Genomic DNA, 465,609 nt, shown 5'->3' with positions numbered 1-465,609 from the left:
AAACACTGCCCTGCTGCGCAACAGCGTTCTCGTTACTTGACTCTGTAATTGTTATTCTAAGATAAATGGAAAACGGATTTCATTACTGGTGAAAAATTTGATACATGTATAAGCTTTCTGCTAACTGTCAGTATATAAATGATTTTGTCAAACGCAATGTCGATTCTTAGCGTCAAATTGGGCTGAATCCAAGTCGGTTTTACATGAACGGGGGCGTATATACTACAACCCTTTAAGATATAACCATTCATCATAATAATAACAAGGAGAACATTAAATGATGAATTAGTTTTAACATTAAGTAGTTGGTTTTGACGGTCCCGGTTTGTAAGTCTTTTAAGGAAATTACATTAACTCTTTATTCGAGTGTATTTGTTGTAGTAGATTATCTACAAAAATTTAATACAATTTTTTTTTAATTCCGTTTGAAAGTGATATTTAAAATGTTTTAAAATATATATCTTTTATTGTCATTACATAATTTAAACTATTATATTTTTATTTTCAATACCTATACTTTGTTTGTGTATATTTTATTCACAGAAAAACTAACGTTATTTGTCATTAAAATATAAAATTTAAGTACGTATCTATTAATCTATGTTGTTCACGTATTCACCGCATTGATCACACACACCTTCCGCCCACCATAACAGGTACGCTTTGGAAAATGGGACGCAGTGCTGTATTTTTCCAGGCAGATGATATTATCTAAAGGAAGGTAATGGCACATCTTATTATTTCCTGGCTCTGGTAAAGTCAAACGCAGCGTTGAGTTCCGCCACACACAATATGACTCCAGAATTCAGGGGAAATTTGGGAACGCATGTGTCTCAAAACTAGGCTCCCAGGTTGTCTCTTCCTACCTTTCCTATACAATCATTCTACATAAATGTACATATTGTAAATAACCGAGTGATTAGTCACTCAAAAAGATAGACTCAGTGCAATTCGCATTATGCTTTCCGCAATTTCATACATCGTTTAGTAGAGTTATGTTGCATTCACGAAGCTTTATGGCGTCGTTCGTACTGAGGGTACATTTTACAGTGACAACTTGGCAACTGTAAACAACATTTTATTTTCTAAATTAGTCCTACAGCCTTCGAGCTGAGAATAATATTCCAAAAAAATATTTAAGTATATATGAATTTGTCTCCCCATCCTAATATTTTTTATCTGTACAATACTGTATGTTTATTTAAATAAAAATGGGCTGTGCATTTCTACGTTATTTTGTAGTAAAAGAGGCACCTCGAGAGGGGTACCTCGACTGACCTTCCAAAACAGTATCGTCGTGTAACATATAAGAGGTTGCTGACAGTGGACAAGGAAAGTAATATGCAAGGACCGTAGCGTTACCTGAGGCTACCTGAGGCTTGTAAAAAATATAGATGTAGGGACATATAGTGTAGTCGCGTGTAGACCGTCGCGGCGCAGGGGCACAAGAAAGAGATTGTAAACACGGCGATTGTGGGTTCACTTCACTTCACTGGGAGACCGAAATATTAAATACTTTAATTGCGCAAAGTGGGAAACAGAAGTGTCTTAATGGGTATGGACTGTCTTAACACGAGGTTCCCAAGTTCCCTCTGTCTGCCCTGATGCCTATGTACAGGAAACAGCTACAAAAAAAATGTATAGTATATAATAGTAATGTGTACCTATATGTTCGAATACAAAAATTTAAAATCAGATAACTCCGGAAATAGTTCGAATATTTCGTAGAATGTGCTACGAAAATAGTGTTTTGTCTGTTTTTAAGTAGACGCTTACATTCCTACAGACATATTCAACTTTACAGTTCCACTACACATTGAGTTGCTTTTTATTTTGGAAATGAGCAAAAAAATTACAAGCCACGTAAGAATAGCTTAAAATGGAAGCCACGCTTTATCGTCTTACCAGAGAACTACGATAGCCTTACATATAATAAAATTCTAAAGATCTATTTAAAAATCAAGTATAAAATTTACTAAAATAAAAAGATTTTGGAATTTCTCAGGTGTAGTACTTCTGAGAAAACCACCAAAATAAACGTATAATTTTATTTTCTTATTTCAGGTTACATATTTCTTGTACGACAGGAGTAAATAATGTGACATATAAAAATCTTACGGTCGCGTTTGTCTTAATTTGCTTATGGATTTATAGCGTGAGCTAAATATTCATAAAGTATTCTTAGGATGCTGTGAATGCAAAAGGATGTGGGTTCGATTTTCTCTCAGGAGAAAAGTTCCGCCACTAAGCATACAATGTCTCATGGATTCGGCAGAAAGTTGGGAACGGAGTGACAGCCCTAGGTTCTCAGGTTCTCTGTGCCTACCCTACTATGTAACTTCTATAAAAAAGATATTCAAAATATATTTAAACTCATTCATTATCAGTTTACTGAAGTCATAATACGGTTTTAGATACCAGGTACATAAGGCGAATCTCAACTTTACATACATTTTTTACACACACACACACACACAAGTTGAATCGTTATCGTAGCGCAGTTTACCGAAAATCAGAGCATGCACGCTGGATAATATTCGTATTCGGTCTCGATAGCAACGAATTGGGTTTCTTAATGTCTTAAATAGACGGAGTGATATAGAAGTCTGTTTCTTCTGTTCACCTTATGTTATTCAGATACAAAAGCTACGTAAATTCTTAATATTTTTAAGAATTTACGCTTTTAACACCAATTGTAATCTCCAGTATTAACTTCCAGACAAAACATAAAACAACGTTATACAAAAAGGTCAATAAGTTACAAAATAGCAGTATTTTGAGCAGATTTATTATTAGTTAACTAGTTCAGGAACGGCACTCAGTTCAAATAATACGCGATTCTGTGAAACATGTATGTAACCGATGTTATATATCGATAACTGTAACTAATTTATTTCTTTGATTCTAAATTTAGTTCCGACAAAAATACATTTTCATTTTTTTGTTTTTAATTAGTGTTTAAAAGTAGAGTAGAAGATGAAGAGTACTGTTTTGCCCCTTCTTCCCGTCGCGTTTACAATCACGGCCTTTTGCCTCCAAATCATGGCGGACTCCAAGCTTAAATTTATGCAATAACATAACAAGATTCTCATAAAATATATATAATTGTAATTTAAGATTGAAAAAAAAAATAGTGGATTCTATTGAGGGGAAACTGTAAGCTTAGAGCTTTTAAAAAAAAATAAGCACTTAGTTGTTTCTGCTTTGTTCGCCAGCTAAGACTACAAAAAACGATTTGTTAACTTCAAAAACGATTTTTATATGACCTTTATCAAAGGGTCGACGAATATCGATCCGTCTGTATGTTACAATCTATGAATTTCAATAATCCGGAGAGCGCCGGCGCTTTAAACTTTTTAATGAGCGACCACAGTATGACTGATCGTTGCCAATAATATATTGGAAAATTTTACATTTATTATTTCTTGGCAACAAGATTGGCAGGAGGCACTTCTTATTCTTAAAAATGTAAACGAGTGTTCATCCGCAGTACAGGCGAAAATCTATGTTACTTCGTCCATTGATTGATGGTTGATTGATGTTAATTTTATTTTTATCTCTCCGTTTTACGACTTAGGGCGTAGGGTTCTGCCCTTTGCGTAGCAATGTCTTAAATCTGGGAGAAAATAAGAGAAAGATAGAATCACGATAACACGTTTTCTCTACCTACCAATCTATGCAAGACAGATCGTGAAGTATCGTGGGTTACAACGTGGGCAGGTATTTCTAATATTAGCAGGTACTATTTATAGAAACCCCGCATTCCTTCATGTTAAATGATCAGTAAACATTTATCGTTTTCAATATTATTTCGTCTGACGCGAAACTTTACTTTCAATTTTAATTTCTTTAGCATGTGGATAGCGAGTTAACTCGTAGTTTGTGGGTAGCCTAGCATAGCGTGTAACATACGTCCTTACGTAGATGTTAAAATATATACCTTTCTTCAAGTGAAATCAACCCCACTTTTTAAAAGCTTTTATTTAACTTGCAATGTATGTATGTGGGTTCGGGTGAAATCTTAGAGCTCAATTTTGAAGTAGATATCGTCAACCGATTGAGCTGAAATTTTGTATACACGTTTACTTTGGATGACAATGCACGATAAAATATGTGACCTCACTCTAAATGTAATATGGCGGACCATGCAAGATGGCGGAATTGTTATTTTTAATGTACTTCTACAATATGGGTATCAAATGAAAGGACTCGTTGAGAGCAACTCGAAAAATAATGTGATGTCACTCTAAATCCCATAAGGAGGATATTGAAGATAGCCGAGTATCTATTTGGTCTACTTCTACAATATACATATTAAATGAAATGGGTCGTTGACCGTAACTCTAAAAATAATGTGACGTTATACTAAATCCAATATGGCGGAACATCTAAGATGGTGGAATAGTTATTATTTATGCACATCTGCAATATGGGTATCAAATAAAAGATCTTGCCGAGAACTATTAGAAAAATAATGTGACATCACTTGAAATCCAATAGAATCGTGCCGATTCAAGTTTTTTGTGCTTTCATATAATGAAAGGTATGTTCGTACGATTGAGCTGAAATTTTGTATACACGATTGGTTTGGATGACAATGCACGATAAGGTTTGTGACTTCATTCTAAATACAATATGGCGGACCATTCAGGATGGCGGAATAGTTATATTTCATGAACTTCTATAATATGGGTATCAAATGAAAGGGCTTGTTGAGAGTAACTGGAAAAATAGTGTAACGTCATTCTGAATCCAATATGGCGAACCATCCAAAGTAACAGAATAGTTTTTTTTTATGCACTTGTACATTACGGGTATCAAATGAAAGGGCTTCTTAAGAGCAATTTGGGAAACAATGTGACGTCATTCTAAATCCAATATGGGGGACCATCCAAGATGAACGAATAGTTATTATTTTTGCAATTCTGCAATATGGATATCAAATAAAAGGGCTCATTGAGAGCAACTCGAAAAATAATCTAACGTCATTCTAAATCCAATATGGCGGACCATCCAAGATAGCCGAATAGTTAATTTTAGTCTACTTCTACAATATGGATATCTATTGAAAGAGCTCGTTGAGAGTAACTCGAAAAATGTGACGTTTTCTAAATCCAATATGGCGGAACATGTAAGATGGCGGAATAGTTATTATTTATGCACATCTGCAATACGGGTATCAAATGAAAGGGCTTGCCGAGAATAATTAGAAAAATAATATGACATCTAGTGTGAGAAACTTTCTTCCGCCTGGCATTAATCCCGGCTACTGCCAGGGTCTGCCTTCCTACTCAACCTACTCCACTTTGCGCGATCTTTTGCGTCCTCAGTGGTTAGACCATTGGCTCTCATATCCGGCATCACAACATCCAACCAGCGCTTCCTTGGGCGTCCAGGAGGTCTCACTCCAGGAACTGATATAGCAAGGCACTTGCATCCGACATAGTTCTTAGACCGGCGCGTAACGTGGCCAAACCATCTCAGGCGGCGCTCTTGGAGCTTATCCGCTACGTCACGGACCCCAAGACTACTTCGAACGAATGTGTTGCGTATGCGGTCAGACCGCGTTATGCCTAACATCCACCTCAGCATCTTCATTTCCGTGACGTGAAGCTCCTGAGTGTGCCGAGATAGTGCTGGCCAACATTCGCTGCCGTATAAAAGAACCGGTCGTATGTTGCTCTTGCATATCAGTCCCTTGAGCTTGGCGGTTTTCTTCGGTCACAGACCACACCAGTGACCTCCCGCCATTTGGTTCAGGCAGCACTTATCCGGCCATTGACATCGTGATCGATGCCTCCAGACTCGTGCATAACGGATCCAAGGTACCTGAAATTTTGTGACTTAACGGCTGGCTCAGGACCTATAAGGATCGTGCTCGAATCCGGGCTCCCGCAGGCCATGTACTCGGTCTTCGACACATTTAGTTTAAGACCGCCGTTCTCAAGCGTACCCTTCCAGAGGTTCACTTTACGCTCCAACGTAAGTCGGTTCTCGTCAATGAGTGCTATGTCGTCGGCATACATCATCAGCCATGGAGGCTGCACTACATTGAATAAGAACGGACTAAGAGTCGAGCCCTGGTGAACCCCCAATATAATCGGGAAGGGTCTAGTGTCGCCAACAGCATTCCTAACCATAGAAGCGGAATCGTGGTACATGTCTTTAGTGTGAGAAACCTAGCCAGTGGTAACTAAAAAGTAAAAAATAAATTATGAGCAAAAAATCATTATTAGAAAAAGCTTTTATTTAAACGCTTTAAAAAGGAGAAAATAAAATTTGTCTTTTAAATTTTAACTATCAACTCATAACCTCATTGTACACAATTTATATGATCATAAAAGCTTGTCGCGTTAATCAATATTTAATTAAATTGAAACTTTAAAAATTTAAATTTAGCAGATTTTACATAATTAATTAGCACTAGTTTAGTTACACAAGTAAATCGCGCGACAAGCTTTTATGATCATATAAATTGTGTACAATGAGGTTATGAGTTGATAGTTAAAATTTAAAAGACAAATTTTATTTTCTCCTTTTTAAAGCGTTTAAATAAAAGCTTTTTCTAATAATGATTTTTTGCTCATAATTTATTACCATCTTATATGAGCGTACCTAACTTAGCTTCACGCTTTATCCCTAGTGGGGGGTAGTCAGAGCGAAAGAACGCCAAACGCTACGGTCTCTACATATCTCTTTCACCTCATCCACTGTCATCAACCACTTCATACATGCCCTCCGGGAGTCCTCATGCTTCTTATGCGACCTTCCTCCAGGATCTTTGATACTAGGTTTTCGATGGTCTCCCCCCACCTCTCTTACCGCTCCTTTTCTATCATAAATCTTTTAAATTTATGACGGAAAATTTTTCTATTTATATGAGCCTACCTACAGATATAAAAAGTATTTTTTAAAAGTCAATGAACGACACTAAATTTTAAAACGAAATGTTATAACATCAAAATATCAAAAAAAGCATATGTAAATTAAAAAATTAACGATCGATCCTCACTAGAGAGAAAGGCTTTCAACCTCAACGGAATACAAGCACTCAAATTTACGAACACGCTGCAATAATAAAATTCGTTTTATAATTTATAGCATCTTTGTACTGAATGTTTTTATTGCCATGTTTCAGCGCCATCCTAATCAAAAACATATTATGTTTTATTTCACAGTACGTAGAAAAAAATCCAGCTAAAATAATATATACTTAATTTAAAAAGACACTAAAAGAAGCCAGTCATGGCGTAGGGGATTGTGAGATAGAGCCTCACTTGAGGAATTGAAATGTTTAATATTTTCAGTTCCTGGCTTTTAGTGACGAAGCAGAGCACGGTGTTGAGTTCCGCCACTCAATACTCAATACCCAGAGTAACCAGCTGAAAGTCGACAACGGAAGTGCCTTAATTGAAGCAATGTCTGGAAGCTTAATGGAAGCAGTGTCTTAACACTAGGTTTCCTCTGCCTACCCTACTATATGCAGTGCACAATATAAATCTAAATAAAATATTTTTATAAATACGTTCAGACTACCTACGAAATCAGTCAAACCCGACAACTGTCAAAGCCACCTGCTACCGGATGTGGGCAACATAATTATAAGATCTAAACACATTGTTATAAGATTGTAATTAGTCAATACTTAGAGCGCCTCAGAATAGTACAATGGAAATAGAATAATGTAGGTGTATTTGAGATGCACGTCTAACGTGTGTCTAAATATTTAAAAATAAAGTTTGAGTTTCTTGTCTAGATGTTGGTAAAGGAATGATAAATGTTTAAACACTTCGACAAGAACTTTCTTTGCTCAGTGGCAGAACTCCACGCCGCGCTGTTTCTTATTACCAGAGCGAATTTTCGTCGTCGTCGTCATCGTACATTTAAAAGTGACGATGCGATGACAAATTTATTAAGAAAGATTGCTCTTTAAGAATAAAACAATATTCATTTGTAATAAAGATTATAAATACAATAACAATATTACAGCATCTTAGTTTAATTCAAGTGTGAAATGTTAAAAATAAGTATAATTGAAATGTATTCATAAATCAAAAGCTTTCTCTTCTAAAATGACAAAGCATGAATGAAATTACAACTAAAAGGAATTAAAATCTAATATAATAAAATAATCTTTCAAAAATATAATTGTATTTTAAAAAATCTATACATAAAATATTCTTATATAGTTTAACGTAGCGCCATCTCTGAACACTGAAAGAAACTGTGAAGTTCCGTCGTGCGTCGAAACCTTTAGTGCCGGCAAGTTTCAGCTTTTCAGACTTCCGTTCGCACTTTAGCCGATAGTTGGCTTTATAAGAAAATATACTGCTAATAATAGATAAACGTTAATACACGCACAAAATTAGATGGAAAATGGGGAACTGAGTGTTTAGGATAGAGCAATATTTAAACAAACAAAAGTACCGTATTTATGCTCAAAGCTCTAAAGAAGCTTCCCAATTAGTTAACAGCACGAAAATTGTTCTACCTTAGAGAAGGTTTAGTGGGGTGTTAATTATAATGGAGTGATTGAGTCATATTTTAGTGAATTAAGATAGCATTCTTGATTCAATAACCAAGAATTGCCCTTTCAGAAAGACTCGGCGCCAAGTCATAAAGCTCCCTATCTTGTAACCAACATTCCGAACCAACTGAACATCAGAGCTGAAGACTAACCATTATCAAGCCAGTTGCCAACAAGCAGCCAGCCAATATTTAAAGGACTAGTACAGCCAAGAGACCACTTCGAATACACTTTATATATTTTTAATGGTTTTATTATATGTATAATAATACTAACAGACTGTAATAGTAATATATATTACGTACAATAAAAATCATTGTTTTTCTTTGTAGCAATATCGTGGCAAGACTATGTATATACAAATTATGGTCATAATATAGACGAAATCTAATCTAATATGAAATTAAGAGAAAAATAAATATGTACTAAAACTGATTAAGTATTAAACAATTTTATCTGAAAAACCAATTATTTATATTCTATTAAAAGTTGTTTAAGCCATACGACGCACAAACTGTATAAGTCTTAGTGTAGCGCCATCTCTGAACATTGAGAAATACTACAAAGTTCCTGCAAGTATTAAACTAGGCCTGCGTGGGAGGAGGTAGCTGCATGAGTAATAACATTTCAACGGTTCAGATTTAAGTTCGCATTTTAGTTAATAGATGGCAGTTTAATATAAAAAATATAATACCGAGAATAAATATCTCAAGCCTCAGGCCTGTCCGCCAGCCAGTAAGCACAGGGACGCAAAGCGTGTGACTGTAAACGCGACCAGGTTGTGGGTTCAACTCGCCATTAAGAAAATGAAATATTTAATATTTTTATTTGTATAAGGTACAGCGCTACATTGAGTTACGCCACTTAACTCGCAAGGCCTCCAGAATTCGGCGGAAAGTGGAGAACGGAAGTGTAGGGAACGAAGTGTCTTAGCATAACGGTTCCAGGTTCCTTCTGCTTACCCCGCTATGTGCAGGATACAGCGTGAGGCTATTATAATAATTATAATAGGAAGTCGATTAAAAACATGATGAACGTAGTGTTGTATCTGTAAAAGTATATCTCTAAGCAACGCCGCAAGTGATAGATTTGTTTTCTAATTTCTATTTTTTACTTGTTTCTTGTTACCATTTTTTTTTAATTTTGTTTCATCACTTTCCCAGTGTCACTATACCGATATTAATATTATAAAGCTAAAGAGTTAGTTTTATTGAACTCCACAATCTCACTTTCTATTATTTAAAATTTAAATATTCCTTTGTTTAGGAACTGTCCTAAACAAAGGAATATTTAAATTTTAAATAATCCACTTGTCGAGGAAATCTATAGACTACATTATATCACTATACCTGTGCTCACAATTATTTCTATTTGGGCAAAACTGTATCTAAAAGCTAACGTCACTAATGTATGTATACAAAAAAGTAGTAAAATCCCTCTAAATTCACTCCACAAAATGTGTAAAAATACACGAAAATTGCAACTATTTACGCATTCGGTAAACCAAAAATAGTCCCAGCTGTAGATAATGATTTGGCAATCAACTCGCATTGGAGACATTTGAGGATTATAAATGGAATTATATGAGTAACGAAATATTTCAGCGGCTGCCGATATACAAATAACACGACAAGAATATTTTTGAAGGAAATCTATAATTATAGAGCGTACCTACGTAAAAACATCTTAGTCAGCTGTTTACGTATTTTACCTAGCTTTTAATAATCTTAATAGTTTAAAAGAGAAGGACCTAGATTCAATTTCTGAGTTGGGCTAAACTGTTTTAGTTTTTCTTTACAGTGTTTAGTACGGTAGCACGGTATAAATATATTAGAATGCCCGTATGTTAGTCAACTCCTTCATAATGTACATTAAGGGCCTGGTAAAAAGAAATATATTTTGTTAATATTAACGATGTACAATAGTTTTGTAAAAATTGTATTTAATTCGATCTCCCATTCGGTCGAATGCGGGATGTCGCATTTGGTTTTTACTGAAGAATAAAATAATAGACATACTTTCGACTAGACTAAGTAAACACCAACAATTTTCTCCAGTCAAATTTGGAAAAAGAAACGATTTCTTATCTTTTATTTCATTTCCCATGCACTATTTATTCACTTGAGGAAAATTGAGGGAGTGAACTGGACCTCGCGTTTTGTCTTGTTACCAGAAAGTGAAAATAATTCATTCCTACGAGTGGTAATAACATCCACAATAGTCGCGTTTACACTCAGACGAAACGAATAATTCAGTTCATAAAACTTCATATACATCATGTATAATAAATATAAAAAAAACGGTAATTCAGGCCGGAAAGTAAAATTTACGGAACAGATAACATATTTAAGAGGCAATTACCACATGAAAGACAAACGCAATAAAAGCAAAGTTACAACACACATTAACTATAAAAAAATGTATAAAGCGAGTATATTCTAAGAGTTTGTGAGTTTTTTCGTGGCTTTCCTTTTCTAGGCCAATGCCCTCTGATTTTTTCTATCATGTATATACATAATTTACTCGTATTTCAATGAGATAGGATATTTATAGGTGATCGCACCCTTGGGCGACCGGGAGGTCTAACTCCAGGGACAGACATTAGAAATAATTCAGACATAGTTCCTAGGTCATTTCCACGCATAGCAAGCTGAGTAGGCAAAGGAAAGTTGGGAACCTAGTGTTACGACACTACGTACACTTTCTACCGAATTCTGGAGGCATTTCGTGTTAGTATTTTATTTTATTCCCCAGATTTTCTTTTGATCTAGTCTAGATAACGATAGATATATCTGCGTTGTTTTCGCACGTGTTTTGCGTCATCATATGATTTACGCGTCTGACTCCTAACACCGTACTGGACGTACGTATACACGTAACTTTCAGTACAAGTTTGTTGTATGAATCATAATATTAAGACCAATCGTCTTACAATTGTGTAATGTTATATTTAGAGCTTTTAAATTATTATCAATGTTAATGAAACATTTATGTTTCAATATTTCATGTTGTTCATATTATTATTTTAGGTATTATAATTAGTAATATTATATGTAAATTATGACTTTTACTAGAGGCCAGTGGTGGCGCTGGGGCAAAAGCAATGCTGGGGTGTGTAGGCAATCAATGCCTGCAGAATTCTGAGGAGAGATTCGAACGGAGTGCCTTAACATTAGGCCTTAAATATAGCCTTCCTCGATTAATATAACACTCAACACAAAAATATTTTTTAATTCAAACCAGTAGTTCTTGAAATTAACCCTTAACCTTTTCAAGCCAGTAGTCCTTTTAATCTTTAAGTACAAAATAACTAACTAGTACGATAGACGAGTCGTAGATGCTGAAGTTAGTTGTAGATTTGATTTTAAAAAAAATTCTTACTTTTTATTTACACATTTCCTCCTGAGCATACATGCGGTATGTCCCTACTGTACATATAGAAAAATAGTCAATACTCACTTCCATAATATCCCGTAAAGTAACCGCTCTGGCCAGCCGCTCGCTGTCGCGGCGCGTGCGCAGCGCCGGCACCGCTACCCTGCTCACCCACTCGCCGAACTCTGTGTAACACCGCACTTGTCACTACACTTGATGTGTATCACTGTTAGTGATAGTGATATAATGATGAGTGATAAAATTATGGAACGATTACGTTAAGCATATGGTGACAATGTGCTTGAGATATAGAATTATTGTGTTAAAAATAATTTTCTACAATGTGAAAGCATTTTTATTAGTTAGTTGCTATTGAGTTAATATTTGTAAAACTAATACTGAACATTGTTATTCATATTTAATTTATAAAACGTAGATATTGTAAGAAAACTTTTGTATTAATTCAATTTAGACCAAACAAAATATCTAGGTAATTTTGATTGATATAATTATACAAATATAAAAACACAAGTAGTCTTTTTTTAATATATATTCATACATTTTATATGGAGATTCTAAAGCATGTTAAATGTTAATGATTTATGCCTTTTGGTTATATATACAAATTATATGCTAAAAAGGAAGGTTTTTTTGGATTGATATCATATTAGTATTATTACAAAAATATATACATACAAGTACCTATAGGAAAGGATATTATGGAGAGGACGTGTATTTTGTGTACATATTAAGCTTTCGTTTAATCTAATCTACTAAAGCAATATATTTACTACATAGATTAAATAAATAATATATAAATATATATTTATATTTATTATTTACTAATAAACTACTCGTTCACTTCTGTCGTCGGTTGAAGTAAATGTTTAAAATGTTTAGTGTTGTGTATAGGGTGTAGTGTTGTTAAAATATCTTCTATATAAGCTATAGCTATAAGAAAATTAAATATGTGCATTTAAATACGCATATAAATTTTGATAATTATAGGGTCTATAATATCATAATGTGACTTGTGATGTTACTAAGTGATGAAGTAATGAAGTCAAATATGACTTAGTAAAATTTTATAATTCACTCATTTCGACTTTATATCAGAATATTCAAATGAATATGTCTTGGCACTAGGCTCTCTACCCTACGTTTTGCGGGGTGCGCGTTATTCACGCGTATAGAATTCATTAAAATAATATCTAATTAAATAATATTTACATATGTGCGTACATAAATAAAGCAACTAATAAATGTAGATTACATAAAGTGAACCAAAAAAAAAATTATCCAGTTAGAATAATTCACAAATAAAAAGCATTTTTTTTAACAAAGTTAGTGTTTTTATTTGACCTAACTACAAATGTATGCCACTTTACACTAACCTATCGCCTCTTTACTCATGATCTCGTGTGGTGTGTGTTGTGTGTCCATTGTTTTTGTGTCTCGTGTATATTTAATATAAACACTTTATAATTTAACGCCACTTAAGCTATCATTTCACTTAATATACTACGCAAAATATTAAAACTTTTCGTTATGAATTATCTGAATTATATGATTTTTTCCAATTAAACTTTTGTTTCGAATTCGCTCGCTCGTAAGTTTCTACGTAAGAAGTTAGGAAAGATATTTTATTTTTGGTATTTAAGCATTAATCTTAAGTAAATATAAAATATAAGGTTTTTTTGTCCGAACATGAGGTTAAGGCTATTAGCCCTATTGACTTTTACAGCGACACCAGAGAGGGAGGGAAGAGGGTACAATCTATTTAAGAGGATACTATTTATCTATTTAAATATAGATTAGGTATTGTATAAAGTTGAGTGTACATTTGCTGATTTAATTATTTTAAATACACAATAAGACCATACAATTTAGTAAAACAAAATGTCTAAGTTTTTGTTCTTAGCTACTCTAGAGCGGTCGCGGATAACAAAACCTATATCCATAAAAAAAATAATCCAAATTTTCTCTTTTGAATCATCAAGTCAAGTTACATAAAAATGTCAGTAGTGTCAGTCCTACAGGAAGCTATCACCAGCTCGAAAGGCAGGTCTGCTCATGTTTACAAGTAAAAGCTCTATGTTTATATTGTAGAAAATATAGCATATATGTAAACAGATATATATAGTTGCAAAAGGAATGCTAACTCAATTGCCAACAACATCATGCCAAATATATCGCAGTTACAATCAATATTGAACAATCGAAGATACATTTATCATTACGTCAATTTATGAAAAGAAAGTCTTAATTATATTGGTGCCACTGGCGCATTGGCGAAGTACCCATAATGGGTGTGGGTTTGCCACCCGTTTGAGGGAAAAGTATTTGTTGGCCCGGTCTGGATAGACAAAACGAGATATTAGATTTCGCTGTACTATTGTACCTCTATTGACCTATTGGTCTTTCTAAAATTCGGAAAATGGACGAACTTAATAATAGATACTCTTTGCATACACTAAAAAAATATTCCTATTGTAGTAGAGGTGAATATTTAACAAAAAAAAATAGTAATACTCTAGTTCAATGCCACAACAAGTTTAAATGAAAGAATCTGTCAACAAAACTGAGGACATCCGAAATTCTTTCAAAGGTATTCCGTCCAATGACACCTCGTACACGCGTGTATTGAAATAGGCATTTTACGATACGCCTGTGACATCTTGAAGACTACACATTTATTATACGTTTAAAGATGCTCGTAAAAATGTATGTCGTTTTTTGTTTCTTTTAGCTTCAAGTTGTCTCCTGCATCATCCTCCTAGCAAGGCAGACAGAGGGAGACGGAATTTAGTGTTACACTTCATTTCCCGCCTTCCACCCAATTAAGAGAATTAAAAGAGAGGGAAACCTAAGATATAAGAGACAAACAGACGCTGTGCCACTACAGCACGATGTCCTCGTATAGTTTTTAGATTTATTATCGAAACGGATTGTGAAGACATAATTTTCTGTTAACGAATTCAACTTTATTGGAATTCTTTTAAAATAACAGCTGATCGTAATAAATAAAGTTATATCAAGGTTCTTATATAGAACAGGATGAATGAAAATAAGATGTTTTATATGACGGTACGTCCTGTGCATTTAATAGAACCAGTGAATTATATCAGGCCGATGTGGAGTAGTATCTGACTGTAAACGTAACGTTTGTAAATTCGATTCCCACGTGAGGCAATTTAAATTATTTTCATCTCCCTGCTAGAAATTTTGAGAAAGTGGAATGAAATGTCTTTGCTCTAGATTCCTTCTGCCTACCCTGCTATACGAGAAAAATTCGCGATGCCGCGCGTTTTTATATGATCTCAATGTATCGAGTATTTGGAGACTCAGGATATATGATAGTACTTTCTATTTTGTGAGCTTAAGCCGTTTTCGACGTATTTCGTTTGATTATAGTACTTTTTGATACACTAGGTCTAATCAGATTGGAAAACGAAAATTTCCTTCGATAAGAAAGGCACTCACGTCCCGCAGTATAGGTACTAATATAAATCTTACAATAATATATATAGAAGAAAAACAATACATTGTAGTTAAAAGCCAAAATAATCTATCACTCAGCACGAGAGCATCAACGGAAATGTCGCTAACGTAGCTGAGATAAATTAGTCGCCTGATTCACTTGACATAAAGTCATAGACGTTGAAAACCAAAGTGGTGAAAAATGTAAAAAAACTCCTTTCATGGGTTTTCCCGCATAATCAGGTAGCCAGTTAAGATACTTCGTTTCCTACTTTTCGCTTAATTTTCGAGCTTATCTTAATTATAATATCTTATAGTAAGTTAAAAATTTGTATTCTTTGTACCTATCGCAATACACGTAAAAACATGAAACTGCTATTGATTGTTATACAAATCTCACTACTTACAAGAGAAGCTCCGCAACTCTACATTATATAAATTAAACAAAATATCATTTTAATAACCAATTCATCCAAAGACATTCCAATCTCAAGAGATTGAATGGAACATAAAAATAGATGTGTTGGGCAATATCCGGCAGAAGCGGCAAACAACGTTAAGAAAAAAGGAATTTACAGCTAAAAATTTAAGAAACGAAAGTAGTATAGGAACGCACTCACATAACTTAATTCAAAGCAAAATATGTCAATATTATACATTTTAAGACTACTGCTGACATAAGAATAACATCAGAAATATTTTTTCCGTATCAAAATGTCAGTGGGCGAGGCCGAATAGTCCACTATTCGAAACCAATGATTGCTTATAGCTTTACTATCCTTTAATCCGGTAGTAATAAAGTCCAAACTGCTTTTGCCATCCAACTAGAGTTCAGAAGACATGACAAGATGGACTTCTGATACGATCGCCCTTTGTCGCCAGGAAATTAGGTCGTAAATAGACTAGGACCGGGGTAAAGAAAGTTTGTTCTGGTAGCTAAAAGCGTCCGCGTCTTTGGCACGTCAGTGGGGCAAGGACGCGTGCGCATGCAGATTGATTGACCGATTAATCTTAGCTAAACCCGGCGCACATTATCTGTCATTTAAAGATTTACCTACGGCATGGTTAGTGAAAAGTAACAATTGAATTGGCGGTTGCGAGTTCAATATTTTTATTTCTTTCTTAGCTTCACGCGTTTTTTCGAGCGGAGTAGCCAGAGAAGACGGTGCAACTAACACTACGTCCACTGGTATCCAATTTATTTAAATATTTATCTCCAATCTGGCTAAACAAAGTATGATATTTGTGGCATAATGTTCCTAAAACCGACAAAAAGGTATCAGGCCGATATATTGACTGGGTTCGTGAATGTAAGAAAATGATTAATTATTTGGAAATTACAAGGTCAGACTATGAGAACACAGGACCACAGATGCTATAAAAATGTGCTTAGACTTCTCTAATTAGTAATTATCTATACAACTTAAATATCACTTGAACCCCTTACAATAATGACAACAAAAATCTGGTTATTTACTAAAAATGTGCGTTTCTGTTGTACAGACAATGTTTTCAAGCGAAACTTCTATACTATTAAGATAAAAAAGTTGTGGTAACTGCCTAAAGCTAGTACTATAAAGAGGACATTTCTGGGGCCGCGAATAGGATCAAAGGTTTGGTGTCCAATCTGAGATTAAAATACCCTAAGTACGGTTTTTTGTATACCTAGTCTTTAAGCTTAAATAACAAATTGTGATTGAATAAAAGTAGTTTTTATGTATTGCTGGACACCAGACGACATGCTAACTTCCGGGACAGCAATGGACTCTTAGCCACTTTTCATTATTTAGTTATATTAAATGATAACCACTTTCCTCTTTTTCTTCTATATTATTATGTTTAAACACTTATATAAAGCGGACTTGCGAAGTTTATACGAAAAATTATTGAAAAATTTCAAAATTACTCTATATACGATTTACAAAGCTTAAATTGTGATTAAAACAGGACAATGTTTCAATTTTCTTGTATATTTTGGGAATTTGTATCACTCGCGATGTATAATTATGTTATGTGGCAAAGTCTTAAAGGGTTGTGACGTGACGAAGGGAATTTGGATCACAAGGTTTGGGGTTACATGGGGGTTTTGGGGGTTAACTAAACGTGTATTACAGTAATCCGACAATCGCGGAGTCAGTGAAGAGCGAGCGCGTCCGCCGCACGCCGTCACACCACTATGACTGAATTGTATTTTGATCGTTAGACAGATGTATGAAATAGTAAATGTGTATAGATTTTAAATGTGTGTACATTTTGAGTAGTTTCTTTGATGTTGTTAAAAATTATTTTTTAAGTGCAACATTTAAACTTTTCCGAAGTTGGTATATTTGTTATATTTTTTATGGTATATTTTTATGTCTATTTGTTTGTTTCTTTATTCATATATTCGGGACTACTGGACAAAATTGAATGAAATTTTTTGTTGTATTAAACTTGGGAAGGATATAACATAACATTGGTTATGAAAAGTCAAACATCCTATTAAGAATTATAATAGTCTAACTAAAAGTGTAAGAAATAAGGAAACGCGGCCTTAACAAAAGCGGTTCACCGTAGATTATGATTGAATGATTATAGATATTGTTTTTTTAGCTTCACACTGCATCTCGCCATGGATGTAAAAAATCATATAGGTATATGTAATATTACACATATATGAAGGAAATGTCTGAAGCCCATAAAACTATGAGCATTCGTAATAAGCGGAAATGCGCTCAAAATATACTGTAGTTAACCTTCGCAATTATCATTACTTGGCAGAGTAAACTAGTGATTACATAAAATAATAATATCCATATGTTTTCTCACTGTCTACCCTACCGTATCCGTAGTTAATAAAAAGTTAAAAATATAAAAAAATAACCTATAAACTATCGTTTTTAAAGAATTGGTAAAAAATATTTATAAATTACTTTTCATAAAAAAAAAATATTTTAAGAGTCATAGTGGAGCAGTGAAACGTATAATATTGTAAACGCAATTATTGTGATATTTAGTCATATAGGTTTTGTTTTTTTTTAGAAGATAAAAGTGCTTCTGCGCGTCATGTGTGAAAAAATGCACAACTCTCTCATTTCACTTCTATAATAAAATATATTATTTAAAAGAACTAAAATATAACATGAGCCTTCACTGGCAACCCCAAAAAATATAACTAAAGCGAAACAATACTTATAATTATAATACACAGATATTATTTATGATTGTTATTAATACTAAATACTTGTAAAAGGAAGTTCTACAGAGCTTATCAAACTTACTTCTTTTCAGCTTCACGCTGTGATACACGATATGTGTGGTATACCACACATATCATGGAAGGTAGAGGGAACCTCGGAACCTAGTGTATTGTAACTTACTTTTTTGTGCAGTAGTACAGTGTGTGACTGTAAACTACTTACTAAAAAATCTCACTTAATGTAAAATAGGGTTCTAATTAAATATATATTGCTATCTATACATACTACTTAAAAGAGATTCACAATACCTTATTCTAATTTAATATACCTACTACATTCTATATTACTTATTGTATAGAACGGCCGACGAGTCGTGGCCATCCTGGAATTACATTTTTTGAACATTCGTGTTCCAGTGAACTACACTGGGGGAAAAAAAATAAAAAAAGAAATCTGTGCAGCCATTTACAGCCAACTTCAGAGCGCCCACGACTAGTCAATCACATTATACTACATTGATTATTATCTAAAATTATTAATATATAGCTGGAAGAATCATATATAAACTACTGTAAAGGTAATGTAAAATTATATGGATAAGAGAATTTATGTAATTTCTCAATATTAGTTACTAGTGACCCATTCCTCCCCATGTACAGTAGCTCTCTGCATTTTGTTAGTTCTGTACTGACGGCGCTGAGAGCTTCCTCCATTTTGATTTTTGATGTTTTACTGAAATATCATTATTACATTATTTTCTTAAATATAACTTTAATTTTCTCAATAAATATTGAAAAAAGAATTGATTTTCAATTGATAGGATATAGTCAGATTGTGTTGGACATTTTAGTACTTAGTATTAATTATTGGATCAAATAAGGCGTACAAAACCAAATAATATAAAATAATAATTATAAATAAATATTATACTAACTAATTAAAGACATAAAAGTGCTGGTAAATTTACTTACCTACCGGCACCCACTTCAGCAATAGTCATTTTTTTGACTGCAAAAAAAATATAATTATTTACATTGAAAGAAGCATTATATCCAAGCAGCTGTATTTTCAAATACTTTTATATGTTTTTATAGTCTACGTTTTAAAATAGACAAAGTATATTTACCATTTATAACATTTTTAAAGTGTTCTTGCTAAATGATAATTCTAAGCAATTTCCATTGTGTAGTTTATAATGAAAAAGTGTGTAAGTTTATAAAAATCTCCCTACAGAGATTTTAGCTTACATAAATAGTAAGCGCACGTACAAGAATTTCAACATAGCACGATGAGAACGTATGGTGTAGTGATCAGAGCGATTGAATTTCCAATAGACGCGGATTTAAATTCTGCTATGATAAAAAATTTATACGATTTCCCAAAAAAAAAATATGATTATTAGCTAAAGAATCGTCATTGTCGAATCATTGAATTATATTTATTGTCCTATTATCATTCTAACTACTTATATTATATTTCCTAAAACTACTAAATGAATACTTATAATACTTATATAGGAGTTTCATCATTTGGATCCAGAGGATGTCCTGACTGGATCCAGAGGATGTCCTGACTAATATCTGTCCGATATTTGTTTGTGGGCATACGGGTACGCGACCCCGGATCCTCGAGCCGCCACTCTTACATCCTCATCCAGTCCGTAAGAATGGTGTCCTAACTCCCCCCCTCCTTCCCTTAGCTCCCTCCTTCTACCTATCCTACCCCTTCTATTTTCCTCTCCCTTCCTCGGTTTTTCCCCACAAAGGGGTTTTGGAGGTCAGACGGCAGTCGCTCCATTTAAAAACCGCCAACCGCCACTTATATGGACCGACAAAACAACAGACTGGGTACGGCTAGGGCGTCGCCGCAAAACGACGCGCAGGCACATCGCCCTACACCTGCGACAAGTGGGCAAGGGCTACCGTGTCATGTACGGGCACGGCTAAAGACGCTAGTACCCAGAAGGAAACTCCGCTTTGCAACGTGGAATATTGGTTCTCTGACCGGACGATGCAGGGATCTCGCAGATGTACTCATGAGACGTCGGGTCCAGTGTGCCTTCCTCCAGGAAACACGCTGGAAGGGCAATAAGTCCCGTAACATCGGACAGGGTTACCGGCTTATATACACTGGGTCACCTTCGGGTAGAAACGGTGTAGCGGTAGTGCTATCTGAAGAGCTTCAGAATGGGCTCCTTGAAGTTGACCGTCGCTCCGACCGCTTGATGCGAGTGAGGGTACTGATTGAGGGCGTCATCACAAACTTAATCAGTGCCTATGCTCCCCAGGCGGGATGTAGCGCGGCCGAAAAGGAGACATTCTGGGAGCAGTATGAAGGGGTGCTACTTGCTGTGCCGTGTACCGAAGTGGTCTTAGTTGGGGGGGATTTGAACGGGCACGTCGGTAAGGCTGCTGAGCCGTATGAACGTGTTCACGGGGGTTATGGGCACGGTCTTCGCAATGCAGAGGGAGAAAACATTCTGAGAACCTGTATTGCGTCTGATCTGGCCGTCGTGAATACGTTCTTCCAAAAGAATTCTCAGCACCTTATCACGTATAAGAGCGGGTCCCACTCAACTCAAATAGACTACCTATTGACCAGACGGTGTCATATGGGCAGGGTAACTAACTGTAAGGTCATTCCAGGCGAAAGCCTAACGGCCCAACATCGTCTTCTTGTCATGGACTTTAACGTCACTCCGAAGAAGAAAGTAGCCGAGAAACGTAGGCCTCGGATCAAGTGGTGGTTGCTGAATGGACCGATGCAGACCGACTTCCTGGCAGAGGTGAAAAGTCACGATATTTCGACTAACACCGAGACTGCTCAGGATGCTTGGGATCGGGCTCAGTCGGCAATCATTGCGGCGGGCAGGCGAGTTCTTGGCCTTTCTAGGGGAGGACGTGTCATCGACAGGGAGACATGGTGGTGGAATGACGAGGTGCAGGAGGTTACTCGTGAAAAGAAGGCTGCCTTTAAGAAGTGGCAGGAATCCAACTCTCCTGAAGACAGACTGGAGTACACAGTAGCTAAACGTGCCAGTAAAAGAGCTGTAGCCAGAGCCCGCAGTGAGAGTTTGTCACCATTGTATGATAAACTTGAAACTGTGGAGGGGCAGAAGCTCATTTACAAACTGGCACGTTCCCGGGATAAAGTGACGCAAGATATCGCAAAATGTCTTTGCGTCAAAGATTCCCAGGGCACGCTGCTCTGTAATCATGACTCTGTGAAGGAGAGGTGGAGAAGCTACTTCCAGGAGTTGCTGAATACTCAGCACCCATACAGTCTTCATCACGACCCACCGCCTAACCTCGGGCTTATTGCCCCAATAACCCTTGACGAAACACGTAATTGCCTTCGACGCATGAAGAACGGAAAAGCGGTGGGACCTGACGACATCCCGATCGAAGCGTGGAAATCGTTGGGCTCTCTTGGTGTGCTCATGCTTACTGACCTTTTTAACCATATCTTGAACACTGGTAAGATGCCGCATCAGTGGCGGCTTAGCATTATTACCCCTATTTACAAGGGAAAGGGCAGTGTTCAAGATTGTGGTAGTTATAGGGGCATTAAGCTTATGAGTCATACCATGAAGCTCTTCGAGCGCATGATCGACCTCAGGCTCCGCCGAGAGTGTACTGTCTCTGAGTCTCAATATGGATTTCAGCCAGGATCGGGCACCATGGACGCCATTTTCGCCCTCAGAACTTTGATGGAGGCATACAGGGAAAAAAGGAGAGCTCTGCACGTGGCCTTTTTAGATCTGCAGAAGGCCTTTGACTGTGTGCCTCGTCAGTGTATCTGGTGGGCATTGCGATCCAAAGGGATCCCTGAGGCCTATATTGAGATTATCAGAGGCATGTACCACGATTCCGCTTCTATGGTTAGGACTGCTGTTGGCGACACTAGACCCTTCCCGATTACAGTGGGGGTTCACCAGGGCTCGGCTCTTAGTCCGTTCTTGTTCAATGTAGTGCTTGATACTGTCTCGGCTCACATCCAGGACCAGCCTCCATGGCTGATGATGTATGCCGACGACATAGCACTCATTGCCGAGAACCGACTGACGCTGGAGCGTAAAGTGAACCTCTGGAAGGGTACGCTTGAGAACGGCGGTCTTAAACTAAATGTGTCGAAGACAGAGTACATGGCCTGCGGGAGCCGGGACTCGAGCACCATCCTTATAGGTCCTGAGCCAGCCGTTAAGTCGGAGAAGTTCAGGTACCTTGGATCCGTTATGCACGAGTCTGGAGGCATCGACCACGATGTCCATGGCCGGATAAGCGCTGCCTGGGCCAAATGGCGGGAGGTCACTGGTGTGGTCTGCGACCGCAGAATACCGCCCAAGCTCAAGGGGCTGATATACAAGAGCATCGTCCGACCGGTTCTTTTATACGGCAGCGAATGTTGGCCAGCACTATCTCGGCACACTCTGGAGCTTCACGTCACGGAAATGAAGATGCTGAGGTGGATGTGCGGCGTAACGCGGTCTGACCGCATACGCAACACATTCATTCGAGGTAGTCTTGGGGTCCGTGACGTAGCGGATAAGCTCCAAGAGCGTCGCTTGAGATGGTTTGGCCACGTTACGCGCCGGCCTAAGAACTATGTCGGACGCAAGTGCCTTGCTATACTAGTTCCTGGGGCGCGACCTCCCGGACGCCCAAGGAAGCGCTGGTTGGATGTCGTGATGCAGGACATGAGAGCCAATGGTCTAACCACCGAGGACGCAAAAGATCGTGCAAAGTGGAGTAGGGTAAGTAGGAAGGCAGACCCTGGTAATAGCCGGGATTAATGCCAGGAAGAAGAAGAAGAAGAAGATTGACAATATCATACTAGTATTTTTATATGATTTTACCAAAAGCAGTGCTTTGTTCCGAACAAAACAAAATAATTCAAATTCTATCTATATACTTGGATGATTTTATTAACTATCAACATTGTATAACGTATGGTTAAAAAAAATCCAAAAAAAGTATTTCAAATATTTTCTTTAAAGTCTAAAAAAAATATATATTTTCTCACCAATACCTTCATAAACAGGTAATTCCCCCTCACTCAGCGAGCCATAGTCAGTCGTAGTTATGGTAGAGTTACTGAACGCCAATCTTTCTTCACCCGGCGATATATAATCTATGGGACTTTTATCTGAAAATGGTTTAAGAATTAAATTAATAATTACTATTACATATATGTTTAGAGTTATTGATGCCAGTCGTGTTGCAGAGGCACAAGTGAATCGCGACAGGTTGTGGGTTCAATTCCCACTCGAGGTAATGAAATATTTCATATTTTCCTTGACGACCGCCACTTAACACGCAATGCAATGGAAAGTGTGGAACAGAAGTGTCTTAATGAGAAACAGTGTGTCTTAACACTAGGTTCCCAGGTGCTCTCTGCCTACCTTTCTATATACAGGATATAATGTGAAGCTAAAAACAATATTTTTACTTGTTATTTTTTTGAAAAAAAAATTAAACGTAAAAAAATAAAACTTTAAAAATGTTAAAAACATAAAAAAAAACATACATAAAATTCAATATATACATTATTACCATTAGTGATGTCAGTCAAAGATGATATTTCGCAGTCAGTATTGTCAGATATATCAGTAAATATGGAATTGCGTAAACGAGTGGGAGATGATGTAGCTAGTGGCTTCTGTTTGGATTTAGTATCTGAAAAATATGATTATTATATTTAGCTTCACGTTGTATCCCACACATGTATAGCGAGGTAGGCAGAGAGAACCTAGTGTTATGACCCTCCGTTTCGCGAAACTTAACAACAATACCATAAAAACACAGCCATAACTTAACAACAAAGCCATAACTAACAAAGCCACACCATTGTGCCACCAGCCCGCTACGGTTATTATTATTTAAGAGCAGGAGACAGATTTCATTAACACTAGGTTCAAACTGCCTACATTGCTATATGAGGGATAACATTGTGAACCAAAATAAAAAGTAAAAACTGGGAAAGTTTGTCGATAGGTACTTTTTTGTTTCACATATAAATGTTGACAACTTTTAAATATTTTATATTTTATGACTTATTTCTAAATTCACTGTTAATTGTATAAAATAATTATATTTAAAGTACTTACCAATATCAACAGCTTTTATATTAACATCAACACTTTTAACCCTACTTTTCCTTGATTTCTTTTTTTCTATAACAAAAGTATTATGTCCTGAACTATTATCCATATATTCATTTGTATCTTTTATTTTATCATTTGTTTCATCTGCAATTGTGTCTTTAGTTTCATGATGATTTTTTTTTGAATCTATAGCATCTTTGCTATTATTGTCTTTATTTATATTATGTGATTCATTTTTACTAAAATTAGGTTTTAGTTTATTACTTTCAACTTCACTTTTGGTTATTTCTGGTATTTCCTTATATTTAAGAAAGTTTATTTCAGCATTTTCAATAATAATGACACTTTCATCAGTATTTTCTATAATATCATTTTTATCTGTTGCATTTAATTTTGCTTTTTGGACCTTAACATTATTAATATTTTCACTCAAATTAGTGATATGCGCCGGTTTAATAGGTAAAGGTATTTTTGATACATTTTTAGATAAATCTTGTTCATTTAAATTGTTTCTGGGTATCATTAGTTCTTCTGTTGAAACGTATGAAGAAGAAGAAATCCTTAAAAATAACAAAAAATATTTATATACTACATATTTGAAATATAAATGCTAACTGTGGATTTAAATTTTACACATAAGTAACGATAAAACTTATAGCTAACACAAATAAATCTTTGTAATCAAAAATCTACATATTCCTCTTTAAGAAATATTACGTAACAACCATCAAAGAAAATCATTATTAATAAAAAAAATAATTAAAAAACACTTACATATTTGATTTATTTAAAAATTTCAAACCAGTATTTAAATCACTACTGTATTTACTCTCTTGTAGTGTTTGCTCAAATATTTTTTCATGGTCGTCTGTACTTTGTTTTTGTGCTTCCTAAGACAAAACAATATATTTATTAAATTATAATAAAATTAATTTAATAAATTATGTGTACGATTATATCGTGTATTTATTTAAATTGTTAAAATAAATAAAAATTTTGCCCCCTTATTTATAGTTACGAGTTTGATTTATTTACGTTTATATTTTCATTTCTTCGCTCTGGGGTCGAGGCAAAACGCGGCGTGGAGTTCTGCCACTCAATAAGCAATACCTTCAGAATTCGGCAGAAAGTGGGGAACGGAGTGTCTTAACACTAAGTTCCTTCTGCCTACCCTGCTGTGTGCTGGATACAGCATGAAGACGATTTTTGATTATTTTTTTAAAGAGTTTGCTTGGTTGAACACGCAAATCTCAGGACCTACTTTTCATACCTGCGATCACTTAACATGTGTTTGTCTAAAACATAGCTTTGAATTGTGTAATTTCCATATGACCACGCGGGCGAATATTAAAACGAGTTCTTAATAGAACTAAAAAAGAGTGAAATCTATCTATAGTTTAGTTAGGTTTAGACCAGAGTAAAAATAGCTATTGTTATAAAAACACAATTTTAAAAATACATTTCTTTAATAACGAAATAGCTGTAAATACGTACTAAAGAACGCTTTATGTTGTCTAATTGAGCTTGAAGACTTGCAATGTGTTGTGTGACATCTTCCGCTTCTTCTTCTTGTTCACTATTTCTAGACGACTCCTGGGGAAAATATACTAATAATCTTATCTGCGTTAGGTTCTGCCATACAAAATATAACATGTCTTAAACCCATCGTTTTCTCATGTATGTATTATGTTATAATACTTTTTTTACCTTTTTATTACTTTCTCGACTCTTATTAGTATCAGTGTACCCAGAATCTTCTGAAGCTATATTCGATATCGTTTTATCTTCCACGCTTGTTATATTGTTAGGAAGTAATAACTGAAATGTTATATTCAGTGTTATATTCATGGTTGTTGGTAAACGGGATGTAGACAAAGTTGTTATAAAATTTAAAATAAATTTCATTTTTAACACTGTTTTTTTAGATAAAATCTCATGCATAATTTTGACATTAAATTAGGATATTTGTATTATATATTTTTTAAAACAAAAAAGTAAAAAAAAATTTTTTTACACTTACAACACTTTTCTTCATATGAACTTCTAAAGCCCTGGTTATTTGCTCTGAAATATCGCTTGCCTTTATTTGTGTTTCTAATTCTGATACTTTAGATTTTTCTATTAATAAATCAGCATTGAGATTATCTGTGGTACAAAAATATTTTATTAGACTGAATAAACTTGTATCTTGATCAAGAAATGTACATTAATTTTAATTATGTATATTTTTTATTTTATTTATATAAATAGTTCAGTTATTAGTTTTTCCGATAGTTTGAGGACCCTGGATCTCGAACATATTTAGTGATAGTTGTTGGTTCAAAACTAAGGCCCATATTTATAAATCACTCTCAATCTGAGATTGATTTTGTCTGGGATGGAACATTTGTTTTCATTCATAGATATAATTTATTGTAAATTTAATTGTACAGTAGATGGTCTAGAACAGTATATTAGATTATTTGAAAGAACAACTTTTGATTAAGCATAAGGTAGGTAGAGGGTACCCAAGAATATGGAAATATTTGTTTTTATTAACTCACCACATCGAGATTCACTATTCCTTAATTCTTGCAATAGTTCAATACACCCTTTCTCCTTCTCTTTTAATTTTTCCAAAATGCTAATACATTCTGCACGAAGACGAATATTTTCTTTATGTACAATGTTTACTTGAGTTTCCATTTCTTTTACTTTTTCCATATTCTCGACTTGTGATTTAGCCAATATCTAGAAAAAAGACTCTTTTTTATATTTCACACAATATATCAATTAATTATTATTTAATTACATGTAGGTTTTTTATTTGTTATGCACTACCTCTAATTTAAAAATCTTCTGTTTCAATTCATCTATTGTATTACGACATTTATTCTCCTCACAAATATCTTGGATACAAGACCTTTAATAAAAGAAATTTTTAAATGTTAACCAGAAATATATTAAATAATTTGTCTCAAATTTTGTAACTAATAATTCTCTAATCACTATATTATATCAAAACTTCAATTCATGTTAAAAGTGTAAAAATAACATTGCCAAAATATTCTAATATTAGGCCAAGCAGCTCAAGATTTTTGCTGCATATCAGAAAACAATTTTTTTCTACCTTACTTCTCCAAAACCTATTATATACATAGGGTAATTACTATTAACACACAACTTACATATCAACCTGTGTTGAAATAGTATGCATTATTTTAATAGTCTGCACTTTCTCTCTGTAAAAGAAGCATTTTTTCTGTATATTTTTATGTAAATGATATAAAAAAAATTAAGCAACTCAGAAAAAAATTTTTTTATCTCTCTTCAGTTGAATTAAAAACTATGTGGAACTATTTTCTTTAATAAATTTAGGCATAGAAGAAAGCTAACAAGTATACTTATATATTTTTTTAAGTATAGCAGAGTGGACAGAGAGCACTTAGTGTCTATACAGCGCAGTGGCAGAACTCAATACCACCAACAAAAATCTTCCCCCAAGTAGCATACAAACTCACTGTGTTATAAAAAGTACAATGACAAAATATGTTAATTAAAAAAATAAGCGACAATTGAATTTACAACCATTACAATACATACCTATTAAAATTTTGGAAAGATTTTTGTGTCACATAAAGATTGCTTTCACTTCTTTTAGTACTTAGTGCACTTGTTGATATATTTCTGTAAATAATAAATTAGGAAATAATTGAAAAGGGAATATAATTTAAAAAAATGATTTTCCAAATCTACATGCATCTATTAATTTAAAATTATACCACAAATATCATTTGTTTATAAATTTTTTTAATAATAAATGTTAACTTTATTACATTTTTTATTTTCAGTATTGTAAATGGAGAACTTGGTAAAGCTTCATTTAATATTTAACTGAATGAACTGAACTTTAAGTTGAAACTGCTGAAATTATTACAAAAAATATAAAAAACATGACTTACTCATCTATCAATCATAAATAAAAAAATATTAACAAATTGTAATGCATACTTGAGGAATGAAGTGGAAGAAAAACATTTTGAGCAGTATGAAGCAGATTGTGAGCCGCGTCTCAAGAACTGTTTAGCTGAACAAAGTCTCATATTTAAAATTTTAATTCTATCAGTGAGTCTCTCATTAGCTCTTTGTATATCGGCCAATCTAGAAACATGGAAATTTTATATAAAAATAGTTTCTACCTAAGCTGCACCACATAACAAAATGAAAATAACTAAGAGTTATTTATGACACATGACCAGATTGGGCATCAAACTCACAGCCAACAGTTAGACACTGTTTCACTATATCATGAGAGCCTCTACAGGCAAATAAAAAAATCATCAAACATTCAAAAATAGTGTATATTTATTTAATAATTTTGTATTATTTACACAATTCCTATAAATTATTATTTATTTGTAATAAAATATTTATGATGGCAATTGTTATAGGCCTTAATGAAATAGAAATGTATGCCTATAAAATTATTGGTGTATTTTTCAAATTAATATTTATGAACTTACGATTCCTTTTGATCATTTATTATAACCCTGCTGCCATTACAGCAGTCTTTGTTACCTAAAACAATTTTTTGACCAGCTTTTCGTTGAAGTTTAGTATTTAGAACTTTAATTTCATCTAATTGTTTATTTATAGTTTTCTTCTGTTGATTATTACTATCTAATAGTACAAAGTAAAGATTTTCCAACTCTTCCTTACTGAGCTTTGATGGACATAGTCTATATAAATCTAAAAAAAAGATATTATTAAAGATATTATTAGCGAAAAAACTTAATAAGCAAAGTTTCAGCTGTATATTAAAATGACTTACCCTTTTCAGATTTGATTTTGTGGCTTTTACAAACATTATACGGGACTTTGTCATTATTATCATTCATGATAAAACTGCTTATGTAAAATAAGTATCCTAAATGCAGATTTTCTTTTCCAACGAAATAAAAACATTCGGTCAACATCCAATTCACATATCTATTTGGTTTATTATTTTTAACGAGTAACTATATCACTTTAACCAATAACATAAAAAGGCAGTTAAATACACTTATAACTTTAAACACATCTATATAATAATTCCGTAAACATTGAATTGAATAGACCGCCATGGCAACGTTTAATTTTTATCAACTAGGGATGTAACCACAGAACACATTTACCCAAAGGGATGTGATGTAACGAATTACCAATGTTAAATATCATTATACCCAACTAAAACTAAAAAACTAGAACTCTGTGGTCTATATTGAATAATGATTAATTTTATTTCAATGACATTGTTTTTTTTAAAAAATGATTTAAATAATTTAACGTGATTACGTTATATATATTTACCGTTATATTAATAATCAATTGACAAGTATATAATATTTTAAGAATTATTATTGACTAAATTCATAACATTATTGTGCTTTGTAGGTATATAATGTAGTAGTTTGAATAGGTGGCACAATCAATGTTGGTTCAATTAAATATGTAGTCGAAATAGTATTTAAAATTAATAGTAGGTATTCACGATCTTTGAAAGTATTTTATTTTATTATTCGTTTTTGATGCAAGTAATGGATAGATAGGTAGATGTAAAAAAAAAGTAACACTAATTACACATCAACAAATTTTATTTAACACTTTAATCCAGGTCTTATATAATACTTCTAATAATAATATTACTAATTTATTATTTTTATTATAAGTTGCGGCTTATTATACTAAAAAAACATAACTGTAGCAAACATTTTGTTTTCACAGCATTATTTTTATTGTTATGTACTATCTTAAACCGCTATAAAAATATTCCTACGTTATATTCATTATCATATATTGATTAAACACATTATTTAAGCTAAACACCACTCAAGTACATTAGAAATGTAACAATTCAATCTTTATTGTCAATCCAATTCTATAGTCAATATAATAAAATAAAAATAATTATTATTATTTATTTTATTGTTTCAAGATATTTTATTATTAGCAAACAACGTATGATGACATTTCTCTTACTTAAAAGATGAGATAAATATATAATTATTATATCAAATTACACATAAAATAAATCAAGTATTTCTGGCCAATATTTATTATCTCTTTTATTTATAGCCCTGTAACCGTTTAGACGGTTAAAAAATCAATGGGAATAAAATAAACTAATAATAATTCAAGAAACTCTTTGCTGTATCTCGTTTAAATGTAAATAATTTTAATTATGGTCAGAAGTTGTGAAGGACCATTATATAATTGTAGGTCAGTTGTAATGGTACATAAAAATAATATTCTTCAGCCATTTTTTTTTACTCTCTCTGTATTTTAAATTTTTATATTTTATCACCCAAATAATACATATGTAAATAAATAGCACATATATAGTTGATATAATGATAAACAATTTGCTCTGTTTTTCACACACACACACACTTATATCTAAAAGTATAAATCGTTGTAATATAAATTAATTTATTAGCAACATCATCCTTAAAAGTATAATAATACTGGGTCGCTAAAACTTACAGACAGAAATTATTTTTAGTTACATAAAATAAAATCACAAGCCTTTTTTAAATAACTGAATACATGAAGAAGCATAGGAACTATCATATATGTGTAATATTAATATGTGCATTTGCAATTTAAAAGAATCACATTTTATTACTTGTCAACAATATATATTTTTATTTCGTTGTACTGATCAAGAAGAAAGCCTAAAGACACGTGAGTTTTAGATACAAAAAATAGAATATAACACTTGATATTGATACAATAAGTTGCCATTTAACAATTATTGAGCAAAATAAATATAGCGGTGCCTAAAAACGTAAAATCATCTAAATCAATTATGTTTTGTATTATTGTACAATATTTAAGTATAAGTAAAAAGTAAGAAAAATGACAACTACTTACGTATACGTACTACGTACTTACTCATGAAAATCTAATTTAAATTAACAAAGTATATTGATTATTATTTTTGTATAATACAACACCGACGTCACATGTTTATGTTGTTGCAAGTCAATCAGCCCCTTTACTTAAATAATTTTATATCATTTTCTAATATAATTTAAATAGAATTTATTAAGTGAACCAAAAATAGCTTAGACTCAACTTTATAATAATTATTTATAATTTTAATTCTATAACTAAAACAAAAGTCACGTATATTCAATTTTAAAGAAATTTCGCTTTTGTAATCTACCACATATAATTTAAAGATAACATTCTTGTACATAACTTGGCACTTCCATAATTAATATATCATTTACAAGGAAAAATTAAAAAACGTATATTTTATGCAGGTATTACATACCTATAAATATAGCATTTAGCAGAAGCAACGATACAAGTCTTTATAATAATAGCTTTGAAAATATTGTAAAAAACGTGGAGTTTTTAAAATGATACATTATGTAGGTATATGACTTGGTTAGAATTTAGAATAAAGATTTATCTTTATATCCGCCAATGTCATCATATTATGTGTTTATAAAAACGTTTGAAATATGAATTTGAAAATTTTTCTAAAATGTATTAAATATGTATTATAGTTTAAAGGATTTAATTTTTTCATCTCAATTTCTACTGTAAAACTATGCTATCACAAATATTATTGTAACTTCTAAAGGCTACCTTGGTACATACTTATATGATAAAATATCGATTCGTATTTTCGTCACTTGATTATTGTCACGTTTTCATATTTTATAACATTTAAGTTATTAAAATCTACCCATTTATCTAGAATTGTTAGTAAAATTTCTACAAAAACTCTTAAATTGTATATTTTGCGTATCTCAAATGGTTATTTATTTTTTGTTTTTTATTAACAGACTACAATTTAAAGCTTTATAAGCTTTAAAGCGATTTCAAGCGAAGTCTAATTTTAATTTATATGCCATTAAACAATTAATAAAATGGTTAAAAAACTTATTGTAATAATTCTTAAGGTAAATGCAATATATTAAAATCCAATAGAATTGAAGAAATATATTTCTTATCATCCACATAATATTATGTAGGTCGTTCAAGTTAATATTTTTTTTATAGAAATAACATTTCTGTTATTTTTAATTTGTTAGTCCGAGTATTAATTCTGGAATGATCTATAGTATCGCAATGCTAAAATTCTAGAAATATAAAACATATAAGTGTTGCCAAGGAAAAAAGTCAAAAAGCAAAACCATGCATACGTCTAGCAACTTTATATTACGTTCTTTTTATTATTATTTTCATCTTTTCAAAAAATGTAATTATGTTTATTATTAAGGTGAGATTCATATTTTATTATGACATTTTCCTTGGCATACAAAGTAAAGTTAAACTAAAAATAAATCTTAGGCCTTATTCTGTGCAGCCTGTCGCCTTAAATCGGAGCGGATGCAGGCAGTGACCACAGTACCGAGTGCTAAGAGAGCACACATGGCCAAATCTGCCCAACGATCTCCCACAGTGCTTAGCATCCATTCGAATAATAGAGTTAGAACGATGCCGAATACCTAGAAAGTAAAAGGTTTTTGTAATTAATCAAGTATGTTTTATCATTACAGATATAATAAATAATAAACATTTGTTATGTTAAGTACTTTCAATATAAAACCAAAACTCATTAAGAAATTGTTACACATTCAGCTAATGTTCCATTGCTATTCGAGGTAATGTCAAAGATGACATTAAAACTTTTACTAACTTTTTTATGTAACTAGATATTCAAAAGTATTTGTAATGCTTTAATTAAATAAATAATATTTAGATTTGACTTATATATCATTTGTATTACCTGCACACAAGCGTTCAGTATTCCAGAGGTAGTACCCTCGGGTTCCGGATAAGTGACTTCAGAAGCAAATTCGAAACCAACGGGCAAGTAACCGGCCATAAAGAAACTGCAAATGCAAAAAATAAACATTTCTTACAACATCATAAAACTCGTTTTAAACTTATTCCATATGCAAAAAGACACTTTACTTAAACATTCAAGGTCTAAGAGAAATATTTAAGCATTTTCCTGTTGTACAAACATAATTGTTTTATTCGTTAAATGATAGGAAAACCCAGATTAATAGTTTTCCATATTTAATTTTTATAGTTTTACTATACATATTGAGAATAGAATCATCATTAGAAATCAATCATTAACAGAAATCGATTTCTTAATTAAGACGATTGCCTTTCTCTGGCATGTCAGGTAAAGAAAGCCTAGTGTTATGACAATGCCTCCCTTAATTTAAGTGGTAGGTACATGGTGAACGAAGTATCTTAACCAACCACGGGTATCTAGAGACATTGTTCAGGGGGCACTGATTTTAGTTTTGAACTGATCTTTATATGTAGACATGTACCGGGAATCAAACCCGCTACCATCGCTTTTCAATCAAACGCTCTCACTACGTCACGAAAACTAGGCTCAATTTAGGTGATTAAATATTGTACCACGTTTGATGCTTTACTATGCAATGAATTCAATGAAATATTAATAATTATAAGTATTTGTCATTCAACTCACCCAAGAATAATGCTACTGAAGTAGACAACACCTATATATCCACAATCGAGAGTAAATGTGAATATAATCATGCCCACTACAGTAGCGGCGTACACAGCCAGTGTGGTTTCTTTAAAACGATGGGTTTTGTCCAGGATGAGGCCACATACTACCGACCCAACCATACCGGCCACTACTATGACTAGGCCTATACGTCCTGCATCTTCGTTTGCTCCCTGAAATAATCATTTAATTATAAATCTACTTTAAATATCTGTCATTCACTTACCATCACGTGGGTTAATAAATTTGAAATATATAAAATTTAATTTAATATACAGCATTAAGTGTAAATCAAACGGGATAGTCTCGAGGGTACTCTCAGGGAACGTTCCGAAGGATTAGTGAATAAATAGAGAATAAATATATATAGGAATATTTACGCAATTTAGTACGAAATGAAATAAAAACTTTTTATGAAGAAACAATAAAACCATACGTATCTTTAAAATTTCTGCTAAAAATAGCTAAATCAGTTCTTCCATCTATTTTTTAGAGTGACGGACAAGAAAAAGTGAAAAATACAAAAAAAATCTAATTCAGAACACTACTTTAAACTTTCTTATTAATATGGAATATACCTGAATCTATAAATAGACTGTAAGTGGATATCGTCCACTGGTTATGAAGTGCATTTGGAGAACTTTACAAATTTCACCTCAAGTCTGTATATTTGCCATGTTTTAATTATTCGGATAGGTAAAAATTTATTCACTTATCTTGAAATACAAAATAATTTTGAGTAGGGGTGCGCCTTATTAATTTAATTTAGAAGCTTGTATTTGGTCATAGATTTTTATATTTGACATGGGCACACAAGTGGGCAAAAGTTATAAATAGAGCTACACGCCTTATCTCAATTAGCAGGGTAGGCAGAGGTAACATAGTGATAAGACACTCAGTTTCGCGCACCGCCCAATTTTGCCCAAGACATTGCGTGTTGAGTGGTGGAACTTTAATTACAGTTTTATTAGAATCTCATGGAGATTCTTACAGGGCAAATACAAAAAAATTAAAAACAAGAAGCCCAGGTTTATGTCCTGCTGCGTTAAATTTTTTTACACATTTTCTAAAAATCGTATTAATAATATACTTTTATTAAATCTTACCGGATAATAAGTGAGCACTAATTCATTGAGGAGTGTCGATATAGCATAAAACACTCCGACGTTGAGGCCATAAGAAATGAGAAGCAGGATGTAATTTCTATTAGTTAGTAACTTCTTGATTGACTGGAAGAAGTTAGAGTCCAAACTAGAGCCGAAGTCTGCTGCTGCTGATGGTGGAGTCGCTGGTGCCGCCTTGAAGACTGTACACAAAAAAAGAGATTTTCCACTTATTTCGCAAATAGGAAAGAAAAAGGAGAGACACACTACTAAGATATTCTCTACTTTATATATTAACTGTGCTTTGTCTTGTTACCAGAATGAAGAAATGCAAATATTTAATTCCCCCAGGTGCGAATCGAATCTACAACAGTCATTTATTGTCAGACACTGTGTCTACTACTCCATTCTCTGTTTTGATGATTTATTAGAGCACATATGTATAGTTGTAGTGACTTAACTTTTGCAGTTCAATAGGTACCTACATAATGCAAATTTCCGGCAGGTAGGTAAAGATGATTAATAAAGATCAATACTAAATACAAATGTTATGTATCATTTATAAAGTAATTTTCCTAGTAGGTACACGTCTTACAACGATTTATCGTATCTTTAGGTATCTTTGTATATCATTCTAAGCTATAGAGGTAAATATAAAAGAATATTTTTATTGTTATCAAAGACGCCGTTGTAATTTTTTCATTAAAAAAACCATCACGCTTTATCCCTATCGCGGTAGCTAGAGCCTCTTTCGCCTCGTCCTCGGTGGGGCCTCAAGGTTTTAACGTCAGCTTCCTCCGTTGTATATGAAAAATATATAATTTTACTTACATAAAAGTATGAACACAAACAGCACGCTCGTAATGCCAGCAACGAGATAGAACATGAACTGTAGATCAGCTCCAATTTCTTCTACGGTACCCTGAGAACGTACTATCATAGGTGGCAGGAGGAACCCGAGGGCTACTCCTAGCTGAAAAGAAAATAATGTAATTATTACTAACTTACTAATATTAGAAATTTGAAAGTTTAAAGGATGGATGGATCTTTTTTCATTTTCATGCAAAAACTGCTGAATGGATTTTGATTAAACTTCACTGTTACATAGTTTATACATACCTAAGGCTTCATACAATATATGTAAAAATTTTGTATAATTTGGCTATAATATAAGAATATGTTTAAGCGGACAAAGCCGCAGATGGGCTGCTAGTAACTTATATACATACGTACTCGTAAGATATATAATTATAATTCTGGTAGTATTTGAACCAGTGTTCTTGGACATTACTTCTCATTCTGCAAGAATCCAGGCCATTACGAAATGTTGTCGGTAGATTGATATAATAATTATGTTAATTGACAGACGGATGCCACCTCGGTCTACCAAAAATGGATCCTGGTGTCCAAAAATGTATTATACTAAATAAACGTGATTAATTAATTAAAGAGTTTCATTTAAAATTCTTATTTATTGAACATTGTTTATATATGAGTAACGAGTTCAAATCCCACGTCATACATTGACTTCTAACACAACGAGAGTATCTCTGGGAATTAGAAAACAACATATAACGTTATCATAATATAGCAAGAAATAAATATTTATATAGCTTTAGAAACGAACAGTCAGCCAAGTGATAAAATACTTTGTTTGTATCGTATTATTGTTATCTTCAATACAAAGTTAATATGCATTTATGTGATGACATATACTTAATCACGATATTAGAAAATGACACATTCCAGTTGCTCATATATTAGGACTGTCTTATTAATTTTAAAATAAACCTGCGCCACGACGACCTCCTAACCAGGAGGTCGTCGTGGCGCAGGCGCTACGGTTCCCATTTAAAAAAATAAGATATCTTCAAAAGTGGCGCTGTACCATTTTAATATACTGAGTGAATCTATAAAATAAAACACCTAGGAAATACATGCATGCATTGCAATCGTAACCCTTCCTAGCGAAATTAAAGTTATTAGGACAGATGAATAAAATCACACCAGACCCACTCCCCCCCATGCTCAATTGGATAAGCGTTTCCGAATGTATTCGGCGTAATGGGATAATACTATGATTTGTCATTGCAACTACTAATGTAGTGTAGCGTCGCAAATGTTTTATTATACAAATGTACCAATACCATTGCATATATAGAGGGAACCTGGGAACCGAGTGTTAAGACACTCTGTTACCATTAAAATACTGCCGTTCCTCGCTTTTCGCCGAATTCTGGTATGGCGTGTTGGAACTCCATGCTTCGATACCATCAAAATCATATAATATCATATATTTCTCCGAAAAATCGTAATATTATTGTAACGGTGAGAAAAACATTTTTTTTCCATAACTATGTACTCTCAAACAAACCCCTTCTTCGCTGTACATTACGCGAGGACCGCGTCCCTTCGTTTCTTATCGCGTTTCCCCAGGCCCTTGTGGTAGAATTGGAAAAATAATTTCATCAACATATTATTATTTCACATTGTCCCCCCGAAAAATTACCATATGTTTATTGTTCGGTTGTCCTCGTGAAAATGAATGAAAAAACATTACATTTGAATAATTACATAGATACATACATTAAAATTGAAAATATACGTTATATACTTTTTTATCTTTTGCTAAAATAGTACATTTACGCTTATTTAGCATAGCTAGGCATAGTGTAGACAGAGTGAACCAACGCTGAGACATTCTGTTCTCCACTTTCTTTATAGTTGTATATAAAGATATCGAACAAACAAAACAATTTAAATATAATCATCCCTAATGGAAATCAAACCTACGACCATATATAACGGCACTGAAATAAGGTTAACGAAAAGAATAATATTCGCAATGTCTGTAAATCAGAGGGCCAAGTGATGAAACATAAACTTTCTTTGCGTTTAAAGGATAATGTAGTATTTTATATACATTATCCTATTACTTTATTAACATTTTATTTCTAAGACGGATCGCTATAATTTTTCTTCTATAATTAAAAGATAAGGGAAAATCCTTAAATGGCATTAAGAAAGATGACTGACGCTGACGCTACCTACCGTTGATGATTTATATTGCCATTTTTCCTTTACTTAACAAAATAAATGAATAATACAAATTATAGATATTAATAACAGGTGAGGTGTATTTCATATCTAGATATTATATATTTTTATTCGTCAGTAAAACGTACAGTTCATAAAAGTACCTGGAGTTCATAGAAGAACCTTTTTTAGTGGGTTTTAAATGGGGTTTACATCTTCTGCTAAATCTAAATCTTCTACTAAATTAAAGTAAAAGTACCTAATAGAAATCTTCTATTTTTACTTAAATTAATGTCATAATAGTTTTATTATATTTATTGTTTGTCCTTATATGTATCACTAGCGGCCCGCTCGCGGTTTCACCCGCGTGAACTAAGTTATTATTCATTTCTGTCTCCATGGCTACGTCCTAGTGACGTCTATGCAAAATTTGAGACTCCTAGCATTTGTAGTAACGAAGTTTCATACAAACTTTCAACCCCAAAAAACAACCCCTTAGGAGACGAATATTGCAAATTCCCGTCTTAGCGAGCACCTACGTCCTATAAGTAACTCCTATGCAAAATTTGAGATTTCTAGCAGTTGTAGTTTCTGAGATTTCGTGATGAGTGAGTGACCTTTCGATTTTATATATATAGATTATCATGGTCGATTTGTTTTTCCAACAATATTTTAATTTTACTAACAAAATCGTTTTTATTGCCAAGAAAAAGGAAGCGTACGTTATTTCTTACCTGGTTCCCAAATACACCGATACTACAAGCAGATGACACTTGATCAGCTCCAAACCAGACGGCGGCCAAGCGTGGGGGTACATTCAAAATGAAGACCTGTGATACAGCCACTACAGTCTGTCCAGTGAAGCCGAGCCAGAACATGTCTTGGGGCACGGAGAACACCTTGAGCCATGCGCCTGCGCATGTCCCAAATGATCCAATTATAGTTGTTATCCGAAGACCCTGGGAATAGAAAAAGAAAATTGTTAAGTCAGTAAAAAGCTTAAAAAAAATTATCAGCTTCACGTTGTATACAAAGGTAAGCAGAGGGAACCTAGTGTTAAGACCTTCCGTTACCTACTTTCCGCTGAATTCTGGAGGCATCGCATGCTGAGTGATGGAACTCAACGCCGAGCTTTGCGCCGACACCAGAGCGAACAAATCAAAATGTGAAATTGAATAAATATTCCATTTCCTCGAGGAAGAAATGAAAGTATACACGTACAGGGTACGAAGGTACAAAAGCACGTACACGTTAAAACCCACTACACCTGTGGTCAAAGTCGCATTGAACATTTTGAATGTGTTATACAAAACTCTTAATATTTTCCATTTCACCTCACATAAATGTTATTTGTTCAAATACTAAATTGATAGCTAAAGTAAACTTTTCGTTTCCATTGACTGATCCTCTCGCTACTGAGATCAAAAGGTCAACCATTAATTTCATGACTGAAAACCCAGTCCTTTCTTAACGTTAAGTGGATCGTTTCTCATTTCAGTATCAATTCCATCTTAGATTCTCATATTTTATTGTAGATTTGCTATCGAGCAGGCAATTTGTTACATTATTAGATGAATTAGATATAGAGTGGATGAAGTGGAATGGATGGGAATCAAACCGCGCTTCTAGTCAGATGCTGTGCCGCTGCGACACGGCTGATTAATTTACTTTGAAATTGTTCAATTATTAGTTAGTAGATATTATTGTTTTAATAAAATATACACATATCAGCTTCCCTATAGGAAATCATATTAAAAATATATATTTAAAAATAGAAACAGGTAATTTATTTCAAAAATTATATACGAGTATAGACAAAGCGCGGTGAGTTGTGTTCGGCGTCGAGTACTTTACCCAACATGGGAGGCGTCTTAACACTAGGTACCCGTTGCCTATACTGAATATTACGGGATACGGCGTGAAGTTATAAAAAACGTTGTATATAGCTTTTTTTAGCTTGAGGCTGAATATAACGGAGTAGACGGAGGAAACCTGGGAACCTAGTGTTAAGGCACTCCGTTTTCGTTAAGGCACTTCCGTTCTCCATTTTCCGCCGATTTCTGTAGGCATTACGTATTGAGCAGTGGCGATCAACGCCGCGCTTTGCTCTGGTAACGAATACTAGTGGCACCGGGCCAAGACGTCCTCAAAACAAACTCTTGAACTTTATTGTATCAGTATAGAAGTATGAATATACAATAGATAGATAATATGTATTAATATTATCGTATTACGTTAACAATTAACGGAGTTAAGTGATACTTCAATTTTCAATAACGCTCCTTGAAAGTTCAAATAAGAAAGTGATACAGAATTGACATGGAATTCTCGTTTCTCCATTTTTATCGTGGAAATTCCCAACCTTTTGAATATTTAAAATTCCTGATTAGGTCTTAGCAATCTTATAAAAAGACGGAGAGATCGTCGTGACGTGTCGGCTTGGCGACGGTTGTGGGTTCGATACTCACTTGGGGGAATATATTGTTTTCAAGTAGAGTAGTAGAGTTGAGTTCCGCCATTCAACATGCAATGTCTCCAAAATTGAAGTGAAAGTAAGGAATGTGTCTTAAATATGAAAATGTTTACTTATCTTTAAACAGGGAAGTTGAATTTCAGTAAAACAATAATGCTGTTTAAAATACATTTCAACAAAGTCACGACACCAATTACGAGTAATTTGACAATTATACTAAATTACCAAACATAATTTTGTAAGATATTTTAACTAACACTTCCACAGCGAAGATTAAAGTACTAATTACGTTTCCAATTTTCAGAAGATCCTGAGTTTGACGTGCTATTAACATTTTAATGTGTTTTTCCGCGTCTCTTGATAGATGCTTGTAGTCGGTCGAATAAAAATATTTAGATGGGCGGAATTATATTATTGTTTACTTATAAAAATAAATAATATTTAAGTAGGTATATGTTAGTATAATTTTGCAAATCTGTATGTATTTACGCCAAAAACAATGATGAAATGAAAGAGCTTATAATTAAGGCATAGTGGCATAGTGGTACAGCTTCTGACTGCAAATGACGACAATAGTTTATTCGATTTCCGCTTGATGAAATGAAAGAACGAGATAAAATGTAAGGCTAATGTATTTAATACTTTTATAAAATATAAAACAGTATACTGTATTTGTTTTTAGCATCTGCACCAATTTTTAAGGAAAACTAGTGTAGACCTTCTCTTGACCTGTATTCTTAAGTATGACATTGTAAATGCTCTTTGGCTTGAGAAAACATCTTAGCGCCCCTTTCGCTAGATGCAAACGTCATGTAGCTTGAAAAAAAATTCTAAAGAAATTAGATGTTTTTAATATGTTTGATGCATGTGTACGATGGTGATAAGTTCTATTCCCGCTTAGGGGGAAGCTCACATTTAACAATATTGTTGAATATTGTTTACCTGATGAAAAGTAATAGCATAAGAGGGAAGCATATAGGTTAGATAGGATAGGTCTAGTCTACCAACCAGAAGTGTCTTTCCGTATCTGTTTTTCACTTGTGGCGGAATTATAAGTTGTATTTAAAACATTTTTTTTATTCTATTCGCTACTGAAATATCTTTAATAGTATTTTCTATTAGAGAGTAAAATGTTCTTGTGCTGAAAATTTGTAGACTATTGTTAACTTTTACGCTTTAACAGAAAGCGAAGTGATTTCAAAGCGTCCAACTTTAATGGTGGAGATAGTTTGAGAGTCTCATTTAACGACACTTCGGAAATCTAAGAAATCCGGTCGTCTATGTATTGCTTTTATTGAAGTTTTAAGGGTTGAAATCCATTGTCAAGTGAACATATATTCGTATTACATAGACATATATATACATTGTACGGCTGCAGGTCTGGTGGATGGCAGAACTCAACGCAGCGCTTTACTTACTACTAGAGCGGAGACATAAAAAGAATTAAATAACGATAAAAGAGTATATCTCCACATATTTTACAATGTCTAGCAAACAAATTTAAACGTGTTACACAATGCAATTTGCTAAACGAAGAGACAATTTGCTTAAAACCGTAAAGAACCATTGAGTCAGTGAGTGAGTTACTAGCTGACGTACCGGAGTTACGCCTTACTAGGTACCTGACTGATGGAACACGTGTTGTGTTTGTCTTTTTCTACAATGTACATACAGTTTAATGAGACCGTCGTCGTGGCGCTCCTGCACAGAGTGTGATTGAAAATGTGACGGTCGTGGGTTCGAATCCTACTCGGAGGAATGCATTTTTATCATATGAAAGAGTAAAAGACCGCCCAAGTGAGAATTACACTCGTGCACGAAGAGTCTAGCTCCATATACAATCATATTTCACATACAATCTAATCGAATAGCATCTTCTATACATTTTAGTTATTTAAAATCATAATGTACAGTGATGCCAGCATTGTTTATACCGGTAAATATTACGAGTTACCAATATATTCTTAGATCCACAATAAAGTTGTGATCATCACAAACAAATATCATTCATTTCTAACAATGTCACATAGCTAAACGACAAACTCACAGTCTCCTTTCTTAAAGTCAGTAAATAAATTATTGGGACACAACACACATAATGTTAACATGCAAAAACCAACATATAAATACATACATTTATATCAAAAACTTGTATTTTTAAATAAAAAGAGGTAAATGTGAACGCACAGTTGTAAATTTAAAACGTGTTCGTGCGTAAACCGCTCCGGTAATTACTTACAATACGAGAACCCGTTCACTTGGGAGTTGGGGCAAGGAGCGTATAAACATTACTTGCAAAATGTTCGAGAAAGTTATTTATAATATATCATGTAATATGTATGTTTGTATATCTATATATATAAAATCGAAAGGTCACTCACTCATCACGAAATCTCAGAAACTACCAGAGCTAAAAATCTCAAATTTTGCATAGGAGTTATTTATAGGACGTAGGTGCTCGCTAAGACGGGAATTTGCAATATTCGACTTCTAAGGGGTTGTTTTTGGGTTTGAAAGTTTGTATTAAACTTCGTTACTACAAATGCTAGGAGTGTCAAATTTTGCATAGACGTCACTAGTACGTAGCCATGGAGACAGAAATTAATAATAACATAGTTCACGCGGGTGAAACCGCGAGCGGGCCGCTAGTATGTATATAAATAAAAGTAAGGATATTACATTTTCATTTGCGCGTGTGTGTATTTGTGTGTGTGTTTGTGTGTGTGTGTGTGTGTTTACGTGTGTGCTCGTGCGTGTGTGTGTATATATAGGTAAAATAAAAAAAAACATCAAACCAGAAACAATAAACAATATAAATATATGGTATTAACTTGCAGCTACTGCTGCATGTTTTTCTACTTCACTGAACACTGCATGAGGGTTCGTATTTCTGTCGGAGGTATAAGTATTTCTATTTATAAAATTTGTTTTCCCTAGTTAGACATATACTTGCCAATTATCGAAGGTTTTTTTATAAATACCAATGATATGAGATGCTAAAATACAATTTTACATTTATTTTGTTACAGTTTTATATTTATTTGCGTCCACAGGAGCGGCTGGTCTCAATATAATATGATTTAATAAGTCGCCAAAATAAACATAGATTTTCTTAATAATTATTATATTCAAATAGCCAATGTCAATTTAAATTAATCTACAAAGGCATTTTTTTTTTCATTAGCCAAATAAAAAACGTCCCTCGTAACGTGTCGCTGTGACGACGCTGGTGTAAACTTTTAAACTGAAACGAACAATTGCTGAAAGTCTGTTAGTTGTGTTATTTGTTCTCTTTGCATCGTCGTCGTCCAATACGAAGAGAAGTTTTTGAAAGAGTAGAGCTAAATTGCTGTGTAAAATTCCTAAATTCAAACACTCGTTTTTATCGAAGGAGGATATGTAGAAACATGTAAGGTTTAAAATAAAAAGTGTTTTATTTGTATTATATATTGTTTTATAGCACGTTTTTATTAGGTCGAGCCGTAACTAAGTAAATATGTAATAAAATCTAAGAATCTGAATTACACGCACTCTTGTGCGTGTAATTACTTATAGATACAACAATTAGGAAATTGTTGTATCACCATGATTCTTGAATATATATAGATTAAACTAAAATTAAAATAAATCAGCATCACGCTGTATCACGCACATAGCAGTGTAAGCAGAGTTAAGTAGTTGAAAAAAGTGGTTAAGTATCATATACGCTATTTTATACATTTTTTTAACTGTGGAAATAAAATAATGGAATAAATAAAATTGTACAGAGTAGGTTCATTCTTCATATCAAATATTTAAAAATATAACTATGGCGCTAATACCGAAATGTCCAAAATGTGTTATGTCGGAAAGTCTATAAGATTATGAAAGTTAAAAAACCTATATTTCAAAAGCACATCGTTATATTTCCTAAAGAAACTTCCAATGTTAAAGCTAAGGCTTCAAAGTAATAATATTACATATAAAAGTTCAAAATATTATAACACCGTTAAATGTTCAAAACAATTTCAATTTGCAAAATATTAAGAAACATTAGACATATCATTTCAAGAGGGATTCGTAAAATATTGGGCACCCGGAAATAAATTGTGCAACCCCAACTCGGACCCTTTCAAATGAGATGTTCAGGGAAATTTATCTTATGAGGACCGTTGTCTCATAATAGAATGAGTACAAGAAACATTTACATAACTTTAATTATATGAAATGTTGAAACAAATCCTTTTTTCTTGACTGTGATGAGGCAATAAGAAAAGTTACTTCCACCACTGTATTCCGTGGTCGGATGCAGGGGAGTCCTAGTTTTACATTCTGTCCCCCACTTTTACGCAGAATTTTTTTATATTGCTTGTTGAATGGCGGAACTCAATACCGCACCAAAGCGTACGTTAGAGAGCGTAGCGTAGCTTTAGAGAGTTGGTGACATAATCTTTTAATTATAAATAATGATAATAATAATTGTAATTGTGTTATATACTATAACGTATTTTTTAAATTTAAATTCTTTAAGTAACAGACATTTGAATAAACACAACACAACATAAATATAAGTAGCTACGTGCTCGACCTTCTCAGAACACGCTTTGGACGAAGTTGTTTTATACATAGTCTCTTACTTGTTAGCAATTTTGTTGTTATAGAAAAAAAAACAATCTGTATTGTGTTACGTTTCATAAAAAAATAATAAGCGAATATTACATTTTTTGTCACATATAATATGTTTGGGAGAAGAATGTGATGATTTTAATTTGATATTTAGGACACTGTGTCATTGTAGAGGCCGCCGCGGCGAGGGGGCACAAGGGTGTCAGTGAAACGCGGTGGTTGTGGGTTCGTTCCCACAGGGAGGGAATGAAATATTTAATATTGTAATTCTTCGCTCTGGTAACAAAGTAAAGCGCAGCATTAAATTCCGCCACTCGACATGCAATGCCTCAAAAATCAGTGATATATTTTTCACGGAAACGGAAGTTTTTTTTTAGATTCACGCTTAATGAAGCAGTGTTAAGACACTCTGCAGTTGTCCCACCACATTTAAGTTTATATTTGTTACATAAATAATGACTATTTTTTTATTTTCAATTCTCCTAAAACTTTGCACTCTTAAAAAATGTTAAAGTGACTAACTAAATCATTCTTTTCTTTACGACCGACGATTTTCACAATCACTAATGACTTTGATGAACTTTCAGTTTCAAATTTCGCTTCGCTTTAAGCAAACTGCAATATAGTTCCATTCTTTTTTGTGGGAAAAGAAAAAAAGGTATTTGATAAATCGAATTTTACCAGAAGTACTCAAATGGCGAAGCGACTAAACGAGAGTTCGCAAAACTTGTACCGGGACCGTTCGCTGAAGCTGCCGTCATTTTTAGTCGAAGCATTTTGGTAATTTTGAATGCAATATAAAACTTTTAAATTGTATTTTTTGTCGCGTTCAATTAATTAAACTTATAATGGACAGTGGTTGTGGTGGCACTTATAATTATATATTTATTTTTACTAAACAATGTTTCCCAGGTAAAATTAAAAAATATTTTAAACTAGCAACCCGCTCGCGGCTTCGCCAGCTAGAACTACACAATTATGTATTAAGTAATCTGTATTACCTTCGTGTGTAACTTACAGACAACGCTCAACCGAATTTACTGGATATAGAAAGTAATTACTGGAAAGAATTTACTGGATATTTGGCAAAGTTTCTTGGGAATGCTATGGTACTACTAAGAAAGCATATCTCAAAATTCCTACAGGAAAACACGGACCACATGTATTACACAAAGTTTAGTTAAAATAATAATAAAAATTAAAATCTTAAAGTTTTAGAATCCTCGCAAACGAAATATAATATAAATTACTTGCAAAAACATTTAATATAAAGTAAAAACCTAATCTAAAGAAAGACAAATAAAAGTCAAATAGCATTCATTCCGCGATAAATTACTTATTTAGATACATAATTATTATAGTCGGATATTATAAGGAAATGAAAAATGAAGTCAAGGCAAGCGTGAATATAATTGAGATATACCTACATTATAATCATTTTCCTTGCTCTGGTCCCAAAACAAAATAGAGAACGGAGTGTCTTATTCTTAACACTAGGTTTCCTCTGCCTTCCCTGCTATATTTAGAATACCTAAACTTTAGAGGCAAAAGATAGCTACTCTTTCTTTAGATTTTTAAAACATTGAATATTTGAAATTCGGTTTAAAAAAAATAGTTTTGCTTTCTAGGATACTTTTTAATTACTGTTGACGTTGTCATGAAAGTATCCCCGGAAGAAGTTTCTGAAATTATTTCTACAATCTACCTTTTTTTAAATGTTATATGTTTAAACAAAAAACTACTTCCAAATGATACTAATTCGGTCTAAGGCAGACCTTGGATACCAAAAATAGAAGTCATGGAAATAATCGATTCCCCCGAGAGGGAACCTGTAACCGTCGCGTTTACAGTCAAGCACTATGCCGATACGCCATGTGGCCTTAAAACAGTTATACAATAGCCATATACAGATTTATTCGCATTAAATACACCACCAATTAAGAATTCTCTCAGTTCTCGTATAATTTACATGCCAATAAAAGGCAACTATAAAAATATTCAGATATTAAAAGATTAGACGGTTAATTATCTCAATGAAAAGATTATGAATATATAAGTCCAAGGTAAAAACATGAACATTATCAACGTAATATTTTTTTTATAGTTAACTTTTGGCTCAACCCAGGCATCGAATGCGGGATCATCTCTAGGTCTTTTACGACTGCCCTGTATATATTATAAAACTATTTCAAGTGTTTATATGTTATATATAAAATTCTTCCGTTCATTTATTTACATTCATTGCCTCAATACCCAGATGAAACTTCTGGACTTGCAAGGTAGATTAGAGAGTGTAGAGAAGCACTAAGAGAGGATTTCTCGAAATTGGTACGAAAGCGGGAATCAACTTTTTTTAAATTTTACGTATTAAAGTCCACGTAAAGTCAGGGCAACTGCTAGTCTAATATAAATAACAAGGAAGCAATAAAGTTATTACACATTAGGTATAACGAGATGATTATGATTACCAAAATGGTTCTTCATGTTAATATGTAATTTGTCGGTAATTTTCTATGATTAGATAGTTAGATGTGAGTAACGTTACACGACATGTATGTTTAACCAATTTTATGAAAAAATATATTGAAAATAAAAAATATCGTTGAAATTGTCGTCGTTTCATGGAGGATGAAGGATATTCGGGCACAAGAATTACAGCGCAATAAAAATAAGGCATGGATAAACACGTACATAAATATAGTACGTAAGATTCAGGGCAGCGTCTGATTATAAACGCGACGATTGTCAGTTCGATTCCCAATCAGGGGAGTAAAATATTTTTATTTCCTCGCTCTGATAACTAGGCAAAGCGCAGCCTTCAGGTTAACCAACATTCAATGCCTCGAAAATTCGACGGTGCATGAGGAACGGAGTGTCTTAACATTAAGTTCCCTCTGCCTACAAAACATAATACGCAATACTACGAGATTTTTCATAGTTCAAAAATATTTCATTATAAATTCTATTGAATCTGTTTCATAATGTTCAATCTATATCATATTTATTTTAACATTTAGTCTGACAACGTAAACGATAACATTTTCAAACAAATATATTTTTATATAAATAAAGCAGGTGCATTTGTGAATACAAATCATTTTGATGACAGCCAGTGTGATCAATGCTGACCTAATTTGGAAAGTAGGTACAGAGGGTGGGAACGAGAGTGGGAGATATTACTGTACAGTACCTTTGACCTTTTTTTTATTTTACTAATCTGGAAAATTTAGAGAAAATGGGTGATATGATTCCATATTTTATATTCTTGTTAATCTATAAAATGTTTAGAAAAGTATATTTTACCATAGTGGGACTTGGCAAGGTGGCGATGGGGAAAAAGCGTGAAGCTGCAAAAAATCTTATCTAGTGACTATCGATTCAAATTCAGATAAAACTAGTTTTGCATATATTTAGTATTCCGATCGACGTTGTAGGGTCAAGTGCAAGTCCTCTGATCTGAAAGGCAGATAACGGTGAGATGGGATAGGAACCTGACATTAGATATTACTTACTATTGAAACTAGTAGTTACCACGTGGATGTCATTTTATATATGGGACACCTTGATTGTGAAGGTCCTAGGTTCAATTTTTGGTAGGAGTAATATTTAAATCAATAAGTCACCTACTTCAGGTTTTACTATTATAAGATTGGCGTAATTGGGTATTTGGTAGGGTTAGGTATTTGGCTCATTTTAGCAACAAATCGCAGGAAATGACACAAGACAACGTACAACCGACGTTATTGGATGTAGAAAACCGAAGTTTACCATGTACATTGAGAAATGTTTAAAAAGGAAATTAGGAAATACCTAAAAGAAAGGAAAAATGTAGGGATTTTTTATAGTCCACGTAAGCAAAGTTGCGAGAAAACTCATAAGATATTTTTTTCAAATATCTATAACTAGTTATCTAAGAAACGTCTATGTTATGTATATGTAAGTATTTAATAGTACAAGTGTACTTGAGCTTAGTTAATGCGTAACATAAAGGCTTGGTTTAATCAACTGGGTCTTAAACTGGAAGTTGAATATGCCTAGAAAGGGATTTTGTAAATTTAAATCCATCTCAAGGATTTAAATCCGGCTCCTCTAGTGATGAAACGAGTTATTCTGTGATATCCTATAATTATGTAAATGTATTTTGGAAAAGTTATCTTTCCAAGCCACCGAGTTTCTATTGACGAATCTATCAATGGCCACAATAGTGTGATGACATCATTGCCCAGCCCAATACTACTAATACCTAAGTAATAATATATTTTTTGTATGTTTGCTTTATTCTGTATATCAGCATAGGCAAAAAGAACTTAGTGAAGACACTCTATCTATAATTATTAAAAAGGAATATATTCATTGTTGATAAGATTATTCATAAAGCTTCGCAAAGAAAATAACATTTATTGATATATCGCTTATAAAATCTTAATATTAATTACAAAATGACCACCTTTACTGTTTTCAGAACGTTTATACATAATTAAAAGTATTGTTTATAGCATATATACTATTGTTTATATTGTTATTCTGTCACGCTAAGATGGATTGATTGTTTTTGTTGTCGTATAAATTCTACAGGTTACTGATTTTATTTTGTTTCTTTCAACTTCTGCTCCATGCATAACGAATTAGGTACAGAGAACCTAATGTAAAAACACTCTGTTCTCCATTTTTTGCTCGATTGGCTCATATACATATATAGCAGGGTAGGCAGAGGGATTCGAGTGTTAGTACAATCCATTCCCTAAACACCGCCTTATTTTCAAGAAATATCGTGTTGAGTAGCAGAACTCAACCCTACACTTTGTCTAATTACTAGAACAATAATTATTCCTCAGTATTTTATATAACATTCTAAAACTAGATGAAAATATTTTAAGAGGCGCGAGTTCTAAGACTTAGCTAGAATATTTTTAGAAACGTTAGAAATATTGTGTTAATTAAAATTTTCACGTAACAATTGTTCTCTGGTGACCTGTTTTAAAAACTACTTTTAATTTAACATTTACAGCACCAGCCTTATATTGTGCATTATATTGTAGTTAAGTCATAGTAGTTGCAAGCGCGTCAGTTGTAGGTTCAATTCTCAAACGTAAAACACGTAAAATAGAAGCCTGAAAAGCATACGGAACCTTCGATATCCAAGTCCAACTCGAACTTGACCGCTTTTCCGTTTATTTTCACCATTTTCATTCTCAATATGATCAATAATGATACGAAAATTAGGTATACGTCAAAACCAGATCTTTATAATTCTTAATTTTACTATAATTCAATTTCAATCAAAGTTCAAAGGTCAGGGCAGGTTCGACTCCAGTTGTGGTCAATTTTTTTTAGATCGCAGCCTCAGTGGGCGAATAAAGGCTATTTTATTCGTGACCGTAACTAATTTACGCTGCTTTATAACATTAAATAATTTATTCGTTTTAATGTTGCTTGCGATCTTAAATGATTATTATAGGGATTCCCCATTTACCACTTCTTTTTTTATTAACATTTAATTTTTATATTCTTTGAATACATTATTAAATATGTAGAGGAGCTCCGGAAACACATCATCTAGGGACCGGTTGTATATGAAATATACCTATCGTTTCTGAATGAATCACAGAAAATGCAGAAATTTGGGACTTCCTTTCTTAAACAGCAAGAAGAAGTGTTAAGTTTCGCCACGCCACCCAACACGTCACGTGTTAAACTAAAGACAAATAATAATTTAATTAAACGTCATATTGAGCTTTGGGAGTTAACGTCCAAGCTCCGTCAATATTAATCTTCAGTGAGGTCTTAGAAAGTTACTCAATTTGCAACTTAGAGATACCGTCCTGGATATAGTATTAATAATTTTGTTGATAGAATGGCTTTAGATAAATAAGGATGCTTATATATTTTATACTATATATTTCTACAATATGTTCTAGACCACCAATATTGCCTGATATTGCCTATAGACCTATAATTAATTTATAGAGTTTGTAATAAGCATTTTAAAAGTTCCTAATAATGTTTACTAATTAACAGAAATTTGCAGTATAAATAAAATTATTAGAGTTTATTTTCTTCTTTAAGCTTCACTCTGCCTATAAATCTAACCCGCACAATGACTCTGCCTATCCCGCTAAATGCGGGGTACAGCGTGAATATATAATCAAAGAAATTAACTTGCATACAGTGACTTGTAGGCAGTCACAAGGACGCTTAAGATATGTAAATAAGATTTTTCATCTCCAGCTTATTAGATCTATTCTTGTCTCTCGGGATTAAGCTCGTTATCGAACAATTTATGTCCACTATGGCGCTATGGGATACAATTTTCTTAAAAGGCAATTTTCCTTATAAATGATCGAATGTTGTATTATAATTTAGATATGTTTGACTAAATGGAATGGTTATTTACATTTTTTAATAGAAAATATAGCTTTACGCTATATCCCACACAGGCAGGCATAGGTAGGCAAAGGGAATCTAATGTTAAGACACTCCGATTATATGTTGAGTTGCGGAACTGAACGCTACGCTTCGCCTCAAAATCAGATAGGAGAAATAAAAGATTACATATTTCATTCTCCTGAGTGGAAATCGATCCTACAACTGTCGCGTTTACATTTATTTATGCTCCCACGTCACGACTGTCGCTTTCCTTTTTTGATTAAAATTGTTTATGAAAAATATAGCACAAATAAATACACGTTATAAAATAAAAATAATGATTAAATTTAAAGTAAGAAGCATACGTTTTCATAGAAATTATTTATTTACAGACATTTTTAATAAAATTGAACAGAATAAGTGTTGAACGGAGTGTCTTAACACTATACCAATTTATGATGCTGAATTGTTTAGTTGGAAGCGCTAATCTCATGAACTATTCATTCGAATTAAAAGTTATTTTTATTTAGCACAGTCGGTTTGTCGAGGAAGTCTGTATGTAATATCATCACGGTCACAGTTACTTTTCGCTGTGTGTCATACATAACGAGAAGTTCCATTTCCATTTGACGACGGTGGCAAAGCGGCTTCATAGTTAGATATAAATAAACTTAAAAAATAAATAAACATAGTTCAAAGAATAATAAAGCTAAATTAAATAAAGTGTCCCAACACGTTATATAAAAAATATAGAAAGTTATTATAACAGAGTAATGTATAACTTAATTCTCTCTGCCTACTCTACAAAATGTAATAGTTACTTGAATATGAGATGGATCGTTGAAAATGTCAAGTGTCCATCTAGAATTCTAAGTATAAAACTATTTAAAATTCATTCTAAGCTAAAAAGCTATTTAAAGAATATCGCAATTAAGAAGTGCAGAATTCAAATCTGATAATCAAATGCAAGGGGTTGTGGCTTCAAATCGCTAAACGGCTTAGAACAGTTTAAAACCGTCGTGGCAAAATGGTACAGATTCTGACTGTATACGTCACGGTTATGGGTTCAATTCCGCAAAGGGTCCAGTTCCACTAATACACTCTTTTCTTGCTTTAATTTTCTTTTCACGCTATGAAAATTAAACCGAACTAAACTTATAAAATGAAATTCCTTAGTAATACTGAACAACAGCCAATGTCATCCTTTGAACGAATTTCTTACGCTCTATCAATTTTGTTTACATAAATATTATTTATAAAAAAACACTTTATTCTTTTCGAACTGAATAAACAAATGATAAATAAACTTCGATAAAAAAATCGTTGTTTTTTTTATAAAAAAACATAGTTAAATGAAATAAATGACATTCATTGCAAACAATTATAACTTTAAATTTTACCGATCGCATAAGATTGTGATGATGTGTGTGTTAGTTAAGTCTCACGTTTTATCCCGCATAAGCACGCAGGGACGACAAACATAAGACCTTGAGCCTAAGAACCTTGGACTAATTTCTCCATGATTTCAAGACACTGAATGGTGGAACTCAACGCTGCACATAGCTTACCACCACATTATTCCTCCGAGTGGGGATAGAACCAACACCCATTACGCTTATAATACGACGCAGTTCCACCGCCCCACAATGGCCTCGAAGTAATAAAATAACAAAAAAACAGTGTATTTAAAAAGTAACTGCTACATTATATACGTTAGTTAGTATGTAGAATATGGAAATAATGACAAACATAAAAAGTTACTATTTATATACTATTTTATCTTGAAGTATTTAAAATTAAGACGCTGTCATTTGAAAGACATCAACATGATTATTTCGTTAGACGTCCATTTAGGAAAATGTTCAAGTGATTATATCTTCAAATCGGTCTGTAAGTAACAACCGTCGATGCGCATACAGCGCACAGCCTGACCGTAAGCGCGATGGTCGTGGGTTCGATTCCTACCTGCTCTGGTAACAAGAGGGCGCCTCTCAACACACAATGCCTTGAAAATTTTGCGGTACGTAAGGATAGCAATGTCTTCACATTTGTTTCACTCCGCCTCTCTATTATTCACGGTATTCAACGTTATGCAAACTAAATAGCTAACTAATGAAAGTTTATTTTCTTTCTATACTCTGCGAAACACTGGAGATTGATAAAAAAAAGAATCGCAAATAATAATTGGTGTTGTAGGTACTTACATACATAAAAAACATATTATATTATACACTGACCAAATTGAGAACCTCATCTGTTTTAACTCTGTAAATAGCGACTAAAACCTGTAATAAGCATATAATTAGTTAAGGTACTTACAGTTTTATCCAGCAGATAACTTCCCGGGAAGATAAGTGGTATGTAAGTTATCATGTAAACCATCGAGGTCCAGTACACGGTGATGCTGTTAACCCCATAGTACTTTACCACCGCGTCTTGTATTATACTGTACTGCAACCATTGCATCGCATTCGTGGCTGAATACAGAACGAATATGAACAGAACCAGCCATCTGATCGGATAAGCCTTATATTCAACGGGAGATTTCTTCGGGGAATCCCCTAAGCCTCCCTTCTCAGCCACACCGTCCATCACGCTGCCGCTGACTTCTAAATTCTTTAAATCCGTCATTCTTCTTTGTATTTAATTTAAATATGGCACATTAATAATTTTATAAATATATATTTTAGGCTGTATATATTATTGTCTTAGGTTATAAGTATTATTGTCAAATTTCCCGCGTATTTTTGCTGTAACGACGAACGAGGTGTGCGAGACGCGCGGCCGCCCGCACTCGACTGTTTTCAATTTTCCTCAATCACGCCTAACGCTTCCTTTGCACCCTAGTGCTCTGATAACCGAGAGAAACATACCATATACACATATACATATATTAAAAACATATATAAATAATCGTGAATCGCCAGTTATATTATAATACTTAACTAAATCCACGGATTAAACATTAAGTAGATTATATAAATTAACACCTAACCTTTAATCGATTAAGCTAATATAAAATCAAGTAAAAATATGTGTTCGTGAGTATACTACTTATGTTATGTAATAGGTACACATCGAAAATATAAGCAAACTTTAAGTTTGCAATAAAGTTGCGATCGATAGGCACTTTGGAAATTTTATTTGTAAAGGTGTATAGAAGATTTATATCGAAATTCAGCTCTGTGCGAAAAAATATATCAACATTTATATCATAAGACAGGTTCTTTTTCAATTAGGCGACTTTAAAATATATTTTCATAAAAAGTTTTAGTTCCACTCTGTATCCCACAGGGTCCGGGTAGGCTGAGGGAACACACCGTTCCTTACTTACCGCACATATTTAAGAAGTTTTCTGTTGAGTAGCGGGGCTTAACGGGGCACTAATATCCCAACTCAGGAGTTCAGTTCTTATTCGATAAAGACAAAGTCTTTAAATTTAAAGTCATTATCAACATCATTACTTTAATGATAAAGAAATGGGAGCTTTTAGTAAAATAGTCAGGCAATTATGTATTTTTATACTTAACTTTATTTGATAACTTAAATTACTTATAATTAAGTCAATGATTAACCCAATGAGTATATTGTATGTAATAAGTTCAAATGCACTGAAGAAAGTTAGTTTTAATAATACATTTTTCAAAAAAATTAATATTATGTTTCTAATATGTAGCGGAAGAAGAGAAAGGAAACATATACAGATTCTTTCCTCTTATAAAATCGCTGATTAAATATTCAATATTATTTTCAGTTTGATACCACCTTCCAACCTTGAGTGATCTTACCAGACAGACGATTAGAAGTCTAACAAAGTGATCTTATAGGTGGTCCGGTTTATACTTTTAAATTAAGAAACTCTAAAAAGAACCGGTATCAAATCTATTCTCTAATTCTCTAATAAAATTTTACTCAGAATGTTTATAATATTTAGTTAAAATTTTCAAAAAAATAAGTGTAACTTTATATACGCGTAAGCTAAAGTGGCCGGCATGGCAGGTGAATGTGAAGCGCTCATTTCCCAACTCGCCGATATGGAACACTTCCAAAACAATGTCATACCGGCAAAATGTACATAGAATGTACATGTTTTAGTTTGTTTATACGTTGTTTAAATTCTATAGTAGGTAGGTACTATTTAAGTGTTGTTTTAGGTGGAATTTCCTGTGGCTTTATGTTTAGTTCTTTTTTTTAGTTCCACGCTGGACCCCCAACTTCTGAACTCCCAAACGACGTGAAATTGTATCCCACATACAGCAAGGTAGGAAGCAAAGATTCAAGATACTCCGTTCCTATCGGATCGGACATTCCGTTTACTTGCCGCCCAATTTTCAAGACATTGTGTATCAAGTGACGAAACTGAACGCCACGCTTTGCTTTCCTCCCAAAATGAGAATTATTTATTACCCCGAGTGGGACTCGAACCCACATTCATCGCGTTTACAAGCAATTTCAAATTTATTAATTTATTTAAAACAAGGTTGCCCAATCGTTAATGGAACTGGGCACAAATTTTGCATCAAAAACTGTCTGCGGGCCGCATATCAGTAGGTATTTTTATTGTCGTAGATCTAGAAATTTCAAAATAAGATTTTGAATTTCCAGGATTTATAGCTGGATTGTGCAACTGGTCAGTGTTCCTTGAGTAGTCTCTTAATTGGCAAGTGACTGGAGATGGCAGTCAATCGTACGATTGACGATTACAAGTGGGTAGCTATTCTTCGCGGGCAAAAAATGTCCTGGCTTTGGGGTTGGGGTTGAACAGCCCTGATTTAAAAAAAATACTATAAATAAACGAAGGTGTTATGTTTTTTATTGAAAATGTAGGTACTAATCTCTAAAATGTCTCTAAAAATGTCTTAGGGTGGGATTTAGTATATAGGATAATTTTATTGCAATTCAATAATATTTTAAGCAAAACTTCTTATATATACTAAAGGGAGAAAAGGCTCAGTACTTTGTTTTATATAGGCATACAAGCTGTCACTATACCGACAAATCAGCATTTTATACAAAAACTAGTCGTCGCCCGCAACTTTGTTTTGTTGGCTTTAATACTCGTACGTAAGTACGTGAATCCTATATACTATAAAAATATTATTAAAATACAAAATTTATCACTATAGACATGGTAGTAGAAATATTTCTGGTCTTTGCTAGTTTGTGCCCACCCCACAAATCTAGTATTCTGTCAGAAGTTTTACTAATAAAAAAACCGGTTAAGCGTGAGTCGGACTTGCGACTGAGGCTTTCGTAACAATTTCAGCGTCGATGGTATGTACACTGTAGAACTCATAAAAGTTGACAAACTTAAGCTAGCGGGCATATGCATTATGCACTCATTTTGTTTGAAATGAACTACAAATGTAAGTTTGTAATAATTTTTTTCAATGAAATATTAATAAATTATTCAAAACCTGGCCTCTATTACGTCGAGACATTCATTACATGTAGCAAAGTTCAAAATTGCGCTGTATCTTATAACCAGAGCAAAGATATTAAAATATTTTTTTCCCTGAGTGGTAATTAAAACCCATAATCGTCGCGTAGTTAGACGCCGTGCTGCTACGCTGCTATGACCTAGTGTTTATTTTTTTACTTTTATTAATGTAAAAGTTTTTAATAAGCCTTTATATTAAAAGGCGACCGACCTGACAGGCATCTTTTCTTACTTATAAAACAACTTAGGCAATGTAACTCAAAAAGTATGAATTCATCACTTTTGTGCTTCGGCGTCTGTAACAAAATTTTCGTCTTCGAAGTTTACCAAATTTTAGGGTTAGCGCAGACAAAAGGATTAAAATACAAGAACATTAAAAATATATTTAAAAAAAAAAAATCTTACTTTCTTGTTGTTAAGATATGATGAACACAAGCTTTAACAGATTCCAATATTGAATTTATACAATTCAGGTTAATTATTGTTTGAATGTGAAAAGACCAAAAAGTACCTACTGTCTTGGCATACCACTTTCGCGTCGTATGTACATTGTCATCAACCTCTTCATACATGAGATCTCTACTATCTATATATATGTACATAGATGTATGGAGAGCAGAGGAAGGCTATTATCTCATACTTTCTAAATGACTTCCTTGCCTTCTTCTAAATCATCGATACGGTGTCCTCGAAAGTCAATCAAGGTCGCACACTGTCTCTCTTATCTACTCACTCTCATCCCTCCCATCTCTCTTCTTTAAGAAGGATTGTATGATTTTGCTATTGCTATAAAAAAACTGTTTTAGTAAAATAATTGTTAAATTCCCGTATATAATTTAACTTTGTACATATTCACGCAAACTAAGTCGCGGACGAACACTAGCACAAAATACTTTGTCTCAAGTTCCTGTCATTCCTAAGATATATAATTAAACTGTATGGAAAGTGGAAAAGCGTCTTCAGCAAATTGCAGAGGTCGTTAGTCGAGCAGCTGTCTCGAAATTGCTCCATAATTAGACGTAATATATAAGATAGAGTGAGAAGCGTTTAACTATAAATGAAATAAAATTTGTCCCTGAGGCCGTAGTGGTGCAGTGGCGCGAGCGTATGACTGTAAACGCAATGGTAGTGGGTTAGACCCGGAATATTTTTATTTTCACGATCTGGTTTCAAAGGCAGTTGGATGGAGTGTCTTAAACTTAACACTAGGTTCAAAAGTTCCCGGAATACAGCCATCTCGGCCAAAATTAAAAAAAAATACATTTTTCAAAGTTCTTTTTTACTATATTCCTATTACAAACCATTATCTTCCCATTTCATACATATGATTAATGTCAAGTCCACTATGGGTTGACTGGTGCAAGTATTAAAATGAACCGCTGCCCTCCTCCGAGACTAATCTAAAGTTAAAATGTTTGTCCAAGCTTAAATAAACTTCACATTATATAGGAGGACTGTCATTTTGAAGTAAATATAAGTTTAAAAATATATATATTTCCTAATTTTAGATGGTGGGTTGGATTCCTACTCGGAGAAAAAAAATATTTAGTTTGAGTTCAGAGTCAATAGAGTCAGAGTTTGAGAGTCAATGGGATGAAGTGTCTTAGAACTAGGTTCCCAGATTCGTACGGGATACAGAGTAAAGCTAAAAAAAGATGTGATTAAAGCAGCAAAGCGTGACTTTCAGCTCCACTACTTAACTCGCAATACCCCAAAAACTGGCCGGAAAGTAGACTGTTTGAATACTAGGTCTCCTCTCAGGGATACAGTGATGTATCACTGTATCCCTGCAGGGCAGAAAAAATCCAGACAGATCTGTAGATCTGTCTGGATTTTTTCTACATTAAATCAAAATAAAAAAACTAAAAAATCAGCGCCTGTGAATTTCTAATAGCAATTACTCAAGAACTGACTAAAATCATCACAAACGCCTGCCCGTTTCCTATTAGCTATATATCTCGTTTGTGCTAGCGTCACATCTGTCAAGCTGTAGTACATCTATACTAATATAATAAAGCGGAAGAGTTTGTTTGTTTGTTTGTTTGTTTGTTTGTTTGTTTGTTTGAACGCTAAGATCTCTGGATCTACTGGTCCGATTTTCATTGTTTTTGTTTTGTATAAAAGCTGCATTCTTCCGAAGTGCTATAGGCTATATAACATTACATTACACATATAAACTAATATATTTTAAAATACTTTCTAATTTGACATGCAATTTATTCTGCCATGTTAATAACAACCGTCGCGTCGCTATGCAACCGTTACCGCGACATTTTGATATTCATCCTTAGGAAAATAAATATAATAGTCACTTTTAGCATTTTATCTAGATTGAAATTATAGTTTACTGTATAACATTCTAATAAATAATTAAGGAGATGTCACTGATTCGGAATGACCTAGCCTACGGGCGGCATAGTAGGCGAGTATGACCGACGCGAACGGGCAGATGACGTTGACGGTTTTATAAATTTTCATACATTTTCGAACTACGTGACATTGGCGAAATGAATTGTGCTCAACTGGCACGCTCGAAACGCCATATTTCGAGAAATCAATCAATCATTTTCGAACTATTGTAAATGTTTATGTAATTATTTGCTGTTTATAATTAATTTAAATTACACTTTGGTTCTCTTCTTATTTTATTTGATATTGCTCGCTAAAATTATCCTACTTAATAGAGAGAAATGTTTAGATATTTCGTAGAGTCGATATCTATGTACGCACGCACGGAAAACTTTAGGTACTTTTTCTAATATTGAGAATACCTATCCTTTAGTTACTTTTAATCCTATTGTTGGTTAATTTCAATAACTCAGATATTTTTTTCTAATAATGTGTATCTACTTATTATTCTTTTGATTATTTAAGCTTATATTTTCTTACTAATTCTATTGAAAATTGAAAATAATTTCATGAATATATTTAATAAATATTCTTATAGTTGAAGCAGGCGTAGCCGCGTCCGGGTCCACTAGTTGGGTAATAAATTGTAAGTTTCACCGTTAGTTGACAACCTGCTAGTCAAAACGCGATTACAAGACATATGGCATGGAGGCTTATCTGTGAATAATGGTGCTGTAGGAATTATGAACTACTGTAGTAGATCTAGAACAATGTCTTTGAAATGAACGAAAGTGGTGGGCGGAGTATCTTAATACTAGATTATCATATTATAAGACAAGATTTAAAATTCTCGCATGTTAATTGCCTTATAAAAACAATATATAAGTATATAAGATAGGGAAGCTGCTGCAGCTTTATTATTTTCAGTTACTGACTCTGGTAAGAAGGCAAGGGTGATGTAGAGTTCTTCAGTTCTACCACTTCCCGAATGCCTTTAAAATTAGGTGAAAAATGGGGAAGAAAGCAGATTTTATATTAGAGAAAAGCGGGATTTTTATCTGTGGAATTGTTAGTAACTTATTAAAAAAAAATTAAAAAAGAATTCTCAAAGTGCGTGGAATAACTCTCGAAAAGCGGGACAATGTCTGTCCAGCTCGCGACATTAAAATTTGGGGCTAAAATTCAGGACGTCCCGAAAAAATCGATACTTCTTGTAACTCTGGAACAGAGTGTCTCAACACTAAATTCTCCACTATTTAGAAAAAGCGCAGAGCTACTCATACAAGTTAAACATTTTCATTTAATCTGTCAACAACATAACTCAACCTAACTTATAAACCTAATTATTAATAACAATACAAGATGAAAACACGCCTAAAAATGAAATTCACACGTACTAAGCCATTCAAGCTCCAGGCTTGGCACTTTTGCCGCCATATATCATCCTGCTAACCATTGTGAACGTGGTTGTTAGGTTGATAGATAATGGATTCTTTCAAACACACATTGTGTTTTAAATTGTGTCGGGATATTAAAATATTTTCACATAAATTTGTTTTTGTAGCGCCGGTGAAAAGGTTTTGGTATATGATAGTTGCGGGTTCCCATTAGTTTATATTGAAAATAGAATTTTTTAATATTTTTTTCCTATTTGGTAGAAAAGGGGAAAAGAAATATTCTCCTTAAATATATCCCTCAATGGGAATCAAACCCACAAGCTTCTGACGTCGTTGGAGAACTACCCTCAAGCGCGAAAGGACTTAATTAAAATTTTAGTAACGCTTTAAATTGAACCGCACGACACTTCACCCGCAATATATCATTCGCAACAGCGCGGGGACTACATCCGTTACACATCCACATTTCTCATTACCCTCCTGCCACAGATAATCTATCTTCTTCTATGCTATACTACATGTTTTTTAAGCAACACTACACTAGTAGTAGCTTAAAGTCTTATAATAAAACTAGGCTCGCTCGCGGCTTTGCCCGCTAGAACTACACAACTATTTATTTATCAATCTGAATTACTTTCGTGAACAGCTGTAGCAGTTGTAATATGCAAATCCAAACTTTATATTGATATAACTTTTTGAGATTGACGTGCACAGACAAACAGACAAACTGCTATAAATGTTAAAAATCATTGTTTTAGATTCTCTTACATTGACAAATGTGGTCAATAATAGATTTTCTCATACAATTTTGTACAGACAGCGATCGGTCAGAATTTTATTGTAAGTATAGATTATGATTATGTAATGTAATGTAATAGATCATGAATATGTTGCAAGTTCTGGAGTATCTGGTATGTAAATCTACTTAAAGTTACTCCCGAAGCGATATCATGCAACAGGAAATGGAGTTAACCAAGTGAAGTGCGTTTAATTGCAGTTCCTTTAAGTTTGCATACAAATGTTTAAAACTAGATATTTGTTAAAGTTTTAAGTGCTATGTTTTTTTTATTTATTGCAATACAAACTCTTTATATAGTTTCACATTACATCCTCCATATAACGGGGTAGACAGAGGGAACCTCGTTTTAAGACGCACCGACCAAATTTCCAGTCTTAGGAGAACCTCTAGGACCTTTAGTCACCAGAGCGAGAAATGGTAATTCATTAATCCGGGTGGAAATCAAATTCAAAATGTCGCATTTATAATAATTGGGCCTATGTTACTTTAATTGTACCTATTGCAGCACTGTTATAGGAAATGTACGTAACATTCTCATTAATAATTATTAGCATCTAAAGTGAGGTTATACTATATTATTGTAGCTCCAGTCCTGTGCTCTTGGAAGTGTCAATTGAGCAATCAATTCGCCAATGTCACATTGAATGATATTAAACATGAAGAAATATTCAAAGAAAAATACACGGTCTTAAGATTTTTTTTGAGGTTCACGCTTTGTCGCCGCATCTAGCATAGTAGGCAGAGGCACTTAGTGTTAAGACACTCCGCCGCTCACACACCGCTTAATTCTCCGTGCATTGCGTGTAAAATGAGAGAAACGAACGCCGGCGTTTGTTTTGATACCAGACCAAGTAAATAAAATCCATTCCTGCGAATGGAAATCGAAACCACAACCTTCGAACGTACAGTCAGCTATGGTGCCGCTTCACCAGTAGGGCCTTAAAATCCATGTACCTATGCTATAATATATTCAAAATTCATCTCAACATCTACCTAACGTAGCATAAACCTGAAAGCGTGCCAGTGCATGAACTTTGTGTCAAAGGATGTTCCCGGAAATTATCGTTACAATACAATTTGCGCCGAAACATATTTTAGATCCTGTACATAGCAGAAAGTTAAGACAACGTGTTCCCATTAAGACACTTCCGTTCCCCACTTTCCGCCGAAATCTGGATTCGACATATAGTGGCATAGCGTGTCGAGTGACTGACTCGCCCGCACCGCCGCGCTTTTACCTCATTACCAGAGAGAGGAAAGGAAATTTTAAATACTTCATTTTCTCCAGTGGGAATCGAACCCATAAAATCGGTCGATTTTACAGTCACAGATTTGTGCCCCTGCGCCACGACTGGCCTCATTTACCATAAAAAATTATGAATTCATTATTTTTTTATGGTAATTACTTTTGAATGAAATTGGCACAAACAGTCATTATCAAAAGTCATAAATTATCTAACACCTGAACATAAAGAACGGATATTCTTTTATGTGAAAAAGCTTAATTAAAAGCCAAATCCTATGTAATTATCGTAAAAATATAGTGTTTACAAAAGCAATTAGTTTTATATTGGACAAAGCTAATAAATAAAATGGCGTGGCGATTGTAAAACTCTTATACTTTATAGTTAAGTAATATAGGATTATACGAAGATAACTATAATCCTTACAGTCGTTCAAACGACAATATCTTATATCTATATATATAAAAGGACTTGTCCTCACTGACTGAGGTAAGACGCACGCACAGCCGTAACCGCTTTGCGTAGAAACGTGAAATTTAGACAAAAGTTTACTTTCGTGATCTGGACATCCACTAAGAAGGGATTTTGATAATTTTTAACCCTAAAGGGGTGAAATAGGGGTTCAAAGTTTGTATGGAAAAAAAATTAAATCGGCACCGATTTTTATAAAATTTGAAATTTAGATTTTTAAAAGTATTTATTTGAATACGTGTTTCATCGTTTTCTAGAATTCTCTCCCTAAGGGTGCAAATAAAGGGTTGAAAGGTTGTATGGAAAAATCTTTATTTCGGCACCGATTGTTTTTAAATCGTCACCAATTTTTATAAAATTTGAAATTCAGACTCTTAAACGTATATAATTAAACAAATGTTTCATGGTTTTCTAGAATTCACTCCTTAAGGGTGCAAATAAGGGGTTGAAAGTTTGTATGGGAAAATTCTTAAATCGCCACCGATTTTTATAAAATTTGATATTTAGACTCTTAAAGATATTTAATTGAACAGATGTTTCATGGTTTTCTAGAATCCACCCCCTAAGGGTGCAAATAAGGGGTTGAAAGTTTGTATGGAAAAATCTTTATTTCGGCACCGATTTTTATAAAATTTGAAATTTAGACTCTTAAAAATATTTCATTGAACACATGTTTCATGGGTTATTAGAATTCACCCTTAAATACGCAAGCGAGGCTGCGCGCGTCCGCTAGTCATTCTATGAAACAGTGAACAGCTGACCTGATAACACTGTAGATATCATGTGTAATTTCACATAAATTGAAATACTTGAACTGATAATAAGACTTAAAGTACGAAATTTTATATGAACGGAAAATTAGAGAGAACCTTATTCCGAATATTGCGGAAAAATAACTATTTGTAACGTTTATTAACTAATATTTTAGAATCCTGTGTCAACAAGCAACCGGTGTCGCTGTAAAAGCCAATAGGGCTAACAGCATTAACTTCAAAACTAAAAATAAAAAGTCGCTGCGCCACGGCGTCCTTTTTTTTAAATCTCTTCTTGTTTTATTTATTGTAAATCCTATTATGAAATGATTGCAAAGTAAGTCATTGTAATTAGTAAATTAAATTTAATTGATATTTTAATATATCATATCATGTAATGAGGTCGGGGAAGAAAACGTCTTAATGGGGACAAAATGTCTTAATACAAGGTTCTTAGGTTTCCTCTGCTGAAGTTCACCCTGCTATATGCGGGAAACACCGTGAAGCTAAAAAAAATAACTGTTAGTCTTCTTCCAAGTTCCTGTTGTGTATCCCAATAAATATATTTAAAAAAAATATAATAAATAAAACTCACCGTTTTATCCAGCAGCCAGCTACCAGGAAATATTAAAGGCACATACGTGATCATATACACCATAGACGTCCAAGACACCACATTGCTTCTCACACCATAATACTTCACTATAATGTCTGAAATTATCGTATACTGGGTCCACTGAAGGGAGTTTGACGCGGAATACAATACAAAAAACACTAGCATCAACCATCTAGATTTATATACTTTATAACCTTCGGAGTTCTCCATCATGAGACCGTCCATAACACTGCCAGCTACATCACTTTTAGGTTCTTCCTCTGAGAGAAATAGTTTTGTATTGATAGCCGAAGATTTTCGTATCCCATTTTGTGTGTTATCACTATTTGTCATTTGTGAAATTTAAGCCGACAATGTTATCGGCAAAGATAGGGATCGGTGAGGTTGATCTTTAATCTGTATCTATCTTTATTGGACCCGAATTGACTAATCTAAGGATTACTCTATCAGTCTTGTAGTTTAGAAATAAGTAAGGTGATAAAATTTATACGATTCGCACTGTTGTAAGTTCACGGCCGTTTATTATTTCAGAAGTACGATTATAATTTTGACGAAGTGTCCAGGGAGTGATGCCATCTCTTTCCTTTTAACAATAATAGTATAGGTTAGAATGAAACGCGTATATTTTAATTGTTGCCTTATGACACGTGTTACTGGTAGGTTATATGAATACGTGGAAAATTACGTGGATAATTAGAGCGATCACCGCAACTGCCTTTTAACTAGGTCGGGTTACATCATTAATAAATGCGATAAGACAAATAATATTTATGTTTATAGTTATATTGTATAGATTTTCTATTATTATTATACCAATAATGGCACAGGGGCACATTATCTCATAACGTGGCAAAGCGCGGCGTTAAGTTACGTCGCTCAACGCGCAATGCCTCCAGAATTTTGCAGGAAGTGGAGGACGGAAGTATCTTAAAAGGAATGGAGTGTTAAGACTATTTGTTTCCCAGAGTCGGATACAGCGTGAAGCTCAAAAATAACAAATAAAAAGAAATAAATTTTCTAACACTTTTTTGGTAATAAAATATCTTTTAGACTCTCCCTCTTTTTTTCTGTTCTCTTTTCATCCAGAATACAGAAGAATTTTGAAGTGTATGTGTATCCTATAGACATTATAGGGGAATTGTGCTTAAGATGACATACTTTTTGTTTGAAGACAAATATTTCAAATAAATAAAGTCATCTAAGAACAGCATATTGCGTATACTATTGTATATTTCATAATCAACGAAATTATTTTAGTTTCAGAACAATCATCTTTCAAACATCATAAAAACAAACAAAAATCGCACTTAGGGCGACCAGTGTAAGACGACATATCTACAGGGTAAAATGACATACTTAGTATGTGGCATAAAAATATCATCATTATTTGTCGAGCATAGTTCACAAATAAATTATTTCTTCTTTGCTGGGGGGCTTTTAAACAGTATCAAGGTCAGATTCATACATGTTGCAAATTTTATGAGGTTGAATTCCGTTATCAGTCACATCCTTTTCTAAAAGGGAAATAAGCTTCGTCACTTGCGGCTATTGAATGCCCTTGCTCTAGCAGCCTTATCCATGTCTTCTTGTGACCAATATATATTCGTTTGTAATTACCAGGCATTTTGTAGGTAAAGCAAAAAAAATACATCGATTCTATTTATAAGGGTAAGATAGTATGTCATCTTATACTCACGTTTTGTATGTCATCTTACCCAATAGATATATGAATTTAATTTTAACCGTTGTGACAAAAGTTTATAGGTTAAGATGCGCTTTTAGCGTTAGTTGTGTCATATAATAATCGTATTATACATTTATAATTAGTTCAAATAGAAAATCTTTATCTTACATGTCTTTTCACCACCGAGCAAAAGCGAAAGAAAAAATTGTTGCAATTGAAAATAACGAAAACATGAATTACTTGCCCATCTGCATTTACTTTCAGCCATACTGAATTTAAGCACTAGCTGCATCTACAGACACTCCCTAAAACGTCACAAGATCGCACTTAGCGCTAATAGTTTCATCAATATTGGTAGTGTGTCATCTTATCATAGTATGCCATCTTGAGCACAATTCCCCTAATCATTTAAATTTTGAATAAGTGTTAATATATAAAGGTATCTGAAAAACTATAACAAACAAAAAAGTACGAAGACGATGGACTAGTTTAAGTAACCATCATTTATCCGGAATTGAATTGATAATCACCATTTTATTTTTCTTAATTACCATCAATATTTAATTATTTTTATAATAAAAGGTTAGAAGCAATATTATTTGTTAAATAACTTTTTTTTTATAATTATTTTATATTATATTTCTTGCCTCTGAGCACTGATAACAATAGTTTTATAAACATCGACTTTAAACTCATAAAATTTATTTTTTTGTAAAATGGGGCTGTGTTGAAGTGTCAAAAGGACCTTCAAAGTTACCGCGATTACTCTATTAAGTAAGAATGATCGAGTTTAAACGCAGTCACTGAAGTGAAATTTAATGTAGGATCAGCTGAAAATTTCAGCAATTTTATATTTGATCAAAACAAAGACTTTCTAAATACAATTTTTACTGTTTTGGTAAAGATACCGACCGTTCTTATTTTTGATTTATTTCATTTATATTAATGGCGGAAACCAACGCCGCAATCTATTCTCTTAGTAATTAGTTAAATACTAACGAATACCCAGCAGAGCGTGTGCTTGTTTTTTTGTTTCTTAAAAATTCTTTCTCACGTTGTGATTAAAAATGAGACCATCGTTTTGCAAATTTATGCAAATAATTATCAAGTATGTGGCAGTTCTTAGGAATTATAAACATAGATGAAAAAGTCAGTCATTAATTTAACTATCTACAAAGGTACTATAAATATACGTCACGCTGTCATACAACCAAATCGAATCTAAATCCACATCACTGCGATGACGTCATAATAAATTTCACGATAATATTTTTATGCAAACCGTAGTGATGTGAACAGAACTTCCAAGTTCATAAAATGAAATGGCTCGATGCTAAGCGACTAATCTTTCCACTCTATTTCAGATTGATATTAAAACTAATGTTAAGAAAGTAAGGTGTGCTTTAAAGGTCCTAGGTTTTAAGAGAGCTTTCTCATATTTTTTATTAAGGTTTTTATTTTGTAGATTAAGAAAATAGGTTTTTAGTATCACAGAGTAATGGAAAATAATTTATGTTGTTAATTCTAACGATACAATATGTATAATGAAAATTCATACATAAAAGACACGCGAAACGCGACGGTTATGGTTTCCATTTCCATTCGGGGGAATGAAATATTTAATATTTTCGTTTCCTCTCTCTGGTAACAAGGCAAATCGCGGCATTAAGATTTGTCATTCAATTCGACATGCAATGCCCCTAGAATTCAGTGGTTCTCCTATGTAAGATTCAATCTTAATTAGGTATTATTTTTGTGCAAACTATTATAACATTTTGGCACATTGACAAGAACATACACAAAAAATATTTGGGCGAATTGTGAACCTCTCCTTTTTTTGAAGTCGGTTGAAAATGAGAACATCCTTTTTTTGAAGTTGGTTGAAAAGAAATGCAACGATGAGGAATCTTACTTCTAAGACCAATTTTAGTTTTTTACGCTTTATAAACCACGCAAGCGAAATTACTTGCTATAGGTAACTCGTCAAAATACAGTGTAGACATTCATAACTAAAAATAACTCATGAGTTAAATCTTACGAGAAATAATTCTATTGAGAAAAACAACGAGTTACATTCTTCCCGTCGACTTTGACATGACTTTAATTTGTAAGTAATAAAAAGATACGCGAAAGATATTCTTTTTCAATTATTTTCTTTACCAATATAAATTATCTTTTATTTTTTGATGATGTTTAATAATTTATTATTATATATATACATAATATTTTTATGCACGTATAATAAATAAATGATTGAATTGATCAGGTTGAGGGTTTTTATCAATGCTTTTTAAATTGATTCGAATGAATAAAAATATATTTTAGTATTGTACAGTCTATTTGCCGAAGTCTGTAGACGTCATTACACCACCTTACTTAATTATTTCCATTCGATCACGCGGACGGAACCGCTGGTACGAGCTAGTTTTAATATATGCGACCTATAGACAGATATGAATGAGCAAGATTTTGAACGTCTTGTGTGCCTGATGTACTCGTACGAACATCAAAAGGGAATATTAACAAAGAGCTCCCATTATAAGATTGGCCAAGTAAAACAGGATTTGCTTTATTAGGAGGGTCCTTGGACAAAATAATTGGGGTTGAAACGGAATGTGTTTCGCTTAGGAAGTTTAAAATTGTAAGTATATTTTTTTCTTAATTTATGTATAATGATAATATTGATATGTGACCTAAGTATATAATCGTATGGTTATTACATTTGTTTTAGCGTCATACTCAATCTCGGATATATATTCCTTTCCTAATTTTTCATCCAATTTTTGAGACGATGCGTGCTGAGTGTAGGAACTCAATCTCGTGTCTTGTGTTCTATCAAGAGCTAGAAAATGAAAATAATTAATTCCTCATTATATTTAAAAGACAGCATGAAATATACGTAGATGTATGTTATTTTAATAAACATGGTTAGGACTGTCACTTATTACTATACTTTTTCTTATGCTCCTTTCTATGAAGTATCTATAAATATTATTTCTTCGGATTTTTTCTTTATTTATTTTGTGTATTTATACACAGTACTTGCCAGGTTTCATAACTGTAGGTTCACGTGAAGCACCTTTAGGTTTCAACGTATCTTTTGATTGCGTTGATTTGGAAGCTTAATTTTTGTGAATGTTCCAAGGATTCGTAGATATTTTGAGATTCAAAATAATTTCGGCTTAATACCTCCACACGAAATTTATATAAATGACGTCTTGACAGACGTAAAGATAAAGTGCAAGACAACAAAGTGATCATATAACAGTTAGATTATTTCTTTTGAGTTACGGAACCCTAGAAAGTAACATCAAGACCTGGAAACCTAGAAAAGGCCGCCGTGGTGCAGTGCATACCCTAACTGTGCGGGATACAGCGAGAAATTAAAAAAAAGAATATGTAGAACAGTGTGACATTTCTCTCTTCACTTTCTTTTACGCTTAAAGTTAAAGTGATTGTTAGAGTAACTCAAAAATATGACTATTCAGTATTTAACATGGATTGTTTAAAAATTTAATTAAATATTTTTTAAATAATATTTAATACAAGATAATCGATAAAAACAAAGCTAATTAATATATAATTTATGTATATAAATATTTTTTTAATTGTCTCAAATTGGAGGTTATATAGAATTTGTATATTAGGAAAATAAATAAAACTGTATTAAAAATAACTTAGTCTTTTTACCCAAGTCTTAATAATTTAGGTTTGTAAAAATACAAAAAAAATAAATTTAAAAAAAGAGATGGCATATCCTCTCCTAACCTGTAACAGCTGTTTTCTAACAACAAATAACCAAACAAAAAATCACTATTTACCTTAAAAATTCTAAATGTTATTTCACAAATATACGAAAAATTGTTCAAAAAAGTATAAAAGTACTAGAATATTATTAAAAAAACACACGTTATACACTCACTACACATTTAATACGACTATGACGAAATGCCGTCTACCAAAGGCACTTATTGATGTATGAAAGGCAAGAAATTGATTATCTGAAGTAGTTTCAATTTAAATATATGCTTCGACATTGGTTATTGGTTAATAAAACCACGTGAACGTATTTGTTTGTATTTTTAGGTTATGTATTGAATACAGTCTATACTCTACACCACAGTGTACAATCGGTGGCAGAGACGCGTCTAGGGGACGAGCGCGCTTGCGCGATTCTTGCTTTTGACGTGTTTTTTGCGTGTTTCCCGTTAAAGTCAGTTATAGTGACTTAGTAGAAATAGTATGTGACTACACGACGGCCATAGGTTTGATTTTTATTTGCGGAACGATTCTATTTATGATAAATTTTCATTTGTGAGGTTTGGTTATGTAAAGTTGGTAATAATTATTGTTTTTCTTATAAAAATATTTACCTACATACTATTATTTCTCACATTTTTTATCTGTCTACATACAGATGCAGAACCAAATTGGAAAAATGTTGTTTTATTTACATTTTTTTAGCTTCACGCTATATCACGCATATTGCATGGTATGCAGAGCGTCGTAGTGTTAAAACATTCTGGTACCAGGGCACCGCCCAATTAGTAAGTTTATTATATTTTCAATTAGCAAATATTACTTGTATTATCAATATTTATTCAAAACGATTATCGGCTTATATAAACAAAGATATTTTAATTATATCAATGTTACATCTCTATTATATCGTAAGAATGAAATCACGCCATATGACGTGGACAGCGTTTATTAATTGAAATGTTCCCATCCTACGTTAGTCCGCTTCCTAGTGTAATAACATTGTATAAAAAATAACTACAGTTTTTTTCCACGCAGCAGGCACTCCGTTCCCCACTTCTAGTCCAATTTTCCAGACATTGCTTGTTACCAACGCCAGACCGAGGAAATTAAAATACTTCTCCCCAGTTGAAATCGAATCTAAAAATAAAATGTAACATATATCTTTTAAAAAAATACATCTATGTCCAAAGCAAAATTTAAGTCCATAATCCTTGCGTTAAAATTTACGAAGTGAACTATATTCCATTCGGTCGATTTTTATAAAGAGGTTTGATAAGGGTTAACGATCAATCGAATACATTAATATTTAATTGTCATTTGGCCGAATACCTAAGCATTAGGGGAAAACCCTTAAAAATTAATGGCGGTAACATCTGACGATAATATCTTTTATGAATCATGTAGCTCTAGCCTATTGAAAAGGTCCTCGTGGCGTAGCGGCACAGCATCTGACGGTTGTGGGTTCGATTCCCACTCGAGGTAATAAATTATTTTCATTTTCTCGCTCTAGTGATAAGACAATGCGCAGCGTTGAGTTCCGCCACACACCATTGCCACAATATTGGGCGGAAAGTGGAGAACGGAGTGTCTTTACACAAGGTTCTCTCTATGTATCCTGCTATGTTCGTACATTTAATGACAATAAAAACAATAAAAAAGTAAAGTCATAAAAAGCAAAATAGCAGGAGCACTTTATAAAATTTATTAACATTCAGATCTGGTCGTGTCCATACCTTTCAATTTCATACGGATTTATTAGATACGTCCAGCGAATGAAAGCAAAAAATATTCGATACGTTAACGTAAAAACCGATAAAAAAAATACAAGAATTTGCTCCTATGCAGTACAATGCAGGACAAAAAAAGCAACACGCTGTAATTCATTTACTATAAACGTATACCAGGTCCATTAAATTAGATGAACAGAACGGAAATGTGAAAAAGATGCTTGTTTTAATTTACAATTGGGGGAATATTTCTGTTTTAGGCACTCTGGTTTTCAAACTCGAAGCAGATACAGTGGTGTTAAGTTCCGCCATCTAATGAGCACTCTCTGATCATCTGAGCTTTATTCCGGTGAAAGTAGGTACTAGCCAGAGAGAACCTAGTGTAAAGGCACTTTAATTAGTTAAAAAATGAGAATTAAGGACAATTTTACCCAAATGTTAGAAAATTAGCGCCTGTGTGAATATAATGGCAAATAGTTCTCAAAGATATTTTAAGGAACTTTTAATTTATAATATAAATACGTTTTTATGTGCAAATATCTAATTAACTTTTATATTTTATTAAAATTCCAAAAAATATGGTATCAAAATTGTTGTCCACGCTTTTTAGTACTTAAAATGCTTTGGAACACAATTTTACAAATTAATTATACTCAGAAAGGGCTATGAACGTTTAACGGTCATAAGATAATATCGATTAATTGTCAGCTAAAGGATAATCGACTTATTAATATTTTTAATAATAATCTCGTATCACGGACTCTTAGAAATTGATATAATCTATATATATTACAGGAGATGTTCCCACTGACTGAGGTAAGACGCACGCACCGTAACGTAATCGCTGATGGTAGAAACGTGAAATTTAGGCCCGTCAAAAGGCAATGTCTTGAAAAAAATTACAGAAAGTAAAAAAAATGGAGTGTATTAACACTAATTAGTTTCTCCATTATCTTCCCTACTATAGTTGTAATAGCCTACTAAATGCACAGGTAATTTGAAACGTTTGATTTAATCTGTCAAAGTAGATGTAGGTCAGTGTGGACAGTGTGGTGGATGTCGGAAGTTGGCGCATCCGCTATTTGATAGGATAGTTTTCGAGGCTATCGCCTTAGTTTCACAGTGCTTGCGTCTTATGTACCACATGTACTTTACCTGCAGCTTTACCTATGCTCAAATATAAGTTACTGTGAGTTATGTAACGTACACTTAAAATATATCAGGTGTCATGAGATTATGACACATGACACACTCTAAGTGTATGAGGCAACTAAACAACAAAAAAATTAAGTCATAAATCAGTCGTCTAATTGTAATATTTTGTTTGCTTCTAGCGAAAAGTCATGTATAATTTAAATCTTTTTCAAAACGAATAAAATTACTAGTAATTTAAATGTAGGTTTGAATGCCAAGTATTGATAAACTGTTTGATACAAGTATGTCATCTACCGATAAAATCATTGTGAAATTATTTCAGTAAATCTTATAGTCTTACCATTATTCACACATGGTAAATTTTACAAATTTTACATAAAACTGGTGTTTTAATTTGTCCCAAAATAGAAATAATAATATGCGAAATACGCCGCGATGGAGTTAATGAGCGTGGCGCTATTTTTTACCTATTATTATTATTAAAGTTTACCTATTATTTAAAGAAATACCTGTACTTTAAAATTACTTATCGCAAAATAATATAATTAACTCGAGTAAGAATCGAACCCACAATTATCGCGTTTACAATAAGATGTTGTTACTCAACATCACGGTAGGCTCAGCCTACATAGGTACTGTAGTACTGTACATTGAAACAAATGAAAAGTCCAATTCAATCTGTCTGAGCCCATGTCCTCGTAATCCTGACCCAAATGGTAAGCTGCCGGATTTACTTAAATCAATATGTGCGCGGTAATTGATGTATGCGGAGTGGGGAGCTTTCACAGAGGGTGGTGAATGGAATTAAATATGCTTAATTTCAATATTTAAACTGAATTAATGAAACAGATTCTTCTCTTTTTCAGAGGAAGATGAAAACAATTGGATGGTGGTGGTCCGCCACTCAACACTCAATGCCTCCAGAATTGGGCGGAAAATGGGGAACAGAGTGTCTTAACACTAGTTTGCCTCTGCCTATCCAGCTGTGTGCTGGATACAGCGTGAAGCTAATTTATTTATTTTTTACTACCTTTTACTTTTGCCCTGCAATGTTAGAATTGCACTGAATTGTGAATTTATTAAATTTTTTATTCTTTTATTACAGTCGCCATTGTTCACTGAGTTCCTGAAATATAGCCTGTGATTTAATTTGCGAAGTCATCAAAGTGAATTTAAAAAGTTAAAAGTGACATTACAGGAAATTTGGAAACCTTCAGTGTGGTTTTTTCTTTGAAACTAATGGTCATGCCTAAATTTTCTTTAGATTTGTGAGATGTGAGCTTTTTATTTGTTAAGTGTGACTTGGACTAGTCTATAAAGGGTTCCGTATCAATTTCTCGATTGTAGTAGTTAGACCTCTAACAAATTATTGTGGGACTGATCACAGAGCACAACGTCATACATTATATGAATTTAAGAATCTTAGCTAATCTTTGGCATATTAGTCTGCGTGTTAAATAGCGGAATTTAACACTGTCTTTTGGCTAACCAGTCCAGTGTAAGCTAAGACAGGCAATTAAAGAAGAGCCTTTTCATCATACACTTGTGTCATATGAATAGACACTGCTTCACATTCCTCTTTCTGCATCGCGATATGCACCTCCGCGGTGATTAAATGGAACGCTAAGAAATGTTATTATAAAATAAGCTTTTCGTTTTTTTCTCTACCAGAGCGAAGAGTCGAATTTAAATTTAATATAATCATTCCACCTGGTGGAGTCGAACCCACACCCATCGTCAAATTCAGATACGAATGATACAGTCGAACTGTATCACGATTTATTGTTCAGAAATAAAATAATGATGGCAATCTATATGCTACTTAGAAATAAAATAAAGAAAATAATTCTACTCAAATAAGCAAACACTCGTGTCGTATTCATTAAAATGGTAATTAGTGTTGGTCTTTAACAAAATGTAACGGCAATAATCTACGCAAATGTACCATAATATAGAGTTGTCACGAAAGACTTCAGTGTTTGAGCACTAATTATACATACATATATAACAGAATATAGTTCTATTAATAAGTGAGAAATAATGGCGTCGTAGCGCAGTGGGAAAACTTAAAACTGTAAGAGTGACAGTATTCCATTCCTAGTCGTGTTCTTGAGATAAGAAGACAAAGAGTGGCGTTGAGGTTTAAAAAATTGGGCAATGCGTCGCGAAGGGAGTGTAAAAGTAATAATTTTTAATATATAAATAAATACACGATATAGGGTTGTAATGGTAGTCTAAATAATGTAAGTATAACATTTTAATGATATTTAACAAAGTATTCAAAAAATAATTTCAGCAACAAAACAATTACGAAACAACGCACACATAACCTTTTCATTAAATATATTTATATTTTTCATATAAAAAAAGACAAAATTTTGATGTTTTTAAAACGTAATTATAACAAATGTAAAGATGTCGTTATCTGTGCATCGCGGCGGCTGCGGAGCGCTCGTGAGGCTTTCATTCACTTTACATGTTGTACGACAACCATATTTTATTGGTACTGTAAGAATATTGAATTTTTTTTATTATTATATATTTTATAAAAAAGATATAAAGATATTTTAATGATATATACATCGTTTTCTTTTCATTTCGAGTGAGCAAAGAGAATTTAAAAATACGTCGCTCTATTTTCCACTTTTGACTCAGTTTAAGAACAGATGTATACTGGTATATCTGATCAAATGATAGAGTGAATGAAATGAGACGTGGTGTTCAACTGAGAATGAAAAACAGAAGAAAACTAATTAAACTAGACATTCAAAATATGTCAGATACTTTTAAACTGCATCCCTAAGGCCTCTCCTTCTGTTTTTATATGTAAATACCACATCATACGTGTATTACATGAAAATGAACTAAATATAATACAAAAAAAAACTATGTTAACAAATATTTTAATTGAAAATATATAAAAAAATATTCGTTGTTGTGAATCACCACTAATTATAGAATATGTCGCCTAAAAAAACTATTTGACCATTATTTCCCATCAATTATTATGGTCACCTTATTCCCACTTGATGCTCGTGATAACAGTTCCACCGTCATCTGCGCTCGCGCAGTGTATCGAGCGCCCGCGTTCACCTTTTGCCGACTGAAAATTGAATCTTGGACTTTACGTAATACGAAACAGTGATTATATTTGATTGAAGTGAATTATTTGTTTGGTGCGTGTGATTTAATATCGTTTCAAAGGTTACATTTGTAGGTATTTTTCAATATTTTGTTTGATTGTGGTTGGAATGTGATCATTTGTAGATAAAGGTAGATTAGAATATACATAAAAATCTTGAGGAAATGCAATTTCTTACTATGGTAGTTGAATATTATCCTTAAAAATTACGTTTTCTTTTCTTTTTTGCTTTGAAGGAGAAGTGATTTATCATTCAAAATAAATAAAAAACTAGAAACACAGAAATTAGTGAGATATTGTATCACTCTCAAAAAATGAGTTAGTAGGTATACCTACACTCAATTCTTTATAATAATATTATTATTTTAAAACTTAATAATTTTTATTTTTAAATACACAACGTATAAATTTTATATACATCTATATAAATATACGATTATGTGGGTGACTCTATCAAAGGATATTTTCAGCTTAAACTAAGCCTCTTATTTTAATTAAAAAGTTAAAATGTCATATAAAATTCTCTAAAACATAAAAGACCGAAGAATTTCAACGTAGCGGGTACACAAAAACTACTGATAATTTTATTATCAAAGAAGGCTTTAAATATTTCAGCTGAAACAACAACGTTATATAAGTTTCCCTATCGCATACAGTTCTATATAATAATTTCTAGAACCTAATGTGTCATTTTAACTACATACAATGACTTTGTTGTCTTAATTATTCATTCTTAAATGATAATAACATGTGAATGTTTTTACGTTTCAAGATCAAAGTAAATTTAAATTAAGTTCTTACATTTATTTTTATTTACTTTTTTCCTTAAACTTAATAGCTCGCGAATGACATTGGAATAGGTGCTTGAATAAATGTTGTTTAAGAAATTAATCCTTTTAATATGGTGAACGATATTATAATATACTTTTATAATGTGATAAAAATAGTTCTTTGAAGAGTATGGCATATTTTGTATTGAATTAACATTTGCAACACGGCTGTATAAAAAATACACAAAACTTTTCAGGAAGATATATTTAAATGTTTTTCCAAGATACCAACTTTTCAGATATTCAATTATTGAAATCAGATTGTGCATAATTTAACATTCAATTATACAATACCACGTGAAATGATTTGAATATTTTAATTATAATATTGTAAAGAATGTAATTATTACTTTATTGTGAGGTTTATTATAGAATATATTTAATCTTTTTGAAGCACAAGGTCTGACTGTAAACGCGACGGTTCTGGGTTTGATTCCCACTCAGAAGTATGAATTATTTTCATTTCCTCGCTATAGTAACGAGAAAAAGCGCAGGGTTGACTTCATCCATTTAATATGCAACGTCGTCGGACTTAATGATCGAAGTGCCTAAACTCTATGTTCTCTATCTACCCTGCTACATGCGGGATATAGCGTGATGCTGTTTTTTAACAATTCTAAAGATACCTATAGGTATAGGTATCTTTAGAAACAGAATTAACCGCGTCGCTGCTCACGTACTAATTGTTAGGTAATTGTTTGGTAAATTTAAGAAAGTATTAGAATAAATACATATCTACATGAAATATACGTTATTTCAGTTTTCACATCGTATTCTTTGTGCGAGAGACCAATTTTTATTGTTATATACAACGATTTTTTTGTATAATCTGAGTAACCTACAATGAACATTTTTACTCTTCAGGTTCCCTCTGCATACCTTTCATAATGCGGTATAGAGTGTGAAGTTACAAAAAACTACTTTCTCATACTTAAAATATACTGAAAATTGAATTATACAAACTAGATTCTGTTGTTCTAGACAAGTCAGGAGTGAAAAGTGAAGACTCATTATGATAGAAAGTCATTCTAAATTATAACGAGGTGTCTCAATGCCGAATGCTTACATTTATAAGTAGCGTATAAAAAAGTTTTTTAAACTATAATTACCTACACATATTATATTGAAAAAAATGTATTAAATATTAGCGACCCGCTCGCGGCTTTGCCTGTCTGAACTACATATTCATTAATTTACTAAGGTGAGTTACTTTCGTTTTATAATAATACATTTTTAAAAATAATATCTATACCTTTATTGAAAGCCTATATATTATAAAAATATTAAATTGTTGTTGTTTTGCATTGCAAGAACTAGTTATTTATTTTTTTCAGTAAAATTGATGTAATTTGAAACCTAATCAAATTCTCTGAGTAAACTATTAAATTAAATTCGCCGTCGTCCGTAATTTGGTTTGAGGGAACTTTAAGATGTGAAAGGCGAAATCCCGTTTTTGCCCGTTGTTATAGGAATTTGGAGAAATCCTCTCTAAGGGCTTTCCTACACTTCCAGACCTAGAAATCTAATCCAGTAGTTTCGTCTGTGCGTTATCTGTCAGTCATTTAACAACCAAAGAGTTTTAGATATAAATAATTGCTTGATATTAATCTCCTAGTTCACTTGTGTGACGTGAAGTCCTAATAAATGACCAACTATTTGTTAGAAAAATACAAAGCTGATGACTGATAGTCAAAATAATTGATACTTTATTACCGCATTTTCATCTCTAATATATATATTATATAGTGTATGTATATTGTATATATATATATTGTATATATATATATATATATATATATATATATATTTTATATCTATGCAAGTATGTGTGTATATGTATGTATTTATTATATATGTATATATATATTTTAGCTGTATTTTGTTACTAGTATAAAATTATTAATTTCTTAAATTGTACGTTGTGGTGCTCGCTACTCACTCATCCACTTCCACTGGTTGACTGGAAGAGATCTCTTATAGAGATAAGTCCACCTTTGTACACGAAATGTCTTTATATATTGTTTATGTAATTTTTTTTAGTGCAATAAAGAATATATATATATGTGTGCTCAATTTACAGTAACTGAAAATGTTGAAATATTTTTTTATTATTTTTTATTAATTTCCTCTATCGAATCTAGATACAAGTGTATACAAAAATAAAGAGAGATTTTAATTTTGCTGGCACTTTTACAATATATTGTTGTCGATTCGGAAACTCTAATGCACCATCGTTTTTAAGAAGGCATCCATCCATATACGGCTATAATCGCGTTTAGATATTTACTGGTAAGAGTAAACAAAGAGAATCTAGTGTTAAAATACTCCGTCCTCAATTTTTCAACCGAATTCGGGATATTGCACATTAGGAGGCAGTGCTCCCTCTGCTCGAGGGTAGTGAGATAAAAATAAAGTCCTCCCCACAAGAGACATTGAACCCATAATAACTGCACCAAGTTTTTCACGAGATTATGAAATTTCCAAGCAAAATTGATTTGATAATGTTATCGAATATAATTGTTTTATTTCCAATCGTTATATAAACAAACGAAAGTTAAAACAAGTTTTTAAGCGAACATTCTCTTAAAAAACTCTATTGCAAGTATTTATAATTATTCTTGATGGTCGTTTGGTTTATTGCGGAGGTCATTCGTTCAATTCTTGCCTAAAGTGTCTAGTATTATTTTTTAAAAATTTAAAGTGATATTCTACACACAGGAAAGGTTTTTTCATTTTTTTACGGAAACATGAAATTTAGAAACGTAGCGGTATTTGAACCCGCGCCTCTTGGAAGCCATCTGTATTCTTTATCAAGCTATGTTGAAAATTACGAAAATCCTTTCATAGAGCTTCCTCACACTCCCTAGCCTACCCACATGCCATTTTCAATTTTCAAAGTCCAATAGTCCTGTCTGTGAGTTGTTCGTCGGTCACTTAGTATATGATGGAATTTAGATTACTAAAAAACCTTCATATGCCAGGGAAATACAAGCCCGCACTTTTACATAAGGCTCTAACCGCAACGCGTCATACGTCTCACAAGAGATATAATGGCTCGAGCACGACTCTCTTATTATCAAGTGAAGTGACAACGTAATGTTTAGAGATAGTATTATTTGCAAGGATTTTTTTATAATATAGATAGGTATTTAATAGATAGGTAAATTTTTTATAACTAGATAGGTTGTTTAATTAATTTTTGATTATAGATTTTTACGATTCACGTTTTATCCCAGAGAACTTACTGCTAAGATAATCCATGTTGAGTGGCGGAACTTAACGCCCATAATAATTGTATAGATAATTTACCGTATGGAGATTGGATTGGAGAAATGGCACTAATTTCTCAATATATTGTGCAAAATCTGCAATTGTATAATTATTATAGAATTCTCTATATATCATTTAATTTAACATATTGTTTATCAGGTTCATTCTGCGTCTATCTATTCTATACCAAATTCGCGCGTTGTGGGTCTTTTCTTTTCTCTTATAAGCAACAAAATCTTGGCAGGGTTACACGTTACACCGACGGCTTTCCATTGACGATAGATGTAAAATTATCAAATATATGTATTATTAATACCAAAAATATATATAAATGTACATATAGTATATGGAAACTACATAGGTATAGAGAATAAAAAACCATTTTTAATTAAGGATTTCCTTAAATTTGTCGTATTCCTTTGAAAATTTTAACGTAATCCAGTTTTCCTGTCTTATTAAAGTTTTTGTTGTATATTCTAAATTTAAATTATTGAGTTCCTCCACTCAACACGCCATGCCTCCAGATTTCGACGGAAAATGGTGTTGACGGAAATTGCTGTGTTCGAGCGTGACAGTGTGACAGCGTGAAGCTGATTTTTTAAAATTTAAATGACACAATACAATGCACATTTCAATTTTTTCAAAAATAATTTTATGTTACAATGTACTAAATCACCTATTATGTAGATCAAACAATATATTCATAAATAACAATTTGAAAGATATGTGTTATTGTTCTAAAGAAGTGTACTTCAAATTGATTAAGTTTAAGTATTTTTTAGTATTACTTTTAGATTTTCACCTCCTATCCTCCTAGCCAGGTAGTAAAGAAAACCCAATTTCAAAACATATTCGAGACACTGAGTATTGAACTCTACGCCTTTGTCTTAAGGATAGCGCCACTACGACCATTTATATGAATACAGCTATTTTTACTTCTATAAATAAAGAAATAACTCATTTTTTTTAAATATGTCTTACTACAGATACCCAGAAATAAAAATTACATATTTATTGACATACAAATATTATTTTACAAAAGTGGCGGTATTGATATTAGGCAGAGTCCTGATGCCATTTTCCGATACAATTTTCACTTTAAAATTGGGCAGATTCATAAATAGTCGATGTTGTATCTCGTATACGCAGAGCTTGATGACGTCATACGCTTGTTGTACCGACAGAGCTTGATTCATGAAAAATGGAAATACATATTATAAACTTTTGGCTGATATTGATTTGGAAAGTAAGATTTAAAAGGAAACTTACAAGAACCATAATATGTAAATATACACGTCCTTGAGATCCATTTGTATTGATTAGGCTAGAGTCACAGAGTTGTGGGATCGATTCCCACTGGAGGTAATTAATTATTTTCATTTTCTCGCTCTGATAACCAATGATAACTGGGCAGAAAATGGAGAACCGACCTTATACTATTTGCGGCATATAAGATGAAGCTACAGAACAAAATAAACTTTATTTTCTAGAGAAGAATTGGATCTACTGCCATTGCCATTGGGCAGACTTATCTCTGACTAAAATACTTAAGTTATTTTACACGCAACTCTTCAATCTACCCTGCTGTGTGCGGGATATAGGTGAAGCTGGTTATCATATACATCATAGTAAGCCAAATATGATTCTTACTCGATCTGTGATACTTGTCCAGTATACTCATACCCAGAATACCTCCAATGCCGTGCGCCGCGTAGGGCACAGCCAGACAGGCCGCCAGAAAGTCCATCGTATAGAGTCGACATCCCATTTGTTTATCATAAGTTGCAAATAACATGTTCAACATTGGAGCACTCTAGAAAATTTGGTTTTATTATTAAAATTTTTAAAGACACCGAGATTACCTCCACATATATAATATAGGCAGAGGGAACCTAATATAAATACACTTTGTTCCCGGCTTTCCGCATTTTGAGTTACCAAGGCAAAGAAATAAATATATCTCTTCCGCGAGTAGGAATCGAAGGCACAATCGCGTTTACAATCATACGCTGTGGCACTGTACCACGGGGGAAAACATATATTTTTTTATTTATTCTTTTATTACTTACCCCACTCCTTAAAGCATCGGTTAAATTCGTTCTTGAGAAGTGCACCACAGCTGCCGGATCCAGATCATATTCATTCTTCATCTTATACAATTGTAGATTTTGTGCAATATATTGAGTGTATTGCGCCACTTCCCCAGGATCACCGTTCACGGCCAGCAATACTCTATCTGACAGCTCAAAGATCTTGTCTACATCTGATAAAAAATATATGAAAATTGGAGACAATGATAGAAGCAGCCGGGACGCAGCGGCACGGCAGAGTGGTTGTAGGTTTGATTCCTTCACGGAGGATTGAATTATTGTATTTTTCGACTCTGTCACAAGACAAAATGCGGTGTTGAGTTAATATAAACATCACGGTATATATTTTAAAAAAAAGGTGATGCGTGAGAAAACGGAGTATCTTATCATATTTAAGAAATATCTTCTACATACACAATGCAAGAAGTGCATGAAAACAAACACAGACAATAAGAACCGTTAAACAGTCATACAATTTAATGCAAGAAAGTCTTTCACTTATCGTTACGTCAAATAAATGCTTTCTAGATGTCGCATAATAACTCCTGAGATAGGGCCTCGTACGTCAATAAACGGTTACATTATATTGTGAAAATTAGTCTAATTAGAATTGTATAACAAAACAATGGATGTGAACCCAATTTTTATCTCATTTTGGTCCATCTTTAATGACTTTTATTAAGATGAAGTCAAAGATTTTATCTTTGCAAACGTTTTACAGCGTTCTCTAGGCAGAGATAAGTTTAGTTTTATTATATAAATTATTAAATAATTAACATGTTTGTTATAGGGATGTAGTGTGTTGTGTAACTGTCGCCAGTGTCTATGCGTCTTAGTTGTATTGCGTTAGCTTTTCTGTAAAAAAGAGCCAACATTAGAAAAGCTATCTATTGTTCGTCTATATGTAGAAAGAATTTGGTAATAAGTTTCAATTTGTAATTAGCTACTTCATTCTCCAATCTCCACTTTTCGTCCCATTAGATTCTCTTCCTTTAGATGAAACCAAACATGTAAACACTGTTTTAAATATTTTCCTTAAAAGATCATTCGTCCCTTTTAGTCAATCATGAATACTTTTTGCTAGAGACTTGACACTTTAAGCTAGAGCTCTCTCTCTAATTAATGGGAAAATCTTAGGAAAATTTGTATATTTTAGGAAAATTGGGTACCATTAAGCGATTGATCGATTACTCTTAGTTTCCAGTTCCCCTGATTTTTTTCTTACCGTAACACTATATCAAATGAGAGCTACTGAAAAAATCTATTTGTTAATTAAAAATTGAAATAAAATTATAACAAAAAAAGTAAAACCGACTGCTTTAAAATATAATTTATATAATAAGTGTAATACAAAGTTGTTTTAATATTTTTAAATCATTATTACACACTTAGGAAATGAATATTTTTGTAGAAAAGATATTAAAACGATTTAAGTGGGATTTTAACCCGTACCTTTTGAAAGCCAACGTCCAAAAAAGTAAAAGAAAGTAATATAGATTAACATAATTGTAAATGATTCCACGGCGTAGCTTTGTGTATTTCGCGGTAACCAATAACAATAATTGGCAAACACTGCAATGAGGACGAGGTGGTGGACAAGGCCGGTCTGACGGTATCTGACATTGATTTTATCACTAATTACAATACCGTCACCTAGAGCCTTATCACTGCGTGTAAATAGAGTACTTCTATAAATAGATGATTATTTTTTATAAGCCTCTCGGTCTAAGTGAATGTTGAAGGAAAATTAAATTATTTAGTAATTTTAATTATTTTCTATGATTTTATCGTCGTACATGTACATGTACATGTACATGTACATATATTTACTTTTTTTATAACTTCATGACTTTTTAGCATAGCAGTGTAGGCAGGTGAAACTAAATAAATATATTTTAATTTATTTTCATTTTCCTCTTGTGGAAGACGAAGCGCGACCTTAATATCTGCCACTCAACACATAATTGTCTTGAAAATTTAGAAGAAAGTGGGGAACAGAAGTGTCTTGATGGGAAAGGAATATCCTAACACTAACTTACCAGGTAGTAACAGCGTGAAGCTGTGAGAAAAGTTAATCTTATATAGTTATCTTACCATCTCTTAAAATAACGACGCTCTGTGTTGTTAATTGGTCTGCAGCGATTATAGTAAAGTCCTGACATTGCATTCCCAAAAGGCATTGAAGTAATAAGTTGTTGTTTGCCATTAAAATTCAAAAATATAAATATATATTAAAAATATAAATTATACAAGTTAACTGTTAAATGTCAAATATAAAACAGATTATAAATCAACATTATCGTATTTTTTTAAATTTATATTATATAATTAAATATTATATTTTGATACAATAAATATAAAATTAGGCTAATTCTTATTTTTATATATATGGTATGAAAATTGCCTTTTAACCTAATTGCCGCCGAAAACTTCCTTAGCGTAAACTACTAAACTTAATATCCCGTCGACACATTTAAATTTCATTTTTCCGTCTTACTTTGTTTTCATTTGTGTGCTATTTCCACTCTGTGGTATTTGTCAGTCTTAGTAACAGAATAATTTTGTAAATAAAACAATATATCATTATTTTATATTTACTTTACAATGTGTAAATTATTATACGTCACCGTGACGCAGTAGAAACGTCTCTGGTAACACGATGACTGTTGCTTACATTCTGAATTCATGAGGTTTCTTCTTGGTTGGCGATACAGCATTATATTTATTTGTTTTTTTTTTACCTACCAATATCTTTCATATTATATTTTAGATATAACGATGATACAAATAATAATAATAATAACGCCGTGGCGCACCCGCACGTCCAGTTTCACGCTATATCACGTATTTAGCAGGGTGAGCAGAAGGAACGTAGTTCAAAGACACTCCACTCGGGGTTCCCCATTTTCCGCTAAAGCGCGCGAGCCAGAGCTTTACCAGAGCGAGGAAATGAAAGTATAAATATAATTAATTCCCACGAGTGGGAACCTAACCCACTACCGTCGCATTTAGAGGCCGACTTTACACCACGACGGTCCCTGATATGATATATTATACATATCCTTCATAGTCCTAAGCCTAATTAAAAGATACCATTTTATAGAGAAAATCCCTTTAGCCCGTACCACGTCTTGTTATGAAACCCACTATCTTTACTATGCAGTGTTTACAGTCAACATTACTTGTTATCATCTCAAACATAACGTAATACATTTCTGTAAGCTTAGTTAAAAAGAGAGGCTTAGTTAAGACAATTAGAATATAATATTTTGTTATATTTCATTGTAATGGAAAAATGTGAAAAAATAATATAATAAAAAACCATGTATTAAAAGTGAGTAATACTTATTTCATATTCCAAATTCATGTAAATTAAGATTTTTTATATGGAATAATTTATATATTTTCGATTTTTTTTATTATTAAAATAATAATAACACCAATCCATCCAATCTTCTTAAATAAATTAATTAAAAGTTCATTAATTCTAATAAGAAGAATATTATAAAATTACTAGCGACAAGGTTTATGTTAATGTAATTACTATTTCAAGAAAACAAATTAAGCAAAATCTTCTTTGTGAATCACTTATTGTTTTTTTTATTTATATTCTTTAATTACCTAGTGTCATCTTATTATGGTTGAGAAGGCACGAGTCTAGGAGTGACAGGCGACCGGTAAAAAAGTGACTAAATTCAACGTCAAATAAATTCAATACTGGCTGTATTTAATTATATGACGTCCTCTATCGTCCTCTAGCTAAAAATATCTACATTAGATATATATCACTAGTTTTCTTAATTCTTTAATATTTAATTTTAATTTCAAGTAAAGAGAACAGCAAAACACGACTCTGCATGAAATCATTTTTAAATTTGAAGCAATAGTTCCTCATAACGATTTCTTCAGCTTTATAATATTAGTATGGAAATTGTTTTGGGTAACAAATAAGTAATATTAGATATTTCTAATAAAATAAGATACTTTTGTCCTAAATGTTAGACTCGCGTGTAATATGTATAATAATTCAATTTTATAATTTTAAAGTTTGTGTGTTTATTCATTATTTGTACATATATATGTAAATTTGCGGGCGTTGCAATGTATGGAAGTGGCACAAAAACTTTGCTTTACTTACTTTTTATCAGAATATAATATTGTACACATATTCTGGTATAGAATATAATTTTTAATTAACATTTTTCTATGTATAAATTAACTAAAAACACAGTAAATTATTACATATCTTCTATTATATTATTTACTTTCAATAATCCAGTCTATCCAGAGGACAGAGTACGGTCAAAGCGATGGTAGTGTGTTCGAAATTACTGAATCTAGTTTTTTTCTGAGACAGTTTTAATTATTACTGCATTGATTATAGGTTCGACTCTTTCTTGGGGCAATAAATCTCTGTGTTATGTTTCGCTCCTAAAACGGAGCTGAACTCCAATATCTCGTGCATTAGCAAAGAATATTGGGTTTAGGAAAACGATGCAACTGTGTCAATATTCTCTAACCTTATTCAAATTGATATTTTCGTTACATTTTACATAATTATACTAAAATTTATTATATAATAAAAATGAATGTTGAATATTTTTAATAAATTACACGAAAAAAATGTATGTATTACGTTCAATTACGTATATTTAATTGCATAAAAACAGGTATTATGAAAATAGTTGCCGGCCTTTGATTAGCTGTCAACAACAGTAATAAATAATCGGGTAACTGACTTTGATGATGAAAGGGAAAAAACTATTGTAGACTTATTAGACACCATCAACAGTTATTTGGAAATAGAGATACGTACAAACTTGCCTTTCTTGAAAGAAGCAAGGATTTTTAGTTATAGTGTTTAAGTATGCAACACGGAAAATATGGTCGGATGAAGGGAGAGTTCATGAAGCACGGAAACCAACACTTGCAACTAATTTTTCATATATTTTTAGCATCACGCATGACGCAGTGTCCCGCGCATTGTAGAGTAGGCAGAGTCAAGTGTTAAGACAATCCGTTCTCCATTAAGACACTTCCGTTCCCCACTTCCTGTCGAATTCTTGAGGCATTGCATGATGAGTGTCGGAACTAAACGCCGCGTTTTACCTCGTTACCGGAGAGATGAAAGGAAAACATTAAATATTTCATTATTACGTGGCCGCGACGACCTTAAAGCCTATTATTGAAATGCTTATTTAAAATACCTTTCACAAACTAGTTCAATAGCTGTCTGTGAGTTCTGTGATTGCTGTTCGTATTAGATAATATATACATACATATATATGTAAATATGTACTATGTACATATGAGTATACTTACTATACGGGCCCTTCCACTTTCACTTGTTAGTTCCTGAAGATTCCAGTTTGTATAACTCGCTTATGTCGTTGTAATGACCTTTTTTATTGTAAAGTTACTATGACCGCGCCATTTCCCGCCAGTGTTTTTTAAATAAAACTGTCATAGTAATTCTCATGACACCGTCAAGACATGGCGGCACTATGTCTGGTTGTGGGTTTGATTCCAACTCGGGGAAATTAATAATTTTCGTTGCGTCTCTGTGATGAGCAGATAAAGCGCGATGCTCAACAAGCATTGTCTTTTAAATTCAGCGAAAATAAGGAACTTTATACACATACACTAGGTTCCCTCAGCTTACCCTGCTTTATGCGGGATGCAGCGTGAAAATAAATAAATAAATAGTAACACTGTCTAAACACAAGATGTAGAGACACCTGTCTACCCTGCTAGCCCGCATAGCAGAGGAAATAGGATAGACACAGGCAATAAAATGTCAGGAAACATAATAATTCTTCTATTTAAAAGAAGAAGATCCACAAACTTTGCTTCGTTTACCTCTATTGAGCTTTTTAACTATAAAGAATGATTATTTTTTATATAGGTATATTTCGAAACCTAGAATATAAAAATAACCTTAAATAAATAAAAGAAGATATATCTTTTCATATAGATATAAAGCAAGTTTACCTAACAAACAGTTTTTCTTTAGTACTTAACCGCAAAGGAAACTTATGATATTGTAATTACGTCATTACGTTGTTGAATGAGAGACACAATGCTAAGACTGACCTTACGTTATCGTTATTTAATGTTAGTACATCTAAATAAATCTGTTTTGCATTCAGTAAATTTACTTGAAAGATTTATATGCATCTTGGATAATATGAAGAAAACGAGGAAAATTTTGATATTCATTCTCGGTAGCTTCACCGCTTTTAAATCATAGTAGAATAGGCAGAGAATCGCGTGCTTAGACACTCCGTTCCCCATTGTCCGCTTAATTTTTGAGATATTGCGAATTGAGTGGCGGATTTCAACGCAGTGCCAGCTACTAAGCCGAACTCAACGCCGCGATTTGTCTCGTTACCAGAGCGAGGAAAATATGAAATATTTCCTTAATTTTGAAATATTTCCATCTAGTAGCCTAACTATTCGCACGGTATTATCTTCATATAGAACAAATGTACTAAACGCAAGTTCCATATGTATAATTAAGTACAAAGCGTACATTAGGAGGCTGTCGGTGTTCCAGTGCAGGGTGGGAACCTCCCATGACCGTTGGCCCGTCATTGCGACGAAGCTTATCTCGTCCATTGTGAACAGAAGTGAGCTTTTTACAATGGGCTATGTGGTAACCTAATCTGATCTACGAATTAGACCAATGAATTAGTGGCGATGTTTGGAAATGGTATGGTTTCCTATGGCAGTTCTGTTTTAAATATTTGTACAAGTAGTCGTGGCTCCCAATTTCATTTCCATGGACTCCTAACAAACCTGCATTTTAAATATTACTTTTCCTAGCCTAATAGTTTCGTCTGTACATTTTCTGTCAGTCACTCAGTAAAGGAAAAGATTTTTATTTTAAAAAGTCGTATGGAGTGAAACACTAAAAAAGGATTTTTCAAAATTCCTACAAGAACAAAAAAGAGAGTTTATACGGAATACACATAGTATTATTGCTATAATAAGTATCCTATCGTATCGTATATCCACTTAACACATTTCGATTCTTGGAGTGCCTTGTTTGTCTAATGACAGGTGAATTTGACTGATACACTATAGAAAGTGCGTTGTTTTACACTCACGACGGGTTTTCATTCATTTCGTTTATCATTTCTATGACTGGACGTAATGTAAATTTTAATGTAATGCTGACTATTAAGCATATATATAATTCCTAACCGAATTATTTGAAGAAGCTCTATGAAGCTGTATGTAAGTTGCTCCCCACGCAATCGCCCGTCGAGTAGCAAACGACCCGCTTTATACTTTTAACAGTGAGGAAATGTATATAATTCATACCCCCAAATGGGAACCGAATCCACAACTCTTGAGTTTACAGTCAGAAGTTGTGCAACGTCCGCCACAAAAAACAGTCTTTTCTTATCCATACCTATATTATAAATTCGAAAGTAACTCTGTCTGTCTGTCTGTCTGTCCTTTACGCAATCAGGGCCAAACCGCTAATTTAATTGTAATAAAATACTCATATAGAGATACTTGAGGGTCTCGGGATGAACATAGGATACTTTTTTTTCTTATATTTGTAATATTGTCGATATATACTAATATATTAAAATACATTTTAATTTGACATGCAATTTATTCCGCCATGTTAATAACAATCGTCGCTACGCGTTGCTAAGCAACGGCTTGCAAAGTTTGTTGTTTTAAGACAACGTCACCCAAAGTGAGTTTGCTTAATGCATACATGGCGCGCGCCGATATAGATTTGTATATATTAACAAAAAATAGATGATTTCTATAATTTGATATTCATCCTTATGAAAATAAATATAATAGTCACTTTTAGCATATTATCTAGATTGAAATTATAGTTTACTGTATAACATTCTAATAAATAAGGAGATGTCACTGATTCGAAATGTATAGTATGACCGACGCGAACGGGCAGATGACTTTGATGGTTTTGTAAATTTTTATATATTTTCGAATTACTATTATTTTTATGTAATTATTTGCTGCTTATAATTAATTTATTTCATTTCGGTTATCTATACCGTTGTTATACACTTAAAATATCGTAATTTTAATCATTTCGGATTTTATTTAATATTGTTCGCAAAAAATAATAATTAATTAATATAGAAAAATGTTTAGTGCGCGCGCACGGCAAACTTTAGGTACTTTTTCTAATATTAAAATTTTCCTTTAGTTACTTTTACTTCTTTTGTTTGTTCATTTCGGTTACTCAGATAATTTTTCTAACAATAAATCTCCACTTATTATTATTTTTTAACTTATTTTAATTATTTAGGCTTATACTTTCGCGGGCGTAGCCGCGTCCGGGCCCACTAGTCTTTTATAATTCTTTTATAAAATACCGTCGATCACATTCCAATTTTATAGAACAAGAATTTATAAAAAAGTGTTATAGACAGAGCTACTTCAAGATTTTTTAATGAAAACATGTTATAATGTATTACATACGTAGATGTTATGCTTAATGTTTTAGTCATTTGCGTATAGCAATTCACGCGGAAAGGAACTATTTGAATAATATATCTGAGCGTTTTAAGTGACAAAATAGTATATTCTTAATTGCGCTTATTACCTACACAAGACAAAATATAATTAAAAACTTCTCTTTTTACAGCAGGAGAGGCAAAACGATGGAATGAAAAAAAGAGAAAATTAAAAAACTAAAAATTAAAATAATAACATTAATAAAAATCTACTATCTATCTACTATCTATCTAATCTATTATTAATAAAATTTAAAAAAAAAAAATTAAATACAAAATAATGAAACAAATATAGTGACAGTGTAGTGTTTTAGTGATAAAATGCCTGACACACTGTCTTTATCGGCCGGTGTGAGCCTGGGACTGATTGCTGGAATAGTCTCTGGTGTTTGCTACCTCTTCGCCAATGGAATACCGAGGCCAAGGTAATATTTTTTTATTTATTATTAAATAAATGTTATTTAGTTAATACTTTATTATAGATTGTTTGATGACATGAGAGCAGCACGTTCAAGATAAAGACAATTTTGGTTAAATGTACCCACTAAATGCTCCTAATATTTATACCTGTAAAGTGGCCACCCACCATAAAATGTAAAATTCGTCATTCATTCGTTTGGGAGTGTATCTCTAGATTATCTTTCATTCCCTATTTCCAAATCAGAGACTTAGATCACTCTGTTTTTCAATTCACACTGTTGTATTTATAATTATTCCCTCGACTGTAAATATGAAGCGCAACGGCGACCGGCGCGGCGTACAATTTAAATCGTACTTATAATTCAAATGAGTTCATGTTTCTGTATATCGTATAGTAACTTTCGCGCAGGTGCAATTTGACACGCTGTTCTCAGTGTCTATGTACATAAATATGAATGTAAGATTTGTTAATGCATGACTAAGATTTGCTACTGGTTTCACTTAGAAAAGTTAGTGTTAGTTGATGACCTAACAGTATTGAAAAATCTATAGAAGTATAGATGAAAATGTTTTAATCTTTCAATTTATAGACTATACTATATTTATAGGTTTGCTGTCTGACGGAACTCAACGCCGTGCTCTCTCTAAATAGATAATAGGAAAGACTCTATCTTTTAACTTATCCCTGTATCCCACCACTTTGCTACAACTATTAAAAGATAAAACTTAGTTGTACGAACATTATAAATGATAAAATCTGTTAAACTATCTGCAACCAGTCAACTTATGCTAAGTGTGTCATGGATCAAAATATTATATACACATTAAACATAGCTCGTTATATATAATGGGAACCTTAGGTCCACGTCCGGTGATTGTGAAGGTAGTGGGTTCACTTACTTTAGACTTAAATTTACTATATATATTCACATATTTTAGTTAATGGTGCGTTAATAACACGAGCTTTCAAACAAGTAAACAATATAAATATCCGTAAATAATATATATAAAAAAAAATTAACATTCCATAGTATTTAACATTTACATAATATCAGCCGTTAAAAATCTTTATTTTTTTTAAAAGCCTTTCTTCTTTCAACTTATAAAACTATTTGTTTCACGATTAATTCATTATTGTTATTATCAGAATAGGATTCTCGTAATTTCCCTTTAATAGTCAGGCGCTATCTTCAAGGGTGTATCTAGAAATTTGTTCATGTAAAGGTGTTATTTCAGGGGTAATTTTTGGTAAGTAAAATTTCTGGGATGGGCACAAGCCTATTCCTAGGGACAGATAGATTACAATCAACGTGAATCTATGATACAAAACAATAACATACGTTAATGTGCATCGTGTTAGTTTAATGCTAACCAAAGATTAAAGTTTAGTCTGCCCTCTATTGATAAAAGGCGCATTCAATAGGTTCATCTATTTTCTTATAGATGGCGTTACAGAACACTAGTTTTGTTAATGTAAATGAAATATCTAATAGTGTAGGTACTTCGTTTTTTTAACTTCACGCTGTATCCCGCACATAGCAGGTTAGGCAGATAAAACTTGGGAATCTAGTGTTAAGACACTCCGTTTTCATTAAGACCCTTCCGTTACCCACTTTTCGACGAATTTTTGAGGCATTGCTTGTTGAGTGGCGGAACTCAACGCCGAGCTGTGCCTTTTCATCAGAGCGAAGAAATTAAAATATTAAATACTTTATATAAAAATATTACATATTTTATGAAAATATTTCGTCCTAGTGAGAATCGAACCTACAAACGTGTTTACAGCTGCACCCTACAATTCCTGCACCACTACGAAGTGAGAGACCTACACCTATAAAGTATCTTAGCATGAGCTTCCATAAATCCCTCCGCTTACTTTACTGTTCCGAAAAAAGCTATTCCTAGGTAATACATTTTCTTGTGCAATGTTTTTATATCATACTTATTCATTTTTACATTTCACGTTATTACCGTTACATAATAAAGTTGATCGATGGACCGAAAAGCTTCTACAATTGAATTTTGCTTTTCAGAAGTTAAGTCTAAAAATATTTTAGTAAGTAAACATTAAGTATATGGGTACTCCTTTTTTGCCTCGAGTGGGAATCGAACCAAAGCTCTTTCAAACTTTCATCTATAGCCTCTACTTTTAGTATTGATAATGAATATATTCGGGAGCTAACTGAACAGTATAAGAGTATAGTAATGCCTATAGGCATTGTATATATTATGAAATGATAAGCTTCAATAATGAAATTTGTAAGTGCTATCTTTTTAATGAAACTTATTCATTCATTTGATAGTGAGCTACAACAGACTTAGGTTATTATTCTAGAGTTTAATAGCATAGTCAAAAACAATAGTTAGACACCGTCGTGACACAATGAGAGTGTGGAGTTCGACCATACACGCGATGGTTGTGGATTCGTTGTCGCTCTGGGAACAACGACAAGCTAAAAAAAATAAAATTACTTTATTTCTCGTTTAAATGTTTTTCATTTTTTAACCATGTTGTGGGTAACCATCTTATTCGCGTTTAAGGAAACGAAATATTTTCATTTCTTCAAAAGAAAAAAGAAAAAATGTTTCGAAAATTAAACAGAAAGTCAGGAACGGAAAGTTCAGGTTACCTTTGTCTACACTGCTGAGAGAAAGAAGCTAAAAAAATTAAAAAACATTCGTTACTGCTCCACATGAGTGCCGTTACTAGCGTACTTTATGAAAACGTATTGACCATTCGTTTTACGGTGCACTGCGTTTAGTATACCAATTTATGGGAAATTATTCGATATGCTTTTAGGTTCCGCATTATGTTATTTTGTTATTTTTTTGGCTTTTTTATATGGATTGAATAATAAAGATCTGTATTGTAATATGGATCTTAAGATTTCCCCGTTCCAGTGGAAATTTCGAGAAATTCTCTTTCAGAGTGCTCTCTTGATGCTAAAATTCAAATCTGGAAATTTTGTCTATGGGTGGAATGTAACTCACAAAGTATCATTTTCCTAATTTTAATTATATTTTTTCATAAATATTTTGCAGTGTAACTCTATCTTATTACTCCCTATGCGTAATTTTTTTGCACTAAAAGATAATTATAAAAAATCTCAGCTTAATGTCAAATTATTAATTAAATAAGTAAAACCATATATAATGATAGATTTTAATTAATTCTACCCGATGACAATCATGGGACCCCGATAAGGGGACATTTCGTTTGGAACGCACGAGCCATATCGCCGGCTGTTCGTGTCAGTTAGTTCGCGCCAATACCCAACGGTGGGCAGTTTGACGTGTTCGATTTTAGAAATTTATTAGTGTTATTTTTTTATTAATTTTAGTCTGTGGTTAGTGTGTGTTGGATTTTTTATTTTGAAGACGGATTTGGCTGTATGGCGGTATGTCTTCTTTGTATTTTTTTTTTAATAGTTAATAATAAAATAAAGAAAATAATGTATTATTATGTGATTTACCGATTTATGATTATTTTAATTTGCTTATTAGGAAAACAGTTTTTATATAATGAATAATAAATCTGTTTAATACTTGTTTCTAGGGCAATTTATTGCAAGTAAGATACAAATTATGAAACAGAAGAAATCTGGATGTAAATAATTTGTACATAATCTAAAAAACTACAAGGTTCTACCAACAATAGATTTGATCCACCAATCCACAGACCTCACAAAAACATACGAATTAAACTTATGTACATATATTTTCCTATAATAGGATGTTGCTGTATAGTTATCATCATCAGCCTAAATAATTTTTATACAATTACATGACCATGAATGAATATATTTCACTTTAAAAATTGTATTAATCCTTTCTAAATAATAATTAAACAAGAAACAATAATGTGTTATTCTTTTGTAACGCCTAAAATTAAAGTGTAGTATGAAGTTTTCCTTTTAAAAATGAGAAGAAAGAAGATGACTCGTACTTAAATAAAAACATAAACAAATTAAAAACATTAGGTGTATGCAGGACAATGTACAACCACAGGCCACTTTCATCAAATCATAGTATGTTAGACGATTGGAAATGGGATGAGTACTAAAAGTTTTAATTACAACATACGTTCTCTTTCTAACTCAACGCACAATATCTCGGTTCGGTTCGGTTCTTTAATATCACAATATCTCAAAAATTCAGAAAGAGGGGAACGGAAGTGTCTTAATGTCAAACAAAGTGTCAAAAAAAGTGTCTTAGAGGCAACGTGTCATAGCACTAGATTTTCAGGTTCCCTCTGCCTACCCTATTATGTACGGGATATAGCGTGAAGCTAAAATAAATATATTTGACATATATAAGATAGTATCCTTAAGAAGACAGCGGGAACCCGCTGGATTCAAAGGGCGCAGGACCGGACGGAGTGGCGAGCATTGGGGGAGGCCTATGTCCAGCAGTGGACCTTAAAAGGCTGATGGACGGATCTCGTTACACGTATTAAGTCACCCCGTTGTGTACTTTCCATCAATTTTCTCATAAGCACTATACAACTTATGGCATGTATAGTCACAACTAAATCCAATTATGAAACAAATATATTTGAAAAATAAAATTATATTATTAAATTAAACTAAAAATGGTAAATGGTATAATTTTTTGTAACCTAAATTACGTATAACTGTAAAGGATAAAAAACGCTGTAAGCCTAAAATCATATGATCGGAAGATGGAAAGCACTAATAAAAATTAAATTATGTAAAAATATACATTTATAAAATTAAATGTTTACTTAAAATTGTATTTATATATTGATTGCTATTATTTATAATTTCTATACTGTGTTCCAAAAGCCGATGCTAGAATTTCGGCGACTCGTCACGCTCCGCCGGCCCGCGCCGCCCACACTCGCGGTGCTCTCTTTGCCGGTTATAACTAAACAATGTGCTCTACTGTCATTTTGTACATTACACGTAAAATGTTATACTAATACAGCATTATAGAGGCCGTCGTGGCGCAGTGGGACAGGTGGTGGGCCTTTGATTGTGAACGCGAGGGCTGTGGGTTCGGTTCTCATTCGGGATAATGAATTATTTATTATTGTTATTTTCATAAATAAAATGTATTATTGTAAAACAATTTTGAAAAATATAACATTTGTTTTTATAAATCAAGTTTCTTCTAGGTATTAAAAAATAGAAAATAGGATGGAAACCGTAAAAGAGAGTATCTAAATACCAGTTTCTCTCTGCTTACCCTATATACGAGGACGAGTAGCTAAATATAAGTAAATACCGTGGCGTCAGGTTCCGCTAGAAGCAATGTTATAAATGAGAGAAAAGTGGACACAATAGAGTCTTTATGTAGAGTATTTCATTATCCTGTAAAATTTATAACAAGCGAAAGAACACGGCCAAGTTTAGAACACTACTAGCAATAAGATAGGCAGCGAATTACTAAGTATTTTAAAATTTGTACAGTGATCATAAATCACAGCAAGTACCTACATATAATTATGTATTTATAACTCAATGAATGTATTCGAACCTAGGACATTGTATACAGGTAACGCAACACTGTGCAGGTGGCAATTAGTTTTATCGGTCGATGCCATCGTGCAACCGCGTACCGTACACAATTGCAACGGGATTGGGTAATGATGGAAAAACGAAAAAAAAGTATCATTTTTGTAAGCACCTAGATCTTGCGACGGAACTAAACGGCAGACTTTTACTTTAGGTTCGAGTAATGTACAATCTGAGTACAATGTAATCGGAAATGTTACATCACTAGTGGGGAAATAATCTCTTATATATTTTAGGGTAAAGAGTAGGTACATCACTATTATAATTATATTCTTGACTTTCCGGTAATAAGCAGAGGTCTCATGATGAATTAAGTAAAACAGTAAATGAATTAAGTAACGCAATTAAGCTAAAATGTTTATCAACTTATTGAATTAAAATTAAAGTATCATATTTATAGTATTAGTATAGATATACAGCAAGTACGTATGTAAATGTTTTTGTCTAAAATTATTAAATGAAAACTAAATCTATTTTTATTTAACATTATCATCTTTTCTCTGCACAACTTTCGAGACATCGCGTATTGACTGGGTACACGAGCGGATAATACTATTTTCTTCAATATATATAAAAGTTTACATAGATTTAGAACTAAGTATAATTGCACAGTGTTTCCGGACACGTGCGCGACGTCCTGTGGGTAGTGGCTGTGGGCTGTGAGTCAGATCCGTGCTCCGCGCGGGTATGCCGCTCACGTCGCCGTCACTGAGTCTTTACTTAGACAGTGCATGTGCCTTAATATATAGATAGTTTCCTAGCATTTTACTTACTTATAAAAATAAGAAATTTATATTTGTACATTTTATAAAGCTATTTTTTTTAGTTTCGACAGACTTTTAGAAATCACGGCGTTTAGTTCCGCCACTTAACAACACGTGATGTCTTGAAAATTATACAGGAAATGGGGAACGGAGTGTCTTAATGCTAAATTCCTTCGGCTACGGCAGCGTGCGGGACACAGTGCAACACTAAAAAAATAAAAAAAGAAAAGATCTTTATCAAAACTCAAAAAAGTACAGCTTATGAAACCTAAAGACATTTTTAAATATAATAGTCAATAAATTTAAAGCTATATTGTTTATGTACACATTTGCTCCTGTTTTTATATCAGGCGCTAGTTATATATTTTCTATATTTTGTCTTTAAAACTAAGAATCATATTAATATAATAACCAATAATAGCTTAGTATAAATAAATATAAATATTGTGACCCTCGTGATGATGTGGCACAAGGGTGTGACTGTAAATGCATCGGTTGTAGTTCAATTCCCACTCGGAGGAATGAAATATTTAATATTTTCTTTCCCTCATTCGTAAATTCGGCGGAAAGTGGAGAATCTCTTTTTTTAGCCTCTCTTTCCTTCAACTTCCGTTCGAATTCAAGAAATTGACATTGTTAAGCGACGTTGGTGAGTGGCGGAGCTTCACGCCCGCTAGACTTTATCACAGCACTCACCCAAACTATTGCTTATAGTCAAACCCTATTGTGCCACAATGGCCTCATAATTAAATTTGATTTTTTGAAGAGTGATAGCATCGAAATATTCTCGTAGTTCGTTTTTAAATAATATAAGCAGAACATGTAAATATACAAATAAAATATTAAATATCAGCATTTATTGAAAAAAACATTCGTAATATAATCATAAAAACAAAAGAAATCCCAGTACAATACAATTATTATACAAACATACATTTGAGTCTTTTTTCCCTTTATTTCTTTTTGGTACCCACCTTAGTTCTGGACACCGAAGCAGAAGTTTTGACAAGCGGTGAGGCAGTACTGACAGACGAGACTGTTATTGGACTGACCTCGCCCGTAGTGATGAACCTCTTTACTTTATTCTTCAAGTCTAAATATATTTCATTCTGGTGGTTGAGTTGGGGCAAAACGGAAATGCGTTTATCGGTTTCCTGAAACAAAAACATCATTTTTTAATATTATTATTTTAATAATTAAAATTATACACTACTAATAATTATTATAGCAAAAAATAAATTAGAAGTCATCCTGGCGCAGCGGTACAGCGCCTGACTGTAAATGTTTCGTTACTTGTGGGTTCAATTCCCTTTCGAAAAATTAATTATTTTCATTCCGCCACTTAACACGCAATATCTCAAAAGTTTAGTGGTGCCTGAGGAATCTAGTTCTGTGATATTAGGTTCCATCTACCTGCGCAACTGTTATGTGCGATTCCTATAGCACAAGTCTTACCAGACTCAAAACAACAACAAGTATTTTTTTTTCCTAACTGTGGAACAACACTTTAAAATTGTTAAAAATATTTAATAAATAACATTATGATAATTCCTAGTAATTATCTTTGGGTAACGGAAATTTGTAAAAATCTCCCTTCAGAGATGCTAAGAACATAAATAAGTTGTATATAATAAGAGTATGAGACTTTTGACGTAGCTTGATGAATGGCTTAGCGGTCAGACCGTTTGGAAGGTTTCCAGAGGCGCGGGTTCCAATCCCGCGACATTCACATACTTATTTATATGTTTTCTAAGAAGTATCAAAACAACAAGTTATTTTGAAATATATGTAATCAAACTCTCACAATGAACCCGCTACTATCACGATACAGAAGATGGACAGACATCTATAAATAAACATATATTTACTTGTACTTCTTATATTAGTTTTGATTATACAACAACAGTTGTAATATTTTTTTACAAATAAACAAGTTCCCGGATTGCATTCATCTATAACGGAGCACGCCATGTTTAATAGTTACGCGTATTAGGCACAGTGTTTACGATTATATTAGCATTACACAATTAATTTATGTTCGTAAAACTATTGTACAAAGCACTAATTCAACGGCCTTATTTAGTTTTTAATATTTACATTTTTAAATGCTCTCTATTCGCGGTAAGAGAGTGAATGATAAGAGAAATGTATTTTTTGTACAATAGAGTTAAATTTGACAACATCAAGGGTGATTGATGTTAAGCGTTGCTTGGTGCGGTGTACGCTTGCCACGAAGATGTCATTTCCTGTTCAAATATAAAAATAATTGTTTGATGGCGGAATAGAACGCCGCACTAAATTACAATGGTATTTGTTTTAAGTTTTCGCTTCGTCTATCATAGCGAAGTCCAGATTCCAGGCTTTATTAGTGTGCGGAATAATGAAAATAATTTTGTGCCTGAAGCGGGAATCCAACTCGTAATCATTGTTTCTTGTTATACGCTGTCCCACCGCGCCATCATGGTCTCATAGATAAATGTGCTAATAGTACAAATATTGGTTAAGCTAAAAATATACGACCGGGTGCCGAACAAACACTATTAACGTTTTTCTTCACAGACACGTCAATTAAATATCATTGTCATGTCACAGTCAATCAATCAAATAAATACTACTTTACATATTTTCTTAACATAATAGAAATATGTAAAGTATTTTTAAACACTATTTTTCTTACATAACCTAAATTATACATTTACAACATAAAATATATGTTTAGGATATGGGAAGGCAGGAAAGAGCTCGAGCGGTGAGTGCAAGCATTAATAATAATAAGCATTTTGGAAGTCCACATGTAGAGGCCATCAAGTAACAGCGGTACGAGGCTTACAATTGGACGCAACGATTGTGGGTTTGATTCCCACTCGGGAGGATGAAACATGTTCATTTCCTAGGTCTAGTAACAAAAAGAAGAGCTAGGTTAAGTCCTCAGGAGAAAGGTAATAAATACATTTACAGCATAAATGCCGACATTTTACAAAAGATGTGTAAACGTCATTACCTGTCTAATAACAATCACGTAATAAATTCTCTTGTGTTCGAACTTGTCTGTCGCGTACACGTACGTGGGCATGCTGAAGAGATCCTTCAACACACCATTCTCATCGCACAAATCAAATTGCGTGTAGACACCTGTACGAAAACAAATGTTTATTGCTTAATTTCCAAGGAATTAAGGTTTAAAATTATTACATTAAAGGAAAACGTCTTGAAAAAACAGCATAAAATTTGACATACTCTTATGTATAATTTAGAAGAAATAATTATTATATTCAAATTACATATAATCATTTCCTCGATCTAGTGACGAAGCAAAGCACGGCGTTGAGTTCCGCCACTCCACACATTCGGAGACGGAAGTGAAGAAGTCTTAATGGTAACGGAGTGTCCACTGACTGCGCACAACGGAGGGAACACGGGGTTCCATGCCATGTGCGGGATCCATTTTGAAGCTAAAAAAATGCGTTGCTTACCCAATTGGCATTTCTTTCGTATATATTCCAACATGATGCGCACTGGACACTTGGGGTTTACCACTAACGTCTTCTCCACTGAAGGGTCCGTATCAGAGGACCGGCGTCGCAGGGTAGATAGCTCGGGTGCATCTTTGTACGCTACTACTATATACATTTAGTATTAAGAAGTAAGAAAATTTATTTATAGTTTATTATAATTATGTTTTTATTAAACAAGGCGGAAAGATATATGGATTATATTTATTTATTCTATATTTTATACAATGATAGGTATGTGTCATATTTGACATAATGGGATTATTTTTTAATTTTTTTCGCTAGCATTATTAACTTAGGAGGCAAAAACCTTAACACGTATTTTTGATACGTCGAAGGCCAATATTTATTTAAAGCCTATTTTTATATATAAAATGTTTTACAATTCATGTGATGCTGTTTCAAACACAATTTTAAATTAAAAGATTGAACAAGAAAAAAACTACAGAAAACAATTTAAAAATAAACAACAAAGGGAACTCACTATTATTATATGAAAAGGAATCCGACATTTTGATTATCTGTATCATTTATCTACGTTCATTATAAAAATCATAAAATGCTCTCTTTAACAGCTTCCTATAGTAAAATTAAGAAACAATGTATGTATGTATGTACATAATTTCCTTATTGTACTTTATGCTGTTTGTTTTCAAGAGATTACGTCTACGTGAAGAAAAAATGTACCCTGCTATAGAGAGAGCGTGTTGTTAAGATAACATTATAATATTTTTATATGTTCCTAAAAAAATGTTTTCTTTCCTACGTGTGGAATACAACGAAAAACATTAAAAATATTTATACATTATATTTCGAAGTAAACTAACACTAATCATACCAATACTCATGTATTCCTATTTCTACCGACGCGGGTCAAATGACCCGTTTTTAAAAAAATGCATAAATTATTATGACGAGTGAAAAATACATAATTTAGGCCAATTGTATACATAAATAAAATATTTATTTTTTAAATAATGATGAATAAGTTCAATTAATTAATTTATTACAGAAAAAAACTTAAAAAAAAAATAAAACAAAAAAAGATTGTTTAGAGATTTTTTCGCCGGTGGTTACTTTATATAAAACCCTTTGTGTTGATTCCAGCCAGATAAAAAATATTGAAGATCTGTGCAGAATTCAATTCTCGAAAGGTTTTTTCTGTGCATTTTGTGCATATGCACCATTACCTGATTATCAATAATCAAAGAAAATGCCCCTAGAATAATAATAAATAATATCTTGTCTTTCATAATATATCGTTTAGTATATGCTACCAGGCCTACAACCTCCCTAAAACATCATAAATTTGAGTTCATTCAGGTGGTGAGCCTTCTATCAATTTTATCTGCAATTTCTGTATATCATGCTACCGCGTCATTTTTAACTTTCTGAACTCGACCTTTTCTGATTTACATTAAAATTATTGTCGCCTATGTTTTACTTACCTGAGAACTCACATTCGTCCGTAGTGTCAAATAAATATTTTTCTATGTTATCCACTTCACTTTTTTATAGTTTTTATTCAAATTTCGAACTACCTTCTAAATTCCGAACTCTTCATCTATGTTACTTATAATTTCTAATGATTTCAAATATCTTGAATGTTTCGATATTTTGGGAATAAGAATTATCAGTAAAATTATGAAATAAGAATTCTTGATTCGCAAAACAACACTATAACTTGAAATTTTTATTGTAATACTTACGCTTACGCTACATACACATACGCTGGGAGTAGAACGAGATTGGCTATGTATCCGCCAGCCAATAACTAAAATTTCATAATGCATATGCACAATATATGATGCTATAACAAAAATAACCATTACAATGATTTGTATCACAATACATACAAATCGAGATACAGAATCTTTGAGCGGGTCAAATGACCCGCTGCGGTAGTTAAGGCACATTACATATATTTCTCGGTAAAAAAAAATTATAAGAGAATAGTAAATCTTAAAAAACACATTCTCTGTATTGTCTAATAAAAGTCGTAAAAGTAAATGGCGATTTTTTATTTCAATTTTCAAGAAATTAACACTCAAAGTTTAAAATGGGTCATTTGACCCGCCATGGTACGATTAGTGCTAATAATATTGTCAGTATATATGTATATGTAATATTTATTGATAACCTAAAACGTAATGCGAATGTTATCCGTGTTAATAATTAAGTTTATCGGACAATTTGATAGTACCTATTCATTTCTTGGCGCTTAACATTCAAAAATATTTTTATGAAATGCTAACAGTTCTTGGGCATGAGTCAATGTTTAATATCCTATAAATCCCATTTGGGTGTATTTTTATTAATGTATTTTTAGCTTCACATTATATTCCGACTTTTCCGATAAGTAGAGGGAATATAGTTTCCGTTTTCCCTAACATTAGTGATTATTATTTGATATTTTACTTAAATGGAAGAGTTGTCATTTTCACAGAAAGAATAGGACTACATAATAAAATCTATCTTTTAACAGAAACTGTCCATTTGTTCTAACATATCTAACTTTTTTATCTTCAAGCTATATCGCCCATTTAGCAGAACAGAGAGAGGGACACTAGTGTTAAGAAACTCATACCTCATACCTCTTGTGTAAAAAGGATTCAACGTCGGCTACCCCGCTAGGGATACAGCGTGAAGGTAATTTAACTAAAGTACGATATTACTGTTTCAATCATTCCATCGTCTTATTTCTTATACGGTCATTACTCTACACGGACTGCAACAAGTAGCCTTCGGAAGGTCGCACGAACCCTGCATATAAATACCCCGCTTATAGTATTCATGTCCTAGTTTCATCGGTCTTTGAAGAACTATTGGATAACCTCAGGATTTCGTTAGCTTGATGAGTCACATGATAATGTTAAAAATATTTAGTAAATAGCAATGGAAGCATTGCGTGTTGAGTGGCAGAACTCAACGCCGCGCTTTACCTCGACACCAGAGCGAAGAAATAGTAATATTAACGCAAATAAATATTTCACTATGTAAATAATTTTTCATTTTCTTGCTCTGGTTAGTTAGTTACTGTAAGTTCTTTCTGCCCACCCAATTATAAGCGGGATTCAGCGTACACCTATATAAGTAAATTTTATAGTAATAACTTATAAAATGTTCAATTTCAATTTTACCCCTAGAAGAAGAGTAACTAAGAGTTTATAAATATTTTTCTTAGTGAGTAATTAATTAATACTTAATAAAATCTTCCTTTTCACAAGAAAAGGAAGATTTTATTAAGTATTACACAAGTAAATATTACAATATTTTAGTGAAGGACAATATATAAGTAATAATAGAAAGTTAGCACGCACGCGATTTGCTATATTCAACACTTTACATCTCAATTCTCAAGGTGACTGACGATAGCAATATGTTGCAGTAATATCTAGATAAATAATAGATTACAAACTTACGCATGTAAAGAGATAACTTTTGTTTTAATTGTAAAATATTTTTAACTATTCTGTGTATTGTATTAAGCTATGGTTTCTTATTTTCCTTATAGATATACTCTTCTCGTGAGGCTCTCATGCCGCAGTGGCACAGCCTCTGACTGTTATCACGAAAGATGTGGGTTCGATTCCTTCTTAGGAGAAGCGTGACGGCTCAACGCCGCTACTCCCACAGGGTAGGCAGAGGGAATCTAGGAACCTAGTGTTAAGATATTCCGTCCCCATTGAAATCGAATTCTTTCGGCATAGCGTTTAGAGTGGCACACTTGTACCCCTGCGACTGGCCTATATATTTTGTATTCATCTTTAGGCACTCCGCAAAAAACAGGAAATGCGTGAAAATAAATAGTATAAAAGAAAACCAATTTAAGTTTAACTAAATAATAGAATGTTCAATGCGTATCAAATGCTCTCAAATGTCACAAACACTTAAAGAACTTAGCAAAAAAATATCTAAGAGATTTGTTTATTGTTAACTTTTTCTTAAGGAAATAATCACTATGTTAGTCGGTAGTAGTTGGTAGGCGACGCGGTTTTGAGAATCTACTGATAATAAGGATCAGTTTTTACTTACGTCAAACATAAAAAATGATCAAATTAAGTAAATTGTTTTAGTTACTAAATTTACTTATAGCAGATTATAAAAATTAGTTACCTACTAATTTTATATTTTTAATATAAGGTTTTTGTATTAGTAAATTTGAAATAAATAAAGTAAACATTATATTTATATGGGTATTAAAAAACCGAAGACTTCACAATGTTCTTGATAATAAACACTACAATGTATACCTAATAATACTGGACTAGTATATAGTATATACTACAACAAACTACAAATATTGATATCTGTATTATTATTATTTTAATAAAGATTAAATACTAGCAATTCGCTCGCGGCTTCGCCCGCACGTACTATACAATTATTTATTTTCTCATCTGAATTACATGATAATTTTAAAGACATAATCTTGTATAACAATAATAAATACCCCCAATAATAATAAATATTCTCAAATATCTTTCATGTACAGACAGCGATGAGTTAGTTTTATTATATGTTTTTTTTTCCAATTATATAAATTCGCACTAAATCACTAGCACTAAAATTCATTTAATCTTAATAAAAATACACCGACTTTAATATGTCTTTACCTCCATATAAAAAACTTGCATAAAATTAGCATTAGTTCCTTTATATGAATAGAAATATAAATATGTAAAAAATATATAAATTTTGATTTTAATATATCCTTCAATAGCAATGAATTGTTTTCATTGTTCTCATTCTGGTAACAAGACAAAGCGCGACGTTGAGTTCCGCGTCTCAACATACAATGTCTCGAAAATAGAACGGAAAGTGGTTGAAAAAAATATATTTTATAGCGCCGAAGCCTTCATATTGTTTAGTATAATTTTTTTTTTTTTTGTTATTAATTTAATTTTTCTATTTTCAAATTGAATTTTATAAAATTATCAAATTTTACATATATCTTTATTTTTCCTCAAAAAATAAAACAAAAACAAATGAAACAAAACCATAGCAAAGGTCATCGTCCACTCACGCGCAGCCTTGACCGGGAAACGGTTGCATTCACCCGCATTTCATTTCTCAACGGTGGACGGTGGATCTAACTAGCGATTCATATTTCATAAGAGGTTACAACAGTGCAGGGCGCCTCCACCGACCGCCATTGCGCTTACGACGCCCAGATACTCCACACGCGCTTAAACAAAAAAATATAATATAATCGAACGATAAACGATAGTTAACTTGCAGATAAGTTAGAAGTAACTTAACTAATAGTTGACCGAGTGACAAACATGGTGCCAAACAGATGACTGGAGATTCAGTGATAATTAGATTAAATTATCATATTTTTTGGATAATGTGGATAAAATATTAGAAAATGGTATCAGCGATAGCCAATTTGGTCACGTTTAGTGTGGCAGCATGGCCGCCAGCTGCTCCCAGCTCCTTCCAGTCTCCCTTCCAGTTCCATCATCAAGGATCTAATTTCGCCATATTCGTGATTTTCTTTGCTCTATGTATGATGGAAGTTGTGGTTTTGAAGATAATAACCGAGGAGAGCCGGGAACAGTCGACTAGTGTTACCTCTATGTGGTTCGATATGGACGATGACTGAAGTGTTGTGATATGTTTTTTAATATAACGGGTAAAATAAATTTTAAACTTAAGGTATAAAATAATATTTCTTTTTTTATAAATCATATTCCATAATCCTATATATTTTACATGCACGTTACAGACATTGTGCGTGTCATTAAAGTTTTAAAATGACTCACAGAACTCAAACAAAGTATATTCTAATCTCAATACAATGTTGACATTCCACTATAGACATTAGACAGCATGTCTAATAACTGATAATAATTTTGAACTGACTGTTCACAAATTAAAATTTATTTTAAAAAAGTATTTTTGTAGAAAGAAAAATACTAAACTAAACGTAGCCGGATTTGAACTGAAAACTTGGAAACTGTCCAAATACACTGACCACTAAGCAATTCGCAGTTTTCTATAAGGGCAATTTAAGAAAAGTTTTAACAAAGGATTTGAACTTGCAATCTACAAGATATCATAATAACAAAGAAATCACTTTACAATATATACCTACATATGAATATATAAGAAAAAAATAGCTAAAACAACTAAAATATTTCATTGTGTTAACGTTTTATTAATTATTCTCTAATTTGCATTAAAACAATTATGAGAAACTACGAACTAGTTTAAGCAGTAAGTACTTTATTTAGTTAGTTTTTCCTCGAGAAAAAAAGTACATCGAGAAGATATGCATTTGGATTAGCAAACTTCAAAATCATTATCAATAGATTTTTATTCCTTGACTTAATGAATACTTCCTTATTATTTTTAAACGGGCAGCGTTAAGTTCCGCCATTAAACACCTATACCTATACATACAAATACATAGGTATAATTAAAAATTATATAAACAGCTTCAAGCAAGATTAACAAGCATCTCATGATAACTTGTAATTATTAGTTTCCTGTATAAACTTTGAACTGCATATCTGTTTTAGAACTACAGATTATTAAACTGTGTCAATATTTGCATATCCTACATTATTCTACACATATGTACCTTACATATCAATAAATAAATAAAATTAAATTAAAATGTCGGACGACGATTTCAAAATAACATTGTTTTTCCAAGTGAATACAGTTCATTAAATACCAAAACACAATAGAAAATTCTTAAGTATGGAAATTACGAAATTTTAAGCGCACAACAGTAAAGATATCCATATTAAAATAATTAATATTAATCAATAAATATAAACAATTTTAACTAAATAAAAATAATTATAATTCCAGCGGACGAAGACGCGCGGGGGGCGCTTGTATTATATTTATATATTATGTATCACCTATACCACTTATTTTCAGCGTCAATGTAGACAATGAGAAGCTGAAGTGTCAAGAGTTCAAGATACTCCGTTCTCTTCTTTCCGCCCGAATTGAGCGGCTTAACTCTACGCCGCACTGTTACTAGACTGTTTTTGTTTACTAAAGCGGAACAAAATTCTTCCTCGTGTATACTCTTTGGACCAAAAGATGAACTTCATTGCGATTTCTGGGGCTGTGGCATTAACTATTATAGATTTATTTGACATTCAAATAACGAAACATGTAATTTCTTATTTTGCATAAAATTATCTAACTTTCACTTTTATTATGGATTTGATCTGACTACCGTCGTATTGTATCATTGTGATTGACAGGCCATGTTACATCTATAAGAACAATCAGAAACAACTTTGCCAAAATGGTGTTAGTTTTTTTTCATATTACAATCTTCTTCTCTTCTTTTTACATATAAAATGTATAAGTAAGTCTTTTAATTATAATTTACATTTAAGTTTTTGTTACATTAATTATTAATTACCATTTATTTAATTACGAATCGTACAAAGATAAGAACATACCTATATAAATATAAACAACCAGTCAGTTCATCTTATACTTTTAGTATAGGAATTTTAAATACAATTCGTATATTATATTCAAATTACACTCGATTCAGAGTTCGAATAAAACAATTGGAGACAAGGAGTTCCGCCACTCAACACACTATGTCCCTTAACAATATGAAGTTCTGAGTGTCTTATCACTTAGGTTATATTGTTCAGATTAGGCTGTATACATTAATAAAATTATTATCTAATAATTTTATATATTTACTGTACGAGATACAGCGTGAAGCTGATTTAATTTTAAATGAAATTAAATTAAATTAGTTTTACGCTTTATCCCGTACGTTAGGTGTTGAGTGGCGGAACTCAAGGCCGCGCTTTTCCTTGACACCAGCGTAACCAGCTGAAACAATGTAACCAGATGAAAATATATATTTCAATATTTTTTTCCTATTCTCGAGTGGAGATCGACGTTTAACCAGTCGATTATGCACACTTTGTGCCCCTGCGCCATGTCTAGCCTCTTATAGTATTAATTAATACTTATCATTGAAAAGTTTGAAGTGATAAAAATGTATTGAACGACCAACATTTCAATGAAAGACTACCGTTTATTTATTTATCTATATACATAAAATCGAAAGGTCACTCACTCATCACCAAATCGCAGAAACTACATTTGCTAGGAATTTTAGTTATTTATAGGACGTAGGTACTCGCTGAGACGGGAATTTGCAATATTCGACTCCTAAGGGGTTGTAAGTTCTATCTAGAAACTTCGTTACTACTATTAGTCTCAAATTTTGCATGGACGTCACTTATAGGACGTAGGTACTCATGGAGACAGAAATTAATAATAACGTAGTTCACGCGGGCGAAGCCACGGGCGGGCCGCTAGTTTATATATAAAAACGAAAAAGGGAACTCAACACGGAAAATAAAAATAAATCAATTATTTCTAACAGAATTGTCAATACGCTAATTAGAACTTCCTGATTACCTTAGCTTTTTACTAACCGGAAGATAGTTTGACCTTTATAAAGTTGCAACTTGAACAATTTCTTAGGTTTAACTTTAATACATAGAAATAAAATTTCAATGTCTTTGAATATTTTAAGATTTCTTCTAAAATCAGGTTTTTTTTTAAGTTACATTTTAGGCTGATAGTGCCAGGATCTGAATCGTGGAGCTCTTCAAAGGTTACAAGTCATATAATTTATAACTATGAGCATATTATTTTTGTTTATTTTTAAATATATTTTCACATATTATTATAACTTAAATACCACACTTTATTTAGGTGATATTTTATTTAAATTATAAAAATATTATTATTTTTAATTATTATAATTATTAAAACCTACAAAACTACTTGCGTGTGCAATCATATTTAAGGTTAACATTGTAAGAAAAAAATTTATCTTATTAACTTAATTAGGTCGAGCTGTAGCTAAGTAACTATATCATAAAATCTAAGAATTTGAATTACACGCACTTTAAATTGTTTTATCATCATGAAACTTGCAATTATATTTAGACTAGCGGCCCGCTCGCGGTTTCACCCGCGTAAACTATGTTATTATTAATTTCAGTCTCCATGACGTCTATGCAAAATTTGAGACTCCTAGCATTTGTAGTAACGAAGTTTCATACAAACTTTCGACCCCAAAAACAACCCCTTAGAAATCGAATATTGCAAATTCCCGTCTTAGCGAGCACCTACGTCCTATAAGTAACTTCTATGCAAAATTTGAGATTCCTAGCACTTGTAGTTTCTGAGATTTCGTGATGAGTGAGTGACCTTTCGATTTTATATATATAGATTAGATGACAATACAATTTTATAGTATCATAGAGCTGGTCTGATGATGGAAATGGAAGATGGCTGATGGAACCTTGGACTATTCACTAGTACTCTTCTCTCTTCTTATGCACTCACGGTATATAAATACGTATCACTACTTCCGCAAACATTACAACTATATAAATATAGTAATATGAAAAATGTATAAAAAAAAAAAGATCTATTTCGTATTAATTATAAGTTATCGACACTTGTATCTATATTAAATTTTTGCTTATTATTTTTTTGCTTATATTTATGTTGCATTCGTGAGGTTTTATTTAAACAATGGCCATTTAAATAGCAGCGACTATATATTTACCAATAGCTTCTCTAAAAAAGATTTTTTTTACAGAACAAAATATTTCATTTCGCCAAGTGAGAATGTGAAGTGGTAATCGAACCGACAGCCATTACACACACACCACACGGCGGTTACAGTCATAACCTGTCCACTGCGCCATCCTTATGGTATAGGTAATTCCTTATTTATATAGCGAACTCAACTCCAGCTGATTCATAATACTCTTCAGTATTCTCTTCATGGTGCGTGTCAAAAAATGCATGAGGCTTTTTAAGTGACCGTCCTACATTAACAGAACACTGACTTCTGAAATGTCAACCGACGTCATCCCTTCGCACTATATTTTTTTTATTATTAAACTTTGCTTCTTAATATAAAATATAATATTATGTATTATTTTACATACAAAATTGTGATCAGTCCACATAGGTTATCAATTTCCTCAATTCCTTATTGGTTGGGTTAATAGAAACACTTTCACTTAGTTCCTTTAGGAGTAATTAATATAAGCGGACGAAGAACTTGATTTAGAAAAAAACTAAAGGTATATATACATATTTCTAAATCTAGAAAGTAAACTTATAGGCTTTTCAGGCGAGTCATAGGAGAACAGCTTCTGATTATTATTATCTAATGGTAGTGCGCTCGATTTTTTCGAGGAGGATATGTGAATGAAAAAAAAAAAAGATTTTATTTTAGATCGCCCTAAAATTGAGTGGATTTATAATTTTGGCACATTGGGTTGTTTGTTAGGAAGTCTGTGAAGTGTCATTGATATTTTAATTTAATTATAAACCGAAATAAAAACTGCATACGTTATTGAAATCAATTAATTTATGATAATATATCATAACTATAGATGATGTTCTTATTAAGAAAATAAAAAAAATCCAAAACACTGACCCGGACCGAGGATTTACTACTATATATCATGTTGGTACCACATAAGCGAGTAGGTAGTAAAAGAGAACCGAAGTTGAGATGATGGGTTATGAGTGGCGAAAGTCAGCCCTGCACTGTATCTTATCACAGCCAGGAAATGAAAATATTAAATTTTTATTCGACGGAGTAGGAATCGAACCCACAACACCCTTGCTGACTTCCCCTGCGCTCTGCGCCACGAAGGCCCCGAATTATATTATTATCATAAGTATTTTAGTATATGAAAAGTTCTGGTCGGCCTTGTATCGAAGCTACTGTCCCAACTCAACCGCACCGATGTTGGGCAAGTAGTTGAGCAAGCGATACCTAACCTACTAGCAGGTAGTTAGCACATACAGAGCAAAAAGGAAATACGACAATTTTATATTAAACGTAAATAGTACAGCCATTGAGTATCTCATCGATTTTATTACAACATTTGTAAAATGGAGGATATTTTATTCCAGATTTTCACTTTTTTTTATTGAGGACTTAGTATTAACACAGTACATTATCTTCCCTTTCTTCCCGAATTCAATACGGTTTGCGTGTTGAGTGATAGAGTTCAACGCCGCACTTATTGCGGATGAAGTAAAGTGAACATCCAATCCACAACCGTCGTGTTTAATGTCGACAACCTCGACTTCACTTTAGTGGATTCCATTCGTATTTGAGGGAGGTTTATTTTTAAAACATTATAATTCTGAATTGCTCTTGAATTCAACACCTAATATTTTTTATATGATAGAATGGTAGTTAAAGGTAACGTAGGAACCTAGTATTAAGAAACTCCGTTCCCATTAACACAATATCGTACCCCACTCTCCGCCAAATTCTCCAGGCATTGCCTGTTGAGGGGCGGAACTCAAGGATTGAATGACGATGCGAATTGACGTAAATTGTTTATTTCTTTGGCGGCCTCGATCGAGATATTTCTAATCTCTGAAATCGAAGGCAATAAGGAAAGAGAAAAAGGTTTCCAGCCCCTTGCTAAAGGTGAGAGATGCGTCACCGAAGAGTAGGAACTTTTCCCCATTTTCGCTCAACTTTTGAGATATTGTATGATGAGTCTTGAAACCTAATACGTAACATTTTGCCTTCCAAAGTAGACAAATAAAAATAATTAATTACTCTAAATGGGAATCAAACCCACAACAGATAAGAATATCACACGCAGTCACACTAGACCACGGTGACAATATATTTTATGGTAACTATTATTATTTACATTAAATATTTTATATATTCTTAAAATGTCTATTTAAAACATAATGGTTTTAGCAATAACTTAGCTAATTTTAGTGAATATATTATTTGAGCGAGCCGAATATGAATTATGTAAGCCAATGTCAAGGCTGCGCTTGCGCAAGAAGCTTGAATCGTTATTTTTTTTTGCCATACAAACGTATAATTTTTGTAGCAGGGTGGTGGAGCTGTGACGTTTCAAGTGTATAAGTAACGGTCACGGCTTCCAATTCCACTTCGGGCAACGAAATTAGTTCAATATATTTTTTTCTTATTAATTTGCTCGGGCAAGAGCTAGAACACTAATCTGTCTTTAAAAGAGGGATCAATAGAATTCAATTTATCACTTTGCCCATTATGCAAAAAAGTACAGAAAAAATTACCATTTTTATATCACAAGGCTGTTATATATAAAAATTCGGCGTTAAGGTGTGGTAAATCTGCAATTTTATACAAAATATTTCTAATTAGATAAAAAGTAAATTCAGAATGATTCAACAATATAAATTCAGAAATTACGTAAGAAGAACATTTATAAAATGATTCATTTACATTTTATGGGGCTGTTTATTTTATCACCGTTAATAGTATTATTAAAAACACTAAGCTAATTTGTTATTCTTCTATATTCGATCTATTCTAGAGGTATCATTCAACGTTAGGTTTACTTTTTAAATTCTATAAAAAAAATGCATCGTTCGTATCGTATGAAAAAAAATCTTGAACTAATTAACTTGACCTTTGCTAACATTTCCTATAAATATAAAAATATAATTCATATAATAAATTGCTAAATTAAAATATAACTCATATAATCAATTGCTAAATTAAATTAGTAGTTGCAGTGTCCTTGGTAGCGATTAAATATATTTTTTTAAAGAAGTGAAGTTTTTAATTTCATTTAGTCGTTTTTAATACTTTTTTTCTATCAATGTCAATAGTTATTATATGATAATGAAAAATTAAAATAATATTTTTAAATATTCTGTATTCAAGTAGATGTAAGATATTATTTATTCTAAATATTCTTTATTCAATCGAGAACAGTCGGCAAGAAACGGTTCGGAATCATACTCTTCATTTACTGAATGACTGATAGAAAACTCCACCCCTCTTTGAGATCTCGGTTACCTTCAAGAACAGCCAGCTTTCTGAGAAAGAGTGAAAGTTAAAGACAGTTTTTCCTCCAAGGCATCAAACCCACCACTATAGAACCAAAACTATACTTGTACGGTCAGACACTGGTCTACTACGCAGCAACCTTAGTGACAAAAGGATATTTTGAGATCGCTTTTAATTAACATGCTCATGCAAATTGCTTCACACAGGATTCAGACATGAGTTACTTATTTGTAATTTTATTTCTTTATTTATGTTGACATGTTGTATAAAATAATAAAACTAATAATCCATAGTCATACAAAGTAACTTATGGTTAAGGTTAAACGTATCTACACGACATACACCATAAGTATGTTCTATATTTTTCATCTAATTCTAGAGACACTAATGTTTTATATATTGCGCCGTTACAGGTGTAAAAATTCTACTAAAATATTATAAATATGATAAGAAATTATGTTAAATAATAGTTAAAGACTTGAATCAAAAAAAGATTGATTTCGAACTGGCTATTTAAAAGTAACTAGTGTCGACTATACAATAGTGATCTAGAATTTTAAATCTGAGCAGGTCTCTTCGTCCTCATTTCCATTTCTTTTTAAGGCAAGTTTTAATGTCCCACACGTACGTTGTTTTAAAGGGCAAGGTCCTAAATATCTATGTCATTGTCATATTAAATTATAAAACATCTTCATGTTTTTTCCTGCAAAGTAGGATAGACAGGGGTGTGTTGTGTATTTGGGGTGTATTTGCTATTGTTGTTATGATCGTGTGTGATAGCTGTGGTTTCAAATCCAATTTGGAGAAAGTCATCTCTCAATTACAGCTTACCTATACAAAAACAAAAATATAGATAAATATTTACGAAAGGAATAATTATAATAAACTTCCACGCGGCATATAGGAGAAGGTAGATGGAAGGTATAAAGAAACTTCTTTCCCCGCGCGTGGCGATCTGCAATTTTTGTCATTAGCAAGAAGAAATAAAAAAATCCTGCAAGTGGGAATTGAACTAACAACCGTAGCGTTTACCTCTAAATTAATATTCTTTTAAATTATAAATCTGCATCCATTTTATATACGATTCAGTTCTTTTGTAAATTAGATCTTAATGCTCAAGTTGTGCAACAACAGCTCATGTACCAACTGCAAAAGCCTTTCCCAACGCGACGAGGCGACGCAAGAGACCTACATTAACAGATACACCAGCCAGGGTGATGACGTATCACCTGCATAGGGGCAATAACGTATATGACGTGGCCGTTTATTACGTCCTCTGTGATAGACTGATTGATTGATGTTTTTAGGCAAGCTTGAAAAAACATAAAACTACGTTTTCTTGTATAAGGTTCTTTATTTCCTCATGTAATTTAGATAAAAAGAAGTAGTACAGTAAAAATTCACTACATTTCCCGTTTACTTTTATTATATTTTTAAATATAAACATGGGGAGATTAGTCATGGCGCAGAGGTATATGCGTATGACTGTAAACGCAACAGTTTGTCGGTGCGATTCTCGAGGAAATGAAATATTTAATACCATTATTTCCCTCACTCTAGTAACGAGGAAACGCGCGGCGCTGAGACCCGCCAATCAACATGCAATATCTCCAGAAAGTAAGAAAAAGTAGATGAAAAATCATTTTTTCAAAGGGAAATGCAACCCACAATCATCGTAGAAAACAGATACATGCCCATTCTAAGTTATAACGGTGCTAAATCTCATAATAACTTACATTTAACTAACACTCATGGACATAAGAAGGGGTAGGCAAGGCATACCGGCCATACCCACCCCAAAACTTTTAGTAACATAGCTTTAAGCCCGAAATATATTTTTATAATAATATATATATTTTTTCCTTTCCAGTGACGAGCGAAAAAAGCCAGAACGGTTGTGTATCACTTCTAAAGAAGAATATAACAACATATGTCTTAGATGTGGCGGAGACCAGCTCGGGGGCGCGGTGCCGTGCATATGCGAGCATTACCAGTGAGTATTAGTTAATAAAATACATATAATAACATTGTAACCGATCGCAATCTGTCATGGAAAATATATGAAGAAAAGCTATTATTGGGGAAATTTATTAAAGTAATAGGACCCAAAATTGTTTATTTTTTTTAACTAAAGCAAGTTTGCTATTATATTATGTAAGGCGTGTTTTGGTTAACCGACAAACCTATTAGACAATTTAATTATTCTAATAATTATAACGGGTACTAGGTTCGATTTCAAAATTGAACAGATATTTATAATTAGATTCAGTATCTTTTCTATGTTTAAATTTATGTATTTGTATAATTTACACAATATCTCGTATAAGGGATGTCCTACTACTTATACGGCTAAGGTAAGGTAAAGGTGTCTCGAGAATTCGGCAGATGGTAACGAACAGAATTATCTTAAGGGAACAGAGTGTCTTAATACTAGAATCTCATACATTTACGTATCTCTAGAATACATCTTTGATGAAAAATAGAGGGGAAAGCACAACAGTGTAGAGAAAATTAATAATAACAACCATTAAATAGTCATGGAATAAAAATATTCATATTAATATATTACACATAATTATAATGTTTTTGTATTCTTTTTCCAGTCCTATCAAATTTGAATCAGGCGCGTGGTTTTTGAGACAAGTGCAACGTGCTCTCAGCCTTATGCCGTGGTCATTCAGCACAGACAAGCTAGAGCAAATTGGTAAGATATAGAAACATATAATTATCAATAATTATTAATAATTCACTTGTTACTAAATGCGTCTCAATAGCATCTTTCACGCTAAAATTAAGAACATTTTGCATCTTTTGTATTTTTCAATTAAATCAAGAAAAAATATTAAATCTGCTAATAAATACGCAAATTTAGATAAATTTTAAATTTGCAAACCATTGAAAAATACTTTTCACTAGATACCCTTGCGCTCTAGCAAAGTAACGTAACTGTTTTTTTTTCCTTCTCGAGTGGGAATCGAACTCATGACCGTTTCTTCTACGGTTCGTTCTACGGTCTGTCGCATTTACATTATCTATATATATAAAAGGGCTTGTCCTCACTGACTGAGGTAAGACGCACGCACAGCTGTAACCGCTGTGCGTAGAAACGTGGAATTTGGACAGATGTTTACTTTCGTAATCTGGACATCCACTAAGAAGGGATTTTGCAAAATTTTAACCCTAAAGGGGTGAAATAGGGGTTGAAAGGTTGTATGGAAAAAAATTTAAATCGGCATCGATTTTCATAAAATTTAAAATTAAAATTTTTAAAAGTATTTAATTGAACACGTGTTTCATCGTTTTCTAGAATTCTCCCCCTAAGGGTGCATATAAGGGGTTGAAAGTTTGTATAGATTTATTTTTAAATTGGCACCAATTTTTATAAAATTTGAAATTCAGACTCTTATAAGTATTTAATTGAACATATGTCTCATAGTTTTCTAGAATTCACCCCCTAAGTGTGCAAATAAGGGGTTGAAAGTTTGTATGGAAAAATCATTAAATCGCCACCGATTTCTATAAAATTAGACATTTAGACTCTTAAAAACATTTCATTGAACACATGTTTTATGGTTTATTAGAATCCCAAAATACGCAAGCGAAGCTGCACGCGTCCGCTAGTATTAAAATATATACTAAAATATTTAATACTACTAATACTAATATTAAAATATCTATTTATATTTCAGAAGAAGAAGACTGTGATGGACCCAGCTCCAGCGAAGGTCGTACTGACCTGCACAATGTTAGAGAGTTCCTGGAAGCCATCTCCGCACGCCTCACCGGGGGACCTCTTGAGGGTACGCGAGTGGCGCCACTGTATGACCATCCCGCTTGTAAGTTATAGTTATATAAATATTTTAATAAACTAAATTACTTAAAACATATGTTACTTAAAATTACGGTACTGTAGACGAGTCGTAGCCGGCCTGATGTTAGGTGTAGTTGGCTGCGCAGATTTGATTTTAGTGTTTTTCTTACTTTTGTTTATTTTCTTGCCGAGCGTACAATGCCCAAAATTTCCGAAAACTCAACTTCAAGGTGGCCACGAGTCATCGAGCGTACTGTAAACTTTAGTAATTACTTAGTTGTTAATCCGTATGCTGTGACAAAGGACATTTTAAATTTTTTTTGTTAAAATTTATAGTCTTAAATATCATTATTATAAGTATTTTTTTATGCGTGATGATAACTTATTAATTAATTCTAAAAAAATAATATAAAATCCTTAAAAAGCAAACTAATTAAAGACTATCATCTTCAAAATTAGTTTATAATGTCTGTGTAAATATTGTAATTTGAAGTAAAAATACCGTTTTTCAATACATTAAAACTAAAAAAGCAATTATAAATATATAGATATAAGCATGTTCGAGCGTCACCACGCGATGCTACGCGATACACTCGCCGCGCTATCCACCGCGCTTCGGGACGCGCTCAGACGTAAGATAGCAAACACTGTTGCACCGGCTTTATATGCACTTCACTTATGCAGTAGTATATATGCAGAAATTCAAAGTCTTTTTATATTTGTATGGTTGTAAGCATGCATATGCGTATAACTTTTTGCTTATTGTATGAAAGCATGTTCGCACTGGTATATACTTAGTTATACACCTGGCAGTTGGTCTTGGTGTATTTAAGGTGTTTTTGCTATTATTAATATTAAGTTTTTCTGTCAATTTATTTTTATGTACAGTACAGTAGTATTATATTTATCGATTATAGTTTTTCCTTTGTATTTAATAAGCACATACTTAGGATATAGCAGGGAAAACCGAGCCTTTCCCCTTGCATCCATTTTGAGGACTGCGTGAGTGGCGGAATGTACATCGAGTTTTGTTTTCTTACCAGAGTGAAAACATAGCATACAACCATAATCGTTACAGTCAGAGACTCAGTAAAATGACAGACGAAAAAAATTGTGATGAATAACTCAACATTTTAATTTTCGTGCATTTTAAAGATACTTAATATATTTAGCAAATCAAAGAAAAACTTTACTTATCACGAAAGTAGTTATATGTATAAATAATATGAACCTTCACCCTAGTGAGATTTGAACCGATAACTATTGAGTCCTGTCAGATATAATTTAACAAGTACAAAAAGCGTCAATATTATCGCTCAATTTTAAGATTAATTTCTGAATAGCAATATTACTTATTGAAAATATTGCTTTATTATTTTCACAGGAGACTCTTAAAATATTTGGGACAAATATTTTATTTCTAATATTCCAAAGACTCAGTTTTAAATCTAGCTCTAGATCAAAGACAAATACTTATAATTTTGAGCTCAGAACACCTTGAGCACCTGGCGGTTGCGGCCCAACTGTAGACTCCAGGGGACTCTTTACATTCCATTAAAATTCTTCATCACTGTTCGTTGTGGCGGGGTCGCTAGCGACAGGGGAATCCCCTGTGGGACTCATAGCATCCTAGGTTTGTGCCCATCAAACGGCCAAAACTATGTTTCTTTTTATTTTAAAAGAAATCATTTAACACCTAACGTTTGGGCATCTAATGCTTTTCAAATGCTACACAATGATGTCAATTAGCGTTTTGATGGCATTCTAAAAGGTCATAAACCTTTTAATATAATAATAGTTTAAAAATAACGTCGTGGGATCGTTGTTATGCCTTTTATGTATGAGTAAACTCGAAATGTTAAATTATTAGGTATATTTACTTATATAAATTACTAAGATTTACCTGTGACTTAGGCCCAATTGATCATTTGAAATAACCCAGACCTTTGTACTCTGACCTGAGTACTCTGGTACTCTGAAACGATTAACGTGATGTAATATAGCCTATAGTCTTCTTCGATAAATGGACTATCCAATACAATATGTTTTCTTAACTCCAAACAGCAGTTCACACATTTACGTGTTCAACCACTCGTTCTTTATAATATTAGTATGGATAGGGTTTTTACCGGTATTATTTAATAAAGCTTGCAAAATGCTGTAAATGCATAATAATTAAAAAAACTACAAATTAAGACACTTCGCTTCCCGCGCTTCGCCACTCGAGACATTGCGTGGTAAGTGGTGGAAAAGTAAATAATTAATCAGCGGTAGGACACTGAGATCGAACCCACTACCGCCAAATTTATAATCACGGTGCGCCTCGAGTCATGAAAGCCTCGATCTAAGATTAAAAATTTTCACATGATTTTTTTTTTCCCCGAAAAAAATGTTATAACAAAACGATTGCCACTTGCAAATTACATTACTGTATAGAGTTCGTACACCTTGGTGACCTTCATTGTATTATGATATTACCATGGCGTGGCGGTCGTGGCTTCTATAAAAACGTGTTTGCTATTACGTCAGTGCACTTACAACTAATTTCTGCGATTATCTGTTAATGTAAAAGATGTTTTCGGGTTCCGTACCTCAAAAGAAAAAAATAACGATCGATCTCTTTGTCCCTCTGTCAGTTATTATAGATCTCCTAGGTAGAAAGAAATTAGGCGTCTAAGTAAGCAGAATAAAAAATAGGAGACTTATGGTACAAATGAAAGAAAAAATCCTAAATTTTAAAATTATTATATATTAATTTAGAAACATAAGATTAGACTTTCTTTTTAGCATCATGCTTTTTACTGTATGGCAGGGTAGGCAGAGGGCACTCCGTTTCCCACGTCCTCCATTCCCCCCCCAATTTTCGAGACATTGCCTGCTGAATGATGGAACTCAACGTTGCGCTGTCTAATTTATTTCCCTGAGTGGGAATCGAACTCTCAAACGTCACGCTTACAGTCAGGCGTGTTGCTTTGCGCCATAACGGCAGCCGGTTTTTGTTTTTCACTGGATATAACAACCGCTTCTGCTTTACTACATACGTATATTGTTTTTGTTGAAATATTTTGTAACATTTATTTGGAGGCCATCGTGGCCCAGAGGCACAAGGGTGTCACTGTAAACGCGACGGTTATGAGTTCAATTTCTACTAATCCCGCCGTTAAGTTCCATCACTCAACACACAATGTACTATTCAGTACTAATACTAATAACAGTATTCGATACCAAACTCGACTCCTCATCTGTAAAATATGTTCAAGTGCGAAACCCTGGCTTTATTATTCTATGCCTAATTAAAAATATTTAATTGTATAAAATAATATGTAATATATTTATACATTTAAATATTTAACTACAATTAGTATTTTTATAGCTTTTTTTTCACGGTGCCAATGAACGAAGCTCGTGGACTTTTAATTCTTCTTGCTCGTTTTGCGAAAATTTTAATGATACCTACCCATATGTTTTTGATATATTTAACAATATTATGTATTTTCGTATTATTTTAATATTAGTAGTATTTTAATATTATATATTGTAATATTTGGTATTTTCAATAAATGATCAGTTGCATAGCAGAACTACAAATTATAGAAAAATATTTATGTTTCTTTTTCTTTCTACCTTAACTTAATGCATAGAGAAGGTTAGACCGAGGGAACCTAGTGTCAAAACACTCTGTTCCACTCGATTTTCAGAGTAGACTGGCAGAACTCAACGCTGCTTTTTTGTCTTATTACCAAAACGAGGAAATAAAATAATCCCGCTGCCAACCACGACTGCCTTAAGCACCTTGAGGAATATTGTATAATTAAATAAATAACAACGAATAGAAAACCAAGGTCAATTAAAATTATTAATATTAAGTGAAATCGATATAATGTACGTATATCCGACCTGCATTATCCAAATGCTATTACACCAGTTTCGTAACTATTGTGTTTAAAAGAATAAAAAAACAAGAAACTATTGTGGTTTTGAAATATATGATTTCTAATAATAAATCAGCTTCACGCTGTATCCCGCATCCCGCACACAGCAGGGTAGACAGAGGGAACCTGGTGTTAAGACACTTTGTTCCCTATACATATATGATTTCTAAAGAACATTTATTTCTTTTCCTGTTATTATTGAGTAATTTTTGAAGTTGATTACAGAGTACCTTAACACTAGGTTCTCTCTGTCTACCCTTTTATATGCGGGGTACTGCGGAAAACAAAAAAAAATACTTGGTTAAGACGTTTACTTCCGACGCAATATTTTGCTATCATCATATGTATTTATAGTACATAATTAAATTTATAATGTGCATTAAATTACAACATTATGTCAAAGATCATTGTTAACTACAATATTATACTATTCACGAATATTAAAGATATCTTTATTTACTAATTTTTATCGAACATAATTTCTAGAAATTTATATAATACTAGCGGCCCGCTCGCGGTTACACCCGCGTGAACTATGTTATTGTTAATTTCTGTCTCCATGACTACGTCCTAGTGACGTCTATGCAAAATTTGAGACTCCTAGCATTTGTAGTAACGGAGTTTCATACAAACTTTCGACCCCAAAAACAACCCCTTAGAAGTTGAATATTGCAAATTCCCGTCTTAGCGAGCACCTACGTCCTATAAGTAACTCCTATGCAAAAATTGAGATTCCTAGCACTTGTAGTTTCTGAGATTTCGTGATGAGTGAGTGACCTTTTGATTTTATATATATAGATTAATTATCTATTCGTATATAAAAGGAGATGTTCCCAAAGACAGAATATATGTCGTTACAAAGACTTAAACGAACTTATTCTATGTAATAATTTTCCTAGCTTATTTTTCTAAGCTTATTCTTAATAAAAACCCAAATAGTTTTTATAAAGCTTCACGGGCATTGAGCTTTCAGCCGCTAGAGCGTGTCTTATCGATCTGCAAACTGTTGCTATAAAACACCGATACTGAAATGCAATATAGTTTTGATTGAATATGATTGCAAGTAGACCTATTGCTTAGGTAGTTGTGGGAACAAAATCTTTACATAAAAAGTGTGACTGTAAAATCGACTGGTTTTGGGTTGACCCTGGTTGATCCCCACTCGAGGAAATTAAATATTTATTTACATGTATATTTTCATTTCTTTACTCTGGTGTCAAGGCAAAGCGCTGCGTTGTGTTCCGCCACTCAACACGCAATACCTACAAAACTCAGCGGGAAGTGGGGAACGGAGTGTCTTAACACTAGGTTCCCTCTGCCTGCTGTTTGCGGGACACAGTGTAAAAAAAAACCTATTAGGTTCTTTATGAATTAGATCGCAGGCCGTTAAATATACCTACGTACATCCACAATATTACCGCTATAATTACTTAGGCAACGTCGCAGTCCATTACACGCGGTAACTTCGCACTTCTTATTATAATTTAAGATTAATATTTATAAAGCGAAATCATAATTCTACTTTTTTTTTTTTTGCATTTACTTAATTTCATAAAAATATGATATTTAAACGTAATTTAAGATTTAGCGCATTGGTTTTGGATTCGATTTAAAAAGCAACTAGTTGAGTTTCGCCACTCACCACGCGATGTTTCATAAATTGAGAGGTGCCTGGGGAACGCTGTGCCTTAGCACTGTTTCCCCCGGGTAACCCTGGTTACCCCGGTAACCCCAGTTTTCAGTATAGTATTGAGTTCAATCGTGGAGCAGTGTCAACCGTGTATAAACGCAACAGAGTGTAGGTTCGATTTCCACTCGAGGACATGAAATATTTAATGTTTTCATTACTCTCGTAACGACGCAGAGCGGAAGTGTCTTAATTGAAACGGAGCCCAGGTCTCCTACGCCTTCCCTGCTATGTGCGGAACCATGAAGTTATAAAGAATCATTATAACTTTTCGTGTACTTAAAAGGAAAATAAAAAGAAGATATCTAGCTACGGGTATTATGCAAATTTCACAACACTAAGGTATCAATTATAATTCCTTTACCTTTTACTAGTCCAACGCTCTCGTAATAAGCCTCTCCTACTCATAATATTATATATTTTCTTATTGTTTCTTTCTTGCAACAATATGCGGTCAGTCCTGTTACTTCTATTTCTTATTTCTCTTTTATTCCGCGGTCCCACGGTCTGGTGGTGGCAATAAAAGAACCTCACGTATCCCTTTATTGCTAGCTAGCGGCTAGTGTAGATCTTTTAAGAGGTCTAAGATTTTGCAGTTTAGTTAAATCGAGTAGGTAAATTTCTTTCGTAAAATACCCACGGGAATAGGTACAAATGGGATCTTATGTTTTTAGGTGAAACAAGGGGTCGTACCTAAAGTTTATATTAATGTAATTACGGGCGACAACGCCTTAGTAATATTATAAACAAATACTTAGATTTTCGATCTCGAATTTCGGCTTAAGTAAATCCAGTGTCCTCCTAAATTTTGATTAAACTTTTTACTCAATTTCAAGTTTTATTTTAATTTTATTATTTATTTTCTTGGTTAATTATGATGCATATAATCACATTTCTGATAAACTTACATTAAAATATCTTTATATGTTTAAATATTTTTACAAGAATTCGCAATTATCTGGTAAATTGAAAATAAAAGATATCGTCGTTTCTTATACTCATCGTTCGTTATATACTTTTTTGCTTTATAGACCGTCGCGTCACAGTGGGTGAGTATCTACCCTAAACGCAATGGTCTTTGGTTCTCGATCGATCGTTCGTTTCGATTTGCTCGCTCATGTAAGCTGTAAGACGAGGTACGGCGTCTAGTTCCCGCTACCCAACTCGCAGTCGCTAATTTTAGTATAAAGCGGAGACATTTATTCTCTCTCCTAACCCTACTATATATGGTATATAGCGTGAAGATGTAAACACACTAAAAAGATACTTTAAAAAGTGATGTCTATAGTTCATACATTTCTTGCTAAGTAAGATGAGAAAATGTATAATTCTGGTCCTCTTTTTCTTGTCCAAATAATTACTTAGTGTTTAAAATGGCGGCACCCAATAAAATTGAGGAAAACCTACGTTTGAAATATAATTTTATTGATACCAATAATAATTTAGGCTCATTTTTTTGTATATTTAACTCGTAACTCGTAAATAATTGAATTGACAAATACCTACTATAAAACACCAAAATAAACTATTTCAACATAAAGCCCAACGGGCAAGTTCTAGTTTATAAAACTACTTTTTATCAACATACGAGTACATAGCTTACTTTGGGAAACGAAACGCGTATCTTGTTTATATAACAACACTTGCAAAATTAACCTTTCCATTATTGAAGGTCTTAAATGAAAGGACTTAACATGAAATGTCTCGAAAATTGGACGGTGTGTGGGAACGGAGTGTTTTATCACTAGGCTCCCTCTGTTTACCTTGCTAAATGCGAGATACAACTTGAAACTAACAAAAATAAAATTCATAATTAATAACATGAGCTATATCTCTATTACCTATACAAATCAATTAGTCTGATTTGCTTTACGTTGTACGAGATGAATTAAAATTGTTTTCTTGTGCGATATCATCATTATAAGTTTGAGAAAGTTTCATATATTAATAATGTAATCTATAATGACAAGGAATTATTAGTTATTAATATATCATTACATATTTAATTAACGTAATATATCTACATTTTTTGACAGCTTTACGCTTTTCTCCGTCAACAGTAGGGTAAGCAGAAGGAATATATAATTTTGGGACAGTACGTACCGCATTTACCTCCCAAATTTATGACATTGCGTTTTAGATAATGGCAGTTCCAAAAATTTACCAAGGGAATGATTATATACAAAATAATTCTCCGCTGTGCGAGAAAAGTGCGACGTTGGGTTCCGCCACTTACCACGCATTTCTCCGCTTTGCGAGAAAAATGCGACGATTTGATTGAGTTCCGCCAATACACGGCATATCTTGAAAATCGAGCGGGCAGTGGGGAATGGTATGTCTTAACACTAAATTCTCTCTCTCTACTCTGCTATGCGGGATAGAGCGTGAGAAGTTTTTTTTATTTCAATACAAACTTGCCGTTTCTTATACAACCGTCATTATACTTCTAGTATCTGTAGACTACCATCTCATTAGTATGAGAAATGATAGACAGTGTTGTAACTACGTGCAATCTCATTGCACAAATCAAAACAATCATAAAGATTAATCCCTTTTACTTTTGTTTATTTTTTAATTTACTGGTTACACAAGGAAAGAAAAATATTTACTTTTTTTAAATACGTTAAAAAGCTTAAGTTAAATTTTAGATTTAAAGAAAAAAGTTTAATTTAGATTCCGTAGTAGCGCAGTGGGGCAATGCGTGATGTGGGGTATAGAGTTCGATTTCCTTTCGCAGATTGATAATTTTTTTCCACTCAACACACAAAATGTCGAAAATTGGGCAGTGTGTTGGAGCAAAGTGCCTTAACACTAGGTTTCCTCCTTCGTGTGCTTTCCATACAACGTGACATTGGCGAAATGAATTGTGCTCAACTGGCACGCTCGAAACGCCATATATCAAGAATTACTACTCTGTTATGTGGGATACAGTGTGACTCTATTTTTTTTTTTCATTTATTTTATTTTCGCTTCACGCTGTATAAGCACATAGCAAGGTAGGCAGAGGGAGCCTAGTGTTAAGACCCGTGTTCCCGTTAAGACACTTCCGTTTCTCACTTTCTGCCGGGTTCTGAATGTGAGAAATTAAATAATTTATTTCCTCGAGTGGGAATCGACTCTACAACTAGCCTTAAAAAAACTTATTATTTATCAACACCAACAACATTGCATGTAACTGCATTGTGATATAACAGTTATAGCATTCATTTGTTAATTAATCACGAATATGTATACAGTGTGAATGTTTATACATATGTTTATATTATTGTGTAATAATGAACTATAGATGATTTTAATCAATCAAGACCTTATTTGGCAATATAATTTATGATTAACGTAATTATCTGTAAAAATAATAAATATGAAGATTTTTTTTTATTTTAGGTATTTATTGCATATTGTAGGGTAGCCAGGAATTAACTAATTTTTATTTAAGTTTTTAACTAGAAGGATAGAAACTTGAAAAAACAACCTCGTTTAGTAAATAGCTTTTTTCAAGCAAAATAATCATTCTTAGTAGGTAAAAAGTATATGAATAGTTATAACAATCGTATAAGAATTTCGATGTGGCTTGATGAAAACGTATGGCTTACAGATCGCTTGGACGGTAATAAAAAGACGCGGCCTTAAGTTGTGTTCCATGTTCAAATTTATGTAATAACCTATTGATATTTTTTTTTATATTTTTTAAAGTGTTATTTACAAACTAAAGAAGTAAAAATTTCCTTAATGCTGTATCCCGCATATAGTAGACAGAAGTTACCCATTTTTTGCTTTGCTTATATTTTGTTATCAGAGCGAGGGAATAAAATAAAATAATAGAATATTAGATTCGATTTTTTTTAAAAGACAACAAATCTTTTGATGTTAATATTTGTTAACATTACACTACAAGATTACGTAAGCGGGATGTGAACGTACTTACTTATAGCTTTATTTGTTAGAGCAATTCTGTTTATTATCCGAGAGGACGCAATTTCATATTCCGCTTCAGTTTTTTGTATAAAATTTCATTATTTTTATATTCTTTAGCGTGTAAATTGTATTTGTACAGTATATTTTATTAAATGTCTATACCGTGCTATTTGATTATAATATGAAGATGTCCACGGAACTGCACGCACCGCTTGTTACCAGAACGAGAAAATGAATATTTTTAATTAATTAATTCACCCGTGTGGGAATTGAACCCACGACCGTGGCCCTTCTAGTTACACGGTTGTGCCCTTACGCCTCGACAGTCTAAATACGTTTTCTAAAAAAGAAATATTATTCTCCCTTTAGTGTGGAACCATGCTTTAAAAATGATAAAAATATTTAATATCACAGTGATTCACATACTAGTACACAATTTTTAACTTTATGCGTCTCAATGGGGACACTGAAACCAAAAAACTTATAAAGTTTAAGTTACATAACAGTTACACAATATAGATTCTATTTCAACATAGTATTGATTTTTTTATGTTTATTAAAAAATCCTTACAGAAATGGTAACTAACCTAATTTTTTTACATTTTAAAAGTGTTATTGTACACCTAGGACCGTTTATGCGCGGGTTCAAATCCCGCTACGTTCAAGTTTTCATACATTTTCTAAATAAGTATTTAACGTAGATTTACTACATTTTTGTATTCACATATATGTTTCACTTCATATAGTCATCATCATCATCATCATCAGCCTGTCCTCGTCCACTGCTGGACATAGGCCTCTCCAATGGCACGCCACTGAGCTCGATTTTCAGCTCTTCGCATCCAGTCGCTGCCCGCTACTTTGCGAATATAGTACCTAAATTATATTTATTTTGCGGGGTAGGCAGTTTGCTTTAGAGATACAGCAATTACACTATGACGTACACCAATATAAATATTAAATTAACAAGTATAATATGTAGTAGTAGGCCAAGTAATTTAAGAACTTTTAAGGTTATGCTTCAGGCGATGTCATTGCATAATGTTAAAAGCTAGAGTAAAGTAACTTATGGTAATCGCGCTCGAAATATTTTTATTTGACAATTTTTTTCCGCGGCTTCGCCCGCTTGTTCAACTAAAAACAACGAAATATATATAGGCCTTTCAATTTTCAAATGGACTATCCAACACAAAAAAAAAGAATTGAAATCAATAGTTCCTAACATTAGTGCGTTTCAAAAAATAGTTCGTCTTTATAATATTTTATTACATCAATTAATTTAATATAGGTACAAGTTTTTTTTTGGTCGTTAATTGAAAAAGTCGGGCAAGGGCGGTCACATAAATAATGGCTATTTGTTAGATCATTCGATATAAAATCGATGTAATTTCCATATTCCGCGTTTTATACGTAACTGTGAAAGTAAAACGGAAAAATGCATTTTTTATTATTAAAAACATCGATTTAGTTTTGTTTTACATAATTTTAATAGATAATAAAAGTTATGTAAACCTTTTTAATATTCTATGTTAAGAAGAGACGGGATGTCTGATCGTATTCATTTAAAATTATATTATATCTACATAATTTACATCAAAAATATAAGCAGCAATCTTATAATCGTAGTCATATAAAAAATAAAAAATATTTCGATATAATATTTCCTCAGTAGCTATACCTAATTAGACATAGTACGCTGTTGTATTCCGCCAATAATATCAATCCGCGTAATGAAGAAGCTGCTCTTGCTGATTTTCTCCCCGAAGATAGAAAGATTTAGTGTTAGAACCATTTCTGCATAAATTTATACTTATATTTTAGTTTTATACTGTATCTCACATATAGCAGGGCGAGCAGAGTGCTAAGAGAGTTCGTTCCCCACGCACCCAAGAAAGTTAAGTAGTGGAACTCAACGCCGCGCTTTGTCTTGTTACCAGAGCGAAGGAAGGAACATATTTTTTTATTTAATTTCCCCGAATCAAACCTACAATCGTAGCGTTTACAGTTAAGCTCTTTGGCTGTTCACGACAGCCTCTTCATGAATTTTAATATATCAAAATGATCATATCGAAATTTTATTAGTTATAGGTATAACGTTGCAAAAAATTACAAAAAAAAAATATATATTTAAAGACCTGTCTTATATACGAGTATAGTGGCAAGCCATAAACATCATGGTATATACTCTATTTAACAAAATAAAATAAAAAAAAACAATAAAATCTCACTGTTCGCTGTTGCGGTTAGCGGTTTAAAACCGCGGGATAACTAAAAAACAATGTATCACCGGTTGGTTTTATTCGTTCATTTTTACTCATCTCACGCACTGTGGTATAGATGAAGGCACTCGTAACCTAGTGAAAGACGATTCCTTTCATTTTTCTATTAAGCAAAAAAGTAGTACAAACATCGGAACTTAACGCCGTCGTTTGTTTATTCTAGATTAATGCATACAAACTGCAATTGCATTTCCCTTTGGTATTTGAATCCTGAATCATCGTGCTGATCATGATACCACAGCATCTCTATGACAACTGGGCTTTGATATATTACAATCAATTATTGTACTAATAAGACAGTATCTACTATCTAATACTAGAAAGTGTAATCATTTTTTATAGTTCAATATAAAAAAAAACAAAAGTGAGTGTTCTAATGACCTTCACAATTTTTCCTATATTTTTACGAGATTCCACTACCGTTACTGATTCGTGCATTAGAGTATACGAAATCAATTAGTCAGGCGGCAGGCGCGTGGCAAATAAACAATACTTTCTAACAAATGGAAGACTTTGATAAGAAACTATTTAAATATTATATTATATGATCATATTTAATATCATATCATATTTTTGTGCACTATGGTGCACGTTATAACGTTATTCTCCTTCTCTCATCTTCTCTCTCTTCAGTCTTTTTTGCCATGTTATTTATATTTTGTCTGTCTGCAAAAATGTAAGGTCGTGGGTCTAAATTCTTTACTTCAGTCATTAGAAAAGTTCTTGCGGTGCGATGTTAAGTTCCACTGCTCAATATCCCGCATTCGGGCGACCACTGGCCGTATGCGAACGGAGTATCTTCACATTAAGTTAATATCTGGCCATCCCAGTTTATGCGGGATACTGCGTGAAGCTCTTAAGACTTATATTTCTTGATGAACTCAACAGCTTTGTGTAAAAGACGATGGCTATTCATTTTCTCTGAAAAGTGAAACTCGAAGTAATTTTCATATACTCAAGCAATTTTATAATATGTAGAGACTGTTAATAGAAAGGTTTCTACATAAATACTTGTCTTATCGTAAATTATATGTTATGGTTATATATTTAAAATCGTAATACTACACTCGTATGTGTAACTTTCATGTCGAAAACCTCGGCAAGTGATGTCAGTTACGTCAGTTATATATGTAGGATACGTCAATATTGTCAGTCGTACTATTTTATCAGCTTTTACGTACATATTATATCTTACACAACCAGAATATAAAGATATACCGGATTCAAGCGTTCGAAGAACAGAGGGTTTTGACACTAAGTTCTACCGGTCTCAACTGATTGAGGTGAAACTCAAAATAAATGCAGGTTAAACAGGGAACTTATAATATATCTATACTAGAACTCTATTTTTCCGAATTTTAAGGGAAGCTTATGTATGTTGATAGCTGTAATTGTTATCATAATTTTCAATGCATTAGTAATTTATTATTATTTTTAAAAATTAGAGCAAAATTTAACTATTTACCTAGCGGTTAAACGTAATGCACGAATAGAGTGGTAATAGATACCGTTTTATTACAAATATCCCGCTATATACCTACTGTTATCTTTTATAACATTACACTGCTACTTATTTAATAAATATTTATATATTGTTTAACAGTATTACAGTCATTTGTCATCTTATCCCGCCTACAGCAGGGTAGATCGAGGGAACCTAGAGTTAAGACACTATTTTCTCAAATTTGATAATACCATCTTTGTTTTGCCACCTACTCTGCCTATTCTGTCTTCTGTCAAGTTTTAAGATGATTTAATTATTACAAGTGGGTCCAATTCAGTTTCTTATATTTTGTTAATTTACAATGACGACTTTTAAGTCAGCTTAGAGAACAGAGTGACTTATCCCTAGGTCCTAGGAGTGGCAACAAAGCGGATGATAAAAAGAAAGTAAACAAAGGAAAAACACGCAACAAAAACGTCGCATAGTTACATTAGTGAGTATAAAGTATTTTTTTTAATCGGACGTCAAAATATGTGCGATTTCGTCCAATTAAGAGTATTCTTATATCTCAGTTTAATGATAAATGCACGCGAAAACTCTGAGGAATCAACGGACCGGTGGCACTGTCATTGTTTACATACTTATTATTTTTATTTTAACGTAATAATGATAATTACATTACAAAACTGGTCAAGTGCGAGTCGGACTCACCCCTTGATAGATTCAAACCAATTTCAGAATGGTAGACTAACGAGAAGTATATTAATATAATTCATTTTGCATAACATTGTCAAAGAACTTAAGCAAATTGCGTCAAATTAACAGCTTGTTAATGATTTGGACATCTTAAAGGCGTTGCTTAAGGGCAATACACGAACAATCTTTGACTGATCCATTTTAATGATATTTGCCAATATATTACACAAGGTACTTTATGATTTCTATTTGTCTTATACTCACACCGTTAGGACTTTGTTTTAATAAAGATTTAAACTCTGTTATATTTATATAATAAATAACATTTTAATTTAATAACTTTTAATACTAGAATAAACAATATTTTGAATTATTATTCATATATGTATAGAGAATTATTTATAGTTATTAGATATTTAGAGTTTCCTTGGTATAATTATACAGCTTTAAATTTGTCTGTCTTTACATAAGTTGTGAATTTAATAGACAAAATAAACTTATAACTGTGAACACTTTAAGAAAATATATATTTAAAGTCTAACGTATCTATATAGAATAAAGTAGATTTCCAATGTATTAAGCTGGTAATTAGATATGTTTACAGAATAAATTTATTGTTAAAATCTTGACTTAAAACATTTACGTAATGCATAAATTTTATTCATAAATTTAATATACACATATATTTACACTAACTTTCTTATTAACAAATATCTAAAGTTAAACATAAACTAATAATTAATATTAACTTAAGATCAAGTTGATCTTCGGTAACGCGGTACAGTGGTGCCGTAGTCCATCACCGTCTTAGAGCTGACGTCGCCGCCATCTAAAGCGCACGCGTCGCGCGTGACATAGCGCGCTCCAAACTAAATACGTAAAAATAAATAAAAAACGCGAAAAATAATACAAAACATCAATAAAATATTTTAAAAATAATCCAATTATTTTTTTTAAAGTGAGTGATGTGATTTTTTTTAAGTGTAGATGGTCAATTCCAGTGGCAAATTTGTTTGAGCAAGTGTACGATAAGGCTTTATCAAGGTTAAAATGACTTTTGGTATCACTGCTATTATTTTAATTTAATAAACAATAATTTGTTATTTAAAATATCGATTTAAAATTAAACTTTCAATCGATTTGACGATATCGGCATTAAAATATTATAATAACTCGATTACAATAGCATTTATATTATAGTAATATAATAATCATAGTGGTTTTGAATATATTAAAAGTTTATTTAAAGTATCTTTTGTTATCCCGGTTATCATTACGTATTATTGATTTAATAGACAATAATTTATAACTTAAATATCGATTGTAAATTAAACTTCCAATCGATTATATGATATCGATGTTAAAATATTATAAAAATTCGAATGAAATGGAATTTATGCATAATGTAGAGTATAATTTGCACATATAAAACATAATCGCATTTAAATTATACATTTGTATAATGAAAATGAAAGCTTAAATTAATTAATAATTAGTTGTTAAAGCTTTCGATTTCGTAATATTTATAATATAAATATATAATATACATGATTAATAATTAAAAGTAGAGTTTACATATGATATCAATATGCATGTATTTTTTACATCATCGTTTCCTGATGATGGTAAGGAAACGATTATTCAAAAAAATCTTAATACCACTTCAAAATATATGCATACATAGGTGCCTTATTACCTCTATTTACAGCGGATTTCTATGAAATTAAGTATTTAACTGACTGGAGAAAAGTGTAGTACTTATATTTTATTTACAGATTACGATGTCAGATACCGCAAAATATGAGAAATTTTCAAAATATTTTCCTTAACAAGAATCGAACTCGCTACATCGCGTCCAATATAACATAATAAAATAAGTGATAAATTCGCATAATTATGTTAAATTACAATACATGTTAACATAACATATCACTTCTGAGATATGAATAGACAATTATCTTAGCACGTGAAGAGTAAACAAACGATAGCCCACGCCAAAACATATATAACATAAACGCCTAAACATATATAACATATAATATATGCATGTATATTACTTAGAATAGGATGCTATGATGCTAGAGACCGTCGTGGTGCAGTGGTAAAGCATGTGGCTGTAAACACGATGCTTGTGGGCTCAAATACCACTCGAGGAAATTAAACATTTATTGAATACGGCGAAGCGTCTAAGCGTTCCCTATATTGTCTTAACGCTAGGTACCCTCTGCCCTCTGCTATGTGCGGGATACAGCGAGAGGCCAAAAAAACATACTTCCGAGTTGAATTTGAACATGTAACTATCGCATATAACATCAAAACTATAGTTTATAGCGTCAAATAAAGACTGGCTGTATATTTAGTTGCGGTCGTAAATAGAACTTAAATAGGGTTAAAGATCCATAGGTTGCATTGGTCGTCTGTCGTCTCGCGTGTATATTGTTTTATATTAGTTTATATTATATTATGTATTTGTCTTTGTTCAGACATTACTTTATTTATTAGACCAGCTTTTGCGGCTTCTTTTCGTGATCATCGGACATAGCTAAGAGTTGTTTCCATTTGATTAACTCATGATGTTATATTACAGCCTATAGCATTCCTCTGTAAGTCGACAATCTAGCACTAAAATAATTTTTCAATTCGAACCAGGAGTTCCTGCGATAGGGCGTTCAACCAAACAAACTCTAGCGTTTTAAGTAGGTATAGAAAAGATGTATAGGAGTTCTAATAATGTGGAGTATATCAAAGTACAATTTACAATTAGAGCTAATGTCGAAGCACTTTTTTCTACCCTACACCTGAATTACAGACGCCGCCTTCTGAAAAACGGAAGTCAACGCCGTGTTTCTCCTTACTAAAGCGAAGTACTGAAAAATATTAATTTCCCAGAGTAAAATCAAACCCGCAAGCCTCACGCGATCTTGTACTATATCAATAATAAAAATACTCTAATCGGAAATTGAATCCATAACTACCGTTGTAGGAAGGCTACATAAAACAGATATTATCATCTACAGGATGTGCGAGTACGGAACAAATGTTAAAAATAAGCACTCAATTATAAAGCAATTCGGTTCGGTTCTTCTTTAATGGAATTACGCTAATAAAATCACCGATTTGTGAATTTTAAGCTGTAAATGTTGTTATTGCGTCATATGGAACAGATGTAAGGCATTTCATTAACCGACTTCCGCGGAAAAAGTGCGATGATTATGTATTTAAAGCTTATATGAATGCTTATTGATTTTTTATATACAAATATTATATACAGATACAACAAAAAGTTTGTGTAAAATAAAAAAAATAGTAAAATGCAATTACTTTTTTAAAAATCATAACTATGTGAATGTGCAATAAATTTGGTAGTTTTATAAAAAAAAATTAGGCAGACATAAAACATTTAACAGGAACGACGCAGGTGGGGCCGGGGGCAGAAGTTATTAATTATATAAATAAATGTCCGTTCAACACTAAACGACACAGCGGGCGAAGTATGGGTCAATGCGCCCTCATCGCCGCGTAATTAGCGCACTGTTAGTGTCTCAAAGGAAACCTGTCAAAGCCTTGTTTTTGGTATATTTATGTCTTATAACATACGAGACGAAATCGTCGAGTAGTAAGGCGTCTTGTATTCGGATTCGATTCTTGCTGTGGGTAATATTGAGTAGGACCAAAATATAATCCTATAGTCATGTCAAAACAATCAGTCGAGTCAGTCAAAATAACTATTTAGATGTGATTTAGGTCTATCTACCTATACCTATATTATTTATTTTATATTATGCAATACACTCTATAATAGAGCTGGAGAGTATGTTTGGTTGAACGTATAACTCGAGAAAAAAAGTTAGAATTTTTTTTCTCATTTTTCAAGAAGTATGGTCAATGTATTTATTAAGGGTATACGCTATTAATAATTATAATTTATTAATTGTTCAAAGTTGGTCTCACTATACCAACGTGTCAATATTTCTTCCATTCTATACTTTACAGTATAACATTATATTTACGCATATAAAAGGCTTCCCTCGCGCTCCATACAATTTACATGTTTAATAAAAAAAGCAGGTGTCGCCTGACGTCATGTCACAACGGTCTCAAGTTTGTAAGTACTCTATAAACAAATACAAGGATTAATATTCTCAAACATATGGATATTTATATTTTGTCTAACGCCGTAGTCCGCATATAGCAGGGTAAGCTAAAATAACTTAGTTAAAATTGTCTCTACGTTCTGCTACAAAACTGTTGATATTACTAGGGTCAATTGTTTATTTTGTAGTACTTGAGGAAAATATATAAAAAAATATTTTAAAAATCAGGTTAAAACCTTCACGACATATGATTACTAAACTATATTAAATATTATCAGTAGCGCCTTGCTCTTATCAGTCCACACTATTTGCTAATAAGCCTAGTGATTTCGAACGACCTTAGACAAGACTTTTTGTTTTATCAGCGTTACGCGTTTGCCGCATTTTGTGGGGCAATAGGACGAACTCCAGGCACTTCTAGTATCTTTCCCGCATAACAATCTGTTATGCGGACAGAAGAAACTTAGTGTTAAGACACTCCGTACTCCACTCACCGCCCTATTTTCGGGAAAGGCAGCTCTGCACTTTGTTTACCAGAGCTGGGAAATGATAATGATTAAAATAAGAACATTATTGCGAGTGGGAATCGAATCCACAACCGTCGCGTTTACAGTTGGGCGCTGCCCCACTGCACCACGACAGCCCTAGTATAATAATATATGTATACATACAGTAATAAAGAATGCAAAATAATCAACAATGTTTTATAAGAATAATATAATTGAACAATATGCACAGTCCGGCGTCATGCGTTGAAATAAAATAACATACAATCTATATGAATATATAAAATGTTGCCAATTACTTCGTTTAACCTTTGTACCCTCTTAAATATTAATGTTTTATTAGTATCGTTACGTCATGTCTCTTGGAAGGTCATTGGGTCTTCGACACTTTATAAATATATGGAAATATACAGCTCTACCAGTTACGGAGAAAAATCGCTTTTTTTTTGTGCACAAGCGTTGGCGGTTTTTTTTAAGTTCGATATGTTTATACATTATAAATATTTGACATGAACGTCGCGACGTAGATCATTTTTAAGTATCCCCCACACAGCAGGGTAGGCAGAGGGAACCTAGTGTTAAGAAACTTTATTTCCTACTTTCCGCCGAATTCTGGAGGCATTGCGTGTTGATCGGCGCTCTTTGCCTCGTTACCAGAGCGAGGTAATGAAAATATTAAATTTAATTGGGAATCGAGACTACAGCCTGTCGTGTTTACAATCAAACGCTAGTGCCCCTGCGCCACAACTGGCGTTATAAAAATATATATTTAAAAAATGTAAATTGAGTTATTAAGCTAAGAACAAGCAAAAAAAACGAATACATACACTTTACTAAGACTGAGCAAAAATGTATATTCAAGTAAAATTACCCATAATTATAAGCAAAAGCATTCCATTTAGATTCATCTTAGTACGTATACGTAATATGAAAAAATGGGAAACAATCTCAAGAGCGCAATTATTTAAGCACGGCAGTTACGCTTACGTCACCAAACGATGTAGGATACTTCCATATTACGTATGGCGCATTTACTTTTCCTTGTGGATAAAATAAAATATGGAAATTGAAAAAAGCTATGAAATATCTTAAAAGAGTTGAGACTACCGTGACTCCGAGCCATCCATGGGCGTAGGAATATCATTATTTTTTACTAACAAATGGAAAAACTTAAAGAAAACCTTTACACAAATATATCACTTAAATACCCAAAGTCTAGACTAAGAGTCGACTTTAGTACAGATTAATAGAAGAGTGTTGACATTGGACTATATATAGAATATACAGAAATCAGAATATTAGTTTAGTTTATTTATAAGTAAAGTACATTTATGTATTTATATATATAAGTATACACAAGATTTCAATCAAATGATAATGTATTTAAAATTCGTACAATTATAAAATAGGTTAAACAAAAAGGAAAAATCATTAAATTATTGTAATTTACTGTTACTTCGATGTTGATTTTGCATTTAATATTAATTGGAAAATATTTTATTTTTTATTTGTCGAGGACAATAAAATAACGATTAGAATTTAATTTTTAATCATAATTAGAATTAATTTTAAATTAATTAACGATATCTTTTGTAATGTATTCACTAATTAACACTTTCCTAAATACCTAGCTTTTAAAAAAGGGCTGTCACACACAGATAGACAGACATAAGAAAACTTTAGGAGTTCCATTTTTTCCATGCGGCTATTTAAAGTTGTATGGAAAAAAAAATAAACAAGAAACAATATTAATATAAAAAAAACCCACATGAACGAGATTTGAATTCACATCACTCATTCGTCCATAACTACTGGACTGTATAGTCATATATAACAGACTATAGAGTATATTAAAATACCTATATAAAGTATAAACGAGTACATACTCGTACACGCGAATCGATTATATAAAATGAATCGAGTTTTGTAGGAAAAAAATATAAGTTTACCTTGGACTGTGCTCTCTTAACTCATTTTATCCTTATTTTGTTTCGCTGAAATAAATCATAGCGCAATTATAATTAAACGTCACTTTTAAGAAAATTAAATGTATGTTTTTTGTTCGTATTCTTATATAGGTAGGATATATATATATTTTACTTAATTACCAAGATTTTTTGCGTTTTAATCATATATCTATATGATGTAAGTATTCATTATTATAAATATAATGCTTGAAACTTCCATCTTAAACTATTATTGTTAATGTAATATTAATTTTTAAACATATTTGTATAATATAAAGCCAAAAACTTCTACCTAGGGTCTAGGCATCAGTTTCCTACCCACTCCGTTCCCGCCGGTACACACCGCCCGAGTGCGGAACTTAATACCGCGCTTTGTCTTGAAATGAAACTAATTCACAACCGCTGTGTTTACATTCGACATTACGATGTGCCGATTTGATTATTTTTTGTCTATCAGCAAAAACAGTCATTAAAAAGGAAAAAACAACCTTATTACGTTTTATAATTGGCGGAATGTTTATATTTTAAATATACTCGTAGGTAGGTAATTTAATTCTTAACTTATTTGTATACAAAAATATTATAAATAATCGCTGCGATCGCTGAAATGATAAAAAATGAATAGAATTTTTAAAGAATCCTGAATTTATTTTTTATAGCCCTTATACATAGTAAAGGATTTTCTAATAGAGAGCTATAGACATACTGTTTCCCGCGCTTAGCAAGGAGGGCAGAGGGGACCCGGGAACCTAGTGTTAAGACACTCAGTTGCCCATTAAGACACTTCCGTTCCCCACTTTTCGCCGAAGTTGAGTGTTGAGTAGTGGAATTCTACGGCAGGCTTTGATAAAGGCTATTATATAATATCACGTTAATGTGAACCACTTTAGGATGTCCCATACACAAATCTTAACTATTTTCTTTCGACCATGCGGACGCCAAGCCACAGGTAAAGTCTTGTCTATAGTAGACGAAAGCTTTCATTAGTGATTGTCAGTTAAGTATTTAGTTTCACGACAGTCAAAACTCGCGCTAGTTTCATATATTCGTACCGAGACTTACGTATTGTCACTCTCACATTTCATGATTCTTGTATAATGTCGGGAAAGGTACCATTGTTCGTGAACTCACACTTTTATGTATGTACTTGTTGAGATTTAATTTTTCTTATTTATGTAATAATTATATTGATTACACCGTCGTCGCGCAGTGGGACTGTCTGTATGTGAACGCAATTGTAGTGGGTTTGATTCTCACTTGAATGAATTATATTATGTGGAGGATTGGGAGAGGTTTAATTGAGATATCTATTTAAAACAACTGACCGTTTAATACTAAATAAATCATCCAGTGAATAAATGAAATATTTATATTATTTGTATGTATGCTATAACCTTCAATCACACCATAGTGTGCTATTCAATACTTGGAGAACGGAGGGTCCTAACACTAGATTATGAGAATTCTCTGCTTATATTTTTTGATATCTAATTTTTTTAAAAACCTTCAAGATTTAATTATTAATTTTATTAAAGATTTTTTTAAAAGATTTATTAATTTTAGATTCCATATAGTTAGTCTAGATTACTTTTGACACTAATTATATTAAATTTTCACTTTTAATTTTTTTTAATTTCTAATATATACGTGAAAGAATCACTATATCTATATTTGTGTCTGTATATATATATATCCATAATCGAGATAGAAATAGTGTAGATTTATAAATTCGATTTTAGTAATCACATTTATACCCATACTTTGCTAACATCTATTAAATAAATATAAAGAATTCGCGCCTTTTCTCTCACAGCAGAGTAAGTAGCAGAATTTAGTATTAAGATACTTCCTTTCCCACTTGACGAGGCACTACATAAGTGTTGAGTTGAGTGACATCGTGTATAATTGATCGAAGAACTCAGATCACAAAATCTAGTAAATAAACATTTTAATCACATTTTAAAAGTATACGCTTGCTTAAGAAAGCAACCAGACACCTACAATTTTGGGCTTCCAAAGGTTACAACATGTAAATATTTATAATTAATTAATGTAATAATTTTAAAGTGTTGCAAATAATATATGACAATGACAATTTTCGCCGACATTCTTGAAGACCTTGTTCATTCCCAGAAAGGTCATACAAGAAGAAACTTATTATGCAAAATTAATACCAAATAATACGTACCTCCTAAATTACTGTCCCTCATTGCGCAACGCCACAGCCTCTTACTGTAACGAGTAACGAGTACGGTTGTGGATTCGATAGCGGAGTGTCTCAACACTAGGTTCGCTCTGGCTACCATGCTGTATACATAATTCAATCTAAGACGAACAAAAGGTAAAAATCCTGATTAATAATTGTGGCCTTGTTAGAATATTACATATAAAATATTTCTCATTTTTTCTCCAGTACCGAATCACTACTTACCACAGAATTTTCGAGACATGCGGATTGATAACTTAACGCCGTACATTGTCTTACTTGTATTTTAGTCATAGAAAAACAAAAAAATGATCTTTTTCACTAGGTACGGCATATTATAAAATTCTCTTTACAAAAGCGAAAGCACAAAAAAAAATGAATATTTATATTAAAATTGAAATAGAATCTTTTCAAGCAAACATTAATTTCCAGCTATTAGGCCAAAGACTTCCACAGGTATTGGAGCATGGAGTGCGGGTCAGTCGGGTGTTTGAGAATTTCTAATGTAATTAATATTCATTATTTTTATCATTCGAGAAGATTGACTTATGTCGAAACTGTATATCTATATAATTATATCTAACTTCACGGTGTATCTTACGTACAGCAGGATAGGCAGGTAACCTAGTGTTATGACACTCCTTTTCCATTACAACACTTCCGTGACCTTCTTTCCCCCAATTTCTCGAGGCATTATGTGTTGAGTGGCGGAATTCAACACCGCACTTTGCCTCCTTACCATCGATGGAATGAAAATATTCAATAATTCATTTTCTCGAGTGGTAATCGAACCCACAATAGTCACATGCTTGTGCATCTGCGCCGCGACTGCTCTATCATGAATATCATCTCAAAAATATCGTCGTCATTTTTGCGTTTTAATATTCACATTTTACTATATCATCATTGATATGTAATGTATCCTTCTACAAAAACCTTTGCTTGCTAATTTTAATGAACAAAAAACTAATATTTCAGTATTTTAGTTGTTGTGTTCATTTGTAATACGTAAAATATTAGCTGATGTAATTTTCGATTTCGCAGTATCATCTTTAATAATAGATTCATTTAAATCTCAGGTTCCCAGAGCAATAAGGTAATGAAATGAAACAAGTTTTTGTTCATAAAACAACTACACTTGAATCGAATAGGAAAAAAATATATGACGGCAATTCAGTTGACGTGGCTCTGACTGAACGCAATGGTCGTGAGTTCGATTCCAGATTAGAGGAAAATTGACACTTTAAATATCGTCGATTTGGTGATAACAGTCAGAATAAACACCTGCATAATTATGTAAGGTACGAAACTAAATTAGGCTGAACGCGTTAATGACAAGAAACTGTTCAGAATTGGAGTTCTTTCAGTTTTGGTTAGTCCTTTTATCGGGGCGATTTGACAACGCGATTGAAGGCGGTGGCGAGCAATGGGCGGGAATGTGTCATAGATCCACATATTATTTCAAAGGTTAGAAAGTTGTTTAGATTCTTTCTGTATTCCTCATGATGCTGAATGATGAAGATATTTTATGTCTGAGATCACCCACCCACTAAGTGTATTTATATACGTTATTCTACAATTACCTACATACCTTTTTACCTTAGAAGGCTTGAATATATTATGAATCATGTCGCTATTTTTTTTTATAGATAAATACTTTTTTAATTAAAGATAACTGGGATAACGGAACTTCTATATTAGGTAATTGAAAATTATTTAATAAAATTATCTTTTTAAATAATAATAACTGTTGATTTCCGCCCGAATAGCTTGTAGTTGGGTTAACGGGATCCAATGCCGCAATTTATCAATATTTATTCATTTATTTTCTTTCGTTCGTTCTTTGACTTTATAATTCAGTCATAGAGGATAGAAAATAAAGAAATGTTGTCTCTATGTATGACACTGTACGGCTGAAGAGATTAAAAAGAGGTTTATAGTTAAATTTATTAATAACTTCATTGGAAGCTAAATAGGCTATTATGTTCAAAATAAAGGATAAAAATAAAGTAAAACCATAAAACGAGGTAACCGGTCAATCATACGAGACTAGGTCTCGAGCCACTGTGCGCCGTTTTATTAAAAGAAAGTAAAGCAATTTGAACATCTCTTATTAAATTTTTAAAAATGTTATACCGCTGCGGCTCAGTCGAAGAGCGGCTGCTGTAAGCGTGATAATTGTGGGTTCGATTCCAAATCGGTGGTATAAAGTATTTTCATTGGCTAGCTTTAGTAACAAAACAAAACATAGCGTTGAGTTTCGCCTCTCAATACCCAGTATCAAAAATGATTCCGTCTGCTTACAATCCCAGCCTCTATATTATATTTTCAAAAATTTAATAAAATACTATTTTTGTCCTCATAATATATTTAGCTATTTTATTCACTTTCATATCGATATTTAAAGAAATAAAATCAGTCATTCAAGTATGGTCGTGTAATGTGTAAACATTGCATTATGCTTGTTACTTAATGTTTGTAAAACATTATACCTACACGAGTACGCACATACTGGACTCGCAGTCACACCTTTTGACATACTTCGCTACTTACGCCTATATTTGTCTACTAATTATACAATTGCAACTCGTTATTGCGCAGTGGAGTTTTTTAAATATCGTGTGTGGTTGGGGGTTCGAATCTTGAACCATTTTTGTTTCAATATGTACATATATTTGCCAGTTCTCTAAAAGTAATATGATATATTCATTATTTATGGTATATTCCCTCGGACATGAGAAAAACTTTTTATTACAATTTCGGATGCAGCTTAGGAAGTGTTTATAAATTTATGGAGAAAGTTATCCTTATTTTCTAACTACATATATAGTTTAATTTTTTTTACCCTATGTTTTTCATACCATAAGAGCTACCGACTTTGAGTGTAAACATATAGTCATATATGTCTAAAAGAACCACATACAGACATCAAAGATCATTATAGGGAAGCCCATGTAAGACTTGTATATCCGTATGTTTACAGACTGCGAGCGAAAGTGAGTCCGCCACGGTACCATACATAGCAAATCTTGATCAAAGGAAATGCCTTTTAATTTATACGAAGAAAAATGTCGTCGGTTCCAACTTGCTATAAATATATGTAGATTTGAAAAAAAATGGGAGTAGGTGCAATTTGATGCAGTTTGACTGCCAAGACGATGGTTCTGGGTTTGATTCGTACACAGGTTATTTTTAATTGGCAAGAACTATTACTACACTGTGTTCAAGATCTACTACTACTAGATAATAATGTGTTTCGTTACATTTTTATCAAATTCTAGTTAATAAATTATAAAATTATCATTATTATTAATAGTAACACATTTCTAGAATTTTACGTAAAGCTATCTAATAATAACAACCTGAATCAGTTTATTTACGAAAACAATCATCCATAAGTACTTATAAATGCTTATGAATGTACCTAAACTAATATATACGCAATAGCTTGGCCTAAAATAGTGTAATATTTATACCTTACAAGTTTTTATAGGTAAAAAGGATGAATTTCACTCGGGGAAATCAAAAAAAATAATTTTTGTTCCTCTGGTCTAACAAGACCTGACTAAGATAAGACTACTCTGATAAAACGCGACGTCAACACGCAGTGTCTCAGAAATAGGCTCGACACGTGGAAAACGGAGGGTTTTAATTCTAAGTTCCTTCTGCATAACCTGCTATATGCTGGATACAGGGTGAAGCTAAAATATCTAATAATTTTATGGCTAGTCATAGAGCTAGAATATGTTATAAAATTAACTTTTTCATCTAGAAATGGCAACATTAAATGAAAGTGGTTGGCAACAGGAAACGCAATTCACGGGAAAGTACGTAGTTACGGTATGGCACAAACACTTGCTGTTTGTTTGTTATAAAATATATTATTGCGTCTTCTATCTAATAAAAATTTTTGCAATTTTTTTATGAAAGCTAGTAGCTCTAAATAATTGAAAAAAGCTTCAAAAACAAATATTTTAAAAAGGACCGTGAAAGCCTCATCATAATTATTTCAATCATCAGCAGATTGTGATATATTAGGAAAACCAGAATTAACAAAAAAATATTAAAAGCCTGAGATATATAGCAGTTTCTTTCCATAGTTAGCAGGTCGGCATGGGAAACCTAGAGTTACGACAACGCGAACGGAGTTAACGGAGTGCCGTTCACTACTCTCCGTCAAATTCTCGAGACATTCCATGTTGAGTGATTCAATAACCAAATACCAGAAGGAGTAAATGAAAAACAACTCATTCCCCCGAGTGGGGACCCTACCATCGCCACCACCACCCCTACCACCATCCCTATTCGCGCTTACAGTCAGACGCCATCGCACTGAGCCACAATGTTCTTAAGCATAATATTTCCATTTTCTTGTACTATAATTTCACTTAAATGAATACATTCTAATTTACGTGACAAATGCGAAAATTTTCAAATGCATTTCGCTGTGACTCTACTTTTATTTTCACATATAAACATGTAATAAATGCTGGCTATAAAAACATTCTATTGAATCATAAAATTTAAAGTATGTATTATTATTAGTAGCAAGGTACTAGCTGTTGCCTGCGACTTCGTCCGCATTGTGGAATAGAAATAACTATGAATTATCTTTTCTAAGTGCCCAAAGTAGCTTGTGATGTCAATTGTAAAATAGTCTGTATCTTTTTTTTTTTATTTCGACCGAGTAGTTTCAGAGATTAGCCATTACATCCAACCAAACAAACTCTTCAGCTTTATATTATTAGTAATAGAAATTGTTCCTTAATTTCTTGTTTAAAGATTGTAACTAGTTCTATTTTCTTACGAAACATCTTATACAGATATAATTTCTACTTCAGTGAGTAAATATAGTGGAAGTAGGTCCTAATAACGGTGGGATATTCATAATACGCTTTAGCCTTATGCAACTGCCATTTTATAAGGATTTTACTGATAAAATATGCCGTACTACTAATCTTTTGTTTATCTAATTTGTTTGACCATATTGATATGGTCAAAATAGAATTAAAATCTGCCTCTATTAAATACCTACATAATATGTCTTTATAAATTATCTAAATTTACCTATAACGTGGCCTTACTACCAGAGAAAATCCAAAAATTATTTTTACCCACGAATGAGAATTGAACCCACGACCGTTGCGCTTACAGTTAGATGCTATACCGATGAGCTACGACGGCTTCACGTATTTTCCTATTGATCATGTAAAAGGGAAATCCCAGTTAACCTTACGGTAAATCACTGTCGTTCTAACATTTAAAAAGAACAAAATAGCTAAAGACAAAAATTTAAACTAAAATTGGTGTAATTTGTATGCATTCAGCTTATCGAATTTACATAAGAACGGTCGATGGCCAATATTAAATATTTATATATATGTCAAACCAAAAAAAAAGGCCAGTCGTGGTGCAAGTGCACAAGCGTGAGACTGTAAACGAGACAGGTTGTCGGTTCGATTCCCATTCGAGAACATTAAATATTTTTATATTTTCTTTTTCTCGACGAGGCAAAGCGCGGCGTTGATTTCCGCCACTCAATACACAATATCTCCAGAATTCAGCGGAAAGTGGAGAACGATAATGTTTTATTGCGAACGGAGTGTTCTTACTTTCAATCTATACTAGTCTATACTAATATAATAAAGCGGAAGAGTTTGTTTGTTTGTTTGTTTGTTTGTTTGAACGCTAAGATCTCTGGATCTACTGGTCCGATTAACTATGTTTTTGTTTCGTATGAAAGCTGCATTCTTCAGAAGTACTATAGGCTATATAATATTACATTACACATATATACTAATAAATTAAAATACTTTCTAATTTGACATGCAATTTATTCTGCCATGTTAATAACAACCGTCGTTGCTAAGCACCGGTTTGCAAAGTTTCTTTGTTGTTTTAAGAAAACGTCACCCAAAATGAACTTATATTTTGATATGCATCCTTATAAAAATAAATATATTATATAATATTTAATAAATATTCCTATAGTTCAAGCAATCGTAGCCGCGTCCGGGTCCACTAGTTAAATTCTATACATCACTTAGGATGTGTCATGGGTTAGTTTTGTTTAGTTTTGTTTGTCAAATAACCTTACCTACTCACAGATGGTGCAAATACTTTTTTCATTCATTTTACCTGTACAAATAGCCTGAGAAAATGTAATAATTAATTTTTACGTTGTGGTTGTCGTTACGTAGGAGCATAACGCGACGATTGTGGGTTCGATGTACACTCCGTGCTATTAATTTTTTTCATTTCCTGGCTCTAGAAACAGCAGCAAGACAAACAAGACAACGCGGCATCAGTTGTATATTTCTATATTGAAGTAATGATTCGTCACTACATCTCGAATTCGCGAGAAAAAAAAGAGGATTTTAATATATTTATAAAAATTCGAAGCAAATTAGTTCCCGCAAATTAGTAAAATGATCTATTTGTGTTCTAGTTTTAATTTGTAAAAGTCTCACAACACGGATCACGAATGAATTTTCGGCGAATTTTCATCAAGTTTTGGTACGTTAAAATTTTTCTTAATATAGGGTAAAGGCTTAGAAATTTTAAAAACGAGGATTACTGTATACATGAAATAGCCGTTATCGAAATCCTTAGGTATGATGTAGTTTTCCAAGAACTGATGGTAACTAGGACACGAATACTATAAACGTAGTATTTGTATGCAGGCTCGGTGCGACCTTCCAAAGGCTGCTTGCGGGTCGTTTAGTTTAATGACCGTATAAGAAATAAACCAATATGGTACATATTGAGTTATTTTTTAAATTTAAATATTAATTTTTATTTCTTTTTTCTGACGATAAACGTAGCAAGTTCGATTCTCACTGAGGGGTATTAATTAATTTACTTTCCTCACTTTGCTAAGAAGAAAAATGGATGGAGCTTTAAGTTAAATAAGTTTTTCTTGTAATATTACCAGTAATGTGTTTTAATTTTTTTTTTAGTTTCTCTATATTCTAAAATATCTATAAATTACTGGCATTATATATACTCGTATATTGGGTGACCGGAGTGAGAAAATAAAAAAATCCTCCCGAGAGAACCGAGCCCACAAGCTGTCGCTTCTACGCTTTATTTACTAGTACATATAAAGTTACAAATAACCTTTAGTTAAATTAATATTTACTTCCTGCATTCATACAACTATCCAGTTCTCGTATATTGAGATAAATCGAAGCGACTGACATTACTTTTAAACGCAATTACGAAAATATGCAATCTCGTAGCCTTGTCTTTTGGAAAATATTTTTATATATTTTTAGATCGGTTGACGTCGAGTTATAACTACCAATATGTATAAAAGTATGAGTGGGTTTGGTGTTTGGTACGGTTTCATATACAGGAGAAAAAAATATAATTATTCTAATTTAAGACTTGGATTTCATCCGTAAAAAAACGCAACTAAGTCAATTATTAGTCACATAGTAAATGAACTACTATTTTAAATTAGTCCTCTTGCAGTTAAAATACAAAATAAAAAAACTTATTGAAAATTAATTGCTCAAACTACTAAAAAAAGCACAAAATTATCAATCAAAAATATACTTATAAACAAGATGGCGCGTGCACATAAGTGACAAACGGACAAATAGTGTTAATAACCATGTGGGAGTACCTGGCTGTGCTATTGCTTGGATTTTGGCTTGGCGTCGCCATTTTCCTTTATGTATCGTGCTACTGGCTGGAAGAGATACTTGGTAAGTCCTTCAGTAGTAATTCTATTAATAATATTTAATTTTTTTGATCTTATTGTTAGAAAATGTTCTTTACATTTACAAGGTATCATTGCTTCGTTATTGTACATTTAGAGAACAATTTCTATCCAATATTACATGAGTGTCAGTGCTAAACGCAGCACTTTTTCTAGTAAGGAACGTGCGGCGTTTAGTTCTGTCGCTCAACATTCAATGTCTCAAATTTTTTGAGCCAAAAGCGGAAATCCCTATGTATCTTAGATAAGCTTGTAGCTATGTGTCCACTGAGCCACTGCGACATCTACGAGTACATAATTTTAAATAATAAAGCGTGCTATTTCATCTAACTGTACTATGCTAATGTCACGTATATAACTAAGTCAACTCTTCTTCATCCTGGCATTAATCCCGGCTATTGCCAGGGTCTGCCTTCCTACACAACCTACTCCACTTTGCACGATCTTTTGCATCCTCGGTGGTTAGACCATTGGCTCTCATGTCCTGCATCACGACATCCAACCAGCGCTTCCTTGGGCGTCCGGGAGGTCGCACCCCAGGGACTGGTATAGCAAGGCACTTGCGTCCGACATAGTTCTTAGGCCGGCGCGTAACGTGGCCAAACCATCTCAAGCGACTCTCTTGGAGCTTATCCGCTACGTCACGGACCCCAAGACTACCTCGAATGAATGTGTTGCGTATGCGGTCAGACCGCGTTACGCCGCACATCCACCTCAGCATCTTCATTTCCGTGACGTGAAGCTCCTGAGTGTGCCGAGATAGTGCTGGCCAACATTCGCTGCCGTATAAAAGAACCGGTCAGACGATGCTCTTGTATATCAGCCCCTTGAGCTTGGGCGGTATTCTGCGGTCGCAGACCACACCAGTGACCTCCCGCCATTTGGCCCAGGCAGCGCTTATCCGGCCATGGACATCGTGATCGATGCCTCCAGACTCGTGCATAACGGATCCAAGGTACCTGAACTTCTCCGACTTAACGGCTGGCTCAGGACCTATAAGGATGGTGCTCGAGTCCCGGCTCCCGCAGGCCATGTACTCTGTCTTCGACACATTTAGTTTAAGACCGCCGTTCTCAAGCGTACCCTTCCAGAGGTTCACTTTACGCTCCAGCGTCAGTCGGTTCTCGGCAATGAGTGCTATGTCGTCGGCATACATCATCAGCCATGGAGGCTGGTCCTGGATGTGAGCCGAGACAGTATCGAGCACTACATTGAATAAGAACGGACTAAGAGCCGAGCCCTGGTGAACCCCCACCGTAATCGGGAAGGGTCTAGTGTCGCCAACAGCAGTCCTAACCATAGAAGCGGAATCGTGGTACATGTCTCTGATAATCTCAATATAGGCCTCAGGGATCCCTTTGGATCGCAATGCCCACCAGATACACTGACGAGGCACACAGTCAAAGGCCTTCTGCAGATCTAAAAAGGCCACATGCAGAGCTCTCCTTTTTTCCCTGTATGCCTCCATCAAAGTTCTGAGGGCGAAAATGGCGTCCATGGTGCCCGATCCTGGCTGAAATCCATATTGAGACTCAGAGACAGTACACTCTCGGCGGAGCCTGAGGTCGATCATGCGCTCGAAGAGCTTCATGGTATGACTCATAAGCTTAATGCCCCTATAACTACCACAATCTTGAACACTGCCCCTTCCTTTGTAAATAGGGGTAATGAAGCTAAGCCGCCACTGATGCGGCATCTTACCAGTGTTCAAGATATGGTTAAAAAGGTCAGTAAGCATGAGCACACCAAGAGAGCCCAACGATTTCCACGCTTCGATCGGAATGTCGTCAGGTCCCACCGCTTTTCCGTTCTTCATGCGTCGAAGGCAATTACATGTTTCGTCAAGGGTTATTGGGGCAATAAGTCCGAGGTTAGGCGGTGGGTCGTGATGAAGACTGCATGGGTGCTGAGTATTCAGCAACTCCTCGAAGTAGCTTCTCCACCTCTCCTTCACAGAGGCATGACTACAGAGCAGCGTGCCCTGGGAATCTTTGACGCAAAGACATTTTGCGATATCTTGCGTCACTTTATCCCGGGAACGTGCCAGTTTGTAAATGAGCTTCTGCCCCTCCACAGTTTCAAGTTTATCATACAATGGTGACAAACTTTCACTGCGGGCTCTGGCTACAGCTCTTTTACAGGCACGTTTAGCTACTGTGTACTCCAGTCTGTCTTCAGGAGAGTTGGATTCCTGCCACTTCTTAAAGGCAGCCTTCTTTTCACGAGTCACCTCCTGCACCTCGTCATTCCACCACCATGTCTCCCTGTCGATGACACGTCCTCCCCTAGAAAGGCCAAGAACTCGCCTGCCCGCCGCAATGATTGCCGACTGCGCCCGATCCCAAGCATCCTGAGCAGTCTCGGTGTTCGTCGAAATATCGTGACTTTTCACCTCTGCCAGGAAGTCGGTCTGCATCGGTCCATTCAGCAACCACCACTTGATCCGAGGCCTACGTTTCTCGGCTACTTTCTTCTTCGGAGTGACGTTAAAGTCCATGACAAGAAGACGATGTTGGGCCGTTAGGCTTTCGCCTGGAATGACCTTACAGTTAGTTACCCTGCCCATATGACACCGTCTGGTCAATAAGTAGTCTATTTGAGTTGAGTGGGACCCGCTCTTATACGTGATAAGGTGCTGAGAATTCTTTTGGAAGAACGTATTCACGACGGCCAGATCAGACGCAATACAGGTTCTCAGAATGTTTTCTCCCTCTGCATTGCGAAGACCGTGCCCAAAACCCCCGTGAACACGTTCATACGGCTCAGCAGCCTTACCGACGTGCCCGTTCAAGTCCCCCCCAACTAAGACCACTTCGGTAGACGGCACAGCAAGTAGCACCCCTTCATACTGCTTCCAGAATGTCTCCTTTTCGGCCGCGCTGCATCCCGCCTGGGGAGCATAGGCACTGATTAAGTTTGTGATAACGCCCTCAATCAGTACCCTCACTCGCATCAAGCGGTCGGAGCGACGGTCAACTTCAAGGAGCCCATTCTGAAGCTCTTCAGAAAGCACTACCGCTACACCGTTTCTACCCGAAGGTGACCCAGTGTATATAAGCCGGTAACCCTGTCCGATGTTACGGGACTTATTGCCCTTCCAGCGAGTTTCCTGGAGGAAAGCACACTGGACCCGACGTCTCATGAGTACATCTGCGAGTTCCCTGCATCGTCCGGTTAGAGAGCCAATATTCCACGTTGCAAAGCGGAGTTTCCTTCTGGGTACTTGCGTCTTTAACCGTGCCCGTACTTGACACGGTAGCCCTTGCCCACTTGTCGCAGGTGTAGGGCGACTAACTATATAACTAAGTCAACTATCAAGGGCATTGCCACCTTATATGACATCGGTCGATACGTTATGTAAGTTTCATAAAAATGCTTTTAAGAGTTCATAAATGTTAGACAAAAACAATTTTCCAGAGGCCATCGTCGTGTAGGAGCAGCATATTTTTTAATATATTTGGTAGGCTAGGCAGAGGGAACCCAGTGTTAAGACATCCGTTTCCCACTCTTCATTCAATTGGGAAAAGTGGGAATTGAACCCACAATTTGTGGCGTTTATGGTCACATGCTCGGCGTCTGTGCTATGGTCGCTCTGGCGTCTGACACTGTACGAACCATGATTCGTACATAATGTATATAATATAATTATTTTGTTTAATTTGTTATATACCTACTTACTATAAATTAATATACCTATAATAAATAATTATACAGACTATATACGATTTACGATTTACATAAATAGTGTCTTAATTACAAATCTCATAGATCAACACTCATTAAGTAGAGAATATCTCGAGATCATGAAAATGAAGCAAAAAAATTAGCAGCAATTAAATTATACGCAATTAATAAACATGAGCGCACATTTTTTTTGCGTTTTTCAATTATTATAGGCGATCTTCCAAGTTGAGACGGTCTTAAATAAAATATATGTATAATATGTTTAATTAGTTTATTTGCTTCTCATGTATAAGTATAAGCACACACACTCTCAGGTATTTATTTTCATATCCACGTCATGATCAAATGGTGGAGTTCCACTGCTACACACGCGTTGATATTAAGAGAAATGTGACACTAATATCTCTTTGTAAACCCATCTATTTTACTAAAACTTAAAATAAAATTATATAACATAACCATCGAAGGCTTGCCAACTGTTGTTTGATGGCGTCAAATAAGTCAATGTCAATTATATATTTAATTGGTGCTAAGCAAGTATGACACTAAAACTAATTATCACATTCAAAAATAATGTTTTAATTATTTAAAGCAACTTAATATATTACTTTTCATTTATGAAAGATGTTCTCATAATGTTGTTTTTAACAAAGTCTGAGACGTTAAAATCACTCTTGACTTGAAATTGGTTTATTTCAGTTATTATAATTTATAAAGTAGCTTCAAGACAGCTGTTTTTTTAGTTTTATGATGTATTCCACATATAGCACATATCTTTTTCATTATTATAAATTCAAATCAAGAATACTCGCACCGCTAGTGTGGTACTGTTGTGGAATGTTATTGTCACCTATGTTTACTTAACAACAGTCGTGTCAATATTTAGAAACTATATTAATCATTCAATATAAATTACACGACATAACATAACAATTTATTAAATAGAAATCAGGCATTCATTCATGTACGACAAAAAATATGAAGCGCATTATTTTATATCTTAAATATCATCAATATCCTTACAGATCTACCTCAACAGCGGTCCACACACCACGTGGGCGCTAGCGGTGCGCACGCGCAGCTAAAACGTTTAGTTGCCAGAGTTGTAGAGGAGGCCGCCGCCCTGCCAGCGCTCGCGAGATACGCGGCAGAACCACATACACCGAGCGATACTTCCACTTATGAAGATCTTTTGGCTAACGCTATTCTAAATAAGGTGAGAAATTAATTTAGGTACATTAATTTTCATTTTCCACCAACGCCGCCGTGGGACAGGAAAACAAGGGTGTCTCACACACAATGCCTCAAAAAATTTGGCAGAAAATGGGGATCGGAGTGTCTTAACTCTACGTTCCCTGTGCCTACGTAGCTCGTACTTCCTGCCATTTTTTCTCGTTATCTTATGAACTTCTGGATACCGTCTCTTATTGATCCCCAAGGAACCTAACTCTTACTTCCGGCTGCGCGCTATATATATGTACATAGATAATACTATATGTTCGTATACGAGTATTTTATTAAAATGACCCATACCTACAACCTTCTAGAAAATTCTAAGTACACTATTGTATGAGGCAATGTTCCTAATGTCGAATTGATTTGCCGCATGCAACATAATTTTGCAACCGTGTAGTTACTTCTTGAATTATTTATTACTTTATTCGGTAATCATATAATATAATTATATATAGATATAAATACTTAAAATATTTGTTTTACTATTTTGTTTACTACTTTACGAACATTTGAAGGTTTAAAAGTTTAAAATTAGAGCAAGTGAGGCTTATGTTTAAGCCTAATCGAAAATTAATTAAATTAATATAATGTGATAATTACAAATAAAACAAGTAAAAATATTTGAAATAAAAAAATCAAAAAAGAAAATTACCAGGCTGACAGACAAGCTGAGTACAGCCAGGATACGTAGGTCAAAGTAATACTGAACAAATATATTTATCATTTTAATAGTTTTGTATTAGATCGTAATCCCGAGGTCCAAGGTCCGAGAATATAATATTTTTATTTCCTCGCTCATAACGAGGTAAGCGTGGCGTTTAGTTCCGCCCCTAAACGTGCAATGCATCCAGAATTCGGCGGAAAGTGGGGAACGGATATGTTTTAATGAAAACAGAGTGTCGTACCACTAATTTTCTAGGTTCCGGAAAACTTATAGAATTTTTATGATGGAAATTTTATGATGTAATAAAATGTATGTATTTTTTTATTTGTTTTAAATGTAAATGCAGTTAGACATGCAACCGTAGAAAGCAATTGTTATACATTTATTTATATACAAATCCTCATTGGTCGATTACGCTTGTTGAACAACGATCCTAACACAACCTTAGCCGAGGAATCCTTACCAATTCTGCAATTATACAAACTACGCGCCACACCTAATTTAGGGTTGTCAGAATTTTTTTATTTAAGTTTACTTTTTTTATTACTATTTGACGAATTCTGTTGCAACGCGATAGACAACTATTTTCGAATTTCTCGTGACAAAGTGTGTAACATATAGGAATATTTTCAATTTTTCTGTAGATCTTTACCAAGAAGTGACGCGTTTAGAACCGCCGTCTCCCTGTCTCTAATAAAGTAAAACAGAGAGAGTTCTATAATAATTGGCTCCGTTTCCTAAATTCTTCTTTAAAATTCTTCTATAAAATTAAATTATTAATTTTTACTTAGCGAAAGTGTTATCACTTCGGCGCTAAGCAAAAAATATAGATGCTATATATGTACATACATATGTTATCTGTAATCTTTATTAGTATTATCCGTTATGAATAATGTAGTAGTGAATATCGTAAAATAAATATTTATATCAGTTTTTTTTATTTATTTGTTTTTTTATTTTATCATTTATACATAGATGAGAGACATGACTTTTATAATAACCTAGAATTAAAAGTTAGTTTAAACATCGTTTTTTTTTATATTATTTAAATCCAAATCTGTATAAAAAATTAATCTAACTTAAAAATATATAATCCAATACAATATACATAGATTTGACGATAAACTATCTTGGAGATAGGCGTTATCACGATAACGGGATCGAGTCGAGCGACAGATAGACGGGTGTTCACTATAAAGAAATGGTAAATATTAATTGCTCCTCATAATTAGCGTGTAAGTGATGTAGATCTTGTATTTTTCTTTCCTCCATAGATCTCTCTTTTTTTTCTCTTCCGGTAACAAATGTTAGCATGTTGTCATCATTGTATATGACGTTTGTGGTGTTTATGTTGTATGTTGTTAGCTGGGTAAGTGACTTTTTAGTTTTTTTGGTGATTTTTCGCAAATTAATCCAATTTTAGTGCTTTTTGTTGTGCATTTATTGGTACTTACATAATATTGTTGATGTGATCAAAGTGCAAATGATATAAATGTGGAAATATATAGATAATAAATATGGATTTTTTACAATGATTCATTATTTAATAATAAGTAATATATGATTTGGTCTGTTGGCATAGTGATAAGTGTATATTGACTGGACAATTGACCAAAGGTAAATTTATGTATATTTGTGTGAAGAGTACCCCTTCTACGATTGTTTTAACTTATTGAATTTTATAGTTTGTAAGTGAATTAAGATTTATGTACCTAAATATTATATGTAATAAAACCCCATAAAACATACTTTTAATTTAAAATATTGGAAATATATTTTTTTTAACCCTACTCATTTAAATAAAATTAAAGAAAAGTACATAATTGACTTAATCCAATTAATATATTCTTGTAAGTCACACAGACAACCCTACCCAGTACAGTGTTCCGTCACATTTGCACCGTAGCGGAGCTGTGCCCGATCTCTCCCGTGAGAGCCTTTGTTTTTCACAATAATTTATAATTATAAAGTATCTCACCTAATAATCAACGTAATATCATTGTACTGTGCCTTTTTGCCGACATGTTCTATGATCTGATCGTAGCCTACTTTCCCGATGGAAACGAGGTATTGTTATTGAATTTTCTTTTAGACTTATATAGTTGCTTTATTACCAATTTATATAATAAAATAAAAATGTATAAATACGCGGCGTTAAGTGCAACTGCAACTACTCGATAAGCAATGTCTCAAAACACAACGGAACGCGGAATGTTTTGACACTAGTTTCTCTCTACTTACCCTTCTATACGGGAAAGAAGAGTTCAGTGTCTTTCATCAGCGTTTCATCAGTTTTTTATCAGCGTGGGTCTGAAAATTGTAGAAAATTATTAGATAGGTCCTAATTAATTTTCATTTTAATTGTTTTATAATGATAAAGATTAAAAGATTATTAAATTAGCCGTTACGCTTGAAGTACGTAATTTTGAGATATACAACATGATATAATGCATATTTTTTGCGAATAAATATTTTTTTGAATGTATTGAATATTTAAATCTAATTTATGATAGCATGTTTAAAAAAAACATGTTAACATTATGGTGTCTTTTCTGGCGAAAATTATTGAGGGATTTCGTTTATTACCTATTTGAAGATGTAACCTAAGACTAAGCTACCAAGTATTTTGGGATTATACAGTATTTTTCCCACAAATCGCAACTTTCATGAGTTAAGTCGCTTTTATTCTTAGAGTGATGTGGGTATAGAAATTATTATACCTTTCTATTTATATTAGTACGTTAGTAAACAAAACATTATAAATATACAGATAACAATCGATATTATCTTATGTGGAAGTAAGTAGCATTTTCATACACCTTCACAGTTTAGACAATATAAATTAATTGGTTCAACGACATTTTTGACGATTTTTTCAAAAAAAACATTTGAAAAATTATTTAATCTTTAAAAAATCTTTAACCCACCTTAAAAGTTTATAGTTCTTGAGAGCTTTATAATATTGGTATAGATGTAAAAAATATGAACTTAATTTGCTCTACACTGTACTGTAAATTATCTGAAATAGTTATTTTTTAATACCATTATTGGCGTCATATTTAGAAAATATTGTATAATTTATATGCCGTTAAAGATAATACTTATCAAAAATCAAAAGACAATCGTTGGGGAGCTCGAGCTAATTAACTAATTATTTGATAAGATACTTAAAAACATTGTGAAATTCCTACGGAGACCGGAATAGGAGATTTTCGATTTTATGTCTTTTAAGCAGAGATTTTTCTTTTTAAGTCTATATGTATATAATAAAGAAAATTTTATCATTTTCAGGTCATCGAACGATATCAAACAGAAAGCGGATCGGGTGGTCGCAGCAGTGGCATACACTCAGCAAGTGCCAGTCCTTCACCCTCAGATAGATCTTCTCCAAGATCTATTAACTCTCGGAACACTAGAGATATCACTCCTCCAGTAAGTTGAAAATATATGTATTGTAGTTGGATTTTTAAAATTTTTGAAACATCTTCCGCAACAAGCGACTGAGACTACCAAAATTTTGCTTTTAGACAAATTTTGAGTTTCGTTATAAATAACATAAACTAAACAGGATAAATTAATGAGTACTAATATTCAAAAGTGTATAATTGATTACTTACAAATTTAACACTTTATAATGATTTTTCCGATAAAGCCCAATTTTATGATAAGCTATTTTTAATTGCATACCATTTTTAGCTCCGTGCAGATGATGATGCGTCTGACTGGGAAGAAGGCGAGGCAACAGATGAGGCAGTCGAGGTGCCCCGACGCGTCCCCTTTCCGGAGTATGGAGGTGACATAGTGCATGCTTCAGGTAATTTAAAATACAAGGAGGTAAAAATATATTTTACTGTTTACTCAATAATGATGAAAGCTCTAATTACTTACATTTTTTTTAAATTTCCATATTATAAAAATATCAATAATTTATATATAGGCACTTCTTATACAGAAATTTCTTATATTCACATAATTGAAGACTTGTGTTTTTTCTTTGACTACTTCAGTTGTACAACTTTCATCAAATTAAAGACATTATAGAAGTTACGAGTCAGCTTTATCTAAATTTAAATCAATTTACATATTTATATCCACGTTTCAGACAATGAATACCGAGACTTTGATGAAGTTTCGGGCAGCGACATACAAGCAGTTGACGGCACTTGGGAGGAAAACTGGCTTTTCCAAAAGAAAAAGATAAAGAACATTCAATCAGCACCTGTACCTATGCTCGTTCCAAACTCAAACACTCAATACAGAGCACTTATTGGCGATAGAGATGCTGACGATACCACAGACCTTTCCGACAATGCTAGTGATAACGAAGAACCAGACGTTGAATATAAAAGTGATATTAAGAAAGTTCTCGATTCAAAACACGTGATTGGAGGCAAACCCAAAATAGATGAAACATTAGATTTTGAACCAGATAGTCTAATGATGATTGAAGATGAAGATGTTACACAAGCTAAAAATGAGCTTACAGAATCTGAAGATACAGTAGATTCTGGGTTAATTCAAAAAAATATAAGCAATGGTAATATTATATATAACGACAAACATGAAAGCCATAATTCAATATTAGTACTTGGAGTGAATAGTGGACCATTGCCTAAAACGGAGTTTAATCTCAAAGAAGAGATACACAGAACAGTGCTAAATGGACACGTTGAGAATGGTGTGAATGAAGAAATGGGAGAAGATAGCATCGAGGCTAGTTTTTCTCTCAATAAAGGTAAAACAAAATTGAATTGAATTGACAGGAAACATAATGTACTTAATTATTTTATATAACAAAAAAATTTCAGAAGCCACCAACACTCTTCGCTCGGAACGTGAAAAATCTTATGAAGAAACAGAAGCAGTCCCAGTGCAAAGGTATGCAGACAGCTTACGAAGAAAACACTTTGATGAACCTCAACAGTGAGTTTTTAAAATTGATTTCTTTTATTTTTCTAGTTTTTCTATAAATAGAAAATAAATTCCCGTTTTAATATTAAATATATATTTCATATTTTTTTTACGTTTTAGGGTTCAAAACGAGCAGGACGATTTGATACCAGGTAATTTCGCATTTTTATTCAATTTATTTAATCAAACTAGAAAATTAAATGTATATTAAAAGAGTTTTCTTTTATTTTTAGGTTCTATAGCAGACAGAGAACGCAAAAAGTGGCTTAATTACGTTGATATGCCAAATAACCCATATTCTCCAGAAGCAATAAAGAAGAGACTCTCAACTAAAAGCACATCTTCACTTTTCGATTCTATAACGTCCAAAAAAGAAATAGATGACAAAAATATATCAAATAATAATAATAATAACAATGACAAAAGCCTTAAAAAGCAAAATTCTTTAAATGAATCTAAGTTATATTCTAGTGTCAACACTGAAAATATAAAAGTAAATGACAGAAGATCAATGAGTCCATCACATAGAATTTTAAAAGATGTGGTCTCTGAGGAAATTCCGCAGTACAAACGGTAGGAAAAAATCATTTATCTCATTACATTGATGAAAAGTTTCCTTGTAATTTTCTTGAAAACTTTTTTGTTATGGTTTCGTAAATTGCAAATTGGTGGTTTGTAAATTTCTTCGTCTTTGAATAAAATTATTATTTAAAAAAAATATATTGTTGTAGATATGATCGAGATTACTATATCAAGGAAGCGAGATCATCTTCTGGAGAGCGAAAGAAAAACAGCTTCAGCGGCGCGAGTTCTCTCTCAAGTTCCATTAACAAATCCACCAGCTTAGAAAATTTCGATAGGGAGTTCGCACCTGTAAGTGCCAGCAGCTCCTTGAGTGACCTCGAAGGCATCGCTCTTCATACGAGCATAAATCGCAACGTCTTCAGCCCCAGACATGCGAGTCCCAATTTCGCTATCAATCCCATTTTTGAAAACCCCGATAGATATGACGGTAGTGACGAGTTCAGTACTCCTCATTTTAGACATACCCACAATAAGTTCTCACGTAACAATACTGAAAATTTTGAAGGATGCAGAAACGATTATCTTAACGACACCTTTAACCATCACGTCTGTAGCAAGTCCCAAAGTCAAGATATGTTTAAAATCAGTAATAACCCAATCGACGCAGATGAAATAAACGATGTAGTTAGACTTAAAATACCAAATAAACCAGAAATTACTGACCATCTTTTCGAAAACTACGCTGACCTTAGAAGTAACACAATGAGAAGCGAGTACGTTCGTAAGCGACGACCAGGCATCAATATAGCTTTCGGTGGGAGCGTCAGGTTAAAAGGTTTTCATGGAGAACTTTGGTGACTACTACCCTTTAGTTCCAATTAGTACACCTAACTCTAGTTGTCTGACAATGTAGATATCCCAACCGACAGGACGAATCTCCATTTACTATGTTTATTACCAACATAGCGTTTATTTATAAATTAATATATTATATTCATGCGAGGAGATGGTGAAAGGATATTATTATATCATATTAATTTAAAATTATCTTCGTTTATACTAAATCATCTGTGTGAAAGTTTTAGCATGATTTTAAATATTTCGACTGACTAACAGCACTATGCACTAGTATATCGACTAGAACAGCACTCATAGACTTGTGCCCTTTAAAGTTTTCAGTATAACAACAGTAGTCATCCAAGAAGTTAGTGGTGAGTGTTGTAAGTTTTTGGCGAAAAAAATATTTTCGACTAACAAAGCTTCTCATGTGACTAACAACTCTAAATTTTCCTACCACCGCCATCTTTAACGATATCAGCACCGACGCTTTAACCAATAATAATATTACATACCACCATTTAGTTACTTAAATACTGCACGAACTAATATAGAAATTCTATTTAAAACGTTATGTAACTTAACCTTCTTTTCTAAACATGGGGCTTACACTTGTACTATTAAATATATTAATAATTATTATTGTATGATTCTAGACAAGATTTCAGCAACGTAGTTGACATATCTTGCGTAGTTGATGTTAACAAAAAAGTTTATTTTTGTACTGCTTGAAACAAATGAACGAATTTTGACTGCGACACTGAATTCTTATCTCGTTATCATTAAATCAAGGTTTTATAATATTTAGTCAAAAGATAACTTCTATCATTAAGTATGACATAGCAATTAAACTTTCAGGGACTATTGATACAACAGTTCAATACGATCGCTACTAATCAACAGTACACAATATTCAGTGGTAAAGATAAAGAAAACATATCAATTACAACGATGCCTTCCGAATATAAAAATGAAATTATAATAGAATACGAAGACGCCAACGAGAATACATTATTTCCAAATAAATCTGTATATGTAGATGAAGAAACAGATAAGAAATTCGAAGAAATATTACAGTCTGCCTACAATTCCGACAAAAGTATATCCGCGATAGATAACAGTGAACGTGAAAAATCGCCTATAAGCATCGAGAACTCAATAACATCAAGTATGGAAGATTCAATTAAAATTTATAATGTACAAACTGGTGAGATTGTGAAATGTAAACCAGAAGATAAGGTATCAACGAGATACGAAACTGACAGAAATGACAACATCGACATGGTAGATAAGAATGCGGGAGAAACCGAAAAACTCAGTGAAAGGAGTGATGTTTCAGATGACGCAGTGATAATTGATAGTTTAAAAGCTGATGAGCAAGAAGAGAATAGTGAAATAGATGAACTAGCACATTTACCAAGCGTGAAAGAGCTGGCAAAGAAGTTTGTGAGCATGGAGAGCCTCAGTGAACCGGTCAAGGTCAGTCCTTATGTGGATAATTACTTGACATTGATGCATCATATGAGATGCACAGAAACAAAATTATAACGGTTTTTTTAACAACATTTTTTCGACTAATTAATACTTTTCTAATTTAAATTCCATTTAGTTGAAAATATATTATTTTGCATACTTACATACCTATAGAAATCAGAAATCAGTAAATATTACTTGGGTTCGGTTATTTATCTAAGAACATCTGGTTTCATGTTAATTGATTGAGTGTTTCCCAAAATTATCCAAAGCTACAAAATGAATACTTTTATCGTAAATATTAAGACTTAAGTACTTGCAAATTTTCGGTCATTTAGTTAACATTGACGAGTTTTATTGTGATGACGATATTAAATTATTTAGGCATGTATGAGTCATGCATTCATAAGTGTTATGTATCTGATAAAATAACTTTACTTATACGTAAAGTATATATAAGTAAAGTTATTTTAATTTACCTATACAAACTGTAGGTATAAAATTATACTTGTTTTGGAAACAATCAAATCAATCCAAGTTCGACCAAGTTTTATAATATTATATTTTCTCACAAAGTATGACTAAATTTTATAATTATAGTATCAATTTTATCAATTACAGCAAACGCAACCAGTTTTAAAGAGGCACAGAAGCAAAGAAAACATACTAAGTCCCGATATTAAAGAAAAGTCCAGCAGCAAGCTGTCATACATGCACAGTCTCACCGCTAGGAGTATTTCAAAAGAATTTCGTGAAGAATTGAAATTATCCATGGCTACTCCACTTACTGTTCCTGGAGGTGCCAAAGAGTTACCTGAAGGTGAAGAAATCATGAGGGAGTCCAGTAGACCAGGCAGTCCTGTACCCGAGCCAGGAACAATAAAATCCAAATTAGCTTTCTTCGAAAGTCTTAAAAATAAGTTCACAAAGTAATAATTGAATCTTCTTTAGAGCAAGTCTCGACAATGCTTATTTATTTAATATTTATAATAATAAAATGAAATATTTTCTTATAACACACGATCACTAGTAATTCCACTAACTGGTAACTACAGCTTCTTTACTATTTTGTAAAAGAGTTTTGTAGTTGATTGAACAAATAAATCCGAAATGTTACGAAATTTAAATATTGGGTATACAAATTATGCTCGATTTAAATTATATTGTAATTATAAAAATAAATGATAATATATTTTAAATGATTGCAGTCAGTGCCATTTTGCACTTAAATATTAAAAGTAAGTTTTAAAAAAATGTATTTTATCTTTCGTAAAGAAATTAAAAACTGAAATTAGAGGTAGTAGTATAAGCATCGGAATTTTTTGAAAAATCTTTTAACGACGGTAAAATGGACAGATAATATAATAATATGGTGTGGTTGGAACTAGGATGTAAATTAAATATTATTTATAATTTATAACGTTTACTTTTTGTCACAATTACTTTTATTTTATAATATTAAATATTAAAAATATTCATTAATTAGGCTACAGTGTAAATACTAAGTGCCATTTACAGCTATCGCACATTACAGTTTAGACAAAAAAATTATATACGACTTAGAAGTTTCGAAAATTAAATTAAAAATGTTAAAATTTATTAGGAGATATTTTAAAACAAAATAAAAAAAATGAAACCTGAAATGTTCGATAGCTCAAAATCATCCTACATATAATATAGCTAAAGCCAAAGTTGTAAATATACATTCCTTATAGCGAATAGGTATCTCGAGGTTGTGTGCTAACCGTTACTTTAATTTGGAGTTTAGTTACGCATAAGATGTGCAATAAATACTTCTTTATTTACAAGTGATATTTAATCTGGAGCTATTGTACTTAGATAATAATAAAATAAATGAATAGATCCGAAAAATATTGTATATTGGATAAGGTTCTTGTGATGAGTTATGTCAATTACTATGGAATTATAAAAATATAAACTGTATTGTTTTATTTTTTTTTATTGGTAGGTCTTTAAAATGATAATGTCATTAGAACACGAAAATATTTCAGATTAGTTAACAAAAAATAATTGTGTAGTTCTAGCGCGCGCGGGCCGCGAAAGGATTCCTAGTAAGATAAAGATCATATGTTAGAATAGAATATGTTAAATTAGAATATATGTTACATCCACAAAAGTAAAATCAAAACAAAAATTTAATAACAACCAAATATATTTTATAATTTTCAAAAAAAATCTTAATAAAATATGCCCAAAGTTTTGTGATATGGTATTTTCTCCATTTGTTTAGCATGTTTCCGTCTGTAACACCATAAATAATAATCGATAAGGCCAGAGTTTGGCACTTCTACGTCCATTCCAGAAGATTTTATTTTTTCTTGTAGCAGCTGTTTTAGGACCTCCACTGCATGAATTGAACAGCCTCTTATTTCTATTTCTTCTTCCGAACAACTAGGTAATAGAATGTCTGAAATAAAAATAACACAAATCATACATCATCAATCATTTTTTCTTTAATTTATAAATAAATGCACCACTCTGGTATTACTCAATGAAATTTTTAAAAATTATTACCCTCTCATCCCCATCCCTTCAACTTGCAAGTGATTAATCCTCATCACAATTATATTAGTACCTAATGTCATTTTTATTTTGTTTTAAAAAAACCCCCCACCCCTGTATATTGTATGGTCTACCTCTCCCTACAAATTGTGACAATACTTGAATGAATCCCTTAGTAATAATTTATTATTAACAAACCTTTCTGTAATTTCTCCATCAATTCATCACTATAACTCATAACACAAAAATAAACTAGCACTTGAGGCACTCTGTAGTCTGCAAACATTGTCATTTTATCAATATCATAAAATTCACCAGCCCCGGCACCATCAAAGAAATTCCACAAATCAGCTACTAATATCTGAGCTCTTTTATAAAAAGATAACATCATCCCTTTATATAAACCTTCATCTTGAAAACATGGAAAATTATTAACAACAATCTCTAACAATTTAATGGCAGATTTGTTTGCATTTTTAACACAAGTTTCAAAAGTTCTATCAAATTTTACTATTAATATGTTCCCAATTTCGTGTAACACAGACATTCTTTGTTTTAATAAAGGTATTTCTGCTTTTGTGTCACCTCTGAATATGTGTTTTAAGTTTGTTTCTGTTATTTTTGAGTAATAGTCAGGATTTGTAATGTCATATCCTTCCTGTATGAAAAAAATGTTTATTATTACAAATGTTGTAAGACATTTTTTTATCAAAAAAATTGCAATGCCCTGAATATTTGATTATACTTATTAACTATAAATAAAAATTTAAGCATCTGAGTGTGACCAGAATGGTTGTGGGTTCAATATACCATTCCACCAGTGGAACAAAATCTTTTCATTTTTCTTCTCTGACACTTCATTCTCTCTGCCTCCTATTGTAGAATAAAGGATGTTGCTGATAAAACAATAAATAAATCCCAAGAGAAATATATGATTTCCATACATTTATAGCTCTGTGTAATGCTGCTTCTAAAGCATAATATCCAGTATAACCATTTACGGTCCATTGAGTATCCTTATTCATTGACCAAAAACAAAAATTCAGTGCATCAGTTACGAAAACCCAGTCAACCGCTTTTTCATGGTTTTTATCAGGATGTATAGAATTGGCTCCAGTTTCAGGTATTTGAAGTTTATTGTCTTTCAAAGAAAGGAACATCTGAAAAATTAAAAAAAATGATAGATACTAATTTTTATCTAAAAATATTTTTTTAATATGAGCCAGTAGTTCCTGAGAATAGCGTGTTTAACCAAACTCTTCAGCTTTATAAAACTAGTATAGATGATTTCAAAGTCATAAATTATATCAATTAGATATTGATATTTACCTCGTCACAAAGTTTATTAATTCCATCATTGTGAATTTTAACATGTTCAGCTCTTTCACTGATATATGCTCCAGACGCAGCTGGTGGTAATACACCTTCACGGACCATTGTTATTTATAAAGAAAAGTAGAAAACACTGATGTTAGTATCTCTTAATCTTATATTTATTTTTATCTTCGGTTCGGTTCTTTATTTATGGCGCTTTATTTTTATCTTATCAATATTAAGTTTTAAAAGTTTACTTTTGGTGAGTGTTGCTAGCCTTTGTTGTGATTTGTGACTTATAAATAAATTACAAAATACAATTCACAATACCACCTTAAGTGGTAATAAATCTATAAAACAATTATACTAAAATAATTTATTTTTTTCTTTATTAATTAGTAATTACCGTATTAGGGTACTTATATACGATATGGTAGGTACAATTATAATAAAATTAAAATGTGCGATATGATGTTTTACTTGTCAATCTGAATCAATTGTCAAATATATCAACAATCAACAACTGTCGCAGTTGTCACACAGAATTTTGAAAAGAATATTGTAACCTAAAAATATCTTGTAAAAACGGAGAAGTGATTGTATTCAGCACTTTACTTACTTAATTTATAAAGACAATGCCTTTAGACGTGCAAGGCACTTTTGTATCCCAGAAAATAAATAAAATTAGATGGATCCCAGAAGATTATGCGGAAACAAAACACTTTTTTACCGGGAGTTGGGACGACGATGAGAATTCTATAAAAGTTTGGAGTTTCGAAACAATAAATGAAGATGAAGATGTTGAATATCCACGACAATTATCAGAATATAAAATAGATGGTGATGTCACTGAAATAAGATTTGTAAATAAAAATATTATTTCTGTGTCCATTTCGAATGGTGATGTTAAAATGCTCGAAGTTAGCGCTTATGATCGACAGTCTCCGCTAAAAGAAATATATTCGTGGAATAAATTACACAATTTTGGGTAAATAATTTTAATTTCTTTGCCTTTATGCTTAGTATATAAATTAAATTAAAATATTTTTACATATGAAATGAAACACTAGCTTTTTAACATAAACTACTGCAAATATGTTATATTTCTAACTGCTAAATTTCATTGCCTATTTCTGGTAAGTCAAAGTGCATCATTGAGTTCCACCACTCAACACACAATATTTCATGGTTTTGGTTTTGGGCAGAATATGATACAGAATGAATCGAAAAGAATATCTATATAATATAAATAAAATTTGTAAGAAGTTTATATTGTTTTGTCAGTATATAAATTGAAATCTTAAAATATATAATTGACTATTCTTGTTTTATTTTCAGAGCAGAAAAAAGTTCATGCACTTCCCTTGACACATTAGAGGGAGATATAGCCAGTATAGGAGAAGATGGCAACATCTATATATTGAATGGTAGGAGAGGAGATATATCACACTCTATCAAAGGAGCGGACAGCTGCTCTTTACATTCAATTTGTTTTATTAAATTGAATGAGGTAACTTTCAAATAATTTTAGCTTTTGTTTATAATTTTATAAAAAATATATATTTTTATATGGCCTATTCAATAAACCAATTGATTAAATCTATAAACAGATAAAGAAGATACACAATGGTTCTGTTAACAGTAAATATCCACTGATAGTTACTGTTAACGGAACCATTGTATAGCTTTTCTTTTTCTTTTCGTGTAGCATTAAAATATAATATATTTTAGATACATAAGTCGAAAATTCATCAATCTGAGTTACGATCAAACTCACAACTATTACAGTTATGGTCAGACACTGCCCACTGTCTTTGTAATTAATGAAGAAATAATTGTTACAATAAGCTTATCAATATTATTGTTATACAGGTAATAACAGGTAACATAAGAGGTCATATGAAAATATGGGATATAAGATCTACCAATAACAAGCCAGCTGCAGCCTTCTTGCTAGCAGGAGATGAATTAGCCGCAACTTGTATTGAAAAACACCCAACACAACCTCATATAATACTTGCTGGCAGCGAATCAGGCGCTTTAGCAGTATGGGACTTAAGAATGAACCAGTTTCCTACTTCTTTACTGAATGCTCATGCTGCAGGTGTCACAGAAATGCAATTTCATCCAGAAAATCCTAATAAATTACTTACTAGTTCTGTTTCCGGGGAAGTATGGGATTGGAATATGGAGACTTTGACTAAGAAGGGTCCAGAAGATTTTGTTCCTTTAGAAGATAAAACTGCTATGAATGTAAATGCACTTATGCCAACTTTGCATAAAGCGATTAATACCTTACACTGTGATAAGGGTAGAGTGCTCTGTGGGGCGGACAATGAAGCTATATATTTGATTAAAAATTTTAAATATTAGTGCTTTTTTCTTATTGTTGTATGTTCCTTGTATGTTAAATTGTTTTGTATGAAATGAAGTCTGCTACTGAATAAATGCAAGATTTGCTTGTGTATTTAACTTTTATCAATAAAGTAATGTTGAGCACTTAATTTTTTTTTAATAATTGTATTTACTTACTAAAATCTGGAGTAATTTTAATTACTAAAATCTTGTTCTAGTTGATATATGACATGAGGCAAGACTTTATTTTTGGAAACTTATACAGTTTTTAATGATTTCTTTTAACAAACTGTAAAAGTTCCGCTGTATTTTTTGTAACAAACTTTAAAAATTCCATGTTCAGCAGAGAGTTCCACCACTCTCAACACGCAATGCGTCGTGAATGCGGCGGAAAGTGAAGAATTGTAGGGTCCTAATGACAATGAAGTGTATTGAGTGGGAGGCAGTCTGAAGCTTTAATAAATATGGACTATTAACAATTGTAGTTTCATAAATATTTTTTCGAAAAGAAAGTGTTAGTGGCCTTTTTAAATATGCCTATATCATGTCAACCCATGACCATCTTATTTTAACAGACGCATCTAAACTATGTTGACTACTATATTTATACCCAAAAATTAGGTATATTACTTATAAGAAAATTAATTAAAAAACCAAATAGAATAACATATTTTATTTGTGAAGTAATACACTTAAATTTAAAACATACATAGATAATACAAGTCAGTCTTTGCTTGCCTAGTCGATTGGTAATTACAATTTTTATTTACATTTTTTATATTAAAATTAATTAAATAAAGAATAATATGAGCAAGAGCATCGCCGAAGAAGAATGTAATCTCTAGAAAATTCTAAAAACAATTATATTTTTAGGTAAACCATAAGTACCTTAAATAGTAAAAATAGGGGTATTTTCAACAGAGGTTGAACATTTGGTGGCACAGAGGTGTTCATCTTTTTTGATTACAAGAAATTATTATCATAAACCAACCTTCTACAAAAAAGATTAACTAGTTAAAAGTGAACTGCAAACAATATTTGAGAGCCACTGCCTTAATTTTTTTTAAATAGTAATCACAATTTATACATTATTCATTTTTGCTTTTTGGGCGATACTCTTGAAATTGAGTACTTAAGAAAATATCAAACAACGGCACCATTTACAACCGTTTGCCAAAAGGTAACTCATCCAAGCCAATGATACCTCATACCAAGTTCAAATAATATTTGTGAATTGGTTAACTATATTTTTCATTATAAAGAGGTGAATAATTGTGAAACCTCATATTTATATTTTTTAAAATATATTTTGTTAATTTTTTTATTAATTTTAATAGATTTTGATCATAAAATTTCTTAAAAGCCACATAGTTAACCAAACCACAAAAAAATCTATTAAAATACAGCCTCATAACATGAAAGGTCATAAATTGGAATACTATTGCATATAATTAATTAAAATAATACATAAAGATTTACATATATACATACATATATTTGGCATCTTATTCACATATCCATACTAAATGTGTTAAACTTAATTAACACACAGTACTAATATTAATAATATATAACAATATGTATATAGTATCACTCGACATTGTTCATTAACACAGCATTATTTGACTCGACCTTAAAATAAAGCACCGTAGAACTGCTATTAAGAAAGAAAAAACTTCACTGGCTTTTAGAATATTCATTATTATTATATTAGACCTTATAAGCTATTGCCCCAATCGGGATTTGAATTCGCTACAACTGCACTTATAACCAAAGTCTATAATAACATACAGTACCAGCTGTTAATGAAAATTTCTAACACTGGATTTATCTAAACCACATTATACATAAAAAATATAGAATTTTGATTTATTTGTCTGTCAATACTCTACTGACTACTGAGTGCAGAGCTCAGGCATTATATTTCGGTTAGTATCATTAATCGACCCATTCTTAGTAAAATTTTGTTCAAATATGTTGGATTTACACAAAACATATGTTTAACAAAATGGATATTGATGTTAAAAATCAACAGAAATTTGATAATATAGTGTCTCAACCCTCTTTCTCTCCTCTATCTATTCCGCTAGTTCCTCTCTTGGAGGAAAGCAGAAAGTGGATATTACAGCCACTATACTTCAGGTAATCTCATTAATTCCCAATGCATTATACACAATTTACTCAGGTATGTTGAACTCTCCGATATCTTGGGTGTTGACTCCCCAAAACATAATACCAAGAGTGTGGCATTGTGTATAATGAGTTGCACCATCGCATTAGAGCTTATAATATTTATTATACACAATTTACTCAAGTATGTTGAACCCTAAGTCAAGTATGATGAACCCTCCGGTGCGGCGGTGGTTTTCTCTGCGAGGCGGAATACAGAGAGTGTGGCACTGTGTACAGTTGGTCGCACCATCGCATTAGAGCTTCAGTCACGTGGCAACTGTTGGCAGCTGTTGCGAGTTGAGTTTCTAGACTGTCTGATTGCTTTAGGAGAAGGCTGGGAATAGAGAAATACTTATTATAATTTTTAGCTACTACTCAATTCAATTTAAAGCTACGTTTACATTAGGCTATATCTGGTGCTTCAAGTGTATGTATGTGTAGTTTATATGGGAATTTAGGACCGTAACTTAAACTGTGTAAACCGGAACAGGTATGCAGTAAGCTATTATTTAATGTTACTAATAGTATTATAAATGTGAAAGATTTCGAAGTTAGATATTTGTTCCTCTTTCACGTAAAAAATACTGAGATATACATATATCTGTTACTGTAATATATATCAGAATAACTCAACGGCCACAATTTATGTAAAGATTTTGTATAATTTGACTATAATATAACAATTAATTAAACAGCGCGAGTCGCTAGTATAAAGAATATATAATTACCTTGGCGGAAACAACGTAGGAGCTATTATCATAGCCACGTTGTGTTCACTCATTTTGTTAGTGTCACTCATAGACACTATCTCCCTCACTAGCTGTAGCAGCTCGCGCAGTGTCGCTCTCTGTTCCGGCGGTAAGAGAAGAACTAGGAGATTTAGCGCTCGGCCTTGTGTTGTGCCGGTTAATGCTGGAATAGAAGAGAAAAATGTTTAAAATAAGTACAGTACGGTCAACGAGTCGTGGCCGCACTGAAGTTAGCCAAAGTAGATTGTTGCTGCAGATTTAATTGTAGGCATTTTTCCTAGTTTTGAATATTTTCCTCCCGAGTGTACAACGCGCAAAAGTTTAGAAAGCCTAACTTCAAGGCGGCCACGACACATCGGCCGTACTGTATTATATTATTATCTTATTATTTAGAACAGATAGTGCCTAGTTTAAATGTATTATTATACACTCTAGTCATTATTGAAATATATTTCACTTAAGTATTTTACTTTTGCTGTGGGTTCGATTCCACTCGGGAAGATAATTATTTTTAAATCCTAGCTTTGTCCTACTACTGAACCTAATGTCTCGAAAATTTGTTAGTCCGTAGGGAACGTAATGTCTTAAGACTAAGTGCCTATCTTGCTATATACGGGATACAGCTTGAAGCACGTGACAAAAAATCACATAGTAACTTACCATAAGTATGATAAAACAATCTCATAAGCTCCTGTGTGAGAGGAGGTTGCGGTAATGCACGAAGTAATCGTTTGAACACCGCAGCCAGGTCGTGTCCGGTCGCGCGGTTTAACGCCGCCTCTACTGTGTTACGGTCCTCGTACCATTGACGTTCTATTAGTTGGCAGAGGGCTTCGATCTGTGAGGAAATTTCAAAATAATCGAATAAAACTTTCTGAAAGAAATTATCAGTTGAAACATTAAGAAGGGACTTGATAAATTTATTTATTGCGTTTCACAAGTTATTAATGGTTTTATATATAGCATAGGCCATACATATAGCTGAATGTTAAATAGAAAAAAAGACATAAGAAACGAAAAGATTAGATATATAGGAACTTGGATAAGAGAAGAAAATGTATTTTTAAAAGGAGGCCTTTTAAAAATAGATAGAAAATAGTGGGTATAAATCTTATCACAAAAAAAGTAAATTTCTTCTTTAACTGTGGAATAACACTTTTAAAATATCGCTTTTTTATCGAGGTTGTGGCCGTCCTGTACGTAGTTGTAGAAAGCGGCGCAGATTTAATTATACGATTTTCCTTACTTTTGATTATGTTATTCCCGAGTGCATAATGAGCAAACATGCGCGACTCGGTGACCATATAGTAAAAAAAAAATGGTAATGAGGTACCCACAACAAATAAATTATTTTACCTTATGTTTATTCCCAGGTACACGTAAGAGTCCTTCATCTTTAGTTCTGGAGCGTAAAGCTGATGATAAAGATCTAAGGATCGACGGAACTGAACTCCACGTTTCCTCCCATAGTATCATGTCCTTACGAAGCAACGTTTCTAATGCAACACCGAATACTGCGCCTTCTGGGAATTAAATAATTACTACACTTAATATACAATACAATTAAAAATTAATTACAACTTAAAATACAATTAAAATTAAATTAAGTACTATTCTTTAATATTAAGATAATTTAAGTAATTTTACATATAGCAACACCACATTTTAAAGAACTTTCGAGTAATTGCGTGTTCTGGCGGAACTCAACACCGCGCTTTGCCGTGTTAGTTGTTACCGAAGCGATGAAATGTAAATGATGTTGTAATCGAACCCACCACCACCGCGTTGGAAGCCACTCATTTGTGCTACTGCACCATGACGGCCTCAGAAAAAATATAATTATAACAATTTACATTATTATAACAAAAAGTATTATAACAATTTACCTTCTTTCCGCTTCTTCTTAGGAGTTTTCCTTTTGTGGAAAGGCAAAGAGTATCTATCGAAGAGCGTAGTCAGTTCCAACCAGAGTAAAGGCTGTAATTTCTTTAACTGAGGTTCTCCCACACTTTCGATATCTACAACACTGTCTTGTTCTGGCCAATCCTTTAGAAAGTAAATTTGTGGTTTTAATAATATGATTATAATTCAATATAAATAAAAAATATATATATTATGGACTACACCATGCACCATATTCGGCACATTGTGTGCCGAAAAACGCATCCTCTGATTGTAAAAGCCATATTTGTGGGATCGATTTACAATTTAAGGAGTGTATTATTTTCATTTCCTCCCTCTGATCGGTAGTCAATACAAATTCCATTCCATTATTCGAATATTTTTACTAATGTTTAGAAAGTTGGACGGCACGTGGGGCACGGAGTATCTTAACACTAGGTTCTTACTATATGCGGGATACAGCGTGAAGCTTATTTTTAAAAATGTAACATGTTACTATATATTACTTAAAGACGTAAAGAAAGAAAACATATGACATTTTAATAATAGGAAAATAACGCATATAATAAAAACTAAGTGTAGATCTGATTAAGTGCAAGCAATTGTATGCAGAATCAGGTGATTGCGTCATCTCACCGCAATTCACTCAGAGCGTTACGTTACATATGGAACGGAAGCTCAACATTTTGCAAGTAAATCCATTTTAAGCCGCAACTCTTAGTAAGTCGAGATGAAATTATGTTCCCAAGGTAGAGTTATAATAAAATATATAAATGAACCGTGTCTATATTACTAAATTTACTAACGTAATCTTCATATGTGTATAGGAAATAGATTTTTTTAGTTTCAAGCTCAATTTCGAATATGGTCAAGTCAATCTCAAGTATTGAAAAGGTCAAATAAACCATAATGTTAGACACTGCGTTCTGGACATCAACGTCTCTCTTTGTTTCATCCAGTGAGGAGATTTTTACTTAAATATAGGCCTTTAGTTCTTTCCATTTGAGATTGCAGAGGAAATTGGAGGTAGGTGTAAGTAAACAATACATATACAAATATTAAGAAAATTACCTCTTCATGATGCATCATCTGTCTGTCCAAGTTAAACTTGTGTTCGAAGCTGAGCGGCTGTTGCGCTGACGCCGCGCTTTTTGTTCGAGATACAGGCGCATGATTCCTATAATAAACCAAATTTTGATTAAGTATACACCAAAATAAATATATACGTCATTTTACAACAAAATATATTATGTAAAATTACACACGCTGTGTACAATTTCGTACACAGACTAAAAATAGGCAAAGGTAATTATTAAAAATCTTTTCTGTTTCCGGACTGGTTGCCTGTATTACGATATTCGTCCTTCGAAATAATTAAATAAATAGCATTATAAAAATTTAAAACTTAATTCGTTTGGTTATTTCGAAATAAGTATTAATGTATTATTAAATATGTTCAATATATACAAGGGAAAGTGACTAAAATATCTACCCACGCTACGTACAAGCAACATCCGTTTAATGAAGTTTTCTAAAAACACCTAAATGGATATAAATTTTATATGGCGCATAATGAGCTAGCAACATATAATTTTATAATATAGATAAATTATCTTTTGTCAAAACTTACATAAAAGGGTCGTTGTTTTTCAATATGGATCCATTGATACGTTCCTTGCCTATTCGTGGTCCTTGAACTGTGCCGTACCTTTGGTAGCCTAGCAGCTCGATACCTTCTGCAAAGAATGCATTTTTATATTAGGATAAAATATATAGTAACATTATTAAGCTTAAGGATTTGTTTGAAGGACTATATAGACTATATACTCAGTATGGACATTACATCTCATTGTTATAAGACGGTATCAATTTGGACTAACTGTATCTTATAAATTACTGTTTAAAAATCTATATAAAAATAGATCATTAGTATAATCCATATGTAAAAAACACCATACCAGTATTAGAAGCAATATCCGCCCAATGCAAGTCGTTGGGTTTGAACAGCTCCTGCACGCGCGGCGGCGAGTGGGCGGGCGGGGAGAGGCGCACGCGCCGCGCCGGTGCGGACGGCGTGCGCGCTATTGGCGCATGCGTGTGTGGCGGGTACGTGTCGCTGGAGAATAGAGGATGTTGTTTAGGTTAACGCACCCTGTATATAGCAGGGTAGGCAGAGGGAACCTAGTGTTAAGACACTCCGTTCCCCACTTTCCGGTGAATTTTCGTGGCATTGTGTGTTAACTCTCGGAACTTTATATCGCGGTTTGTTTTATTGCCAGAGCGAAGAAATGATAACTTTGGATGACTAATTTCCCTGAATGGCATAGAACCCACAAACGTTCGCGATCGATCGATCGATTTATAAGTTTTTCTAAAAAAGCATTAAGACTTACACAAAGTCTGGTGGCGTAGCGCTGTCTGCCCACTCAGTGGGGGGGCTGCCGGAGCCGCCGCTCGGCAACGAGTCCAATGAATCAGGAGTCGCACTGCGCGACCGAGGCTCGCTGCCGCTCGAATTCTAGAAGAAAGATTGGTTTTTTAAGTAAGGCATTTAATATTGGTGATATTTACTTTTTAGAAATTATTTAATTTGATGTTTTTTTAAGATAACTAAATTCAATTTAATTTCGATAGTATACAATTTGTCTTATCATCGTTTTTAATTAAGTCATACAAACCAAAAAAAAATATCTCCAATTGTTCCGCAACACACAAGTCACAAGTAAAACAACTTAATTTTTCAACATTTTGACTGTTAGGGCACTCACATGACACAATACAAAACTAAAATGTATCTTTGAACAACTTTTACTTTAAATACATCTCTGAACTTCACATTTGACCACTTATTACCATTACTCACGTTACAAAACAATTTCTACAAAACAAAAAAAGAACAAATAGAACCAGAATTGTCTAAAGCACTTAAAACGTCACCGTAGCACAGAAACAAGTTAATTGTTGCTAACGACTCGTTTTTGTTAATAGAAAGCGTCGTGAGAAGAGAAGACTGGTGCTTTAATATGTACCTATGTCGTAATATATTGATGGGACGCGCCGTAGAATGTGAGGAAAGTGATATGAATGAAGTTTAATATTATCGACAGATACTTTAGGTATTACGGTCGATGAGTTGTGGCCGCTCTGAAGTTAGGATTTCTGAAATATTGAGCACTTTTCAGTCCTAAAAATTCTCTAATCAAATCGGCGCTGTGATCTTACAGTGCCATGCCATATATATGTAAGAACTCATAACAGGCTAGGCAGAAGAAACCTTATGTTTTGCCTCGCTACCGACCGAAGAATTGAACATATGAAATATGTATGTCATTTCCTCTACTGGCTTCATTCAAATAATTGGATCGACTAAGTTAGGATCGAATCCACAAACGCTGCTCTTCCGAAAGTCGGGCGATGTTCCATCCAGTGCTCTACAGGTATTTACCGATATTATTTTGTTTTCTAATTTTAAGTTTTAAAACGGTAAAGCCATTTTTTATCTGTGACTATTAATGACAAATATTTAACAAATTAAAGACAACCTCTAGATACTAATGAGAAGGGAATTCTGAGTATTACGTTTATCATTGCCGTATACAATTACGTAAGAAATGAAAGTCAAGTTAATACATCTTTAACTGAGATAACTTTGTTTAGTTACTACTTACTACGCATTCACTTATCTAACCTTTCCGTTATTGCAATGGCTTTTGTTGATATTTTCAGGCTTCTTAAGTATTAGTTGTATTTTTAAAATTTTTAGTAAATAATGTATATTTTTCTGGCTGTATCCCGCTTAGGCAAAGGGAACCTAGAAACCTAGTGTTAAGACATTCCGTTCCCATTGGGACACTTCCATTCCCCGCTTTCCGCCAAATTCTAGAGGCATTGAGTATTGAGTGGCGTTACCAGAGTACCTCAAGTGGAATTGACTCACTATGGTGTTTTCAGCCGCACACTTGTGCCCCTGCCCCACGACTGGCCTTAAAAATAATGTAATCAATTTTTTAAAGTCATCAAAATCTACCTTTGCCGGTTCAGCGTAGTGTCTCTTGACACTAAAGGCTTTTTTAAATAATAAATCAATGATATCGCCTTCGCGCAGAGGCACAGCATCTGATTGTAAGGCCGTTGGTTCGATTCCTACTAGAGGGAATGAATTAATTATTAATATTTTAATGTCCTCTACTAACAGAAACCGCGGCGTTGAGCTCTACCACTCAACCCACAATATCTCGAAAATTGTACACAGCGTAAAACTAAGATAAATAAATAATTCAATAATAACATATATAAATAGTAAAACAACAATTTAATAATAAGCCCACGAACAAAGTCACTATGCATTCCTTCCTTGCCTCTTCCCAGTACACACATGGTTTGATTTAAGCATCAACAACACACACAACATAAACACATACACAAACTTCTCGGAAGCGTGTCGTTCACCGCCAGAGCATTTTAATATCCATGGTTGTGGAATGAAGTTCCTACTCCAGAGCCTAGTGCCTACAAGGTATGTCGTAATACATTTTTTTTGTTCTTTTTTTACACAATTTACAGTTTTGTCATGTTGGTAGCTATTTCTTAGTATGTTATTTTGCATGTTATTGAATAATTATTGAATTAAAGCTTAATAAAAACCTTAGTTATTAGAAGTCAAAAGTCCTAATTAATGAACATATAATTTTATTAATAACGACTGTAAATGGACATGAAAATGATTGAAAAACTGTGTGCAAGTGTGCATATTATAAAATTTACACAAAAAAATAATCGAATAAATAGATACAAAAAATAAAAATATCTATACATAAAAATAATCGATTACTGTCTCGAATTCGAGCAGCAGAGAACAGTTTCTTGACAGTAGCTTTAAGCTTCTCTCTTCCTATCCTGCTATATGCGGGATAAGGCAATGATATTAAGCATATAGATACACATACTAATAGAATGTATAGTACTTCATAATCTACAAATAGCTGCACAAAAGCGATGATGGCATCATCATTAATGTCTTAACCAGATATGGGCAGATTTATGCTTGACAAGTAACTAGCAAGTAATAAGTGCGTTAAGTTAAGATTTACAATGATAAAGTAAGCTTAAACAAAGAGCGGCAAAGCTTGTAGTAGAACATCATAAGTGGGGAGTGGGGAACGGAAATGTATTAATGGGAACGGAGGTTCCCAGGTTCTTTCAGCCTACCAAGCTATGTGTGGGATACGTACGGAGATAAGAGCATTTAACCAAACAAATTGTTCAGCTTTATAATATTAGTTTAGAAGTTTAAATGTCATATGCTACCATAACATTAGTATTACAATTGGTAAAAGGAAGTCGTCTATTAAACGGAATATCGAGGTCGGTTCATCAACATGCGTCCCTCGACTGGAGAGCGTCACATGTGTTAACTGCTAAGTTTAAAAATAAATACAGATATCAAAATAATATTGTTCTTATTATTTTTTGGTGAATATTTATGAAACATTTAATATACCAATACATATATTAAATGACAGTATTAAACAATAATTTTTAAAAAGAAAAGTGCTTTCGTAACTGATAATGACTGTGCCCTTATCGGTTATCTTGATGATTGATAACTTATCACCGCGTGACGTATTTCTTATTTGCGGTTAATTTACATGAAGCGAGTTTAGATATAAACTTATAAGATTAATCATTTTCATATTATGTTTAAACAAAATTTTCCGCATAGCAGGGATGCGGGAAAAGCGTGACGAAATTTATCATATTAAATTAGAACAATGCTGTCTTAGTAGCCAGAGAGCGTGGCCATACCAGAGCAAGGAAATAAACATTATTTAAATATGTTCATCCAGGATCGAAACTGCTACCTTTACGTTCACATTCACACGTTGACAGTGTTGTGTTTAAGGTTAGTATTCATTTTGGCGTTGAATTCCTTCACTCAATACGGAATTATATAAAATCAATAATATCTAATGTGAATAACATTAGATATGTCAATAACATTAGATATTATTATTATTTTAGTAAAATTGAGTTACAATTAATTGCATACAAGTCGGCCTTTTTCATTTATCTTTAAATTGATTCAAGAGCGTAATAATTAGTTCAAACTTATTAATATTATTAACAACATAATAGCTATGTATGTGCAGCAGGCCTTATATCCTTGACGTTATATGATTTCTATACTATTAATATATAATACACATACAAGCAGATTTACGTGACTTTGCCGCAGTCGTGCCGGAGTAGATTTCTAAATTTGATAATATAATAATGTTTTTTTTATTAGTAAACATTGTCTACATCTTATAATACCGACACCACATAATATATACTATAAGAGTCCAGGAGCTATATATGATAGACCCAGAAGGAAGGAAATCATATTAGTTATAGTAAAATATTAAAATTTTAGAGTCATCTTCATGCAGAATTTATTGCTTCTGCCGAGGACATGGGTTCGACACCCAATTAGTACATAGATTCACATATTAAAGAATGTAGAAATAGATTATTATAATAAATAATAATATATATAACATACGTATGTTAATCACAATAAAAAAAAACAAAGTCAAATACCAATATATCGAGATAAGACCGCATCAACGCCAGCCCTTTGCAATTCACCATCTTCTCGCACACTTTATGCCTCATTGTTTCGCACAGCATTTTAGAAAATCACATCAAAATAAGTTCAGCAAATGAAAATACAACAGCAGTAAACACACCGATCGCACCCAACCACCCAACACTGTGTAAGCCAATTTTGAAATTCGCCGGACGCACCGCAATTTGCGTTAGCGTATCCGTTTATGTTACTTTAATCCATTATTGCACGTTTTCATGATTACAAACGTATGTAAGGAATAAATTACTAAATATTTTATATAATATTACTATTATAAATAACTAAATATTAACTAAATTTATCTCGCGTAAAGCGGTTGTTCCCTATCGAAGTCATTTTCAAACTAAATATTGGGTCTGTGCGTAATGAACGTCACTAATGACAGGTTTATCGTGTCCCTTAATGTTAGTGCCAGTCTACTTTAAAAGAATCTTAATTATCGCATTAGATATTGTTAAATGTGTAAAATTTCAAATATTTTTCTTGGAATTTTAATTAATAGCTTTTGCTTAAATCGAGAGGAAAACATAAATAAATAACGATTGTTCTGTTATATAATTATTAATTTTTGATGTTTTATTTTACTTTCATACAGTTTGTACACACAGATTAAATTGTTAGAAGGTTAAGGGTCATTTCTATATAGCTTATTTGCTCTAAATTTAAGAAGCGGATACTTAGTGTAAAGACACTCTGTTCCCAGCTTTCCACCCGCATTTGTGAAAATACATATTAATTGGCAAAAGTGAAGGGCATAATAAAAATATTAGTTCTCCTGAGTGAGGACTGATCCATGTGGTTTTACCTACTGCCAGATATACAGTACTTATAGTATTAATGTGATGGTAGTAGTGATTAGTAAGAGTATGTTCAACGTTATGTTCCTTCATCGCCTGTTTTACTCTATGGTGTTATAATAAAAAAAATATAAATAACTATAAAATAATAAAGTTTTTATGGTGCTAGATGACGGCTGATAGAATTAAAATTTTAAGTGCCTATCAATTGATAGAATCAAGTAATAGCTATAACGGTAAAATATGATTTAAAATAAAAAATCTTCAATCATTGTTCTTTATTGCCGATAAAAAGACTCATAACTGTGTTAAAATTAAATATTTTTTTAGTAGAGTGATTAATTGCATTGTATATTGAACGAAAACTAACTGGCTCTCTGTTAATTTACTGACAGTCCTGTCTATTGCAATAATTTTAAAAATAAACTTCATAGAGTATTATTTTTTAAGATACCTAGTGTTAAGACACTAAGTTCCCATTAAGACGCTTTCTTTACGCACTTTCCGCCAAATCCTGGACCGATAGGCAATAAAAATGTTAAACATTTCATTTCCTCGAGTGGGTATCTGTGGGTGGTAGGTATTTGACTAGCCTCAATTTCATTGTATTCTTAATGTTCCCATTATGTTCATAATATTTTTACAAAGTTATTATAACTACAGTTAAGTGCTAGATAACTATCAAGATCAACTCCATATTGGTTTACATATAATAAGTGCATATTAGAATGGCGAGTCATCGTCCATTACTCGCTCTGCTTTGAGGTCCATTAACCTACTACGCTGGTATTGTCTCAATATATCATTAAAGTATATCGAACAATTATAATGGGAGTTACTTATAAATTGTAACTAAAATTGCTTAGTTGCGGAAGAACAAAAATATATTTATCCATACTAATATTGTAAAGATGGAGACTTTGGTGTTTGGAACTGGCCTGCAGTCATAGTAACTTCTCGCACTTAGAATGTGCCAATTTTTATATAGTTACTAGCGACTCGATCGCGGCTTCGCCCACTAGAACTACACTATTATTTATTTATTAATCCAAATTACTTTCGTATTTTCATAACTTTAAAGACAATATATGTACATTGAAAACTACAGTTTCAGCCAATTTAATAAAAAAATTGTTGCAATCTTGTCGAAATTTAAATGTTTTTTAGTCCTACACGATGATATCATTCCAAAGGTATTTGCAAATAAGCTCGTTCGAATAAAATTGAATAAAAAGTCAAAAGTACAGTTTTTTTAGCATTTAAGACAAAATTATACATACATTTCATATCTTTCGATTTATTTTCTAGATGTAACCGCACATAGAGTTTGTAATTATCATAAAAATTTAGTGTAGGTACCTACCTACTCCATTAAAACTTCCTGCCACTACCAAACATCAAATATTCAAATTTTTACGAACCTACGACCTGTCGCGTTTACTTACAGACGCACACTTGTGGTACTGCACCACTAGCCTCTATGTTTTATTCATTTAATAACGATGTTATTAAATGTTAAAGAAATTAAGCTTAGATCTGAAACTCAAGGTCTCGCAAATCATGGCAAGCTTTCGACTAGTTTAATCAATTTTGGTGTATTACGCCGTACGCGGCACGCCGTATTAAATACGACCGCAGCATTGAATTCGACACGACATTGGTATAGCTTAATGGAACTAAGCAGCTTAGTCATTCAAATACTATTTATGAAATTGTATCTACACCCGAGACCGTGGTGGCGCAGCGGAACAGCGTCTAAATTGTTATGGGTTCAATTGCCCCATGGTGGAAATTATTAATTATTTATACTTCATCCATCTGCTAGAGAGAGCGCAGAGCTAAATTTCGCCACTCAACACGCAATATCTCGAAAAGTGAAGAATAGAGTATCTTAATACTAGGTTCCCCCTGTTCACCATTTGATATACCTACGGAGAATATCGTAAAGCTATATAAAAAAAACAATATATAACCTTATTTAAATATACAATTACCACGTTATTAACAACAAATCTATTAAGTGTTAAAAGTGCAAATTAAGTGTTAATAATTAGAAACACACTTTAATTACAAGGCAACTAATACCCTGAGATCCGGCCGTTGAATCCTGCATAAACGAGTTTTCTTAATTAAACCTATATTAATGAATAATACATGATTAGTAGAACAGATTACACCTGGGTTGCCTGGAAGAATCCTGCCGCAATCACCTTTAATTACATTTTTTCGTAACTCGTTTTTGGAGAAAATTGCACCCATACGTTTTTTATATGAATCGCACATCATTTGAAAGATAATCGCATAAGGAATTGGAAAATTAAGGGTTGCCAGCTCTCAGTCTGCCGCAAGTCTAGGGTTGCCTGGTTTAAAGTTGTCACTAAATGTTAATAATTTGCACTCATGTGTTTTTTTAATGAATTATATATCAAATTAAAGCTTATTTTTTTCTGAACACTATAAAACAGGGTTGCCTGGAAAGTTCCTGCCGCAAACAGGGGTTGCCAGCGTTTGAAATATTTTATTCCGGTTCCGTTTGACTATGAGAATAGACGATGAAATGCGCGGTCTGCCTTATGTTTTAAAGTAAACTATTATATAATAGAAGATCAATCTTAAAATCAATGTTTATTCTAATTGTTCAGCTGTTAAATGATGATTTTAATCATATTAAGTACACGCAGAAAACTATTTAAAGATCATAGGGCAGAAGAAATCATACTTATTTTTCAAGTAAAATAATGAATCTATAATATTGAGTCTTTGCAAAATCTATTTTCTAAATACTAATATTTATTTATTAATTTAAATAACCCTTTTAAAACAACTAAATTATCTAATTAAGTAAATGTTTACAAATATCGATCTACTATAAGGTATTAATTACAACATGTTTCCTTAATATAATGAGAGGTGACAATTATTGCGGATATTTTTTTTATTAATTAAGAAAATATGGAAAATTACATTTCAATAAACAATCTCTCTCTCTCTTCGCCCTCTGCTTGTTTGATTTGACAACGCCGTCCGTATCCGTAGAAAGAACTATGGCGCCCATCTTTTTGGTACGAATATTTACGTTTTTGCAAAGTAAATGAAAACTATTCAACTAATAAAAACTATTAAAAAATATAGATAAAAAAATGTCGCTAGCAAGAACTTGTCCGTCTATGCTGATAGTTTTTAAGGCATTTAGGTCTGAAAGAATTGTCCTTATAATTATAATAAAGCGTAATCACTCACTCACGTCCCTAACTTAGTGTAATCAAAACTGAGGCAATTCCCACGGCCACAATTGTCACATTTTATTAAACTATATAATATTAAACATTAAAGTATACTTACGTTTTGCATTAGAAAATAATTAAAAAATACTTCTTTATATTTTTGTTTTTAAACAATGAACTTTTTGTAACACTGTAAATGATAACCGTGCATTGTGTCACTATTTAAAAAAATGTCACTGTATTTAAAATTCATATTTTGGCGAAACAATAAGATAATTTTGCACTTTTGGAAAGATTCCTTATTAAATTCTATCACATTTTCACATCTTCATTTTTGTCAAGTAAAAACGTCTTTACTCCAAAACTAAAGGTAAGTAACTAAGTAATATGCTCAAAAACAACTCATTTGGCCATCTGCACTTTTATTGCATTTAGAAACAATACATCTTCGAAAATAATTTTATTGCATTTGGTTTGCTTTGTATGGCGCCGCAAAATGTTTATCTATAGTAGAAAATAGCCAACTAATTGATATTTGCCGACTCTTGGTCATAAACCGTAAATAGCGTTTATTAGTCGGCATTACTGTCGGATTTTCTTCGAATTTATTTTGCTAACTTAGTTTTGTTTATTACAATTCTATTATATATATTTCTTTCCTATGCAAATTATTAAAAATTGCGTGAGAAAAAAAAATTGCGGCAAGCGTTGTCAAATCAAACAAGTAGAGGACGAAGAGAGAGAGAGAGAGAGAGAGAGAGTTCATTGAAATGTATTTTTCAATATAATTAATAAAAAAAATATCCGCAATAATGGTCACCCTTCATTATATTAAGGGAACATGATGTATATGTATGTATATTAATACCTTATAGTCGATCGATATTTGTAAACATTTATTTAATTAGATAATTTAATTGTTTCAAAATGGTAATTTAAATTAATAAATAAATATTAGTATTTAGAAAATAGATTTTGCAAAGACTCAATATTATAGATTCATTATTTTACTTGAAAAATAAGGATGATTTCTTCTGCCCTATGATCTTTAAATAGTTTTCTGCGTGTACTTAATATGATTAAAATCATCATTTAACAGCTGAACAATTAGAATAAACATTGATTTTAAGATTGATCTTCTATTATATAATAGTTTACTTTAAAACATAAGGCAGACCGCGCATTTCATCGTCTATTCTCATAGTCAAACGGAACCGGAATAAAATATTTCAAACGCTGGCAACCCCTGTTTGCGGCAGGAACTTTCCAGGCAACCCTGTTTTATAGTGTTCAGAAAAAAATAAGCTTTAATTTGATATATAATTCATTAAAAAAACACATGAGTGCAAATTATTAACATTTAGTGACAACTTTAAACCAGGCAACCCTAGACTTGCGGCAGACTGAGAGCTGGCAACCCTTAATTTTCCAATTCCTTATGCGATTATCTTTCAAATGATGTGCGATTCATATAAAAAACGTATGGGTGCAATTTTCTCCAAAAACGAGTTACGAAAAAATGTAATTAAAGGTGATTGCGGCAGGATTCTTCCAGGCAACCCAGGTGTAATCTGTTCTACTAATCATGTATTATTCATTAATATAGGTTTAATTAAGAAAACTCGTTTATGCAGGATTCAACGGTCGGATCCCAGTCTATAACAAATGTGTATATCAGTAATCAGTTACGTGGCGAAGTTTGGACGCGCCTGACTGCACGCGATCATTGTGGATGCTTATCTTACTTGAGGGAAGTTCATATTTATATTGAAAGGAAATTATAAATACCTGAAACTGCCAAGACAGAAAAATGCAGTATTCATTTTGCCTCCATGTCATGAAAGTTGATGATTAGATAATACAAAATCAGTAAGAGTTCTAGCTAAGAACCATAAATTCGAAAAAAACTATTTCCTGAAGTGTTTTTTGGATGCGTAGAAAACGGAGAGTCTCAGCACTGTTAACTATTCTGTTAAATATATCCGGATATGCATAAAGATAAAAAAATAATGAATTTTATAGGCTACGTGTATTGGTTGCGTGATTCAAACTAATATAACATTTAAATCAACGCTAAGAAATTGTAAACAGGCCTAGTAATTAATACGAGTAGATAAAAAAGGAAATCGAGTGCAAGAACGAATAATATTAGTACATAAAATATGTTTATCTGCTTTATTAATATTGTTTTATTAAAATACTGTATGTATTTACATATATTATTGAACAAATGTTGCGTACAAATATCTATATATTTTTTTAATGAATTCAAACTGTTATTCCACACTTAGGAAAGAAAAATACTTATTTATAAAACGTATAAAAAATTTTAAACGTAGCGGGATGCTAACTACATAAATAAGTTGTGATAATCGTATAAGTATTTCGACATAGCTTGATGAGAACGTATGGCTTAGTGGTCAGAGTGCTTGGGCGGTTTCCAAGGGCGGGTTCAAATCCCGCTACGTTCAGAAATTTTATAATTTTTATATATAATTGTCTAATAATTGTCTATGTATAGGTACATACCTAATATATTAAAAAAATAAAACTCGAATCCACATACAACGAAAAGGAAAATTCGAAGGCAACTTAGCAACCATGTTATTCAACAGTAGTCATAGATATGGTTATTAATTAGCTTCACGCTGTGTCCCGCATAAACGTAGCATAGCATAACCAGGCAAGCAAAGGTGAAGACACTCAGTTTCCACTTTCTGCTCAATTTTTCAATTGGAAATCGAACTCACAATCTTTACATCTGCAGTCAGAGGCTGTGCCGCTGCGCAACGACGGCCTCTACATATAAACTATAAAATAAAATTATGACATATTTACAGCCAAACCAGTTCTACAGTTGAGACTTAACGGTACCAAAACTAGTAAAATGTTTTTTTTACGTTGAGAAATAAAATTTATCTAAATTAATATTACGAGATTATTTTGCTATTGTTCTATCAAAAACTTTACACGTAAAAATGCAGCTGCAGCTTCAATTTTTGGTAGACATTTAACGTACCTACAGATAATATAAATAATTTATTTTAACCAATTTTCAATAATTATTAAATATTTTGTTATTTTTAAGCGATTACTTATAAAAAGTTAACTATATATTTTTTATGTTTGTCGGTCGATTAATTGGGGTTTTAACGATTCAAATTTCTTACCTTTGCTTGGTAATATTTTAAATCGATTTCATAAAACTGATAGGAAACTATTAAAATTGTTTGCGAAATATGAATAGAAAAAATAACAAAAAAAAACTATATTTAATGGCTTCCAAAATTACCATACAAATTTAACCTGCTCGTTAACGATGATGCACGGTGGCAATCATAGACTACCGTATATGAAATATCAAGGTAAATAATATTTTATCTGTATATTTTTTAGATTCACGCTGTAAGCACATAGCAGATTAAGCAGTGTTTTTTGGGTTGCAGTTAATCTGCAACCCAACGCCGCGCTCTTTGCCCTGGTACCACAGCAAAGAGACAAACATATTGATAAACAATAAAATATTGTCCCGAGTGAAAATCGAATCCACAACGTCGCGTTACAATCACACGTTCGTGCCCCTGCCGCTCGTGCGCCACGAGGGCCTCAATGGTATTTTTATTCATTCATTTATTGACAACGGCTATAAAGCTATATAACATTACATAAATCTTAATTACTCCTTTTTAACCACGGAGGCGAAGCCGAAGGTAAAAGTTAGTGAGACATGTAAAAAATAAGCAGAAAAGATTCCCATGACTTTAGAATTCTAATTAGCGACTTTAAATTAAGCAATGTTATTTATAACATTACTTAATTCTTTTTCTTGAAACCGTTAGTATTTTTTTTTTTAAATAAACAGTTTCAACATTAAATTCTAGTTCAAATTTTTTTTTACTAAAATGGACTTTTGCAAGCACTTTTAATTTATCGAATGTTAAAGCTACCGCCAGCTCGGATTTCAGTTCTACCGAGAACAGGCGACACAACACTCAACAGTTGCTCTTTTCAATACAAAGGTTACAGTTTACTTTTTAGTACAATTTACGCAAATTTTTGTCTTTTATATATCCTTGTAATTTACTTTATTTGCTTGTCTTACTTAGATTGAATTTTAGTTTATATGGCACATCACTCCACTCTCTACCGTTTAACTTTAAACATATTTTTTATTTAAACCTTCCTTTTAACATATTTTTCAATAAAAACTGACAACTGTCATATTAAAAAGAAAAAATAATCTACACAATTTCTCTTATAATCATCTCCGTTATTAACTTTACCTAACTCTTCAAAAGTATTATGAAGCCATTAAATGGCATTACAGACCGGTTACCAATACAAGGGGCAATTTGAAATATCTTATAGATTTATATCATCCAACGATGAATGGTGAGAATAATATTTTGTAATACTTACCTAGCGTGTAAGTGCCTCCATTTCTTATATAATTCGTTAACCTGATTACCTTGTATTTTAAAGCTTATTAAAAGTAAAGGCTTAGAGAAACTTTATTGCCTAATTAAACCGAACCTAAGCATTATACACAATTTGTCAAGTTTCACGAAATAAATTATGTAAGACGTTTTCTCGATGTGTTGCCACATTATGTTAGACTCGTTTCTTTTTTTGCGTAAAAGATAAAAAGAAATCTGTCATTTTGGTTATTTTCTACGAAGTTGAACTATAGTTCACACATGGTGTTGTAAAGACGTTAGTCTATAATAGAATGTTTTCGACTGTATGATATTTGTACCTATATGTAGTGAAAGCCTAACCGAAGATTCAAAAGGTTTTGAACCTGTGACCTAATGCGTCTTGCGAGGGACAACAGGGAGGACTGTTTGATGAATCGATAACGAAAATACTTGAATTTCTTAATATGAACATATTTTCCACTATCACTAGGGGAATCAATTATTTAATTTCCATTTCTTCACTCTGGTAAGAAACAAAACTAGGCGATAAGTTTCGCCCCTCAACACACATGGTCATAAAAAATCGACGAAAAGTAGGGAGCGGAGTGTCTTACCATTATGTTATCTCTGCCTAATCTATATATATAAAAGGACTTGTCCTCACTGACTGAGGTAAGACGCACGCACAGCCGTAACCGCTGTGCGTAGAAACGTGGAATTTGGACAGATGTTTACTTTCGTAATCTGGACATCCACTAAGAAGGGATTTTGAAAAATTTTAATTCTAAAGGGGTGAAATAGGGGTTGAAAGTTTGTATGAAAAAAAAATTAAATCTGCACCGATTTTTATAAAATTTGAAATTCAGACTCTTAAAAGTATTTAATTGAACACGTGTTTCATGGTTTTCTAGAATTCTTCCCCTAAGGGTGCAAATAAGGGGTTGAATGTTTGTATAGATTTTTTTTAAAATCAGCACCAATTTTTATAAAATTTGAAATTCAGACTTTTAAAAGTATTTAATTGAACACATGTTTCATGGTTTTCTAGAATTCTCTCCCTAAGGGTGCAAATAAGGGGTTAAAGTTTGTATGGAAAAATCTTTAAATCGCCACCGATTTTCATAAAATTTTAAATTTAGACTCGTAAAAGTTCATTGAACATGTGTTTCATGGTTTATTACAATTTACCCCTAAATAAGCAAGCGAAGCTGCGCGCGTCCGCTAGTCTGCTATATGCAGAATACTAACAGCGTCAAAATAAAAAAAAACGAAAAGCAATAAAAAATACACTCACTTCTAGATCCCTGAAGACGTCCCTTATATCTGGTTTCTTAGCACGCGACGCGGCCCGTTTCCTCCTAACAGTTCTGTTAAGTCGTCTAACCCTGCGTCTCACTGCAGCCGCCTGCTCTCTGGGGAGAGGTCGCACAGCCTCTCCTAGCTGGGCCTCGGTCACTTCCAGCCCGGCTTGAAAAGGTGCGGCTAAGGAACCCAGCCCAGCTGCCTGTAGCCATTCCGCTTCTAATTCGCCTTCTGTAAATAGAAATGTAAAATTGTATAATCGCATTTAAATGTGAGGAAAAAGAATTTTCTATAATAAATAAATTGATATAATTATGTAGATAAATAAACTGTTTTAAGATAAATATATAAACAAACAAACAAACTACTAAGCTGCTACTAAGTGTTTTGTAACACTAATAAAGGATTTCTTTAAATTCTTACGGGAACGAAAAAGAAAAACAGATTTTTCAATGTTGTCTTAAAGTCCACGTAAATAAAGTTGCAGGCGACTAGTTTTTTATAATATGAAAGAAAATATTTCAAATTCATAATTATATTATTAGACTTACAACTAAATTTTATTTATTTTGTATAATATATTTCAAAAAATTTATCATCTATATTAGAAAGATGAGATATTCATTACTAGACGAAAATAACTTCAAAAATCACAGTAAAGACAGATCGTAATAAAATTTGTAATTAAAATCGACGTCCCAAAGCTTCTCACGTTTCAATATGCAAAGTTACACGATAATATTTTATAGAAAAAAAAAACCATCGATATCATAAGAAAAAACAACTTGCAGATTCATTATGATAACAAAAAACACTATATTTTTTTTTCGGACATGTCCATTACGTACGCCTTCGTTTTATCTTCCGCGCTTCTTTTTTTCTCAGCAAGTACAAGTCGTGTATCGTCGGAACTTTGTTCGCGATAATAAGTTTTTTGCCCTCGCAATTTAAAATAGATAGGTGATCTTCTAATCAAGATCTCTATATCTTTATTCTCACATAGCAGGGTAGGTACAGGCACAGGGTACCTGGGGGCCTAGAGCCGAATTCTGAAGGCATGACGTGTTAAATGGCAGAAGACAATGCCACGCTTTGTCTCGTTTGGACGAGGAGATGAATATATTAAATATTTAATTTACTCGATCGATGCCCACAAATTAAACCCATAACCTAGTCGCGCCCCTAGTGGGCCACTTAACATGCAATGTCTCAAGTTAAGGACACATCGTGAAGCTAAGCATAAAGCATAAATAAGAAGAAGAAGAAAAGAGAAATAAGAAGTTTCTCTAATTCTACGGTATCTAAAAAAAGATTCATAATGGTACTCTATCTCTCCTTACTCACTCATGCCATGTAAGTAATAAACGCATGAAATTGAATTACAAATCAATACAAAACTTGCCGTGCTATAAAAAGTGACGGCCAATTTATTATAACTCAGTACCGAAGCAGAAACACTCCGACCTAAGGTTAAGGAACTTTGGATATCGTTCGGGCATTGTTTGGTTTCTTGAAAGCTTTGGTTTGCAAATTCCGAAACAAAAAAATATAATCAGCAAATTGCGAAGTATGTATATTGTATGTATGTATGTATGGATGTATTTACTCATCAACCTGTCCATTACGCAGTTTAAGTAGCGTAAATTGGTATGCGTCTTTAATAAATTTTACTTGCTGTCACAAAGACCACTAAAAGTGCCTCTTTCATTTTTTTAGCCTCACGCTGTATCCCGTATGCAAAGTGGAAACTAATGTAAAGACACTCACGACCCCCACCCACCCTCTAATTGTAGAGACATAACGACGAAATGAAAATAAATAATTTCACAATCATCGCGTTTACAATCGGAAGCTGTACTGCTGCGAAACGACGACCTCAAAAGCTGTCCCAAAATTAACAAAAATATATAGTAGTTACCTATATGATAATTAGAAAGAAGAATGAATGAACGAAATATAGTATATACGTTAGAAAAATCTTGTCACATATTCAAAAGCTATTACTGTTTCGTCCCACTTGTAATTTCTACAAAAAAAAATAAAAGATTACAATACACAAAAGCCTAAAAAGGTTTATTGAGGAGCAATGAATTAGAAAGGAAAAACACTTTCATTATTATTCCACTTACCTATAATTGCAGGAATAACGGAACTCAAAGTAAATATCTCAAATAAAATCTAACATCGCAACTAACGGACTTGAACTAAGTGGGGTCCTCCTTTTATGACCAGATTGTTGGTACACCTACACTCGATTAATTGTCGCTTGGCTAACAACAATTCATATCTATATGTATAAAAAAAGTAACTGATCGCTGTCTGTACTAAACATGGAAGATATATGAGAAAAAAATAATATTGGAGACATATATCTACGGAATAGAAAACAAAACAATGATTAAACAAAAATGTTATGGTGTAGCTAGTTTCAATTTCGTTTACTTTAAACATAAAATATAATTAATCAAAAATGATAGTGGCGTTTTTTAATATTCATTAAATATGTATATTAAAATAAAAAAGCTATTAGTTAGCAACGGAGTATCTTAGCACTAGGTACCCTCCGTCTAATATGTAGGAAAAACTTGAAGTATTTTTAAGAATATTTACTATACTTAAAAATCCTCAAAACAAGTATCAAATGTTATATCTCATTTTAACTAACAACACTAACTAACAGTAATAAGCAGGACATACTCGTATACCGAAATAGCGCTTGAGTCAGTGTGACTGACTGCGCTCGCAGGCCGCAGCCATCCTTTTTGGTTTTGTATGCACGCGCCGCCAAATAGAATAGAATACAGGGCATGTTGAGCTGTTTTAAAATTAAAATAAAACTAACTACTTTCAATATAATACTGTAAGGTGATTAAAAAGTAAAGCAGTTTATATGTAAATTTATTACATTTTCTTTAAGGTTTAAAAAAGTGTAAAAAGCAAAAGATTTTTTTTGAAGCTATACTTCACGCTGTTATGCTGTTTGAACGCACTAATCCCAAGAACTACTATTTTAAATTGAAATAAAAAAACTCGTATTTGTGTTGGATATTCCATATACCAGGAAGGCTTTTAGCCAAATTACATAACGCTATGACCAATAACAATGGAATTACAAAATTTTCTGTTAAGTACTAAATTAATTATTTCCTCAAATGAGAACCGAACTCAGAACTATCAGAGCTGCCACTAAGCCACTACGCCCTCAAATATTTCGAAAACAACATTTAACTGGTTAAGTTAACGATCAGAAGCGACCGCTCATAAAAATAACCTCTGAGTCAACGTAACTTTTTCTCTTTGTGCGCCTCAAGCTGTAATTTTCCTTCAAAGGAGCTGTCTTGGAGACGAATGGTCTTATTTACTTGGAACGTGTGATTTGTTGAGGGTGTGTGGTTTTAATTAACATTAAATTTATAAGGTAGGAGCTGTTTAAAAAAAATATTTATAAAAAGTATTTACTATATAATTACATGGTATGTAATGGAATTTTATTTTTTATTATTTATTTTTCTGATATTAAGAGGTGATAAACAAAGTCGGAGATGAATGGTTAAGTAACTTTCCCCATTTTCCGTCGAATTCTGGAGGCATTGCGTGTTGAGTGGCGGAACTCAACGCCGCGGTTTGCCTCAACACCAGAGCGAAGAAATGGCAATATAAACTTAAATAAATATTTAATTTCTAAAGATTAAGGATATATAAGTTAATATAATCAATTTTCTACACAGTCTGAACGTTTATTAATGTGAGAATCTATAAATAGACGGGTTTTAGGCAAACAAATAACATCCTGGCCGACTAAAATAAACCACTCCCACTTCCACATCGCCCTTATGCCACTACTCAGATATTAAGGCGTGTGAACTCGAGACATAGATAACACATGGAAAGTTGCATTGTCTTGTCACAAAGTTTCATATTTAGTGATCATTCTCTCCTTGCTTTATATTCAGTCTTTTTTAAGCTTACGAGTAGACCGACTGAAGAATTTTTGACTTTAATTTAAATAAAGTTTTTTTTAGATATCTAAATAATTATAATTAATTTTATTTACCATACTTTACGTAAAATAACTAAATGAGATTATTTTAAAAATATTATTTTGTTTGTTTCAATAGATACTTTAATAAAAAACTTGAACCAGGTAAATTGTTGACTTTCTTCCTCCTTTTTTAATATCATATCACACCTCAATAGAGGAACATAATTTTGTATTTGTAGTACCAAAATTAATAACGAATTACATTAAGACACTCTGTTCTCATTAAGACACTTCCGATCCCCAATTTCCGCAAAGTTCTGTAGGCATTGTGTATTGAGCGAACCTTAACCCCGGGCTTTGCTAAAATAGAACCCCCATTGCGGAATAAAACCCCCAACCTGTCGCATTTACAATCGCACGCTTGTACTCCTGCGCCACGACCGGGTCAAGACAAGACATGCGTGAAAATAAAAGCTATTAGTGCCTCATATATTACAGTTTATGATAAAAGCAAATGTAATTTTTATATCCACATCTCAAAAAGTCGGTAAAAATGTCAATTTACGCTGGCATTGACACACATACTCACATCTCCGCATTCAGTAATATCTGAAGTTTATATGAATTTTATAACAGGGCTTTAATTAAATAAAGTGTAAAACAAGAACAATTAAATTTAACTGTTTTGTAATTATAATTATAAAGAGGTTGTTTATTTTATGGCAACATATGGGGTAGGTTTATAAGAGACAGTCTCAAAGCCTGAGGTAACTCTGATCACCAATAATTTCAAAAAGTATCATTAGTTTCTAAGATTAGAGCGTTAAGCCAAACATATTTTTCAGTTTCATCACAAGTATGTGCAAACTTAACCAATACTCATTTTTATATACTCTCAACAACTACATACTTTCAATGAATGGAGCAGTTGGTGCATTCGTTGAGTTTGTTTATAGTGCGAAGCGTGTAAGTTAGACAAAGAATATCAACACAGAATTTATAAATTGTTTACTGTAGAATCCAACGCTGCATTCATTTCAATCAAGCTATAACGTGGATATGTTAAATATAAACATTCCCCCACTCATTTTCTCTAATCGATCTAAATCTCAATACACAATTCAATGAATTTCACCAACAATAGCCTATTATACTATACAGAGAAATCAATAAAATAAATAAAAGCAGAACAATATACCTACTAAAAATACACCACAATATAAAAATAATATTTCACCATTATTATAAAAAAATAAAAATAAACAGAATCTAAAAATATCAGTTAAAACATTTAATGTGTCACCTACCTACCTACCTACATTTGCTATAATCTTTACTATTAATTTCTCAAACTACCCACATGCATCACAAAATATTCATACTTGTTTGCTTTGTAGTGACATTATTAGGTTATTGTAAATTTCTCCTTATTATTGTGTTCGATATATATTTTTTGTAATTAATGTTTTATAATTTTCTCTATAAGTAATTTATAAGTAAAACTATTGAGGAAATAAATGTCTCTAACCGTATTATATTTTTAAAATAAAAAAACAACCACATCAATAGAACAATACAAAAACAACGCTAGCCACTCACCGATAACGTATTTGGCGTGAAATCGACATAGTGCTCCCATAACACACATTGACACTCACATTCGTTTAATTCCGGTCATTTGCGATCTCCAACCCCGACTGTCTGTTAACTAATGAACTGAAATGCGCCAAAACTCTTTAAGCCTACTATAGACAACTAAATACTGAATCACGTATGAATAATGATTATTATTTTTGTGCCAAGCAAACATCATTTTCTACGCAAGTCTTTCATCGTTTACACAATAAGTGACAAATCGATACAATCGAAAAAAACATAATATTTACTGTAAAAAATCGATTTTCTTCGAGTATACGGCGACGAGGCGCGCGTGAGACTGCTCGGACGGAGTTCTCGTTGGTTATTATGGCCTTATATTTATAGATACGGTCAAAATTTAGTCTTGTATCGATATGGAGCACTTTTCGATGCTCATTCATAAAACTTATATTTAGACTTTGTAATAACCCATCTACACGTGACTAAAAGTATTTCCGCTGGCAGATTTATCTACGAGTATATGGGTAACAACTACATACTGTTTAGATTTTGATTTATTTATTTTTTGTTAGTAAAACATTTTATTTCTCGAAAAAGCTTGAGATAGAATAAGCTGCTGTCATAATATGGCGACAACTATTTCGATTTCCGCTTGAATTAACCACCTTATTTTATTTTCAGCATCATGCTTTATCCCGCATATAGCAGGGTAGGCAAAGGGAAACTAGTGTTAAAACACTCCGTCCTACACGCGCCGCTCAATTTTCGAGATATTGCGTGTTGAGTGTCGGAACGGATGTTTACAGAGCGAGGAAATAAAAATATTACATAATGCGCTTCCTCGACTAGGAATCGAATTCACAACCTGTCGCGTTGTCAGACGTATGCTAGTGCCGCCACTGGAGTCTATAATATTATTAATATTTTATACGATAATAAAGTAAACATTAAATTTAGATATAATATACAAACACACGGCTTAATTAATAATACATAGAATAAAAAGACAAAGCCAGGAGAAACTTCTAGTATTTAAATACAAAGATGCATTAGTAATTATGTCAATGGACAAACATCGTCTAGACGGGATAATTTTATTTCGTACAGCTCATTAAACGGCGGTACGTAGGTACGTATGTATCCACTCGTAGCGGGACGTCACCGCTTACGCAAAACCACGTGTTATTTTTGTATTATACAAAACCGGATGTTATTTTAGGAAAACACACTCATATTTATGTGTTAGATACAAAGTATCGATAGATTTAATTCTAAATCTATACTAATATTAGAAAGCAAAGTACGTTTGGTTGAACGCGCTATCTCAGGAACTACTGGTGTGAATTAAAAATAGTTTTTTTTTTATTAGATCTCGTTTTTATTAGATGCATCTCGTTAATAGTTTACACTACGGTACAACTACGGTATACGACCCATCACATGAATCACAACGACGAGCCAATATAACTTACCATAAACTGTATATAGTTCAGACGTCCTGTATTTTAATATAAACACCATTTTTAAACACTATTTTAAAAAATATTTATAAAGTAACGTAAAAACTAAAAATCCTTCTTAACACATTGACAGCTCAAATTGAAATGATCTACATTTTTAAGAACGTTCAACCAAAATATCTTAATTACATATAAGCTAAAGGCAATTAGATAATACATTATTGTAAGCAAACAGAAATTGGAAGATAATAATTCTAAGAACATAATTACCTAATAAAATTATTTGTTAAAATGTGGCAGTCAAAAGAACGTAGCCATTGAATGTATTGGTTAATTAACTAAAGAGCTACTGTACTTCATGGTAAGTAAGTTGTAAGAACCCAGGGCAGCACACGACCGAAAATTGGCGGTAGTTTGATATAATAACTAGCGGACGCGCGCAGCTTCGCATGCTTATTTGCACCCTTAGGGGTGAATTCTAATAAACCATGAAACACGTGTTCAATGAAATATTTTTAAGAGTCCCAATTTCAAATCTTATAAAAATCAGTGGCGATTTAAAGATTTTTTCATACAAACTTTCAACCCCTTATTTACACCCCTAGGAGATGAATTAAAATAAACCACGAAACATGTATTCAATTATATATTTTTATGAGTCTAAGTTTCAAATTTTATAAAAATCAGTGGCGATTTAAAGATTTTTTCATACAAACTTTCAACCCCTTATTTACACCCCTAGGAGATGAATTAAAATAAACCACGAAACATGTATTCAATGATATATTTTTATGAGTCTAAGTTTCAAATTTTATAAAAATCGGTGGCGATTTAAAGATTTTTCCATACGAACTTTCAACCCCTTATTTGCACCACTAGGGGGTAAATTCTAAAACGTGCGTCTTACCTCAGTCAGTGAGGACAAGTCCTTTTATATATATAGATTATGTCAACTGACAGACGGATCCTACCTAAGTCTACCACCACTTGTGACCACGGACACTGTAGAGCATCCGAAACGTTAACGGTAAAGTTTCTAAAAATGTATAATACTAAATATGCGCGATACCTCTTATATAATATACACCTCAGGTTTTTTTTTTGATCCTATGGTATCAATTCAAAAGTATATTCCAATCTTCTATATCTGCATTGCAATCTTGTCTCCATCTCACAACAACACGTCTGATTGATTGTTCTATCCACTACACGACGAGTACATGTGATGTGAGACTATTATTGGAACAAAGTCATAGATTTCTTTGTCTAAATTTAGAAAGTCATCTATTTAAAATATATTAGCTGTTCTGCGTAGGTTTTAAGATGTCATCAAATCTATACTGCTATACCTACTATTATAAAGCTTAAGAGTTTATTGTCGTTGTAAGTGTTGCTGCGAATTAAAAATTCTTTCTATATTACATATTACATTTCAAGAGGAAGTCCATAGAATTTTATCACACACCTTGGGTCCTATGAGTGTGTCAAATGTCAGTCACAACTCTCAGTTACTTCAATTTGACGACAAGGATGAAGCCGGAAATAAAAGCTAGTATCATATTAAACGTAATGCTATTAAACTACTTTGTAAAGTAACGTTTTACGTGCAAATTGACGTATTCGCAGTACATTGTGTGTGTACAGTGACGTGCATCCGTGTTTACGAGTTCGAAGACCACTCAAGGAATGTTTATGTTTGACATACCTGCAGGCGTTTCATCTATTTCGGTAGACAAATTTAGCTACGCAATACAGGTTTTTTAATGAAAATTGAAAAAAAAAGAATATAAGTATTCCTAAGTATAGCAACAAACCTAAGCCACAGATCATATTTACAGGCAAAAAGTTAATAAATTAATAATATTTCACAAGGTCCAAAAAGAAATTAATATAATAAATCCATCCCACTGCAACAAACACACGAATTATAATAGATTAGTAGTAATAAATCAAATGAGTTGAACAATAGATAGATATATCTCTAATATGAAAGGACGAACTAACGCGGTCAGTCGAAAGGAGGGCAGTGGGTTGCGCCTGAGGGGAATCGAAAAGCAAAACACATGGTGATGTATGGATTTGGGAGGTGAAACAGATTTACTTGGCTAAGTAAAAGCTAATTCAATTTAGTTTACCGAAAGTATTCGACGAGGATGAAGTAAGAATTCTTTTAATAATACCGAAATATCAGTATTTCAATATTGTCCATTGAAGTCCAGTTCCAGTCTTAAGCAAAAATATATATCTATATATAATTAGAATATTTTCATACGAATATTCATTAGTTTGAAATTTCAACAGAAAAAGCTATGTGTAAACATAGCCCCGACATCACTGTTTCGATTACGATTTCTCAGTATACAAAATCGAAAGATTTAACTATTGATTATCTGTATTGTTTTAAAAAAAGTGTGTACTATAGATTAAAAATACTAATATAAATATTATTATCTACCTGTATATAATATATAAATTATTCTTAGGAATATTATTAATTATAAGCATTCTTATCACGTAGTACGTTCCCGCTGGCTCATTGTTATAGAAACCTAATGCTCCTCACATATTGTGATATCGCATACCTCGTCTGCTGTCGTTAGGCGAACAAATATCATATTTATTAAATATTTTTAAAGTATAGTTCCACACTAGGTAAGAAAATATTTGAAAGATTTTATTTGAAAAAAAAAAAACTAATACAACTATTTGGATTTTTGCTCCATTTCAAACTTGAAAATTTAATATTCACAAGAATTCGCTTATGTTAATTGTATTTCTACACAATATACAAAACTCTTCCGTTACTGATAGAGAATGCACAGTCAATATTATTATTTTTTTCTTTTTTTGAAATTTCTTGTGTAGATCTGATGCTATCCAACTTACTGTAAGGCAGAACTGAGAGAATAGGGTACCTACAAGAAATTTCTACAGAAAATGTAAAAACAGAATCATTTTGCTATGAAAAATATAACATATCTAGGACATATCCACTATATAATTTAACAAAGTGTTTCCAAACAACAACATATATCATAGTAAAAGTAAGATTAATGTTGTAACTGGATTACGTTATAACAAAGCTTTTACGCGCACATTAGATAACACGGACAGTATAGATAGTATGTTAATTTGTGATAGCACTATCACCTTATCAACTAATGAACCTACCGGCGACTGAGTGACAGCGTCGAAATATTTATATTACTTTATCATTACATGCCAAATTTAACATTAAGTTATACATAAATTGATGACTGGCATGTTTTTTTGTCTGATCAGATTAAAACGTAAAGAATCTTCATCACTCACTTTGCCGTATAGCAGGATAATGAGACATACAGTTAAGACACTATTCTCTGCTTTCTGCTCGACTATTACTAATATGAAAATAATATAAGTATGTAAGTTTTTTCCGTTAAGTAGTTTCATATATTGATAGAGTACAAATGGCTATGTTAAAGTCCACTCGAGGGAATATTTGTATATATTATATCGAGACCATAGTAGCGTAGTTATGGAACAGTGTTTGACTAACTAAAGTAGGTAAAACGATATATCGTAGATTCGATTCTCACTTGTGTTGTGGGAGTGATTATATTTCAACACGCAATGTCCATAAAATCAACATAGGTTCGCTACAAAAAGTCCTACAGTCTATAAATTTATCCCACGTGTTCATATAAATAGTGTATTGAAATAACAATTAAATACGTTATCTATATAAAATATGTTGATAACTCGAAAACACATGGGAAAGACGGTGATCACGCCCGTATCGAGTAATGACCTGAGTTATCCTATCCAATGCGTTTCCTTGTCCATGGGATTCACATACTCGTATAGAAACGAATGGTTTATTTTGTAAATACTATTACATATTATCATTTCTAAAATGTGATTGTACAATTAGGAAAGAAAATTACTATATATTTCTAATATTTTTTTAGATAACGCATAAAATTTGAACGTAGCGTGATTTACGTTAATTACATTTAAAAGAAAATTATGAATGCAATGTTTACATTAAGTTTTTTTTTATTTTTAGAAGCGTCCCTAAATTCTTTAGTGTTCAAAAGGGATACATTCCAAATTTATATATACAGATATTGTATTTTGGGTGCCGGAAGTGGTGGAACTCAGCGATTTCGTAATCCTAACTTAAGAACTGTGATTTAAAAAAAGAACAAAAAAATCTCGACACTAAAATAGAAAAGACTCAAATATTTATAAGAGTTAACAGTTAGTACCTATTCTACAACTAATTTAATCTACACAAAAAATAAAAAAAAATTCAATGAGTTCCGACTGTTAATAATAAATACATTACATTGCATGTAGTAGTGTAGTATCTTTTCGTGCTTTTTACATATGAATACAAAATCGTATATAAATAAAAAGTACGCAAATAGATCATAACAATCTTGCGCCGGAAAACTAAACTGGAGCAAAGTATATTTAGAATGTTATCTTCAGTTTTGATACACTCAACCTGAAACCGTTTTGATATCTATTAATATCAAATAATTCAAGGCCTGATAACAATATAGGTAACAATAATATATAAATAGGTATAGAATTATAGATCATTTATCTACATTTAATATCTTTGTTTTCAAAATCATTTCATATCACTGTAAATACAATAGATTTCTTACAAATAAAATAATAATATTCTTCATTGTACATCTAAAATAGCGACCTCTTACAGGCATTCTTAAGGCATAGAAAAAAAGGTTGGGGTTGTACTTCATGACCAATAAAATAAATACTAAATAATGTGGCAAGTCTATAAAAACTTAAAAAGTTAAATAAAAACACTTAAGAATAGGAAAAATACACTGGGTTTTTACTCATTCTCAAGTGTGACTTAGCAGAAAACAGCGTGAGACAATATAAGATTTAAATATAAAATTGCAAACATTTTAAAGTTTTTCCTTATTCCGAATAATCAATCTCAATTTGATCTGTCACTCAAAAGTCAAGTCTAAGGCAATTATATCATGACTATGCTGCATGGTGGTTATTTTGAAGTTTCTAGAATAATATATCATAATTTTAAAAAAATATTTATCGTAATTAACAGACCAAAAAAGAATAATTATAACTTGTTACTCTTCATGTATTTTGTAACATATAAACATAATGAATCTAGCGATTTATTATTAAGCTTTATCACTTTTTTAGCTTCACGCTGTTTCCCGTTTATACTAGCTAGATAGAGAGTAAGATTAAGTTAGTATCGCTGCTCAACACGCCAATGTCTCAATATCGGGTGCAAATGAGAGAACGGAGTGTCTTGACATAAGTTCCTTAGGTTCTTTCTGCTTACATACTTATATGCAGGAAAAAGAGGCAAAAACTATATAAATTTAGAAATGAGGAAAATTCCTAATGTGTTGTATACTTAACCAATCAATCTCACGAGCAACCACAAACCCCAGCTAATCTTATTATAATTACTTAACAAGTATTCTAATAAGCCGACGCTGACGTAACGATAATAGAATCTAATCTGATTTCATTTTATCGGCATTTATCAACGTCATATCTATTACTTCTAATTGAATTACGTTATAATAGTTAATAGTGTTTTTATATTATTGATTATTGTATTATCAAAAGGAGGAACATCGCCTTTCCAATATAGTGCTACGATAGTCTTTATTAGCTAATACATATTGTACTCAAAATCAAAAATTGGGCGGTGCGTGGGGTAAGCAGTGTCTCAACACTATATCCTATATCATAAAAATAATGAACTAAAAACAGCCACGTAAGCAATCAATATATTTTATTACAAGTATTTATAACAAGCAAGATAATTGCTCATATAATAACCACCATCATTTTCAAGGCGCTATCTAGGTATATTCATAGAGATGCTTTTGCTGTGACCGTTTCGATTGTATTTGTTCCATTGTCGCACAGTGCAGGCTCCCACGTGAAAGTTGTATTATAGTGTATTCCTAAGAACCGTGGGACCGGCTACTGTTTACTAAATATTGTTCTTCACATTTTCTAATTAATATCCAATTTCAAGAATCACAAGCTGTAACTGATATGATTTGGCCAATATTTTTTACATGTTGTTTTTTATCAGAATATAAACAAATAACTTTAATGTCTTTTTTCTAAGTTACAGCGATCAAAGCTAACCTCTCAATACAGAAAAAAAACAAAAAAACAGAGAGCTTAATCACTTCCTCTATCATTAATATGGCCATATACTTAAAAACACCAAATATAAGTAAATACAAAAAAAAGTACAAACATAAACGTTCAGATCCTGTCAGTCTTCCTTCCTCAATTAGATTTAACATGTCAATGGCGTGCACCAAGGTCTCGCGCCATGAGTACGTAGAGTACCACCATGAACTTGAAAGCAATTTAAATATTACCTACATTGCGTTTTTTTTTTAATTTGACGCATTTGTTATAAAGAATATTTAGTCTTAGTAAAAGTTACGTTTATAATTTAATAGTTCTTGAATTACAAACAGCGTGAAGTTTAATTTAATTTTAACTTATTGTTATCCTCTACTTTACTTAGAAGTGAAAGTTTTAGAATTATGCAAAATAATTCATATTAATCAAAATTCTTCTACGTCATTAAATAAGAAATATGATAAATCCAAGTTTTCATAAATAGTAGGACTGTTTCCAAAAAGGGTTTGAACCGCGCGGGTTTCTATACATTTTCTAACAATGTATTTTTCTTCGCTAAATGTGAAATAATAATTTAAAAATAAAAATACAGGTGTCATTTTACGTTTCGTGTTTACAAAATATCATGACGACCTTGGACGTGTAAAGAATAGACAAAATAACAATAATAACAACAGACAGACATAACGAGGCATTATGTGCGAACAATCGACTCTCACCGTCAGTCGTGACTGCGAACGTTTTACAACGCGATAACAAATCAATACGTATGGGTTACATTTGAAATAATATCTTAATTATGTTCAACAACAATCAATGTCAAGTTTTTTAATATTACTTATAAACATGTGTAAATAAATAAGGATTTTTTCGCAACTTCAAGGTTCATATATAACTCTCTGTTTTCTCCACTTGGAAATATATACTGAGAGGGTTTATCGATCCATAACCTTCAAGTCTACAGTCAAATTATGTTTCGCCACACAAGTGAAAAGTAGAGTGAGTCAATACAACATTTTATATTTATATTACATACGAAAAGATAAAAAAGCCAAGGAAAGACCGATTTTTATTCTATATCTAAACAAAGACTAGCTCTATTTTTAACTACTTTCAATACAACCTTGACAAAAGTGAAGCTAAAATCAAACAAAACGTGATGTAACAGCGACACAGTAGTAAAAAGTATAACATAAATTACCTTCCATTCAGTCGTAACAAAGAAAATGTAATACAAGTAATAAATAAACACTTTACTAAAAATGTCAAAGCCTTGAACGCGACAAGTGTATGACAAAAACTATAAAACTGTACCGTGACTCAATAACTGAAATTGAGCTAATTAGTATCAACAAGGTCTTAATAACAAGTGTCGCTGGATGACTGGTGTATGGGAGTTTGGACTCTATGGCCTTATTAGGCTGTGCTACCTTATTATTATGATAAATGCGTTGGAGCTAGAAGCGCTGTCAGTGTATGGATCTATTCACATTTGAGTGCTATATTTTAGAATAAAAGGTTAATTGACATACCGCAAGATATAGAACAATTTATAAATTGTTGTTATTAATATTTAAAATTGCATTTTCTTTTGTTTACCATCATTAGTGTAGGGTGCTGAGTGAAAGTTAAAATACAATATTCCCTCGGGTGGGAAGCAAATCCACAACCGTCTGCAGTCAGAATTACTCTTACCAAAAGTTAAAACTTAAAAAAATTAAGTCAATTTTAAATTACCTTAACTAACAGTTTGGAATTTTTTTAATGCATTTGTATGTGATCATCAAATAGACCATTGAGTTGCAGTTTCATAACATAAACCAAAATATACATAAAATAATAATGGAAATTAATAAATATAATTTATTGAAATTTCTTTATAAATTAAATTAATTTTAACCAGTAAAATTTCTGTTTATTAAGAACAACATAATATTTATAGGTACACGTTATCTATTCCTATGGAGTGCCTATTATTTTTTATAGGTGTAGATAACTATAGATATCATAATTGGGTAGCGTTTAAAAATAAAGCTAAGAGGAAAAAATAGCTAACTGTATCATAAATACCGCCTTGCTCTACAATTATAATGTAAAAGTAGGCCGGCTCCCAGGACGTGAGCCGTGGCCCGCAAGGTATCAACAATCAAGAGCAATGACATCAGAGGACCCAATTACCAACTATGTACGAATGTAATGTGTTGACAAATGAAAAATAACTGGTCAAGCGCGAGTCGTACACGTAGTCGTACCGAGGGTTCAGTACTAATTTCATAAGTTGATTATAAATTCCTAATGTTAAGATTTATTTGTACTGTAAGTTCTTCCTCCTTACTAAATTTATTAATGTTTAATTCAACGGGAAGTACCATATAGGATTTAATTACGCGGCGCAATTTCATATGCGGCAAAAACAAAGCCTTAACGCTCTTTTATTTGTGTTAACTAAGAAAATTATTTTACTTGTTTTTCAAGGCACTGTAGATATGAATTTCAGCTTGATACCCGTACGTGGTCGAAAGAAAAATAAAGACATCTTATAAGGCTTCTGTTTATTTTGAGGCACGGAACCCTAAAAAATGCCATAAACAAAGCTAAAAATGGTTTGTAAAAAAAATAATGATGCTCGTTAACTTTTTAATACAAAAATGGATTTCATGGTCTATCAGTGCTACGTATATGGGCATAGCAACTGCCACCATACAATGTTCTTTAAGACCTATATAAATTTTAATAATCTTGTAACTAGTGATTTTATAAAGAATTCAAGAAAAAGTAGTAGAAAAGCAATATTGAAAAGGTCAAATTGTAAACTACTTTTGAAACTCGTTGGTAAGTTTTTTAATTTTATTTATTTTTTTCTGTTTTTCCTCATATCTTCAATATCTTAATATTGATAAAATAAATAATATTTCGACTGGCTTACAGATGCTACTTGTTAAATCTCTTCATTAATATGAATATAATCTATGGTTATAAAAATTTACTTTATCTTTGGATAAAATATCGATAATTCTTAAGACGACCTTGTATTTTTTTTCAGTATGGCTTCGTTACCTCTAATGCGTAAGTTCAACAACATCTTATCTTACTCGTAACTCCGAAAAGGTTTTAAAATAACTTGTAAAGTTCATTGAACTTTCTTTCCGTTCCTTTAGTTAGTAATATAAATGTATAAAGAAATGCATATAACCAATATCAAATGTGTGTTGTATCCTGTTTCATGTATTCACTAATACTTTATATTGACTTAGCCCGAAATTACGCAGTATCCCGCATATTGCAGGTTAGGCAAGGGGAACCTGGGAACCTAGTGTTAAGACATTTCCCTTCCTAGCTTTCTGCCGAATTATTGAGTGACGGAACTCAAAGCCACGCTTTGCCTCTCTACCAGTTCGAGGAAAGGTAAATATTACATACTCCATACCCCCAAGTGAGAATCGCACCCACAACCGTCGCGTTTACTGGATGACGCCCCTGCGCAGCAGCAAGGTAATAAAAATGCTAGATAAAAAGCCAATATTTTGTATATTTACCCTGAAACTAAAGCTGAAGCTGTAAAACCTATACTATAATATATAGATATGCCAAACAAAGTTCGCCAGTCAAGTGGGTATTCGTATAATGATCACTCGTCCACGCTACGGTTATCTGCGCTGCGCTGGTTTAGTTTAATGGCCGCTTTGATAACATGCTTTTAAGCTCATCGTGTCATTAAATGTCGATGACTTGATAACTCTTGTGACGTCGGTGCCTGTCCAAATAGTTTATAAATTGTATCTAAAAATAATATAAACAGTATTGTATAGTTGTTAGATTATAAAACAGTTATCGCTAATATTTTTTTTATCCTTTATATTTCTATTAAGAACGGTAGTATGTTCTCAACACACAACTTAATTTTCGAGACATTGGGGATCGAACTCGCAACCTTCATATTTATTCTCAGACATTGTGCCGCTGTGCCATAATAGAGTCCTCATATTAATCTGAAATCAGCATATCACTTATTTGACAAAGATAATTTCTCAAATATATTTTATAATAATAAACACACTTAAAGTGTGTTTTCTAAATAACGCTGCGCTATGTTTTACCCAAATGACGAAAGGAAAATAAATTAAACATTAACATATAATCGAATCCACGATAGCCGAGCTTACAGCCAAATACTTGTATAAATAAATAACCCAACCTTACACCCAAATGTAGATATTAAATGTGGTCAACATGAAGGTCGCGAGTAGAGGAAGGGCTCTGGTCCACAAAATGAGGCCCCGTTACATTCCACCTCGCAAAAACTGTCTAACCAGCCAGGTACGAATCCCGTTGTGGCCAAGATATGGATGTATTAAAGTATTTAGATTTATAGTTTGTTTTTAATATAGCAATATTTTCGGTTATTGTACTTAATATATTATGTAGATATTTTTTTTAACTTAACAAAATCTACTATCGATCGATTTTGATTCGGGGAAATAATTATAGTTTAATGATTTTCCCTTTCCCTGCTTAGGTAGACAAAGTGCGATATTCAATAAAAAAAATATTACAATTGTAATTGAGGAACGGAGTGTCTTAGGACTATAACCCTGCTGTGTGCGGGATAGAGCGTGAAACAGAAAACTGAAACATATATTTTTCTTGTACAAAGATTATTATAAAAACGTCTTCTAAATTATCGCAACTATTTATGTTATTAAATTCAAAGTAAATTATATTCAATGTACCAACTACATCAATTAAAATTCCTAATTTCAGCCGACATTTTTCGTTAGTCGAACGATGTCAAAATGCACATAAAACGGTTACACATATATTTACTTCACTGTTTAAACATATTTAAATATTTCCAACATCGCATTGCTAGCTTACTCCCATTCCTCGTCGTGTGAAATCGCTGTACAATTAAAAGCTTAGGTGGTTACTTCATTAAAAATATAATAATTCTTCCTATTAATTACTTTCAAGACAAATCGCGGCGTTCAGTTACGCTAATCAACGTTCAATTTCTCTAATTTGGGTGGAAAGGACGGAGTGTCTTGACACTAGGACTAGGTCCTAGGACCTAGTCCTAGTGTCAAGACACTCCTTAAAAATGCACTGAATAGATATCGACCAAAAGGTTTTAGTTAACTTTTCCGTCTAATCTAAGCTGTTAAACATATTATTTTAATAATATAACGTATATTGCAGTAATTCGTTACGACTGTTAGATGCAAGAACAAATATACAATTTCTCTTTCACTCGTCAAAGCAATTTTAGTATTTTTATTGGACTTTCTATTTAATACTCTGCGTAGCTTATTACGTATATCCATTGCAATAACAATTGAATAAATATGATAGAGTTTTCAATACTAATAATTAGTTATCTTAACTTAAAAACATTAAAATAGTAGACGGTAATCTAAATGTAAATATGTTTAAAATATACATCGGTCCATAGTATAACACATAAAGAATTATTAAATCTTTAGTTATTAATAATTGAATAAATTCTAAATAAAAACTATTATTAATATAAAAAAACAATCAGTTTCTATGAAGTATCACACGCAATTGGCCGAGTGCTGACCGTCAAACGTATTGCTTCACACGTTGCGTAAGACCGGCCGTTATTGATGAATAGATACTAAGCATTGCGAGCTCGACGCTTAGTTTGTACTTTAATAATTATCAGTTACTTTTTGAGGTCGTCGTGGCGCAGAGGGAGTCTCTGGCTGTAAGGGCGATGGTCGTAAGTTCGATAAGTGCTCGGCGAAATTATAAATTTAAAATATTTTTATTTGCCCGCTGTACACTGCAACTGCAATGTCATGACAAAATTGTGGAAAGTGTTGGATATTGTCTCCATAATAGGCATCCTATGCAAAATGTATATACTTTTTGTTATTCACCTAAAAATTAATACCTAAAGGGAATACAATATACCTATATCTAAAGTTTCTAAGTGGTGAAAGAAATAGTCACAATGAATTATTAATAAATCTTTAAATTAAAATAATAAACATTAAAATATAATAGGTACAAGAAAAAGCAACGAGTCCTCTAGCACGTATAAATATGAGTTATGAGATATAATATAATAATTTTATATACTTTCACTATATCCTTTTGTACATGACTATGTGAACTTACTATATAAATATTAATTATCACTATTAGATACCCATATAAAAAGGGGAAAGTTTATTAAAGTTTCATTCAATATCCGGCAGTATTGCATATATTTATAGGTTTATAAAATAAACATCATATACATTTTATAGCATTAATAAGAACCTAGCGCCCACTCATGGCGCAGAGGCACAAGGCACAACAGTTGTGGATTTGATTCCCACTCGAGGAAAAGAAATATTGAATATTTTTATTTCCTCGCTTCTAGTATTCGTTTTTCTACTTTACTCTTAACACTAGGTACCCTCTGTGTACCATGTTTTATGCGGGATATAGCGTGAAGCTATAAAAAAATAATATAAAGATAATATTTCCAGCAAATGACTCATTCAAAACTAAAACAAATTCACTCAAGCGCAAGCAATATCAATCGAGTATAATTATAATTACCTTGCAACCGCCTCTTAATGTATATATGCAAATTTAATAGTCTGCAAAAAAGAGTAGGTCGTAATTATATGGAATGTCTGTGTGCATGCTAAATTATGTAGTGCATAGCAGTGCTTAGTTCAATATTGTAATTGCTGATTGCGAATTAGAACCTGGACTTACCTATCTAACTGTACAAGGCTTACTTACTATACTATGTTACACAAAATCGTACTAGAATATGGACTCGTGCTATTTTGTTAGCTTCAGAAGTACGGTAAATTAACGTTACAGTGTTTTTAATTTTATTGGGACATTTAAAAAAAAACATTTATTAAGACTTGCTCAAAACATTATAAATAATAGCAAATAATTATAAAAATAATTCAAAGTAGAAAATATTTAAATAAAGAAATAAATAACATTGAAAATATATTGACGAAAGCAAGTCGGTAAAATGAAATTTTGTACAAAAAAACGTATATTTAAAATTGAAAGGTGTAATTCTTTTACGATGAGACGGAAACCGGTTCCTCGGTCCTTGACGAGCGCCGATAAAGAAGGAAAGTTAAAACAACCGACTGAAGTCAAATGATACGTTTATAACAAGTCATCATCAGTTCATCTTGGCATTTTATTGTTGCACCGCTCGCAGCCTCGCTCGATTGGGCTGCGCTATTATGTGTCTTAAATCGCTCTGTCTATTCTATGAAAACCGCATCAAAATCGGTTGTATAATTTGAAGGGTCTTCACGAACACTGTTAAAAGGCGATCTTATATTAAACTAAATGCTATCTTCTGATGTATAATACCTATTCCCAATTTCCGCGAATAATTCGCCTGAAAGAACGAAGTGAGACACTTCGTTCTCCACATTATGTTCCCGCTGGCTACCCTGCTGTGTGCGGGATACAGTGATGATTTCCGATCTGATTTAATTTACATAGCAAAAAAAATGTGACCTAAATTTAGTAAAAATTGCAACTTGTTTTTACATTGCAAATATATGAATGGTAGAGTTTACCTAGTAAAAAGTATGCTACTTCTGTAAAACCACAGTATACATACGTTCACATTCCGTATCAGAATATTTGAATTTTCGCCGGATTTGACCTTAAAACTGCCAATATCGAGTTACTACAATTTAATCGAAAAATAAGTGGTTGATTTTAAAACGTTTCAAGATTCGTATCGTTTTATTTTATGTTCTTGTATTTTTTGTGTAATCAGCTTTCAGTCTTGGGTGGTGACTGACTGACTGTTACCTAAGCTAGTATATTGCCTGTAACTATATCAGTAGACAATTTATTGTAATTATAGGGTCAGATCAAGGTAATTGTATCAGAGTAGTCAAATACTCTGATGAGATGAGAAAAACTTAACTAGAAGAAGCTTTATAAAAACCATAAAAAGCTTATTCAACTAATCTTTTAAGTAACACTTGGTTCAATCATCTCATATGTCATTAAAACTATTTTTAAAAAGTAATGTATTTTTAAAATGCTATCATAAATACAAATAATAAAAATCCACTACAGTGAAAGTAAGTTTCGTACAGCACATGCCAAGAAAAATATTCCAAGCATTCAGATGTAGCTTGAAAAGTCTACTAAAGTTTTATATTTTTATGAAGATTTTTAATAATATAATTTTTTTTATTAATGTTGTTCTTATATTCATATATTTTTGATATGAAATAAGTTATTTTAACCTACGCCACGATAACATCTGAAATAAGGGGATGGCACTTAACCTTAAAACCAACAAGGTCAACAAAATTAAATACATATTTACAAATATAAAAACACAGTTATTTATTCACTGCCATATTTAACTATCTTGGGCTCTAAGCTAGTAATTCACTATTTAATTGAGTTTGCAATGTTCGATACCAAATCCTACATTCATAATAAAATTACAGGAAATACATAGTTTAAGTAATAGTATCTAATGATATTTTATACGACAAAAACAAACAGTTGTCCCGTTACGATACCATTCCGACATTTATATTCAATCAGCAGGAAGCGAACGCGCACTCGTATAACATTAGCTGATGCCCACGCGCCTTTTTGTTTTTATGGGCATCAAAAGTTAATGACAAAATATATCTAAAAGTAGTAATGGAATTAGAACTTACTACGACTATCCCGAAACCAAGCAGTTATATTACAATTAATTACAAGTTTCCATAGTCACGTATTAATTACTAAACATTTTTGATTATACGTAACAACTATTATCCGTATATAATAGTAATTGAACGACTTTATATAGAAGTACGCCATAAAATCATGAAAGTAATTGTGGGCAAAAATCGGACTAAACTAACTATCGGGTCGTTTTGGGTTTGACTGGGGAATTAATTAGATCTATTTCAATATTAAAACGACTATCAACAGATTCTCTATATATACTCAACGCATAGGAGGACGAACACTCCTCCTCTTCTTGTTAATCAATTTTTGAGACATTTCGTGCTAACTGACAGACACTACGACGCGCGTTATGTAATTCCCAGAGTGCCGAAACGGAAATAAGATTAATTCCCTTAAATGAAAATCGAACCCACAACTGTCACGTACAGTCAGGCACCGTACCGCTACGCCACCACGGCCTCTGCAATAACGTATGAAGTTAATAAAAAAACACATCTTACAGCAATGTAACATTCCGTTGCCAGTCAGTTAATAGGTTAGTATTATTTTATCGTCAAAACTAGGCACAAAAACACATTTATAAGCTCGAATCAAGATGAGCTTACATATATCGGCGACAGCGGTCCCGTTACCATCTCGATATAACGGAACGGCAAGTGGACGTGCGGCGGTGCGACGCTTGAGTAAACGATGCACTATGATATACATACAGACTTTTTTGTATATATAAAATATATATATGAGAATGATTGAATTGGATATAAATTATATATACAAGCACCAGCGTTGTCAGACGACCCGATGTTGGCGGGGCCGTACATCCCGATTTTTAGCCCAAAATTCAAATCTCGTTCCGGGACAATCCCAATTTTTACGGATTATTACACGTACTGTAAGAAATCTTTTTTTATTTCCATTTTTAGTTACGCACTGACAATTTCATACAAATACAAAATAAGTATAATAGTAAGTTATGTATACACCTACCCTACATGGTACACCAAAACAAGTAACAAAAGCAGTTTTTCAATGAAGAAACCATTTCATATTGACATAATCAACAACAAGACCTATTTAAAACAATAGCTATATCTATATTACAATATACAAAGCTATCACTTCCTTGCAATTCAACCTACTGACATTTGTACAGCGAGTACAAATGGGCGGGCTATCAAAGGAAATGCTACGTGACGTTGAGAAACGGTCGGTTTTCTCAATAAACCTGTTATGCCCAGGGCTACCCGCGAGTGACCACACGCAGCTCTTCTATATTATAACAATTTACCTTAAATAAGTTAAGAGATTGTTTTTTAAATAGTTACTTTTGTTGTGAATACTTTTAATAAGTTATTATGTAGATTAAATCTAAATATCTTCGGCATGGAGACTTTCGCGTTAAAACTCTCTGTGATTCATTCCTGTATATTTTAGTTACGTAGTGATTCTTATTTTAATATTAGAAATATATTTATCAGGATAATGTTAAGTCTATTAAAGTAATAAAAAAATGATCATATGTAGGTTTATAATAGGATATATGAAACGTGTATTTTACTCCACTGTCGATATTACCCCAAGGTAAAATTCAAAAAAGCAAGGTTGTCAGTTAAAATATCATAAATATATTTGTTTATATTCACCAAAAACAACAGAATATGCATATTATATGATAATTGGGTTGCTATTATTTTGCTTATAAGTGTGTTTTATTTATAATTCGCATTCGTTAAATTTAAATCATTATAAAGTATTCCCGCAGCACAAATATACTATAGAGAAACTAGTGTTAAGACACTACGTATCCCACGCGTTAAGTGAGATTACGTGTTCAGTGGCGGAAATTAATGCCGCCCTTTGGCGTCTTACCTGCCCTCTTCTTATTCATGCTCCCGAGTGGGAGTCAAACTCACAACCGTCGCGGTTTTAGACATTGCCGCTGCTCCATGACGGCCTCTAATAAATATTATTAATATTAATTATAAAATATAAAATATGGCCCAACCCTGTAACCATGCGAAATACCTGTACCAAGGTTGTCACAGAAAGTGCGATCGGATCAACAATTGATTAATAGAAAATATTTTGCTTTTCGATATTGATTTATGCGTTTCTATCTTACACGTTTAATGGCGATAACAGATAATTTATTATAAGGAATTAAGACGTTTCAAATGAATGTAGTTATTTTATTTATTTATCTATACTGTGAGGGGTAAATCTAAACATTAAGAAGTCCAGTTCTTCTCAGAATTATTAGTATAGCCATATCAGAAATACATATAAAAAATGAAAAGTAACTAAATTCAAACTCACATGTATGTACTTGTTGTTTTACGGAATTACAACTATTTTATAAACAACATGTTATTAAATCATGAATACAACAAACAACAGAAAACTAGGCTTGCCCTAATAAGAAAACGTCGGGACGCATAAAAATCTTGTCAATTGTAAACATAAACATACAGAAATGCTCAATTGTCATTGTTGCTATAAAGTATAAACTAGCTGATTCGGAATTCGTAGAACGTAAACGATTCTAAGGCTTCGCGTTTCCTGTATGACGACATTTTTATACGATTATAAGTAGAAACTTACGGATTAAATCATGTCATATAAAAATATATATTTATTTACACAATTAACCTAGGTAGGTGCTAACCTTTATTATAATCTTTAAAAAATAATATAATAAAAAAAATTAAAAACACGCTTTTAACATACATTAAAAAGTACAAAAAAAAATATTAAATAGAGTGGTTTAATTATATTAGTAACATTTGAAGAGGTGCACTATTAAGATCCTGGTAAAAAGATGAATTATTATTATTTTTCTTTGTAATATTACAAGGAAAATTAATATTTATTTAAATACAAAAAAAAAACATTAACAAAACCTCTCGATATAATTAGACAAACCAACCTAAAGCCGATACGTTACATTACATACATATGTAAGTGTACATGAAAGCGACATTTTAATATATTGACTTTAGAGGTACAGTACCGAGTTCGGTCTTAGAATGCGGCGTGTAGTGCAAGTGTGACGAAATGCATCCACAACTGACGCGCGACGTCCTCGTGACGAAATAAGACGTGATAACCAAAGGAATTGTGGTTAAGGAAAATAAACCTCGTTTAGGATATCTATCATTGATTTACTGTGAAATTATTTTAGAGAAGGTAAATATTTTTTTCTTTTCTATTTTTTTGTAACTTCTTGCTTTATAGTAGGAATGCCAGAGGGAACCTGGAAATCTAATGTTAAAACATTTCGCCGCGTTTTGCCTCGCCAGTCGCGTTTACCATCACAAGCTTGTGCCCCTGCGCCAATATTAGCCTCTTTTCTATTATAAAGCAATTACAATAGAAATATTAAAAAATATATATTAACTTAACAACATTTTATAATTATAAGCTTGTAATTTTTTTATATTACTGAAGTATATATTATTGGGTTTTTGAGTAAAATATATGACCGAAAATCGAAAATTTCATGCAAACACGACACAATTGCTCCACCGATTACGATAAACCTTTGTTACGATAACTTTGTGCGTTTTATACGTTTTAGAATGATAACACAATCAGTATATATATGCATATCGAAATCAAACAAGTGTATCGATAGCCTCATTTAAACAGACAAGTGCTTACAATTAGACGTAATCAAAAACTGGGGAAATATATAGAAAATATTAATTTACCTAATTCTACTTGTATTGTATAAATTATTTATATTACAGTTTACAATAATATAACTTATACATTATAATTACACATAGGCTTAAATTTATATTTATATATCTGTAATTTGGATATAATATTACAATTAAATAGAATTGTCAAAATCTCCCAACAGAGATGCTAACAACATAAATAAGTTATAATAAGCCTTTAAGAATTTCGATGTAGCTTGATAATAACGTTTGGCTAGGCGGTCAGAATGCTTGGACGGCTTCCAAGAGGCACTGGTTCAAATCCCGCGACGTTTAAATTTTTATACGTTTTCTAAAAGGTAGTTTCCTAAGTATGATAAAATACTTTTCTTTAATATTAAGTTTTGTTCTACATACTTAGTATTATCGTGACCTAGAACTTTACAAAGTAATTAGGCTGTTCTTCATTTTCACGCAAATAGTGAGAAGATAAGATCTATTCTCAGCTCATTAGGCGACGGAATCCGGCGCCACAATTTAACTACTAAGACATTCACCCAAATCAGATTTGAATCCACAAAGCCTGTGCTCCCGCTTTTCCAATTTGAAACGCCTCAATCTTTTTTTTTCACTTTCAAGTAATTAAATATTACCTTCATAATGATTATCTTCATCGTCATTATTGTGTGCAGTGCTGATCTGGCGGCATAAGTCTTCATATTCGGCCCAATAAGCAGCCAGGGCTGCAGGATCTGGCGCCCGAGGCAGAGACATGTGGACTTCTGGTGATTCCTAGAAAGAAAAAATAAAACATTAGTAAAATGAATATATTAAAGAAAGCAGAGCTGTATTTCGTATATACCAGAGTGGAGAGAGAGAGAGATAGATTCTAGAGAACGCTGAGATACTCAATTTTTGAGACGTTACTTGTTGGGTGCGAGAAAATAAAAGTTATTCACTCCGCGAGAGAAAATAGAATCAATACCCGTCGCATTTACAGTCACTTGTCCGACTGCGCTACGACTACTTCTTATTACTTAAACGATATATTAATTAACTAAAATCAAGGCAATACTTATTGTATGTTGCAATTTACAAAAACATAAGTCCATATCACAATTTCTAAGAAACGAATTAGGTACTTTCAAACAGAATGACCTTAATAAAAATATTAAAATTAAATATTAAAAAAACGCAAATTAATAAAGATTTGAAATCAGTAACGATAATATATAAAATGAAATATAAAGCAAGTTTTATGATTGCTATCAATGTACAGTATTAAGGGTACGTGCACAATTACATATATTAGAATACAATATACTTATATTAGTGTATATATTATATTAAAATATATTTATCAAAGATAATAAATTATATTATAATTTATTATGAATTCAATTTGGTTTCTGATGGGTTTAAAAAATCATTGAGTTATGTCATACCAAGGTTTGAACTTACCTTGGTATGATGTATTCAATGGGTGTGTTAGATTTTGTACAACAATGTTGATCTTTTGTCACCTTTTGAAGAGATGACCCAATGATTACAATTTTTTTGAAATTTCTCAAATAGTATATGAAATAATGATTAAACCGACTTTAAAGAATAAGAGGTTGTCAGTTTGCCGTGTATGTTTGTGATGTTTTTGATATTGAATAGTATTTGAGTATGACGATTTATTTATCAGCTTCTTAAATATTTCTTCCTAGTTTAAGTGCGCGTTGAAAATCTCATCTGTGTGTACGGTTAGTCCACAAATTTCTCGGAAACTAAAAGTCATATCGAGATTATTCTTTCCTGTTTAAACGTGGTAAATCTGTAGGTGTATCGACATGGGGAACAGAACAAATTTTATCAAAATTGGTCTACTAGTCTTTGATGAAAGTGTATTTGAATTTAGTCTAATCTTTTTAACAAAAAATATTTTATAATATTAATTATCAACACTCAAACATTATTATTACTTCATCTATATATATAAAATCGAAAGGTCACTCACTCATCACGAAATCTCAGAAACTACATGTGCTAGGAATCTGAAATTTTGCATAGGAGTTATTTATAGGACGTAGGTGCTCGCTAAGACGGGAATTTGCAATATTCGACTTCTAAGGGGTTGTTTTTGGGGTCAAAAGTTTGTATGAAACTTCGTTACTACAAATGCTACGAGTCTCAAATTTTGCATAGACGTCACTAGGACGTAGTCATGGAGAAATTAATAATAACATAGTACACGCGGGTGTAACCGCGAGCGGGCCGCTAGTATAACATAAAGCAATATCACTTGTCAATCGAGGTCGCACCGCGCAGCCTCTCGATGTGCACCGGCCCTAATAGATAAACACACAATGAGGAGACCAAAACGCGATTGTGAAACATTACACTCCCAACTAAGAGACAATGCCATCTGATGAAATACAGTTCGTTTAATATAATTATATTATAGTTATATTCAGTGATTATGTAGTTGCATATGACTGGGAGTTTTATTTATATTTTTCTTGATTTACGCTGTATCCCGCATATATAGCAAGGAGACAGAGGGCTAGTGTCAAGACACTCCACGACATCCCATGCACTACCATTTTCTTGCAAAATTGCGTGCTGGTAGCGGAACTCGACGTTGTGCTTTGTTTTCTTATAAAATCGAAGAAATGAATATATCTATTTCCCCCCAGTGAGAACTGAACAGTTCACAATCAGACGCTCTACTGCTCTTCCTATATGGGTACCTATATCACCTCCTAAAATAGAATGTCAGAGTATATTACAAAATAAGCTAAGCGATTGGAAATTAGATTTCAATATATAAAAAAAAAATTCCCACATTGCCTCACATCCTTTTGACAGGCAACAACATCATTACCGTCTTAAATGATTAAATATATAACCTTAGGCCAACACTGATTTCCCAATAATACCTGTACTATCCAAAGACCTTCAAAATCAACATGAAATGCGGCTCGAGAAGAGATAATCAAGTCGGACACACCTCTGTGTGCTAAGTACGAGCACAGAGCTATCAGCATATAATATCGTCGTACAAATAACGTTCACAAGGCCAGTGATTAAAGCCGACTGTCTACTTAATGTGTTAATTATGTATGAAAATGACAACAGCATATTCGTATTAATGCTTGTAGGTGATGTGATAAGGATTTTTGTAAATTGTAGAAATATAGCAGAGTAGTCAGAGGAAACCTAGTGTTAAAACATTCCGTTGCCATTAAGACACTTTCCGCCAAATTCTGAAAGCATCGCGTGTTAAGTGGTTTAACTTAACGCCACGCTGTGCCTCGATACCAGAGCGAGGACTTGATGATATGAAATATTTCTTTTCCTCGAGTGTTTTTGTGCCCTGCGCCACAACCTGTTACATATAAAGACTAAATAAAAAAATAATGTTAATATTAATTTTTCGTTAAAATCAATAACATTTTCCTATTACTCAATCATAACGTCTTATTTAAGTGTTTTCGAGTGGACTCTCAACCTTATATTAAAATCAGTATAATTTCAATGTTAATTTGGTAATTTAACAACGCAACGAATTCTTGCACTCAAAGGAGTGGTTCAATTTATAATTCGACGTTGTAAACGACATTGAAATGTTTAAATAACCTATAAATTACGTTTTATGTTTGAAAATTCTATTGCCTGACAAATGCGCTCTATAAAAAAAAACATTATTTAAATATTTCGGGGCCACGCATGGCTGAGGTGTAAAATAACGTTACCTTAGAATCTACACTAATCTATACTTAATATTATAAAGCTGCGAGTTTGTTTGATTGAATGCGCTAAACTCGGGAACTTCTGGTTCAAATAAAAAATGTTTGTTATGTCATATAGTCCATTTATCGAGGAAGGCTATACATAACATAGCGTTAATAGTTTCGATATAACCCACTGCACCTGCACTGCACTATGGTTAGAGTTACGACACTCGAGTTGACGAACTTAGAATGAGTCTTGTGTCAGACATAACTTTTAGTTACTTCCCTCTGACCACTCAGGCGTAACCACAGGAAAAGTTAGGAATACATACATAAGTACGTAAAACTTACTATATTATTGTAGTTACTAAGTTTATAATATTAAGATTAACATTATTATAAACATTTTGATATAACTATATTTTTTTGATGTTTTTACCATACAAAATCATACTCTGATAAGATACATATATGTCTATATATTCTTATCTTTATTTAGAAATATATCAATTCCCCGCTGTAGTAAACAAAGCACGACGTTGAGCTCTATCACTCAACACCTCATGTTTTGAAAAATTGGGTTAATGTCTACATACATGTATTTAGAATGTAAATACACATTCATATGAATGAATGAACAACAAAGAAAAAACAATATTAGCTTACAGTTCCATTAAAATGTACTATAATATCTTTTATATCAATATACATAAGTATAAATTTGTAATGCATTTTTATTTTCGTGAATCAACCATTGACGCATTTATATAACAGTTGTTTGACAAGTTTAATTAATAAAATATTTATCCATACCTATATTATAAATTCGAAAGTAACTCTGTCTGTCTGTCTGTCTGTCTGTCTGTCTGTCTGTCTGTCTTTTCCGCAATCAGGGCCAAACCGCTAATTTAATTGTGATAAAATACTCATATAGAGATACTTGAGGGTCCCGGGATGAACATAGGATACTTTTTTTTTCTCAAGTTTGTAATATTTTCGATATATACCAATATATTAAAATAATTAATTTGACAAGGAATTTATTCCGCCATGTTAATAACAATCGTCGCTACGCGTTGCTAAGCAACGGCTTGCAAAGTTTGCTGTTTTAAGAAAACGTCACCCACAGTGAGTTTGCTTAATGCATACATGGTGCGCGCCGATATAGATTTATACAAATCATTAACAAAAATTAGATGATTTCTATAATTTGATATTCATCCTTATGAAAATAAATATAATAGTCACTTTTAGCATTTCATCTAGATGGAAATTATAATTTACTGTATAACATTCTAATAAATAATTAAGATGTGACTGATTCCAAATGACCTAGCCTTCGGGCGGCATAATATGAGTATGACCGACGCGAACGGGCAGATGACTTTGATGATTTTGTAAATTTTTATAGATTTTCGAATTACTATTATTTTTTATGTAATTATTTGCTGCTTATAATTAATTTATCTCAGTTCGGTTATCTATACCGATGTTATACACTTAAAATATCGTAATTTTAATCATTTGAGATTTTATTTAATATTGTTCGCAAAAATTAATAATTATTTAATATAGAAAAATGTTTAGTACGCGCGCACAGCAAACTTTAGGTTTTTTTTTCTAATATTAAGAATTTCCTTTAGTTACTTTTACTTCTTTGGTTTGTTCATTTCGGTTACTCAGATATTTTTTTATTATTTTTATTTTTCAACTTATTTTAATGATTTAGGCTTATATTTTCGCGGGCGTAGCCGCGTCCGGGCCCACTAGTTAATTATATATTGTATCTGTAATCTCTTACCTGTTACAATAACGATGAATTGGACCATGTTTTCAATAGAAATAATTTAATAAAACAGGAACCTGGCACCTACTAGAGAGAATTAATAAAACTGGAAAAATTGCTTAACTAGGTGATGTACCAATGCTAGAGAGATGTGCACCTATAAAATAAAATGAGTTGACATATCTAAGTAGTAAAGTATTTTGTAATTTAAATACGTTGCTCTTACAATTGTCGAAAGGAAATGCATTATACGATGTGCATCTATTTAAGTTCATTGTTTTAAAACATAGGAACACGACATCCCCATCCTGTGTCATTTCCGTACAAAACGATATTTACTTCATCAGTCTACAGAACAGTCCATTAAAATGCAACTGAAATGAATTAATGAGTATGAAGAATAGAAGATCATATAGTAGAATACTAGACCTATTGTAGTAGGTTTCTGGAATTGATTGATAGAATAACGATTCCTGCTTGAAACTATTATTATTATTTGATTCCTAAATGCCTCATTTCTCCAATTGAGCATTGAACCCACTACAATCACGTCCAAAATTTATATTAGTTAGTTATATTACAACGGACTCATGAATCTTTTTTGATTATATAGACATTATTTAGAGTATAAATCGAACCCAAAACTATCCAGTGTAGATACAGTCAGAAATGATCGAATTCAACCACGATCGCGTCGAAGTTATTTTATCGTTGATTTAACAATGTGCGATTTCCAAACGATTTGAATATAAAACGTTCCACTGAAGGTGAATGTCACAGTTTCCAAGAAGGTTCCGGGTCACTATTGAAATTTATCTGTCTATAACTAGGCCCAAATATCCGCTTTAGTTTTCACTTGTATAAGCATCTTTATATGGTCTTTAAAGTAGTGTTATGTTAAAACTTTCAATATTTATCTTAACTATCTATAGGTTACATTATATTAAAGCATTATAAGGTCTTTTTATGTCAATTCATATTATTGGTAGGGTTCGAATTCTCTGTTTGGAGCCTGTACAAGCAACAGTCAAATAAAATTATAACTTCTGTTTAAATTAAACAAGATTAATTAGAAAATCACGTCTTAGTTTTTAAAATTGCAGATCTTTGAATACTTAAATGAATAATGTTAGATCACGAGTGAGTCCATCGGTGTGGATATTTGACTGGCATTACGGAATGCGATGAGTTGAACCGCTGGAACTCAACGCACTCTTACGGCACTGCGTTATACTCTTTTCAATTGCATTCTATACAATGTATATTTAGTGGCGTAACTCAACACTGCACTATGTCTTACTTAAATTAAGATTTATTCTATTTTTGAAACAATTTGAACCGGATGTGTATCTCGAAATTTTTATCTTAGGTGTATGCGTGATGTCACCCGGCGCCTGATTCACTATCAAGAATACAGGAGATTAAGTTCACTTCAAATTGGAATGTATCCTGTAAGTAGGTACTGAATCATCTTAAAAGACAATAAATATGCAATATAACCTTTCGAGGCCGCTTTACGCTTTATATGTGAATATTTTAGTTAAAGTAAATGGTTTATATTAGTTTTATTAAATCATATTTTTATTCTGTGAATAATAACATCATTATATCTAATGATATTCTGTCAGTCTCTCTTATGCATTATTCTGGCTGTCGCTTTCATATACCTACATTGTTATCTCGAGTCAATATAATTTTTAATAAATTGTTACTGTTTTCACTTTACACATCAGGCTGGAAGAAATAATTTCATTGTTTTTCTGTCTTTCTGTTTTAATTTTTTATTATATGCTATTTATCCCGAGTCTCGAGTCGAAATCGCAGCCACGATTGTTACGTTTACAGCCGCCCTTGTCCTTTTATAATATTTAAAGTATTTAATAAAAAAAATATTTATCTATATATTGAGCATTTATTTTGACACAGGTTAAATATAATTAAAATATTAAGGAGTAAATAATTATACTAAATATATAATTTTAGACATGAGCAAAATTTAGAAAAACACACAAGAGCTACCTGTTTATTTGATCAGTCAAAACATTTAAATGACATCATCTGTTCATAACCAATTTTGACACGCAGTTGATCGATTGTATCGATATTACGCAGGCGCTTATCATATTGGATGTCTCAGCATATGCCAAATGTGAAAATCTTAATTACATAACCATTTGTATTGAGACAAATGATTGATAATGTCGTTGAGGTTGACATTATATTTATACTAATATTACAAACTTTTATTTGATAACAAGCATTAACCTCTGGCCTCGTTCGAATCGAAAACATATTTTTGTGATGTTTTTTGTGTTCATTTTTCGAGGAAGTTTTTTGGCTATAGAACTACGTTATTCACATCTATAACGAATTCGAAACTGTATTCTGTACTATACGAGTATGAAATAAAATTTTGAATTTTTATTACACTTTCCAATGGTATAAAAATTTACAAGTACCTACATAACGACTAAAACGGGTTTAGCAGGATTATACTATAAGCCGACGATATGATAAGAATGTGAACCAATGTTAACTATCTACTTGTCTTCTAAGTTTTACAACAATCGGGGAAGTGACATAATGCTCATATTTTGCAATACCTACTATCCAAAAACGAGCGCAATTATATCTAATTACATACATATCTTATTTAAGTGGGTGTTTTAATTAAAAAAAAAACCGCCTTTCACAGGAAGATAATTAAAATTGTTTTGAAATTGAAAGTGATTTACAGTTTAGGCTGACTTGAAATGTAGCATCTTCTCGTTATTTGTTTAAAAGAGTCATACTTCTATCAATTATACAATTAATCGAATATAATTGATCGAAGGAGTCAAATGTCCAAATTCCTCCATTTTATAACAGCGATTAGCGAGTTCATCCAATCATCCATATATTACTTTAGATGGCATTGAAAACATTTTTTTTTCAACTAGAATCACCCTTGCTACTAAAATTTAAAATATTTTTTTACTTCTTTATCGATTAATCGATACTGTTAATAAAACTATTATATTTTTAACATTTTTAAGTAGATTCCACACTTAGGAAAGGAAAACACTTTTACATAACGTATAAAAATTTTATTACCATTTTCTAAAAAAAGTATTTCCCTACAATAACTCCCACACATTGTTTCAACTTCCTAAGTTCTGTGGAAGCGTAATTAATAAAGATTGCAGGAAATAAGAGGCTCAATAAGAACGCCGTTACACAGTTTACGCAATGGACAAATTATGATTAGAATACATATGTATGAGTTATGTAACGCTAGAGAAGTGTACTTTCATTTTAAAATAAATATTTGTTATTTTCTGTTGTAATTTAAATTGAGCTACATTCTATTTATAGGCTAAGACAGAGAAAAATTAGTGATGTGTTATTACTTTTTAGGGCTCCGCACCAAATGGGTAAGATAGCCTATTACTAAGACTTTGCTGTCTGTCGGTCCGTCAGTCACTAGCCGTGAACTACTTCATGAACCGCGATAGTTTTCACAGATGATGTACTGTTTCCGCTATTAAAAAAATACTAAAAAACAGAATAAAATGAATACTTAAGAGCCACTCGCCGCCATTTTAATAATGACATGTCAGGTAGCGGAACCTTACAATATTGTATAATGCTTGTTATCTGCTGCATGAGTTATTAAATTACAAATGCTATCGTAGTACGAGCGTCTACATCTAGTCTTTTACTCGTATTACAAGATAATGCATATACATAATGAGATTTCCTTTACATTTACATCACTTGTTATTATATATTATACCAGTCGTCGCTTATTATTTTGTTTGCGTGGACTTTAGAATGTACCTGTAATTTTAGAACCTAAGTACATGCTAAATTAAAACTTTTTACAATTAGTTACTTGTGCCTTGTCTGACAGTAACGGAACAGTTTTATATATGCATATAAAAATATATCCTTTTAAACTTAAAACTAGCATCTATAAGAATGTGTTTCCGAATAATTAAAAAAAATATATATATAAATAAATGACAATATAAATGAATGATTTTCATATCTCTTCGATATCGTAAAATAATCAATGTTAAGTATTACAATGAAGTACCTTAATTTAGATTTTGTAATAGCAGCATAATCTCTATGGAACTGTTAAATCACCAAAATAACACCTTTTAAACAAAGTGAAGCGTAAAATAAGGCGGTCGTTGCAAAAGTCATTCGAAGCCTACTAAACTATTATTATCTAAGGAATTGTAAAAAAATGACTTACAATGGTTGTGCAGTGTCGTGGATTCAAATCCAGGCAGAAATTGTTTTATTAAGAATATCACAATAGAATATGAAAATTGAAATAACTTTTTGGGAAGAATCAAGTCTAGAAAATAAGATATCGATCTTAATCTAGATTTGCTTATGTAACAGTGAAAGTTGTATATAATAAAATATATCATAATGACGACGCCTTTTACTTTTAATATAATACTGAATGTAAATGAATTTGACATATGCATATCCAATTTATTTACAGTTTAAATGTAAAAAAAAAAAAACTATAAGAAACAACAACAACAACAACTTAAAATGGATTTTTTATGTATATTTTTTATAAAATAGACAATGTGTTTACAATTTATCTATTAAATAGGTTCTGGCTCTGTACCTCCATTATCTGTTTCTTCCAAAATTAAATATCGTAATATTCTTGTTAATAAAATCAGTCAATTACATATGAGATAATTAATAGAAGTAAAATATATATATTAGGTAAGGTAAGATTTTTTGTTTAAACTTTTGCGAAATATACTTAATTAAAAAAAATGTTCAGTTGATAAATAAATTTTAATTAAATATTTTTTTTCATTAAAGTTATACAAAATGATTTATTTTTCTTAAAATTATATAAAACGTTCTACATGGGCCGCATTTTGAACTACACAAGATGAAAAGAAAAGACCGAATAATCAGAATAGCTGATCAAAAAAAAAAGATATCATTCAAAATTAAAATAAAGATTTTTTTTTTCTTATTATCATATCCTCCAAATTAGGATACAAATTTATAAAAAAATATTTGAAGTGTTAATTAACGTTAATATTATTTTTTAATTAGCACTTGAATCACGGTAAGTTTTGCTACTCAACACGCTGTCTCGAAAATTCGGCGGAAAGTCTGGAAAGAATTATCTTAGCACTGGTTTCCCTTTGCCTACTTTGTTAAGGGAAGAAGCCTGAAGCTGGTAAAATCAAATATATTGAGAATCAAATTTATACCAACAGGGTCCCATTTCCTTCTAAATTAATTAAAGTACTTTTAGGTGCAATAAGTTAAGACAATAAAAAAGACGACCAAATATTAATATACCGCGCCACTGACCATTGTTTACTGTTACAATACTCGTATAGTGGGCAGTGGGCGATATCATCTTGTGAGATAACACATTGCGACCGTGATTGATCAAACTTCCGTACTGACGAGTATTTATAGCTTATCGTGCATTGACAATGCTGTTTTCAATTTGTTTTTGTGGAAGTCACGAATGTTATAGCACTAGCAGTCATATAAATGTACCTACATGAAATACATTAACCGTATAGATATACAGTTTACACATAGGTAAATATTTGTTTTTTAGCTTCACTTCGAATACCGTATATAGCATGGTGAACAGAGGGAACTTAGTGTTAGCACACTCTGTTCCCCACTTTCCGCCTTATTTTCGAAATATTATTTGTTGAAGAGAGGCGCTACGCTTTATGAAATCAAAAGAATCATCCCACTGTGACGGTTGTGGGTTCGATTCCCCGAATGGCAATTGAACCCAGAACCGTCACGTTTATTGTCAGACGTTATACAGTTGTCTTGACTGTAAATTGCGGAGTAGGCCGAGAGAACCTTGTGTTAAGGCACTCTGTCCTCCACTTTTAGACAATTTTTCTGCACTTTTCCTTATAAAACTGGCAAAAACATATATTTATATATTTTTGATAAAATTAAGACCCTGTGCAAGATTTACAATAAGACGAGTCACAACAATGCGCCTATTGCATATAGATACCATTTATAGTGGCGGTGAAAGTATATGACTTAAATATTACAAGCTGAAAATTAATTTATATTATAATTTTTTTTACATTTAGAAATTTGTATTAATAAAATAAAAGTTAATAGAATGTACAAATGAAGCATAAAATTGGAATTAAAACACTTTACATAGAGACATTCAATTTATCAATTTTTAACTAGTAAAAAAGGTATAAAAATAGGAAAATAAACCTTACTTTCATACAATTAAAAGCAAAAATTCTTTAATTCTAGAAAACAATATCGCGGAGTATAAGACGTGAGCAAAAAGTCATAAACCAATATATTACAACTGCGTATAATTTTTAAGTTACATAATTTTCAATCTTAACATAAGGGAGCAAAGTATAATTTCATGTAACATTCTTTTATAATTTGTATTTATCCTGATAAAAAAGGGTAATTCGTTATGTACAAGTACTAAGTTCAAGGTAGCTTAGGAATAATGAGTATGAATATAATAATATCCACCGCCATGTATACAGTTTAAGAAAAAAAGGTCTTTGTACGTATGTTCGTAGGTATAATAAGTCGTTAAGAATATATAAGTGTTTATTATTATTCATTTACTTATTCATATTTGTAATTCAGCTAGATGTAGGCTCAGGTTAGACATAGACAACCTGGGAACCTAGTGTTAAGACACGCTGTTACCATTAAGAAACTTCTGTTCCCCACTTTGTCTTCTTTTCACTTTCTTTATTACTGCCAAATTTTGGAGGCATTGCGTGTTTAACTGCGGAACTCAACGTCGCGCCGTGCCTCGTTAAAAGAGGAAAAAATTAAAATATTCAATATTTCATTCCCTCGAGTAGGAGTCGAAACCACTTCCTGTCGCGTTTGCAGGCTTAGCTGAAACTACGCGGCATAAAACGTTAAAATTAGACATAAAGGGTCCTTGAGGAGGGTGGGGGACCGCTAAGAGGATTTGAAAAGGAAATGCAGAGAAAGATTTCTAGAATAATTTTTACTTTTGCCTAATATTAAACATCCAAATATAATAAATTGCTTTTCAATATTTCCTTATAAGCATTTAAAGACTTTAAAACTAGAATTAACGACAACTAATTGTCCGTTTAAAATGTTTAGAAAATCAATCAAATCACTTCTCTCAATTAAAAATAATTAGTTAATTTTCGTATATGTTCGCTTCTAAAGTGTTACACGTTATTGATCTATTGTTATTTGAAAAGAAAATAAAAAAATATATGTAATTCTGTTTATATATAATTACACTGCCGTACAAGAGGAAACGTTTTTATCTTGTTTGGGAGAGTGCTGTTTTTTTAATATTATTGGTAATTTATTTTTAATAATATTGCATAGTCGCACTTGTTTTTACTTAGAATTTAATAAAATAAATAAATTATAACCTACACACGAAAAACTAAAGTTCAAATTGTTCAATGAAGAAACAAAATTATAAAAGTTCATATATGTATATTAGAGGTTGTGGGTTCGATTCTTACTCCAGGGGGAATTAATTATTCGCTATCAGTATTTTTATTTCTTCGCTCTGGTACCGAGGCAAAAAGCGCAGCATTAAGTTCTGCCACTTAACATACATTGCCTCGAAAATACGGCGGAAAGTGGGATAAGGAGTGATTTAAAACTAGGTTCCCTATGTTTGACTTCCCCTGATATAAGCGGGATACAGCATGAAGCTGTAAAAAAAAAACGTATATATTATGAACTACACTCTGTATACATCTAAAGAAAGATTACTGAAAATATTCAAGTAATTTTAGTAACTAAATTTTGATAACCACCAGGCAAGACTGCTCACAAGCGGAATGATTAATGTAGCGTTATACAGAGGCAGGAGACACGCGTAACATATGGGTAAGTAGACCATTCGGAACAAAAGAAAGCTAATTTTGTGATTTTGCACCAACTTTCCGCTCTCATACCTTATTATTTGTACTCTTACATGTTTTACTAGTAAGATATTTTTCTAAAAATCTCATAAAATATATAGATTTCATAGAATTTTGTGATTACTTTTATATTTTATGAAAAAAAATCCATTTGATATCGATAAAATTTACGTTATGGAAAGTAAATTGAATCTAACTAGAATTTGATGTCAATATTAATTATTGTTTTTTCCTTCTAGGTACTAAACTTAAGTCAATTTTACGAAGATTATTAAAAAAATGAGACAAGTAATTATAAAGCGATCATCTTGTATGACAGAACAAGAAACCCAAAACCATAATGACACGGTCATTACCTCAACTGTTGAGCTTACCTGACGAATAAACAAAAGAAAAACAATTGTTGACGAATAAACAAAAGAGTTTTCGTTTGTACGTTAATTATTTAAAATCTCGTTCCTTTATTTTTTCATTCAATTAGTGTTAAGGGTTAAATGTAAGCTATATAGAGGGATATGTAATTATAAAACCTTCAAGTGGGTTTATTTATTCATACATAAATGTTTATTTTACTTTTAATTTATAGAAAATATTGCAAATATTTTGTTTCGTTAACAGCAACTAAGTATAATTTATAGGCTGTGTAGAATTGAGTCTTAGAACAGATTACGGCGCCATACCATTAAAAATGAAATCGTTTAGTTTAGAACAAAAGGAATTTTAGCAATAAAAACCGAGCAAGATCCGATGATGCATGCCAAATTGCTTAACGCAACATGAGAAAAATTCACTCACTTTCATCTTGATTATTTTTTTTGCTTTTCTAATCATTTTGTTACTTAAAATTTATAAATAAAACTCGTCAAAATAAGTAACTAGAATGGTTAATAATGAAAAAAATGTAATCGATGTAAGTATAGGATTAAATACAGAATGAGACAATTGATATTTTTCATTTTTCAACAAGAGTGAAAAATACATCAAAGTAAGTCAATATTTAATATTTATGCAAATTTAATATGAAATCTCATTTGAATTACGACGAATATGAGTGAAGATTCCTCTTTAGTCTTGGAGAAAGGCTTTCACGTGTCCATCACATTAAGTATTGTTTTGAATTTCGTGATTTGATTTCTATACGGATGTTACACAACATTAGTCGTTAGAATTATATTCAAAATACATGAAGTGAAGTATGTAAATAATATTTTAAAATATTAAAAAAATCAGTAATTAAAGTTAGCAGTCGATAAACATTACTTAACCTTAGTTAAACATCCTTCTGAGTCAGACGTGACATCACTGCATATTGTACTAAGATTTTTTATATCTTCACGCTGTATCCCGCTCATAGCAGAGTAGGCAGAGGGAACCTCGGAACCTAGTATTAAAACACTTCCGTTTACAACTTTCCGCTGAAATTTGGAGGTATTGCGTGTAGAGTGGCATGACTCAATGCCGCGTTACCAGAAAAAAAATATTTTTTTCAATTCCTCGTTCCTAATGTGTGAATCCAATCCTGTCGCGTTTGCAGTTGCAAGCTTGTACCTATGCGCCACGAATGGCCTCAGATATGTACCAAAGAGGTTCAAAGTAAAGCTTACTTTAAAGTTAAACATAGGTACCAAGTGATTAGCGTGTCTTCTACGGACGATGTGAAGTAAAAAAAGAGTTTACAATAAAGAAAATACTGATCTTTTAAGGATTCTTGTTTACATTTGACTTTAATATTCTAATTTGCACAATCTTATCGTGTCTCGATAACTTAATGTTAAACCAAACCAAGACAAGCAACGTTAACACGATCAAAACTAAAAACAACAATTGGAATACTAACCAGCTTAATCATTCCAGTGTCCAAAGCGAACGCTCAATCAAGTTCGAATTGCGTTCACAACACTCACTTAACTAAAGCAAACAAAATAAACCCAAAGTATTTGAAAACACGATTTAGTATTTAATATTTAATTTATATCACACACACGACTATCGCCATTGAGGGTCGGCGCGGCACTGACGTTGACGTTTCAAGTTTCGACTTTCGTTCATATTCGTCGTCTACACTCTACAGTGCGGTCGACAAGTCGTGGCCAAGGTGAAGTTAGCTGTAGATGGCTGCAGAAATTTGATTTAAAGAGTTCTCTACTTTTTAATAATTTCTCTCCGAGAGAACGAGGCGAAAAAATTAGAAAACCTAATTTCTACACGGCCACGGCTCGTCGACCGTACTGTTATAGTCTATGGGATGAATGAAATAGGCTCGAGCCTATCACGTTAGACAGAGAAGCACGATATCGATATATTGCCTCTCTCCCTCTCTCTTTTTGCCGGAGGCGCTCGGTGACGTCACTTTGACAACCTGTTGTTTTTTTTAAAGCCAACCACAGGTGTTCGATCTATCGGCTTGCGTCCTAACTGTCGAGATTTAATTGAAATTGAATATGTTATGTCTTATTGATGTAATATTATGCTAAATATCTTTCTGGTTATATATTTGGAATTATCTTGTGTAGCTTGCTCTCTATGTATGTTATTAAAGATATACTTATAGATGTACTATTAATTCTGTTTATACTTATAATATTATTTTTAAAATAACAGTTACTATTACGTAAAATAAGAACTAAAAAGTTGTAAACTAAAATATTTTTCATATGTAATGCAAAATCTATTTATAATATACACGTTAAACACATTTTTGTAGATATTGTATACCTACCGACATATAAGTCATATATGTAGTTTAATTTCTTAGTAGGTATTTATTATATTTGATGTTTTTGAAACCAACAGTAGATGACATTCAGATAGCAATAACAATGGATAGGTGCACTATTTAAAAAACAAAAGCCATTTCAAAATGGCTCTGATGAAACCAGCAGATGATTACAGAAAAACTAAAGCGACAAGTGGTGCGGCACTTGTATAAATATAAATGAGTCAGTTGTAACGAAAAAAAATTAAATTTATAATTTTCATAATAATAGGTCCTTTTAAACATTATTATTATTGAATCTAAGTATATTATTATTGATATCGAGTTTAGTATCTTTTTTTTTCTTAATTTTCCGATGAATATAAGAAAGCATCTTGCAGATTTAGTGATATTTTATTATGCCTTAAATTTATAAACACTTTTTTTGTCTTTATACTCGTAGATATACATATATACAATAGGACTAACCCACAATATAATAAGATCGATGATACTTTTTAGAAATACATAAAATCTCTTGGAAATAGTCAAATTCTGCTACGTTAAAATTTTTAATTTTTTTCTGAAAAGTATTTTTTCTTTTCTAAGTATAGAATCACACTTTCAAAATGTAAAAAAGATCTTAAAGCTTAATGTTTCAAAAAAAGTTACATTTAAAATTAAACCGCATGTCAATCGAACTTAGAAAGCCTAACCCATTAGTTGTTTACAGATTTATACGATACGTTAAATAGCAATCTCCCATGTCATTGAGTACAGGAAAAACTGACATAAGAGAATTTCTATAAAGAAAATTGCAATCTGAAAATAAGATTCTGATAGGTACTTCGATCTCGTTTTTCCTTTTCCATAATCATAGAAAGTCAGACGTGAAGCATCCGGTAGTCCGGTTTGGAAAACCGCATACTATAAAAACCTATTAGGAATATAGGTCGGTACTGTTGTGACTCATGCTTTCTTTTTCCAGATCGAGTCATTATTTTTTAAATAATTTTAAAGCTTGAAAATTTACAAAATAGTTTTGTTGGTAAACATTTTTTTTTAATTAATTGTTGAAATTTTCAGTTCAGTTCAAATATTGAGCCAAATTTTCTTACTTTTAAACTTTTTTATTCCACTATGAAATATAAGTTACGCACAAGATAGATTTATGTCGAAGATCTTATATTATTTAATAAAATAGGTACCTACTGTTTTATAATTAATTCATATTAACATACACATTACCTACTATATAATTGTAATACATTTTAAAAATGAAAACAAGTGAAAATGGAATAAAACATAAGTCATAATAGACAGAGAAAAAAGAGAACACCTAGTGTTAATATAGTTCGTTCCGCATTTTCCGAATTCTGGAGGCATCGCATGTTGAGTGACGTAACTCAGCGCCGCGCCTTATGCAACGTGACAAACACATTCAAATATATTTAATATAGCTACTATAAAAATAAAAACAAGTGAAAACGGAATATGACCTGAGTCATAATATTTTCTTCGATTGTCAAGTCTCAAGATAAATCTGACAGATCGTACGTGAGTATTACGGGATTTCACAGAGATACTAAATTTCCATTACGAATTGCAAATAATTTTGACATGTTAAGATCTATTTTTGTGATAATATTGATAAAAAATATATAAATGTTGTAGTTTATTTAAATTTACTTTAAACCTAATATATTAGGATATACGAGTATGATAAAAAATAAAATTGTTATGTTTACTATCGCCGTTTTGAATAATGTTTTCGAGATAGGTAGGTAGATACAGTAAAAAAACACTTGAACTTTCTTCTCTCGATTGCGTTCTGCGAGCCACTTGGCTACTAAGTTCTAAAAATAATATAAATCCGTGTTTCGATATAAACTGATAATATGCGTTGTTAGGCGACATCATTTCATTTTACTGCATAAAGTATTTGGTACCTACCTAATACCTATACAATATAGATATAGAATATGAATATATTATTATTCTTAACTTACTTATAGGTGTAAACGTAAACCAAAACAGAAAATCGTCTAGACTTAGATGACAGGTCGTCAGCTTCGCAACTGCAGTAGCAGATTCAAAAAATTATCCTTTATTCTTGAAAGCCAATTCTTCATGTACAATGATGATGTACCTATGACCTAATGACTTAAACGAATTGAATTGTAGGTACTCAATCGGCAGCTTTTATTCCAAGATTATCGAAAATATCATATTATTTATTTTATCTTAGATTCTTTAATTTACTATTACATACGTGTGAATATAATTAAAATTGAAACAGCAAGCTACAAAAAAGTAATTACATTTTAAAAAGTGCCGAAATTAGGTTTTTGTTCTGGAGTCATTAAACTTTGGTGGAAGCGAATAATTGATTCTGAGAACACGTTCAAACATTGACATCGTGAAAAATGCATTACGGAGAAAGGAAAAAAGGGATTGCGACGTAAAGCTTTGTGCACAAAATTATATTTTAAAATCAAAACACTACCCATTTTTATAAGATGTTAAAAAAAAATGAAAAATTAAAAGTAAAAAAAAAGTTTAGTCAAGGCTATAAAAAAAATTCTGAGTAATTCTATAGAGATAGTATAATTAAATTTGTTCTTCGTATGCCTGATGCATTTAGTCAGAGACCAACTCTATGTCTTCATGGTTTTCCCCGATCTACTTATATCAAATTTATAAGAAGGTAGATATGTCTTGAATGATTCATACCACATTGTATATTGTATATATGAATAAGAAATCTTTCATCAAATGGAGCACTAAAGGAAAATTTCTCGAAATTCTTACGAGAACGCGCAAAAACGGGAGCGGCCACTAGTATATATTTTGAAACAATAAATTTTATAGAAACAGTTTTTCTCCAATATGTATTTGAATAACTAAATTACCATTTATAAAAAAACGACATCCATTGTTTGAATTGTCTATTTTTTCCACCCACTGCACCCTACTTAACAACAATACAGGCGAAGAGTGTCAAAACATTGACCTGTTGACAAAAACCCTGAAAACGTACACTCGAACTCATTTCTGTAAATAAGGCGAGTCGAAAGCAAAAAGTAGTCGCGCGTCACATCCGCTCATTGAAATCCATGTTTGGACAAGAAACGGAAGACGTGTAGGCTAAGAGCTAATTTGTCTTTATCTTTATATGCAGTTACCGCGTTTTTGTTTGCTTGTACAATCATTGCACGTATTTTTTAATAATCATAAATTATTAATAATAATAAACTATTAATTATAATAATAAAATTACAACAGATACTTATTTCAAGAAGATATTTCATAAAGAACTTGTATAAATATGAAATGAATAGAGTAAATTAAGAAACTAAGTACTCTGATCGTATTTTTTCAATGCAAACCCCCAAAATTATTATTTTTGTCGTATAGATATGCACATAGCACGTTTGAAGGCCATTATTTCAGCAAAATACTAAGTATATCGCAATAATATATTAGTAACAAAAGAAATCGACATTTCCTTGTTGGAATTAATGAATTATCGAAAATACGGAGTGTAATATTAAGATCGACCTTTGCTCTTTGGTTCCAAAGTTTTAGATTTTTGTAATATCTAAATCAATTCTTGTATAAAATGAGATCTATTCAAATAAAAAGCAAGTGTATGTGAAACTTTTGTAGTATCAAGAGCAAGGGCAGTTTCGTAAAGGCTGTTGTAATGTTACGAGTATCAAAAATGTGCACCGTAACGAGATTTTCCATCCCGTTACGTAAAATTTTTATCCATTGTCAGAAATTGTAAATTTCCAACTATTACTACAATATCACAGGTCCTTAGTCTATAATTCTAAAAACGTGCAAAAGACAAAGTAACTTAAACACTATTGTATCAAGAATTCAATAACGCCGAACAATGCCCATAGTTAGCTATTTGACGTAGAATATGTAAATTATGTTAACTATGTTAACCATATAATCTATTTTATTTATAATCTATTCTAAGCAAATTCATAAACTAATTAATAAACCTGCTATATGCAGGATATAGCCTGAAAGGTTAAGGCACTCCGTGATCCACTGCCCAATTTTCGAGATGTGCGTGTTGGGTGACGGAACTCAACGCCGTACTTTATCTTGCAACCATAGTAAGAAAATTAAAATAATTCATTCCCCCAAATAGAATTGGAATTCACAACCACACGTTTAGAACCAATCGCTGTGCCGCTGCGCCACGACGACCTCAGAGATAGTTAATTATGTAAATATAGACTAATTTTACCTAAATTTTGAGACATTAAGCAACTGGCGAAGTGATTTTGTGCTCAACTGGCACGCTCAGAACGCCATAATAGAAAGAACAGAACAGAACAGACATTAAACAGCTTATCGATGTGGAAACAGTAGGCTTTGTAAATGGTATATAGTGTTATATTGCATTTCTTACGGGCCGCTATTACAGTTATCTTCATGCATATTTCCTGCTTTTCTTATCACCTGATTAAGCTAAATAATGACGCCACCACGGTAACTTTTTTTACTATCTATTTATGTAACTTTAGCTGTATTCCCATGGCAGGCATAGCAGGGCTGGCAGAGAGACTCTGTTTTTTACAAGTTGAAAATATTTAATTTGGCGACTGAATCTTTGCTTTGAATAAAGTGCGAAGCTAAAAAAAGGAAATAGGCCGAACAAAAATAACCAATTATATAAGTTTCCATTCACATTTTCTAGTAACAGCAGTTCATTAAAATTTTTGGCTTTCTGATATTAAATTAGGTCTTGCGTTGCGCAAACATTTATAATTAAAATTACTTTCTTTAAATTCAGACTTGTTTTCAGCGGTTTTTATTTTAAATTCACAAAAAAAATATTTTAACTTTTTTTACATTCAAGAATTTCATAAGTCTCAAGATAAGAAACGATGCGTGATATTATTAATTATTTTTTTCTACAAAATGTTAATAAAATTGTCTAATTTATATGATTTATTAAATAAAAACGATTTAAATTTAAAGAACTCGCCGACTTAAATAGCCTCATTAGTTATAACAAAACAATACATAATGTAATAAAAACGTAACTGACCGCTGCGCTGGTCTGTACATGGCAGATATATGGGAAAATTTATAATTGGGCGCTTTCAACACTGTTAAAAACCCAAAAGAAAGATTTTAATTGTTTTGTCTGTTTGTCTGTGTCACTCTATTCTCAAAAACGGTTTAACTAGAAAGATACTCCATTCGCAACTATTTTCCCAATTCGGGCAGACATTTCGGACAAGACGTCGTGTGCTGCGGGAAACTATTATTTCTCTACCAGAGCAGAAATTAATTTAAATAAAATCATTCCCTCGAATGGAGATTGAACCCACAACCATCGCGATTACAGATATTCTTGCATCTGAATATCTTTTTCATTCGCTTCACGTATCTTCCGCATTTTACGGGGTATGCAAAGTGAACCCAGTGATAAGTCATTCCATTCTTATCTGTACTTACAATCCTGCCAGATACGTCGCGTGTGGAATTTTAATTTAAAATGTATTCAACTCGATCGTAGGAAAAAATGTTCAAGCTACATTATTCCTCTTCAGCCGTAGTAGTACTCTGTCATTATTTCTTCTAAGCTACATATAACATGAAATTGGATCGACTAATGAAATAATAAATAATATTTCGTCCCGGCTATTAAATTGTCACAGATATAATAAAAAATAAATAAATGAATAGCCGACATGAGGCCGTCCATCAGTACGACTACACACATTTCAACTTTCCATCAGAAAGTGGACACATCAATTAGTCTAATTGCGCCGCGGACAGTCGACACTCGAGAGCTATCTCTTATCAATTTATATCCTACAATTATGTGATGTATGATCTAATGATACAAGCTTATTATAACGATATTACGTATTTTTAAGTATTTCCTGTTTTTTTTATTGATTGAGTTTTTTAAATTATGACCTGACCTGACGTTACACATTTCATAAGCAGTACAGTGCATGACATGTGCTTTGTTTAAAAAAAAACAGTAATTCAATCTGTAAAAATGGTCAACTCAAGTGTCAATAGACCGTACCGTACCGTTTATATATTTGAATCTTCACAGTAATTATGAACAGTGATATTTTTGTTATTGTAAAGATATTTATAAAATATAAACATTGATTAATTATAGAATCAAATGAATTCTCTTATTGTGTAGACCTTATCAAAGAGTTTTATTCAGTGTAAAATAGAAGAATAATATGTTCCTACCCCCAAAGTTAACTTTCTATTATATTAATAACAAATATATATTTTAATTAATATGTACATACTTGTGACACTTCCATTTTATTTCTATATAGATAAGGATTAAAAAATTCAGCTAGACTAAATTCTTTGAACGGTAAAAAATGCAACGCTTTCTGAATATCCCGCCCGCCATTGCGAATTATGTGTTTTATCTCGTAATTCAGTTATTATTTAGTCTCATTTATTTTATTTGTATTAATTAGAGCTACTTTCAGTTTCAATAGTAACCAATTAAATGAAGACGAAAGTAAAAGTTATTTTCAGCTTTGACTATTATAAATACCCTATATTTTCTAGTGTAGTGGTGCACTTGCAGTGCCTTGCTGTCCACGCAATGGTTGGGTTCGACCTAATTGTTTTCAAATTATTTTAATTGAACTTTATTATTGTTGCCACGTTATAATCATTTATGAAATTCAATTGTTCCCAAATCAAGACACGACATTTGCAGTAAGTTTAATTTTAAACAAGTATTTAAAATTTATAAGTCTAATAATAGATACTTATAAATAAAAAAAAAAACATTACAAAATCGTATAACGTTTTACAATTGGCATCACTATTTCGCTCCAAGACATTTGATGAAATAGCTTTAAAGTTCAATATAAAACGCAACAGTCGCAATATTGGTAATACATCGCTTTTTACCTTTTGTTTTATTACTGTTAAAACATTTTGCTTGTCGACCTAAGGGCTTAGTTCAAACGAACCACGTCCCCGTTTTTGTAAGAAATATTAATTAATATAAAGTCAGCCAGTCGTGGCGCAGGGGAACAAAGTGTGACTATAAACGCGACCCTTTCGCGTTTCAGGGTACGATTCAAACTCGAAGAAATGAAATATTTAAGATTTTCATTTCTTCTTCCCTCGTGTCGAGGTAAAGTGCGTTGAAAAACGGTGCGTCTTAACACTACCTTCTTCTTCTTCTTCTACCTGCTGTGTGCGGGATATAGCGTCATAATATCAGCATAAGCGTTTACAATCATAAACTTGTGGCACCTACCAAGAATCCTATTCATATAGGAATATAATAAAAATACCGCAAAACCCGACTGTAGGATGCTTTATGCGACTGCTGTGTCCAATTGAGATCGTTTGCAAGTTTGAACTTTGCGCAAGAAGTCAAGGCAAGAACAACCGCAATGATACTCGTATAAATGACCAGTACCGCTTACGTGAATTGCCAATATGTAAAGCCTTTAGCGGTGAATGAATTTAGTAGTGGTTAAAAATGTAGTGACTTGTTACTAACTACTTTCTGTCTATTCTGATTCATATGGGAGTTATATAATAGATATTGCAACAAGCAAAATAATCTGAAAAATATAAAATTATATATATCTAATGTGTATACTATGTGCAAATTTTATAAACAAAACGAAGCAATATATACCCTAATATATATAGATTAGCTTCACGCTTTATCTACATATAGCAGAGTAGGCAGAGGGAACCTATTGTTAGAACACTCCGTTTCCCATTGTCACCCAATTTTCGGTGCGCTTTATATTGTTATAACAGCGAGGAATTGAAAATAATCCATTCCTCCGAGTGGGAATCCAACTCACAACTATTTCGTTTCAATCGGACGATGTACCACTGCGCCACGACGGTCTCTTACATTGATTGATGGATTAATACTCATAAATAAAAATTACTAATTACAAATATAATTATGAAATATTTTACTTAATTATTTAAATATTGTGCTGTAAATGTTCGAGCCAAAAAAATATACCTACAACACATTGGTTGCTAGAGCATACTCACAAAGTCCGTCTTCAAATTCCTCCACGACGTGAGGCTGTCACTTCGACGGAGACTCGCGTTCACTTGTCTCGACGACATACTATATTTACCCTGGAACAAATGAAAATGAAGATAAATAATTTTGTACGCATTGGTCTAATCATTATACAAAAGATTTAAATAATGATATCTCGCGGCGCTACTATGTCAATTGGTGGAATTGACATTTTTTTAGTAGTCGATTTAATGAGGTAGCTTTTAGGCTGTATATATATTTATTAAAAATCAACGATTTGAAGATTTAAACATTAATAATAACAATAAATAGATATGTTTGGGCTTAAGAATCATACTCGTAATTATAAAGACACATTATAAAAGCACGTGATTCTTGGGTATTTCACATTATATTAATTTCATAATCCTTGTTTACTTTATTATTATAATATACACAGGAGATTACATGAGCATATCATAAGCCTTACAATTTTTTCAACTTATCTCTGTCCACTGCCGAACATGGGCCTCGCTCATTAACCCTACTTAAATATAGGTATATATTTTTTCATTTACATATATATACATATTTTTTAGCTTCACGCACATAGCAAGGTAGGCAAAGAGAGCCTGGAAAACTAGTGTTAAGATACTCCGTCCCCCATTAAGACACACTAAGGCTTTGCGTGTTGAGTGGCGGAACTTTAGCGCCGCGCGAAATTGAAATATTACATATTTCATTCCCTGGACTGGGATAAGACAACCGTCCTAGCCTCAATCTAAAATGTTTTAGGCTTCAAATTGTTAAGCCGTAATAAATGTTATGCATGTTGAATAAGATTTAAAAGGCAAATCTTTTGTAACTATAAACAAGATTAATAAGAGACAATAATAACTCTAATCTATTACAATAAACTTATTTTATAACAATAAAAATAATCCTTTATAATATGTGAAGATAAGTCATACAAATGTTGTAAACAATGTCGTAGTTACTTACTCTACATTTTATTATATTAATATGTAGATTATATTCCTTATTCCTATTAGAAGAAAGGCAGGAGGAAGTCCTGAGTACGAATCCTACCCCGGATAATTTTTTAGATATATCATTGCCGCATAATAATGGCTTAGGTAGACTAGTATTCGATTATTTATTACGGTGATATTTATAAATAACGGTATATTATCATTGTAATAGATAAAGGTCTGTATGAATGAAATTTTATTCCCCCGATTGGGACTAGTACCTGCAACCGCTACAAACGCGGGTACGATAAACAAAAATATTATTTAAAATAGTAATTTAAAAAATCTTTCCTAGTTCTACAACCTTCGGTCATAGGTGCCAATATAATTGGCATGTCGCGCACACGGTACCTCCGAACACTAAACTCTAGAAAGCGTTGTGAAAGCGCGCACTGAGCGCTTCGGGCGATAGATAATTGCTATACGGCCGGGGACAGACTCAATGAAAATTTATACTATTTATAGATAATGTATATCTTTTTTTAATTTCAAACTTATTTAGTGACGTAGACAAAAAATGTAAAAGTAGGTCTGTCCCGTCTCTTGGGTCCTGTCTTCATATTTTTTTTTATATGGCACTAATTTCTTTTTAACTAACATGTATATTTTGCTTTAATTTAGTGTTGCTATTTTTAATTCGTTTTATTTGTTCAATGCGATATAGCTATAAGGAAATATAATATGATAATTGTCATAATTAAAAACAAAAATTTTTCAACAATCACTTGCTAAATAATTCAGATCGTAAATTGTCACAAAATGACCTTCTCTAATAACTAATAATAGAACTAATAATATAACTAATAATAATATAACTCCTTAAGTAGATTGCATAACGTATTTTGACGTATTTAACGTAATAATAAATACGTTCAAAATTATATAAAATTTAACAAAGAAATAAGACGGTGTTGATTTTCTTAATCTGTTTTGTTCAGGATATTAAGGATATAGCTTGATTCCAAAAAAATATTATGATTGATTTGTCAATAGAGGAAAGAGAGAAGAATATTTTTTTAATTACATACAAAATGGCACATCGGTATAAAAGGAAAAGAGTGCCTTAACACCAGATTCTCTTTAGTAATTCTTATATATATATTTTTCCCAGTCAGTAAGTTCTGGGCCTAATAATATTTCTCATTACGCGATTTCAACGCGTTCGACAATTTGAACTACATAATTTATTTTTATAGTTGTGCGTGTTGATTATCTGTTTTAATCCTATTAATATTATAAATTTATATCTTTATATGGAAGATTGTACGTTACAAACGTTAGCTTAAATGTTTTTACCAAGTCTTGTGTAGACTGCTCTATGAAATTCGTATACATAGATTTTTTTTACAATAAAATTTTCGTTTTGAATTATTTTGTTCGAAATTCCGTTTTGTACTTTAATAGTTATCAACTTACCAATATTTATACTATTTAACCCTTAATCAAATATTGGGAAATTATTTCCCACATGCCACTACTGTAATTTTTTTGTTTTATTTCGTTTTTGGCAACTCTAATCAGTACCAACCTTAGGGAAAAATAATCGTACAGAATTTTTTAATTTTATTAATTTGCAACATTTTGTCTTAAGGCGCGAACTGTCATTGTATGTCAATGTCAAAAACACAGTTTGAAATATTTTGTGAAAAAACCGGTTCAAACGGAAGATTTAAAAGTTTTTGAAGAAAAAAAATCTGGTAAGTGCATAAACACAATAATATTGTAAACTAGATTTGTTTTCTGAATGTTTCTTACGGTTTTTGGGCTCGCAGCATTGATATTTGTTGTATTTTCTTAGGTTTAATTATGTGGGAAATTATTTCCCATTGTTTGTTCCTGCATTTGAAAAATACCAATTTCTATATATACAATAAATAATTTGTCTGTTGCACTATATAAGTACCTAAACAGGTATAGTTACTTATAATTTTATCTAACTTACACAACATTGTCAGCGAGTAACTCATATATGGAGCTTTCTCGAGAGTTATGACTGCGATTGAGTGATTTCTCACTTGATTTTTATAACTATTATATTTTAGAACTATTTGTACTGCTCAGACTACCAAGTTAGTTTAGACTTCCTTTTATTTGTTTTAGATATTTAAATATGGACGCTAAAAAGTTACAAAAAGTTCTAACAAAGAAAAAATTGGAAGAGGTGGTGCAAAATTTAGACAACTTGTCTGATTTATCAGCCTCAGATTCTGAAGATGACTCATGCTATGTCAATAGCATTCATTCTCCATCCGATACTTACCTCAATCAGCTTGACGATAACCTAATTGAACAACGTCTTGAATATATCTTCGGCTTCGAATCGAATGAAGATAAACAAGAAACGCCTACTATACAAGCCCAACAGATTTCAACGGATGCCTTACTGACAGCCTTAGGAGAAACATCTCATATCACAAACTCACCAACAACAGACAGTCCTTTGCTAACTTACTTAGATACAGAAAATGACGAATGTAATATACAACTTCAAGACATTCACGCATTTGAAGTTCAGCAAGACTTAATAAATGTCATTGACGTTCCCATGGAAGAGTTTTTGGCAGATGATGAACAGACTGAAACTAACAACGAAATACGCAGAGATCGTTCTAAGCCAAGAGTATGGGAGACAAAATCCGAAACCCATGATATTCCCGTTTTTGAAAAACGTTTTAAACCCAAGGCGAATGACACGCACAAAACTTCACCACTAAGTATTTTTGAACGGCTTTTTCCTGATGAACTGATTGTTATAATTGTGGAACAAACAAATAGATACGCATATCAGAAAAATAGCAACAATTGGCAACCAGTAACTCAACAAGATATTAAGGCGTATCTAGGAGTTTTAATCCTCATGGGCTTAAATCCTCTGCCGGACATGGAACTGTACTGGTCTTCAGATCCTTTTTATTACAACAAGGAAATTGCCCAGGTTTTCCCAATCACAAGATTTAAAAAAATTACGGAAAATCTCCACTTAAATGATAATGAAATGGAACCACCAAGAGGCTCTTCTGAATACGACAAATTATATAAACTGAGACCCCTCCTCACAGAACTGAACAAGGTTTATCAGAGAGAAGCATTTAATTCTGAAGTACAATCAATTGATGAATGTATGGTGAAGTTTAAAGGTCGAAGTTCGTTAAAGCAATATATGCCGAAAAAGCCCATCAAGAGAGGATTTAAAGTCTGGGCAAGGTGCGATGCAAAAACCGGGTACTTCTACCAATTTGAAGTTTATACTGGAAAAGGCGACAGCACGGAAAATGAAGGATTAGGATACAATGTTGTCATGAAACTCTGCAGTAGTGTACCAAAAAATACTTTAGTCGCATTTGATAACTTTTTTACAAGTTGTAATCTTATGGAAGATCTTTATGATAAAAAGATTTATGCAGTAGGGACAGTCAGATGCAATAGAAAAGATCTACCTGATATAATAAAGAAAAAGCAACCAAAACCATTGCGATTGGAAAAACATCAGTTTGCAGCTGTTACTGCAGAGCCAATCACAGCCATTAAATGGCTTGATACGAAAGAAGTCGCTATACTTACGACAGCCCATCAGCCACTAGATACAATGCTTGTAAAGAGGACCCAAAAGGATGGTTCTAGAGCAGACATTCTTTGCCCGAAAGCAATTGCTTCGTATACACTTAGCATGGGTGGAGTTGATCTATTCGATCATTTTAGATCATCGTATCCAATAAGCCGTAAATCACGAAAATACTGGATGAGACTTTTCTTTTTTTTGTTCGATGCATCCATAATAAATGCATATATTACCTACAACTATACACATGTTGCGACCCTTCACGGACACCGAGAATTTAGGTTACGCTTAGCACGTGCCCTAATAGATAATCACACAACACGGAAAGGTAAAGCACAAACAGGTGTACTTTTTAAAAAAGATAAGAAAGGGGGTAGGTTTGGCGTGCCAGACGAAATTCGTTTATTGAATGTGGGCATACACTTGCCAGAAGAGACTAATACTTACAAAAGGTGTCGCTTTTGCAGTACCAAACAGAAAGAACAGAGAACAAAAATACAATGTTCCGCCTGTGGAGTAGCTTTGTGTGCTAAAAATTGCTTCAAAACCTTTCACACTGTTCCACCTCAATAATATTATTTTTCTTAGTAATTAAGTTTCAGTTTATATTAAAACTATATATCATTCCTAACGTTGTTGTTTCATTTTATAACTTTATTCACTCATATTACAGTATTTTTTTCAATTTTATTATATAAGACAAAAAAGAAACAAGTAAAGTAGGAGCAACTTACATGTATAGAACTTGTAGTAAAAATATATCAAAAGTTGAGAGCTATTCCGGATAATGGGAAATAATTTCCCACTTAATTATATTTTGCTTTGAAATACCGGATACTGGGAAATAATTTCCCACTGCAAAACCCCCATTTCCCCCCTTTTTATAAAAAAAAGGAGTTGTTTTTCGAAATCTACGGCACCCACTTACCTAAAAGCCGTGACCAGATTTCAAATTACTCGAAAAATAAAGTTTGTTTGATTAAGGGTTAAAGAATAAGATTTATAAAACAAATAAAGTAAATAATAAACACTAAATATATCTATATATAATAAATAGTTTATATTAATGATTATTAATCATGTATAGCAAAATCTATAACGATTTCTATAAGTTTTCAGTACCATTATTTACATTATGGTAAGATTTTCTATTATCAGTAGCGTGGTCCGGAACGCACAACAGAGGATTCAATCGCCGCACATAATGGACAGTTAGTTCCGCAAATTTGTTATTGAAATTGCCGTGCTCCATTCGAAGGCTACCGATAAAGAGCTCGAAAAGAATTGTAATAAAGAACAATAGATGAATATGTCAACAATAGACGTAGATTATTCTCATTTTTAAAGATTATCCGCTATATTAGTGCTAGTATCATAATACAAGTATATGGTTTATGGGCAGTGAACCTTGCCACGTTTGTATTAGTACCATTACTATAACCAAGCCGTCAAGATTAATGTTTAGATTAAATTGAAATTAATAATTAATTGCTTCACGTATCAGGGTAACCAGAGGGAACTTAGTGTTAAAACAATCCGTTTTACAGTTAGCGCCGCCGCGGTTTGCCTCGACACCAGAACGAAGAAATGAAAATATAAATTTAAATAAATATTTCATTTCCTCGAGTGGGACTTGAACCCACAACCGGTCACGTCTACATTCACACATTTTTGCTTTTGCCACGACACTCGTCTGTGTCAAATTTGTTACTTTTGTGGAAATTATTGTCTCGAAGATGCATTTAACTTTTAATATAAAAATATAAACTTACATGGTACACTTAAATGGTGCACTTAAATGGTTACAGTTCTTAGTCAAGGGTAAATTTTAACACTAGGTTCCCTCTGCCTGCCGTGCTGTGTGCGGGATACAGCATGAAGCTGATTTTATTGACGCAGACAAAGCCGCGAGCAAAAGCTAGACCTCTCTTTATAAGTAACAACCATAATTACATCACAGACTGTGGTCTTCATAGAATATTTTAAATGCACCGGTCGCACTCACTCAGGTTTTCAAATGTCATACCGTTACCAAACTGACTGTCGAAATTCTTGGCGCGTATTAGGAAGTTTCGTAAGGAAGCGCACTTCGCTACTGCTAATATTACTTCGTACAATGAAACTATTTTTTTGACTACAATATTATATTAAATAATTTTAGTGTTTTCTTGTGTAGGAATACAACTTATAATTGCTTCAATAGTAATGTCATTTGAAAGAAATCTCTAATTTGAATCTTGAGCTTAACAGCAGAAGCTTTGGATAGGTACTATAGTTTTTTATAAGTATCGACCCAATAATTATTTGGTTGGTGTTTCCAGGCACACTGTTTTTTATTTTTGTTTGCTTGATCCGTAACTGGCTATTTAACTTAAAACTTCTTATAAAAATTATTTGTCGCTATTACCCCATATCTTCTTATATATTTACTAGAAGTCCCGTTTTTTCCCCTCCCCGAAGATATTTTGGGAATTTCTCTCTTAGTTTTCCTCTACAATCACCAAGACCGACCTACATGACAAATTTCAGGGGTCTACGCCGCGTATTTGCGGCTATGTGTTGTCTGTTACAAACTGACGGAAGAGTATATATTGTATATATTATACATATGTACCTATAGATATTTTCGATATATTTGTATATATAATTGTATATACTTATTTTATAATTATCCAAAGTCCATCGTAGCTCTAAACGTACACTTTACCGTAGAATTGTGTGTGAGAAATATGCTAAAACAGCTTTCGATATATAATTGGCCGAACTTAAACAAACATAAAGACAAAAAATCAATAGATATATTGTATAACTTTTATGTATATAACTATATGAAAATTACTAACGTCTCAGAACAATGCTATATTTGCATTGAAAGTCGCCTACGCGTGGTGAGACATCAATATTAAGTACTATGTTTATTTTAATACACTGATGTCTGATAAACAATAAATATATATGCGACAACGTATAAGTAGTATATGGCATGTATTGTATTACGTCGATATGTAAGAAATATTTACTCAGATATAGGAATTTCATTTTCATTTGTTTTAGTTTTATACCTATCTCGACGATGCAGTAAAGCAGTAATTTCCCCATCCTATTTTCGAAACATTGTATGATGAGTGGCGAAACTCAAGCCTGATTCAATTTCCACTGGGATAATAAATTATTTTTATTTCCTTGCTCTGGTAACAAAGCGAGGAGTTGAATTTCGCCATACAATGTCTCGAAATTTGAGAGAGAGAGAGAGAGAGTCTCGTAGAGAACGGGTTCTGTCTGCCTACCCTGTTACACCGTAAAGCTTAAATGGTAATTGTACACATACACCATAAAATATATAATTTAAATCTAAAATACATTGTTGCGATTTATTGTTACATAAAAAAATCGTGCATAACATTAAAATCGTGAATTTCAATTTTTCATACTTTACGTCATATTTTTTTTAGATAAAACAACAGACTGACAATGACCGGCGCTATTTAATTCGACCTTCTTGATTCCGCCCGACCCTACTGTACTACAGTATTTCGGATATCCGCACAATGTCAAATTATAAGACATTTATCGGGGAATTGCGGTCAATGGCGTGAACACGTCGTGGCTCGTAACTTCATGTGAGCACGATTTTCTACTGCGATTCTAATTAGCGTTTAGGTTGGTAGCTTAGCGTGAGATTGTAAGCTTCTTATATTATTTATGTTATAGCCCAACCGTTTATTACAGTAAATATTATTCAAACACGCTCAAAACTCTTAAGCTTTATTATACTACTATCAATTTTAACGTTCATATCATAATATCAACTGAATTATTGTAATAAAGATGTGAAGTGAGGCGTAACTAGCTAGGCCAGGAAGCTTTGGTATGCGACATCGCTGATAATCTACCTGACGCAGGTGGGTAGGCTGCAATGGTTACGTGGAGGCCACCTGATTTCATTAAAATTTAGCGCTACAGCTACTTCCGATCGAGGACCAGGAGGCATATCCAAGACAAGATATATAGTGCTGACTGCTGAGCTATAAAGAAACGTGCAAGCGCCTGATGTCAACTAAATTTCTTTTATATTATTTTATTAATATAATAAGTTTATAACATTGTAATAAATCAACAAAGTATTCTGTTATTATTTGTATGACGTTATAAGTAAATGAATATGGATAAGAACTAAAAAGGTGATTAAGACGAATCTCATTATGATCATAATCGCCTACATGACACGCCTGTGCGAGTGCTGTGGGTACGGCATTCCTGTGCCTGGCAATGTAGGTATGCCATACATACATAGAATGCGAAAACATTTGTCACGTGTAAATTATATGTAATCTTTTATTCAATAGATTCATATACATATAATAAATAGAGTAAATAAACAGTAATTAAATTATAATTCATAAGTTAATAAATAATAAATTAAAAAAACGTATTCGATACAATGATAATTTATAATTTAACACGTGTAAATTATAGATTCTAGTCCATTGAGACTTGCCTACAAGGACTTTCTTATATATTTTTCTGAAGGCATGATTATGATGTTTGTAACAACTCTATATGATTATTTTAAAAAGAAGAGGCTTACTATTCTTGCCTATAATATTTTTATTAGTCTACTTTCTTCAACTTCACTGCGTCACAACGGCCAAGACTAATATAATAATAATCATATAGACTAATATAAAAATAGGCATAATCTGTAGCGAAGTAATAATATAAAGTAAGTTTGGTTAATTAAACCTATACGAGTCTGGTCTTAGGTTTGGGTTGTGTAAACATCTTGCGGAAAACAAATTGAGAACCTAGTGATATATCACTCAGTTCTCCACAATAACATTATCTCAAGTAAAGATTTTCCCAACGTTTACAACATATTCTAATATCTAGAACAAAAGGTTTCCAAGCACGATTTCCGTACGATTTGCAATACATCTTTATTCAGGAGCCGGCCTCACGACGTATGCACGATATTTGCATGATAACACACGTCCACTTAGACGTTTTGTTTACAATAAATTGTATTTAAGTGAGATTGTTTCGACGCCTTTTCGAGATGTTTCTGAATAAGGCTCCTTTCATACGTGCTGGGAATTACGAGTGAAGTGGGTCTAAGTATGGGCCCGCTTGCTAAATGCTACCTCAGCCTCAGGTATTGATGATGTGACACTTTAGACATTAATATTTTTCATAAGGAACGTATGTGACTATCATAAATGCAGGATTAAACTTCCATTTGAAACTTATTTAAAATTTTAAAGTAGCTTCACGCTGTATCCCGCACATTGCAGGGTAGGTAGAGGGAACCTGGTAGCCCAGTGTAGAGACACTCCGTTCCCATTAAGATACTTCCGTTAACCACTTTCCACCGAATATTCTAAATCCATAGAAATAGTTGTGGAATATTTTTTTATTACAAAATATATATTTTTTTATTTTTATATTATACGCATGTAGTTAAATTATTTTTTGCATTATTGTTATTGTTAGTTAAATCGTTAGAACAAACAATGTCTATTCGGACACCTTACAATATGCTCTACCTAATGTCACGACTACACTTATTTTGCAAAAAAATACGCGATTTATCCATTAAAAGTATTTAAACATCTATTCTTCACAGAGTAGTGTCATTAAAACCGGAATTATTATCGAAATCGTAAAACAATACGTGACTGTAGTACAATATTTTGTCTACGCAGTTACTCTATCGTAGACGGTTGTATACTGTACAGTCGACGAGTTGTGGACCCTGCAGTTAGATCTTCTAAAATTTTACGCTTTGTTCAATCGGGAAACAAATAATCAATATTAAGAAAATAATAAGAAAAATCCTAACATCAAATTTGCGCATCCATCTACAGCTAACGTTACGGCGGCCACGACTCATCGCCTATACTGTACCTCCATGTCGTAGGTATGTAGGTATACCTCAAGTTTATGTAAATCATTAGACGACATTGAGTGCGTATTAAATTGACCTTGCAAGTGTTTGCTTAGATCATAGTATACCCATATACACAGAATCATTGTTATCTCTATAGTTATCTAGGTATTATCTATATATATACGTATAGAAATACTAATTTTTATTTTCTTGTAGTTGAATTATATACGATTTAAAACTTATGGAGTTTTTGGCGTAGTGTAACATATGTACCTGGCTGATGACAAAGTTTGACATACGTATTACTTAACAAAATGTGCGGACATGTCTCTAGTGTAAGGAATAATAAATATGGAAAAAAAAATAAGATAACATAATATTACATGTTTCAACGATCTGGATTCCCTATATATTAGATTGTGTGGCGATAATGGAAAACAGAATCATGTATGCAGTAGCATTCTGTAGGTACTTGTGAAACAAGTAAGTGATAAAATCCGTCGTTTTGAGCTATTTGTTCTATAACTTAAAGAAGGTATGAGATGACTCCTTTAAGTATGTTCATTCAAGCTACTTACAGATTTAGCCTATCTACAGGGCAAAGATCCTGGACATTTTCATTTTTATTTTAAAATACCATCTTATCGGACGAAGTATAATACAGAATTGGAAAATAACTATTGGTTTGCAAATATTTGTCGACCACTTAACTCACCTCTTAATTAAAATGTATGCGATTTATGTAATGTCAACACTTTACTAGACCTACTTAAATAGTACTATAGTTCAAGAAGTATTTTAAGTACCTTTGTAGGTACTATGAAATTAAAAATATCTTATGAATTTCTTTTCCGAAAACAAATTTCGTAGTGACATTGAAACTTATTAAATATAGCCAACAAAATCGAAGATATGAAGATTTATTTCCGAAAACAAAAACACAATTTATCATATATATATAGAGTCTGTCATTTTTTATCATCAAAAGTAATAGCTTCAAAAATATAAAGTGCCTGAAAAATATAAACTTCAAAAATATAAACGCTACCTGATTTTAAGAATATCAATAATGGCACCGTTAATTCCTTTTAATATATTAATAATTTATTTTAATGCCTTTAATTTAGTTGTGTGTAATACTTGAATAATTATATATATATTTACTTCGCTAATGTCATCATTTATAAAGAGTAGCGGATAAAGCGTAAATAATATTTCCAAGTTACTTAAGGTTTTAAAAAAGTTGTCAAGTCAAACAATCACCTTCGTGTAGAGGAAACTTGTAAAAATCTCCCTACAAATATGCTAATGGGAATTGTATATTAGTAAGCGCACTTCTAAGAATTTCGACGTAACTAGATAGGAACGTAGGGCTTAGTGGTCAGAGTGCAGGTTCAAATGATGCTATACCTATTCAAATTTATATACGTTTTCTGAAAAAGTATTCTTTTCTAAATGTTGCATAACACTTTAGAAATGTTATAAATTCTAATATTAGGGATTTAAATTTTTACCATAGACAAATAGATAAGATAATAGAGTTGTATATATATTCAATTAGGGGAGCGGAGTGTCTTACTCTTAACTCTAGGTTCCCTCTCCCTACCCTGCTAATTGCGAGATACAGAAAGAAATATATACACAAAAAGATATATATATATATATATATATATATATATATATATATATCTATATTCAAATATAATAAAAGGCTTACCCTCATAGATTGCACGTCACACTGCAGCATCATTACTTAGTTAAACAAATACTGATCGACATTAAGAAGTGGCCCGACACGTGATACCTACTGATAAAAGATAGCACTATCTCGTATAGACTGAGACAACGCTCTTGCGCATATTTTTACGCCAATAAGATAAAATATCTTCTATTTGTGTACGGATACGGATATTGTACATGAAATATATGCAAATATTGCTCAATTTGTACTTGTTTTTATTAGTTGTGTTATCGCATCACACAAATGAAGCAATGTATGTAATATTGTAATTTTATCGTTTCAAACATCGTTCTTGTCATGGGCCTACCTCAGTTTTTATTGTCAATAAATTAAGTCTAAAAATTTATAAAATAAATCTTAACACAAAAACATTATAAACATATAACTGTATATAATATATACATAAAATATAAGTAAAATTTCGTACTACACTCTCTTTAAACCATACCTACCCACCAAACCCTTGGAAGTCAACCCCACTCTGGAAATTATATTGCTCTAGACCCATGTTTAAAAAACCAAAAAAAATAGGATTATCTTGTTCTATAGTTCTTTGTATAAGACTTCATTAGACTATCACAAAAAGAAAAAAAAATCATTAAAAAAATTATGAATATCGGAGTTCCGGGACTCTAGGTTCAGTCCAGTCCTCTTCAAAGAACCTACTTGTTAAATTCACGCCCTAATTTCAGCTGTGCTTTGTCTGTCAGTCACTTAGGAAATAATGGTGAGACAATTTTACCTATATAAGATACTAAGTAGGAAAAGTTCAGGTACCTTGAATCCGTCATGCACGAGTCTGGAGGCATCGATCACGATCTCTATAAGACGGATAAGAGTTTGGACGGTATCCTGCGATCACAGACCACACCAGTGACCTCCCGCCCCTTAGCCCAGGCAACGCTTATCCGAGGGGCTGGCCCAGGACTTATAAGGACAGTGCTCGAGTCCGGGGTCTCGCAGGCCATATACTCGGTCTTTGACACATTGCCAATATGCATTTCATTCATGGAGAATGGTTATGTAACGCAAATGCTGCAGCTAGAATGTATCGGAAAAGATACCAAAAAGCTGAACATCATCCCGATTATCGTGTATTTCGATTTTTCTCTCTTCAACAAAGAAGTAGTCCAGCAAGTGTCGTACCATTTCGGAATCCAGATTAAATGCGCCAACTTTTAAAGTTACTTGCAAAAACAGTGTAGTACATTTTTTTTATAGTACAGTCGGTTAAAGTTGGGTGTAGTAAATATTTTGAATTTAATGTTTGGCAAAAACACCACATTTTATTTAAAACTGATGCAGGTATGTTTAAATCTTAAACTGTAATTCACAGAAGGGTTATCCATGATTACATTACAGAAAAAAAATTGAAGAAAGAGTAATATTTGTAGTCCTGGGACTTGAAAAACCGTCATAGAGTGTCGGTTTTTCCGATATTTTTTAAAATCAATATAATATGAAAAATACATGACAAAGATTTTTTTTTTATATTTTTCTCATAACTGTCACGACTTGGTCTATCACCTGGTTTCGTTTTATCGTTGACTCCTGGGACACCCTGTATATATAAAATCGAAAGGTCACTCACTCATCACGAAATCTCAGAAACTACATGTGCTAGGAATCCCAAATTTTGCATAGAAGTTACTTATAGGACGTAGGTGCTCGCTAAGACGGGACTTTGCAATATTCGACTTCTAAGGGGTTGTTTTTGGGGTCGAAAGTTTGTATGAAACTTCGTTACTACAAATGCTACGAGTCTCAAATTTTGCATAGACGTCACTAGGACGTAGCCATGGAGACAGAAATTAATAATAACATAGTTCACGCGGGTGAAACCGCGATCGGGCCGCTAGTATCTTATATAGGTAAAATTCTTTATCTGCATGGACTCTAAGACATAATATTTCGTTCTATTCCTTCCGTTACGTAGGAAATTCAAGAAATTCTACACTCCTTATCCTACCTACATGCTGAATTTCAACTTTCTAACTCCAGTAGTTTGGTTTGTGCGTTGTCTGTCAATCAGTCAGTAACGGAAGAGTTTTATATACGCGTAAGTATATTATAGTAAAGATCTTATCAATGCTAGACAAGCTCCGGAGTGAAAACGCTTCCTGCCATTAAACCATCTGTGTCGACGCACGCGCACGCGCTCCCGCACGTCTCGCGTCAATTTAATGATACTTATATATTAATGATAAAACAATACAAATTTAGAATTCAGATTTCTTTTTATTTGGTAGAGAACAATAGTAATCTCGAAAAACAATACTGATTATTTTGATTTTTTTGTAATATTTTCAGTCATAATGTGTAGCGTGCGTGGCAATGTTTTTGTGGAGAACGAAGTATCTTAACGCCTAGCCTAGGAGAGAGTGAATTACCTAAGATAGATACAGAATTTTCTAAATATGACGTGTTGAAGGAGAAAATGAAAGTATTTTCTCCTAAGTGGAAATTTAGCCCACAACCAATGTTTTAACAATCAGATGCTGTTCTACGAGTACTTCACGACGACGGCCCCGTTCCTATCTTAGATTAAATATGGAAAATACATAAAAAACAAGAAAAGCCTTAGATAAGATTATTGACGCAAAGCCTGTATTTAAAACATGAAATTCATACACTAAGTCAAGGGTACACCAACAATTACAACCAGCCGAACCTGTTCCTCGGCAATTACGTGATCTGGCCCACTGCTGACTGCGTGCCAGCTGCCCGGCCTGTCGGGATATGTAAATGCGCTTCAACCTGTAACGGCCCGCTCTGGTTCTAGCCAAGTCCAAGTGCAGCTAACTACGGTACGAACATTATTCGATACAGTTATCGATTAACTTATTAAACTGGTACATGGTTTATTAGGTTATGTTATTTTTACATGAGGTCGTCGTGGCGCAGTGGCAGTCTCTTACTCGACGGTTGTGGCTTCGATCCGCCCGCACAGAAAGAGGACCTGATTATATTTATGTTATTTTCATTTCTCCGCTCTGAAAGGCCAATCACGGCGTTCAGTTCCACCACTCATGCAATGCAATATGAAAAATGAGGGACATTAAGTTACTAAATTTACCTATTTTAATTCATTATACTATTTTATTTCATAACAAAATGTTTACGATGGTGTACTTATAATCTTAATTCAATCATTCAAAATCCGAAACAAGTAATAGTACAAGTTTTACATAACAATAAAACTTGTATTATTGTGGAGAGACGATGCACAGCATCTGTGAGAGAGGGCGCTGTATACTTCCCTTTGATTATCCAATGATTTTCACTTCCGGTTGCTGTCTTCGACAAATCAGCGATCGCCGGAAGTCACGTGGTCTCAGGTGGTAGGGCGCCGGAACGTATAATAGGCGACACTACGCTTCTTACCTCATAGCAGATTCTCACCAGGAGCCTTAAAATGATGCTGTGCATCGTCTCTCCACAATAATACAAGTTTTATTGTTATGTAAAACTTGTACTATTATTTGGGATGTGACGATGCACAGCATCTGTGAGAGACGTGTTTATAACTCCTGGTGACCACGCACGACGCTATGTGATCTAAATCAGAATGATTGTATAAACTGATTCTGATACATTCAGATAAATTGATCTGTAAAACCACAAAAAACATGAGTAACATTGTTTTATTTATAAGCAAATTGTTAATTGCTTAATTTTTTAATTCAATTAATACTCGCTCTGCCGGAAGCTGAGCCAAAATAATCTAACTTCAATTATTAGATTTACTTATAATTTGCATACAAACAAATTTTAAAAGATGATCCGCAACTCGCTGATAAGCATGAGTAGGAAAGGAAGCTCGCATAACCGTCTAAATAATAAAGCTAGACGTGCTCACTTCTTTTGATAATAATTTAATAACCTGTTTATATAAGTATTCATTATTATTCATGAAGCCCTTGCGTAGCCTCACCTCTAAGTTACATAACAAAATTGTTACCTTTTGTAGCCTGTTTCCGGTGGTCTAGCTAGTTTCTTAATGTAGAACCTAGAAAAACATTTTTCTTAGGATGACACCACCGTCTCTAGAGCGTAATTTTCGACAGGTCACCTGTTTCACCAAAATATTTCTAAACGAAATATGATGTTAGAAGTACGAGCAGGATCGAAATGACAATGAAAATGTCGTCCGGTCTATTGGAAACCATCTCCGGCTCAGACAGCGGGTCGTAGATAGAACCGGCAACCAACTCCATACTTCCTTTTTTAACAACTATAATAAATTTATAGTAAGTAGACGCGTTCTAGAGTGGACACCACGCCTTGACAAGCGTAATTAAAGACGTCTTCCCGCTAGATGGGGTGACGATGTCCGCAAGGTGGCGGCAACGGCCGGATGCAGAGAGCCGAAGATCGAGTCCAGCGGCGCGCCATTGGAGAGGCCCACGTCCAGCAGTGGACGAGGACAGGCTGATGATGATGACGATGAAGTAGTTACCCAAGTTAATTTTTACCTTGAAATTGATGCCATTAGTACAACATATTTATAACACTAGAGTATTTAATAGAATGCTCTATAAAATATTATGTACTTAGCCCAATAATATATTCTTATACTGGTCAAACCTTTGAACGCATTTGTAAAATTTAAGACTTGATTTCATTATCACATACTTTGAGTATTACAACTTCACAAAAGCATCAATGAATGCTTACCCGATCCGCAACCAGACCGACAATTCATGATATGAATGTCCTATCTGCTACTTAGGTACAGTTTTGAAGCAAACTGTACTTGATATACGATGCGTTAGAAAATGTGAGTTTATGAGCTCATTAGTTTTTCAACAAAATTCAGGCCGACTAATGATTATATCATTCTTCGAAGTGTAATAAAGTTATAAGTAATTGATACTACTATACATTTACATATAAAGGTATCAATTTTATAATATTTCAATTATCGCTTCTTAGCTGTATTTTAGAACGACAATAGTTCACTCTCTGAAATTCGCTTTTAGGAGCAACTTCACAGTGACAAAATATACGATTTAAATACAGATGTACTCAATTTAAACGTCCGACTTCCCCGGACTTAATGATGTCGTAGACATCCAACATGCTCTCCGCCATATTGGAGTTGTGACTACGTGTACACCTCGCTAGCCAGGTTCAGTTTATGCAAAACTCATGGCAATATGCGGCGGAATATCTACGTTACGCACATGGATATCGCCAAGGTATATATTATGTAACTACCTTTACACAGCCCTCATGTCCCATGAAGACGATTATTTTCATTAGCTTTCCCCAGCTTTGGAACCAAAGTTACAAAAAACGAATGAAACTTCTTGATAGTCTTTTTGCAATATTATTGTGTATCATACTTTGTCGTATCCAACAACTTAGTAATAAAAGGTTGTCGTCTGTAATTCTTGCATTTCATATTTTGTCATATCTAACAACTTCAGTAATAAGTCGCTCAACTGGCGACTTTAATTTGGTCCTGATTTGCCTTCTGAATTATTTAGCTGCCTTCTTTTCCTCCTTCTCCTGCTTCTTACTCTTGCTAGATGCAAATTTTACTTCTTTTTCCAAATACTAACATCAGTCGCCGTCGCATTTTCTAGCTGGATTCTTTTCTTCTAGATGGATTATAGATTTCTTCCACTACATCAGCTTCAATTCTGATGGCTACTCGAATGCACCACAGGGATGTACGGTATTATATAGTACGTCAGCTATAAAATACTTTTGCCGCGGCATTCGCGGGGATGTGCACTCACTTGCACGAGGGTAATGCCAAATTAGCCCAAAGAAACTTTTTATAATACTTGAACCCGCTATTTTAGTCAGTTTTTTAATTTAGTTTTGACACATTGCTTCTTTTTATCCATTACTCAACCATCCATATCCTATTGGTTTGCTTTATCAGTTGTAGAACGTGAGTCGAACCATTTTCTATCCTTGCTTTCTCGAACCGCTTGAAAATTCTTATTGGATAAAGCCAGAGACGATATGGAGAATGCTCATTATTAAGTCGAAAAGAGTTTTCAGAGCCCCCAAACCATCTACACCCGTTTCCGATATACCCATAGGCAGCCTCCGTATTTCTTAACACCATGTATACAGGAAGATACGGTTACATTTAAATAAAATTATTAACAATCATGCACCACCCTTGTACTAAGTTCTGGGCTTGTGTTACCCGTCGGCGGGTTCTCACTCCATACTACCGATATCCGGTATGCACTGATACTTGACAATTGCTAATGTATAATTAAACGTGCTAGAGTTTTATACTCATATAGCATTAAAATAGTACCGAGCTTTTTTAAATTCTAATGTATGGATAAATGCACTTTAAATAGTTGGACATACCTTATGTCAAGTAATAGCCCGAGTCCCTCTTAAGGCAACTATGATAAGGTGACTGGCTAGAACTTTTGCCGAAGAGGCCATTCAGAAGATCCCGTGATTGCTAAATACTATGGAGCCCATTGCTAAATGTTATGACGTTCACAGCGATGGCAGTAACCATGAATAAGCAGCAAATCCACAATTCTTTTATCCTCACTCCTCCAGGATTGAGAAAATGAACCTCCGATATTCCGTGTTTGAAACACTTTTCCTGCCAGGAGGCTTTGATTTATCTAAAAATAGACAGACTTATATATGTTGCAGAATAAGGTGGTTGGGACCGGAGCTTGTTCCGATCCCATTTCTGATTGTCATCGATCGGTGTCACGTCGGAGTGACAGGCAACGCCATCTGGTTTTGACAACTGGCAACTATTAAATAATCCGCTTCCCTGATATATATGAGAACAGATTTTTTTTATATGTTTGATAACTCGCTCAGGATACGCTCCTAACGAATTTATCGTATTTAAACGAAGGTAGTATATTAATGGATAATACAACTAAGTAAACTCGGTGAAAACCGATTTATTTAGTAAACTCCGTTTACATCGCATGACATTATGCCGAGAGCGTTAAACAAGCGATGAGTCCTCTTGCTTTTTGCAATGCCCGTTAGTTGAATAAAATTGGGCCATAACTGCTGAAAATCTGAGACAAATACCTAACCTAATTGTAGGTTATAACACAGCCGTGTTCGGTAAGCTCAGAATCCACTACAGTATTGGTATATATAATACCAAGCAGTAGAACAGTATTACATGCATGTAGAAACTTGTTACACAAGAGATTCAAATGACTCACCCGTTGTCCATTTTGTTACCTTTGAATTTCACAAAAGCAAATTCTCTTGATGAGGATGAACATCTTTGCTGGAGGCCTTCCCAGGAGTAAGCCCCATATAGAAATCCGGTTCACGATGTGAAGAAATTCCACCTCCAACACTACACTTACCACAGCACTTTCACTTTTAAACGATGTTACTCTAATGGGAAATAACGACGCTATGAGGTAAGAAGCGTAGTGTCGCCTATTATACGTTCCGGCGCCCTACCACCTGAGACCACGTGACTTCCGGCGATCGCTGATTTGTCGAAGACAGCAACCGGAAGTGAAAATCATTGGATAATCAAAGGGAAGTATACAGCGCCCTCTCTCACAGATGCTGTGCATCGTCACATCCCAAATAATATAACATTAAAATTACTTGATTGTCCTGATCTGATAAGGTAAAATAGTATAATGGTTCCGTAGGGTTCAATCATATTTACTATAAATAAATAATATATAGAGGAACGAATGATATTTCCTTAAGTTTTTTATTTTCACATTAAAAGAACTAAAGCGGCGTTGAGTTTTGCCGCTCAGTACAGAATGATTCTATGGAACGGAAACGGACAACGATATTTTTATGTAATATAGTAGAACCAATTACATACAAAGAATGAATGGAATGTAATTAAATACTATTCATATTTATTTGCCACAATATAAAATACATGTGCAATACCTAGAATAATTGAATATAAAACTGTTAACTATTTAATTGTAATTGCCCTGACATAAATACTTAAATGGATCAGGCGACCAGGAATAAGGAAAATTGTTGAGTAAAACACTTGCCGCATAAATCAAGAAGTATGAATGGGCTTGCACGAGAAGCTTTTTAGCCTTGGTGTTTGTGATGTACGAAAAATTGATGTGGTAATATATTAATGTAATGACGCTAGGTTTCAGTTCATTGTAGGTACATATTCAAAAGCAGTAATAGTGATAATATGTTTGTAGATGTTTAAAATTTCATTTTCTTTATTTGAGTCAGTCAGAGGCGTCGTAGCGCAGTGGCACCGCGTGACTGTAAACGCAGCGGGTTCGATTCCCACTCAAAGGAGTAAATTTATTTCATTTCTTCGCCCTGGTAAGAAGTCCAAGCGTGGTGTAGAGTTTCGTCACTCAACACAATTTAGCTGCTATATAACATAAAACAAATCTCATTTATAAAACAATATAAAATCCATACCATATCCATGATATAATAACCTAGAAGAGCAAGCAAGTTGTAAACAAAAAGTTTTTCATTTCCGCGTCGCGTCGCAGCCGTCGCAACTCGCACTTCCGTCGAGGAACCCGCGAGCTCTCTTTGCCCTACATCGCGCTCGCGGTAGGTTTCATTGACAGCTTGTGCTAGGGCCTGGTATGAAATGTGGTACTTATTTAGTATGTACCTATTATTATTTATTGTGTATTATTGTATTATTGTTATGTATTCTCTTTTTCAACTTCCCGCTGTATCCCGCATGTAACAGGGTAAACAGAGAGCCTAGTATTAAGACAGTCCGCTTTACACTTTCCGCCGAATTCTGGAGACAGAGGCTTCTTACGTGTTGTGGTGGCAAAACTCTACACCGCTTACCTTTTAAATATTTAGTTTTTTTTTAAATCAAGATAAACGATATTGAGTTCCGCCACTCAACCCCCAATGTCTCGAAAATTATGCAATAATATAATTGAATATAACAAATCATAATCTTTATATGGAATAATATCTTTTTAATAAATAATTATATACAGCGATGTCGGCGCAAGACTTTAGTGAATAACTTGTACCGACAGTCAATTTAGACATCAAAGTACTTCCGATACTCCGACTCAATGAGAAATGCTAGTCACTCTCCACCATTACAGCATTTTTTTGTGAATATGAGTTAAATTATATAATAACGAGACCTCTTGTACAAATTAAACATTTTTGACACGTCACCTGAACGACACATCCACATCCTATCGATACTTTCCATTCCGGCCGCGGCGCGGGGGAGAAAGTCGCCGCGTAACAATGCGCTTGTAGGTAACATTTCGTGTATTATGTCAATCATTACTTAAAGTTACGTATTTTTTGAGTGTAGGCTTTTTATTTGACTTTGCTGGTATTATTTCTTTTTTTTACATTTTTTCAATACATATAATGTAACGAAATCAAACACATGGCGGCTAAACTTATATTTCTTTTCAGAACAAAATACCATTAAGCTTGTACAATGTATCTCTGAAACAACAAACATGTTATATTCTAGAGGATCTCTTTCTTCTCTTCGATCTCTTCCGTTCCAAGTCTAAAAGTGCATCTCAAATTTTCCGACCACATGAAGCGTAATAGTTACTACTATTACGCTTCATGTGGTCGGAAATTACTATAAACTTATTTTCAAAAATATCTTTTAATTAAAGAGGTTGATTACATTTTTATAATAAAATTGTTGCAAATATCAAAACTATTAATATAAAATCTATTTTAAAAATTAAATAAGTAACCATATTTTATTTACTATTTTTATGAATATTTTAATGACAATTGTTGATATGTATACTTTAATTAAAATTAGGCAAGATTAGAAAATAAAATGAGTTGTTGTGATAACAGAGGTTTTGTTAAAAAAGTAGATGCAAGAGTCGGAAAGTTTTAATTTACACTAATGCCTACTCTTCCCCAAGCAAGTAGTAATAGAATTTTAAGTTGATTTTATTTTGATTATTTACATATACAATTCCACATATTTCCAATATATTACAATTCCACATATTTCCGTCCCTAATCACGAAAAAATCTTAAAAAGTAATAAAAAAACAATAAAAGCTTAAAAGGTTTATTATAAATAAACATTATATTAGTGACACTGCACAAATACAATATATAAACATTAACTTCAACTCCTATTATATCTGTTTCCCCATCCTCTGCGATGATCATCTTTATATTCGTCCATGTTACGTTTTCTTGCTAATTCCTCAGGGTCGTCTGCTTCTACTAACCGTTCCTAAAAAAAGGGAAATAATATTTTTAATATACAGTAATAATGTTTTAAAAAACAATTACAAGGAAATTATTTTCTTGAAATTATCTTTTAAAAATATTATATATAATAGTCTTAATATTAAGACAGTAACAATGTATTTTAAAGAAGTAGTACAATTTTTTGACTGTACCATCATTGAATTTGACTTTATAACCATCGCGTTTACAAGTTTTGGACACTTTTCTCTTCAGACTTTATAAGTCTAGACAGAGAAAAATATAGGGCCATGTGTAAATTAATAAAAATCTCTCATCTCAGTATTCCATAATATCTTAAGTAACAAAACATATTTATTTACTTTCGTAACTTCTTCGTCCTCATCTGCATCCGCTTCGGCGTTTTGTATTGTAGTATGAGGTATATTTGTACCAGCACCTGGGAATCTGGAATAAAACTTATAAAAGCTTAGGATTTGACAACATAGACGAAAAAAAGTTGTGTCGTAACAATCGCAATCAAATGTGTCGTATTGTGCACGACACATTCTACTACTTATAGTAGCTCTCACTGCAGGTATAATGGGTTATATTATATCATTATTCTTATTTTTCCAATTTTTTGTCCTTTTAATTGAACTAGTTTTTGAGATTACTGCGTCAAACAAATCAAACTCTTCAGCTTTATTACATAAGTATGGAAGTAAAGAATATCTAAATAGTAGTAATAATATAACTTACACGCCATCTCTAACCCTCTTGTCATAGAACTCCTCTACGGTCATGGTGGGCAATGATGGGTATCCTGCACCATATACTGCCTTTTGTAAGGCATCTCTGGTTATTATTACTGGCTTTAATGGAGGTGCTCTTTCTCTATGGGATGGTTTGGGACCTGTAAAATAAAAATAAAAAAAATAAATATTTTTTAACACTTTATATGTGCTTCATTTGTTTTGATGTAAAGGTATTCTGTAATGACATTATGACTAACCCCCGAATTTACTTTGTGATTGTTTATGATTGGAACAGGGAAGAAAATCAAGTGTAGTTTAATCGCAAAGGATGGGTGTAAACAGCAGCAGTTGTCTGTCTGATTCCCACTTAGGGAAAGAAGCATTGTCATTCATCACTTCAGTAGGAAGAGAAAGCTCAGTGGTGAGTTTCACCACTATTAAACACAACGTTTCGCAAATTGGGCGAAAAGTATCGACTTAATACTAATGTTTTATTTATAACTAGCGACCCTCTTGCGGCTTCGCCCGCTTTAACTACTGGATTATTCATGTAATGTATGTTTGCAAGGCACTTTTGTACCCGCATTTTTGTAGTTTCAATAAGGATTTTCCAATTGTTTTACACAGCAAGGATTTTTTAGTAGGTACCGTAATTTTAAATCTGTGCTACTAATCTTTTCAAGTACTTATTAAAATATATTTAAATGACTATTTTTAGATAGTTAAATGACTATTTTTAAATGGAAGAAATTATAAACAAAAACCTACCTAATAATAACTACTACAAAAAATGTGAAACCAAATATATCGCGCTTAAATAATACATTCAACTCCAATTATCCAATACGTGCAAACGCATCTAACTAAATCTTCGCTGCTATAGAGGCAGCCGGGTTATTTTTAAAGCTTGTGGTTAATGTTGAAGGGGGTATTCTGTCCCTGATGAAAAGCAAGCACGACTTGGCTGCCTGTGAGGAAAATTAAATAGAATGCATGGGCCGGGAATCGAACCAGGGCCGCCCGCGTGGCTGGCGAGCATTCTACCACTGAACCACCGATGCGTGTAAGGCAAGCGGGCACGGCGGACGCATGGCGAGTGGTGAGCCGTTTCGCAGCAAGGATTTTTTTGATATTGTAACAACTTCTAAAGTACTTATTAAAATGAAAAACAGTAAAAGACAGTTTTGGTCTACATTAAATGGCCAACGTAACTAATGTACTTATTTATATGCTGAGAGTAAGGGATAAGTGAGACTTGAGTAACATACAGCTGTCAACGGCGGGATGTGTCAACAATTAAATGCGTTTTTCTGTAAAACTATTCGCAATTTCGAAATATTGTAAAAAGCAAATTGTATCTTCGTTTAACGTAGAAAATTAATAAAGTATTTTAAAGGATAAGGATTTATACTATTATGGAAAAGTATCCCTCACAATAAAAAATATATTGAAATTATTATTTTTAGACAGAAAAATGATCACTACACGTTATTCTTAAAAGATACGAATATGCACTCGCGGACTTTTTTGTAGATCTTATTAAGAGGAACAATACTCCAGTACATTTTTTTCATGTAGTACTTATCATTAAAGCAGCGCATGCGCGAAAGTGTCTCAACGGGTAGGACTTTATACACATTTATCGTATTTATGTTAATTTACATAAGAATGTACAAATAATAAAGTATATATAAACTTTCTACGAAAAACACTCGACTTAATGGTGAAGACCGCATCAAAATCCGTTGGGTGGTTTAGAAGAAGAAGAGTTAGAAACAACAGACAGACACGAAAAGCGACTTTGTTTTATAAGATATATATATAGGATGACATAGTTTTCTCGGACTATATTAATAGTTAATATTATAATTATTTATTTTTTTAATATTACAAAATGAGACCTGATTAATTGTAAAGAACAATCAACTCGAACAGTATTTTTTACTTTGACACTGTATCCTGAACATAACAGGGTAGGCAGAGGGAACAATCAACTCGAACAGTATTTTTTACTTTGACACTGTATCCTGAACATAACAGGGTAGGCAGAGGGAACCTGGAAGTCTAATGTTAACTCCATTCGCTTTAAGACATTTCTGTTCTCCACTTTCCACCGAAATCTCAAGGCATTGCATGTGAAATGTCGGAACTCTACACCCTTCTTTACTTCGTTATCAGAGCTAGGGGGCGAAAATATTAAATATTTCATTACGTAAGTGGGAATCGAACCCACAACCGTCATCTAAGCAGTCACACGCTTGAGTCTGGGGAGACATGGCGGGGGCCATGAGTCTCTTAGGTTTTTAATTTTTTTAATAAAAAACAAACCATGAACCATACCTCCAGCACGTTTCGCCATATATTCCAATATGGGCTTCTCCTGTTCAATACTAGCTAATTCATCTAATGCTTGATTTACATAGTTTAATAGTAAAGTTGTGAAATACTGTCGTTTGGTCTCATCATCTACATTGGGTGCAGACATTGCTTTGGACAAAGTTGTTAATTTTTCTTTCAGTTCTTTCATTTCCTTGTACCTTTTAATTTTAGCTTCACGAGATAAGACCTGAAAGTTATAGTACATAATGATAAATAAATATACAAGATAAATTAATTACACAAGTAATAATAATAACCTGTTCTATGTTACAGTCTGTTTACAAATAATAACAATAACAAAGGCCGTTGTGGCGCAGTGGTATACCACTGACACACTCTGAAAGTAAATGCAACGGTTGTGTGATTGAATCGCATCGATTATTTTTATTTACTCTCTTTGATAAAATTAGTTCTATAGTCATGTGTATAAACCTACAAATACTACATATTCAGTAAGAAGCTACTCTTCTGTGCCGCAATCACCTCTACTTTTGTCCCACTTTATTATTATGTTCTTACCATGGTTGAAATTTTAGCCTGTTCAGTCTGTGTTCTGGTAGAAACCTCATTGCTGGTAGTCTGTGGCACCTCTACATCCGTAACACCATAATCTTTGCACCTTTGTAAGAAATCTCTGCAGTAAGGAAAATACAATTTATTTATTCTAGCATTACAGACTTTTATATTACCATTACACAGTAAAGACAATTTAGAGTTATAACACTTCTTTTACCGTTTTTTTATCCACTATTGAGACTGATTAATATACAAAATACTAGAGGACCTTTGGGCGCAGGGGCACAAGAGCTTGACTGTAATATGATGGTTATCATTTAGATTTTCACCCAGGGAAATGAATTATTATTTATTAATATTTTTATTTCTTTGCTCTGGCACCAAGGCAAAGGTGTGGTGTTGATTTCTGCCACTCAACACACAATGCCTTGAAAAATTCAGGGAAAGTGGGGACAAACAAAGTGTCTTAACACTAGGTTTCCTCTGCCTACCCTGCTATATATGGGATACAGAATGAACCTGTTATTTCATATACAATCACTAACAATCCAAACTTACAATAGCACGGCATTTAATATGAATTTAATAACTATACATTTTATAAAGATTGTGTCTTTTAAGACACAATCTTTTATAAAATTGTTTAAGCCTCACCTAAAATATATTTCGGCAACATTAATAATGTCCTTCCTTGGTTGATTGCACAACTTTAAACTGAGTGTGCCGAGCAATGCTGGCAGTAGAAGATATTGTAAAGTTTCTGTAGGCAGCTCTTCTAAACTTTCATTTCTACTGAACATTCCAGTTAAAGATACTAGATTAGTAGCTTTTTCAAATTTTGAAATTGCTGATTTTATGCTTAGCTGAAATGTAAATATATAAATGATGAATTATAAAAATATTTTTAGCTTATCATACCATATTATAATATTTACATATATATTATAATATTTATTAAGATATAATAGATAAGTTTAATGTTATGAAAGATATATTTGTATCTAAATGGTATCTCATAAATAAATAGTAATATGCTACATGTACAAACGAATAAAGATGTTACTTTGCATTAGTTATTAGATTCTGTCTAGCAGTATTTTTTCTTATTCCAGTATATATAATTACACAATATTAAATAAAACTTACCTGCACCGGATCACTATTAGTAGCTTCACTATCATTTTCTATTTTATCAAACAATTTCATAGCTTCGTCAAATATGGCTTTCAAAGACTCTTCATCGGAATTATTATTACTTTGTGACATGATTTAAATGATTATATTTGTTATATTTCAATTTAAAACAAAAAATCTTTACACAACTATCGCATAGGCTTGTCGCGCTAGTCATTTATTTTCGCATGACTTTGACGTTTGACATAATATTTTGACATTTCTTCATACGTAACTACCATCTTGTAAAATCGATATAAATTTAGATTTATTTAATAACGGTGTTAATATTTATTCGCTCATGAGAGGATATTTTTCTAGTAAAATAATGCGAAATGATTTCTTTTTTAATAAAAATTAAATTGTTTCTTTCTATTACATTACTATAAAAATAACTATTCAAAGAATCTATTTTATTGATATTTTATGCGGCAGTGGTTCCAGGTCGGTACGATATGGGTACCTTCAAAAAGCGCGTCTGTCTCCAGCTTCAAGGCCGGCAACGCACCTGTAGCTCTTCTGGTGCTGCACGGGGTCGTGGGCGGCAGTGATCACCATCAGGTGACCCGAACGCTCGTTTGCCTTATCCTTTTTCCATAAAAAAAAAAAAAGAATCTATTATATTATCGATATAAAACGAATAGATTTTTAAAATATCCGCTATTTTTATATTACTTAATATATGAGCTATGCCTAGCGACCCCTTTGCGACTTAACCCGCTTGAACTATTTATTTACTAACCCCGATTATTTTAGTGTTCCAATGATGTAATCATATCAGTTTAAAGACATCTATACTGACATCAAAAACTAAAGTTTTACACTATAAAATTATAAAGTAATTTGGTTGAATAAAATACTTTAAATTGATACAATTTTTTTATATACGAACAAATTGATATAAAACCAACAGTAAATTAAAGGAAGTTTCCCAAAGTATAATAGTGTAAATGTTATTGAAATCGATTAAGCCGTGTGCAGTGCAGAGAAGCAGAGAAAAACACTAAAACTGACAAAATTTTTAAAACATTTTTTTCGGGTTCTATTATATTGTTAAATGTCCCCAAGAACATTCTTCTCATATACCTTTCATGTGCCGACACCGATCAATTATGATTTTGATATAAATTTTATTCAGTGTTAAGTGATTAACAAGTGTTATTAAGTGTGATATCCTTTCCAGAAGAAAATTATTATATATTTATTTATATTACTCATTTAACGCCTGATTAATATATATAACTATATTTAATTACGAGTTTATATTATTTTATAAAGGCGCTTATATTTTGAAATGGCATCCTATATCTTATAAAACCAAGTCGCTTTTCGTGTCTGTCTGTTGTTTCTAACTCTTCTTCTTCTAAACCACCCAACGGATTTTGTTGCGGTTTTCACCATTAGGTCGAGTATTTTTCGTAGAAGGTTTATATATAGTTTATTATTTATACATTCTTATGTAAATTAACATAAATACGATAAATATGAATAAAGTCCTACCCGTTGAGACACTCTCGCGCATGCGCTGCTTTAATGGTAAGTACTGCATGAAAAAAATGTACTGGAGTATTGTTCCTCTTAATAAGATCTACAAAAAAGTCCGCGACGGCATATTTGTATCTTTTAAGGATAACGTGTAGTGATCATTTTTCTGTCTAAAAATAATAATTTCAATATATTTTTTATTGTGGGTCATATTTTTCCATAATGGTATTAATCCTTATCCTTTAAAATACTTTATTAATTTTCTACGTTAAACGAAGATAAAATTTGCTTTTTACACAATTTCGAAATTGCGAATAGTTTTAGAGAAAAACGCATTTAATTGTTGACACATCACGTCGTTGACACTTCAGCTGTATCGACTCAAGTTTTACTCATCCTCTCAGCATATAAATAAGTATATTAGTTACGTTGGCTATTTAATGTAGATCAAAACTGTCTTTCACTGTTTTTCATTTTAATAAGTCCTTTAGAAGTTGTTACAATATCAAAAAATCCTTGCTGCGAAACGGCTCGCCACTCGCCATGCGCCCACCGCGCCCGCCTGCCTCACACGCATCGGTGGTTCAGTGGTAGAATGCTCGCCTGCCACGCGGGCAGCCCGGGTTCGATTCCCGGCCGATGAATTCAATTTAATTTTCCTCACAGGCAGCCACGTAGTGCTTGCTTTTCATCAGGGACATAATACTTTCTTCAGAATTAACCACAAGCAAAAAAGACCCGCCTGCCTTTATAGCAACGAAGATTTAGATGCGTTTGCACGTGTTAGATAATTGGAGTTGAATGTATTATTTCAGCGCGATATATTTTTTGTAGTAGTTATTAGTAGGTAGGCTTTTGTTTATAATTTCTTCCGTTTAAAAATAGTCATTTAACTATCTAAAAAGAGTCATTTAAATATATTTTAATAAGTACTTCAAAAGATTAGTAGCACAGATTTAAAATTACGGTACCTACGAAAAAATCCTTGCTGTGTAAAACAATTGGAAAATCCTTATTGAAACTACGAAAATGCGGGTTGCATTAGGGTTTAATAAATTTAACATTATCTTAAGTGCTTTGCAAACATACATTATATGAATAATCCAGTAGTAAAAGCGGGCGAAGCCGCAAGGGGGTCGCTAGTATAATATAATATGTTGCTTATAATTTGATACCTATGTTCGTAAGACCTACAGTTATGAAATTTAGTACAAAGTCCAGGACCTTTAGTTACAATACAAATAAAATAAAAATAAAAATAAAAATAAAAATAAAAATAAAAATAAAAATAAAAATAAAAATAAAAATAAAAATAAAAATAAAAATAAAAATAAAAATAAAAATAAAAATAAAAATAAAAATAAAAATAAAAATAAAAATAAAAATAAAAATAAAAATAAAAATAAAAATAAAAATAAAAATAAAAATAAAAATAAAAATAAAAATAAAAATAAAAATAAAAATAAAAATAAAAATAAAAATAAAAATAAAAATAAAAATAAAAATAAAAATAAAAATAAAAATAAAAATAAAAATAAAAATAAAAATAAAAATAAAAATAAAAATAAAAATAAAAATAAAAATAAAAATAAAAATAAAAATAAAAATAAAAATAAAAATAAAAATAAAAATAAAAATAAAAATAAAAATAAAAATAAAAATAAAAATAAAAATAAAAATAAAAATAAAAATAAAAATAAAAATAAAAATAAAAATAAAAATAAAAATAAAAATAAAAATAAAAATAAAAATAAAAATAAAAATAAAAATAAAAATAAAAATAAAAATAAAAATAAAAATAAAAATAAAAATAAAAATAAAAATAAAAATAAAAATAAAAATAAAAATAAAAATAAAAATAAAAATAAAAATAAAAATAAATTTTAGCCCTTCATATATCTATAACAAAGTACAGACGTAAATGACGTCACCATGGCCTCAGAAGTCAGAACTTCAGTCCGGAGTGGCCAAGCAAGTGGTTTACACGTTACGCAGATCTCATGTAAGTCATATTAATTAAATACATTAAAAAATCTACTAAACTATCAACTTAAATTATTTTATTTCTTTTAAAATGTTTTAGAAGTTTTATACTTATTTTTTTTTTATCTCTGTGTTATTGTATTATTGCATTGATCGTAGATTGTAAACAATGCAGGTAGCTACATTAAAGTTAATTATATTAATTATTTCAACGTAGGACTTAGCTGTCCTCTCGCTTAGTATATTAGTTCAAGTTAAAGTGAGTAGTTCTTTCTTAACTAATCGTGGATGAAGAATAATAAAAGTGGCTCTTCATTTTCTATATCTCCTTCTCTTTAGATGAATATTAAAGTTTTTTGAGTGATTTGGAATATTAGCTTGAGAGATTATGATTATACTCTAGACTCCATGCATCGATTGTATTTAAATCCTTCGTAAGTACAAAGTTCAATAAATAAATATCATAATTTATTTACTGTGCACTCGTATTTTTCTTGCGAGGTGGGCTAGGATCTCTACCAGCTTATTGAATTATAAATAAATCTTAACACTTTTTAACAATAACTAGAACAAAGATTTGTTTAACTTAATAAATAACTGGTACCAGTTGTGGCGCAGCACAAGCGTGCGATCAAACTCGACAGGTTGTGGATTCGATTCTCATTCGAGGAAAATGAACTATTCAATATTTTCATTTCCTGTCAACGACAACAACAACGTCATTCTTTATAAAATAAATATATTATGTTGTTCCTATTTATTCATAACCAGATAGGTACATGGTACTATAATATAATATGGTTTTAAATTAGCTATTCTTCAAGTTTTCATAAATTAATAAGTTCTGATAGAAGAAAACTGAAATAACAAAGGATTATTTGATTCTTATTTAAAAATGTTTTAAAAAAGCAACAAGTAAGGTATGTAGAGGAAACCGTTCTCCAAGAAAATGAAAATATAAAATAAAATGGAATATAATTCATTTGTTTTAGTAATAGGAATCGAACCCACGCAACCATCGCCGCTGCACCACGACGACCTCGAAATATTAATTGTATTAAAATTGCGTCACACGATTAAATTATGAGAAAATGGTCCGTAGAATTTCCTAAGGTGACGCAGTTACCATAACGATTGTAGCATATAAATGTTATCGCTATAGAAAATTTATGGGTTTCATACAAACTACTAAATCAACATACATTTTTTTTTCTTTATAATGCAAGTGATCATCACGTGAAATCACTTACAGAAGCTCGTGTTTCGCGCGTGGACAATTTATATAATTTCGCCAGTTTGTATGTAGTTACTTGTATTTTACCAAACTTAAAACTAGTTAATACATGCAGCTTCGCTTGGAACATACCTATTCTAGATGCCTGATACATAGTGTAGTACAGTGGGCTACATCGAAACGATTAACGTCATGTAATATAAACTACTAGCGGATTAATAAAATAATATTTATTTATCGAATCCAAATGTCGATTTAGGTGTTAGACATTATATACCGCATCGCTTATCCTATTGTACAACATACAGGTATAGAGAACCTCAACTAACGAAAGCACTCGTACTATCAGTCCTAAGTCAATAAACATTTTTTTAGTTGCCCAATGTATTCCCCATAAAGCAGGGTAGGGTTCCTCAATTTGAGAGTCATTGCGTCTTGAGTGGTGGAACGTAATGCCATGTTTTATTTTCTAAAGCCGAAGAAATGAAAATAACTCATTCTGGCGAATAGGAATTGAATCCACAACTGTTAAGTTTATAAACAAACGCTGTGTTGTGCAAAGGCAAACTACAACCAAATGCATCTCGATGGCGTCTTTCGTTTATAATCAAACTCATCTGACCTTTGTGAATAAAAATGTAAAATAATTTCAAGTTTCGTATGCTTTTTATTCAAGTGAACAAAGCAAGATATTATAATCGATTAAGAAATTTCCTTTTGTACCGACTTTTTAAAACATCCAATGAAATCTGTTTTTCTTATATTTTTTGTGGAAACAAAAATATAATGCACAAAGCATTTAAACTTTTAAACATTTGTGTAAAATGGCTTAGATATAACAATTCTGAGTCAAAAAGATTTACAAAATTTTTGCAGCCTTGCATGAACTACATTCCTTAATTAAATGTAGAAAATGAGAGTGAAACTATACTTTAAAAAATCTGGAATCTGTAAAATAAAAACAGAAGATACATTAAAATATAATTATAGTTTAATAGGTACATTTCATTAATGATTAAATGTCTACATAAGTAGAAAAAGAATAATTCTATTACCTACTTTAGTAACATAAAAATGTTTATCTATAGGTATTTTATATATTATGATGTTAGGCAAAAGTAATATAACTTTTTTTCCGACGAAACTTTTTGTCTAACAATTTTTGTTAAACGACCGACCACTAGTAACCCACCCGCGAAAAGTTATTTTTATATTGTAACCAAATTATACAAAATCTTTATAGTATATGGTATCCTAATGTATAAACTATATAACTGAAAAGTTTTATCTAAATCCATTCAGTAGCTTATGTGTGCAAGTGGAACAAACCTCCATCGATCCTCGCAAACTTACATTTATGATATTAAATAGGATATTTACCATATTATCTCTCAATTCTTTTGTTATACAAAAATATTGTCATATATTAGGTACCTTTAATCGATTGTGTCAGTCAATATTAATCTAAACAATCTAGAGAATTGTCCTTTATTCCTATACAATAAGTAAACAATAGTATTAGATACAACAAGACGGACAAGGCCAGTGCAATCGATGGATTGCTCTGATAGAACAGGGAGTGTCGTAGGTAGTCAACACGTACTTATATGCTGTTTTTGCTAATCAAATGATGGCTTTCTCAATCATTTAATAATATTATGACATTTTTATTTACTATTTTCGTTGAGGTCATCCACTCGACATGCAAAGCCTCGAGATTTCGGTGGAAAGCGGGGAACAGAAGTTTCTGAACGCTAGGTTAACAGTTCCCTCTGATGAAAGTATATTTTTTATTCTGAACATATACTTGTTATGTTTTTTTACAATTTGTTTTTAAAATTCAAAATAAGAGCCCCAATGATAACGCTATTGTGCAACACCAGTGTCGTTGTAAATCTAATAAAGAGACGCCGTAATAAAATTGCAGATTATAGATTTTACCCAATAAATTAACATTTACTTAATTATTGGTTTTATCCAAGTAATGCTGATATCAAATTAATTTTGGTATTTTTTAATTCAACAGATCATCGAAAACAATTAAAATCGAAGAATTACAATAAATGGTCCAATAATGACTATTTCATGATTTTTTTTTATCAACACGTCAAAAGCAGAAGCTTTATAAAACATTTAGATTCCCTATCGAAAGTTTTCGAGTCAAGTTGTTTAATTTGACAGTAATTGAAATTGCCAACCAGTTATTTTGTCAAGCCTGACAAAGGTTTTGGACTTTGTAACATCATATTATCGTCCATACTTAATACTCGATAATCGTTTTCGGATTACCGATAAAGTGAGAGCGCTATGATGCGTGACCTAATCACTGAAATTGAATGTCGCTTCTGGAAAATTCTGGCGGGAAACGGTCGCCAGCGGTCAGCAGGATGACGGCCATTACTGCGATTGTCCCGCCATTCTGTCGGATTGCTGCCATTGTTGTCCTTTTTATTCTATTTTGAATCTTACTCGTGTTTGTTATCAATTTTGAGTAACTATGGGTTGTTTATGAATAAATAAATACCTATTTTTTATAAATGAATAACTAAATTATTAAAACGTCAGTGAACACCCTCAGTTGGTGTTACTTCGGGTACTTATATTGTGCCATGTATCATATACACACATACATCTCTAAGTTATTTCAATTTAGCTACGGGGGCGAGGTCGCAGTAATAACTAGTTTTCGTATAAATCATAAGTAAGGGTCACATTATATTTAGTAGCGTACAAAATCAATATACCTACATATAAATAAAATCGATTCACCTCACGCGACATTTACCGGTCGTTATTTTATAATGACTCGTCTAACTTACTTACATTTATTGAAACCATTCACATTCACCAGTACATTAAAAACTGTAATACTACCATATGGACATAAACATCTACAGATCATGGACATCTTGATACAATCTGTTTTGTTGTTGCCGTGTTATTGTTTGCAGTTTCCAATTAGCATAGTAGATCTAATCTTACAGCTAACAAGTGCAGCACGTTGTCAATAATTGTTAAATACACTAATCTCAAGAATTACAAACACCTAAATCAGTTCAAAATTATCTTTTTGCATCTCTCACGAGAAATTTCAATGGGAGATGTTGGTCATCTTCGGATTGCCGTTACAAATTTTCTAAGTGAAAAATCTATTACAATATACATTTATTTAAGCTTTAAGTTAATACTGCATGATATAATTTTTGATGAGATCTGCCACTGGACGACAGCGGTGAACAGAGTGTCTTGACTCTCGACACTAGGTTGTCCCTGCCTACACTGCTACGCGAAAATTTAGATAAAATAGAAACATAATTACATTTTTTAAATATAATTCATTTGTTCTTTACAGAAACAGTTATCATGGGAGCTTTTAATCTTTTATAAATTGAAACCGCTAAAAATCTAACAAAATGGGAAGAATTACCACATTTCTCCTCTGCCTGATCGCCACACACTGCTATGGATTTAACGGAGACAGTTTCGAGTTGGAGTGTCCCGACGAATGCGATTGCCACTACTTTAGAATCAATTGGGTGACCGATTGTTCAGAGAGCAACCTCACAGAGATACCCTACGATGAACTAAGCCTAAGTGTTTACATCTTAGATCTAAACGGGAATAACATAACCAGTCTACAGCCTTTTCCAAATGATATAAAGATGAGGAGACTACAAATAGCGAATAATCGATTGACCAGAATAGAACGAGATGCATTTAAGGGACTTGATTATTTGATAGATATCGATTTGTCTGGAAACAATATTAGTTATATCGATCCGGAAGCGTTCTTGTAAGTATTGTAGCTATTTTTATATTAGTAGGATAGTAAACTAAAAAATATATTTATAAAGATTAAATAAAAAAATATCTGCGTTCATCGATACTCATTTTATTACTAATATTTTCAGATTAGCTATTTACTTTTAAGGCTTCTAAGGTTTACTTAATTTGTATTAGAACTAGACATACGCTAAGTGTGTCGCTAACTTATTGAATTAAAGTGTAATCTCGTTTAATAATTGCCTTGTTCCGCCAATTAGTCACATCCTATTCACTTATACCTAGCTTGCCAACTATGCAAATAATAATATAAATAAATAATTTCTTAGTTATTCCAAAATACCAGCCTTACTCCTTACTGTACTTGAGTTGAAGAGTTTGTTCGTGGGTTCGTATCCCACTTGGGAGGATCAATTTTTTTTTTCATTTTAGAAGTGTGGTGCTGGGTTTCCAATGTTAGAGACATTGGTTGAATAATAAGTTAAGAGAGTAATGTCATCAATCTACTTAATTATTATTCTTAACAACATTGTCTCGCAAAATAAGAATAAATAATGATTTTGCAATTTCTATATCTGGGATATATATATAAAATTAATAAAAATAATTATTAAATTATAATTTAATTTACAATATGTTATAATAATGTAATATAACTTTTCAAATCATCTGGAAGCCTTATTTACAATTTTCCTGCCGTGCTACTCGGCCACACAATGGCCGTTGAAATTGAGCAAATTACTTTAAAGTTGTTGCGCCGTCATTTGTGGCTCGTGGTCGTGAGGCAGATATTAGATAATAGTCGGGTTGAGAATGCAAATTCAATTACTGGATAGATTACGTTTTATAAACTGTGATATCGTGATTTTCATTTTAACCTATAAGTACCTATACAAAATCAGGACGTACAGAACAAAATGTTTTCATTCGATGACTGCTGTGAACGATATTTTTGTACATTTAGCTTTAATAGTATAAAATCAAAGTAAAATATTATATTTAAAATGGAGCTGAGTTTGGACACGTCTTTTAAAAACCATTCAAGTGCTTTATCCAATTAAGCTGTACGATATAAACGAAATATAAAGGCAATTATTAAATTTGAAAATATAATTTATATTTTTTGAAAATAAAAGAAACATTGTAATTGTTTTCAGGGATTCCCATGGACTTCTCAACGTAGAACTTCAAGACAATCCGCTGAACCTGGTGGACGGTCCATTTTTGATGTCAAGTACTTTACAATATTTAGATATAAGCAATTGTAATCTTTCTGAGATTAACACTCAGTTTTTTGACAACGCTACCTCCTTAACTACGCTAGATCTATCAAATAATCCATTGAAATCATTAGAAGGCGATGTTTTCGACGTGTTGACTAGTCTGGAGACACTGAAACTCAATGACTGTAAACTTAGTATTATTACAGAAAATATTTTTGCTTCATTAGTCAATTTAAAGAACTTAGAATTGGCTGGGAATCAATTATCTAATATAAATTGGCCTGAAGTCCTAGGTCCATTAGCAAGACTAGAATACCTTAATTTGAGAAAATCAGGCATTACCGCACTTTCAGAAGATACATTCTCGAATTGCACAAACTTGGTTACACTAATTTTAGCTGAAAATGAACTACGTGATTTAGACGTTGGCATGACATTAGGCAATAGTGTAAACCATTTGGAATTATTAGATTTGTCTAATTGTAAAATACAAGGTCCGATTTCGGGCGACGCTTTCGCTAATGCGACAAGACTTAAAAGTTTATATTTATCAGGCAATCCTTTGTTCGCACCCGATCTTCAAGAAGCGTTAGCTCCACTTCCGAAGTTAGAAAAGCTCTTCCTAAGTAACTGCGGTCTCCATAATCTTCCTGACAATTTTAATGTCTTTGAAAACCTACTTGAATTGGATATTTCTCACAATCCACTAGTAAATGTATTTACAAAATTACTCGCGCCACTGGAGAAATTAGAGTACCTTAACATGGGCTACAGTAATTTATCTTATATTGGACCAGATACCTTTGCTCATATGACATCATTGAAAAAGTTGATACTTTCTGGTAATGACTTATTATCACTAGAAGCTGGTTTATTTGGTAATTTAACACAATTGACAACTTTAGAATTAGAATTCTGTGGTCTCAAACGACCATTAAATGCAAATGCATTTTTCAAAAATCTTACTTATACAGACTTAAGAGAAATCCGACTTGGAGGAAATCCGCTAGTGATCCCATCGTCGGGACCTCTCTTCCCCAAACAATTATCCCAAGTCACTGTGTTAGACTTAAGCAATTGTAACATAACCTCACTTAATCTATATGCATTTAAAAATACTGAAAATCTAACAGAACTAAATCTGGCTGGCAATAGAATCAGATCAGAAGAAGGAAGCCTCGTCTTTTTGGAAATACTGGAGATATTGGAAAAAATAAATTTGAGTAACAATAATCTGACCACAATAGATCCACAACTGTTTGTTAACAATCCTAAGCTACACTCAATAAACCTATTGGGGAACCCATTCATTTGCGACTGCAAGATTGCTGAAATGTGGGACTGGGCTAATATGATAAAGGGAGATCTAGACGTCCTTATAGGAGCTAAGAGCGCTGAAAAGGACATAGTGGTGAAGGGTAATAAGAAAAAGAAAAATCTATACTGCCGCTACAACGAAGCTCAGTTGCGCAATATGTCACTCATCACAAACAAAACGGTACCGGGAAGGAGACCGTTTGTTAAGCCTAGAGAATTAACTTACGCTAATAGAACTTGGGCAAAGTATGTAAGAGAGTCGGGATGTGAGCCTGTAGTCAAAATACTCAGGCCAGTCGCGTTGGTAGCTAATTTTTTTGATGATAATAAACACAGTATGCCATTAGCCGCTTTAATTTTAGCTATCGTAGCTCTAGTACTTGGATTGGCCACCGTCGTGATGACGTTGCGATTGTTTCAAAAGAGGAATGTATCTGAGAATGACACAGAGAATAATAGAAAACAAAGATAACAGAAGGTCAAAGAACATTAATCCTCGGTATGCCGTATATTCGCCAATCTTGAATCAAAATTTATTTTTTAATAAAAAAAAATACTTTCGTAGACGTCAAAATGGAGCCTACGTTAAATACGACCGACCGAGAGTGTGAATAAAAATTGTAAGTTGTGTCAATTGATTAATTAAAAATATATCTATTTTTATACGTATTTGTAGTAAATTAGTAGGCATTAGTTACAAAATTAGTAAGACTCTCTATGTAAACTTTTGATAGTGCTTAGTGAATTTATGTACAACTAGTCAAGTTATTAAAATTCATTTGAAAAAATAGATTTAAATGTTAATGTTAGTTAATCAGTATTTAATGTTTAATTATTAAATAAAGGTGGTTATGATATTTTTTTTATTTAAATTTGTTTCATTATTAACAATGGCCTTTCTCCTAGTATATTTACTTTTTTTTTTTATATAGTACAATTTCATAGTTCGATATGTTATAATATTCTATTAGAATGCACGCAACACCACAAAATGCCTCGACTCGACAATATACATATTATGTAGTAAATATGTAAATATGTGAAAATATGTGTCGGCGGAAAGTGGAGAGTGGAGTGTCCTAACGCGTTGTGTGGCGGAACTCAGCGTCGCGTTTGCCACGACACCAGAGCAAAGAAATAAAGATATAAATTTAAATAAATATTTCAATCTCCTGGAACCCGCAACCAGTCACGTTAGTACTCCTGCACCACGACTGTGACTATAATAGGTACAGTGTGAAGCTGAAAAAATAAACGTTTCAAATATAACTACACTAAATAATAAAATTACTTTTGTAAATTTCCCTCCAGTAACATCTTTTTGTAGTCAAATATACAAGATAAGACAATTAGTATCTACCTATATAATTCTATCAAATTGAAATAACTATTTACACAAGTACCTACTCCACCACGTGCATCTAGCTCACTTCAATATAATCTCAATTTTAAATTTAGAAAGAATAATAAAATCGATTTTGTTATTACTATTTCCATCGCCTTAATTAATCTGTTCCGATTTTCAACACTTACTAACATTTCATTTTGAAGCAATAATAATAAAAAGTGTAAATAAAGCGTAATTTTTTTTGAGAAATTTTGACAATGGGCACGTACTGTGTGTAATTACAATTTTTTGTATACTTTGCGTTTTTGATTGATTGTTTTTATTAAATAGTTTGTACAGAGGTGGGCGGGCTGTCACAACACCGTGTAAAATTCGATTCGCATTCTTAACGGTGACTGCGTCTGATGAAGGTGCTTTTTGTTTTTTTTATTTTGAAAACATTTATTATTGCAACTATCACGTAATGTATTGTCAGGGAAAGTTATTGCGTCAATTTTAACTTAAGTTTCTCAATTGAAAAAAGAAAACGACGGTAAGTAATAAGAAAGTAAAGAAAAGAATTACATAATTTAACATTTTATTTCTCATATCACTGTACTATAAATTTAAAATTAGATATAATATAATATAAATAAATTAATTATCCTATCAACTACCCGAGTTACCAGACCTACTTGATTTTTTAATATACCAATTCTCTTTATAGATCTTTTTTCTAGTTCCTGGCTTTTCTGATTTTGGGCTGTTGTTACTGGCCACTGCGGCCAATTCGCTATCTAAAAGACGTGGTAGGGATAAAGGTTCGAAACCATACTGGAACTGGGGTTCGACAAATTGCGTTCTACTTCTATACCTCTGATGAGGCCGCGAGGCGAACGCAGAGTTATCTCGGGGAGCTTCCTTGTTGTAATTATAGCCCTCTGATTGCGGAGCTACTCTATATTGCGATGACTGTTGTTTCTGTTGTGGTGTACCATAATATTCGTATGTGGGAGCCACCGTATATTTACCACTGTGCTTCTTCTTTTTATCCTCATTGCCAAAATATACTTCAGGCTTATGATTCTGATATGTTTCATAATAGTCCTCTTTTTTCTTATGGCGCTCCCGAAGACTTTCGGGTCTGCTGACTGCATAATCTGAATAGTAGTCGTCAGTCTCTTTGTCTCGGACATCTTTGTATTGCGCTCTGGTTAGTGTTGGGTATTCGTCACCTTCCGCTTCATATTGACGAAGTGGAGTTTTTTCTACATTATACTCGTTGCTATAACGGGAAGCGCCATATGCTTCAGGATTGTAAATCTCCTTTTCGACGTCAATAGAAGGCGTATCAAATGCTGGGAAACCATATGCGGCGTCCTTGTATGCTTTTTCAAAATCTTCCTCACTTTCTTCTTGTTTTTTTACCATTTCCGCCATTAGTTCATTATTAGGTTTGTTTACTTCAGCTGTTGTTCCCTCTTTCACAATTAGTCGTTTTGATTTTTCATGTACAACGGGCTCTGGTGAATAATAGCCCTGTGGGTGTTCGTAATGATGATGATGTTGTTGATTTTTCTTTTGCACTGGACGCACATTATGATTTATATGTATATTATATTGTTCATTGTGATTTTGTTCTCCGTGTGGCTTATGGGTGGGTAAAAATGTGATATCTTCCTCATACTCGGGAGTTATGGGCTGGATAAACTTCTCCACGTAATGAACTACAGGTTTTTTATGTTGAGGGGAGTCCTGACGTAATCCAGCGGCTTCGTCATTAGTAAAGTGATAGTAAACTTGTTCTTTATGTTCTGGTCGAATTTGTTCTTTATGATTAGCCGTCTTTGGAGCATCTCGATGGTGTTCATGATATTCATTTCTATGTACTTGTTGTGGGTGATGTCTTTCTTCAGTAAATTCTTCAGAAGTATCCTCAGAAGATTCTTCAGATTCATTTTGAGGTGGAGCCTGTTGGTGTTGCTCATGCTGTTCCTTGTTCGTATTTTCAGGTTTGAAATTATAAACTAGCTGTTTAGGACTTTCATCGTTATTTTCATAATGGGCTTGCTGTTTTTGGGTGGGCTCTTTTGAACTATGTGTATAGCTGTAATGTATGGGTTTCTTTTCAGTCCGTTCTTCGTACGAATAGTGCACAGGTTCCTTGTTGGTTTGTTTCTCATAGCTAATACTCACTGGTTCTGATTGTGTTTCTTTATTATAACTCATTTTATGCTCTGTAAAGGTTTCTTTGTAATTAGGTGATTGTATCTCATATGATATTCCCGGTTCTTCATCAGAAATCTCTCGAGTTTGATGTGAAACATTAACTTCCACTTCATCCTCCTCTTTATGCTGATTTTGAGGGACTTTTTTCTTATTTTTCTTTTTAGGCGCTTTTGGCTTATTCTTTGCAGACTCACTATCATATGCCTTTGTATTTTGTACCACAAATTCCATTTGATGTTTTTTAACCTCATTTAATTCTGGCAGTTTCTTGTAAACTGCTTGATTAATTCTTGGCAAAAAATGTTGATGTTGCGGCACTAAAGGATTTTTGAACGTCAAAGGTTCCAATAAAGTTAAATCTAATAAAGGAATCGGTGGCTTAGTAATTAAATTGACTACAGTTTTTTTTCCATTTGTCACTGTAGTAATCTTCGTTTCTTTTGGTACATGTACTAACTGTAATTTGTTAGCTTGTGCTACTTGTGAATTACTTTGCTTATGATCGTTCGAAGAAGTCAATGCAGTGGGTTGCCCTTGATTTTTTTGGAATTTAGGTCCATTAAATTGATCTGCAGTAAATGAACTTAAATACACATTTTTATTGGCTGTAGATTGCTGCTGAGCTGTAGGGTTTCCATTGACTTGGGAGGAAAATGACCCAGTCGGTGCCAGACTCCTTACATTGCTTGCGTATATTAAAGGTTGTGCAGAAAATTGGCTTACGTGAGACGGTGTGAAAGATTGTAAATTAGAAATTCCAAAGTGGTTTTGCCCGAAGAAATGTGGTGTTTGTCCATATTGATAAGCAGGAGCGGACGCAACTAGCGGCTGGCTCAAATGTGATGGTAGACTTTGTAGCTCCACAAATTGTTGAGGAAACGTTGTCTTGTATGCGACGGTCTGAGGTGTCTCGACGAAACGCTGTCCATAGGAATCCTTCAAGTATCCATTTGTACTTTGCACTACGATATTCTCTTTGTTAACAGGTATAACTTGCGTACTCTTGGGTGCCACGAACGTGGGGACATTAAAGGAATATGACGCGTACGGTATAGCACTTGCATAAACACCGACCGGAACGTTTCTATAGAGCCGAGGAGCACTTTCGGCACTGATTTTATTGTTTATAACACCAGAAGCTGTCTGCGCGGATTTAGCAGAGGCTTCGCTTAACGCCAGCCAACATATCACTGCTAGTAATGCCTGAAAAGAAACGTATATTATCATTTCACAAAAAAACACAACTAGTGTTAAAAAGTAATTAACTATATTCAAATATTTCGTTCGCCTCATAGAATATTTAACAAAAAAGAAGGTAATTGGTAGGTTACAACGCTTTACATGTTCTGCCTAATATAGGGAAACTTCGTAATGAATGCTGTCCATATCTAGACATTTACAAAAAAATACCACAATCAGTTCTTCGAGACACAATCGAATTGGAATTATTGCTTACACAATCAAACACTTCTCGCTTACGCCGAGATAATTATATTTTTTAAAAAATTATCTTCACGCTGTATCCTGCATACAGCAGGATAGGCTTGTTTGTGCTCCTGAGCCACGACGGCCTCAATTATATTATTTTTAAAAATATATGTATAGTTAAATAAGTAATTACCTTTCCCCCCATCGTGGGTGATGTTAAGACGTAGACTGAGGGAGCGGCACTGCGCCGGCGCGACCGCTCCACCAATTTATATCTAGGCAACTCTCAGACCACTCTTTTCTAACCCCCGTTATATCACCGTACTTGGACCAACAAAATGAAGCTGATACAAAGGAAACTAGTGAATTTGATCGAACGTTACACAAATTGACAATGATTCAATTTAATCGTAACGCTATATTAGCGAACTCAAGTTATCAGTGAAAAGAGTTTGCTTACACTCGCAGATAAATCAAATCTTGAACCTAGTGTTAAGACGCCGAATACTGGAGGCATTACGTGTTGATTGGCAGAACTCAACGCCGCGCTTTGCCTCGACACCAGGGCGAAGAAATGGAAATATAAACGTAAATAAATATTTCACTTCCTCGAGTGGGGATCAAATCCACAACCGTCCCGTGACTGTGCTTGTGCCGCTGCGCGACGACGGTTACTTATAGTTAATATACATATTTTATTCATAACTATAATTAAAATCTATATATAATTCAACTTAGATCATACATAGTCGTAGCTATCCTTAAAGCGATTTTAAGTACAAATTAAATTTCTAAACTTAATGCAATACTTGTCAAATTGCGATATTAGAAAATATAACGTAAAAAAAAATTCAATATCGTTACCAATTAATTTGTTCTGAATCTGTTTGTGTAAACGGACCACATCCGGTCGGTCCTATTATAGAATATACGTCGATTGTGTTTCTTATATAATAAATACAACAGTTTGGGCTATTGTGATTTATTTTGACAAGAAAAACAAAAGTTTTGTACTCGTACACGTATAGTAGTTGAAAAGACGGATTTGAAATTTCAGTATTATAAACGACGAAATTACTTATTCCATAAAAAACTAGTTAATTTTTTTTCATGGCGCTTTATCCCACATATACCAGGGTATGCAAAGACATCCTAATGTTGAGACACTCTACTTTCCGCCCAAATTCGATATATATGTATGTGCTTCAATACCACTAACCCAACCACGCTCTTTCTTACCACAGGGAGAAATGAAAATAATTCCTTCGAGTCGAACAACTATTGGGATTGTGTATTTCGACAATCAAGTCTATAAAATTGTAATCGTTCTTTGATTCCTCGTCAAATTTACGTAACCGCGATAGTTTTACGGTGTTCTGAACACCTTGCCTCCTCATAGATTACCAGATAAACAAAAAACTTTGTTTAATCACATGCAAATTGAAAATGTATTATAATAGTAAATTGCAGAAAATTAGAGCAAGCTTTGCAACATGTCAGATGTATTTAGTTGAATTTACGTTTAAATTAGCTTAAACATTTTTAAACGTACCTTAAGTATGCAGAGAATCGATGGCTAGTCACGGTGTTCCGCACTTGCCAAAGCGTAGTTAAGTAGTCACTGAGGCTACCCAACACGACGGATTGCACTATTGCAATTCTGGTACGTAGGGGTAGTTTCAAGTTTATTAAGGCAAAAAATAAGGGAAGCAAAATTTTTCTGTAATATTCTCTTCAAAGGTATACCTATATGATTTGAGTTTGATTTATAAATATTGTAAATATGCTCTAGACTTTCTGTCCATATAATCAAAAGAAATAATATATATCTAGCATTTACCATTTAGGACTAGGATTTTCTTTATTCAGATTTCATGGCCTGCTGATTAATGAAAAGGAAAATTACAGAAGTATTCCTACATATCTTTTAACCACCTACGATTGAACTTTACGAGTCACTGTGTGTTTTTTACCACAACGGAGAAATGATAACGCTGGCGTCGATTGTTATTAATATTAATAAAAAATATATATATTTCATATAAACGACATTGAAAACTAAAAGAACAAAATAAATTGCAAAAAGACTGAAATGCACCGCCGCGACCAAGTAAAAAATATGCAATAAAAAGGGAAACTTATTACGATCGCTTCTTTCAAAATGGCTGAAAAATTAAAAACGAAATGCAATGCTCATTGAAGGTTTAAGGTCATCGATAGATCCACTTTCGCGTGACCATGACCGAGTGAAGAAAGTCGGGAAAGTTGAGGATATCGTCTTACAAATAACACTATGCGGTTAGTATTCCCTACTTAGTATATCTACATACCTGTAGGTGTACCTATAGGTATTTAGTTACGCAGGCTTGCATCAAATGAAAACCTCATTTCAATATTTTAAGCCAGCGAAGTATGAGGCCGTCGCGTCGTGGCGCAGGGATTCAGCGTCTAACTATACGCAAAAGTTGTGGGTTATTTTCATTTTCTCATCCCAGTAACTATTTACGGCCCAAGCGGCTCTCCCTCCAAACACCTTATAACATTAACAATACTTTAATTCCGATGTTGTTATAAAAACATTTTGTATTTAATCAAAAAGTTCTTTTCTTTTAAAGAAAATACCTAGCTACTACAAACCCCAACAATCCAATAAAACCCGCAAATTAAATTCAACCAGAAAATAAACATTGCAAACATTAGATAATTTCTGCGAACCGCAGTAGGTACCTCACGTAACTTACCTACTCAAAAGCACGATTGCCCAAATTATGTAAATGAATCTAACGGAGCTACAATCCATCTACAGTTGTGGCTAGGAAATATTCTTTAATTAATCGTCCATTGGTTATTATTGAAGCATCTTTAAGCCCTCAAAAAAGCTTTATATTAGGTTCACACTGTATCCCGCTATAGTAGGGAACGCAGAGGAAATATGGGAATATAGTGTTAAGACACTCTGTTCTCATTGAGACCACTTCCGTTCCTTACTTTCTGAGACGCGTGTTGCGTATTACCAGAGCGAGGAAATAAAAATAGATCGAAAATTTCGGCGGTGCGTGAGAAAGGAGCGTCTTAACACTAGGTTCCCTCTGCCTACCCTGCTGTATTCGGAATACAGCTTGAAGCTGATACAACCTATTATTGCTTGTTGTTGTTACAAAGCAATTTTTGTACTGTTGTTGTCAGTGCCGGTTTTAGCACTACCGGTGCCCTGGGCGAAATTCTTTCGGCGCCCCCTAACTACATTTCAATAATATACAAAAAAGGGAATGGGTACAACGAAATAACCATCTATTTTAAAAAAAATAATGACAAAAAGTAATAAAATTTCACTTCTTCTAGCCTTTCTATCTGCGAACTTTTTTATTAGGCATTCAAAGTCTATGTTTTCTGCAATTTTATTTTCAAAGTTGTTAAGATCACTTTGTTTTAGATATCAAAGACGACGATGACTTCGGTTTTTTTTTTTTAGATCTTAGACCATTTTAAAGGGCATCAAGTCCCCTAAGCCGCACCGGGCAGCAAATACCCTAGGTACGCCACTGCAGCGAGGAGACATCTTTGCGCAAAGCAAAGCGCCCTAAACGGGCATCTACGGCGCCCTTTTTATCCGGCGCCCCTGGGCCTCGCCCTACCCTAACGCCGCTAGTGGTTGTTGTGAAGACAAGTTTTAGTACTTACAATGTAATAAGAAAAAAAAAAAAAGAGTTTAATCGATCGATCGGTGAAGCGGATATTCCATTAATGTAAGTAATGAAAATCTTTAAATATTACAGATAAAACAATATTTTGCTTTTTTTTCTCTCGGCACAAGCGTGCAACTGTAAACCACTCCAGGAAATAAATATTTAATATTTTCATTTCCTCCCTATGGTAACGAGGCAAAATCCCTCCAATATACGGCGGAAAATGGGAAACGGAAAAACTTTATGAAAGCAGAGTACCTTAAAATTAGGTTTCCAAGATCCCTCTGCCTATCCTGGTATGTGCGGAATACAGCATAAAGGAAAAATAAAAAAAATCTATGTACTGCTAAGCAATCACTTCATTATTCTTTTCTTTTTGAATTGAATTTTGAATAATTTAATAACTTCTGACAACAAAATTACCTATCAAATCCTACCATTAATTTTATCTTTACCGCAGATAAAAATAAGATACAAATGCCATTAAAAAACTTTATTTAATAATATTGTAAAATATTATTTCTTTACAAACTTAGCATCCTAAAACACATCTCTACAGCTCAATATATGACAGAAAATATTTACAGATTCAACAAAAGTACTTTCTTATTGAAGACATAAAATTAAATAAAAATAGACAGAAAAATGTAAGTAATATAATAAGTTCTTTGATTATTACACATTTTAAATTAAACTATTTTAACCGGATTAATCGCGTTTATTTATGATAATACATATTTCAACCATACCAGAAGGCAAGATACAGTCAGCTCATTCTACAGGAATACAGTGCAGTACGAGAGGAAATTAAGAAATCGTTGGCGGTAGTTTGATATAATAATTATGTCAACTGACAGACGAATGCCACCTCAGTCGTGACAACGGAATACTGTAGTGTTTGAAACGTCGGGTTTTCTAAAAATATTTATTATCATAAATAAACGCGATTAATCCCGTTAAAATAGTTTCATTTACAATATGTAAGTAATAGTTGCACTAATATATTTTTTATCCTATTTTATACATTATGTACATTAACAGGTTTGCAAAAACAATAAAAGTCGTATATATAACTTATAAAATTGACATTGTATAAATATTGTATACTATAATATAGATATTCCATTAGAATATTTACTATTTGGTATAGTCCGCAAGGCCTAAGCTGAGTTTTGTATATTCATTTCTAATTATATTACATTACTACATTTATTTTTATAAGTTTATCTGTCTCTACTTTTATAATCACTTACATCTCACACAAATGCAAACTTCAGAGTACGCCTCGCGAACTGTATATATTGTATAGCTAGGATTAATGATTAAAAGGAATAGGACTAATATTTAATAATGAATTTGAGAAGTAGAAAGTGGGTTACATTCTAATTTCAAAATATTTTTTCTTCAATTTCTAACTATAAACGCGATTCAGAGTTCCACCTCAATCGGGGACGTGGACTGGCAAAACAAAGCACAACGTTGTGCACAACTTTTTCGTTCATTTTATTAATGAGAATCTTTGTAAAGTAAAAAAAATATATATCTTAAAAATATTAAAAACATTATTTTTGAGGTGCATAAAAAATAACATATGATATATAATATAATCAGATAATATAAAACAAATATTTTATAGTACTGAGAACATAAAAAATGTTGGATGAAACACCATAATTCCTGAACGGAGATTAGTTATCACATGCAAAATTTAGGGGGGGTTACCGAACACAATTGTATTATGTCATACATATAAATCTACAGCTACCGCTAGCTATAACGATAGCTACAGATAATCAAAATAATTAAAATTTGATCATATCAAAAAATATACGTAAAAAAATTGTCAAAAAATTCAATATGAAAAAGACCTTTGAAACAACAAATGCAATAATATTTAATTTTTATTATATTATTGATAATTAATAATAAATTAATTAATTATATTTGACCATTCAAAAAAAACGGACAATTTTATATCAAATGCCTAACCTGTTGAAAACATTTCTATTCAATATTTTTTTGTTCATTTTTCATACCTAACCTTTTGTTTATGTTTAGTGTTCGACTGTCAGGCATAGACAATCTTCCCGCTCTGTCTTGTTGAACACAGGAGTAAACATGAGATTATGCAAAAATTTTATTTTTAAATATTAATAGCACAAGCTTATTAAATAATATTTTTATTAATAACTGTGATTACAAATTTAAATTCCTTACTTATATCCTAAAAAAGTCTTAAAATTATAATGTCAACGAATCAAGATGAAAAAGATCTTTTAAAAAAATTAGTTCCATCATATTTTCGATAATTATATTTGAACATTCAAAAAATATCTGATTATTTTATATCAAGCTCCTAACCTGTTGAAAACATTTTTATTTAAAGTAACTTTTTGTTCATTTTTCATACCTAACCTAGCCTTTACGTTTGGTGTTTGAGTGTCAGGCATAGACAATCTCCGCTCTGGCTTGTTGAACACTGGAGTAAATTTTTTCACTAAATTCACTGATTTCTGAGATTTAGGTTCAATTTCTTTATACTGTACTTGGTTTGAGAATTTAACAGATTTTGTTTTCAAAGATAATTTTTCTTTAACACTTATTGGTGCTTGATCGGCTCTCATTGTACCGACTGCTATCTTCCTTACATTGTTCACTGAGGTCACTGTAAATATTTTTTTAGAATCACTTTTTAGTATTCCTTCGTATTTGAGAGCATCTTTCTCTATGGGCACAATTTGATCTCTGTCCTTTGAGCCAAGCCTTGAAAACACTTGTTTGGGCTTTTCGTTTATTGGTTTAATTGGTTTAGAGGCTTCAGAGTTGCCGAGCCGCGCGAATACTGTTTTGTTTTGTGCTGTAAAAGAAGCAAAAATGATATATTAGTTACAAACAAAAATTGTGTAATACCATGTAATATATCCCTACATTTATAGGAATAGTAAAAAGAAACTTAAAAATCTCTAATTTCTAATGTGTGACAGACTATACAACCTACACTAAACTTTATCTAATGAGACATAAGAATATGTTTTTCTTTAGATTTAGATTTAAGTTCACATGTTTCATCTTTATTTAGACACATCTCAATTGAAATACAATGATGCTAATAATTGTTTATACTACTAACAACATAAATAAGTTGTAGCCGCGCGTATAAGATACTATATTATAAAAATCTTATACTAAATGCATAATACATACACATTCATATACATACCTTACATATAACACAAATACACATACACACACAGAGACACATACACACACAAATGCACACACATCTTATATACTCACCAAAATATTTATAATATTAAAGAGATAATTAGGTTATAATATAATATGTACATTAAGACTTGTAATTCGTATAAAGGAACACTTCATTTAGTACCCCCCGTGGGACACGGCACTGTTACTCTTTACTATGGGTTACTTTGTAACCTATCTAAGAGGACAGTACCTTAACCAATTATTGTATCTAATAAGTGTTTAAATAAAGATTATTATTATTAAAAAAAAAAAAGATTGATGCTTGACGAGAATTTATACGATTGCTGACCACTAGGTCAGACTGCAAATTCCGCTACATGCAATATTTTATAAGTTTTCTGAAAAAGTCTTTCTTTCTTTAAATATGTATAATATTATTTTAGAAACATTTACCATCTTTAACAGTGGGTAATTCTGGTGGTGTACCAAATCTGATAAGACGTTTCTTCTTTATGTTCATGTCATCTGGAGTCCTGTTAAGTTATTTTCACATAATTAATATTTTGGCATACATATTTTGGTAAAAATAAAATATTTATCCAACTACTATCTTTTATTGATGGAGAAAACAACTATTGCATATACAATGGTAATTTCTTCTTCTGGCTTCACACTGTATCCTGTATGTAACACAGGGTATGCATTTGTCTATAAGATCAGGGAAATGAAAACAATATATTTTTATATTTAATAATCATTTACAAAGATGAGCCAATACATTTAAATTCTATAGCAATCCACTATTGGCAATGGTGTTAAACATTAAACAAAATAAAAAATAATATTACATTTCATTGGATTTCCTTTTCTGCTGTGTATTTCTGACAGGTGATGTATCTTGTACTTGTGGGTTCCTTGTGTAATGCTCCAATATGCGACTGGCAGCTGTAATATTGTAATAATGATAATAATATATTAATGCTACCCTACTAATGAGAGAATGGATGAATCTGGACTTCATAGTTACAGCTTATACATCAGAACATACTATTATTTATGTATAAGATTTCATATAACTTGGCTATAATAGAAGTTTAAGTGAGCCATGAACGAAGCCATGGTTGTGTCACTAGTATTATAATACATCCTTTTGAAATAAGTAAAACAAGTGAATTATAACTGTTTTGTAGATTTTCAATAGAGTGGGATTAGTACATCCAAGGTTTTTTTTTTATATTTTTCCCTGGCGTGGTAGTTTATCTGATCCCTGCATATCTTTTTCACCTTGTACATTACAATACACAATCGTCCTCCAGTATCATCAATACTGTGTTCTCAAAGGTCATCTGAGGATACCATCTACCACTCTTGAATCATATATCTTTTTTGTTGTTCTTTCAACCCTTATTCTTTCAACATGGCTAGACCATCTAAGCATAGTAATTTAATTGCCTAAAAAATTACCAATTGGCAATTAAATCTAAAATTATAGCATTTAACATGAGACATGTGCCTTATGATTTTAATTATGTAATATATAAAGGCAAAAATTTATAATAAGATCCCTTTAAATAAAAGCCTAGTAGTTTAAGATGAATATATATTTTTTTCATTTATTTGTGTGGAATACAAGAATGAAAGTACAGAAAACATATACCATAAAAATGGATAACTTGTCTCTAATAGATATCTCTACCAGAAACCCTTGAATGTAGAAGATTTTAATGTTTGGAACTAGGGAAATGTTTCGGGTGCGGTATACAACTATTATATTAATAATAATAAACCTACATACAAATATATTTATCAATATAACTATACCTACTTTATACATACAAAAATATATAACATAAAGAAAAAGGAACACAAAGATTGGACACAAAGTAAAATAATAAAAATGGTATGGTATGGTTCTTTGTTATTGCTATGGAGTATTATTTACTCAGCTGTTTTTAACCTAAACATATTGTACACTATGATAAGTACCTATACTAACATAATAAAGTTGCAGTCAGTTTGGTTGAATACACTAATCTCAGAATGTACTGGTTAGAATTGTATAATTATTTGTGTTGTATATATTTTAGGCTAGTAATGATGCAAAGGCACTAGGGTGCAACTGTAAATGTGACATATTGTGGGTGCAATTCCCATATTTTCATTTTTTAGATCTCATAATGAGTTCCACCACTCAGCATGCAATGCTTCCAAACGTTCCAAGTACATATGTACTTGGAAAACCTGTGATGTTTTGTTTGCTATTTTTCTTGTGGTTTGTTAACCAAAAGTGAGTAATTTAAATAAGTATAAAACTTACGAGATGAAGGTTGTGTAATAGTGGATCTACCAGTCACAGCTGCTACAGGTACTTTTGTAACTGTTGTGCTCAACACTCTATCCCTGGCTGTGCTCTCATGAACTTGTTTTGCATGGCTAAAATTAATGTTGTGATTTCAAGATTTCAGATATTAAACTATTTACACAAGACTGTCTTAAACACTTCAAGCCATTGTTACTAATAATTACTTTCAAAGGTCTCATTTTTATTAATTATTTATAAATTGGCAGAAAAACATTAATTCAATTCAAAAAATAACATTAATTGCATCCGAGGCCATCGTGGCGCAGCAGCACAAGGGTGTGACTGCAACGCGACGGTTGTGGGTTTGATCCCCACTGGAGGGAGTGATATATTTATTTACGTTCCATTTTTTCGCTCTGGTGTTGAGGCAAAGCGCAGCATTAGAGTTCTGCCCCTCCGTCCAATGCCTCCAGAATTCAGCAGAAAGTGGAGAAAGTGTCTTAACAATAGGTTCCCTCTGCCTACCCTGCTGTGTGCGGGATACAGCGTGAAGCTGATTAATTTTTTTTTTTTTTAATAACATTAATTTTTATTGTAAAGGGAACTTGTCATGACAACTACTACTACTCCGGACTAATGTACTACATGTCAAAAGAGAAGAAACTACTAACATTATATATTAACCCACTGTACAAATTAATACTAAGCTTATTTCTTATTTATGGTTTCTTTTGAGTCTGAAGAACTAAACAAACAAAATTATGATATTTAGGAATGTTTGTTTCCTAGGAGATATAAGTTCTAACAGTATTAGTTAAATGGTATTTACCGTAAAATAGCAATAATATCTCCCATTCTAGTAATGCCCATATCCCTGAGATATTCTTTATTTAGATCCAGTAACATGTCGTTTTGAATTCTATTTTCTGTGAAAGTCAAAGCATAGGTAGCAGCTACTTCAGAAGGTATACCTGCTGCAGTGAAAAAGTTCACCCACAAGCCTGAAAGAAAAACCATTACGAATTAGCATAGTAGTCTCTGATAAATTTTAAATTATATGTATTAACGTGATTTTATATTGTGTGTTTAGGTATATAAATAAATTGTTTAAATTACGTAATTATGAAAATATAACAATGTTTTGGGATTGTATACAAAAATAATTCACCCAAGAATACATTGTACTCGTAGGTGTATATTTGAGTAATGTAAATCAACCATTACACAACTTTAAATATACCTGTGAGATTTGGGTCCATTTTATTTGGCCCAGAACTCATATTTACAAACTAAATATCAAATTACACGTGCCACTTTATTTTTACTATATTTGTAACAACTGATTACTTCAACTTTATCGTTTTAAACAAAAATATAAATAGATGTCTAATTATTATTTTAGGTATTTGTATTATAGATAACAAAAGATCTAGAGTCCAAGGACTACAACAATTATATTAAAAACGCTACGTATAAAGTTCAGTAATAGTTCCTTAAATTTTACAATTTACTTTTAGCACTTAAATTAAAATGTATTATTATTTCATAATATTTAGTTTTAAAATTTAAAAAAGCAGTTATCGTACGGTTCTATCCATTTGTAATAGTTTTTAGTGTAACCAGTATATAATATGTTACTTGAATGTAACTGTCAAATCTAAATGTCAACTGACAGTTCAAAAATTTAACCAGGTATTTTTCTATTAATAATTTCTAAATCAAAAGGTCTTTATACAAATTGTACGTTCTAATGTCCAAATCCCTGGTTTTCTTAAAACAGTCTCTAAGACTTCTTGAACCCTATAAGACGCCATATTACCGTAAAGCTCTTCAGCCACCCAAATGTAACAATACAGCTTAATAATTTACCTACTAGAAATAATATATAGAACTGACCAACTCAAGGAAATGAAATATTTTATATTCATATCTTCGCACTGATGTTGAGACAAAGCGCCGCGTTGAATTCCGCCGCAATGCCTGGAAAATTCGGTGGAAAGTGTGTCTTAACACTAGGCTACCTCTGCCTACCCTGCCGGATGCAGCGTGAACCTAAAAAAACTGACCAAATCACCCATTTTTACTTTTAAAAGTATATTTATTTTAATTTAAGTTTCAGTTAATTTAGCCATCAGTATCAGAAGCATGTCTTCAACATCTACCATACCTCTTGTTGACATTGATCCTAGCGGTGTTTTCAAATATATTCTCATAAATGTTTATGATAAAGCACAAAATGAAGCAGAACCACAAATGGTAATAGTTAGAGGATATAAAAGATGCAACTATCATTCTGATATTTTTGACGAGGTAAGAATTTTAGCAATATACCTAGTTAGCTATTATGTTATTTACAAAATTATGTTTTAATAAATTGTAATTTTCAATAATAACATGGTTATAGGTGCAAGCAAAACTACAACCTTTAGATTTAGAACCTCTAGGTGGAGGAAGGATCTCCCACGATCCTGACAACAAGAAGATACATATTTATGGATATTCCCAAGGATATGGGAAAGCAGACCATGAAATCACCGCTAAGCTTGTCAAAGATGCCTTCCCTGGCTATACAATATCAATCAGTGATGAAGGGTACTGAAACTTATAATAAAAATTTGTATTATTTCCTACTCCTTTAATTAGTCCCATTACCAATAATATACTAATTTTTAATTAAATTGTTTACATATTTGTATTATTAGGTTTTTATTGTCTTATTACAGTGAACCACAAAAAGAATGCACTTGTGAATATTAATGTTAAGAAACAATAGAATGCTTAGTAAATTCAGATTTCACATAAATATAAATAATACTTATTACACAGTGATGCTTAGTTCACATTCAATAAAAAAAATAACTACTATGGAGGAGGTACAACCCTAAAATCTATGTTAGTGTTGATTCCATTTTTTTTATCAAACAAACAGTAGCTTGATATTATAAAATTTGACTTCAATAATCATGTAATTGTCTAAAAATTCTGTGATTTTTTTATTATTATCATGATGAGTCAGTCATTAGAATAACTAAAAAATATTTATTTTATTATAAGCTGTACACTCTTGCTTTTAGAGGTCAAAAACATGTTGGTTAGGTTGAAAATTGAAAATGTTAAAATAAAAATTGTAATTTTATTTATATAAAAAAAATATTTTAGTATTGCCTTCTTACCATCATCATTTGCCATTGTACCAGTGTCAGACTATAACCGAATTGTTACAGTTTAATACCTTACTACTATTTTCTTTCCCTCACTCTGGTAAAGTCTGATAAAATTATTTTTCGATGAATAAAAATAGAATATTACGATTTAAAAAATAAATAAGTAATAAATATTCATTTTAATTTTAAATGTTGATATCTTTTTTAAAATAACTATCAATTAAAAGTTGTCTACATATTTCGTTTACGTTTTACATTGTAGTTAAACGTCTATAATTATAGTATAGTAGTATTTCAATAGTCCCGCATAAATTCGCCAAATGGCAGAGTGAATAAGTTAATCAGACAATAACAAAAAAAATAATGCGAAAAATTAATAGATATTGATTATGTAAGTAAAAAGGTATTATATATAAATTATATGAGGACGTCGTGGCGCAGCGGCGTATGGTGTGACTGTAACGTGACGGTTGTGGGTTCGATCCCCACTCGAAGAAGTAAAATATAAATAAACTTCTTCGCTCCAGTGTCGAGGAGGCTTTGAGTTCCGCCACTCCAAACGCAATGCCTCCAGAATTCGCCGGAAAGTGCAGAACGGTGTGTTTTAACACTAGGTTAGGTTAGCCTCTGCCTACCCTGTCGTGTGTGAAGCTAATATTATATATATATTTTTTCACATTTTTTTACATGTTATCTATATATATATATAAAAGGACTTGTCCTCACTAACTGAGGTAAGACGCACGCACAGCCGTAACCGCTGATGGTAGAAACGTGAAATTTGGACAGATGTTTACTTTCGTAATCTGGACATCCACTAAGAAGGGATTTTGAAAAAATTTTAACCCTAAAGGGGTGAGATAGGGGTTGAAAGTTTGTATGGAAAAATTTTTAAATTATTTAATTGAACACGTGTTTCATCGTTTTCTAGAATTCTCCCCCTAAGGGTGCAAATAAGGGGTTGAAAGTTTGTATGGAAAAATCTTTAAAACACCACCGATTATTATAAAATTTTATATTTAGATTCTTAAAAATATTTAATTGAACATGTGTTTCATGGTTTTCTAGAATTCACCCCCTAAAGGTGCAAATAAGGGGTTGAAAGTTTGTATGGAAAAATTTTTAAATTGCCACCGATTTTAATTAAATTTGAAATTTAGACTCTTAAAAATATTTCATTGAACACATATTTCGTGGTTTTTTAGAATTCACCCCTAAATACGCAAGCAAAGCTGCGCGCGTCCGCTAGTATAAATATATACACGTAAAAAATGTGAAAATGTGAGAAGACACTTCACAGCTTGTAATCTTTGCCTCTCTAAAATATAATGTTACTAGTGGGCCCGGACGCGCCACCGCCCGCGAAAATATAAGCCTAAATAATTAAAATAAGTTAAAAAATAATAATAAGTGGAGATTTATTATTAGAAAAAATATCTGAGTAACCGAAATTAACAAACAAAAGAAGTAAAAGTAACTAAAGGAAATTCTTAATATTAGAAAAAGTACCCAAAGTTTGCCGTGCGCGCGTAACAAACATTTTTCTATATTAAATAATTATTAATTTTTGCGAACAATAGTAAATAAAATCCCAAATGATTAAAAATACGATATTTTAAGTGTATAACATCGGTATAGATAACCGAACTGAGATAAATTAATTATAAGCAGCAAATAATTACATAAAAAATAATAGTAATTCGAAAATATATAAAAATTTACAAAATCATCAAAGTCATCGCATACTATACCACTCGTAGGCTAGGTCATTTGGAATCAGTGACATCTTATTTATTAGAATGTTATACAGTAAACTATAATTTCAATCTAGATGAAATGCTAAAAGTGACTTTTATATTTATTTTCATAAGGATGAATATCAAATTATAGAAATCATTTAATTTTTGCATTAAGCAAACTCACTTTGGGTGACGTTTTCTTAAAACAACAAACTTTGCAAGCCGTTGCTTAGCAACGCGTAGCGACGATTGTTATTAACATGGCGGAATAAATTATTTGTCAAATTAATTATTTTAATATATTGGTATATATCGAAAATATTACAAATATGAGAAAAAAAAAGTATCCTATGTTCATCCCGGGACCCTCAAGTATCTCTATATGAGTATTTTATCACAATTAAATTAGCGGTTTGGCCCTGATTGCGTTTTTACGCAACAGACAGACAGACAGACAGACAGACAGACAGACAGACAGACAGAGTTACTTTCGAATTTATAATATAGGTATGGATAAGAATAACAAGAATATAGATAAAAAAATTGTACTTTGAAATTTGAAGTTTCATTGTTGATGTTGATAGTGGTCTTTTGGTTGGAGTTTTCGTTATTTGTGGATTCCCAACTCTGCAGTTTTCCCAATGTTAATGCAGATAACTCCTTGGCTTGCTATGAACATTTTATTAACATTTTATACTCTGCAGCTGATTCTAATATTCCACGTAAACGGATTGGTTGTAAATTATTATCATCTCCTCCTTGGTGGGACGAAGATTGCACTGCTGCTATTAAAAATCGCAAAGCTGCTGAACGGAAATATATCCAGTGCATGACCCCCTCAAATTTTATAGTTTACAAGAAAATAGCAGCCCAAACAAAAAGACTATTTAAAAACAAGAAGAAAAAGGGTTGGCCAGTCATTGCACCCTCGCACTCCATCCGCTAGAGTTTGGAAATATATCAAAATTTTCCGGTCCTCCATGAATGATTTTCTGTGTAACATATCGTCCAATGAATCTTCTTGGCTAAAAAATTTAATGTGTAGTCTTTGTTCCTTCCGCTCCCCCCTTTGTTCCTAACTTCGATTGCTTTAACTCTCCCCTCCCATCGCAGGTTGATGTTATGGATATCCCCTTTTCTATTAATGAGCTCCAATGTGCTTTAAATGGCTTAGCTGACTCTTCCCCTGGTGTTGATGGTGTTCCCTATTCGTTTCTTACAAATACTAGCATTCCTGCCAAAAAAGTATATCTTTCTATTGTTAATTCTTTTTTAGAATCCTGTTTTGTTCCTTCATCCTGGAAAACTCAAGTTATAATCCCAATTCTAAAACCTGGGAAAGATCCCAAAGAGTCTTCTTGGTACCGTCCCATTGCCTTGTCTTCCACGGTATGCAAAGTTATGGAGCGTTTAATTAAAAATAGACTAGACTGGGTAATGGAGAGTAGGGGATTACTCCCTAAGTCTCAATTCGGATTTAGAAAAGGTATTGGCACAATCGATAGCCTTAGTGTCCTCACTTCAGAAATTCGCCTAAGTTTTGCTAAGGGTGAATATCTTTTAGGTGTTTTTCTTGATATAAGCTCCGCCTACGATAGCGTCATTCTTTCTAACCTTAAATTTAAAATGCTTAGTCTTGGTCTCCCTCCTAAATTATCCCATTTCATTTTTAATCTCTTTTCCGGCAGATCTATTCGTATCAGGCATCAAGGCAACCTTCTTCCTTCTAGAACCCTTTGGAATGGCCTCCCTCAGGGCTCCGTGCTGAGCCCTCTTTTATATAGCCTTTATACCCAAGACCTTGATAAATCAGTTGATAGCTTTTGTAATATTTTGCAATACGCAGACGATATTGTCTTATATTTTAGTTCCAAAAACATTATCCAAATTGTAAGTAGAATTAACAGTGCTTTGTATTATTTAGGTGTTTGGCTTTCTATGCATGGGTTATCTTTATCAGTCCCTAAAAGTAGTGTGGTTGTTTTTACACGTAAAAGGTATATTCCTGTGGTCAATATTGTCTATAACAATCAAAGTATTCCGGTTCTTAACTGCGTCAAATTCTTAGGTGTGCTTTTAGATTCTAAACTGTCTGGTTCTCCACATATGGAACATGTGTCCAATAAGTGTGAAAAAAATCTTCAAATTTTACGTGCAGTATCCGGGGTTTGGTGGGGTTCCCATAATTTTACGTTAAAACTGTTATATAACGCCATTATTCGTAGCCATTTTGGTTATGCTATTTTCTTGTTAGATCCATGCTACAAGTCTGCTTTAACCAAATTAGATAAAATTCATTATAAGGCCCTAAGAATCATCTTAGGTGCTATGAAGTCATCCCCAACAAACGCCATGCAAGTGGAGTGTGTTGATCCTCCACTTCACCTTCGTCGCCAATACCTTTCTGATCGTTTTATCTCTAAAGTCCTACAGTCTTCATCTCATCCTTTGATTAGGTGTCTTCATCGTATGTCACATGTCATTAAGTCCCCACGGCACTTTCCTCGTATCTTAAAAAGCTTCCGTAAATTTTCATCCCTTTCAACTGGTATTTTCTCTTCACCTATTCGCTCTTTATATTCTATTTCGTTTAGTGCGCTTACGTATAATCCTTCTGTATTAACGAGCCTGGGTATTGTGAAAAACGATCCAGGTGCTAACATAAAATTTTAAATTTGTTTTGCTAAAAACTGGCCAGATTTCATAGACATATTTACAGATGCATCTAAGTCCCCTCATAGTTCCAATGTTGGGGCTGCATGTTGGATTCCTAAATACAAAATTATATTAAGTTTTAAATGCCCCCCTGAAACTTCTACCTTTTCTGGTGAATGTATAGCTTTGCTTGAAGGCATCTTATTCGCAGAATCGCACAATTTAAAAAAAGTAATAATTTTTACAGATTGCTTGAGTGCCTTACAATCTTTGTTGCAAAATCCTTTCCGTAGCAAATCTAATTTTCACCTTGTATTCAAAATTAGAGAAGCTTTGTAACGTTGCCACTTACAAGGGGTACTCTTATCGCTGGCATGGATCCCGAGCCACTCTGGTATCACAGATAATGACATAGTCGATTGCCAAATCTGCAGTGTCCTCTGGGCCCGTAACTCATAATTTTATATATTCCCATGACTTATTGTCATTGTCAAAATTTGATTTAAAGTCTTCATGGAATTTTTTTTGGAGTAAATCAATATTAATAAAAGGTAAATATTTCGCTTCTATCCAACCGGGAGTTCCAACCTTTCCGTGGTTCTATCGATATAGGCGCGCTAGTACATCGGTGACATCTACTATTTGCAGACTTCGCCTAGGCCATACCTGTAAGCCTTTACATTTAGCTAAATTAAGGATTAAAGATAGTTCTATTTGTGAGTGTGGCTTGGAGGAGGGTTTTATGGACCACGTTTTAATTAATTGTCCAAAGCTTCTGTATTCTTTGTACGAGAATGATGATCTCGTATGATATCCTTCCTCCTAATGTTCAACGTCCTATTAATGTAAAATGTATATTACCCTTAGTTTTTAGTCCATTTATTAGATTGTTAGTTAAGTTTATTGTAAATAATGATATTAAGTTATAGGTGTTCTCTGTGTGCGTTTTTTTCTTAGTATTTATTTTTATCTGTACATATGTGTAATGTAATGTTTGTTTGTTTTAGGTTATTGTTCCAGTTCATCCTTTACCATATATATACTAGCGGCCCGCTCGCGATTTCACCCGCGTGAACTATTTTATTATTAATTTCTGTCTCCATGGCTACGTCCTAGTGACGTCTATGCAAAATTTGAGACTCCTAGCATTTAGTAACGAATGACAAAGTCAAATGTCATAGTTATGACCATAAGTAAATGAGTAAATGTGTTCTGTGGTTATGACCATGACATATGAGTTAATGTGTTCTGTGGTTATGAACTTATGACATTTTGAATTTTTGATTACGTCACGTTTATTTTGTATTTAAATTAATTTATTTATATATAAAACTAGTGGGCGCGCGCAGCTTCGCCTGCTTATTTGGACCCTTAGGGGTGAATTCTAGTAAACCATGAAACATGTGTTCAATTAAATACTTTTAAGAGTCTAAGTTTCAAATTTTATAAATTTTGGTGGCCATTTAAAGATTTTTCCATACAAACTTTCAACCCCTTATTTGCACCCTTATGGGTAGAATTCTAGAAAACGATGAAATACGTGTTCAATTAAATACTTTTAAAAATTTAAATTTCAAATTTTATAAAAATCGGTGGCGATTGAAATTTATTTCCATACAAACTCTCAACCTCTATTTCGACCCTTTAGGCATGAAATTTTTCAAAATCCCTTCTTAGTGGATGTCCAGATTACAAAAGTAAACATCTGTCCAAATTTCAAGTTTCTACGCACAGCGGTTACGGCTGTGCGTGCGTCTTACCTCAGTCAGTGAGGACAAGTAATTTTATATATATAGATATAGTCTGGCAAATATGTTATTGATAATGGGAAGCACGCGCGGCAAATTGCGCAGAAAGCGTATTTTGATGTCTGCACATAGACACCCCCTCACGCCAGACCGATTCCCCGTAAGGGCTCGCGGGGAATCGTTGCGGGGTGTGACCGGGCTACGGTACAGTCGAGTGCAACGCTATCAGTTCATTACTATGAAATATGAATATAATATCATATGATAGCATCATATATACGGAATGGCGTAGTAGAGCATATTTTTCTAGTAATATTATAAAAATTAGTAAAAAACACCAAAGCAACATGCAAAATGAACATATGGTAAATTGAAAAATTAAATAAAAAAATGAATTAAATTACTATAATGAGGCCACGGCCACATACAAATCTTCTCAATCCAAATTCAATAAAAAAAGTAAAATTTAAAAAGTAAATTTAATATATAAAACAAGCAAACAAATACAAGATTTTGGCGTTAGGCAATATGCAAAATCAACTTATGGGTAAGTAAAAAATTTTTTAAATAATGGAAATAGAGGTCTTAACAAATAAATTATGTTAATAAATTATATCTCCAAATAAAATCAAAATTTTATTACCGTTTTATTTAAAACGTTAATTAATGCATGCAAGAAAGTAAAAAATAAAAATTGACAAATAATAAAGCAAATAATCAAAACGGTAAAAGGCATTTTTGTTTACAATTAATTATATTCTTGTTTGAACAATATAGTGTGAGCTCGATAGTACCTTTAAAGATGTGTGGGTGCGAATTTCCTGTAAGGACGTAGCGCTCACACTGACGCAAATGGCAAACTATGGCAAAGGGATACCGCACTCTCATTTTTTGTACCTCAAAATTTATTGAAATAATTTACCCAATATTATTTTCTTTTATATAATCTTTAAGAAGTTTAAATATTGCCAGATATTTCTTTATTCATATTGCATAGTTTATAAGCTTGTATTATGCACACTGAATGTTTATTGTACATAAGTGTGTATATACACATCTACGTAAATATCATGTGCCATTAGTTATATAAGCAGAAGCTTAGAATTGATTAATTATTTATTGAGTCAAAAATGTTATCATACTTTTCGGGCTAGTCTTGATTTTATTCTCGACAACAATGTATAAAACAGCTGATTATTTTGCAATATTTAGATATCCTCATTAAATTTTCGTTTTGTATAATTTACTTCAACATAAACATGATTAGATATTTTAATTATCGTATAGGTAAATGTGATTTGCTAAGCGTGAGGTAAAACAACATAACAGGTAACACTGATCGAACGTTCTCTGCGCATACATATACTGCGCAATTTACCGCGCGTGCTTCCCATTATCAATAACATATTTGCCAGACTATATTTGTGATTATTAAGCCCGATAGTAACAAAACATTTTAGCTTAGCAATGGCTAATTTTACGGCTGATGGTAAACTATGTATTGAAAGAGAAATAGACGTACAGACAATAAGGGAACATGAATTTAGTGATTTAATTTCACATTTCAACATTATTGATACGTGCAAATGGATAAGAGATAATAATTATACCAAGGTAATGCTTCTACGTTGTGTTGGTTTATAAATAAATAGCAATGACTTTCAGTTAGTAACTTTTTAACTGTAATTGTAGGTATGCCTTCAATTTCCCGATGATTTACTTGACGTAAGTGCTGCGATATGTGAAGAAATAAAGTCGAGAGCAAATATTGATCTTTATATACTTGGTGACACTTCCTACGCCAGGTATAGAAACTAAAAAAAAACAAAAAGTATAATTTCTCAGAACCTTTTAATAAAAAATTATTGAGTTACCACTTTTTTAGCTATATTTGTTGTTCCACTCGACATAAGTTAAATAAGATTTGAATTCTGATTTTGAAATATTATTTATAGTTGTTGTGTGGACTCTGTAGCAGCAATGCATGTTCAGGGAGAAGCCATAATACATTATGGGCACAGTTGTTTTACTAAAACAAACATTCCTGTATATACAGTGTTACCAAAGAAACAAATAAATATGGAAAAGTTTGAGGAAATAATAGAAGAGTCTATAATTGAAAAGAATGGAAATAAATGTCTATTTTATGATGCAGCTTATGAATACTGCAAAGGTATACTAGTCAAAGTAACCACTATTTTTCTTTTCATATATACTATTTTGTCGCAGACTCATGTGCGAAGAATGCTATTGCATGTGGCACTTTAGAACATTATCACAATTCGGCCCTAGATTTATTGTCACTTGCAAGTACTCATTTGGACTTGTCTTGGAATAATCACTGGATGTCATTTAAATTTCTGCAACCATACAACCTGATATTCCAAGGCGAACTTGGTTTTTCAATAAAAAATTTACTAAATGAAGAATTATAACTACAATCTGTAGCTTGCACCTTGGGCATGCATGTAATCCAGTGCATCAGGCCAAGATCAGGGTCAGGGACCATTCACTTTGTGAATGTGGCCTGGATGAAGGTTCAGTTTCCTATTTCCCTTTTCTTTTGTCCTAAATTTTCATCCTGACTATGATGTCCTCCCCCATAAATTCCCTCGTCCTCTTAATGTTCAATATGTGTTATCGTTTGTGTTTTGTCCCCTTTGTACATTCTCATGTAAATATATTAGACATAATAAAAATAAGTTGTGAACTGACCTAGGTTTAGATTATACTAACACTTTTTGTTAATGTAGTTTCACTACAGTGAATTATATTATATTATTACACTAACACACATATTAGTTTGTGTTGTCAATTTTTTTTTGAGGTGGTGGGTTTTCTAATTAGACCTTCTATTTTTATATTACTTTTATTCAGTCTTTTAAGCAATACTTTTTTTATTTATGGACCAATCTTCATCATGTCTTCTCCATTCTATGTGACATTGGCTAAATAAACTGGTCTATTGACATGCCTAAAAGCCATAAAATAAGAAACAGAATATATACTATTTTCATTTCTATTAGCTTTATATTGCATTTAGCAGGGTATGCATAGGGAACCTAGTGGTGGGAAAATTCCACAGTAGAGAAAGGTGTGGCGGAAGTGTGTGGAGAAAGTATCAGTATCTTAACACTATGTTCCCTCTGGCTACTTTTTTGTATATGAAAAAATGTGCAAAGTTGAAAAAAAAACATTTTCAATTGCATCAAGTTGCATGCAAATATTATATCATAATGATCTATGATGTTGTTTGCGTTTTAGAGAACATTTTGAAAACATGGTTCCAACATTATCCAGAAAGTTATATAGGTTTTATACAAATTGAAGAGACTGAAAAGAGATTTTTTGGCCGAGTCATCAAAAATGCATCTGGCAATGTCTTTAACATGGATATTTTGAAAGAGTGTGCATGTTTCTACTTGGGTTTTAAAGAACAAACATTATTTAATTTTACTGTATCTGTCCCAGGTAAGCCACTACTTTATTACTTGGAGTCTCACCCAGTTTACAGTTTACTGAAATAAAATAAGATAAAAGAGAAATAAAATAAGAATATGTATAAATCTTGAAATTCAGATTGTTATTTGACCTTTCATTTGAAGTAATGTAAAAATACTTAAGAGTTAAATGAATAGTGTGTGTAATAGTGTGGTGTCTTTCAGCATCTAAATGGCATCTTTTAAATATAGAAGAAACTAAAATAGAGTGTCTTGAGGAAACAATCTGGTTTAAAAGAAGAAGATTTTTAGTAGAAAAATGTAAAGATGCGAATGTTATAGGCATATTAGTATGTAAGCTTGCAGGAGACCAAACAAAAGATATTATAAGTAGGATGAAACAGTTATGTCGAGTGAATGGAAAGAAGAGTTATATTATATCTGTTGGAAAACCAAATGTTGCTAAATTGGCAAATTTTCCAGAGGTTAGTCTTTTATAATAACAATAGCAATTGTTGTGGGCACGGCTGATTAAATCTGAACTAATGGCATAATATGCTCTTGTCTCATCACACTGAGTGCCATGACCGTACACCCATATCCTGCTCCTCTTGCCTATTTGCATTTTAATAGTATTTCTCTGATTTAATTTTTTACATAATTTGGTTTATATTATTATTGTTGTCTTTTAACTTTAACGGTGTATCAAAGTGGGAAGATATTTTGTAGTAAAATATCTGTAAATATTACCCTTAATGTAGAATAACATGTTGATGAATGTAATAAACCTATTGTTTTAAAATAGGTTTATTTATCAATTGTACCTAGTTTGATTAATTAATTAATTTCCGTTATTTAACTATGACATTTGTTCGAAAATAATATCATTACCGAACAAACACCAAATATAGCTAAAGATAAATAATTAAATACTGTCAAAGTAAAAGATAAAATCTATTTTATTTTAATACATTTTCTTTTTACAGATTGACATATATGTAATGATAGCATGTCCAGAAAACAACTTATACAATAACAGAGACTTTTACAAGCCTATAGTATATCCATTTGAGCTAGAAATAGCTTTAAATTCCAACCGGGAACAGTATTATAACTACCACATTACAGACTATGATGACCTTCTACCTGGTAACAGGTACTATTGTGAAATTGACCATATAAAAGAACCTACAGATGTTAGCCTTATAACAGGAAATATAAGAGAAACTAAAATTAAAAGCAAAATTCAAGGTGGTTCTGAATTAGCAGAAACAAATTGGGCTTTAGAAAGTATTGGACAAAATCTGCAAAATAGATCATGGAAAGGTCTAGAACAGAAATTGGGTGAAACTGAGGTTGTTAAAGCAGAAGAAGGTAGGCAGGGTATTCCCTTACAATATGATAATGAACCAGACAAATGAAATATTAAAAAAATATTTATATGGTTTTTATATAATTTTATCATGATGCAAGTCTTATTAAATAATTTAAATACACAATGAGTTTTTTATGTGTATTGTGTATGCGTAAATAAAGAATATTTGACCATTTGCCACTATCATATATTTGTAACTTTATTTTTTTACGCCACATGATAACACTTTGATTTTTAAAGTAGCCAAAGACAATGTACAAGAGGCGATCTTATGGCTATATTGCCAACTCCTCGAGGTAACTTCTAGGGTGACAATAATCAGGTATTGAAAATGAACAAGTAGGTGGTGGAAGTACTAAACATATAAAAAATTAACAATAGACAATTACATAGATATTGAAAGAAGCTAAAATCCAAACATACTTTATTAAATAATGAACTCTTTAAATATTTACGACATATATATAGATCTTAATATTTATAATGTATTATAACTAATGTACAAAAGAAGAATTTGAGTGGAACACATTTTTAGTATTAAACAAATTATTTTCAAGCAAACCATATTAAAGCAAATAAACTGATGTATTAGATCTCTTATGCCTGATTGAGTGGGTTTGAAGGGGACTTCAGCCACTCTTTTCTCAGCATTTGTTTTAATTGTGAAAGCCTTAAGGTAGGATTTTCAGCCTTAAGCCTTGGCAAAGTAACCTCCTCAAATGCTGTAAATGCAGCCTTTAATCGTTTTTCTGGATGTTTATCCATATCTGCTTTGTCACTGTAATGTAGAAAATGATAAATTATGCTGTAGGTATTGCAAGTTGAATGGCGGAGCTCAACGCCGCGCTTTGCCTCGACACCAGAACAAAGAAATGGAAATTAAAATTTAAATAAATATTTCATTTATTATGGAAAAGTGAGCACTAAGAGAGGTAAGGGGGAAGACCTCTGTTGAGTTTTGAAAACATAGTATCAAAGATACTGGTGGAAGGCCACATAAAAAGCATAAGGACCCCCGGCGGGAGGGGATGATATGAAGAGGTTGATGATAGCTGATGAGGCAAAAGAGGTACACAGAGACTAGTGTTTGGCGTTATCTCTGACTACTCCACTAGGGATACGCTAGGGAGTGAAGCTAAGTAGGTAATTATTTAATTTCCTCGAGTGGGAGATTGAACCCACCACCAGTCACGCTTACAGTCACACTTTGTACCCCTGTGCCACTGCTGGCCACAATTTCACTTACTATTTCTAAAAGTATTATTATATAATTAATTTTAAATTAATAAATGTACTATAAACCTTAATATAGAGATAGCCTCATCAACTGATTGAGCCACTTCCCCATCAATCTGCAATCTGTTGATATTCTCTTCCAGAGGTAGCTCTTCCACAACCACTTTGGATGGCTAAAAATATATTTAATTTATTAATTACTTACAGAATATTTGTGGGGATAAATCAAATTTCATGGAATGAAAAAAAATTATGATATTCATCTTTGTCCATAAAGCAATAATAAATTAAATTTTATAGAACAATGTAACACATACACCTTATGTAAATTATGCTTTTCCTTTTTTGTAGCAGCACTGTTACAGTATAAATAAGTAAAACAGATATAGTCATCTCATGGTGTAAATCTATTTTTTTGTTAGGTACATCTTTACACCATACCAACCTTTAATTTACATTGTATAGTAGAGAAAACAAATCAATATTGCATAATGGATGTTAAGTGGTAGTTTTCAACACTGATTTATCTTGCCAAAGCAGGTATTTAAAAATAATTAATCTCACACTGGAGATTGAACTGCATTTACATTATTCATTGGAAGGGCAAAAACTATAACACAAAATAAATTAATCTTACTACAGGCTTCACAGCCTCTGGTTTAACAGTCTTTTCCTTCATCTGTGTTATCTGTGCACGGGTGATCTTTTGTGGGGGAGGCGCAGATACTTTACTCTTTATGGAATCCATTTCTTTCTCTAACAATGCTTTTGCTTCAGCCTTCTTTTGTAATTGTTCTTGACGTTTCTTCTCTTGTTCTTCCTTAAAATTGTACATTCTAAATTTAAGAATGTCGATTTGCAAATATATATATCCAGCAGTACATTCTTACATGAAATTCAAAATAATATTTAATAACAGGAGTAGTTTAGTAGCCTTCCATTATTCAAAATCAATATAATATTTACTAATAAAATTCCGCAGTGTATTCTTAATTTGCCACTACCAAAATTTAAAATATCTGTAAAGAAAATTCTAACAAGTAAAGCTTATTACACTGTTCAAGAATATTTAGAGGATAAAGATGTATGGAATTAATGTCTATTGAATGTCAGGCAGGATAGCTGCCAGCTAATGTAATAGTAAAATATACCATTGACTTTAAAAAGAGCAACTGTTGAGTTTCTTGCCGGCTCTTCTCAGCAGAACTGCCTTCCGAACCGGTGGTAGCTTTTTGTTGACATGTACATTCGACGATTCAAAAGTGCTTATAAAGTTTATTTGAATAAAGAATATTTTGAATTTGAATTTAATAGTAAAGTCAAAGTATTTAATATGAACTTTTATATATTGTTATGCCTAACAACATACATTGTAAACAAGTATACAAACTTTCTTCTGCTGTTTCTTCTTTAATTTATCGTCATTATCTTCCCATTCGGCGTCTTCGACCATTTTTTTCGTTTTCTGATCTTTTTCTTGCTTAATGTTTTCTTTACGCTGTCTAGCAGCGACAGCTTTGCTGTTTTCCCCTGCAAATTTCTTTGGCATGTTGTTACCTCTTTACCTGTAAGCGTTTTTATTACTGAAATATACAAATTGTAATATGTAACCTCAGCATTAAAAATTTTAATGAACATAATTTTGTTATGGTTATAGCAAAAGTTTTAATAACATATAGATAGTATAAGAATATGAGTACTTGTTTGTTGCTTCGTATTGGAAGAATAAATAAATTTGTAATGTTCCCGCAAAAGGATTTCGATTTCGAATTTCTTCATAAAATTGACAGAATAACATTTGACACATGATAATAGCAAGGCGTCACTCACAATTGGAGGTAAATAAAAAACTTTATTACTATATTTTTTATTGAAATCAAAAATCTTAAAATTATCTATTCTATTAGGCCATCACAAACACTTTTAAATCAAATTACATAGAAATGCCAGTAGTATCAGTCCTATAGGAAGCTATCACCGGCTTGGAAGGCAATTCTGCTGATAAGTGATAAGAGTCAGCAAGAAACTCAACAATTGCACTTTTGAAAATATAATTTACAACAATAATTATGTATCTATAACCATCATCAGCTTCCCACATGAACCTCAACAGCATTTAATTCCACGCACTATACTCATTATTGTAGTCTTGGATTGAATAGTAAGCTTTGCTTACTAATATATTATTTACTTTAATTGTAAATTCTAGTTGCAAATCTAATCTTCTTCTTCTTCTTCTTCCTGGCATTAATCCCGGCTATTACCAGGGTCTGCCTTCCTACTTACCCTACTCCACTTTGCACGATCTTTTGCGTCTTCGGTGGTTAGACCATTGGCTCTCATGTCCTGCATCACGACATCCAACCAGCGCTTCCTTGGGCGTCCGGGAGGTCGCGCCCCAGGAACTAGTATAGCAAGGCACTTGCGTCCGACATAGTTCTTAGGCCGGCGCGTAACGTGGCCAAACCATCTCAAGCGACGCTCTTGGAGCTTATCCGCTACGTCACGGACCCCAAGACTACCTCGAATGAATGTGTTGCGTATGCGGTCAGACCGCGTTACGCCGCACATCCACCTCAGCATCTTCATTTCCGTGACGTGAAGCTCCAGAGTGTGCCGAGATAGTGCTGGCCAACATTCGCTGCCGTATAAAAGAACCGGTCGGACGATGCTCTTGTATATCAGCCCCTTGAGCTTGGGCGGTATTCTGCGGTCGCAGACCACACCAGTGACCTCCCGCCATTTGGCCCAGGCAGCGCTTATCCGGCCATGGACATCGTGGTCGATGCCTCCAGACTCGTGCATAACGGATCCAAGGTACCTGAACTTCTCGGACTTAACGGCTGGCTCAGGACCTATAAGGATGGTGCTCGAGTCCCGGCTCCCGCAGGCCATGTACTCTGTCTTCGACACATTTAGTTTAAGACCGCCGTTCTCAAGCGTACCCTTCCAGAGGTTCACTTTACGCTCCAGCGTCAGTCGGTTCTCGGCAATGAGTGCTATGTCGTCGGTATACATCATCAGCCATGGAGGCTGGTCCTGGATGTGAGCCGAGACAGTATCAAGCACTACATTGAACAAGAACGGACTAAGAGCCGAGCCCTGGTGAACCCCCACTGTAATCGGGAAGGGTCTAGTGTCGCCAACAGCAGTCCTAACCGTAGAAGCGGAATCGTGGTAATCTCAGTATAGGCCTCAGGGATCCCTTTGGATCGCAATGCCCACCAGATACACTGACGAGGCACACAGTCAAAGGCCTTCTGCAGATCTAAAAAGGCCACGTGCAGAGCTCTCCTTTTTTCCCTGTATGCCTCCATCAAAGTTCTGAGGGCGAAAATGGCGTCCATGATGCCCGATCCTGGCTGAAATCCATATTGAGACTCAGAGACAGTACACTCTCGGCGGAGCCTGAGGTCGATCATGCGCTCGAAGAGCTTCATGGTATGACTCATAAGCTTAATGCCCCTATAACTACCACAATCTTGAACACTGCCCCTTCCCTTGTAAATAGGGGTAATAAAGCTAAGCCGCCACTGATGCGGCATCTTACCAGTGTTCAAGATATGGTTAAAAAGGTCAGTAAGCATGAGCACACCAAGAGAGCCCAACGATTTCCACGCTTCGATCGGGATGTCGTCAGGTCCCACCGCTTTTCCGTTCTTCATGCGTCGAAGGCAATTACGTGTTTCGTCAAGGGTTATTGGGGCAATAAGTCCGAGGTTAGGCGGTGGGTCGTGATGAAGACTGCATGGGTGCTGAGTATTCAGCAACTCCTGGAAGTAGCTTCTCCACCTCTCCTTCACAGAGTCATGATTACAGAGCAGCGTGCCCTGGGAATCTCTGACGCAAAGACATTTTGCGATATCTTGAACGTGCCAGTTTGTAAATGAGCTTCTGCCCCTCCACAGTTTCAAGTTTATCATACAATGGTGACAAACTCTCACTGCGGGCTCTGGCTACAGCTCTTTTACTGGCACGTTTAGCTACTGTGTACTCCAGTCTGTCTTCAGGAGAGTTGGATTCCTGCCACTGCCGCAATGACTGAGCCCGATCCCAAACATCCTGAGCAGTCTCGGTGTTAGTCGAAAGATTATGACTTTTCACCTCTGCCAGGAAGTCGGTCTGCATCGGTCCATTCAGCAACCACCACTTGATCCGAGGCCTACGTTTCTCGGCTATTTTCTTCTTCGGAGTGACGTTAAAGTCCATGACAAGAAGACGATGTTGGGCTGTTAGGCTTTCGCCTGGAATGACCTTACAGTTAGTTACCCTGCCCATATGACACCGTCTGGTCAATAAGTAGTCTATTTGAGTTGAGTGGGACCCGCACTTATACGTGATAAGGTGCTGAGAATTCTTTTGGAAGAACGTATTCACGACGGCCAGATCAGACGCAATACAGGTTCTTAGAATGTTTTCTCCCTCTGCATTGCGACGACCATGCCCAAAACCCCCGTGAACACGCTCATACGGCTCAGCAGCCCTACCGACGTGCCCGTTCAAGTCCCCCCCAACTAAGACCACTTCGGTACACGGCACAGCAAGTAGCACCCCTTCATACTGCTCCCAGAATGTCTCCTTTTCGGCCGCGCTACATCCCGCCTGGGGAGCATAGGCACTGATTAAGTTTGTGATGACGCCCTCAATCAGTACCCTCACTCGCATCAAGCGGTCGGAGCGACGGTCAACTTCAAGGAGCCCATTCTGAAGCTCTTCAGAAAGCACTACCGCTTCACCGTTTCTACCCGAAGGTGACCCAGTGTATATAAGCCGGTAACCCTGTCCGATGTTACGGGACTTATTGCCCTTCCAGCGTGTTTCCTGGAGGAAGGCACACTGGACCCGACGTCTCATGAGTACATCTGCGAGTTCCCTGCATCGTCCGGTCAGAGAGCCAATATTCCACGTTGCAAAGCGGAGTTTCCTTCTGGGTACTAGCGTCTTTAGCCGTGCCCGTACATGACACGGTAGCCCTTGCCCACTTGTCGCAGGTGTAGGGCGATGTGCCTACGCGTCGTTTTGCGGCGACGCCCTAGCCGTACCCAGTCTGTTGTTTTGTCGGTCCATATAAGTGGCGGTTGGCGGTTTTTAAATGGAGCGACTGCCGTCTGACCTCCAAAACCCCTTTGTGGGAAAAAACCGAGGAAGGGAGAGGAAAATAGAAGGGGTAGGATAGGTAGAAGGAGGGAGCTAAGGGAAGGAGGGGGGGAGATAGGACACCATTCTTACGGACTGGATGAGGATGTAAGAGTGGCGGCTCGAGGATCCGGGGTCGCGTACCCGTATGCCCACAAACAAATATCGGACAGATATTAGTCAGGACATCCTCTGGATGAAAGTTGTTGTTGTAGTTGCAAATCTAATATTATATATTATTTATTATGATATTTTTTAAATATATTTATAACATGTTCTATAAATTATTTAGTAACTCTAAATAAAAAAATACATAAAATTATTGCGAAATGCCTAGTATCAGGGCAAATATAAGTGTAAAAAAAATCTTGTCAAGAGGCTGAGGCTGAGTTGACGTTAACTTATAATTTATTTTATTTACAATCTGTAAATTGTGTTGACGTTGTTGTACGTTGTGTTGACTACTTTGTTGTACTTTTACTCTACTTTTTATTTGGCATTTTATAAGAATAATAACAGGAGTCCTTTTTGATAGCGCGTTATGTTATATTATAGAAAAAAAGGCTAACAGAAAAATATTAATGGCTTTAGTTGCTTATGATAATAGTGATACCAGTGAATATGAAGATGACGAAAATGAAGGAAAGTCGACTGGACTTCTAAAAGAAAGTAGTGTTACAATTGGTTAGTTCTCCATTTCTTTAAATCTAAATATTTGTTTGTAAACAAACTTTAATTCTACTTTTGCTTCCATTAATATAGAAGCGACAAAAGTCACAGCCGTGGCAAGAGATAATGACAGTAATTCTGAAGAGCCCCAGACCCTCTTTAATGAACTTCCATTACCATCTTCTAAGAAAAAAACTGTTATTGAGGAGGATGATGAATTTCTTCACAAAAAAGAAGCAGATCCTGAGATAAAATCTAAGTCAAAAATTACCATACCTTCATTAAGTGATGTATGTATTTTTCTTTAAATATTGTTAGTTAATTTATAATATTTTAATTATGTCATTATACTGAATATTTTTTGATTCCAGTTCAAAGATGTGGAAAAAACAGTACCTAATACAAAAGCTAAAACACTAAATGGGGTAAGTTTAAAAGTGTACTTACAAAGTTTTAACTTTTCTATCTAATTTCTATGATCAATGCATTAACAAGAATACACATTTAAATTTCAGAAAAAATCTGGCCTTTTGAGTATGTTACCTCAACCAAAAAATTCTGTAAAAAGTTCAATAAAATCATTAATCCCAAACTCTGTAGCACAAAAACCCCCCCAACCCAAAACTCTACCAGTTCAAAAAATGAAACAAACATTAAGTCCAGCAAAATTAAACAAAGTTAATACAAGCCCTACAATAGTTACTGAATATTCAGATGAAAGTGATGATGATATTCAAAATGACTTCTTTTCAATTAACAAACCAGTTGACATATCTGAAGATATACCATTGGATATAGAAAACAAAACTGAGAAAGTAGAAAATACTAAATCACAACCTAGGAGTCTGGAATCATATTTCAAAAAAGATATCAATGTTGAACAAGAATGTCATATACAGCCACAAGTCTCAGAACATAGTGATAGTGTACAGAATATAGATAATACTGAACAACAAACTAGTGGTGTACTTGATGAGGAAGCTGTAAGTTGTAGTAATAATTATCACTTTTTAGAGGCCATTCTGTCTCAGTAGAATAATGTTAGACAGAGAATATGATTTGTTGCAGGCTTAATCTCCTCTTGGAACATGTATAGTTTCTTAGATCTGGTTTCCTTTATCTTAAAAAGCATTAAGTTCTGCCTCTCAATATGTCAAGTCTGTATTTTAAGCAGACTAGAATGTTTAAAAACAAGGGTCTGTCTGCTGACCCTACTATATGCAGGATAACCTAAACAAAAACTGGAATTATTAGACACAGTTACTTTAGTAGACACTCTAATTTTAACTGCATTGTACATTTTTAAATATTTGCATGTTGGGTGGCAGATTTGAGCCTCTACGGCCAAGCTCTTATTCCATTACACTTTGATATTATTACTATATGTTATTTTATTACTATAATACTTGCCTTATTATATATTATTATATATACAGATTTTGAAACTGTGTGGTGCTAGGGGGAAACGTAAAAGAGAAGAGATACAAATAGTAGATGTTAATCAACAAGAAGTATTGAATGATGCAAGGGAATGGCTACTCAAAGGTCTCATGGATGACACCACCAAACGGCAATCAGTAAGCAAGAAACGAGGAAATGAACCTACTAATCAACAGAAGAGAAAACATCAAATTACATATTTGGCTCATCAGGTCAGTTTGATACAATATAAACTAAAATCTGCTTATTTTTCTTGATTATTATAGTTTAAGAATTGGACATTAATTACAATATAATTCAGCATGATAACACACTATTTATACACTTCCTAATCTTAACTTATGAGGTGAATATTATTTCTTATCAGGCTTTTGCACCAGGAATCTTGCAGAATATTTAGTATTTTCTTTATGATTGAATATATTATTTATTGCAAGTAATTCTTACCTTACTACTGTACTATGGCTCTGTTAATTTTTGTATGAGAATTTTAATATTTATTTGTGTTTACTTTCAGGCTAAGGCTAATGAAGCAGAACTACAGAATCAATGGGCTAACAATAGAATGACAAAAAGACAAACACAATCAAAATATGGTTTTTAACATAATGTTATTGTTAAACTTTGTAGTATGAATGAATAAAATAATACCATATAAATCAGTATGTTTTTATTTAACACTATAAAACTAATTAATTTTAATATTATTTATAAATTATAATCTTCTAGCTTTTCTTGGTCTTGGGGGATTCCATGACACTCTGGTGTTGTCAGTGATAGATACTACTTCCATACCACCCATTTGCAAGCCTTTAATAGCTGACTGAAAAGAGAAGGATAATGCTTGAAAAAATTGTTTGAAAAAATGCAAAAATAAACTTTTTACTAAAACCTTACCAGTCTTCCAGGACCCAAACCCCTAACTTTTACTCTTATAACTTTATAGCCTCGATCAATAGCTTTCTGAAATAAATACCATTTTTCATATTGTATTGATTAAATTATGTCACTTATAAAGTTGTTAATAGAATTTATATACTCACTAATGCTAGATTAATAGCAGTAGTTTGAGCGGCTATATTAGTTCCTTTCTTAGTGTTTTTGAAACCATCCATACCACAAGATCTTATAATTTTAACTGTCCCTTCAGCATCAGTCAGAGTAAATACTGTATTGTTGTGGCTCACTCTCACATTGCAAATCGCAAGGTTTTTGTACGGGGTGCCACCAAATAACAGATTATCAGATTCAGCAGTAGGGAACAAACCTTGTTTTCTGTAAAAAGTATATCTTCTAGTTATAACATATTAATTTAAATAATTGACACTATAAATACAAATTAAAAATATATTAATTAAATGTGAATCAAATATTGAATATTTACTATTTACATACGACTTTAAGACAGCATCTAAATCGACGATTTTCTCTCCTTGAACACCTTCATCATCTAAAGGAATCCTTTTATGGACAAACTTTTCAGTGGCTACAGGTGAAGAGGTTTGTAAGGTGCGCACCACATTATTTATAGATTTCTTTAGGGTATTTCGAATAACACTTAACATTATATATATATGCAAGTGAAATTGTTTACAAATTTTAAAAAATCACAATATAACCTAGAAAATCTAGAAACTAAATTATTTTCAATGACATTGACACTTGGCAGTTCGTATAGTCTGGCAAATATGTTATTGGGAAGCACGCGCGGCAAATTGCGCAGTATACTATGCGCAGAGAACGTTCGATCAGTGTTACCCTGTTATGTTGTTTTACCCCACGCTTAGCAAATCACATTTACCTATACGATAATTAAAATATCTGTCTATCATGTTTATGTTGTAGTTAATTATACAAAACGAAAATTTTATGAGGATACGTAAATATCGAAAAATGATCAGCTGTTCCATACATTGTTGTCGAGAATAAAATCAAGACTAGCCCGAAAAGTATAATCATTTTTTTTTGTCAATAAATAATTAATCAATTCTAAGCTTCTGCTTATATATCTAATGGCACATGATATTTATCTATATATATATATATATATACACACTTATGTACAACATAAACATTCAGTATGCATAATACAAGCTTATATACAATGCAATATGGATAAAGAAATATGTGGCAATATTTAAGATTATATATATAAAAAAAATATTGGGTAAATTATTTAAATAAATTTTGGGGAAAAAAAAATGAGAGTGAGGTGTCCCTTTGCCATACAAGTTACTGTGCGTCAGTGTGAGCGCTACGTCCTTACAGGAAATTCGCACCCACACGTCTTTAAAGGTACTATCGAGCTCACACTATATTGTTCAAACAAGAATATAATTAATTGTAAACAAAAATGCCTTTTACCGTTTTGATTATTTGCTTTATTATTTGTTTATTTTTATTTTTTACTTTCTTGCATGCATTAATTAACGTTTTAAATAAAACGGTAATAAAATTTTGATTTAATTTGGAGATATAATTTATTAACATCATTTATTTGTAAAGACCTCTATTTCCATTATTTAAAAAAATTTTTACTTACCCATAAGTTGATTTTGCATGTTGCCTAACGCCAAAATCTTGTATTTGTTTGCTTGTTTTATATATTAAATTTACTTTTTAAATTATACTTTTTTTATTGAATTTGGATTGAGAAGATTTGTATGTGGCCTCATTATAATAATTTAATTTAGTTTTTTATTTAATTTTTCAATTTACCATATCTTCATTTTGCATGTTGCTTTGGTGTTTTTTACTAATTTTTATAATATTACTAGATAAATATGCTCTACTACGCCATTCCGCATATATGATGCTATCATATGATATTATATTCATATTTCATAGTAATGAACTGATAGCGTTGCACTCGACTGTACCGTAGCCCGGTCACACCCCGCACCGTTTACCCGCGAGCCCTTACGGGGAATCGGTCCGGCGTGAGCGGGTGTCTATGTGCAGACATCAAAATACGCTTTCTGCGCAATTTGCCGCGCGTGCTTCCCATTATCAATAACATATTTGCCAGACTATAGTATGAAATACTTTATCTGTCAATGGTAATTTCATTTTATCCCAAGCAATGAGGCAAAGACTGCGATCCCTAGGTATATAGTCTTAAATTTAATACTAGAACTAAAGGTCTAAAGGTTACTAGGGTTCTTAGGGTTTAATACTCGACGCGATTTATGAGAGGATTTTTTGTTATAAACGCGATGATAATGTGTTTATACGACGAGATTTTCTTATTTTGTGCCATATGGCGCCGTTTTTCGAAATAAATATTTCGTTGAATATAAATTTTTCGTTGTTTTAAACTTCTGTTAAAAGATGAAACATGGAAACAGTAAAGATTTGATAAAGTCAAGTTTAAAAATATATAAACATATTTTAAGCTATAACAGTTATATGAAACTTGAATATTTTTAATTACATAAAAAGGTATAAAATTAAAATAAATACAACAAACACGTCTTGGAATTTAATTTAATAAATTAATATTGATCAATGATATACATTAAATTGATATATTATATTTTATCTACAATCTTAGGTAATTATTTCATCATGTCTAGACAGTATAAGACTGATTCAGAAAATCCTAATAGAGAAGTAGTTGTGCCGAGGGCTAAAAGCTGCAAATGCCCCGCTTCAGCTAAATAGTTTGCTTTAATAAGCTCGGCTATAGCCCAGTGGGCTGTATAAGTTATATGCTCTTGATCTTTTGAATTCAATATGTAATAAACTATATTTGGGTAAATAGGACTAGAGACCAATTTAATAAACATCCCTTGATCCAATATTTCTTTAATCAATTCGTCTTCTATTCTTAGCTTTTGCACCAACTCCTGAAATATAAAAATATGTGAAATAAAAAAATAATCTTACTAGGCATTAAAATACTTCTAAAGTATGTTCTCAAAATTAAATCTAAGCATTACATTACATTTTTTTACTTCACGCTATATCCCGCATTCAGCAGGTTAGGCAGGGGGAACCTGATGTTAAGACACTCGGTTCTCCACTCACCATCTAATTTTCTAGACATTGCGTGTTGAGTGGTGGAACTCACCACCCTTTGCCTTGGAAATACTGCTGCGCCGTGACAGCTTATCAAATTTTAATTTGTATATTATTATATAAAAAGTTAATAACGATACCATATATTTATTAAGTAAATTGCGTAATATTTCATGTGAACTGTCACACGGATTCAACAAAATCACCCACATAGTGTTAACTATATCATTTCTTGCTGTCTCCGCAAGTAGTTTCACTTCCTAATAACAAAGATTACATTTATTAAAGAAACAATCTGTTAAAAATTATATATATTTAATAAATAATTAATGAAATATATTATATATAAGTAAGCTTCATTTTTCGAAAACAAAGGAAATTCTTAAGTGATCAGACCCAAAAAACCACAATTATGCAAACAAATACAGTACGGTCGACGACTCGTGGCCGCCCTGAAGTTAGGTTTTCCGAACTATTGCATATCGTGTGTTCGAGAAGAAAATCAATATAATTAAAACTAAGAGAAAACGGCTTAAAATAAAGTCTGAGTAGCCATCTACAGCTAACTTATAGTACTGTAATAAGGCTAACCTGTTCAGTAAGTATAGGTCGCCGTACAAGCATTTTCACTAGTACTAAATTGTCAGCGGGTTGCTCGTCTTGCGCTAGCACGTGTTGCAGGTATTCGCAGTGTAAGCTGCGACCGTCCTCACTTAAATAAAAATATATAATGAAAAAATATATAATAAAAATAAATAATGCTAAAAATACAAAATGTATTGAGTTTGCTTTACAAAATGTTAAAAAACATAATTTTAGTCTACTAATTAAAGGAGAAACTCTCAATTTGTCGGAATCAGCTATTTTCTTAGGTGTTACTATAGATTCCAAACTCCAGTGGAACGCTCATCTGGAAGCACTTGCGGATAAACTCAGCTCTGCCGCGTTTGCAATTAAAAAAGTAAGACAAATGACGGACGTTGACACTGCTCGACTAGTCTACTATAGCTATTTCCATAGTATTTTGTCGTATGGAATGCTGCTATGGGGCAGTGCTTCAGACATAAATTCAATATTTATCCTCCAAAAAAGAGCCGTGAGATATATTTATAAACTAAGAGCGCGAGATTCTCTGCGAGATGTTTTCAAAGATGCAGGTATTCTTACAGTTGCTTCCCAATTTATATACTACTAGCGGACGCGCGCAGCTTCGCTTACGTATTTAGGGGTGAATTCTAATAAACCATGAAACATGTGTTCAATAAAATATTTTTAAGAGTCTAAATTTCAAATTTTATAAAAATCGGTGGCGATTTAAGAATTTTTCCATACAAACTTTCAACCCCTAATTTGCACCCTTATGGAAAGAATTCTAGAAAACCATGAAACAAGTGTTCAATTAAATACTTTTAAGAGTCTGAATTTCAAATTTTATAAGAATCGATGCCGATTTAATTTTTTTTCCATACTAACTTTGAACCCTTATTTCGCCCCTTTAGGGTTAAAATTTTCCAAAATCCCTTCTTAGTGGATGTCCAGATTACGAAAGTAAACATCTGTCCAAATTTCACGTTTCTACGCACAGCGGTTGAGGCTGTGCGTGCGTCTTACCTCAGTCAGTGAGGACAAGTCCTTTTATATATATAGATAATATTCTCTTTGTCCGACAAAATATACATTGTCATAGTAAACATAGTGACAATCATACAATATTAAATTCAGTATTTAATGCATGTTCGCCTGGAGCCAGTTACCAGTTTAATATTAAGAAAATTATGTCCATGAATCTAAATGAGCATAGTACTGTTGTACTATTACATGGTCATAGTTTGTCAGTGAGGAAACAAGATATTATAAAGAGTATAGAAAACTTGCTTGACTTACATAGTAAAACTAAATGTAAATTTATTATATGCTCTTTTCCATATTCTTCTTCCCTCACAGAAAAACAAAATAAATACATATACAACCTGAACTTGACATTATATAATACGACAGAACGTCATAGCGACGCCTTATTTTATTTATATGTAAATAAATTTATTTTTAATAGCTGTAAGTTGACAGAAGATACGTTGTATCTACCTTTATATTTTAAGAAACAAATTGCTACTTTATTAGCATATAATATACAAAACCCCGTTGTACATGGTATAACGAAGGAAATTAAATGTACTAATAATACTTCTATAAAGAATAATGATGTAAGTTCCAATTTAAACTAGACAATAAGACAACGCCTAGGTCATTTAAATTTAACATTGTACATCAGAATATGCAAGGCCTAGGAGGCAAAGAACTGGAACTAGAATTATTTCTAAAAAAATTTAATATACATATAATGTGTATAACTGAGCACTGGATCTCGAGAGGTAACAATACAGTAAATATAGAAAACTATACATTGTCAAGTTCGTTCGTTAGAGAGAAGGCCATCCGCGGCGGTTCGCTTATATTAGTGAGAAATGATATACGTTGTAAATCGCGACCAGATATAGTAGCTCTCTCCGACGAACGCTCCATTGAATTGTCCTGCGTTGAATTCAATAGACATATTATAGTATGCGTGTATCGACCACCCTCAGGTAGTTTTGAAGTATTTGAAGAAAAAATGGAGGATGTTTTGAATATTTTGAGTTCGAATAGTAAATCTTTAATCGTATGCGGAGACTTTAATATAGATATACTACAGGTGACATCATTAAGCCTTCGTCTTTTAAACTTATTTAAATCTTTTAATTTGTTTAATATTTTCTCTGAACCAACTCGTATAACGAATACGTCCGCTACTTGTATAGATAATGTTTTTTGTCATTGTGATACTGTAGAAAAACAAATTATTACTAATCTTAGCTCGGATCATTGTGGTCAAATGTTTTCGGTAATAGATAAAACAGTCGCAGAACGTAAACAAATATCAATTAGACCAATTACTGAAAATAAAATTAATCTTTTTAATAATAAAGTGAGTGAAAAAATTGCACACTTAGAAATAACCGGATTAAATCCGAATCAGCTATATTGTAAAGTTTTTAATTTACTTACTACAGAGTTTGATAACATTTTTAAAGTTAAACAGATATATAAAAACTCGAAGTTAACTTTTAGCGACTGGGCAACTGTTGGTATATACCGAAGCAGAAACAAACTATACGAATTATATAATATGAGGCAATGGAATCAAGATCCGGAGTTCTTGTTAAAAGTTAGAAATTTTTCAAAAATATTTAAAAAGTTATGCGTTCAGGCGAAGTCTATGTATATAAGAGCAAAAATTTTGAACTCTAATAATAAAATTAAAGCTACATGGGATGCTATCACTACTGTAACTGGGAGATTTAGAGCTGTCAGTGAACCTATTAAATTAAAAGTTAATAATATAATCTTAAATTCAGATTTAGAAGTGGCAAATACTTTTCAAAATTTTTTTTCTGATATATCTACTGCAGTAACACGTTCACTGCCATCATCTCCTTCGGAAGCAGAATGAATACTAAAAACCCATGTAAATAGTTGAAGACAAAATTTTGTGTTTAAGAATGTGTCACCAGATGAAATTGTCAAAACTTTTAAAAGCCTTAATTTAAAGAAAACTGGTGACTTATGGGGCATGCCTGTTAAAGTTTTTAATTCAATTATACCTAATATTGCTCCTTACCTTGCTTTAATTTTTAACAATTGTGTAGAATCCGGTACTTTTCCTGATTTAATGAAATATAGCAAAATAGTGCCGCTTTATAAAAGTGGAGATAGATCTGAGCCTGGAAATTACAGACCGATTTCTGTTTTGCCATCCTTAAGTAAAATATTTGAAAAAATAATGTTCAACCAGCTCACAATTTTCTTAAATATTAACAATTGTTTCCATATTGAGCAATATGGTTTCACCAAAGGTAGGTCCACTACGGATGCGGGTGCCGCACTCCTAAAGCACATTTATGACGCATGGGAGAGGTCACAAAATGCAATTGGAGTGTTTTGTGACTTATCCAAAGCCTTTGATTGCGTAGACCATGTAACTCTGTTGTTAAAACTAAAACATTATGGTATACAGGATACTGCCCTTGACCTTATTGCCTCATATCTAAACCAAAGAATCCAGACGGTTAGTATAAATAATGTAAAATCATCTGGATCTCCTCTAAAGATGGGCGTTCCACAAGGATCTATACTTGGTCCTCTTTTATTTCTTCTTTATATTAACGATCTGCCTTTTTATGTGAAGAACCTATGTGATATTGTACTTTTCGCGGATGATACCTCTTTAATATTTAAGGTTGACAGAAATATAATAAACTATGACGAAGTGAATAGTGCATTATCGCATATTCTTCGTTGGTTTGATGTTAATAATCTAATGTTAAATGCTAAAAAAACGAAATGCATCGAGTTTGCCTTACCAAATGTTAAAAAACATAATTTTAATGTAATAATTAAAGGGGAACCTCTTAATGTGTCGGAATCAGCTATTTTCTTAGGTGTTACTATAGATTCCAAACTCCAGTGGAACGCTCATCTGGAAGCACTTGCAGATAAACTCAACTCTGCCGCGTTCGCAATTAAGAAAGTAAGACAAATGACGGACGTTGAAACTGCCCGACTAGTCTACTTTAGCTATTTCCATAGTGTTTTATCTTATGGAATGCTGCTATGGGGCAGTGCTTCAGACATCAATTCAATATTTATTCTCCAAAAAAGAGCCGTGAGATATATTTATAATTTAAGAGCTCGAGATTCTCTGCGAGATGTTTTCAAAGATGCAGGTATTATTACAGTTGCTTCCCAATTTATATACTATAATATTCTATTTGTCCGACAAAATATACATTGTCATAGAAAAAATAGCGATAGTCATACGATAGAAATGAGAAATAAAGATAATTTGAATTTGAATTTATATTTATATTTTATTATTTTTTTGTGTAAAAATGAATGTATATCAGGGGCGTAGTCTCTATAAAATACAATTACAACCGGAATTTCTAAATGTTAACAAATAACAATTAAAATATTTTTTTTTTAGTTTCACACTGTACTTCGCACAAAACAGGGTAGACAGATAGGATTTGGAACCTAGTGTTAAGACACTCTGTTCCCATTAAGACACTGCTATTCGTCACTTTCTACCGAAATATTGAAGTATTGTATGTTGAGTGGCGGAACTTAAAGCCGCGCTTTACTTTGTTACCAGAGCGAGGATATTACAATATTCAAAATCAAATTCAAAATATTCTTTATTCAAATAGGCAATTATTATAAGCACTTTTGAATCGTCGAATGAACATATGAACAAGAAGCTCGGTTCAGAAGGCAGTTCTGCTGAGAAGAAGCGGCAAGAAACTCAACTTGATGATTATCCATACCTGAACGAATATCATCCGATACTTTAACTAGTGCAGTAGTCGTACTATACCAGGCCTAAAACCGAAGGAAAGGAATGGTAAAATTGAAATAGGCCGGTAATCTGACATGGAGGAAGGATTGCGGTTTTTAGGCAATGGACTTAATTGGGCCTCTTTCCATGCTGGAGGAAAGGTACTGGTATTTATGGAAAGGGTGAAAATTTTGGTAAGAACAGGAATCAGAAAGTCAAGGATTGGTATGATCATATCAATGGTACAATCTATTACATTTGCTGGCAGCTATCCTGCATTATATTCAATAGACATTAATTCCATACATGCTTACCACATGTTGACCCACAACAGTTACAGTTTACAGTCACATGCTTGGATCCATGCGTCACGGCTCCAAATTAAATAATTAATAGTAAATAGGTTTACCTTCACAAAGAAGTCGTCACTCTTTGCCACTTATATAGTATGTCGGATAGGAATAAAATATAAAAAAGAGAATATAAAAAAGAGAAGTATGGTAAAGTTATTAATGGATGACAATAGTAATGTAAATCATTGTGTGTAAAGCATTAGAATATTAAAATAAGACAACTTTGTTTATTTTTTTTTTCTTGGTGCATAATTTTTCTGTCAACCCTACCCTCGTGCATTCCTCTCTATGTCACAACCTTGTTAATCCTAAAAAAAACATCATACCCATGTGTTGGTGGCCAGCACGCCAACGCGTCTGCCAACGCCTTGCGCCGTTGCCAGGTGTCGGCCAGCGGTGCCAACATTCGCAGCGCCTCGCGACGTCCCTGAGGGTCCACTATTTTCCCTTCTAAAAATAACATATATATTTATTAGTTTCACGTTGTATCCCCATTATAGCAGGATAGGCAGGGGGAACCTTGTGTATTGAGTGGCAGAACTGGGTATCACGGTTTGGATTGCTATTAATATTTTATTTTTGTATAGAGTTAAAATATTCAAATATATTATGATAAATTCGAAAAAAATTCGATGCAGTGAGCAAATTTAATCACATAGATCTAAGCTCATAAGGTCATGATAACCTGAATAGTTATAAAGTTTGATTACAACATTTGAGATTAAGAAGAAATTTATTTGTATTTTATTATTTTGTACCAGTTAATTCTTGAGCATAAGCGGATTCGGGCCACTCAGTTTTAAATAAATCCACGGTGAATTGTGCCACTTTGACCACATCTTCGCCATCTTGTGCTCTTGCGCGTTGACTGAGCGATAGAAGTCCTAGTAGAATAAAATTAGAATATGACACTGATAGATATTTTTTATTAAGTTAGTATACTTCTGAAAATATTAAAGAATAAATAGTATTAAGCATTCCATCTGTTTATATCTCTAAGTATGTAGTAACTAAAAATATACAAAATTATACCAGCAATGTCAAAGTGAGTGTGTTTGTTATGCTGTTAAGCATAAGCTATTCAATCGCTTATTTTGAAATTTTGTTTTAAGAATATAATTATAGAGAGAATATTAGAAAAATACCAAGCTGTTTGTGCGGTGGGAGACCAAGTTCAGTCGCTTTCTGCATCACCTTTTCGAGGTATTCTTCACTCAATTTAACACCATCCTTATGGTATTGGGCGATGCGGGTAACTAGCACTTCGATATCCCTGGTAATAAATAAATATTAATAGTAATTTTTAACTTAATGTTAATTTTTGTTTGAGCCCGTCGTGGCGCAGCGGCACAAGCGCGGCGCTCATTATTTCAACATCATTGAAGTCATAAAAGTTTATATTTGCGTGCGTGCGTGAGTGTGTGCGTGCTTGCGAACGTCCATGCGTCAGTGAATATTCATATGCGTGTGTCTGTGTTTCTGAAGTTATGTACTCTAGTAACTATAGACCCATAGGTGTAGAAGCAAGAACGTGTGAGTGGAGATGTACGAGTATGAGCGTGTGTGCGCGTGCATGTGCATGTGTGAGATTCACTCTACAGTCACCGCCTCATCAGTGGCGCGCTGCAACACGTGGTGCGCGTCGGCGGGCATGCGCAGTCATTGCAGCAAGGAGACTAGCGCTGCGGCGCGCACTCCGCCCGCGATCGCCCGCGCGTTCGCATGAGTCGTGTGTGCGACTGCGCGCTTGTATGTGTGTGAGACTCACTCTACATTCACCGCGTTGTCAGCGGCGCACTGCAGCACGTGGTGCGCGTCGGCGGGCACGCGCAGGCACTGCAGCAGGGAGGCGAGCGCGGCGGCGCGCACTCCACCCGCGACCGCCCGTGCGAGCGCACGCGTCACGCCCTCCAAAGCGCCGTGACTCATTTCTAATTCACTGTGAATATAAAGGTATATTCATGAGTTCACCAGATTACAAATATACGTTTCTTTTAGCACCATGCTGTACCCCGCCCTCAGCAGGGTAGGCAGTCTCTGTGACTGTTTAGTTTTAAGACGTTCCGTTCCCCATTTTCCACGGAATCCTCCAGGCATTGTTGTGTTATACTATTTACATAAACGGGGAATGATAATAGATGATAATAGTCAAACAATGTTTTACTCTCTAATTACCTAACCTAGTTAGTAAGTAAGTGTAAGTAAGTTTACACAGTATCATTGTACAATGTACTTCATATACTAATCACTATACGAGTATATGTGCAAGTAAAAATAAGTACTCACAACCACACATCCTTGGGCACGTCGCTTGCGTCAAGTATCGCCTGCACGCTGCTCGAGTGATAGTTCTCCAGGAAGCGTCCCCACCGACCCAGCTCTTGGCCCATTTGACCCCATGTTTGTTCACTAGAACGAACACAAGTGGGTTAGATTGAAGAAAATTGCGTAAAGACGCTCTGTTTCCCACGTTTCGCCTAGTAATTGTGTATTGTTTATATTTTCTAGTAATTGTGTATTGTTGCCAGAGCGAGGACACGTTAATCATTTATTTTCTCCAGTGGGAATTGAACCCACAACCGTTGTGTTTTAATATCAGATGTCAAGCCGAAATTATGAAATTACTAACTTTTTGGCAAATTTGAAATCATTCCCCTGTTCCTGTTGGCAGTAGTCCATCGCTTGCAGGATGATGAGATTGCGTGTGCCCGACGGGACGCTGTTAAACATTTGCAAATTAATATACAATATTATATATGTATCCCCTACGTAGCAGAGTAGGCAGAGGACACATGGGACCCTTTCGTACCTACAATCCGTTCCTCTTTAAAATACTTCCATTCCCGAATTTTCGAGGTTTAGTGTGTTTAGTTGAGAAGCTTAGCGCCGTAACCTTTTGCCTCGTTACAAGAGCGAAGCGATGGAAATATTAAATATTTCATTCTCCCGACTGGGTGGGATGGTCAACACAATCGTGGCGTTTATGGTCGCACGCATGTGTCATTGCGCTACTATCTCAACTTTAACTACACTAATTAATATACATATTGTCGGATTATGTCAAGTATAAAGCTGCTAATGATTTATTATGATGAATATACGACCGTTCCAGAGCCTCTCTAGAAAAGCAAACGGCAGCAACAAATTCCATGATCTCGTCCTTAGACAACTTAGTGAAGAAGCCGACGCACTGCCGCCAGCGCTGCATCCACCTCTTAGTGGCGCCGGTGGCCGCTACCTGGTTAGGATAATATTAAAATAAGTAATAAATAATTATTTGTAAAAAAAATAGACCGACTTTTAATACCTATAATTTTCCTAGGTAACAAAATTAAAATACAGAAATACATTTTAAAACAATTTTGATGATTGTTGTATTGTTCCCAAAATTTGGTACAAATTTGATTTATATGGATCAAAAAGGATTATTTCGATTTGATTTTTAGGTTTTGAGAAATGTGAAACATACAAATATAAAAACAAAATTACCATATGCGTTGAATATTATCTATTAAATATTAATAATATAATCGTCCAAATGTTAAATTGATTCCATTTTTCATTGAAGGTTGTAAAGAAAATAATCATTTACGGTTTTTAAGGATATACAAGGGTTATGTAAATAGAATTTAGAGCTATATTTATTTGTTTAACATAAAAGCGTGGACCTTTTTTTTGCTGAATTATTTACTAGGTACTAAAATCATTGCATAACTAACTCACATTCACTTAGGCTATAATATATTTATAAAAAAATAACATTGAATCAACCTTTTCCCGATTACCTAACCTCCTTTAACCATTTTCCCCTAATATTATCACATCACTGACACTAAAGAAGTACCCCGTGAGTTAAATGTACAATTTGTAAGTGGTTATGCGTACCAGCTCGCACACACTTGCTCACACTCAGCACGTGCGCACTGAAGTGTGCCGACAGGGCGCGCTCCACTATCACCTTGTAACCATCACGTCACTTACGCTAAAGAAGTACCCCGTCAGCCACTTGATGTACAAGCGGTGCGCGTCAGCGGGCGGCGCTACGGCAGGCGGCAGCGTGCGCAGCAGCTTGCACACCATGCCCGCGTTGTCGGCGCGCATCACGCTCAGTACGTGCGCGCTGAAGTGTGCCGACGGGGCGCGCTCCACTATCATCTTGTAGTCGAGGTCTGCTTAATATAATTCAATATAAATTTTGTAAAGCACTAGCAACACTGAATAGGCCCTGCCGATCGTGGCGTAACGGCACAAGCGTGCGACTGTAAACTCAACAGGTTGTGAATTCGATACCTCCACGAGGATATTAAGAATTACAATTTTTTATTTCATCTAGTAACGAGGCCAAGCGCGGCGTTAAGGTCTGCCATTCAACAATATCTTTTAATACATACTAAGTTCTTTCTGCCTATCCTGTACGGAATACATATTTTAAGCGAAAATCTTATTTTATTTTTTTATTATTTCTGTTATAGTTCACACTGTATTCCACACATAGCAGGATTGGCAGAGGGAACGTAGCGTTAGGAAACTCCATTCCCTAAGCTCCGCTGAATACACATTATTACACATTACTGTTGAGTGGCGAAACTTAATGCCACACTTTGTCTTGTTACCAAAGTAAGGGAATAATAATTCATTCCTCTGAATCAGAATCTAACATCTGTCCATCTTAGAACCGTCTTGTAAAAAATTAAATATTATAATAGAAACCTTACCCGGTGAAGCTGCCTTCGCTTTTTTCAATAACCTCAAATGTTCACCGACATTAAGTCCATGCATTTGAATTTTATCGTCAATTTTCTTCAAAATCGTAAAGAAGCTTATTAAAGATGGATAGTCGTTACCGCGGATTGAAGGCCAAAGTGCATCACGAATACTGTAAACATAAAATTAAGAACTTCAAATATTTTAAAATACTTAAAAACAGTAATTTAAATCTATGATCTAAGAGTCCCATTAAATATTTAATTATAAAAAATCCTAAATATTTTAAATAAAATGAAAAAAATACTTAGTATGAACAGTAACTCCAAGTATTGTAAATAACCAAACACTTTTCATAATCAAAATTTAACGTTGAGAATACGAGATATAATAATATAAAATACTGTTAATCTGGGAAAATATACACAACACTAGTAGTATACTAATTTATGAACCTTACACATTAAAATCGACATTATAGTATCCAAAAAAAGATTCATATAATAATTTTAAATTAGTTTTTAAATGTGCAAAAAAAATACGGTTTAAAGGCCTCCTCCACATAAGCAGCCGCTGGTATGGTATGTAGTTCGACAGTCGGTAAGGACACGGCAGCGTACTGCAGCCACACGTCCACGACGTCCAACTCATATTTTTCTGCTAAAGCACAAGATATACGCGCTTGTTCTGATCCGCCCGTTCTGTTTATAAAAATGTATATTTTTTTGAAATCTAGTGTCAAGACATTCGGTTTTATACTTGATTCTCGATACGTATGTTGAACGGCGGAGCTTAAAGCCGCGCTTTGTAGTTGCAGGGGGGGAGATTGAAAATAATACATTCCTTCAAGCAGGTTATAGTGCATTTAGGAATTATGGGTTCAAATTCATATACTTGTAGATATTTTATACAGTAAAAACTTATAATTTATCATTGTAAGTACACTTTAACTATATTATAATACTTATTTTTCCCATCATACCTCATCGCCGAAATAGCTCAGTTGGGAATCTAAAGGTTCGATCAATAAGCAATATTATTTTATTTTTTAAGTTCTTTTTTATAAATATCTTGGCCTGATTAAATATTTAGGCAACTTAATTTTCATCATTGTAAAAATATTATCATATTTATTTTTCTTTTATATTTTTTTTGTCAACTCGGTGTCTTCATTTGCAAATATTATGCATGTTTTATTAAACAGGAAACGTTTAATAACTATTTATCAATTCTGTTGTTTATCAGTATTAATTAAATAAAATATAAATAAATTAAGAAAATTTTATTTCCGGTTCTAGTATACAGAACACAACTTTATTTATTTAACTAACACGCATATTTCTCATATTTGGCATCAAGTTCGTAACAAAATGTCTTAACACTATTACATTTTATTTAAATAAGATTTTGAAAAATCAAACCCACCTAGCAAGACGATAAATAACCTCCGTTCTATAATCTCGATCGGCATTGAACAGGAGACTATTGACAGACAGTCCCAGTCGTCTCAACCTGTCCACTTCGCCCATGCCGTTCAATTTGTCCAAATAATGACGTATTACCGCCATTTGATCTTCTAATGCGTTGTTTTGTTTTAGCGTTAGGTAGGCCATCTAGAACAATGTAAATATTTTATTTTATAATCTTATTTAACGCACTTTTAAGGCTTTCGTGGTGCAGCGGCACAGCGTCTGACGGTAAACGAGACGGTTGTGAATTTGACTCCTTTTCGGCGGAATGAGTTATTTGATATTTTCTTTTCCTTGGGATGATGAAGACAGAGTGCGGCGTTGAAATCCACCTCTCAACATGCAATGGAAAACGGGCAGATAGTGAGAAATATTGTAGGTGGAATACAGCTTAAAAAAGTTATTTCTACCATTTTGGATTCCATTTCCCTCATCAGTGTTTATAATGGTTCTAATTTTCACTTAAGAGTTACATGTACATATTAGGATGTTTAATGTTTGTACATATTTTAATTAAAACGGTTTGATTTATTACAGTAAAACTTTTTGTTACGCCACGTAACAAATAAGATTTCCAGTGGACGTGTAAAAGATAGGTCATGTTTTGTCGTTTATAGGGATGATAATTTTAATTTTAATTAAGATATTATAAGTAAGTGCCACGTAAAACAAACAGATAAATATTAAAATTATTTTTTACTTTATAGTTTGTTGTTAGAAGTCGGTTTTTCTTTTTGTTAAAAATTAATTTATTATACGATTTTAAGTGATGGTAGACCTTAAAAGGATGCTTCTCAAACGAGTAGGTAGTGGATATCCTATATAAAACTTAATAATATTTATTAGGTATTATTTTGGTGCAAACTATTTGCAATTTGGCACATTGACAATAACATACATAACAAACGTTTGGGCGAATTAGAAAGCTCTCCCTTTTTTGAAGTCGGTTGAAATCGACAACATTCTCTTTTTTTAATTTGGTTTAAAAACGAAAGCAACGATGAAGAATCTCACTTCTGACACTACACTTTAACAATGTTTTCCCTTGTAACTATTACAGTACAATTTTAACAAACAATTTAAAAAAAAACAAACTTGTTCAATTTCAACCGGATCCCATAATCAGAAGTCAGAACCTAACCAAACTTTCACCAATCTATCCTTGAAGTATATATATCCTTTGAAATAAAAAAGAATCATCGAAATCGGTTGGCGCGACATTGATTCCATATGTGGCGCGCATACCGAATGCAAATTTAAGACTTTTGTGATTTTCTCATAGATAACATTCTCAAAAATGGAAAAAAAAATGAGACCACACGGGAAGCTCTCAAATACAAAAAAATATTTAAATCGGTTAACTCAGTCCAAAGTTATTACGTAACAAACATAAAAAAATAAAGTCGAATTGATAAGCTCCTTTTCTAACAGAAGTCGGTTATAAATAAAAACACTCAGAACACAGAAGAGTATTGATAATCATTGACACAGAGTATAATAAACCAGTAGACCAACAACACATACATTCCGCGGCTCCGCCAAGTACGCGTGGTCGCGCAAAACCGTGGCATTGCACCGCAGCAGCGCGGCGTACAACGCCACCGCCAGCGCCACGCGAGCTTCCCCCGCCGTCGAGCCCGCATGCCCGCGTAACAGTACTGCGACGCTGAGCGCCGTGTCCTTGTACACGAGGTCTTCTGAACACTTCTTGATTACTGTTTGTGGGTTATATTTTCTATATATAACGTGTGTGTAAATATATACTATATAGGAGTCCTATAACAATATAGTTATAAAGCTGAAGAATTTGGTTTAGTTTAACGAAATATGCATTGTCTGTAAAACTGTTTTTGTATTGTATATAATATAGAATAACGTTTTACTAAGAACGCTTAATACACTTGAAAAATTAGATACTGGTATTATATCGGTGATATTATATTACTGCTCTTTAAAATGAAGCAGTTCAAAATTAAATAAGACAACATTTGATTTTTGCTGACTATATATATACAGTACGGACGATGTGTCGTGTCTGTCTTGAAGTTAGGCTTTCTAATATTTTGGGCATTGAAGACACTCGGGGAGAAAATAATTAAAGGCGAATTTACGCAGCCATCTCCAGCTAAGTTCAAGGCAGCTGCTGTAACTGATCACCTTGATCCTCAAGTCCCCCCGCCGCGCCGTCCAAGCAGGCGGCGGCGTAGAAGCAGTGCAGCAGGCGGTGCGGCGCCGCCCCCGCCGCTCCCGGCGCGTCCGCCGCGCTGAACTGCTCGTACGCGCCCCCCGCATCACCGTCCACCCCGCCCGCCGCCTGCGCGTGCGTGTACAGCGAACGGTAGAACTCCTGCCAACGAATATTTCTTTTTGAATTTCGAATATTACGTCTTTTACGTTTAAAAAATTATGTGTTCTAATTTCTTTTATTAAGTTATTATTTTACACTTAGGAAAGAAAAATATTTATTAAAACGTATAAAAATTTGGAAGCCGTCTTTGGTCGGTTGCCAAGAATCGCGGGTTCAAATCCCGCTACGTTAAAATTTTTATAAGAGTAATAATAAGTATTTTTGTAGTTTAGTTGATAATGGTCCTACCTGGCAATGCACCGCTCGCTCCCTACCACCGCTATCGCCTCCACCTCCACTCGCTTTTGACTTCTCACTGTCAATGTTATTAATACTTATTTCGTGTGTAAATGAGATAACTAAACTAACAATAACATTAATATAATATGAATAATTTCTTAAGCAAAAATAATAAAAATAATAAAAAGTATATCGTACCTCAAGGAAAATTTATTTTGAAAGGTGTCCAATAAATAGTTTAATATCGGAATTGGTCTTTCAGATGAGACCAACTCTTTCTTTTCTATGACAGGCTGGAAATAAAATTTTCATAAACACTTTTAGGAATTTTAAAATTTAATGAATCCAGTAGGTACATAAATGTGGAATAAAAAGTACGGCTAAGAAAAGGGAAATTATTAAAGAGAATATGTTGAAGATTGAGAATATGAGAATATGAAATGTCTAATTATAAAAGCCACCAATATGTTCGTGATAACAGCTCGAGTATTCTTATTTTACAAATATAGATAACTGATAGAGAAGTATAATCACCGTGGTAATAGCATCAGCGAATTCTTCTTCAGTGGAGGGCCAACGCTCTACTTGTTTGTCGGTCTCCCTCAACGCCACTCCCATTTCCTGCATGCTCTCTAATTCTAGCTGCAACCTATTGTAAATTAAATATAATTATTTTAAATATAATTATTTAATTTACAATAGGTTGCAGCTAGAATATAATGCTAATACATATAAGGAACAATGTGTTTTTGTTGTTAGAAAATATTTGACTATAAGGGTATATGAGCTTCACGCTGTATACTGCACACAGAAGGATAGGCAGAGGGAATCGAGTGTTAAAACACTCCGTTCCCCACTTTCCCCTGAATTCTGGAGACATTACGTGCTGAGTAGCGGAACTCAACGCCGCGCTTTGTCTCGACACCAAAGCGAAGATATGGAAAAATATATAAATTTAAATAAATATTTCAGTTCTTCGAGTGGACTTTGAAAGCAATATAATTTTTTACCTGGCCTTCAGAACGTCACCCAGCATGTGAGCGGGCGCCAGCGCGGCGGCAGCAGCCAGCAGCGCGCGGCGCTCGGCGGTGTTGGCGTGCGAGTGCGCATGCGCGGCGACGCGCGCCAACAGCCCGGCGGCGGGCGCGTGGCGGAGCGCCGCTAGTCGGTGCGCGGCGCTTGCGGCAGCCATACCCCCCGCCGCGCCGGCTGACAGAGCGCGCTCAACCACGCACGTTAAGATCATGCCTTCTCTGTGAACATTTTTTGTTTATTGTGTAGATAGTTATAGCACCTACGTAACAGTTCTTTGAAATTATTCTAAGTTCCCAACTTAAACATGAAAGACAAAACACGATAGAAATCTTTCTATGAAAATGTTTACTAACTAATGGTGATGTTTTAAAATAAACTATGCTACAGTTTACCTCGTTTGTTCATCATTTCCTGCGATCCTCAATAGTTTCGCCAATTTTAAAAGCTTGTGGCTGGCAAGATAGGCATTGGGTTCAGCAATGAGACATTCTTCTATAAGATGCATTTTATCCTCACAAAGACGAACTGTAAATGCATTATTCAACTGTAATCTATATATATATATGACGGCGCGCTGCTATGTATTAGTTTTAATTATAATTTCGCAATTATTACATTTCGATTTTAATTGATTTATGTAATGGATTATATTAGAAGAATATTTAAAATGGAGCGGGTAACCCCGAATAGGGTAGTAGGTGTAGCCACGAGTAATAGCCGACGTCATTGGTTGACAGCTATGGCGTGAGAGGTTCACCAATTAACCTCCTAATCTATTGTAATATTACTAATCTTGTGAGATTTATTGTAAAACTGTTATGTAAACGAGTAATAAGACATTGTAGAATATGAGTGTGACTATTATTTAAACATCTCTGTTGCTACAACGCCCACAAATGAATAGTAACCGCCAAGACCGCTTGGAGGCCCCTTTTGATGCTTCTACACATATATATATATATATATATATATATATATATATATATATATATATATATATATATATATGACGGCGCGCTGCTATGTATTAGTTTTAATTATAATTTCGCAATTATTACGTTTGGAAGTTAATTGTTTTATGTAATGGATTATATTAGAAGAATATTTAAAATGGAGCGGGTAACCCCGAATAGGGTAGTAGGTGTAGCCACGAGTTATAGCAGACGTCATTGGTTGACAGCTATGGCGTGAGATGTTCACCAATTAACCTATTGGCTCCTAATCTATTGTAATTTTGTTAATCTTGTGATATTTATTGTAAAACTCTTATGTAAACGAGTAATAAGACATTGTAGAATATAAGTGTGATTTTTATTTAAACATCTCTGTTGCTACAACGCCCACAAATGAATAGTGATAGCCAAGACCGCTTTGAGGCCCCTTCTGATGCTTCTACATCAGAAGTGGGATTACCAGCAACGAATAAGGAACAAAATACAGAACAGAGTGTTAAAATTGACAAGATGTGAAAATTGTAAAAAAAATATGAAGTTGAAAATTTATTTTTGACATGCAGAAACAAAATTTTACGGGAGCCATTAGTATCTGACATTTAAAAATAATGTTACGAAAGTTTAATTCTGATGCTGCAAACCACGACGTTCTCACTTGGTATGACATATGTTTACAAAAAAAACTTATTTTTGGCAGTGATTTGATAATTACAATGAGCAAGGCACAAAAAAGTTGAGAGAATCTGACAACTCCGAGATTGTGACAGCAAAATCAAATAATAAGAAATTTTGGAAAGTATTAAAAAAAAAGTTAAGTATTCGTGACAATAAGAATATCGCTTCTGAATTAATACGGAACTCAAGTTCCCCGCAGGTCAATATCAGTGGAAAACCACAAATAGATAACATCAAACTGTCGTTCATTTTACTTGATACTGATGAAATTGAAGTTGTAAGAATTATAAATTCGTTAAAATCTAACTGTGATTTTGGTGTAAGGGGTAACGAACACAAACTATTCGAAAGCTATCTCACGGATAGAATGCAATGCACTAAAATAGAAGAATATACCAGCATATACCTTCCTATCAAATATGGCATTCCACAGGGTAGTATGTTGGGACCGACCCTATTTTTAAAATTTATCAATGACCTGTGTAACTTACCTATAACCTTTAGAAAAATTGTGTCTTTTGCTGATGACACCGTTTTACTGGTAAAAGGAGAAACCTGGGAACAAGCCTTTTATAATGCTCAGGCACTCAAGGGATCGGCGTCATCTTGGCTTGCGCAATCTAGTTTTGTCCCGGAATTAAAAGGCCACAATTAAAAGATCTGTTCTTAGCTAGATTTGATACTATTGAGACTCCAGCTGCAATTTATGGCGATTACTCAATGGTGGTCCAAGAGAAGACGAGTGTTTATTTGCGTATGCCGGGCGCTGTTATTACACTGTTCAAGAATATTTAGATGTTAAACATGTATGGAAATAATGTCTATTGGATGTCATGCAGGATAGCTGCCAGCTAAAGTAATAAATAAATTATACCATTGACTTTGAAAGGAGAAACTGTTGAGTTTCTTGCTGGCTCATTTCAGCAGAACTGCCTTCCGAACTGGTTATAGTTTTTTTGTTAATATGTCTACCTGACGATTCAAAAGTGCTTATAATAGTCTATTTGAATAAAGAATATTTTGAATTTGAATATAGAAAAAAAGGACATCCGATTGGTGAAAAGACTACTCCGACTATGGAAGTTAAAAGGCCACTAATAGAAACATCACAGAGATTCTATAACTGTGACAAGGCGGGTCACGTATCCAGTGATTGTTGTGGCAATAGTAGTTGTAATAGCAATTTCTTATTTACGTTGTGAGATTTCAGATACTACCTCATCTCTAAAGTCTGAGGAAGTCGGTGTGCATATGAAGGTGATTACTCCAACTTGCTTCACGTGTGGTGAACGCGGCCACATCGCACTGTTTGCACCAGTATGGATATCAAGGCAAGCGATGAACGGGTTGAACTCAAACTCCATTATCCAGCTATGCATCAGTTCTTAGATGAATCTGGTGAGAAGTTTTCATTTTGTTTTGGCTCTGTTGCCGAATGCTCTTTAATAAAGTCAGCTCTGTCGAGATAGATAATAATAAGTCATGGCAAGATGCACTACCTGACAATCAGCTAGCCATTAGCGCAGCTAATATGAGTAGGATAACCAGGGCAAGTACTTTAGAATTGTTAGTAGTAAAGGTTTCAATACCTCTAAACTTAATGTAATTAGCAACGGATGAATTTGATTTGAATCTTATTATCGAGCAATCGACACGAGCAAAAGAAGTTAATGCTTCTTCTGAGAAGGTTTAGTTTGATAAACGTAAAGCAAAGTTAAAGAATTAAGTAGGTGATTATGTACTGTAACCAAACCAAGCTTGACCCAAAATTTTAAAGACTCTTAAAAGAGCCCGTAAGCCCGTAGTAATTGGCTTTCAATTCTAGTAGCACGTAGTAGTGCTGGAGATTGCAAGCAACAAAATAAAGTCAGAATGTGCCGATGACGGCCATGTTAAATAGTTACATACCCTTTTACCCTGTAGTAGCCTGTGTGGCTAAGACAAACAAACAAAACTAAGACAAGCAAAACAAACAAAAAAAAAAAAAACCAAAAAAAAAGAAGAAAAACTAGCCTTTGTGGCAACGACTAGCCCTTGTGGCAACGACTAGACTTTGGGGCAACGACTAGCCTTTGTGGCAACGACTAGCCCTTGTGGCAACGACTAGCCTGTGTGGCGACGAGTGGCCTGTGTGGCGACGAGTAGCCTGTGTGGCGACGAGTGGCCTATGTGGCGACGAGTGGCCTGTGTGGCAACGAGTAGCCTGTGTGGCGACGAGTAGCCTGTGTGGCGACGAGTAGCCTGTGTGGCGACGAGTAGCCTGTGTGGCAGCAGCTGGCCTGTGTGGCAGCAGCTGGCCTGTGTGGCAGCAGCTAGCCTGTGTGGCAAGTACTAGCCTGTGTGGCAATGGCTGGCCTGTGTGGCAAAGAGTAGCCTGTGTGGCAAAGAGTAGCCTGTGTGGCAATGACTGGCCTGTGTGGCAATTACTAACTGTTGTGGCAATGACTTGTCTGTGTGACTGTTAGCCTATGTGGTATTGACATTTGTAAGATTGTTATGTTTGCCTTATACGAAACATTTCGTAGTATTTGTAATACACTTATAAAATTGTAATCACTATGAGTTCACTGTTACATCCACTAAGGGGAGATATTATGTGGTCAGGAAGACCGAACGGGACGTATTGCAAAGCACTATGTTTATTGTTTACAGATTGAACCTATACACACGAGGACGTGTGACGATGCAGGACGGCCGTGACGGCGCGCTGCTATGTATTAGTTTTAATTATAATTTCGCAATTATTACGTTTGGAAGTTAATTGTTTTATGTAATGGATTATATTAGAAGAATATTTAAAATGGAGCGGGTAACCCCGAATAGGGTAGTAGGTGTAGCCACGAGTTATAGCAGACGTCATTGGTTGACAGCTATGGCGTGAGATGTTCACCAATTAACCTATTGGCTCCTAATCTATTGTAATTTTGTTAATCTTGTGATATTTATTGTAAAACTCTTATGTAAACGAGTAATAAGACATTGTAGAATATAAGTGTGATTTTTATTTAAACATCTCTGTTGCTACAACGCCCACAAATGAATAGTGATAGCCAAGACCGCTTTGAGGCCCCTTCTGATGCTTCTACATATATATATATATATATATATATATATATATATATACACACACATATAAAATCGAAAGGTCACTCACTCATCACGAAATCTCAGAAACTACATGTGCTAGGAATCTGAAATTTTGCATAGTAGTTACTTATAGGACGTAGGTGCTCGCTAAGACGGGAATTTGTTCGACTTCTAAGGGGTTGTTTTTGGGGTTGAAGGTTTATATGAAACTTCGTTACTAATGACATTTGTCTTTGTCATTCGTTACTACAAATGCTAGGAGTCTCAAATTTTGCATAGACGTCACTAGGACGTAGCCATGGAGACAGAAATTAATAATAACATAGTTCACGCGGGTGAAACCGCGAGCGGGCCGCTAGTTAATTATAAATTTAAATAGTTTTTTCTAAAAAATTAGTTCAATAATTTTAATGTAGGATGTTTTTGTTTTATGTCACGCTGTATCTCACATATACAAGGACCTGGGCACCTTTTTTTTTTATGGAAAAAGGACAAGGCAAACGAGCGTTCGGGTCACCAGACGATGATCACCGCCGCCCACGACCCCGTGCAGCACCAGAGGAGCTACAGATGCGTTGCCGGCCTTTGAGGTGGAGACAGACGCGCTTTTTGAAGGTACCCATATCGTACCGACGTGGAAACACTGCCGCGGGTAGGCCATTCCACAGTGTAATACCTTCATTCTCATTAAGACACTTTCGTTCCCCGCTTTCCAATGGAGAAACTTAACTTCACATTTACCTGCCTGCCTGCCTGCCTCATTACCAGAACTAAGGGAATGAAAATAATAAATTTCCCCGAGTGGGAATCGAGCACACGATTAATAGAACACAAACGGCATATTTACTACAGTCACACGTTTCTGTACCAACGACATGACGGTCACCACCTTGTCAATACTCCTTCTTATTTATGTTTAATATAAAGATAGCATCCTCACGGTGCTTACCTAAGGTGCTCAGACTTGGTCTTTGACGAATTCACAGAAGTCCGCCCTCAAGGTTTGTGAACGTGCGATAGAGCGCAGCATCTTAGGTGTCAAATTAAAGGATAAAATCCGAAACACCCAACTGCGCTCTTGCACAAGAATCGCTGACGTGGGTATTTAAGCCACTACGCTAAGCGGAACTGGACCGGACACGTCTGCTGCAGGCCTGAAAAATCTTGGGCGAAATCTTTTGCCAGCTGGATTCCGAACTCAAAAGGAGAATTGGCAGACCAAAATGGAAATAGCGAGACGAGCTGAATCATTACAAGCCTAACTGGTGTTCAATACCACAAAATAGACCAAAGTGGAAGAAATAGAAAGATGCCTTTGCCTAACAATGGAACAGTACAGGCTATGAAAAAGAAATAATGATAGCAATAAATAAATATTTCACTGCACTGCCTTGTATTTCCCGCTACTTTGCACTTATCCACTTCTACGGGTTGGCTGGAAGAGATCTCTTCTAGAGATAAGTCCACCGTTGTGTAAGTCATTTCGCTATGTATGTTTTATTATGTATTAATTTGATGCAATAAAGTATCTTATAAAAAAATAAATCACCTTGTATCGGCAGCATAGAGACATTAAAGGCGCTTAGAATAGGCAATGCAGCTATGAGGTCCAATTCTTTTTCTATCTCAATGTTGTTATCTTGAATTAATAGTAAACAGCATCTGCAGTGAAAATGGACTTAATTATATTGTTGAATAAGTTTTATAAAAATCTATATATATAAAATCGAAAGGTCACTCACTCATCACGAAATCTAGATAGAAATAGATCATAGAAACTACAAGTGGTAGAAATCTGAAATTTTGCATGGGAGTTATTTATAGGACGTAGGTGCTCGCTAAGACGGGAATTAGCAATATTCGACTCTTAATAGGTTGTTTTTAGGATGGAAAGTTTGTATGAAACTTCGTTACTATAAATGCTAGGAGTCAAAAATTTTGCACAGTGGTACTTTTTAGGACGTAGGTGCTAATTAAGTTTTGATCTTGCTAAATTCAACCCCTAAATGTGTGCTTTTGGGGTTAATAGTTTATAAAATATAAAATTGGGTAGCTTTAATAACATTAGATTACTGCTATAGCTATAGTGTTTAACATTGTTGTTTGAACGTCATACTTATAACTCAAAATATTTGACAAAGAATATGCATATAATATTTATTTACAACATAATAAAAAAAAAATCTTATTTTCTTAACCTAAACTATAAAGGACCTATTGTGTTGTGGCGGAACCTCACGCCGCATTTTACCTAAAAATACAAAAGAAATAAATGAAATAACGACAAACCTAGCCAACTCCAAAGCTGGATCTGTCAAAGACGAGGCCGAATTAAAATACTCCTTTGCGGCGTTCGACACGAGCTCCACACTCCTTACATAATCTACTCTATAGTGCCCATTCTGCATCGGTCGTATGTCCGCTGATATCGAGAGCACATCTGCGGCTAGGCGGATGCTGGGCGCATCACCGGATGTTAAAAGAGACGATACGTACATCTGGAATATCGAAAAAATAAAATTACGGGTCTTATATAACTAGTGTTACTCAATGATGCCGTGCTTCCAGGGAACCTAGGGCTAAGATACTGTTTCCAACGCACTGTCAATTTTCAACAACGCCGCGTCTCAAACCTCAACCCACAATCAGTCGCATTTTTGCCCCTGGGCGACCAATGGCCTAAAATTTTATATTTTTTATTAGACATGGAAGTTGTTTCAAAATTATTTTAAAATTATATAATTTATAAAAATAATCATATATATAACCTCATAACATTTTTCTTCCGTAATACAATCGAAAAGAGTAGCTCGCAGTTCTAGCATGTCCTTCAGTAAATGTTCCCAGTCTTGCTGCGTCGGTTTTTGTTCACTGTTGATAATGAAATTGTAAAATTAAGTAAAGTGTTATAACATAAACATATTTATATTTTTAATATTACTTTTTAATAATAAGTAGCTATACGATATTTTAATACAGAGACAATGTTATGGTTATTAAATGATTTATTTCATATAGTAAGTGCCTAAAATTTTGTTTTAATTGTATGCTGTATATGCGGATATAGCATATCATATCGAGAGAATTTACACAAGAACTAGTTTCTCAACTTAGGATGTTGCATGCTAAATAGAATTGTTTAACCTGAGACCATCACGTGAGCACTTGGACAGAGTTTAACTGCATCATGCAAACGCTAATCATTCCCTTTTATAAGTCTACATGTTACTTCTTTTTATTAATGTAAGTTAATTAGTTAACTATCGTTAGTATAATACAATAATATAAAAGCATAAAAATATATAAAAATTATTCGAAGCAGTCTGCAATTGCACTGCATTAGCAGCAACGCAACCTTTACACGTCGGTGGCAGTTATTAATTACAGCATGCACTCTTTCTATGGAAGAATGCTTCCTTGGTAATCATATGGATAGTATTTTATAATATACTGGTATAGAATTTTTTATTTTCAATATATAACCTATGCGTTATACCAACAAGACCAAAACAGAAAAACCAATGAAGTTAGCAGCACGAACACGCCACGCTACGCCAGGCACCCGCTGTCCGCTACCGCGCATGTGTACTAACATACCCGGTCGCCAGCGAGCGCGCCACGCGCGTCAGCAGCATGTGCGCGTGCGCGGCGTCGTGCGCCAGGCGGCGCAGCGCGCAGGGCGGCACGCGCACTCCACGCCACGCCAGACGCCCGCTGCCCGCCACCGCGCGCTCCAGTGCACCCGCGCGCCGCACCAATGACTGCGTGCTAATGCTGCCGTCCCTGTGTAGCCATCGACAAACATATCCGTAAGAACTGAAGTATTAAGGTCACCATCTCTTTTGCGTCATTATCGGCCCATCACATTGAGCGCAGCAATTAGAGAAGGACTGTCGGGCTCCAACGAGTGCTGACGCAATAATGGTAAATGACCGGTTCTATATTCATCTTCGATATCAACTACTGGGATTGAAGATGAGACGGGAGGCAGCCGGTTTAACGGCATCCGGCACAACGATGTAAAGAACCAGGAGAATGTAAAGTGCAATGAGCTCAAAAGCAACAATTAAAGGAGTAAGGGTAAGTAATTACAGGAGGATGAAAGATAGTATGTTTTTGAATTCTTTATAAGAATAGAAAAAAGGGATAGAGATACTTTTTTCATACATCTTCAGCATAAAACAAAGTAAGCTAAAACAAAACAGTATTAAAACTTAAAATTCTCCAATATCCCACTTAAAAAAAAATTGTGGTAACATCAATATATATCTATATTGATGTTACTGATATTGATGTTAAATAAACAACTTAAGATACTAACTTGGAACCTTTTCCTTTTGAAAGAGTAAAAAAGAATACAAAATCACACACACATTTCATATAGAAAATACAAATCTATTTTCAAACTTGTAAAAATCTTCGTTTTTTATTATTTACTAGAGGACCTGTATACGAGGAATTATATACGAATTATTAAAAATATTTAATATTGGATAAATATTTTTAAGAGTCTGAATTTCAAATTTTATAAAAATCGGCGCAGATTTAATTTTTTTTCCATACAAACTTTCAACCCCCATTTCATCCCTTTAGAGTTAATTTAATAAAATCCCTTTTTAGTTGGTGTCCAGGTTACGAAAATAAACCTATGTCCTAATTTTATGTTTCTACTATCAGCGGGTACGCGTTTACCTCAGTCAGTGGGAACATGTCCTTTTATATATATATATAATTACTGATATTTATTAACCAAGAGCAATAAAAGCTATATAATATTAAATAACAAAAAATAAAATATTAAAAAACAAAATCCCTCAAAACTCACGTCTCCTTGAGTATAGTAGTTAACAGATCGCACGCCATATCCAACTGGTCGGTGCCGCTGTGCGCGAAAAGACAACGCTCCACTAGTTCCAGATGCGTGCGAACATCTAACTCAAACTCTTTTGGAGATTGGAGTACCTTAAAAATATTTATAACTACAGCTCGAGGAGATGAAATATATATTTCAATTTATATTTACATTCGCTCTGGTGTCTAGGCAAAGCGCGGCGTTGTGTTCCGCCACTCAATACGCAATGCCTCCAAAACTCGGCGGAAAGTGGGGAATGGAGTGTCTTAGCACTAGGTTCCGATTCTCAAACGTAAGCTGGAAAATAATAAACCAAATACTTACCAAGAGTATGTAAGAAAGATCTTCAATACTGATGTTTTCGAGAAAATCTATGAGACCTGACAAACAAGTGCCCATTCTTTTGGTCAGATCCTCGTGTCGTTTCAAAAACGGTATTACGTACTTTTTCAAATCTGATACGAATGTAGCGTGAGTCGACTGTAATTAATAAAAATTATATATAAGTTTTTGTTTTTAGCTCTTTCGAGGGTGTTAATTTACATTTACAAAAAAAACCATTTTTTTTTAACTTTTTTTAAGAATGAAAATTTAACTGGTAACTACAGACTATTCATATGTACATTTGTGCATTCACAATAACAATATAGGAATAACAATATAATCTATAACAATACCGTATAATCTATAACATATCTACACACACACAAAACAAAACATATACACCTATCCCCCGACTTACACGATACTTTTTAATAGACGCAACACAATACATGGTGCACTCAGTGAATATACTTAGTGTCTCTATACACGAGTGTCCCTAATTGTTGTCCCAATTAGGTGTTTATCATAGTGTCCCATTAGTGTCCCATCAGGTACTGCGTCTAGTGTAGTTGTATTGAAACAGATTTGAGGCTTAAAATACACAGCACAGTGTACAATAAACGCATTACATTGTCATTAGTATACTTACAAATGCGTAAGCAGTAAATAGTATATTAATATCTGACGCTTATATCGGAATTTCTGTGTTAGTATATTCATTCATTCATTACTTCATACAATGGCATGTGTATGTGTCTCCAATCAACAGACTATGACGTCGAGGCCAGAAAACGCGCCGCCATTACAATAAATAACGCTTAATAAATTACTATATATGTAATATGTAAGATACATACCATCTTCATAAGCAGCTTGCACACCTCCAAATTAGACATCTTCTCAAGTTCACTGAGGGTAACATCTTCAACATTAACGTCATACAACAACATGTCCAAAGTCTCCAAGAGACAGACCACGGGTTCGAGTCCCGGCACGGCACCCCCCGCCGCCGCTATCATGACGAGAGTGAGAGCGTGGGAGACAAGCCCGCTACGTTCCTCTATTTGTCGGGCTCGGTGCGTGTACCATTGGGCCAGTTGGGTGTCTGGGTCTGTTGTGCCAACTGGAAAGGAAAGAAGTCAATTCAAAATAAGTAAAATAACAATTATTTTTATTGACTCTAAAGTATTCATTATAAATATTAGGAGCTAAAAATAACTTGTAATTGGTTAGAAGTCTGTTATTATTATGATATTTTTTTTTAAAATATTAAGAATACAAAAGTTTCTTATTTAAAAAAACAAAAAATTAAACACTAGGCCACTAAGTTCTAATAAGTAAAAAAATCCAAGTAATTTCGCATTCTAAAAATCTTCATCTTTATCATCTTTAAATTCAAAAACGCTTGGATATACAAAATATCGATAGTTTGTTATTACAGATATCAACGTCATTACTACAGTAAAATTGATATAAAAACTATATTTCAATCAAGTTGATTTTTACCTGCACCGTCGCCACCTGCGGCCCCTCCTTCACCAGCACATATATCTCCTCCCGCAGCCTCATCACCTCCTTCATCCTCATCACCACCGGCGAGTGGCTCTAATGGCGCATCTTCTGACCAATTTGAACTCCATATTGATCTGAAATATTATTTTTAATTATCAATTGAGTTTTGTTATATAAAGCAACAGAAGGTTAAAAGTATGAATGATTTGCAAAAATAAATTAACTTATATATATGCTAATTTAAAAATATGGAAATAAAAAATGCAGAAACCAGAAGTAAAAACAAATTATATATGTTATATTAAAAACTTATTAATAACAATATAAATAAAAGAACGTAATTTTGAAAATGTATGTCATTATTTGTTAATAATAACTATTTTTTATTATTATTTATAATATATTTACATCGTATTATACATTAAGACAAATATGTTGCATTAGACCATAATTTTCACGCAATCACTCATCGCCGAAATAGCTCAGTTGGGAGAGCGTTAGACTGAAGATCTAAAGGTCCCTGGTTCGATCCCGGGTTTCGGCAAACCAATTTTTTTTTTTCGAAATATTTTTATTTTAATTTTATTAATTAATAATTTTAAGTTACAATAAGTATAACATATACCTAAATATCTCTTTTCTACACCAATCATGTTCATACTCAGAGGGCTTAATCTTGATAGGTGATTTCTTCTCAAACCATTTGACCGGTTCCTTAGTTGGTAATAAATGTTGATAATCCAAAGGATAAAGTGTTTCTGGAAGCTTATCTAAAACTGCTAATTGCAGTGTTAAGCTCTTTATATATGGCCATAGACAAGTCAGAGCTTCTATACGACCTTCTTTTGCTATTTCCATTGCACTGTAGACTATACTGTTACTTCGTAGTCTGTGGTATTCATCTTTAACATATGTCGATTTTTCACAATGGAGGATGGCCTGAAACATTTAGTATTAATAGTATATTATAAAAAAATATTTTAATTTAAGTTATTATTTTTAGCGCTTTTTATTTGACATGGTAAAAATTAAATATTTTTTTAAGGAATTTGTCGTATATTTTGGTATAAAAGTATATTCTAGTATCCATACATTTTAAAACCAGTACAGTTACACTTACATCTATCATTACTATAAGTCACAACAACGCTATAGATTACTAATTTTTTTTAATTGATATATTTAAACAATAAATAAAAACTTCTAATAATCATAAAAACTATCATACCTCATACAAACCAAGGCGTTCTTTATAAAATATCATAACATGGCGACAGCGAAGCAACTCGCTAGTGTATGCATTGAGATCCTCCATTGTTATATCATCTGGGTCCTTCCATTCATCTTGTGGTAGGTTCCCATTGATTTCTAAAAAGAAAAACACATCATGGTTTCAATATATTATAATTTTTTTGTAAACAGAAAATTTCAAAGTTCACTGTATTTCTGAAATATTTCGTTATTTTTGTGTCTAGTTGTACATTACAGAATGGTCGACGAGCCGTGGCCAAAGTAAACTAAGATAAGAACTCAGAGAGTAAATAATCAAAAGTAAAAAAAATTGTAAAATCAAATCTACATCTAACAACTGGGCGACCACGACTCATCGACAGTACTTGTCAGCATTACGTTGACACAGTAACTGTAAAATATTACACTAACAGCGAATTAACAGCAATCAAATCATAATAATTAAAGTTGTTTTACCATCTAAAATCTTTTCATTAGTTAGTTGCAGGCCAAAACTCAGCAACTCCTTTGCAGCTGGCAGACTCTCAGGCAGACGGTCCACACATTGGTGTACTGCCCAGATCTTTTTAGATACTTTACTCTGTAAAAAAATAATCTTTTTATGAAATGAATATCACTTTTTTTTATGAAATAAAAAAAAGTGATATGGAAGAGTTTGAAAGCACACTATCTTAGTTTTATACAATTTTTATAATTGAATTTCACGTGAATACTTTTGCACGCAACTTTTCACAAAATCTGTAACAATTGAGTACTTGTACATTAAAATTTTCATATTTTCATACAGAATTGAAATTGAAGTAAGTTTATGAATATAAACTCCTTCAAAATAGGTATATATTTAAATAGGTAATTTTTCGAATACTTAAAATTAACTATATTTTTTTTTCAAGAGACCAACTGGATTTGCTAAAAATCATAGTTTTTTTTGTTTTTATTTTAACTAATATATAATACACATGGTATGTCCACTTCTTTTTTATTTTATTTTTTCATAATTTATAACAATATAATAATTACCAAATAATTATCTATAGCGTGAGAGGACACTGGGTTCTTTCTCCATTGCTGTTGATACACAAGGTCGCTGTCTAGCTCAAAGCGTTCTGCTAAAGATAATGCCTCCTTGTAACTACCACTTTCAATCTAAAAGTAATTAATAACACATTATATAAGTTAGATTTTGCCTTATTTGTTTATTTTAGTTTTACGCTGTATCCCGCATGTAGCAAGGTAGCCAGAGAGAACATAGTGAGACACTCTGTTCCTCACAGAGTGAAGAAATGAAAATATTAAAAAAATCATTTAATTGAATTGGGCCAAACCCACTGTTATGTGGATAAAGGTGCCAAAGCAAATTAGAAATAAATTTAAAAATATATATTATAAGTATTTTCCTGGGTGAAAATTGATTTAAAAATTATTTGCATAAAGATTTATATAGAAATATATAAAAATTACGCATAAATATACAATATATATAATAATAATAATAAAAAAAAGTCTCACTTTTCTAGAAAACAATTCCGTCGGTGTAGTACTCTTGACTCCCAACAACCTATATATTCTCGACACTATAGTTATTTTCTTTGGCTTTGGTTGAAACGTCTCGATATCGGTAATGGCGTATAATATGGATTTGAATAGCTCTTTTGTTATGTCTAACATAGAATCTTCAATGTCCGAGTCCGCTTCCACTACTTCCATCTTGAAAAAAATTAAATGCACTCTATTATAAGTATTAGTATATATTTGAACAATAACATACCATTAATTCGAACTGAAAGCAGTTTCGAAAGATCATGTTAGAAAAAATAAATGATAGCGTGACACTTTTGTTTACAATATAACTCCTATAACATGATGAGGGAATGAATACTATTCATTCCTCCGTTGAAATTCCGACAACCGTCGGGTTACATTTTTTTTGTTTTTCTCTGTATATAATTTTAATAGGAAAAAGCAAGAAAAGACTTACAGATTGATCGCTCGCGGACTTCCTAGCGGGCAGTACGTTGGACTCACACTCTAGCGTCATGAACGTACCGTCGTAAGCACTTGTTACCTGCACAAATTATTTTTTTATTAATAGGTTAAGCTTATTAATTGGATTTGCAAAGTCTTTTATAGAGTAATTCATTTTTCTGCTTTCGTTTCTTATTTAAAGTTAAATAAATATATTAATTGATTCCACCAAAAATCTGGCCAGCTTCACACTGTGTCCCGCACACATCAGGGAAGGCAGAGGGAACCTACTGTTAAGTCTCTCCGTTCTCCACTTTCCACATTCTGAAGGCATTGCGTGTCGAGTGGCGGAATTCAACGCCTCGACACCAAAGCGAAGAAATGAAATATTTATTTTCCTCGAGTGGGCACGAATTCAGAACCAGTGGATTTTACTGTCACATGTTGTGCGCCTGCGCCACGACTGGCCTCAACTTTTTTTTTAAATCTTTTTAATTTCACAAAAAAAATACATTTAACTAAAGCCTACAACTAATAAAAGATGGAGAAGATAATAATGTCAAAATGATTGGAAAGCTGTAGGGGAGAGTGCCAGATAATAGATTGGAATGCAAAAATATGAAAGAGGCTTTTGTCGAAGAATGTACATATTTAAAATAGTCCTTAATTTATTCTCTCTATATTTTATCTGTGTACAGCACAGTCGACACGTCGTGGCCGCTGTGAAGTTACCAGTTAGCAGATCTTTTCTTACTTTTGACTATTTTTTTCTGAGTGAATGGGAGGCCACAAATCGTCGGCCCTATTATATAATGTATATGTACTTTATATTATCTGTATATTATTACTGTATTATATGTATATTATATAATCAGATGTTGTCTAAATAAAGAGGCTTTACTTTAAAGGACATACCTGCGGGGTTCCTTGGAAGAACTCCGGCTTCTTACCAAGTATATTAACTAGATTTTTCACTCTGCATACCGACACCGCGCCGCTAAATCGAGATAGTATGACATCCTGTAAAAATACATTATGTACGCTACAGTTAGGCAGAGAAAATGGTTTCTTCCTTAAGGACAAATATATAAATATAAATATTTTAAAGTTTTATTTCCATCTCCATCATAAATATATATATCCTCAAAAATATATAACAAAATATAAACGATACATATTTTATAATAATATAAAGGACACAACGTCGTTTATCTATATATAAGAAATCGAAAGGTCACTACAAATACGAAATATCAGAAACTACAAGTGCTGGAATCTTAAATTTTGCATGGGCTTTGTGTATAGGACGCTCAAATATTAGAACACGAAGTAATTCACTGTATTGAATAAGTAATCGTGTAGTTCAACTGGGCGAAGCCGCGGGCGGGTCGCTAATATTATAATAAAATCATGTTCTGCGATAAAAAAAATATACCATACCTAATGTTATGATACTCCATTCCCCGAATTGTAGAGGCATTGAGCGGTAGAACACACACACATATAAATTAAAATAAATATTTAATTTCCTCGAATGGGGGTTGAACCCACAACCAGTCACGTTTACAGACACACTTTGTGCCCCTATGTCACGACTGGACTCAAAATCTCATACTTAATAAAGAAAAAAATAAACCTCATTACTCCACCAGTTCACACCAGCTGGGTAGCACAAGCTCTGTTCTTTACTTCTCTCGGGACTCAAAGGATTTTGCATATCATGTTCAGGTTGTTCAGTGAGTTTGAACCTGTACTCTCCCTTCAAAATGGGTAGCCTCCATATTGAAATATCGCCATTGCAATGTATGCAGACTAGTTTACTATTATCGGGGGAGACCGCCATTTCTATTATAATGTTCTGGAAATACGATTTTTAAAAAAATGTTTTTTGCACCTCTTGCACGCTGCTACGTTAAAAAATTTATACATTGTCAAAAGTAAAAAATATCATATATTTGTAATAGAGGAGTAACACTAGGTTTCCAGCTTCCCTTTGCCTACACTGCTATATGCGGAATACAGCGTGAAGCTTAAAAAAATACATAATAGAGCTAAAGAAATAGCAACTTACCATATTCTTCGTAAATATCAAAGGAATGTAAAGGTGAAAGCGTTTATTTGCTAATTGAGCTTCCAGTTCATCAGAAACAACTGATAGTTTATAGAATGGCTCGTCGTTGAGCACCCGCCATGCTGTTATGCCTGCACTTACAGGGGACGATGGATCCTAGTGAAAAAATATTAAATTAACATAAAGTGACATTAGCAGGGCAACCTCTTTCAGTCCAATTATCGACGCATTACTTCTTAAGTAGCAAATCTTAACTCTGCACTTTGTCTACCAGAGAGACGTCTGGTCAATAAGTAGTCAATTTGAGTTGAGTGGGACCCGCTCTTATACGTGATAAGGTGCTGAGGATTCTTTTAGAAGAACATATTCACGACGGCCAGATCATACGCAATACAGGTTCTCAGAATATTTTCTCAGCATCAATTATAACAAAACAAAATATTATAGATTATCAAACTGATTGACACTAATGTTACATAGCTGAAGTTTTTTTTTGATTGAACAGTTAAACACTATAATGTCTAATACAAATTGCAAAATTATTTTTGTGTTGTATAATATTTACTTAGCCTACAGCATATCATGTTAATCACAGAGTGATGTAAACCACTAAGGCAGAGTTGCCTTGGGCTCATATTTAACTTTTAGTATTCCCATTTGACTTCTACTAGATATTGTTAAAGGTACCTTATAAGGTGTTCTAGGGACACCAGCTATATATAAAGCTGAATGTGGTTCACTATAACATGCCACAGATACGCCCCCAGGAAACTGAAATGTGTGGTGCAACTTGAAACCATCAGTTTGTGACACTAAATATCCTCGTAACTTGCCATCGTAGGTCAGTACTAGCACTTCCCAATTCCTATAAGTATAAGATTACATGATATTTTATATAACTTGACAATCCTTGCATTACAAAATTGTGGCCTCACAGAAGATTATTTGTTACAATTATTGAATTATATTTTTGTGTAAAAATAAATTACCAACAAAAACAATTACCATTTTGTATCCTTAACCCTCAGAGGAATAAATATTATTTCTGACACTGCATGAGTATTATCAGTACATTCCAGGCCACCTGGTCTTGAGCAATCCTATAAGAATTTAAGTTTTAAGTAAAAGTTATTTAAAAGTTGCTCTTATTAAGACAATAATATTTTATTACAGAGACATTGCATTTAACACATAGCAGGGCAGGCTAGCAGAGGAACCTAATAGTAAGGCATTTTGTTTCCCATTAACTGCCCTATTGTTTAATACAATATATACTAAATAGAGAAGAACAAATTGTAAAAATGCAAATAATTTGCATTAAATTATTCCCAAGGCTTGGATAAAACCCACAATCATCACATTTAATCAGATATTGTTCTACTGCACCATAATAATCACAAAAAATATGGAGAATAAGCTTACCACTGGAATGTTAAAGAGACTTGAAGCAGTGAGATCAAAGAAACTAACTACACCATTCCCATATGCAACTACTATGAAGGAACAGTCAGGACTCCAAACTAGTTTTCTCCACTGTGTATACGCATCTCTTGCAACTGTAAGAAATTTACATATTTCATTAAAAATATGTTTATTTTGTAAAAAATGGTATATGATTGTATACATATTTTTTAATTACCTAACTTTATTTTAGTAACTCATTTTAGTATCACCTGTAGTTCAAGCTGCAATAGTGCTACTGTTTAGTTCTTTTTGTTCTAAATGTCCTTGTTGAGGCTGTTGTGGTGCAGTGGCACAAGGGTATGACTGTAACGAGAAGGTTGTGTGTTCAATCCCCACTCAAGGAAGTGAAATATTTATTTACGTTTATACTTCCATTTCTTCACTCTGGTGTTGAGGCAAAGCGTTGTGTTGAGTTCTGCCACTCAACACGCAAAGTCTCCTGAATTGGGCAGAAAGTGAGGAACAAAGTGTCTTAACATTAAGTTCACTCTGCCTACACTGTTGTGTGCAGAAAACAGTGTGAAGCTGATTTAATTTTAATTTTAGTATTACCTGTAGTTCTAGCTGCAATAATAGCATATTCAGATCTTTTTGTTCTGATTTCCAAAATATTATCAGTGAGAACTGCTATAACTTTACCCTCATCTCCTAAAGCAATACACCATTTCTGCTGTCTTTCTTTGTGCCTAAGAGATAAATTTGTAATAAAATTTATTAAAAAAATAATAGATATTTGATAATAATTACCTTTTTCTATTTTTTATTTATTTGATACTCACGCAGCAACACTATCAATTAAACTTTTCTTTGGCCCAAAAAACTTTAACCAGCGCCATAAACTAGATATATTTTCTGGTAATATATTGTCAGGCTTTTGCTTAAAAAAAGAATAAATAATTTTATCATTAAAATAATATTTTATCTTATATTTTTTATTATTATGAGAAAAAAATATAAATTACCAAATATTCTGGTTCAGGTTTCCACTCTGAAAATACGTATAATTCGTGTAAAATTGAATTATTTTCAGCCATTTTTAAATTGTATACTTTAACTATGAAATATTTTTATATAAACATGTTAAATTTGATGAGGACTAGCAAATTTTCATTTAACGTTCTATGTTTTCAGCTATTTATCAACTAAATCGTCAGCCTTTCCACAGGTTCATTGTTGGCGTTGGCAGGCAATATAAAGTGACAATTTCTGTCATAATTGCAACATATTGATTATTTATTAGACTAACTTGCGTTTAAGAACCAAACAATAAATTTTTTAATATACATTATAGATTCCGTTAAGTAATATGTTTCACATATTTTATTAATTTAATCATTAAAATATTTTATTAATGAATTATTACAAATATGTTGAAAATTTAAAAGACAATTTAGACTTTTAAGAATAATTGTTGCAGAACGATTTCATTAATAAAAATATAAGTTATAAAACAAACTGGCTAATGTCAAACAAAGTTTACTTTACTGTCAGTCTCAAGTGTCAAAGATAAAATGCTTGATTGAATGAATAGGAAATTTTTAAACAAACGAATTGCCTAAAAATTCATTCTAAGACTTCATTGACCATTTTTTACTAGAATGAATATTTTAGATAACATATATAAAAGTGTCAGTATAGTTTCTGCTATATCGTATAATATTTACCGGTATAATTTTAATGTACTTAAGTAACTTAGGTTTCTTTTACAGAGCCTAATCCAAAATGAACAAAACATTAAATTTTGGGAAGATTATTTAAGAAATTTAAACGAATTGGACCTCAATGCATATTCGGACAAACTCACAGTACCGGTTTTAGTACCAATAGGCAATAGAATATTCTTCAGGGGTGCAATTAAACATACAAGTGAAGTTCTAGTTCCACTAGGGGCTGATTACTTTACTAAGTGCTCTGTTAAGCAAGCCGAAATTTTAAGGCAACATAGAATTAAAGGTTACATTATTATTATTAACTCCTTATTTATATTTTATCATCAAAGTTATTGATATCAATAAACAAAAATATATAAATATAATATATATGTTTATTTTAGATGCCAAACAAAAATTGGAAGCCTACAATAAAGAAAAAGAATACTTAGAGAGCCAAATATCATTTAGTAAAGAAAATATATATGGAAACTTTGACCAAGAAATTATTGAAGTAGTTAGTGAAGAGGAAGACAAAGCATGGAGGGAACAACACAAAAAAAGGCTTAAACACTATAACCAAAATAAGGGTAAAGAACCAGAAGTTTTTACCAAAGATATAACCGATGAAGACCTTTGGTTAAGATTAGAAGAACTTGAACTACAAGAAGAAATGCAAAATGAATTAGAGGATATAGACAACAAAAAAGATATTGATGAAAGTGATGGCAGTAGCTATAACTCATTTATTATTAAAGAAGATGATGTTAGTAATATTCAAACAGAAGAATTAAATCAAAGGAACATAATTGAAGAAGCATATATCACCCATAACATTCCCAAACAGACATCTAAAATAGACTTATTGCAACAAGTTATAGATAGACAAAAAATGTTGGAGGTAAAATTAATGGAATTGAAAAATAGGGAAAAAAATGGAAGTAAATCTGAAAATGATTTAATAAATAGATTAGATGAAATGGAGCAATTGGAGGAACTTGAAGATGAAATGGATAGGTAAAAAAATATTAAGTAAATATTATTTAATTTATTATAAACATCACTGTGTTGTGGTGCAGGGGCAAGCATGCATCCTAACCTGGGAGTGTGTGGAATAGAGTGTGAAGCCTAAAAAGAAATAAACACCACCATTGACAATTATCTTAAACCCCTTCAACCCCTGCAAGATGCTACATTTAGAATAAAGTGTAAAGATAAACAAAAACTAAACCTCACTTTGGCTTAATGGTACTTTGTGTTACTATGCATATGATAGTTCAATCCCCACTTATAGTTGAAAAATAGGGAAATAAATCAAAGTTAAACTTGAAAATGAAATGTACATATTGTACATACATATGTACATATAAAATATACATATTGTATAGAAAATTTTAAATTAATATTATGTACCTACAGTAAACACCACCATTTCATCCATCATGGCACAGTGGCACAGCATCTGATTGTTTCAATTGTAGGTCCAATATACATATATGGGAGGGCGGGTAAATTATTTTAAATGAAACTATTTCTTCCTATAACTATAGCAAAAGTATAAAATTAAAATATATATATTTATCATTTCAGGTTAGATGATATACTGGAGCAAGATGACCATGAAGATGATAATGCCAATAATAAAACATCCACTCTAGAGATCAGTGAGAAAAAGAGAAGTGTTTCATTTGCCGACAAAGATGATGCTGAAACATTAGAAATTACATTTAAACATTCAGACATTGGACCTTGTACTGAGTCATATAGACCTGAAAAAGGAATTAATAAGCCAAGTGATATACATAAAGCTTATTCTCACTTATATACAAATAAAAAATCTTCCATACTAAAAAAATCGAAATATAAAGAAACAAAACTTCATGATCAAATAAATAACAATGTCCTGGAAGTTGATAATATAATACCAGAAAATCCTCCTGTAGTGCCTTTAACTCAATCTGATGAAACTATAAATAGAACTATTTTAATAAATGATATTATTGAAAAAACAGATGATAAGGAAAGCAAATTGAAATCTGATAAAAGACCTGTTAGTTTGTTTAAAAAGAGACGACAACAACAAAAGTCTTAGTTACTTTAATAGATTATTATATTATGAATTAATCAACAATTTTTTATATTCTTTCCTTTGCATTCTTGTGTAAGTAATTTACGATAATATTGATTGAGTATTAGTAAATGAATAATAAATATCATATTATTTTCTAAATAAAGTGTTTTTTTTTTATTTTTATAGTTTTCAAAGGCTCTATTGTAAATGTTATATCGACGGAAGAAAGCGAAGAGGTTAGGTTTTGGATTTTATTTTTTTCGGCATCAAATCACTCGCTTAATATACGTCTAGTATGAGCTTTAAAATTTTCAGTCTTGTAACTTTCCTTCAAGGTTCTTGAGACAGTTTCATTTTAGTTATTTTTTTATTTTATTTCTTCGATATATACCATAATGATAATAGGAAAATATATCCCTCTACTCCATACTATTTATATGTAAATGGGATCCTGAATGCAAACATTTTTGTTAAGTTTTAAATTTAATTAAGATGTAATTCAGTATATGTCGAATACAGAGAAGGGCAATATTTATTTCAATTTAGGGCAAAAAGAAGAGCATTGGCAGCGTTTTATTAACCGTAAAACAAAAAAAATAAAGCCGACCACTTAAATATGTTTTTTATACTCTATGGGCAAATTTGCCTTTACTCCTTTAGATATGTTATGCATTCTGTGGTTGAACTGACATATATTTTTAGGTTATGGCTTATGTTATGATTGTGTAAACCGTAAATATTAAATATATTAATAAACAACATTTAAAATTTTATTACTTTTGTTAAAAGAATCAAAATGCTGTCTCGTAATTTGCGATTTCTCTCTCGGCGATATTCGCAAACGGTTACCTACAGAACAACAGAATCCTCACCTGTAAGTTAATATGCCTACTATAAGTAGTATTCTTTAAAATAACTTGAATTAAAAATTGAAATATTATATAGAAATTATTTTCGTCTTACTGTTTACAGACTCTACATAATGAAAACCAAGTTGGCTTATTCTATACAATAAATAAGGATTTATGTAAGCAACTCTTTGGTCATGGTGGTTTACCTAAGAGCTATATGAAGCAAACAAAGACCTTTACAGAAACAGCTTTAATGGTGCGATCCCCAGCCCTTGATATCATCAATTGCATTAAATCTACAGATTTTAACAAACCTGTCAATCGTTACCTATTATGTATCCTTTTTAAGAAGACTACTGCAATACTATTCTATCTTTATAAATATAGTATATATAAAAAATCTATTACCACAGGAGGTCAGTTGTAGCACAGTGTCACAAAATATGACTGTAAAGTGGAGAACGGAGTGTCTTAACACTAGGGTTCCTCTGCCTATCCTGTCATTTTTAAGTCACTGCATGTTGAGTAGCAGACTCACTGCTGGGTTGTGCCTTATGGAAATGAAAAATACCTCTTACCTACAAATTAGTAGTATCATACCCATAAACATTATGCTTATTATCATAATATGCTGCTGCACTATGGACAAAACATTAATTTATAAAAACTGTTTTAAAGTAATTAAATTATCAAAACAGCATTTTTTGATATTAAAGTTATAGAGTTCAATCTGTTTGTTATTAGTAAGAAAGATGGAAGTCTTCAGTCTTTCAGAGCTATTTATTGATTACCAAAATCAGAATCTTCTATTAATATTACAAAGTAAAAGGTATAAAATCCTTAAGAAATACTGCATCAGATGGTGAGATGGGTGCTGGTAAATCATTAACAATAGCTCATCTATTACATTATGCACATGAAAATGGCTTTCTTATAGTTCATGTACCATGGGGTAAGTTTTAATTATAAAAATACTTATGATTTACATTGTAAAGTTAAATTTATCATTAATAAAATTATTTACAAGTATTAAATATGATTTTACAGTGTCTGAATGGTTAAGAAGGATACCCAGACATAAGGAAATGTCTAATTCACAAACAAAAGAAGGTTTTGTAGATTTGCCTCTAGATGCTGCAGCATGGCTTGTTCACTTCAAAATGCAAAACCAATTACATTTAAAGGCAGATAATGTAAGTTGTATTGTAGTGTGTTAATGTTATATTACATATAGAATTATTAATATGTAATATATTTAGCTAATGACTATTCAATCTTGATGTTATATTTAAAATTACCTGAAGAATATTTTTTTATAGGTGATAACTTGTAAAAACCTCTTTACACAGATGCTAACAAAAGAATATTTTGACATTAGCTAAACCAATTTTATGGTTTTCAAGAACCTTTTAAGTCTTACTACATTACATTTTTGCATTTTTTGATACTAAACAGTGTTATAAATATAAATTTCAATTATTTAGCTTTATATGTATATAATTATTTATTTTTATTTAAAATGAAGTTAAGGTTATCAAAAGAGTATGTGTGGAGCAAACGTGAAAAAACTGAACAAGGCGCACTATTAGCTGAGTTAGTGGAACATGGCATTGTCCGGGTGAAGTATGCTTGTGATGTCATAGAAGCATTACTCAATGAAATCAAAATTTTATCTAATAATAAACAGTAAGTTATTAAAAACAAATTGTGTAGGGTATATTTAATTAAATATTTTGAATACTATTAAATGTTAAATATAAATTTATATTAAAACTGTCAATAGAAAGAATATTTAAAAAAAATACAGTGCACTGATAATTTGAAGAGAAAAATTAGTATTTTAGAAATTGTATTTTTGTGTAACTGGACAAATCTCAAAAAATTTGGAATTTTACATACTGAATTAATATTCATTATATATTCATGTACATATTTTTTCTTTAAATTCCAGATGTAAAACATTTGTGGCAATTGATGGATTCAATTCATTTTTCTATCCATTGACAAGGCTGAGAACACCCACTAAAAAGAAAGTTATACCTGAAGAAGTAACTTTAACTACATCATTTTTAGATTTCACTAAAAACGATTGGGTAGATTCAATATTAATAAATTATAAGTGTTAATAAAATTATATAAAATAATGCTAATATGCTTATGTTTTGTTACATACAGATAAATGGAGTCATAGTTGTCTCAGCAGATCAGCTGGCAGTTCCAGATGATCATCATGAAAGCTACTTACCTAAATATTTGCTTTATAAGAAGGTACTTTGTTATTTACATTCTTCAAGAATTTCAACATGTACTTTACAGTAAACAACCAATAATTATAATCAGCAACGTAAAGTTAACAAAAAATCAAGGATTCCTCAACATTAAATAGAAAATCACTTATACATGTATCACTATTAAATTTATTTCTTTAATGTAATAATTTATATTTGTTTCAGGGATTTGAACATATAGACCCTTTCATTCCCATAAAAATAGACAGATACAGTGAACGTGAATTTTTATCCTGCGCAAATTATTATAGAGACAGATTATGGCTGAGAGGGCCTCCGGAAACAGAAAATGAACTGAAATTGGCCAGTGCTAGTAATCCTTACAGATTTATGGAAATGTGTGCACCTTTATAAATCATATTCTTGTTTTTTAGAACCTTAGTATAAAAAGAAAAATAAAAAATTTTAATTTAATTTAAATTTTTATTCTATTTGTATTGTTTCATGTATTCAATTGATATTTGTTTCCACATTAAGCAGTCAAAGACCAATTGCACTTATTATACTACATCTATTTTGATTTATAATTAAAGATATAAACAAAGATATTCAAATTTAATTCAAATAATAAAAATTTAATATATTTAAAATAAAAAAAAATGTTTCACACTGTATCCCACACACAGCAGGGTAGGCAGAGCGAACATAGTGTTAAGATATTCCTTTCCGCCGAATTCTGGTGGCATTGCGTGTTGAGGAGGAACGCGATACCATGCTTTGCCTTGACACAAGAGCTAAGAAATGGATATATAAATTTAAATAAATATTTTGTTTCCTCAAGTGGGGATAAAACCAGTTGTGTTTACGACTCTCCTACTTCATATTTAAACTAATTATAAATATTTAAATGATTGAAAAAATCATAAATGGAACAACAAGAATGAACATAAGTTGGACAGTAATAAAAGATCAATCTGATTTAATAATTTACTTTGCCAAACATTCCATCTACAAACAAAATACTACAGCTTAAACTTTGTAACCTACAATGTGACGCTTCCCAATGCATTCTCCGACATAGAACCAGAAGAGTACTTCAGCACCAACTAACATGTTAAGTGTAGCTTGCTTAACAGTTTGCTGTTTCCATGCTCCACTCTTAGCGCTGCTGACCAATTTGCCAAGACCAGCTTTTATTTGGGGAATTTCACTTAGTTTAGGAGGAGCTAGTTCAACTTTGGCATATTTCATGAAAATGTTGAATTTCGGCCTAGCATTGGCGAGTGCCGCTGAAAAAACAAAAATAATTATTTATACTTATAAAATATTAAGTATCAAAAATTAATAGGTAAATTATGTTTTACTTATTAATTTGAATTATAACCTATATATTGTTTCATAAATATAAATTACATAACACATATTTGCAACAAAAAAATATGAATAACTTACCGCTAACCAACGACGGTAATTTAGCTGCAGCGGCCATTGTATTAAAATATAAATAAGCAGCAAATTTAAAAGTTAGCGATAGCAGAAATCTTAATGTTCTTCAATTTTAAGATTTCGTCGGAATCGCAAGGTAGTAAAGCAAAGTAGCGAATCTGTCAAAAATTGAATTTTTCTGTCAATTTATCGAGCACAGAATCTCACACAATTTAACTACTGTACTACAAAAGGTATAGAGGCAAATAAAGTTAAACATAATTATGAAAATTATCGTTTTCTATTTCTGTTCTTAGTGTATGGCGTAAAATATTTTTTGCTTTTTATATAAAAATATGGTAACAATCCCCCTATTATATTTTCAGTTTTTTCGTGGTTTTTCCAAATTCCAAGTTAATAGCAACATTATGTTTACGGCTACGTCGATCATTTAATGTCAAGAAAGGACCGGCGTTCAAATGATATGAATAAATTTATATTTCGGATATAAAACTAGTCAATAGAAGGGATTATTTATAAAGGATAGAAAAGAGAAATATAGATTTCGCAGCTAGTGAAAATGTCTCGTTGCTGTAAGTATACGATGGTTGTCAATAAAAATAATGATTAAGATCAGCGTGGCTTTGCCGTCTATTTAGAAAGAAAATAATATAAAGTTGTGTAGTATAATTAGTATTATTATGTTAAAATTGATTGAAATTTGTCATATCGCTACATTTATTATTGTTTTCCTATATAATATCTGGTAAGTAAGTTAAGGCCACGTCATTGTTGAACTTATATCTTTACCAATGGTATAAAATATTTCTTTAAACTTAAACTGTCATTTTACTTATTATTTACAGTTCTACTGTTGCTGTTAGTAAGTTTCATAGCATTTAGCAATGCGATATTACAAGGAACAGTTGAAGTGAAAAGACTCCAAAATATTCTGGAGGAAGGCTTGAAGAGTAAAGATATTAATATACTTTACTACTCCTTGAAAGGATTAAACCAGCTTAAATATAAAATACCAGATTTATGTCAGGTATATGAAGCACCAATTTTAGTATAACTAGAGAAATACAAATAATTTTACATTATTATACAACACTATATTTCAGGTAATTGCAAATACTAAATATGATGTCAAAAATATAGAGCAAGTGTTTTACTTAACAAACGCAGCTGCTTTATCTGGATGTCAAAACTCATTAACACCGGATATACTCTCTGGCCCAGTCAAAATATTAGAGAAGGCAGATGCATCTATTCAAGAACTTTATCATGCTGTATATTCTATGAAAGCTTTAGGCAAGGGTTCGGTTGATGGAGAAAATGCTCTGAAGAATCTTGTTCAACTTTTGAAAAAAGATGATTCTCCAGCTAAGTATGGATTTTGTATAGTTTATGATTGCTTTTATTTTCATACATTATATTTTCCACAATCTGTCCAGTCTTATTCCACTATAGCATTTTGATTTTTAAAAATGAAAATAATTTAAAGTCCTTAGAATTTGGCGAAGAGTAGGAGATGTAAGCATGTAAAATTAGCCATGGTTGTATTGAGTCACGCTACTTATATTTTCTTAAATATTTAACAGTATTCTTTAAAATATATATTTGTCACAGTTATGGCTACGTTTTCACCATGTGTGAACACATGGGTTGTGCTGCATGGACAGCGGCACATGCTGAAAGTGCACTTCTAGCTGCAGATGAATCTGATGGCCGAGCCTTGCACTTTGATGGTGGATTACCTGTTACATCACTAGTTCTTACTAGTATTATAAGGTAATTCTATTAAAAAAAACCTTACTAAAAATATTTTCTCAAATAAAGATACTTTATAAGAATAATATTAATAATCCTTATTTATTTTAAATATAAAAGGTGATTAATGACAGAGTGTACAATATAAAATAGTATAACTAATAAAAGAGACCTAGAATCTTAAATTAATTTTATATTTCTACACATGGGGTAAATTAAAAGTTTTCTTAGGTCATACAAATCTCTGAACAAGCCATCTCCGCTAACACCGGAGCAACGCTACAAGTTTGGTGCATACTTGCTGTCCCGTCGCTCAGTGACCTCACCTCGTGGTGCTGCACTGTTACTTGATGCTGCCATGATGCTAGCTGATGATCAGGTAGGCATTTTTTAGTATAAGATTTTTCTACATCTTCAAAGATTTACAGTATAATTAACAAAATGTTGTGTTGCTTGAATAAATTCGAAGAGCACTGTAGGTACATAATAAGAATTTCAAAAAAGGAAAGCTTTACAAAATTTGTAGTACTAAGTAAGTTTCCCACTGTGTTATTAGTAATTATTCCCTTTTTTTTACCCAGCCAACACCCATCAGCATTGTATTCAAAGACAAGAAGTTCATTACATCTGAATCTGATTCTATTGAATTCTCTGTAACGGATCTTATTGGTCGCCCAATTTCAAATCTTAAGCCCGATGAGGTTATAGCACAATCGGGAACAAGATTAGCTGATGATGTAGTAGTACTATCCAAACAGCCGCTCATTCAGAAACAAAATGAACCCACTACCTATATACTAAATCTTAGTAAAATCAAGTCTCAACATGGCCTCTACAAGATTTCTTTGAGTGCTGGAAGTAAATCTGCTAATTTTAATGTGGCTGTATTAGGAGAAATTCAAGTGTTGAGCGTTGAAATAGGAATTGGTGATGTCGACGGTACTACTAGTCCTAAGATTACTACAGTGGGCTATCCTAACAAACTTACAGAGAAACTGCAAGCGGATCATTTACAGAAGTATGTATATAATTACTTAATTTTTATTTTAGTATTAATTATATTGAAATTCTGAAATATTAAGTAATTAAGTAACTTATAAAGTGATTTTATGAAAAACTGGTTCAGGTATCAAAGTCTTAGTTTGGAAAGTGTGTTATCAATTAATTACAACAAATTTATATTAGATTCAGGTCCTTGTTGCAGCAAAGCAAAAAAAACAGTGTCAGTAAACACAAGGGTTTTGGGTTTCTTTGCACTAAGGAGTGTTTTTCCACTGTACTGTTCTGCTTTTCAATGAGCTGTATTGAGCTTCGCTACTCAATGCTCGTAAATTTACCCTGCAATGCCAAAAAGCGTGAGGTGTGAGGTGTCATAGCAATATATAAAATAAACAGTTATACATCGTCTATATTTTAAAATAAATTTGTAAATAACTTCAGATTATAATATATTTTTAAACATACCAGGGTAACACTAAAGTTCAGTGTACGGGACAAATACAACAAGCCGGTGACGGTACAACAGGCGTTTGTACGCGTGGCCCCCAGTGATGATAAGGCTGAGGCCATCTATGTAGCCGAGCCAGATTCCTCTAAGACTTATAAAGTTGAATTGGTTAGTATTGAGATGTTATGTTTATTTTTTATTTAGCTTCACACTTTATGCTGCATATAACAACGTAGGTAGAGGAAACTTAGTGTTAAGACACTTCGTTCCCCACTTTCCGCCGAAATGCCGCCAATGTCTCCATGGGGAATCCCCTCATGGAGACATTGTGTTTTGATTGGCGGAATACAATGCTGGTCTCTATCTTGTTACCAGAGCAGGAAAATGAAAATATTTAATTTCTAAAAGTGAAAATCAAACCACAATATTTGTCGCGTTTAGTCTGCTTTTCCACTAAAAGTGTAATAAAGTATCTAGGCAACCTATAAAGTAAATATTTTTTTCATACATGTTTTAGAAATTGTATGGATGACCGAGATATTGTATGGAATATTTATACGAATTATTCAGATTGCAAGTAACATATACATTTAACAACTGAAAGAATCAAAAGTAATAATAAAAATATTATAAATGAAATATTTGCAGAACGTAGGCGCAATAGCAGCCCATCTCCGTCAAGCCAGCGGTGTGCACTCGTTGAGCCTGTTGCTCGGTGACAGCGCGGTCGCCGCACCTCTGCAATGGCAACTCGGCGACATCATGCTTAATTTTGCTGCCATAGGTAACATTATATAGATGTTTTAAAATGGAAAAGTAACTATTCAAACATTTATTTACTTTCATTAGCTATTTCGTACGATAATATTAATTAAATTCATTTGACCGATTACTATACTTCACATCCAAATAGTATATTTCACATCGAAATTTTATATTTTAAGTGCCAGCCATTCCTTTCCACCAAGCCGAAGGACAGCGTCTCCAACAAGTTGCAATCAACAGAAAATTAGTAATTAATTATAGAATTTATAATTTTTATAAGATATGCACATTAGCTATATGTATGTGTATTTAAAATTAAAACATTTTTTTTTAAATTGAATCTAATAACGCGTGTCTGCGTCAGGTGCACCGGGAGCGGCAGGGGTCGCTGTGGGCGCACTCCCTGAGATCGCGCACTCGTTCCGTGTGGCAGAAGCGGTGCCGGCGCGCGCGCTGTCGGACGTGTGCGCGCTAGCGTGCGCGGCGCCGCTGCTGTTGCTACTGGGCGTCTGGACGCGCCTCGGCCTCAACCTGCGTGCCTTCCCCGCACAACCACTACAAGCGCTCAATGCGCTGCTGTTCCATGCCGCGCTGGCAGGTATGTACACACTGCTTGTGGGCAAATTTAGGTATAAAGATGAAGCAAAACTAATAAAGAGAAACATTAAAAAAAATGTCTATCAATGTTTTAACACTCGAAGTCAAAGAACAACGCTTCTTATTAATGCTATGGCCCTCGCATACCTTTTTGTGCCACTGTGCACCAACAATGTTGACGCGACGATCGTGGGCACGATCAAGAATTGGAGAATGAGTTATTTTCCTTTTCACACCTTTCTTTCAGTTGTTAAATGTATATGTCAAACAAAACGTGACATTGAGTTGCGCCACTAACGCCGCCAACAGACGTCTCGATAATTAGACAGTGCATGGGGAACACTTAGTTCCCTCTGCCTACAAATCCTACTGTAGAGTTGCACGTATGGACAGTAATTAATACTTGTAATATTATACCCAGGTTCTCTAGCACTCTATGGGCTGTTCTGGCTGCAGCTGTCAATGTTCAACACACTGCGGTACTTACTGCCGCTTGCTCTCCTTGTCTTCCTCACTGGACATCGCCTATTGCGTCACCTCAGCAAGGAGAAACGTTAATCATCCTTTAGTTATATATTCGTGCACAATTCAATTCTTAATACATCAAACATGGTTTCAAAAATATCATTCCAGTGACTTAGCATCCAATTATATTAAGTTTTTGTTACTTTCCCAAAAAAAATAATTCCTTATAACTATTTTACGTAACAAGTAAACTTATGAACCTTTAAAAAACATTATTTAAGTGTATTTTTATTGTTTTATTACTTTAATGTATAATGTTGTTGTACATGTTGGCAGTGTGGCGGTTATAAGTAATTCCTATTATGGCAATTTAATAATGAGAATCGCACGTAGTAATAAATTATTTTTAATTTAAATAGGTTTTATTTCATCAATTAAAATTACTACAGTTCAATAGAAAATAAATATGCTAAGTAAAAAACATTTATGCAAGAATAATTATGACAGATTTAGCATTTTTGATAATAAATTTTCTAGCAAAAAATAATAACTAGTGTTAATTTAAGTGGTATCTTAATGCAATTGTGTTTAAACTTCTTACATATTTGTTATTTATAACACTAACCCTTTTTCATGTTTATTTGTGTAAAACTGGCAACACTTTTTAGTCAGAATTCTATATAAAAATTATGACTATCCTTTAATCATTGATTTGTTTCCTGGAATATAATTTTAATGATTTTTAAATAATAAATTAAGTATCTTTTTGTAATTACTAAAAAAAATTTAAATCAGATTTTACATCTATAGTAAATTTAAAAGCAAATCATTGCTAAATATTTGTACCTTTGTCATAACATTCAAGTTTTTTTTTTTTCGATTTTCAATAGCACAAGTTTAATCTCCAGTTATAAGATTATTTTTATTTTTCAAGTTTAACATTAGTGTCTCACTTTTTAATGCCGCTAAGTTGCGCCATTCAAGCAGAATCTCGATACGGAAGCGCTGAATGCACAAAGGACCACTGCTTTATTGATTCTAAATTTAGATAAGACATGTTAAGCTATGCTATACATTCCGGCACCACCAAGTTTAGTATTAGACTTTGTTATGCTACCACTACCGTAAAAATAAGTTTCTTAACAACTTTTTTGGGAAAAAAAGAAGAATAAATTTTCAATAAGCATTTATTAGGAAATTATGAAAAATAGTTTTTAATATCACAACAAATTTAATCCGTAACATCTTATCAAAGATGAAGTATCCTTAAGCTAATTTATTACTTACAATAAGATTTATATTACTTAAGGCAACTTATACTATACTTGGACATTCATTCTATACAATATAATTAATCATACAAAAGTAATCGTAAATGCCATCCCAGTACTGGGTTTGGAATATAAGAAATATATAAAAACTTAAAGCTAATCAAACTGGTGCATAATTAACTGAATATTATTGTCATTTAATTTTATATTAACATTTAATTCTTCCGTACATGTGTTTGTCATCATATTACTCCTAAGTGGCTTTGAAAATAGGACTAGGACTTAATTCAATAGGCCGCTTGCAATGGGCGTGTACTGCAATAGACCAGCTAAACTATAAAAAACAATGTTTAAGGTGACATTTTTTTTTCAAAAGGACAATGTCTGCTGATACCAAACATTTCTAATAAGTCATTGACCTAATCTATAAGTAGATTCATAAATATTCAAAATTAAGTTTGCTAAAATAAACAAAAATTTAAAATTCAGCATCTAAAGTGAAAACATTGTCCATAGGTTGCGCCATCACTCCCCACTTCTGGTATTCTCCAACTTTCTTCTCAAAGAAATTTGTTTTGCCTTCCAATGAGATGAGATTCATAAAATCGAATGGATTCTGTGTATTGTAGTGCTATGGATAAAATAATGAAATAAGTACAGGGATGCATAAATAAATAAAAACTGATGGCACAAATATAGATAATATAATATTAAAATATGTTTGCCAACATATTGATTGAAGTTTGCATTTCTTCAGAAATGTTAATATATATTTCTTAAGAATAACACTATCTTCTCAACTCTCTGGTCTGTTTAGAAGAAATTGTATTGTAAGTTAATTGCAACACTTATTAGATAAATATCATATATGATATAGTATTAATTAGGAGCTTAGTTTACCTTTTCACCAATAAGTTCAACAAGTAGGCGATCAGCCACAAACTCTATGTAATTGGACATGAGGTCGCAGTTCATGCCTAGCAGGCGCACAGGCAGCGCGTCTGTTAAGAACTCCTGTTCGATGGCTACTGCATCCTGTAATAATAATGTTATTTAGTTTCACACTGTATGATGTATGTAGCAGAGTAGGCAGAGAACCTAGTGTTAAGAGCCTTTTGATCCCCACATATGGAGCAACTTTCAAGGCATTGTGTGTAAAGAAACAGAACTGAACTCCACTCTACCTCATTACCAGAGTGAGGAAATGGAAAGTATTTAATTTCTTAGAGTGGGAATGGACAAAATCTATGGTATCAACTATAATTAAACTACATTTAAATGTAATTAGTTTATAAATTAGAAAAAAACTAACCTTGATGATTGCCAAAACGCGTGCCGGGCTTGGTTTCTGCACCAGATGTTTGAACATCAAACATGCAAAGTCTGTGTGTAGTCCCTGAGTGAACAAAGATATTATTAACCAACTTCAAAAGGGAGGAGGTTCTTAATTTCAATTTATTCATATCTAACATTTATTTAGCTTCACAATATAGAAGAGATAAAGGAAATCTATGGCCAAGACATTCATCGTAATATGAGACATTGTGCATTAAGTGGCAGAAGAGGGAAAATTTATAAAATCACTCTCTCAATTGGGAATCAAATTCACAATCATCTCATTTAAGTTAAACACTATTCCACTGCAGTACAACCTTATATTATTATCAATAAATTTAGGCCGTTATGGCAAGTAAAATAAAAACATTATAAGAGTTACATAGAAAATAATATTATAATAATCTCAAAAAATTGAGGGCTTATATAAACAGTTAAGTACATCACAATAAATCTATATTATTAATATATTTTTTTAATAACAGGCTTAAATAATTAATTATAAAAAAGAGCTTACACAAATTAAAAAAAAAACTTAATGCTCATTTTAATGGGGTTCCATACATTTTATATATAGGGAATAAGTCGCTTTAAATAAGCTGTTCCGTATAATGCCTAGACATACGGAAATATCATACTTGTACCTACCTATTTCAAGTGGTTATATAGTAATGATAACCTACCATGTCTAATTACTCATCGACTTAATTAAATATCAAATGATAATATGAACATGAGAATCTGCACATATCATGACTGATAAAGTTATCTAAGTAGGCCACTTGGTTCAACTATCACTTAAATGATAATTTTTAAGCTACATGCTGTATCCTGTATAAAGGCAGAGGTAGGATTTCTGTAATATGTTCGACATATTGCTTTTTACGAGGAAGAACTCGACGCCACGCTTTATCTTGTGACCAACAAGGAAATTACAAAAAAATATCACTCCTAGTGATACATCTCACAACTGGCAAAATTACAATTACTTAATTTTATAATCAAAAATTTTAATAATGACAATATTGTATGTCATTTAAATATACAGTAAAGACACACTACACTTTACATCTACATGCCCTACTATATGCAGGATGCAGAAAAGCTTAAATAAGAATACAAAATTACGAAACATACCTCATCCCTAGAAATAAGTTCATTACTGAAAGTCAATCCGGGCATCAGACCTCGTTTTTTCAACCAAAATATTGAAGCAAAGCTGCCTGAGAAAAATATTCCCTCAACTGCTGCAAAAGCAATTATACGTTCTCCAAATGTAGCTGTCTTGCTGCCGATCCACTGTAACGCCCAGTCTGCCTTCTTCTTAACACATGGTAGAGTTTCAATTGCATTGAATAAGAAATCCCTAGAAAATTAATTGATGTTAAAGTTTGTTTTATATTTGAATTTGAACATTTCATAAGTATTTCACAGACAGACAAAACACAGTAATACTAAAGGCCATTGTGGCACAGTGGCACTACTGTATGACTGTAAACACAATGGTTGTGGGCTTGATTTCCACTTTGGTGAAAAGAGGATGAATTATTCATCCATAATCTTTCTGATAAAGATGTACCATACCATATTTATTGTGCCAATTCTAATAATAATATTAAATACATTTGAGTTTAATAATTAATACATGTAACCACAATTATATATATAGAATATCAGAACTATGCCCAATTTAAAAGAAATACAAAATATAAATTGTAAGTGATGTATATGTACAAAGCAGATGCAGTGTCTGACTGTGAATGTTATGGTTGTGGGTTCAATATCCACTTGGAGGAAAGAGTTATTGTAGTTTACTTGCTGGTAACAAAAAAAAATTCAGTTTTGCCTGAAAACCGAGTGGTGCATGGCAAACAGAGTACCAAAATACTAAGTTTTATTTGCCTTCCCTGCTATATGTGGAATATAGTGTGAAGGTAAAACAAATATTTACCTCTCCTTAGGATCCCTTATATATGTGTCAATTAATAAAGAGTACATCTCTGAATGAACATTTTCCATAGCAATTTGAAAACCATAGAAGCACCTGGCTTCAGTCACTTGAACCTCTTGTGAAAAACGCTCCACCAAGTTCTCATTAACAATACCATCAGAAGCCGCAAAGAATGCTAAAACATGCTTGATAAAATGTTTCTCACAATCTTTTAATGTCTCCCAATCTGCTAAGTCCTGTAAAAATAAAATATAATGTCAATAGTTAATGATTCATATACAAGTAATGTTGTGAAATCAAAGTTAGTTATACTTCCTTAAAAAAACACAGTAGGTATATATTTTTTTATAGGTATAATACCTTGGATAAGTCTACTTCTTCTGCAGTCCAAAACGATGCTTCAGCTTTTTTATACATCTGCCATATATCTGGATATTGGATTGGGAATATAACAAAACGTCTAGGATTTTCCCTCAACAGGGGTTCAAGTTGTGGGTCAAACGTTTGTTCTTTATTTTCTTTGACTATGTCCATTTTATCGTCACTATCACCTGTAAGATCATTCCGTGCCGTAAGCACATTCTTGACAGGAGACTAAAAGAAGAAAGATAATATTAACATATGCGACAATACATATAAATTACTTTAATATTATAAATATTAATCAAAATGTAGAACTCACTTTAATATGCACATTACTTAATCCATCGTACAAGTTTTCTTTATTGTTGATAGGAGCCATGTCAAACGTAACAAGTTAAAATTTAAAATAAACACAAAAATACTGAACCGAGCTTGTTAATAATTCGAATAAAAAGAATTTATTATACAATATACACATACACAGTACACAACAACAATAAGTATCAACAAATCAACAACTGCAAAATGAATACAACTAAAACGGGTGCCGTTCAACGAGCAACGACTGTTCAAAAGTAGATATTAGATAAGTCAATTATAAAGTGCGCTTTATTTTAGGCGGGAAATATGTCACATTCCGAACTAACAATACCGATATTTTTAAAATATTAAAGAATATTTTACACACTAAGAAAAATGTATAAAAAATATTTTTAATTACAAATTTTAGTACTAAATATTAAAATATTATACTGTTATAAGTTATACCAAGTAATAACTTAGTTTAATTGTGGAAATATTAATTATTATAGTCCTTTGAACATATTATCATTAATTGATCCAACAATGGAACGAAGCTGTCAAAATATAATCTACCAATCAGATGTCGATAACAAAAGGAGGCAATTGTAATTATGATACATTATCATAAATTTGCTTTGTTGTTAAAAATATCTGAATACATTGAGTTTCACTAGTTATTTCAATCGAGAATTAAGAACTTTAATTGTATTTTTTTTAGTATATATTATAATATTACTGTTCCCTCGTAAAGTGTAAAGGTTTCTATTGGCTAATGATTTTAACCAATTAAAATAATTCTTTTTTACAATTGGTCACATATTTTCCTTTTATTGAAAATTTTCCTACCTAACTTTTTGGTGCGATCAAGTTACATATTTGACAAACAGTTTATTATTTCAGTTTTATTAAAATTTTAATCGAAAGTATAAACAAGTAATTGATAAATTTAAAGGATATATTCATATGTAATTTGAATATTGTGGCTAACTTTACAAATTACATCCTATATCCTATATCTTATAAAACAAAGTCGCTTTTCGTGTCTGTCTGTTGTTTCTAACTCTTCTTCTTCTAAACCACCCAACGGATTTTGATGCGGTTTTCACCATTAGCTCGAGTATTTCTCAGGGAAGGTTTATATATAGTTTATTATTTGTACATTCTTATGTAAATTAACATAAATACGATAAATGTGTATAAAGTCCTACCCGTTGGGACACTTTCGCGCATGCGCTGCTTTAATGGTAAGTACTACATGAAAAAAATGTACTGGAGTATTGTTCCTCTTAATAAGATGTACAAAAAAGTCCGCGACGGCATATTTGTATCTTTTAAGAATAACGTGTAGTGATCATTTTTCTGTCTAAAAATAGTAATTTCAATAAATTTTTTATTGTGAGGGATATTTTTCCATAATGGTATTAATCCTTATCCTTTAAAATACTTTATTAATTTTCTACGTTAAACGAAGATAAAATTTGCTTTTTACGCTACTTCGAAATTGCGAATAGTTTTACATAAAAACGCATTTAATTGTTGACACATCCCGCCGTGCACACATCAGCTGTATGTTACTCAAGTTTCATTTATCCCTTACTCTCAGTATATAAATAAGTATATTAGTTACGTTGGCCATTTAATGTAGATCAAAACTGTCTTTTACTGTTTTTCATTAGAATTAGTACTTTAGAAGTTGTTACAATATCAAAAAATCCTTGCTGCGAAACGGCTCGCCACTCGCCCACCTTACACGCATCGGTGGTTCAGTGGTAAAATGCTCGGCTGCCACGCAGCCGGCCCGAGTTCGATTCCCGGCCGATGCATTCTATTTAATTTTCCTCACAGGCAGCCACGTAGTGCTTGCTTTTCATCAGGGACAGAGTACCCTCTTCCCTACCCAACCGGTGTCGCTATAAAAGCCAATAGGGCTAACAGCATTCAGCTAACCGTCAGAGAACCAAGGCCCTGATGTCGTTCAGAGCTACTACGGAGATGGCCGAGAGAATGCTTCAATTCTACGCCCGGCAAAGTAAATTAGAAGTGATTGCACGTACTTTGGAGTTATCTAATAATTATAATGTATTTCCACGCGACATAGTTGGTTACATCTTTCGTTTAAGTATTTTTGGGTAAGAGAATAGTAAGTAGTCTGTTTTCTGTGTTTTTTTTCGTTTAAGTTCTCTGTTGTTTATGTTATTTATTTGTGTTTATTTTAAAACAATTGGAAAATCCTTATTGACACTACGAAAATGCGGGTTGCATTGGGGTTTAATTAATTTTCACATTATCTTAAGTGCTTTTCACACATACATTATATGAATAATCCAGTAATAAAAGCGGGCGAAGCCGCAAAAGGGTCGCTAGTTATACTATATAATGTTCCACTCACGTGAAAATTATGGTAGATACTAAGTAAGTGAGAAAAATATTTTAAAGGTTTTTCTCACTTGCTTAATTTCTAAAATTAAGCCTTTAAGTATGTCATAGAGTAGGAGAAAAACTTACTGATTATGAATCGTTAAACTGAAGGGTATGTGATGGTATGTTAAGAACTTAAGACACTCTGTTGCTATTCCCCAGTTACTGCCGAATTTTCATTTTCTTGAATTTCACGTTGTATTACCGCTGTAGGCAGAGGTATTCTAGTGTTAAGACACTCCATTCTTCACTTTTCACCGAATTTTTGAAGGCATTGCGTGTTGAGTTGCGGAACTCAACATCGCGCTTTGCATTGTTATCAAAGTTAAAAAAAATAATTAATAAATAATGATTTATTTCCCCGAGTTGGAATCGACCTCACAACTATAAAAAATTAAATTTCTTAATCGCCTAGAAGTGAGTATTTAAGATCTAGGAGAGCTAAGAAGATGTGGCCAATTTCGTCCAGAAAGACATATATGTATATATATTTCTTTTTCTAAAGGTAAAGAAAGATGAAAATGATTGGTAATTGTATATAATTTTTTTTATCGCACCGATACGGTACGGTACGGTAAACAGATATTTATCTACCTAAATTTTATGTTATCTATATCTACATCAGTGCTACTGTCAAACTTTACGCTGTCGCTGACGTTTGAATCGTTTGATGCCTGAAAAAATTTGTGATGAATTCTTTGGTTACATAGCCGAAAACGAATTACTAATATATAACTTATTTGTAAAAAGTCCTATCGTACAATATACTTTGTAATATAGTTATTATTTCTTAATCAAAATGTCAGATAACGATGATGATTATATGTGTGAAGAGGAAGAAGATTATGGACTGGTAGGTTATTGTTGTTATGTTTTTGTGAAAATTATATTCACATTTTAACATTTAATTTGTAAAATTGTTAAAAAAAAAATCTTTTGTCCTTTTTTTTGTGCATATTAAATAGAATCTACCAATATTTTTCAGGAATATTCAGAAGATAGTAATACAGAACCAGATGTCGATCTAGAAAACCAATACTATAACAGTAAAGCTTTGAAAGAAGACGAACCTCAAGCTGCGTTGTTAAGCTTTCAGAAGGTTTTAGAGCTGGAAGGTGGAGACAAAGGAGAATGGGGTTTCAAAGCACTGAAGCAAATGATAAAAATTAATTTCAAATTGGTATGGCACTATGTATTAGAAGTTTCGTTTAGTACACCTTACATTTACAACTATATTAGCCCTAATGATATATTATTTTTTAATTTTTAGAGTAATTTCACTGAAATGATGTCTAGATACAAGCAACTATTGACATATATTAAAAGTGCAGTCACAAGAAATCATTCAGAAAAATCTATCAACTCTATACTTGATTACATATCAACATCTAGAAATGTAAGTATCTCTTAATAAAAACATAAAAAATTAACAAAACTTTATAAACAATATCTTTTTATATATTTTTACAACTTTCAGATGGAATTGCTACAGGATTTTTATGAAACAACATTGGAAGCTTTAAAAGATGCAAAAAATGACAGATTATGGTTTAAGACCAACACAAAACTAGGCAAATTGTACTATGATAGAGGCGACTTTAACAAACTGGCTAAGATACTAAAACAATTACATCAGAGTTGTCAAGTAATTAATTTTCTTTATTATTACACTTTAAATAAAATAAAAAAAATGTATAACCATGTGTTGATTGATTAAATATTTAGATTGACATTATTATTTAGGAAGTAAATAAAATAACAAATAACAATTGAATAAAAAAAACATCATTGTAAATAAACAATCCTTTTATACCTCATGGTGTAACATGATTATAAGCAGAGACAAATTTGTCTCAAGACACTCAGTTCTTCACTTCTCCCTGGAACTTGAGATGTTATATTTAGAGTGGAGCTTAACACTGCTTTTTCAAACTTATTTAACATATTAAAATTTATTTTTTAAAGACTGATGAAGGTGAAGATGATCTCAAAAAAGGTACTCAACTCTTAGAAATATATGCTCTAGAGATACAAATGTACACAGCACAAAAAAATAATAAGAAACTTAAAGCATTATATGAACAATCTTTGCACATAAAATCTGCAATTCCACATCCACTCATAATGGGTGTTATAAGAGGTAAATTATTTTGTTTTATTTATAAAAAAATGTAATAAACTTAAATTAAATATTATTTTGTTTTATCTATAAATAAATGTAGTAGAAACTAATTATGAGTTTCACATCTGAACTAAGTTGAGTTGTAGAATTCAATGTGATTTTGTCTACCTGATTAGGGAACTGAAAATTAGCTTAGCTTAATTAGCTCTTCCATATAAGGTGCATAAAAATTTTGATGAAGAATAATGTGTTAACTTCATAGTCACACTTCTATATTCATTATTTTTGGCTACTCTGTTAGTATTTGTTAACTAACATACTGTATCGTGGATACAAGCTAGAGAACCTAATATTTAAATATGTTTGCCAAGTATTGCTTCAGCTTTGGACAATGATGATATAGTGTACTATTAACTCCACTCTATACCCTGCATATATGAAATAGATGACAGAGGGACCCTAGTGCTAAGAATCTCCACTCCTGAATTTTTGACACATTGCATATTAAGTAGAGCAACTCAACATTGCACTTTGTAATATTACTAAAATGAGGAAATGAAAATAATTAATTACCCCAAATGGGAATTGAATTCAGACGGTTGCATTTACTGTGCTGCTGTGTCGTTGCGCCACAACGGCGAATATATAATTATATAATTCACTGTAATATATTATGAAACAAACATTAAAACATATTTATTTATAAAATATTGTCTTTTAGAGTGTGGTGGTAAGATGCACTTGCGTGAAGGTGAATTCGAGAAAGCTCATACGGATTTCTTTGAAGCGTTTAAAAATTATGACGAATCGGGGAGTCCCCGACGCACCACTTGCCTCAAGTATCTTGTGTTGGCCAATATGTAAGTTGTATTGTCTTTATTTTCTGTATACTCTGCTTTTTACATTTTTTCCTGCATATCATAGAATGGGCAAAGAAAATATAGCGCCAAGACCTCTATTCTCCGCTTTCCGCCTGCATTGAGAACATTGTGTTTTGAGTGAAAATATATATTTTTTTCACATAAAACACAATGTAAGAGCTGTTGTTTGTAATGGTACGAATAGACTTCGACAGAAGTTCGTCAGGCATTAATGTATGTACTGGTACACTTGTATCTAATTAGTGTCTATTTGTAAGTGTACAGACAGTTGACACGCAAATTAGTGATAATGATTACATTATCAAAAATAAATAAACGCATTGGCGTTTATTTATTGGGTTCGACAACTTTTCAACCTCACTAGACACTAGGACACAACGTGTTTTCAGAGTGGCTGATGCAACACTGGTTATAGTGTCGCAATTTAGCAATTAGCGTAAAATTAGCTTATGTTTATATGAGAGATCCGGTGTATACAATGATTTTATTGCGTATAATGTTACCATTACGTGGCAAACTTCTGGGCTATATTTTCAACGGACTGAAAAAACGCACACCCATCGCATATTGTTTTGTATTTTTTTTTAATTGCGTTATTTTATCGTTAATTTAAGCAATATTTATATATAAATCTAGGCACATACTACGTGGATTATTATACCTGAACATAATGTACAACTAGTTGAAATATACCTATTATTCTATAATTAAAGTCTATAAATTGACAGGTTAATGAAATCGGGAATAAATCCATTCGATTCTCAAGAGGCAAAACCCTACAAGAACGATCCAGAAATCCTTGCTATGACGAATCTAGTAATGGCGTATCAAAACAACGACATCAACGATTTTGAAGCTATATTGAAGCACAACCGTAATAATATAATGGATGATCCATTTATAAGAGAACATATTGAGGATTTACTAAGGAATATTCGTACCCAAGTCCTTATAAAGCTAATAGGTCCTTATACAAGGATACACATACCATTCATTTCTAAAGAGTTGAATATTGATGAGAAGGAGGTGGAAAATTTACTTGTTACTTGTATTCTTGATAAGTAAGTTTTTTTTTTTTTAGTTTCATGCTTTTTTTAGTATACATTGCTATAGGCAGATGTATCAACACTCCCTACTCACCACACAACTTTTGAGACAAAGTGTGTCAAGTGGCAGAACTCAGCATCGTAGTTCGTCTTGTTTGTATATTTGTAGTAAAGGAGATGAAAACAATCCATTACCCCAAAGAGAATTGAACTTACGTTATTAATCAGACGTTCTGTCGCTTCGCCAAAACAAGTAATTTAATAATAATAAGAAAAAGACACCATAACATTACTATAAAACATTTGTTGTTACCTTTATGTTACAAGGTTGTTACCTTTACCCTTTTTTCACAGTACAATCAGTGGTCGTATCGACCAAGTAAACTCTGTATTAGAATTGGCCAGTGGAGCGCGGGGTGCTGCAAGGTACCTGGCGTTGGACAAATGGACTGCACAACTATCTTCCTTACATCTGGCTCTTGCTAATAAAATGGCTTAATATTACCTATGGATTCACAAAACTCCTTGCCCTCGACCTCTATAAATTATAGCTCTTACCCCTAAACCCCCCTAGCCTTCTCTAGAAACCCTTAAAATTTTTCTCTTGTACCTTACTCCCCGACTTGAGGTAACTATGTAGCGTATTGCAATTCATAAATTAAGTAATAGCGGAATTCTGCTCAGTATATGTAGTAGTAATGTCAGTGGATAACTAATCCCAAAACTTGAGGTAACCTCATGCTTTAACTTTAGTATAACTCGCGCTAAACTCATCACTACTTCTAGTCTTAAGTAGTAAAAGCACTTGGGTCTACATATTGACCCCTAGAATTCTAATCTCTAATTTGAGCTAACCATATGAAATAACTTTAGTTAACTCTGGTCATTATTTCTGGTCCTCAGTAATAAAATGACTGAAGGTTATCTGTAATTCTAAAGTTAAATATAATTCTGACCCCAAACTTGCCGTAACCCCATGATTTACCTAATTAGTATAACTCAGTTATACCAGTACAATGGCTTAGTGTTAACTATCAATCCCTTATCCTTAAATTCCGATTTTAGGTAACGTCGTGAGGTAACTTCTAGTGTATATATGACTTTTCTTTTTAAAGTTGCAGCAATAACATACTAGCTCGATGTTTTAAAGATCTCATGTTTGAAATGCTATTATCGCGCTTTATAATATGTTGGTAGTATATAAGCAGAAATTTGCTCCATAAGTTATCTCAAGTGATATTGGTTTCGCCACTAAGTGATGTCAATAAAGTTTATAATTATATTGTTGTTTTATTCAGTCCTAATAAAAACAATATGGTTTTTTTTAATATTCCTTTTATATATTGTGCAAGTGTGGTAGACCTCGACATATTCTTACTAGATTATGTAATTTTATTTTGATTTACATTATACACCGTGAAGAAGACAAAACTCAGTGGTAAGGTCGTGGATGTATTTACAGATTTTTTGGAGAAAGAAATATGTTAATGTAAAAGCCTTTTCAAATTTTATACGGAATTTTTTGCGGTGGGCACGCCCCGCTCACCCTCTCTTTTTTACGCCCGTAAGGAAATAATAATCTATTCCCACGACGCCCGCGTAGCGTCCTTTTAGACCCCGATGACGCCATTACTATAGCGAATGCCCCGTATGTAGGTAGGAAACACACTACTACACAAGACACAAACACCGTCAGCAAACACCACCGAAGTCCAGCTTATTCAACGGCTCGGTCGCGTCTCGGCGCGGTCGGGCCCAGCGGTTAGGGACCGTTAGCTCCCTTAGAGTAGTCTAATTTGTCCCCAGGCGCGACTTCATGTCGCGGCTGGTTTGCTTAGCATAGGTGAAATCCCAGTAAAAGCCAATAGGGCTAACAGCATTATCCACATGTTAAAAAAAAAAGTCTATTCCCACAAGTCAGAATCAAACAGAACCATGATTGTTCCATTGCGCCATGGTATTCTGAATTCCGTATAGCATCTAAATTTATAAACAGTGCGTTCAGAGTGCAGTCAGTGATTGCATTTCAATGGCTACCAAAAAAACTTTATATAATCAAGTAATACCTATGTTGCAACTATTACTTAGCTATTACATTTTTCAACAATTTTTAAATAAAAACAGTGTTATGAGTATAATGTTTAATTTGTATACAATGATTATAAAATTCTTAAAAATATATTTTATTACACAGTAAATAATACTACTATAAATGGACGGTCTTGTATCACAGGTTAGTTATATACATTATTAAATTGCTGCCACATTTTTTTTAAATAAAGTAGAATTTGCTTAGTTTTAGTTACAATAAAAAGTATATTATATATTACTTTATATATTTTTAATGGGGTTATATGCATAGCAATATAGATTTGTCGTAAGTTCTAGTTTAAAGATTTTTTTATTATGTTAAGAAAATAACCCTATCAATTATACATAAAGTATATAATGGCACTAAGTAATTTAAAAATAAGATTTTATAATGCGTCATTCAATATAAAAATTATATAGTTTTGATATGTCATATATTGAACTCTTCTAAGGTTTAGATGAAACATTTCATTGTATGAAAAGAGCAAAAAATTTTTAAATCTAAAGTAGTAATTCACACTTATAGTTGTAACATCATATATTTTACCGCTTTATCGGACTTATTTCCACCTATTTTTATTAAGCTTTTAAATGTTATCAACTAATTACCAGTTTAATCATGTAATGTTATATATATAGAAAGCACCATTTTTAAATAACATCTGAAGCTCGATTAACCACCTGTGCTTAAACATTCGAATTGAAAAGTATGTATTCGGATCATCGAATGTATGAAGAGGTTTGAAAAAATACCTCGCTTACATCGTGAAACAGAGTATATAGGTACATAGGTCTTTTTGTGTGTACATAATTTTTTTTTAAATTAGCAATATTTGAAATCAGCAATTTTTTTTTCAATTTAAATGATATTTTATGTATACCGGGACCAATTAGTAATCTAAATAATCCTAAATCTATATTTCTGACGGCCACATAATCGAGTCACCACTGTATGTATGTTGGTATTTAAAAATATATCAATATTTAATATAATATATATAGAACTCTTAATATATAAAAAATATTGTATAAACTTCACTTACGTTTTCAAATAAAAAGATATGTATATCGCCATTTCGTCATTATAAATATAAGTAAACTAATTATTTTAATAAGATTTGATTGACGCAATAGGTATCCAAGTAACTGTCTAGTTACTATTAGTAGCTTTTATTGTTACAATGTTACAATTTTCGAAATCCTCCTTTATGAAGGTATATTATCCATAACAGTTTTTAAATAATATTTCGTATATATGTATATATTTAAAAAGAAATGTACAAAATATCATTTTCAAAAATTGTTTACTATTAATATAGTTGTTATCATTATCTAGTCAATGGGCCTACTTCTGCATCAACGATTTTATATATTTATTATATGCTTAGTGTTTTTTTTAAATCGAATAACTATTAAGATATGCATATTTGTGAAATATAATATATTCAACAAATTACTTGCAAAAATCGATTTTTAGTTGATAAAATATTTTGTAAGACAATTTTCATTCAATTAAGCAGAAACGGTTTGCCTTTCAAATATTTTTTTTATGGAAAAAGACAAGGCAACAGCTCTTACGGGTCACATGATCATAAGTGATCACAGCCTAGGTACCGAAGTATACAGTGTCTACTGTGCTATCATCTACACAGCAATGAATGTTAGAATCCTCTAACATTCCACTAAAATGTAAAAGAAACAGGGTAGGGGACAACACGCAGCCTTGGCGAACGCCATGATGTTATATTTAATAAACATTGACCTTTCACAATATGAAAATGTAAACAATATACTATAATATTTAACATACATATAAATGGCAGTAAATAAATATACCTCATTGTTTATCATTAAGCCAGGGACGAAATACGGGTAGTGTGGTGGGGTAATGGGTAGGCGGGTGCGGTTCTTCATCGTCGCGGAACGGATATGTACCTAATAAAATAGGTAGTTGTAGTTTCACTTCCTTCTCTAAGCTCTTCGGTTCTATTATGAACTGGAAATAATTTTTTTTTTGTAAGAATAAAATTACAAAGTACATTATAAGTATTTTCCCAATATTTGAGTTAAAGCACAATTTTTGATCTTTTTAATCCTGATAAAAAGCTGATAGTTATATGTATATGGTGTAAGATTTAATGGTATACTTATATTATATTAATAAATAAATAACTTCCAAACAAATATTTTAAAAATATACGAACTCAATATTTGCAAGAAGACTATCTTTACTTTCTTTCTGTTCTGCCATATCTCCATAGTCCACGAAAAAAACCTATACATATACAGAGTATACAAAAAAGAAAGCAATACTCACAAAAACATCATACTGCACAGATATAAGATGGCAACCCCTCAAATTAGTGGGAGGCAGCGGTGGTACGTACAGCAACTCAGCGCGCCATAGCTGGGAATCCCCGGCGCGCAGCTTCCCTCGGACTAAACGAGCCAATTCCCTACTTTCCTTAGCCGCTATTTTCCCCCGAGCACTATATTGTACGGTTTCAGTTAAAGCAGCGCGTGTGGCTTTGATGGCGGTTTTAGAACGGTTGTCTATACGTGCGTTGAGTGATATACTCTGTCCCGGAACGTACGCACCGCGGTCGAGGGCGACGCGACAACTGACCGCGCCACCCCCGACGCAACCTACACCTAGTTTGTGTTCCACACTTAGCTCGAATTCTTGCTGCGAAAAGATAACAAAAAATATTTTTTTATATATTTACTCAACACGCAATGCCTCCAGAATTCGGCAGAAAGTGGGAAACGAAGTGTCTCAAATTCAAATTCAAAATATTCTTTATTCAAATAGGCAATAATTATAAGCACTTTTGAATCGTTGAATGTACATATGAACAAAAAGCTACCACTGGTTCGGAAGGCAGTTTTGCTGAGAAGAGCCGGCAAGAAACTCAACAGTTGCTCTTTTCAAAATCAATGGTACAATCTATTACATTAGCTGGCAGCCATCCTGCATTACATTCAATAGACATTAATTCCATACATGCTTATCCTCTAAATATTCTTCAACAGTGTAATATGCTTTACTTGTTAGAATTTTTTTTACAGATATTTTAAATTTTTGTAGTTGCAAACTAAGAATACACAGTGGAATTTTATTATAAACACATATACTCAGACCCATAAAGGAGTTATTAACTTTCTCAAAACTAGGTTCCCTCTGCCTACCTATCTGTGTGTGGCATACAGCATGAAGCTGAAAAACTTCCTAAAACAAAACATGAAAAAAATAAAATCATAATACTCACAGCCAAAACAGGAGGTTCCAGGTTCAAATCAATTGGATTCATAACAATGAACACTTGTTGATTTTTGTGTGTCAAGCCATTGGGTTCTCTTAGTGCTGCCTTACAATAATATTGTACCCACCCATGAGTACCTAGGAATGTGGAAGGTAAGCCCATAGGTAGACCCAATTTAAAAGGAAAACTGTGTATGCCTGGTGAAAGGACTGATGTGTTGTGACCTAGAGACAAGTATTTTTTAGTTTTACACTAAATTGGAAGGTAGTGACAATGAGAATGTACTGGCTGGAGAGAATTTAGTGTCAAGACACCCTGTTCCCCATGCATGTGTTAAAATTATATTTAGGAAAGTGACTTACAAAGATTATCTAAATGAGTCTTTAGTTTTATTACTAACTAGTTTGTTTAGCTTGAATTATTGAATTACTTTGGTTACTGCTTCCATATATTTTTAGAAATCTTTTTGATCTAAAGACTGACTCCTAAGGATTACAATGATTTAAAATTATTATTAAATATAGTTTCAATATATACATTTATTACTTAATAGAAATAAATATAGTTTCATTATTAGGTTTAGTTTGGCACTCAATTATTTAGACACAAAATCCATATTGAACCAAGTAGAAACTTATTTAAATTTCTATTTAATAAGTATAGATAATATAAAATACCTGGTTCTCCAAGTAGTCGCATTCTAAAATCAATGTAGTTTTCCTTGTCAAAAAGCCTTTCATGACGACCTGAACCTACTCTCACAACACCTTCACCTACTACATGGAAATGGAGACCTAGAATATAATAAAATGAAAGCAATATTAACATCATTCCTAATTTATCAATCTATAAGTAATATTAATCACAATATAAAGTAATTGGTAAATAAGATCTAAAAATACAGTTGAATTGATAACCTCCTTTTCTTACAGAAGTTGGTTAAAAAACTAAAAAATGGCACTAGTCAGTAATAGACTAGTGTCTTTTTTTTATAACTTTAAAAAAATATTATTTAAAATTCATATAACAACAGTGGCTTGCAATAAAAGCCTTAAATAGTTTTAAATTGTTCATTTATTATACATTTTAATTGTTCATTAGATATTAAAATTTTTCTTTATTCAAATAAGTCTTTTGCAAGCACTTTTGAATCGTCAAATGAACATATAAACAAAAAGCTACCACCAGTTCGGAAGGCAGTTCTGCTGAGAAGAGCCGGCAAGGAACTCAACGGTTGCTCATTTCAAAGTAAATGGTATAGTTTAATTATTACATTAGCTATTCAATATATGCATCAAAGTTAGTTAGCTTAACTTTCATGGCTCAGTATAGCCAATTGACCTTACATCCCACATTAAAATAACTCATTTAAAGTATGTAAGACCAGTTAGGTAGGTGGGGACTATGGAAATAACTAATAAACTATTAAGCAATTAATTACCTAGGACTGGAGTATCATCTTGTAGTTCCATTAAAACTTTCCCTGATAAAAACTGACCAGGGAAATATAATAGAGATGTGTTGTCAAAAACTATCAAAAACTTAAGCAACTTTCTTGGCATTTTGATGATTAATTTGTAGAGCTAAAACACAGTAAAACTATTATGTATAATATGATCTATTTGATAAAAATATGATACATGTATATTTTTCAAATTTTCATATAAATATAATAGAACTATTTTTATAAGTATTTGATAAATTATCATAAGATTATTCATATTGTATATTTAAAAAATATATAAAACCAATAAAATTAACATTAACTACTATATAAAGAATAAATCTATTACTAAAATAACTACGAAGATGATGATTATTCTAATATAGTATTCACAAGTTGTCGTAGGTTGCAAGTTAAGTAATAACTTGCGAAGGCCACCAAGTTAGGTAAACTTTTTACCTTAAGACAATAAGAATAATATACGTGATATAGTACACAGTTTCACTGAATTATACCTTATAAGGAATTATACATTGCAAAAGTGATTCTTTTATAAAATTGTAAAATTATTACAGTACTTTTTAAATAATTTCATAAACGCAAGCCTGTCTTCACTCTTTCTTTTTATTTTGACATTATGTCACTGACTTGACTAGTTGACTAGTTGACCGAGTCGAGTACCGTATCGGCGTATTGATACTTGATAGATATGAGCACAGAACACATATACCCAAAGGGATGGATATAAAATGAGGTTTCAAAAGTGAAATATAAAAAGAAAAACTATACAACACTAACATTACAAAATACAATCTTATTTATTGGAAATCAATATAACTATCAACTGAAGATTAAATAAATAAAAAAAAAAAACTAGAAACTTATATAAAACACCAGGGTCATACACATATGAGTGTTATATTACAATAGCTATAACAAACAAAAGAAAATAGAACGATTTTTCATTCTAAATTTAACTATGCCTACTCCCTTATGATAAGTGGATAGTCTACACATCAAAATTTTAAAAAAAATGTAAAGAAAAAAAATTCAAATTCCATCATTTGTCCCCTTCTGTGGGCTGTTCAGATTAGTAGTTCATAGTTTCAAAAATTTGTAATTTAAGTTATTACGCCCGTGTCATCGAAATCACACATATTTTCAGCGTAGAATATACTTGAGTTGATTTTTTAATGATAATTTCCAAAATGTGCTTCAGCGTTTTTACTAGAATTTCTAATAAACTAGCTGTTACACGTATCTGACTCTTTTCTGTGATCCAAAAAATCTGCATTTAAAAAAATTCTACTAAAGTTACCTTAAATGTAATATCTTTTAATTTGGTAATATTAAACAGCTATAATTTGCGTACACCCATTACGCAAGACGGATGTGTATTTTTATATTCCAATAAAAAGATCGTGTATTTTATTCATTTTGTAAAAGATCAATGCATCTTTCCTATTTTTAGTGTATTTTGGTAAGTATGAGCTACTTATATTTGTAATTATATAGGCACAATGGCTTTAAAGGAGTATTTTTGAAATCTCACTTGCCATTTCTCTATCCTTGAAAACTAAAGACCATTGCTGATTTTCGATTGGAAAATCTTTTCTGTTGACATATTTTCTGTTACTCTAGGTGTGCACAGGAAAGATGTATGTCCACATAAAATACTATTAATAATATAAATATATGTTGTAATGTCAAAATCATTTTTTTGTTTATTTGTTTATGCTTGCGCTTGTAAAACTAAACTAACAGCTTCTTTGCTATTGGTTATTGGATGAGACTACTGGACGTCCGCCTTTACAATAGTCTCAAATTGAATGGTTGGTGGACGGTGACTCGCCTCCCACTAGATGGGCCCCCACAAAGCGGCGTAATGCTTCGGGCGCAACACCGGGGTGGTCGGCTAAGGGTGTAGAGAGAAGCAGCAGCAGAGCTCACCATCACGAGGAGCTCATGAGCGGGATTCCCCGTTCTTACGCATTACGTTCGAGCACTTCCACCCTTTCGAGCATATGGCTCTTGCTCTCCACTCTGCCGGCCAATAGCCGGAAAGCCAGAGGCGGGCGATAGATTACAATTCCTCTCCGGAGGACTCAGGTCCATGGGGTCGCCACTCCCCAACAGCTCGCCACAAGCTGCCCTGCGGCTTTATTATTATTATTCTCTGAAAATTACTGTTGTAAATATGGATCAAAAGTTCAACCAATCCATTTTGGTGGATTAAAAATACATCTTTATTTACACACTTGGGTCTTTCTTTACTACTCGTTGATTATCAGTCGCTACAACTTAAGACAACATCTATCTGTTCTATTTCTACAAATTTGAGACATGATCCCTTACTTAAAGGTCTGATTAAGACACAAAGAGTTTTTTGAAAATGATGAAGAAAACTTAATTTTATCATTTTATTTTCGATATAATTGTTGGCCATTCATTAATGAATAGATATTGTTTAGTTTGATTAGGACTCTTTCTTATTGTTTTAAGAGCTGCTGCTGCTAGTATTTGTTACAGTATCATTATCGTTACGTTAACATTATTTATAAATTTATTCATTGTTTAAACAAAGATTTTAAGTTCAGTTCCGTTATGCAGAAAATAACTGAAACTATTATGAACAAACAAATAATATATAAAACATGGATTAATATACTTGCTACTCAGTAATTGTAAGAAATTATATTTTTTTTTCTATTTATTACCTTACATTTTTAAGACTGAAGGAATCTGCTGTATGAATCTGACATTTACTAGATTTTTTTAATTTTTTCGTGACAATATTGATGTCATATCGGAATCAAGGTCGTTAATTACCAATACGATTATTATTAGAAGTAGGAAACCAATCAAATACATGTAGCACTAATACTTTATACTTTTCTGTAGAACTGTGTCCGTTCTGTGGTCATCAAAAAAATTATTCATCGAATATTTTTCTGAAAAACGAATAATGATCTGGTCTCATATCTTTCCTGTATTAGGTTAATCTATAAGAATTAAATGAGAGTGATTTTGAACAAATATTTCACTTTTTTTTTTCATACACATTTAGGTCGCGATTTGTGTATGACCCACCAACAACATTCGAAAACACATATAGGTATTTACTCAGTGTTAATTTTAGCAGCATTTTTAACCAATTTACAATATTTAATAATTAAATTTATTATTAAAATTATTATTAACTTTTTTTAAATTTTAAAATTATTATTAACTTTAGATTGATTGATTTCTCGATATATGGCGTTTCGAGCGTGCGTGACAGTTGAGCACAATTCATTTCGCCAATTCACGTTGTATGGAAAACACACCAAGGAAATTGAATTATTAACTTTTAATGGCAAATGTTCTGTTCTGTTCTTTCTATTATGGCGTTCCGAGCGTGCTAATGGCAAATGAAAAGAGCGGGCATTTTGACATTGACAGTTGACACATTGCAGTACTATATTTGACAGTTGACATATTGTAGTACAAAAGTCTCCTAACTATAAGATAACTTGATATGTTAATATTAATAACTTGTTACTTGACGTGAGACGAGGGCTGCTATGTAATATAGTAGTAACTGTCTGTTAATTAAACATTTTTAACATATGACTCGCCATACTACAGAGGAAAATTTTTAAGCGTTATATTTTAATTTTAGCATTTGCTTTGAACAGCGATTATCAGTATTTTGGCATATTCGTTTTTAACATATTGCTATAGGTACAATATGGTACAGATTTTTATTTTTAACATCCTGACATTTTGAAACTACCAACATTACTCACTTATATATGTCAAATATTAATTGTAAATAGCTGTCAAAAGTGTCAGTTAAATTAAAAAAAGATCATTATTCATAAAGTTAATTAATTGCTTAGTATCGAAAATAATACAACTTTGCATTGCTTCAATTTACGTAAAAATAATTGTTTGCAACATTTTACCTATTTAATCACTGGTTGTTTTATTTATAAGTGACGTTTTATCGTTCGTCATACATTGGTTATGTTTATCTGAAAACAAACAGTTTTTTTCAAAACGCGTAAATTAAACTACTAATAAAATGCCGAGTGAAATGATAACTTTGCAGCTCGGCCAGTGCGGCAACCAAAGTAATAAATTACTTCCTGTAATTAAATATTCGGACTATCTAAACAGTTTACTTATATTCTTTAATTATATTACAGTTGGCTTTGAATTTTGGAAACAACTTTGCATAGAACATGGCATCTCGCCCGAAGGTATTTTAGAAGAGTTTGCTACAGCGGGTACTGATCGTAAAGATGTTTTCTTCTATCAAGCGGATGACGATCATTATATTCCGAGAGCAGTGCTATTAGATCTGGAACCTCGAGTAATACATACGATTATGAATTCACCGTATGCGAAGGTTTGTTTACAATATAAATATATCTTCATGTTCATGTTTTGATGTTAGTAGTAATAACTATTTTATTTTGAGTGTTATATATTTTCTTAGCTTCATGTTTTATTTTAAATCCATTTACCTTGCACCATTTTAAATAATTTTTTTTGGTATAAATATTTTAACTTTCACCCCTTTTCTCCAGCAGCATAAAGCAGAATAGGTAGAAGTGTTTGTGTTTCAGTCCAGCTTTATCTTGACTCTTGAGTGGCTGTACTCAAACTATATCTACCAGATTTAAATATATTCATTTCCCCGAGTATGTGTCAAACCCACAACTGTTGGGTTCTCAGTTAGATACTTTCCCATTGAACAACAACACCCTTATTATTATGTATAATGAAATAAAAAGGACAATTTTTGTAGTTATATAATCCAGAAAATGTATATCTCTCTAAACATGGCGGTGGTGCTGGAAACAATTGGGCCTCTGGGTTTGCCCAAGGAGAAAAGTTAAATGAGGAAGTATTTGATATAATCAATAGAGAAGCTGATGGAAGTGATAACTTAGAGGTAAAAAATTATGTATTATTAAATTACCTCCATATTTTAAAAAGCATATTCAACTTTTATTCATCGACACCTTACCATAAAAATATATTAAATTTAAAAAAAACTTTTACGGTACAGTCAATTTGGGTAACTTTGATTCCTCGGGTAACATTGACAGTGGGACCTCAGAACTAGTTTTGATAATTTTTCCTTATAATTCAATACTATTGACTATTTTTATTTAATATGTTTATATTAATTTATAAATGTTCATTTTAAAAACAGAAACAAACTTAAGATTCGGCACAGGAATAACACAAATAAAGATGAAGATAATGTTACTTTAGTACCATTAACATCAAACATTATAATATTAAACATATAAAAATTATGATGATGTATTTAAATTAGAAATCAGTAAAATAAGCCAAAAAATGTGTTTGTTTAAAAAAATCATTATGTATTATTAGGACACTAATAAATCAAAAACACTCTTGCAATGTGCTATAAATTTTAAGACATAGTTGAATTGAATTCTTGATATAGGACAGTTTAAAATATTACATGAATCTGTCAAAGTTACCCAAATTAACTACACTTTATTTAAAAAAACATTAAAACTAGAAAAAATCTTAAATAATATACATTAAAACTTCTGCAATTATATATCACCTTTATGAAATTTATGTTTAATTTTTGAGCTTGAAATAAAAAATTGTTATATTATATTTCTAAAAAAATATTATATAATATTTTTTAAATTATTTTCTATTACTTCACATTTTTTTAATATTGCTACAATATTGTATATAATTACAATGATTTCCGGCAGGGTTTTGTACTATGTCACTCTATAGCGGGTGGAACAGGTTCTGGAATGGGTTCATACATTTTAGAGCATCTTTCAGATAGATTTCCTAAGAAACTTGTACAGACATACAGTGTCTTTCCAAATCTTGATGAGATAAGGTGAGCGAAATTATGTTTTACATATTATTAATAAATAAAAGAAAAATTACAATAAGGTATCCCATTTATATCCTTAATACATATTTTTTTCAGTGATGTAGTAGTCCAGCCATACAACTCATTGCTTACACTAAAAAGGCTAACAGAAAGTGCAGATTGTGTGATGGTACTAGATAATACTGCTCTAAATCGTATAGCTAGTGACCGTTTACACATTCAGAATCCATCATTTGCACAAATTAATACTCTAGTTTCTACCATCATGAGTGCTAGTACTGCAACACTCAGGTACCGTCCGAAAAATATTATATTAATCATTACTTATTGATGTTTGCTTCATGCTGTAACTCGCATACCAAAGTAGGCTAAGGGAACCTAGAGTTAAGACACTCTGTTCCTATTCACACCTTTGCATGTTTTGCTTCATTACCAGAGTGGGAAAATAAAAGTATTAAATATTTTATTCCCCTAAGTGGGAATCAAACCCACAACCGTCGTGCATATAGTAAACTTAATTATAAGTTAATGTTATGTAATTTTCTCTATTTCCGTTTTTTATTTTTGATCTACTGCAACCTTTGTTTAATTCACTCTTATGAGCAACAGAAGATTATCCTAACAAAATGAAAACTAGGTTGCTTAGTGGCCATTCTCTCCGCCAGGTACCCGTCGTACATGAACAATGATCTTATAAGTTTGGTGGCGCCTTTGATACCTACTCCGCGGCTTCATTTTCTAATGACGGGCTACACCCCACTCACTGCTGATCATGAACTTAACGCTGTAAGTTGTGGGTTCGATTTATTTTATTGACTTAATTTTTTTTATAAAAAGGAAAAAAAAGTTATGTAATTACAAGATTTTAAATATATTTATTCCATGGGGTGAGGAAGTTGACTCATTTATCATAAGTAGTTGTAGTATCATAAGCTTTGTAGCCATGCTTGTTTTTACTATGATTGTATTGCTTTTTATCCGAAAAGACACCAATTTTGTCTAAATTTTGTCTCTAGCTCCTACAGTAAGGTAATTATGGGGGTACCAACCCAAATACAAATAGATATTGAGAAAAAAGTTTTAGGGGTTATTAGCCCCTTGCTGTAAAGGTTAAAAAGAAAAAAATATGTTATGCTATTTCAAATAAAAAGCAATACAATCATAGTAAAAACTATTTATTAGAAGCCAGTACAGCTTTCCCATGCTTATCGGACTAGACTCTTTAACTCAACACAAAATTCAAAAATTTATAAAAAAATATGAATTATTTAATTACAGACACGCAAACACGGGAAAGGGATAAAATAAATAAAAGCTTTTAATACAATTTTTTATACAAAGCCTTATACTTTTAATTATTTCAAATATACTAAAAAAAAACATTCATATTATTTTCTCCAGGCCCCAAAAATTAGGAAAACCACAGTGTTAGACGTGATGCAGCGTTTACTGCAGCCCAAGAACATGATGGTGTCCCTAAGTCCCGACCGCGCTAACCAACACTGTTATATTTCCATTCTTAATATTATACAAGTAAGCTGTTTATTGTATTTTTTAAATTATTATTTTAACTTCTCACCGTGTCCCTTATAGCAGGGTAGGCATAGGGAACCTATTAATTAAGGCACTCCGTTCCTCAATTTCCGCCGAATTCTAGAGGCATTGCGCGTTGAGTGACGGAACTCAACGCCGCTCTTTGCCACGACTGGCCTGGTTAAGACTGGTATCCGAATAAATGTTCAGAGTGTAATTGGATAAAACAAATAACTGACAAAGCAATCAGGTCCCATCGCTAAAAGAAAGATAGAGGTAAAATGTAGTTCACCATGGCTAAAAATCTTCAGAAAAACAAAGTAATCTAACTTACACTGTCCCAACTTAGAATCAGTTAGATCTTTTAAGGGATTTTAACGAAGAACCAGACAACGCATAACTATTTAAGCCACCTAAACCAGAGCCAGAGCAGAGATAATACACAGAGAAAACTGCTTAATAAATACACTAACTGGGAAGTCTATTAAGAAACACCCATGTCACAAATCAACATAAGAAAACTATTAAAATTCAGAGATGATATAAAAGAATCGTTAGCATAACTTAAGAAACTCATATATGTAGATAAATCGGCTCCTTTGTGAAAAGTATGAAGTTAGCTGTAGGCTGTAGCTGTGGCCACGCAGATTTTTGGAATTCTTCTTGTTTTTTATTATTTTCCAAGTAAGCATGGGCAAAAGTTCAGAAAACTTAAACTTCAGAGCCGCCACTACGAACGGGCCGTATTATTTACTTAAATATTAATATTTTGCTGTATATATATATATATATATATATATGTATATATATATACATATATAATATATATATATATATATATATATATTTATATATATATATGTATATATATACAGCAAAATATTAATATTATATATATGTCATACACATACACAAAGTATTGTTTACACGTATCAGGGCGAGGTGGACCCGTCGCAGGTGCACAAGGCACTGCAGCGCATCCGCGAACGGCGGCTGGCGTCGTTCATCCCGTGGGGGCCCGCCTCCATACAGGTGGCGTTGTCGCGGCGCTCTCCGCTCGTGCACGCCTCGCACAAAGTGTCGGGCCTGCTGCTCGCCAACCACACCAACATATGCTCGGTGAGTACTGTCATGCAGCTGTGTATTGTTACCAGAGAGGAAATAGAAATAATTCATTTCGTCAAGCTTTTCCTTGTATGCATCTTTCTGAATTTTACTAATCTGGCACTGTTAAAGACTGAATGTATTTCATAAAAAGGAAGATACATGTTTAGATAATTTATCGATTTTTACTTAGAACGTTATATAATCTCATAGATTGTAATAATAACATACATTTTGTTGTAATTGCATGTTATCAACAACTTTTCTTGGATATCTTGTGTAAACATGTGCGGGTCTGTAATTACATAGGTACATAAATCTACGACCGTTTGTGTAGTGCATCGTCTCACTTAATTACACACCAGTTTCCTTATAAATACTTGGAATATTTGTGGCATTTAAAAAAGAAAGTAAAAAATGGCTGTGTAATTCAATGTGTAAATAACAGTTTTTACGTTTTGTATAATAATTGCAGCTGTTCGACCGTTGCCTGGTGCAGTTCGATAAGCTGCGTAAGCGCGAGGCGTTCCTGGAGGTGTTCCGCAAGGAGCCCATGTTCCAGGAGTCGCTGGAGGAGTTCGACGCATCGCGCGCCGTCGTGCACGACCTCGTGCGCGAGTACCAGGCCGCCGCCACGCCCGACTACGTGCACTGGAACCCAGGTATCCCAACTGACTGATATACGCATTCAGCAGGTTTACCCAATAAGCGACCTACATAACGATATGAAAAATTTGAATGCACAATAAAGGATTTAGGGTTTAGGACCTTAGAAGGAGCTTAAGATACAAAAGGGTCTAGCTCAATAAGTATGGGAAAACACTGGGTTGTAATTAATTATGTTTAATATGTTTTTATGGCTTTGTCCGAAATAACACCATATTCACCATTTTTATTTTGTCTCTAACACTTATAATAAGGGAGTTGAGGGTGTAACAAACCTTAACGTTATAGTTTATTATATTTTTTATTCAGATTTCTTTTTTTGCAAAATTTCTGTTAAGTTAAGAAAAAAATTAGTTTATTTTTAGAGGGTGCTTTTATATGACTCCTTAAATTAACACCTACCAAAATTATATAATGTGTATATTAGTTAGCTATCAACATTAAAAGTTATAGTTGTTAGGTATCAATTATATATATACTACTACCACTTGTTAAAGATGTTGTTTTCAATGAGGCGAGGAATTATTAATAATTTTTTTCGTTCCAGAAAATAACCAAATTTAAGAAGATATATCGACAGCCATCTTTTGTCCACTGCTGGACATAGGCCAAAGATGGCTGTCGATGACGATGATGATGAAGAAGATATATAAATAAAAAATGAATACATTTGATAAATGAACAATGAAGTTGAATCTCAACAATGATTACATATGGTCATAATACTATTTAGAGAAAGTCATTAGAGGTAAGCAGGTAAGAAGATAGAGTCAACTGTTCTTTGCTTTCCGCCCAAGGCTATTATTTATATAGAATTTTAATTAATTTAAATACTAGCCACTCGTTCATGGCTTCATCCGGTTAACCATACAATTATTTATTTACCAATCAGAATTACTGTCTTATTCTAATAACAATATCATTTTAAAGACGATATATATTCATTGAAAACCATAGTTTTAGCCAATTAATTAAAATAGTTATTTTGTAACAATTTATCGAACAAAATACTTTACATTGATATAACTTTTTTATTTAATTAGGTAAAACAAATACAAAATTTTAAGTGAAGACGAAAATTGGCTAAAATACAATAGTAAACACTGCACTTCTGCATATTAGCATGCACAAACGCACAAACAATTAGACAAAAATTTAAAAAATATTGTTTTGGGTTCTATTATTTTGACAAACTCGTACAATAATAAAGTTTCTCATATATATCCTATATACAGACAGCGATCAGTTACTATTTTATTATATGTGTAGACTATAAAATATGTGCCATGTTAATGTTTGTTGTAAATATCCCGACAACCATTGGAAATTGTATATCACCCTAATTTCTTTTGATAATAGTTTCCTCTAACAAATACCTTCCAAATTTTGAAACTAAAAATGTAACATGTTAATCAAGTAAAGTATTTTTTATATATTTTTAAATAATATACCTAGTAATTGAAATATAAATAGGTTTTAAAGACCTGTTGAAACCCCTCCAAAATGTTCTCATTGGCTTGTAAATAACATTGGTGTTTAATTTTGTAACAAACTACGTATAAGATTTTAATATTAAATAAAAAAAAAATTGTTACTTGATTTTTCATTTGATATTTACCTTTTGTTCTTGATTGATAAAGCTAAAGAATAATCTTAAATTTTTACTGCCAGACTATTATAACTAAGGATACTAAATTTGGTATGGTCACAGAAATTGGTTTAACAATAGCTTCTCTGTCTACATATAGAAACGGATTGCAGCAGTATTTCGTTGAATATGAAAGTTATTCCTGTTATGAAAGATATGGCAACTTAGAAAAGTTCGTAAAAATTCTAAAATCGTACGAATTTCATTAAAATTACTCTTTTCTCTATACATTAGTAATTACCGCGTTTATGCTCGTATTACGTAATAAGTAATATGTTTGTGCAATGGACGCTTAAGCAGCTTAAATATCTACCACATTTACCATTTTGAGTGCATATTTATCATTGTAAGTGCATATTCCTGTGTAGCATGTTTTAAAAATCTTATCAACTATCCGAATATACTTAAATGGTATTGTACAAGGCCTGTCAATTACTGCTGGCTTTGTAGAGTACAAGTTAACTAGTTAGGTAGGCAAGCATTTGTCCGCTATCTCACCTGGTTGTAAGTGACGATGGGGACGAAGGTGGAGCATGCTTGCCTAGGTAGTGCCTATTCACTCGTTCTTTAAAGAGGGCCAGGTTATACTTGGCGGGGAACAGTTCAGCAGGCAGGGAGTTCCACTCCTTAGCCGTTCGCATTAGGAAAGTGGGGGCGAAGCGCTGCGGACGAATAGGTGGTATATCGACGACATACTTATGGGTGAAATCCCTGCCTACGTCTAGTGTCCCGCAGATGGAAAGGAAAAGAGCAGGCTACTTTTCAACGATGATCAAGGCTTTGCAGCGATTCGATTTCGAAATTAATTAAATTAGCTTCACCAACACTCTCGTTAGAAGAGGGAACCTAACCTACCTAATAGTAACCCACTGTTAAGACACTCGGGTCCCCATGACTTGAATTAATAATATTATTATATTTGTAAATGTGCGAAATTACAGCAACAAAATGTAATATTAAATGTACTTCCAAAATTCCTACGAGAACAAATAAAACAGCATTTTGTGTTTTAAGTATATCATAAATCTTTACCATAAACAGTAGTTGCGGCAAGCTATTATTTTAAGATTCTTTATTAACGACGACGCCACGAATCAGCAGCAGTGGGTTTTAAAAAATACATGATCCGCAACAAATATAAAATGTATGCATTCTAACACCCCGTCAATATTATTTTTTGTGTTTTTAACATAAATGAGAAACCTTAAGTAGAAGAACGACAAGTTCCGTTACGTTTTGGAGACATTGCGTGTTGACTGTTGAGTGACGGAACTCAACGCTACGCTTTGCCTTACTTTACCCAAAATTAGAGATATTGCATGAAGTAAATATTTCGCTTTATCAAAATCTAGTAAAAGCCTGTGTCGCATTTAGTCAGTCACGACTTACTTAATTGCTTCTTTGTATAGTTTCAAATATCTCTCACATAAAACTGGGTATGCCCGTACGCCTTAAACACGGTGTTCTTTTAAATATAATAAATTTTGTTCTATTTTATGGTATGCCCGTACGCCTTAAACACGGTGTTCTTTTAAATATAATAAATTTTGTTCTATTTTATGGCTTTTATATTTTTTTAATGATAAAAGTGATTAAAACCATTATAGGCATTATAGGTTTTAGGATCGTCATTTAGAGATACTGTATCTTTTACTGTAATAGCATAAGCATTATTGCAAAATTTAATTTTAATTAACATTAAATCTGTACAATTATATTTATATATATTGTATTTTGCATATAAGGTAGGTCATTAAAGTAAATAAAAATTAAAGTCTTGTATAATTTTATTATCAAGATTTATTATAATTAAATAATGCTAACTCTCAACATTTCCATTCCCATATCACTCGTGTCGAATAACTCGTGGTTTGTACGTAAAACATGAACGTGCGGTAAAACTCACATAGCTATAGCGACGAGAACAATTATTATCGCACTTTTAACCCTTAATTACTGGCGACTAATATATTACATAATTTCCGATAGACTTAGGCAGGTATTAATAAAGTACTCTCAACTAAGTTTACAAATATGGGCCTTAGAATTACCTTCGGAGCTGGGTGAAGCTTTGTATTCAACTAACATATATCTCCGGCTACACCCGCAATAATAAATGAAAATCACTAAGTTACATTGAAATGATTAACGATATGTAAAGATATAGCGATAATAAAAGATAAATATAACAAAAAAACAATTCGAAGTAATATTCTTGAGAGTAGCACGCGCGCGTAATAATTTCTAGGGCGTATAGAATATTCCAATTAAACGTTCGTTATCTATTCCTCATAAGTTACGAGAGAAAAATAAAAAAGTATGGTACGGAGCGCCGCGAGAAATTAAGGGTTAAATAGTGTACAGTAGAGACTTGATTTGTCCAAACTTCAGGTATCGATGTGCCCGTCTAAAATATTGTTCATTTTGCACCAAATTGTAAGGAACTAAACATCTAGGATTATATAAATATACGAAGATATCGATGAGCCAAATTTTATATTTTCTTTATTTTTTTGAATATAAATGAAAACGATAAAATTCCTAATTAAATGCCTTTATGAAGTCTCCACTGTAATCTTAATCATATGTCTACATTTTATACACGTAAAATAAATCAGATATTAGTAAAGCAGTATTTACGCGTATACGCGTTCCGGATATCCTTAAAACCTTTGAACCAAATATATTATATAGGTTGACTAATTATTCTATAATAAACTGCGCTCGAAAAATGTGATAGGAATATTATTTCATTATCTTAACCATTAAGTGAGTCTATAGTGTTTTAAAATCGGTTATTATTGATAGATAACTAAGGCATATTATATTAATAATAAACATCTAAACTAAATTATAAAACAAAATTTAGCTGTATGCTTTATTTTACCTTCGCCTACCTTCTCTAACTAACGTTTTACATACAATCAATCAGTACAAATTAATAATGTAAGTTTATAATTTACAAAAATATTGTTTTCTATACTTTTAAAATATATATCAGTGTCAGTCAGTGGGCATGATAGGCCGAGTGACACAAAGTTAAGAAGCAGGCTGAAGTCACTAAATATTTAATATGAACCACATGCAAAATCTCAATCACATTTTTAATTATAATCACCTAATAATTTTATACATACACAACATTGTTTCAGTACAATTTAACAAGGTCAAGGCGTAGATGGTTTTTGCAACTCAAAACAAGCTTGACCAACATGATGAATATAAGCTGGAATGGATGAATAAAACAAAGCGAGTGTCAACATTTTATATACACGGCATATTTATATAATTTGGATATTTAAGGCTAGGATGGCTGTCCATGGGTGGGCTGGAACTTGGGCTGTATGATGGATGTCTTCCGTAATGGCACTGTGTCCGGTGTGGGTATGGCTTCACCGGTGGGTAACTTGGCTGGCGCTGGGGCCTTGAATGGGGCAGCCAGGTTGCTCGGTCGTTGCTTAGCCATTTGATAGTCACCGGAATCAAAGAATTTTTGCTGAGAATTTATTAATTGAGATTTTGTTAGTAATTTCCGTAAACATAGTATTTTTTCGTTTAAAAGTATTCAAAATTACTATTAAAATTGTGTTATTTGAATTCAAACATATTTAGAAAAACAATTGTATTCATTTTCTATCATGCTCTTGTTATCTATACAGAAAGAAAATTAATTCTATTCTAGTAATAAGTTCATGTAAGCTGTACTTAATGAACATTCAGAGATTGCTTAATAGCAGAATCCATAATCACTTTTTCAGATAAATAAAAAGTTCAAAATATTTGAAAGTCTAGATTAATAACTCTGAAGAGTCTACTGTACCACATATGTAAACAATATATTTTTTTAAATTAAAAACCAGGACTTTTAGATGCATTAGTTCAGAATTTTGGCAATTGTAATTTTGGCTAAGGAAAAAGTCACTATTATTTGCAATATATAAACAAAATAGAGCATACCAGCATTGCCAGAATTTATGTCAGTGTAAAGCAGAATTTTTTTACCTCAAAATTGGGATCCTTACATTTTTGATCATTTTTGCAGGATAAAAAAAGTTATGAAGATTTATTTATTACTAGCGGACGCGCGCAGCTTCGCTTGCGTATTTAAGGGTGAATTCTAATAACCTATGAAACATGTGTTCAATGAAATATTTTTAAGAGTCTAAATTTCAAATTTTATAAAAATCGGTGGCGATTTAAAGTTTTTTCCATACAAACTTTCAACCCCTTATTTGCACCCTTAGGGGGTGAATTGTAGAAAACCATGAAATATATGTTCAATTAAATATTTTTAAGAGTCTAAATATCCAATTTTATAAAAATCGGTGGCGATTTAAGAATTTTCCCATACAAACTTTCAACCCCTTATTTGCACCCTCAGGGGGTGAATTCTAGAAAACCATGAAACATGTGTTTAATTATATACGTTTAAGTGTCTGAATTTAAAATTTTATAAAAATTGGTGACGATTTAAAAAAAACCTATACAAACTTTCAACCCCTTATTTGCACCCTTAGGGGGAGAATTCTAGAAGACGATGAAACACGTGTTCAATTAAATACTTTTAAAAATCTAAATTTCAAATTTTATAAAAATCGGTACCGATTTAATTTTTTTTCCATACAAACTTTGAACCCCTATTTCACCCCTTTAGGGTTAAAATTTTTCAAAATCCCTTCTTAGTGGATGTCCAGATTACGAAAGTAAACTTTTGTCCAAATTTCACGTTTCTACGCACAGCGGTTACGGCTGTGCCTGCGTCTTACCTCAGTCAGTGAGGACAAGTCCTTTTATATATATAGACTAGTGGACCCGGACGCGGCTACGCCTGCTAAAACTATAAGAATATTTATTAAATATATTCATGAAATTATTTTCAATTTTCAATAGAATTAGTAAGAAAATATAAATTTAAATAATCAAAAAGAATAATAAGTAGATACACATTATTAGAAAAAAATGTCTGAGTTATTGAAATGAACCAACAAAAGGATTAAAAGTAACTAAAGGATAGGTATTCTTAATATTAGAAAAAGTACCTAAAGTTTTCCGTGCGTGCGTACATAGATATCGACTCTACGAAATAACTAAACATTTTTCTCTATAAGTAGGATAATTTTAGCGGGCAATATCAAATAAAATAAGAAGAGAACCAAAGTGTAGCTTAAATTAATTATAAACAGCAAATAATTACATAAACATTTACAATAGTTCGAATTCGAAAATGTATGAAAATTTATAAAACCGTCAACGTCATCTGCCCGTTCGCGTCGGTCATACTGTGCCGCCCGTAGGCTAGGTCATTTCGAATCAGTGACGTCTCCTTAATTATTTATTAGAATGCTATACAGTAAACTATAATTTCAATCTAGATAAAATGTTAAGAGTGACTATTATATTTATTTTCATAAGGATGAATATCAAAATGTCGCGGTAACGGTTGCGTAGCGACGCGACGGTTGTTATTAACATGGCAGAATAAATTGCATGTCAAATTAGAATGTACTTTAAAATATATTAGTATATATGTGTAATGTAATGTTATATAGCCTATAGCACTTCTGAAGAATGCAACTTTCATACAAAACAAAAACAATGAAAATCGGACCAGTAGATCCAGAGATCTTAGCGTTCAAACAAACAAACAAACAAACAAACAAACAAACAAACTCTTCCGCTTTATTATATTAGTATAGATATACCAATATAAAATGTATTTTGGTGGAAATGTCACTATACTTAAACAATATTGCTTTAGATTAACTGTAAGGCAGTTCAGCCTTTAGAGTAGTTATCACTTAGACATAACTTACAAATATGCTTAAATAAGTTATTCTTCAGGCCAGTCATGGGCCAAAGGCACAAAGTGTGCTGCAAAATCAACTGGCTGTAGGTATCAAACCTATACTCAAACTCAAGAAAACGAAATATTTATTTAAAATAATGTTTTCATTTCTTCGCTCTGGTGTCGATCGAGGCAGAGTGCATCATTGAGTTCTGAGACTCAATATGCAATGCCTCTAGAATTCGGCGAAAAGTGGGAATGGAATGTCTTAACACAAGGTTCCCTCTGCCTACTTTGCTGTGTGCGAGATACATCATGAACCTGATTTTTTTAAAGTATATTTGAGAAATATAATTTTACTAGTGGACCTGGACGCGGCTACGCCTGCTTCAACTATAAGAATATTTATTAAATATATTCATTAAATTATTTTCAATAGAATTAGTAAGAAAATATAAGCTTAAATAATCAAAAAGAATAATAAGTAGATACACATTATTAGAAAAAAATTTCTGAGTTATTGAAATTAACCAACAAAAGGATTAAAAGTAACTAAAGGATAGATATTCTTAATATTAGAAAAAGTACCTAAAGTTTTCCGTGCGTGCGTACATAGATATCAACTCTACGAAATAACTAAACATTTCTCTCTATTAAGCAGGATAATATTAGCGGGCAATATCAAACAAAATATCAAATAAGAAGAGAACCAAAGTGTAGCTTAAATTAATTATAAACAGCAAATAATTACATAAACATTTACAATAGTTCGAAAATGTATGAAAATTTATAAAACCGTCAAAGTCATCTGCCCCTTCACGTCGGTCATACTCATACTATGCCGCCCGTAGGTTAGGTCATTTCGAATCAGTGACATCTCCTTAATTATTTATTAGAATGCTATACAGTAAACTATAATTTCAATCTAGATAAAATGTTAATAGTGACTATTATATTTATTTTCATAAGGATGAATATCAAAATGTCGCGGTAACGGTTGCGTAGCGACGCGACGGTTGTTATTAACATGGCAGAATAAATTGCATGTCAAATTAGAAAGTACTTTAAAATGTATTAGTATATATGTGTAATGTAATGTTATATAGCCTATAGCACTTCTGAAGAATGCAGCTTTCATACAAAACAAAAACAATGAAAATCGGACCAGTAGATCCAGAGATCTTAGCGTTCAAACAAACAAACAAACAAACAAACAAACAAACTCTTCCGCTTTATTATATTAGTATAGATTTTTATTACATTGAAAGCAATTAAATAAAAACTTAAAGCAATAAAAAAAGATTTCTCACAGTATATGGAATAATCCATGTAATATAGGATCTGTAGACGCAATTGGGGTATTTTAATGGGTTAAAAATCTGGACATCTAGCAATGCTGGTGCACTCAAATATATTTATAGAAAATCATTCAAAAATATATTTTTAAATTATTCCCATCTAAATTTGAAGTAACAATTACTATATCTACTAACCTAATCCATCACATTATACAAAAAATCTAAAAATATATTGAATTTTAAATTTTTTTCAATAGCAATTGATACTGTAACCATTAATTACAAAAAATATATAAAAGGTAAAGTTAATTTGTTAAGTAAAGTAAATTTTATCTCATAATCATAAAAAAAAATTATATAATGAATGCTTTGAACTGATGTCCAAAGAATCACGAAGTATGTAAAACTCTTAAATATACATACACATCTCTACCATTGTTTGTCAAATGTTAAGAAGATATAAAATGGCAAAAATTAGGTGAATTAAAAGTATTTGACAATATAAGTTAATAAAAACAGCTTTATGCTGTATCCCACACACAGCAGACTAGGCAGAGTGAGCCTAGAGTAAAGACACTCCGTTCTCCACTTTCTGCCGAATTCTGGAGTCATTGCGTGTAGAGTGTTCAAACTCAGCCCTGCGCTTTGCCTCGACACCAGAGCGAAGAAATAGAAGTATAATCGTAAATAAATATTTCATTTCCTTGTGTGGGGATGGAACCCACAACCGTCGCGTTACTGTCACACCCTTGTTCCGCTGCGCCACGACGACCGAAGTTAATATTTGATTAATATAAAAAATACATATACTTACACCTTTAGCCAATCTCTTCTGAAGAAAAGCTGAATGCCCTCCAGGTCCTCGACCAAGAACAGCATTTGGAAACTTAGCTTTTAATTTTGCTTCCTCTAACTTTTCCAGCTCTTTTGGCTACAATAAAAATTGTTAAAATAATAATTATTCAGTCATGATTAAATAATTAATAACAAATTTAACACAAAACCAATACTAACATCTTTTGGTGGTTCATTTTGATCTGGTGAATCACTCATTTTAGCAGCCTGTAACATAGATATCGTTCATAAATATTTACTAATGTGCATTTTCAACTAATTATTGAGAAGGGAACAAGGGAAATTGACATTTACCCTCAAAATATTTCCTGATAAAAAAACTGAAACTTTAAGATTTAGGAGCTATAATAAACTGTAAAATTGCCTCAAACAATTTTAATTTTATGTGAAAGTTTATTTACTTATTCAAACAAACGCATGTTCAACTATATCAAAAATCACAAATAAACAATTGATAGTCATAATAATATTGATGTATACCTTTAATTATAATGTTTCGAGATGCAATAAAAATATACGCTAAATAGTTTTTTAGTGTGTAGTTAAATAATAACTTGAATTAAAATGTTTGTAACGCTGAAATAACGACACCACAATAACTTCCAAATTTCTGTTAAAATAAAAATGGCGTTTATGTATGGTACAGCTTATTAATAATTTATTATCTATTACGTACAGATAAAAAAAACGAGGATATTTGGAACTTTAAGTCTGGCCAAACACGTACAATAATATTGTCAATAAAGTACGTATTGTCAATAATATTGTGTGTGGCCAGTTGTCAATATTATTGTAGATTTCTAAAAATTCTGTTTTTGCCACGTCAATATCGGGGAAGGCATGGTTATTGTCAATAATATTGTAGGGTGTGGCCGCGCGGAAATAATTTAGTAGAATAAAAGACTTCAATGGGAGCGGACGCTTATGCTTTTTATTAAGGACTAGCGGCCCGACTGTGGCTTCGCTCGCTTGAACTACATGATTGTTCATGGATACCACGTGGAGGTACTCCTATTTTAAATTATTATGTTATTTTAAATTTCATTTCATTTAACACCATCTTTTTCAGCAGCATTCCATAAGAGCTGCTCCAGATCTTCATTTTAATTATGTGGACAAAAAATGCTTGATATGTTGATCAACTTTTACTAAGACGCTATATTTATATCTTAGAGATTAGATGGGCTGCTAGGGTTCCACGTTAGGTGCTCCAGACCTTCATTTTTGTTATGTGGGTGGAAAATGTTTGTAATATTGTTCAATTTTCCCCAAGGCAGTATATTTATATCTCTTATAGTTTAGACAGGCTGTCAAAGTTCCACATCAGGTATCCAGATTTTGAAAATCTGGCCTAAATGTTGCTTAGACTTAATAGTTGTATAATAAAAAGTTTAAAAGTTTCATTCAAATCCGTCCAATAGTTCCGGAGATTAGCGTGTACAAAGAGACAAATAAACAGACATTTTTTTTGTGGATTTGGGCTCTATTACTGTTCCTGAACCTCCCTCTGTAAATTGTAAATATATTCAATGTACAGACATGCTATTTTTACTTTTTTTATTATATGTATAGATGGACGAAAACAGTGTGAATAGCGAAAATAATGTTGTGTGTTCCGTGGAATTACGAAGAATCACGTTAGTTCGTTAAAACAATATTTAATAGAGTTTATTAAAACATGAAAATCTTATCAAGAGCTATGGAATACATCTATTGAAGAATAGTATTGGGATAAGGTCGAGAAAAATAGTGATAGTTACAATATATATATTTTTTCAATCATCCTCTTTTAGTAAAAGTAGTTTCACGCTGTACGCCGCACGCAGAAGAGGAAACCTAAGGGTATAATTTAATTAATTATCATAATGAAGGGACTAACATTCTTCATCGTGGTATTAAGCAGTCGTTCGTTGAAAACAATACCTTTGCCATTTTCCCCAATTTTCACTGAATTCTGGTGGCATTGCGTGTTGAGTGACGGAAGTCAACGCTGCCCTTTGCCTAGATACCAGAGCGAAAAATATGAAATTCTTTATTTCCTCGAGTGGAAATCGAACAAACAACCAGTCGCGTTTACAGCCACACTTTGTGTCACTGTTCATGAATGACCTTTGTAAGTTATATTTCTTTAATAATGTTAACAAGATTAAGCTCAGTTTTTTTTCTCATCTTGTCTTTGATAAAAAAAATGATTGCCTGTTTCTTGTAAGTAAGCGAAATGCAATAAGTAAAGAAATGGCTTTCTATCTATTTTAGATTTAACATGTCCGCACACAAATTAAGCTACTGAGTGACTGCGTTAGATTTTACGACGAAATATTGTCAATAATATTGTGTAGTGTTTGGGGCCATATATTAAACAATATTATTGCCAATATTATATTGACAATAATATTTTGTGTGTGTGTGTGTGGCTAGCCTTCAAATAGTAAGTAGGTAAATTCAATTTTACTTAACAATTCTAAATATTCTGCCAATTAAACCGCTTATATACATTTTTTCGCTTCTTTTTAGAATAGTTTTTCTGCATGACATGTAGACATTAATAATATGAAAATATTTTTTTATGTTCGTATATATCAATTTTCAGAATAAATGAACCTATTAACTTTTTTTTTGAAAGTGAAGGGAACATTTTTTATGATCTAAAGAAAAACAGAAAATATGGAAAATATGGTTATATTAATTGTGTTTTGATTGCAAAGGCAAACAGAGGCTATTTTATCATAATCTTTATCCGCTTTTCACATAATTTCGAGACATTGTTGAAATTTAACGATACGTTTTATTTTACTAACAGAATAAAAACAGTTGTAATATAAACAGAAAGAATCGAATTAATTATTAATAAGTCATTATTTCACTACTTGAAAACTTCTTTTGTTTTACTTGTTCTACTTGAAACCTTCGTTTTATAATGTATTTAGATAAATATATATATCAAACAGTATATTTATCAGTATACTTTTTATAAAGCCAGTATTTCTCTTAATTAAGGTTGTTTATTAATAGGGTAAAATTTATACTGCCAGATATCGAGCGAGACTCAGTTATTCAGCTGCCAAAATAGCTACCTTGTTTCTGTTTGTTCCTATTCTTTACAGTTTTTGTATTCTAATGACTTTACTTAGATGAATATATAATTTTTCATATTAGATATTTTTAGAGATTTCGAATTAAAATATATTGACTAAAAATAGCAACATATCGATATTTTCTACAAGCCTATATGCTCTGTAGCCTATAGACTTCAAACTTTAACGTCAAACTTGAAAGTTACCGTATAACGTCAAATTTGAAACTTAAAAGTACTCTCTAAAACTGAAAAGATAATATAGAAGTTATAAAGTACTATTGTAATTAAGTAAGAAATTAAAAAAACATGGAACTTCGAGATGGCACCATAATGAGTCTTGTGGTTAAGAATTTCTTATGTCATAAGTACCTCAAAGTGAATTTTGATAAGAGTATCAAATTTATTGTTGGGCATAATGGAAGCGGCAAAAGTAGTATTCTTGATGCCTTGATTTTGGGACTTGGAGGAAGAGCTATAAATACGCTAAGATTTCCACACATAAAACGTAAATAGTTACTTTAATTTATACCTAATAAAATATATAACATTTATATTTAGTAGATGTAAAATCTAAATGTCGACATATATATTGACAATCCATACCTATATTATAAATTCGAAAGTAACTCTGTCTGTCTGTCTTTTACGCAATCAGGGCCAAACCGCTAATTTTATTGTGATAAAATACTCATATAGAGATACTCGAGGGTCTCGGGATGAACATAGGATACTTTTTTTGCTCATATTTGTAATATTTTCGATACATACCAATATATTAAAATACTTATTAATTTGACATGCAATTTATTCTGCCATGTTATCAACAATGGTCGCGTTGCTAAGCAACGATTTGCGAAGTTTGTCACAAACGTCACCCAAAATGAGCTTGCTTAACGCATCTCTCTATTGAAAACTGAAAATAATTTCATAAATATATTTAATAAATATTCGTATAGTTTCAGCGGGCGTAGCCGCGTTCGGGTCCTCTAGTAAATTATAATTTCATAAAAACTATGGTTAATTTGTTGTTATCATTTAACTTATTTTTTTTAGAATATATACAAAGTGGCGCTGAATTTGCTTCCATAGAAATCAGATTAAAAAATAGTGGTCCAAATGCATACAAACCAGCAGAATATGGGCCTTATATTACAGTAATACGTGAAATTCTTGCTTCTTCTGGCTCTTCTACCTACACTATTAAATCGGCATCAGGTAAGTATTCAGTTGTAATATTCTTTGTTATTTGAACATTATTTTTAAAAAAGATTGTTGATTTTGATCTTAAATAATAATAGATTGTGTTGAATAAAGTTATTTAAATGTTTGGATTTGGCCCATTATATTACTTTTTTTCTTCAGTCAGAGAATAAACGCTATTTTTATTTTGTTTTATTTATTACTTTTTGTCATGTATAATAAAAGCATTAATGAAGAGTGTTCATTTCATCAATTTTGTTTTTTTAATTAGATGAAGTGAAAGCAAAAAGATATGCAACTTTAGAAGCAATTTTGTTAGCTCACAACATACAAATAGATAATCCAATGTCAGTACTACCACAAACACTTTCTAAACAATTTATGGATAGAAAAAAAAACACTGAAAAGTATGATTTCTTTAAAAGAGCAACCAATCTTGCTCAATCGGAGGACTACTATGAGAATGCTCTTGAGAATTGTGCAAAAGCAAAGAAAGTTTGGGAACATCAAAAAAAGGTAAATATTATATTTTTTAGTATGATATATTTTAGATTAGTATTTATTATTAAATATTTGCTGTTAGCTACATTTTTCGAGTGTATTTTTGGACTCTAGTATTCTTCCTCAATCTAGGCTCTAAATTTTTTCTTATTAAACATCTACTATCTACCTCTATGTCAACTTTTGAGAAATACCACCTTTTATACAAACTTGCAAGAGCCTTTAGACCTTGATTAAATCAGTCTTTGTCATAAAGTCAGAGACTGAGAATTTCAGGACATTGCATTTTGAGGTGCTGGATATCAATATTGTGCTTTGTCTTATTAACAGAGTGATGATGTGTAAAATATAATAATAACTCATTCCCCTAAACATAAATTGAAGCCATATTTGTAGCATTAACATATAGATTTATACTTATATTATTTTCAGATATGTGATGATTTGGAAGGTGAAATAAAGAAATGGGAACAAATAATGGAGAGTTATAATACACAAGAAAAGAATAAAGATGAGAAAAAAAAATTGGAGCAAGAATTGAAATGGAGTGAAGTGGCCAAGAAGGAGTGTATACTTGAAAGTGAAAAACAGAAGTGCCAATCACTACAAGATGCTATGGAACAATGTCAGCATACACTCTCTCGTATCACAAGCAGCTTAGGCTGTGAAAAAATACAGTAATATATTTTTTATTATTATTATTTAATAATTACAGTATGGTATGGTTCTTTGTTTATGGCATTATGAATGGGCCAATTGAGCACATATCACTTTATTATTATTTAGTAATATTTTTTTCCAGCTTCAGACTGTATCCCACATATGTATTAGTATACTCATATATACATATGTGGCAATGGGAGTATATGAGTATACTCATCACCCACACATGTTTCTTTTAGTAAAAAGAACCTTGTGTGGGTGACTTAAATGTTTTAATTTGAACAATGTGTCTTGACATTAGGTTCCCATGTTCCCCTAGCCCACCTTGCATATTTGATATTAATTACAAATATAAGTTTATACAAATTACAAATATTTGTTATTTTTTTTTTCTTTATTTTATAGCTTATGATTATGCATTGCAATTTTCATAGAAAAAGGTTGTGACAGACGGACAGGCAACAAAGTGATCTTAAATAGGCATCTGTTTTTTTCTTGAAAGATATGGCACTTTTAAGACATTTATGATTTTGTAACAGGGAGATCAAAAACAGAAAAAAAAAAGAAAAAAATGAAAAGAATTCATTGAAAGATGAGAAAGAGCGGCTTGAAAATATGCAAAGTAAATTGGAAATAGATTTTACTAATTCAAAAAATTCTAAAACTCACACAATGAAAGTGATTGAGAGGGAGGAAACTAAAGTTCAAGAATTCAAAAGACAAATACAGGATATTATGTTAGTATATTATATATTTTTAAACAAATATATTTTACAATTGTGATGGGGTTTTATGGAATATTTTTAAAAACTAGCATATATTGTAAGTTAGCCTGGTTGTGCTATTTTTGAGAGATGAATATTTTTAAGTGTCTCTTATTGACAGTTTTTGATGCTATTATTTTTTTAATTAAAATTCCTGGTAGTTTCGCTTTTAAGTATCAAGCGTTAGATAGCTAGTTAAAATTATGTCATAAGAAGTTATTTTCAGACTCCACTCATTAGGAATTATATGAAACTTTCGTTGTATCGTATATATTTTCTACCTAGGTCGGGGTCGGCGGCCACGTGGCGCACGGCGCTGGCGGCGGAGGCAGCGGCGGCGCGGCGCGGCGTTGACGTAACGGGCGCGCGCCTGCGCACCGCCGACGACCACCTGCGCCAGGCCGACGCGGCGCACGAACGCGCGCGCGGCGACGACACCGACGCCGGCCGCCGACTCGCGGCCACCAAGGAGGAGCTAGGTAGGTAGTAGTAGTGACTGTTGACTCCCTGTTGTAGGGTGGTTTTTTCGTTTTTGTAGATAAACAGAGTATAATGCTGTGATTTTGAACAATGTGTTTCAGTTTTATATGTGTATAAAATGGGGATCACATTGTCGCTACAGTTTTTTAGCTTCAGGTTGTATCCCTAGTGGGGTAGCCAGAGAGAACGGATCGTCAAACCGCCGCGGTTTCTGCGTACTTTTTTATACCCATCCTTCCTCTTACATTCCATGTAACTATTTGTGTTGTATTAGTCCTCTACTAAAGACAAAGTATGGAGTAAGATTCACCACATCTAAATACCCTGTTACGTGAAATAAAACATAAATCAGAATAAGAAATTATACGGAAATATATGAATAATATTCACAACAGCGGATATAGAACGCAACGTGCACTCGCTGCAGCGGTCGCGCGGCTCGCTGGCGGCGTACGGCGAGTGCGCGGCGCGCCTGGCGCAGCGCGTGCGTGACGCCGCCGCCTCCGGGCACTTCCGCCGTCCGCCGCGTGGCCCCGTCGGTGCGTACTGTGTGCGTGCGTGAGTGTATACGCGTGTGAAAGGGTGAATGCGGCCCCGGCCCCATCGGTGCGTACTGTGTCTGTGCGTGTTGAAGTGCGTGTGCATGCGTTGTAACATGCTTACAAAGTAGTGTAAGTAGTAAGTGTACTAATGTTCTGCCTTGCATTAATCAACTACGTGGTCCCGATGCAATCTTGAGTAAGACTGTTTGAACCTGTATGCTTTAATTGAGCCCATGCTCACCTGTCTCTGTGCTTAAAATATTATTATGTGCCTTTATAATATTCACAAGTACCTCAGTAATGGGAATTATTTTGTAGGTGCTTACTTGTCAGTGGAGGACGAGACGTGGAGCAGTGCCTTGGAGCATATTCTAGGCGCCTCCATAAAATCCTACTGCGTCGATAACAATGATGACGCGCAGAAACTTTATGCTTTAATCCGAGAGGTTTGTTTTCTATGTGTTACGAGTCTCGACCGCCCCCTTTTATAGTTAAGGGGTGTGCCGCTGCTACAAGGCGGTCTCAAATATTACAATTTTTTATTTTATAATCTGTTAAATAAATTATTATAGTAATATTGTAATTGTAAATGTAAGTTTGCTTGTTATGCTTTCACACCAAAATTACTCAACCAATTATGATAAAACTTTGTACACATATTCTTAGAAATATTAGAAAGGACATAGCATTATCTTTTTGCTATGCTATGCCCTTTCTAATACCTCTCTCATGGTGGCCAATTCAAATATAAAATTACGAATGCTTTCGTGATTTTGCATTCGAATTTTTGCAAGGTATCATTGTCACTAATAAATAATTGTTTTAAAAAAAAAAATCCGCTGAGTTTTTTGCGTCGGTTCTTCACAGGTCTCAGGCATTATTATTTGACAAAAATTCATTCATTCAATTCACATTTGAGTTTAAATACTTTGACTTTGGATAAACATAAAAGGTTCATAACAAGTTACGGTTAGGTGTACGCGAATTCTCGCGAGCCGCGCCCGAGCGTGTCGTACAGTGAGTTCCTCGCGTGCGCGCACGACACGCGCCCCCGCGAGGCGCACGCAGTCGGCGCCGTGTGTGCGTTGCGCGCGCTACGCGTGGCCGACCCCGTCGTGCACAACTACCTGGTGGACCAGCTGGAGCTGGAGGCCGTGCTGCTGGTGCGGGACGACGCCAGTGCCATGCGTCTGTGCCGCGCACCGCCGCCGCCCGCCCATACTAAACGCGTGTTCACGGCCGACTGCGCCGAGTACCGCCCCGCGCCGCGCTACCGCTGCTACGGCGGTGAGGCGGCGCCCGTCCGCTACTTATATACAAACCAGGAACACGCTCTGCGGGAACTGCGTCGGCGCACTGGGGAGTTGTCTGCCCGCGTGGCGGGAGCCGAGTCGGCCAAGCAGCAAGCGGCGGAGGCGCTGGCGCAGGCTGGCGCGGCGCGCGCCGCTGCACAGGCGGCGAGGCGCGCGCTGCACGCGGAGCTGCAGAGGCAAGAGGTGGCGTTGAGCCGCGCGGAGGACGCGCTGGCGCAACACCGTGAACCGCAGCTGGCGCAGCTGGTACGTGTGAGCAGCCATCTTTTTTTATTATTGCCAAGGCAATAAAAAAGAAATAATTTAATTACCCTAGTTGGACTTCCACCCACAACCCTCGCCAGTACAACAAGACGCTGCGCCGCTGCGGTGTCTTGCTCTGTTAAAATTGACATTTCAGACCTATTATTGTAAATTATTTTTTTCTTTCAGCAAGAAGAACTAAACTTAACTGAAGAAAAATTAGAATCGGAAAGAGAGAAGTTGAGCGAAGTCGAACAACGTGGACAAAGCACTTGTGCCGAGATTGAGAAGATAAAGCGAGATCTCAAAAATGTTATAACTCAACTGCAAACTGTTAATGTTAATATAGAAAAAGCTGAGGCAAGTACATTCATAAGTACATACATTATAAGTACCCTCCTTGACGTCACGCAGTCGGGTAAAAAGAACAACCGTTGAATTTCTCACCAGCTTAGTTAGTAAAACTGTCTTGCAAGCTCAATTTTTCACGTCACAATTTTTCACATCACAATTTTTTTAATTCATTAAAAATGTTGTAAAGCTTATTTTTTGTAGAAAGAAATTGAACAACAAGAATCTGAATTAAACAACAGCCAGTCGAAAGTAGGGATTTTAAAGAAGAAGATCGACGTATATAAAGCGAATTTAGACAAAATGAAAACAGAAATACAAGAAAGTGAAATCGAAGTGGAACGTCTTGTTGCCAAAGTCGCTAAAACAGGGCCAAGAATTGAAAATCCTAGGTATATAATATATTTGTTTTATTTTATCGTTCATATATTTAGTTTATTCATTGCAAGAGGTCACTGTGGCGCAGGTGTGGGACGTCGAGTAACAATAAATGCGATGTACAGTGGGTAAAAAAAGTATTTGCACACCCTAATTTTTTGATGTTACATCTACAAAAAAACAGAATGCTTTTAGTTAATTATTGTATTTAATAGCTTAATCTATATATATTTCGAATTGGTTAATAAAATTTCTCAGAAAATAGAAATTAGAGAATGAGACGGTATAAACACATATTTTAAAGTCAAATAAGTATTTGCACACCAACCGGCTTGTACGTATTTTGTAAAAAAAATCAATAATAAATGAAAGAAAAGACACTTAATATTTTGTGTGCATTCCATTAGCATCAGTGATGGCTTGAAATCTCCTTGGCATCGATTCCAATAATTTGGACGTTGTTTAAATCGAGATTTGAGCCCATTTTTCCACCAAAGCACCCTTCAAATCTTTTTTATTTAAAAATTTCATTTTCCTCAAATTTTAATCCAGCAGATGCCATGAATTTTCAATTGGGTGGATGTCTGGCGTTTATGGCGGAGTTTTCAGCATTCTACGGACATTGTACATCACCCATTCCTTAGGTTTTCATAGCTGTATGCTTAGGATCATTGTCCTACTGAAAGTAGTATGTCTCACTTACGCCTAATTTCGATGCGCTGCAAGACAAAATATCGCGCAACACTTTACCATAATCTACTGCTTTCATTATTCCTTCGATAAAAGTCAAGTTTCCCACATCATTTGCTGTCATGCAGCCTCAAACCATCACAAGACCACCGCCGTGTTTGACTGTACTATGCACATGTTTCGCCTGAAGTTCAGTATTTGGATTGCGCCACACAAATGTATATCTGTCCGTTCCAAAAAGATAAAATTTGCTTTCGTCAGAAAAAAATAAAATTGTACCAAAATTCTAAAGGGGTATTTAAGTATTCTTTCGCGAAAGTTAGTCTTTTTGCTATATCGGCCTCACTTATGAAAGAATTTTTCCTCGCTGTTCTGCTACGAAGACCACCATTACCCAGTACGTTTCTTACAGTTTGGGCACAGACAACCTTACCTGAACTTGACGCGATATCATTTGCTAAAGTCTAAGCGCTTGTAAATGGTTTATTTTGTACCGATTTTAAAATTTGTCGCCTTTCTCTCGTACTGAGCTTCTTCGCAAGAACGGACCTTTCCTTATTTTCAACACTACCCATTTCTTCTCGGGTTTTTATAATTTACTATACAGTCGAGTAATTTAACTTTAAATTTGACCCGACCCGATTTGGCGATAAGTTCAACCTTCATTACGGAGTAAAATAATTTCTTCACGCGTCGATAATTCAAATTCTTCAGTTCAAATTCTTTCGGCATGTTGGCTTCAAGATTTTTTCTGAACACTAAACAAATGTCTCGATATTAGAATACGTTTCCCCATGTTCACATGTATACATACAATGTTCACATTTTACCTAATGTGACAAAATGTCTCGGGAATAACATTGTATCTAGGGAATGGTTGGTGTGCAAATACTTATTTGACTTAAAAAAAGGTGTTTTTACCATCTAATTTTTTTATTTCTGTTTTCTAAGAATTTTTAAAAATCAATTCTAAATATATATAGATTAAGTTATTAAATACAATAATTAACTGAAATCATTCTATGTTTTTCTAGGTGTAACTTCAAAAAAATTAGGTGTGCAAATACTTTTTTTACCCACTGTATATATAATAAATGTTCGATTCCCACTGGGAAATTAGTCATTTATTTTCAGTGTAAGTGCGATATTTAGTTCTGGCAATCCATATTCAATGTAGCGAATCCGTGAGGAAAGGGGAGAACGTGGCTTTTTTCCGTGTATAATCAAATTTTGTAAGTTACATTTTACCCATTTCTTGGTTACCAACTAAGCTGAAATTGAAAATTTGTTTTTAGACTCGAGCAAAATGCGATTGAATATTTTACTCTATATCAAAAATTATATACCTATCTAAAAATATACAGTTGACAAAGTTTAAATTAAAAAATAACAGAATTAATCTTAACTTGTCAAAGTATTCAAATTCCTAATGCATATTTTAGATGCGACGTCCTACTGTTTTATAAACAACACATCAAATGAACAATGGCCATCGATAGGTTACCAGTGCGTTTGCTTACAAGACGAATTGACGTCATAACAACATGACACCCAGTGTTACTGCTAAAATTGCTATATTTAGAAATGTTATGGCATATATCTATTGAATTAAAATCTTGTATTGTTATAATGGTTTATTAGGGACCTTTGGATGGAGTTCAAAAATACTCTGTCCTGCATAATTAATATTTTTTGCTACACGAAAAAATTGTGGTTTTTATACTTTTCGGCAAATTCAGGAATGAAACGGATGGATTACCACACCCAGGGTTTCGTACCAATTTTGTAATTGTAGCTGAACGGCCACGTGACTTTTCTCTTTCAGCTTCACGCCCGTTCGTCTTTTCCGCAGAATTTTGGATGTGACTTATAAAAGTTTACAAATTTATTTTCGAAATTTTGGAACTTAATGTGTTAAAATGAGTGTATGCATTCCTTTTGTATGTTATTGACTTCAAATATGAGCTTGTAATGTTTTTTCTGTGATATACTTGTAAATGTAATTTTTGGTTTATTTTTATGTTAATTCTGAGTAACTTGTTGCAGAGACAAGCGCGTAGTCATGGACCTGCTGCAGCAAAAGGAGGCAGAGATAAGCTCGTACTTGCGCGCGCCGCTGTCCGCAGCGCAGGCGGCCGAGCAGCGGGCGCGGGCGCGCGCGCGGCACTCCGTCGTGGCCGGCTACCTGCGCGACCTTGATCGCCTCATACACGAGGTGCGAGGGTACCTAGCGTTAAGACATACTGTTTATTGTATCTTTTTGGACATTCACTTTTTATTATAATAAATATTCCTATTTTTTGTGAACGAAAAGATATAAATAAATAAGATCGTCGAGATTTAATAATATTTCAGTGGTATTAGTAATACATAACATACATCCGTATGTAACAGGGATAGGGATGTAATAGGGATACATTTTACAATCCCTATGTAACATGTATCCCTAGCGAGGTAGTGAGAAAGTGAGAGAACGGTGCGCCAAAGGCTATGGTCTCTACATACTTCTTTCGACTCGTCCACTGTCATCAACCTCTTCGTGCATACTCTCTAGATGATCCTCATGCTTTTTATGTGACCTTCCTCCACTGTTTTCGAAGGTCAACTGAGGTCTCCCTCTCCTTTACCGCTTTTCCATCATAAATCTTTTTTGCCACTCTCCCGTCACTCATTCGTTCGACATGTCTAAACCAGATGAGCACGTTCTTCTTCATTCTCTCCATGACATCCTCATTAGTACCTGCTATTCTGTCTTTCATTCTTCTACGGTTATACCAACGTATCGCATTGTGCCACCAACACTGCATTGTGTGCGGGCAAACGTGCAGCTGTGCTGACGTTTCAATTTCCACCCATGCCATCTCTACTGAAAATACTACTACACAGCTACAGCAGTATACTACACAGCTATCCAATTACAAATGGACGAACCAAGCTGACATGGCGCATCTTTGTTTAACACCCTATTGGATTTTGACATCTAAGACGACTTGCCAGCTCCTACTCGCACGCAGGCTGAGTGATCTCTGTAAAGAGACTTTACAGCCTGCAGCAAGGGTCCGCTCACATCGTGCCGGGGTAGTATCTTCATAATTTCGTTCTCAAAATTCTGTCAAACGCCTTTTCCAGGCCAACAAAAGCACAGAAAACTTTTTGCTTGACGGCCAAGTATGTTTCCGTGAGTATGCACAAACACCAGGACAAGTCCAAGACGCGTGGCCCACCATATTTGATCATCTCGGCAGTAACTCCGTCTGTTCCCGCTTCCTTACCACATTTCAGACTTCGTATTCCACTTTTTATACTGGTTTCGCCATCAGCTACATCAAAACTTAGCGTTTCGCCGTAACTTGAGACTGAGGCGTCATCACATTGTTCTTTTAAAATTTCACCCTCTTTAGAATGCCCCGTTTATTCTACAGGTTACCGAGCAACTACGGGAAATATTTTTGTACACTTAATATAATATGTACCCTAGATAATAATAATAACCTTAATTTATCACCGTTTACAGTTTCTTCTATATAAGCTTCTTAACATCAATTAGCTATACAGTTAGTGCAAATTTAGCAACAAAATTAATTAATAGTAATGATTATATGTTATTTCATCGTCATCAAAACTGAAGTCGTAATATAAATTTAAACCTAAACGGTCTCTTGGTGGTGGGTCAAATTGAGACTGCAATATATCACATACACACTAACATATATACTACTTCAGATGACGAGCATGGTGCGCCGGCATCAGAAGACGTGCCTCGCGCGACAGAAGGCGGTCATACTGTATGTACAGAACCGCTTAACGAAGATTATGCATATGCGGAAAATACAGGTTCATTCATTTATTTTTAATTATTTATGTGTATATTGTCGGCGTCAGCGCAGAATCCTCTAAATGCAAAATATATATTTTTTAAAATTACAGTTTATTAGATATGTAACGTATGTAAAACACTGAGTTCACAATAAGTATTGTATTAGCTAAGTAGCCTGACATGAACTAAACTTGTTATACATAATTCCAACCTACCCACTGGAATTCCCTTTATTATTCAACAAAGCAAACAATTACACACATAGAATTGCTCCAAAAATTAACTTAACAACTGTCTTGTATTTAGTGTATAAAAAATATTTTTTTTACTGTACATCTCAAAAAATATTAATACGCGTAAAAACTTTTCATTAGTCAGCTATAGCTAACTAACTGATTATTCGAAAAATAAATTATTGTGAAGCTATCCTAGCATAGGTCAAGAACTGGACCATGCGCTTGGCTGTTAGTATATATTATATTAGAGAGTAGTGGTCGTTTGCGTCTATTCTTTTCCAGCCCGATCGCCGGTAGCAAGCCTAGGTTTGAATCCCGTACGGTGCCGGATGCCCTTGCTGCTGACGCGCTGAAAATCTCTTAGTGATATATTGCGCCACTCAACAAACAATGCCTCCAGAATTCGGCGGAAAGTGGGGAAAACTTTTAACACTAGGTTTCCTCTGCCTAGCCTGCTGTGTGCGGGATACAGCGTGAAGCTGATTTATTTATTTTAATTTCTCCAGGGTACTTTACACATAGACCCGGTAGCCAGGACGTTGAGTGTGGAGTCCCCGGGGCGCTCGTCGGGCGGCGAGACCACCTACGCTATGGTCGCTTTGCTACTAGCGTTACAGGACTGCGTGGATCTGCCGTTCTTCTTTATGGATGAATTTGATGTTTATTTAGTATGTTTGATTTTTAATATACAAATAAAATCTAAAAAATGTGCTGTTGAAATAAATTAGTTTTTACTTCATAAAATAACAAACTATTTTTTTACAATTTTTGTTCTCAATTTAACTACTTGTTGACGTCATCGTTTTGTGAACAAAATGTTAACGCTTTATCCATTTGTCCGTTCTATTACATAAAGTATTGTTTACAAGAAAAACTGACGTTATCATAGCAGAGTAACATGGCGTCTGACGTTCCTATCAAAAACGTGCGTAATTTGAAAATGTTAAATTTAAATGTCTTTTAGTTGCACTTATATTAATTACATTATTATTTATTCACACAATTATATTATGTAATTGTAGGACGGTCTGAACCAAAGCGCCGTGGTCAACCTCCTACTGGAGGCGGCCCGCAAGCGCCCCTCGTGCCAGTACGTGTTCATCACGCCCAACGCACCCGACGGGCTGCGCGCCGCACACGACCTCGACATACAGACGTGAGTACACTTACACTAAAACACACACACACACAACTTTGTCGCTGCACCAGAGCGAACCCACAAACTGTCGCACACATATAAGGCACATGTTGTAAGGTATGCATGGCATTTGAGTAAGCCTAACTCTTTATAACTATCCATAAATCATTATCCAGTGAATTAAGATCAGGATTAGATGACGGCCAGTTTCTAACTAAGATTAGATAGATCAAGCTGTATGTATCGGCACCGAGTCTTGCTGAAAAGACCAAATCTCATCTGTAAACAATTTTGTAATGTGAGGTTACATTACAAAATTGTACCCTTTCCGTACCGCTAAAGTAGTTGTTTTTACCACCCTATTCTTATCAAAATTATGACTTAAGAAACGACCAGTACGTCTCTTACAGGTTGCAAATTCTAAGTTATATTTTAAAATACTCCCGCGATTCCAGGTGCTATCTTCATCAGCCAACATAAAATCTTTTTCTTTCGGACAGAATTTCTTACTTTTGCTTTTTTATAAGATTTCGTTTATTTTTAATTGTAACAGCATTTATGGCCAGACTTAGTACACACACATTATAAGGACACACGCTGATATAAACATTTTTTTATTAACTGATATCAATACAAAAATTTATTTTTGTTTCAGATTAGACCCTATACCCACACAAAGTACATCTAACTAATGTCTGTTTTTGACGAATAACGGAATATCACCTTTTTTCTATTTTTGTAGCTTTAAATCATTAAGCTAATAAATAATACTTTGTAGTACTATAAAGCAAGCAGCCTCTACATCTCAATATTATTGTACAAAACTTTGATTTTGAAGAAGACTAGTAGTTTTAGTTTACAATAATATATTGGTAATGTATTGGCTAATCAAGTTACCAAATAACTTTACACGTTGTGATTTATAATATTAAGTTATTGATATGATATAGATATAATAATCCTGGAAATTCAATATTTTTTCCTAACAAAAATCGATACTAGAAACGACGATCTAATAATATTCTAATACATTTTCTTTTTCAAACATTTATAATTTGAACCTAACGGGATTTGAACCCGCTTTGAAGCAGATGATTAGGATGATTTCCAAGAGACATGATATCAAATCCGCTCCCACATGCATTTTTTTAAAGTGTGATAATAATTTAAAATTGTTAAAGAACATATACAACAATATTCTATTCTGATTAAAGCCCATAACCACACCTTTGTCTTATATAAAGTACGTAATTTCCATAATTATTAGATGATTCAATAATTGAATTTGTATGAAATAAAAGCAACAATCATTTATTGTTATTGTTTAATTTTTTGTCTAAGAATTTTGAATAAGAAACGGTTTTTTAGTTAGTTTACTGTACGTTATTCTCTTTTTAAAGATGAAAATGTTAAATATACTTGTTACAAGAATAAGTTTTATATTTTCTATAAATAAATAAAAATAATAAAAGAGTTGTTTCATTTATAAACACCATTTATTAAAATCCTAACGGAACATCCCAGCGCGAGGCGCGTCTATGAGATCAAACTAACGGAAGAGAAAAAATATATTAGTCGTTGCCTCGATACAAAACATAACACTAAATTACCCGATAAGCACTATAAATTTAAGTTATTCTGACAAAGTAATACCTAAGTCTTATTTATAAGGCAAATCGCCTTAGATAAGCGTAATCGTTCAACTTAATTCTAATTAGACATATCAGGAAGAATGCTAGCAATATTAATAAATGAAGGGATGACGATCGAAATGAAAATAAAAGTGATAAATATACAGAAAGATTTGAAGAGGTATTTATTAAAGAAAGAATTATTTTAAATAATGTAAATTGGGATTTGTTTTAATAGGCATCAAGCAAAGTCATAAGTGACCATTACAGTATTTTATTTAATTCTTTCTTCGTTCATTATACAGTAGTCTCACTAATCTGACGTCTTCCAAATACAACAATTAAAAAACACGTGAGCAAGGAAGCAAGGACTACAATTTGCACAATAACAACTCTATGAAGGATTATTTTAAATCTGTGGTTAATTAATAGTATGCTTTATTTGTGAAAAAAATCTGTGTATTGTAAAAGGTCACTTGTAAACCCTAGCCACTGATAGCCTGAATCCTTATTTCAATCTCATAAAAGTATGTTTTTATATTTTAAATGTATTTTTTATATTAATTTATAATTGTACATTTTTTTCTCTTAGATAATATAAGTATATATCGTATTAATTTGCAATTGAATATATTAATTTAGATTCCACTATGTATTAAATTCAAATTATTATAACCAAGTATTTATATAAATATATCTATAATAATTATCTTCTTACTCAAATTGAATACATGAAACAGTATCGTTAATGAAATGTTTACAAAATTAAATTGACTCAAATGTTAACTCAATTATAAGTTTATTATTATAAAACGAGGAGTTTGAATTTATATTGGTATGACTTTAAAAAAAATGGTCTATAACATTTGAAAATGCATTTTTGATATTTTATTAAAGTGAATTTAAACCTTTTGTTTAACCTTTAAATTTATACAGTTGTTATTATTTTTGTTATCATCTCTGTAGAAAAAAATATAATTAATCTTAAAAATATATTTTTATCATTTGGCAAGTTAACACTGTAATTATGTAATTGTGAAGAAAAACTTTTTTTACTGAGTAATGCCATAACTAATCTGAATAGGAAAAAATGCCTCATTGATTATTCTATATAACATATGACTGGAATGTGACAACAAAAAATATTAACAAAATATCCATTTCATTGTTTAACATTTAGGATACAATACACATATTATATTTGTATAGTTCATTTATATTTTTCATATTAAGGTTTTAATTGATCTCTAAAATAATAAATTAGTATCATGCAAAATCAAAGCAAGTTAGCATGTTAATACCTCTATAAAGAACACCTCACACTTTTTAATAGAAAACATTGAGATCTATTAAAATATACCTTTTCATATAAAAAATATAATATTAAGTATTAATGATATTGATAAAGAAGGTATTTGACTATATAAAATTTACTTATATAATGATTTTTCATATATTGTTTAATTATTTTTATTTCTTTATAAAAATTATATGTTTATGAAATAAGATCTTTTGATTATTGATAATAGCAAAGATAATATAATTATAGTACTACAGTTGATCCTAATGCAGCTAAATACAAGTACTAAAATAGCAAAAATGGTAAATGGAAGTTAAAGAAACAATGTATAATATTATTCATCCCGGGAATGAAAGTGACTCAAAAAATTACAATTTATGGAAAATAATTAGAAAACACCACATACGCAATGACTCGAAAAATGAGGGGACGTGTCTTAACATAAGGTTCTCCATCCTACCCTGCTATATGGAAGATACAACATGAAACAAAAAAATCAAAGATTCTTAGTATATTTTTGGTCAGTTTTTAGCAAAATCAATCTACAGGTCACTTTCATAATTCATTTTGCAGATACAGTTTGATAACAGAATTATAATTTATTCTCATTTATAGTTTATTTACAAAGCACGATTGGTTTTTTGATGAAAATTGGTAATAGAAAGATTCAAATTAAATTTTCTCTATATAAAAAAAATAACTTAAAATATTATTTTTCCTTACATATTTGTCAATGGTTCATTTATTTTATTTATGAAATATGTTTTTTTTGTGAATTTATTCCAATAAATTAGCTGTATTAACATAATTGTAACACAATAAAATCAGGTAAATAGTTAATTGAAAATAAATTGATGATACAATTTTTTTTGTAAGATAAAAAAAAGTAAATAAAAAACATTTGAAGAATTTTCTTAAATGCAAAATAATGTTAACAAATATATTGAAAAAAGCAATGACAAATCCACTCTAATTAATTTTAGAATTAAAAACTTCTTAGTATTCTTTTACCACTCTTTTGTAATTTTATTAATTATACTACTTGTATTTGAATTTGTGTAGATGTTCATGTAAACCTAAAATATTGGCAGAACTTAAGAAAAACTATGTATATAGTCTTGACATGTACATGTATGTATTTTCTTGACATAGAAAGGACTCAATCCATATAATTATTTTCAAGCACTTTTTTATTTTCATACTTTAATAAAAAAAACTATAATAGAATCAAGTAAAGCCACTCAGTTTTCCATTAAGTTTAAAATTATATATACATTACACAGAGTGAGGTTTAAATTCACAAACAATGTGTCACACATCCAAGCGCCATTAAAATGGCATCTTATTAATATATTTAACATAAATTTATTTCATAAATGATAGTTGTATGGACTAAATTAGTGAATTGAATATAATAAATTAGGTTGTCGTGGTGCAGCAGCACAGCGCTGACTGAAACACGTTAATTGTTAATTCAATTCCTACTCAGACATTTGACGTTATTTTCATTTGTTAGATGCACAATGTTTAGAAAAATGGGTGGTATGCCCTGTATTGAGTTATACACCACCATTGTTGTACATCATTAGGTTCCCTGTGCTTATCCTGCTATAACCAGGAGAGTGTGAAGTTAAGTAAAGTATTCAATCAGCTAACAATAATACATTTGCCTCTTGCACAGAATAAAATATAAAAAATAATAATATATTATTATATTATTTGTGGATTGAGTACTTTCTGATGACATTGCATTAATTTAAACACAAAATGTACTTACATATATTTACAATAAAAAAAAAAAATTAAACAAATTCAATGATTTTAACGAATTTAACTTGCATTTCATTTATTCAGCCAACAAATACATTATTATTATACAAATACATTTTTATTATTTTACTAGACTTGGGGTCAAATTTTAAATATACATCCAAGTTAGTATAAGTTGACATTAAGATTTTTTTTTATTCTTAATTTAAATGCAAGATATAAATACATTAAAAGTTTTTAAATTATATATTATTTAATTATAGGAAATTCAACCTATCTCAATAATCAGTTCAATATCAATATATATATTAGCTAACTTCATGCATTGCATGAACTGTTAAAAGTCCTTAACTAGAAAAAAAATACTAATTGTACAAATAAACAATACTTCCATAAAAAGCGAGTTGAAATAACCATGTGTCACTATCAAGCTTAATCATGTCAAAGACAACATTAAATTTCTAAGTAAATTTAATAGTTTATAAACATTCACTTTAAGATAAATAAGTTATATGACGGATTAAATGTTTGTCGTATTCGTTCACTACACTGTCACTACTGCCTCATGACGTCACAATTCCATCATAGTGCATATATAGTATTTACAATACGGTTATAGGGTATTCACTGTGCATTCACGACGTCACTAATGCATATTTACGACGCCACCAATGCGGAACACTGCTCATTTATTACTTTGTCATTGTGCATTTACGAAGCCACTAAAGCGCAACACTGTACATTATTTACTTAGATACTATATACTAAGCCACTGATGCCCATTTACCACGCCGCCTGCACTATGACGTCACTGTACTGGATCTGGTGGTAGGCGGGCAGAACTAGGCGTGGCAGTGGTAGGCTGCGGACTCTTGTGCCCGGACTGCGGTGGCGTGGGCGGGAACACGTGCTCGTGGTCGTGAAGGTCGTTGTCGAGCTCTGATGTGTGGTCGTGCCTCGCACCCCCCTCCATTTCCAGTAATTGTTGGTACACTTGGTCCTGTTTGAATTAATGTATGATATTAATTGCGTGTGGTATTATATTTTTTTAACAAATCAAGTAAAATGTTTTGAAAATTATAATATACACATATTTTTACATTTCTTATTTGTTTATAGGTTATTATGAATAGGAGTGCAATTGTAGGTAAAATCTAGTTGAATATTGCAAGAAACACAAAACTGTAATGTTTTCACCTGGCACTAATTTATAAAATAAAAAAGTAGTGTTTAAAGATCCTGAAGTTACCCTTACGCCTACCCCTACAGATCTACTTGAATAACAACAAATACTCACAAACATGTCGAGGCAGACGTTGTGCGTCTGTATGCGGTGGCTCTCGTCGCTGTTGAGCGCGGGGCACAGCAGGCGCAGTCCGGCGGCGCGCTGCACGTGTTCACCGTCGCCGCCGCGCACCGCCTCCACGGCGGCGCCCGAGCGCGCCACCGCGTCCGCCGCCGGCGCCAGCCAGCGGTGGCACGGCGCCAGCGCCTCCCAGCTGAACCCTGCCACCCAAATTGTTAATAGACTGCCTATTATATTATAATTGAAAAAAGAAATTGTAAATATAAGAACCACTTGTACGTAATGATACGATACGCAACAAACAAAAAATATTCTAGAAATGATAATTAAAGTGTATAATCAAATATTTAGCATTACGATTATTAGTTTAGTTAAGCCTAGTTTTTATTTTAAATAGTTTAGGAATACAGTTGCTAAATTAAACGATCATTACTATGAATAGAACAATCATAAAAATTGTTTCATTTAATGTCATAAAATACCCTTGAAATAAATTCAAAATTCAAAATATTCTTTATTCAAATAGGCAATTATTATAAGCACTTTTGAATCGTTGAATGAACATATGAATAAAAAGGATATGAAAAATATATATAATACATATGAAAAATACTAACCAGAAACCCTTAAAGCCAATTCCTTAGTGAATATATGCGCGATAGCAGCCGCAGCGACCACACTGTAGGGAAATCTATTGACATCCACATGTAAAACTGCTAAATCGACCAATTGTCCACACACGACGAACTCCAACGACGAATATTGTGGAAAGACGAAAGTGTAACCACGTAGGGCATTAGCAGCGGCATCACTTTCGCCTAAAAGTCGGCGTTTAGCGCTGCGAGCTTCACTTCCCAACTGCATGTACACATTGAGCCAACTGTTAATAGTTATCGGCGTTATGCTCCACGAAAGGATTTTTAGGATAAGTAATTCTTCTAGAAGGATCTCTTCACTTGTGCACGCTCCGTCCGTTACGTACGCAAATTCACCTATTTTGGGCGGATATACTTCTTCTACTTTTGCCGCTATGAAAAGACAGGTTATGCCTGTGAAAGTAAATTTAGATTCATTAGTACATATTCATTTATAAGGCTTAGTTTGCTTTAAAATATAATTATTAACAATATTATTAATTATTAGGTGGAAAATACGACAGAAATTATAAGCCAGTTGGTTAATAATTTTATTAATTTATCTAAAGAACGTATACGTAATAACCAATTGGCGCTCCGTTCTCTTTGATTACCTCGCTAGGGATACAGCGTGAAGTTATCAAAAGAAAAATTGTCCCTCGATTTAACGACTTAACTTTTTGATAAAGAAAATTGCATTTTTCTAATCATAAAGTTATCCGATGTTATTCTAAAAAAAAAATACTAAAACAAATTACATAATAATAAAGTTTTCTAGGACAAATTTGCTAATTATGTAAAATTTTGGACTATAATTGGATAAAATATCCAAATATATTAATTAAAAAAATATATTAATAAAAATAAAATATTTAAAATAATTGGAAAAAATATAAATAACTCAAATAATCAGTTATAATTTACATACATATTTATCTTAAATCTATGAGCACGCACGCTATTTTGAGAGTATCAAACGTGGCCGAAATAGCTCAGTTGGGAGAGCGTTAGACTGAAGATCTAAAGGTCCCTGGTTCGATCCCGGGTTTCGGCAGACCACTTTTTACTGTTTTCTTAATATTCAAATAAATAATTTCTTAGGAAGATATAATTTTTAAAATATAATTATTATATTAACAAAATACTTAATATTATGAAATGATATGATTTATTATGAAATTATTTACTTTCATCAATAATTTTTTTCACAGCTGCATGTTATATTCTCCGCCAACAGGAAACCTAGTGTTGAGAGACTGTTCTCCATGCATTCTTATATTTTTAACCGCAGCGCTTTGCCTCGTTCCCTGAGCGAAGAAATGAACATATAAAATACTTCATTCCCCTGGGTGAGAATAAAACTCACAACTGCCGCGTTTATCACTGTGCCGCCACGACGACCCCAAATTAATACTAAGATATTTTGCAGTATTCACCTATGAGCTGCAAGCGTCCCTTTTGCACGTCGTCAGTGTTAGTCAGGTACCTGTCCACATAATCCACTGTCAAGTGGAATGTCTCTCTGTGCAATTTGTAAACTTCGCAAACCTGAAAAAGCATAAAGTAAAAATATTAAATTATTAATAATTTGGACAGAATAGTTTAAAACTACATTTTACAACTTACAAAGTAAAATAGGTTATTCCTTAAAATCTTAGTCAAACATAGCAAAATGTAAGGCTCTTAGATTATACGTACAAATATTTCAGCAAATTAATCACTCACATTCACTTTTTTTTGTTATTTCTTTCTTTTATAGAATTATTCCCTAAATAATTATTTTTAAATCGATTCCCATTCCAGGGAATTAAATATTTAATATATTCATTTTTCAGGAACAGAGTGTCTTAACACTATGTTCACCTGCCCATATTATGTGTACCACCCTATGTGCGGGATGCAACGTGAGGCTAAAAAAGTAAACTATTTTCTTGTGGGAAGGCGGAGGGAATCTAGTGTTATGACATTCCGTTTATCACTTTCCGTTCATTTTCTTACATATCACACTTTGAGTAGCAGAACTAAACGCCGCGCTTTATCTTGTTACCAGAGCGAGGAAATGAAAATGATTTCTTTCTCTGAGCATGGAACGCGTTTACAGTCAAGACAACCATTTACCCACGACGGTCTCTACTTTAAACAATAAATATTTTATCTGACGGAAGCAATGCGGTTTCACGTATCAATACAAATGTTTGGGAATCATTATATTTTGAATATTTACCGATGTAATGTTAAATTCGTAGTTAAAAGAACAACATTATTTAAAGATAATATTTAAAATTATCATTGTCATATTATTTTGTTTTTCGTAGCTTCCTACGAGAAGTTACATTCATAAAAAATAATTTATCTCTGCTTTTAGGCGGCTAATATTAGGTCATATTATTGCACAATGAGTTGTTTTATCTTTTTAATATTTTTATCTTATATAGCTTCACGCTGTATCCCATACGTAGCTGGGTATAAATAGGGAATCTAGCGTTAAGAGACTTCGGTACAATTAAGACTCTTCCTTTTCCCACTTTCCGCCGAATTCTGATTACAATAATGTAGTATATATATACATATGCATAATATAATTGAAAATCTGTTGTTTATATTAAATAGAATTATAATTATGTATGAACACGAATACTTATTCGCACAATTTGTTACATAAATTGAGTGTGTATGTTCTCTTTAGATAAATACAAATATTTTTTTATCAGCTTCACGCTGTATCCCGCACACAGCAGGGCTGGTAGAGGCAATCCGGTGTTAAGACACTCCGCTCTCCACTTTCTACGGAATTCCGGAGGCATTGCGTGTTGAGTGGCGGAACTCAACGCCGCACTTTGACCAGCCGCACCAGTGCGAAGAGTGAAAATATTAAATATTTCATCTCCTTCTCTCTAAACAAGGTCAACAACTCTCTCTCCACGTAAAAATGTCAAACAGCAAAAAATAAGGCTCTTGCATTACACGTACGTATTTCAGCCAATTAATCAATCATATTCACATTTTTTATATTATTATTATTATTTAAAATATGTTATATAAACAATTTCTTTATATTTGAACAAGTACCATAAAGTCCATCCTTTCTCTATATTTATCGTATTATCTACGTATTTTGTATGCACTAAGTTAAAATACAAAGTAATAATATTTCGCATACAAGCAGTCAAATGTTATTAAACATATCAAATGAGATATATTTTCTGTAGAACTTATTAAAATAAAATTAAATTATAGCTTTACAGATTGTACAATATTTTTTATTCAATAGATTATACGCAAAAAAAAATACAATAAATACAATTTTTTTTTGCAATTTCATACATCGAGTCAACTACTTGATGCTACGTCGTAGCAATATCGTAGCACTTTACTGGACAAAAGGCAACAGCAAATACCTCTTCAAAACAATGGAAAGTAAAGATGTATTTATAACTATGGCTAACTAAATAATATTTCCTCTTTTTTTCTTTGATTATGGTAGAAACGTTATGTTTGTATGTCGCAGTATCTAAAGATTTTTTTAAATATGAGGTTTTGAAAGTTTACCTGTTTTTCCTTCAAGCTCTTTTAAAACTAATATTTGAAACGTTAACGTTTATTTTAAAAGAGTAATATAATACTTGACTAAATATTATAAATTATTTGAAAAAATATATTTTTAAAATTTAGTTTGGTTAACTATTTTATGGATGTAAAATTATTACGATGAAAGTCAATTGATTTCAAATATAATTACAAAACGTTTAGAACTTATTAATCTGTACAATTGTTTACCGGTTTCCCCTCTCAACTAAGAATTGTATAACTAAATAAGAAAATGTATCAGATTACAACAATTTGCGACATGTTGATAATTTTTTTTTCGTATATAATTTGTTTATCAATAGTCACTACTATCTCTTAGATACGACATGTTGAGGCACGTTTATTGTTCCAATTGTGTTACCTGCATTATTTTTTATTGATTGTGTTACATTACATCTATGAACGCAAACTTGAAGCTGCGAATGAATGTCTTATTTTAAGAGTCACGGTTGTGGGATCGATCTCACTAAAGGGTTTTTAATAAGGTATGACAAAATAGGGCGTTGAGTTCCACTACTCACCGCACAATGTCGCGAAATTGGGTGAAAGATAAGCCCTTAAAACTCCTCCATAGACTATCCGTTAGAGAAAGTTAAACGCTAGGGTCAGCAAACCTAACGTGACCGTTATTTAGTATTTTTTTAAAATTTTTAACAATTGTATTTAAAAGTAACATTTAATACGATTTCCACTCGAGGGAAATATTTTTTTTATTTCCCCATTCTGATTCTGTCACTCTATGCGGAAAAAACCTAAAACTTAAAAAAACATCTTAGGGACATTGCAAAATAATACTAATTTATAGATATTGTTAAATTAAATCACTTATTAAGCAAATAGCAGGTACTTTACGTAATGATTCACGTCGCAAACTAAATGTTTGCTTATTAGCACTGTTAATAGCTTTTTGATATCTATTATATTTATTTTATTCAAAACGCTACTCCATTTATTTATTTATTACTCTTTAATTTTCTTCAAATAATAGCAGACGTGGTAATGAGAAAGTAAGAAAAAAGTAAATACCTACTAGAAATATTAATGAAAAGTAGATAAAAAGTAGAAGAGAGAACTTTTAACTGAAATTTCACCTATTTTAATACAACATAACTTATCTACAGTGTTGTAAGCACAAGCGACAAATATAACATTTTAGATTGTCATTCATATCATCATTTCTTACTACAATACTATGGCATTGCATAAAAATCTGTCTACAAAAAGAAGCTCGAGCCCGATGTACCGTTCAACAATTAAATAAACTGTACTAAAGAGTTAAAAATCAGGTTTTTGCGCGATCTCTCCCTATAGCAACTACTACACTTCATTGTTAGCGCACAGCTTTTAGGAAAGACGGGCTGGGAGCGACCGGTCCCGTTGTTTTACCGTCCAGCAACAGCTTAGATATGACGCAACTATACATAATATTCGGTAAAAATCAGCTTCACGCTGTTTCCCGCACACAGCAGGATAGGCAGAGGGAACCTGGTATTAAGACACTCCGTTCCCCACTTTCTGTCGAATTCTGGAGGCATTGCTTGTTGAGTGGCGGAACTCAACGCCGCGCTTTGCCTCGACGAAGCGAAGAAATGGAAATATAAATTTAAATAAATACCTAATATAAATTCGGTAAAAATATATAAATAAATAATAGTAAAACGATTTCAGCCTTTATGCTTCTGTTCTGTTCTTTTATTATTATAGCGGTCCGAACGGGTGAGCACTAATCACTTCGCCAATGTCACGTTATATAGAGCTATTTTATTTTGCATTTTTTTTTACATTAACATCTTACAGAATGATTTTTTTCAAGCATTTTATTTGGTGTTTGTGTAGTAACCACTAACGTATTTAAAAAATAGTTGACCTATTTTTATTTAATTATTTTTAAAATATATATATATAACTTTTATATGTTCTTAAGATCATTATTCTACCACTTTAATTAATCATTCATTCACTAATAATCAATAAGCATCAATTTTTTTTTAAAAAAAGTAAGAGAATTCGTTTTAATAAAAACAATGTTATAAGCAATTATATATAAAAAAGCAGCAAGTGTCGTATTTTGGCATTAGTACACGCTATATATAGGTTAGCCGAGCGAAGGTGTATGATAAATTCTGAGGCCCGGCGGCGTGCAGGGAGGCGTGAACTGCAAATCGACTAATATTATAACCGTCTGTCACTTATACCATTAACCGTATTCGAACCTACGGACGGCGGACCCCACCTTATCTTGAGCAAGATCTATTCATGAATAGGAATTCGTGAGGGGTGCAATACACGTCATGTGTATCAACGGTATTATAGACAAATGTTTAGAATTAAAAAATATATTTGACGAGCTTTCTTTTATAACTTTAGCCATTTTAAACGAGTGGAAAGAAGAAACCATCTAAGGTTCTGAGTTCGATTTGAAGGGTATCTTCATACATTATTAAGCAGAAGAAATCAATTACTTCTCTCCTATGAATTATGTTAGCTACATTACGTTTAGTTAGATGAAAACGAGTAAAAAAATATAACACAACGACGCCCTATAAGTGCTCTAAACTGACCGAATGCAAATAATGTCAGCGAAATAAATATGAAGGCTTATGAAACCTTACTAAAAAATAGTTTGTGAAGATAAGTATTTTCACAAAATCTTCGTAATATCTCAAAATGATATCAATGGCCATGAATGTGTTAAAAGAAATTCAAAAACTCCAAATTGTCTCATCCGACATACACCTATTTAATATTATTATAGTATAAAATAAATATTTCTTAATCTTACAATATAACATATAAAAAAACTATTTCAAGCATTATATTCTGAATCCAACAACATCACAATGCATCCACACCAGTGACTGATATTTAATCTTTCTTAGAAGTTTTAAAATTAGAACATTATAAAAAATCACACACGAAGATTTTTTTCTATTTATTCTTATACATATAAAATATACTTTTTTTAATTGATCTACAGGGGACGTCATATAAGAAGTTTAGAATTGGTTTATAATATACGAATGACCCTAACGCGGCTTCCTCCGCCTTATTTTTGTTATATTGTAGCAATAATGCAAAATCTTTACATAAATTGCAGCCTGTGTTATTCTGATATACAGAATATAAGCTATATAACTGTAGTTTCATCTAAATCTGTTCAGTAGTTCTTGGGTAAGCGTGGATCAACAATCCATCCTCACAAACCGCCACGTTTATAATACTAAAAGGGTATAGGTAGAGTCGAAATCGCTGAACGGCACAGACGAAGTCGCGGGTAAAATCTTGTAAAATATAAAAAATCACATTACTAAAGACGACGTAGAAATATGAAATTTCTTATCGTTTCAGGGCAATAGGAAAATGGCTGACTATCAACTGTTTATGCTTGTAGCAATTAACACTTTTCTAAATCACCTTAGATTGTTTCATAATGCGTAACCTGCTTTGCAAAAATATAGGAATATACTAGTGTTCGCTTGTGACTTCGCTACTAAGAACTTAATCATAGGAAAACAAAACGTGTGTTTTAATAATAAAGTACAGTAAGTAAGTAAGTAAGTACATGCATAAATTAAAGGTAAAAGATAAAAATAGAGAGTGGAGTGATTGATGATTTTTCTCTACGTAGCGCATATGCGGACGATTAGTGCTAAAACAATGTTAATTTGTATCAAAAATCGTGTGAAATATTATACACAAAGTAGAATTATGTCTCTATTATATGTATTCATTTAATACATCGCAACCGTAGTATTCAATTCGGATAAGACCTAATAGGAAAACAAAGTTCATAAACTTTGTAAGGAAGGATATCTATATACTAAATGATAAGGAATTTATGAATCTATATACAATGTGCAAGATAAACATCTGTTCAATATAAATTTTGCATTACAAACATAATTATATAATATAAATTTATCGCGTACATAAATGACGTCGTCGGTGAGACCAGTCGTGGCGCTCGCTGGGAAGCAAGCGTGCGACTGTAAAAGCAACTGGTTGTAGGTTCGCTTCCCACTCGTGGAAATGAAATATTTAGTATTTTCATTACCTCACGCCGGTAAAGAGGCAAAGCGCGACGATGAGTTCCGCCACTCACCACAATGTCTCCAGAATTCGGCGGAATGTAGAGAACGGTAGTTTCTCTACATACGAGTATATGTAATCGAAATGATCCGTTGCAGGTTGTTGGTTGGTTGGTTTATTAACACTTAACTACTAATTATTATAACTTTGAAGTACCTATTCTTAGCCACTCAAGGCAAAATTGTTTATATTTAAAATATATGTTTTCCATCTGTTTAAAAATCACGGCGATAAGCTCTGCGACAAACCGTACAATGTCCATAACTATGGACTAGGTTTTGTGTCTTTAACGCTTAGTAAGTAATTCGTAGATGTAAAAATAAATAAATGCATACAAAATAAGTTTAACAATGAACTTTGCTTTAGCAATAATGACAATCTAGAATAATAAAACGGTAACTTGATAGTTCTCGCTAGCGCATCTCGCATCGCCTAACCAATTTTAAATGAAGTTTACAGTTCTAAGTATTTAATAGCCTTACGCTGTATCAAGCACACAGCAGGGTAGGCAGGTAGGCAGGGGGAACCTGAGTACATAGTGTTAAAACACACCGTTCCCATCCAGGCATTTCCGTTCCCACTTTCCGCCGAAATATGGAGGCGCTGTGTGTTGAGTGGCGGAACTCAACGCCACGCTTTGTCTCGTTACCAGAGCGAGAAAATCGAACACTCAACCTTTCGCGTTTAGAGTGGCTTTTGCCCCTGCGCCACGACTGGCCTCAATCAAGTATTTAATAATGCGACGAAAACGTGTGTATTACATACGTAGGCGACATTAGGATGACATAGTTAGATTTTTTGCTATTCCTAAGATACGTGACGCATTGTGTTTGTGTATTACAAAATAAAACATGATTTTTTTTAATTCTCTTTATAAAGCAATCTTTGCAAAAAAAATTAAAGATCGATCGCTCATAATAAAAGGCAACACAATTACATAAGACAATTATTTAAGTAAGATTAAAGGTTCGTAAGCTATCTCCCAAATGAATCTAGACAGTCATGAAAATGGATAAAAAATACTAGAAATAGAACAAAAAGCGAGCTATAATGTACCTAGTAATAAGCACGTTGGCTCTGCAGGGGTCAATGAACCACGAAAAAAGGGGTCATTGCTACCAAAATACTAATACCCCATGAAAAATTACTTCATATAAATATTGCATAAATTACTTTATTAATTAATGTGCGATGTTGAGTTCCGCCACTCAACATGCAATGTTTGGGCAGATAGTGGAAAATACAGTGTCTTGACACAAAGTTCCCTTATCTCTTATAAAATCTAAATCTATGCTATCTGAAGCTACTTTTTTATAATAAATGTAAACCAAAGTTTTGTCAACTCACCACCAGCCCTGAAAGCAGCATGAAACAATAAAATCCTATTTACAACAGTTATCATCTATTCTTAAAGAATTATTTAAACAATAAATGAAATTTTATAATGTTTGCTGATATACTGACCTAGATTGTAGGTCAAAACAAAATTACAATGTAATGAATTGTTCTTTTTAACTACTTATTAGATTTAATTATTATATACTAAGCAAAAATATAGCTTAGAAGAAAATTGGCTAACTTACCTCATTTAACCAATCCAACAGAATAGCTCTCATTCTTGGTTGTAGATTTGGATGATTGTCAAACATATTAGGGTTTTTCTTCATGCAAGACCTGGCATCACATTCGCACATTGTCTTCCATACATCAGCAGGGTCTGCCCAGGACAGGCCTGGCAGAGGGCACTTCCTCTTAGGTGGAGTCGGGTAATGTAGCTTACTTGTACTGAAAAGCAATCTTTAATAACAAATCATACAATAAACTTAATAATAATAAGAATTTAAGAACCAACACTTACCTAGGCCTCTTATTAGAATGAGGGGTGCATTCCCCTCTAGCAACATTTTCTAATGGACTCAGTACACAATTTGGTAAGTCAGGTATACTCGGTGGGCTTAAGAAACTATCAGCATTATAGTCTATGTCTGTAAACACACTCCTTGGTTGGTCAATGCCCTCGTCATCACTGGAACATGATGATGACTCCACTATCACATTGTGTGATTGGTCAACTGATTCATCTTCAGACTTAGTGGATATCTTCACTGGGGGCATATTCTCAACCTACAAAGTTTTGTTTGTTACACATGGACACTTAAACAAATACAACTAGTATTATCAAAAATTAAATACCTCATCATCAGTGGAGTTTCTCTTTCTTTTCAAGTTGGTACGTTTCTCATTAATGTCACAGGAAGAACTGTAAGGTAATTATTAGTGTTTTAATATAGTAAAGCAAGGTCAGTATAAGGTAGTGTCTGATCAGCTGTACATACCCTGCTTGCGCCATATTGAGAGTTACTGATCAGCTGGCACAGCCTCTGATGTCTAAAACATTACAATGAGTTAGTGTGGATATGTATATTAATGATAATATAGAGAAAAAGTATAAATAATCATCCAAAATTACCGCATGTCATGTTCAAACCGCAAATAGGGTTATGTCAATTGACAACCGCGTTAATAAGAGGTAATTCCGAAAGTCAAATGAATAAAATAACAATATATGCATCGATTGAAGCTATAACGAACAAAAAAGTACCATATTCAATGTATTACTATAGCATTAGGACCACCAAATATGCAGCGTGCCCCCTGCTGGTTGGCGGGAGAATTTTTTTCAAGAGATATTTACGATTAGTTATAATAGTAAAATTGCAGTAAAAAATATTTTTTCTATCAGTAGAATACGTGCTTTATCATATAAATTCATAAATTTGTGTAAAATAATGAATCAGCTGGCGTAAAAAATGCCACGAATCCGTCACAATCGCGCGCGAAATCCTCCCGTCAGCGCCATTAGACACGTCGCTAGCTTGGGTTTCTCGGCCCTACCACTTTTGGAAATTGTTAAAAATAGCACATTATTAATATAATATGATCGTTTTTATTAATATTAAGATCAAATCACCTAATAAAAAGTTTTAAAGCTACATAAAATTCAAAACCGTTGAAAGCATAATTGGCTTAGCTTATCGCCTACCGAACGTTTATAACCTAATTATAGACGAAGGCATATGAAATATTTAATTTTAACCTTTTATATCAAATAGTTAAAATGTTCAAGAAGTCAAATACGAATTGCAAACATACCTGATCATTCACAAATGAATCCAAATTGTACAGAACAAAATATCCTCTAACACCACATATGTGATCGGATTTTCAAACACAATTACACTACTATATTGTCTTATTTTAACACAAATACAAGTTCAACACCAAATAGACACAAAATTGTTATACTTAAAGTAAAATTATGATTTTACATTCTCTTTTTCGGCTTTCCACGGCTCAATAACGCCCGGCTTTCCGCGCGAAAATGTCGCGGTAAAACAGCGGTGCCCCACTACACAACAAGCAGCTGACTTCACGTTTGTTTCTTCTGAAAATATATGTCAAATTAAACGCCATTTCATTTTACGAAGAAGCATTATAGTCCTGTTTAAATTAATTATTTTATTTTGTTCAATTCTTAAATAATAAATATGTGTTTTTTGCAAATATTTTATGATATTTTATGATTTATTACACTCATAATTATAAAAATGACATAACAAATGTGCTTCTTTTAAATTGTATGTTTTCGACGGCCAATAAATACAGAGAAGTAAATTATGTATTAAAATATTCAATAAATTAAGGATATAACTAAATAAAATCAGAAATGTATAAATTCAACTGAAATTAAATGTAAGACGGAACATTTTGAGTACTCACAGCTTATTGGTCAATTTGTATCACGGCTGCAATAATATTTTAATTTAATGTTGGTTGAATTGTTTTCACAAACTTCACTTTGTAGTACAGCTGGGCGCCAGCTGATACGATTCTATTGAGAAAAGTCAATATTCAATATTAATTTACACAATTATTCGTTATAACTTTTAATGATTTGGTTCTTGTGTTATATATTATAGCGTGTCTATCTTTATGACATCGATAATAATCTAGTATGACAGCGCAAAATATTGCTGTAAAGCTTTGTGGAGTGTTGCAATCCAACGGCGAAGAAGGTATAGCGTCGTTTACATTTTATTTTGCATTTTATAGTTTTTATTTAATAACTGATATTAAACTAACATTTATTATACCATATAAGCAGAAGTCACAGCACGAGAATGGCGTTTAGTCGGTCAAGAACAGGATGGTGCACAAGTACTAACGTGGATATCGGGCAAAGGGAAAGAAGTATTGAATATAGGAGTATATATAAATAAAACTAAAACTCTTTCTACATTATACACCTTTGAAGATAAAATCAATATAATCCAAGCTTCAGTTAATTCTACGCACAGCTTATTAGTGTATGTAGTAAAAGATATACCACCAAGTGATATAAATGGTGATACCAAGAAAGAAGCTTCTTATCACCCATACCTCGTGTCTCTACTGCCTGATAAGATAGGTGTCCCAGAAGCTGTTGAAGAGCCTTCCACAAAACAGATAATGCTTCAATTTGTATACGGAAAGAGTAATAAATACAGTCCTGGTATAAGGAATGACAGATTTTTGCTTTTTAAGCATTTGGAATGTAAGTTGTACTTTCTCATATTATTTATTTCTGACTAGTAATTGCTTTAAATATGACTAATTGACTGAACTGATCATTTATTAATTTGGACCAATTAGGAAATGGATTAATTTGTTACACTAAATGTGTTATTACAGTTATTGTGGTTCTGAATGTATTCTTTTTAAATATAATACCTAAAGTTAACCTTTAAATGAGAAACTGTATTTGCCATTAGACAGCAATTATGAAATTTATTTCTGTTTTTATTGAATAATAAAAAAAGTCTTTTTAAAATATTTTGAAATTGATTTAAAATGTATGGACATGTTATAGGTTTTTTTAGCTTAAGTGTGATGAATAAATCCACTATCAAGACACTGTGTCAGACTCTTGAGACATTATGTCATAAAACTCACATTGTCTTTTTGCCACATTTTATCTTTTGTTGTGGGAATTGGACTCACAGGCATCTCATTTACAATAAGATGTCCCACTGCACCAAAATTGCATCATTTAATATATTTACTTAAATATATAAAAAACCTACAGAATAACATTAAAGAAAAAAATAATTTCAGGTATTAAAATATACAGATCACCTTTGTTTTTAAATGAATGTGATGATGGCTCTGAGAAATGGGGTTTTGATGGGATCTATCCTGAGCCAGAAACAATAGTCAATGTTTTCTCATGGGCTCAATGGGATTGTGTTAATCAAGTAAGTATCGTTAGATTTATACTTAAATTATTTGAACTGTTTAATTGTATTTAATAATATTTTCTTAATGAATTATACTACCTTTATCACTTTGTTCATATGGTAATGCAAATATCTAAGAGGTGTAACACATGACATATTCACGAGTTTACAGCTACAGTGGGTTACATTGGAATCAAAATTATAGCACCCTATATTAAAAGAAATCAGTTAATAACTTTGGAAAGCCTTCTGGGCTTTAAAAGAGATCACGAAAAGCAAGGAAATAGGCATTAAAATCAAGAAGAAGACGTTTGATACCTGTATCTTACCCTGCATTACATATGGCTGTGAAACCTGGGTTTTGACAAAATGTCACAGGGAAAAACTTGCAAGATGTCAGAAAAGCATGGAAAGGAGTATGCTAGACTTAAAACTAAGAGACAAAATGAGAAGTACAGACATCAGGCAAAAAACGAAAATAACAGACATCCTGGCTCGAATCGATAAATTAAAGTGGAGGTGGACTGGACATATGCTCAGGTGTAAAAAGGAGAAATGGAGCAAACAGGTAACAACTTGGTACCCAAGGGATGGCACTAGGAGCCGAGGACGTCAAATGAGAAGATGGGAGGATGACCTAAAAATGACGTTAGGGCCCCTCTGGATAAGAGTGGCGGCAGACAGAAATCAGTGGAAAGAGTTGGAGGAGGCCTATGCCACAAGGCACACCGAACTGAGAGATTATGATTTTATTTTAAGTGTTTTTTCAGTTATAAATGTGTAAAATGTCACAGTTCGGAAATAAAGGCTCTATTATTATTATTATTATTATAATAACTCTATCTTTTATATCCCCAGGTTCTCTTCTACATTCACTATCGAGCCCCTTCTCAGAGCTTTGCTGAAGGCGAGGAGGTCAAATCTCCATCAGAATTGACACCTACTCTCTCAGCTTTACAATTTCATGCTGATTTACCACATGAAACTGTTGTAAGTATTTAGTGATTATACATAAATACTTATATTATTGTTTTTGAAATTCAATTACATTTCTATACATATAATAAAATTGTAATTGTAGAGTTGAATCTGCACCTCTTGGAAACTGTCCCAGCACTCTGACCACTAAGCCATTTATGTTCTCATTGAGTTATGTGGAAGTCCTTATATGCTTGTACAACTTATTTATGCTGTTAGAATCTATGTAGGAGATCTTTCTTTATATGATTTCTAAAATCGTCTAAAATCAAAAGCAGCCTTATTAATTTTTTTTTTTATTCTAAAAAGTTTTTTTTTAAAAATCATATAGCTGTTTAGCTGTCTCCAAGGAGTGAAACAAAGTGATATAGGACTTCAACGTGAATTGGCTGCTGTACGCAGATGATGCAATGGTCATTGCATCATCAGAATACAAGTTGCAGGCATTAGTCACACTTCTGAATGAAGGGTGTGAAAATAATAGTCTAAGCCTGAATGAGAGCAATACAAAGATTCTGGTATTTGAACGAAATGAAGAGAGGGCGGAATGCAATATCAGTGTGGAGTGAATGAAGTGGTATACTTGGGAAGATACGAGAAGGATGTGGAAAGGCATATTGTTGCAGGGAACATGGTTAGCGGAGGTTTAGCTACATTGGTGAAATACCGAAACGTCGGCACAGCTGCACGTTTTGTTGCACACAATGCAGTGTTGGTACCTACGTAGTTATACGGCAGCGAAACGTGGGTATTACAGAAGAAGAATGAAAGAAAGATAAATGCCGTCGAAATACGATCTCTTCGTAGAATACGCGGAGTTAGCTTAGCTGATCGAATCCGCAATGAAAAGATCACAGAATGGCAGGTACGAGCGAGGATGTCACGGTGCGAATGAAAAATAAGGTGCTCAACCAGTTTGGGCACGTCGAACGAATGAGTGATGAAAGAATGACAAAAAATATTTATGAACGAAAAGTGAATAGTAAGAGAGGTAGGGGGAGACCTCGGTTGACTTTCGAAAATTCAGTAAGAAAGATACTGAAGGAAGGTTACGTAAAAAGCATGAGGACCCAGCGGAGGGCATGTATGAAGAGGTTGATGACAGTTGACGAAGCGAAAGAGGTATGTAGAGACCGTAGCGTTTGGCGCTCCATTCTATCTACCCCGCTAGGGATAAAGCGTGAAGCTATGTACAAAATGACTGTTTGAATTGGCTGATATTTTAGTTTTAAGTTCGTACAGGCCTCCCAATTTCAACCTGACATTGTTTATTCTCACGGGATAACGAATAATTTTGTATATCAATATCATACTAAAACCACCTCATGTCGTTCACATGGCGATGGCGTGGCGATATTAAGACAAATTATAGGTATAATTCTATTACTTTTTACATTTTTAACTGACTTCTAAGAACTAGGTTATCAATTTGACTTGTATGTATGTATGTGATACCGTTGGAGTTGACTATTTGATGATAAAATTGTTCTGGTTTGCTGGTTGCTTTTAGGGAACCCCCAAACATCGTGAAAATACCTGCTTCAATAATGGTTGCGGGTACCTTCGCTGTATTGTACCTACATCAGGGTAGGCAGAAGCAGCCTGAAAGCATAGTATTCCTTGTGATGTGCCCGTTCCCGTTAAGACACGTTCCCAAAACACTTTCCACCAAATTTTGTAGAGGCATTACGTGTTGAGTGGCGATACTGAGAAAGTTACCAAACGGAAGTTTCCAGAGTAACGTAAATTGTATGAGGCCAGTCGTGGCGGAGGGGCACAAGCATCCGACTGTAAACGCCACAGGTTGTGGGTCCGATTCCCGCTCGAGGAAAAGAAGTATTAAATTATTTTATCTAAGAATAAATGAAAGATTTCAGACAAATAGTGAAAAAACCCAAGATTACTCTATTATCTTAAAATTATTGGATATTATTACAACGTAACACGCACTCAACAAAATTTCTCTCTTCTGTTCTATCTTTTCTGCTTACCTTGTTGTGAGTGGGGTACAGCGTGAAGCTGACAACGTAATTCCTTTATTAAAAAATATTTTTTTATAAAGTGAAGTTTCGGTTACACTAATACTAAGATAGCCGTAAACCATAAATCTTCTTCGTCTTCCAAAACAAATTTGACTGGCAAATGTATGGTTCGCGACGGTACTGTCAGAGCATGAATAAACCCATCGCATTTACAATTTGTTCACCTGCGATTTGCGAATGCGATTCCCATTGACCTCGCCATGATGTTTTATTTATCACTATTTTTGTATAAATGTTCATCTGATTTCACGTTGTATAATATATTTTAATGTGTTTACTGTCTAGAGTACGTTTGGTATATTAGTGCAAAAATATGTATTTTTATAGATACTAGCATGTGACAACAACTAAGTATAACAACAACAAAAATAATTTTTCAATTCAAATAGTAGTTTTTGGAATTTTTAGTCTTATTCCACACTTAGAAAAGATAAAAGAAGTTGAAGAGTTTATACGGAACTTGCTATTTTCAGGAACATCTAATGAAATAGCGAGTTCAACCATATAAACTCTTCAACTTCTAATAATACTACATTTTCCAAAAATGCTATTAATTTGTAATGGCGTAGGGATTTTTAAATTGGTGCTTTTATGATAATAGATTCAGGAAGATTTATATTTGTTCAGTGATAATATTTGTTCAAATATAAATCTTCCTATATATATATATATATATATATATATATATATATATATATATATATATATATATGTCTTATTGCTAATTATTTATAGTAAGTATCACCTTCGTCAATGAAAGGCTTCAGAACCCTGACCAGCACCTTGTTCGTCCGTTCTTAACCAATCTCTACAGTATTTGTTTTGTTATACAGTTTAATAGTTAGGCCTATTAAGATGTAACTGTCGATTGCGTGATAGCCATGATTACTGTTATATCTTACTACACAATATTTAATTAGTTGTAAATAACAACAACAAAAATAATTCCATGTAAAAAATTGTTTTTAATCTTTTAGTTATATGAACTTGTCAGTAGTGTTCTACAAGAGATTCCACTAGATTAGAAGGCCAATTCTTCTGACAAAAGAAACTCAACTTTGGTTCTTTTAAAATATATTTTTGCAATAAATTTATAATTTACACACCACTTAAGTTTGGGGCAAGCCGTGGCGAAGGAACACAAAATGTGACAGGTTGTGGGTTCGATTCCCGCTCGAGAATATGAAATATTTAATATTTCCGTTTTCTTCGCTCTGCTGTCGAGGCAAAGCGCGCCGTTGAGTTCTACCAGTCACCACGCAATGCCTTCAGAATACGATGAGGGAATGGAACTCCTCTGCCTACCCTACTGCTGCGTGCGGGATACAGCGTGACGCTAAATAAAATAGTTAGGTTAATTCAAGTGCTTCTTTTTAGGAAAATCGATACCTATTTTGTATTTACGTACCTGTACACAATTGCACAGTGTAGTCGACGACTCGTGGCGTGTAACCTTGGAGTTTGCTGTAGATGACTGTGCAGATTTAATTTTCTTATTTTTTCGCAAAAGTTCAGAAAACTTCTGGGCGCCCATGACTCGTCGACCATACAGTGCGTATTTGGGGAAAATGATTTGGTTTTTTATATTAGTTAGAGCTACCGTAGTAGAGATTTTTCATACATAAATTTTGTAAATAGCATGACAAGATTTGGTCTTATGCTCTCCTACACATACATAGGTTTCGGCTGTGCGTGGTCTATCAGTCACTCAGCAGTAGAATACTCGTACTTCTATAAACATATTTCTTAATATGCGTATTTCTTCCACAGCTAAACATCCCCCTCAGTTTACCCCACATTCCAGGAGCCCATGGGGCCGCAGCCGCCTGTGGGTCGTACGAGGACGATCCGATACCACTGCGCGTGCACGACTGTAGTCTAGATCTGTATATAGTGTGCGACCAGCGCGGCATGCTTTGTGTGTGCCATCATTATCTTTATAAGGTTATTAATTTTTTTTAATTGGAAATCTAGGAAATGATTTTTTTTTTCTGTTTTCATGTGGTTAGACAGTGCCGACAATCGCCGGGATTATTATATTTCAATAAAATGAAAGCATGAAAAGTAACTACAGAAGATATTATTCATAAAAAAAATATTTAATTAAATACTACTTTTAGCCATTAGACGACTCGACAAATTCCCTGGTACTCGACGACGTAGACCTAAAGGATTCAGGCGTGAACTTCGCGTATTCAGTAACACTGCTACATCACGGATGTGTGGTGCACAATGTGGTGCCAGATCTGCCCTGGTCGCTCGCGAAGTCTTTGCGGCCATCATATATTTTGTATAATGGTGAGCGTTTTTATGAAATTTTTTTTGGAAGGGGTTTCTTAAATAAACTAGTTTTTCATTACCTCACCTTTAAATCCTTCACTTTTTTTGCTTCAACGGTTTCTTTGCTCTGCTCTAACTTTTTTGGACCTTAACACTATTATGGCCTTTTGGCCATGGATTTTTATAATATGATATTGAAAATGTTCTTATCGCTGCATTTATACTCGTACATTTTATAAGATATGTATATGTACAATTTTAAATGAAATCATCCCGTTTCACCTTATCATATTTGCGGAATATTCTTATACATATCCAAACTTGTTTAACATAAACCATATGTTGACATTTTTGTATCAAAACTAATCGATAGTTTTTCCAATTTTCCAGATCATCTTTTTGTAATGAACATTCCAATACTGTATCCTGTATGTGGTGGGCATTTATGTTGTCATACTCCAATACCCATAGAACCAAACTACAATGGATGTCTCCTTTTACTTATTTCTTCTATATATATTTCCACACACTGTTATACCAAATTAGGATTTTTTTTAATTGCGTACAATTATTAATAATGAAAATTTTAAAACATCTCCTTCAAATGATGGAGCCTCGTTTTATAAATCTTTTATCTCTTATTGACACATTGTTCTTGTACAATTTCTTCAAACTTAAATTACATAAATAATCAAATATTAATGACATATGTACGTATTTTTCTGTTAAAACTAATAGATAATTTTCCTATTTTTCAGATAATAATTTACTAGTGAACATACCAATGTTGTTTACACATCTAATAGACATAAGTCCCCATCATGAGCCATGTTGTCATATCGTGATACCCATGGAGCCGAGTGACAGTGGGCCAAGTCTAGCATCACTCCTTGGCTGGGGACCCCATAGCATGGTAGACTTGAACACCTTGGACGTTGTCACCATGGCAGTAACTGATAACGACTTGACTAATACGTTTAAAAGTTATGTAGGAATTGAGAACAAGCTGGCGATAATACATTATTTGATACAACATGAAAATAATACGGATTTGGCTGAAGAGGTAAGGATTTTTTGTTTTGTTGTGGAGCTTAGGCGATTTGCCATGAAAAACTTACAAATAAACATATGCAAATATACACACCCCATAGACCTGGAACACCTTGGACGTTATCACTATGACAGTAACTGATAACGACTTGGGTAAATATAAATATGGTTATAATATATTGTAATACCCAAATATAATACCCTAAATAGAATGTGTTTAAAACATATGTTTTATGGAAGATGAAGAATATTTTGTTTAGTCACTATTTAATGTTATTCTTCATCTTCCATACTTTCCCTCCGCTTAACATGTTAAAAATGTTCTTCCAGCTCATATCCTGGTTGTGCCTACACCAGCACGACGGGCTCGGAGCCATGCAGCGCGCCATGCAGGAGTACCTGGTGAGCAGCACGTACGCGGCCACGCGGCGCTCGTTGCCCGCCTCTGCTGTGCCGCTCATGGGCTGGCTACCCTTCACATTGCATTTGGAATTCGCTGACGTTAAGGTAAGAGATCGTTTTTGGTGGAGATTTAGATTAGAGTGTAATGAAAAAATAATTTGTAAAATATTATGTTTTTAATTTCCCCAAAATGTCTTTTTTATAACGTGGAAGAACATTTCTACTTGTATTTTTTGATTGTTCTTACTATATTTTTTCTTAAACATTGAATGAATACATTTCCAAATGCATAATATAGTATATTTAACTCCCAGGCAGGGTCAGTGGCAGTGTGCGTGTCGTGTCGCGCGCTGTGGCGGGGCGCGGGCGGCGCGGCAATGGTACTGGCGCCGCGCCAGCGCGTGGCGCAGTTCGTGGAGGACGCGTGGACGCGGCTGTGGACGGCGCTGTGCGGGGCCGCTGCGCCGCGGGCGAGGCTCCAGCCGCAAAACGTTGGAGATCGACTTGCTGTTACTCTCAAATGTTATCAAGTTAGTTTTTGTTAATGTTGAGTTAAAATATTTTGTAACAACGTATTATTTTTTCAGTGACATTCATTTGTAGTAAACAATACGAGATAAAATTTTCCAATACAAATGTTCCCATTCTTTATAAAAAAAGATGTATAAAAGCAATTAAATAAATATACTAAAACACTATTTTTTCACCTAGCCCGAGGCGTTATCCCGCTGTAGCACGCCTCTCTCCCCAAGTGCTCCAGCACCACGCCGTGCATCCTTTGCCCCCCAGGACTCACTGCCGTTCGTTGAACTAGATGTCTGTACCACTAGTCGACAGGAACATGTTATTGCTGCGGTAAGATCATCACTTGACCTAACATGCATTAAATATAAAAACAAAAGAAAACAGTTTCATTAATATCATATTTACTGATATATTGGTATATACAATCGGTGACAAACCCTAGAACTTACGAGCGGTAAGCGTCCACCTAATGACCGAGAGCAGCGGCACGGCGGGCGCGCTGGAGAGCGGCGTGCACGCGCTGGCCACGCGCTGGGCGGCCGCGCAGCTGGACGCCGCCCGCGCCCTGTGCCGCTCCGTCGTGCGCTCCGTGGCCCCTCCGCCTTACCATGTCCGGGGATTCCCCTTTGTGTATGACGTTTGATGCTTTGATTGACCAGTGGGTTGCGTGTTGATTTCGCTTTTATTTTTTGCGTGTATGATTTTCTGAGTTAGACTGTTATTTGGTTGTGAATTTTGTTTTTTTTTTTAAAGGCTGCCTTTGATATTTTTGCCCGTGTGGTTATTTTCTTTCTTTTTTAGTTGCTACGTCTTTTATTGTTATCTTCAGTTTTTTTAATGTGTTTTGCGAGTTATATATTTAAAATTATAAAATATATAAATATTTTTTATGTGATTTTTTTCATTGATTGTTTTTTGTTCATGGTGTGTTTTTCTGGTTGTCATTATCATTTGTGGTAATTGTGGTTGTTGTGTTTAAGATATTCTGCTTATTTTTATTTGTCACATTTCTTTAAATCATTCAATTATCTATAATTTTCACATATGATGGTTCTATTATACGTTTAGCGTATGCTATGCTATATATTTCGTTACTTTTATTTTACGTTTACAAATTAATGTGTGTATTTAAAATACAATATATTTTATTTATAATTAAATATATGTTATTTTCGTTCCAAAATAGAGATGAGCTAGAACCAACACTAGCTCTATACCTATTCCGTACACTGGAGCAGTATTATGCAGCAACGGATTCGATCGCGTTTCCACTGCCTCAGGGCTTCAGTTCGTTCTTCACGTATCTCGGGTACAAAGCGTTACCGTTCCACGCCTTCGTCCAGTACGTGCATCGCAACGTGCTGGAGTTGCAGATTGATGTGTTAAAAGCGATCATTGCTAGTAAGTATTGGATTTGTATACATTTTTTAGAGTAGTAAATATAAGGTCAGTCGTGGCGCAGGGGTTTAAGCGTGTATCTAGAATCGACAGGTTGTGAGATCCATTCCAACTCGAGAATTTTTTTTAATTATTAAATATAAGATAAAAATTTAATATTTTCTAGGGAATTATAATTAGAAGTTTGGATGTTTGTTTTTGTTTTGAACATGTGACTCAAATTTCGACGTTTCTCTCCTCTGTATCCGTCATGATTCGGAAAGAGTATAAACATTAAAACATATTTCAAGCCTTATTGTGTTTAAAAATGTGCATTAACTTATAACGTGACAATTGTTTTACACAACTTGTCTTGTCAAGTCTGTGTCTCCTTGTTTTATACAACCAGTAGGTCGTGTTAAAAAAATGTGTATGAAAATTATACGTATATTTATTTTTAAAGTGCGAAGTGCGGCTTGTAGGTATAATATGTAAAATGTAAACAGGTAAAGATGACTCTCGCACAGTGGACAACAAGCTGCGTCTCATACAGCTGGTGGGAGAGGCGCGTGGGCGACGCGCGCTGGCGGCCTGGCCGCACCGCGCCGCCCTGCTGCTACGTGCGCGCGACCACGCCGCCGCGCTACTCAGCGGCGGAGCGCCCCCCACCCGCGACCGCGCGCCCCACCGCCCCGTGCACGACACTGGTATACTACTGTTCCCTTTTCAACGTGTATATTCTTGCATTTCTTTCTGGGTGTACTATTAAGAAATTTAATTATTAAGTCACGTCTGATTCAACCATGAAATATTTGCAATTGTCGCCTGCTCGTTACGCGGCCCCACTGCTGGCGACCACGTGTAACAACGGCTTGTAGCAAAGAAACCATTACATTTGCAGATATCCTCGTCTCGTCTTCGACGTCTCAAAAATATATTTATTTCAATAAAATAAATTAAAATGATGTATTTTTATTTTAGGCATAGCGGCCCTACCGTCCGGTGAACGTTTATCGCCGTTGGATACGTTCTTAGATCTGCTGACTGCAAAGGCCAGTCTTAATGAGTTGGACTTCAATCTCATCATAGAAGCTACACTGGCGTCTGTCCAACAAGATACTATTGCTTAATTTTATAATTGAAGCCGACGTGGGAGCAGTGGAAGTTACGCGTAAACACAATGGCTGCCGATTGAATACCCTTTTGGGGATGAAAATGAATATATTTAAATTATTAAATTTAAAGTTGAGACTCGTTACTCAATACGATATTTGTCGAAAATTGACCGGTGCATAGGGAACGGATACTTTTGATACTAGATTCTCCGACACCTTGCTTTGCGTAGTAGGCACATGTATTTATAGTCCAAAGGATAAAACAATTGATTAGAAAAAAAATATTAATACATTTATGACTAGATGTCTTTCTACGTATAGTAATTATTAATGATTTAGAAAACTATGATTATATTTTAGCAAGCTTTTCTCAACATTTAATTATTATTCAGTTTATAAATAGAAAAATTATACCATATTAAAGAACTGTTCAAAAATAGGATGGTTTAAATAAGGAGTTGAATACATTCCAACTACATAACCAAAGATAAGGATTTTAGATACTATTTCCATCACATTATTTATATAAAGCACAAAATATTATAGCCTTTAATTTTCTTGATGAAAAGAAAAAAATCTTAGGAATAAAATTGAGTTTGTACATCACATAGGTCATTTAGTGTAACTGTGACGACATGATTAAAAATGTTTAATCTTAAATTAACAACATAAAATAAATTGTGATAACCGTATAAGAATTTCGACATAGCTCAAAAAAAGTCTTAATCAGCTAGAACGCTTGAGCCGTATGCAGAAGATGCGGGTTCGAATTTCGCTACATTCAAATTTTTATACATTTTCTAAATATATTTCACTAATTAAATTAATCTAAAATTAGTAAACTTGTCTTGTGTAAATATTTTTTTATGTGCAATAAATATTTAAGTGCAATATTTATGTAATGTTAGAATAATTAAAACATTCTATTATATGTAACATTTTGTTTTAATTAAATCCTTTTCTAATTTTTTAAGTCATACTTTTATATTCAAATGCATATAATCTAGGGATGAGTTCGATATATCAAAACGTAACTTAAAACCGTTATGTTAAGGAAAACATAACGTATCGATACATGTTTTTAGAAAACCGTTTTTACAGAAACTTAAAACTCAACATAGCTGTGATCTGAACAAAAACGTAATAACGCAAAACTTCTGAAACGTCAAACGATTTTATATCGAAACTAACTTCCCCTCTTTCTAACTAACTTATTCCGAACGGGCGTAAATGAGATAAGGCGAATATCTGATGAACTGATATTCGCTACCTCTCTTTCTATCCATATATTCTTCACGGGTGTAAAAGAAATGAAGCGAATATCCGATAGCTAACTAACTAGCAGATTCATGTTTTGGCGGTTTTCTTAGTTAGTTACTAGTTCTTCGTTGTGAAATCGAACTTCTAAATAAATGAATAAGGTTGAAATTTGGATTTAAAATTTGATTTTGTATTTTAACATTATTTCAATTTAATTACTAAATATTGTTTTTTTAACTTATGTTTATAGTTTATAAAGCATGTTTTATGTAATACTAATTAAATATATTCATCATTATATTATAATTTTATACTTATGATTGTGCTTATTGACAAGTCGAAAAAAAAACGATATCTGAAAACCGTTTTTGATATCGATACGAAAACCATATATCGGTTTCATAACCGTTAACGGAAAAAAACGATAACGCCCATCTCTAATATAATCTAGTATTTTAGAATATTCTCAAAATTGATTTACAGTCTGAGCTTTGAGGCCAGTGGTGGCGCAATGTTAAAGGCGTGCGCTATAGGTTCTAGATTTTTACTTCTCAATGAAATGAAATATTTACTATTTTCGTTTCCTTGTTCTGGTAACGAAGCAAAGCGCCGTATAGTGAAGTAAGTTCTGCTACTCAACATCCAATGCAGACATCGGCGGAAAGTGGAGCACGGAAATGTCTTAAACACTAGATTGCTTCTGGGTTGCTATGAGCGCGATACAAAAAAAAGAGCTTTTTTTCTCTTGCAGCTCAAAAACTTGTGAATTTATTCATAAAATATTGTTTTTTTACATTTTAATGTAATACATGAGTTTAATAGAAAAATCAAATTAAAAGACTTTATTTCAAAAAACAGAAAAAAATTATTTATATACATACAACATTTTAGTTATAAAATGGATTGTAAGTAACCCAATGAGCCCTTTTTTGTTCTTTATCACTTTTATGTGACGTAAACAATGATTTAAACACTTCACTAGTCTGAGGATCTTTGGCCACACTGTAATCTTTCTTAGTTTTCTTATATGAAGGGTCTTGTTCCAATTTTGTCGGAAATGCCCTTTTTGTAGACCCGAAATGGCCTCTAGCTTGTTTGTTGGGATTAAACTTTGGTAAAGATAAAGGTATTGTATCAATTTCTTTTTTAATAATACTGCCTTCTTGTGAGTCAATCTCTTTTTTAACTTCACTTGAAGTTGATGGGCCTTCACTTGAAGTTGTCGGAACTTCATTAGATGTTGATGGCACTTCAATTGAAGTTGAAGTTATAGTTTCTATTTTGACATCCGTTTTATTTGCTTTTGGTTTCTTTGTTTTTCTATTTACAATCCGCACTGCCATCTTATCTTTGAGTTTTTCTATATCTTCTTCAGTTCCATTGAGTACTATGACATCATTGTCGGTGAAAGGTTGTAGGCACTGAAAAAAAATTAAAAAAATTGTATTGCTTTTGTGTAATACCCACAAAAAGAAGGCTTATTTGTCAAATATTGTTCAGAGAAAGGTGTTTCTTTATTAAATATTATATGTAGGTATAAACTTCTTATATGCGTAACGTAAATTATGATTAACTTTTGGAAGCCATATATAGCCTGCATAGGTTGTGGCGTAGATAGTGTTGAGCATTAATATTATTTTGTAGTTTGTTTGAATTGTAGATAAGCACACAAATTTTATAGCAGATATATGTTTGTACATGCAGGGGTAAAAGATTTTCTTGTAGAAAAAATAAGCAACCATTGTTGTTTAGATATTGGTATCCTGGATTTGGCTCTTATTACTATAATTATATTACGATTTACAAACACAACAAATGCTCTTATAACTTAAAGGAACAACAATACTAACCATATGACAAAGATTTTGCTTGACTTCCTTAAGAGCCCTTTCAGCAAGAACACATCCACAACTCCATAAGAATATAAAACGAAATTTGCCCGTCATTTCCAAACCACTTATGGGGCAAATATAGGGTGCACTGCCGTCCCCCACTGCACCATCAATCTGTTCAGTTTTTGTATAGGCAGGGTTTTTCACTAATTTTAAATCTTTAATGTCCTGAAATTAAAGAATGAAACAAATATGTAGATACTTAATTTGAATATTATTTTTTTATTTTTAATTGCTATATATTCTATGTATTTAATAAAATTGTTGTGTACATGTAAGACAAAAAAATATGTAAAAATGTATAATAATGTTAACATAATGAGGCTCAAACCAGGTGTGGGTTTGGGTCTCAAACATTAAAATGCAAACTCCCCAAGCACTGTAATTCTATAAAGCCTACATTGCCACAAAGTAATATCAAAATTCTTATGTTTGTTAGGGTTCCATACCTCACAAGGTAAAATGGAATTCTTATGGGATTATTACATTATCTGTCTGTCAGAGATATCAGGCTATCATTAATATGAAATATTCAGGCCTGTGGTCCCTTAGAACACAAAAAAATTCGCTTCTAAGTTAATGCAATCAAAATATACAAGAATTCATGTATCAATATTGCTGTATTTTCTACATAATACTATAAAGCAAAAAATACAAAAAGTGAAAATTTACAGATTTTTCATAGAGAAAATGAATACAAACTTTATGTGTAGTTCATTTCATACACCTTGCATATACCTTCAAACCTACATTTGTCATTTTATAAGTTGACCTACATTTCTAAAATCTGTATGGAAGCCTCAGAGTGCAAGTCCAACTCATACTTAATTGTTTTTTTACAAGGTAGCTTACTTGCAAAAATAAGTTATAAAACATTGATTAAGCCCAACATTCTTCTTACTCAATAAGATAGATAAATAAAACTCTTTATTGTATACATAGTGGAAATAAAACATTTAACAAGAGAGATAGGAATAGCAATATAAAATAACACATAAATAAATAGTAAAACAAAAGACATAGAGTAGTATGCAAAGGTGACCTTAGCACTATTAGTGATTTCTTACAGGTAACTTTAACTGTAAAGTATCAATAAAAATGTTGGGCTTAATTGATTAAGGCTCTTAGATGGTGCCCAAGAGGCGCAGGTTCTAGTGCCATTACATAATATTTTCATTCCTTAGTTTGTGATTAACACTAGATAACATTAAAATACCTTCAAGTTTTTGATGTGATTGATAGATTCTGGTTTCCTCTCCTTATCAAGTAAAGATTCAAGTACAGAACTTTTGCTGTAAAGGCGTCCTAAGCCACACGCCACAATAGGTTCTTGTAAGGCTTGTTGTGATAAAGCACAATTCCGCCATTTGAAGGAACGTTCAGCATCTTTGTCTTTCTATATAATAGAATAAAATAATTACTTTGATGTATATTTTATATAAATAAATTAATTTCATTAAAATGTATTCTACCTGTTCAGGTTTCTTTTTCAATCTAACAAGTTCATCTCGTCTTGGTATAGTGCCACCATCACAACCCATAGTGAATTAAATAAGAGTCACAAAAACAATTATGTAATAAAATTGTTAATAATTAGCACTATTTAATTATTTACTTTATTATTCTACTACACGGGATATAAATAAAAGAATTGGCTTTTCTACTGGTAAGGCAATATAATTATAAACAGTGCCTTTTGACATATGACAAATTATAATTTATAAGACATGACACAGATAATGGAAGAATGTCGTACTTGTACTTAAATTAAATTAGATCTATCCCTTACACGAGCGCGGTCGCGCGGTCGCTAATTATTATTATTAAACTTTACAGTGTATTAAATCAGTATATTAATAGTATAAAACAGTAATAACTTTGTAGAGTACGTATTAACGTAGTCCAATCAACAACATTCAACAAACGTATTCTGCCTTTCCCTAACTTTATTTCAATACAGAATCTTTCAATATATGATAATTTTATTCTATAAATAAAAGAATAAAGTAATATTTTAGATTATTTAACGAAAATCATAAAAAGAAAGATGTAGTGTTCAATTCCAATCAAGTACATTTAATATTGCAAGGCCCTGGATATATTTTAAATACCTAGATGAAAATATTTGTAAAATAGCTTTGTAAAACATATTTGTGTATAGTAAGTATACATTAAGCGTAAAACGTCGTTTAATACCAAGCATTAAAACATATTTATTTTTCTGGCCTTTCATTAGTTTCATTGTTATAGTTGTCATTGTCAAACCATGTGACAAATTTACAGCTGCAATATTTTGATTATTTATTATTTCTTAACCTAATAATGAGAGAAACTTATGTCATATGAAATAATCTTTATTTTAAACTCAGAAAGTTTATTATGCCCGTAATAGAAATGGAACGAGTTCCAGAAAATGGTTCCGATTTTGATTCTGCTAGCGAAAATAGTATTGACGGTATTACATCTGGGAAAGGTATTATAAAAAAGAAAACAAGAAAAAGGGGAATCATTTATTTATCAACTGTTCCTCCTTATATGAACGTTGCAAAAATAAGAGAAATTTTTAATCAATTCGGTGATGTTGGAAGGATATATTTACAATCAAGTAATAGTAAGTATTTTGAGGTTATAAAAAAAACAATCAGCTTCACGCTGTATCCCGCACACAGCAGCGTAGGCACAGGGAACCTGGTGTTAACTCCGACACTATTACCACACGACACGAATATGATTTAGTATGCTTGATATAAATGTTTAATATTTATTAAATTTATTTTAGAGCCAGGAGAGAAAAGAAAACGAGTACCTAATTTATTTACTGAAGGGTGGGTGGAGTTTGAAAAAAAGAAAATTGCGAAATCAGTTGCTGCTAACCTGAATAATACAAAAATAGGTACTAGAAAGAAGTCTCGATATTATGATATGATATGGAATATTAAATACATACCTAGGTTTAAATGGGTACATTTAAGTGAAAGGTTAGCTTATGAAAGAGCAGCCATGAAACAGAGGTTGAGAGCAGAAATATCTCAAGCCAAGAAAGAAGCTCACTATCTACAGAGTAATGTTGAAAAGAGTAAAAAAATAAAGAAAAAGAAAATGACTTTAAATGCAACTAATGACTAAGATAAAGTTATTAAATGAAGTTTTTATCTTTGTGTTTGTTTACAATAAATATTTTTTTTATGATAACTAACTAAATTAAACCATTGTACTTGTTATAAAATTTAAAAATAACTGTTCAATACAATTTTTTAAAAATAAGCTTCTAAAACAATTTATTTTTGAGAATAATTTACTCTTCCACTTATAATTTCCTCAACTCTCATCCTTTGATGAGAGTTCAAAGGGTCTGGTGTTAATTTTTGTATATATCGTCTCGGTGGTATCTTATGTGACAAGATGCCTTGTGAGAATTCTCTATGAACTCTCACTCCATCTAAAGCATTTGCTTGCAATTTCTCAAAGCTGTGGAGTTCTGTTAAAAATTGATGATGTTGCGCTACTTTAGCCCAATGATAACGATGTCGGCATACAACACGGCTGAAATAACAATATTGTCACACTTCATTATTATATATATATTTTCACACTATTTCTTTCACTTTCGGCCCAATTTTGATATTGGCCACAATGTCCTTAATATTTTAAAATATATTTATTGTTGTTGTTAATAGAGAACAGAGGGACTTAAAAACAGCAAGAGCTAGGAAGAGAGAATATAATTCCTCTCAAACCATTGTGTATACTCATAATTTTTATTCATTCATTGTGTATATTATTAATTTATTACATATTTATATTATAACATTGTATTGAGTGGCTGAATCAATACTGTGCTTTGTCTTGTCACATTTAAGCTTATAAGAGCTGGTCAATTCATTGACCTGAATGAGAATTGAACCCACAACCGTCATGTTTACATCCAAATATTGTTGTGCCGAGTCAGCCTCATTCACTTATATTGAAAATCAAATATATCTTTGTGTATGTTTATTTATAAAACCAGATACTCACTAAGCTAAAGACAATTTTGTATATGATGGATATATACTGACATCAGATCTAGCTAGCTCAGGAAATCCAGGGTACACTGGCACTTTCCTTTTTTTTTCTACTTTTTCTACTGTGTCTTCTTTTGTATCCATTTTTAAACAAGGTTTTATACAATTTTATAGGTTTTGTAAATATGTGAAGTTGATATTGTTGCTATGGAAATATGACATAGACAATAGTTTTTGTGTCATATGATTTACATATAAAAAAAATATTTAAGCAGTCAGAACGATTTTAATAAATTTCTTTGCATGGTTTGTCACATACATTTGAAAAACAATATCAATATGAAATCCTAAAAACAACACAAAACAAAACCAAATGAAAAATGAACCATATAAATAAAAACAAATTGTATTTAATATATTATAATGAAAAATAAATAATTAGATAAGCTTTAGGTTAACAATTTATTCACACATTAATAATAGACCTACTTCAGAGCCACCTGTTTTTTTTGGAATTTTTTTAAAGTTTATATTTTTGTCGAAATTGCGCTTCAAGAGGATGCTGAAACTGCTGCAATTCTACTCCTGCATACACAATCATTGAATTCATTCACTAAAACTGAACACAAAAGTGATTTGTCAGGGTTTGAGCTGTAGCAATCAAGTACCTGAAATGATAATAGATTCTTCATTATTATTAGGAAATTAAAGATGTTAGAAAATTTATAAAAACTTGCTTACAATGAGACTCAAACATGAGCATATATGATACTGTCAAGGAATGTAGCTAAATAATATACATATACATTCTTATCAATCCAAATCATGATTATTATTTTTTTTGTTACAACTTCTTGGAATCTCTGTAGGGAGTTCTCAAAAATTTCCAATACTCTAAGATTTTTGCTAATTTGATTAGATTTCTTATGTTGCATTCCTTACTTAGTGTTAATTTTAGAATAACACAAAAACATTTCAAATATTTAATAAACAGCATTCTCTCGACAATCATCAACAACAGAAATTTGTAAAAATCTCCCTAGAGATACTAACAATAAAAATAAGTTGTAAGAAATGTACAAGAATTTGATGCCACATTTTTATTATATTCCTTAGTGTGGAATAACATTTAAAAAAATAAGTATGAATCAACTAGCTACAGGAAATGAAGTAAAATTTAAAATGTTAGAAAAGTTTTAAAATTTCTTCACTTCCCATCGAAATTCAAGACATACATATATACTAAAAAGTGGTGATGTTGTTCAAGACCAATTTTGAGAGATAATTATTAGCCTATATAGAGATTGCCTCATTATCAGAGTGAGGAAATATTTTTTTTATATTTCATTTTCTCAAGTGGGAATTGAACCCACAACTCGAAGTGTTTACAATCGAATGCTTGTGCTCCTGCATCATGAAATTTGTTATTTTATATTATTTTATTGAATGGTACCTTAGCTTTTTCATCCTGACAAGGTGGTAATTTATTTACAACTTTATCGGCTTGTACAAGAGCAAATAAATCATTTGCTTCTTTAAGAGTCTTTTGGTATTCTAAGTGCATTCCACTATTAATTTTTTCGTGAGCTCGTTTCAGGTTTTCTATGCGACGCGCCCAATATGCCTCCTCTGCGGCGTGTTCTTGTTGCTTCATTGTATCGTAATAGGGAGGTGGCACATATTGAGGTTTTGGTGGGGCTGGTTTTTCATTTTGCTGGAAGAATGGGAAATAGACCTATACTTAAAAAGTGTCTCAATGTAACGTTGCATTAATTACTATATAAGAAAGGTCGCCTTAGCAAAGTAGTATGGACTTCCTAATAAAATCTAATAACATTAGCAGGACTAACCTTAAGTCTAGTGAATTAGTAGGATGAAGCTATGTAAACGTAAATTTTGTAAAATATCATAACAAGAATCAATACATTAAAAAATAACAATAATTAGGGAATACTTAATATATATTTGTTTTATAAATATGACATGGACGTAAATTATGTAATGTAATATTTAAATAAAATTACTTTAGCACTAAGCTGAGCCTGTATCCGGTCTAGTGCTTCTTGTGACACTTGTATAGCATTTTCGTTGTCGACACTAAGTTTTCTAGTGCTTTGCGAACCACCCATGTTTATAAAAATGTATTTGTTCGAGTAATAATATCGGCAAATCCCGTCAAAAAGGCATTTTTGACAATAAGTCACAAGTAAAGCTGTCATCTAGTTAGACGATCAATGTAGCCAACATTAATTTATTTTATATTTTATCTATGTGCTTGTTTTTTTTTTACTTTTAATTTCTTCTTAAGCAAATCAAAAAATATATAAGAAATTAACAGAACCTATTTTATTTTAATAGTTTCAATACTTAATAAGTAAAATAACATAAAAATATATATTCATACAGTTTATCTACTCCACAATAGATGGCGGTAGTTACATGAAAGCTAATTCAATTTTTGTATTCTTTTGTATCATGTATATATTTAAGTAACTTTATAATGAAATATATACATGATACAAAAAATAAATGGACCGTCGTGGCCCAGGAGCACAAAGGTGTGACTGTAATGCGACGGTTGTGGGTTCGATCCCCACTCGAGGAAATGAAATATTTATTTAAATTTATATTTCCATATCTTCGTTCTGGTGTCGAGGCAAATTACGGCGTTGAGTTCCGCCACTCAAAACGCAAAGCCTCCAAAATTCGGCGGAAAGTGGGGAATTTAATTAGCTTTAGTATTTTATCTTATTTGTTTAATTTTAGTTTATAACGGATTTCCTTTTGTAAAAAAAAACTCGTTTATTAACTCGTTAAGTTCCGGTGCTCAATAATGTCTCGATAATTCGGCGAAAAGTGGAGAAACTGAGTGTCCGTCGTGAACTGAAATCGTGAAACTATTTATAAATATTATTAGAAATAAGAATCGAACTCATAACCACAAAATATATGGTCAGAGGCAAACCGACTGTGCCACGGTTGACTCACAATGCTAGACATAGTGGAATGTGGTCAGCGAAATGACTGCGTGTAAGAGACTTAACAACCTACAATTCAGGTCGGGTTGGCTTTATAAGGGCTATATATAAAGTTACTCTACAAAGTTATATTCGGCGTTTAATTTGTTTTCGGCAAGAGTTACACTAAAATTAGAGAAGTATTTTGTTTGGCTCATTTATTTTTAAGCATTTTTTATATCTGTAGACTAAAAAAATAAAGTCATCCTTGTAATATTTACGCTATTTCATTGTGTAAACTATTCAATTCCGAGATCTAACGTTGCTTTTGTCTAATTTAATTTAACAAATATTATGTTACCAATATTGAAATGTGTCTATCTGGAAATATCGATCTATATTATAAAAAAAATGAGACATATGTAAAATATACTATGTAATTAATTTTAATTTAATTATAAGAGTGTAATATGGACCCACTCAGTATTAATATCACATAATATATCAACACCAAATTTCCCTTAGTTAATTTATATAACATCTGTTCATATATTATTAAAGTAAATGATGTAAATTACAAGATTTAGTTTGTATCTCAAGTATCAAAGTTCGAAAGGCGTTCAATCGTATCCAAAACGAACAGAGATACGTATAGCAAAAACAACTTCTGATTTGGGTGGATTTTTTGCCAATGAGCCCTCGGTCGCCGAAACAGGGCGCCGGGGGGTGTTGGCGGGTACCGGGGCACCGGGGGTCCGGGGGCGGTTGCGCGGCGAGGGGGCGGCACTGACCACAATGAGTTTAGCATAACCGGTCCAGCCGGTCGCAGCCTCCGACTCTATCATCCAGCCATACTTTCTTCTGTCTGATCGATGTACGATCCGGCTCGAATGTTGCTCGTTTAAATTTTATTATATATTTCTTGTTTTAAAACTCGATGCGTCCTATAAGAATTAATATATCATATTTATAAATTAGCTATTTTGAAAGAATTAACAATTTTACTATTATCGATTGTAATTATTCATAACTTTACTAAATTCGGTTTTATACTATTTATGCTTACTAGGTTTCCTAAATTCTAAAATGATTAATTATTGTGATTAGACAGAGTATCTAAATTGTTTAAGAAAAATAAGAAATACTTTTAAATATCGCAATTTTACAAAGGTTTTATTTTTGAGTAACTTTACAAGGGTTCTATAAAAAAAATGATAATTTGATGAACTTTTATGCAATACAGTAAATTTTATACTTTTATGGTATAACCACCTAAAAAAACATAATTAAACTGAAAATTATCAATAAATTTGAAATTACAAGCCCGATCGCACCGTTTACCCATAGGACGAACCCATTGGTCTTCATACCAACGCTCCACGACTCGATACTGTCAATTGCATGTACTACTATCTATATACAGGGCAATTTAATTTTAAATAACCACAAAATAAGAGCTAAAATAGAACAAAACAATCGCAGACGAGGAAAACTTAATCCAACCACAAACAACCAAGACAAAGTAATCGTTTAGTAAATAATTATTTCTTCGGTTATCTTTCATTCTATTAGGCAGTACTAACTGGTCTTAGCGCTATCTTATATGTAAAGAAAGAGGTTTTGTTACGTCATTTTTATTATATACGCAAATTTGTTTCGTCCATCTATATAGGTATGTAATAGAGAAATTTCTTCCTTTTAAATAATCATCATCAATATCATTGTCATGTCATCATTATCTCTTCGTTCAAAGTAGTAGAAACTACCACAGTTTTTATTTTTAAAATTAAATATAAGTGTTTACTAATTTTCATTTCTCTGGCTTAGTTCAAATCGCGGCGTTGGTAATGTGATCTAAAATAGTGCTGTTTTTCCCAGGAAACGATTTCTTCTTAAGCAATCATAATTATATTTAATTTCTTTATTTCTTGTAAAAAGGATAAATTTACTGTATTTGTGCATTTTTTTCGTTACATGAGTAACGAAGAAAACCCAAAGCTATATGTAATTTAAATTTGTATAAAATATCAATTTACAAACGCATAGGTATATCTCTTGACATATAAAGGTTCGATATAAGTTTGAGTCACAATATATTCTTAGAATATTACTTTACATAAGTGATATTTGATTTTGTTCATAATGTTTATTATATATAACCTTACGAAATGGTAAAATTTAATTTTGAAATTAAAAATCAAAAATTGGAAGCTTATTAAAGTCTTATCGTTCTCTAAATGCTAATGTTAAAGGACTTTGTTTTTATATATGAGGGCTTTGACTCTAAAAAAATATACATTATATATAATTCATTCTATGGATGGAGGGTGAAAGTTGTTGAAAATTTTTAGCAAATTTTAAATATACTTCTTGGTTCGAAATATTTTTTTAAAAATTTTTAAATAGAAGAACTTAATCACAAAAAATCGTAACATGTAACGGAGTGTCTTTACACTAGGTTCCCTCTGTCTACCCTGCTGTGTGCGGGATTATTCCCGTTGTAGCGTGAAGCTGATAAAAATAAGCATACCAAAATAACCAACCAATTTAAAGAAAGTTAAGTTATAAATATAAGTATTCTACTAACTCCAAATTGAACCCGCAGCTATAGCATTCAAAAACGTATAACAATTGCACGAAGTGATTTCGTTTATAAGAAAAATCTGATGAATATACATTAGTTAATCATCTTCAGTAGAAGAGACGAATAAATATATATTCTTAATATACATAACTCAGTGTCAGCTAAAACTTATTTCAATTGTGATAAATCTATAGCTTAAAATAAGTTGCCGAGTCTCGAAAGTTTTCAATTGTACGAATAATATAACTTTGTTGGTTTTAGTAAATTCATCACGATTCTAGCTTTTCTTTGGTAATTTCTTTTAAGAAAATTTAGTAAGTATTTTTCAATATTGTGTTCAGTTATCTATACATATATATATAATATTGAAGTATCTGTCTATGATTTCAAAATATTTTTGAAGTAAGTAATGATTATTTACTTACATATAATCAATCAATTTTCCCTAAACACGCTTAATTTATATAAAATAAGTAATCGTATGGTAGAAGCGGGTGAAGCCGCGCTCCCCCACAATCATTATGTTGCAATTTTTGAGATCTACTAAAATATTATTTGCTTATATTTTTTTGAATGGAATAAAATAAAAAGTATACATACAAAAATTAATAACATGTCTGCGAAAATGACATTGCTTTTGATATCATATTGAACATGTATACAGGCTTATATTAGCTATATGCTGTATCCCGCATATAGAAGGATAGACAGATGTAGTTAAGTGTTAAGACACACCTTTTTTGAGACATCGTTGGCTTATTACCAGAGCGAGGAAATAAAAATAATTCATATTTGTAAAAGACATAAAATCTATATAAATGTATTATTTTTAACTTATAAGATACTTATTATATATACATATTATGTAAAAAAATCAGTTATTGATGATCTGACATACAAAATTAAATCTTCATCAATCACAATCAAACGGTTTTTTTATCAACTTGTTTAAGTAACATATATTTAAAGGATAATTTTTAGCTGATTTTAGTTGTGTCTCTTAATAAATTATAAGTTACTATATTACTTGTATTTTTACACGCGAAGGTTGTAAGTCTAATTTTTTTTATTTCATCCGGATGGACATAGCACGTCACCGGCATCCATCATCCATCATCAGCACGTAATGCTTTTTAATAGACAAGATTTTTTTTTCATCTTCAGGGTGCATCCCATTTGTAGCGTAGTAGGTAGAAAGAACCCTAGTACTAAGATACTCCATTCTCAATTTATTAATGATTTCAGATATTGCACGATAAGTGGCACTACGTAACAGCGTATTTAATTATTTTCATTTGATTTGAATTTTTACTATTAATAATAATATAAAATAATTCATTTCAATTTTTCATTCGTTTACAATTAAGCGCTTCTTCGCCACTATGTCTTTTAGACTAAAAATAAAGAATATAATATAAATGGTTACTAGTCTCATACGTTGTATATCATATAGATACAAAAAATATCAACAACAAACAAAATACTAGTAAAACATAATTCGACTATAACTTAAACTACTTTACTATCTTTTAAGAAAAGATACTTTTTGTCATAGAGCAGGTGCTATCAAATGTTTAGTTATGAATTTATTGCCACGAATTCAATATGGTAACGATAATACTAATAATGGTTGTCTATAGAAATGTGCGGATCGGCGGCCCTGAGGTTTTACAAGCGGAATCACAATCGCCTCAGGTAGACTCATCTTCTCACCCTCTATCTAAAACGAAGACATTAAAAATCTCAATAATAACCTTAAAAACGTACGAAAATTAACTTTATTTACTTATATTTAAGATTTATTATACTTCGATGAGTATTTTTAGTTTTATTTCTCAAAAAGTAACGAGTCATCGAAATCATCTCGGGCCCTTTAGACAGGTGTTTTTGAGTAGAGTAGAAAAAATCTTGATATGTATAATTAATGTGTTATGATATAAATATATCAAACGAAAGTTACTAAAATATGATTAAAATTATTAACCAAACGTGGTTAACCTTCACGTTCAAGAATATCCTGCAATTTGACAGGCAGAACTAACCAAGTATACATAATTCTATTTTATGTTTTTAGATTAAGTAAATAACACTGAATAATATTTTCACATTTTCACATTTCAGTCTGTGACTAAAAAGACTACGTGACGAAACGGAAAGGAATATTGTAACACTAGGCTTACTCTATGTTCGGGATAAAGCATAAAACTATGAAATAAAAAAAATAAGGAGATACCAAATCAAAGTATTATTAGGGCCGCCATGTTTGTCCATTCGTCTGTTTCCTGTCTACGGAGACTAAACTTGTTGCCTCATTAAACACGCTGACTGAGTAAATAAGTCCACTAAGACTATTCATGGATGATGAAACTTAAAAAATCCGTTGATTTTGTATGGTACTAGAGGCACGTTTGATTTTATTGACACCCAGAGCTTTTTTATTTTTAATGTGTCATAAATTTTAACCTCTTTTTTCAATTTCATAAGAAAAAAACTAGAAATTTATGTTCATCTTATAAATTATCTTTTTTGAAAATAAAAACAGTTCCATTTTTATCATTTAAATTCACTAGCTAGATTAGATCAAGAGTCAAAGTTATTCAAAGCGATAGTCGGAATCAAAAGAAATAGGTATATTATATCGGTTAACAGTTTCAAGGGAGCAAAGAAACGGACATATAAACACACGCACCAAAAACACCACCTTCAACACAACAATCCCTATTACTTAAGATTCAAGTGTCACAAAGTATGAGAACAATAAAATGAACTCTTGGAAAGGGCTAATGTAATAATTTGTAATCCAACGCGGGCCGCTTAATAAGGTACAGTTTAAGCTGCGGTTTCATTAAACAATATTTGCGGTCGCGCGTTTTAAGCACTTTCATTTTATAATAATATTTCTGTAATTCATTTCATTAGGGTGGTACAAACATAATTTTTCTCTTTCTTTATTTCACACTTTGCTCCTCACTTTCCGATTTCTGGAGGCATTGCGAGTAGAGTGACGGAATGAACGCTGCGCTTTGTCTCGTTACTAGAGCGAGGAAACGAAAATTTTAAATATTTCATTTCGCCAAGTGGAAATCGAACCTACAATCCTTACGTTTGCAGTCGTACGCTTGAGCCCCTGTGCCGCGACGGCCTCATAATAATGGAATTTAATTAAACATGCTAAGACTTAAATAGTTACTCATGAAACTAAGGAAGTAATGAACGCCCTATAGATACACCATTTCAATATCACTGTGTAATTAAGTATCGGTTAATTCAGGCTTGCTAGCAACGGGCGAGATTACAGCTTTCATCTCGAACCAAACGTTGCGTTGTATTGAAATCGGTTACATTTATCTTACTATTTGTTATAATGTATATATGTTTCTTTATTGTTTTGTTAAGGTGGAGACTGAAAACAAAAAAAAAATTTTAGCACAACTTCTGGTGCTAACTGGTCGCTATTATATATTGTTTTAGTTTTTTTTTGTATTTTAATTATTTATTTTATTGTTTATTTTCCTATAGTTATATTAAGTTAGGATATGTTATCTAAATTAGTCATTTTCATTCATTATCATATAGTTATTTTGAAATGAAAGTAAATATTTGTATTTGGTAAGTATTATTGCGTGATCCTAAGAAAAATGTAACAGTGAAAATATGCCTTTAACATGCCGAAACTCGAGCGAAATTAAAACTTTTAGAATTATTGTTTCTCTACAGAGAAACCTGATATCAACTTGCTTTGAAATGCACAGTTTTATTTGGTGTACATGTAGGCTCGTCAAATTGAAATTAGAATATTTTTAATAAACTTTTAAATTGCAAAATAAGTAATTTAATGTTCATATCGCATTGTCCTTGAGATGCCCCTAGGATTTATTCATTAGGAAGAAAGTTTTAAATTTGTCGTTTCTGTAACACAAAACACGGCGTTGACGTCCGCTATCAGAGATCCGCTATCCGTCCAGAATTAATTGACATTAGTTTCTAGATAGAAATGTCAATTAATAGACAAAGTGCCTACTGTGCTATCTAAATATGAATATATACATATCTATACTTATTATACGCCTACTTGGAATCCGAATAAATGGAGTTCTAAAGTTTCGGGTGACCCGCGTCGGTTGGTGGTCTGGCAGCAAGTACATAAAGACAAACATCTACAGACCTATTCAAATATTTGAGAGGAAATCGAACAACAAATGTTGTCATGTAAAATGTAATTAGGCGACAACTCAAAATACTTTTAGTAAATTAAGTTATTTATTATTCATTTAAACAATATAATATATTAATAATAATAATTTATGAAAAAATTGCGCTACTAATTTTAATAATCAAGGGGAACAAGGTAAATCACGTTATTATATTTTTTTATATCAAAATTATATATGAAGTTATATACTATGAAAATATGAATTCTAGCCTTTTAATTTACTTCTTCGAACGACTCTTACCACTTAAAACAGAAAAGCTGGGCTGAACCTTAACGTCAGTCAATTGGGTCTCAAAAATAAAATAACAAAAAAATTTCGCATACAAATACGAAAGTTAATTAGAATAAAAAATAGTAGGTATATTATAAAAATGTTTTAATTAATTAAAGAAATTAGTATGGCATGATTGATATGACTTAAAAACTATATTAATTCATAATATAAAAGGCATTTCAGCATAACCTACATACAAATATGTTAATATTTGTTTCTACTTTGAAAACAATCATAGGGTGCTGAATAGTTAATTTTTATTTTGCTCTATTGGATAATATTTGTTTTAAAAGTGAATGCTACAAGGAAACCATAGAAACTTGTCAGACAACAAAAATAGCTTCATTAACCAAGAATGATGGTGCAGCTTCAATTCCAAGCACTTAGAGCCCGCTCTCGAATATAACAGACAAACATTCATAAGTGTTGTACTAACAAGCTGAGTAGGACCGCAGTTATATGAAATAGAATGTATTGTGATGCATAAAACGGCATTACCTATGTTGTGTTTAAAATAACCTTAGGATTATTTTAAGAAGAAAAAAGGTAAGACAAAGGACAGAGACAACAGCCAGAGCAAAGCACGGTAAAGCACGGTGTTGAGTCCCGCCACTATGCATAAAGTTTTTATCCTGTTAAGTCTTAGTCCTAAGTCTTGAAAATTGAGCGAAATGTGGGCTGCTTTAAATAACTGTGTGCTTTAAATAGGTAAGTCTATTTGCAATATTATTTGATAAATTTTCTATACACGTCTAGCATAAATAACTATCCAATTAGACATTATAATTTCTAAGCCACTTAGATATATAGAATATTGAATATAATTACAATTACAGTTTATTTAAAAACTCAGCCTATTTTTGTGTTTATTATTCCTTTTGAACAATTTGTTTTATTTTATAATGAAACATGCGCACGCGCAGTGCGCTCGTTGATGTCTATTATAAGAAATATTTGGAAAACATAGTCAACGGGTCTATAATTTAAAAGAGAATAAACAATGTTTTATTATTAAAGTTCAAACTTCTTTTATTTTGTTTCTTAATATGTGATTGTAATATTTTATATTTATTAAACAACTGAACTGAACTGATGAAGGCTGTGGAATATACCGAAGCTGTATGAGTCAATTTCTTGAAATTCCTATAGGAACGGGAAAAACGGAATTTTACATTTTAAAATTCACATAAACAAAATTGCGGGTGACGCGCGACGACAAGTTTTTAATAAAAGTGTCTGCTAGCTCATCCCTTATTTTTAGTGTCTATCTTATATAAAGTTTACGTGCCATAGACAATTGGCTCAGCAGACGGATTCTCACGTCATAAAACACACTCGTCCATCTCACCACTTCACGAAGAATACTTCAGTACTCGTAAAGAAGATATGTGGACTTTAAAACTAAAACTCGCAAGCATTTTTGTTTTATTGCTAAACGTCTGGTTGTTTCTATTCGTAGATATATTAACATAGAGTAGAATTATTTTGTTAAATGCTTATAAATATTAAAATTTATTAATGGCGTCCGTCCCTAATAACAGGAATGCTATTAAATGTTAAACTTTATAGTGTATATTGCATTATATATTATAGTGTATCTGGTA

The 465,609-nt window shown here is 32.8% G+C and overlaps 35 protein-coding genes and 2 non-coding genes across 73 annotated transcripts; 17 read left to right on the top strand and 20 right to left on the bottom strand.

Moving 5' to 3' along the window:
- Positions 1-18,452: 18,452 nt before the first annotated feature.
- On the bottom strand, positions 18,453-30,077 carry LOC146536023 (uncharacterized). 2 transcript variants are annotated; one of them, XM_085192177.1, is made up of 16 exons: positions 29,475-30,077; positions 29,167-29,392; positions 28,655-28,804; positions 28,247-28,330; positions 27,832-27,885; positions 27,485-27,566; positions 27,208-27,394; positions 26,685-26,809; positions 26,372-26,482; positions 26,159-26,257; positions 25,439-25,554; positions 24,668-25,224; positions 24,114-24,236; positions 23,584-23,706; positions 19,533-19,569; positions 18,453-19,293 (listed from the first exon to the last, which is right to left on the bottom strand). In XM_085192177.1, the coding sequence occupies exons 1-16, from the start codon at positions 29,617-29,619 to the stop codon at positions 19,128-19,130; spliced, it is 2,385 nt and encodes a 794-aa protein (XP_085048303.1). In that variant the 5' UTR covers positions 29,620-30,077; the 3' UTR covers positions 18,453-19,127. The 2 variants fall into 2 exon arrangements, with proteins under 2 accessions (XP_085048303.1, XP_085048304.1); XM_085192178.1 differs by having other exon boundaries at positions 23,590-23,706; positions 29,475-30,074.
- Positions 30,078-30,258: 181 nt separating this feature from the next.
- On the bottom strand, positions 30,259-70,639 carry HisT (Histamine transporter). Of its 7 annotated transcripts, none has more exons than XM_085192182.1 (8): positions 70,300-70,639; positions 64,827-65,430; positions 39,070-39,294; positions 36,131-36,272; positions 35,303-35,502; positions 34,155-34,369; positions 33,429-33,534; positions 30,259-33,147 (listed from the first exon to the last, which is right to left on the bottom strand). In XM_085192182.1, the coding sequence occupies exons 2-8, from the start codon at positions 65,178-65,180 to the stop codon at positions 32,986-32,988; spliced, it is 1,404 nt and encodes a 467-aa protein (XP_085048308.1). In that variant the 5' UTR covers positions 65,181-65,430; positions 70,300-70,639; the 3' UTR covers positions 30,259-32,985. The 7 variants fall into 7 exon arrangements, with proteins under 7 accessions (XP_085048308.1, XP_085048307.1, XP_085048311.1 ...); XM_085192181.1 differs by having other exon boundaries at positions 70,353-70,639; XM_085192185.1 differs by having other exon boundaries at positions 64,827-65,345; positions 70,353-70,639.
- A 5,588-nt stretch (positions 70,640-76,227) lies between these two features.
- Positions 76,228-163,646, top strand: M7BP (Myosin-7a binding protein). 11 transcript variants are annotated; one of them, XR_014878377.1, is made up of 16 exons: positions 76,228-76,388; positions 91,149-91,442; positions 115,980-116,102; positions 116,713-116,813; positions 117,799-117,945; positions 118,469-118,552; positions 153,082-153,272; positions 157,248-157,388; positions 157,653-157,770; positions 158,059-158,691; positions 158,765-158,879; positions 158,988-159,019; positions 159,101-159,440; positions 159,599-159,879; positions 161,088-161,708; positions 162,324-163,646. XR_014878377.1 is itself a non-coding variant. In XM_085192156.1 (16 exons), the coding sequence occupies exons 2-16, from the start codon at positions 91,339-91,341 to the stop codon at positions 162,633-162,635; spliced, it is 3,204 nt and encodes a 1,067-aa protein (XP_085048282.1). In that variant the 5' UTR covers positions 76,229-76,388; positions 91,149-91,338; the 3' UTR covers positions 162,636-163,646. The 11 variants fall into 11 exon arrangements, 8 of the variants coding, with proteins under 8 accessions (XP_085048287.1, XP_085048282.1, XP_085048283.1 ...); XR_014878375.1 differs by having other exon boundaries at positions 159,599-160,227; XR_014878376.1 differs by having other exon boundaries at positions 159,599-160,603.
- Positions 81,446-84,713, bottom strand: LOC146536021 (proteasome subunit beta type-2-like). The gene is made up of 4 exons (XM_085192135.1): positions 84,602-84,713; positions 82,487-82,680; positions 82,068-82,230; positions 81,446-81,603 (listed from the first exon to the last, which is right to left on the bottom strand). The coding sequence occupies exons 1-4, from the start codon at positions 84,711-84,713 to the stop codon at positions 81,446-81,448; spliced, it is 627 nt and encodes a 208-aa protein (XP_085048261.1).
- Positions 98,662-101,368, bottom strand: LOC146536020 (uncharacterized). The gene is made up of 3 exons (XM_085192171.1): positions 101,212-101,368; positions 100,740-100,870; positions 98,662-98,892 (listed from the first exon to the last, which is right to left on the bottom strand). Exons 1-3 carry the CDS (start codon positions 101,366-101,368, stop codon positions 98,692-98,694), a joined length of 489 nt encoding a protein of 162 aa, XP_085048297.1. The 3' UTR covers positions 98,662-98,691.
- LOC146536019 (uncharacterized) lies at positions 106,366-106,922 on the top strand. The gene has a single exon (XM_085191400.1). The coding sequence runs from the start codon at positions 106,622-106,624 to the stop codon at positions 106,856-106,858; it is 237 nt and encodes a 78-aa protein (XP_085047526.1). The 5' UTR covers positions 106,366-106,621; the 3' UTR covers positions 106,859-106,922.
- A 211-nt stretch (positions 163,647-163,857) lies between the features above and the next one.
- Positions 163,858-165,861, bottom strand: LOC146536017 (queuosine 5'-phosphate N-glycosylase/hydrolase). Its single transcript, XM_085192169.1, has 4 exons — positions 165,555-165,861; positions 165,170-165,385; positions 164,424-164,883; positions 163,858-164,130 (listed from the first exon to the last, which is right to left on the bottom strand). The coding sequence occupies exons 1-4, from the start codon at positions 165,660-165,662 to the stop codon at positions 163,901-163,903; spliced, it is 1,014 nt and encodes a 337-aa protein (XP_085048295.1). The 5' UTR covers positions 165,663-165,861; the 3' UTR covers positions 163,858-163,900.
- Positions 165,862-166,010: 149 nt separating this feature from the next.
- Nup43 (nucleoporin 43) lies at positions 166,011-168,040 on the top strand. Its single transcript, XM_085192168.1, has 3 exons — positions 166,011-166,527; positions 166,878-167,049; positions 167,412-168,040. The coding sequence occupies exons 1-3, from the start codon at positions 166,175-166,177 to the stop codon at positions 167,910-167,912; spliced, it is 1,026 nt and encodes a 341-aa protein (XP_085048294.1). The 5' UTR covers positions 166,011-166,174; the 3' UTR covers positions 167,913-168,040.
- A 512-nt stretch (positions 168,041-168,552) lies between these two features.
- conu (Rho GTPase-activating protein conundrum) lies at positions 168,553-251,074 on the bottom strand. 3 transcript variants are annotated; one of them, XM_085192165.1, is made up of 13 exons: positions 251,027-251,074; positions 238,859-238,948; positions 215,323-215,461; positions 189,082-189,320; positions 175,111-175,235; positions 174,676-174,833; positions 174,348-174,453; positions 173,789-173,894; positions 172,702-172,861; positions 172,172-172,338; positions 171,476-171,653; positions 170,795-170,978; positions 168,553-170,400 (listed from the first exon to the last, which is right to left on the bottom strand). In XM_085192165.1, exons 1-13 carry the CDS (start codon positions 251,057-251,059, stop codon positions 170,226-170,228), a joined length of 1,860 nt encoding a protein of 619 aa, XP_085048291.1. In that variant the 5' UTR covers positions 251,060-251,074; the 3' UTR covers positions 168,553-170,225. The 3 variants fall into 3 exon arrangements, with proteins under 3 accessions (XP_085048291.1, XP_085048292.1, XP_085048293.1); XM_085192166.1 differs by lacking the exons at positions 238,859-238,948; positions 251,027-251,074 and adding an exon at positions 229,943-230,319; XM_085192167.1 differs by lacking the exons at positions 215,323-215,461; positions 238,859-238,948; positions 251,027-251,074 and adding an exon at positions 194,671-194,983.
- A 9,986-nt stretch (positions 251,075-261,060) lies between these two features.
- Positions 261,061-266,237, bottom strand: Tap42 (immunoglobulin binding protein Tap42). The gene is made up of 7 exons (XM_085191682.1): positions 265,999-266,237; positions 265,507-265,715; positions 264,856-264,970; positions 264,298-264,523; positions 261,962-262,115; positions 261,583-261,667; positions 261,061-261,245 (listed from the first exon to the last, which is right to left on the bottom strand). Exons 1-7 carry the CDS (start codon positions 266,116-266,118, stop codon positions 261,135-261,137), a joined length of 1,020 nt encoding a protein of 339 aa, XP_085047808.1. The 5' UTR covers positions 266,119-266,237; the 3' UTR covers positions 261,061-261,134.
- Positions 266,238-269,397: 3,160 nt separating this feature from the next.
- On the top strand, positions 269,398-277,922 carry LOC146536013 (uncharacterized). 2 transcript variants are annotated; one of them, XM_085192147.1, is made up of 3 exons: positions 269,398-269,512; positions 274,080-274,520; positions 275,668-277,922. In XM_085192147.1, the coding sequence occupies exons 2-3, from the start codon at positions 274,141-274,143 to the stop codon at positions 277,520-277,522; spliced, it is 2,235 nt and encodes a 744-aa protein (XP_085048273.1). In that variant the 5' UTR covers positions 269,398-269,512; positions 274,080-274,140; the 3' UTR covers positions 277,523-277,922. The 2 variants fall into 2 exon arrangements, with proteins under 2 accessions (XP_085048273.1, XP_085048274.1); XM_085192148.1 differs by lacking the exon at positions 269,398-269,512 and adding an exon at positions 269,574-269,927.
- Positions 277,923-278,958: 1,036 nt separating this feature from the next.
- Positions 278,959-282,381, bottom strand: LOC146536012 (uncharacterized). Its single transcript, XM_085192146.1, has 2 exons — positions 282,228-282,381; positions 278,959-281,809 (listed from the first exon to the last, which is right to left on the bottom strand). Exons 1-2 carry the CDS (start codon positions 282,237-282,239, stop codon positions 279,047-279,049), a joined length of 2,775 nt encoding a protein of 924 aa, XP_085048272.1. The 5' UTR covers positions 282,240-282,381; the 3' UTR covers positions 278,959-279,046.
- Positions 282,382-286,198: 3,817 nt separating this feature from the next.
- LOC146536011 (uncharacterized) lies at positions 286,199-292,648 on the bottom strand. The gene is made up of 6 exons (XM_085192150.1): positions 292,473-292,648; positions 292,062-292,233; positions 291,248-291,363; positions 289,779-289,875; positions 289,384-289,463; positions 286,199-288,577 (listed from the first exon to the last, which is right to left on the bottom strand). Exons 1-6 carry the CDS (start codon positions 292,510-292,512, stop codon positions 288,069-288,071), a joined length of 1,014 nt encoding a protein of 337 aa, XP_085048276.1. The 5' UTR covers positions 292,513-292,648; the 3' UTR covers positions 286,199-288,068.
- LOC146536010 (14 kDa phosphohistidine phosphatase-like) lies at positions 286,368-293,858 on the top strand. Of its 5 annotated transcripts, none has more exons than XM_085192154.1 (3): positions 286,368-286,700; positions 293,346-293,542; positions 293,637-293,858. In XM_085192154.1, exons 2-3 carry the CDS (start codon positions 293,378-293,380, stop codon positions 293,829-293,831), a joined length of 360 nt encoding a protein of 119 aa, XP_085048280.1. In that variant the 5' UTR covers positions 286,368-286,700; positions 293,346-293,377; the 3' UTR covers positions 293,832-293,858. The 5 variants fall into 5 exon arrangements, with proteins under 5 accessions (XP_085048280.1, XP_085048279.1, XP_085048281.1 ...); XM_085192153.1 differs by lacking the exon at positions 286,368-286,700 and adding an exon at positions 292,782-292,924; XM_085192155.1 differs by lacking the exon at positions 286,368-286,700 and adding an exon at positions 292,892-292,924 and having other exon boundaries at positions 293,352-293,542.
- A 6,151-nt stretch (positions 293,859-300,009) lies between these two features.
- On the top strand, positions 300,010-307,895 carry Dph2 (Diphthamide biosynthesis 2). Of its 3 annotated transcripts, none has more exons than XM_085192139.1 (7): positions 300,010-300,122; positions 301,958-302,152; positions 302,231-302,343; positions 302,494-302,711; positions 303,803-304,009; positions 304,204-304,463; positions 304,965-305,541. In XM_085192139.1, exons 2-7 carry the CDS (start codon positions 302,006-302,008, stop codon positions 305,397-305,399), a joined length of 1,380 nt encoding a protein of 459 aa, XP_085048265.1. In that variant the 5' UTR covers positions 300,010-300,122; positions 301,958-302,005; the 3' UTR covers positions 305,400-305,541. The 3 variants fall into 3 exon arrangements, with proteins under 3 accessions (XP_085048265.1, XP_085048266.1, XP_085048264.1); XM_085192140.1 differs by lacking the exon at positions 300,010-300,122 and adding an exon at positions 306,165-307,895 and having other exon boundaries at positions 301,151-302,152; positions 304,965-305,352; XM_085192138.1 differs by lacking the exon at positions 300,010-300,122 and having other exon boundaries at positions 301,155-302,152.
- Positions 305,763-308,438, bottom strand: LOC146536008 (coiled-coil domain-containing protein 124-like). Of its 2 annotated transcripts, none has more exons than XM_085192142.1 (5): positions 308,290-308,438; positions 307,980-308,154; positions 307,227-307,409; positions 306,656-306,762; positions 305,763-306,131 (listed from the first exon to the last, which is right to left on the bottom strand). In XM_085192142.1, exons 2-5 carry the CDS (start codon positions 308,136-308,138, stop codon positions 305,951-305,953), a joined length of 630 nt encoding a protein of 209 aa, XP_085048268.1. In that variant the 5' UTR covers positions 308,139-308,154; positions 308,290-308,438; the 3' UTR covers positions 305,763-305,950. The 2 variants fall into 2 exon arrangements, with proteins under 2 accessions (XP_085048268.1, XP_085048269.1); XM_085192143.1 differs by having other exon boundaries at positions 307,980-308,172; positions 308,290-308,426.
- A 3,464-nt stretch (positions 308,439-311,902) lies between these two features.
- LOC146536007 (uncharacterized) lies at positions 311,903-314,493 on the top strand. The gene is made up of 6 exons (XM_085192141.1): positions 311,903-312,409; positions 312,488-312,684; positions 312,766-312,819; positions 312,910-313,377; positions 313,831-314,046; positions 314,352-314,493. Exons 1-6 carry the CDS (start codon positions 312,307-312,309, stop codon positions 314,436-314,438), a joined length of 1,125 nt encoding a protein of 374 aa, XP_085048267.1. The 5' UTR covers positions 311,903-312,306; the 3' UTR covers positions 314,439-314,493.
- On the bottom strand, positions 314,490-315,700 carry mRpS11 (mitochondrial ribosomal protein S11). Its single transcript, XM_085192144.1, has 4 exons — positions 315,230-315,700; positions 314,878-315,109; positions 314,732-314,797; positions 314,490-314,657 (listed from the first exon to the last, which is right to left on the bottom strand). The coding sequence occupies exons 1-4, from the start codon at positions 315,397-315,399 to the stop codon at positions 314,550-314,552; spliced, it is 576 nt and encodes a 191-aa protein (XP_085048270.1). The 5' UTR covers positions 315,400-315,700; the 3' UTR covers positions 314,490-314,549.
- Positions 315,701-317,306: 1,606 nt separating this feature from the next.
- LOC146536004 (NBAS subunit of NRZ tethering complex-like) lies at positions 317,307-352,733 on the bottom strand. 2 transcript variants are annotated; one of them, XM_085192136.1, is made up of 44 exons: positions 352,493-352,732; positions 352,310-352,407; positions 352,083-352,216; positions 351,489-351,622; positions 351,072-351,166; positions 350,754-350,931; positions 350,067-350,222; positions 349,632-349,853; positions 348,911-349,015; positions 348,009-348,095; positions 347,540-347,737; positions 347,051-347,176; positions 346,487-346,610; positions 346,008-346,147; positions 345,405-345,718; positions 344,774-344,913; positions 344,125-344,390; positions 343,268-343,423; positions 342,917-343,053; positions 341,689-341,874; positions 340,860-340,962; positions 340,381-340,589; positions 339,641-339,753; positions 333,769-333,901; positions 333,352-333,594; positions 332,876-332,990; positions 332,540-332,634; positions 332,351-332,417; positions 331,912-332,101; positions 331,279-331,469; positions 329,711-329,898; positions 328,828-328,986; positions 328,297-328,457; positions 327,563-327,750; positions 326,686-326,819; positions 326,211-326,300; positions 325,868-325,990; positions 325,350-325,520; positions 324,727-324,854; positions 324,340-324,465; positions 323,908-324,031; positions 318,446-318,566; positions 317,995-318,114; positions 317,307-317,682 (listed from the first exon to the last, which is right to left on the bottom strand). In XM_085192136.1, the coding sequence occupies exons 1-44, from the start codon at positions 352,562-352,564 to the stop codon at positions 317,392-317,394; spliced, it is 6,651 nt and encodes a 2,216-aa protein (XP_085048262.1). In that variant the 5' UTR covers positions 352,565-352,732; the 3' UTR covers positions 317,307-317,391. The 2 variants fall into 2 exon arrangements, with proteins under 2 accessions (XP_085048262.1, XP_085048263.1); XM_085192137.1 differs by lacking the exons at positions 317,995-318,114; positions 318,446-318,566 and having other exon boundaries at positions 317,529-317,682; positions 352,493-352,733.
- On the top strand, positions 345,251-345,323 carry TRNAF-GAA (transfer RNA phenylalanine (anticodon GAA)). Its single transcript has one exon. It is a non-coding gene; the product is annotated as a tRNA-Phe (tRNA).
- A 264-nt stretch (positions 352,734-352,997) lies between the features above and the next one.
- On the top strand, positions 352,998-355,413 carry uri (unconventional prefoldin RPB5 interactor). Its single transcript, XM_085192130.1, has 4 exons — positions 352,998-353,158; positions 353,240-353,483; positions 353,584-354,196; positions 354,770-355,413. The coding sequence occupies exons 1-4, from the start codon at positions 353,129-353,131 to the stop codon at positions 355,269-355,271; spliced, it is 1,389 nt and encodes a 462-aa protein (XP_085048256.1). The 5' UTR covers positions 352,998-353,128; the 3' UTR covers positions 355,272-355,413.
- A 500-nt stretch (positions 355,414-355,913) lies between these two features.
- mRpS29 (mitochondrial ribosomal protein S29) lies at positions 355,914-358,803 on the top strand. The gene is made up of 8 exons (XM_085192133.1): positions 355,914-356,124; positions 356,223-356,436; positions 356,961-357,053; positions 357,149-357,294; positions 357,627-357,787; positions 358,053-358,194; positions 358,277-358,369; positions 358,555-358,803. The coding sequence occupies exons 1-8, from the start codon at positions 356,047-356,049 to the stop codon at positions 358,741-358,743; spliced, it is 1,116 nt and encodes a 371-aa protein (XP_085048259.1). The 5' UTR covers positions 355,914-356,046; the 3' UTR covers positions 358,744-358,803.
- Positions 358,804-359,302: 499 nt separating this feature from the next.
- Positions 359,303-359,951, bottom strand: ATPsynG (ATP synthase, subunit G). Its single transcript, XM_085192134.1, has 2 exons — positions 359,782-359,951; positions 359,303-359,618 (listed from the first exon to the last, which is right to left on the bottom strand). Exons 1-2 carry the CDS (start codon positions 359,816-359,818, stop codon positions 359,359-359,361), a joined length of 297 nt encoding a protein of 98 aa, XP_085048260.1. The 5' UTR covers positions 359,819-359,951; the 3' UTR covers positions 359,303-359,358.
- Positions 359,952-360,179: 228 nt separating this feature from the next.
- Positions 360,180-365,217, top strand: OstDelta (oligosaccharide transferase delta subunit). The gene is made up of 10 exons (XM_085192129.1): positions 360,180-360,347; positions 360,621-360,802; positions 360,879-361,144; positions 361,387-361,548; positions 361,759-361,906; positions 362,109-362,545; positions 362,995-363,142; positions 363,623-363,758; positions 364,104-364,337; positions 364,758-365,217. Exons 1-10 carry the CDS (start codon positions 360,335-360,337, stop codon positions 364,892-364,894), a joined length of 1,863 nt encoding a protein of 620 aa, XP_085048255.1. The 5' UTR covers positions 360,180-360,334; the 3' UTR covers positions 364,895-365,217.
- Positions 365,218-365,970: 753 nt separating this feature from the next.
- RnrS (ribonucleoside-diphosphate reductase subunit M2) lies at positions 365,971-370,403 on the bottom strand. Its single transcript, XM_085192131.1, has 7 exons — positions 370,041-370,403; positions 369,719-369,952; positions 369,359-369,594; positions 368,545-368,773; positions 367,385-367,468; positions 366,973-367,107; positions 365,971-366,703 (listed from the first exon to the last, which is right to left on the bottom strand). Exons 1-7 carry the CDS (start codon positions 370,098-370,100, stop codon positions 366,551-366,553), a joined length of 1,131 nt encoding a protein of 376 aa, XP_085048257.1. The 5' UTR covers positions 370,101-370,403; the 3' UTR covers positions 365,971-366,550.
- A 2,694-nt stretch (positions 370,404-373,097) lies between these two features.
- Positions 373,098-377,771, top strand: alien (COP9 signalosome complex subunit 2 alien). The gene is made up of 8 exons (XM_085190974.1): positions 373,098-373,295; positions 373,428-373,622; positions 373,713-373,838; positions 373,920-374,087; positions 374,408-374,582; positions 375,286-375,424; positions 376,174-376,506; positions 376,846-377,771. Exons 1-8 carry the CDS (start codon positions 373,242-373,244, stop codon positions 376,988-376,990), a joined length of 1,335 nt encoding a protein of 444 aa, XP_085047100.1. The 5' UTR covers positions 373,098-373,241; the 3' UTR covers positions 376,991-377,771.
- An 848-nt stretch (positions 377,772-378,619) lies between these two features.
- On the bottom strand, positions 378,620-384,001 carry Vdup1 (arrestin family protein Vdup1). Of its 3 annotated transcripts, none has more exons than XM_085190977.1 (6): positions 383,868-384,001; positions 383,287-383,428; positions 382,523-382,639; positions 381,852-382,069; positions 380,900-381,268; positions 378,620-380,578 (listed from the first exon to the last, which is right to left on the bottom strand). In XM_085190977.1, exons 2-6 carry the CDS (start codon positions 383,405-383,407, stop codon positions 380,420-380,422), a joined length of 984 nt encoding a protein of 327 aa, XP_085047103.1. In that variant the 5' UTR covers positions 383,408-383,428; positions 383,868-384,001; the 3' UTR covers positions 378,620-380,419. The 3 variants fall into 3 exon arrangements, with proteins under 3 accessions (XP_085047103.1, XP_085047101.1, XP_085047102.1); XM_085190975.1 differs by having other exon boundaries at positions 383,805-383,945; XM_085190976.1 differs by having other exon boundaries at positions 383,749-383,889.
- A 2,770-nt stretch (positions 384,002-386,771) lies between these two features.
- Positions 386,772-394,073, top strand: gammaTub37C (gamma-Tubulin at 37C). The gene is made up of 10 exons (XM_085191966.1): positions 386,772-387,404; positions 387,480-387,682; positions 388,085-388,231; positions 389,043-389,179; positions 389,273-389,467; positions 389,842-389,962; positions 390,578-390,709; positions 391,646-391,828; positions 392,289-392,475; positions 393,027-394,073. The coding sequence occupies exons 1-10, from the start codon at positions 387,356-387,358 to the stop codon at positions 393,041-393,043; spliced, it is 1,371 nt and encodes a 456-aa protein (XP_085048092.1). The 5' UTR covers positions 386,772-387,355; the 3' UTR covers positions 393,044-394,073.
- A 1,823-nt stretch (positions 394,074-395,896) lies between these two features.
- endos (endosulfine alpha) lies at positions 395,897-402,694 on the bottom strand. 2 transcript variants are annotated; one of them, XM_085191968.1, is made up of 5 exons: positions 402,546-402,694; positions 402,360-402,391; positions 402,225-402,272; positions 402,025-402,141; positions 395,897-397,623 (listed from the first exon to the last, which is right to left on the bottom strand). In XM_085191968.1, exons 3-5 carry the CDS (start codon positions 402,261-402,263, stop codon positions 397,432-397,434), a joined length of 348 nt encoding a protein of 115 aa, XP_085048094.1. In that variant the 5' UTR covers positions 402,264-402,272; positions 402,360-402,391; positions 402,546-402,694; the 3' UTR covers positions 395,897-397,431. The 2 variants fall into 2 exon arrangements, with proteins under 2 accessions (XP_085048094.1, XP_085048093.1); XM_085191967.1 differs by lacking the exon at positions 402,360-402,391 and having other exon boundaries at positions 402,546-402,691.
- A 282-nt stretch (positions 402,695-402,976) lies between these two features.
- Positions 402,977-418,884, top strand: LOC146535994 (structural maintenance of chromosomes protein 6-like). Of its 3 annotated transcripts, none has more exons than XM_085191962.1 (16): positions 402,977-403,070; positions 406,195-406,356; positions 406,613-406,857; positions 407,275-407,519; positions 408,045-408,242; positions 408,555-408,748; positions 409,145-409,288; positions 409,610-409,737; positions 410,266-410,850; positions 411,037-411,207; positions 411,403-411,590; positions 414,313-414,481; positions 415,990-416,100; positions 416,826-416,987; positions 417,342-417,475; positions 418,113-418,884. In XM_085191962.1, the coding sequence occupies exons 3-16, from the start codon at positions 406,687-406,689 to the stop codon at positions 418,147-418,149; spliced, it is 2,637 nt and encodes an 878-aa protein (XP_085048088.1). In that variant the 5' UTR covers positions 402,977-403,070; positions 406,195-406,356; positions 406,613-406,686; the 3' UTR covers positions 418,150-418,884. The 3 variants fall into 3 exon arrangements, with proteins under 3 accessions (XP_085048088.1, XP_085048086.1, XP_085048087.1); XM_085191960.1 differs by lacking the exon at positions 402,977-403,070 and adding an exon at positions 405,321-405,646 and having other exon boundaries at positions 418,113-418,883; XM_085191961.1 differs by lacking the exons at positions 402,977-403,070; positions 409,145-409,288 and adding an exon at positions 405,321-405,646 and having other exon boundaries at positions 418,113-418,882.
- Positions 418,885-418,931: 47 nt separating this feature from the next.
- CycE (cyclin E) lies at positions 418,932-435,205 on the bottom strand. Of its 3 annotated transcripts, none has more exons than XM_085191963.1 (9): positions 434,930-435,205; positions 434,113-434,164; positions 433,970-434,036; positions 433,635-433,900; positions 433,360-433,573; positions 425,536-425,647; positions 424,082-424,513; positions 423,456-423,664; positions 418,932-423,158 (listed from the first exon to the last, which is right to left on the bottom strand). In XM_085191963.1, exons 2-9 carry the CDS (start codon positions 434,124-434,126, stop codon positions 422,967-422,969), a joined length of 1,506 nt encoding a protein of 501 aa, XP_085048089.1. In that variant the 5' UTR covers positions 434,127-434,164; positions 434,930-435,205; the 3' UTR covers positions 418,932-422,966. The 3 variants fall into 3 exon arrangements, with proteins under 3 accessions (XP_085048089.1, XP_085048091.1, XP_085048090.1); XM_085191965.1 differs by having other exon boundaries at positions 433,360-433,561; positions 434,930-435,204; XM_085191964.1 differs by lacking the exon at positions 434,930-435,205 and adding an exon at positions 434,247-434,613.
- TRNAF-GAA (transfer RNA phenylalanine (anticodon GAA)) lies at positions 425,081-425,153 on the top strand. Its single transcript has one exon. It is a non-coding gene; the product is annotated as a tRNA-Phe (tRNA).
- A 410-nt stretch (positions 435,206-435,615) lies between the features above and the next one.
- Positions 435,616-447,757, top strand: pigeon (gamma-secretase activating protein pigeon). Of its 2 annotated transcripts, none has more exons than XM_085190933.1 (14): positions 435,616-435,852; positions 435,939-436,370; positions 436,931-437,070; positions 437,911-438,042; positions 441,843-442,016; positions 442,193-442,370; positions 443,111-443,415; positions 443,733-443,909; positions 444,119-444,334; positions 444,516-444,659; positions 444,772-444,959; positions 445,516-445,730; positions 446,213-446,413; positions 446,688-447,757. In XM_085190933.1, the coding sequence occupies exons 1-14, from the start codon at positions 435,792-435,794 to the stop codon at positions 446,834-446,836; spliced, it is 2,712 nt and encodes a 903-aa protein (XP_085047059.1). In that variant the 5' UTR covers positions 435,616-435,791; the 3' UTR covers positions 446,837-447,757. The 2 variants fall into 2 exon arrangements, with proteins under 2 accessions (XP_085047059.1, XP_085047060.1); XM_085190934.1 differs by having other exon boundaries at positions 435,617-435,852; positions 435,942-436,370.
- Positions 447,758-448,908: 1,151 nt separating this feature from the next.
- LOC146535990 (replication termination factor 2) lies at positions 448,909-451,691 on the bottom strand. Its single transcript, XM_085190936.1, has 4 exons — positions 451,446-451,691; positions 451,190-451,369; positions 449,932-450,141; positions 448,909-449,502 (listed from the first exon to the last, which is right to left on the bottom strand). The coding sequence occupies exons 1-4, from the start codon at positions 451,512-451,514 to the stop codon at positions 448,969-448,971; spliced, it is 993 nt and encodes a 330-aa protein (XP_085047062.1). The 5' UTR covers positions 451,515-451,691; the 3' UTR covers positions 448,909-448,968.
- Positions 451,692-452,210: 519 nt separating this feature from the next.
- On the top strand, positions 452,211-453,148 carry LOC146535989 (uncharacterized). Its single transcript, XM_085190937.1, has 2 exons — positions 452,211-452,584; positions 452,753-453,148. The coding sequence occupies exons 1-2, from the start codon at positions 452,353-452,355 to the stop codon at positions 453,097-453,099; spliced, it is 579 nt and encodes a 192-aa protein (XP_085047063.1). The 5' UTR covers positions 452,211-452,352; the 3' UTR covers positions 453,100-453,148.
- Positions 452,430-454,275, bottom strand: LOC146535988 (uncharacterized). The gene is made up of 2 exons (XM_085190939.1): positions 453,991-454,275; positions 452,430-453,516 (listed from the first exon to the last, which is right to left on the bottom strand). The coding sequence occupies exons 1-2, from the start codon at positions 454,119-454,121 to the stop codon at positions 453,252-453,254; spliced, it is 396 nt and encodes a 131-aa protein (XP_085047065.1). The 5' UTR covers positions 454,122-454,275; the 3' UTR covers positions 452,430-453,251.
- Positions 454,276-454,425: 150 nt separating this feature from the next.
- Positions 454,426-456,187, bottom strand: LOC146535987 (uncharacterized). Its single transcript, XM_085190938.1, has 3 exons — positions 456,002-456,187; positions 455,431-455,691; positions 454,426-454,645 (listed from the first exon to the last, which is right to left on the bottom strand). Exons 1-3 carry the CDS (start codon positions 456,104-456,106, stop codon positions 454,529-454,531), a joined length of 483 nt encoding a protein of 160 aa, XP_085047064.1. The 5' UTR covers positions 456,107-456,187; the 3' UTR covers positions 454,426-454,528.
- Positions 456,188-465,609: the final 9,422 nt, after the last annotated feature.

Source organism: Heliconius melpomene, chromosome 10, assembly GCF_056956725.1.
Source record: "Heliconius melpomene rosina isolate 202511_hmr_F chromosome 10, ASM5695672v1, whole genome shotgun sequence".
NCBI classification, from domain to species: Eukaryota; Metazoa; Arthropoda; class Insecta; order Lepidoptera; family Nymphalidae; genus Heliconius; species Heliconius melpomene.
This window is presented reverse-complemented; position numbering and strand designations above follow the sequence as displayed.

Coding starts and splice junctions, on each gene's coding strand:
- LOC146536023 (XM_085192177.1), bottom strand. CDS start 29,619: ATGTTGACCGAATGTTTTTATTTCGTTGGAAAAGAAAATCTGCATTTA. Junction 28,805..29,166: donor ATAAATGATCAAAAGGAATC/GTAAGTTCATAA, acceptor CCATGTTTCTAG/ATTGGCCGATATACAAAGAG. Junction 24,237..24,667: donor TATAAAAGCTGTTGATATTG/GTAAGTACTTTA, acceptor CATATTTTTCAG/ATACTAAATCCAAACAGAAG.
- HisT (XM_085192182.1), bottom strand. CDS start 65,180: ATGACAAATAGTGATAACACACAAAATGGGATACGAAAATCTTCGGCT. Junction 35,503..36,130: donor GTTTGTGTTCATACTTTTAT/GTAAGTAAAATT, acceptor TTTTGTGTACAG/TCTTCAAGGCGGCACCAGCG. Junction 33,148..33,428: donor TACTGAACGCTTGTGTGCAG/GTAATACAAATG, acceptor TTTACTTTCTAG/GTATTCGGCATCGTTCTAAC.
- LOC146536021 (XM_085192135.1), bottom strand. CDS start 84,713: ATGGCAAACAACAACTTATTACTTCAATGCCTTTTGGGAATGCAATGT. Junction 82,681..84,601: donor CGTCGTTATTTTAAGAGATG/GTAAGATAACTA, acceptor ATTTTTTATCAG/ATGTAGACAAGATCTTTGAG. Junction 81,604..82,067: donor GGACAAGTATCACAGATCGA/GTAAGAATCATA, acceptor TCATGAATCAAG/CTCTGTCGGTACAACAAGCG.
- M7BP (XM_085192156.1), top strand. CDS start 91,339: ATGCCTGACACACTGTCTTTATCGGCCGGTGTGAGCCTGGGACTGATT. Junction 116,814..117,798: donor AGACAAGCTAGAGCAAATTG/GTAAGATATAGA, acceptor TTTATATTTCAG/AAGAAGAAGACTGTGATGGA. Junction 157,771..158,058: donor TGACATAGTGCATGCTTCAG/GTAATTTAAAAT, acceptor TCCACGTTTCAG/ACAATGAATACCGAGACTTT.
- LOC146536020 (XM_085192171.1), bottom strand. CDS start 101,368: ATGTATATAGTAGTAGCGTACAAAGATGCACCCGAGCTATCTACCCTG. Junction 100,871..101,211: donor ACGAAAGAAATGCCAATTGG/GTAAGCAACGCA, acceptor GTTTTCGTACAG/GTGTCTACACGCAATTTGAT. Junction 98,893..100,739: donor ACGTGATTGTTATTAGACAG/GTAATGACGTTT, acceptor TTTTTGTTTCAG/GAAACCGATAAACGCATTTC.
- LOC146536019 (XM_085191400.1), top strand. CDS start 106,622: ATGGTATCAGCGATAGCCAATTTGGTCACGTTTAGTGTGGCAGCATGG.
- LOC146536017 (XM_085192169.1), bottom strand. CDS start 165,662: ATGGTCCGTGAAGGTGTATTACCACCAGCTGCGTCTGGAGCATATATC. Junction 164,884..165,169: donor CATTACACAGAGCTATAAAT/GTATGGAAATCA, acceptor TTTTTCATACAG/GAAGGATATGACATTACAAA. Junction 164,131..164,423: donor GATGGAGAAATTACAGAAAG/GTTTGTTAATAA, acceptor TTTTTATTTCAG/ACATTCTATTACCTAGTTGT.
- Nup43 (XM_085192168.1), top strand. CDS start 166,175: ATGCCTTTAGACGTGCAAGGCACTTTTGTATCCCAGAAAATAAATAAA. Junction 166,528..166,877: donor AATAAATTACACAATTTTGG/GTAAATAATTTT, acceptor TTTTATTTTCAG/AGCAGAAAAAAGTTCATGCA. Junction 167,050..167,411: donor GTTTTATTAAATTGAATGAG/GTAACTTTCAAA, acceptor ATTGTTATACAG/GTAATAACAGGTAACATAAG.
- conu (XM_085192165.1), bottom strand. CDS start 251,059: ATGATGCTGCAGTGTGACGTGCAATCTATGAGG. Junction 173,895..174,347: donor AAAAACAACGACCCTTTTAT/GTAAGTTTTGAC, acceptor GGTTTATTATAG/GAATCATGCGCCTGTATCTC. Junction 170,401..170,794: donor CCTACGTTGTTTCCGCCAAG/GTAATTATATAT, acceptor CTCTATTCCCAG/CCTTCTCCTAAAGCAATCAG.
- Tap42 (XM_085191682.1), bottom strand. CDS start 266,118: ATGTCACAAAGTAATAATAATTCCGATGAAGAGTCTTTGAAAGCCATA. Junction 265,716..265,998: donor CTAATAGTGATCCGGTGCAG/GTAAGTTTTATT, acceptor TTTACATTTCAG/CTAAGCATAAAATCAGCAAT. Junction 262,116..264,297: donor TATGGCGAAACGTGCTGGAG/GTATGGTTCATG, acceptor TTTATTTTACAG/GTCCCAAACCATCCCATAGA.
- LOC146536013 (XM_085192147.1), top strand. CDS start 274,141: ATGGGAAGAATTACCACATTTCTCCTCTGCCTGATCGCCACACACTGC. Junction 274,521..275,667: donor ATCGATCCGGAAGCGTTCTT/GTAAGTATTGTA, acceptor AATTGTTTTCAG/GGATTCCCATGGACTTCTCA.
- LOC146536011 (XM_085192150.1), bottom strand. CDS start 292,512: ATGAGTTCTGGGCCAAATAAAATGGACCCAAATCTCACAG. Junction 291,364..292,061: donor GATATTATTGCTATTTTACG/GTAAATACCATT, acceptor CATTAATTTTAG/CCATGCAAAACAAGTTCATG. Junction 289,464..289,778: donor AAAAGGAAATCCAATGAAAT/GTAATATTATTT, acceptor ATAACTTAACAG/GACTCCAGATGACATGAACA.
- LOC146536010 (XM_085192151.1), top strand. CDS start 292,983: ATGTCCAAATCCCTGGTTTTCTTAAAACAGTCTCTAAGACTTCTTGAA. Junction 293,077..293,345: donor AGCTCTTCAGCCACCCAAAT/GTAACAATACAG, acceptor TTTTAATTTAAG/TTTCAGTTAATTTAGCCATC. Junction 293,543..293,636: donor ATTCTGATATTTTTGACGAG/GTAAGAATTTTA, acceptor ACATGGTTATAG/GTGCAAGCAAAACTACAACC.
- Dph2 (XM_085192139.1), top strand. CDS start 302,006: ATGGCTAATTTTACGGCTGATGGTAAACTATGTATTGAAAGAGAAATA. Junction 302,712..303,802: donor AGCTTATGAATACTGCAAAG/GTATACTAGTCA, acceptor TTTGCGTTTTAG/AGAACATTTTGAAAACATGG. Junction 304,010..304,203: donor TTTTACTGTATCTGTCCCAG/GTAAGCCACTAC, acceptor GGTGTCTTTCAG/CATCTAAATGGCATCTTTTA.
- LOC146536008 (XM_085192142.1), bottom strand. CDS start 308,138: ATGCCAAAGAAATTTGCAGGGGAAAACAGCAAAGCTGTCGCTGCTAGA. Junction 307,410..307,979: donor AGAAGAAACAGCAGAAGAAA/GTTTGTATACTT, acceptor TACAATTTTAAG/GAAGAACAAGAGAAGAAACG. Junction 306,763..307,226: donor CAGAGGCTGTGAAGCCTGTA/GTAAGATTAATT, acceptor ATATATTTTTAG/CCATCCAAAGTGGTTGTGGA.
- LOC146536007 (XM_085192141.1), top strand. CDS start 312,307: ATGGCTTTAGTTGCTTATGATAATAGTGATACCAGTGAATATGAAGAT. Junction 312,685..312,765: donor CCATACCTTCATTAAGTGAT/GTATGTATTTTT, acceptor TTTTGATTCCAG/TTCAAAGATGTGGAAAAAAC. Junction 313,378..313,830: donor GTGTACTTGATGAGGAAGCT/GTAAGTTGTAGT, acceptor TTATATATACAG/ATTTTGAAACTGTGTGGTGC.
- mRpS11 (XM_085192144.1), bottom strand. CDS start 315,399: ATGTTAAGTGTTATTCGAAATACCCTAAAGAAATCTATAAATAATGTG. Junction 315,110..315,229: donor TTAGATGCTGTCTTAAAGTC/GTATGTAAATAG, acceptor TACTTTTTACAG/AAAACAAGGTTTGTTCCCTA. Junction 314,658..314,731: donor GTTTGGGTCCTGGAAGACTG/GTAAGGTTTTAG, acceptor TTCTCTTTTCAG/TCAGCTATTAAAGGCTTGCA.
- LOC146536004 (XM_085192136.1), bottom strand. CDS start 352,564: ATGGCTGAAAATAATTCAATTTTACACGAATTATACGTATTTTCAGAG. Junction 329,899..331,278: donor ACTTGGCGGAGCCGCGGAAT/GTATGTGTTGTT, acceptor ACATTGTTCTAG/ATGGCCTACCTAACGCTAAA. Junction 317,683..317,994: donor ATTTACTTAATAAATATATG/GTATCGTTATTA, acceptor TTTATATTTCAG/GAGTTGGTGCAAAAGCTAAG.
- uri (XM_085192130.1), top strand. CDS start 353,129: ATGAATATTTTAGATAACATATATAAAAGT. Junction 353,159..353,239: donor TAGATAACATATATAAAAGT/GTCAGTATAGTT, acceptor TTTCTTTTACAG/AGCCTAATCCAAAATGAACA. Junction 354,197..354,769: donor CTTGAAGATGAAATGGATAG/GTAAAAAAATAT, acceptor TTATCATTTCAG/GTTAGATGATATACTGGAGC.
- mRpS29 (XM_085192133.1), top strand. CDS start 356,047: ATGCTGTCTCGTAATTTGCGATTTCTCTCTCGGCGATATTCGCAAACG. Junction 356,437..356,960: donor TGTCAATCGTTACCTATTAT/GTATCCTTTTTA, acceptor ATACTGCATCAG/ATGGTGAGATGGGTGCTGGT. Junction 358,370..358,554: donor AATATTTGCTTTATAAGAAG/GTACTTTGTTAT, acceptor TATTTGTTTCAG/GGATTTGAACATATAGACCC.
- ATPsynG (XM_085192134.1), bottom strand. CDS start 359,818: ATGGCCGCTGCAGCTAAATTACCGTCGTTGGTTAGCG. Junction 359,619..359,781: donor ATTACCGTCGTTGGTTAGCG/GTAAGTTATTCA, acceptor TTGTTTTTTCAG/CGGCACTCGCCAATGCTAGG.
- OstDelta (XM_085192129.1), top strand. Junction 361,549..361,758: donor GTTCTTACTAGTATTATAAG/GTAATTCTATTA, acceptor AAGTTTTCTTAG/GTCATACAAATCTCTGAACA. Junction 362,546..362,994: donor CAAGCGGATCATTTACAGAA/GTATGTATATAA, acceptor TAAACATACCAG/GGTAACACTAAAGTTCAGTG.
- RnrS (XM_085192131.1), bottom strand. CDS start 370,100: ATGGCTCCTATCAACAATAAAGAAAACTTGTACGATGGATTAAGTAAT. Junction 368,774..369,358: donor ATAAGGGATCCTAAGGAGAG/GTAAATATTTGT, acceptor TTAATTTTCTAG/GGATTTCTTATTCAATGCAA. Junction 366,704..366,972: donor TTGAACTTATTGGTGAAAAG/GTAAACTAAGCT, acceptor TTTTATCCATAG/CACTACAATACACAGAATCC.
- alien (XM_085190974.1), top strand. CDS start 373,242: ATGTCAGATAACGATGATGATTATATGTGTGAAGAGGAAGAAGATTAT. Junction 373,623..373,712: donor TAAAAATTAATTTCAAATTG/GTATGGCACTAT, acceptor TTTAATTTTTAG/AGTAATTTCACTGAAATGAT. Junction 373,839..373,919: donor ACATATCAACATCTAGAAAT/GTAAGTATCTCT, acceptor TACAACTTTCAG/ATGGAATTGCTACAGGATTT.
- Vdup1 (XM_085190977.1), bottom strand. CDS start 383,407: ATGCCAAGAAAGTTGCTTAAGTTTTTGATAGTTTTTGACAACACATCT. Junction 382,640..383,286: donor AGATGATACTCCAGTCCTAG/GTAATTAATTGC, acceptor ATTATATTCTAG/GTCTCCATTTCCATGTAGTA. Junction 380,579..380,899: donor CTGTGCAGTATGATGTTTTT/GTGAGTATTGCT, acceptor AATTATTTCCAG/TTCATAATAGAACCGAAGAG.
- gammaTub37C (XM_085191966.1), top strand. CDS start 387,356: ATGCCGAGTGAAATGATAACTTTGCAGCTCGGCCAGTGCGGCAACCAA. Junction 389,963..390,577: donor CTGATCATGAACTTAACGCT/GTAAGTTGTGGG, acceptor TATTTTCTCCAG/GCCCCAAAAATTAGGAAAAC. Junction 391,829..392,288: donor ACCACACCAACATATGCTCG/GTGAGTACTGTC, acceptor TAATAATTGCAG/CTGTTCGACCGTTGCCTGGT.
- endos (XM_085191968.1), bottom strand. CDS start 402,263: ATGAGTGATTCACCAGATCAAAATGAACCACCAAAAGAT. Junction 402,142..402,224: donor AAAATGAACCACCAAAAGAT/GTTAGTATTGGT, acceptor TTTTTATTGTAG/CCAAAAGAGCTGGAAAAGTT. Junction 397,624..402,024: donor AGAAGAGATTGGCTAAAGGT/GTAAGTATATGT, acceptor ATAAATTCTCAG/CAAAAATTCTTTGATTCCGG.
- LOC146535994 (XM_085191960.1), top strand. CDS start 405,448: ATGGAACTTCGAGATGGCACCATAATGAGTCTTGTGGTTAAGAATTTC. Junction 410,851..411,036: donor AACCGCAGCTGGCGCAGCTG/GTACGTGTGAGC, acceptor TTTTTCTTTCAG/CAAGAAGAACTAAACTTAAC. Junction 411,591..414,312: donor CCAAGAATTGAAAATCCTAG/GTATATAATATA, acceptor AACTTGTTGCAG/AGACAAGCGCGTAGTCATGG.
- CycE (XM_085191963.1), bottom strand. Junction 433,901..433,969: donor GAAACTCCACTGATGATGAG/GTATTTAATTTT, acceptor AAAACTTTGTAG/GTTGAGAATATGCCCCCAGT. Junction 423,159..423,455: donor ACGTCTGCCTCGACATGTTT/GTGAGTATTTGT, acceptor TAATTCAAACAG/GACCAAGTGTACCAACAATT.
- pigeon (XM_085190933.1), top strand. CDS start 435,792: ATGACAGCGCAAAATATTGCTGTAAAGCTTTGTGGAGTGTTGCAATCC. Junction 442,017..442,192: donor GCCATCATTATCTTTATAAG/GTTATTAATTTT, acceptor TACTACTTTTAG/CCATTAGACGACTCGACAAA. Junction 444,660..444,771: donor AGGAACATGTTATTGCTGCG/GTAAGATCATCA, acceptor GACAAACCCTAG/AACTTACGAGCGGTAAGCGT.
- LOC146535990 (XM_085190936.1), bottom strand. CDS start 451,514: ATGGGTTGTGATGGTGGCACTATACCAAGACGAGATGAACTTGTTAGA. Junction 451,370..451,445: donor TGAAAAAGAAACCTGAACAG/GTAGAATACATT, acceptor TCTATTATATAG/AAAGACAAAGATGCTGAACG. Junction 450,142..451,189: donor ATCACATCAAAAACTTGAAG/GTATTTTAATGT, acceptor CTTTAATTTCAG/GACATTAAAGATTTAAAATT.
- LOC146535989 (XM_085190937.1), top strand. CDS start 452,353: ATGCCCGTAATAGAAATGGAACGAGTTCCAGAAAATGGTTCCGATTTT. Junction 452,585..452,752: donor ATATTTACAATCAAGTAATA/GTAAGTATTTTG, acceptor AATTTATTTTAG/AGCCAGGAGAGAAAAGAAAA.
- LOC146535988 (XM_085190939.1), bottom strand. CDS start 454,121: ATGGATACAAAAGAAGACACAGTAGAAAAAGTAGAAAAAAAAAGGAAA. Junction 453,517..453,990: donor ACAAAATTGTCTTTAGCTTA/GTGAGTATCTGG, acceptor TTGTTATTTCAG/CCGTGTTGTATGCCGACATC.
- LOC146535987 (XM_085190938.1), bottom strand. CDS start 456,106: ATGGGTGGTTCGCAAAGCACTAGAAAACTTAGTGTCGACAACGAAAAT. Junction 455,692..456,001: donor AGGCTCAGCTTAGTGCTAAA/GTAATTTTATTT, acceptor CCATTCTTCCAG/CAAAATGAAAAACCAGCCCC. Junction 454,646..455,430: donor GTCAGGATGAAAAAGCTAAG/GTACCATTCAAT, acceptor TTATCATTTCAG/GTACTTGATTGCTACAGCTC.